Source organism: Choloepus didactylus, chromosome 3 (genome assembly GCF_015220235.1).
Source record: "Choloepus didactylus isolate mChoDid1 chromosome 3, mChoDid1.pri, whole genome shotgun sequence".
Lineage (NCBI taxonomy): Eukaryota > Metazoa > Chordata > Mammalia > Pilosa > Megalonychidae > Choloepus > Choloepus didactylus.
In genome coordinates this window covers 38,550,093-39,126,808 of record NC_051309.1, presented here as the reverse complement: position 1 = coordinate 39,126,808, position 576,716 = coordinate 38,550,093, and the positions used below count along the sequence as shown (strand labels likewise).

The 576,716-nt window shown below is 37.0% G+C and overlaps 3 protein-coding genes and 1 pseudogene across 11 annotated transcripts; 2 read left to right on the top strand and 2 right to left on the bottom strand.

The window, feature by feature from the left end:
• The first annotated feature begins 55,730 nt into the window (after nt 1-55,730).
• Nucleotides 55,731-56,372, top strand: LOC119530239 (annotated as a pseudogene).
• Nucleotides 56,373-110,210: 53,838 nt separating this feature from the next.
• Nucleotides 110,211-111,806, bottom strand: LOC119528586. Its single transcript, XM_037828917.1, has 2 exons — nt 111,341-111,806; nt 110,211-111,021 (listed from the first exon to the last, which is right to left on the bottom strand). The coding sequence occupies exons 1-2, from the start codon at nt 111,406-111,408 to the stop codon at nt 110,250-110,252; spliced, it is 840 nt and encodes a 279-aa protein (XP_037684845.1). The 5' UTR covers nt 111,409-111,806; the 3' UTR covers nt 110,211-110,249.
• Nucleotides 111,807-138,789: 26,983 nt separating this feature from the next.
• On the bottom strand, nt 138,790-221,315 carry DTHD1 (death domain containing 1). 5 transcript variants are annotated; one of them, XR_005215843.1, is made up of 11 exons: nt 220,922-221,315; nt 218,424-219,039; nt 214,392-214,722; nt 211,427-211,606; nt 209,497-209,741; nt 182,367-182,531; nt 180,748-181,037; nt 173,588-173,832; nt 173,313-173,395; nt 145,152-145,209; nt 140,801-140,858 (listed from the first exon to the last, which is right to left on the bottom strand). XR_005215843.1 is itself a non-coding variant. In XM_037829552.1 (10 exons), exons 1-10 carry the CDS (start codon nt 221,190-221,192, stop codon nt 140,539-140,541), a joined length of 2,721 nt encoding a protein of 906 aa, XP_037685480.1. In that variant the 5' UTR covers nt 221,193-221,315; the 3' UTR covers nt 138,790-140,538. The 5 variants fall into 5 exon arrangements, 4 of the variants coding, with proteins under 4 accessions (XP_037685480.1, XP_037685481.1, XP_037685484.1 ...); XM_037829552.1 differs by lacking the exon at nt 173,313-173,395 and having other exon boundaries at nt 138,790-140,858; XM_037829553.1 differs by lacking the exon at nt 173,313-173,395 and having other exon boundaries at nt 138,790-140,858; nt 211,427-211,543.
• Nucleotides 221,316-252,303: 30,988 nt separating this feature from the next.
• ARAP2 (ArfGAP with RhoGAP domain, ankyrin repeat and PH domain 2) lies at nt 252,304-522,275 on the top strand. Of its 5 annotated transcripts, none has more exons than XM_037829547.1 (33): nt 252,307-252,990; nt 269,465-270,522; nt 315,424-315,482; nt 316,579-316,655; nt 317,371-317,462; nt 318,943-319,296; nt 342,831-342,900; nt 354,953-355,073; nt 381,981-382,159; nt 402,519-402,634; nt 404,753-404,952; nt 408,426-408,511; nt 409,516-409,698; nt 411,697-411,871; nt 412,302-412,436; nt 425,608-425,752; nt 427,779-427,881; nt 428,547-428,745; nt 428,929-428,992; nt 447,457-447,620; nt 451,858-452,070; nt 457,869-457,974; nt 460,088-460,235; nt 461,660-461,728; nt 464,281-464,355; nt 467,158-467,275; nt 479,523-479,651; nt 499,075-499,214; nt 507,772-507,854; nt 508,870-508,905; nt 510,851-510,914; nt 516,275-516,409; nt 520,686-521,069. In XM_037829547.1, exons 2-33 carry the CDS (start codon nt 269,615-269,617, stop codon nt 521,067-521,069), a joined length of 5,130 nt encoding a protein of 1,709 aa, XP_037685475.1. In that variant the 5' UTR covers nt 252,307-252,990; nt 269,465-269,614. The 5 variants fall into 5 exon arrangements, with proteins under 5 accessions (XP_037685479.1, XP_037685475.1, XP_037685477.1 ...); XM_037829549.1 differs by having other exon boundaries at nt 252,308-252,990; nt 317,374-317,462; nt 520,686-522,275; XM_037829550.1 differs by lacking the exon at nt 461,660-461,728 and having other exon boundaries at nt 252,308-252,990; nt 520,686-522,275.
• The last annotated feature ends 54,441 nt before the right edge of the window (nt 522,276-576,716 follow it).

Genomic DNA, 576,716 nt, shown 5'->3' with positions numbered 1-576,716 from the left:
TATCCTTCACCTTAGAAGGGATATATCTCAACAGGCCCCACACCACTGGACACCTAGAAATTTTACTGAGGTGGAAGGCTCCCATATTTTTGTTGGATTTATCTCCCATCCTCTGACATGCAAATACCTTACCAACAAATCTAGAGTAGTTGCTACTTCTTGCTCACTAGGTCTAATCAACATGATATCATCAATATAATGGACCAGTGTGATGTCTTGTGGGAGGGAGAAATGATCAAGATCCCTGCGGACAATATTATGACATAGGGCTGGAGAGTTGACATAACCCTGAGGTAGCACAGTGAATGTAAACTGCTGGCCTTGCCAGCTGAATGCAAACTGGTTTTGGTGATCATTACTAACAGCTATTGAGAATAAAACATTTGCCAGATAAATAGCTGCATACCAGGTACCAGGGGAAGTGTTGGTTTGCTCAAGCAATGATACCACATGTGGAACAGAAGCTGCAATTGGAGTCACCACCTGGTTAAGGTTATGATAATCCACTGTCATCCTCCAAGACCCATCTGTTTTCTGCACAGGCCAAATAGGAGAGTTGAATGGGAATATAGTGGGAATCACCACCCCTGCATCCTACAAGTCCTTAAGAGTGGCATTAATCTCTGCAATCCCTCCAAGAATCCAGTATTGCTTCTGGTTTATTATTTTGTTAGGCAGGGATAGTTCTTGTGGCTTCCACTTGGCCTTTCCCACCAAAATAGCCCTCATTCCACAAGTCAGGGAACCAATGTGAGGATTCTGCTAATCACTGAGTATGTCTATTCCAAATATGCATTCTGGCACTGGGGAAATAATCACAGAATGGGTCTGGGAACCCACTGGACCCACTGTGATATGGAGCTGAGCTAAGACTCTGTCGATCACCTGATCTCCATAAGCCCTAACTCTGACTGGTGGGCCAAAGTGATGTTTTGGATCTCCTGGAATTAATGTCACTTCTGAACCAGTGTCTAATAATCCATGAAATATCTGATCATTTCCTTTTCCCCAATGCACAGTTACCCTAGTAAAAGGCTGTAGGTCCCCCTGGGGAAGACTGGGAGGAAGATTAACAGTATAAATTTTTGGCAGTGAAACACGGTCCTTCCCCAAGGGTACCTGGCCTTCCCTCATTCAAGGGGCTATGAATCTGTAAACTGTCTCAAGTCTGGGAATTGATTAAGGGGCCTTGATTCTCTGCTTTTGTAATTCAAGGGAGACTTCTGTTCATTTGACCTAGAATTCTTCTGCTTATATAGTTCAAACAAGAATTTAGTCAATTACCCATCTATTTTACTACTTGGTGCTCCATGATCTACTACTCAATGCCATAAGTCTCTGTGAGTCAGATTATTTTGATTGCTGCTTTGAACCTGTTTTCCATTATGGTAGCCATGCCCACCTTGTCTGTGGTGATTAACTGCAGCCACTTGGCTTCTGCTGACTCAGGATCCAATTATTCTCATTGTGTTTAAAGATTCCAGCTAAGTGACAGCAGTTCCTACAGTAATATCTGATCTACAGAGAAGGGTAACTACAGAGCCCTTCAGGGATGATGGAGCCAGTCTCACAAATTTATTCCTCACACTCCTGGTAAAAGGTGTGTCCTCTGGACATTCCAGGGGTGTGTGAGCAAGTCTTCCATGATAAATACACTCTAACATTCCAGTCTAAGCCTTTGAATCCCCTCCTCTACATTGTATCAGAGCAGTTCTAGCATTTCAACCTCTGGTAATGCCAGCCACCTTTTGATCCATGTTTCAGCCAACCACCCAAACAAAATGTTAATGCCCTTTCTAACCCCTCAAGGTACAACACTGAATGTGGAATCTCTGCTTAGTGGGCCCATATCAGTAAATTCAGCCTGATGCAACTTTATATTCCTTCCACCATTATCCCACACCCTTAATGTCCATTCCCACACATATTCCCCCAATTTTTGTCTGTATAAGTTGGAAAACTCATACTGTTCTTTTGGAATATAGCATACTTCCTCATGAGTCACACTTTGTACCTCACCCTTCAGGGCTTGTTGGGACTTTAGTCTAGTTATAGGTCTTGAAGCAAAGACTGGTGGTGGGGGTGGGACATGAAAAGAGTTAGAAGTATCCCTCAAACCATTTACCTCAGGACATTCTGTTGCATTTTTTGTCTCTTAAAACAGGATTAATCTCTCCAGACAGAGGAGTGAAGCTGCTTCCTCAGGGGAGGTGATTACAGGATTAGTAGGCACTGAAGGGTTAATCTCTTTATGTGGAGGTTGGATGGCAGGCTCCTTAGGGCAGGCTGTAGGTGGGGTGCTGTTTCCTTAAGACAGCCCTCTACATGTAAATCTAACAATGACTCAGCAGAATCCAGGGTTGCAATGCCCTCACTGACATTATTATCAATCCATATGTCCCCATTCCAAGTTTTGGGATGCCATTCTTTTCCAATCAGACACCCTGAGAGGTTGAGATTTTAGTTTACATTGTAAATCTGCTACTCACACAGTGAGAGTCTGCATCTGGTTTTCAGAAATCTTAAGTCTGCAGCCACAGGAAATAAGATTTTCTTTCAGGGCACAGATAGAAACCTTTACATCTGTCATATGGCATTTAAGTTTTAAATTTGAAGCCTTTAGCTCATCCCTTTCTCTTACAACTTTATCCAATGTATCTAAGAGCAGCCAGCCAACATCATTAGACCTCTTAATGCTGCAAAACTCTGTGAAGGTGTCAAAAACACTGTCACCCAGAGCCTTGCTTCATACAAGAATATGATTAAGAGAATCAAATGGTGCTATTTTGCATATCTCCTTTGCCAACTCATGCCATGGACTGTCAGTGCCCTCTTGATTATTGGAAATGGAGTCATTAGTGCCTTTGAATCTAATCAGAATAGAAAGCAAATTGTAAAAGCCCATTTTAAGATTCTGTTTCTCAAGAACCACTCCTAGTACCAAGTTGTATTAGTTAGGGTTCTCTAGGGAAACAGAATCAATGAGAGATATTTATGAATGTAAGATTTATAAAAGTGTATCACACAACTGTGGGTATGCATGAGTCCAAATTCCATAGGGCAGGAAGCAAACTGGCAACTCCAATGAAGATGTTCAATGAACTCCTCAGAAAACAAATGCGCAACTTTGACAAACTCCTCAGGAAATGAACTGGCAGGTTCAATGAATGTGTTCAATGAAATCCTCAGGAAATGAACTGACAACTTTGACAAATGTGTTCAATGAACTCCTCAGGAAATGAACTGGCAACTTTGATGAACTCCTCAGGAAATGCTTTGCTGGTCAGCCAAAGAAGTGAAGGTCCTCTGTCTATCTTGCTTAAAAGTCTTCAACTGATTGAATGTATTAAATCCAGCCAACTGCATTCTCTTATTGTGGAAGACATGCCCTTCATTGATATCATCAGTCACAGCTGCAGCCAATTGACTGGTGATTTAATAAACCAGCCTGTTGGTTTATTAACCAGCCACAAACATCCTCACAGCAATAGTTAAGCCAGTGCTTGCTTGACCAGACAGCTGGGTACCATCACCTGGTCAAGTGGACACCTGAACCTAACCATCACAGTCACTGTCAGCTTCCAATGGCCATCTTAAAATTATTCCTCTCAGCTGCAGCTTCTTTGAAGTCCTTCTGTTTCTGAGCTTTTATAGGGCTCCAGTATACCTCCATGGAAACAATCCCATCAACAGGTCACACCCTAATCAAAGGTGTTACTAGTCACATCTGCATGGAGAGAATCAAAAGGTTCCAACCTAATCAACTCTAATACATCTGCCCCCAGAAGATTTCTCCAAAGAACATGGTGTTTTGGGGGACATAATATATACAAACCAACTCAGGGAGTATGGGATGTTTTGGGTGCTATTTTTATTTTTAGTCTTATTTTTATTTTCTTTTTGAGCAATGAAAATGTTTAAAAATTGATTATAGTTATAAATGCACAACTGTATGATGATACTCTTTGGATGTTTATCTGCTGTGCTGATTTGGATGTCTTATGGCCCCCAAAATGCCATTATCTTTGATGCAGTCTTGTGGGGGCAGATTGATTAATCCTTTTGATTAGGGTGTGACCTTTTGATTGGATGTTTCCATGAAGATATGACCCACCCAACTGTGGGTGATGACTTTGATTGGATAATTTCCATGGAGGTGTTACCCCACCCATTCAGGGTGGGTCTGAATCAAATCACTGGAGCCATATAAATGAGCTGACAAACAGAAGGAACTTAGTGCAGCTGTGAGTGACATTTTGAAGAGGAGCTGCAGCTAAGGGAGGACAAAATGCCCTAAAAGCAGCATTTTGGAGAAAACCATTTTGAAACGCAATGTGGGAGCAAGCAGATGCCAGCCATGTGCCTTCTGAGCTCATAGACGTTTTCCAGATGCCAATGGCCATCCTTCAGTGAAGGTACCTTATTGTTGAAGCCTTACCTTGGACACTTTATGGCCTTAAGACTGTAACTTTGTAACCAAATAAACCCCCTTTATAAAAGCCAATCCATTTCTGGTGTTCTGCAAAATGGCAGCATTAGCAAACGGGAACATCTGTTATGCCAACATATCTCAATAAAATTCCATAAATAAAAAGAGTCACCCCCAGAGAACCTCTTTTGTTGGTCAGACGTGGTCTCTTTCTCTCAGTCAACTCTGCAAATAAACTCACTACCTTTCCCCTAAGTGGAACGACTTCCAAAGTTGAACCTGGCCCTGGCCTCATGGGATTGAAAAAGCCTTCATTTCCAAAAGAGGGAAATGAAATGAAACAAAATAAAATTTCAGTGGCTGAAAGATTTCAAATAGAGTTGAAAGGTGATTCTGGAGGTTATTCTTATGCATTACATAGATATTCCTTTTTAGTTTCTAGTGTATTAGAAGAGCTAGAAGAAAATATCCAAATCTGTTGAACTGTAATCCAGTAGACTTGATTCTTGATGGTAATTTTATTTTTATAGAGCTTTTATTGTGTGACCATGTGATTGTGAAACCTTGCAACTGATACTCCCTTGACCCAGTGGGCAAATGAGTAATAAAATATTGACAAAAAATACATAAATAATAGGGGGGATAATGGCATATGGAATGGCTTCTGTGTTATTTTTTATGTTTATTTTCATTTTTTTCTTTAATTTAGAGTAATGAAAATGTTTTAAAATTGATTGTGGTGATGCATACACTACTATATGATGACACTGTGAGCCACTGATTATACACTTTGAATGGATTATACGTTGTGTGAATATATCTCAATCAAATTGCATTAAAAATGAGTAACTTCTATTTTCTTTTGTAAGTGTATTAACTAATGTGTATTTTCCCACTCTATAACAATTATGTCCTTTTGCATTGTCTGTTTTTTTTTTTTTAAGCAACATGTGTTTGGATGAATTTTTTTCCAATTAATCTAAATTGAAAGTCATTGTTTTAATTTAGTGAATTTAACCATTTGCATTTGTGTCATGACTGATGTACCTCTGTAAATGTTTAAATATCAATCTTTATAAAAGAGCAAGGCAACAAGGAATGACATGCCTTTATTCTTTCAATATTTATATGTTAGTTACAGGTGAGACAGGAACTAAACATTTTTAAGTGACAAAACTTGTTTAGGCCAGTGATTTCTTTTTAAATAGATTCATATTACAGTTAGTGGATATGTATCCCAAATTTAGTCTTAGTTCTATGGGATAGTTTTTGTTTTCTTTTTTAATTACATAAATAGTATGTTTCTGCACAAGTATTATAATTGAAAGATGTGAAAATCCATGTTAGAAGAGGCTGCTCAGAGTCTATTTTTAATCAGTCTATGTTTAAAAACTATGACATCCATACAGAACTCTTAAAAAAAAAAAAAGCAAAAAAGCCTTATGTGTTTGTATGTACTCACCTAATTATATTGGAAATATAAATATTTCTTGAGTATAAATGTATAATATGGTTTGTTTAAAAATATAATTTTTAACAGCACTTTGACTTTTTAATTATTTGCTCTAATTTATCAGAATGAATTGCTCCAAATCACTTTATCCCATCTGTTTCCTTTTATCACTTTATATAAAAAAATAAGGCCAGTGAATATTTTACTTAAAGCAGTTCATTATAATTATATAAAAATGCATTCTAATTTTTTAAAAATTCAAGTCTACAATATGAAATTATAAGTTTTAAAGTAAACCATTTGGTTTCTTGCATCTTGCATTTTTTCAAACCATCTGGTAGAACTTCAAGGAGTGCCAATAATATCAAAAAATAAATTTCAAGGAAACCTCCTCTATCTAGAAAATGATCAAAGTTCTAAGTGAGGAGTTGGTATATATATATAGACATAGAAAATAAGTGGAAAATGCTCCAAGAAGGAAACTGAAGAGTTTTATAACGTACTGAAATCTTGAAAATAAATGAATAACAGATAACAAATATTCCAATTTTTGGAGCATTTTGAAATGCTTTAATTAGTGCAATCAAGGTCTTAACATCAATGAATTTACTTTCCAATATTAGGGCATCAGCTTTTCTAATTTATTATTGAAGTTTGCTTTTACCTATGATAAAATATATATTAATGTCTTCCAAGTTGAAGTTTCTGTCACTTCCCAGAACTCCTAAATGCCCTCTTTAATTTTAGTAATCTAGTATTACTAAATTATAATAGGTTAATACAAAGGATTGTTTTTGCCTTGCCCATGTTGTGAATACTGAAGGAAAAACTCAAGACATGCAGGGATTAAAGGCAGTTCTGATGTTTTTACTCATCAGATTAACTAGAAATTCAAAGCTACTATTGAGACATATTAGTTTTGAAGTTATGGTACCTTTTGTTCCATTTTCTTTTATCTTTCTTTCTGACTTTTTTTCTTTCTTTATTATTATTTTTTTTAACATCTTACCCATATTACTTGAGCCAAATTATGAAGTATTGCAGAGAATGCTCAAATATGCTTTGAATTTTATGTTTTTGGTTGTCTTTCTTTACCCACTCATTGAAGAGACTAAAGGCATAAATCCAAGTAGATAAATTTAAAAGTATTATATTTTATGAAAATGATAATGCCAAACAAAACATTAAAGCAACATTTTCTTCTTTCCCAACTTCTATTTATTTAGGAATTGATTGAAACCTGATCTAATGAATAATGCAAATTGGTCCTTTCAGATGTTTACCCATGTCTCTGAATCATTTGCCAATAACACTGGAGAAAATTACGTTACTAATCCATTTTCGAATTACATTCCCTCTCATTCACAAAGGCACGTACACACAGACTCACAGAGACAATTTTTAAACTAATATCTTTGATACCTGTTTCTCCCATCTTATGCTGAAACTTTGATGTCTACAACTTGTTTCTCTAAATATTCTAGTTCACTCTTCCCTATTCTGATTGACTGCTACTGGCTATCTATCAGACCTCTTTGACATAAACATAGCCCTAGTTCTAGCTCTGCAATTACAATTAGGATACTGACTCATGTGGCTTTTCCTAGCAATTTCCAATTACTTGAATGGGGAAAAGAAGACAGATGGGCAACTCCTGATACTGTTTTTCCACAACATAATCCAAGGAAAAATACACTGAATGTGATATTACATATTGTTCCTAATGGAATAACATTGCTTCTTGTCCACCAATTACTGCATGAAAATTGGATGGGGAGATTGAGAGGTAACTGATCTTAAGAGACATTTTAACATGGCAGACTTAGACATAAGTGCCACAGAAACTGAACATTGATTCAAACTTTTTTTGGCATTATCTGAAGGCTAAAATCAAATCTGCAAAACCTATTGAATCTTGTTCTCTGAACAGAAAAAAAAAAATTATTTTTGGCATAAGAAAAAGTGAAACTCCACAAACTATAGTAAAATGGGACAATTTTTACATGCCTCCAAATTATTGCTCTTGTTTTCATCTCCATGTAAAGGGATAATTTGTGAATGATAATTTTTTTAAAAGTATTGCATACTGCAGTGAGTTCAAATTCAAGAATTTTAGAGTTGACTAAGGAAAAGATTTGACCACAAGATGGCAGTAGCACAAAAGTTATTTACTAGGGGTAGGGGAGGGTAGGGGTGGTAATACTTTGACGGGTTTGCATGAAAGAGGAAATCCCTCACTGAAGGAAATTCAGAGGCCACATATGCCTGGGAGCCACCAGAGGGGAAGGAGGGAAAAGGAAAACTCCCAAACTCCTGGGAGACAAGAGAAAAGAAGTGAGGATGCTCACTTAACTAGGCACAGAATCAACTCAGCAAGAAGTGCTACAAGGTACCAAACGGACTTGGAGCTTTGTAAGTATAGGGGTATTATGCAAGCAAGCTGACTTTAAATGGCTAAATATTGCTGATTTGAACATTTCAGAAAACAATTGGCTGTGCAAGAATTTGAGTTTGGCAGAGGTGAGTTTTATAACAAGCCCAGGCTGCTGTGAAGAAGTTTAAGAACACAAAGGACCACACTACACAGAGGCCATCTTTAGTTTATTTATATACAAACACCCAACTGTGCCAGACATGGTGTAAAGCACTTGAAATATAGATGTGTATACAAGAGACTTCTTGTCTTTGAAGTCCCAAGATCTAGTGAAGAAAAATAGACATTAAGCTGTTACATTTAACACACTTCAATTTTATAAAACAAAGGTGAACACAATGCTGAGAGGACACAAGCAAATAAGAGTCTAATTCTGCCATGGGCATTGGGAAGGTATTTTCAGAAGATGTAACATTTGATCTTGAAAGATTTTGAAAGATAGTAGGCAGTCTCCAGACTAAGAAGAAAAGACAGGCATTCCTAGCAAAAAAAAAAAAAAAAAAAAAAAAAAGCATAAATACAAAGACATCAAGGCCTGACCAAGCAGAGGTGTTAAGGGGTTTGCAGAAGATTCAGTGAGGCTAAGAGCAGAGTTCATGGATTGAAGTTTCAGGAGATGAGGATATAAATGTCAGTTGGAGACACTTGGTGAATGAGGCCTTTGTATCCTTCCTAAGCATTTGAATTTTACCTTTTAGCCACTGAAGAGCAACAGATATGTTTAATAACCACTTTGTGTTTTAAATTACTGCATACTCATTGCCAAAAATAATCAGGATATTCAGAAGATATGCTAAAAAAATAGAAATTACCAGTTGTTTAAACCACTCAAAAAGCTGCTGCTAATACTGGGGGAGGGGGTAACTTTCCAGATTTTCCATATAAACACATACTCACACTCAAAATAATACATGTACTGTTTTGTCCCTTACTTTTTGTACTTACAAATACATTGAATATATCTCTTCAAGTTAATGGAGAGTCCTGCATTACTGTTTTATAGAAGAAAGATACATGACATCCTGTGTATGATGGATGTTAACATTATTTTCAGCAAAGGAGACTTAAGAGCAATTGTAACCAAGAAATTAAGAATTAACAAATGATTATGATTGCTGAATCATTACATAGATTTTTTTTTTCTCTATATATTGTTGAACAGGCAGAAGTGAATACCTGAAATTACTGAAACTCAACTAGTCTCAGCCTTGTGAATACTTTCTAGTTTAATGGTGATTATAGCCTAGTCTCAACCCTGTTTACAGTTACTATTGTAATGGTCATTCTAGCCTATTCTCAGCCCTGTATATACTTACTATATAAAAACCCTGAACTACTTAGAGGGCAGACAGATTTTGGGGCCAATAGGCCATCTAATCTCCAGCTTTGTGCATAGCACTGAACTCTTTCTCTCTTTGAAACCCTGGTGTAATAGATTGGTTGTTGTGTGCATTGCGCATCAGGCAGAGAACCTGCATTTGTTTGGCATCACGATAACTTCAAATTTGTTTTTTAAATTGATGACTGTCATTAACATTTGGGACAGCTCTGTTTTGTTCAAAAGAAATCAATAGACAGGCAATAGGCAGAAATACACCAGGAACCAGCCTTCCTAAAGAGCATGTCAACAATTCTACCACCAGCTGTTAAGACTGTGTTAATTCCATAGAAAGGAAAGTTTACTCCTCAGAATGTCATGTTCTCCCTCACCAGGGAGAGGGTAGGCTGCTGGCTATTGTCCTATCCAAACAAATGCTGTTCTGCTTTGAAAAGAAAAATTCCAGCTGGGGTTCAAACACAGGTGCTCCCTAGAGAGGGCTGAACCATAACCCTTCTCTGCTCCAAGGCACTGCAACGTTATCCATTTACTCATTCAGTGAATTATATATATTGAAGGCTCTACAGCAAAGCCTCAGATGATCACAGTGGGTAAAGGAAATGGAAAGAAGCATCCAGACATTTGGAAACACATACTAATAACTAGGATACAAACAACTGCTTGAAATATTGTTCTTTCTAGTCATGTAGCCTTAATCTATTGATTGCTAATAATTTTACCTAAAAGTTGGCAAAAGAAAAATCTGTGAAAAAGAAACACCCAAATTTATCATTTTCTTTTCTTCAAATTCATCCTCATTATTTTTGTCCTCCTGCAAATGTCAGAACACAATTGTTCTATTTTCACACATTTGCTCCATGAGGAATTCACTTTCCACTTCTGGCTCTTCTTTAGCGCTTTGACCCATTAGCTTTATCGTGTTGCTACTTTTTGATTACTTCATCTTGCTCCCAGAGACTCTTTTTTCTCCTTGAATAGCTAGCTCTCTTTCCTACTACATCAGAACCACTGAGCTAGTTATAGCTGGAAGAAATGTTTTTAAAGACTCATTTATTAAATCTATTCTGCCACTTCTAGATGATAAGTGTGACTGGATTAAAGAATTTAAAGTAGGCCAGCCAGCAATATTTTTTGCCAATCCAAACCAACCAATTTTTCAAACATTTCTGACAATAGAAGTGAGCATTTTTAAAAACCCTCCTAATGCCCACTCTTAGCAGAGTGTGAAAGTTAAGGAGAGATATGAGAAAGAATTTTTCATAATTCTCCTACTCAAAATTGTTAGTATGTTAGAATTAACTCCTAGTGCCAATGATATTTTTTTCTAGATTTTGCTGTAACACATTAACTAAGGAAGAATCTTGATAAAGCATAAAAAGATATAACAAAACAAGTTGATTTTTAAAATGGTGTCCACCTCTCTTTTCCATCATACACCAACATATTTATTCTAGTGTCATCAAAATATTGGGGTAAGACTTTCTAAATTCATGGGTATTTAGAATTCACTCTCAGACAATACACAGAATACTTATTGAGTACCTGCTATAGACTAGGCACTTTGATAAATGCATCTATCAGCACAGAGGTATCAAAGAAAAAGACATGGGAGGTTTTTAACAACTTTTTAAACATTAAGCTTATGCAATGTACTGTGCTTACATGGGAAGCAGAATATATTTATATGTTTCTCAACAAAATATCAGCACACAGCTCCCTGAAGAGTTTTCATAGTTTTTCTCTCAAATCAGTATACAAAAGACATTGGATATATACCTTGAGAAGTGCGGCAATCTATTTTCTTATTTTTGAGGAGCACTCAGTTCATAATAAACATTATGATAATTAACATTCTTCTCTCCTAGTGTATAAACTTTTTCAGAAGACACCTTGATTCGTAATTATAATTACCAATCAAAAAATCAATTAGTGGTATGTTTCAAAATTATTTTGCATGGGTTCCTCTAAAAATGCCAGCAATATGAAATAATCATATAGGGTCATTTTGTAGAAAGCCACAATATTTAAAATGTGATTTCGAAGTTAAGACCAATTGCAGGAAAGTTGAGGGGAATGATAAAGCTACATCCTAGTTGCAATAGCCTCCTAATTTTGCAGCAGCTCACAAGATTCCAAGTCGTATGTGGGCATTGTGACACAGATTCTTTCACAATTGCACACTGTGCAGACAAATGTGCTAGCTCCTTGAGCATCTAATATTACTTGTTTTAAATTTTCTTCAATTAGAAAGCATGAGATAGAGCATCAGTTCAGCTATTAAATGTTTCCACAGAAAAGTCACTTAACCTTTTTGCTATATGGTTTTCCATCTATAAAAGGATGAAATCATATTTGACAACTTAGAAAGACTTGGACAACCTCTAATAAGCTAGAAGGTATATAAATGTGTTCACAGTCTTTAGTTATATGATGAGATATCAGAACATTTTTTGGTTCACTTGCCCATGTAGACATCCTTGTCCCTGTATAACTCAGTTAAATCCCTGGGCATGTTTACTGTATAACTGAGAAAAGGGAAGAAAGTTTTAGTAATAGCTGTATTAGTTAGGGTTCTCTAGGGAAACAGAATCAATGAGAGATATCTATGAATATAAGATTTATAAAAGTGACTCACACAACTGCAGGTATGCATGAGTCCAAATTCTGTAGGGCAGTTAGCAAACTGTCAACTCCAATGAAGATGTTTGATTAACTCAGGAAATGAACTGGCAACTTTGACCAACTCCTCAGGAAATGCTTCGCTGGTCAGCCAAAGAAGTGAAGGTCCTCTATCTGTCTTGCTTAAAAGTCTTCAACTGATTGGATTAAATCCAGCCAACTGCATTCTCTCATTGTGGAAGACACGCCCTTTGCTGAGTCATCAGTCACAGCTACAGCCAATTGACTGATAATGTAATAAACCAGGCTGTTGGTTTATTAACCAGCCACAAACATCCTCATAGCAATGGTTAGGCCAGTGCTTGCTTGACCAGACAGCTGGGTATCATCACCTGGCCAAGTTGACACATGGACCTAACCATCACAATAGCTAATGGGACAAAGATGAGAAAGCAGAAGGAAAGGAGCTGGGATTATATCTATTCCCTCAGTTCAGGACTGAATTTTAGTGATTGTGTGAAACCCTGGGCTCAGTTACTTATGAGAACTTTAGGGTGGCACAAAGATGAAGAGGCCTTTCTCCTTCCCTCTCTCACAACCTAACACTGCTGTAGTACACAGGTGTCCTTTGTTTGGGAATATCTGGGAATAGCTAGGAAAAAATATTCATTTCAACTGGGATAGGCTTGTGGAACTTCCTAAGTCAGAAAGGGATCAAGTCAGCTACACTTTGGGCTTCTTGGTCCTGTTTCTTCAATATTGGCCCCATGCTTAGGCAGACTCTTCCTGCCTGGCTGGCAGCAGCTCTTGAGGACACATTCTTTCTGCACAAGCAGTATTAAGAGAATCTTTTCCAGTGTCTTCCATGGAAAGAGGCTTTTCTTTCCCAGAAGCCACTGTAAACACCCTGTGCCTCACTGACTCTGAGTGGTTATGGGCCCATTTATGGACCCATTACTGTGGGCAGGAACTCAGGAACACAGACCTAAGCCAAAAGCCATTTGGGAAGTCCATACTTGAAGTTTGGGGTAGGATGGGAAGGGTTGCAGGTGCAAATCCTTCCTAAAACCTCCTGACTGAGAATGGGAGAAAAGTGGATTTCCTGAAGTGAAATTAGGTTAGTGTGTATGAGGGAAGGGAGAACAGAGGCTGATAACAAATTCAAAAAGTTTCCACTTTAGCTACTTTTATGCAGTTATTGGCACCTTCCTGATGGGCTGTAAGGTGGGAGCACATGGATAAATGGGAAACGGAGAAGGAGAGGAGAATCTCTATAGCCTTTCATGATGACTCTATCTGACCAACTATTTTAGGGGACATCGGAGACAGCGTTTTTTAACCCCCAAAGTAAGGAGAGAATGGTTTTAGTTTCTAGGCATGGTGAATACTGCGTGGTGGGAAATTTAATTTTTCCAAGGAGAAGCTTGTGGTTATACAGGAAAAATATCTATAACATTTTCCCCTCCCCTCCATTATCTCCCAATATCTCGTGTCACTGGTGGGGGTATACTTTCCCACCAGTGTTGTCCCATAGAATTATAACACTAGCACAGATATGAGCCATGCATGAAATTAAAATTTTCTAGGAGCCACATTGAAAAGTAAAAAGAACCAGACACAATTAATTTTACTAATATGCTTTAACCCAATATATTCAAAATATCATCATTGAACATCTCATCAATTTAAAAACCTTATAAATAAGATATTTCACTTCTTTTGTTTCCTACTAACTCTTTGAAATACAGTGTGTCTTTTACACATGCAGCACCTGTCATTTCAGCCCACTCACATTTCAAGAGCTGTGTGGCCACCTCTGGCCACCAGTTACTATACGAGACTGTGCAGTTCCATAGGCCAGTCAAATTAGACTACTTCCTCTTCCCCATGTATTCATGTTTCTCTAACTTTGTCACTCCTCATGTGTTATTTTCTGGCTAGGATCACCCTTCCCTCCTACTTCCTGTTCCCAGACCTCACCTTATTTATCATGGCAAATGTCTTTTTGTCCTATAGGGCTCATCTGGGAACTTAGTATACCTTTCCAAGCCCAGGGCAGGTTGAATGAATTTCCTGTGGTCCACAGCACCCTGTGCTTATCCAGGCCTCCACATGTTAACAGCCATGGCAGAATTAATGCCCTGAAGAATCCAAAGATTAAAAGAGTTAAAAGAGGCCATAATGAGGCGGGGCAAGATGGTGGACTGGTGAGCTGCATGTTTTAGTTACTCCTCCAGGTAAGTAGGTAGAAAGCCAGGAACTGCATGGACTGGACACCACAGAGCAATCTGACTTTGGGCATACTTCATACAACACTCATGAAAACGTGGAACTGCTGAGATCAGTGAAATCTGTAAGTTTTTGTGGCCAGGGGACCCGCACCCCTCCCTGCCAGGCTCAGTCCCATGGGAGGAGGGGCTGTCAGCTCTGGGAAGGAGAAGGGAGAACTGCAGTCGCAGCCCTTATCGGAAACTCATTCTACTGATCCAAACTCCAACCATAGATAGACTGAGACCAGACACCAGAGAATCTGAGAGCAGCCAGCCCAGCAGAGAGGAGATAGGCATAGAAAAAAACAGCACAAAAAACTCCAAAATAAAAGCGGAGGATTTTTGGAGTTCTGGTGAACACAGAAAGGGGAAGGGCAGAGCTCAGGCCCTGAGGCTCATATGCAAATCCCGAAGAAAAGCTGATCTCTCTGCCCTGTGGACCTTTCCTTAATGGCCCTAATTGCTTTGTCTCTTAGCATTTCAATAACCCTTTAGATCTCTGAGGAGGGCCCTTTTTTTTTGTTTCTTTTTGTTTTTAATCCTTTTTTCTTTTTCCAAAACAATGGCTCTAAGAAGCACTATATAGAAAGCTTCAAAGACTTGCAATTTGGGCAGGTCAAGACAAGAGCACAACTAAGAGGGCTCTGAGACAAAAGGCAATAATCCAGTGGCTGAGAAAATTCACTAAACACCACAACTTCCCAAGAAAAGGGGGGTGTCTGCTCACAGCCATCATCCTGGTGGACAGGAAACACTCCTGCCCGTCGCCAGCCCCATAGCCCAGAGCTGCCCCAGACAATCCAGTGTGACGGAAGTGCTTCAAATAACAGGCAAACACCACAAAACTGGGTGTGGACATTAGCCTTCCCTGCAACCTCAGCTGATTGTCCCAGAGTTGGGAAGGTGGAACAGTGTGAATTAACAAAAGCCCCATTCAGCCATAATTTCAGCAGACTGGGAGCCTCCCTACACAGCCCAGCAGCCCAGAACCACCCTGGGGGGATGGCACTCACCTGTGACATAGCACAGTCATCCCTCAACAGAGGACCAGGTGTGCACGGCCTGGAAGAGGGACCCACTTGCAAGTCTCAGGAGCCATACGCCAATACCAAGGACTTGTGGGTCAGTGGCAGAGACAAACTGTGGCAGGACTGAACTGAAGGATTAGACTATTGCAGCAGCTTTGAAACTCCAGGATCACCAGGGAGATTTGATTGTTAGAGCCACCTCCCCCCCTCCCTGAATGCCCAGAAACACGCCCCATATACAGGGTGGGTAACACCAACTACACATGCAAGTTTGGTACACCAATTGGACCCCACAAGACTCACTCCCCCACTCACCACAAAGGCAAAGCAGGGGAGAACTGGCTTGTGGAGAACAGGTGGCTCATGGACGCCACCTGCTGGTTAGTTAGAGAAAGTGTACTCCACGAAGCTGTAGAGCTGATAAATTAGAGATAAGGACTTCAATTGGTCTACAAATCCTAAAAGAAGCCTGTCAAGTTAAGCAAATGCCAAGAGGCCAAAAACAACAGAAAATTATAAAGCATATGAAAAAAACAGATGATATGGATAACCCAAGCCCAAGAACCCAAATCAAAAGATCAGAAGAGATACAGCACTTAGAGCAGCTACTCAAAGAACTAAAGATGAACAATGAGACCATAGTACAGGATACAAAGGATATCAAGAAGACTCTAGAAGAGCATAAAGAAGACATTGCAAGACTAAATAAAAAAAATAGATGATCTTATGGAAATTAAAGAAACTGTTGACAAAATTAAAAAGATTCTGGACACTCATACTACAAGACTAGAGGAAGCTGAACAACAAATCAGTGACCTGGAAGATGACAGAATGGAAAATGAAAGCATAAAAGAAAGAATGGGGAAAAAAATTGAAAAAATTGAAACAGACCTCAGGGATATGATAGATAATATAAAATGTCCGAATATAAGACTCATTGGTGTCCCAGAAGGGGAAGAAAAGGGTAAAGGTCTAGGAAGAGTATTCAAAGAAATTGTTGGGGAAAACTTCCCAAATCTTCTAAACAACATAAATACACAAATCATAAATGCTCAGCGAACTCCAAATAGAATAAATCCAAATAAACCCACTCTGAGACATATACTGATCACACTGTCAAACACAGAAGAGAAGGAGCAAGTTCTGAAAGCAGCAAGAGAAAAGCAATTCACCACATACAAAGGAAACAGCATAAGACTAAGTAGTGACTACTCAGCAGCCACCATGGAGGCGAGAAGGCAGGTGGCACGATATATTTAAAATTCTGAGTGAGAAAAATTTCCAACCAAGAATACTTTATCAGCAAAGCTCTCCTTCAAATTTGAGGGAGAGCTTAAATTTTTCACAGACAAACAAATGCTGAGAGAATTTGCTAACAAGAGACCTGCCCTACTGGAGATACTAAAGGGAGCCCTACAGACAGAGAAACAAAGAAAGGACAGAGAGACTTGGAGAAAGGTTTCAGTACTAAGAGATTCAGTATGGGTACAATAAAGGATATTAATAGAGAGAGGGGGAAAAATATATATGACAAACATAAACCAAAGGATAAGACGGCTGATTCAAGAAATGCCTTCACGGTTTTAACGTTGAATGTAAATGGATTAAACTCCCCAATTAAAAGATATAGATTCATAGAATGGATCAAAAAAAATGAACCATCAATATGTTGCATACAAGAGACTCAGACACAGGGACACAAAAAAATTGAAAATGAAAGGATAGAAAAAATATTTCATGCAAGCTACAGCCAAAAGAAAGCAGGTGTAGCAATATTACTCTCAGATAAAATAGACTTTAAATGCAGGGATGTTTTGAGAGACAAAGAAGGCCACTACATACTAATAAAAGAGGCAATTCAACAAGAAGAAATAACAATCATAAATGTCTATGCACCCAATCAAGGTGCCACAAAATACATGAGAGAAACACTGGCAAAAGTGAAGGAAGCAATTGATGTTTCCACAATAATTGTGGGAGACTTCAACACATCACTCTGTCCTATAGATAGATCAACCAGACAGAAGACTAGTAAGGAAATTGAAAACCTAAACAATCTGATAAATGAATTAGATTTAACAGACATATACACAACATTACATCCCAAATCACCATGATATATATACTTTTCTAGTGCTCACGGAACTTTCTCCAGAATAGATCATATGTTGGGACATAAAACAAGCCTCAATAAATTTAAAAAGATTGAAATTATTCAAAGCACATTCTCTGACCACAATGGAATACAGTTAGAAGTCAATAACCATCAGAGACTTAGAAAATTCACAAATACCTGGAGGTTAAACAACACACTCCTAAACAATCAGTGGGTTGAAGAAGAAATAGCAAGAGAAATTGCTAAATACATAGAGATGAATGAAAATGAGAACACAGCATACCAAAACCTATGGGATGCAGCAAAAGCAGTGCTGAGGGGGAAATTTATAGCACTAAACACATATATTAAAAAGAAGAAGAAAGAGCCAAAATCAAAGAACTAATGGATTCAACTGAAGAAGCTAGAAAACAAACAGCAAACCAATCCTAACTGAGTAGAAGAAAAGAAAATAACAAGGATTAAAGCAGAAATAAATGACATAGAGAACAAAAAACCAATAGAGAGGATAAATATCACCAAAAGTTGGTTCTTTGAGAAGATCAAACAGATTGACAAGCCCTAGCTAGACTGACAAAATCAAAAAGAGAGAAGACCCATATAAACAAAATAATGAATGAAAAAGGTGACATAACTGCAGATCCTGACGAAATTAAAAAAATTATAAGAGGGCTACTATGAACAACTGTCTGGCAACAAACTGGATATGTAGAGGAAATGGACAATTTCCTGGAAAACATATGAACAACCTAGACTGACCAGAGAAGAATAGAAGACCTCAATCAACCCATCACAAGCAAAGAGATCCAATCAGTCATCAAAATCTTCCCACCAAATAAATGCCAGAGCCAGATGGCTTCACAGGGTAATTTACCAAACATTCCAGAAAGAACTGGCACCAATTTTACTCAAACTCTTTCAAAACATTGAAGAAATGGAAACACTACCTAACTCATTTTATGAAGCTAACATCAATCTAATACCAAAACCAGGCAAAGATACAAAAAAGGAAAACTACCAGCCAATCTCCCTAATGAATATAGATGCAAAAATCCTCAACAAAATTCTTGCAAATTGAATCCAAAGACACATTAAAAAAAGATACACCATGACCAAGTGGGGTTCATTCCAGGCATGCAAGGATGGTTCAACATAAGAAAATCAATCAATGTATTACAACACATTAAAAATTCAAAAGGGAAAAATCAAATGATCATCTCAATAGATGCTGAAAAAGCATTCGACAAAATCCAACATCTGTTTTTGATAAAAACACTTCAAAAGGTAGGAATTGAAGGAAACTTCCACAATATGATAAACAGCATATATGAAAAACCCACAGCCATCATAGTACACAATGGTGAGAGACTGAAAGCCTTCCCTCTAAGATCAGGAACAAGACAAGGATGCCCGCTGTCACCACTGTAATTCAACATTGTGCTGGAAGTGCTAGCCAGGGCAATCTGGCAAGACAAAGAAATAAAAGGCATCCAAATTGGAAAAGAAGAAGTAAAACTGTCATTGTTTGCAGATGATATGATCTTATATCTAGAAAACCCTGAGAAATCAACAATACAGCTACTAGAGCTAATAACAAATTAGCACAGTAGCGGGATACAAGATTAATGCACATAAGTTAGTAATGTTTCTATATGCTACAAATGAACAAACTGAAGAGACACTCAAGAAAAAGATACCATTTTCAATAGCAACTAAAAAAATCAAGTACCTAGGATAAAGTTAACCAAAGATGTAAAAGACCTATACAAAGGAAACTACATAACTCTACTAAAAGAAATAGAAGGGGACCTTAAAAGATGGAAAAATATTCCATTTTCATGGATAGGAAGGCTAAATGTCATTAAGATGTCAATTCTACCCAAACTCATCTACAGATTCAATGCAATCCCAATCAAAATTCCAACAACCTACTTTGCAGACTTGGAAAAGCTAGTTATCAATTTATTTGGAAAGGGAAGATGCCTTGAATTGCTAAAGACACTCTGAAAAAGAAAAACCAAGTGGGAGGACTTACACTCCCTGACTTTGAAGCTTATTATAAAGCCACAGTTGTCAAAACAGCATGGTACTGGCACAAAGATAGATATATAGATCAATAGAATCAAATTGAGACTTCAGAGATAGACCCTCAGATCTATGGCTGACTGATCTTTGATAAGGCCCCCAAAGTCACTGAACTGAGTTATAATGGTCTTTTCAACAAATGGGGCTGGGAGAGTTGGATATCCATATCCAAAAGAATGAAAGAGGACCCCTACCTCACCCCCTACACAAAAATTAACTCAAAATGGACCAAAGATCTCAATATAAAAGAAAGTACCATAAAACTCCTAGAAGATAATGTAGGAAACCATCTTCAAGTCCTTGTATTAGGCGGCCACTTCCTAAACTTTACACCAAAGCACAAGCAACAAAAGAAAAAATAGATAAATGGGAACTCCTCAAGCTTAGAAGTTTCTGCACCTCAAAGGAATTTCTCAAAAAGGTAAAGAGGCAGCCAACTCAATGGGAAAAAATTTTTGGAAACCATGTATCTGACAAAAGACTGATATCTTGCATATGTAAAGAAATCCTACAACTCAATGACAATAGTACAGTCGGCCCAATTATAAAATGGGCAAAAGATATGAAAAGACAGTTCTCTGAAGAGGAAATACAAACGGCCAAGAAACACTTGAAAAAATGTTCAGCTTCACTAGCTATTAGAAAGATGCAAATTAAGACCACAATGAGATACCATCTAACACCGATTAGAGTGGCTGCCATTAATCAAACAGGAAACTACAAATGCTGGAGGGGATGTGGAGAAATTGGAACTCTTATTCATTGTTGGTGGGACTGTAAAATTGTTCAGCCACTCTGGAAGTCAGTCTGGCAGTTCCTTAGAAAACTAGATATAGAGTTACCATTCGATCCAGCGATTGCACTTCTCGGTATATACCCGGAAGATCGGAAAGCAGTGACACGAACAGATATCTGCACGCCAATGTTCATAGCAGCATTATTCACAATTGCCAAGAGATGGAAACAATCCAAATGTCCTTTAACAGATGAGTGGATAAATAAAATGTGGTATATACACACAATGGAATAGTACACGGCATTAAGAAGGAATGATCTCTTGAAACATATGACAACATGGATGAACCTTGAAGATATAACACTGAGAGAAATAAGCCAGGCACAAAAAGAGAAATATTATATGCTACCACTAATGTGAACTTTGAAAAATGTAAAACAAATGGTTTATAATGTAGAATGTAGGGGAACTAGCAATAGAGAGCAATTAAGGAAGGGGGAACAATAATCCAATAAGAACAGATAAGCTATTTAATGTTCTGGGGATGCCCAGGAATGACTATGGTCTGTTAATTTCTGATGGATGTAGTAGGAACAAGGTCACAGAAATGTTGCTATATTAGGTAACTTTCTTGGGGTAAAGTAGGAACAGGTTGGAAGTAAAGCAGTTATCTTAGGTTAGTTGTCTTTTTCTTACTCCCTTGCTATGGTCTCTTTGAAATGTTCTTTTACTGTATGTTTTTTTTTTTTTAATTTTCTTTTTTTTCATACAGTTGATTTAAAAAAGAAAGAAAAGTTAAAAAAAAAAAAACATGGAAAAAATATGTAGTGCCCCCTTGAGGAGCCTGTGGAGAATGCAGGGGTATTGGCCTACCCCACCTCCATGGTTGCTAACATGACCACAGACATAGGGGACTGGTGGTTTGATGGGTTGAGCCCTCTACCATAGGTTTTACCCTTGGGAAGACGGTTGCTGTAAAAGAGAGGCTAGACCTCCCTATAATTGTGCCTAAGAGCCTCCTCCCGAATGCCTCTTTGTTACTCAGATGTGGCCCTCTCTCTCTGGCTAAGCCAACTTGAAAGGTGAGATCACTGCCCTCCCCCCTACGTGGGATCAGACACCCAGGGGAGTGAATCTTCCTGGCAACGTGGAATATGACTCCCGGGGAGGAACGTAGACCTGGCATCTTGGGACAGAGAACATCTTCTTGACCAAAAGGGGGATGTGAAAGGAAATGAAATAAGCTTCAGTGGCAGAGAGATTCCAAAAGGAGCCAAGAGGTCACTCTGGTGAGCGCTCTTACACACAATTTAGTCAACCCTTTTTAGGTTCTAAAGAATTGGGGTTGCTGGTGGTGGATACCTGAAACTATCAAACTACAACCCAGAACCCATGAATCTCGAAGACAATTGTAAAAAAATGTAGCTTATAAGGGGTGACAATGGGATTGGGAAAGCCATAAGGACCACACTCCCCTTTGTCTAGTTTATGGATGGATGAGTAGAAAAATAGGGGAAGGAAACAAACAAACAAAAAAACAAACAAAGGTACCCAGTGTTCCTTTTTACTTCAATTGCCCTTTTTCACTTTAATTATTATTCTTGTTATTTGTGTGTGTGTGCTAATGAAGGTGTCAGGGATTGATTTAGGTGATGAATGTACAACTATGTAATGGTACTGTGAACAATCGAAAGTACGATTTGTTTTGTATGACTGCGTGGTATGTGAATATATATCAATAAAATGAAGATAAAAAAAAAAAAAGAGGCCATAAACCTGTAGCTATAGGTCAAAGATTGCATATTTAAAAAAATAAGTGTTGTGAAAACATATCAATATAAAATTTCCCTTTTCAACCACTTCAAAGTACACAATTCAGTCGTGTTAATTATATTCAGTGTTATGCTACCAACACCATCCACTACCAAAACAAGTTTGTGTTCTGTTCATTATTATATGCACATAAGTAAGTCTAATTTACTGGAACAGAGTAAATATGCAAAACATTTTACTGGAATGAAGAGAAGAGGAAAGGATCACAACTTTAAACTGACTTGAACTTTCACCCAGAGTTTCTGAAGCTTCAGTAGCATCAAATTTTACTGTCAGGAAATTGTATTCTCCCCTCAGTAGTGAGCAAATTGAAGACGACCAATACCTATTCTTTCCCATTCTTGAGTGACTCACAATGCATGTAAACCCAAGTTAAGAAAACTTTGTCATTTTCTGTCAAGTTCATTTATATTTATATCTATCTCTGTCAGTAATAACTTAATTACAGAGATTTATGATTTCATTTATCACATGCCACACATGCTAAGTGTTATGCATGCATTATATCAAGTGATATGAGCATATCCTAAATGAAACCCAGTGGACTGATTTTTTAATCTTCTGTTGTAAAGAAATATATAGTTTAGTTGTAAGAAGAGATTGAGAAACAAATGACCAGGGTTTATATCCCAGCTTCAGTCTTACTAGCTGTTTAAGCTTGGCCAAGCTTCTTAATGTGATATATTGTTGTTCATAAATATTAACTGCCTTCCACCCCCACTGAAAATTATATTTCAGTGTATATATTTTCAAGAGAATATTTCACCACCACTTGATTCTGGACCTGACATGTATCTTGCTTTGGCCAATGAGATGTTCGCAGATGTGGCAGAAGCAGAGGCCTGAAAAGCACTTGTGGATTGTTCTTGATCTTGCGTCTCTGCCATTTCCAAGAGAAAATGTTCCCAAGCTAACCCAGTGGACCCTGGAAAAGGAAGAGAATCCTGTGAAGCAGAACCCACTGCCAGAGCTAAGCCCACTCCACCTGATCTCTGACCAACCAACAACAGAGGCTCCCAGCTGATCCTAGCCAAGATCAGCTGACTCTCAGCTGACCCACATATTCAAGAAAATATATGATTGTTGATTTAAGCCACTGATTTGTTTTTTGAGTAAGCAGGTAGAAATTTTATAAAGAATGCATGTGAAAGGACGTGCAGACACTTTCACAAGAGAGATGAGAGGAAGAGGTCCCAACACTGTGGAGCAATCTGCTTTTATAGATTTTTGCTCCTTTTGTAATTTTTATTAACTATTTTACCACCCTCCCCTTTTCCTTCCTTTGTGAATGCTTGAGCATAGGTGATTCACTCTGGTAGGGTCCATTGGCTCCACTCTTCTCCTTCCTTTGTGATGTCTGAACATAAATGACACTCTTAGGTAGAGAGTGTGTTTATTGCTGTTCTCAGAGGTATCTTTCTGCTTGTGGCCTGATCACTTCTTTGACCTTGCCCTTTTCCCATCAGCCAGCCACCACCCTAATTCTAATGGTGCCTTAATTTCCCCCTCAGAGAATTCTGGCTCCCTTAATCCGAAGGGAATTTGGGATGATGGTACATCTTCTATAGCTGCTTCAAGTTGTCAGTGGGTTGCAGGTCTTACTTGTGAGAGCATAGAAGTCTCTGGCTATGCTTTTAGGGTGGCTGGTTGAGTGTAGGGCCTCTGGTGAGGAAAAGTTTGTTGTCAAAGGCTTCTAATCTGGAAGAAACAAACTAGGTGAGAAATTGTATACATGGTCTGAGCAGCAACAGGTGCAAGATGGAGCTCAGGATGTTCTTTAGAATTTTTAGGAACATGATTGGGGCTTGGAATACTGAGGCAGTTTACAATATTTGGCTGAAATTTGCATAGCAACAACTAGAATGACTTCTCAACTCTGTATGAGCCACAGAAATTTTATTTCCTTTTTTATGGTCAGCTAATCCTGTGATGCAAGGGCCAGGCTCATTTTTGGGAGTTTCACGTTACTAAGCCACTGAATTTTGGGGTGCTTTTTTGTGATTTCTGATGCCATTCCTCCCTCGGGGCACCAATTGTGGTTTCTGTCCAGCAGTAACCACGGTGATGCAATGAATTACTTGAGACAAAAGTCAAGAGAGGCAAGAGTGAGATCAACTCAAGGGAAAGTGTCCTCCCAAGCACTTCTCATTTTAGTTTTCATTGAGATTTTCAGGGTAGGGAGATGTGCTGACACTCAAGGCTGTTTAGGGAGGCAGGAGGGGAGGCAGGACATTTTGACCTTAATAACACAAAGATCAACAGGCAAGTAGACAACAGATAAGCTTGGCCTTGGGAGTGGAATGGACTATGTGCAAGAACATAGCATAGCAAAGCAAGACATTTTAGTTTACAGTATTTTATCTACAGAATTCCCACATATCTCCCTTTTTTATTTAAAAATTTTATATTGCAATTAGAAGGGTTTGTAGCAGATGCTGTGGCAAAAAGGTGATGAGTCTTTCTTCAGTTTCTCATATTTGGGACACGGTGTTGATTATTGACAGTTCTGTTTTTAAGGATCTTTCATGGCAGAATTCAGATCATTTTCTGACTACAATTGCTGATAAAGTATGGCAGAGTTATTTTACTTCTTTTTAAAAGTCTTTCTCTGTTTTTGAAGATGAAGCTCTGACTGCAGCTAATTGCAAGCACTTTTAGAAAAGTATTAGAGTAAAACAATGTAACTTACAAGGAAATTTGGCTGCTTTTGTGACAGGTAACACTTTAAAATAATTAAAATTATAACTAGCAGTATTATATTGTTGTTTGATATTATGCACATCAGTAACTAAAGAAGGTTAGAAGTTTTCAATTTTTATAACATTGTCTAAACATTTTTTTTTGCAACATAACATATTACATGAATTTAATCATTTTTAGCACTTCATTTTTTTTTTTCAAGGTGAATGAACAAATTCTTTGTAATTGTTGGGAATAAAAAGATATCTTTTAGTTCTTGACCTTGAGAAAGCAAAATGTTAAAAGCTGTTAGGTTTGAAACAGTATTTTTTTGCTGTTATTTAACTAAAGTTAGGGAAAAGACTTAGCTCTTTCAAAAGTGGGAAGACAATATTTTTAAACTACCAAGGACATGATAAAGTTAATATGAAATGCAAGAAGTTATTTTGACAAAACAGAATTTTTGCCTTTTACATTGATTATTCAGGAAAACATTTTTATGACCTTTTACTAAGAAATAATACCTTAATAATCTAAGGAAACTTTTAATAAAAGCACATTTTAAAAAAATATTTCATATTAAAAGTTACCAAAGTGATTTTGGAAATTGTTTTTAAGCAAACATTTTACAACATACAATTATTATGATGAGAAGTAGGATAGGAGAAGCAGGAAGAGAGTGGCTGGGTTGATAGTAAAACAGCAGGAGTATATTTTGTGAATTATTAGGCACATACATACAACATTGAATATTAATTACTGCTTTAGGTGGTGGTTAGAATATTTAATGCTATTTTGGTTTACAAAACCACTTTTTTGTTCTTTAAGTTGTGAGGTTCTATTGTTAAGCAGTTATTACTAATTTTTACCATTTTCTAACTTTGACCACAGAAATAATTTTTTCCACAAACCTTTTACAGCTTTCTGCATCTATTTTTTAACTTTGACTACAGAAATAAATTTCCCACTTTACAAACTTTCTGCAACTTTTTGTATTCATGTTTCCACAAACTTTTTACAGCTTTCTGTATTTTTTAACTTTGACTGCAGAAATAAATTTCCCCCTTCACAAACCTTCTGCAACTTCCTGTATTCATTCAGGCTTCATCCTATATTCTTAAACAATCAGTTATTTAGAACAAAGCTATTTTCTTTTTCCTTTTAATTAGAAAAACATTCTTTATACCTTCTATACAACAAGCTCTTACCATTAAAATTAAACTTGTTAGAATAATGCTAAATATTTGAAACACTTTAGTTAATGCATTCTGAAACAGTAATAAACAATCTTTTAGCAGGGATTAATGGACCATATAGATGTCACATTGTTTCATTACAGGATGCGAGAATTGTTACGAATAGGAATTTGTTTTTTGTGTTGCTCATCCTGCAAAGGTGGAGGAGGTGGAGGCAGACAATCTTCCTTCTCTCTGATTACATCCTTGTTTTTCAGACTCCTCAAGGAGAGCCTTGGGCTGAATGGACAATTGACATGAATGGACATAGGGCAGTCCATAGGGCAGTACAAACTAGCCCCCAGGTCATTAAGGTTGAGACCAATATTTTGCTTCCTAATTCATGTTTCTTCTTAAGGACATAGGTGACCAGTTCCCACAATTCTAAATCTAAAGTGCCTCGGTTGGGAAACCAAGTACAACAAGCTTGAATAGTTTGAAGTAGATTAAGTAATTGAGTTTCTACTACAGGGCAGTTAGCCACCTTTAAAAGCTGTTGTAAGGTTTTAACATATAGAGATTGTTCCTTTGTAAGTCTGAGCCCATGACAAGAAAAACTCTCACTGAAACTAAGCATGTTGGCAGCTATCCCAAGTGGGCGTCACTCACTGTTCCTTACTTTAAGGATAAAAAGTTGTAGTCCGGACAAAATTCTCTCCTCCTAAGTGTGATGACTGCTTCACCTGGAAATTCTGACTTCGAGCCCCATGTTGGGTGCCAAATTGTGGTTTCTGATGCCATTCCTCACATGGGACACCAATTATGGTTTCTGTCCAGCAGTAACCACGGTGATGCAATGAATTACTCGAGACAAAAGTCAAGAGAGGTAAAAGTGAAAACAACTCAAGGGAGAGTGTCCTCCCAAGCAGTTCTCATTTCAGTTTTTATTGAGATTTTTGGGGTAGGGAGACATGCTGATGTTCAAGGCTGTTTAGGGATGCAGGAGTGGAGGCAGGACATTTTGACCTTCGTAACACAAAGATTAACAGGCAAGTAGACAACAGATAAGCCTGGCCTTGGGAGTGGAATGGACTATGTGCAAGAACATAGCATAGCAAAGCAAGACATTTTAGTTTACAATATTTTATATACAGAATTCCCACAATTTTTAATGCAACATTTTTTGTGTGTGGTAATAGGTAACTTTCTGCATTTATGAAACAGGGATAACAACCACATTTATCTCACAGTGGAATTTTGGAAATTAGTTGAGTTGATTTAAAGGCTTAGAATAAGTCCTGTCATGTAGAAAGCACTGTATATGTTTCTCTTTATTATTTTTAAAATGAAAGAAAAATGTAGCCAAAGAGTGTTTCCATAACTTAATTAAGTAAATGATGATGTAGAAATTAATATCTAGTTCTGAATCCACTGGACTACTTCAGGTGTCTAAAATTTTGGCATTTCAGCATTTACCAGAAAATTGAAAAACATCACTAATGGAACCTGTTCTTGGGAAATGGAACAGGGCATGGTGTAAGCAGTATGAGCTTTTGAGTGAGACAGAACTTAAACACATTCATTGAATAAACATTTGAGTGTTCTCTGGGAGCCAAAATCTTTGCTGAGCATTAGGAATGTGAAGGTAAATTCAAGGGTGTTTCTGTCTTAAGTACAGAAGAGAAGTGATTAAGCCCTTCCTCTGCCACTTAACACCAATGTGATCTTGGGTAATTTACTTAATGTTTCTAAACCTCAGTTTCCTTAACTGTAAAATTAGGACAATAATACCTTCTGCTGAGAGGGTTTTGTGAGGATTAAATGAAATGACTTATGTAACAGTGGCTGCTACACCTTAGGAAGTCAGAAAATACTGGTTTTTCTTCCCTCTCCTTTTTTTTCTTTCTCAGTGAAAGTACTGTCACATCTCTTTATGTTCTCATGAAGATTGAGTAAAATTAAATGTTCCTACAACACCTCACAAGAGAAGAGATTTAATTAAAAAGATGTTGTGAGAGAATTACTTAAGTACTCTCAATTGTAATTATGGAAATCAATTCCCAAGTAAATAAAAACAATTTAATCAAAATTAAGTTGTGTGATGGGTTCAGAAGTGGCTCCATCAAGCTCTAAGGACAGTTGTTTTCATTTAGACTTCAAAGTATCTGGTTCATCAGCTATCTCTATTCTTGTGTTATTCCTTGTCCTCTCATCTTAAGGACTTGAGGAAGAACAAAAGTTTAATTATCATTTTACCAACTCATTTTAATATTTTCAAGTGCTTTTCTCTAATTCTATTGGCTGACTAACTCAATATGCATATTCAACCTCTTTTTTCATGCCTTCCTCCACTCTACAGAATAAAGAAATTACATAGGCATTTCCCACTCTACCTTGCAGCTAAAGGAGGACATGAGATGGAGTCCTGCCCAGTGAGATATAAGGGGAAGTATATTGAGGGGTTTATAAGAAATGTGTTGTTCTGTTAATAATGGACCATCCTTCTCCCTTTCCCTGCCTTTAAAATAATTATGATACCTGGAATTTCCACAGCCATCTTAAGCCAACATGAAATGGATAGAATAGGAGAGAGAAAGACTCAATTCCTTGCTGGTATCAAGAGGTGACATTCTAAATGTTTAGCAACCAGTGCATGAGCAGCAACCATTCAGAACACACACCAGACTGAATGACACGGAGGGTGGCCAACTCACCACAACCTGCAAACAACCAAGCATTAGCTCTGATATTGAAATGTGCAGGGCAAAATCAGTTGGTGGGGGGATGTCCTCTGTTCCTGTAACCTTTTTATCTGAGATTGCTTAACTGCAGAGCATATAACCTGAACATGCATAGAAAATATGAATCTTGTTGCTCAAATGACCTTGGAGACACCAGAAACATAAGTCACCACCCTCAGAACCAAGATAATGAGGACAGGGAGATACCTGAAGCAAATCAAATGTGAGATGTCCTTCAATAAGGAAGATCAAGCCTAAAATCCACTCTATACCATATAGACAATTCTGTAATTAACCAATTGGGAGTATCCAAGTCAAATGGCCCCACTTTTTTCCCCACCCCACACCTCCCATTCCAATAAAATCTCCCTTAACTCACATTGGAGAGACAGATTTGAGCCTAGCCTCCAGTCTTCCATGCCAGTTGATCTTGCATTAAAGCTCTTTCTTTTCTCAAAATCCCAATGTTATGGTATTGACTTCTGTGCAGTGAGCCCTTGCTTGGTAATAATGTGACAACCATGAAAGTATATTCTGGTCTCAAGATGCCTACCCAATATATGTAGCCCCAGTGGGGCACGGACCCCCTCACTGACCCTAGGTGGCCATGTAGCCATGTTTGTCTTCAGGCTTGATGACCAGAGTCTCCTCTCTTCTGGCAGCGCTCCAGACCCTTCAGTGCTTCTTGCTATTTTGAGGAAATAAAGAGTTCTGGGAACAGATGTCTTCTGGGTGAATACCTACTCTCTTGTCAAAGCTTGTTTGCTAGGATTATTATGAGCTCTAATCCCATTTTAGAATCTGTTATTGGGAACAAGCCCCAAGACTTATGAGAATTTAGTCATGGAAAGTACTCACAGCTTCTGGTTCTGGGTAAGTTTACAAGGGTTAGAGGTCAGCTCTGAGTCCTGCTAGGCAGTTCTGAAGCCAGGAAATCTTCTGTTGGTGCCTGATAATTGACTCCATGGGAAATGTTCATAGTACATCTGACTGCAGTCCTTTGAAATGTATTTTGGATAATTGGTCTGTGGTTAGTTATGAATCAGTGAAAAAGAAAAAAATGATTCTCTTTTGTAACACATCGTGGCCCCAATATAAACTATATAAACTATAATCTTGGGAACAATGGCTAGAAGAATGACTCGCTTGACTATAACATATATATATATACTATTTGTCCTCTAAGAAAGCAAAGTGCCTTTCAATGTAACTTCTGGGGCTGCCCTGGTCACATCTTTAAGCAAAATAGATCTGATAATTGGAAACAATTAAAATGAGGGCATAAAGGCTGTAATTATACTAGGACCACCTTAGCTTAAATCCCACCTCCCTTATTTGGAATTTATATATATATATATATGATTTATATTGTAAAAGAGAAGAGAAATAGAATTAAATCCCATATGTTCAATTTTTTATGTCTTTGTTTCAAAAAGGGTACAAAATTATAGTTTAAACTAACAAATTTTATGTTTTTTTTTGTTTCTGTTTTTATGTCTGACTCATGGCTAAAAACTTTTGATGCAAGCTATTGGCTTTCTAGTTGCATCTGTCTGTTTGCTTGATGTATATTTTCCTACCTCTGGAGGGTAATACCAAATTAACAAATAAAAATTCTTAGTGAAGTGCTATTCAAATTGCTCAAAGATAAATATATAAATAAATTGGTACTCCTGGAGTCCCTGAAATTAAGGAAGCTGACCTTCTAAAACTTTTTGTGTGCCCCCTATCTTCCTCCTCTATGTCCTAGCTTAGCCTGTCTCCCCTTCTATAGTGATATGATTTCACAAATCCTACTAAAGACCTGGTGGATTTTGCAAAAGAATTTATTCTTATTCAGACTTAGGAGCCTAGATACTTTGGCCTTTACCAATAATTTACAGGACTGCTGGTGAAGGTCATGAAGAAATCTGGTTAGACAAAATTACTTTGGGGAAAAAAAAAAAGCTGAGAAAAATGAAACCTTCCTGTATTAGTTAGGGTTCTCTAGGGAAATAGAATCAACAAGAGATATCTATGAATATAAGATTGTATAAAAGTGTCTCATGCAAATGTGGGTATGCACAAGTCCAAATTCTGTAGGGCAGGCAGCAAACTGGCAAGTCCAATGAAGGTGTCTGATGAACTCTTCAGGAAGCAAACTGACAACTCCGATGCAGGTGCTCAATAAACTCCTCAGGAAATGCTTCTCTGGCTAGCTGAAGAAGACATGAAGGTCCTCTATCTGTCTCACTTAAAAGTCTTCAACTGACTAGATTAAATCCAGCTGATTGAATTCTTTCATTGTGGAAGACATGCCCTTCATTGATGTAATCAGTCACTGCTGCAGCCAATTGACTGGTGATTTAATAAACCAGCCTTCTGGTTTATTAACCAGACACAAATGTCCTTGCAGTAACAGTTAGGCCAGTGCTTGCTTGACAGACAACTGGACACCATCAACTGGCCAATCAGACACATGAACTTAACCTTCACACCTCCTGAGCTAAATAAGCCCCAATAACCTCCCTAGGCACCAGGATTCAGGATGCTAGGACTTGTAATTGCTGTGAATAACCTGGACATTGGAAAGAAACTGCCTGGAACTTCCCAAAGGCAGCACCCCTTTCCCCCAAATACTCTTTGTCTTCTAAGAAAGCAAAGTGCCTTTCAATGTGTAAGGTATTCTGGTGTGAAAGATGGTGATGAAGCCAAATGGCAGGCAACAACAGAAGCTTATTGAGAGAAGCCTCAGGGTGGCCCCAGCAGCAGAAAGAGACTGCTCAGAAGGGAAAACCACATGGATGGGTGGCGGGATTTCTTTTTTTAAAGGGCTTTCTGCCAATCAGGGAGTTACCTGGGGGCTTGGAAATGTAAGGCACATGACCTTTGGTGGATAGGGGATTACACATAATTTATCCTGTAATTTGGCAATGCCTGGTTTGTAGGTTTCAACACGAGAGGTTGGGCGGGGGAGGTGGGGCGATGTGGCGCAAACAGAAGTGGCGCGAAGTGGGGGAAGGAGGGATCAGTGACTGGCGCATGGCCTGATCCGCAACCTGGCTTTACAAAAGAGGAAAATGGGGGAGGGGCCCAGGGCCTAGACCTAACACAGTATAACTTCTGGGGCTGCCCTGGGAAATGGTAGAGACTTTTCCAATTTCCCAGGTCACATCTTTAAGTAAAATAGATCTGATAACTGGAAGCAGTTAAAATGAGGGCATAAAGGCTGTATTCAATACTAGGGCCACCTTAGCTTAAATCCCACATCCCTCATTTGGAATTCTTAAAACCAGATTCAACAAGCCAGGCCACAATCTTCTGTGTCAACTGTTCCTGCCTTCAGAACCTCTTAAACCTGGGTGGAATAATATTTGAGGAACAAACCAGTTGGGGCAGCTATGTGGAAAGGACTGGGTGCAGAAAGATGGGGGAGGTGTGGCTTTGGTTTAAAATTCCTTCTATTGGGCCTGGAGATTAGGAGTGATATAGGTACAGGGGAGATGTGGAATAGGCCATGTTTTGCATGTTTTGTCCTGTAAAGTGAATTCCCCAGTTGCTGTGGAGTTCTGAGGGAAATCCCCAACTTGGATTTTTTTTTTCCCAATAATACCTTTGCAATGGTAGCTGTAGAAGACGAATCATTATTAAAACATATTTATAGCCTTGGGATGGCAGTAATTGAATAAAATTCAACTGTCAAGTTCCAAAAGATCCAATAGCTATAGAAAAACTTTCCTGGATTATACTTGGGACAAATTAAACAATTATATTATATTTTCCATAGCCTGATAGTATGCTCTTTAAGTTGTTCATAATTTGGGGATATTATAGAAACAAAGAGGGTTTTAACCTCCAAGGGAGGGAAAATAGAAAGTATTTCTTGCATTAAGAACTTGCTGGATGACCAAAGGTTTCAGCTATAATTAAAATTCCTGTTCATTCTTTAGCAAATTCAGCTGGAAAAAAAATGCAGTAAATGCTAGCTCTTTTATAAGCCTGCAATTAAATCATGGCTTTAAACCAGTCTTCCTTATTTTCCTCCAGAAATTTGTTTCATAAATTATTTGTAATATGTCTCACTGGAATACTGATAAAATGATAAACTGAGGAAAGGAATACTTCTAGAAACTATCCCCTAAAATAGCTATCCCTTCTGAGCTGTCAATGTTAAGAGCAATACAAGCATACAGGTTTCTTCTACCTGGGTATATTTTCCCTAAATTTATACCGTTTACTGATAAAATAAGATAGCATTTTATCTATTAGCACTTCTAAGATGACGTAAAATGTCAATTTGTGTTTAACAAAATTAAGTGACTTTGACAAATTTTATTTTAAGAATAATTGGGTTTTGAAGGATGTTCAAAGACAGTTTCAAAGATCTTTTTTGTAACTTAAGGTATGTAGGTATGTAAAGTATGCAGGATATTCCTTGTTGAGGAAAAGGGGAATACTGTTGTCCTAAAGGAAAATGACTGGTTTCACAGAATGAGAAGCAAGAATGTGTAGGGGAAAACCTGAATGAATATAGAAGGCTAGAGAAGCTTTGTGGAAATGAATTTTATCTGTCATGTTCAGTGGTTACTAAGATTTGATAAGCTTATTTATAACATATTTTTAAAAGCTTTCATATCAAACTGTATATTCATTTGAAACTGGAGTTTGGTTTTCTCTCTGTTAAAATGATGAAGTTTTCTCAGATTATTGGTCTGCTCTTAATGAGACATTATAAAAAGTTTTTTTTTTTTTTAACCATCTGAGTATTCTGCCTAGAATTCAAAGATTCTATGTCATATCAAAATAATATCCTTGTTGCTGCTTATGTTAAACTTATCACCCTTTATTGTTTTGGAAGATAAGTCTTCTCACTTTTAAAGGAACTAAGTCTTTTTCTTACTATCATATTAACTTCTATTTTACTCTTTTATTGTCACTTTGGTTAAATAGGGAAACAAATATTGTTTCACAGTGACCTATTTTCCTGCTCAACATATTCAAAACTGACAACTTCTGACATTTTCCCCCAAAATCAAACTCTAAAGATTATTTTTTATTTTAAACTGTTACAAAGGATTTGTTCTTTCACCTTGTGAAAAATGAGGTGCTAGAAATAGTTACAGTCATTTAATATGTTATGAGTTGCATGGGAAGTATTATAAAAATATAAAAATTTCTAACCTTCTGTTGGTTGAATTTGTATGGGTGAAATGTTGCTCCCATAAATATAAAATTCCCAGAGATTTGAAAATATTCTTATTGACCTTGTTATGTCCTGATACTAATCTGCATTATATTAGACAACAGTATAGTGTTCTTGGTCCTGATTTTAGTTATTCTTAGAAAAATGTTACATGTCACATAAATAACCACATTTCCTTGTCAGTTACATTGTTTTACTCTGATGCTTCTTTCAAAGCTCATGCAGTAAGCTACAGGTCAGAGCTTCATCTTCAACGAAAAGGGAATTTAGAAGAAAGTCATGGGCACCCATGCTGTAACATTTTGAGAAGCCCTTACCACTCATGTATTGCTTGCATCTCATTGCCCTCCATGTCTCCACATCATTGTTTGCACTGGGTCTTGAAAAGCATATCTATAAATATAAATGTAAGTGAAAGAGGAAAATGAAAGACAGTAATGATGAGAGGGGAAGAGAATAATATGAGCAGGAATTCCATCCTACTTCCAAACTTTAGAGGAATAGTTAAGAGGATTTAGAAAAGGTTTTAGAGCTATTACAATTTTATTTTATTTTTTTTGGCTTTTTACAAGGAAACTTCCCCCAAAGGTGATTATAAGGTTATATGTGATTATGCCCAAATATATATATTTTTTTAATCCAGAAAGTCTTTTCATATTTACCTCTAGTCAGCTCCTTAACCAAGAAAATAATTCAGTTCTCTTTTAGAACCTAGGACATATTCTTAATTCAGTGACTAAAAAAATCCCTTCAAATTCTAGACATAGTATACATTTTTGATATAGCATATGTTCTGGTTTGCTAATGCTGCCATTGTGCAAAATACCAGAAATGGGTTGACTTTTATAAAGGGGGTTTATTTGGTTACAAATTTACAATTCTATGGCTATAAAAGTGTCCAAACTGAAGAATGGCTGATGGTGTCCGGAATACCTCTGTCAGCTGGGAAGGAACGTGGATGGCGTCTGCTGGTCCTTTGCTCCTGGGTTGTGTTTCAAAATGGCTTTCTCCAAAATGTCTCTGGGCATGTGTCTTAGCTTCTCTCAGATCTCTACTTGGTTCTTGTGGGGTAAACTCTGGGCTTCATCTCTTAGCTTAGCACCTCCAAACATCTTTCTGTCTGCATCTCCAAGTGTCTCCAAGTATCAACAAGCATTTGGGTCTATGTTGGCTCTAAGCTTCTCTCTTATATACTCCACTGAACTAATCAAGAACCACCCAAATGGGCATGGCCACACCTCCATGGAAAAAATATAATCAAAAGTATCACCTACAGATGGGTGAGTCACATCTCCATGGAAACATTGAATCAAAAGATTCCACCCTAATCAAAAGACTAATAAATCTGCCCCCACAAGATTGCACTAAAGAACATAGCTTTTGGGAGGATATATATATCCAAACCAGCACAGTATATAATGACTTCTTTACATTTTGAAATTGTTTCACCATATCTAAATTTCTCAGTAACAACACAGGGTCTTTCCCTCTGAGTCTTAAAAACTTCTTTTTTCTACTAACTCTGCCTCTGAGCTCCTGAGTGTAATTTCCAGAAAAAGTTAAAATTGCTCATTATGGAATGAAAAATTTCTTAACTGATGAATTCAGACAAAAACTTCATTTGGCAGATGGACAAGAAGTTCCAAATACTTCTAGCAGCTAAAATGAATTGCTGTTTGCTTTCTTGTTATTTGAATAAAGGCAGCATTCTTTACTTTTTGAGCTGAAATCATAGGAGAATCATATTCCACAACAAGGAATTAAAGTAATCAAAGTGCAATGTTGCTTTCACATTCTGCTTGTAGTGAATTTGACTTGCTGTGATTCACCGTAACTGGGGGCCAAGGCCTTGTTGAAGGTTTAATCAGGAAATGTGATGCAGAGATTGGCTGCTGTGCATTATACTGCTGCCTTATGGGGTTATACATGAAATGCATTGTGCTCAATATTAGTGATGAGGCTGAAGGATTTATCCAACTTATTCTTGTGTCAGTTATAAGTTGCCGATGCAAAGGCCTCTCATGGCAGCCTAGCTTGCATTTACATTAGACAATCAGTACACAGTCCAGTGTGTTTCTCAATGGCCAGTGACAACAAAATGTTAAATAAGTATTTGTGAAATTTGCTATTTTTAATGAAGTGATTGTTTTAAATACGAGAATCAAGGCAAGTATATAAGTTATGCTCTGTTAATTAACAATCTTAACAAAGTATATAAAAAAAGGTGAGACTGGAAAAAATGTTTGCACTGGTCTGTTGTTGATGACCTCAATATAAGTTAATTGTTTTTGTTTCTAGAAACAAATGTCTCATTTATGTTTCTGCACATAAGGGAATTAGAGCCTAGATTGGAAGCTCTTGCAGCAGTCACCTTTATTCTTGGACTTTGGATGTTATTCCTAAAATTCACTGGCTTTGCTCTTTGTATGTGACCTGGTTGTTCCCTGGAACTTTGGGTATCTGTTTGACACCTGAGACTCAAAGTGGTGCTCTCCAGCTCTGTAGGTACCGAAGGAGCTGCATTAATCATAGAAGATAACTCGATGCAACGACTATTGAAAAAGCTGAAGAAGGGATCAGACTTAAATTAGGCATGTGAATGGGGCTGATTGGTTAGGACTAAGGTGAATCAGAATACAGTGTGGAGGATGAAATTGTCTGTATTTTGGACTTTAATTTCTGTGTGAGACCAAAATGTTGCTGGATTCAGGTTTTTAGGTTTTTGGCCATGCTACAAGAAAGAATTCAAGGGCACAGCCCAAACTAAGTAAATAGGTAGAAATTGTGTTAAGAATATATGTGAGGGGAAATGTGGGCACTCTTACAAGAAAAGAGAGGTGAGAAATGAGAAGCCCCAACACTGTGGGACAATCTGCTTTATAGATTTTTGTTCCTTTTATAGTTTTTATTAACTATTTTGCTACCCTCCTTTTTTCCCTCATCTGTGGATACTTGATTGTAGATGACTCACTCAGGTGGGGTCCATTGGCTCCACCCTTCTTTGTGATGCTTGAGTGTAGATAAGTCACTCAGATGGGGGTCATTTGACCCTCAGGTGCTGTTTATTGCTGTTCTTCTCAAAGATCTTTCTCCTTGCAGCCTGACCACTCCTTGGAATTTGCCCTTTGCTCATCAGCCAGCTCCCACCCTAATTCTAACCCTGCCTCAATTCTCCCCTCAGAGATTTCTAGCTCCCCTAATCTTAAAGGAATTTGGGCTGATGGTCTGTCTTCTGTAGCTGCTTAAGCTGTCAGTGTGTCATAGGCCCTACTTGTGGGAGCATAGAAGTCTCTGGCTATGCTGTTGAGGGTGGATGGTTGAGTGTGTGGAACAGGAGAACAGCTTCTGGTGAGGAGAAGTTTGTTGTGAAAGCTTCTAATCTGGAAGAAAAAAACTGGGGTGAGAAATTGCATACATGGTCTGAGCAGAAACAGGAGCAAGATGGAGCTCAGGGTTTATTTTTTTTTTCAATTTTCAGGAACGCTGTTGGTTGGGGCTTGGCATATGATAGTTTACAATATCTGGCTGAAATCTGAAATATTTTAGATACTGAAATTTTATTTCCCTTTTTACTTAGGTAATTTTGTGATTCAAAGTCCAGTCTTATCTTTGGGAGTCACGTCTCATGTAGCCAGGGAGACCTACACCCTTGGAAGTCATGTTCCACATAGGGGAAGGTAGTGTTTATTTGCAGAGTTTGGCTTAGAGAGAGAGAGACTGCATCTGAGCAACAAAAGAGGTTCTCTGGGCATGGCTCTTAGGCATTAATTTTAAGTAGGCTTATTTTGCCATTACAGAGATAAGTTTGGTAAGGGCAAGCCTCAAGATTGAGGGCTTGGTTTATTAAATTGGCAGCCTCTATTGCTTAAGAGAATAGCAAGAATTCCCCAGCAGGGAAGTTTAATAGCTATATGTTTTTCTCTAGACTCTTAGGGGATTTTGCAAATATTTTCACTTCCTAAATTAAATTTTATTCTTTATTCTGGGTTCCCTGTCAAATAAAGCTGAATTACATTGTTTAAATAAACTGACTAGATTGGTTAAATTAGATAGTGTGATACAGAAAATCCAATTTTTAGACAAAATAAACATTCTTTTAATTATTGTAGTACTTCCTAAATACTTTCTATATAGTATGTTAAATTATTCTAGCACATCTATTTTACTAGGTGAAAGAACAAATCCTCTGTTACAGCTTTCCTTTAAGAGTAAGAAGATGTCTTTTGAAATAAAGGATGAGAAGGTCAACATAAACATTAACAAGGGTGTTATTCTGATATGATACAAAATCTTTACTTTCTAGACAGAGTTCTCAGATGGTTAAGAAAAACTTTATAACCTTTCATTAAGAGCAGACTAACAATCTACATTATTTTAACAGAGAAAATAAATTAATTCAAATCTTGTCTAGCTGTTTTATTTTAGGACAAAATTATACTTCTTTAGATAAGCTTATTAAATTTTAGTCAACATTGATTACAATAAACACAATTCACTCTCACAAACCTTTTATAACTTTCTATATCCATTTAGGGCTGGCAGTTAGCAATACCTACAACAAAATTTACTTTCATACTAGGAATGTTAGTTCACAAAATTAACATATTGCAAGCCTGTACTCTGAGGAAGTTAGAGGTCAGTAAGGTCTGTGGTTAAGGCATTCTCAAAGATACGGGGAATATCTCAAAACCCTTGGGACAGCACTGTCTCAGTGAGCTGGGCAGAAACACTATCCTTAAGTCTATGCCATTCAAAAGCAAATAGGTATTGATAGGGTGAAGAAGGATACAAAAAAAAAAAAAAATGTGTTTTTAAGATCTATGACTGAGAACCTGAATGCAGACAGAAGCTACTTTATGGGCTCACCCTGGGATGCTTTCATCCCATACAGATGTGTCTGTTTGCTCAAGGATCCCTTGAGAGGCCTCCATCTAGTCGAAGTCTTGGGGCAATCAAGAGGGTGAACACTAGCTGAGTTTCCTAGTCTTAAGGTGGCCCCCAGGCAGTGAAGAAGATCCCTCCCTAGAAGGAGGATGGGGCACTCAGGGACAATGAGAAACTGATGAGATACTAGAATGTCTTCAAGCTTTCAAAGGAGAAGGGTAGTGAAGATTCTAGTTTTGGCTTTACCATTAACTCCCATAACTAGGCAAGTCTGAGTGGAGTTTGGTTCAGAGTGGCAGTTTAAGACAGAATAAGTGGCTCTAGTATTAATTAAGAAATTAATAATCTTACCTGCCACATCAAGTGTCACTTGAGGCTCCTCTAGATTGATGGTCAGATGTGAAGTCAGCAGAGCCATACCTGGCCTCAGGTACCATCAGTGTTCTTCACTTGCCACAAGCAGGGCTCAAGGGGCTGTCTTGGCCCCCTTCAGAGATGGTGCAGTCCCTGGCCCAATGCCCATGTTGGTGGCACTTGGGGCAGGCCCTGATGGGTCCCAAGGTCAAGGGTTATCTCACAGTTTCAGGCACTCTCTCTGCCAGTGGACATCTGACCCACAATTGAAGCAAAGCCCTTGAGACTTGGAGCCATGATTTAGGTGACCTTGAGGGGACAGGGCTCCTTGAACAGTGAACTGCAATTAGTTGAGCCTGTTCTCTGATCTTTTTGCTTACCTTTCTTTGCCTTTTCCTCCTCCTCAGCCTTGTCTCAATTGTTAAAGCAGAAAAGGCAGCTCCTAATGTATCATTAATAGGAGTTTGCAGGCCCATGGAGAGCTTTTGCAGCTTTCTCTGAATGTCAGGGGCAGACTGGATGATGAAATGGGTGCCCAGCAAAGTCTGACCTTCTGGGAACCTGGGCTTTCATTAGTATACCTTTTTGGGCTTCCACTAACCTCCCTGGAACAGGGCTGGGTTTTTCTCTTCCTCCTGAGTGATCTCCTTTAGCTTATCACAATTAACCAGCTTGGTGGTACATTTTCTCATGACTTTTAGCAAACAAGTTTTAAAAGAGAATCATTAAGATCTCCTCTAATGAAAATTGAGACATGGGCATAACACAAGTGACAAGTTCTTCTCAGGTCCTTGTCTTGATAGAGAGCTATAAACATCTGGGCATAGGGAACTTCTGACTACTTTCCCTGTCTTTTACAAACTGGAGAATGGTATTATGATTGAGAGTCCCATTGGAGGGCTATGCTCCCCATATTTTAGCTTATATTGACTTTTGGCATTTCCAGTTTTCTCTGGAAAAGGAAATAGAGGATGTTACAGGCAGGATAGGGACTTTAACCCCACCCTTTCCCAGAAGAATTCCAGGGCAATGCTTTCCAGGAGTCAGGGACTCAGACCCCAAGTAGCCTCTTCCTTGAGAGGGGCCTGGACCCACACTTCCAGGGGGGTTCCAAATACAGATCTGGGATTTTAACCCCATCCTTGCCCAGGAGAATTCCAAGACAATGCTCTCAAGGAGATGGGGAATCAAACCCTGGACAGCCTCGTTCCTGAGAGATGTCTGGACCTATGTTTCCAGGGGGTTCCCAAACACAAGTCAGGAATTCAAACCCTGTACAGCCTCTCTGCTGGCCCAATGCCTTGGGAACATGGAGAATAAAGTCACCAAGTATTCCCAGGACACCTTTGTCCTCTAGTTTCCTGTTTCTTTAGGGCTAAAAAGTGAGCCTGCTCTAGAATAAGGAAGCTTCATATTCCACCACAGTGGGTCTCAATAGAGACCAAGCAATCAAGGCCTGGAGGAGGGGTGGGGGAGGACACTCCCCTTGGAAAGTACCCAGTTCCCATGGGCATCAACTAGAGGTGACTCCCTGGAGTGTCAAAGATAACACTTTGTTTGGTACAAGAATCCTTAGCCCAGAATCCTGTGTTATGAAAGATGGAATGTCTCAGAAAGCACTGAAAGCCAGACAGAGGTGAAAGAGTTAGACTCTCAAGGAGGCAACGGATAGGACCTCTGCTGAAGAGATGGAAAGAGGATCCAGCAGGAGCAGGGTCTTCATCCCCAGAGGAGAGGAAAGGAGAGACTTGTGGGGAAGTCTCAGAGAGCCAAGGAAAAAGAGAGAGAGAGAGAGAGAGAGAGGGATGGGGGACTTGCTTTGGCTTCCATTGGGCTTCCATTGGGCTCCTCCTCAACGCAGGGAGAAGCCCTCAGTCAGGTCTCAAGGGCAGTATCACTCACCACTCTGCATGAGGAACAGGAGGAGAGGATAACAACGAGTCAAGAAAGAAGAAAATGAATGCACATGACCAAGCCTCTTGGTACCCGCCAGTCCAGATGGTCGGAGAGAAGGCTCTCCTGACTGGCTTGCCAAAATATGTTGTTGGATGCAGGTTTCTAGGTTCTTGGCCATGCCACAAGAATGAATTCAAGGGCACAGCCCAAACCAAGTAGGCAAGTAGAAAGCTTAGTAAGAACAAATGTGAAGGGATATGCAGGCACTCCTGAAAGAAAAGAGAGGTGAGAGGCAAGAGGCCCTGACACTGTGGGACAATCTGGTTTTATAGAGTTTTGTTCCTTTTGTAGTTTTTATTAACAATTTTACTGCCTTCCCTATATACCCCTCCTCTATTAAAATGTTTTACTTTTGTCATTTTACTACCCTCATGTTCCAGTTTGCTAATGCTGCTATTAGGCAAAATATCAAAAGTGGATTGGCTTTTATAAAGGGAATTTATTTGGGTACAAATTTACAGTTCTAAGGACATAAAAGTGTCCAAACTAAGGCAGCAACAAGAGGATACCTTCACTGAAGAATGGCCGATGGCGTCCGGAAAATCTCTGTTAGCTGGGAAGGCACGTGGGGGGTATCCACTGATCCTTTGCCCTGGGGTTCTGGTTTCAAAATGGCTTTCTCCAAAATGTCTCTGGGCTAGCATCTCCAAATGTCTCCAAGTATCTCTAAGTGTCAGCTCCCAAGCATCTCTCCAGAAGTCTCTCTCAGCTGCTCTTGGGGCGTTTTGTCCTCTCTTAGCTTCTCCAGAGCAAACTCTGGGCCAGCATCTCAAAGCATCAGCAAGTGTCTGGGTCTGCTCCTTTTAAAGGATTCCAGTAAACTAATCAAGACCCATGATGAATGGGAGGGGCCACACCTCCATGGAAATAATCTAATCAAAAGTATCACCTACAGTTGGGTGAGTCACATCTCCATGGAAACATTCAATCAAGACATCACACCCTAATCAGGAAGTTTAATAAGTCTGCCCCCACAAGGTTGCATTAAAGAATATGGCTTTTGGGGGGATATAATATATACAAACTAGCACACCTCCCTATATAAAATGTTTATATATCAGCAACAGCTGCTTTGACTAACAGTCATTAATATAATTGAAATGCCTCACATGAACACCACTCCATGAAAAAGGTAAATTGAAGTAATATTTCAAACAGTATTACTTTCTAAAACATTTTGAACTTTTAGAGATACCTGTATTTTGGAAGGGAGCAAGCACTGTTGAATGCATACTCACCTACTTTTATGTGATTTACTATAAAATCAGTTAACTCATCCATTCATTCAGTGACTGACACGTAGAGTCTCAGTATCATTTCACTTCCAATTTGAATTTGCAAGTGACTGTATTTGAATGTCTGCTGGATTGAATCTACTCTTGTACTTCAAAGTCCAAATGAGAAGAACTCCCCTTTTTGATATAGCAAATTCTTAGTGATCTCTCCCCTTACTGATTCTTAGAGCACTTATTAAATCTCCCCTTTATACAACATAATAAGCATTTAGCCCATGGTGTCTTGTGTATTGCCATCTTGGGTATTGTTTTTAAGTAGTGTCTTCTGTTAGCATTTAAGATCCTTGTAAATAATGATTATTCATTTTCTTGGTATCTTGTTGTTTCACACTGTGCTTTGCACATTGAATTTAAACTGCTTGAAAAAATGTGTTTGGGTATAGAGAAAGACCTCATAATCCTAAATATGTCAAAGTCATTCACCCCTATGTTTCAAATAGGAAAGATTTTCAAATTGAAACAACATATTAAAGGCCAAGTACATCCCTAAATCTTAGAAGAAGACTACAGTCTGTTTGAAAATTAGGTAGCCTATTTTTTTCTCCTGAAACAATAAATCTGTGTCTCTACCAAATGTTATCTTCAGTGTTTCTATAATAAGATTTCAACATGAACTCCCTGTTGAAGAATTGTCACCTAGGAAACAAACTCTAAATTATTTGCAAATGTGAAATCTCCCTGCAAGTTTCCACATATTTTAAATTTCATAAAATTTCAAGTAAATAATATCAAAAGATGAAAACATTATTTTTTCACTGATCTAGAGAAAATCTGATAAAGTCATACTTAAGTTTTTCATTTTTCCATGCAATGCTCCCAGAAAGCACTAATCAGAGTTTTGTTTTTATTAACTCATTTCCTTTAAAATTTTCCTGTTGCTTATGTAATTTAAAGATGGAATTTCTGTAGCCCAGTGCAACAATTAGCAACATTTTAAGAATGTGGCTAGATTACTGTGTCTCTTGATGTGCAATGATTACTGTTCATTTAGAAAAGAAATTAGTAAAAGTCAAACAAGATGCAAGTGCACAATTTATTCCAAAATCAAGTGCCATAATCCTGAGGGAGCAAGGAAAAACTGATACAAATAAAAATTATCTCGATATCATGCCACTTAGAAATATGTATTATACATTAACATTAATTACAAATTCATATATATTAATGCATATACATACAATATATACTATTCTTATATTTATATAGAATCACTTAGGTGCTACTATTGTTAATTTTTGCAGGGTGATATAATTTTCCCTGATGATTTTGGCAATAAGTGTCTTCCTTTACTCTATAAGCTGACTAGTTTATATCATTCATTACCTAGCATTTCTTTTAAAAGCATTAAATGACAAAAATATTTATCTTAATAGCATTTAACAATATCATCATTATTTTTTTTAACTACGTTTTTATATGGGTGTCTCACCCTGTGCTGGTTTGAATTTATTATATACCCCAGAAAGCCATGTTCTTTTAATCCAATCTTGTGGGAGCAGACCTATTGTAGGTGGGATTTTTTTGATTAGGTTGTTTCCATGGAGATGTGACCACCCATTAAAGGTGGTATTAATTAGCTTACTGGAGTCCTTTAAGAACACTCACAGAGCAAGAGAATTCAGAGATGCTTAGAGAGAAAATGCCCAGATCCATTTTGCAGATAGCTGTTGAAACCAGAACCAGGAAACCATAGTTTGCCCTGGAGAAGCTAAGGGAGAACACACAGGCACTTAAAGCAAAAACCACTGGAAAAAGAAGCTGAAAGCAACACAACCTGGGAGCAAATAATTAGCAGATGCTCAGAGATATTTTGGAGAAAGCAATGGAAACTAGATGCTAACTCTGGGAGAGGCCTAGCAGACTCTGGCATGTACCTTCCCATGTGACAGAGGAACCCAAGATGCCATCATCCTTTCTTCAGAGAAGGCATCAGCTTATTGATGCCTTAATTGGGACATTTTCATGGCCTTATAACTGTAAAATTGTGAATTACTAAACCCCCATTGTAAAAGTCAATCCATTTCTGGTATATTGAATTTCTAGCAGCTTTAGCAAACCAGAACCACCCCAAACTGTGGAAAGCCATATTTGGGAATTCATTGTGGAATTAGTTCTGCTCATCAGTTCTGTCCACCTTGGGCACAAATAAACTAATAGTCCAACCCAGATATTATTCTTTAGGTAAAACAATTAGATGAATATTACTGAACTCACACTGTAGAATGAACCATATTCAGTTGAGGAAACCATTAACTTTATTATTCAATACATTTTAAACAGACTACAAAATTACATGCAAATTGAATTAGAGACCTCTTGCAATCTTTCTTCTCTAAGGTATTGGAAAAGCTCAGAGCCATGAGCAGTTAAGCAATTGTTTCTCTTCAGAATCTATGCACTTCCTTTTTACCAGTATTCGTTTCTGTGTTGTTTCCTGCTCTTCTTTGGGTCTGGTGATGTCCCTGTATCAGGATAGTACATCTTGGTCTCTGATAATTTCCTCTGTTTGTAAAGCTCAGTCATTAAAATAAAGATTTTCATCAATTATGTGTATTTACATCCAGCTATTTCTAGTCCTAGTTCCAGTATTTTTAATCTATGCAAAAGCTGAAGGTGCAGCTTTCCTCTGGTTCCCTCTCTAGGAATGTCTGGGGTGATGGATAAAACTATTTGTGATTTGGAAGGGAACAAACGCTGTTGAATGCATACCCACCTTCTTTTCTGTGACCTACTATAAAATTCACTAACTCATTCACTCATTCAACAAGTATTTATTGAGCACTTACTAGATGTCAGACACCATATCAGATACTGAAGATGAAGAATTACATCAGACAGAAATCCAACTTCATGAAGCTTAACTTCTAGCGTTGAAAAAGAAAATAGCAATTAAGTAAAATATGTGTATAGCAGAGAGCTGTGAGTGCTGTGGAGAAAAAGTAGAGAGAAGGCTGATAGGCCGGGCCAGGATTGAAAGTGTTGCAAAAGTTAATGGAACAATAAGGGAAATGCCCCAAATTTGGCTGAGGCAGAAAAAGTTTTTTTATATTGCTAATCACTGCACCAGGTTTTTGTCTCTCTCTGCTCCATGCCACATTACCTGCTATTACCTATCCTGTTAAGAAACTCCTGGGAGAAAGGCTCTTGGCTCCTTTTATATCTTAGGAGCATGGGATTTCAATAATATTCTATATTTAGAGTATGTTTACTACAGTGAAAAGTCACTCAAGCTGAGTCTGATAACTACCTGCATCAAAATCATTTGATATATTAGCTTAAAATTTAGATTTGTTAGCTGCATTCCAAATCTAAGAAATCAGGACCTCTGGGAGGTGAGTTCATGATGCAGACATAATTAAGTACCTCATCAGGTTACTTTTATGTATGTAATTTAAGGTAAATGACTTAAACAGGGCCCTTAGGCCCAAGCAAGGAGAGCCTTGCCCTATCCCTGAACTTTAAGGGGACTTGCCCTGCTGGGTAAGGCAGGCTAGATTGTCTGGAAAATGATCTCTGAGACAGAATTTAGTGTACAGGAGGTTTATTAGGGAGAGCTTTTGGATCTATACCTGTGAGAAGGAGCAAAGAGAGGCAAGACTGGGCAGAAGGAAAGTTAAATTGTAATTCTGGTTCTATGACAGCCTCAGATAAACCCAGGGGGAGCTCTGGAGTTTAAATCAGTTGTCCTCCATTGGGACATTATAGTCCCACCTGTAATCAGTCATTACATCCTGCCCTGGGGAAGATATAACCTTGGGCTAGGTGGCTCTTCATAGTTGGGGCAGTTCCTGGAAGGGCTGACAGTGAAGGTTGCAAGCCTTTTGCTGATGGGAGATCTGGAAGGTGTATCCTCAGGTCCACCTCTACTGTGCTGTACCCTATGGCAAGAAATCTTGTAGGGCCAATGAGAAATGGCTGCCTAGAGCTTTCACCCAGCTCCACCATTTCTAGTCTCAGAACCCTGGAATTCCCTGTTCTAAACTCTCCAATTCACATACAAGGCCTGTATCAGCCTCTTCCCCAGAGCTGACAGCACACCAATGTGTGCATCCCTACCTCGGAGGAGTGGCCAAGGTGCAGCAGTTCACAGGTGTGGATGGAGCTTGCACATGTGCCCTATTATTGCTACATGCTTGTGTTCAAGGCCATTCCAGTGCTGAACCAGAGTGGGAAAAGAATGGGGCAGGATGCCAGCCCAGAAGTCCAAAACTTCTAAATCCAAACATGGACTTTCATCATAATGTCAAAGAAGGAGGCCAGAACATAGTTTATTTAACAGTTGATTAGATTGATTTATCACTTGTAAATGATTTAGACATATGTTGTATGGGTGTCCATTTGTACTTTTGTCCCCAGGCCCTGCAAATAATATTGGCAGGTATGGACAGAAGAGTGTCCTTTTTAATGAGAAGAAGATAAAATATTCAAAATTCTTTTTTTTTTCATTCATCCTCCTTAAATTATCACTGTTCAAGAAGGTAATGCATGCTATGAAGGAGTAGTCAATTAAATGGAACCAGTGCAGGCCTCCAGTTCTGATAAATTAACTGTTTCCAACTAACCTAAAGCAAAGAAATGTTTGCTAAATATTAATTTTGATGATTTCATTTACCTAAAAAGCCATTCTTTCTGGAAAGTTGGCATCTTGGGAAGATCCTATTAATACAATTACTAGCTATTTCTTAAGAAATTGTCCTCAGAAGCTTCTCCCAAATTTGGACTTAGTTTAATGCTACAGGGGTCACTTTTATGCTGAAATGAGAAGGATAGAAGTAGTGAGAGTACATTTCCTCATCAGAGCCTACACTTTGGGTTGAGAAGGTGCCCTGCCTCCAGAGCAGTCATCTTTCATGAAGTGTGCTGACCTCTTTATTTTTTGAAAGATGAGGATTTGAGATTTGTTTATTTGATTGTTTTCTTTGTTAATTTATGTAAACCTTGTTTTTTAGTACTTACTTTAGGAGACTTAAACACAGAAAATCAACCAAATACAGAAAAATCCTAAAAAGAAAAGTTCCTTAAAATTTCATCACCCAGGCTATCCACAATTAACATTTTAGGGACTGCTCTTAAAGACAAATATATTTATATTGAAATATATGCATTATTTTACAAAAATAAGATTGTACTAAACACTATTTTCCAACCTTTTCTTTACTCAAAAATATAGCTTGAGCATCTTTTCATGTAAATAAAAGTAAGCCTACATTTTTCTTTTTAATTGCTGCATAGTATTCCATTATATAGATGTAACTTTCTCTGATTATTTTCCAAAGGTTTTAGAAAATATATTTTTATGGTCCCAAGTAGTATTTTGTATCAATTCCAGTTAACTACTTAGAGGGAAATCAAACAGCCGAGTGTTTAATTTTCAAAATGTTATAATTGGTAAGATGCTGTATATTATTATTCTTGGCATTATTTTGTTACTTGTATGTGCTTTAGTATGAGAATTCAGTAGGAATTAACTTTTATTTATGGGTTGGAGATTTTTATATTTATTTTTATGGTTATTAACTTGAAAATGCTAATTAATCTTATTTTCAAAAAGAGTATCATACATACTTCTGAGCATAAATCTTAGGCTGAAAAGAATTTTTGATGACTGTACAACAATGAATTCTCAAATGAAGGAACTAATTAGATGTAAACTAATTGAGCAATGTCTGGTACACAGGCATTGGTGCTTTCCCTTTATAATGAGAAAGAAAATAATTTCCTATTTTCAGAACTCTTACAAGTCATTGCCCCATCATTAGCTTAATGTCAAGAAAATAACTCATTATCTAAATCGCTTTTTGGAAAAAAAACAAAGTAGAGTATGTTTTAATATCTTTCAAAAACAACTCTTTATTTTAGATTTCAGTGAAAATCAAGCTAGAGCAACTTGGTTGAGTTTTGGGTTACTTGCAACTCTTTTTCTTTTTTGTTTTTTTGAAAACCATTTTTTTCTTCATTATAAAAATAGTAACTTCACAGAAAAAAAGTTACATCTTTTACATGAAGTTGAATTCATCAAAAGTGTTAAGAAATACCCATATGAGTATACAGCTTTAGATGGCATTTGTGTTATAGCCAATTCATTTATTTCAAATAGAAGAGTGTATGAAGGCACCTGCCTCCCCATATAACACGTAAACCCAGATTCTCTACTACTGGTTGGCATATCTGCATTGTCTTCTATGAGAGAATCAATTCTATGAGCTCTCTAGCTACAGAACCAAGACACAAAGAATAAAGAATATGTCTTTTTTAGGACATCACCATATGATTCTAGCCTGAATTGTTCATGGACTATACTTTGAGAAACATTCTGCAGCATTTAGAAATGGTCTTGTAGATAACTTCTTTACAGTGCCAGAGATGTTTTCTGGATACCATAGAGTCTTGAAGGTGCCACATTTCTTGTCCTTTCCCCTTGCCTTCCAATCCATGCTTGCTACAAATAAGGCCTTGTTCTAACCTGAATCTGTATGGATGAAGCCCTGACATTCAGCCTAACAGTTAATGACTTCTCTAAATCCCACAACTGCCTTCCATTCATTGGTAGCAGTCCTACTGTAAAATAGAAAAAGCACTTGGATCCACACTGGTGACAGTTGCCTGGCTTGGTCACCATCTGCCATCTGTGATTTCCCACTTGTCATGGGCTTTGTTGGATGGAAAAGATGCCTACAGTTCTGCTGCTCACTGTCACACACCAATCTCACCACTTCAAATGCTAACCTGAACTCTGCTTGAGTTTGCCTCACCCTTTGCACATAATTTGACTACTCACTCAGCTGACGGGAGACTGGCAACTGCCCTTTCCACAGTTTTTGCTTCTGCTAAGTCCTTTTTGGCAAATGTTACTGAAGTTCAGCATCATTATTCCTGAATCCCTTTATTATGAGCAATATATAATCAATAATAAACATAATGGATACATGGATACATTTATTAAATACATAAATTACATAACTGAGAATAGGATCCTGAAATAAAAGATATTTGTTTGTGTCATTTGTTTGGGAGGAGGAACAGTTCCATGGGGATTTGCCCATATTGGGAAAATACAGAAACCTAAGAAAAGTGAGTGCTCAGGCAATATGGTGATGGCATGAAACAGGCGGTAGATTGTACAATACTGAGTATCTATCCTTCGGCTCTTGCACAGCATTTCCTGGGACTCCAATCAAAGCTCTGAATACACCCATTCAAAATTCAACTGGATTCCAGGTAGATCTTTCTACATATCAGTGACTGCTGATCCACCTCTGGAAGACTGGAATTTTATTCCATAGAGTAAACAAGTAAAGATTTCTTAAAGGGACACCAGTCAAATGTACGATCAACACTCCCATGCTAAAAGAAATGAAATGGAAATGAGCTATTGCTTGCTGCGTGCTGACACTCCCAGCTGTCTTGCCTACTGTCTCCCAGAGGAATGTTGGCTTTCCTCTCCCCAGACTTGAAAGGACTTCTCCAAAAACTCTGACCAATCAAAGGGAAAAAAACTACATGTTTGTATAAATTATTGATTCATGATTACCTCTGGATCATATGATGCTTTTCTCCTTTATATTTTCCTGTATTTTTCCCATTGTGTAAAACAAGCATATATTTAATCATAAAACTTAACATTCATTGAGTCAATAAGTGTGCTGAGCACTATATTAAGCAACTAATTTAAATTCCTTTTCTCATTTAATTCTCACACCAATTTTATGAGCTGGGTCTTACTTAATCCTCACTTGATAATTGAGGAAATGGTGTCTTAGCAGTTAAGTAAATTTCTCAACACACAAGCAATGAGTGACAGAGTTGGAACTTGAACCTAGTTTGCTGCTGTCACTAAGCCTGTGTTGTTACTCAGTATTCTAAAATATCTCAAAGAATATTAAAATATTAATTTTTAAAAGAAAGAGTTTCCAAACTTCTCAAATTGTTATATTCTTCATTCTCATACTTTAATCCTAGACTGCCTCAAGTTTTATTCCAGAACCATTTCATTTTCAGTTTCTGATCTCATAATTTGTTTTTGTTTTATTGTTTGTGTAGACTTCATTACATGCCTTGAATTGATGTTTCACACCTGACTCTTCTTTGATTGATATAAATGGGTAGAAGGACTCAGTAACACTGACAACAGTGCTTTGGTGACATCTAGAGAAAGCAAATTTAGTAAGAGAAGTGAGTGCTCAGAAGGTTGATACAGCTGCTTTTGCCATCCTCTGCACCTGTCCCCACCTGTAAAAGTACAGACATCTATTTCAAACTGTGAAATACTGTAGGGCCATTAATGACCATATTTCCAAATAACATTTGAATAATGTTGCAAAATTCTCATAATGTAATGTTTCTATGCATGTAAGATCTAAAATCATATGACACCAATTTTTAAACAATAGCATATGTGTGGTAAATGTGTATGTGAATGCATGTGTAAAACTGTTGGTATTGATATTGTTTCCAGCAAAACAGACCACTTTCAAGTGAGGAAGACAGTGACAAGCTCCCTACAAGCTCCCTACATGCTCGGAACTTTCAGTCAGATTTTAGTGCCCTTCCTCTAAGGATAAACGGACAGGCAAAGGACATAAACAAGGGCAACATCTAATAAGAAATGTAAGGAACAGAACAAACCAACATAAAAAAAGCAATTTAAAGGAAATAAATACTAAGCTGGGAGAAGAAACCAATAAATAGATTTAAAAAAAGGTAAATTCAGAAAACAAAAAAGAACTCTTGAGTATTAAAAACAGAATGGTAGAAAATAAAGATTCAGTAGAAGATTTAAAGGATAAAGTTGGGGGAAACTGCCAGGAGGTGGAACAAAAGATGAAAAGATGGGAAAAGGAAGAAAAGAACAGATAGAATTAGAGGGCAAATCCAGAAAGTCATGGGAGTTCCAGAAATAAAGAACAGAAAAACAGACAATAGGAAATCATCAAAAGATATTTCAGGAATGTTTCCAATAACTGAAGAATATGAATTTTTAGTTTGAAAGAGCCCAAAAATGTTCATAAAAATGGAAGAAAAACAGACACCTAAAGTCACTTGTAAAAAAGCAATAAAAAATATGTGTCAAGAGAAGATTCAATAAACTTATGAAGAGAGAGACAAAAAAAAGGCAGTCACATGCTGTTTTTGTTTGCTAAGGCTGCCATTACGCAAAATACCAAAAATGGATTTGCTTTTGTAAAGGGGGTTTATTTGGTTACAAAGTAACAGTTCTAAGGCCATAAAAGTGTCCAAACAAAGGCATCAATAAGATGATTCCTTCTCTGAAGAACAGCTGATGGTGTCCAGAACACCTCTGTCAGCTGGGAAGGCACATGGCTGGTGTCTTCTGGTCCTTTGCTCCTGGGTTGTATTTCAAAATGGCTTTCTCCAAAATGTCTCTGGGCTTCTGTCTTCGCTCCTCTGTCTCAGCTCCTATGCATCCTTGCTTCTTTCTCCCAGGGCATTTCTCTCTAAGTGTCTGGGGGTCCTCTCTTTGCTTCTCCAGGGCAAATTCTGGGCTGCATCTCTTAGCTCATCATCTACAAATGTCCTTCTGTCTGCATCTCCAAGTGTTTCCAAGCATCAGTGTCTTGGTTGGCTCTTAGCTTCTCCCAGGGGCAAACTCTGGATTATGTATCTTCGCTTCTCTCCAAAATTTTGTCCTCTCTGCTCTCTGTGTGAGCTGTCTTTAAAGGACTCCAGTGATCTAATTAAGACCCACCCTGAATGGTTGGGGCCACACCTCCATGGAAATAATATAATCAGAGTACTCACCCACAGTTGAGTGGATCACATCTCCATAGAAACATTCAATCAAAAGGCTCCACCCCACAAGGTTGGATTTAAAGATCATGGCTCTTCTGGGGTTCATAATAATGTCAAACCAGCACACATGAAAAGGAAGATGAACAGATGTTAGACAAAAACCTTAAATGTCCTAAGGGTAAAATAAAGACCTTTTCAGGCATGCAAGTTCCGGAGACATAGCATTTTGGGGGATGCCCTACTGAAACAAAGTCAGAAAAAGTGGAAGACATGAGTTATTGAAAAGAGAGCATACCTCAGAGAAACAAAGGGAATTTTCAGGATGGTGGTAGTGTCTGGAACATCCCATGTTGACAATTATACTTCATGCATGGCGGGCTACTAGGACGTATTAATGCAAATCTAAAGGCTACCTGATACATCTAAATATATTAAAAATGTTTTGAGGAGCTTCAGGAAATTTTTAATAAACTAAGATATTGACTTCAAAATGTTTACTATCTACCAAAGAATCAGAAAAGCTAGATTAAAAAAACTTAAAATGACATTAATATATTACAACAGATGAAAAACATTATAAATGAAATTATAAAAACAAATAACAAAATAGAAATAGTAGAAGGATAGGAATAATGGGACAAGGAATATGATATGGGAGAACAGATACAACCTCATTATCATATTTGACTATGAAGCTGTATGATGCATTCCAAAAATTAAAATCATTGTCATAGACTTTCTGTGCCTGAAGATTTCCTAAAGAATGTGCTCTAGTATTTGAAGAAATTCCAAAAGAGTACCAAGCATGCTTTGGAAAGTTTTAGCATTTTTTTGGAATAAATGTATAGGAAATTGTTCAGCTGAGGAAAAAGCATCTGCATAGACTTGGATGGGTGTTTTTGCTTAAAAAATTGTCTCACTAATTTGTAGTAAATCATATGAAGACAGTGAAATCACAGAATTTAAATCCATGATTTATTAAATTAAATTCCTCATATTGTTGAAAGCGAGCATGATAAATTACTTTCCATAGCTTCCACAATCACTTAAAATTCTGAAGAAGGGACATCTGAGAACCTCAATTAAGACAAAATTTCTCTTGATTCTTCTTTTCTCCTACTTCCAAATTTGGGAGAAGGGAGGAATGGGGATGTAATGAAATATCAGAAAAATTAAAAATATATATTTTACATTTAAAAATTAGTTACAGGGTAGAACAGATTATTAAACTATAGAAACCACATAAGGTTTTTCTGCAAGTAGCTATCAATTACACAGTAAAAAAGAATTTCACAGCACTGACAATTACCAAACCAGAGACTAGAAAATAATAATTAAGACACATTCTCTCTTTTTAAAACTGATGATATAATTATGAAGGTTTTTTGAATCAGCAAGATATGTATGTTTTTTCTTTTTATTCCACCTTATGGCTAGAAATGAGTAAATAAACACATTTAAAGAAAGCAACTACTTAATGACACATTTTTAAATAGGAACAGCCTAAACTTTTGCCAGAGTCTAAAGATAGCATTCCTTTTATCCAGGTTAGAATTTGAGTTTAGAGAATTCCTTGTGTTTTCCCCAGAAAGCTCTAAAATTTTGCACATTATCCTCAGAAGGGTTCTACAAACTACAAACTTTTTAGATCATATGAAAATTCGAGTTCTTATATGAAGTTTCAGTTATCCTTCCAGATTTTCTAAATAATTAAAGAACTAATGGAAAAGGGAAAAACTGAACACTTGCCAAATTTCTTCCTAGGGCAATACTTCTGGAGTCATATGCAGTAAAATAGGGGAGGAATACAGTGTGTATTTTCATAAGGTAACATTTCTGCCAAAGAATTTGAGGGAAAGGTGCTTATTATTTATATCAAAAAGAAAACATTAAAAAAAAATATGAGGGATTAATGCAGACATCCACAATCATTCCTATCTCAAATACCAACACTGAGGTTTGGGGCAAGTGCTGTGAACCAGGAGTCTCTGAGTTTCAAGGTGCCCCCATGTGGAAATGAGCAAACATTACTATTCTTGCTATTCTCATTCCATTTGCTTATTTCATAACTGGTATCGAGGTCTATGAAGATAAAAAGCATTATTTATGATGAAAGCTACACAATTAATCATGCCAACAAAATAATTATGTTTTATTAGTCACTCAGTTTGGTACCATTGGTAAATACTACCTGATGAATACAGACACCACCAATTTGTGTATCAGTGAATCCAAAATGCTTAGTATAGTGTCTGGCACAAAGCAGAAGAGAAGTAAATATCTTTCAACTCAGAAAATAATGAGTGTGCATTCACATGAGCTAGAAATCTAAAGGCAATAGTCATTCCTCCCTCTTCCTTACACTCAAAATCCAGTAACCCAGTTCCATTGATTCTACTTCTAAAACTTCACTTGCATCCAGGCATACACCATTTTGCTCCCCAAGCTTAAGCCTAGATTCTCTTCTCTGGCCATTGGCAATGCCTACTGGCCTGTCTACTTCTAGGTCTTCTGCAGTCTGACCCAGCATTCACTGCTAGCAGTGGTAACCTTCTAAACTCGATTAACTGGCCTTTAAAAAATATATGTAGAATTGTGCCTAAGAGTCTCCCCTTGAATGCCTCTTTGTTGCTCAGATGTGGCCCTCTCTCTCTCTCTAACTAAGCCACCCTGGCAGGTGACCTCACTGCCCTCCCCCATGTGGGACATGACTCCCAGGGGTGTAAATTTCCCTGGCAATGCAGGATATGACTCCCAGGGTTGAATCTGTACCCGGCATCATGAGATTGAGAACATTTTCTTGACCAAAAGGGGGATGCAAAATGAAATGAAACAAACTTTCAGTGGCTGAGAGATTTCAGATGGAGCCAAGAGGTCACTCTGGTGAACATTCTTACACACTATATAGATAACACTTTTTAGGTTTTAATGTATTGGAATAGCTAGAAGTAAATACCTGAAACTACCGAACTCCAGCCCAGTAGCCTTGACTCTTGAAGACTGTGTAACAGTATAGCCTACAAGGGGTGACAATGTGATTGTGAAAACCTTGTGGATCACACTCCCTTTATCCAGTGTATGGATGGATGAGTAGATAAATGGGGACAAAAACTAAATGAAAAATAGGGTGGGATGGGGGGGATGATTTGGGTGTTCTTTTTTATTCTTATTTTTTATTCTTATTCTGATTCTTTCTGGTGTAAGGAAAATGTTCAAAAATAGATTGGGGTGATGGATGCACAACTATAAGATGGTACTGTGAACAGTTGATTGTACACCAGGGTTGATTGTATGGTATATGAATATATTCAAATAAAACTTAATTTAAGAAAAAATACATACATATGTAGTGATAAGACTTAGATATAGGGGATGGGCATATCCCAGGACAACTGGCACAAGCGCTACAAGACGGGGTGAGAGGAAGCCCTACCACAAGAAGCAGAAGTATGAACTAGGACCACAGCTGCCAACACTAAGCTTGGCCCCGGTTGTATACACACAGTTCAGGTGTGAGGAGGCAACAAGAAGCACAGTGCCTTGAGGCTGGGTGTGGGGAACTTCTCCTGAGTTCTGACTGCTCTTGAAAAACAAGGCTCATCAATGTTGTCTACAACGCATTCAGTAGTGAGCTGGCCCACACCTAGACCCTGGTGAAGGCTGCGTTGAGCTCACTGACAGCAAGCCGGACGGGCAGTGGTACCCGTCCCACTAGGCTTTGCCCCTGGGCCGCAAAAAGGGGACCAAGCTAACACTTGAGGAGGAAGAGATTTTAAACAAAAAAGATCAAAGAAAATTCAGAAGTATGATGAAAGGAAAAAGAATGCCGAGAGCAGCCATCTCCTGGCAGAACATTCCCAGCAGGGCAAGTTTCTTGCATCCATTGCTTCGACGCCAGGCCAATGTGACTGAGCAGATGGCTATGTGCTAGGGGGGAAAGGATCTGGAGTTTGTCTGAGGAAAATCAAGTTGGGAAAGGAAAATAATTCCTCCCTCTCATCCCAGCTCTTGTAATAAAGGTGTTTACTGTTCCATGTCCAAAAACAAAAACAAAAAACAAAACCCTCCTTTCACCAGGGGCAACCTGAACATGTGAATGTTTTTTGCAATCTAAAGAATCTAGCTAGAATACTTGTGGTAAAGCATAATAATTAAAGTCACAGGGAGCTATTTTCACCTATGATAATACCTGAACAACAGCTCATCGATGCAGGTGAGGATATGGTCAGTCTTATGGTGACACTTGTTACTGACCTTTAGGAGAGGACTTTGGCAATTTGCCCATAAAAACACTATTGGGTTGGTATGATGGAAAAATAACAACATCAAACAGTTGACATTATTAAGCACTTATTAAATGCCAGGCACTGTTTTTTAGTGCTTTCTGCATATTAATGAGGATGAGAAAATGAAGCTGCAGAGAGGGTAAGTATTTTGCCCAAGGTCACAGAGGTAGTAAATGCGCAGTGGAATGGGGCCTGCTCACTTTCTCTTCATTTTACTTCTCTTAATATTCTACTTGGTGCTTCTTACATTCAAAACATTTCTTCGTTTAATATTCCCTGGGGGCATGTTTAATTATTGCTTCCTTCATGGGGCTGGTTTCTCCTGAAACCTCCTCAGTCCTCCAAAATTCCACCCCCATAGTCTTGACAGGTGACCTAGACTCTCATTTTACTGAGAACAATTAGAAAAATTAGAACTGCCTCAGTTACCACCTCTTCACATTGCCACCCAGATACTCTACTCTGACTACTTTCATGTAATAAGAGAGAAGCTCTTTCTACTCCTGTCTAAAGTCGCCTTCTCCATGTGGGCTCCAGAGCCTATGCTTTCTGATCTGTTCAAGGTCTTAGCTCTCATATTAATTCGCTTTCTCTTCTGCACCATCACGTTCTCTCTCCCCACCAGATAATACCTTCCACACAAAAATATGCAGTATATCCATCTTAAAATAAAAAAGAAAATACCTTTCCTAGACCACTTTTCCACAAGGTACTTCTTTAGACCAAATTCCTCTGAAGAGTTTCTCTGTTTCCTCACCTCTCTTTGGTCGACTTAATTAAATCACATTTTTTGCACCCCTCCTCTCTTCCTCTCTTCTGAAATTACTCTTTGTAATGTTATCAAGGCTCTCCATTTCAATTTGCTTGAAATATATATTTATGCGATGATTTGTTTCAATCTACACCATCGGGAGCATAGGTAAATAGTTTATGAACTTTAATAATGAATACACATAAAGTGACTTTAAATTCCATCTATATGTTGACCATGCCCAATTTTATACCTACAGTCTTGATCTCTGCCCACCCTTGAAATTAAGCCTCATCTATCCGACTGTCATCTCTACTTGGATGAAAAATCGGCGTTTTAAATTTACATGTCCAAAACCAAAGTCCAAAATTGACTCTTCCTTCAGTGGTTTCATGTTTGTAAATGATAACACCATTCACACAATTAGAGCCGAACCTTGGAGTCTTCTTGACTCCCCTTTTCTTCACATCATGTTTATTCCATTATCAAATCCATTTTCTCTGCCTTCAAATTGAATCCCGAATAAAACCACTTGCTTCTTCTATTGCCATTGCACAGCCACACCTAGAACAATGTCTGTCACATAGTTCCCATTTAATACATATTTGTTGAATACACACACCAAATCTTTAAAGAATGAATGAATGAAATGTTGTTCAGTACAAGAACCCTACCTGTATCAATGGCATTTTGGTATCTTCTATAGCACCTTAGTTTGGGGAGCTCTGATACTATCAGTTTGTACCATGTTTCAGTAGCTCTTTTGCTGTGGACAAATTGACTTGTCCTAAGTAAGTGCCTCTTGACTTTACCATCATCTATTTCTCTACCTTTAGCAAATCCAGACCCTGACAAGCTTTCGCTGAATTTTATATCAGCGTAAACTTACAAATCTTTGGAGAATTTGGATGAATTCCTTAATGTATTTTTGCCTCTGTGCCATAGTAAATTCTTCTTGATGTGCCAAATGTGTCCTATCTCTTCAGCAGATTCCAAGATAAATCATTCAATTACTGATGAAGCTATGCTTGATTGCTGTGCCAAGTCCCTGGATAAATTCAAGTGAATTCAATATTCATTCAACAAAAGATGCATTGAATGCCTACTATGAACCAGGTTCTTATGCTTATCAAAGGACTCAATAATACATAAATAATGAACTTATATATATTTTTTAAAAATGTATGTTGAGTGTTTAAATAGCAAAATATTTTCACATTTTAATCATTTACAGCTATTTTCTGAAGGTGGAAAGTCTAAGAAGAGACATAATTGACAATTCTGGTTATTGGAAGTCTTCAAAAGAATGAGGCATTTGATAGATTCTATATATTTTTCAGCAAATACATTTACAAATTACAAAGAGATTTTGCCTCAGTAAAATGGAAAACATTCAAATATTCAGGATTACTGCTTAGAGATGGAATACCTTTTAATATCTTCTAAATTAAGAAGCATTTCTATCAAAACTACATCAAGCAGGTTTTTTAACGAATCATTCTGGTTATTTTTGACTGTCATGATGTAAGAATTGGTAAATAATGCCTGTACAAGTCATCATAGGAGAGGAAAGTGGATGGGAAAAAATGGAAGACACAATGTCAAATTTATAGATATTCACCTGCTGTAGTGCATTGTTCTGTTTCTCAAAGAGAATAATGAACCTTTGGATGGTGACAAACGAAGATGTCATATGTTTCACTAAATAATAATGCATTACTCTGACCACTTTTGTCAAGCCTCTTCTGTCTGCCCAGCATGCCCTCCCCAATCTCTGGTCTAGATGTAGATGTCTCCTCATCCCCTAAACTTAGAAGACCCTCTCTATGAAATTTTTCTTCACCTTCCTTCACAACCCACCTATCATGTAGACATAACTTTGCTTTCTTTTTTCTCTCCTATTGTGCCCTCTAGATGTCCATATTAGTACATTTCCCTGTATTGCATTTATCTTTTGGGTGGTGGGGAGGTTCTACATATTACTCATCTTTATACTCCAAGTCTTTGGAAAACTGTAAAGTGATTCTTCTTGATGTGCCAAATGTGTCCTATCTCTTCAGCAGATTCCAAGATAAATCATTCCATTACTGATGAAGTAATGGAAGTAATAAAGTAATAGAAGATATTATTCTACATTGCTGAGATTGCATTAGGATTCCTTAAATGTATCTCTTTGAAACACTTCCTAATCGCATTGACCTACAAAGTGAGGAACTCAAAAGCTGGTTGTTTTGGGCTTTATAAGAAAAAAGGCTACAATGATGATGTTTGGTCACCAGAGGGCACCACTGGCTCAGGAGCTGGTTCTCTATGCCAGGACATTTTATATTACTTGATGCATAATAAGGTTCCTTCATTTAGTTGAAAAGTATTTATTGACAACCGCTATGCGTCAGGCAATGTGCTAGGTCCTGGAGGATAGCGCACTAAGCAAGACAAACCAGGTCTCTCATTGAACTTACAGTCTAGTGATTTTATTTTGATTTCATTCAAAAATGATAGCTTGAAAGAGCCTAAATCTGGTTAGCACTAAGAGTCTTCAATGTCTAGTTTATTTCTACTATGGGAAACTGCGTTCTGAGGTCTCCTTCAAGCACTCAGTGAACAAGAATTTATTATAAACCTACTATGTGCCATATGTGGACTGGATATTCCATAGTGGGGAAAAAAAAAGAAAGGATAGTCTTAGCTTTCATGAAATTTACTATATCATAGAGAACACAAAAATTAATTTTTAAAATGTCTCATGATCAGAGTTTTTAAAAAATGTAAAACTTACGAGGTGAAAATACATTATGAAATAGAGTGATCCAATTATTTTTTTAGAGTTCAGTAATAGTGTTTCTGAGGAAGGGGAACTTAAGCAAATAATAAGAGAATGAGTAGAAATAACTTGGGAAAGAAAAGCCAGAAGAACATTATGGCGAGAAATAATTGTAAATAACCTTATTAAGCATCGCATGACACAGGAATGAAAGAACAGTTTGGTCACAGAGAAAGTTTGTCAGAGAAGAGTCTCTGGATAGGAGGCTGTACTGACTTGCCTTTCCTCACAGCAATCTGGGATATATCTGATAATCTGGTGCCTGACCCACAGTGATCTCAATAAAGTCTCATAAGGCTTTGGGACAAGATCTGGAGTGCTGATGACCAAAACCCATAGTCAATCTCATTGAGTTCAAGGAGAATTAGACTGGCTTTGGGCCCACAACAAGTTTAACAACTATACATGTGACATATAAACAGCCAATAAAATGAAAATTATGGAAAATGTCCAGAACAATATATGTACCATAACACTAGACAATTCAAATCAGTTCCATTTTAAGTAAGAATGGCAATTAATATTCTCAGAGATACTGGGGATTAGAAGTAAGGCCAGTAAGAAACCAAGGTGTTCTCATGTATATGAGGGATCAAAGATTAAAAGTATATCTAGTTAACTTCATGAATGAAACAGTTAAATTATGCTATGTTTCTGCTTTAAAACAACAACAAAAATAGACCCAACAGATCACCCTCCTTTCCTGCACCCAAACAGAGAAGACTCTATTGCAAATAAAATATATCGTTAAGCTTCAATACTTGTTCTGATTTGGTTTTCCAGGAAAGTGAGTTGAGAACTGGATGAAGTGCAAAGAAGAATTATAAGGAAATGGAATAAGAAAGACCTTAAGGCAACTGGATAAAGAGTTAAAAGAATATCAAAACAAATGTGGGTAGAATAGAATACTAGTGTGTTTAAATAATTAGTATAATTAGTGATCATCTATTGAAGAGTTATTAAGTGCCAAATACTGAATGAGACCCTTGAAAATAAAATAATAACAATTTGAAAATTAATAAAGTTATTGCCTTCTCTTCAGAATACTCTGGGTTTGATGAGGCTAAGAAATAAATAGTTACAATGAAACATGATAATTCCATAATCCAGGAGAGCACCATCTAAAGTTAGATGTGAGGAGAGACTGAAAAGGAGAAAGTAGGTAGGGTGTAGTAATTACCATTGTTTTCATCCGTTTAGCATTTCTTCCCTCTGTGGCGATGAAGCCTGTTTTTCTTAGACAGAAACTATTTCATGTGGGTTTGTGTTGGATTCTGAGGTCATGAATCTAACCTTTAGATAAAAATATATGCAAGAAAGGATATGGATTCGTGAGCACATATGCGAGTCTAATTTAAAACTTGTAAAATTAAATCTATTAACAATTTATGATGCTACACTTTCCATTGTAAGTGTATGTTAACAGACTACAAAGAGAAAGAGAATTTATGAAGCATCTAGCCCTAGCATAGACCTGATGGAGTTGACAAGTTCATTTTTAATATTTGATTTGAAAATCTTGGGCACAGCAGTAGCAAGTTAAGATGCATATTAAAATGTTCAGGAAACAGTTGAGAAGAACATTTTAATTTAATTTCTCATGAATAAAAGGTTATAAAGTCCCCACTGGAGCAGAAGCAGCACTGTTTCACAGCCTGAATTTCATTTTGGATAGTTTGGGAGGAAGTCTTAATGTTCCCTTCATTTTCTTGATTTTGTTCTCTGGTTTGTGTTAAGAATCTCCCCTGCTGTCTCAGGGTCTTGTCAGAAGGTCTCTCAGGGCATAAACTTTATTTGAAAAGCAGTCAGTTGGCTACAAATGAGACCAACTGTTATCAACAGAAGTGAGTGGCTTGATAAAAGCAGCTCCCTCAAGGATGACCTCCCCAGGTAACACTGGGCTTCCGTTTGTATTTTCAATGTAATCTGCAAATTTTTCCCTTTAACAGATTAGTGAGTCTAAACAAAAATCTAAATCCCTTGTCCCTTGACCAACTGAAGATAATCAGCTCTTATCCCTTATGTACATGTAGCTCTTCACAGCTTCATGTTCAACTCTTAAAGCAAATTAAGAAGGTTAAAAAAAAAAAAAATGCATTACCAAATCTATTGATGATGTAGTGCATTACCACATTCTATCCTTTGAAAAATGCAGAACCTCACATATGCCCATTTGTTGTCTGATGCTTTTTCATAACACATAGAGTTGCATAAGGGTTTGCTAAGAAAGGAGAAGTAGAGAGGAAAACGACATTTAATATTAAATTTTCATGTTCCTCTAGTGATGACAGTGAAGAGACTGGCCAACTATCCCATAAACAAGTATTTTTCTGGGGTCAGCTCAGGCTCTGTGGAATAATAGAGATGGATCTAACAGGTTGTCTGTTTCTTTTGGAACTAAATCCAAATAGATTATTACCGAGATTTGTAAATGAAGCAAAGCAGGAACAAATCAGTCATCATTACGATTTGAAAGTGAAATGATTTGTTTTTTAATGTTATGTATTTGAAGATGGCAATATTGGTACATTAGAAAAACTTTGTAAATTTGTCAATGGATTCCTATTTTTTTTTAAAAGACAGATTGAAGAGCTCAAAGGAGATAATCAGCTTGGGATTCCCTCTCTCCCATTGGAAGCCATATCCTAGAGGGTGATGACATGCCACCTGTTTTTCTCCTCCTCTTTGATACTACTTGCTGTGTTTGGGGTCACCTCTGCAGTGCCCAAGCCTTCAGCTGTTTTCAACCACAGAGCTCCTGGTGCCAGGCCACAGAACAGAAGACCTTGGGAGTCCTGTAGAACGGGGGGACTTTTCCCCTTAGCTGAAAAGCCTGAGGCATGCTGGGGAAAGACCTCACCTGCAACCATTTTCAAGTCAGGAAGACCAGGGCCTTGGTGGTTTTCAAACCCTCCTGGAAGAAAGTGTTCACTTTTTCTCCTGTAGCTGCTGGTTTGGGGAGGCTATAGAATCATCACAGTTAGGTACACCTACAAACATTAAACATTTTGCTATTCATAAAATAGGCAGTTTGAGGACACACACAAAAAGAAATAATTAAATCATTTGTAATGATGCATATCATGTAGTCATGATTACTCTAGTAGAAACTAACAATGCTGAACTCTACCCGAGCCCTGTGCAGTTGGAAGGATGAAGATTAAGAAATCCTCTGCCCTTTTGTGTAGCTGGAAATGGCTAAACACAACCCTGCTCTCCCCTCGAATATTCCAAGACATTCTGAGATCCATTTATCTACATCCTTCCTTATGACACACATAAGACTTACAGATGACTCCCTTGCATTCCTGTCTCTGTGAAACCTCAGTCCCCTTCCTTCCCTTTGAGACTTTCGTCATTAATGAATGGTCTCCCTATTGCAATAGTCTGAATAAAATAATCTCCTTAACTGTCTGGTGCATTTTGTCTTTCACAAAAAGTATTTGCAATTTGAAGAACTGACTTAACTAGTTTTGAGTGTTGGTGCTGGTGCATACTCACCATATTATTTGGAGAGCTCAATCCCTCTTTGCCTCATTTGCTACATTCGTGGAGTAGAAATAGTAACAGTATTCCACCCACATGGGTATCAGTTCATAGCAAATCAAAACTCTTCATCATGGGCCCTGCCCACCTCTTCAACCTCTTGTCTTACCATGCACCTTCTTGCTCACTAACATTCAGCCAGATGTATTGCTCATCTCAAATACACCATGCTTACCTCAGCCTCTGGGCTTTTGCACCTGCTGTTCCCTCTGCTTGGAAGCGTTCCCTGGATAATTACATGACTGGCTTCATCCCACAATTTGGGTAACTAATTAAATGTCAGCTCCTAATAGAGGTCCTCCTTGACTACCTATCTAAGATAACATATACACATACCCACACACATACACATCCTTTCTATACAATTACCCTGTTCTAGTTGCTTTATAGAACTTTCACCAATTATTTCAGTAACGGTTCTCCCAGAAGCTATCTCTGGAATAAAGATCTGAGTGTTAGTTTTTTGTATAATCAGTGCAGGGAACATCAGATAAGGAGGGGGGAACTGTTACAGGAAAGGGAAGACAGTCAAGAAACAGTGTGTTGATAAGCCAGATACCAAAATAGGCTGCTAAAGTTTAACCCTATGATGAATTTGGGAAATGGTGGAAAATGCATACCTCAGATTTCTCCCACCTGAAAGGTATGGGAAATTGGGTATCTATGAACCTTGTGTAATTCTATGCCAAGAGTCTGTCATTCGGGGTTGCTACCAGAGGTTTTAATTCTGCAGCTCTTCTGGGTTGCCTCTTACATTCTATAGGTTCAGTAAAGCCCTCAGTCAGAGAGATACAGGGACCTGTTGCTGGAAGTCTCTAGAATGCACTGAAATAGTAGAGCATAAAGGACGTGAGCTGGCTACTGACATCATCTGCTATACAATCTTATAAGATATATTAAATATTCTTTTCTTAATTCCTCCACCAAAATGCAACTCTGTGAGAGCAGGAACCTTGTGTTTCTTATTTATTACTTGTAACAGAGTAAGCAGAGCCTGGACTAGAAGCAGGGATATGGTAACCACTTACTAAATACTTCTTAAGTGGGCAGGAATTAAAGAGTTTTATTGTGATTATTAATAACAATGTATTTTAAAGACATAAATTGAAGGATATATATTTTACTTGTTACTGAAAGTGTTAATGAATAATGATTCAAAAATGGAATATCACCAAGAAAATACAACACAGAGATTAGGATGCCTTTAAGTCAATTTTATCCTAAAATTTTAAAAACACAATTTCCTGTAGAAAATCGAATCCATATTAGGAAGACTTGGGGGGCATGATTAGTTACTTACCTCACTATTGTTAAAATTGTTCCCCTGAATAAGCTCAAATACATAAAAATAGCTGGGTTACATTTTTATATTGATATTCAGTATTAATTTTATGTTTTCTCCAAAAATAATGCACATTATTATTATCTACAATATGTCTATTAAGTAATGGTTAAAATACAGGTGGAAACATTTCCAAACAAACGTCAAGTTACAGACTTACAGTTTCCCTTATTCTGAAAGAATGGATAGTGGTGACTGATAAGAGTGAGGTAATGGGTGACCTACCAAGTGCATAATTTAAAATTCTGTCCCCAAACAAAAATGTTCCAATGATATAATCATGTCAGTTCTTGACTAGAATATGCAGAAATAAAGTCACCAAGGCCACATCCAATATAAACTTTCCTATGGATAAAATTCACATCTTATTATTTCCTCAGGTTAGAAAATATTATGAGGCAGCATATTATTGTTCAAAGTTCATTATAATGTATAATATTGAAAATAGAGGCTAGAAAATAATTGATCCAGAAAAAAGTTATAAAACAAAAACCATTTTTAAGCATCTAACTTATAAGATTTTGTGCCTTAACTAAAAATAGGAGATTGTTCAAATATTATAACTGGCCTTTGGTAGAATTAAATATTATAATGTTAAAAAAATAAAGAGGCAGGTATAAAAATCATATGAATCATTTCATCTCAAAGATGATCTGCAGACCAATGCCAGTTCACAAGTTAAAAATCTGCAACAAATTTGGTTTGGATATAGAAGCTAAGCATTTGGAATTTGGGGATATTGTTAACACTGTTACAATATTTTTAATTTGCTGTCAGTGACACAAGATACAAATGCATTACCAGTGGGAATATGAATTAGATGCAAATTATTGGTATGCAAAGAATAATGCTGTTCACCCTAGATAGTTTGAGAATTACTATGCTATATCATAAAGCCCAAGTGGCAGAGAGGCTTTCACTGAACCAGCTGCACTGCTTTATTTTGCTCTGGCTCTACACAAAGCTAGCAATCTTGCAAGTAACTGGTAAATTATTTGGAGAAGAATGCAAAAATGTAGTATGTGTTGATTCCAAAGTCTAAAGAGACAAAACAAATAACATGCCTTTTTCGCAAGGGTGGGCAGTGCAAGGCAATTTCTTACCTTTCCCTTTGGAGGGGATATACTGATAAACACCAGAATACAGAACTCATGAAAGTGTCATCAAGTTGGTGGATCCATGAATCCACAAATTTTCCTGAAGTCCAATGTCTACCTCACAGTAAATATGTGTCTTTCTAAGGCATTACAATATTTACACTTTCCTGCTCATTTGGACCAATCAAAATGAAGTTATCAATATGGTATACCAGTGTCATGTTCTGTGGACTAGATTATGACAAGGAGCAGGAGTGTTAACATAGCATTTAGGTAAGGTCATGAATATATACTGCTGTCCCTAATAGATGGAAATAAACTGCTCTTGATTTGTTTAAAAAAATCATATGAAGAGGAAGAGCCTATTTTGCTTCTAAATTATATGTCACAATAGATTTCATATTTATTAACATATACATATGTTATGTTGTGGAAGATTTTTATTCTCATGTTCATGTTTCTATATTTTTTAAAAATTTTCTACAATAAACCTATATTGCTTAAATAATCAGGAAAAACTCAATAAATGTCATATACATACACAGACATATATACATTTATTTAGTTTTTGAAATAGTAGAGTTTTAGCAGAAATAGATAAAACATCCATAATAAAAAGTCACTCTAAGCTACTGACAACTTTTGAATAATAGTGCTATTGCATTTTATTTCCATAAAATTGAGATCATATTAATATAAACCCTAGTTCTATTTATTTGGTGATAAAATAAACTAATTGTTGAATCCCCCTGTGTGCTAACCTTCCCACTGGGCTAGATGTTGGGAGGAGCAAAAATGAATAAGATAAAGCTCTCACCCTTTGACATTTGCCAAGAAGTAGTAGGGAGAAGAAATTATTTTTTTTTATTTAACCATATATTCAACAAATTTACCACCAGTCACTTTTCTTGGCATGGGAAATACAGCAATAAACAAACCAGACAAATATCCCTTCCCTTAGGGAACTCATATTCTCATGGGAGGAGATAGGTATAAACAAATAAATAAAATATATAGTAGGTCAGATGATAATAGAGACAATGGCAAAAAAAAAAAAAATAAGGGAAGAAGAATGAGGAATGCAATATTCCACTTTAAATTGGCTAGTGAGTGTAGACAATATTAAGAAGAAACAATTGACAAAGACTAGCAAAAGGTGTGAAGGAAAGTCATGCAGATATCGGCATATAGAGCATTCTATCAGAGGCAACAGAAAGCATCACTGTTTCTGTGGCCAGAATATGCCAGAATTGTTGGAGAGATAACAAGGAAGAAAGTATGGCTAGAGCATGGTAAGCAAGTTTTCTATTGCAACTGTAAGAAGTTACTACAAACTTAGCAGCTTAAAAGCATTCAAATTTATTCTCTCACAGTTCCTTAGGTCAGAACTCTGGGTGGGCTCCACGGTTGCCTCTGCTCTGAGCCTCCTAAGACCAAAATCATGCTGTTAGCCAGTTGAGTTCTTATCAGTAGGCACTGGGAAGAATTTGCTTCCAAGCTCAGTAATGCTGTTGGCATAATTCATTCAGTTCTCTGCGGTTTTAAGACAGAGTTCCTTTTTTTTTTTTCCTGGCTGCCCCTCAGGGCTACCCTTAGCTCCTAGAGGCCCAACTCTGGCCCTTACACATGGGCTTTTATGTCCCAGAGCCAAGAGTGGTGCATCCAATGCTTCTCACACTTGGGCTCTCTTCATTTTCCCTTCTGGTGCATCTTTCTGATTGGTTCTTCTGCCTTCTTTTCTGCTTTGAAGGACTTATGTGAATATATTGGTCTCATGTGGATAATCCAGGATCATCACATTATTTTAAGATCAGCTAATTGATAATGTTAATTACATCTGCAAAGTCTCTTCACAGGAGTACCTATATTAGTCTTTGAATGAATAACCAGGGGGTGGGAATCTTGGCATAAGAGGTAGCGTGTTTAGAATTCTGCCTACATGTAAGAAGAGAAGGAGATGATATCAGTGAGATAACTTGGGTCCAGATCATTAAAAGGCTCGTAGACCATTATAAGTGCTTTGATTTTTACTCTCAATGAAATGAGGAAAAATTGAGAGCAATTGTGACATGTTCTTCCGTATATTTCAAAAGACTTATTCTGGCTGCTGCATTGTGAATAAACTGTAGCTCAGCCTGGGAAAAGGAAGTAGTGGGAGACCACATAAGAGACCATGAAATAATCCAGGTTAGAAACAGGTGGATCAGGTTAGTAGAAAGGGAAGTCGTGATAAGCAGTAAGACTCTAAATATATTTAAGGACAGAGGTAAGATAATTTTTTGGCAGATTAAATATGGATTGTGAGAGAAAGAGAATATAAAATATGATTTTAGAGTTCGGAGCTAAGCAATCAAATGAATGACATTACATTTACTAAAAAGGGGAAGATAGTAAGAGGGAACAGATTTTGAGAGGGAAAGCCAGGAATTAATTTGAACATATTAAGTTTGAGAAATCAAGAAGATATCGAAGTGGAGATTTCAAGTTGGTACTTGGATATATGTGTCTAGAGTTGAGGAGAGACAGACAGGCTTGAGTTTTAAATTTAGGAATTGTAAGCTTGAATGGTATTTAAAGCCTGGACTCTGTATGAGATCATCAAAGACAAAAAAAAACAAAAAAAACAAAAAAAAACTGAGCCTTGGGACCCTCCAACATAAAGAGATCTTGGAGATAAGAGGAAAGCAGCAAAGGACTGAGAAAGGTAGACTCTGAGGTTAGAAGAAACCAGGTGGGGATAATGCCATGGAAGCCAAGTGATAAAAGTAGACCTGCCTTCACATGGGCTTACATTCTAATTAGCACTACCTACCAGTCAGCAAATCATCCAACAAAGCAAATAAATCAAAGTGGTCTGGGTGGAGAGCAAGTCCTGGTTTCAGGAAAAATAAAAGAAAGTTCCCTTTGGGGAAAAGATTCTTCAACAGAAGAACCCAGCTTTCCACAGATTATGATCAACGAAGTATGAGGTCACAGTTAGAGTTCACCAACACACAAGGATTATCGCAACATGAGTTAGTCAGCAGAAAGAAAAATCAAATTATTTCAAATGTCAGAATTCTCAGATGCAGCTCTTCCTGGAGGTTCTTGAGATCTGTAGCAGCTTTGGAGAAAATCTTGAGAATCACCAGCTTTCAGGCTACAGTATGAGCTGAAGGATCTCCCAACCCTTCCCCAAAGTTTGTATAAGACTCTAATTTCTTATATTAAATCCATTCCTATTGGCTTGTTTCCCTGACCAAACACTGACAGATACACGTATGTATATGTGTATATATATATATATATATATATATATATATATATATATATATATTTTATATATATATATATATATATATATATATATATTTTATATATATATATATATATATATATAAAATTTATGCAATGTTTAAAAGTTTTCATAGATTGATATATGTGGTAAACAAAAGAAGAAATAATAAAATTCAGAAAATAATATTCCTTAAGAGCAGGAAAAGGAATGCAATAAAGAAGGAGCATTCAGGAAGCTTCAAAATTATTGGGAGTTATTCATTTTGTATGTTGGAGAGTAGGTAATAAGCATTTATTATATTATTTTTATACTTCATGTATTTAAGTGAGTTAATTAAAAATTAATCACATTTGCAATGTCTCTTTTGCCATGTAAGATAAGATATTCACAAGTTCTGGAGATCAGGACACGGACAACTTTGGGGGCCCATTATGCTGTCTGTCACAGGAGAAAGGTACACAATTTGTGGTTGGCAAAAACTCATCACTTACAGTCAGTGGCAGAAGAAGATTGATGAGCCTCAAAAGCACTGATGCTACCATGTGTTGCTAGATAATTTTCAGAAGGTAACAAGCCTAACCATACTCTGTCCTTTACTCCAACCTGCCCCAGATATTTTATTACAGTCATCAGAGCTATAAAGAGGCAAATCTAAGTTCATTTATTAAAATGGAACACCATCAAAGATACATAAATAGTTAATTGAAATGCGAAAATTTGGAGAATTTTCAAAAGCATGCATTAGGAGAAGTAAAGGCCTTTAAATCAAGGCCATGTACATTGAATGGGATCAAATAGATTTCATCTGTTTGAATGACACTACGCTTGTTTAATTTAAAGCCATCCCAATACACACAAAGGTTGGATTTCAAAACAAGGACTCTGGACCCTAGATGATTCCATGATACATGGACAATCCTTACAGATCATCACCTAGATCCACCGACAACATAAAATCCCCTAGTTTTTTAGTATTTTAGGTGAATATAACATGGTACTCTATGACATGAAAATTAACAAAAGCCCTGATGAGCAGTGATTCTTGACTTTCTCCATCTACGGACACTTGGGTAAGAACAAAACATCCTTTATGTCATGGAGTGAGCCACCTGCTGTGACTTGTCATTGTAAACAATTCAACAAAATCACTGACAAGAATAGTGTATTCTGATGATATGGAAATGAATGATATTGAAAGTAACTATGCATTCATGTCAAGAATAACATAGTCATTATCATAACATAAATTTGAAAATTGCAAGAAATGTGCTCAGAGCTCACATGCTGGGGGGGGGTCAACATTAGATAAACCTTAATTTGGATGAAATACAATATCGGCTTGCTGTTTAAAGCATAACCCATTGATTTAACACAGTTGCTCTTTATCAACTTGTACCATGACACTTTGACACACACTATATTTGAACATATAACAGTCTTATGAAAATTATTTTCTTTACTGGAAAGATGTGACACATTTCACAGCATCATGAATATGAGGATCTATGAGAAATTTACCTTAAAAACTCAATTATGGTTGAGCTTTCCCTGAGCAATTGTTTAGATTTCATTTTATGTACACTGACTCTTACATAAGTAATCAACCCTCTTCTCATGGTATATAAGCCTAGGTGCTCAAAAAACAGATTGATTAGAGGGCTTACATGCTATTAATTTATAGTTAGCCAGTTACGGAAAGTAGGACTGAGGGAAAAGGGAGGCGAGACAGGTTAGGAGAGAGAAAGTAAATGAACAAGGATAGACTGATAAATTGTGGAGTTGGCTACGACTGATTGCCTGAGTTGCTTACAACTGATTGCATGGAATTGTCCCTGAGAAGTCATAAAAACTGCATTTCAGGACTGTCCGTGGAAGGAAGAAAGATTTCCCCATAGGGCATTAATTCCTCCACACTTCCTGAGATGCACTGTGTGGTTACTGAGAATAGGTCCCAAAGCAAGATCAGCAGAGCAGTCCCAGCACCGGAGGTGTGAGCATGTGGCTCAGGGCCAGGGCCTGGGGCTGTCATGTTGCACCTGCAGGAAATCAGTGCATGCCTGTGCTGAGCTGGTCACCACAGTGGGAGCCAGAACAAGACACAGGTGGGGCTAAGAGGGTCTGACGGTGTCTGATACACAGTGACTGAAAGAAAATTCAGATCCAAATTTGTAGACAGTCACAATCCAGTGCAGAGAATTTATACCATGCATTTTGTGTATTGACTTCATTTGTTTTCATTGTATGTTTTTAGAACCTTCTTCAAAACTAACTCAATTTTTAACATTTACTATCTTTGCATGAGGCAAACAAGATTAAGCAATTATGTTCAATTCAGTACCAAAAAAGATAAACACTATTGATAAATATGACAGTATATAAAAGGCAAACAAAAACATGATGAGCAAAGAGAAAATGTTGCATTTTGACATGTTTGGGATAGTTGGAATTCTATTAACTCAAACCTTTTTGTGTCAGGGACTTCCTTCCCCTCTCATACTCAAAGACATTTTAATATTTTGAAGCTAGCTTTACAGCTTTTACCTTTATATCTCATTTCTATTTTATATTTTATATAATCTTAACTCAATAATTTTTTAATAATTTGTGAAATGTTCATAATGTTCCTAATGAAGTTTTATTATATGTATATTTGTATATATAGAAAGAGAGAGACAGAAAAAGAGAAAGTGTGTGAGTATATATTTATCATATATATATATACACCCAGAGAAAGAGAGATAGATTAATTAAACTTTCTAATTTGCTACTCTGATGAAACATGAAGTTGATGTTTGTATCATTTATTACAATTGGTCTAATGCATATCTTAACATATTCAGAGAAGAAATTTTATTTCATCAGATTAGTCGGTAGTTATTCCTAGGCAACCATTACTGTGTGGAAATTTTGCACATTTAAATATTAATGATTGGCTTATAAATATTTATACTTTAATAATTCTGTAGATTAAAAGTAAATGAAAATCCATTATAAGTGTATCCTGCAATTGAACAATTAAATAAATGGATGGTGGGCTGTGGGAGCCTGGTTTCCCACTGTTGGAGTTGGAGCTTATAGGTAAGCAAGGAGAAGAGGCTAGAATAATTTATGTGGTTATGTTTTAGAGTTGGAGACATCAGCATGGACTCATGTTTAAGTTAATTTAGATTCAGATGGTTTTATACAGAGATATGTGAATATACACAGGTTAGTATGCACACATACTAACATCTGCTCTGTCAGCAGAGAGGGTCTAAGCAACAATATCACAGAAGCGAGTAACCTGTGAGCAGCTCTTTGTTTCTACTGCCTTTCTCCAACAAAAGAAGCCAGACTCCTGCAGGAAATGGCTGATTCTAATACTGGAACAGAAAAAATACCAAATAAGCCTAGAGCATCTTATAGTGTCAGAAAGGAAGGAAGTGTTTTTTAAAAAATATGCAAATATATATGTTGATAAGTATGTCAAAATGTCAAAAGGACAGAGGAGCCAACTGAAAGCGCTCCAAATGGCCAATGATGGAACAATTTGAGCAACAAAATTTCAAAAAGTAGTATTGGATTATGATGTTATATATAAAATAAGTACCCATGAGTCCATATTGATATAAATAAATGATTGCCTAAATATATAAATGAGAGAGAACAGATACATCTCTTATGAAGAAGAATTCCAAACAACATATGTGGCTATTCAACCCTTAAGAGTGGGTTCCAGCATCTTAAGTGTGCTTTGTTCATGGTGACCTCCTTTCAAATACAGTATGGCCCTGGAGGGGAGGGCAGTGGGGGTGAAGAGTAAACTTGCAGTACAGAAACCTGACAAACGCCACCTCAGCCAGGCTGATCAAGAGTAACATCACAGTGCTAAGTCATACTGATAGTATGTACCTTTGGTATGACATGATGAATAAATGTAATATGGTATTTTGGATGGGATCCTGGGACAGGAAAAAGGATATTAGGTTAAAAGTAAGGAAATAGGAATCCTAATATTAGTTCATTAATTGTAACCAATGTAGAATACTAATAAAAGATGCAAATCATAGGGGAAACTAGGTATAGGTTATATAGGAATTCTCTGGACTATTTTCCCCATTTTCTGTAAACCTAAAACTCTTCCGAAATAAAAAGCTTATTTAAAAACAATAGGTGAAAACAATTTGCATCAACTGCACATGTAGGGATGTATTTAAAATATGCAAGGCAAAGCACTATAAAATACAAGTATATTTTATATGAAATACAGTTTGCAGTAATCCCAACATGCTCATAAAAGTTAATGTGCACATTAAAAAAGAAATAATAAGATTGTAAATTATTGATGTAAGTTATGAAGTTCAGTGAGGTAGAATGTATATTTCAAACATGATCTCCAATAGCTTTTTTATCCTTTCAAATAATAACTAATGAATTGTTTTTCCTCTTTCAGTTTAATAGGAATCATAATATCTTTGACATATTATTCATACATAGTTACATAAATAACTCATAGTTCATTTAATTTCAGTTGAACAAATTTCCTTAAAAGGAAAGGAACATAGCCTGATATTTACCAGCAAACTTTTTATCCTTTGTATTAAATGCAAAGTCAAACATGTCTGGAAATTTGAAGCAGAGTTGTTCTCAGCTTGCCAATTTCAGACCATTGCTTTTAAAAATCAACAGAAGACAAGGTAGACCTTTGAAAAAGCATCTGAGGCACTAAAATACCAATCATGTGTGACATATAAACTTCCCCCACAGTGCAACACTTCTTAAGAAGAAGCTAGAAATATTTTCACTGAGAATTCTGTACCCAGGAATAAGTAACTCTCTTCTTGCTTTCCACATCACCAGTGGTTAGCATTCATCCTTTGGTAGTGAATCAATCCAGGTTCAATCAGCAAAGCATCAATTTGAGTGTTTGGAATAAGGAATTTATTATAGGAAGTAGACCTTACACAATTGTGGTAAAATAAAGATCCAGAAGAAGAGTTGGATCAAAGATAGAGTCACCAGTCAGCCAATCAGAGAGTCCATGTATTTCTAGTCACAGATGTAGAACCAAAAAAGGAGAGTTTGTGGAAACGTTTATGAGAGACTGTTTCTGAGTAGTTATCACCTTTATGGAGCCACAACTAAGTGTCTAGAGTAGACCTGAGGCTGCTGTTGGCCAGCCATTTAGGAATCTGGAGGAATAACTGGTCACAGAGCAATCACCTCTGGGAATGTTTGTCACCACATATGGTTGGGAAAGGCCATCAGAACATCATGGATGCTGCTTTATTTCTGCCTTCCAAATTCACCCAAGTCCTTTTAGTTCTTTTAAACAACTTGAGTTTGGAACCCTACAGGAACATATACCTCCTAGCCTAATCAAGGCCATCACTGTGTCATAAGTATTCTCTGCCCTTGTAAAAATCAGACTAAGCCATGAAATATGCCTGTTCATGATATCTTAGTCTAGATATGTGGAGGGCTTTATTAGAACACTCCTTCAGCTATCTGAATTGCAGATTACACTCCTTATTACTCACCTAAGAGGACCTAAATGATGATATTTTAGTTAGAAACCTACAAAGTGGGGTTTCTTAAAATGTTGCTTCATAAATGCTCTCAGAAGAAATATACAAAAGAAAATAAGAGGTTTTTATGTTGCTGCTATGTTTATGTATATGTCTAGGTGAAAAAAAAAAAAAATATTGTGGGCTAGAATCACCAAAATGTTTATACCCGAAGACCAAAACCTGTTATGGAGTGGAAATACCTAAGGATAGAACAGAGTAGACAAAGCCAGTTGGCAACCTGAATTTAGTCGTGGAGGGCCTAGGAATTTACAGAACACAAATGAGTGGATTAGGAGACAATGCAGATAGTGGCTAAGAGTATTAGATGGCCAGACTTCTGAGTCAGACAGGCCAGGATCTGAGTCTCCACTCCCTTGCCTACTGGTTATTGGATCCTGATGAATGATTTAGTTCCTCTAAGCTTCACTCTTCTCATTGTATAATTGTAAAATACTGGCCAAAAGAGAAACTGCCTTGTATTAGTTAGGGATCTCCAGGAAACAGAACCAACGGGACATGTGTGTGTGTGTGTATGAAAAATTATGTATATGTAAATATTATGATATTTATTATAGGAATCATCTTATGCCGCAATAGGGATTGACAAATCTGACTTTCATATGGCAGACCACAAGTAGGAAAATCAATGAACGTGAAGTTGAATTCCCCAGGAGAATCTGGCTGGCTGATGTAGATACAGAAATTCTTTCTGAGAGCTGAAATCCTCAGTTTTCCCTTTAAGGCCTCCAACTGGTTTGATGAGGGGACTTCCCTTGTTGCCGAAGGCTACCTCCTTTGCTGATTGTACAGGTAATTGGCAATAGATGTAATCAACTGAGTAATGATTTGAATCTATCTATGAAATACTCTCATGGTAAAAATCAGACTAGTGCTTGCATGACCAAACAACTAGATGCATAACCTAGTCAAGCTGACGCATGAAATTAACCATCACATACCTCAAAAGTTATGAGGAATAGAAATAATTTATCTGGCACTCAGTGAGTGCTACATGAACATTAGTTCCATGAAGACAGGGATTTTTATCTGTTGTTCATTACTATATAAGCCCCTAGCTTAGTAACCGTTAGAAAATGAATGAATGAATGAATGAATGAATGAATAGCAGCTGCTTTTATTTCTGTTCTTGTCATTGCTGCGAGTATAAGATCCTGAGGTGGATGATCTTTGTAAGGACAGATATTGTGATGTATTAATTATTTTATCCCTAACCCACCTAGCCACTTGGGTTAGGGATAAAATCCTTCAAAATTTTAGGGACAATGTTTGTTTTGGGATTTCCAACATACTGGGGTCTCTGCATTCTGAGTTTATCCATAAAAGTTAGTCTTTTCTAGCAATCTTATTGCTCAACAACATTTTTTTCCCACAAAACTTCACATAAATGCCCTTTTACAGGCTTGTTGTGATTGCTTTTGATTTTTCCTCCTGGTCTTGGGAACTGTAGTGTATCTTTGCCGAACAAAATGAGGTTATTTCCCAGCACTCAGAGACTACTTTCTAACACTCTCAATTATGTGTCATGCTTTCTCTTTTTCTCCTGTTAGCTCCTAGGAAGTAGCAAAAGCCATTGTTGTTTCATGTAGCCCTTGTAGTGTTTTGCATATAAAGTAGGGATGAAAGTGCATCATTTTAAAGACTGTAGCCATTTCTAATTGTAGGGTGAATGCTGACATCTTCCCTTTGTTCTTAAAAGGACTTCTTTGATGCCCCTTTTATTCATGCAGGTACAAGTCTATGAAGAAATGAAAATGCTCATTCTTTATATCAAATGGTTGAGAATTCTATTTAATCATTTAATTGTGTAAAAAGCTCTATTTATGTTGGGTTAATTTTTGCACAGATTATTATGTTGATATTTTTGCTTCCTCTAGCTGAGGGAAGATAATGAGGGTGAAGGCAGAGCTTTTTGTTCACTTTGCTCCAATCTCAGAAGTCTTCTTGCTATTCCTTGAACGTTACAGGCATGTTTCTGAACATGTTTATATAGGGGAAGAAAGGTCCAGACATTGGGAAGAGCAAGGACAAGGCACCTAAAGCAGTAAAATGCTTGAACTATAGGGCCTGCTCAGCCAGATCCTCAGTGGGTCATCAGTATAGTGGATGACAAGTACTTCTGGGGGTAACTGGACTTGTTGCAAGTCTAGCCCCAACCACTGGTGACAAATTGTAGGAGAGTTAAGATATCCCTGCTGGAGCACAGTGAAGGTATACTGGAGGCCGTTCTACATGAATGCAAATTGGTCTTGATCCCTAACCCTCAGAAAGAAGGAGAAAAACGTGTCAGTAATGGAATGCCACTCTCCTGTGTGGGCTGCCACCACCCCAGTGACAGCAGTGACATCAGGTACAGAAGGGGCAAGGGCAGTCCCTCAGCATTTAACCTGCAGCAACCTATAGGCATACCTCAGAGACACTGCAGGTTTGATTCCAGACCGCCACAGTAAAGAAAATCAGGCAATTTTTTGTGTGTGCTTCAATGCATATAAAAGTTATATGCTTTTACTATACTATAGTCTAGTAAGTATGCAATTGTATTTGTCTCAAAACCAAAAGAAAACAAAACAAAACAAATCTACATGCCTTGTGCTGGTTTGAATGTATTGTGTCCCCCAGAAAAAGCCATATTCTTTGATGCAATCTTGTGAGGCAGACATTTTAGTGGGGATTAAGTTGGAACGTTTGGATTAGGTTGTTTGAATGGAAATGCGCCCCACCCAAATGTAGGTGATAACTGATGAGATATTTCCATGGAGGCGTGGCCCCACCCATTCAGGGTGGGCCTTGATCAGTGGAGCCATGTAAATGGGCTAACAAGCAGAAGGAATTCAGTGCAACTGTGAGTGACATTTTGAAGAGGAGCTACAGCCAAGAGGGACACTTTGAAGAAAGCACAGGAGCTGCAGATGAGAGACAGTTTGAAGACAGCCATTGAAAGCAGAACTCTTGCTCCGGAGAAGCTGAGAGAGGACAAATATCCCAAGTGCAACTAAGAGTGACATTTTTGAGGAACTGCAACCTAGAGAGGAACGTCCTGGGAGAAAGCCATTTTGAAACCAGAACTTTGGAGCAGATGCCAGCCACGTGCCTTCCCAGCTAACAGAGGTTTTCCGGACAGCATTGGCCATCCTCCAGTGAAGGTACCCAATTGCTGATGTGTTACCCTGGACACTTTATGGCCTTAACACTGTAACTGTGTAACCAAATAAACTCCCTTTTATAAAAGCCAATCCATCTCTGGTGTTTTGCATTCCAGCAGCATTAGCAAACTAGAACATGCCTTAATTTAAAAAATACATTTTTTGCTAATAAAAAATGCTAATCATCATCTGAGTTTTCAGTGAGTCATGATCTTTTTTGCTGGTGGAGGGTCTTGCCTCCATGTTGATGGCTGCTGACTGAGCAGGGTGGTGAGTGCTGAAAGTTTTGTCTGTAGTAATTTCTTAAGACATTTTAACTTGCAGCACTGATTGACTCTTCTTTTCACTTCAACACTAAGAGGCCATTGTAGCATTATTAATTGGCCTAATTTCAATGTTACTGTACCTCAGGAAATAGGGAGGCCCTAGGAGAGGGAGAGAGATGGAGGAGCAGCTGGTCAGTGGAACAGTTAGAACAAACACATTTATCAATTAAGTTCACTGTTTATATGACTGTGGTTTATGGTACTCCAAAACAATTACAACAGTAACATCAGAGATCCCTGATCACAGATCACCAGGATAGACATAATAATAATGAAAACCTTTGAAATATTACAAGAATTATCAAAATGTGATCTGGAAACACGAAATGAGCACATGCTGTTGGAAAAATGGCACTGATACAGTTGCTCAATACAGGGTTGCCACAAAATTTCAATTAGTAAAAAAACAACACTATCTGCAAAGCACAATAAAGCAAAGTGCAATCAAATGAGGTATACCTGTACTATCAGCCTGGGAGATGGTACTGCTTTTGTTGTGCACCCCCCTAGCAGTGCAGCTGCATCTCTAACAGTGGGAAGAAATGGACAAACCCCATGGTTATGGCTCAAATTTCTCATCAAGGAGGGGTATAGCCCCTCAGGTGATGGTGATGGTCATGTGGCAGGCAACCAAAATGTCAATACCTATAGTGTACTAAGTGATGGGAACCATGATCACTGGGGCCCAAAATGGCCCAAAGTGCCCCACCTACAAGGGCATGTGCACTTGATGAATATGGGTCATGGTGTCTGCCCCCATAGCCCTCCAAGCCACCAGTTTGCCCTTCCCCCTGCAGGGTCCTGAGATTACTGTTGCTTGGGCACCTGCATCTGAGTCCCATGAAGATCTGCTGGATCCCCCCTTTTCTCCTTCTATCCAAATAGGAGCAAGGGCTGCCAATCCCTGGAGTGGACCCAGAGACCTTGGCCTCACCGCTAATCATTTTTCAAAAGGGAGTAAATCACCTGTAGGTGAACAGGGATCATCCCCCCCATATGACATATCACACTTACAGTCTAAATTATCTTCCTCCCAGTCCTGATTGGGGAGCAGGGGAGTCCTATCAGCTGGTGCTTCCTTTCTCCCCTGACTGCATTCAGGGACTTGGAAGGCACCCATGCAGGATTCTAAATCTTTTCAGTCCTGTGCACCCCATTCCTCTGTTCCTTTATGGCTCATACCATGGTCTTAAGATCCCCCTCCTGCCCAACAGTGGCCAAGTTCTTCTGTAGGCCTTCTATGAATTTCTGCTCTATTTCTCTCTTGCTTTAGTATCCAAAGCCACATTGATTGATGGGTGGGCCCCGCCCCTCCTTCATTTTCCCCTGGTCTCTTTTTGTGTTCACAGCAACCCAGACTAAAAGAAGCATGGATTTTTCTGTATCTCTATCCTGTAGATTATCCTGTTTATTGCACGCAAAAATGCATTGAAGCAAAGGGTCAGTAGTTGACTTTCCTGGACTGCGCCTCTCAGCACTTGGCATCTGAGTTTGCAAGGCCCCTTCAATGAACAGACACACCAAACATACCGCCTGACCCTCTCCAGGCTTCTGCCCATATATTTTGCTCTCAGAAAAAGACCTAACTTCAACAGTTTGGTTTTCATCAATGCCATCAGTAGTTCTACATTGAGTAAAAACAAGTCTAACCTGGAGCCCATGAACAGCCTGGACCAGCTAGAGCTCCCTGCATGTTTACTCTGGAGTAGTTTTTGACCTTTGAGACACCATAGGGGTCGGTGAGTGCCAGGGCAGCACTCAGGCAGCCAGGAGCCAGGGTATGGTTTTCCTGCTCTTCCTGGGAGACCCTCCTTCACCTCCACCTTTATCCACTTCACAAAATCATTCCTGCTAACAGAGAGCCTGATTACAGCCCACTAGTCCCCATATGGCCAGAGGGAGACCAGCACCTCCCTCTCCCAGGGAGGTCAACCCCCAAGGAGCTGGCACCACCCTGTGAGGGCTGAACTGACCAACCCTTCTGCCTCCACCATGTCCTGTCATGCTTTTTATTTGGCAATCCTGCTAATTATGCAAAACTGTCATTCAGAAGGAGAGACACCTCAAGAGATGCCAGCCTACTTTGATTCAGGTGTCAGGGTCACTAACAGAAGCACCACTCACAAAGCACTGGCTGGAACTATGTTTTATTCACAGAGAAAGACAGAGTAAAATCAGCTTCACTAGGGGGAGTTGGTTCCCTGTGGCCCGAGGGTCTCAATTCGTGATGGAAGCAGGGGGATGTTTTATGCATAGCTCCCCTCTCTTGTGCTTGTGTGCCATAGTGGAGGTACCCACTCCCTCCTAGCCAGAGACAGATACACCATTGGGGTATGAGCTGCATGTCACAAAACATGCCCACCAGAATCAGACTGCCTCCAACAAATATTTACAAAAGCTTGAGACAATAGAGGAAGGAATGTACCAGCAGTTCCCTTATCTACTAGGGGATTGTGTTTTATCCTGCCAGGCTAACACAACTGGTCCTAAACACCTGATGTATTTGTTAGTCCCAGGTAAAGGCTTCAGGCTGTGCTAGGACTGCCCCCTACCACACTTTGGTCTCTTTCCTCCCAGAAAAAAGGATTAAATTTAAATCAATTTTATTAAATTTCATATTTCTTTTCAATCAAAACAGTGGAGATAGTCCTTGGTGTTATAAGGTTGTGAGAATTTTTCTTTGGATTTCATATACTGTTATACCTGACAACAAGCAGAGAAACACATGCACAGGACTTTGTATGACATCTGCTGGTTGAATATGGACACCACGTAAAAGCTTGGATTTTTGTTCTGTTTTACTTTGTTTGTTTTATCCAAATATCTCAGTGGATAACTTCTCAATGGCAAACCATGCAAGTATAATGTCCGCAGAGTTGGAAGGCTTCTGTTTCCCCCCACAACGTGCTCCATGGATAGATTCTTGACTCCATAGAATTTCATTTTACACAAATAAACACTAATAAATTACAGGATAGGATTAAAAAACAGTCTGATTAGGATAACCCAACTCCCTCATCTATATTTGATTATTTTCTTGAGTGCTATGGTTTTTCTTTTGAAATACATTAACTTGGTAAACCGGGAAACTGAGCAGGCTTGGAAGTTAGTGAATGACTGAAAGCAACAGTGAGTTCTAGTAACACAGGGAGGTCTATGGTAGTGTGGTACCAAGTAACAGATTGGGAGTTATTTGAGGGTCAAGAGGAAGCCCTCAGAAGCCAAAAATATTTCTTCCATTACCTTAAATTTTGCTCTTAGAAGCTTATCTCTTTAGTCTAAGATATATTATCTTATTAACATGCAAATAATGTTGGCCACCAATTTGCAACTTAATTTGAATTATTTTGGGGGCTGGTTACTCCACATTTGCCTCTCACCTGGATCCATTTGCCGACCTTCTCTCATCTCAGGTGTTGACCCCAGTGGACCGCATCACCCAGGCTCTCTTCCTGGCTGGCTTCCGGTTGGGATGGCCAATGGGAGGCACTGGCAGGAGATCAGGTGGCAGGAGGAGTGAGATATACAGAATTCCTCACTCTCTCCCTTCTCTGGTGCTGAGCTTCTGGCAGGAGCTTTGTCTCTTGCTGAGTATAACTCCTAGCTAGGATCTCTTCCTTTCAGGGTTAAGGAACTTCCTATTGTTAGTTTCTGAGTCCCTCCCACCTCACCCCCCACTCCCAACCCCATCCTTTGTTTGTTCCCATAGCTTTAACCGTGCCTCTTTAGGTAGTCCTTTCAATAAAGGTTCTTTACTTAAATCATCTCGTTATTTAACAGAACATTGAATGATTCCTTTCTAAAGGAAACCCAGGTTATATGAAAGGGAAAAAAGAAAAGAAGGATGGGGATAATATGAGAAACTGGAAGGACAATGAAAGGCTGGACAATGAAGTGCTATAAAGCTGGACTCCATACAGATAACACCTAGGAATGTGGAAATTAATATCCTGTGACTGGGGTTCATTTTTCTGTATAGTTCAACTGTATTATAAGCTCAATGAGAGCATAATGGTTTTTTTTTCTTTTCCCATTTTGTCCACTGATAGGCAAATATCTAGACCTGAGTATACAGTAGAACCTGAGTATTTGTCAAATTGAAAGAGCCCCTGGATCATTGCTTGAATGCAAAAGTTAATGGATAACTGGATGAGGACAAATAACCATTGACCAATCCTCTTATTTTTTTAAATGGCCTACATACCTTGAATACTGACCATATCCTTCTCAGTGTTCTCAGAGACACAGTGATAGGCACGAGTTAAGGTGTCTTCAGGAAAAATAAAGAAGCTGAAGAGATGTGATATAGAAATATGTGTGTGATTGTGGGAAGATTTAGCCTAAATGCATTGTACAGGAGTAAAGAAAGAAATTAAGCTTCCTGGTTATTGCGAAAATGAAAAACATGCTTATATATTGGTTACAGCAACCATTTTTACAAAGACAATTGAATTTCAATTCTGTCTTTTGGGTAAATTATTTAATCTCTCCATGTTTCCATTTCCTCATCTATTCAATACGATGGCTAACTGCAATGATTGTGCTGGTAACAGCTATCTAGTGAAAAACATAAAAGCCAATTTATACATTTGCTGATTTCTGTGGTTTATAAATTCCCACTGTATTAATTTTCTATTAAGCCACAAAAATTACCCAAATTTAGTGACTTAAACAATACAAATTTATTATTTTAGACTTTTTTAGGTCAAACGTCTGACACTGAATTCACCAAGCAAAATCAAGGTGTTGGCTGGAATGCATTGTTTTCTTGAGGCTCTAGGTCATGATCTAGTTCTCGGCCCATTTGTGTTGTTGGCAGAATTTACTTCCGTGTAGTTGTAGGACTAAGGTCTCCATTTCCATGCTGTCTACTAGCTGGGGGCTGCCATTAGCTCCCAGAGGGCCCTGCCCCACCCTTGCACATGGCCCTCATATGTCAGAAGCAGTAATGGAGCATAGCATCCTTCTTATGCTACCATCTTCTGACCCTGCTTCTGTGTCAGCTCTTTCTCTGACCTCAGGTGGGAAAGGTTCTCCGCCTTTAAGGGTTCATGTGATTAGACTGAACCCACCTGGACATCTCAACGTCTTTACTCATAATCCTATCTATAGTCTCTTTTGCCATGTAAGGTAACATAATCATGGCTTTCAGGGACTAGGATGCGGACATCTTGGGGAGCCCTTATTCTGCCTACCATACCCACCAACACAGATTTCGAGCTATCAATATGCTATCAGCTGCTCATAAAACTCTAGAAAATTTTATAATCAGCTTTTGTGAGCTGAAGGAAACTGTTCCTGAAACCTGAACTCAGAGCATGAATTCCTGTGTCAGAATACTGGATTTGAAGCTTGACTCTGTTATATACTATGCGACCTCGAGGAAGTTACTCAACTTCTCTATATCTCAATTTTTTTCTATATAATAACAACAAAAATAGTACTATCTGATAGGGTTTTTTTGTGAGGGCATATGGATATAATGCTTGTAAAATAATTAGAAAGTGCAAGTACTTAATAAATATTAACTATTATTTTTATGTTTATATCATTTATTCAATTGATATTAGAATAACTGTTCTTTATCCTTGTAAACTAGCATAGTAAGTAACCATTTGTGCCAATTTAAATGTATTATGTCCCCAAAATGCCATGTTCTTTAATGCAATCTTGTGGGGGCAGACATATTAGTGTTGATTAGGTTGGAATCCTTTGATTTAAGCGTTTCCATGAAGATGTCACTCAATCAACTGTGGGTGAAATGTTTGAATTATTTCCATGGAGATATGGACTCTGCCCATTCAGAGTAGTTCTTGATTTAATCACTCGAGTCCTATAAAAGCTCACAAACAGAAGGACCTCAGAACAGCTGAGAGTGACATTTTGGTGAGCAGCTGAGAGAGACATTTTGAAGATGGCCACTGAAAACAGACTTTTGCTGAAACTTTGGAGATGTTAGGCCAGAGTTTACTCCAGAGAAGTTAAGAGAGGACAAAACGCCCCAAGAGCAATATTTTGAAGAATGCACAGCAGCTGAGAGAGGAGCTGGAACACAACCCGGGATCAGCAGATGCCAACCACGTGTCTTCCCAGCTAACAGGTTTTACAGATGCCATTGGCCTTCCTTTGGTAAAGGTATACTCATGTTGATGCCTTAATTTGGGCATTTTCATGGCCTTCAGTCTGTAAATATTTAACCAAATAAATCTGCTTTATAAAAGCCAATCCATTTCTGGTATTTTTGCATAATGGCAGCATTAGCAAACTGGAACACCATTGTTTCTGTTTGCTAAAGCTGCCAGAATGCAATATACCAGAAATGGGTTGGCTTTTACAATGGGATTTATTAGTTTGCAAATTTACAGTTCTAACACATGAAAATGTCCAAATTAAGGAATCAGCAGGACAACACCTTCTCTGAAGAAAGGCCACTGGCATCCGGGATTCCTTTGTCAGATAGCAAGACCCATGACCGATGTCTGCTGGTCCATCTCTCCTGGATTTTGTTGCTTTCAGCTCCTGGCTTCATTGGCTCTCTCAGCTCCTCCAGGGGCTTTCCTCTAAGCTTCTCTGGGTGTTTCTCTCTCTGAGCTCTCTGGCTTTTTTTGTGTCCTTCATCTTCTCATAAAGGACTCCAGTAAAGGATTAAGACCCACTTTGAATTGGGTGGGTCACATCTCAGTTGAAGCAACGTAATCAAAAGGTCTCACTCACAATAGGTCTGCCTGCACAGGAATGAATTAAAAGAATATGGCCTTTTCTGGGGTACATAACACTTTCAAACTAACACACCCATGTATACAGTGATTGAGAAATTATAAAGCTCAAAGTACTATTTCCTTCCCAAGACACATGTAATTTATGCTCATAAAGGTTATTCTAAAATGTACCAAAAGGCTCAAAGACCTTCTGAAACCTCAAAGAATGATAAAATCAATTTGGCAGTGTTAGTGTTATATCTACTTTGTACTAGCCGAGTTCTGAGGAATTTTGTAGTAATTGCAATGTCAAGGCTAAAGAAGAGGAAAGTGTACAGTAAAGTTGGAGTAAAATGTTCTTACAATGTAGCCTTGGAAAAGAGAAAAAATAATTTCTTCAGTAAAGAAGAGGGTGAGACATAAGGGAGAGGGTGAAGTCGTCAGGTAAGAATGCTCTCTTAGATTCTACTGAATTACAACAAGCAAAGTTTAAGTTACAGCATCTTGTGTATTAGATAAGAGGTTGGAGAAATTGCCCTTTGTCCCTTTTAAGCCTTTTGACCAGAAAAGGTTTTCCCAAAGATTTTTCTCACCTCAACTGTCCAAATAATTCTGTATTTTTGAAGCACAACAAGACTGCCAGATGGGACTTATGCATTTAGTTAATTGTTCAACAAATATTTATTGTAAAGATCTAGAAATTAGTCATAGAAGAAGCCAAAATAGAACAAAGGATGTTTGAAGCCCAGATGGAATACTCTAAGAGTTTTCTTGCTGTTCCAGCCTGCTCTGAAATTCACTTTATCCAAATCTTGAGAGTAGTTCCTGAGCTAGCTAAGGACATGAGATGCTTTGCCTAGTCTTTGTAAAGGATATAGAAATATGTGGAAGAGGGGTTCTTTATTCCCAAAAGTTTATGACTTCTATGGGGAAAAATGTGAAACATACACATAGAAAAGGTATGTAATAACAAATGAATAATCTAGTAATAATCTAAATATTTAATAATGTAAAATAAATCTAACAATCTAAATAAATAATCTAAAAAATCACAAAGCAGCGAATGGATAAGTAGCCAAAGAGGTGATAGAGACAAAAAGTACCAAGAGTTCAGAAGAGAGAACTGGGGATTGACAATGAAGGAAAGATAAACACCAACTCATATTTTCTTTTGTTGTCTTCTCAAACAGAAAAGATATCCAAAATTTTTAATCTCTTCACTGACTATTCTTCCTAATCTATCCAAGAGAATACATTCCCAGTTTGCCTGGTGGGCCACAGGCTCCAAACTAATGAATGGAGAAGTGCTTTCCCTTTGTTTGCCAACTGTACATGACAGGGTGGATCTACATCTGTTACATGTGCTCATGAGGCACATGGCACTGCAGGTATGCTCCTGACTTTTCAGCTGTCAAGGAAAGTATCTTTGCAGAGTCTTGGAAGAGATGGGTATGTTTTCAAGCATCTCTCTGGTGTTCAGTTGTCAGATTAGTGAACAAAGCAGATTTATCATTTCAATGAAAAAAAAAAAAAAAAAGAAAGATCCAAAGCAGACACGACAATCCTTGAGTCTTATGCCTCTGCCAGAGCTCAGGAAGTAGCTCACTCCTGTTCTTACTTACTTGACTTTGGTACTGGTAAGGGTGCTTCCCAACAGATAGAAATCATCATTCAAGTATAATGACCTTTATAAAGTCAGCCGTGCATTCCCTGTATTTTAGCTTTCAATTTACAAGAAAAGCCAACTCCAAAGTGACATTTTTTACAAAAGCATTGACATTTTGTTGTTTTCTTTTCTTATTCCAATTTTTTTTTTCTCTGAACCTTGGGCAGACACTAATTGCATTTCTGATCTATCTACAGAAAACCGAAGTCAAGGGAGAGCAATGTTCTTGCTAGATACTGTGCTGGTTTGGATGTATTATGTCCCCCAAAACACCATTTCTTTAATACAGTTTTGTGGGGACAGATGTATTAGTGTTGACTAGGTTGGAATCTTTGGATTAGGTTGTTTCCACGGAAATGTGACCCACCCAACTGTGGGTAATGCCTTTGATTACATTATTTCCATGGAGGTATGGCCCCGCCCATTCAGCATAGGTCTTAATTTAACCATTGGAGTCCTATATAAGAGCTCAGATGTAAGGAGCTCCATGCTGCAGCTTAGAGAGATGTTTTTGGAAGACAGCTATTGAACACTGACCCTGGCATTTTGGAGAATGCCATTTTGAAACATGACTTGGGAGCAAGCAGACACCAGCCACATGCCTTCTGAGCTAACAGAGGTTTTCCAGATGCCAATGGCCTTTCTCCAGTGAAGGTATACTATGTTTATGCCTTGGTTTGGACACTTTTATGGCTGTAGGACTGTAAATTTGTAACCAGATAAATCCCCTTTATAAAAGCCAATCCATTTCTGGTGTTTTGCGTAGTGGCAGCATCAGCAAACTGGAACAGATACCTTTAGGAAATTTGATCCTAATATAAGCCATACTGTTCCATGCCTCCACGCCTTTGCACAGAATGATCATCATAGCAAGGAAGTCCTTCCACTTTGTCTACCCAACAAATTCATGTTACTTTTGTGTGCATAATCTCCTTGTTGGGAAAAGCAGCATTCCTCTAATTTCTATCTACCAGGCACCTTGCAAACGTGTCCATTCTGGCACCTAATTTTTGGAGCATTACATTATAATTCTCCTACTCTAGAGTTTGATCTTGAGGACAGAAACTTAGATTTATTTATCACTCTATGCCTGATAATATTAGATGCTCAATAAAGTGTTGATTACTGTGATAGTTGAATGGGAGGACAGAACGATGGCTGAGAGGGACCTGTGTTTACCAAAGCCAAGTAAAACTCAACATGGCAACAGTGTAACAAGGAGCAATCTCATTTATTTTCCCTCTGCCTGGGAGATGGAAAACAGTTCTCCAGTTCTCAAGGAGATCGCAATCGAGCTGGAGACCCTTCCTATAAATGGAAATGCTAAAAATCTTTTGGTTGCACTTCCCAGCAGCTTCTTCCCAGCCAGGGATAAGCAGCTAGCAGGTGAGATGAGATCTGGAGGTAATCGATGGCCGCTTCTTTGGCTGGATTTCAGTTGGGACAGAACCATGTTAAATTGGCATATATTGTAAGCCAAAGGTGATTAAGGCTTTCTCAGAAATTAGGCCTGGGATCATTGCCAGGCTAACTGGGAAGCACTTTTTAAATCTGAGGGATTGCCATTTGGCCTCTCCCTCCCAATAAAAAATTATCTTTATCCTAGACTACAAAATGGAAATTTTTACCCCTTTATTCATCTAAATTTTTTTCTACTCATAATGTTCATCTAAAATGCTCAGAGTGTTAGTTTCACAGATGTTACATAAAAGCTTCTAGTGATATTAAGGACTACCAAAAAGAGCAGGCTCACAAGTAGGAAATTTTAAGACCTTTTTTGTGGCAAGAATTGAGAGAGGCCAGGAAGTTCTCCCACCTACCCCACACCTGCCAACTACCAAAATTTCTAAATTTCTAAAATCTATGCATTTTAATATTTAAGTTTTTCAGACTTTCTGAGGAAATCATGAAAGTGATAACAGTTACTACTATCAAATAGTCTTAAAATTGCATTTGTCAGATATGTGACACACAAGCCATCACACCATCATCTCCTCCTCCACCTGTAAGTTGGTCACAAGACCCATTGTCTCAGAATCCTCCCTACAAACTTCCTCCCTACAAATTGCCAAGGGGTTGAAATTGGCCTGTAAAATGAAACATATTTGCTTTCCCAGGCAGATTTACTCACAGCTAGCAGAGCTCAAGCCATCCATCTATATGGAGGCAATGCAAGTCATCACAGAAAAAATTCCTGTGACAATTTTGTGATTATCAGTGATCATCAGTGATGTTCATGATCATGATTATCAGTGATTATCAGTGATGTTAATGATTCATGAGGGGGAAAGATAGGAATAATCTGGACTTCTCAATTCTTGAGAGAAATCAGTGACAGAAATGGAAGAAAAGAAGAAAAGAAGCACTCATCTTCATAGTAGATTTTGTGAATATTTATTCCATATATATTCTGAATTTTATTCTGTATGGGACTCCAAGAGAATTGAAGAAAAGCCTATGCTTTGCCTTCAAGAAGTTTCCAATAAGAGGTAGAGTTATGGAGATATGTTGAGGTATGGAACCATAGACCCCCAATATAGAATTGAGTAAAAATACAGACATAAGACAGAGATATTAGGAATATTCTCCAATAAATTGGCAAAGAACATGGCATAGTATGGCCATTTAACTCTTCTAATGCAGTGTTCCCCGAAACACATTTTGCCCATACCACCCACACAATTATGTGTAGCATTTCTGCATATTACCTGTACAATTATTTAAATAAAATTTAAGATTACTTTGTTTGTCTTTAAATAAACATTTTACTTTAGAATAGATTTAGATTTATAGAAAAATTGTGACAATAGTATGGAGAATTCCTATATACCCCACACTCAGTTTCCACTATTACTAACATCTTATTTTAGTATGGTGCATTTGTTAGAATTAATGAAATAATAATTAATACATTATTATTAACTAAAAGCTGTGCTTTATTTAGAATTCCTTTTGTTTTTACTTAATATGCTTTATCTGTTTCAGGATTCCATCCAGGATACCACATTACATTTAATCATAATGTCTCCTTAGCTCCTCTTGATTGTGACAGTTTATCAGGATTTCCTTGCTTTTGATGACCATGACAGATATTTTGGAAATGTCTGACAATTGGGATTTGTCTGATGTTTTCCTCATGATTAGACTGGGGTTATGGGTTTTTGTGAGAAAGACCACAGAGGTTAAATGCTATTATCATCCCATCATATCAAGAGTACATACTACCCGCTTAACAATTCTGCTAATGTTAACTTGTTTATTTTTCACTTTGACTTTATCTAAGCAGAATTCAGAACACAGATTTGATGGGCTGTTTTAATTTTTCTAATACATCTTTCACTCTTATTTTTGTGTTTCAGTTTGGCTGATTTCTGTTGACCCGTATTCAAGTTCTTTGATTCTTTCCTCAGCTGCTTCAAGTCCACAGATGAATGCAAGAAAGGCATTCTTCGTCTATGTTACTGCAACTGTATTTCTAGCATTTCCACTTGACTTCTCCCTACAGTTTCAATGTCTCTGCTAAAATTCTCCATCTCCTCACTCATATTGTTCAACTTTTCCACTAGACCCTAAACATATTAATCACAGTTACTTACCATTCCCCATCTGATAGTTCTAACATCTAGGTCATATCTAGTATGGTTTTATTTGTTGTTTTGTCTGTTAACTTTATTTTCTTGCGTCTTTGTTTGTCTCTAAATGTTTCATTGAATGTCTAACATAGTGTGTAGGATAGTAGAGACTGAAGTAAATAGTATTTATGCCTAGAATTGGGTACATCTCTTCTTCTGCTAGCCTTTTTGTGTAGGGAGGGGGGGGGAAGTTGAGTCAATATAGTCAAGAATTGAGCTGAGTTTGCTTTTTTCTTACAATTGCACCTTCAGTGTGTCACCAACTTAAATTACCTCTAGTGTTACCTCTTACTCAGGGTGGAAGCTTGTTTGCTGGATGGCTTTTCACTGTGTCCCTATCCTACCCTTTCCTGTGCATGTGCCCTTCAGAAAGCCTCTCTCTCCCAGCAGGAGACTGCTGCTGGTCATTACTAAGTGCTTGTGAGCCTGTGGGTAGTGCCTTGATTCAGCTTCAGTCTTTGGCAGACCCTGGATCACTATATCCCAAGTTTCTCAGTAATCCTGCCCCTCCCTCAGTGGCAAGAGATCCCTTGTGGTCTGGACCCAAGAGATTTCCTGTCCCTCACAAGATGTAAAGTGTGTTTTCCTTTTCCATTTTCCCAGGCAGAGTGGGAAAGGCTTTCTGCCTTTCCTGCAGTGGTGGCTACTCTCCTCCTCCTGTCCTGGATTATGAGGGAAGTTTCCCTGTTTCCCACCTACCCCCAATATTATTGTGAACACCCATTGGAGACCTAGGGAGAAGAGCCTGTGATGTGATGCACATTCTCCTTGTGTCTTCAGCTTCTAGGGGTTCTTTACTCTCACACTTGGCTGCACTCCACTTTTAACAAGTTTTCATTAAAAATTTTAGCTGAATTCTTCTTACTGGCTTGCATGGAAGCCCCCTCTTCTGTCTGTGCTCTGTCAGGAGGGTTACTGCTTGTGGCTTATGTCTCCTTAAAGGTACTTGCCTTTCCTTAGATTTCAGGTTAGTTGGTTGTCCTGTGACCCCATCTTTCTGGTGGGTTCAAGAAAATTTATGATTTTTATCTTTTCCTGATTTTTCAGGCTGATGGGGTATAAGCAACAATTTCCCCAGCTTTCTACATCCTAAGCAGAAGCTATGAGTCCCTGATGCATTTTTAAATGAATACATAATATTTTTTTAACATTAATCTCTATTCATCTGTAACATCTAGTTTACCACCAGCATTGTAAGTATCAGACTTTCATAAGTGTTTCTATTCTAGAGGAAACTAGTATAGTTTCTGGACTGGATATCAAAAGACCTGGGTTCTACCCCTGCTTCTTTCACTAATTAGGTGCATAGACTATGTAAAATTTAAATACTGTGGACTTTAGTTTTCTCAGCTGCAAAATGAAGACATCACATTGATCCCCCAAATCCTTTCCAGCTCTGACTTCTGTTATATTTCATATTTTTGGGAGGGAAAGGTATATTTTCACTTGTTTTTAATTGTGTGCACATCCTTTAGTGAAAAAGGTTGAAATTTAGAACTTAGAGAAAAAAATTTTCCCCATAACTAAACTATTTCCTGGCAGCAAGTTAAGTACTTGAAAAAATTGTAGTAAATTGTGCTATTTTAGGAAGTAAAAATATTAGATAGCCCACAAAGAGTGCTTGTGCTTTACAGGCTAAGTTCATTAATGTCAACAATTATTCAAGTTATCGGCAAAATGTAGATTCAGATACAACAATGACTCTACAAATTGAGCTTTTCCCTAAATAATCTCCATATAATTTTGCCCAAGATTTCCAAGAGGAAGTTGAATTGGCAATTCACATGAAAGAACAAATTATGCAGTACCTTCATGTTTTCATATATGTATTTATATGTTCACTTTATTATTTTTTTTTACTCTAAAGAGAGTATCCAAATAAATACCACACTTATTTAAGGGTAACACAAAGCCATGTTAATGTCAATATTCTCAAGATTTCAGTTTGTTTTGATTTAAAATATAAATTCCTTGTTGAATTTTTACTCCAGTAGAAAAACATGTGATTTGATATAATTCATAATAATGAAAATTATGTGCTAATATATTTATTCCTTGATTGTCATCCCACTGGTTGTCTGCAGAAGCAAGATTTATTTTTTAATCAATGTTTAATCTCTTCTTGTTCTCAAATTTTGATAAATTTTTACATAGATTTTGTGCAAATGTCAAAATGTTGCATGTTAAAAATATTTGTATTTATGTATGTAAAATACACACTTTAAATTGACCATAACCTTGACCTATCATACTAAGCATAACTGTGAAAGAGTCCTGACCTATCAGGGTGTTTTTTAGGTGAAGTGGGAAGCACATGTCCCTCAGCTTCCAGAAACAATCTTGGATTCCAGTTGACCTTCAGATGACCCCAAACCTCTACTTCTTTTCCTTTGAAGTATTGTGTTAAACCCAAGTAACTTCTTATGTAATTAATCTTTTTGTCCTTTGAGTTAATGCATTGCATGCAAATTTGTTGAGTGCACTCTATGCACAAAACAGCAAGTATGATTCTGTGAGGCATATACAAATAAGTAAGCATTTTTTGCTCTTGTATGTTTACAGTCTTAGGAAAACAAATTAAGCAAACACTCAACAACACAAGGATGAATGTCAAAACTGATGATCAAACAAGAAGCTTTATAGTTTCAAATATTGTACCATATATTTTTGCAGTGCTTTAGAGCAATGATTCTGAAGCCTGGTAAACTGATTTTTATATGAGGAACCTACTGAATTGGAATCTCCGTCTTTGGGCCCAGGAATCTGAATATTTCAAAAGCTCCCCAATAATTCTGATGATTAGTCACATTAGGTAACCACTGCTTTAGAGTGTAACAAAGTGAAGAACATTTTTTTTGCCTGTTTTTTTCTCTCCTGGTAAAATAACTATAATTATACAGAGAGAAATGCTTTAATTAATGCTTAGGTGTGTGTGCTGGTTTGTATACATTATATCCCCCAGAGAAAAAGCCATATTCTTTGATGCAGTCTTGTAGGGGCAGACATATTAGTGTCAATTAGGTTGGAACATATTGGTTCAGTGTTTCCATAGAGATGTGACTCAATCAACTGTGGGCAAGAACTTTCATTGGATTATTACTATGGAGGTGTTGCCTCACCCATTCAGAGTGGGTCTTTATTGGATCCCTGGAGTACTTTAAAAAGAGTCACACTGGCCCAGACACACAGCATCTGAGAGTTACAATTTAAAGAGCAGCTTCAGCTAAGAGAGGACAAAACACCCCAAGAGCAACATTTTGGAGAATGCCATTTTGAAATGTCACCTGGGAGCAAGCAGACGCCAGCCACATGCCTTCCAAGCTAACAGAGGTTTTCCGGTCACCAATGGCCATCCATCAGCGAAGGTACCCGATTGTTGATGCATTACCTTGGACACTTTACGGCCTTGAGACTATACCTTTGTAACCAAATAAACCCCCTTTATAAAAGCCAGTCCATTTCTGGTATTTGCATTCCAGCAGCATTAGGAAACTGGAGCAATGTGAAAGGAAGGTGAGCCTCTTATGCTAGACAGGACATTGATGGTACCAGAGCACTAAGGGAGAAGAGAGAAGGCTCAGCATTAGCATGGATGGGTGTGTTGATTGCTTTGTTCCTTGCCACAATAAGTGTCCCAAGTAACCCAGGCCTAAGCCAATCAGCACCTGGAACTCTCCTGGTTATGGGAATGTGTTCAGGGTGATCCAATTAGTGTCAGGTAAATGTTTTAATCATTGATTTGGGGTGAGATTCTTTCTCTTCAGATACACGGGAAAGAGCTGTTATACTCTGAAAATGGAAGAAACCAGTCTGTGGACAGAGACAACCCATAGATAACTGTGGGTGTGAGAGAATCACTGAAAACTAGTATAAGAACTCTAAATTCCTTGCTTTACAGGACAGGAGAGGTTGCACTAAATCGCTTCCTACCTGTATACTTATCCATTATATGAGCTAATAAATTCAATCTTTTGTCTAAACTAGTTTGAGCTAAATATTGTCTTACTTGAAACTTAACCACCTAATTAACTTATTCATTAAATATTTGTTGTGCACCAATTATGTTCTAGGCACTTCTCTCAGCACTTGGTATATATAAATGAGCAAGACAGAGAACAAAAATCTGTGGCCTCCTGTAATTTAAAGTTTAGAGGTAAGAAACAGGCAATTAAAACAAACATAACTACAAGTTATGTAGGAAATTTCATGTTAGAGGGTGCTTTGTGCTATATAGAAAAAGGAAGTACAACAGGGTAAGAGGGATCAAGTACTAGTGAAAGGTGGCTGTATCATTATAGAGGATTTGGGGTTTTAGAAGATGATATTTGAGCAAGGTCTTGGAGCAGAAATCTGAGGAAGGCACATTCTAGTAAAAAGAAATGGCTAGAACTAAAACCCAAGTCCTGTTCAAAGAACAGCAAAGAAATACCTCTGGAGTTGAGGGTATGGAAATCAGGATCAGTAATGAGAAGAAGGGGGACAGATTATCTCTAGACTGGTGGGACATTGTGAGGATCTGACTTTACAACGACTGTTAGCAAAGTCATAGCAGGGCTTTGAGCAGACGACTAACAAGAATTGACATATGTTTTTAAGGAATCTCTTTGGCTGCTCTTTGAGAATGAACTGCAGGGGTACAAAGGCAGACGCAGAGCAACCAGTAGGGAATTATTGCTGTAACTCAGGCAAAAGATGATTAGGCTCAGGCTGGTGTTGCAACAGAACTGATAAGAAATTTCTGAATTCTGGATATATTTTGAAGGTTGTGACAACAGAATCCCCTGATGGGTTGAAAATAGGGAGAAACAAAGGAAACTGAGAGTTTCCAAATATTTTTCCCTGAGAAACTCGAAGGGTGAAATTGCTGTCAGGTGAGCTAAGGAAAACAAAGCCGAGGAGAAAGAAAATTAGCAGTTACATTTTGGACATTGTTCTGGTTTGCTAATGCTGGCATTATGCAAAATGCCAGAAATGGGTTGGCTTTTATAAAAGGGATTTATTTGGTTACAACTTTACAATCCTAAGGCCATAAAAGTGTCCAAACTAAGGCATCAACAAGAAGATGCCTTCACTGAAGAATGGCCAATGGCAATAGGAATACCTCTGACAGCTGGGAAGGGCTGTGGCTGGTGTCTACTGTTCCTTTGCTCCAGGTTGTATTTCAAAATGGCTTTCTCCAAAATGTGTCTGGCTTGTCTCTCTTAGCTTCTCTGGAGCAAACTCTGGGCTAGCAACTTCAAATGTCTCCAAGCATCTCTAAGCATCGGCTCCCAAGTGTCTCTCCAAAAGGCTCTCTCAGCTGCTTTTGGGGCATTTTGTCGTTTCTTAGCTTCTCCAGAGCAAACTCTGGGCCAGCATCTCAAAGGGTCAGCAAGCAACTCTGTCAGTTTCCAAGTGTCTAACATACGTTTGCCTTGGCTTAGCATATCATGGGACATTTTTCTCTCTCTGCTCTCTATGAGAGCTCCCTTTAAAGGCCTCCAGAAAACCTACTCTGAATGGGCTGGAGCAAATGTCCATGGAAACATTCAATCAAGAGGTCACACCTTAATGAAAAAGATTAATCTTCTCCCACAAAATTGCATTAAAGAATATGGCTTTTGGGGAGACGTAATATATCCAAACCAGCACAGAGATAGCTATACAACCAAAAGGAGGGGTCAACCAGTAGTTAGATTTATGAGTCTAGAGTTTGAGAGAGAGAGATCCAGGCTGGAGATATAAAAATGGGAATTGTTGGCATTTTGAAGGCATTTAAAAGTTGAGTGAAATCACCAAAGGAGTGAGTGTATGTGGAGAAGAAAAGAGGATCTAGTATTGAATTCCGGGATACATCAACATTAAGAGGTAGAAGAAAAGGGGAACCAGCAACGGAGATGGAAAATGAGCAACTAGTGATGTAGAAGAAAAACCGAGAAAGTTTAGTATCCTGGAAGCCAAGTGAAGACAGTGAATGGAGGAGGAGAGAGATATAAACTGTCCCATATGCTCTTCCTAGGTCAAATAAGATGAGGACTGAGATGTGACCACTGAATGTAGCAATGCAGTTGTCATTGGTTGACATCACTTTCAAGGAAGTAGGACCAGGGTGCCCAGTGGTGCCAGTAAACCACTCACCCCACCCTAATCCCAGCTCTGGATGGAAAGCTGATTAGAGTCAATTTAGGAAAGAATGGGCAGAGGATTTGGAGACAGAGAAGATAAGACAACTCTACTACGTTTGAAAAGAGTGGCGATTACAGTTTGAAGTTTGTTGAATTCTTGTAATTCTTATATTACAAACCAATCTTGCATCTCTTATGAAACCTTCCTAAAGTCTGCATTTTGAAATAGTGGCAGGGATTAAACAGGTTCTGGAATTCATGTTTGGCCAATGCAGGACAGGTAGAAATGAAGGTCCCCAGGAGGCAGAAAAGGTCACGGCTAAGTAAGCCTTTGAGAATTTTTTTTTTTAAATGTACAGGGAGCTTTGAAGTTCCACAGGTCATAGAATTGGCAGGAGTCTGAGCTCATTCTAGAGATCTGGCTAAAAGAATATAAAATATGCTTTCAAGAGTATAAGATTGAAATATAATTATTCTTTGTCCCAATACCTCTGCATTTTTTTGACCAATTACCTACAGCTTTGCCACAGGTCACTAATAACTTGAAATGATTGCCTGTTTGGAGATGGAGCTGCTACAGCGTTTGTACATGCCAGCAAGTCTAGTCCCTTGATTAATGTGATCATTTATTAAATGATCATTTATTGGGGACTTGGGAGGTAATCACATTAATTAATCCTCATTAATACATTTTTAGATAATGTTCTTCTTTTCCCAGGTAAGATACTACTGTAACATGGTTCAAATGCTTCTGCTTCTAGGAGGAATTTAGAATGAGGGTGGAAAGTTTTACATATTTCAACTTCCAACAGATGTCTGCCTGCTGTCTGTGTGAAAGGACAGATCTTATATTTATCCTTAATCATTATTTAGATAACCAATGAAGTGGAAGAAGAATATATAATACTTTGTTCTTTTCCCACTGGCTGACATTTCCTTCTGGCTCCCATTAGCTCATCCTTCTACTTGACTGTCTATCAAAACCACCTCTACAGGCTAGCCCTAGCACTCTCCCACCACTTCCCCCTGGCCTTAGCTCTGTGAATCTCTAATAGTGACTTTTGATTAGTACATACTTGAGATTTAAAATCGCTAGTAACAGACTCGGGATTTCTGAGATGATGGTGGAGTAAATGAGGTGGAACTGGCTTCTCCTTCATCAGAGTAGCTAGAAACGGGCCAGAGGACACCAGGGACCATAGTTCCAGGGTGTGACCAGCCATAGAGGGTCCCCCACAGTATGTGGAGGGGACACCCAACATAAACCAAGGAGAGATGGTGGCTGGAGGGTTGCAGTGAGTTCCCTGTCCAGACCGCACCCCACCCACCTGCCCAGGTTGGGAGCAGTAAAACTGCCACCAGGCAAGGGAGTGAGTAGCAGATCTCCATTCCCATCTACCTACCTTGGGGGTGATCCTCTGGACAGACATCGGGGAGCCCCCATGAGGGAGCCCAGAAGGCAGGCATTGCTCTCCCCCCACAAAAGTCCAGAGGGGTGCAACAGCAAGAAGTGGGGATGGAAACAGGTGCCATACCGGCAATTGGGAGCACTGTCCACATCCAGTAAACTCCTGGGAGCAAGGCAGGTGGAGAACCGGCAGGCAGGGCCCACATCCCACCTGCAGGGTGCTCTTGATCAGGTTCCCTGCCTACCTGCCTAGGGCCCACATTGCAGCCCAAGGACTGGGATTCCTCAGAGCACATGGAGATCTGGTACACTGATTGGTTCCCCACCCCATTTGGACTCCACCCACCACACAGAAGTTAGGAGAAGACCTACTTGAGAGCTCCACCTGCTGGTAGGTTAGGGAAACTGCACTCCAGCAAGCTGTACCCCAGGGGTGTCACCTGCTGCTAGAATTGGGAAACTGCACCTCAGAAAACCAAATTTATATAAATGCTCAATTAATTATGCACTTCCCAAAATAACCCTAACAAGACAAGCAGATGCCCCAAAGCCAGTAGAAAATTATAAAGCACTTAAAGGATGTGGAAGACATGGACAAGCCAAATGAACAAATTAAAAACCCATAAGAGACTCAAAATTTGGAGCAATTATCAAAGAGGTACACACAAACATCAATATTTTGGCTAGGATATAAAGGACATGAAGAAGACCCTAGAAGAGTATAAAGAAGAATTTGCAAGAGTAAATAAAAAAAATAGTGGATCTTATGGAAATAAAAAATACTGTTGCTCAAATTAAAAATATTCTTGAGACACAAAATACCAGATTGGAAGAAGTAGAGGAATGAATTAGCATCCTTGAGGATAAAGTGATGGAAAGTGAAAGCACAAAAGAATGAATGGTGAAAAAAATCAAAAACCTTGAAATGGATCTCAGGGAAATAATGGACAACATAAAGCGCACAAATATAAGAATCATTGGTGTTCCAGAAGGGGAAAAGTAAAGGGCCAGGAAAAGTATTCAAAGAAATTGTTGGGGAAAACTTTCCAATCCTTCTAAATGACATAAATATGCGAATTAAAGAAGTCCAAAGAACTCCAAATAGAAAACTGCCTCCACCAAAGGGATTATAGGGTGATCCTGGATGGAGGGCCTCTTTTGCTTTTGATGTATCAAATCTAGTTCACAGTCTCACATTGTCTAACATCCTGGGGGCTTCACACATTCGTATTGTCCACCTGGCCCTCAGTTGTTGGGTTTTTCCCCTGCCCCAGGCAATGATATAACAGTTATCCCTCACTTAGTGAGAATTTTACCCAATATATTTCCAGTCAGGAATATGTGTACTTTGGCTTATTTCTTCTCATGGGGGAAAAAAATTGGCAGGAAGGTGAAGACAGCTTTAACCAGGAAGGAAACCACCTCTTCTACCTGTATGTTTCAACACTGCTTCCATTTAACCCTGTCATCCACTTAAGCTGCTGGACTTTTTTTTTTTTTCTAACTTCTTTAAATCACTCATATCCTCATTTGATCTAGTCTCTGCTTACCATTGATGTAAGTAACTGCCAATGTTGTTGTTTTAGTAAATTCCTGAGGGAAGGCCATGCTTCATGTGCTTGGTTCAAGACCAGGCCCAAGGAGTAATAGCGGGCATTTTGATAGCTTAATAATTATGTTCTTTGAGCTTTTAATTTCCTAAGGAAAACATTTTTTATTCAGAACTCTTTAACAGTCTTAAAAATTGAGTATCTCAAAGTGCTTTTGTTTATATGGGTTAAATCTCTATTTACCATATTAGAAATTCAAACAGAAATTTTTGAAATATTCATTGATGAATTCATTTTTAAATGACAATTTTAAACCCATCATATGTTAACATAAATAACATGTTTTCAAAAAAATAAATATATTTTCCAAAACACTTTTGCAAATCTCTTTAATATCTGACTCAATAAAAAACAGTTGGAATCTCATACATGTTTTTGCATTAAATCATCATACATCATTTAGCCTCTTTAAAACTCCACTGAATACTAATGAGGGAATAAGCTTGATAAAGGCAGATAGCATGTTAGCATTATTATAAAGAGTTTTTCCTGGTCTTCATGTATCCACCATGGTTTGGGAACTACTTCCCTAAGTGTTCGTTAAACTAAACCACTGTCAGTGTCATATAAATATAATGCTTTCTAGAATAGCAAAACTGACATTGAGAGTTTCCTAATGTGAAAGGTAAAAATTAAATGTTACTTTCATTTGTTCAATTGTGTAGCTTGATGCTTACCTCCTCAGGTGCAAAGCATACTACAGGTAAACTTCACCTAGCACCTTCAGTTATAGAGCTGTCCAATCCCTTAACAGTGTTTGCATAGCCAAAAAGGTCCTGGTGAGCCAAATATGATTTGGTCTTAAAGACTTTACTACCCTATCCCCATTAAAGAACAATTAGGAAGGGAGCTCATGTCTCCTGCAATGGGCTGTCTTGAGAAAATCTATAGATATTTTCAGAACAATGCTTTCAATGTTTAAAATAAAATACATAAAATTACAAAGGAAAAATTATATTGAAATATAGTTCTCAAAATATTTTTAGTTGAGATATAATAATATGTGGTGTTTTTATTAACCCATTAAATTAAAAATCTAATTATTTTGAAACAGTGATGTGCTTAAATCATATTTCAAGATAGCAGAAACAATTGTAGGTTGATATGAAAACAACTGTGATTTCCATTGTGACGAAGTCAGATGCTACTTATACTTTTATGGTTTGATGCCTACATTCACGATAGGTTACTAAAAATAAAGATGTAATTTTTTACCCATCTATTTGTGTGTGTGTGGCCTCTCTGAATTCTAACCATAGATGCCTTAGCCTATGAACGCTAGGTTAAGGAATGTTCTACAGAACAATTGTGTTCAGAATTCTGTCTTCAGACTAGCAGATTCACAATCACCTGAAAACTTGTAAGAAATACAAATTTGTGGGTCCCATTCCCAAAGGGCTGAATCAGCACTGGGGGTGAGGGTGGGGACAGCAATCTTTGTTTCTACACATCCTGAAGCACACTAATGTTTAAGAAACTCTATCTTAGCAGTTCATCTACTCAGGAGCAAAGTCCCACACACATTAAGAAAAAGGAAGACAAGCAAAGCACATAGTCAAAAACTGTAGCAAAATGGAGTCCTTTGCAAGGTCCTTTAAGATTACTCACACCAAAAGATGCAAATAGAAACCATAGACTGCTAGGGAGAAAAGGGGGTACTTGAGGCCATCTATCCCAGAGATGATAAATCGTTTTCATATTAAATGACAATTCAGATGCATTGATAAATACATTGAAAACTGCCCTGAGTTTAAGAATGAGGGTATTAGTTGAATTTGAATAAGTGAATGAATGAATAGTGTCATTACCAACTCTCGCTTGTTTTGGGTATGTGCAGATGAGAAAAGAGTATCACTCCTCAAGCAGTATAGTTTCTATCCAAAATATATCAAACCCTTTCAACTTTAAGTGAAAAAGTGAGGCAGAGAAATTAAGGAACTTGATAAATCAATGGAAAATTAGTGACTGAGCTTGAAGTAGAGACCCAGAATATCTGACTCATAACCTAATACTGTTGCTCTCACTTACGTTACAGGGCAGTAACTTCACAACGTGCACTGTCAATTTTTATGTGCCCTCATCCAGACTCTTCTCCAAAAGAGGAAGGGGGCAGGGTTGTTCCTGCTTAAGAGTTTACAAACAAGGTAAAGAACTGCTTTGGAGATGATTAAAGCATCCTATTCAATGACTAGGGTAGCAATTTACATTATTTACATGCTGTTCAAAACATTTTAAGCACAAAACACACAAGACATGAAGAAGTATCTTCTAGAAAGACAATACGAAAACTTAATTGAGACAATGTTTCTGAATCCAAGAGTAATTACATCCAAATTCTTAAAATAAACAAAGGAGAGAGTATTGGTTTTTTGATTAGGGACATATAATCCAATGTAATGAATTAAAATGAAGGAAAAGGAAACTGAACCTGAAGGGAAAGCATCTTGACAGTAAATGCAATAAATTACAGATAACAAAGCAGACTTCAAGGGAAACACTAGAAGAAGATCCATTATTTAAGAAGCTTAGAATACTTTCTCAATGTAAGATTTCATTTCATTGAGTTGTAGGTTGGATGACCAGTTAGCTGCTTTTGTGTCTTAATTTTATATTGTAGACTTAATAAACTTCAAAACCATGTTGTTTAAACCCTCTTATAGAGTATACAAACCCCTCCGATCAAACCAAGAAATATTTAGCATACATCTTGGAATTCTCTTAAAGTACAAGTAATTCTCTTAACATAAAGGAAGGCAGGCATTCACTTAAAGGTAATTTATTTTCCATGTATTTTATTATAGATACATTTATGAGAGTGAAATTGTTCATGAAGCTTTTGTTACAGAATTCTAAGGTTGAATATAAAAGGATCCTGCACCAAAATTATGGAGATATGTCAAAACGAAGCTCAAAAGGTCAATGAACGTTTAAACTATGCTACATAAATAAGAGCAGAGAAGAACGTAAGTGCGGAGAAGTCAAAGTTATACAAATTGTAGAAAATATGTGCATTGCCATAAAAGATTGTAGTAATGAAGGTGCCCTTTTATTTGTTCACACTGTTCTCAGGAGAAAAGCTTTTGAATAGATGCACAAGTCTCATAAAGGAAAGAACTAAGCCTAGCTCAGCTCCTGCAGAGAATTGTATAGCCATGACAAGTTTTCCAAACTGGAAATGTCTAAATTAGATGACTCTTGGCCCTGGAAAATACTTCATGTTCAAAGTCATAGATTATTGGATGGAACACAACTGCCACAAAACTTCACCCAAGTCAACAAATAACTCAATAGTGTATTTTGCAAAGTTAATAAAACTTATGGAATACCTTTGTAAAAGAAGAGACTTGAGAGATCATAGAAACCTAGAAAATACAATTATAAGCTCTAGGGTTTAGAAGTAAGCTAAGAGATCCTAGTGTATAATGCTCTCTCACCACTTTTTCTTATTTTCCTCTTTTTTTAATGCTTCCCTTTTTATTGAATGAACAAATTTCCAAACTGTATTGTCATACTTTCTCTACCTTCTTAACCAAATGATTCTGATAATTCTGAACATAAATTAGACTATTAGTGATTTGAAGCTATCAGGCTAGAGCAAGTGCATTAGTTTTCTGTTGCTGTGTAACAAATTCCTGCATACATTGTGGCTTAAAACAACATCATTTACAAGCTTGTAGTTCTATGCATCAGAAGTCTGGCACATTTTAGCTAGGTTCTTTGCTCAGGGTCTCATAAGGCTGAAATCAAGGTGTTGGTGAGCTGCAACCTCATCTGGAGGCAATACTGGGGAAAGATTCAGTTCAAAGTCCATCAGGTTGTTGGCAGAATTTTTTCTTTGCAGTTGTCTTGCTAGCTGTCATTGGGGTCCTCTTTCATCTCCTAAAGGCTGCTCTCAGATCCTTGCCACATGGCCTCTATCTTCTCAAGAACAGAGAAATTCCCTTACCTGCATTCTCTTTCATGCTCCAAGTCTCTTGACTTCTTCAGAGAACAACCAAAGAAAGGCCTCAGGTGATTACAACATGCCCACCTGAATAATCTCCTTAATTTAATGTCAATTTTGCTATATAACATAACCTAATTCCAGGAGTCAAACCTATCACATCCATAGGCTTTAGGATTATACAGGGCATGTACATCAGGGATGGGTGGGTGTTAGGGGGAGGAATGTTAGGAGCCTCATATCTATGAAGTAGAGAGAACATGGGCTTTGAAATCTGCAAGGAAGGAATTTAAAATCCTAGCTTCACCAGCTCATATACAATAGTTACTTAATAAGTATTGTTGAATGAACTATGAATGAGTGAATAAGTGAATAAAAGAACAAAGAAATGGGTAAATGAATAAAATTTCAAAATCTATTTCAACATGTATGAAAGAAAAATGACACTATACATGTCATATGAAGGTTGTTTATGAAAATGAAAGAAAATAATGCATAAAAAATTTTTGGCACATAATTGGCGCTCAATAAATTGGTATCTATTATTAATCTTTTTCTACAGTGGTAAAATATCCAGACTTACAGTACCTATGATCCTTTCTAATTTCCCCCAGATGCTACAGTATTCTTTGCTGCTAACACCAGCGATTCCAATCCTTGTATTTGGATTGCCCTTCTCATCAGTTTTCCTTCTATTTGCCTTGCTTCTAGAGTTCATGAATCTACTTTTTTTCACATTGTTGAAGCGTGAAAGCATTGAAAGCCAATTATTTTGTTTCTTTACTTATGTTTGGTAAATTAATTGTATCAATCAGGATAATAGTGGATTAAAACAATAAAATTATATTTTGCATCCCTACTTTGTCATGATATGCCATGTGTGGTGGTTTGGAGTTGTACATACCCCTGAAACACATATTCCTAAATCTAAACCATCCCTGTGGATGTAAACCCATAGTAAGTGGCCTCAACCCTTCTAAGCACTTGGGCAGTGGCCGTCCTTTCCTCGAACACTGGGGTGAAGGCCTCACACTCAGAGCATCAGGATGGTAGCCAGGCTCTGTGTGAATGTCAGGCTACAGGCCCCACCATCTACAATCACTAGCATGGCAGCACTCTCCCTGAACAATGGGGTGCAAAACTCACCCCCTCCAAGTACTGGGGCAGATGTCATGTCTCTCCAAGAGCAGGGGCAGACCTGCATTTTCCATACATGTAGGTGGGCCTGCTCTCTTGGCCCAAGGAGATCTTTTCAGTCCAGACCTCTGCTTCCATGGTTCTGACCTCGAAGTCCTTCTTCCTTCAATTTGTCCCTTCTCTGTTCCTTTCAGTCTGGGCTGGCAATGGTTCTGCTCATACAAATTTTGCAAAAAACCTTGTCAGTTCTGCATGCATCTCAAGCAGGTCCAAACCATTAGACAATAGAACTTTCCACAGATCCTTCCTGGATAGATTCATTTCCAATTCTGACTTCCACTGAAATGGCTGAGTGGATCCATGTTCAGTCACATCTTCTTTAGCAAAGGTTTGTTCAGATAGATCCTCACATGGAGCCCTGTCCTATAGGGTTTCACTTCTGGAAAGCTCAGGGAGGTCCCTGTGAAACACTTCTGGCATAGCTCAGAATTTTCCAAACCACAGTTGCTGGTTTCTTTCTGCTTAAGAGTTAAGTTCTCAGATTATTTCTTTGCTCTTGCATTTTAATATAAACTGCAAAGAGAACCTAGGCTGCACCTTCCACACTTAGCTTGAAACCTCATCAGCTAAATATCCAAGTTCATCATTTTGAGTTCCAATCTCAATCTGACATCAGAACACAATTTTGCCAAGTTCTCTGCCACTCTGTAACAAGGATCACCTTTCTTCCAATTTCCAATAACACATTCATCATTTCCTTCTAAGGATTCATTGGAAGTACCTTTAACATCCATATGTCTACCAAGAGTCTCTTCAAAGCAATCTAGGCTTTTCCTATCAAGCATCTCACAATTCTTCCAGCCTCTACCTATTACCCAGTTCCAAAGCCATTTCCACATTTTTAGGTATTTGTAGTAGCTGCACCTCACTTTCTGATACCAAAAAAAAAAAAAAAAAGGAAGTTATAGTTTCCTGGCTGCTAAAACAAATACCATACAAAGGGAAGGGCTGGCTTAACAACAAGAATTCCTTGGCTCACAGTATCAGAAGCTGGAAAGCTTGCTTCCTCCTAGGGTCAGTATCTTCTGGATAGCTGGCAATCTCTGGGGTTCCTTGGCTTTTCTGTCACACAGCAATGTACATGGTTGTGTCTTATTCTTTCTCTTCTGGTTTCCACTGACTTCCAACATCTAGCTGGTCCCCATTACTTCTCTGCTTATAAAGGATTCCAGTAACTGGGATAAAGCTTAGCTGGATTCAGTTGTGACAAACCTTAACTGAATTAAGATCTTGAAGAGATCTTATTTACATTGGGTCCACGCCCACCAGAATATTAACCAAGACCAGGAACTTCTCCAAACTGGAGTACACAATTCAATCTACCATATGTCCACATGTATACATTCTATGTTTTTTGACAAATGTGTAATGTATGTATCTACCACTATGGTATCACACAGAGTAGTTTCATTGCCCTGAAAATCCCCTGTGTGCCACCTATCCATCCCTCTCTCCCTCTTCCTGCACTTCTGCAACCACTGATCTATTTACTGTCTCTTTTGTTTTGCCTTTTCCACAATGTTCTCTATAACTGAAGTCATACAATATATAGCCTCTTCAGATTGGTTTCTTTCACTTAGGAATACATATATTTAAGATTCTTCCATTCTTTTAGTGACTTGATATCTCATTTTTAATTGCTGAATAATATTCCATTGTATGGATGTGCCACAGTTTGTTTATTGGAATCTTGGTGGATTCCAATTTTTGCAATCATGAATAAAGCTGCTATAGACATACATGTGTAGGTTTTTGTGTTGGCATAGTTTACAACTCCTTTGGGTAAATACCTAGGAATGCAAGTTGCTGGTTCATATGGTAAGCCTACGTTTAGCTTTGTTACAAATTGCTGAACTGTCTCCCAAAGCAGCTGTCCTGTTTTGCATTCCCAGCAGCAATGAATGAGAATACATATTCCTCCACATCCTCTCCAGCAGTTGGTATTATTGGTGTTTTGGATTCTAGCCATTTTAATAGGTGTGTAGTGGTTTCTCAATGTTGTTTTAATTTGTAATTCCCTAATAATATATGATTTAAGCACTTTTCACATGCTTTTTTTGCCATCTGCATATCTTCTTTGGTGAGGTGTCTGCTTAACTCTTTGGTCCATTTTTTCTTTGGGTGGTTTATTTTCTTAACATTGAGTTCTAAGGGTTCTATATATATATATATACAGGATACAAGCCCTTTGTCAGGTATGTATTTTATTTTCTCCCAGCCTGTGACTTGTCTTTTCATTTTCTTAACAGTGTCCTTCACAGAGCAGAAGGTTTAAATTTTAATGAGCTTCACATTAGCAATTTTTTTTTTCATGGTTTGTACTTTTGAGGTTGTAAATAAGAAGACATCACCAAACCCAAAGTGAACTAAAGTTTCTCCTATGTTTTCTATTAGAAATTGTATACTTTCACATTTTATGTTTAGGTCTATGATCCATTTTGAGTTGATTTTTGTGAAAGATGTAGGATCCGTGTCTATTTTCACTTCTCTCTCTTTTTTTTTTTTTGCGTGAAGATTCCATTCCAGTACAATTTGTTGCAAAGACTACAATCGATCACATTTTAGTGGTCATCTTTGTATACTCAACTATTTTCCGTTGTGCTCATTTTTGCTGTTTGTTCAGTAGCTGTTAAGTTGCCAATACAACGTATGTGGTTTGTGTGTTTTGAGATACTTTGCAGAAGTGGTAATATTCAGCTTCACTTTAGGAAATATATATATTTTTAAATCATACTAGAAATATTCTGAAAATATCATCTGATTATTTTAAAATAAAAATCCCAATTGAAAATTATTTTTGTTGTATATGAGCCATTTTTATTCACTGATAAACCATAGCAACACCCCTGTTCGGAGCATTCAAAAATTAAAAGGTAATTCTTAATAAATTGTCAGTCAATACCTTTTGTTAGAAAATGAAATGAGTCAAAAGTACATTTATCCAACAGCACCATTCATAGTTTAAGCTTTCAGCTTTATTTCTAAACATTTTCAGAAAATCACACTTATCAGTTCCAGTGATCAAAAATGGATTGCATTATCATTTTAATTGCCTTGAAAAAGGTAAATCTTAGAAGATACAATGTAACAGAGAGACCTCTATAAATGCAGCAGTTTCTATATATATATACTATATTTGTTTCTTCATTTCAAAATGGAATAAACTCAGATTAGAGCAGAAGTTAACATAAAATCATACACTATTAAATTAATCTACATTACCATATGTCAGATTATTCCCTCTACCCTAAAAGACATCATGATTTTTTTTTTTCAAGTGTCATGCTAAACATTCTTTAACCTCATAAAGGAATTTCTTTGTTAGATCCTGCGTTTGCTTCCTTAATTTTATCTCAGACACAGAGGCCCTCTTGTGGTGGCATCTTGGCATTGCAGTGACTATTTCTGAAGAGTTACAGCTTGTGTGGCACAGAGCCTTTCAGGTGGAGCAAGGTCTAGGCCACTTCCATTTTTTTGAGGCCTTTGGCATATGTAAAAATGACCAAAAATATTTATAAAAAGAGTAGAATACATAACAGTGCATTTAAATGTTTTTATTTAACAAATTAATGTTTAGCACACAAAAATTCAGTGCAATATAATTTTGCTTTTGAAAATGATAGAAAAGATCAAAACTATTAATCCACAGTATACTACAGAGTGTGTAGTCTATTCATGGGAACAGGTTTAAAAATGTATAATAAACTAATAAGCAGCTTTGGGGTTGGTCAGTTCATCTTTGTGATTGTGATATGGCCCCTCTCATTCACAAAGAATACTAAACCTCTGAGTTTGAGTTCCTCTGTAATGTGGGGGCTGGGTCAAATCTCTCTCCTCGCCAACTGTTCTAATTCTCCACTCTTCTCCTTGTCCTGCTTAGTTTTAAAAACAGATAAATTTGTCTCAAAAGATGACTATGGACTAAGAGAAAAAGCCTTTATTTATCACAGCACAGCGCTTGCTCTGTTCCCTTCTCTTTTTCTCCTATGTTACTCTTTGTCTGGTGCTAACCAAGAAAAATTAAAATTAAAATTGATAGAGTGCTTTGAAGAGGAGGTAGAATACATTAGGCAATATCTACTGAGGTGTGCATAAATGTCACTTGAGTTTTCACTAATCATACAGGTTCCTTAGGTCTATGGCCAAAGATGCTGATTTAGAGGACTGAGTTATAGTCCCATGAAACTGCATTTTAACAGCCATTCTAGGATTTTTCATGTTAGGGACAGGTCCATTTGACTAGAAGAGTGAGCCTTAATTCTGGCTGCAAATTAGAATCAACTGGGGAGCTTTAAAAATGTTGCTCCCCAGGCCCCAACCGAGACTCATTCAATCAGAAGTTCTGGAGATGGGTCTAGGCGTCCGTATCTTAAGTTCCCTGCTGATTTAATGCTCAGCCAATTTGCGTACCACTGGGCTAGAGCATAGGAGGGTCACACAAGTGTCCAAGCTTAATTAGTCTAAGACCACCAGGGTCACACCTAAAGTTGACAAAGTCACGTTTATTGATTCATTCCAATGAGGGAGACTGCACACTAGAGAGATCATAGGTGTCTCACCAAACAAAGGCAAAGGCACAGTTATTTTAGGAATTCAGAGAGAGGTGAGGTTTAGTGTTTTGATAGGTTTGAACCTGTCCGTCGCCTTCTCGCTCGGTCCCACGCGTCCTGTCCTCGGCCGGCAAGGAGAACAGAGGGAAAGAGGGAGAGACACAGACAAACTGACACTTGAGGCACACAATGGCAGTGAATGCAAGCCCTTTACTGGAGCCAGGAAGAAAACTTTCTCTGTTACATATTCCACACGAGGCCCTACACCCCGTGGGAGAACAACCTCTATGCGGCCGTCAGGCACGGCTCCCTGTGGGCTGTCTCCCCGAGGCTAGCCCGGGCAATTTCTTATATACAATAGTTACAACCAATGTGCTGGCACTACGTAAGCGTGTACAATAGGCTAGCAGCAACCGCTGCCTCATGCGTCATATGCGGAAGCAGGATACGGGCGCCATCTTGGCTCAAACGATGGGCGGGGGCTACTCTAGAGCAGGTCGCGGCGTGTCCACCAGGCCCTAACCCGGAAAGCAGCTCCCCACATCTCCCCCCTATTTATATATTTCAACCCAGTGTCTCCATTGATGAGTGTACTCCCGTGGGCTTGAGTGACCCACTACATGTTTTGGTGCTTTGGGGAGTCTGGACTAGGCCCCTGCCATTTTACGGCGGAACCTCTGGCACCGACCAGAATGCTTACCTCATATAGAGACCGGAGAGCCCGTGAGCTGGAAACAACGTGACTCTCCCTACAGTACTTCGCCTCGTAACTGGGGAAAGACGGTTGGGGCAGGAGAGTGGCAACCAGTGTCAAAGGCGTCACTAGGCGTCTCTGTGCAATGGCCAGAGCCCAGTCTGGCCACAACTGGGACTCCGCCTAAGAGACTCGCCTGAGACAAAAATTAAGACAGCTGGAGCTATATGTTATATCCGGGATACGGCCATGGACTTTGCCGCGAACCTGGCCCCAGAGCGCCCCACCCCGAGTGGCCGGGACGGGGATCGATCAGTATAGAAGCTGCTGTCAAAAGTACTACAGGTTGAAGACATAGCCATCATAGTGGTAACACGCAGTTGCTGCTGTGCTTGAAACAAGCGTTCTAACAGGCATTTGACGATTACTAAACCCACCAACAACCCTACAGCGAGGAAAACCCAAGTGGTCAGATTGGGCCATGAAAACCAGGAGGTAACTCGGTTCCACAGGTCAGTTACCAAACTGGCAAGGTTGAACTTAACGGGGGTCAACTTAACATTTCCAATCTTGTCCAGGCTGACGTCCACCTGCTGGGTAAGATTGGCAAAAGTTGGCAGATAAGTATTTTTAAGCCAGTCAGAGACTTTGTGGGTGTTAGCAGTTACATTGGCCCTGACCGGAGTGACGCAAAGTCTGAAAAGGATCCATCGGGTGTCACACAGTTGCACAACTGTTTTCCAGAGCCCATCTATCTCTTGTCCAAGTTCCTGTATTTCACTTTGCATTTTCTGGATCGCTTGCGAATTCAACTCTAACATTAGATTGTGGGCGTGCAACGCGTCCCGGGTGGCATTGGCTAAAGCGTTGACTGTTTCCATCGTCAGGGCGATCTGCTCCGTTGTCCAGGCTTGAAGCACCGCATTCCCCACTGCTGGAACGAACACTGAAGCGACAATGCCGCCGAGGTTCCACAGCCAGCTTTTGACACTTCTTGGTTTCCTGTTAAGAGAGGGATTGAAAGGCCCAGAAAACGGAAAGTTTTCCGTTGACACAACCTGGGTAATAGGGCCTACCCAATCAGTGGTATTGACCGGGACCCAAACATAGCTGGGACGGTAGGTTAGGATGGCGTAGGGAGGGAATCCGTTCCAGCATTCAGACAGGGTACAGGGGACGCTGGAACAGTTGAAGGTAGGCTCTGTAGAGAGTAGAAAGGCGAAGGGAGGGAGCACGCAAACCTGTCTGTGCAAAGGGAAGGAACAATTTTTATCCGCATATGTTCCCTCTGCACCCGAAAAAGAACAATTGGGAGAGTTACCTGTCGCGTCGGTTGACGTGTTGGTAAGGGTACCATTCAATAGCATGAAATAGCGCAGGTCCAGACATGCCCCCAGGGGGTTGCAGGCCAAATGCTGAGCGAAGGTTTGGATACGGGAGGCTATGGGGTCAATTAGCGGTTCTCGACATTGGTTTACGGTACCCCACGCCGATGCCTCAGTATAGTTTCGGATCTTGCTTATTGCTGTGAAATTACGTATGTGAGGGCGCACGGACCAGAGCCACCAGTCCTCACTTAAGAGGAACGGGTGTCTCACGGGCACACAGCTGTGCCAAGAGAAGTCCTCCAGAGTGGCTTTCCTGTGCAGGTCATGCGCGCAAGGAGGGAGAGAAGGCTGCGGGACATCAGGATCTCGAGAGCAGTTAAGGACTGTTGGTCTAAACCCAAAAAACTTGAGGCATCTTTTCGTCTCATTTTTGTTAAGCAACCCCTCACAGTCCTGTTGATAGCCAGCCGAGGTATTAAGAAATTCTAGCAAGACTCCAAAAGTCACCTGAGTGCAATGGGTATCACAGGCAGTACCTGTGCTGTTTGCGCAGGAACAATTAGCTATAGAACGATTAGCAAATGAAAGGATCAGCGTATCATCGGTTAGAGGAAAAGTCTCGTTGAAGGTTATGGAGGAAGCATTGGCAGGCAAAGGTAGATGATGGAGGCTAAGAGTTAAATTAGGAGTGAAGAACTGAGGAGAGGCGGGAGACCCCGCAGAAAAGGGAGCTAACGTCGGGGGATGGTGCCAGAGGCCCCAGAGGAACTGATCTTCTCCCTGAACCACTGCAACACTGCTGAGAAAGAGAAAACAAATCGGGAGGGTATTTATAGGGGAATAGGGGTTGGGATCACCGGTCCTCCCCCTGGACGACGGGGAGGCGGTCAAGATCATTCTCATCATCTTGCTGGTCATCTTGCTGATCATCCCCAGCGTTGAAGGTTGGGTTTCTTGTGTCATATTGGGATTTTCCCAATTGGTCAGGCTGCAGCTTCTCAGCGCTCTCGGGCGTTGATACGGTTCTCACCAATCTCTCCGGAACCCACACCGGTTGACGTCCTGGTTCCTGTGGGAAGACACAAACAGAGCCTCTGGCCCAGCTGAGCACGGGGTCAGGGCCTTGCCACTGTCCTGACAGGACATCCTTCCATCGGACTAGACCTCTATGTGGAGGACTCGGGGTGGTGTGTTGAAGGGCAGGTGTCATGCCCTGCGAATTTTCATTTAAGAAATTATACGTGAACAAGGCTACAGAGAGTTGAGCCCTTGGGGATAGGCCGTGACCTATCCCCTCTTTCTGTTTGTTGAGCAAGTCTTTCAGAGACCTGTGTGCTCTTTCAATGATACCTTGTCCTTGAGGGTTGTAAGGGATTCCGTGCTTCAATTGTACTCCCATATTATCACAAAATTTTTGGAAAGTTTTACTGGTATAAGCAGGTCCATTATCTGTCTTTAACATTTTTGGCTTGCCCCACGCTGCCCAAGCGGCAAGGCAGTGTGCAATGACTTGGTGGACTTTCTCTCCTGTCTCAGCAGAGGCAAATAATATTTGAGAACATGTGTCTACTGACACATGCAGGTATTTGACTTTTCCGTACTCTGAATGATGAGTGACATCCATTTGCCAAATGTCTCCTGGGACGAGACCTCTAGGGTTAACTCCCACAGATGGGATATGCTGTTGAGTAACACAATTTCCACAAGCTCGGACTATGTCTCTAGCGGCCGCTCGCGGTATACCAAACCGCTTAGCCAGGGTACCTGCATTGATATGAAATTTGGCGTGGAACTCTCGGGCTTGCTGATATGGTGTCAGCACGGGGAAGACGTGTGGCTGTCGAGTGGCCACATCTACTATGTGATTTCCTTGGGCCACGGGACCAGGTAGGCCTGTATGGGCCCTAATGTGAGTTGTGTAAAAGGGATGTTGCCTAGTACGAATTGTCTTTTGCAGCTCGAGAAAGAATGTGCTTACAGTGGAGGAGCATTTTATAATGCCCACAGTTTCTAGGATTTGTAGAGAATTTACGACATAAAGGGAATCAGAGACAATATTCAGGGGGCCAGGAAACTCTCTCAGGACTGTAATAGTAACCTGCAATTCAACCCACTGCGGTTTTTGTGGTTGAAAAAACACTGTTTTGGGAGTGTCCCCTTCCACACAATACGCCCCTGTACCGGAGCTGGAGCCATCCGTGTACACGGTGAGGGCGTTCGCTAGTGGCCTAGACGAAGTCACTTTGGGAAAGATTACCGGATGTTGGGTGACAAACTGTAAGAGGGGGTCTTTGGGATATTGGTTATTAATACATCCCGAAAAGGTGCATCGGAGAACAGCCCACTGATCTATGCATCCGGTAAGCACCTCAATTTGTGGGAGAGAGTAGGGTACTCTAAGGTTTTTTGGAGGTTGGCCAAAATGTTGGATGGCCTTCTTGATGGCCTCCAGGGCCAGATCTGCAACTGCGGTAGGGTAATGCTCTAAGATCTTTTTTGGAGAAACTCCGGGGTGGATCCAGAGTAATGGCCCCTGTTGCCACAGCACCGCCGTGGGCTGTGACACCGTCGGCAGCAGGCAAGCTTCGAAAGGCTTATCAGGGTTTATTCTTTTTAACGTGGCACTACTGAGTGCCTGTTCTACGTGGCATAGTGCTTGTCTCGCTTCAGGGGTGAAGGACCGGGGCGAAGCTAAGTCCGGATCCCCTTTAAGCAAGTCAAACAAGGGTCTTAATTCGGCATTGGGTAACTTCAGGTATGGGCGAACCCAATTTATGTCTCCCATGAGCTTTTGTAGGTCATTGAGGGTGTTCAGGTTATCTAACCTGAGAGACACCTTTTGGGGGGAGACTTGAGTAGACGTAAGTTTCGCTCCCAGGAAGGTGACAATCTCGGTCATCTGGATCTTCTCCGGGGCTATTTCGAGATTGACCTCTCTAAGTGTAAGAACCAAATGTGATAGTGCAGCGTTAAGGAGATCTGGGCTTTCATGAGTCAGCAAGATATCATCCATGTAGTGAAGGATCCTTACTTTGGGGAATTGCTGCCGGGTATCGGCCAACTGTGCAGCGACATACAACTGACACATGGTAGGGCTGTTGGTCATGCCCTGGGGCAGGACTGTCCACTCAAAGCGGTGACAGGGCCCCTCTTGGTTCAGAGAGGGCACAGTAAAAGCAAATTTTTGGGTATCCTCTGTGTGAAGTGGGATAGAGAAGAAACAGTCTTTGATATCTAAGATGATAACAGGCCAACGCTCTGGCAGGGCCGAAAGGAGGGGCAACCCCATCTGAACGGGCCCTAAAGGCTCCATGCAATTATTGATGGCTCTTAAATCGTGCAGCAACCTCCACTTGTCTGATTTTTTCTTTATAACAAAAATAGGGGTGTTCCAAGGTGATGTGGAGGGAATGAGGTGGCCCTCTCTTAGCTGATCTGACACCAGAGTGTGTAATGCAGAGAGCTTTTCCCGTGATAAGGGCCACTGAGGCACCCAAACCGGAGATTTGGTCTTCCATTTTAGCTTTATGGGTGTGGGTGGGAACATTCCCTCAGTGGCCCCCAGGAAAAACCCAGGCCTTGCTTGGTAATGTTGGAGGTAGCTTGTATGGGCTCTACACGTCCCTGTAACGAGGCTCCTAAGCCTTTGCCAGGGACATATCCCATTCCTTTTAACAATCGCTTAGAGGTTGGGGAACAACCACTGGTCAAGGTAACGTCCATCTGGGTAAGAATGTCTCTTCCCCAAAGGGAAACAGGCAGGGCCAATACATATGGCTGAAAACTACCTTGGTGTCCTTCTTCGTCTGCCCAATGAAGGGCAGCGGCACTCAGCATGGGTGCCGAAACCTGGCCTATTCCTCTGATGGTATCTTCCGCCTTGCACGTCGGCCAGGTGGAGGGCCAGTCCTGTTGTCTTATAATTGACCGATCGGCCCCGGTATCTAGCAAGCCTAGGAAAGATCTGCCTTGTACCTTGATAGTCAGCATGGGTCGAGACTCCAGAGACATATGGAGGCCCTCAAAAACTTCCCCTGAAGACCCAAATCCCTTATCTACTCTCTGTCTGGGTCTACTCTGAAAGAGTGTATGCAAGCTGGGTAAGAGCAAGAGCTGTGCCAGCTTGTCACCTTTTGCAATGACCAGCGCACCTTGCTGAGATTGTACCATAATCTGGACGTAACCTGTGAAATATGAATCCACAACACCTGGTATGACACTTAGTCCTTTCAGGGCTGTGGATGTTCTCCCAATTATGAGCCCAACAGTCTTTGCTGGCAAGGGCCCTTTAAAGGAGGTCCCTACCAACTGGACACCCATGGAGGGGGTCAGTACGAGTCTGGAGGTGGCACAGAGGTCCAGTCCCGCTGACCCAGGGGATGCGCGAATTTGGGCGGACTTCGTGTCGCCGGATGGCATGCAGGGGGGCCCACCGAAAGGGTGGACCCCCCCTGCCCGTTTTTTGGGTCCTGTTCAGGACGGCCAGAAAGGCGCACACCTTGCGCATCGAAGGCTGACCTACAGTCTTCTGCGCGATGAGGTCCCTTGTGGCAACGGCCACATAGCCTGGTTGCTGCATATGGTCTCCCAAACTGTGGAGTGGCAGGTGGTTGACCTTTATTGGGACAGTTCCTCTTAATATGTCCCAGCTGGCCACAATGAAAACATCCTCTGGGCTTCATTTCTAGTTCTTTAGATTTCTTTGCAGACACTTGTAAGGAGTTGGCTAGCATGGCAGCTAGACCTGCATTAGTTAACGGGCTGCCAGCATCTCTGCAAAGCCGAACCCAGTCCGTCAGCTGTTTTCCTCTGTTTTGTGCTAAAATAACTTTACATTCTTTATTACACTGTTCAAATATCATTTGTTTAACTACAGTCTCTGCCACCCCTGGATCTGAGAAAATTCTCTCGGCTGCAGTCTGCATTTTGGCTACAAAGTCCACAAAAGGTTCTGTGGGGCCCTGATGAATATTACTGAGCGAGGCTTGAGCCTCTCCCTCACCTGTCAGCTTTTTCCAAGCTCCCACGAAACAACGGAAGATTTGGGCATAGACCTCTTGAGGGAACCGCGTTTGATTTTGGGCATGGGCTCCCCTTCCTAACAGCATGTCTGTATTCCACGCGCCATGTCTTCCCGCTGCGTTCTTAGCCGCTTGTTCCTCAGCTAACTCCTCAAACCACGCTTTCCAATCTATAAATCGGCCTGGTGGCAAACAAGCACGGGCTAACTGAACGATATCTGTGGGCGTATGATTTAGGGCGGAGAGGTTTTCAACCATGTTCAGGGTATAAGGGGCATTGGGGCCGTACTGATGGACGGCCTGCCTTAGCTCTTTCAAAAGTTTGTAATCATATGCTTCATATTGATTGTTGCCTTGGTGGTTAATAATAACCGGGTACATTTCTGGGGATGGTTCTGGCTTAAGTGGTTGGTACCCACCTAGTATACCGAAAGGCCTAAAGGTGAAAGAGGGGACCCATTTCCAGAAGTGCCTCCCTCCACATTCTGATGATATGGGGTCTAGGGGGCCTGAGTATTCAGGTGGGGGATACGGCTGTGAATGCCCCTCCCCCGGCCCGCCTGCAAGGGGTTCCGGGTCCCGCAAAGGCGGACCATCGTGATTATCGGATTCGGGCACTAGTGGGAGCTCTCGGTAAGGGCCTTTGACGGAACCGCTCAACCAGCCCACCGGAAACCGCGGCGTTTTTCGTGACGCGGCAACAGGCGCCGGCGGGGCGGAAGGCCGCGTGGGTGGGGCGGGAGGCTCCTCCCAATCAATTAATGGAGGCGCTTCCGCTCCCTCACCGTCACCGCTATCCGATTCTGAGGCAGAGGTGTCCGAGCTACCACCACTCAACTCTGGCTGCTTGCCTTTATGGGAGCCGACCGCAGATGACACCGACTGGGTTTCTTGGAGAGCGTGCCGTACCTCTTGCAAGGCGGAGGACGGACTTAGGCCTGTAGTCGACTCCAGTTCAAGGACCGCGCGGACGGTCTCCCATATAGGGACTAGAATTGGATCCAGACAAACGCCCGTCTGACGCGCCCGGTCTATATCGTGACCAAGCTTCAGCCAAGAGGGCAGACTGAGGCTGCCGGTGGAGGGAAACCAAGGGGCAAAAGTTTCAACATCATCGAGAAACCTCTGTAGGGAGCTTTTCTTAACTGAAATACCCCTCTGCTTCAGGAGGGTTTTTAAAGGAGCCAACAAAGGTGAACTTCCAGACTGCCCCATGCTTGCAGTCGGCACTGTACTTTAACCACTCGGAGAGCTCTTCCGAGTCCCCGGGACCGCCTGAGAACCCACGGGCCCTGACTCTCACGTAAAAGGAACACTCACCTTCTCGCGCTGATCAGGCGCGGGAAGTCCGCTGCAATGAAAAAGGAGCGAGGCGAAAGGTATGTGTTTCCCCGTACGGGCCACCACTTGTCCGTCGCCTTCTCGCTCGGTCCCACGCGTCCTGTCCTCGGCCGGCAAGGAGAACAGAGGGAAAGAGGGAGAGACACAGACAAACTGACACTTGAGGCACACAATGGCAGTGAATGCAAGCCCTTTACTGGAGCCAGGAAGAAAACTTTCTCTGTTACATATTCCACACGAGGCCCTACACCCCGTGGGAGAACAACCTCTATGCGGCCGTCAGGCACGGCTCCCTGTGGGCTGTCTCCCCGAGGCTAGCCCGGGCAATTTCTTATATACAATAGTTACAACCAATGTGCTGGCACTACGTAAGCGTGTACAATAGGCTAGCAGCAACCGCTGCCTCATGCGTCATATGCGGAAGCAGGATACGGGCGCCATCTTGGCTCAAACGATGGGCGGGGGCTACTCTAGAGCAGGTCGCGGCGTGTCCACCAGGCCCTAACCCGGAAAGCGGCTCCCCACATGAACCAAAGCAGGCTGTGTGTAAAGGGGTCAACATTCGGTCTGCACTACAAAATGAACACAATGTCTTGCTGCCTTGGGAACATTAATGTTAAGAAAGACGTGCAAAATTGCATCTAGAAACCTTTGATCTGAAGCTTTGTACCTGGGTTGTAAACCAAGACAGTTTTTCTGTGTCAAAGTGACTTAGCTCCTCCAGGAAAGAAAGCATTACCTCATTCTTACTGACATGATTCAAAATGCAAAGTTTCTGATTTTGGAGAACGAAATTTCTCAGAGTGTAAGAAAGCAGCAGTCACTCAAAGAAGGGGCTACTTTCTAGCTGTCCTTGGGAGAAATATTGGTTCCTATTAACTTACAGCTGGTTTATCTGTGTCTATTATGCCAGCCTGGTGAATGGTAGGGCAGATTTTTATGGCACAAAGTAATTTCTACCTTCTCAGACATGACAGGTGGACCCACTTGGTTGCTTCTGGAAAAAAGACAGAATAGGAAAAGAGGGCACTGGTAGCATGTCAGTGTATAAATATTATTTGTGCACTAATTCAACAAGTACTTATTGAGGGCCTACTTACTATGTACCGGGCCCTGTGAAGGGTTCTGGAAAGTCAGTGGTGAATAAACTTAGTCCCTGCCATCAAGGAACTTGCAAACTGGAGAAAAACACAGATAAATAGGCCATTAAAACAGATTATGTAAGTGCCACAACTGGATTTAAGAACAGGGTTCCATAGACAACTAACCCAGTCTTGGGTATTCAGGAACCTGGAGATGCATTACCCAAGAGTTATGGAAGAGGGTGGAAGGCAACAAAGGTGGAAGTGAAGAACAAGGGCTTTCGAAACAGAACCATCCAGTTCTAATCTAGGCTGTGCCAGTGACTGCATGTCACTGTAACTCTGAGTAGCAATTTTCCTATCAGTTAAGTAAGGACAACAAAACAGACTAAGCTTTATTGAGTTCCAGACAGTCTTCCAAGTAATAAGAATGAACCAGTAGCAAAGGAGACAAATACCCTTGCCCTTTTGGAGCATGTACTAAAGTGGCAGTTTATAGAAAATAAATAATAACCAGAAAATAACCATAATAAATGCTATTTACTGTGTCAGGCAGAGTGAGAAAATTGGGAATGCTACTGTAGAAGGCCAGAGAGAAGAGATAGTTGAGGATTAAAAGATGTGTCTATCAAAATGCCTGGAGGGAGCACACAGGCACTCCAATGTGGTTAGATTACAGAAGCAATTCTTGGCTAAATTATGGTGCAGCCCCTAACTTCTGCATTTGACCTCAGTATTTTCCTTTCCTTCTGACCTACTGCTCATTTGACTTCAGGGAGCCTGACTTTGTAGCTTAGATAAACTTCTCATTCTACTACACAGCTCTGGATTATAACTCATTGGGGATCCCTCATTGAGAATATTTCTGTGCAAATCATCAGACAGCGGTTGGCATTTCTCACAAACACTGTAGCAGCTGAGAGGTTAAAGTTGGGCCCTCCTTTGCTTATAGCATCCTAAATTTCCCCTCGTTCATTCTTCTGTCTTTCTTTTATTCCCTGGTTTAGGCCAACAATTGAATAAAACATGGTCCTCAACACCCTCACTCTTACCTCCCACCCTTTTGACAAGAACTACATGGAAGGGATTTTGCTTGTCACGTTCATTAGGGCCAGGATGCATTTTGTGCATTTGGGAGGCAGAGGTCAGGATGACAAATGGCCTGCAATGCATGAGTCAGTTCAGGCAAATTAAAAAAAAAAAAAAAAAAAAAAAAGAATCCATTCAAAATGCCAATAGCACCACATTGAGAAACACTGGGTTGGTAAACAGACCTTTGCCCACAAAATTTAGTACTTTGGAAATGGAATTATGATATCCTCAGAGTCTATGTAACTTTTTTGTTATTCTTATTTTACTCTAAAATAGTTCAAAATATACAGTGTGATATTCCATTTGTGTGGACTTAATCTACATTCTAGGTATAGGCAGTTTCTCTAGTCACGAATCCTCACTCCAGGGATAGTGTGTATTTAATCAAGATGACTGTGGTTTGATACCATAGGTTTTGATAATTCAAATGATAAATGTTAGAATTTTTTCATTTGTGAAATTGGGAGGTTAATAATTAGCAAAATGGTGTCAGGAATGGGTTTTCATTGGTGAAATTGGTGTTAATTGAGATGCATAGATTGGCTCTTAAATGGTATGCGCATTCCTGCTCCTTTATGGTATAAAATGGTTATGTCAGAAATGATTCCCAAGACTTACTTAATTCAACTTGTTCCTCCACTGCAGCCACAATTTTGAAAGGCTCTTGATTTGCCTGAGGAGCTAAGTTGTGGCAAAATAACTTGTGGTTTGAATTGCGTGCCCCCCAAAAAGATAGGTTGAAGTCCTAATACCTAAAACCTCACAATGTGGCCTTATTTGGAAATAGGGTCATTGCAGATGTAATTAGATAACTTAATACGAAGATATCCTGGAGTAGGGTGGGCTCTTAATCCAGTGACTGGTGTCCTTAAAGGAAGAGAAGAGACACAAAGACAGACACAGAGGGAAGAAGGGCATGTGCAGGCAGAGGCAGAGATTGTAGTTTTGCTGCCACGAGTCAAGGAAGAGCAAGGATTGATGATTACCACCATAAGCTAGGAAGAAGCAAGGAACAAGCTTAGGGTCTTCAAGAAAGCACAACCCTGCTGACACCTCAGTTTCAGACTTCCAGTCTCCTGTACTGTGAAGGGAAAAGTTCTGTCGTCTTCAGCCCCCCAGTTTGTGGTAATTTGCTACAGCACCCCTGGGAAACCAATACATAGCTCTAATTTTGGTTACTCCTCATATTTGCCCCAGAGAACCTCATATTATGCACCAAAAGTATGCTGGAAGACAATCTGTATTAGTACCCTAACCTAGCAGTCTTTTAACTCAAGCATTTATTTAATTAAGCTGGGACTTGAATATAGCAGATGGCAATATTACACGACCCTCCCCCCTCCTGACTCCCCCCACCTCCATATCTCCATCCCCCAAACTTAAATCTTTTTGCACAGTTTATGTGAACTGGAAATGTTTTGCAAGATAAGAAAGCCTAGGATGCTGGAGAAAACAGGCATTTCTATCCCCCTTCCTTCTTCTTAGCTTGGTAGCAGCATGATATGGAGGGAATCAGCAGCCTGCATTTGAATCATGGCTATGACCCTTATTTGCTTGTGGCCTTGGGTAAATGACTCAGTCTTCCTAATCCCAACTTGCTGCTCCTGTAAAGTCCTCACAGGACTGTTGGGAAGATTAAAAAAAGCAAATACTTCTAACGGGCTAGGAGTAGAGCATGGCTCATAGCAGGCAATAAACAATATGGTGATCTCATTTATTTGCTCTTCCTTTAAACAGAAAACATAACCTCAGGGGACAATCTTCTACTCATGTTTGCGCTTCCAGCATTGAACACATTGCCTGACTCAGAATTTGTGTTCAGTATATAATGAACAAATTTAACATTCCTTCCATGGAATTTAATTATATTTTGATAACATAAACTCTCTGACATCCTGGGATCTTTCCACATGCCTACTATGTTATTTCTCCTTCTGATACTTTTTTGTTTGTTTGTTTTAAAGCAGTTTTATTGAGATATATTCACATACCAAACAACCCATCCGAAGTGCACAATCAATGGCTTTTAGTATAATCATATGGTTGTGCATTCATCACCACATTTTCGTTACTCCAAACAGAAAATCCCCGTACTCCTCAGCAGTCACCACTTAATCTCTCTGTCCTTTCCCAACCCTACATAACCACTAATCTAATTCTGCTCTATAGATTTATTTATATTTATATTTTATATAAATGGAATAATTCAATATGTAGCACCTTGTATCTGGTATCTTTCACTTAGCATGGTGTATAAAAAAATAGTAATTTTTTAAATAGAGAAGCTGTAGGTTCACAGAAAAGTCATAAAAAATAGAGCATTCTCACATAGCCCCTGTTTCAGTTTGCTAATGCTGCTGTCATGCAAAATACAGTTTCCAAACTGCATATTCCAACTTCTAGATCCCAGAAAGACATATTCTTTCCAAATGGAAACATACCTGAATTCCATCACAATATCACAAAAAACTTCAATCATTTTAGTAACAATAGGTAAGTAGGAAGTCTTATCAAAACTAGTTACAGGCGTGGTTTGTCCTAAGGCAAAGTTCCCCTCTGGCTGTGTAACTCAGAGCAAGTAAGCAGCTTCCAATATGCAAAGGAGGGACAGCCATAGGATAAACATTCCCATTGCCATAGGGAGAAATTGGAAGGGAAATGGGGCTCACCGGACTAAAACAATTCCAGAAACCTGCAGGGCAACTCCATTAGATTTAAAAGTCTGAGAGTCATTTATAGAACGATGGTTTATCCTTGGGGCTTGAGAGAGCAGGAATCCAACCCTTTCCAAGAACCTTTGCCATAGGCTTTTTCCTCCAAATGCTGGGGTGAGTGCTCCAACCTATCCACGCATCAGGGAGACCACCTTCTTCTTAGCCACACCCTCCTCAAGCATCGGGGAGCCAACCGGACTCAGCATCTCTGGGGCAAATGCTCTCCCCTCTCTGCACAGTGGGGTGGTGACTAGGTTGTTCCCAATCCCTGGGGAATGTGCTCTACCCTCTTTGAGGCCTGGGGTGACAGCAATCTTCCTGAGCATCAAGGTGGAAGCCACCCTCTGCCTCTGTGGCAAACAACCTTTTCACGTGCATGGGTTGCTCTGCTCTCCTTGCCCAAGATTTCTTGTCTTCAGGGCTGGGGCTTGCATGGTTCTGCCTTCTCTAAAGAAATTTTTCCTTCAATCTGTCTCTTTTCAATCCCTTTTAGTCCAGACTGGCTATGGTTCCTTCTATACAGATCTTGCAAAAATTTTGTTGGCTTGGCATGCAGCATACAAGGGTCAAAACCATCAGACAATAGAACTTTCCACAAATCTCTTCTGGATAACTCTATCTCCAGTCCTGGCTTGTACTGAAATGGCTGGTTGATTCCAGGTTTCATTAAATCATCACATGGGGCTGTAGCCTCTGGGGTTTCACTTTCTGGAAGCCCAGAGTTTTCCAGACCATCAATTTCTGGTTTCTTTGAACCAAGAATTCAGTTTTCATATTATCTCTTTTCTCTCACATTTTACTATAAGTTGTGAGGAAAAGCCAGGCTTCATTTTCTACAATTAATTTTGAAATCTCTTCAGTTCAGTATCCCAGCTCATCGCTTTCAAATTCTTCCTTCCATCAGACACCAGGACTCAATTTTGCCAAATTCTCTGTCACTTTAAAACAAGGATCACCTTTCTTCCAGTTTGCAACAACATATTCAACATTTCTATTCAAGGCCTCATCAGAAGTATCTTTAGAGTCCATATTTATACCTACAGTCTCTTCAAAGCAGTCTAGGCCATTTCTATCAAGCTCCTCACAATTCTTCCAGAAATCTTCCCCTTTATCCATTTAAAAAGCCACTCCAACATGTTTGGTATTTGCAAATTCAGCAGCACCCCACTCTCAATACTAAAATCTGTTCCTGTTTGCTAATGCTGCCATTATACAAAATACCAGAATTGGATTGACTTTTATAAAGGGGGCTTATTTGGTTACAAATTTACAGTCCGAAGGCCATAAAAGTGTCCAAACTAAGGCATCAACAAGAGGATGCCTTCACTGAAGAATGGCCAATGGCATCTGGAACACCTCTGTCAGCTGGGAAAGACACATGCTGGCATCTGCTGGTCCCTTGCTCCTGGGTTGTGTTTCAAAATGGCTTTCTCCAAAATGTCTCTGGGCTATCTTTGCTCCTTCTCTCAGCTCCTGTGCATCCTTGCTTCTTTCTCCTAGGGCATTTCTCTCTAAGCATCTGGGGGTCCTCTCCTAGCTTCTCAAGGGCAAACTCTGGGCTTCATCTCTTAGCTTAGCATCTCAAAATGTCCTTCTGTCTGCATCTCCAAGGGTCTCCAAGCATCAGCATCTGTGTCAGCTCTTGAGCTCTCTTAAGTAGTCCAGTGAACTAATCAAGACTCACTGGAATGGGCAGGGTCCACACATCCATGGAAGTAATCTAATCAAAGATCTCACCTGCAGCTCAGTGGGTCACATCTCCATGGAAACAATCAAAAGGTTTCACCTAACAAGACTGATTAAAAGATCATGGCCCTTCTGGGGTCCATAACAGTTTCAAACCAGCAAGCCCCTATTGTTGACACTTTGCATTAGTGTGGTACCAGTGTTATGATGAAAAAGTATTAAAATATTGCTCTTAACTATAGTCCATAGTTTACATTAAGTGTAGTTTTTCTGTATATCACCTTATTATTAACACCTTGTATTAATGTCATACATCTGTTATAATTCATGAAATAATAGTCTTATATTTGTACTATTAGCCACAGTCCATCATCTACAATAGGGTTTACTGTATTACACAGTCCCATGTTTAATCTTCTAACTTTCCTTCTAGTAACTTCCCCATTCAATGACATTCACAAACGTAACACTCACAATTAATATGCTACCATCCCTACTATCCATTTCCAAATATTTACAATCAGCCTAAGTAGAAATTCTGCACAAATTAAGTGTAAGCATCCCATTCTCTACTGCATTTCTATCCCCTGGTAACCTGTATTCTAGATTCTAACTTTATGAATTTGCTTATTCTAATTAGTTCCTATCATTGATATCATACAATATTTGTCCCTTTGTGTATGGCTTATTACACTCAACATAATATCCTCAAGATTCATCCATGGTGTGACATTTATCAGGACTTCATTTCTTTAAAATAATATTACACTGTATATTTATACCACATTTTGTTTAACCATTCAGTTGGCTGATGGACACTTGGGTTGCTTTTGTCTTTTGGCAATTGTGAATAATGCTGCTATAGACATTGGTGTGCAAATGTGTTCAAGTCCCCTCTGTCAGTTATTCTGGGTATATACCTAGTAGTGGGATTGCTACCTACTATGGCAATTCTAAACTTAGATTCCTGAGGAACTGCCAAACTGTGTTCCACAGCAACTGCACCATTTTACATTCCCGCCAGCAGTGCACAAGTGCTCCTATTTCTTCAAATCCTCTCCAACACTTGTTGTCTTCTGCTTTTTTAATAGTGGCCATTTTAGTAGGTGTGAAATGACGTCTCATTGTGATTTTGATGTGCATTTCCCAATGTTGAGCATCTTTTCATGTGATTTTTTGCCCATTTGTATTTCCTCTTTGGAAAATTGTCTCTTGAAGTCTTTTCCACAATTTTAAATTGGGTTGTTTGTCTTTCTATTGTTGAGTTGTAGGATTTCTTTTATATTCTGTATATTAAACTCTTATTGGATATGTGATTTCCAAATGTTTTCTCCCATTGAGTAGGTTGTTTTTCCACTTCCTTGACATAGTTCTTTGAATCACAAAAAGTTTTAATTTAGAGGAGGTCCTATTATCTATTTTTTCTTTCATTGTTTGCACTTTGGATGTAAAGTCTAAGAAACCATTGCCTACCACAAGATCATGAAGATGCTTCCCTACATTTTCTTTTAGGAGTTTTACATACCTGTTTCTTATGTTTAAGTCTTTGATCCATGTAGAGTTAATTTTTGTATATGGTGTGAAATAGGGGTCCTCTTTCATTCTTTTGGATATGGATATCCAGTTTTCCCAGCACCATTTATTGAAAAGACTGTTCTGTACCAGATGAGTGGACTTGGGAACCTTGTCAAAATCAATTGACCATAGATCTGCTGCTTTATTTCTGAACTCTCAATTCAATTCTTTTGATCAATATGTCTATCTTTATGCTGGTACCATGCTATTTTCAAAACTGTAGCTTTGCAATATGCTTTAAAGTCAGGAAATGTGATTCCTCCAACTTTATTCTTTTTTCAAGATGTTTTTGGCTATTTAAGGCTTCTTACCCTTCTTACCCTTACCCCAAATTAATCTGATAATTGGCTTTTCTATTTCTGTAAGGTAGGTTCTTGGAATTTTGACTGGTATTGCATTGAATCTATAGGTTCATTTGGGTAAAATTGACATCTTAATGGCATTTAGCCTTCCAATCCATGAACATGGAATGTCCTTCCATTTAATTATGTCTTTGATTACTTTAGCAATATTTTATAGTTTTTGGAATATAGGTCCTTTATACTCTTGGTTAAGTTTATTCCTAGATATTTGATCCTTTACTTGCTTTTGTAAATGGAATGTTTTTCTTGATTTCTTCCTCAGCTTACTTGTTACAAGTGGACAGAAACACTACTGATTTTTGCGTGTTGAGCTTGTATCCTGCCACTTTGCAGAACATTCATATGAGTTCTAGTAGCTTTGTGGCAGAATTTTCAGGACTTTCTATATATAGGAGCATGTTATATGCAAATAGTGAAAGTTCTATTTCTTCCCTTCCTATCTGGGTGCCTTTCATTAATCTTTCTTGCCCAACTGTTCTAGATAGAACCTCTAGCACACTGTTGAATAACAGTGGTGACAGTGGGCATCCTTGTCTTGTTCCCAATATTAGAGGGAAAGCTCTCAGACTTTCACCATTGAGTACAATGTTAGCTGTCAATTTTTCATATGTGCCTTATATCATGTCAAGGAAGTTTCCTTCTATTTCTATATTTCAAAGTATTTTTATCAAGAAAGGATGCTAGATTTTGTCTAATGTCTTTTCCCCATCAATTGAGATGATCATGTTGTTTTGCCCCTTCAATTTGTGAATATGGTGTATTACATTAATTGATTTTCTTGGGTTCAATCACTCTTGCATACCTGGGATAAAACCTACTTTATCATGATGTATAATTCTTCTAATATGCTCTTGGATTTGATCTGCTTGTATTTTATTGAGGATTTCTGCATCTATATTCATTAGAGAAATTGGTGTCTAATTTTTTTCTTGAAATATTTTTTTCTGGCTTTGGTATTGGGGTGATGGCATCATAAAATGAAAGCTGATGTTCTCTCCTCTTCAATTTTTTGAAAGAGTTTGAACAGGATTGGTATTAATTCTTCTTGGAAAGCTTGATAGAAATCACTTATGAAGCCATCTGTCCTGGACTTTTCTTTGTTTGGAGGCTTTTGATGACTGATTCAATCTCTGTTGTGTGTATTTTTATCCTTTCCAATTCTTTTTATGCTCACCCAGTGTCTTCTTAATATACTTTATTTCTTCAGCCCTATTTTCCTTCATCTACTTGAATTGATATAGGAGATTTATGTCAATATCTTTGATTATTCATTGCAAATTCTGTGTTTCCTTTGAAGTTTAATTTGTTTTTGACTGGGACACATTTTCCCTTTTTTTTTTTTTTTTTTTTTTTTTTTGCTGTTTTGTTGTTGCTAGTTCTGTTTCCCCCAGCTTCTTTAGCCATGATGGCAAATTCTGGGAGGAATGTCACCCCCAGAGAGGACTTTCCCAAGCCAGTATTCCCCAGCCGAAACCAGCCTAGGGACCCATGAAGGGGGCACAAACTAGCTTCAGAAAGCCTTGGGGAGAGGGTCCAAAAGGGTATCAGAAGCTGCACCTTTCTGGCCTGCCCAGGAGATGGCACACTTCGGCAAACTGTTCCCTGAAGCCCTAAGGAGGTACTGTGTCTTTAAACTTCCCCCTGTTGGGGGCAGGATTGAAACAATGGACTCTGTGGTCCATGTCAGTGGCAGGGGGTGTGGAGAGGGCCTGAATCAGCCTCTCAGAGCTGGGACACAATGATCCAAATTTGCTGTTCAAAAGCTGTGTTCAATGCTCAGCCATGTCCCAACCCATTCTTGGGGAATAGGACTTCCACCTCCTTCTCTGTCCACAGCAGCCAGCCAGGGACCAGACTCTGAGGCAGCCCACCTCAAGAGTGGGGGAATGGGTGCTAGCAGCAGCTACAGAGTGAGGTACTCATAGTACTTTACTGCAGTTTCTCAACCTCTTCCTCGTGCTCATCCTTGGTTGCTGCCAGTGCTTCCCTGGACTCTGGAGCCCCAGAAGAGTTGTTTCAGATAGTTGCCCCCTATCTACTAGCTGTTTTTGAAGGAAGAGTGAGTCCTGGAACTTCCTACTCTGTCATCTTCCCCAGAAGTTCTCCTCTCTCCTTATGATGCTTTAGAGATTACAATATCAATGGAATATACTCTATTCATTAATAGAGTAATACTGTAAAAAAAATTAAGCCAATATAGTGTTTCTCAACAGAATAATTGAAGATTCCCCAGGCTCACCTAGGATGTAGAATTTCATGTTATATGCCTCAAGTAAATTCATTTTTATATATACTTAAAAATAGTGTTTTCCTGAAAAACTTAATAGCCCGATGATTAGAAAATAAAATGGCAATTTGGCAATGTGTATCATGGACCTTAAAAAGGTTTATAGCAAGTAGTCCCATTTCTAGAAATTTATTCTAATTAAATAATAATAATTCAACAAATATTTAAGTAGTTGTGATGGTTAGGTTCATGTGCCAACTTGGCCAGGCACTGGTGTCCAGGTTTCTGGTCAAGCAAGCACTGGCCTGTTACTCTTAGGACATCTGTGGCTGATTTATTGAATCATCAGTCAATTGACTGCAGCTGTGACTGATTATATCAATAAAGGGCATGTCTTTCACAATGAGAGAATTAAATCAGCTGGATTTAATCCAATCAGTTTGAAGACTTTTAAGGAAGAGACAGAGAGGACCTTCATTTCTTTGACTAGCCAGTGAAGTGTTTCCTAAGGAAACACTGCCTGAGGAGTTCATCAAACACCTTCATAGGAGTTACCAGTTTGCTGCCTGCTCTATGGAATTTGGACTCATGCATCCCCACAGTTGTGTGAGACACTTATAAATCTTAAATTCATAAATATCTCTTGTTGATTCTGTTTCCCTAGAGAACCCTAACTAATACAAGTTGGTACCAGAAGTGGTTTTTGAGAAATAGAATCTTCAAATGGGCTTTTAAAATTGGTTTTCTACTCTGATTAGATTCAAAGGCACTAATGACTCCATTTCCAATAATAATGACAGCACTAACAGTCCATGGTATGAGTTGGCAATGGAGATATGTAAAGTGTCACCATTATTTCCTGTGGCTGCAGACTTGAGATTTCTGAAAACCAGACCCAGAGTCTCATTGAGCAAGTAGCAGATTTACAATGTAAACTAAAATCTCAACCTCGCAGGGTGTCTGCTGTTAAAGTAAAGGCATTGATTGGAAAAGAAAGGGATCCTGAAACTTGGGATGGGGACACAGGCATTGATAATAATGGCAGTAAGGACATTGGAACCCTGGATTCTGTTGAGTCTTTGTTAGATATGCCTGTAGTGGTCTGCCCTGAGGAAATAGTCCCCCATCTCCAGTCTGTTTTGAGGAGACAGCTACCCAACCTCCAGCCTGCTTTGAGGAAACATTTCCCAATCTCCAGTCTGCCCTGAGGAGCCTACCATCCAACCTCCACCTAAAGAGAATAATCCTTCAGTGTCTGCTAAACCTGGAATCACATCCCCTGAGAAAGCAGCCCTCACTCCTCTGTCTGGAGAGATTAATCCTGTTTCATGAGATGAAGCTGCAACAGAATGCCCTGAGGTAAATGGCTCGAGGGAAACTTCTAACTCTTTTCATGACCCACCCCCACCACCAGTCTTTGCTTCAAGACCTAAAAATAGACTGAAGTCCCAACAGACCCAGAAGGGTGAGGTACAAAGTGTGACCCATGAGGAAGTACACTATGCTCCAAAAGAACTGTATGAGGTTTCCAACTTATACAGACAGAAACCAGGGGAATATGTGTGGGAATGGACATTAAGGGTGTGGGATAATGGTGGAAGGAATATAAAGTTGTATCAGGCTGAATTTACTGATATGGGCCCACTAAAGCAGAGATTCTGCATTCATTGTTGTAGCTTCAGGGGTTAGAAAGGGTGTTAATAGTTTGATTGGGTGGTTGGCTGAAACATGGATCAAAAGGTGACCAGCATTACCTGAGGTTGAAATGCCAGAACTGCCCTGATGTAAAGTAGAGGAGGGGATTCAAAGGCTTAGAGAGATTGGAATGTTAGAGTGGATTTATCATGGAAGACCTACTCACACACCCCTGGAATGTCTAAAGGACATACCTTTTACCTGGACAGTGATGAATAAATTTGTGAGACTGGCTCCATCATCTCTGAAGAGCTCTGTAGTCACCCTTCTCTGTAGGTCAGATATTACTGTAGGAACTGCTGTCACTGAGCTAGAATCCTTAAACACAGTGGGGATAATCAGATCCTGAGTCAGCAGAAACCAAGTGGCTGCAGTTAATCACCACAGGCAAGGTGGGCATGGCTACCACAGGAAAACAGGTTCAAAGCAGCTTGGACCGTATGATCCAGCTGACCCAGTGGTGCTGGAAGTGTCAGTGGCAAATAGAGATGCTGTTTGGAGACTCTGGCAGGCTCCTATAGGAGAATCACAATGCAAGCCCTTAGGATTTTGGAGTAAAACCTTACCATCCTCTGCAGATAACTACTCTCCATTTGAGAAATAGCTTTTGGCCTGCTAATGGGCCTTTGTAGAGACAGAATGCTTAACCATGGGTCACCAAGTTACCATGAGACCTGAGTTACCTATCATGAGCTGGGTGTTGTCCAACCCACCATGCCATAAAGCTGTGTGTGCACAGCAGCACTCCATCATAAAATGGAAATCGTGTATATGAGATAGAGCTCTAGCAGGTCCTGAAGACACAAGTAAATTACATGAGCAAGTGGCCCAAATGTCCATAGCCCCCATTTCTTCCACCTTACAGTCTCTTTCCTAGCCCACAGCTATGGCATCTTGGGGACTTCCTTACAATCAGTTGACTGAGGAAGAGAAAACTCAGGCCTCGTTTACACTGGTTCTGCACCATATGCAGGCACTACAAGAAAGTGGAGAGCTGCAGCACTGTAGCCCCTTTCTGGGATGTCCTTGAAGGACAGTGGTGAGGGGAAATCCTCCCAGTGGGCAAAACTTCAAGCAATACACCTGGTTGTTCACTTTGCTTGGAAGGAGGACTGGCCAGACGTGCATTTGTATACTGATTCCTGGGCTGTTGCTAATGGTTTGGCTGGATGGTCAGGGACTTGGAAGGGACACGATTGGAAAATTGGTGACAAAGAATTCTGCATAAGAGGTATGTTGATAGAACTTTCTGAGTGGTCAAAAAACATGAAGATATTTGTGTCCCATGTGAACGCTCACCAGAGGGTGACTTCAGCAGAAGATTTTAATAATGAAGTGGATACAATGACCCATTTGGTGGATACCCATCAGCCTCTTTCCCCAGCCACTCCTCTCATTGTCCAATGGGCTCATGAACAAAGTGGTCATGGTGGTAGGGATGGTGGTTATGCATGGGCTCAGCAACATGGACTTCCACTCACTGAGACTGACCTGGCCACAGCCACTGCTGAGTGCCCAATCTGCCAGCAGCAGAGACCCACATTCAGTCCCCAATATGGCCCCATTCCATGAGGTGATCAGCCTGCTACCTGCTGGCAGGTTGATTACAATGGGCCACTTCCATCATGGAAGGGGAAGCAATTTGTTCTCACTGGAATAGACACATACTCCGGATATGGGTTTGCCATCCCTGCATGCAATGCTTCTGTCAAAACTACCATCCATAGACATACAGAATGCCTTATCCACCATCATAGTACTCCACACAGCATTGCTTCTGGCCAAGGAACCCACTTCACAGCAAATGAAGTGAGGGAATGGGCACATGCTCATGGAATTCTCTGGTCTTACCATGTTCCTCATCATCCAGAGGCAGCTAGGTTGATCTAACAGTGGAATGGCCTGTTAAAGACTCAATTACAGCACTAACTAGGTGGCAATACCCTGCAGGGCTGGGGCAGTGCTCTCCAGGAGGCTGTGTATGCTCTGAATCAGTATCTACTCTATGGTGCTATTTCTCCCATAGCCAGGATTCACAGATCCAGGAATCAAGAGGTGGAAACAAGAGTGGAACCACTCGCTATCACTCCTAGTGATCCACTAGCAAAATTTTTACTTCCTGTCCCTGAAACCTTAAGCTCTGCTGGTCTACAAATCTTAGTTTCAAAAGGAGGAGTGTTTCCACCAGGAAACACAACAGTAATTCCACTTTGGGCTTCTTATGCCTCTGAATCAACAGGCAAGGAAGGGGATTACTGTACTGGCTGGGGTGATTGATCCTGACTATCGAGGGAAAATAGCCCTGCAACTACACAGTGGAGATAAAGAAGAGTTTTCCTGGAATACAGGAGATCCCCTAGGGCGTCTCTTGGTACTAACATGCCATGTGATTAAAGTCAGTGGAAAACTGCAACAGACCAATCCAGGCAGGACTACCAATGGCCAAGAAACTTCAGGAATGAAGGTTTTGGTCATCCCACCAGGCAAAGAACCACGGCCAGCTGAAGTACTTGTGAGGGTAAAGGGAACATGGAATGGCCAGTGGAAGAAGGTAGCGATAAATATGAACTATGGCCACGTGACCAGTTACAGAAATGCAGACTTTGATGGCATGAATATTTCCTCCTTGTTTTATGAGTATGTTTGTATTGGTCTGTAAAGGAAATATCTTTGTTTTCTTCTCTATTTTTTCCCCTTATCATATGATGTAAGCTGTATTGTTCATTTTGCAGTATTTAAGTTAAAGGAAATCATATTTAAGAGTTAATGTCACCCAAGGACTTGCACCCTATTCTGGAGAGATTTAGTGCATTTCCTGTTGTACGCAGGACAGCTGAGTATTGTTAGGTGAAATATATGTCTGTTATTGTTCTCTACTTAGAGACAAAGTAAGGTGATGTGTATAACTGCCAAGTTGACAAGGGGTGTACTGTGATGGTTAGGTTCACGTGTCAACTTGACCAAGTGATAGTGCCCAGCTGTCTGGTCAAGCAAGCACTGGCCTATTACTGCAAGGATATTTGTGGCTGGTTTATAAACCAGAAGGCTGATTTATTAAATCATCAGTCAATTGACCGCAGCTGTGACTGATTATGTCAACAAAGGGTGTGTCTTCCGCAATGAGAGAATTCAATCAGCTGGATTTAATCAAATCAGTTGAAGATTTTATTATTATTTTATTTTGAAATAAATTCAAACTTACAGGAACAGTTGCAAAAACAATACAAAACCCATACACAGAACTCCAGCATACCCCGACCCCCCTCCCCCAATATCCCGATCCACCCACTTTAACATCCTGTCACACCACCATTTCTTTTTTTCCCTCCCTCCCTACCTATCATCCATCATCTATTGCTCTGTCTTCTGAACATAGGAGAGCAAGCTGCACACATCCTTGAATAGACAATATAATTCACATACACAATTCCCATGAACAAGAACATTCTTTTATGCAATCCCATTAAGCACAGCTAAGAAGTTCAAGGAATTCAACATTGATATAAAGTTTACATTCTATATTTCCTTTTTTTGTTTTTTTTCCTATGTCCCAACTATGTCCCTTTGAGCCTCCTCTCCTCCATCCTCAGATTCCATCCAGGATCATCCTTGGCATTCAATTGTCATTGCCTATTTAGACTGTCTTTTTCTTTCTCTTTTTTTTTTTTTCAATTGTGGAAACATATACACAGATTAAATCTTCCCATTCCAACCCCTCCCTAGCATTCCATTAGTGGGATTAATCACATTTAGAATGTTGTAATGCTATTACATTCCCACCAACCATTATTAGACGTTTCCCTTCACACAGCAACCCTACACTCATTTCTTAACTCCCCATTGCCCCTTCCCCACTTCTCATAACCCATACTCTATTTTTCATCTCTATGGTCATATTCTCTGATAATTTCTTTGTGCTTTCTGTGGGGCTTAAATTTAACCTCTTAAATCTATAACAATCTTTTTTTCTTTGATACCAACTTAACTTCAATAGGACATGTAAACTATGTTCCTATACTCCTCCATTCCCCCACCTTTATGTAGTTCTTGTCAAAAATTACGCATTTTACATTGAGTCCAAACCACTGATTTGTCATTAGAGTTTATGTATTTTATATCCTGTACAAAGTAAATAGTGGAGTTACAAATCAAAACATTGACTTCTATTTGTATTCCATTGTGGTCAGAGATTGTGCTTTGAATATATTCAATTGTTTTTGCTTTTTTTTTTTTTTTTTTTTTTTTTTATTGAGGCTTGTTTTATGTCCCAGCATATGGTCTATTCTGGAGAAAGATCCATGATCACTAGAGAAGAATGTGTGTCCTGGTGATTTGGGATGTAATGTTCTATATATGTCTGTTAAATTTTTCTATATCTCTCTCTCCTTTCCCTGCCCCTCTGCTGGCAGGGCTCCCCCCAGCATCTGAAGCAGGGCAGGTCTCTTATTAGCAAAATCTCTCAGCATTTGTCTGTCTGCAAAAAATTTAAGCTCTCCATCAAATTTGAAGGATAGCCTTGCTGGATAAAGCATTTTTGGCTGGAAATCCTTCTCTCTCAGAATTTTAAACATGTCATGCCACTGCCCTCTTGCCTCCATGGTGGCCACTGAGCAGTCACCACTCAGTCCTACACCATTTCCTTTGTATGTGGTGAACTGCCCCCCTCTTGCTGCTTTCAGAACCTGCTCCCTCCCCCCAGCACTTGACAGTCTGATCAGAACATGTCCTGGAGTGGGTCTACCTGGATTCATTCCACTTGGAGTTCACTGGGCATCCATGCTCCGTGTATTTATATTGTGTAGAAGGCTCAGGAAGTCCCCCTTTACCCCTCTCCTCCCCCCTGAGACACCAATGAGTCCTAAATTTGGACATTCTATTTTATCTATTGTATCCCCGAGATCCACTTCTATTTCTTCGATTTTTTTCCCCATTCTTTCTTCTGTTCCTTCATTTTCCATTCTGTGGTCATTGAGGATGCTGAGTTGTTGCTCAACGTCCTCCAGTCCTGCATTATGAGTACCCAGAGTCTCTTTAATTTGGCCAACAGTTTCTTCCATTTCCACAAGATCCTCCATTCCTTTATTTACTCCTGCAATTTCCTCTGCATGCTCTTCCAGGGTCCTCTCCACATCCTTCACATCCTGTGCCATGCTCTTCCTCATGTCCCCTATGTCTTGTGCCATGCTCTCATTGTTTGATTTCAGGTCTTTGATTAATTGCGCCAAGTACTGTGTCTCCTCCGATCTTTTGATTTGGGTGTTTGGGTCTGGGTCCTTCATGTTGTCTGGTTTAACCATATGCCTTAAGATTTTCTGTTGTTTTTGGCCTCCTGGTATTTGTTTTACTTGATAGGGTTCTTTCTGGGTATAAAAAATACCAATCTCTAATTTGTCAGATCTACAGCTTGGTGACGTATACTTTCTCTAACCAGCCAGCAGATGGCATCCACGAATCACCTATTCCCCTCAAGTCAGTTCTCCCCAACTTTGTCTTTGTGGTGTGTGGGGATCTGATTCTTGTGGGGTTCAATTGGGGCACTAAGTTTGGGTGTGTTGTTGGTGCTGTCTGCCTTGAATATGGGGCATGTGTCTGGGCAGTTAAGGAGGCAAGGCAGCTTTAATAATCAAACCTCCCATGTGTTCCCAGAGATTTAAGGCTGTTACAAGAGTCTAAGCCTTCATTTCAGTCTTGCCACAGATTGTCTCTGCCGCTGACCCACAAGTCCTTGGTATTGGCGTAGGGTCCCTGGGATTTCTGAGTGGATCCCTCTTCCAAGCCACGCCCTTCTAAGACCTCTGCTGAGGGAAGGTTGTGCCACGTCACAAGTGCGCGCCAGCCTCCAGGGAAGCCCTGGGTCACTGGGATGAGCAGGGGCATTCCAAGCCTGCTTTAAAGATAGTTGAATGGGGTGTGTTAATTTCCCCCTTTTTGCACAGCTCCGCCTTCCCAACTCCAGGACAATTAGCTATGGGTGCACTAAAGGCCACTGTCCACAGCCAATATTGTGATGTGTGCACAATGCTGTGGGAAACACTCTTGGCGTGGCTCTGGGCTATGGCTCCATCCCCGGGCAGGAGTGTCTCCAGCCTGCCAGGGAGATGGCTACAAGGGGCGCGGTTTCTTTCTCCTTTTGGCTCCCCTCTGTCCCCCTGGCCCAGAGATAATCAGCAGCAGGTGTGAGAAGGGCTCCAACCCACGGTTTCCCCACACCGCATAGAGGCCACCAAACTTTCAGCTGGCTTACTCACTCATTTCAGAATGCAGACTCCTAGTTTCTCCAAATGCATGGTCCCTGTGGATTTAGTAGACCTTGTCCGGCTGGTGCATCACTGGAACTGGTGTTCTGGGTCACTTTCTGGCTTTTATCTAGTGTTCTTCACAGAGGTGTTTTTTTTGCCCTGTCTCACCTGGCTGCCATCTTAGGTTTTCCCCCAGTTGAATATTTTTAAGGGAGAGACAGAGAGGACCTTCACTTCTGTGGCTAGCCAGCAAAGTGTTTCCTGAGGAGTTCATTGAACATCTTCATCGGAGTTGCCAGTTCTCTGTCTGAGGAGTTCATCAGGTGCCTTCATTGGAGTTGCCAGTTTGCTGCCTGCCCTATGGAACTTGGACTCCTGCATACCCACAGTTGTGTGAGACACTTTTATAAAATCTTATATTCAAAGATATCTCTTATTGATTCTGTTTCCCTAGAGAACCCTAACTAAAAGAGTAGTCAAATGGTCATCTTGATATTATTTTTATGAAAAGAAGTAAGCTACCTGAATATACATGGGGGAAAGGTTAAATGAATTATGGTACCCAATTGTGCCAGTTTGGATATATTATGTCCCCCAAAAAGCCATATTCTTTAATGCAATCTTGTGTGGGCAGATTGATTAAGCTGTTGATTAGGGTGGAAATGTTTGATTAAATTATTTCCATGGAGATGTGGCCATTCAGGGTGGGTCTTAATTAAATCACTGGAGTCCTATATGAGAGCTCACAGACAAAAGGAGCTTAGAGGAGATGAGAGGGACATTTTGGAGAGGAGCTAAGAACTGACACTGACACTGACACTTGGAGATGCTTGAAGACATTGGAGATTGTAGCCCAGAGTTTGCTCCAGAGAAGCTAAGAGAGACAAGCCCAGAGACATTTTGAATAAAGTCATTTTGAAGCATAACTCAGGTGCAAAGGACCAGCAGATGCCAGCCACTTGCCTTCCCAGCTGACAGAGGTGTTCTGGTTGCCATCTTTAGTGAAGGTATCCTCTTGTTGATGCCTTACGTGGACATTTTTATGGCTGTAGAACTGTAAATGTGTAACTGAATAAATCCCCTTTACAAAAGCCAATCCATTTCTGGTATTTTGCATAACAGCATCATTGGCAAACTGGAATACCAGTCATTCCATTTTTAGGAATATACCCAGCAGAAATGAATATATATGTTCTCCAAAGGGCATATACAAAGTGTCCATAAAACACTGTTCACTACTGTCTCAAATTGGAATCTACTCAAATGCCCATCTATAGTGGAATAGATATGTAATTTGTAGTATATACATATAATGGAGTATTATGCATTAAAGAGAATGAACAAACTATTGCCTCAGACAACAACATAGGTGAATTTCAATAACATAAAGTTGAGCAAAAAGAGAAGTCAAATGCAAAAAAGTCATAACTAAAATTAATCATGGAACAGTCATGACATGGGATCTTGTGCAGCAACTAAAATACTTAAAGACATTAAAAAATGCTCATAATTTAAGTAAAAGAAGGTAAGATTCAAACCTGTACATATAATATATGACCCTTATTCTCAAAAAATATATGTATACACTGCTATGAACATAAGGAAAGTGTACAGGGATATGTATGTGTCAGGATCTAAATAAGAACAATATGATAGACTAAAACTAGGATAATTAGAGTAGGTTTTATCCTAAAAAGGGTGGGAAGGGTGTGGGGGAACCACTAGGGATAGAGCAACTATTCCGTATTAGTAGCAATGCAGCTGTTACTACCTCTAGACCTAAAGAGACAAGAGGAAAAGCAGTTATCACAACCCAGGAGAGATTGCCTAGAGGAAGCCTCCCTGAGAGGAGCAGTGACCTTTGATGTGAAGCACAGTCTGGCCATTGCGGTCTCTGTTGTCTCTTCTGGGGGGGGGGGTGGCGGCCGGTTGCTAAATCCTATGCTCTCGGGATTGCTCGGAGGGTACCGGCAGCGGGGGCTCTTTCCCGGAGGCGAGGGCGAGGCGGGGGACTGGGCCCGGTCCCCGGCGGTGGCGTGCAAGGTGTGGAGGGCGGCGAGAAGGAACAGGCGGGACACGTTTCTTTTAGGGTGAGGAAGCCAAGAGAGTTTATTAGGGGAGAGTACAAGCTTATATCGGGCGGTTTAGAGGGCGGGGTAGCTGTAGGGGTTGAAGGCTTGGATTGGTTCTGAGAGGGCGCGGAGGTTGTTTGAAAAGGGGCGGGAGTTGCTCCGGTAACGAAGAGGGTGGAGGGTGCGGGTAAAGCACGGGGGGGGGGGGGGGGGGGGGGGGGGGGGGGGGGGGGTTTCTCCGGCAAGCCCTCCCCAACGGTTGTACTTTGGGGTGAGGAAATGGGGCCTGCATTCGGCTCCACTTTCTCAGGCCCGGGGGGCCGTGGAGGGCGCTACCACCCGTGCCCCACTACCTTTCCTAGGGGCTGATCAGTTCCCCTGGCCCAGGCCCGCCAAGTCGGAACTCGATAACAGTGTCCCGCAGGCCATGGTGAATTCACAAGGAGGAAGACAGAGGAATAGTCTAACTCACTCTTCTCCCTCCCTGCCAGTTGCCTGCTAAATACTCCTCATTAGCCAAACCCAACTAGAAGTCGGAGGCATCACCAGTGTGGTCCATATAAGTCACAACAAAAACTAAGTGTGCATCAAGGCAAGATTTCAACACAAGAGACAAATTCACACATCAGGCTGATTCCTTTGATTTCCTAAGGGAAATGGTACCGAGAGGTGATTGATTTTTTTCTCCATTTATCTTTATATTGTTTTACTGTTACAATATATATACTTTTTTATTTATGAGGAAAAATGTGAGTCAGTGTGTATATGTGTGTGAAGTAGTTTGTGTGTGTCTAAGGGTATGTATGTGAATAAATATGTATGTATGTGAATGAGTGTGTATGAGAGAGAGATGGGAGTGAGTGTGTGAGATTGTATAGGTGGATGTGAGACTGTGTGTATAAGAATTATGTATGCTTGTTTGAGGGTATGTCTGTGAGTGGTGTGTGGAAAGGGATTTGTGTTTTTAAATGCATTTTGTAAGACTGAGAGTGTGTTTATGCGGGAACTGAAGAAATGGAGTGTGTGTGTGTGTGTTAATTTGTAGACAGAAATCTTGCCTTTAAATTGGAGTGACATCTAAATGTTTAATTTTTCATGGAGTTTCATTAATTTCTAAGCATTCAATAACTGAAAATAATTGCTACTGATGTTTGCAAACCAAGGCCCTGATGGTTTTGCATTAATAAATTGGTTAAGCTAATGCAATGTCCCATTTGTATCAAACTGCTTCAGGGAGTTAAAGTGCTTTAGGTTTTCCAAAGACTCAAAGTTTATACATTAAGACATTTAAAGAGATTATCAAAGGATAGAGAAGTTAAGGTAAGTGTTATTTTTTTCTTTTAGTTTTTGTGGTACTTTTAAATTTTAAAAAAATAATGAGCATATTGGGCTTGTATAGTAAGATTTCTGTCCAGTTGATTTCCAAGCAGGTAATCTGAATTCTTTTACTGACACTTCATTTTCTCTGCACTGCCTCATTTCACTAATAATAAAATGTGATATTTTCTCTATCCTAAACTAAATTTGTATAAAATAAACATTTGTGGCAGTAAATGGATGAAATGTTACTCTACATTAAATTTATCCCAATTTTTTTGTTTTCTTAAAGAGACTTGCTATTGTAAACATCAGTTATCTAATTTTGTTACCTGTGGGCTCTGCAGTATCTACATAACGTGAATTAGTTGTTGGACTCATGGGTAACTTGTTTAATTTTGTTCAGATACTGACAAAAACAGTGAATCTGTGCATCATATATCTCCTTTCCACTTGAAATCTCAACTATTAAAATGGAAACAGGACAAACTCTATTACAAATGCAATTTAGTTTGGCTGTACTCAAGACAATCGTGCTTACAGAACACTCACCACTGAACCAGAAAAGAGCACTCAAACCCAGGAATGCCTTTTATTGTCTGACCAGTGCTTCTCTACTTGTCTCCATTGATTTCTTAATAGCACATCTATCATATAGATTCACTTAGAACAGCGTTACGTGGAAACTGCCAGTAAAATGTTGACAGAAACTATTTTAAAAACCAACCATGACATTTTTCTAGGGCAAAAGAAAGGACAACCCGGCTTCTACTCTTCTGTATCAAACCATTGCTGTGATTCAGTGAACACTTTATGTTCCCACTTGAATTTGAGCTCTTCTGAAAGATCACCCCTACCAATCTTGCGGAGATGACGAGCCAGAAGGCGAAGTTTATCTGTGGAAGTTGGGAGTGATTTCTTCCAGAAGCAAAGGAGCTCATGGATCTGCTCTGTGAGACTGTCGGGGTTCTTCAGTTTGATGAGCTGAATGGTGCCGCGGCGCAGGGGGAGGGATGAGCACAGAGATGCAGTGTTTTCCTCCGAGAGCTCCTCTGCCAGCCAGTAGAGCAAGTTATCCCAAAGGGCTTCTGTCAGACACACGTTGGACATTTAGTGTTGGGATCCTTTCTTGGGAGAAGTGCTTATATAGTTCACACCACGTATTTACAGGAAATCTAAGTGCTCTATGGCTTAGACACTGAGCAGTAGAAAGATTTCGGACAACCCAGGTGGACAACTGAGAACCTCTGAAAGCACTTGAGGGTCCCATAATATTGCAGAGGTTTAGAAGTACTTCTCAAATTTTAGCATGTCTGAGAACCCCTGGAGGGTTCCAAAGACTCTGACTGAATAGGACTAGGGTGGGATCAAACATTGGCATTTCTAACAAATTTCCACATGATGTTGATTCCGGGATTCTGGGGACCCCAACCACCCTTTGTATAGTACTGTGTTAAAGGATACTTTTAGGTTCAAAAAGATATTTCACTTAATTAGTACTAATCTGATGCATTAATTGTATCAGCAGCTAAATCCTCACTCACTCCCCAACTATACATCCCTCTTCATATACACATACATACACGTATTCAGACTCACCAAGATCTGCTACCCAAAGAGCAGATCTGTGAAAGATACTTTACACCAACACCAACATTTCCCTGAGCTTCTGGATTATTTAGGCACAAAAACGTCTCCTCTAAATGGATCTGTATGCTCAGCATTCCCTTCCCTTATCCTGTGTCTCTTGACTGCCTCCTAAATCCATAATTCTGTCTTCCTTTTGTTGTGTTTGTTGTTACGGTTATTACTGTTTTTGTTGTGTGATTCACATACATCACTCTCAGTACAACTTCTGTCAGCCCTCTGGCCTCTCTGTAAGGACTGTCACCATCACAGTCACTCCCCCTGCTTTCATCCTCACCTCTGCACCAGGTACCACGGCCTAGTGTAAGCAAAAAAGTCTACAGCCATCACCATTTACTCAACTATTCCGTTCATCTACTTACTCCCATAAATTGAACTCTGGTTTTATACCATAAAGTTACCTTTCTAGGAAAGCTACTCATCAAAATGGCCTAATGCATCCACCGTCACTTTCAAACTAACATTCTGCTACTATAATATAATAGGCCTTCTTACACCCACCCACATCATCGATCTCCTGCTATCAGCAAGTAACACCTTTGGCATCCTTGTTGATAATTATTCACACTCCTGACCACATGGTTCCTTAATCTTGTCTAAGCCAATGACCTTTCTCTTGACTCCATATTAGAAACACTTTCATGGCCAACCCTCACATTTCATCAACCGGAACTATTTTGCCTCCAGTTATCTAGTTTTGTTACCTGTGGGCTCTGCAGTATCTACATAATATGAATTAGTTGTTGGACTCATGGGTAACTTGTGTAATTTTGTTCAGATAACAACAAAAACATGCCAAAGATGTTACTTGCTGACAGCAGGAGATCGATGATGGGGGTGGGTGGAGGAAGGCCTATTATGTTGTAGCAGCAGAATGTTAGTTTGAAAGTGACAGGGGAGAGTAGGATGCATCAGGCCATTTTGTTGAGTAGTTTTCCTAGAAAGGTAACTTTGCGGCATAAAACCAGAGTTCAATTTATGGGAGTAAGTAGATGAGAAGTACTTAGCCTTCCACTGCTTCTCTTCTTTTGCTTCTGCTTAGTATGCTCTCTGCCCCCACCATTAATACAGCTATCCTTTGATGTCCCCCAGTCATTCAATCATCCCTACAGGGTCTTACAAACCTCTGTACGTTCACTGATGTTAATGATCAGATCAGCTATGTGAAGGACGGTTTTGCTTCTTCTTAAACTATGTTGTTACCTTTATTTTTCATTATTCTCAATTTGTCAATCCCTAATCCTGCTTTTCTCATACTGCATTCAATTTCTGTACTGCCCAGAATTATGAAATTACACTGAATGTGATCAACAAACATTTATGCTATTTTACATCATTTAAGCCCTTAGCATCTTACAAATCCATTAAAAAATATTTTTTCTGAACTCTATTTACATTTTTTTCCATAGCAATGACCCCCAAATTTTCTACCACCATTAAACTCCAATCCCACTCTCATCCTGTTTCCCTCAGCCGATGTCTGTTCCTTCTACTGTCTCATATCCTCATTTCTATTTCAAAATCACTTTCTTAAGTGTTTGCTGGATTCTGTCTCCTCCCACATCCTCCACAGTGTTTTTCATCAAATATTTTCCTTTCATGCCTGCTCCTTAATCTCTTCAATTTAAGTTCTTTCCATGATTCTTACCTCTCAGGTCTCCCCTTTCCTTGCTGCTGCTACTTTTTCAAGCTATTGTTCTCTCATTTTCCTTTCACCATAAAACCTCATAATGTACAGAAGTAACAATTGATATCTCAATTTGTTTACTATCAACTCACTGCTAAAATGCTTACATCGGGGATTCTATGCCCTTCCTAAAACTCTATTGAAGTCTGTCTTTCAAATATTCCTGGAGATCTCCTTATTACTGCTTATAGCAACAAACTGCATCTTCTCTGACATCCAGGAAGCATTTTTCTCCTTTTACTGGGTTCCATGATGCTACCTCACCTGGCTCCCCTCTTCTGTCTCTTGCTGCATGCCTCTTTCTCCTTCACTAATCTCCTGATGCCTCTGAATTACATGCATGTTCCTAGGCTTCTTCTATTTCTGTCCCTTCTCTTCAAGAGTTAAAAAAACTCTTACCACCTTATATAACTATAACACTATATGAAATAGTCCTAATTCTACTACATCTTCATCTTTGGCTGTTTTCCCAAAACCTAGCACAGCATTTGCAATATTCATCCTCTAATTATCTTTACCAGTGTATGCCACAGCCAATTTAGACTCCATATTTCTAAAGTTGAAATCATCAATTCTGGCTTTTCTTTCTCTCTACCCGATCCCTCACTATATTCACTTTCTTACTCAATGTGACCACCCAGTTGAGTAAGCTAAAACACATAATATTATTCAAGATTCCTCAAGGCCTATTTCTTGTATCCCATTCTCAAATTCTATTGGCCCTAACTCTAAATATCTCTCAGATGTTTCCACCACATTCCAGCCTTACTGAATCAATCTTAATCATATCCTGCTTATCTCTTTTCTGGAGTTTTGAAGGAACCAGGGTTCAAACAAGTATCCCTGCTACTAAGTTTGCCCCCATTTTAGTCCACATTCCACCTGACAAATAGAAGTTTTGAGGACCTAATCTGATCTTGTCAGTCCCTCTTAATAAATTTGTCAAAACTCTTTAACTTGGTATTTAAAACTTTTCATAGGTTTATCCTGCTCAGAATGTCTAATTTCATCTACCTAAGTAGGTCTGATGGCATTGGTCATGCACTAGGACTCCCATATGGGCCACTATCTCCCAACCCGAGTTTCTGGACCCTTCAAATACCATGTAGCTGTACCAACCTAGGGCTTTCTGGCACACCTGGAAGGACTATTATACCATTGCACTCTCTGATGGCTGTTGTCAAAATTAATAATAATGCTCTAATTTGAACATCAAATTCTTCAAAAGTTAACACCATTACTAAACATGCTGGACTTTTCTTTTTTGCTGTTTCTCTCTTTTTATTCCCCCATATCAACTGCTCTTTTTTGAAAATGGTTTTATTGTCCCCATGAAGGTGTATAATTCTAGGTTTTGTTCCTATCCTACTCATTTCTAATGTATTTCAGTAAAGCCTATGCTTATTCTGTGCAAATCTGCAAAGGCCACAACTGAATGTAATTCTGCACCATCAGTGGGGTCCTGACACGTAGGAACAGAAGGCACAATTCACTGATGCCTTTTGAGGATCAGTTAGTATGTATATGTAAACCATCTCCTTCATAACTATTATCACCAAAATGAATTGTTTCAAGCACTAAAATAGCTGACAAATTCTACCGTAAAATCTGCATCACTGCTATAATTGAATTATTCATAACAACCAAATATTAAATGTTTCCTTTGTGATTCATACTAATATACCTTTATTTAAAAATCTATTAACCTCAAATGTTGGTTTGAAGTGACCATAATATAAGATTTACAACATAACATTCAGCATTCCAGAACAAACTGTAGTTGTCTATAAAACTAAATTACTAGTTATGCGAGTAAAATGATGCTTAGTACGTCTTATATTTCTTGTAGATTTAACACAGCTTTAATTACATCCTCACTCAAGGATGTTATTTTGGTTTATATGTATGTGGTTTCCTAAGGAAAATTTATTTATTAGGTGTAATTGATTCTTTAATTGCAAAACCACTTTCTCTATTTTTTAAGGATATATATATAACATAAGAGGTAAAAAAGCATAACTGTAATGAGGACAGAGCTATTCCTTACCTAGAGGATCTGTAGAAATTCTTTTGGTACTCTGTGGACGGTTGATTAATTTTTCATGCTGTTGGGAAAAAGGGATGCAGAATAAGCAGAAGAAATCATTAATCTGTGAACAACCTACCAATATAAATCCATCTGAACCTCACCTCTATTTTGATAAAGTATTGAATTGCATAGCTTGCAAAATCAGATTGTGTATTTGTGCATGCATGCTCAGCAATTGCTTTCCTAAGATAAGGTAAAGTATATTAATTCAAATCTTTCAACAAATTTAAATTTAAGAATATACATTAAAATATTATTAAATAATTCATAGCACTCACATTAAATATGAACAAATATTTTCCAACTGAAATTTAACATTGTTAAAACTAACATAGAGTAAGTTAATTCTAAGCTACAAGCATAGAATTTTGTAAAACCCATTTTGAGGCAACCTCCTGGCCTCAACACTCAGCACAGTCCTATGAATTGTTAAACAAACTACGGGTACTCAAAACAAAAGTTTTTGTGAATGAATGAATAAATGAATGTGCATACATGAAATTAAAAACAAGTCATTAGACAGATATTATTTTAAAACCAGTATTTCATTAAGAAGTAATCACATATAAAATCATTATTTTCTAAATTTTCTGTAGAATAAGTTTGTTTTTAATTTATATGGGGTAATGAAACAGCACAGGAGTTAAAGTAAAAAAATTCTGGATTTTGATACCACTTCAGCTGTTGAGTAGCACTGTTAGTTTAGGCAGTTTACTTACCTCCTCAGTCTAATCTGTGAAATGTGCTGATTAAAACCCACTTCACACACAAAAAATGTACACATATAGTCATAGCAGCTTTGTTTATAATAGCCCCAAACTGGAAACAAGCAAAATGTCCTTCAGTGTGTGAATAAACAGCCTATGGAACATCAATAAAATGGAATACTACTCAGCAATAAAAAGAATGAAACATCGATACATGCAACAACCTGGATGGATCTCAAGGCATTATGCTGAATGAGAAAATCCAGTCTCAAAAGGTCACATACTATATGATTCCATTTATGAAACATTCTCATAAGTACAAAAGCATAAAGATGGAGAACAGACTAGTGGTTACCAGGGCTTAGGGGTGGTGGTGGTGATACAGTGTAACTATAAAGGGGTAATGTGAGGCAGATCTTTGTGGTGATGGAATCGTTCTGCGTTTTGATTGTGGTAGTTACACAAATATACACATGTAATAAAATGGCATAGAATTATATACATACATTGTACCAATGTGAGCTTCCTGGTTTTGATACTCTAGTTAAGTTGGATGTAAGTAAGTTAACCATTGAAGAAACTGAACAGGGGTACATGGGACTTCTTTGAGCAATCTTTGTAACTTTCTGTGAATCTATAGTTATTTTAAAATAAAAAGTTTAAACAAAACTTGTTAGAGCTATGATAGGAGGATGATGCAAAAAATCTGTATCTTACAGCTTAACTCAGTGATTGAAAATAACAACTAAATACAAGTTGATTGAATCTGAGTATCATACTGTGTATGCATTCTTGCCATAGACATTACTTAAACATGGAGGTGTATAAAACTTGCTACATGTGAGTCAATTAAGAAACAACATAAATTCAAGTATTTATACTGTAGCACTACAAAATAAGTGCATAGAATTTTTTGAAACATCAGATATGTGCTTGAACTCCTCAAACAGATTGAGAAAAAATATCAATTTAAATGGTGGAGTAGATTCCATCTATCATTCTTTCAAACAGGCATATGGTCTGAACTGCGACAAGACATGCATTGATTTTTTTTCTTTTATTCATATAAATCATTTTTACCTCTCAGTCATCTCTTTCTCATGGGTATCTCATAGAATCTTGATGTAATGAGTGTGATTCTAGTGTTTAAACATATGTATTTTTCCACACATATGAAAATTCAAGCCAAGTACTTTGGTGCACTACTATAGAAGCCGTAGATTATGGCAGCACAGGAGATCCCTGGCTCTGCTAGGTTTCTAGACACTGTGTTGGTTTCCCACATTGCCGCTTCCTCAGGGATTTTCAATTCTCATTTTGTCTGTGCAATATTTTTGCTTGCACACTACCTTTTAGCATCATGTGTTATCTTAGTTTGCCATGATTGCTATACCAAAGTACCACAGACAGTTTGGCTTAACAACGGGAAGTTATTATCTCACAGTTCAGGAGACTGGAAGTCCAAAATCAATGTATTGGTTGAGCCATGCTTCCTCTGAAGTCTATAGGGTTCCGGTGATTTCTTGCAGGCAATGCATAATATAGCAATCCTGGCTCTGTCACATGACTCTCCCTGTGTCTCTCTGTCATGCTCCTTATAAGGGCAACAGTCATATTGGATTAGGGCTCACCCTAATCCGATTTGGCCTCATCTTAACAGATAACATCTTCAAAGATCCTATATATAAATGAGTTCTCATCCACAGCACTGGGAGTTAGGACTTGAACATGTACTTTTGCAGGACACAGTTCAATCCATAACAGCGGTGCCCAAGGTCAGCCCTAAACTATAAAGAAAAGCCTCCACTGCCCTTATATAATTTTCCCTCTTTCCAATTCTAAGTACCCATCTGTGGGCCCCAGGTTCCTTCCTTAATAGGGCTGGCTCTAATTTTTCCATACTTTTCTCTCTTCTCCCAATCAGAACTTGCCTTTCTGTTAGATCTTGTGATTCTGCTATTTGCTATAATTAGGATTGTTACCCCTCTCAGGTAATCTGTATTTATGTTAATATTCTATTAGCATAATTTTATGAATAAAATTTCTTAAATGTTACTGCTCAGGGAGTTCTTGGGCAAATCTAACCTGGCCCTCAAGTTCTTTATAATCTGTTTCCCCGGCACACATCTATTTTGTACAAGACAATAGTGGGGACTTTTATGCCTATCATCACTGTAAACCTCTCAAGGGCACCTGTATAAAAATAAACAACTCAGGTATGTTCATACGTGTCTTATTCATGCCCAGGTCTCATCTACTTGGAAGTAGTTGAAAAATTCAAATCAATGGCAGTCACTTACACCTGAAAGGGACATGGGTGTTTTGAGTTTTACAGGCCACTCTTGTTAGTACTCCTATAATTACTAACTATTCTCACCTTTTACCTAAATACAACCCCTGGATTCTTAAAACTAAGCAAAACATTGTTTTAGTTGAGCTCATACATGTGGCAGATTGATCTTGTGTGTGCAGCGCAAAAGACTGAATTTGAGCACATTCATTAGATTACACAATGTGATTCCTCAATGGGTCTATTCACCACTCCAAGAACCAACCATAATCAGTCTTGCCTCTACTTGTTAGCCTGTAATCCCTTTGAGGGCCAAGAAGGTATCTTGTTCCTGTGTATATTCTTGTTCATGAAGCTTGACATGGTATTGTACACATAGAACTATCAAAAAAAAAAAAAGTTTAATTTATGTGAAGATATTTTCTCTTGACTTGAATGATCTTCCCTTCAAATGCTACCATATTTTCCAGCACGGGCAAATTTCTCCTCTTTTATCAACTACACTAGTTCAGTTTCTTATTTGCAAATGTATGCACTAAAATACAATTTATCTCCTAACATAATATTGTTTTATATTGTTATTAATTCCATTCATGTGTGGCCATTTTTCCTCCCCAGTTAGGCTTTCATAATTGCCTTGTATACTTTTCTGTATCATCCTTCATATCGGTACTTATATTTACCACATAACCACATGGGACACTCAATAAATACTTGATATCCATCGGGAGCCTCAGCAGACAATTATGAGGCTTGCTATTCACCATAAATTTAAAGTCTACAGTTTCAGCTGCTCCACCTGGGATGTTCAGCAATGTTTTTATGACTCCCTGAGGATTTCATCCACCTAACCCTTCAGAAGGTGTTTCAGATTTTTACCACTGTTCACAAGACCCCTACTGAACCCTTGCTCACTTCTTTCTCATCAAGCAGTTCTATTTTCTACTCACTGAGAAAATAAAGTGGTGGTTCCCAAGCATTACTGTTCCTGAAATAAACCTTGAGAAAAAGGCACAAAAATAAGTTCACCCCTTGATTCAAATGGTTTCAGATAAGGCCACATTTGTAACAAACACACTGAGTGATTCTGCTGCTGTGGCGTGGAGAAGAGAAACACCATCAAGTAGGACCTACTGGAATTAACAACTTGTACTCCTACAAATGTATCCCAGTGAAGGCAAGAAAGAATAAATAAAATATCTTTATCCAAAAAGTGATGAATATTTCCAGTGTCATGTCAGGACAATAATTGAAATTCTGATTGCTTCTTACCCAGCTAATACTGTAAGGATATAGTAATAATAATAATTATCATAAATCACCTCACAGGTGTCACACAGGTGACCTAGCTCTGGTGCCCACCTCCTTATGCAGAAACTCCAACTTCTGGCCAAGTTCCCTCCTGGATATAGTCTCTTCAGATTCACACTGTTGCACCAGATGCCTCACACCACTGAGCTGGGCAATGCTGCTCTCGACACTTCTATGGGCACAAGAGTTGCCCTCCCTGTGGCTACCACCAAGTGGTAAAACATTATGGTTTCTACCAAGGTTGCCCTTTTGCACTGAGCTATCACATAAACAGAGTTTTTTGACATCAATGATTACCACTGATTTATTCTTCTCTTCCCTGTCCACCACTCTGCTGGGACCTACCAGAGGTGGTACCACCCTAACCTGCACCGTCTGGGCCACTGTCTCTCCTACCCCCTCCCTACAAAGCAATTCTCCTTTGGTGGCCACTGATGGCCACCCTAAGCCCTTCTGGTGTGTGAGCTGTGTGGTAAAATGTGATAGAATGAAGGAAGTGGCTCTCTACCTCTCAATTTACATGTTATTAGACTATTATTAACTGTAGCCCGATCTGTAACAGAGCTCAATGAAATGGGTATTCCAGTTTTTAAATATACCCTTTCCGCTAGGACATAGTCACATACCCAAGGGGCTAATCTGGGAGACAGATTTCACTGATAGCTTCAGAATTCTACCCCAAATACCTACTGCTTCTGGTAACTAGAACTTTAAACATATATATGTTATGTATTTAACACATATGTTTAAAATATAAATATTTTATTATTTAGTGTGGAATTGTACATAATTATATTTATTAAATATATAATGTATGATTTTATATTGTGTGTGTATATATATACATTTATACATATATATACACACACACATATATATATACATATTAGGAAAACCACCCTGTCTGATCCCCCTGAAAACAAAAATAGGTCAAGTCATATTTCATATATTCAATTATGTCTGAGACCCATCAGTAGACACAGGTTAATTTCTTACTCCTGGAAGTACCTCAACTTCCACGCAAATAGCCTTCTAGGCTGGTGCACCCTCTGCATCCATTTATTATAGGCATGTCTGAAGCTCCTGGAATTGAGCTGCTTCAGAGATACTTACAAAGTGCTTTCTTCTTGGTTATCTCACCTGAGTTTCACAAAAACACTGTGAGGACAAGGGAACAGTTCTTAGTGTTTCTATTTATGATGGGTGTTAATATCAAGGCTCAAGAGTGGTTAGGTCTCCTGGCTAAGACAAAAGAGTAGGAGAGGGAGCAGGAGATTGAGCCCAGCTGTGATTAAATCCAAATCTGATACTTTCCTAATACCATACTGATTGAGCATGTGGGCTTTCAGGTAAGACTGCCTGGGTTTAAACCCCACTCTGTCAATTGCTTACTCTTGAATCAATTTATGCCTTAGTTTCCTCATTTTTAAAATGACTACCATTATACCATATATTTCCTAAGATTGTTATAATCTTTATATGAAAGATTTTATATAAAATCTTTCATATAAAGTTTGTGCACATAGTAGGAGTACAATAAAAGTCACCTAATTGTTTTCATCACACAAGTCTTGATAGAATTGCAGTTCTCATTTTGCATGCAGACAGGCCTTCTACATCTCTCAAATTCTAACATATAGATGATTGTCCAAAGATCCATCTATAATGAAAGCTAATCCTGTAAGTATAGCCTTTATATAGAAAGATATTATCCAAGTGTTGCTGTGATATAACAGCAGTGAAGACGGCACCTCTCCCTGTGCTTTCACAGAAGAGCTGTGGCCATCTAGTCTCTCACAGTGTTTTGGCCTAGAGAGAAACTCGAAGTTTCAAACTGGGTCAGGATTCGCCCTGTTTATAATCTGCTTCCAGGGAGCTTAGGCTAGTGCTGCAGTTAACTAAGTGAAGCTCTCTGTAGAAATACATGCGGGAAAAATAGAGTGAAAAACAATGCAGTGGAAACAGTTGCCATTGTGGGTTGATGTTAGGATTGATTCGTTTGGTGATATTATGTCATCGTTGTGTCCTTCCAGCCTAAAATAATGAACATGGGTCAAATTAGGGAGTACAGCAAAGATTTTGACATGAAATTCCTCCAGAGCTGACAACTGTATCTCCTAAAACCTAATATGAAAGATAGACGAGAAGAATGCCAGAAAAAGCATAAATCCTTCCCACTGTTTCACAGACATTTTGAGTACTATTTGAAAACAATAAAATAAAATGATGATATCTTTGAATCCTAGAGCAATATCCTTTTTTATATTGTACTTGTTCACAAATCTCAAGAGAATTCACAATATTATCATTTCCATTTGGCAGATGTAGAAATAGTGAGTGGTAGAGTTTGTCCTCTTTAATTTTTATTTCTTTCCAGTTCTTGGGGTCTCTTCTACAGAAACAGTTTTGTAAAAGTAACATGCAAAGGACTTTCTGATACTTGACAGGTGTTCTAGTTTGCTAACGCTGCCGGGATGCAAAACACCAGAAATGGATTGGCTTTTATAAAGGGGGTTTATTTGGTTACACAGTTACAATCCTAAGGCCATAAAGTGTCCAAGGTAATACATCAACAATCAGGTACCTTCACTGGAGGATGGCCAATGGAATCCGGAAAAACCTCTGTTAGCTGGGAAGGCACATGGCTCACATCTGCTCCAAGTTCTGGTTTCAAAATGGCTTTCTCCCAGGACATTCCTCTCTAGGCCACAGCTCCTCCTCAAAATGTCACTCTCAGTTGTTCTTGGGGTATTTGTCCTCTCTTAGCTTCTCCAGAGCAAGAGTCTGCTTTCAATGGCCATCTTCAAAATGTCTCTGTAAGCTGAAGTTCCTCTCTCAGTTCCAGTGTGTTCTTCAAAGTGTCCCTCTTGGCTGTAGCAAGCTTGCTCCTTCCGTCTGAGCTTATATAGTGCTCCAGTGAACTAATCAAGGCCCATGCTGAATGGGCGGGGCCGCACCTCCATGGAAATTATCCAATGAGAGTCATCACCCGCAGTTGGGTGGGGAGCATCTCCATGGAAACACTCAAAGAATTGCAATCTAATCAACACTGATACCTCTGCCCACACAAGATTACATCAAAGATAATGGCATTTTGGGGGACATAATACATTCAAACCAGCATAACAGGCAATCTAATGTGGATGCCACATGGCATTTATAGCAATACAACCAACAAAAGAAAATGCCATGCTGGTGTTATTTTTTATCATTTACCCTAAGACAATTATCCATGAAGAAATTTTCACAGGTAATTTTTACAATATCTTGTAGCAACAATTCCTCCACCAAGACTGAACCACTGCATCCCTTCTGTTCCCACACACTTATTGTAGATTTTTCCAGTAAATAGGTAATTTATTTTGTAATCAGAAAATTTAGAAACCAGTGTGATATTAATAACAATAGAACAAGGAGGTATTTTTATCTGTATCTTTAGCATGGATTTTAACAGAAGCATTTAAGTTATCATAACTAAGTACCATTTTTCACTGCTTACGCTATGTTAATTTTGCATAGAGAACTCTTCACATAAGTAATTATTGTTATTTGTTTAACTTGAGTTGATTTATTGCATCATAATTCTTCTCAAACTTTATAATGTATGGCTCATATAGAATTTTAATGACTTTAAATCGTAAACAAATTAAATAGCATATTGATCTAAGAAGTAATCTGGTATAAAAGATTAATGTTAATATAACAAGTGTGCTGCAGTTATGAGCCCAACATAACCATAACTCAGGTAAGAGTTTTATCAGTGTCTAAGTGAGGACTTACACATGTGAGGATCTGTACTTAAACATGTACCATATTATTTTATTCCAAATCCATAATATGGCTTGAAACAATTATTGTCATCCCTCTTTTACTTGGGTAACATAGCTAGTATGTGACAAAACTCATCTGGAAACCCAGATCTGTCTAAAGCTCTGACTAAAACAATGCTGTGGTTTGGAGCTATGTACCCCAGAAAAACATGTTCTTAAATTTAATTCATTCCTTTGGGTGTGACCTCCTTGTAAGTAGGACTTTTTGATGAGATTACCTCAGTTAAGATGTGGCTCACCTCAGTCAGGACGGGCTTAATCCTACAACTGGAGACCTTTATAAATGGGATGAATACATAAAGAGAGAGAAAGCCACAGAGGGAGGAGCCAGAAGCTAAACATCAATAGAACCTGAAAGAGAAGAGAGGGAGAGACCAGGGAACACCGCCATGTGCTTTGCCAAGTGACAGAGGAGGCTAAGACCAAGAATCACCATTAGCCAGCCCCGGAAAACCAGCCATCAGGAAGCAAGCAGTGCCTTGATGAAGCCTTGATTTGGACTTCTCCTATCTCAAAAGTTTGAGCCAATAAATTCTCATTGTTTAAGCCATCCCATTGCAAGGTATTTGCTTTCGCAATGAGGAAACTAAAGCAAACAATGAATAATATTGCCTCTAAATAATATTGGCTTCCATTTTTTATTAATTACAATGTGCCAGTAATTACAGTAAGAACTTAAAGTATGTTACTTTATTACATCACCTATAACTTTGTGAGGTAGTTTTTCTTATGCCTGTTTTACAGATGAGGAAACTGAGGCTTAGAGAAGTAGAATAATTTGGTCAAAAACTTACATACTAATTAATGGATCTAATATTTAATATATGCAAGATTCCAGATCCTTTATTAATAGTTTGTAAATTACAACTTATGTGTAAAGTGAAAGTTCTAATGCTGGACTTTCCACCCAGCTCGTTCCAGTACCTCCTTCACTGTTCCACCATTTATACATATCAAGTTTACTGTTCTGGAATTGGAGGTAGTATTAGATGCAGGTAAAGAGCTCACCCACTAACCTTACTGTTAACCTTGTGAATCTAAGAAAATTATTCCCACTGTGCCTTCATTTACTCATTTATAAAATGGGGATAATAATAGTAATACCTGCTTTGCAGTGCTATTGAAAGGAGATTTTGAGTTATATCATATAAAAACTATTGAGTTATATCATATAAAAACTATTGAGTTATATTATATAAAAATTTAGAACAGGGCATCACATATAATAAGTGCTCAAGATGTTATATTTTATGTAATATTTTAATCTTTAAAATGACTCCTTATGTTTTACCTACATAAATACATTTTTAAAGAAACTTCTGTATTTCAACTGTAAGTGGAAAAACAATTTCACTTGTATATACTGAAGGAAACTTTCAAAATAAACACAAATAAAAATAATGTTATTAAATTCCATTACTTGCCAACGTAAGAGCTGTTCTCTTGCTTGTTCAAAAGGGAGTTTGACAATTGTTAGAGAGATATAAAAACATAAGAACATCCTGAGATCTATTCACAAGCATCACAGAAAGGATTAAAAAGAGAATAACTCTCTCACCATGTGAATGCATTTTGTTTGAGGCTTCTATGTGTATTTGTCCTATAAAAGAATCACCTGCAATTCCAAAATTTGGAAAAAACAGTATAACCAAGCATTGCCTTTTATTTACTGAGAATTGTATCATTTAAACATGTATGGAAAGTATTTTTGTCTTTTCAAACAGTAGAGAAAACATTTGAGGACAGCTAGATGGTAGGTCATCAAGGAAAAAGAGGACTGTGGATGGAACTTATCACCTAAGCCAGAGAAAACTTGAGACCTCATTGTGTTGAAGTGATGGCATCATCTTCCCTTCTCTGAAAATGAGCTAAGAGCTGATGTCACTACACGAATAGGAAAGAGGAACTTATTGGGCTGTTCAGAAGTGACTAAAGCATTTGAAAACAAGATGATGGAGGAAGTCTTCTTCTGCCTCTGGAAATGAAAAATTCCCAATAAAGAGTGAACCCACCATCCAAGCCTATGTCAGCTCGATTGCAAAGCTTAGTTTCAGTAAAAAGTATAACCACTCTTCACAACTGGCTCTTTGAAAGATGTAGATTTGCCAAATACACAGAAGAGAAGAATGATATTTGCTTAGTAGCAAAATGTGGTAGACATAAAATAAGTGTCTTAATTTCCTAGGGTGGTCATAATAAAGTACCACAAAGGAAATTGTCTAACAGTTGCAGTTTTGGAAGATTGAAGCCTGAAATCAAGGTATTAGCAGGGCCAGGCTCCCTCTGACACTGCTAGAGGCGAATCCTTCCTTCACTCTTCCTTGCTTCCGGTAGTTTTCCAGCAATCCTTGGTGTTCCTTAGCTTGCAGCTGCAGAACTTCGATCTCTGCCTCCATTATCATATGGTGTTCTTTCATGTTTGCCTGTGTCTGTGTCCAAATTTCCCTCTTCTTGTAAGGATACCAGTCTTATTGGACTAGAGCCACACTAACCCAGTTTGGCTTCATCTTAACTGATCATATCTACAAAGACCCTAGTTCCAAATTAATTCACATTTCATGGGACTGGGGATTAGGACTTGAACATGCCTTTTTTGGAGGACACTTTTCAATCCATATCAGTAAGCAAAGGCTTGACTTGCTCAAGGAATAGAAGGGAGTGGCAAAGCAAAAGGGTTACAAGGAAAGACTTTGAAGTCTGAATCCTGGCATTTCCCTGCCCTTGTTACTTCATGCAATCTGGGGAAAGTTATCTAAACTCTCTTACTAAACTCCAATCAGTAAAACAGAGATGATGGCTCCTACCTCTGAAGTATGCTATGAGGGTAGATTAAAATAACATTTGTAAAAGACCTAGGCTAAACTGAGAGTTCAACAAATGGTGGCAGAGATACACAAACCAAATGAAATGCACAAACCTTGTTTGGACCCTGTTTTTTTTTGTTTGTTTGTTTTTTAAATGAATAAACTATAAAAAAGAAAAATTTCAGTCAGTTGGTGGATACAGAACATGGACTGAGCAGGAGATGATGTTAAAAAAGTGTTGCTAATTTTGTTGGATATAACAATGGCATTGTGGCTTTGTATTGTTTTTGTTTTTTAAAGTGTTTTCCTATTGAGGAAACATACTGATTTACAAATTATGGTATCTATGGTTTTCTTTAAAATACTGTTCAACAAAAATAGAAGGAGTATTAGATGAAACTAGAATGGCAAAAAATAGTAGGTGATGGGTTCATGTAGGTTCATTGTATATTTTCTCCATTTTTGTGTTCATTTGAAAATTTCCTTTTTTTCCACAAGAGTGTCTCTGCTCACCAGAGTGAAAGAGATACTCTTAGGGTGAATATTACTTCTTAAAATAAATAAGTTAAAAGATACCAGCATCAGCCAATATACTGTCATTGTTATCATGGATATTGTTACCATTGCAAGGTCCGTGTAGAACTTCCTGAAGTCTGGGCAGAAATGCTTGGCACACCCAATAAAAGGAAGTGTCTCCATGTAAAAGGTTTGGAGAACAAACCCACAGAGAAGGAAGATTACTGTGGAACAAAAGAGGAACAGAGTCTAGAGCAAGAACAACTGACCCAGAGTGGTCTTATTTGGAGATAAATCTAGAAATTAGGTTTGGAAATGAAATCAGGCTGCTACCAATTTTGGAAGAGAGCAGTGCAGATCCACAGGGTTAGAGGTTTGAGCAGGTTTAAAGCAAATCTTTCTCGGATTTAAATTCATGTCTACTTGTACGCAGCCCGCTTTACATACTGATGCTACGTTATTTTTTTCAATTGTGTCTTAGAAAATTACTCTTTTTAAGTCTTCAATATGACTATGGCTTTATTGAGATGGAGGGATTAAACATCTCTCACCCCTTGAGATACTCAGTCACAAAAGAAGACAGCTTTAGAACCCTGGTGACTAAAGGGATCCAATTCAAGAAATCCCAATTAATCTAATGATCCGAGACAGACAGAAGGAAAAGGGAATCAGGGGTAGCTGCAGATATAATGTGAGCAAGGATCTGCATAATTCAGGAAATATATATGGAATATATATATAGGCCATAGAGAGAAGTTGGCAAAAACAGTCTGAAAGAAATAGATATGATTTCTCAATTAAGCCTTGAGTTTCACTTTTTTTTTTAATCTATTAAATGAGGAAAGCACTAGGTATACTACATGGGATTGCAGCGAGTATTAGGTGACATAATGTATATAAAGTATTTCAATCAGGCCTGGCACTTGGCAAGCACTCAATAAATGTTAATTATTAATATGCTTAAAACTTTGTTCAATCGTCCAAGCAATTCTAGCAAAAGCAAATGCCTTTGGCCCATGAATGCAGCCATGTAGGCGATACTATTGATTTTAAAAGCAGTCTCACAAATCAAAAAAAGATACACAACACTGTTAGAACTTGCATAAACTTTAACCTCCTCTCTATTGTTCTGCTTTTAGATTATAACTGCAACATATTCATCAGGCCTGGCAATGTCTTTCCATCCATAGCATTTTCAAATACAATATTTCTGTAACAAAACAAAAGGTAACTCCAACTTTCTTCCTACCCAAGCTCAAAGATTTTTGTACTTTAGGAAGCTTTCAATTCAATTCTGAGAATAATTCTTTCTAAAAAGTATTCTAACATAATTTTTAAAATTTCCTGAAGGGATTTTCTTCAGTTTATAGAAAGGAGCATGCTTTCCCACAAAAAGACTGATATTAAGGTTGCCAGGGAAGTCCTGGATAGCCATAAACATCTTCCTCCCAGGCCTGGCCACAGTGTGTGAAATCCCCACATGAGTCATTCCTTTCCAGGCATGAAAAGCTTCTGCTAAAGTAAGTGTTATCTGGGAAAAAAGTAAAGCTTTTGTCAGCTATTAAAACTCCACCTCCAATTGCTTTATTAATTTCCCCAGCATGCATTCATTTATTCATTTAATAGTTCAAATAACATTATTAAATACATACTAAATAGTTAACAGAACATTACTGAATGCACACTAGGAGATGGGACCATGAAAATTAATGAACTGTGCTCCCTGCTCTGAAAAACTCAGCCACAGTAGAGTACAAAGGTTGCAATGACCACCAATGGTATCAGACAAACTCAAGGGAGGGCTCTGATCTCTAGCTATTTCTCATCGGGAAATTTATAAAACTTCTCTGAGTCTCAGTTTCTTCAGTCACCCAGCATATTATATGAGTTAATATTTATACAGGCTTTATCATTTATTAGCAAGGAATAACTTAATATTAAAAATATTAAACATAGTTATTATCATTACTATTATTATTATATAAACAAAATTGTAATAGACCATACATTGATATATATTTAAAGAGCTTTGGTTATAGATATAGTGTAGTGTCTACTTCTGCCTGGGAAATTTAAAGGTCTCTTCTAAAGAAGTGATGAGAGCTAAGTGTGAAGTTGAAGCTGTCAGAAGGGCAGCTGTGGAATACGTGGGCAAAGTCTCTGAGGCAAGTAAGACTACAATGTGTTGGAGAAGTGAGAACTTAAGTGGAACTGAAGCCAAAAATGGATGTTGGGGAAATGTAGTATGATATGAAGGCTGTGGGGGATAAGTTTTGGGGTTAGTAAATGGACTTACGTGCCAAGACTTGCACTTTGATTGATAGATATCCAGTGACAATTGAGAAGCTTTAGTAGGAGACAAATGATATTTCTTTTTGGGAAAAACCACCCTGTCAGTTGTGTGAAAGTTAGCCTAGAGAAGAAAAGAGGACCAGTGACAGGACTTCAAGGAGAAAGTAGCAATTATCCATAGTATATGGTAACATTAGGAGGAATAGGTATGAAATAGAAGCTTAAATGACAACTCCAAAGTAAAGTCAACAAAACACTATGTTGTATTATAGGGTAGTAGTTCAAACCAGAGTCTTGGGAGCCAACCTAGGAAGCCTCTTTCTACAAATTGCTTTATTCTTCTATGCTCTCCTACCTCCCAGCCCCAAATACATTCACTTTATCACCAAGCCCTGTTTATCCCAAGTCCTATTCTCTCTCCAACCCTCTTCTCTTCTCTTATGATCTTATCAGGCCATCACCATCTCTTCTGTGGATTGTTTCATCAACCTCTTATTTTACTGTTGCTAAGCTCACCTTTACTAATGCAACCTTATATACTGTCACAGTGATATTATTAATGTAAAATTTGTTCATATCATCCTCTTGGTTAAAATTTTCCAATGGCTTGCCATTCCTTATAGGATAAAATAAATCTAATTATAAATGAACTGTATACCTACTTAAATATTCTCAAATCCAGTCATACTCATTCCAAGAATCCCAGTGGCTAAGGAATTTTAGTTTATTCATTTGCTAATGGTGTCTGGTTCATATCCCACCTCGCACGTGTGCCATATGTACATTTTCTTCATCAAGAGATCAATCACATTCTTTTCACAAATTTCAGCAGCCAGTCCTGCATATAGCAATGTCACAGAAACATTCGGTTGTTCTAAGCAAGGCATTCAAAAGCTTTCCATAAACTTTCCCAACTTATTTCCAATATGATTTTTGCAAATCTTCCACTCAAGCCACAGTGGTCTATTTATCGTCATTTTGTAAAACACATCCCATGATGTGCTACTCACTTCAAATTTCCGCTCATGTCATCCCTCCTATGTGGTACCCATTGTCCCTTTCTCTCTTCCCCTCCAGGTCCTTAATATTCTCTTCATCCTTCTGGCTCTGTGAAGTGTCCCCAAGTCAATTCAGCCCGCAGGGATCATTCCCTTCTCTGAACTGTCCTTGGGCTTACCCTCTTTGCCATTCATTTGTCAATCATCGGTTCCTGCCTGTGATCCTGCTGTATTGCCATATTTGATATTATTTATCTCTTACACTGTTTTATAATTTTTCAAGTGTTTATGCTTATTTCCTGAACTGGATTGTAAAAATCTCCTTAAAAACAAGAACCTTGCCCTTTATTATTATTAATTATTATTATTATTACTACTACTATTATCAGGTCCTACACAGTGCCTCATATGTAATAGGCACTTAATTAGTATTTGTTCACTGACATGTTGACCACAGCAAAAAACTAAAAAACAGTTTGAGTTCATGAGCTAGAAACAGTTTGACTTATTGAATTGAATTTGCTTATTAAACATTACAATTTTAAGAAAATAAATACATAAAGTAACTTCTGTATTTTAATTATTAAATTTTCTAAGACAGAAATATGTGTGTTTCCTTTGTAAAAGAATTATTGAAAATTATATGGCAATGTAGTGCTCAATTCTTGGTTTAGTTATACTGCCCTCAGAGCAGAGAAATCTTCCCTTTTATCAATGAGGGTTAAGGAAGAAGAAAGGGGAAGGATGAGGAAAGAGAGAGGAGGAAGGGGAGCAGGGAAGTAATGAGGAAGAAGGGAGTGGAAAAGTGGGGAAAAGGTAAGGAGAAGGAAGAGAGGAAGAATGCAGATAGGGGAAAATTGATAGGCAAAGTGCTTTCCACAAAAGATTACAGGATTCTGTCTCTGACTCAATCTACTTTCTTCATTTCCCTCCTTTAGCATTTTATGTACAATATAATTAAAAGTAAATTTTTCAGTGTCATATTCAGAACCATGTCTTTGAAGGCCATTTTGATGGCTTAGAGGAAGCTGAGATTGCTGGCATGGAAATCATGTTAAAGAAAACATAAGGAGAGTTAGAATTAAGGCACTATAAAGAGTGACAAGGTTTTTAAAATCTTGCCAGATTTTTAAAAAATTGACATGATTTCTCAACTTATAAATATCTAGTGATTTTCTTCTATAATTGGTGGGGATTGGGGCTATTGGAATTAACTCAAGTGTAAAAAGCATTAAGCTACTGTGAACCACTATTCCTACAAAAAACTGTTTTCCAAATATATGCTTTTCTAATCTGCATTCCTAATGGCTTGTAATAAAGTAGTAAGTTCAATTTCATTTTTGATCACTAATATAATATTACAGTTGAAAAAGTTAGCATTGAAGTTCCTGTGAATGTGAAATACTTAAATAGCTCTGAATCTTCTCATTTGTTTTCAATACTCAAGATTGTTCTTTAGTGTTTCATATTGTTGGAAAAAATTTTCATATAGAAAAGGTCATCGCAAGTGGGACAGGGAGATGGTAATGAAAGTCCAAAGTGGTGAGAAAGCGGTAATTCTGATAAACTGAATCTAGCACGAGCATTTGCGTACTTCCTCCCTTTGACACAGCAAGTTATTTAATGTGGTGAGAAAGTAAGTGTTGAAGCAGTATCATTGTTTATTAGAAATCACATGTCATGAGTTCAGTTAAAAAAAGAAAAAAGGAAGTTCAGGCTAAGCAAAACTTAACTTACGTAAATATTGAGGCTAGGTATTACTGAGAAGCTGCAGCTGAAACAGCCATGAGACCTAGAGCCCTTCTTTCCTTCAAAGCAGAGCCTCTAAACAGGCCAGAAGAGTAAAAGGCAGTCACACCCCAAGGTAGCACAAATGCCCAGTGGCGCAGTAGCCTATGTGTTATGATTTCAGAAGCACAGAAAGGACATTTCACCCCACTTCCTTCCACCCTAAATCTTTGAGAGATTCTTGAAACTTGCCTCATTGCTGTCAAAGTACAAACAGATACACAGTTGAAATGAGTTTGTTTGGACATTTTGAGAAGAGGAAGGAGTTTGACAACTTAGAAAAGATTTAGAGGCAAAGCACTGTTCTTTCAGCCAAACATTTCCATATATTGTGAAATATACAACACCATATTCAAAGCATGTGAAATGTGAAATATCTCCAGGATCCTACCTATCTTTCAGTATCATCATCTTTCTCCACTCCTCATGCACACATTCAGCCATGATGGCCTTCCTTTGAGTCTTTGACTAGAAATTCATTGCCATTTCAGGTTCTCAGGACTTATCACTCACTGTGATGCTCTCTTGACTACACAGGCAATTGGGCTTCTTGCCATTAGTTGGTCCTCAGCCCAGAAGGTATCCCAGGGGGCCTTACCTGGCCATCCCATCCACAAGGGCACACATCCAATTCTGTTTATCATCTGATACTAACTTATTTTACCTCTTGGAATGTCTCACTTTCCTCCTCTCACTCTTTGTATTTAAAATATAAACTCTATTTGTGAATTCCTTCATTCATTCCAAAACATTTATTAAGTTCTTGAACATGTGCCAGGCACTATTCTAAATATTTCAGCAGTGAACAAACCAGACAAAGGTTCCTATCCTCATGGAGCTTATTTTCTGGTCATGGGGTGTGGGCATTCCTACAAAAAGCTTAATAAATGAGGATATATATGTTGGAAGGTAACAATTTATTAGAGGAAAGGAAAAGTTCAGTCAGGGTTAGGAGGATCAGGAATGTCAGCTTGTGGCAGTAGGAACAGATTGCAAGATTAGATAGAATCAATTACCTTCAGGAAGAAGGTGACATTTGAGAAAAGAAGGGAAGGAGATGAAGGTATTATCCCAGCAGGTATCTGATGGAAGAGCATTCCAGGCAGAAGAAATCATTAATACAAAGGCCTAAAGCAGAAGCTTGTGTGACATGTTCATGGAACAGCAAGAAGGTCATCATGGCTGGAGCTGAATAAGTGAGGACAAGAGTAGTGTGGATCCCAAAGAGATGAGGAAGTTCACTGCTTTGGTTTCCTAAAGCTGCCAGAATGCAATATACCAGAAATGGGTTGGCTTTTTCAATGGGGATTTATTAGGTTGCAGATTTACAGTTCTAAGGCCATGAAAATGTCCAAATTAAGGCATCAGGAGGTAGATACCTTTTTTGAGAAAAAGTTGATGGCATCCAGGGTTCCTCTGTCACATGGGAAGGCTCATGGTGGCATCTGCTGTCCCTTCTTCTCCAAGGTTCTGGTCTCAAAATGGCTCTCTCAGTTTCTGTGGGTCCTCCTTGCTTCTCCTGGTACATTTTCTTTCTTAGCTTCTCTATCCTTTCTCCATAATGTCTCTGCCTTTTATCCTCTCATAGAGGACTCCAGCAAGGGAATTAAGACCCACGTTGAATGGGTGGGATCACAACTCCTTGGAAACAACTTAATCAAGTCCCACCCACAATAGACCTGCCCCAAAAGATTGGATTAAAAGAACCTAGGCTTTTCTGGGGTACAAAACAGATCGAAACCAATACATTCCCCCAGAGCCTTTTACTCTGAGTGAAAATAGGAGCTATGGCAGGATTTGGAGTTGTTGCATGAGATGATCCACTAACAGTTTAAAAGACCACTTTGTCCTCTGAGTTGAGAACAGACTCTAGGGAAATAAAGGAGAAATGAGACCACACAGCAGGAATTCTGTCCAGCTTGTTCAGCAAGGGATATCATCAGTACATTGCCTGGCATGTGGGATGCATGTTTGTTGAATAAATGAATTAATGTATGAATGAATGAAATATGGAGGCTGAAGAGTAAGATACACAGAGATCCTCACAAGTATGAAGTAATGGGTGATTCTCATGCCATTAGGAGTCAGGCCTAGCATGTTAAGGTCACACCTTATAATTATGTGTTTGTGAATGTATGTGTGCCAACATCTATTATACTTACATATAAGTAATATTTCCTCCTGCCTTCTAAAGGAAAAGCATTTTGTGTGTGTGTGTGTGTCCTCACACTCTATGCCCAAGACAGAAAGGAAGAGGACAGGCCTACTCCCTAATTGTTTCTTTTTTTTTATTTATTCATTTTATTGAGATATATTCACATACCACGCAGTCATACAAAACAAATCGTACATTCGATTGTTCACAGTACCATTACATAGTTGTGCACTCATCACCAAAATCAATCCCTGACACCTTCATTACCACACACATAAAAATAACAATAATAATAATTAAAGTGAAAAAGAGCAATTAAAGTAAAAAAGAACACTGGGTGCCTTTGTTTGTTTGTTTGTTTCCTTCCCCCATTTTTCTACTCATCCATCCATAAACTAGATAGAGGGGAGTGTGGTCCATAGGGTTTTCCCAATCACATTGTCACCCCTCATAAGCCACATTTTTATATAATTTTCTTCAAGATTCATGGGTTCTGAGTTGTAGTTTGATAGTTTCAGGTATCTACTGCCAGCTACTCCAATTAGTTAGAACCTAAAAAGGGTTGTCTATATTGTGCGTAAGAGTGCCCACCAGAGTGACCTCTCGGCTCCTTTTGGAATCTCTCTGCCACTGAAGCTTATTTCATTTCCTTTCACTTCCCCCTTTAGGTCAGGAAAAGCACTTTTAATTTTAATGAATGCCTTGGCCTAATGTTTAGGACATGCATAAATGTATGTGCAATATAGTGCTCATCAATGCCAAACTTCATATAACAGGGCTACTTCCATACCCTGAAAAATAGCACATTCTAACACTGCTTAGCTGAGGTGGATTTTTTAAATTCTGAGTTTCATTGAAGAAGTCCATTCTCACAAAAATAAAGGTCATGGTTTCAATTCCCACTTAAGTTATGTTCGTTTTTAAAGAGGAAAAAAAGTTTCACAGCCAAAGACTGTTTCTCCACCCCAACCAATGCACTTGTACCAAGAGAGTGAATCTGGAAAGTCCTCTGCTGACTCATCAGGGACATGGTATGCTGGCTGCAGAGTCGTATACAAAAGGCAGCAGATGTTTAAAATGTACTCTTTTTAAACATGCCAATATAATTTAAAGCTTATCAGTTTCAAGGGTGGACAGTTTCAAGGTCTGAGAAATATCGTGTTCATCCATTCATTCATAAATATTTATCAAGCACCAGGCACAGGAAATACATAGGCAGGCAGGACAATGAATGTGCCTGCACAGTCTATTGTATTCATTTTTCTCTACCAGGGTATCACCCCTAAGAAGAGAAAATTTGTTCTTGGGGTGGGGGGAGCAAAAGAAAAGCTTATTCTTTTAATGTATAAATCACAGATACACATAAAGTACACAAAGAGATATACAGTATAACTGTGATATTAAAATTTCATGGTGAGAGGCGATTAAGAATAAAAGGATCCTTAGGAGGACAATAAAAGCAACAAAAAAGGTTGAGAAACATTGGTCTATTGGGAAGAAAATATGGAATTGAGTACAATAAAACATGATAACCACCATAATAGGGAAAGTACCAGATGCTGTGGCAATACATACCAGGAATCTGATTTAGAAGGTGGGGGAGGTCAAGAGAGGATTCCCAGGCAAAGTCAACTTACACAGAGATGTAAGAGATGCCTGGTAGGAATTACTCAGGCAAGTAGCTGGGTACTAGAATTAAGGCAGAGTAAAGAACATATGTCCACGCCCTGGACAGTCACTAACACAGACTTTTATTGAAGCTGTTGGAATTCTCTAAATTATCTCAATTGGTTCATTTGGCTGAATAATTCATGAACTTGGGCCGCTGAATTTGTGTCACATTTTTAGACCATCTGTTTAAAAGTCAATTCTGTCCTCTAAGATAAAGGTCTTTCTTTCCATTGTTTGCCATCATCACAGTAAGGTCCTCACCACCTCCTGCCAGAGAATTCCAATAGCTGCCTTGCTTGTCTCCTTCTCACCACGCCATGGCAGCAGAGCAGCCTAGAGCTCTCAGGAAGTGATGTGTGATATTGAGCTGCCTCAAGAGCAGCCCTGACTGGATCATTCCCCTGCTCAGGGATCTTCAAATTGATCCAAATCAATGCCTTAGCCTGCCAGTTAAGTTTGTACAATCAGGCTCTAAACTACTAATCTGAGGGAATTCTAGTATTTAAGCCAATAGCTCCTAAACTTTTCTCATCTAATGAAATCTATAGGCCTCCTCTCATTCGTCCAGTGCCAGGCACTGTTATAACCACTGAAGACATATTTATAGCCTTAAGCTGGATACACAAGTTCCCTTCACTCTTTGGAGCTTGCTTTCTCAAGGGGCAAAGGCAAACAGCAAATACATGAACAAACAGATAAATCAAACAACTTCAATTAATGATGTAAATTTAAAAAGGGTAATAGATTAGAGAGTGACTTTAGATAAGGAGAGAGGGGGATACCTCTTGGAAAAGGTAATACTTAATCTGAGACCTGAATGATAAAAAAACAGCTTGGAAACTATCCAAGGGAAGAGTGCCCCAAACATAAAGAACAGCTGGTTCAAAGGCCCTAAGATGGACATGAACATACACAGACACAAGAAGGAAAATGGGCATATATTTATATGGCTATATCAAAAGTACGACATTTTCAGTCATTGGTTAAATACACTCTGCCACCCTATACAAACTTCCCAGGAACCCCAGGATCTCCCTGAACCCAGCCCCAGCAAGTAGAAAGCTCATGTTTCTAGGACCATGCTTCTCTGTTCTAAGGACTGGTTTCAATTTGGTCAGTGCCCACGTGCGGGTGACTGAGCTTGTACCTCGACTTACCAGGCCTGGGCCAGGGGACCTGATATCACCCCCTGGGGAGGGTAGTAGGTACGGGCGTGAGTGCCCTCTGCAGCCCCCCCGAGCCTGGGGAGCGAGGTCAGGGCAGCTCCCTCTTCCTCACCCAAAATGTCACGGGCAGGGGAGGCTTGCCGGAGGAAACCGCCTTTCTCCCAACTGCCCTTTCCCCACTTCCTTATCTTACCCACTCACTCCCTGGTGCCAAGGCCACTCCTGCCACCGCCAGCGCGCATGCACCGTGGCCAGAACAACCCCCGCCCCGCTGCAATGGCTCCTGCGTCCTCTCAGAACCAATCCTAGCCCCTCTCCCTTCAGTATTGCCATTTAAGGCTGCTTCACCTCCTTTCCAGCCCTGCCCTTCTTACCAGCCTATATAACCTGTAATCACCCCTGAATAAATCTCTTTGGCGCATACTCCTACTGGATGAAGAGTGTCTTGTCCTTATCGCCGCCCTCCATACCTTGCACGCCTCCCGCCGAGGACCCGGCCAAGTCCTCCGCCTCGCCCTCGCCTCCGGGAAAGAGCCCCCGCCGCCGGTACCCTTTAAGCAGCCCCGAGAGCTGAGGGCTCAGCTACCGGCCGCCACTCCCCCCAGAAGCAGTAACCGCGACCGCAACTGGTGCCCCGTGTGAGGAACGTCTCCACACAACAGTTTGGCAGGTCGCCCGCTCGCCCGGACGCCTCTCCAGCTTCCCGTTTCCTCGCCTGCAAGGTAAGGGCCGCCTCTCCTTCGCCGCTTCCGGAGCCGTGGGAGGTTCACTGCTCCGAAGCCGCTCCTCCCTTCCCCCACGCTCTCTTCGTCCTTTTGTATGCGCACTTCTATGACCCCCGTTCCTCCTAACGCTCTCCCTCTTCCCCTCCATTACTTTGCTGTAGTTCTTTGTATTTTTATTTCCTCATTTGGTGCCGTGTGCCTCTTTGCAACCGCCCCCCCCGACTACTCCCGTTGCCAAAGGGCACTGCTTTCCGCTCTCGCCGTCTCCTTCGGCCTTGCGGCCACAGTTTATCTCATTCTCTCTGCTCGGTAAACAACTCCTCCTCCTCCTCCCCGCCAGCCGGGCCGACCCGGCTCGGGAGCAACCCCCCCTCCTCCCCCCTCAGCTATGGGTAATCGTATATCTACGTGTCAGGCACCTCAAGTTCGTGCTCTAGCGGGTCTCCTAGACACGCATCGCTGTAAAGTGTCTGTCCGGCAGCTGCAGGTGTACTGGGACCTCCTGCTCCCCTTTAACCCATGGCTCACCACTTGCCATCTTTGGGACCCTGTTACTTATGATCGTCTTATTGATCGGGTCACCAACGCCATGGAACATGAGAACAAGCGCTTCCCTCCCGGCTTGCTCCCCACCTTAATAACCATCCGCTCCTGCCTTCAAGGCTCCCTCCCCCCTGATCGAGGCCCCGTTAAATCCAAGGAGGCCCTATCAACCCAGCCAACAGATTCAGATAGCGATACTAATTCAAATCATGACTCGGACACGGAGTCCTTAGTCGAGCAGATTAACAACGCGCTCGAGGTGACTCCCAAAAAGCAAAATAACACTGCGCCACGCCAAGATGGCGAACTTCCTCCTTCTTTTTCCATCGAGGGGAGGAAATGCTCCGGCGATGACATCAGCCCTAAGCTGGGCCGGAAACCGCGTACGCTTTACCCCGCCCTTTCACAGGGCGGAGTTAGTCCACCATCTTATGCCTTGAACCCCGCCCTTTCACAGGGCGGGGCTGATCCACCATCTTGTATCTTAGCCACGCCCACCGCGCCGCCATCTTGCGACGCTTGGGGCCTCCCACTCCCACCTCCCCCTTCGGCGGGCTCCCCCTCGGAGCCGCTACCGGCAGCTCCTCCCACCCTGCCAACTAACAACCCCTGGCTGCCTTCTACACCTCAAGGCAACCCTTGGGGCAACGCTCCCCCTACCCCCACTCCCGCGCCAAACCCTCTGCAAGCGCGTCCTCCTTTCTCTCGTGCCTTTCGCTGCTTTCCTCTTAACCTTGCCCCCACCCCACAGAAACCGTATGACTGGTATCCCATTGACTCAGATACTATCAAGCAGCTTCGCAGGGCCGTCAAGGAGGACGGGTTAGGTAGCCCATACGCTTCCCAAATACTGCAGGATCTCGGCATGGACTATTGCATCCCCCAAGACTGGGCCTCGCTTGCCCGTTCCATTCTTAACCCCGGTCAATTTGTTGACTGGCGTGCTCACTTCCAGGCAGAAGCAGCTCAGCAAGGTGAGCAAGACGCAGCCCTTGGAGTCTATCATCCCCCTGAAGCCTATTTGGGCACTGGAGCATTTCTAAATGCGTCTGCTTATATTAATGTCCCTGCTACCTTCTGGACTGTCCTCAGAGGCATCGCCTTGCGCGCGTTTGCCAACTGCTCTGCCTGTCGGCCTAATAAATTCACCAAGCTCTTCCAGGAGCCGAGTAAGCCTTTCGCCACCTTTGTCTCCAGAGTCGAAGAAACCTGCGCTCAAAAGGTAAGTGATCCCCAGGCCCAATATTACATGTGCCCATCCTCAAATCCTGGAAAATCGTACTGTAATTCCCCCAACAAGTACTACTGTGCATACTGGGGGTGTGAAACATTAGCCACTAATTGGAAGCCTCCTGTTCCTGATCATTACCTTACCCTAAAGTGGGCCCCTACAGGGTGCAAACTCCCTACTGTTAACTGGCTCGGCCAAGAAAGTGAGAAATCCTGCATACATCTTAATCTTACAGTGCAGCTCCCCACTGATCCCTCCTGGTTACTCGGTCAAACTTGGGGCTTCAGAATCTATGAGAAAGGAGCCGACCGAGAATCACTTATTCTAATAAAAAAGGAGGCTGTAAACCAACCAGGCCAAAATACTGCATTAAAAACACCCTCTAGCATAGGTTCCAACCAAGTCATTAACCCCCTTTTTCCACAGCCCTCCAGCCGCACTTCAAGTACAAGCAGCGCATCCGGAGGCCGCACCTCAGCTGCAAACAGCGCATCACCAACCCCACCACCCCAACCTTTTCTGCCCCCTTCTCGTTATTCCTCTCCCCTCCTCAGCCTCATCCAAGCCGCCTTTGCCTCAGTAAACTCCTCCAACCCCAATTTTACCTCATCCTGCTGGCTCTGCCTCTCCACCTCTTCCTCTCTATACGAGCCCGTTGCCTCCAACCTCTCCTTTTCAGAAAGCACAGAAAACAGCCCCTTGGAATGCAATTGGAATACCTCTGCCGTCCCCCTGACCTTTCATTCAGTCTCCTATACGGGAAAGTGCGTCCGCCCTCGCTCCAGTAACTCTCCCGACCTCACTGCCTGTGCCAGCTATTCATCTCCCAGCAGCTCTGCCAAATTTCTCATTCCTCATAACTCCTCCCAATGGCTCTGCTCCTCTACAGGACTTACCCCCTGTCTCAGCACAAATGTCATCAATGAATATAAAGAAACTTGCCTCCTAATTGTCCTTATCCCTAGGGTCTTATACCACAGCGAAGAAGACTTCTTCCTCCGTCTGGAAAAAACTGCGGCTCCTGCCCCACTGCAAAAGCGAGAGCCCATCACCGTCCTTACAATTGCCTCCCTCCTAGGTCTTGCCGGCACTGGCACCGGAATCGCTGCACTAGCCAGTCAAGACTCCGCCCTATCTCACCTCAGGGCGGCTGTTGACGAAGACATTCATCACTTACAAAACGCTATTCACCATCTAAAAAATTCTGTCAATTCCCTCTCTGAGGTAGTACTCCAAAACCGCCGAGGTCTTGACCTTCTCCTCCTCAAAGAAGGAGGCCTCTGCGCCGCCCTAGGAGAAGAGTGCTGTGTTTATGCCAATTCCACAGGTCTCGTCGAGGATAGCCTGAAAAGGGTCCGAGAGGGACTGGAAAAGCGTAAAAGAGATCGTGAAGCCACCAGTTATTGGTCCAGTTTTTTCACTCCCATTCTCCCATACATCCTTCCTTTTCTTGGCCCCTTATTAATAATTATTCTAGCTCTCATCTTAGGACCCTGCCTCATCCGCAAAATTGTCCAGCTTGTAAGGAAACAAACAGATGCCATTTTTTCCTCGTTCGTGCAAATCCAGTATCAGCGACTCACCACCTCTGACGCCCCCCACTCCAAGATAACAGCCAACCCTCCGCGACCTCAACGCCACCGGTCGACTCGCCAACCGCGAGACCCTTCTCAATCACCTGAACATCGCTCTCACCTCGAGTTCCAGCTTCTCTGAACCCCTGAACTTTAAACCCCTCACCTTCACCCAGCCCGCTGCAGCGAAGCCATTGTCAAGCGCCCGGACACCACACCAACACTGAGCTCCAGCCTCGCTGAGCCACCGTCAACCCCTTTTTTCCCTTCCCTGACCTCCCCCTTCCCTCACCCTTAGCGGGCCTCTCCGGTAAAGCCTCTTCCTCTAATTAGAAAAGAAAGGGGAATTGCGGGTGACTGAGCTTGTACCTCGACTTACCAGGCCTGGGCCAGGGGACCTGATATCACCCCCTGGGGAGGGTAGTAGGTACGGGCGTGAGTGCCCTCTGCAGCCCCCCCGAGCCTGGGGAGCGAGGTCAGGGCAGCTCCCTCTTCCTCACCCAAAATGTCACGGGCAGGGGAGGCTTGCCGGAGGAAACCGCCTTTCTCCCAACTGCCCTTTCCCCACTTCCTTATCTTACCCACTCACTCCCTGGTGCCAAGGCCACTCCTGCCACCGCCAGCGCGCATGCACCGTGGCCAGAACAACCCCCGCCCCGCTGCAACGGCTCCTGCGTCCTCTCAGAACCAATCCTAGCCCCTCTCCCTTCAGTATTGCCATTTAAGGCTGCTTCACCTCCTTTCCAGCCCTGCCCTTCTTACCAGCCTATATAACCTGTAATCACCCCTGAATAAATCTCTTTGGCGCATACTCCTACTGGATGAAGAGTGTCTTGTCCTTATCGCCGCCCTCCATACCTTGCACGCCTCCCGCCGAGGACCCGGCCACGTCCTCCGCCTCGCCCTCGCCTCCGGGAAAGAGCCCCCGCCGCCGGTACCCCTTAAGCAGCCCCGAGAGCTGAGGGCTCAGCTACCGGCCGCCCCTCCCCCTAGAAGCAGTAACCGCGACCGCACCCACGTGATATCAATTGTTAAATATTTCTAATATCACCTTTACACTAAAGCATAGTATACATGAAATTGTTTTACTATTGCAAAGGCAAATCTGGAGGCCCTAAAATCTGTCCTTGTATCCTTGACTAATAATCCTTACTTTATTGCTAAAAAAGCAGCAGCACATGGTTATTAAACACGTGGGTTCTGGAAGCATATTTCTTTGTCTTGAACCCTAGGTTTGCCACTTAATTTGCTATGAATAGTTATTGACACATTAGAAATTATTGTAGTTATTATAGGAGTTGTGGATTCCTGCTAAACTGGACACATCTTAAATGTTCTATATCTACTATTTCCATTCAAACTCATTCCATCTCCTCATCCCAACCTGCAATAGTCAGATTCCTATAAACTTATAAAGCTTAGATAACATGTCACAACCACAACGAAATTTCTACTGATTTCAACTTCCAGAAAACTCATTTCCTTCCAGAACAGCCATTAGTCATTGTTTATACTATTGTTTAGTCAGCTACTCTCTTAAGAGGTAGTTTTATGTACCTGTTTTGCACACTCTGCTAAATTATAAATTGCTTTAGAGCAGAGCTGTCCCATAGAAATACAATCTGAGATATGTATGTAATTTAAAATTTTCTAGTAGTCACACACAAAAAAGTAAAAAAAAAAAAAAAAAGGAAAGAAAAACAGGTGAGATTATTCTTAACGTATTTTATTGAACCCAATATAACCAAAATACTATCATTTCACCATGTATTCAATATAAAACCATCACTAATGAGATTTTTTATCCTCTGAATCTTTGAATTCTGGCATGTATTTTACACTTGCAGCACCTCTCTTTTTGGACTGCCCGTATGTCAGCTGATTAATAGCCACATGTAGATGGTGGCTACTCTTAGGGACAACACAGCTTTAGAGTATGTATTATCTTCTATAGCTTTGTATTTATCATAATGCTTAACATAATATATTAACTATGCCAGAAATTAAATAAGTATTTGTTAAATTAATTACTTACTTCACCAATTTATTCATAATCTGTATAAAATCTAACCCCTTGGGAAATACATTTCTGCTCTTCATAACACAAAACATTTTTCAAAAATGGACAAATTATTCTAGCTGTCTTTAAAAATACGAGGCTTGTTCTTTCTCTGGAGTGATCAAATGAATTTTTAGATTATATTCCTCATTAAGAATATGGTTTTGAAGTACTAAGTCCTAACTCACTGAAAGAAATTGTACATGCAGGCATAAAGTTTATTAATTAATTTGACATCTTTGGAAAAACAATTGCACCCTTACTTTCTGAAAAGAGTAAGAATTTAAGAAGAGAGAAATTAACTCACAAAACAAACATGCAGAGTTTGGTATACTCACTAAATAATTCTCACAGAAAATGTTTTAAATTTCCCTCTTCAGAGCACAGTATAGCCTTAAAGTGATGTGCTCTGAAACAATGCTTTTATAAATGATTTCCTAGTTACTCAGATGCACTTACAAAAAATGAATGACTTGATGTCTTCAGTCATTTACAACATACTCTCAGCAACAGATCAATTTGAATTGTTCTTGTTAGAATACCTGATATGAGACAAAATGGAAACCTTAGCATGTATTCTACCACTCTAAAATTTAACATACTCTTTCTTTATCAATTTTATCCCCATCTTTTCAAAAAAAAACCTTATGCATTAATTTGCTTGCATTATGATTGTGGTAGACAATTATGAAGGATTAACAAAATATGGTAATCAGGGAAGTAAAATATCTCACCTTTGGCAAGCTCAATGGTAATCTGCAAATTGGCAACTGACAATGGTTTTCATTAATTACAAGAGATTGATCCAAGTTAAGGACAATCTTTTCTTTAGGTACTTTGTAACCTATAATGGTGCCCTTATAATGAGGGCAGCTATAGTTTCCAAATTCATCCACCTCTTTGAGTTGGAGTTCCAGCCTGGGTTTTCTTTGTAAGTGAAAAATAAGCTTGTAGTCTCTTGCATAATCCTTTCCATTGCCTAAATAAAAATAAAACACATTTGTTACTATTAAGATGCACCACTTTCCCCTAATTATTTGTCTAAATCTAAATAATCATTTAGTTTTTAAAATATAATTAAAACTTTGTTGTGTCATTGTTTCTCCTCAAAACATGACCTGACAAGGCATCAACTGACTGAGACCATGCAGAGTACTAAAAAATTTCTCATCTATAATTGAACTAGGGATTTTCTGGCTGCTCCCAAATGTAACAATCTTTGATTTTCTTTTTCTCTACCATTTTGCTATAACAAATACTCAGCTCTTTCCACATTTGGAAAATTATTTTCACATTTCAAAAACTATCTTTTTCCTTTCCTGGAGCTATTCATATCATATTGCACACTATCATGACCTCATAATAGACATTCTAGATCTGCACTCTATTACATGGTACCTGCTGGAAACATATGGCATTTTAATTTAAATTTTAATTAATTAAAATCAAGTGAAATTAAAATTTCAATTCTTCAGTCACTAGCCACATTTCCAATGCTTAATAGCCACATATGGCTAGTGGCTACCTTATCGGACAGTGCAGCTGTAGAACATTTCCACCATCCCAGACATCGACAGAGCTGTTTAGAACATCCCAGTGGAATAGTTACTAGTTCAGGTTACTGAAATTTCTATGTAAACCTGGTGGATCTCCTCAAAACGATATGTAAAAGTCTTCTCAACTCCCTACTGAAAATATTGAGACTTTTGTGAATATAACCTTTCATTTATGGGGATTTTTACCATGATAATCAGGATATTTTATCTTGTAATTGAAACAGTAAAATAGGCGCTGCTATGTTTCCTAAGGCAATACATGTCTGTATTACACTTTGCAAAATTAAAGGGAAGCTATGTTGTAGCAGTTGAGATAATGTTTTAGTTGTAAAGATCTGTATTCAAATCCAGCCTCTACAGTTTATCGACACTGCAATATTTGTCCAATATTTTCACATCTCTGAACTTCTCCAACACTCAACTTCCTTATCTCTAAAATAGAACAAATAAAACATACATCTTAGATAGCTCAGAGAATGAAATGAGATAATGTGGATAAAATGTTTGGCACAGGGTATCACATAGTCAATGCCCAATACGTGATAGCAAGGAGGAATAAGAAAGTAGCAGAATTCTTCCATAATTTGAATTTCTATGCCCCAAAACAAACCAGTTAAATTTTTTACAAAAATGTCAATATGAAGCTCTTGTATTTCAGTCAAAACTTCTTCTGCTCCTGGAAGCCTTAAAGTTGACTGCCCAGAGCTATTTTTGAACTTGACCCAGTAAAGTAAGAGTTGAAGAGAAATGTAGAAGATGCCATTACCCTTCTCCCTGTTGTGTCTGCTAGAGGAGGGGTTGGTGAATTTGTAATGCACAAGAAGGTATAGGAGTATTTCCCTTGCATAATTCCAAATTCAAGAGACAACTAGACTAATTGAACAAAACAGATTCCTAGGAGACGGATGACTCTGGCAAAGATCAAATAGAAAGAAAGATAAATTCTTTGGCATCATTAAAATTTGATCTAGTAATTAGTACTTCCGGATGACTGGAGTATCATCTGGCAAACTTCTACTTCCATACCACTAGAGTACTCTGAAGAAAAATGTAACTACTTTGGACCCAATGCCACCTAGTAAATTTGTCCTTCCATCCTTTTGAAGACTTTAGACTCCCTACCACTGCAAATTATTCAAGAGGAATAATGATTAGAAGTGAGGCATGGTCAAACGGGTTCCATTTATATCTAAAAGTTATCTACTACTTATTTAAGAGTTAATTTTTTAAAACAAAGATCGATAACACAAACTTCTGAGTCACAGTTATATATGAAATAAGGACAATATTATTGAGGGTTTACTAGCAATGAACAGCATGATCTTAGTGCTATAAATAGAAAGCAACATATATGTTTAAGTTGCAATTTTATTGTTTCAATGACTTAGCACCATGTTTTCAACACCCTTGTCCCAGAAAAAGAGTAGAACCTAAAAAAGACAAGTTGGATAAAGAAATTTTACTTGTCTATATATTTTTTCTGACATTTTTCTCACAAATTTGGCATATTTAAAGGGGAAGTCAATAGTATATAGTCCTTAGCAGTGCCTTACCATAATAGCTGCTTGGTAAATACTTGTCACATTAGGACAGAGTGTATTTCCATTTGGAGAGTTACTAAACGTTGCTTATAGCAAAATATATTCTTCTCAATAATGGGTCATAGTAGGTTGAATTATGCACCCCACAAGTCCATGATGTTCATTTTTATCTATTCCCATGGGTACGTACCCTTTATGAATAGGATCTTCTGTAGGTGTTATTTTTAGTTAAGGTATGGCCAACTGGATCAAGATATGACTTAATCCTATTACTGGAGACATTATAGAAAAAGCCCCAAGGATGAAGCCACCAAGGAAGCTAAAAACTGGAAGTCAGTGGAACCCAGAAGAGAAAGAGAGGACATTGCCATGTGACAGGAAAGTCAAAGAACCCTAAGGATCACTGGCAGCCATTCCAGAACACCACACTCTTCAGGGAAAAAGCATCACCTTGCTGATACCTCAATTTTGTACTTTTCCTAGCTTTAAAACCATGAACCAATGAATTCCCATTGTTTAAACCAACACATTTTATGGTATTTGTTTTAGCAGCTGGGAAACTAAGACATGGACATTGGAATATTTTTCATCAATTACATAAAAATACAAAGTACTTAAGTAGGGATATATGATTTTGCTTAGAAAAACTTTTTTTAATGATGAGCCAGAAAAATCCTATTAGAACTACTAGCTCATGGTATTTCTATATTCTAACCCATTCTCCACCAACTCTACTCTAAGCCACCATCATGTCTTGCTTGTTTGACTGCAATAGCACATTAACTGGACTCGCTGCTTCTACCCTTGCCCTTGCACAGTATCTGACCAGCACAGTTAAATTCTAACTAGATCATGTCACTCCTCTGTTGAAAACCCTTCATGGCTCCCCATTTCACATGGAATAAATGGCAAACTCATTGTGATGACCTATAAGGCATGATCGGACCTCATCTCATCTCCTGCAATGCTTCTCTCCTTCTCTCTGACCCAGCCACCAGCCTCCTTGCTGCTCCTCAAATACACCATGCACATTCCTGCCTCAGTCCATTTGTACTTGTTATTCCTTTTTCCTGGCACAAAGACTTCCTCTCTTGTCTTTTTTGAGTCTTAGTTTAAATGTTCCCTTCTCAAAAAGGTCTTCCTTGATAACTCTATTTAAAATTGCAGCTTCACCACCTGCTCTGAAACTTCTGTACTTCCTGCTTTATTCTTTTGTATTGTAATTTTCACCCTCTGTGAAACTAAATGTTTATTTATTTGTTTATTCTTCTGTCTCCCCCCACCATTAGAATATAAACACATAAGGGGAATTTTTGTTGCATGAGTAAAAGGACAGTCATTCCAGTTTCCTATACATGTACCTGGGAAAATCACTCTCCTGGGCCAAAGGACATTCAGGGCAACTTTGAGGCACACAGACCTCAATGCGGTGTTACTAATTGTTGTGGGTGAAGCTAAAGAATCATTGTATAAAAATTTTGTAAAAGCACTTAACAGCACTTTTTGGATTTTGTGTTCAGTGGGGGGTTTGGATGTCATGCAACAGGAAGACTAAGTGCTTACCTGAGCTCTAAACTGAAAAGAATATTCTATCTTGTGTCCAGAAAAAGGCCAGAAGCCAATTGTTCTAGTTTGCTAATGCTGTGGAATGCAAAACACCAGATATGGATTGGCTTTTATAAAAAGGGGGTTTATTTGGCTACACAGTTACAGTCTTAAGGCCATAAAGTGTCCAAGGTAGCACATCGTAATCGGGTACCTTCACTGGAGGATGGCCAATGGCATCCAGAAAACCTCTGTTATCTGGAAAGGCATGTGGCTGGCATCTGCCCCAAAGTTCTGGTTTCAGAATGGCTTTCTCCCAGGACGTTCCTCTCTAGCAAGCTTGCTCCTCTTCAAAACGTCACTCACAACTGCACTGAGTTCCTTCTTTTTGAATCAGCTCATTTATATGGCTCCACTGATCAAGGCCCACCCTGAATGGGTGAGGCCATGTCTCCATGGGAATATCTCATCAGAGTCATCACCCACAGCTGGGTGGGGCACATTCCAAGCAAATCTAATCAGCACCAAAGCGTCTTCCCCACAAGGCTACATCAAAGAATATGGCTTTTTCTGGGGGACATAATACATTCAAACCAGCACATCAATCAAAAACAAGAGAAGAACCCACCATTCCATTTGATTTCTTAAGAATGCAAGAATGCATGTCCTGTGAATCCCACTTAAAAAGAGTTATATCATGTCTATTCAAATGAATATAGAGATTGGCATTTCTCGAAGGACAGGAGTCTACTTTCATTAACTAAAGTTTTAGATACTTTTAGCCACCATCAACACTATACTGTTAAGTACTTTCCCAGGCTTTTGTCTTTATTCTTTCAACTAACAGTCTCTGAGCTTCTTCTATCTGCAAGGTACCTTCCAGGTGCTGGGAAATGAATGGTGCCCACCAACAAAGACAGTCCCTCCCTTCATGGGATGGTAGCTAGAGAAACTGGTATTGATCAAACAATTAAACAGATGGAAAACTTAAGCTGTGGTAAGGGCCACAAAAGATAAGTACAAGTGGCTGTGAAAAGATATAAAAAGGACAGACATTAGCAGGGAGGTAGAGAAGGCTTCCCTGAGCGTGATATTTGAGGTGAGATCTGGAGATACAATAGGAAGAAACTGAGGATGGGGGTGGGAATAATCTTTCAGGCAAGGTTCTGGCTGCATCTAATTGAGATTCAGAGATTCCCCACAGGCCCTGGTGGAAGGCCTCAATTCTTTATTGAGAGTCATTCTGCTTTTGATGAAGAAAAATTCAGTGAATCTCCAGATGTGAGCATGGGTCTCTAAGGAAAGCAAAGCAGAAAAGATCTTGGCATCCTGCCTGATTCATGTTCCTTGAATGACAATGAGCTCTTCTTCATCCTTACATGGAGGGATTGCACACACTGGCTGTCTTCAGGAACTCTTAAGTTAGCACAGGCTCTCTAGTCCCTATTATAGACAATAACATGATCAGTACCAAGGCCTAGGAGAAGAACAATAACTACCTCCTATTTAGGGCCATAGATAAACACAGCTGGCAGTACCAAGTAGTACAGGAAAATCATTTGCATCATTAGTTTGCATGGGGCACTTCTGGTTTTTTACTGTCTCTCCTTAGAGACATTGTCCCAGGGTGGAAACGGTGGTTTCTGCTCCGGAAGCCAAGAGGGAAGGGATCTCTTCCACCCTTCCTTCCTCTCTTTTCTCCCCCTTCCCTACTCCTTCTGTTGACATCCTTGTCACTCACTAAGTCCTGTCACACTGGCTCAGATGACTGAGATCCTGCATGTGGGAGTGGAAGAGGCACTTCAAATTGGAGTACTTTGGCCCCACTTATTCTAAATACCAGAAAAAGGGCAGCCTCAGCTTAAAACTTTATTGCTTTTGAAGTAATAAAGAACCAATAAATAACCATTTTCTAAATCATACTGAAAATAAGCGCCACTCAATTCAATGGGATCCACATTAACTTATAAGTGAATAGAGAATATTACCTCAAGTCAAGTCTATGGAGGAGTCCCTGGCCCAGAAATCCCCATAAAACACATTTCTGAACTCTCCCCAATACCCCACCTTTACACACACACCTACTTAAATTCTACTCTGTCCCAGAGAAAGGAGTTAGAGAGGATGGTACTGAATTAATGAAAATGAAATTGCTGACATGGCAACTCCCTCAAAGACCTTTTCGTCTCTTCTTCCACACAACTGTTTTCTCTCCAAATTCTTTCTCTTCCTTTTCTCTTTCTCTCCTCTTTCCTTTTGTCTCTTTGTCCTTTCACTTCTCCCACCTTTCATGCAGGCTCTCATAATTCTTTATCCTGCTTTCTTCCTTCACAATTGTCATTTATGCATCCACTCACTATGATTTATTGAGAGCCTTTGATGAACCAGGTGCAGTGCTAAGCTCAGTGGATATAACAAGACTAACGCAGTCAATGCCATGCCTTCATAAAATTTATTTTCCAAGGAAGATCATAAAAAATTAAATAAATAAATAAGCAAAATAATTTCAAATTTAGATAGTCTCTATAATGGAAATAAAAATAGCACTAAATAAATATGGGGATGAGAGGTAAGCAAGGGTATGTCATCTAGATCAGTGGTACTTAAACTTTTTTGTGCCATGAATCCCTTTGGAGCTTTGTGATACTTTTGGATACCTTCTCAGATTAATTTTTAAAATATGTAAAATAAAATACATAGAATTACAAAGAAAGTAATTATATCAAAATAGAATTCTATCTCCACATCTCTTGGGGTCTGCTGACCCCAGGTTAGATTCCTTGTAGGCCATGGTAAAGAGTTTCGGTATTACTTTCCTTAAAATAAGAAGTAATTATAAACCTTTGGTTGGAGAGTAATACAATATGATTTATGTTTTAAAAATATCAGTCTTGTTCCTGTGTGAAAATAGATTTCATGCAGGTAAGTGGAAAAAGAGGAGCACTTAGAAGGTGACTGCATTGGTACAGGAAAGAAACAATCTTAGCTTGGACTAAGCTAGTAATCATGGAGAAGGACAGGAATGTGGCTATTTTTGAGGGACTGTCACGTAGAATCTTCCCATAAAGGAACAGGCATCCTCTAAGTAGAGAAGGAAGAAACTGTAAAGGAAGAAGTAACAAATCTTCTCTCCCATTTCTTAAAGTCTCAATCCCCTGGTTTTCTTAGAGGCACACGTTTGTTTAGTCAGCTCCTTCCAAAGATTGTGACTTGTAGCCCATTGAATATACAGGAAGATTTTCTTATACTTACTTGAAGCAAATATGTTTCCAGTAAACCTTAAGAGAAGTTGTTCTCCTTCTTTTAATTGGAAATGATGAGAAGGCTCTGGAGGACCTCTAAATCCTTCCAATCGCAAGTTGTTAAGCTCCTGGTTTAAATCCTTAGAGGGCACCACTGAAATAACTGCTCTATGTGGATTGTTTTTTTGGTGATACAGTACTATGCAGGCAGTGGTGCTGAGTGTGGCTTCCTCTAAAGATTTCACAAAAGAAATCAAATGGCTATTGTCCACCATGGAGGAGAGATGAAGCACAATAAACCTGCATGGAAGAAAAGAGGAGTGGCCGGGGGGAAATATAGCCTTAACAACACTGCCAATATGTAATAACACCAAGAAAAGGGCCATTATCATCCAAAATATCCTTTAAAATCAGCATTCTGATGATGAAATGGCAAAGTTCGTAAATGTTTTATAGTAAACATGTCAACAGTTAGGAGACCAACTCAACTCAAACTAAGTTCTAAAATACATGTTCTTAAACACAGAAATCATCTATTCTCAGCTCAACTCTCAAATATGGTAGCATATTTTAAATTAGGGAATATTGCTTCCAACAATAGAAGGAAAAGGTGGTCAAAATAATCTATTTCCTCCCAATTTAGGATGCAGAATATATATCATAAATTGGAGACTGAAATAGTCATCTCCTTTCCCTGTTTGGTAAGGATTGTTATGTTGCACCCCTTTCCTTGGGCTGGACCACTCATCCCAAATTCTTCTTCAGAGAATTCCCCTTGGCCAATGAAAGCCCTCTCGTCCAGGAGTCCCACGTCCACAGCCAACAAATAACTGACTCAAGGGTACAAAAACAGCCTTCTTGGTAGTGCTACTCACACTCCTGAGCAACTCCAAGGTATCAGGCTAAGACATCACCCGAAACTGTATTTTGGCCTAACTTCTTCCTTTCACCTGTCTGCTTCCTTCATTCCCTTACAGTATTCCCTTGAGAACATTTCCTCAATAAATCATTTGCACAAGCATTCTCATCTCAGACTGTGATTCCAGGACACCTGGCCTAAGACAACTGTTTACATAAGATCTATTATGAAATCAAGCCTATCTTTAGATATATGATTGCCCTCTCTTTATGAGTGTCTCCTCCTTATGAACCCTAAAACTCTCTAAAACTCTTCTTATAATGGGCTGTCTAGAAAACATGGAAATTAGAAAGCAAAATGAGGGTACTGAAATAACAAATTCAGTTTTTATATATCTATATGTGTGTGTGTGTGTATACATATATACACATACATAGTATGAGAGAAACACAAACATGAACAATTAGTTACTATCTCCTTGGAATTTCAGAAATGAAGGTGCACTTTTAAAACTATTTTGGAGTGAGAATGAGTCTGTAAGAATAAATGAATAAGTTAAGAGTGATTTCCAAAAGCACTTGTTAAACTCTCACGACTGAAATTAAAATTAGCATATTCATGTCAATCCTGATTTGCATTTTAAATACATCCTAAAGGACTATTCATATTCCTATTTGAGGAAACTAACTTATGATTTCATTTCTGTAAACATCAGTTATGGGCCATCAAGACATAAAACCATCAACTTTTATTATTTAGTATTATATTACCTTTCTAAATGTTCACACAGTTCAAAGGATACCAAGCCACTCTGCATCGTTCTCACCACAGTATCATCAAGCCCAAACCAACCGCCATCTCGACTTCTGAATCCCAGTAATTTCAGAGTTTCACAGGCAATGTTTCCAGATTTTCTTATGGAAGCACTTTTTGTCCTAGATAATGATAGCAGAGAAGAAATTGGTGAAATTTATATAGCATAAATCACATTTAATTCATTCTCTTATTAAGTTGATAATTTAGTCAAAATTCATTAGAGCAAATACTATTTGGTATTCATTATGCTAGGCAACAGTAATACAAAGATCAGAAATATATAGCCCTTCTCCTACAGAGACTGACAGTATTACAGTATTACCTAATTACAACATAAGGAGATCTGTACAATAATGAGGAATGGGCAAGGTGGTTTAGAAGTAGAAATGAGGTATTCAGGTACACTTGCAAAGTGCAAATGCTGACATTTGAGATAGAATTTAGAGAATGAGAAGCACTGTACTACTGACAAAGAGGTCTAAGGGAACACAAAACAATATGAATAAATTTGCTGATGTAGATCCAGATGCTTTAGGATAACCAAGTATGATAATATGGCATAATAGGTGAGACCATGGACTAGAGCAAGATTCCTGGTTTCAGACCCTGGGTGGCTCTGCCTCTCATGAGCTGTGAGACCATGAGAAAGTTATTAGATCTCTCTGTATCTCAGTATTCTTATCTATCATATGAGACCAATAATAGTACCTACATCATAGGATTAGTGAGTTGATATTTGTAAAGAACTTGTAATTGTTGTTTGTATAAATGATATTAATCATGTCAGTCATTTAGCTTTCTTGTCCAACTCGCCTTCTTGCTTAAACTGCCCCCCTCAAAAGCCCTGAAAGAGCCAGTTATATATATCATGTGATAACTTCCCCTAACCACAGCTGATTTGACTAACAGTGGACCAATTTTCAAAATCCAGCCAATTTGATGCTTTTTCTTTGGAATTTGAATAAAGAGGCCCAAAGACTGTAATTTATTGTCACTTGTGGTGAGCTGGGCTCTGAAAATGATTAAGCAGAGAGTTTATTAGGAAAGGAAAAGTGGAGCAGATGCTAAGAAAGAAAAGGAGAAAAATCAAGATGAAAGTATCCATGCAGTTCTACAGATGGAGAAAGCAGAGATTATCTAGTTTAGCTTACAATAAATTCTTCTTTTCTTGAATTATCTTAAATGAGCATATGTTCCTCACAACTAAACGTAGGTAAGTCCTTGACAACAAACACTTTGAGGGAAAAATAACCTATTCTAATGATGCTACAAGCCACAAGGAAACAAATTCATTCTAGCCAAATACTAAGAATGCACACTCATATCTTTATTTGTGAATAGAGCTATAGTTGTGGGTTTAATACCACCTAGGTTCACAGGGAACTTCGCAGGTTTAGCAGTTTTATGATCAATGGATTAGGAACTGAACTAGATTTAAAAAGTCTACTCCAAAATCTTCTTGGATGGTACTAGTTCCTGTAGGGGATCAACCAGGTTAAAATCGGGGGAATAGAAAAAAAATTAACATTTAGTTTGAGACTTTTGGTTTGTAACCATAGATATGGTAAATTATGGTAACGTTTGGGAATTAACACTTTATTTTTCACAGGAAGATATAACAAATCCAGAACTTTGGTCATTTACTGGAAATTTACTTAATTAAGTACAGTATTGATTTCTTTTTTCTTGATAGCAACCATTCACTTTTTCTGCCAATAGCCTAAATTTTCTTTGGGGGTCTACAGGTTCCCAATGGTAGTGAGGCTGATCCAACTCCCAGCTCCAGGTGGGTGCATAACCTGAGCCAAATAGTGAATTTGTCTTTCATTAGTGCTATTTACCAGAAAATTTCATTTTCCTCCCTTCTGGACAACTAACTGATAGGGTTGCATTTCCCCCTATGATTGAGTGGAGCCTTGTGACTAGTTCTGGTTAATGAATTATGAATAAAAGAACTATATGTCACTTTGAATCCAAGCATTTAATTGATAACATGGGTCCATCCAGAGCTCTTTTTCCTTTCACCACCATAAGAGCAATGTTCCAGACAGTTGTTACTCTGTTAGCCAAAGTCACAGAATGAGGATGAGAGAAAGGCAGCCTACCTTTGATGGCCCCACAATGTGCAAGAGTATAAACACATTAAGGATAAGCCTTTGGGATTTGGGGGTTTTGTTTTCATTGTCATAACCAACCTAACCAGACTTGTATAATACATCTTCTTTCTGATCCCTGGGTTCTGTTAAGTGATGAGTTTGTGATAGATTTGGAGTATCAGGCCCAAGGCCTTTATGCATCCTTTTGGGGAAAAAAGCTTTCTCTTTTCCACTGTACTTGGAGTTATATAGATGTAGCCTGCATGAGAGACAAGCATGTCAGAGACTGTAACTGGCTCAGAGGAAAGCAGAAAGAGAAGAGAATGGATCTTTCCCGGTTCAAGAAAAATCTAAAGATAGATACATCCACAGATTTTTAATTTGCATGAGCCAGGAATTACTTTTTGCTTAAATGCTTTAGGTTTGCTTTTCTGTCTCTTACACTCAAAAGAATCCTTGATGAAATAAAAATCAAACTTAGACTTTAATTAATATAGTAATGGATACAGCCCACATTCAATAAATAATTAAATAATTTGGTGGAATGCTTTGTCCCAACTGTTGTTAACAACTCTGCAACTAAACTGCAAACTTCGATAACTAATATTGTCTGGCAGTGAAGAGCAGACAAAGAAAGGAGAAGTGGAGCAGATGCTAAGAAATTTTTTAACATTTTGACGTACTAGCAGTTTCATGAAATATAATCAAATTTTTGTTAAATCAATTTGTTTATATAAGAATGGTCAAGATGTGTTTTGCCTGGAGGTTACCTTTATAGAAAAAAACACTCTAAGGGTACTAATTAAAGTGTACATGCTACTTTATTTTCAAAATAAATAAAATATGATGCAGATTTTGACAGGCAGTCATACCGACAAAGTTCTCATATTATATTTCACTTACAGAATATTTATTTTGTGATATGCATAATGCATAGTTATTTAAATGTGAATGTCATTAATGTTTTAGGATTAATGTTTCCTCAGAAAACTAAAATTTAATCATTAAAGAACTGATTTTCAATGGTATACTGCACTCTAAAAAATATTTTTTCCATTATAAATTATGCATTCTGTTTTTTAAAATAGAAAAGTAAATGGCAGAGGATCCAAGATGGCAGCATAGAGAGGAGTGGAAGCTAAGTAGTCCCCCTGGAACAACTGAAAAAAGCCAGAAACAATTTGTAAATAATCTGGAATAACTGCAGGGGGACAGACGTGACCGTCCACTCATCATACACTAAACTGAATTGGGAGGATTGCCTGAGATCACAGCATAAAATCTGTAAGCAAGAACTGCAGATCCAAATCGGGAGACCCCTCCCCCACAGTCCGAGCTACAAAGCCTCGTGGTGCCAGAGAGAAGCTTTCTCCCAGCAAGTGAATATAGCTCAGCTGAGCTCCAACTGGGGTTTTAATTAGCGAGTGTGAACTGCTCACTATGAGGTACGAATCCCCAACAAGTAGACAGAGGCTTTGGGTGACGAGCGACCTTGGAGAGCCGGAGGGTTGTCTCGGATTAGCTCTGCTCCTTTTTCAACCAAGTGGAGAAAAGCCTCAGCCATTTTCAGTTCCCAGTTCTGTGACCCAGACAGGGGTACGGCACAGGCAGAGAGAGACCACTGAAATGCTAATGACCTCCCCCTATGGCATCTATCCTCTCTAAGAGGAAAGGGGTGGGGCCCAGCTCTACTACCTGCCTTTCATTCAGAACTTACACCAGTCAAGAATTATAGGCTAATGTTTTCATCAGGCAGAGAGCACCCCTGCATGGCCTGGCGGCCTGGGCTTCCCTTGAGGGGCGACACGCACTAGTGACATAGCATAGCCTTCCCTCAGCAAAGGTCCTGGAATATCACAGCTGAGAAGGGGGGGGGAGGCCGCTTGGAAAACCCAGGGATGCTACATCAATGCCAGTGGTTTGTGGGTCAGTGACAGAGAAAATCTGGGGCAAAACTGAAATGGAGGCTTAGACTCTTGCAACAGCCTTGAATCTCTGGGAACACCTGGGAGGATTGAATATTAAAGCTGCCCTGCCTGCCTAACCACTGAGACACATGCCCCACATTCAGGGCAGACAGCTCCAACAACAAACCCAAACCGAGTTCACCAACTGAACCCCACAAAAATCATTTCCTCACACATCACAGAGACAGAGTTGGGGAGAACTGACTTGAGGGATACAGGTGACTTGCAGATGCCATCTGCTGGTTAGCTGGAGAAAGTGTACGCCACCAACTTGTATTTCTGAAAAATTAGATTGGTATTTTTTTTTTTACAACTTGAAAGAACCCTATCAAGCAAAGCAAATGCCAAGAGGCCAAAAACAACAGAAAATCTTAATGCATATGATAAAAACAGATGATATGGAGAACCTAATCCCAAACACCCAAATCAAAATATCAGAAGAGACACAGTACTTGGCACAATTAATCAAACAATTACAATCAAGAAACAAAAACATGGCACAGGATATAAAAGACATGAAGAAGACCATGGAGCAGGATAAAAGGGTCTAAAAGAGCATAAAGAACAAATTGCAAGATTAAATAAAAAAATAGAAAATCTTCTGGAAATAAAAGAAATTGTTGGCCAAATTAAAAAGACTCTGCATACTCATAATACAAGATTAGAGGAAGGTGAACAACGACTCAGTATCCTAGAGGCCCACAGAACAGAAAATGAAAGAACAAAAGAAAGAATGGAGAAAAAAATTGAAAAGGATCTCAGGGATACGATAAATAAAATAAAACGTCCAAATTTAAGACTCATTGGTGTCCCAGAAGGGGAAGAGAAGGGTAAAGGTCTAGAAAGAGTATTCAAAGAAATTGTTGGGGGAAACTTCCCAAACTTTCTACACAATATAAATACACAAAGCATAAATGCCCAGCAAACTCCAAATAGAATAAATCCAAATAAACCCACTCCAAGACATATTCTGATCAGACTCTCAAATACTGAAGAGAAGGAGGAAGTACTGAAAGCAGCAAGAGAAAAGCAATTCACCACATACAAAGGAAACAACATAAGACTAAGTTGTGACTACTCAGCGGCCACCATGGAAGCGAGAAGGCAGTGGCATGACATATTTAAAACTCTGAGAGAGAAAAAATTCCAAGCAAGAATACTTCATCCAGCAAAACTCTCCTTCAAATTTGAGGGAGAGCTTAAATTTTTCATAGACAAACAAATCCTGAGAGAGTTTGCCAATAAAAGACCTGCCCTACTTCAGACACTAAAGGGAGCCCTACCGACAGAGAAAAAAAGAAAGGAGAAAGAGATATAGAAAATTTTAACAGCCATATATAGAATCTTACATCCCAAATCACCAGGACACTCATTTTTCTCTAGTGATCACGGATCTTTCTCCAGAATGGACCATATGCTGGGATGTAAAACAAACCTCAATAAATTAAAAAAAAAAAACAAAAAAATAATTGAACATATTCAAAGCACAATCTCTGACCATGATGGAATACAAATAGAAGTCAATAATTTTTGAACTGTTACTCCACTATTTACTTCCTACATGAGATAAAATACACAAACTCTAATGACAAATCAGTGGTTTTGAACTCAACGTAAAATATGTAATTTTTGACAAGAACTATATAAAGGTGGAGGAATGGAGGAGTATAGGTACATAGTTTATGTGTCCTATTGAAATTAAGTTGCTATCAAAGAAAAACAAGATTGTTATAGATTTAAGAGTTTAATTTTAAGCCCCACAGTAAACACAAAGAAATTATCAGAGAATATGACCATAGAGATGAAAAGTAGAGTATGGGTTAAGAGAAATGGGGGAAGGGGCAATGGGGAGTTAAGAAATGAGGGTAGGGTTGCTGTTTGAGGTGAAGGGAAATTTCTAGTAATAGATGGTGGGAAGGTGATAGCATTACAACATTCTAAATGTGATTAATCTCACTAATGGAATGCTAGGGAGGGGTTGGAATGGGAAGATTTAGGCTGTATATATGTTTCCACAATAGAGAGAAAAAAAAAAAGACAGTCTAAATAGATGACAATTGAATGCCAAGGATGAACTTGGATGGAATCTGAGGATGGAGGACAGGAGGCTCAAAGGGACACAGCTGAGACATAAGGAAAAGGAAATATAGAATGTAAGCTTTGTATCATTGTTGAATCTCTTGAACTTCTTAGCTGCCCTTAATGGGATTGCATAAAAGAATGTTCTTGTTCATGGGAATTGTATACGTGAATTATAGTGTTTGTTCAAGGATGTGTGCAGTTAGCTCTCATACGTTCAGAAGACAGAGCAATAGATAATGGATGATAGATAGGGAGAGAGGGAGGGAAGGAAGGAGGGAGGGAAAGAAATAGCGGTGTGACAACATGTTAAAGTTAGTGGATCAGGGTATTGGGGGGAGGTCAGGAAATGCTGGAGTTCTGTGTATGGGGTTTGTATTGTTTTTGCAACTGTTCCTATAACTTTGAATTTCTTTCAAAATTAAATGTAAAAAAAAAAAAAAAGTAAATGGAAGAAGAAGATATGCACTCACATCACCTAGAGCCAAACACTATGGTATGTTGATGAATTTCTGACCATCTTTTTTTTTCTGCAGAGAGTTTTTTTGTTCTGTTTCTAAAGCAATGAATATATTATATGTAGAAATGTGTATCCTAATTTTAACATTTGTAACCAAAGCAATCACCTGTAAATATTAATTTAAATAACTTGAGTCCTCATCTTACCACAGAGAGAAAAATTCTCTTTTGAGTCAACTATCCTTTTCAGTTATAGGGACACAAACCCTTTGCAGCATTAATCAGTTCAAGCTGTCATTGGTCCCAGTTAAAATCATCTCACAGAGTAAAAGGTGCAACAACTAAGCAACCCATGCATGCTCGTCATTCTCCTTTGCTTGGCTGCTGCTGCTGCACTACCCTGAACACAGGGATCCCTTATGATCTGCCCCCAAGCTGCTCTGTTGGTGTAGTTACCAGCATATGCCACCATTCAGCCATATTTTTCCAAGGTGTAAGGAGGAAAAATAAGAAAATTCTTTACCTGTTTTTATGCTTACACATAATTCAGTTATTTCATGGTGAACTTGAGCTCCCAATGATAGGCACCTGTTCCATACCCAACATGCCCACAATCGCCATTTTTGCAAAGAAATATCCAAAGTGCCAGAACTGCCTCATATTTTCCCCAGAACCTGCTTTCTTGATAAGCCTGGATCACCCATTCCAATTCCTTTCTCCTTTCTTTCCAGCTAACTCAGGATGTCTGCATCAACCCAACAGAAATGTTTCAATAATGTTACATCTCAGAAACTAAAAGGAATGATCATTTCAATTGCTTTCCTCTCAGGAGACTGTTTCCTCTCTGCAGGTAGATTTATTCATCCCCAGAGACAATCAGTTCCGTATACCAAAGAGAATATGGGCAAGATGGATGTATTTGTTAGAATTCTTTGAGTTACAAATAGCAGAAACCAAAGTCCATCTTACTTGATTGTAAAATGACTCAATTATAATGATACTGGTGTGTTAATGGAATAAATAAACATTTGTTCAGAAAAATATTTTCTTAGGGTATCAGAAAAAGTCCTGCATCATGGATTTAGATGCCATCTTTATCTCCTCTCTATATCTTTTCATTTTTCTCTTTTACTGTTGGCCATTTTTCTGCAAGTGGCAGTAAACATGACCACTGACTACTCCTTGGTTTTATATACAAAGAAACTGAGCTTACTACTTCTGGATCTCGAGACTCTTCCCATGTCCAAAATTTCAGGCATTAAGGGAATTATAATTCGCCCATTTGGGGGTTGAGTGTTTAATTATAAGCAGGGGTAGGGACATTGAATAACATGGAAGCTCTCCATCCACATGGAGAAAAAGGGCAATTTCCAGAAATTGTGGTGCAATTCCCTAAAACTAACATGACTGGGTAGACAAAGTGATATTTTTCCACTACAGGTTGCCTTTATAACATCTAGTGGTACCCCTTTACGTCTCTCCCAGATAAATGCCTAATGCCACACCATGGAACTCAAAAGATTTTTCCCAAGATAGAAAAGATCCATTCCAAGTTGCCTCAATATTTTGTCTCTTCAACTGGAAATAGATATTACTAGTAATTTGTCAGTGGTAGTTTCATTTTGAAAAATTAAATTCTTTCTCACTTGGCATTCCAATTCAAAGGTAATATTATACACTTTTAAGTACAATGGTATCTAATAAATTAAAAAGCATTTGCAGTATACTATCTCCTAGTTTAATAAATGAGAAAAATCATATTTGCTCAATAAGCATTTGCTGCAAAGTCTTGTTGAAACCATCTCATGCTATTAAATGAAGTTTACCCATGTTAACATTATAGTACAAGTTTATGAGCACAAAGGAAAATATGATGTGTGTGAATTTACTGTCTTTGAAATTATCATTTCTTCCTTAAACTAAACTTCTGAAATATCATAAATTTAATATTAAAAGCACAGCAGTATAAATAACAAATTTAGAATAAATAATCTGAGGAAGCTCCCTCCCTAATGCAAAACAACTAGATCCTGATAAACTTGTTTTTTTGATACATATTTTTTGTCTTTCATAAATAGTGAAAATCTTAAAGGAATTTCCCAAACTCTTCTCTGAAAAATTGTTTGAAGCCAGGTTTGAAGCCGAAGGGGCAACCAGACAGGAAAGATGCAGTTATTAAGATGACAAATTCCTTTTCAGGAACTGAAAGTCAGGAGCATGAAGCTGTGATAACCAAATGACCAGAGCATACAGCAGTGATCCTTGTAAACACAGCCACATGAGGAATGTGAACTTGAGACATTCACCAAAATTTTTTGAGTGGTTAAAGTAGCCACAAGTAAGAAGCACCTCATTCTCTACAGAATCAGAAACAAATGCCATCTGGAGGAAAACACCTTGTTACATGCTCATATGGAAACCCAGAAGAACAGAATACATAAAATGGAGGAGATTCAATATTTGATTAGAAAGCATACCATTTTTTTTTTTTCAGAAATGTGGAGGCATAACTCCATTATTCAGGAAGCACAAATATCATTTAGAAAATGCTCTTGAAAATTCACATCTGGAGGACTATGGAAAGATGACAGAGTATGAAGCTCCAGGAAACAGTTCCTCCACCAAACCAGCTACTGAACTTGCAAAGAACTGGTCTGAATCAACTATTTGAAACTCTGGAGTTGAGTGGAACACTGTGCAGCATTTAAGGAAGAACTGGAGGAAGAGGCTAGTAAATTGTTGTAACTACTGCTGAATTTCACCCTCCCTGCAGCAACTATCATCCCCCAGCCTCATGACCAGCAGCAGTGCAAACTGGAGCACAGGATGTAAAGACCTCTAGTCCTCCAAACTCCAGGGGTGTGACGTCTGATCTATGATCACCGAGTTTGATCAGCTACTTCAGATCACTAGGAGCCAACTTGGAGGGCTGCCACTGTTTCAAACCCCCTCAGGCAAAAGTGGCAGAGGAATCTCTAGGACAATATTGTTCCTCAAATCTACAGAAAACAGTTCAAGGGCTGCAATAACTGGGCGAGTGCCAAATCAAAAAAATGCAGCTTCAAAAACCATAGGGGAACTCCTGGTGCCTTTGCTGGCCCCTTCTCTACTCCCTCCCCAGCATGGTGTGAAGCCAGCCTGCTTTCTGATTTGGGTCTCTGGTCCTGATATAGAGGGAGCAGAGTAACCCCTATGAGCATAGTGGGGCACCTGTAGGTCAGCACCCACCTGTCTGGTGAAAACCTAAAGACTGAACCAGGAAACTTATCTCAGGCTCATCTTCCCAGATTCTGTCCTGAAGGCAGAGAAGTATCTTACTGACACTAAAGCAGTGTAGGCAGCAATTGAGTTGAAATGGCCTAGGGCCTGCGGCAAGTCACACAATAAAGTACCCAGGAAGGAGTGAAAAGGTATTTCAAAGGGAGTATATTGGACATTTAATCTCTTGTAAATTATAAACAGGGTCAATTCCTCAGGTCACCAGCAAGCACAAGCCCAGGAAAAGAAGCAGGCACCAGTGTTTCACACAGGCTCAGATAAGACAGCAAGGACCAATGAATATATAAACAAAATGCAGTATATACACACAATGGAATATTATTCAACTTTAAAAAAGAATGAAGTTCTGATACAGGCAACAACATGGATGAAACTTGAAGACCTCATATTGAGTGAAATGAGACAAAAATAGACAAATTTTGCATGTCACTGTTATGAAATATTTGGAATAACCAAACTCATAGAGTCAGAAACTAGAATATAGATAACCAGGGCCTGAGGTGGGGTAGGGAAGGGGGAATTAATGCTTAAATTATATGGAGTTTCTATTTGAGGCAACGGAAAAGTTTTGGTAATGGATGCTGATGATGGTAACACAAAATTGTGAATTTAATTAACAGCACTAATTATATATTTGAATGTGGCAAAATGAGAAAATTTTAGGTTGCATATATGTTACTAGAATATATTTTTTAAATAACCATAAGAATGTACAACACAGTGAATCTTAATGTAAACCAAGGACCATAGTTAATAGTACAATTATAATACTATTCTTACATCAATTGTAGTAATACACTTGTTGCAAGGTGTCAGTAATGGGGGGATGTACATGGGAACTCTGTATTTTCTGCAAACCTAAAACTTGCTAATTAAAAAAATAATAATAAAATGAATGGAGAAATGAGGAACAATTAAATACCTGTTCTTTTCTATTCTTTCCCATAAAAGTTCATAATTAGATACATCATAGAAAATTGCAGAGCATTGTAGACAAAGGAAAGACCTTTAAAGCACCCAACAAGATAAAGTAAGTCATACATAAAATTATAAAAAATTGGATTCACTAAGGTAATATTAATATGTACTATGAAACCCATAAAGAGTGCCATAAAATCCCCAACATGATGAGAAAAAAATCTTTGTCAACCTAGTCAAAGATGACCGCTAGTGAACCATGCCTCCGATATTCATGCCCTTGTGTAGTACTCTTACACAGTGAAACAGAGCCAGCTCTGTGACTCACTTTAACCATCACTACAAAAGTGATGATCTGACAATTCCAGGCTTTAGAATTAAGAAAGCCTGACAGCTTCTGCTTTTGCACTTTTGGAAGTCCTGATCATCCATGTAGGTAATCTAGTTATTCTTCTAGAATGATCACATGACAGGACGAGGCCATATGGAGAGGTCAGGTGGAGAGAAAGAGGGTTTGGAACTATACAGAGAGAGAGAACAAGATCCACCTATCTCTCACACCAGCTGACCCAGTCCTCAGGCTCTAGATATGTGAATAAAGCCATCTTGGATACTACAGCCTCAGGTCCCATCTTACTGCAATGAATAAGACATCCTAAGCAAGGTCAATGAAAGACTCTTCCAGCTGAGGCCCCAATCAACCCAGAGAATCATAAGAAATAATAAAATGGTTGCTGTTTGGGGTAGTTTGATATGGAATAATAAGAAAAGCCCAGCAAAACTGTATTTCAGAGAAAATAATAAAATAAAGATATTTTTATGCAAATTAAACATAAGTTTATAACTAACAAGCTTTATTAAGGACTTTCTAAAGAATATTATTCTGCAAAAGGAAATACCACAGTAAAAGTCTGAGAAACAAGAAGGAATGGAGAACATTAAAATGCCAAAATTGTATATAAATTTAAAAGAACATTATCTGGTGCCTAAGAGTCTCCCCCTGAGTACCTCTTTGTTGCTCAGATGTGGCCCTCTCTCTCTCTAACTGAGCCATCTCAACAGGTGAACTCACTGCCCTCCCTCCTACATGGGACCCGACTCCCAGGGGTGTAAATCTCCCTGGCAATGCAGAGTATGACTCCTGGGGATGAAGGTGGACCCGGCATCGTGGGACTGAGAGTATCTTCTTGACCAAAAGGGGGATGCAAAATGAGATGAAATAGTTTCAGTGGCTGAGAGATTCCAAATGGAGTCGAGAGGTCACTCTGGTGGACATTCTTATGCACTATGTAGATACCACCTCTTAGGCTTTAATGTATTGGAATAGCTAGAAGTAAATACCTGAAACTACCAAACTCCAACCCAGCAGTCTGGACTCCTGAAGACAATTATATAATAATGTAGTTTACAAGGGGTGACAGTGTGATTGGGAAGACCTTGTGGATCACACCTCCTTTATCTAGTGTATGGATGAGTGGAGGAATGGGGATAAAAACTAAAGGACAAGTGGGGTGGGATGGGGGGATGATTTGGGTGTTTTTTTTTCACTTTTATTTTTTATTCTTGTTCTGGTTCTTTCTGATGTAAGGAAAATGTTCAGAGATAGATTGTGGTGATGAACGCATAACTATGTTATCATACTGTGGGCAGTGGATTGTATATCATGGATGATTGTATGGTGTGTGGATGTATTTCAATAAAACTGAATTTAATAAACAAAAAAAAAAAGAACATTATCCTATAAAATAATAAAAAATATCTAATTTGTGGGATTGTTTTTAAATTGGCCAAAATAAAATGGTGGAAAACATAGACTGCAAATCTGGAGGGGTGGGGAAGGTAGAGTTAAAATGCACCGGGATTCATGCATGTGTGTGTGTGTGTAGGGGTGTGTGTGTGTGTTTCTAGAGGAGTTTAAGACACTTTTAAGCTCTAGAACATCTTAAATTAAACATGCATCCTAAAATTTTGAGGCAACTACAAAAACAATAGAAGCAAAGTATATTAAGTCTAAATAAATGGAATGAAGATTGGAGTTTAAAACAGCCATATGAATACATTCATTCCAAAAAGAGTTTTTTTAAAAAGGAAAGACAAAAGATGATGAAGGAAAAAATATATAGAATGTAGAAACAGGTCCAATTATGTCAATAATCACAACAAATATAAATAGATTAAACTTGTTATGTAAAAGACAGTGCTCAGCAGTTTGAGTGAACAGGGGTCAGCTACATGTTGTTTAGAAGAGATACATCTAAAACAAAAGAAAATAAAAACTAGAAAGTAAAACTTAGGGAAAAAAATATGCCATGCAAATGTTAAACGAATTAAAAAAATAAGCTAGGCTACCTCTATGATACCTATATTAATTTCAGATAAAATGGACTTTAAGACAGAGAGAATAGTTAAGAGAGTATCACTACATAATGATAAAAATTTTAATATATCAGTAAGATACATCAATTCAAAATCTGTGTTCATAACAAAATAGTCTCAAAAGACAGGAACAAAATTTAATAGCTATACAGGTAGAAATTAAGAAACCCATCAACATAGACACTGACAAAATAACTATATGTGGGAATTTAAAAACATATTCTTAAATAGTTCAAAGATCAGTGAAATACTCATGTTGGCATATAAATGTAACTTAGAAATGAACACAAATAAAATCATTCACATTGATATTTGTTAAATGCTTTGAAAACACTTTGTTTCTTAAGTGACTTTATTAGGAAACAGCAAATAAATAAAAATTAGATAGCAACCACCCGAAGTTATTATTTACAAAAAAAGACAAAGAATAGAATAAGACCAAAAGACTCAAGGAAGGAAATAATCATGTTGAGAGCAGAAGTCAATTAAACAAAAAGCAAAACTTGATAGAAAAATAACAAAACCGAAAGCAGGCTTTTTGGAAATAAAAATAGCTAAGCTTTAATTAACACTGATAAAACTAAAAGAGAAAAGACATAAAATACTAAGACTCAAAAAGAGATATAACTACATATCCAGAGATGATTAAAAACAATGGCTATGCAAAGAGAATACTTTCCTAGAAAAATACTACTTATCAAATCTGATTCAAGAAGAAACAGTCTAAAGAGACTAAAGTTGTCAGGGAAATTAATGAAGTAGTTGAAAATCTCCCCATAAAGAAAACTACAGTCAGAAAATTTTGTAGGTCTGTTTTGCCAAACTTTCAAGGAATAAATCTTTCCAACTTTGGGCAAACATCCAGAGAATAAGAAAAGTGGTCATTTTCACCAATTCATTTCATGAGGTCAGAACTACACAAGGTCACCACATTAAAGGGAAACTACAGGCTGATCTCTCTCATGAATTTAGAACCAAAATTCCTAATCAACTACATATTGGCACACCAATTACAGCAGTGTACTGAAAATAACATATCATGAATGAATTAGGTTTCTCCAGGGACTTCAAGGGTGTTTTAGCTTTAGAAAAAATCTATAAAAGTAATTCACCATATCAACAAAGTAAAATCATGTAACATGTCAAAAGTTACAGAAAATGTATTTTAAAATCCAACAACCATGTTAAAAACATTTTAGTTAACTAGGAATGGAAGGAAACTTCCTTAAATTGATAAATGTGTCTAACCAAAAACAACAGCAAATACCTTTCTTAAAGGTGAACTTCAGAAGCATTTCTTTAAAGCAAACCAAGACAAGGGTGACCATTATCACCAATTCCATTAATAACATATTAAAGATCATAATCAATGCAGAAAGATAAGAAAAAGAAATTGAGAACATAATGACTAATAGGGGATATAAAACTCTTATTGTTTGAAGATTATATGATAAATTACATAGAAAACTTGAAAGAATTTTCAGGAAAAAAAATAGAAATAATGACAAAACTTAGAAAGGTGGGTGGCTTCAAGACTATAATTAAAACCCACTGCATCTATACATATATCAACAAACAGAAAAAAAATATTTTAAAATAGCATTTATAATAGCAAGAAAACAATAAAGTATTTAGGAATAAGTATAGCAAAACATGTACAGTACATGTATGGAGATGTTTATAACACTTCACTGGAAGTCATTGAGGAACTAAATAAATAGATGCATATATTATAGTGATAGATAAAAGGGCTCAATAGGCTCAATAGGGTAAAGATGTCACTTTTCCTCAAACTGATCTGTATGTTAGAGTCAATTACAATCAAAATCCCAAGAGATTTTATTCTTGTGGAGCTTGACAGAGTGATTCTAAATTTTATATTGCAGGGAAAGATTCAAGGGTGAAAAAAAAATGGAAGAGGATTGGGGGAAAATAGCAGATAGGAGGCTCCGGGAATCAGTCCCTTCACCAGAGCAATTATTAATCTGGCAGGAATTGTTTGACTCAACTATTTTGAAACTCTGGCGCCCAGGGGAACACTGTACAGCATCCAAGGAAGAGCAGAAAGAAGACTGCTAAATTAGAGTAAATAACAGTAAATTGCTCTCTCCATGCAGCAGTTACTGCTGCCCAGCCCCCACTTTTGCAGCAGGCAGCAGTAGGGTTTGGCCCACGGTACAGATTGCTGGTACCAGAAAGGAACATAAAACTCCACTTTCCCAAGATCTAGGGTAGGCGTGGGCTGATCTCTGATCACAACTTTTGATAAGCTATTTTGGATGGTTGAGAGCCCAGCTCTGACAGTGACCATTGTTCCAGTCAACCCCAAACAAAGGCAGTAGAGGGAACTTAAAGTCGCTACACTTCCTCAGAGCTGCAGATGCTACATTTTCTGGGAGGATCAAGGAAGCACAGCTTTGGAAGACATGAAAGAAACTTGTGGTGTTCTTCCTGGACCCTCTTTATCACCTCTCCAGGGCAGACAGGAGCTGTGTGGTTCTCCCTTTGTGGAAACTTTGCCTTGTTCCAGCTGGGAAAGACTGTCTTGGGAAACTCCTCTCCAGTGTGCACCCGTCTCCTAGCATTTGCCGTCTAGGCAACAGCAGCTTGAGACAAGGAGAACAGTGTAACAAACAATTGAGGCAGATGACCTGGGCAAAGGTTTACCTGCTTGATGACCAGCAATGAAACGTCTGGGAGAGAGAGAAGGCCTGTCTCCTGGGGAAGTAGAGGGGGCATTCATACTCCTGTAAACAGGGGAACTCCTTAGGCTACTAGCAAGCACAAGTCCAGGGTAAGACATAGGCCCAGAAAAGACAGGGAGGACCCTGTACTTGCATTCTTCCTGATAGGAGGGTTGACACTCAAGAAAATATGTCATGTTACCAGCTGGTTACAAACTCAAGAAACAGACGTCTCATGGACTAAATCCCAGGGTTAAAATTTTTAAATATTAAAATGTATAATGTGCAACAAAAGACTATAAAACAAAAGAAGAAACAGGAAATGGTGGCCGATCCAAAGGAAGATGGTAAAAATCCAGAAAACATTATCCAAGAAGCCCAGACAGTGGACATACCAAACAAAGACTTTAAAAAATGACCTTCAATATGCTCAAGGAGATGAAGAAAAAATACACAGAAAGAACTAAAGAACATCAGGAAAACAATAAATGAACAATATGAGAATCTCAACAAAAAAGAAATTTTAAAAAGGAAACAAACACAACTACTAGAGTTGAAGACCACAGTAAGTGAAATGAAAAATTCCCAGGAGGGTTTCAATAGCAGATTGAAGCTGGCAGAAGAAACAATGAGCAAACTTAAAGACAGGACAATTTAAATGAGTCTGGCTGAGAAGCAGAAAGAGAAAGAGAATTACAAAAGTCAAAATAGCCTAAGAGACTTCTTGGATATCATCAAGCATACCAATATTTGCTTGTGGGGACCCCAGAAGGAGAAGAAAGAAAGAAGGGGGTAGAAGGAATATTCAAAGAAATAATGACAGAAATCTTCCCAAACTTAGCAAAAATGTGAATGTGCACATCCAAGAAACCCAGAGAACACCAAACAAGATAAACCTGAAAAAAACCCAACCCCATCACATCTGATCAAACTGTCAAATGCAAAGTACAAGCAGAGAGTTCTGAAAGCTGCAAGAGAAAAGCAACATGCTATGTACAAAGGAGTCCCAATTAGATTGAGTGCTGATTTCTCATCAGAAACCATGGAAGCAAGAAGGCAGTGGGTTGAAATATTTACAGTGCTGAAAGAAAACAACTGCCAACCCAGAATTTTATAGCCATCTAGACTTTCTTTCAAAAATGAGGGAGAGATTAATACATTCCCAGAAAAACCAAAGCTAAGGGAGATCATCACCACTAGACCTACCCTACAAGCAATGCTAAAGGGAGTTCTTCAGACTGAAAGGAAAGGACACTAGACAGTGGTTCAAGTGCCATAAAAAATTAAGAACTCCGGTAAAGGTAACAATTTTCACAACTCTAAGTGCCAGTACTACTGAATTGTATATTTTTTGGTATATAACTCCACTTGTTTTTTCCTACAGGTGCTGAAATGCAAATGAATAAAAAGTAATGATAAATCTACTATTTGGACATACAATGTACAAAGATACAATTTTTAACAAGTATTTAAAAAGGTGGGGGAAGTAGAGGATAGGAAGAGTGTGTGTATGTATTGAAGTCAAATTGGTCTGAAATCTAATATGTTCGTTATATATTTAGGATGTTAAATTATTACCCCAAGGTAAGTGCAAGGAAAATATATGAAAAATATATCCAGATAGAAAAGAGAAGGCATTCAATATGTTACAACACAAATAATCAAATAAATATGAAAGCAGGCCTTAACAGAAGAATTGAGGAACAGAAAAGGTATAAGACTTACAAAGACTAAATAGCAAATGGCAGAAGAAGTCCTGCATTATCAGTAGTGACTTTAAATGTACATGAATTAAACTCATCAGTCAAAGGACAGAGTTTGGCTGAATGGATAAAAATGCATGGCCCAACTATATGCTGTCTACAAAAGAGTCATCTTAACTTCAGATACACAGTAGGTTGAAAGTGAAAGGCTGGAACAAAAGGTACCACACAAGTAGTCACCAAAAGAGAGCTAGGATAGCTATGTATCAGATAAAATAGACTTTAAATCAAAATCTTTATGCAGACAAAGAGGGTCATTATATAATGAAAAAGAGGCCAATTAAATAAGAAGACATAACAATTATAAATATGTATGCATCTAACAGAAGGTATGTAATATATATGAAGCAAATACTGACAGATTTGAAGGGAGAAATGGATGGTTCCATATTAATAGTAGGAGACTTCAAGACACCGCTTTCAATAATGGATAGAACATCTAGACATAAGATCAATAAGGACATACAAGACTTGAATGATACTCTAAACCGACTAGACATAACCGAAGTGTATAGAACACTTCATCCAACAGCAACAGAATACACATTCTTCTCAAATATGCATGGATCATTCCCCAGGTTAAAACATATCTTAGGTCACAAAAAAAGACTCAATAAATTCCAAAATATTGAAATTATACAATGTATCTTCTCTGACCACATGTAATGAAACTAGAAATAAATAATAGAGGAAAAAATAGAAAATTCACAAATATGTGGAAATTAAACAATGTGCTCTTAAACCACTGATGGATTAAAGAGGAAATCACAAGGGAAATTAGGAAATATCTTGAGGTGAATGAATATAAAATACAACATACCAATACTTATTGGCTGTATAAGGCAAGCTGAGAGGGAAATTTATAGCTCTAAATGCTTACATTTTAAAAAAAGAAAATTTCAAACCAGAGACCTAATCTCAAAACTGGAAGAACTAGGAAAAAAAGCAATCTAAACACAAAGGGAGCAGGATATAAACAACAATTAGAGCAGAGAAAAAGGAAATAGGGAATTAAAAAAAATGATACAGAGAAACAACAAAACCAAAATTTGGTTCTTTGAAAAGAACAATAGAATTGATAGACATTTAACTACAGACAAAGGAAAAAAAAGAGAGAAGACATGTGACTAAAATCAGAAATGAAAAAGAGGGTACCACTACCAAACCCACTAAAGTAAAAATGACTCTAAGAGGCTCTATGAACAACTATATGTCAACAAATTAGATAACCTAATTGAAATGGACAAATTCAAGAAACATACCAACTGCCTATACTGTCTCAACAAACGAATAATTAGTAAAGAGATTAAAGCGGTAATCAAAAGCCTCCTAACAAAGAAAAGCCCAAGACCAGATGGCTTCATGGAGGAATTTTACCAAACATTCCAAGAAGAATTAACACAAATTCTGTTTAAACACTTCCAAAAAATTGAAGAGAAGGAAACATTTCTAAAAGATGGAAGCAACTCAAGCGTCCATCAACTCATGAATGGATTTAAAAAAATCTGCAATATACACACAATGGCATATTATCCTGCCATAAAAAGAATGAAGTTCTGATACATGTGACAACATGGATGAATGCTGAAGACATCATGTTGAGTGAAATAAGCCAGACACAAAAGGACAACTATTGTATTATCTCACTAATAAGAAGTAATTAATATAAGCAAATTCATAAACTCAGAATCTAGAATATGGGTGAAGGCTTGAAAGATACAGAGCTTCTATTTGGGATGACGGAACAGTTTTGGTAAAGGATGTTGGTGATTGTAGCACAACATTGTGAATGCAGTTATCAGCACCGAATTACATGTTTGAATGTAGTTCAAAGGAGAAATTTTTGGTTGTATATATATCTCTAGAATAAAAATTTTTTAAAAATCCATGGAGCTGCACAACACAAACAGTAAATCTGAAGGTAAACCATGGATGATAGTTACTAGCACAATTGTAACAAATATACCACACCAATACAAGGTGTTAATATTAAGTGGTATATGGGAATCCTATATTTAATGCATGATTATACTGTAAACCCTCAGTTTCTCTAATTAAAAAAAAAGAGAGAGAACAAAACAAGTTCTCCTGAAGAAGAAAAACATGGGTGATTTATCTACCAAAACTTAATATTTATTATAAAGCTATAATGATTAAGACAGTGTGTTCTGGTTTGCTAATGCTGTCATTTTGCAAAATACCAGAAATGGATTGGCTTTTATAAAGGTGGTTTATTTGGTTACAAAGTTATAGTCCTAAGGCCATAAAAGTGTCCAAACAAAGGCATTAATAATAGGGTACCTTCACTGGAGAAAGACCATTAACATCTGGAAAATCTTTGTTAGCTGGAAAGGCACATGGCTGGCATCTGCTTGCTCCCAGGTTGTGTTTCAAAATGGCGTCCTCCAAAATGTCAGCATCAGCTTTCAAAAGCTGACTTCAAAATGTCTCTCTAAGTTGCAGCTTCACCAGATCTCCTTCTGTCTGAGCTTTTATTGGTCTCAGGTAAAACTAATCAAGACCCACACTGAATAGGTGGGGCCACATCTCCATGGAAATAATCTAATCAAAGGTATTGCCCACAGTTGGGTGGGTCACATCTCCATGGCAATATCCTAATCCAAAGACTCCAGCCTAATCAACACTAATACGTCTGCCCCCACAAGACTGCATTAAAGAACATGGTGTTTTGGGGGACATAATATATCCAAACCATCACAGTGTTATATTGGCTCAAAACTGAGAGAAAGTGACCATGGAAAAAAATAGAGAGCCCAGAATTTGGGTATTTGGTGGGAGACATCACAGATTGTTGAGGAAAAAAAGAACATTCAATACATGATGCTGGGACAGTATATTATCTACCTGGAAAAAGACTGAATTCCTACCTCACACTGCATGGAAAAATCAATTTTGGATAGATTGAAGATTTATATGAAAATCAAATTAGAAGATAATAAAGATAATAAATTCAGGATATAAAAATATTTTAGGACCAGGACACAAAAAGCATTAATTATAAAAGGAAAATATGACAAATATGCAAATATATATGAAAATGCAGGCCACAAACTGACAAAGGATTAGCACAGAGAATTTGAAACAAATCCTAAAAATCAACATTAAAAAAGTACAAAAATGAGCAAAAAATTTTATACATTTGACACATAAGAAAGCAAAGCTTATAAAAAGCTATCAGCATCACTGAAATCAGAACATTGCAGGTTAAAACCACAATGAAATCCACTTTACACCTATTTGATTTTCAAAATTATAGTATCTGACAATATTCAAAATTTGAGATGTTGAGGAACACTGGTGGTAAGACTGAGGAACACTATTCCTTTGCAAAAGTTGTAAAATTGCACACGTGTATACTTTATATACCCTATATATCTATGTTCTAGTTTGTTAATGCTGCCAGAATGCAAAACACCAGAGATGGATTGGCTTTTATAGAAGGGGGTTTATTTGGTTACACAGTTACAGTCTTAAGGCCATAAAGTGTCCAAAGTAACACATCAGCAATCGGGTACCTTCACTGGAGGATGGCCAATGGTGTCCGGAAAACCTCTGTTAGCTGGGAAGGCACGTGGCTGGTGTCTGCTCCAAAGTTCTGGTTTCAAAATGGCTTTCTCTCAGGACGTTCCTCTCTAGGCTGCAGTTCCTCAAAAATGTCACTCTTAGTTGCACTTGGGGTATTTGTCCTCTCTTAGCTTCTCCGGAACAAGAGTCTGCTTTCAACAGCCATCTTCAAACTGTCTCTCATCTGCAGTTCCTGTGCTTTCTTCAAAGTGTCCCTCTTGACTGTAGCTCCTCTTCAAAGTGTCACTCTCAGCTGCACTGAGTTCCTTCTGTTTGTCAGCTCATTTATATGGCTCCACCAATCAAGGCCCACCCTGAAAAGGTGGGGTCATGCCTCCATGGAAATTATCTCATCAGAGTTATCACCTACAGTTGGGTGGGGTGCATTTCCATGTAAACAACCTAATCCAAACGTTCCAACTTAATCCCCACTAATATGTCTGCCCCACAAGACTGCATCAAAGAATATGGCTTTTCCTGGGGGTCATAATACATTCAAACCAGCACAATCTATGCCTAAGTATATACCTTGAAGAAGTACTTGCACAAATATACCATGAGCCAAGAATAGTCAGAATACCATTATTTGTAATAGCAAATAATTAGAAACAATCCAAATGTCCATTTATAAAAGAATGGATAAATGGAATTTACAGTCACAAAATGGAAAATTATATTGAAGTGAAAATAAGTGTAATGTCACAAGGATGAATCTTAGAAACACAATTATAAGTGAAAAGAGCAAGTTCCATAAGATTACACACAGTAGTATATCATTTTTATAAACCTCAAACAGGGAAAAACCGAACAGGACATTGTATAGGGATGAATATAAGTACATGTGATAAAACTAAGAAAAAAATAAAAGCAGAGTAATGATTCAAAATTTCAAAATAATGGTTATCTTTGGTGAGAATGAAGAGAGGGCTGGGGATGGGATGAGGGAGGGGAAAGTTATTTGTTGATAATGTTCAATTTCTTAAATTATGTGGTAACTTTACCAGTTGTCAATTTTTGTCCTAGTTTGCTAATGCTGCAGAATGCAAAACACCAGAGATGGATAGGCTTTTATAAAATGGGGGTTTATTTTGCTACACAGTTACAGTCTTAAGGCCACAAAGCATCCAAGGTAACACACCAGCAGTCGGGTACCTTCACCGGAGGACGGCCAATGGTGTCCGGAAAACCTCTGCTAGCTAGGAAGGCAGCCAGCTTCTGCTCCAAAGCTCTGGCCTCAAAACGGCTTTCTCCCAGGACGTTCCTCTCTAGCAAGCTTGCTCCTCTTCAAAACATCACTCCCAGCTGCACTCACTGAGTTTTCTCTCTCTCTCAGTCAGTTCATTTATATGGCTCCACTGATCAAGGCCCACCCTGAATGGACGGGGCCACACCTCCATGGGAACATCTCATCAAAATTATTACCCACAGCTGAGTGGGGCACATTCCAAGCAAATCTAACCAGCACCAAAAACGTCTGTCCAACAAGACCACAAAGATAATGGCATTTGGGGGACAGGATACATTCAAACCAGCACAATTTTATTATGTGATATAACTCATGTATTTTACAAATATTGTTGAGTATGACTCACATATTACAATTAAACAAGATAATCTTAAAACCAATTGGAATTATATAGAAAATATTTTTCATGGACAAAAAATATTTTCACTCAAGCTCTGTAAAATATTCTTGCATAACATGGAATAAGTTTTTATATAACAAACTCAATTTCCCCTTTCATTACTGTTGAGATATCTTTTCTGGCTCATAATTCAATAACTCTCATCTTTTCCTCAGAAATAATTCAGAAATGAATGAATATAATGCAATACAGACTTTTTATTCTTAAAATCCAGACTGTGGTTTGTCCTCAACCCTCATCTTTTCTACTTGATGAAGCATGGACTGCTTCATTGTGTTTCTGTTTCTTTAAATAATTTTCAACTGGACTTCACCTTTTTATAAAAGAATGTTAAATAAAAAGTTGAGATGGGTTCTAATTTGATTGTTTTATTCTGCACAGGATGGAGAAAATACATCAACCATGTCTGGCACTAATAACAACAGAAAATATTGTATCAATTTAGCATTGTCAAGAGTATAGATGAATTATTAATGCAATCTGCATTTCCAAAAATTTACTTATTAATTTATTTAATTAACCTAACATTTTTTGAGCTCCTGCTATGTTGAAATTATACTGAGTGATTATAAATGGAAAAGTGCACATAATAGTGCAGTATGATATAGGACATGTGCAAAGTATAAGGCTGGCACCAAGGGAGGAGCAATAAATCCCTCCTGGAAATTGTAGGACACCTTGACAGGAAAAATAAAAAAAAAAAAAAGAGTTGAACAGCAATGTATAGAATGAGTAAGAGTTCTTCAGCAAAAATGATAGAAGTATTTCCTAGCAGAGACATAATGTGCAAGGCAAAGAGGTTTCCAGCAACTTGTCCAATTGAAGTAATGACAAATGGTGACCTTCCCAGTACACAGGAATGCTGGATAAATGTGACACACACACACGCACACACACACACACACACAAGTTGGATGAACCAAAAAAACTGGAAAGAAAACCTGAAGAAATAAAAAAGGGAACTAAAGAAAGTTTTACTCCTTCCCCACCCTACCCAGTTCTATTCTCCAACCCCCAACCACACACTCACACAGACATACACACTAGGTGCTGGGTGCTAGATTTTATCCTCTACTAGTGGGCATGAGATACTACTAGCAGGGATCTGGGACTCAGTCCTTAATCTGGGATCCTATAAGGGCAGCACTGGCCAAGAAAGAGGGAAACAACAATCACAACCCCAAACCCTTTACCCATTGGATCAAGAAAACAACAAGGAAGCACATTAAAACTGCTTTGGGTTGGGGGGAGGAGGAAGAAAAGTTAATGCTTAATTCGGATAACAAATTTATAATCAATAGTTGGAAATGAACTTCTAAGTATGAGAATAGTACAATAGAATTAGTATGATAGACAATATACTGGATTATATTGTGCTAATAGATAGGTGATATAATTCCAAATGTCTGTTAATAGATAGTTGATAGACTAATCTGAATAAGATTAAAAAATGACTATATAGAATGATAAAAGGGATAAAATTAGAAATTGAAAAAAAAATTGAAAAGACAGGGTAGCTTGGAAAAAGAAAGATTTAAAAAATATAGCAATAACCTTTTCACAAATGAGAATATAATGAATGAAATGCACAGTTTAAACAACTGATAGAAAAATTACTATTATGGATTGAATTGTGTCCCCCATAATGATACATTTAATTCCTAACCCATGGTCCCGCAAATGTGATCCTACTTGGAAATGGAATCTTTGAAGATATTATTCATTAACACCATATTTAATACATGATTCCATTTACATGAAATTTCTAGAATAGGAAAATCCATAGAAATAGAAAGTACATTTCTGGCAGGGGGAAGGGATGGGGGAGTGGGACTGGGGAATGACTGCTGCAGGGCACATGTTTCCTTTTGAAGTGATGAAAATGTCCTTAAATTAGACTGTGGTGATGATTGCATAACTCCATGAATATACTAAAAAAAACTGAATCTTACACTATAAATAGTAGAATTTTATGGCATGTGATTTATATTTCAATAAAGGTGTTAAAAATTTATTTAGGACTTAAAAGGCAAAAAAAAAAAAAAGAAAAGAAAGGCACTAGTGTTTTGGTTATAATCTCTAAATTTGGAGTTTTTAATTTTAATTTTTTCTTTATACTTTTCTGTATTTTCCAAGAATATGCAATTGGAATTTTGGGTTTACAGTTGGAGAAATCAAAGAAAAATAAATATTACAAACATGTAGAACTTCTTCCCCCAGACACACATACACAAAACTAAAACAAAAACAAAACCAGGAACATGGATTGAGGGAGAAACAAGTTGGCATCTGAGTTCAAGATTGTCTGTCCAGGATAACTTTGCTTTAAACTGTAGCTAAAGAAGCAAAGGGCATTTGGTGGGAGAATGGTCTTAAGACATGTGCTTCAGATTTTCACAAAATTAATATTAAACAACAAAAATGATTTTTGCCTCTTTGGCCAGAAACTATTGAAAAAGGCTAATTAGAAAGCTGCTAATATGACTTTGAGGTGGTTAATACCTTGCTCAGGATTTTTTGTGAGCAACAGAGTAATAGGGTGACTCAAAATGTTTCAAAGGTAAAATCAGCAAGTAGTAGTGATGGCTTGGACAAAAGAAAAGATGATATAAAGACAATACACAGACTCTCTCTTGATGGCAGAGAAGTTAGCTAGGGGACAATTTTGATTGAAAAGTTGTCAGTGTGATGATATACAAGCTCTAGCATCATTTTCTAGAATCAGGATTCCTAGGGTTGAATTCTAACTCCCCAGTTTACTATCTGACCTTTGTCAAAATATTTAAACTCTTTGAGCTTTAGTTTCCTTATTTTTAAAGTGGCAATATCAATACCTAATTCAGAAAGTTGTTTTAAGGATTAAAAGAGAAATTATATTAAAACCCTTAGCATAATGCCTGGCACATAAGTCTCAAAACTGTTTAAAAATACACCATTGGGGGAAATTTGGTGAAGCATACACAGGACCTCTCCAGATATATATATATATATATATATATATATATATATATATATATATATATATATACACACACACATTTTTTGGGGGCTTTTCTGTAAATCTGTAATTATTTTGAGATTAACATTTAAAAATGTATTAGTTATCTGGTGCATGAATTGTATTTTGTCAGTGTGTTCATGTTTTACTTACCAAATGAAGAAATCAAGGACAAGGGGCACAAGCAATTTTGTTACAAAGAGCACATATATTTTTAAATACACAGAAATTTTAGTGAGTGTTCAGTAGAAGATAAATCTTAATCTATTAAACTGATACATTTTAAATTGAATGTCCCAAAATGTTGTTTTTTAATCTCACTTTTTCATGATGTACAGGAACATGGATTAGCTAAATTGCCATGGGATACGTACATAATTTTGGTAGCAAAAGCATATATAACTGGATCATTCTACATTTCCTTATTCTCTATCACTTACCTAACACTAGAAAAAGCTTGATTTCTTCTCCCAGTCATTACCCAATAAAGTTTCAGTTTTCTAAATTTCCTCTAAAGTTAAAAAATTAGAATTTTTTTCTAAATTTCTTCTAAATTTCTAGGCTTGTAGTCCCAAACCAAAGGAATGATGGTCACCTACAGACATGATCAGAAATAGAAAGCTAGGAGTTCAGAACAGCACTACTTCCTAGCTATAGGTGCTTGTACAAGTATGAATGAGATAATGGGCACAAAGCACCTGGCACATATTAGCCTCTCAATTAATAGTAATTGTTATTTCAGTTAAGTCTCTGAAGTTGTATCTCCCTCTTCTGATTTTTCAGAGAAATATCTGTCTCCTTCATTATGGGGATTTTTTTTTTCTTGATTAGAAAGATTGGTGGAAGTAGGAATCCACTTATTTAGAATTTATAGATTCAAATTGATTGATTTACAGAAAAGATCAGGTTAATCTTTTCACTATTAACAGAACACTCCTAAATATAAAAATGAAAATCGCTATACTACATCTTTGTAATTAACCATATCACAAGTTCTTTGAAATAAAGGTTTAATTTTTACCTCCTTTCTTTCTATTATCACTAGCATACTTTGGATCTTTTGTGATTAAAATTATTATCTTTTGTGGATCCACAATACTTTTTTATTTCTAGATAAAATAGTACATAATATTTCAATACTCACATTTAAATACAAGACATTTGATTACATTTTTAATCATTTAAAGTTCTTTTCTAACCATTAAGTAGTTAGATATATTAGGATCTTACTCACCAGTTAAAGTATAAAGGTATTACCCTGTTTCTCATGACACTGGCTGTTCTTTTATGATTTATCTCAGACCCCAGATTCTTTTTATCAGGGAGTGGAGAGCAGGGTAGAAACACAGTGACTGACTTCTGAAAAGGATGTGTTGATGGGTGCTGAACATGAATCAGAGGGCTTGTGGATATCACTGAATAGGCAGTATCTTGCTTTGCTTTTAAATGTACCACCAAAGATGGGTCAATGGGTTGAACCTAATAAAGAAAAAAATAGAAAGAGAAATAGATATTCTCATATTTTAATAATAATAAATGCAAAGTATCACATATTTCTAAGACAATATTCTTATAATTTTACAGATCATAGTTTTATGTCCAAACTCTTCCTTCCTTATAATTTTGTCTCTAGCCATCCGCACCAAAGCATCCCTTTAAACATAAGATTATAAGGCTTCAGGTCCATTGAATTCACTTGACACCATCATTTACTTTCATAGCTATGTGTGTGTGTAAATGTGTGTGTAAATGTATAGATGTATGTATTTATATATTTTATGCATATGTGCATGTATATACACTCTCACATATAAAGGTCATTATTGGGACATGCAGGAAAATTTGAATATAGACCATACATTGATAATAGTGTTGTGTTCTTGGTAAATTTTTTGAATATGATCATTCTATTGTGGCTGTTGGGAGATAAAGTCTCTTTTTCTTAACAAAATAGGCTGAAATGTTTGGGGTTTAAAGATCTTGATGTCTGACTATAAGTATCTGATTACGTAGACAGAAAAAAAGAGATAAAGCAAATATGTCTAAAAGGGGCAAACATTGGTTATCACATTCTTTATCATTTCTGAAATTCAAAAGTTTACAAAATAAAAGAGAAAAATATTTTGGTATTATGCAAATTCAAGATCTTTCTTCTATTATACTTATTAATAAGTATTGATTATATTTACATTGAGACTCAGTAAAATTATATAAGGAAATTGGCTGGAAACAGCACTGTATTAATTTATAAAAGAACACAACATTTGAGCCCTTTTGAAATGCCTTTCTGAAATCTGGGTTCCTTGTCCTATGTTATAAATAGCTGAGAAATACTCTTAATTGTAGGCAACAAATGACCTAGAAAATAAAATAGATGTTTTATATAATTTCTAATTAAAACTATTATTAGATCAAGTGATCTTTAGAAACTAGGAAAAACAAGACTATATTTACTAAAGTGCTTCCTCTCACATAAGAAAGGCTAATAATAAAAATAGCTAACATTTCCCAAATTTAGAAATTTATGGGAAATAGTTATGAAGGAAATATTCATGAAATGTTTTCTTCCTAAACTTTTTTCTTTGCTTTCCATTTATGTAACATAGTGGGGAAAATAGAAAGAACATGGGGGTTTGAGGCTAGAAGGACAGGGAATATTATCTGAGGAAATAAATACAAAATTTACATTGGTGTATCATGACATACTTGCAGATAGTGTTTGTATATAATAAATATTTATTCAAAAGAAAAGCTAATGTTTCACAATTAAATATAGCCAAGTATTCATCATAATAAAATTTTTATTTTATTAGTTTTTTTAATACTCAGGTGAAAATCTTAGATTATGTGAACTTCCCAAAGTCTGGCATCAGTTCTGTTCTGAACCATCAACATTTGTTTTTGTAAATAAATATCATAAATGAAACTGCAAAAAACAGCTGGTCTAGTCTTTCAAATAAATCAGAGATTTATTTGGAATATGAATCAATATGCTCAAAATCATCCCTTTATCATGGATATCATCATATGCTTGGCCATTGCGAGTATAAGAGAAGAATTCATTTATTTTTATATTAAACATTTGTATCCTCTTCATCCTTTAGGACCATGCTTCATGACACACAAAATCTGTCAGAAGGAATTCATCAATTTTTAATATTTACCTTTAATTGTACAAGCACTGGTGAGTTGAAAGCTCCTGGAGGGTAGTTTAAGGATATTCTGGAATCCATGCTTGGCTTAAGAGTTAGACCTTTCTTTGTAACTATGAAGGACTCTTTCTTTAAACAAGACACAACAGAAAAGATACCCAATTTGTAAACTTTCACTTCAGCACAGGTGCCCTGTATGGATTAAAGGACAATAAAACAAGCTACAGGACTGTTTGGGGCAGTATGTGCTGCACATGAAAAATATACGCGCTATGAAAAATGTATACATTACTGTTATGGGTTAAATTATGCCCCCCCAAAGATATATTAAGGTCTTAACCCCCAGTCCAGTGCCTGTGACCTTATTTGGAAACAGTCTTTAGACTAGTTAAAATCCAGACCAAAGTGGATTATGGTGGGCACTAACCCAATACGACTGGTACCCTTATAAGAGGGAAATTGGGACACAAGACAGACCAGACACAGAGAGAAGGCCATGTGAAGACAATACAGAGATTGGAATGATGCTTCTAAAAGACAAGAAACACCAAGGATTTCTGGCTAACACCAGAAGCTAGAAAAGACAAGGAACTATTCTCCCATACAGGAAGAAGGGAGAAAAATAAATGTCATTCTAAACTTAAATTGAAATCCTGTGTGTGTGTGTGTGTGTGTGTGTGTGTGTGTAAAATGGACAATAACATTCAGTGTTTTCATAAATATTAACTGCTTCTGGAATCCTAGCCCATGGTAGCCAGAATGGACTTTAAATGTCAACCTTTCTCCATGACTTGTAATACTGTTCAAGGGAATTCTAAGGACTGACATTTCATCTTTTGGGTAGTTTACTCAAATGCTATAGCACCTGTACTGTCAGCAAATTCTTCCCTCTGGCGACTCAAAATCTCTGAGTACCAAAGTAAAATCATTTTCTCTATTTCTCTCCTCAGTGAAATAGGAAAAGATGGCTGCAAAGAGACTTAATTTGTGTTTCTTTTTAAATAGCAGCATTTAAATTTGTAATGCATACATGCAGACACCTATTCAAGTTTCTTTTTTTTTTTTTCACAAAAAGGAACTGAGTACAGAAATGAAAACAAAATGATCTACTCACATAATAATCAAAGCTTAAAATAAGGATGAAGATTTAGAACTAATTCAACGATTCATGCTTCTCCAAACAACAACCAGCTCCACCCCAGCATGACTGGATAATCATGCATACACACACATACAAACATTTCAGGGTAATCACAATGGGTATAATCTATCACCTGAAAGCTGACTAAGGAAGAGATTTCACAACATCACTGCATGAGTCCATCATTGGGAAAATTCAGGGCATGATTAATGTTCTGTTTTGGCCAGAGGGAAAATGGCGAAAGGTAAGAAAGGAAGGTCTTCTGGGAATTATTTGTCATTGCTCTAAAGCACTGAGTACATTTGGCAGGTACTCGAGAAAAACCTCCCATGAGGGTTTTTAAGTAGGGGAGTGTCAGCAAAAGAACTCTGATGATGGTTTTTCTGACTCCAGAATTAGAATTTTTGAATGTGATACAATCTACATACTAATTTTTGGAAGGAATCCAGAGTTTAAATTTTCTTGAGCTAAAAATAAGGATAACTACCATTACAAAGTAAAGAAAGTAAAGGCCTTTTAAAATTGTAGACAGTGGCTCTCTTATTTTTACTTTTGCTTTCCTTTTCCATATATTCATTTACTAAACATCTTGAGCATCCATTTTATGAAAGGCACATGTACTATGGGCAGTTTTTTTTTTTTCTTTATTATGACATTCATATGGCCTGGCCAAGATTAAAATGCCCTACTCCAGGGCAGTGGTGACCAAACTATTATACTTATAGGCTCCATAGACTGAAGGAAAATATATTAGTTGCATTAATTGGGCTAAGTAATTAGAACAGGCTTAGCTTTCATAGTCAACTTCTTTATAACTCAGAAAAGACCAAGATCAGAAAAGAAAGGGATGTATTATAAAGAGTTTCCTGCATGCATGGAATTTTTTTCCTTTAGTCCCTGTCCTTCTCTTCAAATAATAACAACTTACATCAAGAAAAAAAGAAAAAAAAGACAAATGTTTTAACTGTTTAAAAATAAGTTCAGAGGCCCACAAAGTACCTTAATTATTAAATCCCGTCAGCTCTACATTAATGAAGTTCAAAATTTGTGTATATTCTCTCTTCCTAACCTACAAATTTAGGACCATAGAGGGACTAAGAGTTATTACAAGGCCTACCATGACGTATGTAATAATTTATTAGCAGCTAATGTATATTTATAGGCTTCTTTTGATCTTTTAAGTGTATTATCTCCTTTAATCCTTCCAACACTATCAAGGAGATATTACTATTGTCTTCATTTGTCAAATGAGCCAAAGAAGGTTAAATAACTTAATTCATATAAGAAAGTGTAGGATCCAGATTTCAAAACCAATCTGCCTCCACAGCCCATATCCTAACTACTACATACATAGTCTTCAATTAACAGATTAAACACCATTTACAGATTTAAGAAATATCTCACAGACACACACACATATGTACACAACCACACATTTTCATTTTTTACATATTATCCCAACACGTGAATGATAAAAATAAAGCTACCATCATCCATGGATTTAAAAATTTTTTAGTTTAGCAGAGGTCATTACATCTGAAATGTTAGTCTAGAGCTAGCCTAAAGCATGGAGTTAATTAGGCCATACTGTTAGTGATCCCCAGATTAAAAACTAACATTTACTGGGTCCTGGACACCCATTTTCCATTCCTAACTTTGGCTAATAATTCCTGCCCTTTAATTTTTATGGATGACAAAAAAAGCATGAATGAATAGCATAAATCTATTGACTCTTCCATTTGTTACCAATGGAGCAATTATATCCACTAAAATCTGGTTGCCTGGGTGATATTTGGAAGAGAAGCCAAACAGCAAATGTAGATACAGCCAACCAACCTTATAACTCCCTCTTACTCCTTCCAGTGAATTTGGAATTAGGTAACTTGGTTGAAGATTTATGTCATACACTTTCACCATGATGTCTCTGTAATTTCCCTTGTAATGTGCAGTAAATGGGATTGCAATACATATTGGAAAAGGGATTCTCATTTCTTGATCTGAGAACTCAATAGTGATGACATTGCTGACCAACTCTTCATTATCACTCACTACTAAAGAACTCATGCTATTAATTATCCGGCATTCTAGGTGTTGTAGAACATACGATGGTGCTCTAATATAACAAGATACTTCAGGGCCAATATTAGCACTTAGCACATCAAAATACCTGCAGGAAGAAAAAAAGGATGTCACTTTTCCAATTACTTCAATTATGTACTGGGTATCTAAATGTATAAGAGCCCAGACTCTAGAGCCATTTCCTTGATGTGAATCCTGGTACTCCCACTTATTAACTCTGTGATTTTGCAAGATATTCAATTTCTTGGGGCCTCAGTTTCCACAACTACAAAATGGTGATAATACAATCCCTATATCATAGGATAGCTGTAGGAATTAAATGAACTATTACTTGTTAATTATTTAGCAAGTAGTGCCTGGCACATAGTTGGTGTTATATATATTATCTATGATTAATGTTACCACTTTAATATTACTATTATTAATATTATTTAAGTGGCTGATTCATTCCTCAGTTTTGATCACTTCACAATATAAATTCGAAGATTTCTGAAGCTTCTTGATAAACCAAGTGCTAATACCTGAATAGCTTCCTAAATTAGGGAAGGGGAGGTAACAGTAATCATATACACACTATTAGGTCAGATTATGAGGTTTATTAAGTTTTTTTAAAATCCTGAGAAACATACAGAAGGACTGTCAATATAGAATTAACCATAGTAATTAGAAACAGAATATGCACAATCCTCAAAGAATCACAAATCCTATTTTGGCCATTCATTTTATTCTTCTCTTTTACCATTACCTTCATCATAAATTTTAGTCTTACACATTTGGATTCAAATTTGAGATCAGTCACTATTTGTCTGAACTTAGACATTAATAATTATTATTAAAATAGTTAATATTTTGGTGCTTTCTATGGACCAGGTATTAGGTTATACATTTTTTCATTTAGTCCACAGAACTATGGTGTCAGGCAGGTTCTACTACCATCACCATTTTACAGATGAGGAAACTGAGGCTTACAAAATTTAAGGATCACAACAATGGAAAACAATAGAGCCAATCATTGAATCCATCGTCTTCAACACCAAAGCCCAAATTCTCAAATATAATATCACTTCCTCAGATCTTTCCAGAACACTGGTTTCTTTATCCATTATAAATTGAAACTAACACCCAATTCATAGTAGCACAAAGATTGTATACGATAAAACATTTAAACTTCTTTTAATAATAATTATCACAAAAATGGGTGCACAATAGATGTTGGGTCTCTACATTAAAATTATCAACTTGAGTTTCTCCTCTTCTTGCTACTTCTCATTTAATACCAGTGAAATGAATGAAATATAGGCAATGTCAAAGAAATGAGATGATTTATATAAAACCCAGAATTTATAGCTAGTTCTAAAATAATCAGATTTTAGCTGTTTTTAAATTAGTTGTAAATTGAAACTTATAGTTCACTTTAACATAGAAATCTAAAAAAAGAAAAATGTTGCAAATGCAGCATGAAATTTATCTATATTTACAATTCTGAACCCATAAAGTTAGAAGGAGTAGAAAATTATCCAGCACATCACTCCGCTTGAGTATTCTCTGACGTTGGTGATAACGGCAATTCAAAAAATTAGTAATATTGTTTAAGTACAAAGTATACAGTGACCCAGTCTTGTATATCTTCATGAATGACTCTTTGCGGTTAAGAAAGACCTGTGCCCTGGAAACAATCTCAGCCTTCTTCCAGAAAGCATATTTCCCCACTGACAGATGAAGTAGAATGAGAAGGCCTGTACACAGTTCCATGTCTCATGAACCTAATCAAATAGACCTAGTCCAACCCCTAAAATAATCACATTATTTTCCCTTTGAGTCTGTAAACTCTAGCACAGCTATCCTAGGAGCAATAGGCTTCTTTCAGAAAGCTATCCAGGGAGGAATCTCAACAGATTCTGGGCAAGGTACTGTTTTTGATGCACAACTTTTATGTGGCATGATGGCTTCCTAGCCTGAGGGATTGGAATGAGTAGTCATCTTCTCAAATATGCAAGCCAAGCACAGTTGGTTGGGATGCCACAGAGAGGAAATCACTAACCGAGCAACACCTAACCTAAAGGAGGTGTTAGAGGGAGTGGTTCAGGCAGTGACTCATTAGCTGATGCTTTGAGTCATTTCTGAATGTGAGGGTATGGAGTGTTACTGTTTTTCTCAAGTGAAATGGGCAACCACATATTAACGACCATAGTGGTTGTTTTGCAGGGACAGTAATTCTCTCAAAACATGAATGTATTTTTATGCCATTAAAAGAATTCATTTGATTCTAGAACTTTAGGGTCTTTGCAGCTAAGGTAACCCAACTCTTTCTTTTTTTTTTTGTTTTTTTTTTGTTTGTTTGTTTTGTTTTGTTTTTTTAACAACAGATGAGGAAAGTTTTAATTTCTTTCACATTAAACATTGTTTATCACAATCAACTAACAGAAATACTGTAACATTGGTCAAGGTGATTTAATTAAAACTAAGAATAAATGTCTGTTATGAGAAAACCTCATTTAATATGAAGGATGACATTAGATAACTATATTTTTTAATGGTAAGATAAGATACAAATTATCTTGGAGGGAAAGCAAATAATTCCAATCAGGGAGACATGTTGAGGTTCTGATAAAGAAGAAAAGCATTGCCTTGCAGAGAACACTTAATAACAACTCAGACAATTTAGGGAACAGAGAACAGACACCGAGGGCAGGGCAGCCAACCCCTTCATTTTATAGATGGGATAACGAAGGTCAAGGTGGGTAAAATGACTTTCCTGAGATCATAGACTCAGTGATGTGGTCCTGGAAATGGTATTGTACATTCTAAAGAACATCAAACATCAAAGCAGAGAATGGGTAAATGAGGGATGGGAGTGAATAGGAGGTGGGGAGTGTGAGGTTGTTGGGGTGAAATAACACATTAACATTTAGCTGAGCATGAGCATTGCAGAATGTTGGGGTGATAGATTCTTTAATAATTTTCTCATTTGGCTTTATCAAATTGTCTCAGAAGATACATTTTATTTCTACAAATGAGAGAATGAGGCTAAGAAATGCAGCAAGTTTCCCAGGGTCACAGAACTAATACATAATAAAACAGGATGATATTTTTCTCCCTATTCTCCATGGCCTTCTAAGGGTACTATGATGGGTTGTGAACGTTTTATTTTTTCTGGATAAATAAGGAATTATTTCCAACTTCCATAGGGGAGATAATGCATAAAATAAATCAGCCTTTCTCACCTTTTTGAAGTCATGGGTTCTTTGAGAATATGATGAAAGCTCTGGACCATCTCCAAGGGGCATAAAATAAGCATGAACATATACATTCAATTTTAAGAACTTCCCAAAGCTTATCCACGAGCCCCTTAGAGTTCTATGGACACAGGTTAAAAATTCATGATGATTTGCTTGAGAATATAAATAAAATAAATCTGAGACTAGAAAAGTCTCTTTTACTTTCTGAACACTCTGCCATCCTAGTTTTTCTTAATGTAATTGAAAAAGTAGTGATTTAGAAAAGTGTGCTTGTTCCGGACAATTGTTTGTTTTAACTATTTTCTCATCTACTCAGTCCCTCCCCCCTTTAAAAAATACATTTACTATGTTTGTTTCCTAAAGCTATGAGACAAACAATATTAGTAATAGCAGCCACGTACATTTTTATGGGCAGAGTTAAAATTAATTTTTGATTTACTAATTAGTTATTTTCAACAACTTTTGGAGATATAAAAAGGAAATTTTATTTATGTAGAAATACTGTTTTCTAAATACAGAAACACATTTAATTAGAAATGTATTTACTTACTCTTTTTCCATTATGTTATTCTTTTGACTTAGAATATCTGCATTATTAGGAAGAAGACTATTCACATATTTATTGACGTTATCGCATGTTAGTGAGGATGTGGTAATCTCTTCTCTTTGGCTTTCCAAGATCTCTTGAATTTCTCTTTCTGTGGTCTGGATTATGTCATGAATCTCTTTCTTGTTGCCATCAATGTCCTCAATAGACATGTGTTCTATTTGTTTATCATCTTCATTTTCTGCATTATCTGGGAACATTTTGTTCTGTGACTCCTCTTGCCTTATTACATCTCCATTCAGTGATGTGTTATTTTCTTTTTCCATTAATTCTGAACTCATATGGGTTTTATTTTTTTTTAGCTGGACCTGTTTTTTGCAATGACACTCCTCTCCATTTGTGGGAGACACATTAGCTGTTTCTATGACATCTAATTCCCCTCTGGCAGCAATGTCTGTTGCCTTGATATCTTGAATAGTGGACATTGTCTGCAGTGGAGTACATTCAGCACGCTTGCCGCATAAATTACACATCTCCTTTTCTTTTTTCTTTAGAAGTGTAGCTGTGGTCCCCAAATATTCATTTATTTTCATGAGGCAGTCTATGAATGTAATGATTTCTACACACGCACATACACACACAAAAAGAAGAAACACAAAACTAAGTAAATTGTGTTTCTGTACTGGCCTGTAATGAGGTAAGAAAAGATAAATCTAAAAGGATCCTTACGGGCGTCTAAGCCTACTTCCTTCCTGGTGGAGAAAGTCATTTTGTACAATTGCTACTCTTCTAACACTTTTAGGAATTGAGGACAAACTATGTTTTCAGAGTAGTAGCAAAGAGTAAATCTAATCCCTTTTGCTCATGAAAGTGCTTTGCAAATTTGAAGACAAGTATTAAGCCCCCCATTAGACTCCTTCCAACTGAAGTCAGTATCTCCCTAATTTGGTGTGATCTTGAAAACTGTTTCTTCTCCTCTCAATGTTGTACAGTTTATCAGTGATCCACTTAGAATACTGGGTCCTAATGTTAGTTGAATACTCTTAATGAGGCCCGACTAGCAGGAATACCAGAGCCATATTATTTCCACTGATCTATTTTTATTGGATAGTTTGTTTGTTGCTATGAGAATTGGATTCTATGCTTCCTGCTAAGCTTGAAGTCACTGACAATTTTCGAATTAGTATTCCAAAGAAAATCTCTGATCATGCCAATTCTCTGATCAGAAAACTGCAGAAGCTACTCAAAGACTACTAAATCAAGTCAAGTCTCTTCACTCTGATGGAAACCTTCACCATGATAATGATATAACCCCTAGTTCCATCCCCATTTCTTACAATCATCCTCCTTTCCCAACAGCTGGAATCATCTGATGACCTACCTTCTTGAAGTCATAGCACCTCTGCAATCTTTAAAATTCAATCCTTATCTAATCACATAGCTAATATGTGATTTAAGGTTGCATAGCTTGGTTATTTTTAGACTCAACATCAAATCATCCTTTCACTAGTCAGGACTTGTCTTCAGGCTCCAGTTCTGACAACTTGTCTTTTTGAACTCCTATTCTTCTAACGAATCCTTATCATTTTCCTTGCTTAGGTACGTGTCTTGATACATTGCCTAAGACCACTTTCAATTCTCTCCCAACACTGGAGTCCTGGTTCTGAGCTCCAGCTGTGGACCCTGGGTCCTGCTACCTTTGGGCAGATTTCCCTGATGCCTATCTGCCCTCAAGACTGAATTTCTTAACATTATCTGCCTTGGATTCCTGATTGGTGGAATGTGCACACTTGCCTTGACACTGTGTTACTTAGGATTCAATTTCATGATACCACCCATTTTCTTATCTGGAGTACTGTTGTCTGGGATCATATTCATCAGATACCATGTTCTTTCAGACTTATACTTCTTCTTAGGGTTCATAATTAAGTCTATTCCTAAGAACTCACCCCACCTTAGTGTGTGAGGGATTCCAATTTCAAGTCTGAGCCCACTCTAGTCTTCTCAGTATTTTTGCAATTGGTGGGTCCATACTTAAGTCTAGAGATAGAATATTATACTCCATTCTAGAAAAAGGCTTGTTCTGCCATAAACTGGCTTTGTTGTTTCCCTACTTCTAAGTCTGGGATCCTGCTAATAATACCTTTATCTGGAATGCTCTTTCAAGACTCCTAATTTCCAGGTACATAGAAAGAATTCATTCTTTAAGCTTCAGTTTAAAATACCAAATTTGTTCTAGAGAAATTTATAATCTCCCACTCTAACAATGAGATTTTGCCTACTTCTGAGGCCCTCAAGCACTTCATTCCTACGTCTTCATTCCACACTAGCCTCATAGTGTCTTGCATTATTGTACATTTGTCTTATCTCCCCTACTAGATCATAAGTCCCTTGTGGGCAGAGACTCTGACTTGGCCTTGTTGGTATGCTCCTTAGCACCTCTCAGAGTGGCTACTCAAGTACTATTTTTTAGAGAAATAAGAAATAAAAGAAATTCTTACCTTGTCTCCACGTGCATTGATTCTCCTTGTCAAGCAGTACCTGCAGCTGCTGGCAGGTGGAACGTAGGGTCCCTGCAGTGTGCTCCAACAGTTGCTGGAGAGCCCCACTGAACCCTTGACCCAGAAAGATCACTGTAGCTATCCAAGTGGGCCCGCCAGCCTCCTCACAAAGGGCCTCGCCTACGAGTGCCTGCTTTAGCATCAGGTCTTGTCTCCAAACCTGCTTCAGTATTTGGCCAAGCTTACCAGAGCCTATGTCTTCCATATCCATTTTATGCTTTAAAAGTGGTATGCTTCTTTCTTGCCAGCAAAACCTAAAGGTTTAGCAAATTCAAACTTGGTGATTGTTATTTCTCCTAAAATCTAGGAGCTGTTCCAAGTCTGCTAGCCAACACTTTCCCACAACATAATAGTTTATTCAGCTTGTTGTTGACTAGTGAAAAGTTACCAAGTGACCAAAGGAGGGGCGTTCCTGTACCCTGGGTGCCACTGTGTACAGAATAGATTAATCACGAGAATGGAGCTAGCTCACGCAATCCAACTTTCCATGTAGGTTTCACAAATTCAATATATGGAAGTCCCATCTATTTTTTTTTTACTTTTCAGGCAACAAAAAATGAATTTTAAGGTAAGATGAGAAATTTATTAATCCAAGTTAAACTCCTTTAACAAGATTTCTAATAAGATTCTAACAGGATTTAGAATGAAATGAATGAAATGATTCATTCACTTACGAATGAAATGATAAAATGCCTGGGATTTGCTTCAAAGTATCTGGGAGTGAGAGAAGATGGGAGTATAGATAAAATACCCTTGGCTATAAATTAATAATTGCTGAAGCAATTCCCTCTACTATGGTATATATTTATGTGTTTCTTATAATAAAGAGTTAAAAAAAAGATTCCTTGGCTGGAGCAGAGCCCATAACCGTTGGTTAAGTAAGTATAATCAGCACCTTCTGATGTGGCAAGCCTGCAGTGAAATTGAAACAAGTACTTGGCTCCTTTACTCTCTGATAATTTTTTTAATTGAATAAAATGCCCTTTCACTGAAAGAAAGCAAACCTGAAGTGTGGCTGTCTCTGAACTAGCAAGGAGTCTTGACCATGCATACTTGAAATTTAGATACAGGCAGTTCTCACCACTGCTGCCCTCTCAGTCAACACATTATTTATGGAGCAATTGCAATGCAGGGGTTCTGGGGACGTGAAGAGGAAAACAGAACAAACTGCTCCTTCCTCTCCAATCTCCCTCCTCCAATAAGGGACAAGGAAGTACCAGAGAAAAAGGGCAGTGCATTCCAGACTGGCTCATATTCTGTCTGAGGTTCTGGAATGAAATGAAAGCTCCCCACGGAAAGCCAAAATGCTGCCCTCCCACAGGCATCACATTACCTCATCTTAAGCACTGGAGTTCTTAGAACTACACTCATGACACCTGGAAGATAAGATGAGGGAAAATCAAACCCAGGCATGATTACTGCCCAAGCTGCTTCTGGTTTAAAGAGTCTGAAGGAAAAGGAAAGGAGCAATATGGGGATGAGGAAGGAGGGAGTTCCTTCTCTAATAGCAATCTTATTGTTAAGCGAATAGAGGGAAAGCGTATCTTTTTTGAAATACGAGTTCATATCACATCATGAATCACATTGTTTCAGTATTTTGCATCATTTTCTGTATATGAAAGATTTTCTTGTTCAATTTTACTTTATTTTTTTTCTCCTGAAGCAAATGTGTATTTCTCAATAATTTTTAATAAAAAATGTACATATGGCTTTAGTTCATTGTCAATTCTGAACGCTTTCTATAACTTCTACTGTTGGCCAGGAGCTATCTAAGTGCTGGGGTTAGTGCCCTTTGGGACTTCATAGGGAGAGAGACACATGAACAAAATGCGCTTAGACTTTGTCGAGGGCTATAGTAGAAGTATAAACAAAAAGTTTCATGAAAGTTTTGAGGAGTATAAAGTTAATTCTGATTAGAAGCCCAGAAGATATTTGAATCAAGAGCTAAAGGATGAGCAGGATTTGAGCAGGCTAGAGAAGAGAGGGAAGGAAGTCTCCATCATAGGAAATAATTTGATCATGGAGACATGAAATTACATAGTGTGATCAAAAAAGTGGAAAGTATGGCTTTAGAGTGGGGTTCAATTAATGATTCAAGGGAAGAAGAAGGAGGCTAATCTGGTAATTGTGGACAGTCAAATTGATAAGTTAGAATTTTACTTTGCAGAAAATAGGGAGGAATTAAATATTTTCAGGGAAGTTATACTATGACCAAATTTGTGCTTCTGGGCTGGAGAGGGCTTAGATGGGATAGATACAAGAGTTAGGAAGTCTGAGAATATATATTAGAGAAATAACAGTGAAGAGAAAAGGGGCTTCCTTGAGAAAGGTTTTGAAGTGGAGTGGATAGAGTTTATCATCAGAGAGAAGTAGAGGAATAGAAAGCATCAAAAACCCATTCATTCACTTCTTTAAGAAACATTTGTTGGCCACTGTTAGAAAAACTGTCCTTGGCAACGGAAAGTGTCAAAAATTTTTAGGTTAGTTGACTGAAAAGATAGTGAAACCATTAATTAAGTTAGGGAATTTAGAAAAAAAATAGGCTTGATGGGTAATTTGGTTGATTTTGGACATACTAAGTTTGGTGCTGAGGATGATTCTTTGAAACATACGAGAAGTTAGGAAGAAAAGTCAAAAAAAGTTTGGGATATTTGAATGTCATCAGTAAATAGGTGGTGAATGAATTCCTGGAAGTAGAAGAGATCAGAGGAGAGTTTATGCCTTACACATTCCAAGGCATAAAGCTGATAATGAATAAAATTGATAGTGAAATGCTGAGTCAACATACATTTACTTCCTTCTAGATATGTGAGAAAACCCTTTCTCAGAGGAAAACAAAACAAAGCAATTTTCCTTACGTTATGAACATTTGCTATTCTCAAGTCTAAACTTGCCCTGTCTGGCTTCTCAAGAACATGTAATATTTGTAAAGTGAGACCTACCACAGGCTATGCTGTATTTTCTTGTTCAAACAAGCATCTGTATGTTCCTGCACCTTGTTTTCAATTAATTGATGTCACGAACCACAGAAAGAACTGACATTTGCAGCCAAGACTTGTGACACCCACAGAAGTTAACTGCAAAAATTCATCTTGAAGGTTTTAACATTTGATTAGCATCTTCATTGTTGCTACTAGTTATTAGAACACCTTTTACTTTCTTACTGAGAATTTTGTGCTTCCACTGACATTAAAGGAATTAGAATGCAGTCTTGAATTCACACAAAACATGATGTGAGTGAAAAGACAACAGTTCTTAACATTGAAAGATCAAGTGGCTAAAGATAAGTTTCAAGTCAATAGGATCTTCACTTGTTTACCATCTGAAAAAATAAAACTCTGCAATAGACTGTGTAACTTGCTGGTGCTAGACAAGAAGTTAGGAAAATAAAATTTTGAAGTATAGTGAAGTCTCCTATTTTCCATGGAATTTATGGTGGGTAGTGGTGGATAAGTCAAGTGTAAGCAAAAGAGTTTTGTATGCTTCAGGTACTGTGGGTCACTGCTATTAGCTCTATTATCTGAATATGTTACTTTTTTTAAGTTCCTGTAGCTGTCCACATACAAGATTTTGGTGCAGTAGCCCAGAATAATTTTTCCCCAATTATGAACTCTTATTAGGTGTCTGTTCATCCTCTATCTACTTAATACCTCATACAACTGGATAGTTGGTGAAAGGAGAAGGAAAAGTAGTGCTTTGTTTTGTTTTGTTTTGTTTTGTTTTCTTCCTCCAATAACCTTATAGCACTGGAAAAATACAAACTAAACATCAGAATTGCTTGTAAATTTTAAAGTATTTTTGGCTCAACAAAAATGGTGTTTTCATTCAATTAAATATGTTTTTGGTTCAAAATCATATATATTGTGGATTAAATACACATTTATCTGCTTCCTCCCAATACCCCACTAAAAAGTATAAAACTCTATTTAAACTCCAAAGGACAAAGAGAATGTGTGATAAGATGACAGACAAAAGATGTCAACAAACTTTTGGAAGATTAAGAGCCCATGTACAAGTGGTAAATGACTTAATCAAGCAAAGAAGGTTGAAACCTAAGTAATTTTATGGTGGATAATAGGCCAGTTCTTGCCATAGGATCTCAGAAGTTCCCAGGAATTGACATATCTAGTAACTCTGAAAGTGGAAGTGAAGGTTTGGTTTGTAACCAGGAGTTTTTGTTGAATATCTGTTTTAAACAAATGTAAATTCCTAGATAACCTCTTTGCCCCAAACAGTCAGGCAACTGTCTATCTTCTGTTCTGGTGAAGCTAGAGATTATTTCTATGAAATAAGCCTGGAGACTGTGGCATTCTCCTGTTAACATAAACAATTTTACAAAATGTCAACCTGAGACAAGGCCACTCTGTGACACTGATGGATCAATGCAAAATGAAGACCTCTCCATAATCAAGTTTACACACAGAAAAATTGTGAACATTGTCCAAGCCACAATTTAAAACACCCCCCTCTCCCAATTAATATGAGTTTCTTTTACCAATTACAGCTTTAGCACTGCTCTGGTCAATCCTCCCTACCGATAGGGTTTATGAGATACCTAATCATGGAATTGTCCCCACTTTTATCCATCATCCAATCCAGAGCAAGCACTAACCCAATGTCTCCAGACCAAAGCCCAAATCCTATAATAAGTCCACTTTTATAGCCTTTTACTGAGATTCCCCATGGTTCCCTATGATGTGAGTTCTCCCTTACTGCAACAAGTAGTAAGTCCTACTTTTCAACTACATTTGTGTTCCTGGTGGTCTTTAGCTGGAGGGCACTGACAGATGCTTGGGTCCTTGGGAAGGGAAAAGGAAAAGGGTTAATGACTTTTCTTCAAAGTTTTGTCATACTATTTGAATTTTTTTAAACTTTGTATATGCATTACTTTGAGTTAAGTCAAACTGACATACTAAAAAAGAACTAAAGCTAAATAAAACATTCACCACAGTCACTTTGGTTATGATATTGAAGTTGACATAATGTATTACATCAAGAGGATTACTTCAGAACAGCTAACATACACTCTATTGACTTTATAAAGAGTAATTTATCATTTGAACATTCTTGGAATTCAGTGGCAAGTGCCCAAGAATGAACTTAAATTTAAAGCAACCAAATTGGCAGGACATGATCCTCAAAGAGAGGTAATTACCACCTAGAATGCCCTTCTACTCCTTCTAAGTACCCTTATCAATGATTAAAAAAAAAAAAAAAAAGTGAAAGATGCACGCTTCTTCTGGACCATAGAGCACTAGATACAGCAGGAAGCCAACAAATCTTTGATGATTAATACAAGGATGAAATGTAATAAACAAACCACAAGTTCTTTTTTTAGAAAAACATAAGCATAATACCATTTTCATTCCTAAAGAATAAACAACAAAATTCCTTAATAGCATCAAATGATCAGCATTCAAATTTCCAACTGTCTCATAAAAGTCCCAAATTGTTTGCTCTATAATTTTTAAAATTGGGCTCCAAATAAGATCCACACAGGCAACTGTAAATGATTTTTGCATGAATGAAAACAACTGAAAAAATCATTTAAAAAACATTTTTATGGCAAGAAAAATGGCAATAGAGGAGTTTAATAATAGTTTTTTAATGCATCTTTCATTTTTTTTGTCACATTATGCATTGATGGGGTTAATTAGAATGAGGAGAAGTAGAGGAGTTGATTCCAACTAAGTCACCAGAGTTTAAAGATTAGAGAGGACATATTTGCAGAGATAGTTTCATTACTTTGTGTTCAAGTAAGTTTCTGAATCTTCACCACTGAATTATTGCAGTCACTGATTTTGAGATGGGTTGCCATAATGGAAGTTCAGTATTTAAAGTTCTTGTTGGAATGCTCTGAATTTGCTATGTAAAGAATTTGTTTGTTAAAGGTGTCAGGAACTATCCTAAAATTGAAAAGTCATTATGGGTATTCAATTATTTCATTAGCCAAAGCTCCTTTTAATATTAATAATGACCTTTGAAATTAATATCCATGCTTTGGATTACAGCTTTGCAACATTACACTGCCGAGTGATTGTTATGTTTGCAAAGATTATGACTCTTTATATAGTCATGGACCTATGACATGAAACCAATGAAATAAATTTTCATGTGAAATGAAAGCCAGGAAGTTTTCTTCTCTGCCAAAAATTTATGAGACAGATTTTCAAATTAAATGTGTGCCAGACACATTGCTATAGTGTGCTTTAGGGTATCTTACTATTTAGAATGTTACTTTGCTTTCCTTACTGTATGACTTCTACCAGGGAGTGATTTGAGATTTGAGGCTTAGTTCTACCAAAGAAAAAGAAGGAATAAGCTGAAGCAGAAAAGAGTTTTTTAAAGAAAGTAAAAGAAAAGGTCCAATATATAATATTTTTCTAAGTTTACCTCTAAGATCTCATTCTTTACCTCTGGACATTCATAAAGAAATCCACCTATAGAATTTGACTGTGTTATTCTAGCTTTCATCTCCATAAAATTTCCCTTCCTCCTACACTCTATGATGTCTCTTAAGAGACTGTATTCCTAGATGTATCACATAAGTTCTATCTTCAGAGACATTTTTTTGCAAAAAGCAAATTTGTAACAAGTGAATTTTCCAACAAGAACTACACTGTCAACATCATGGAAAACTAGTTCTTGAACTATTTCTGGAAAGGGCTAAATGCCTTGGAACTATAACCCCTCCTTCCGCCTTAGACACTTGTTATCTTGACACAACTAATCTGATATCACCAATCGCTGTTTTGAATTATATCCACTACAAACACTAACCATGTCCAATACGGGGAAGAAAAGATTGTCAGTATTTTTTTTTATTTCTTTTCTCCTCCTCATTTCTCTCATCACCAGGTTCAGGACCATGTTTTAGGTATGGGTGGGAGGAACGGCTGAGGATGGCCCTAGGTAAGCATCTTAATTATGAAATTATTACTGGCACAGCCTTTTTGGCCCTGTTTCCTTCCCATCTCACCCTTTCAGCTTCTCCCATGCTGTTCTTTCCCTCTTGCTGCCTTTAATCATCTGCCAAAAAATCATTTGGATAAACCCATTTGCACTAGAGTCTTGGCAGGTCTGTGTATTTCCTCACCATCATTACTTGAAATTTTTTTAAGGATGAATTTGTAATGGTAAGAAGGAATGACACTTCTGTGGGATACTTTTCCAGGTAATTCTTCACCTACATGTTGGGTCTGCACAATGAAGTGATATCATCGCGGAACGCTTTTTTTGTTCCTGTTATTTTGATCATTGTCAGACACACATGCTACTTACTGACTCATTACTTATTTCAGAATTATCTATAAAATAACCAAGGGACCTACATTTTCTTTAAAAATTTCTTTTTAATTCCTTGTAGTAAAAACGAGACCAAGAATGAATGGATCTCTTTTTTCACAAGGACTCAATCTTTGTTAGGATGCAGACAATCCAAGATTGTGCCACTTTTCAAAGATGCTTTGCAGCTACTGGTAGACCCAAATAAAAGCTCCAATGTAATCCCAGGTTCCCATATTGAATTAAATCTGATTTGGGTTATTTAGGTCAAATACTGCAGAAATGCCCTCTCAGTGTCATTTCTCTGTAAAGTAGGTGTGCTTCAGTTTTCTCTGCAATGTACATTTATTTGTGTAGCTCATTAAACAGGTTAGGCAATTTAAATAGCTCTAGCAAGCAGACAGAAGCTAAAGCTAAGGTTAGAAATATTCTCTATGGTATTACTTAACGACACAAGATGTCAACCCTTGACTGCCTGCAACAAAGAAATTGAGAGAGCCATTTGAAACTCAGGTCTTAAATCAAGTATACACTTTAGACTGAAAAACTCTTCATCAATTTTTATACCATTATTAAGAACATTAATTTTGTTTTAAAAGCAAAAGTAACAATAGATGGTGAATTTCTATAAGAGGCATTTTGTCCAGATGGAGGGGGAAGTAAAATTCTAATTTAAATAGCCGAGTCCAGTTTGTCTCCTCCACCTTTTCTCACACAATCTTTTGCTGAAAACAAATAGTTTTAGTCCCTTCCTAAACTTAAATTGGTTTGTGTTCTAAAGTCTAAGATCACTCCTAGAAAATAAATTATATGCTTATAGATTAATTTAATCTCACCTCACCAAAGTGATATATGAATTAATTTGATTATGTAGCATAGTACATTAAGCCATGGCCTCTGTATAAGAAATGGCTTCCTATGTCTTGAAGTGTCTCATTTATGCCCTAAGAGGGTCTGATGATACAAGGAATATATTCCTGAATGCTCAGTACTAGAGGAGTTTTCTTATTACAAACGTAAAATAATAATAATAAAATAATGTATTCATCCAAGGGAAGAACTGACTCCTCTCTTTGAGTACTTATAAAATCCACTATTTAATTCCTTAAAGCTTCAGAATATTAATGATTGCAAAGAAAAGAAAAGAAGAGCAATTTCTAAAGAATTGACAATAATTCAAGAACTGGAAGTGCAACAATTCCTCAGATTTTACCTTGCAAGCTATGCTATGAGATTTAAAAATATGTACTTTTAACATATTCAAAACATTCTCATTAAGAAAGTCTTTTTTTCTTTAAGTTCCAGACTTCTAAATGTTTTATTGTAGTCCACTTGCATTCATCACCAACAAGCTGTAAGCTTAAAACCTGGAAGAGCTAAACATTCTTAAGGGCTCAGAAAGTGGAACTATTCAAGGATAGATAGCAGAAGATGTATCAGGAATAAAAAAATAAAAAAATACTTTCAGTATCTTTTTTGAGAAGAAGAGGTGTTCCATGGATGGACAATTTATAAGTAAACAGGTGTATTCTGGAATTTTTATAGGTGTCAGAAATCTTATACTTGTCCAGTATGTTTGCATGACCTTGAAAACTGAACTTCTGAGCCATTACTTGATCCAGCAGTTGTAGCAATGCTCTCTTGTATGATACATCAAGATGCAGAATATAAAAAGGCAAGTGAATTCTTGAGGAGGCTGCAGATATAGTGGATATAGTTTGAGCTCCTACAGAGTGTTAACTGTTTCTGTGTAATAGTGGTAATATTCTAGCCTACAGTTTAGTGCAAGATTGGGGCCATTAATAGATATCACAACCTGTTTGGGGACAAGTTGATCAACATCACCTGTGAGCCATGAATTCAGAACAAACAGTAAGACAAGATCATCAACAATAGACCATCGGAGAGAAGCCAGATGTTTATCATCCAAGTTCTGCTGGCTAAAAATGAGGACAGCTGGCCTGTACACCTACATATTACAGGAAACAGGCATACAGAAGTAGGACATGTATCTACCAATTAATATACACTGTGGGTTTTTGTGTGCTAAACATTGTCCTAATCCTATAAGTAGTCTAAACCAAACAGTTCTTGTCCCTGGGGATCTTAAAAATCTAATTTGAGTAACTAAACATTGCATTTGATAAAGGGCAAAGGAAGTCGGTAATTTATATTTAAAAAGAACAAATTAGCCATGTCAAAGTAGGATTTTAAGGAATGCATTATATAGATTAGGCAAGGAAAGCATAGAGAAGAAATGGCAAATAGCACAGGCAGGCGAGCAGAGTGGTGGGATGTCAACATAAATAACCCAAGATATCCTCAAAGCCAACTTCGAATTGATTGCAAAACCCCTGACTTGTGGAAAGAACCATGGAACCACAGATGAAGCAAAAATACAGTAGTCAGAAGTTCACAGTGAAACCGTCTCAAAAAACACAGCCGCAGCAGCAACGTGGGGCTGTTAACTCACTCGTATTCAAATCATACCAAGCACATGCTGTTTCTGTGGGGATGAGAACTGTGAAGTAGCCAACATCTTAAACTTAAAAAAAGAGGTCCTCTAGGTTGATACCAACTTACTATTAACAGTGACAATTTCCTGCTCAATCACTGAAGTGTCAGATTGGTGTACGTAATTCAGTTTGGTTGGCTCAGGGAAAACTTGGTGTATGTGAGTTTGAATGAAAATTTAAGCATTTTTATTTTTTTCCTGATCTATATTATGTAAGGAGGTAAAAGAAAAAGTTTTACTCATATATGTTCCCTTTCTAGGGGATCCTGGGATTCCTATTATTACTCCATGCTATTTGTCAATATGACTCTTTTTCCCCTCAAAAGATTTTCTGAGATGCAAAAATGGAAACTCAATGGAAGTATGTATTATTAGATAATTCTTTGCTGTCCCATTCTGCTGATACTTGAGATCTGATGCATTTGTACCTCTGGTTAGTCTTCAGAAAAGTGTTGTTTCTATGTTGTGGCTGATTACATCAGCTAAATAAATATAGTTTCCTTTGAGGTTTTGAAACACATATCCTTTGGAGAGCCTCAATACCAAGACAAAATACAGCTTGTAGCACTTTGTAAGCTCAGGATCAAGGGATTTACCACAACTAGAAAGCTCATTTTGAATATTTTAGAAGAAAACAACAGCAACCAGCTCAAACAGTTGTATATTTCACTGGAAATATAATTAATATCAGTGATATCTAAATATATATATGTATTTTCAGACAGATTCTAAAATGTATTCCCAAGCATTATGGAGAAATGAAAACCATCCATTTTGGTGAGTGATAACTTCAATTTTGAACCCTAAACTGCGCTAACAAACAAAAAACACCTAAAAGTTCATTCATTTAACAAACATTTGCTAAGCATCTACTGTGTGTCAGTTTCTCTTTTAGGCACTGGGGATACAAGTCCCATTCCTCATATAGCTGATAGTAAAGTGGAAAACTTACACCCTGTTTGCGTACTATAGCCTACCAGGAGAGGCTAGCTAGCATTAACACAGGCGTAAGTAAACAATGTTTAATGCTATGCAATCTGTCCATATTATATATTTTTATTTGGCATTGATCTTAGCCACATAGGTGGAAGAGTAGTTCTCAACCTGTTCCAGCTTGTAAAGATTTTCTGATATTTCACAACGCAGTTAATACCAAATTCTTTCAAATCTGATTGCTTTATCATGACTGTCAGAATAAAGTAATTGTTAACGGTTATACTTGAAACTAAAGCAAAGCATTATATTTCCAAACAGTTACTGAAAGTATTTTCCATTGCTGTCAAGCACATAATCTGTTTTATACAATACCAGAAATGTGTATTATTATACTTATCATACATAGGTTCAACAAATTATTATAATAACCAAAAAAATTATAGATATGTTTAATATCATTTCCCCATAATGAATTATCTCTTCTGACTGGTGAAGATCCACTTTCATGAAATCTGTTCACTGAATGGAATTTCAGTGATAGGCTTATTATATAATGTAACATTCAAATCTAATATGAAAGGAAATGCTTCACTAGAGTCCATTTCTTGAGTGTGTCTCATGATCCCATTTTGTCATTCCTGAATGTGTTCTCCTAAGATGACTAACTTTTAAAATGTCTGTCAGAAATCAAATAAGCTTAAGGTTATGAAGAATAACACCATTACAGAGCTGGACATGATTTCTTAGGTCTTCTTAGCTCAACTCCCTTATTTAATGAGAATGCTGAGGGACAAACTAGCTACCTTGTATGTTGTGGGATCTGCAGTTGATGAGTTTTGCACTCCAATTCCAGGAACCTGGTCCAAGACATAGGTAATGATTCATTCTTTCAAACAAAAAGCTAAGAAATGCAAACTTTACACATTGCATTTGGAAACATTAAATATTCATAGCTTCTTTGGGTATTATTTCTTTCTAAAACATTGGTGATTTGTAAACATAGTTTGAGCAGAGTATAACATTGATATATATCATATATAATATATTTATATTACCTAAAATGTGATATCCTACTTAATCCCTTCTCCAGAAAATCAGAAATTTAAAGGTATATAAAATAAGCTAATAAACAATATGATCATTACAAAAAAAACCAGAATGATCAGAAATCATGTAGAGAAAAAGAGAAAACAAATTACTAGAAAAGAGGCAAAATTGTTCTTAAGCATTATACTTAACAATGATTTTCATAGACACCAAGGTAATGATAGGATTAAGTCCTTTTGTCCCATTTTTAGATGTAAAGAGGTATAACCATTACATAACATGTTTCTAGTACTGATTTCTAGAAGATTTTAGCATTTAGATATTTATGTAAATGGTGCCTAACAAAACTAATAAGTCCTCTGTGCCGGTTTGAATGTATTATGTCCCCCAAAACGCCATTATCTTTGATGTAATTTTGTGTGGGCAGACGTATCAGTGTTGATTAGATTGTAATTCTTTGAGTGTTTCCATGGAGATGCGCCCCTCTCAACTGTGGGTGATGACTCTGATTGGATAATTTCCATGGAGATGTTGCCTCACCCATTCAGGGTGGGTCTAAATTAAGTCACCGGAGTCATATAAATGAGCTGACAAACAGAAGAAACTCAGTGCAACTGAGAGTGACATTTTGAAGAGGAGCTACAGCTAAGAGGGACACTTTGAAGAATGCACAGGAGCTGAGAGAGGAGCTGCAACTTACAGAGACATTTTGGAGACGGCCTTTGAAAGCAGACTTTTGCTCCAGAGAAGCTAAGAGAGGACAAATGCCCCAAAATCAACTAAGAGTGACATTTTTGAGGAACTGCAGCCTAGAGAGGAACATCTTGGGAGAAAGCCATTTTGAAACCAAAACTTGGAGCAGACTCCAGCCACATGCCTTCCCAGCTAACAAAGATTTTCCAGATGCCACTGGTCATCCTCTAGTGAAGGTACCCAATTGTTGATGACTTACCTTGGACACTTTATGCCCTTAAGACTATAACTGTGTAACCAAATAAATCTCCTTTTATAAAAGCCAATACATTTCTGGTGTTTTGCATTCTGGCAGCCTCCAAAAGAAAAAGTTTCAAAATTTCTTCAGAAATAACAGTTCTTATATTGATTCCAGTGAAAACATTTGAATATTAAATTGTATTTCTGAAAAGAATTTTCTTTAGCCCAATCTAATATTAGTTAGATATTCATATTATGACAATATCAATTGACTAAGAATACCTGTTAAAGCAATTAAAGATACAGGGTTTAGCTTTTCCCTTCCAGTCTTTTTAAAATATTACATCTACTACTATGTTTTGGGTCAAAATCAATGCCAAGCCATGCAATATTGTACTGCAGTCAGGGACATAAACTAGGCCTCCATTTACTTGGATTTCCTGGCACATGGAAAAGGTTTACCTTCACCTCAAAGGCTAGTGGATGTGCAGGAAAGGTAAGGAGAGATGGAATAGAAGTGGTTTCCATGAGTCTTCATAGATGTGGTTTCAAGACTACAGAAAAATCCCTCTCTAACCACAAAGCTCCCCAATCACAGTTTGGCTTCTGTAAGGGAGGGTGGAATGTGTGACCCTTGGGTGTAAACTATGTAAAGAAACCCTTACCTTAAAACTCCATGTAGAGAAAGAAGCCTAGTACCAATGCCAGTGCAGTTTTCGTTGGTGATGTAATCAAATTATGAAAGTCAGGTATTCTAAATCAATCATCTGTTTATTAATTTCTCCCTTTTTTTTTCACTTTTTGGTGATAGACGTCATTTTCTTAGTACACTGATATTTTTCTTTTTCAGTTGTATTAGTCCATGTCCTCCAAGAAGCAAACTCCAAGACTGTATTAAATGTGTTAGAAATGTATTAAGGAAACTTCCTGTGGGAGAAACTGAGGAGAGAGCCAGAGGAGGCTTGGTCTGAACCTGGGTAAGGGAGAGAGAGAAAGAAAGAAAGAAAGACTGGAAAAAATGGAAAGAGGGAGAAGGGTAGAAGCATTGTATATGGGTCTTGCGGTTCTAAGGAAAGTTCAGCATGGCCATTGGGGAGTTCTCAAGTCATCGGCCATCAGGGGATTCTAGGGTCTCCTGGGACAGTCATGCCTTAGTATCCCTGCCTTGCTCAGTCAATGGCTGGGAGCAGCCCATGGGAAGGTATGACCTCAGTGCAATTGAGATAATGGATTTGAGAGCCTGGTAGCTGAGCCTATGGTCAGTAACATTCCCCACAGTCAGAAATCCAAGGAATACATTCTCATGGCCACCACAGCAATGTACATATTATGGCCTTAATAATTCATCTTGAGTAGAGTTAATTAAGCTACTTTCCACTTTAAAAAATCTATTTAATATATATTTTTGCTTATATATTTAATATGTAATAATAAAAATAGCCTGTTTAGTGTTCACCATGTAGAAGACACCACTAAAACTTTTCATGAATTATGTCATTTCATTCTCACAAACACCCTGTTATTATTCCCATTTTATAGAAGATTATTTTGTACAATTCCTTACAAACAGGATTTGATGGACTGTTACGTTATTTGGTTAAAATGAAAACTGTTTCCCAGAATCCTCTTACCTATATGGTCCCCTTATCTATATTCAAAGGAGAACTTGCACAATATTTGAAAATTGGAAGTAATGCAGTAGACATTACTCTCTAAACATTGTTTTCTAGTCAGGTGAAGTGATGGACAGATGAAGAAGTATTCAGTGGATTTCAGCTTGTATTTGTTCTCCTCTGCTCTTCTTTCGATCTCCTGGTTTTAATGATCATCAGTGGTTCCAGGCCCATCACCAGATGCTTGATTGTTGACACACAGAGGTAGTAGCTAGAGAGAAAACAACTTCCCTTGGAGTCCTCCATGGGTTCCCTTTTATGCTTCCAATTTAGCAACCAGATGAACGTGGCTTCTCACATTGACTGGTGCTTACTTCTTCTCCAGTCCTCTAAATTCTGCTTCCAGACCTTCACTTCTCCAGCTCCTCCCACAATTGTATAAATTCTAATTTGTAAAATAAATCCCTTATCCCAGAACATAGTGACTCTGCTCCCTTGATCTGTACCCTGACTGATATGGGTAATTTAGGCTTATCCTAGGGATTGAAATCTAGGCGATCTCTGTTTTTGATTAAAGCAAGTACAATACATCTATGTTAAGTGCTAAACATGCAAGAATAAAATTCTACCAGAAGTTATTAAAATTAAAGTACCTGACTTATAGATTCCTCCTGCAAGGGTCATCTACTGATACACAGTGGAGATAAATAGGGTCAAAATTTTGTCAAAAAAGATTAAATTAATATGAACACAAACAAATGTACCTAGTTGGGACCCAAGAATTTTGTGTCCTAGAAAGCAGGAGACTAAGGAAATTTCCTTTAGACTAAGGAGATTTTAAAAGTAGGCATTATCACTTAAGGCTTTAATATTAAATAATTTCTAATTCATCTAAAATTGCCCACAAATATATCTTCAAGATGATACATGGAGTTATTTTACATTATTGTGTCAAAATATAAAATTAAGTGTTGAAAAATATCTTTCCAAAATAATGATTTTGCCATAATTTATATCAATTGTTCTTTCTGAGAGTAATTTTGTAAGACGTTTCTCTATTTTATGCTCATTCAACTTTAAATTTTGAGCAATACAAAATCAAAAAAAGAAAAAGGTCACCTATTGTGGTGTCATACCCACCTGGGTGAAAAAATATAGATCAATAATAATCAATAAGTCTTCTCTGTGCTTGCTCTAGTTATCTATTTTATTTCCATCCCAAATCTATCCTCCTATACACCTCTATGTGGAAAACCTTTGCCAACTGACATCCTATTAGGTTCTGCCAACAAGGGGCACTAGGGAGAATTTAGAAGAGGAAATGAGGGCAAAAAGGACCTCTGTCCTCTTTCTTGTATCTCTCTCAGCATTACCTCTGCCCCAGGAGTGACCACTTGTTCCCGCTCCTTTTGACACTCTCAGAAAATAGTCTCATGACACTGCCTTAGACAGATGGGCTCCCCCATATCAGAGGTCTGCACCCCAGTTCCATGTGACTCACCCACCCCCAAGCTCCTAGTCTGGCAACCTCTTTGTCTCCTATAGCCCTTGGGGTAGTAGTGCTTCCTGTAGTTATAACCTCTGGGTTTACCCTGCTGTACCCTTTTGTTCTCAGAGCTTCCAACATCTGTGCAACTGATTCCTTACATTAAATCTTCTCTGTTGAAATACCCAATATGAATTCTGTTTTCCTGACTGGACCCTGTCTGATACACTCACTATTGTATGACCTCTATCATATAATAGTGGGTTAAAGCCCCTTCCCCTGCCTACTTCTTCCCCTGCTAACTAAGCATGAGTGTTCCTAGGGTATGTCTCAAATGTTCTCAAGAAACATCCTATTACCTACAATGGGGCAAGTTTCCTCTTTTTCCCTCCAAGTTCCTTGTGCCCGCTACTGCTAAGGCCTCAAAAGCCATGAAACTGTTAGGGAGAGGAGTGGCACTTCCTCCTGCTGAGGATGCGGTTACTGGCAGCACTTCCTGCTGATATGCATAAAAGGTGATGTCTTCTATGAAGGTACAGATATGGCTCTGCTGCTCACTCTGCTCCTCAATCTGTGGTGCCCTTGCATTGCTCCAAAAGTATTGATCATGATATAACCTCTCGGGCTGCTTTCTTTGAGGCACTTTACAGATGACTTTTGAGTTGGACTCTCAGTATCTTTTAGACATGTAAGGAAAAGCTTTCACTTTTATAGTCTGTTTTATAACAAGTCCCACACTATAGCCCATGCCTGAGTCACAGGGCTGAGCTGCAGGGCAACCTGTGTCACCGATAAAATGTAGTCCTCAGAATCACCCAAGATCCTACAGAGGGGGAGAGTTGTCCAGGTCTGCAAAGCCCACACCCCCAGCCCTGCCCTACTTTGACCGAATAATCATCAGTTTGATTGGTTTTATTTTATTTTCATTTCCTCTGAAGATTCCATTTGAGTAAAGGAATCTTCTGCGATAAAATGATTTTAAAATCTACTGCAGAGACCCTCTACATGTGCCCAGGTTTATCTAAAACCAAAGACAAAAATACCTAAAGTTCAAACTGAGACCACTACTATAAATGTAAAAACTATCTAAATGGCCCATGATTTTTAGGTTTCAGTATAAAAATTCCTCCCAAGTTTTTATAATTTTTTAAAAAATAAACATCCTCTCTATTTGTTGGAGAGCTGTGTGTATATGCTCTCCTAGGAAACTCAAAGCCTTTAATCCTGGATATTGTATTTGTAGGTTCAAAGAACTTATTTGAAAAGATACAGTAGTCACATTTAATGCTTCTTGGAGACTCCAGAAACAAGGAGAACCCCCAAAGCAACAATTTAAAAGGCTGAAAATAAGAACCCCTGGATTTAACTAAACAAGAGAAAATTAAGACGTGTTGAGTTTTGAAGATCTTTAATAAAACATGTATTTTGCATTTTTTATTAGTTTCAAGGATTAAATGAAAAATCCATATGAGAGGCATTTGGAAGCTAAAAATGAGGTATAGATATTTTCAGTTCTCCTCTCCATGAAAAGCGGGTATCTGGGAAGGTATAGGAAAAAGAAAAAAAGAAAAGAAAGGGAAATAAAAATGAAAGCAAATCAGAACTTTATATAGGTAGAAGGCACATAAACACAGAATTCTTTTTAATTGGCTTATTTCCATCAAAGAAGTACATCAATGGTTAAAAAAAATGTGGGAAAATATTAATTTTAAATACTGTTCCGGTTTGCTAGAGCTGCCATTATACAAAATATCTGAAATGGATTGGCTTTTATAAAGGGGATTTATTAGGTTACAAATTTACAGTTCTAAGGTGGTAGAACTGTTGAAAGTAAGGCATCAACAAGAGAATACCTGCACTGAAGAAAGGTGGAGGATGTCTGGAATACCTCTGTCAGCTGGGACAGCCCGTGGCTGGCATTTGCTGGTCCTTTGCTCTTGGGTTGTGTAACAAAATGGATTTCTACATATCAGAGGACAGGAGGAGGGAAGCATGGGAGAAAGTGATTGCTTAAAGGAATAGTTTTTGTAAAAAAAAAAACAAAAAAAAAAACCAAAACAGGTTTTCTCCAAAATGTTTCTGGGCTTCTGTCTCACTTAGCTTCTCTCCCTCAGCTTCTGCATGTCCTTGCTTGTTCTCCCAGGGCATTTCGCTCTAAGCATCTGGGGAGATCCTTTCTTAGCTTCTCTGGCACAAACTCTGGGCTTCATCTATTAGCTTAGCATCTCCAAACATCTTTCTGTCTGCATTTCCAAGTGTCTCCAAGCATCTGGGTCTGTGTGGGCTCTCAGCAATCTTGAAGACTCCAGTGAACTAATTAAGACCCATGCTGAATGGGCGGGGTCCCACCGCCACGGAAATAATCTAATAAAAATGCCCCAATCACAATAAGTCCACATCCACAAGATTGGATTAAAAGAACATGGTCTTTCCTGAGGTACATAACAGTTTCAAACCAGCACAAACATTGAGACAGTTACTTGTAATATTATGATATTTACAAAAATTTCATATTGTCTATATATACCTTTTCCAAAGAAAATGGCTTCTACAGAAATTTTTTGATATGGGTCCATCCTTATGGATTTTGGAAGCAATCGCTCTTCTACAGATTTCTCTGTCATACATTGTCCAAAGTTAATCTTATAAATAGCTTGTTGATTTTCATGTATTTAGTTAGGATAAATATTCTTTGTTACTGATTATGTGACTGCTTTAAGTTATTTAGTGAATAGCATTTCACTCATATTCAGTTTTCTTGTTTTAAGATCCATTTAATCCATTAGAAACAAATGAGATTGTTAATATCTCTGATGACTTTCCCTTGACCTTTGTAGACTTGTATTATTCATGGGCTTAGCTGCCTGAGCTCAGTGTAAAATGCTGGATATCAATGTCTTCACAAAATCTACATCTTATTAGTACCGTGATGAGTAATTGTGATCTCTGGATGGATCAGGCAGTAATTTCCAATGACTTTATAATATTTTTAAAGAATTTGGATATATCTTCCCTCATGAGAGTGGAAAGATCAACATTTTCCCATCTTTATGAAGAAAAAACATTTGTTGACTGAGACTTCAAGATGTACCAGCAAACTGGTCCTGCTATTCAATTTCTAGCAAAAAGAATTGCCTAATATAAAGTATTCTAAAGCAAAATCAAATTTTTATAGTGATCTCTGTAATTGAATGGCCTATAGCTAATGGCCCTATGACAAAGACTCTAGTTGTCCCAAAATAGACATTCTTCCCTTATTCCTTCAGTAATGGATCCCTGGAATTTTAATTGAGCCCAAGGCTGCTTAGAATAAAGACTTCATTTTTCAGCCTCTCTTGAAGCTATGTGTAGCCATTTGACTATGTTCTAGCCCATAGAACACTGGCAGAATTAAAGGTCAACCTCTAGGTCTGGCCTCTAAAAGGGTTCACTGTGCTCTCTCTTCTTCCCTTCCCAATACATGGAATGTGGATGTGATGATGAAATCTAGAACAGCCACTTTTGGCCATGAGGTGTATGAAACACATGGATAAAGACAGAAATTGATCCAGTCCTGAACTACTTATACATGAACTAAGAGAGTAATAAACTCCTATCTCATTTAGGTTATGGTTATTTTGGCCTTTCTTGGCCCATTCAAACAAGTATCCTAATTCATACAACCCATATACATAAAATTCCTGTACTGGGCTAGCAGAATGAATTTGAGCAAATTATTTAAAGTCTCTTAGCCTTAGATTACCTTCCCTTCTATAAAATTTGGGTTGCTATGAAGATTAAAATGGTTAATCCATGTAAGTACTTATCTCTTCACCTGACATAGAACAACCCTTCCAAAGTATCAGCTAGTACTATTATTAGAGCAGCAAGTCAACCCTTTCAGTTATACAGATGTATTTTTGACAAATAGCTATCACAAGCATTTCCTTGAAAGTTATGCTTTGCCAGATTATATGTCCTAAGGAGACTTCAGTGAGCTCTTTTAGGTCTATATATTCCCATCCACTTACATATTTTCTATGGTAATATTTTCTATGATACAGAATTTATGATCTTGACTGTTCTTTGGTTGTGGATTGGATCTGATTAAGAATTTATTTTTATGTAAAAGTCTTAATTTACCCACAGGGACTTCCTTGGCTATAGGGGTACTGGCCTTCTATCCAGGCCCATATCCTTGAGGTGCTAAAATTTCATTCAAGCTCATCAACCCTATCTCCAGCTTGAAGGATATGGACATTAAATAGATGCCATAGGATATCTGAACACTAGTAACATTTTAAAGATTGTTTCCTTTAACACAAACCTGCCAAAAAATCCTCAGTAGCTTTGCCACAGGAAGTAACATTTGGTAATCTTCCTTAAGGATTAGCTATGGAGTAATTTCTTATGGGTTTCCCTAATTAAATTGGACCAACTTTTCCAAAAGTATGGTTCAGTAAAATAAAGGTGTTACACAAAAATATTTTCAAATCGAATACCTCTAGGAAATGCTAAATTAAAAGAGATTAAAAAAATTTCTTTTTTACATGACTCCCAGAAGTACTTTAATGATAATGAATGCCATAATTCCCCAAGAGAGGATATTGAGGAAAACATTTCCCAAACTTACTTGATCATGTAGCTCTTGTTTTCGTATAGCATTACATAGACCTAATATGGAAACCTTGTTTGGAAGTGCTGAATTTATGATTCGCTTAAGCAGAGTCACTGGAGAGCTGCATGGATTTTCTGGGGGCATAATCATGCCATCAGATTACACTTTTAGTCAAATGATTTCTTGGATCAAGTCCTTAGTCCTCACACCTCTTTAGACACTTCACATTAGAAAATTGACCATTCCCAGGTCCTCTCCTCAGCCCAAGTTCTGGCTTTCTCTCTGCTCCACTAAACCTTGCCCCTAAGGTCCCTGCAGGCCAAAAAACCAAGGACCTTATTTTTTCTAGGCTTTAGCATGATATCTTGCCTATAAAGCAAATCCATTTTGCTCTAATTTCACCATGATACTAATGTGGCTTATGGATGACCTGCCTGATAATGTTATTGACTGAGTTCATTTCTTCTTACCAGCTGTTATGAACTGTTATAAGATTGTTTGCAACACTCAAAGTTTCCATTCTAAATACATAGCTTGATTCCTGGAAATTATAACTAAATAAATTATAAATTTCATTAACGGTAGGTAGAAATTTGAATCAAAATATTGTTGACTGTCTTACTGAATCACTATGCAAGACATATGAAGGGTGTTTGGACTACTTTGAAGACTCAACTCTTGTTATTATTTTATAGGGAGATTAGAGTTGTGTCTTGGCCTATACCCAGGACACACCTCACTCAGCAAAAGATTTCTATCAATAACATAGAGATGACAGCCTACGTTAAAGTCTATTATCTGGGAAAACTTTTGGCTATGGATGCAAGAAGCCATTTTAATAGCCTAGCTTCAGTCATACTTAAATAACACTCCAGTCCCAAGGGAAGGTGGCTTGATGTAATTACAGTGAACTCGGCCTGTGTTTCTGACAATAGTACTAAACTTGAGCGCAGGTTCTACGTTTACAGAGTGTGTGATCTTGAGCAAGTTACTTAAACTCTCTTAAACCTCTAAGTACCCTCATCTGTAAAGTGATATTAGAATCTAATTTATAGTGTGCCTGCAAAGATTAAGAGAGATAGTTTATGTTCTAGACTTGCTTGAGGAGCGTATTTAATAAATATGACTCCCCAACACATGCACACTCATGCACACACTTCTGCAAAAATGAAAGACTCTAGTCTTGTTGAAATAAGAGCCTGTTCTTTTTCCAACTATTACTTGCAAAATGATATACTTGGCCATGTGAGATGTGGTGAGTAGAGCAGGTTTGAAGTTCAGCTTTGAATAAGGTAAGACAGCAGTTCATGCATCTTAACTAAATGTCCGCTGTGCATCTTGAACTTTGCTAGATGCTGTAGAGGGTATAAAGAAGTTTGAGGTAGGCCTCAGAGGAATTTCGTCTGTTGAGAGAAAGAAACTAATGTACCAAAGAAGGTTCCCAGGAGGGTGTCAGAGCTGCTGTCTGAGAAGAGGAATCCTAGGAGTATAGGCAGAATCCAGACTCCAGCAGTGGTGGAAGGAGTGGGGAAGAGAGAGAAAGAGCCAGATGGTGTTGCTAAATTACAACTGCACCTCCCATTTCAAAGCCTGCCTTTCCTCCCAATCTCCTTTTCCCATTAATCAGAGCCTTCAGAGGTGGGATGCAGTAGCTGGCAACTGAAAGTGGGAAGATATGAACCAGTAAGAGAGAAAAGTCTACCCTTTCCTATACACCCCACCCCCCAATGCAGGATTCCATATCTGAAGCAGGTCTGTGGGGAGGGTAGCAAGCTTTAAAATGAATCAACTAGACTGTAGTTCTATTGTGCAATATCAAACTGGACACTTTTATCACCTGAATTAGACTGTTCTTATCATTCACAAGGGTCAAAAATCTAAGGGACCCACCCTATATTCCATTCAAGGGAAGGATAGGTTCAAAGGTATAGTATGGAAGGGACAATGGAAGACAGACTAAAGTTCTTTAAATTTAATTGTTTCCTATAGAATTTAGCAGGTTCAATTAAACATTTACATATTTGAAGGTTGCACATGTTTTGCTTTATATTTGGAAGCGCATTCCACAATTTATGAGTATAATCCAATGAGTTAAATTGGTGTACTTTTTTTTTTTTATTGCTTGAATAAAAATTGTCCCCAGCTGGAGTATAAAGACAAGTGACTGATTCCAGTGCTATTTTATTTTCTTGTTTTTCTGGATAAAAAACAAACAAACAACAACAAAAAACCCCACAAAACCAAAAAAACAAAAAAAAACCCTCCTGTTTTTGAATGTCCTAGTAACTGTATTGAAAAAGCCAAGCATTCATGGTTGAATGAATGCTTGACCAGTAGTTCCTCTAAAAGTGAAAGAAAGAAAAGTTCAATCATGCATGACAGCCAAAGGCTTCTTAATATGCTTGCAAAATGTACTGGGCGGGCAGCATGCTTTCTGATTGCTAAACCAGACTGAAGTTGTAGTAATGTGGGTAGGAGAGTTTCCACAGGAAAAAATACAAAACCATCACACAGGATGCTACGGAAGCCATGTGGAGTGAAGGAAACACAAATGTGTTCGTCAGGTCTTTGAAGGTCTGTGCACCTGCTGATCAGCATAACTGAGGTGGTATGCCATATTTCACATGTTGAAAATGATCACATGGCAGATATCTTTTTTTAAAAATCTGTTTTAAAGAATCTGAGAACACTACCTGGTTGCAACAGAGAAACAGGATCTATGGATCTTTGTTTTTTTAAAGTAAGAACAACAGACACTGCTGGCCAAGAGGTTACTACTAAACAATACTACAAATTGTACAGGAAATCGATGAGTGAACTTTTAAATCAATGTGTCAATTTCAGGCACTTCTGGATACATGAAAGTAACTTGTTTAGCATCTTCACTTTCAAATCTGCCAGAATTTTTCTATGAAATGCTAACACATTCTTATCCTATCTTCCCCTCCCTCCAATCCATTTTTAGGTACTTGGTTTGGGGAAAATTATCAAATTCATTTATATAACAAAAAGAGGCAACTTGCATTTAAAAAATTAAGTCTTCCCTAACCAATTAGAAGTGTACTGTGGGAATGAAGTTAAATTGACTGGATTTTCCATTTTATTTCCCTAAACACAGAGGTAACAAATTACATAAACATTTACATAAACATCTAAAAAAGGTGAATTATTCACACATTTTACTTGCAAATCACAGTCTGAAAATGCATACATATTACAAAATTTCTAGAGATTGGACTGTGAACTTCTTTTGGAAAGGTGGAATAGTGGAGTGGCTAAAAGTATGTCCCTGAAATCATATACATGTGCCATGAAATGACACTTGCAATCTGACCTCACTACATCTCAGTTTATTCAACTGAAATCTTGGCATAATAATGGTACCTTCCAACAAGGGTTGTTTTGAAGATTATATAAAATAAGGAAATAAAATGAATTATGTTATTCTCCTGCTTAAATCCCTTCGGTGACTTCCCATTCATCTTCTGATGAAATTCCAAATCCTGGGTATAGTCTCTAAGACCCTACATGATGTAGCTGCTTGTCCTTCTAATTTCATCTTGTTCCACTTTCCCTGTATTCACTGTCTAGCTGAAAAGTCTTATTTCAGTTCCTCCCAAGTTCCTGCTTTTTTGCTGCCTCTGAGGTATGACAAATGCTGTTCTTTGCCGGGAACATATCTCTGCCCTCCCACACACTTTCACAGCACACATAGCCCACTCTCGCCCAGCTTTTACAACTTAGTTTAAACATCACTTGTTTAAAGAGGACTTCTCTGATTAACGAATCAAAAAAAAAAAAAAAAAAAAACTGTTTCCTCTTTTCTTGTTATAATCTGACATAGAATTTTATTCCTTTCTAATACCACACATGTTGGGGTACTTTGTTTTAAATGAATGGGGAGATAGAAATCAGTCAGATGAGGAACCAAAATATTACTTTTGTTACTTTTAGATGAACATGTACGTCTCTGGAGGCCATGAAGAGATCCAGACCTCCCAGAGGTCTTACAGCTTGAAAAAGCAAGACAAAATTCTGACTCTCTGAAGGCAGCCCATGCTAAGACAAAGAGGCCATGAGGAGCAGAGCTCACAGGGTCAGTTCTTCCTTCCAAACACCAAATAAGTTACTCCCCTGTCGCAGGGGAGTAACTTATTTGCCCATGTGGGGCATGGGCAAAGATATGAAGCAAAGATGAGGAGTAATAGAAAAGCATTTCTTCCATTCTCCACTAGATTTTATTAATTTGAACCATGTAAAATGACCACTTTTAAATATAGACAAATATTAACAAATTCATATGGTTTAAACATAGTCATAAATGTGTATGCTATAAGCATACATGTAAACATATAAAAACAAACGTAGCATGCATATATATACCATGTAGTATACATGTATATACATATAAATGTATATATAAGGCATATATATACACACACTTAACATACATACATGTAATACATATACATGTAATATTTATGTGTGTATATATATGTGTGTGTATGATTATTTGGGCATTACCTGCCTGTGCTATCATACTGTAAACTCCAAGGAGACAATGAAGTAGGCCTACTTTGTTTACTTTTATCCCTGAGGGCCATTATTTCTTATAGTGTCTATAAAAATTAGTTGAACAAATAATAGCTGTAAATGTATTAAGCTTATTTATTTGATTATTTCATTTAAAAACTCAATGCATGTTAGCTATTATGATGATTGTCATGCTGCTGCTGCTGATGATAAAACAGTCTAAATATGTTGGGTATTAACTGTTGATCTTGGTTATATATTTCTAAGTCTCTCACTTCAGAAATCCTTTAGCTTACCTTGAGGGTCATTCATGCAGCTTGTCTTTAACTGGTCATAATTTTAGAAAACATCCCATAATTGTGACGTCCACAGCTCCTGAGTCATAACTTCTGGGAGAAGCAGGGTGGGCAGAGACTAAGGAAAACCAGAAAGTTTATGTTCTGTTCAAAAAGGGTACCCAATTTTCCAATCCATTTAGACATGCTTTGTAGGGATGCAAGCTCAATGCTATCATACCTTCTGATTTTTCACGAGAAGTTGAAAATCCATATTATAATGAAAAATCTTCTGAATTTTGGAAATTAAAAATTGTTCAACTCTATGAGGTCCAACAAAAACAAACATATCTGTGGACTTCATGCTGCCCACAAGCAGTCCGTTTATGACTTCTGCTTTTATGACAGGTATTTTATAGTACAAAATTTTATCAATCCTTTTATTATGTTTCATTTACCCCTTCCATTGATATAATTCAGTGTTTTTCAAATTATTGTTCAACAGTTCAGTTTCATCGCTACATAAAGAATCTATTTCTAGTTATTGCTTTTGAATTTCTACCTCCCTTTTTTTTGCTTCTTTAACTCCCTCCTTGTTTTTTCTTCATGTCAGAAGAGCTTTCAAAGTTAATTATCTATTTTAAGTGTATCATTTTTAGCAAAAATGAAAAAAATGGAGCTCCTCATTATTTTTAAGCTACAGCACAGAGAAATAGAATTTTGTGATGTGTTTAGGAAATTTAACTACAGAAATATATGAGAAGAATTGACACGTCAAAATAGAAGCAATGATTTGACACTAAGTGAATGTATTTCATCTGCAAATCTGTTGGGCAATAGTTAGGTCTTTTGAAATTTCTGTTAACAATGATTTTCCCTTAGGGAACTTTTTCCCATAGAAAAATAAAATTATATTTTTACATTAGCAGTGGTAGAAACTTCTGGATTTCAACAATTCTAAGATCCAGTTTCTTTTAGGATACAGGAATATTTTCTATACCTCTGAGGAAAAGAAATCACTGTAACCTAAACTAGGATGTAACATTTATTAATCACAATTTTTAATTTTATATATACAGGAAATGCATTCTGAGACTTATCTAGACATAAATTTTTAACAAATATCACACTACTCTATTTCCTTGCCTTCCTGCAGAAATCTTTTTGAAGACATTTTAAATGGTGATTAAACTCAATGTGTCACACTCTCAATGCATATAACTCAAATGGAGTGATGATAATATAAACATCTATGACCAAGTTTATGAACATGTACGTAGTGACAGCTATGCTATGACTGCCACTTGGCCAATAACAACTCATTTTAAGATGAACTACCATTTCAGAAATGTTAAAATGTAAAAAGGTATATACTGGTATCAATAAGGTACTGTATTCTCCAGTGCCTAAATGAATTTCTAAAACATTACTTTTATGGGAAAATTTCTGTCCACTTTTCTTGATTGTTTTAAAATCATTTTTGAAAAATATATTTTAAAATAAATTATTTCTACAATGTCATCAACTTTTGGTCAATAATTGAATTGAACATTTTACATTGCTCCTATGTTTATCGTAACCACCAGTGCCATCCACTAAATGGTCTTGTAGTGAGAAAGAGTTAATAAAATATTCAAAGCAACTCTTATTACTTGTACTAAAGTGCTGAAAAAAGTCAATGCTAATGAATATAAATATTTCAATTTAATAAAATAAACATTTATCTAAGGCTTTATGATGGGTGCTTCATGAAACACAAATAGTAATAAGAAAAGATTTCAAGTATCCATAATGCAAGGCAGAATGACAAGAATACTCCAATAGAGGTAATGGTACTTCTGGGAATACAAATAGTAATAAGAAAAGCTTCTCAGTATCCATCATGCAGAGCAGACTGACAAGAGTATTCCAACAATGGAAAAAACAAAGGCCAATGGACAATCCAGGAGATAGTACCATATATGCCTGCATATAAGGCATGCCATTTTTCCTGCAAAAATTAGAGCTCTGCAATTTCCTCTATGGGCAAATCCTTTAAAAGCCTATACAAAGGTATTATAACATAATGCATAAAGCTTAATCTTGAATCCACATTATCGGGGTTTGAATCCTGGCTGCCTTACTGCTTGTGAGTTCTTAGATGAGAAAACCTTTCTGTGCCTCAGTTTCTTCATTAGCTAAAACAGGAGAAGATGATAGTACCTACCTCCTAACACTGTCATGACAATTAAAAGAGTTAATACTGTGTAATATGCTTGGATAAAAAATATGTATCACAGGATCACTATCTTCCTTCAATTAAAGTACTTTATTCTGAACAGCAAACCACTAAACTTGGAGGGTGGGGGGCTGAACATCTTCAATCAACCCTGATTCAGTATGATGCAGACAGAGGTCATCTCATTAAATTGGTTTGAATGACAGGAGGCTAAGAAATTTAAAATGACTTAAGTATTTATGGGGAGATGATCCCTCACAATTTTTGGTATAATACGTTAGTGTAAGCATGTGGAAGTTTCTAATGTACATATTTAGGATGAATGAAAAAAAACAATCTCTTAATATAAAGCAACTGAGAAATTGTGGTTTGAATAAAATTAACCAACATGTTCCAGGGATTAGGATGCAGATATCTTTGGGACTACTATTACTCTGTCTACCACAGGTATTATTATTTCCAGTTTATAGGTGAGGAACATGGGGCTCAGATAAGTTAATTAATTTGCCCAAGTGCTTTTCAGTCTCAGTTCTGTGTGCTTTTCCTAAGAGGCAAAACAGTGCTGAGGGTGGGTCCTGGAGCAGACAGGGTTGGAATCCACCCTCCCCACCCCGCTCCCACCCCCAATGATGGCCCTCCTTAGTTGACTTGTGTGTTACTCAACCTCTCCTTCTCTTAAGTTTTCTCATATTTAACATGGGATAATAACAGTAGCTCCTCAAGGAGCCATTGGGAGAATTAAATGAACTCTCAAGGTAAAGCCCTTGGAACAGTGACCAGCAAATAAGTGCTCAGGGAGTGTGACCCACAATGATGTGAAGAGGAACAGAAGGAGAAAAGAAGGAAAAAAGAGGAGAGGAGAGGAGTTTGAAAAGGAGGATTTCTACATTCTCAGGCTGCCACTTTCATAAACAGAGTACATTCTAGGTAGAAGGGACAAGAGGAGCAAATATACAAAGGCAGGCAAGAACCCAGCTATACCCTCCCATTTACTAAAACTCTAGGCAATAGAGATGGGAGTGGGTCATTTTGGAATAAATCTAGTCTGGATATAAATCACTCAGAATTAGCAAACAGGTTTTCATACCTAATTCTTATAAAATCAGTATTTTTGGTTTACTTTGTTCCCTGAATGACTCACTTTAATGACTGAAAAAATGAATAATTTATACTCTAGTCATGAGGCCTAGATAGGTTTGATTTATTAACTATTCACTCCTTAACCTCTTTAAGTCTCAATTAAATCCATATTTATAAAATGAAAAATAATTCCAACTCATAGAGTTGTATAAATTCAGCATGTACCATATATTAGGTGTTTGCCTAACCTGGTGCTTAATGAGCAATTAATATTAGTTTTTGCCATATTTCCTCAGGCATCTTTTACCTTCTTTCATATATTAAGGTTCCTAAAAGTAGAAAACATCTTAAACTAATGTATACATTCAATGGAGGAGTGCCGTTTTTCCTTCAGTCCCCAAATCTATTGTTAAATTATTAATGTACCTTATAGTTAAAAGCTCTTAACCTTATTTTACCCCCAGAGAAGACCAAACTTGAGATTATATTCAATTTGCTAACTACTGTCTTTAAACTATTACAAAGTAAGTACTTAAATTTTTTTAAACAAATCTAACAGATCATAATCAAGAAACTAAGTTACTATTACAAAGAGGCAAGAAGACCCAATTAGTGTAAATTACCAAATGAAATAATTTGAGGACAAAGCAATGCTAGACCTTCTGACACATACCATAAATGATGTAAGAATTTTTGTCTATTTAATACCTCACAATAATGATTATTCATGTGTCAACTTGGGTAGGTTATGTTGTCCAGTTGTTTGGTCAAGCAAGCACTGGCCTGATTGTTACTGTGAGGATATTTCATGGATTTAAATCATCAGTCAGTTGACTGTATCTATGGCTGATGACGTCTACAATCAACAAAGGAGATTGCCTTCAGAAATGAGAGACTCATCCAATCAGCTGAAGGCCTTAATGGGATATCTGGTGATTTCAGCTGTCAGAAGAATTTCTGTCTCTACTTCAGCCAGCCATCTTCTCCTGAGGAATTCACTGAGGCCTTCAGAGAGTTCCCACCTTGTGGCCTGCCTCATGGAATTGGGAATCAACAATCCCTACAGTTGCGAGAGCCAATTCTTATAATGAGTTTCATAATATTTACACACACACATACACACACACACATATTTCTCCTGCCCTGTTTCCCTGGAGAACACTGACTAATACACCCACCTTGTTCAGAAAAAGAATTAAGATAGTTTACAAAGATAAAAATAAATGAGAAGTATATGAGAACTCTGAGTCACAGAAAAAACAATATAGACTTAGAATGAAGCCAGGAGAGCGCCACATAAATAAAATTCATGCCATATGTGCTACAGGAATCCAAAGAAAAGATTATGTTTGAGTCAAGAAAACATTCCCAATGGAACTGGGACTTGATATCAAGTATTTTGTTCAGAAGAAACTGGGATCTGGTGCCTCTGTAGAGTGTCATAGTTGGTTCAGGAGGAGGGTGTGGGAGGGTGCTTTTGGTGTGTATGTAGTTTGGATGAAGGTGACACCTCTCACAGGCCTGGGCTCCTGGGAAGCCTCCCACACCCTGGACTTCAACAATTATCTCATTTTCATAATAAGTTCAGTGGTTTCCCTAATTGCTTCCCTTCAGTCAGCAGGTACAGGGGGGAGATAAAAGCATTTTATCTTCTAAGGTAGACTATTCCAGGTACAATCTATAGAGAAATGTTTTAAGATATTGGAGCCATTGAATTTGCCTGCAAAAAAGTGGAATTATGGAATCTTTGAAATTTGTGGGCCTACGAGGGTTTTTTTCGGTAGCTGTACTTATTTTCACTTGCTGACTCCTTATGATCACTTCTCAAGAGTATAAAGGTGTCTCTAGAGTGTTCGGGTCCAACTCAAGGAGGAAATATCCCTCTTGGATCTAACAATCTCTAATGTAAGATGACTGAGGTATGGTTAACTCTTCCCTCTAGCGGAAAAAAACAAGAAAAGGGATGAGTATAATATTGTGAATGTTATCTATCACCCCTGAATTGTGCAGTTGACAGAGGCTAATTTTAGTTGTATGTATGTCACCAGAATATGTCAACACAGAGAGTGAACCCTTATGTGAAGGACTGACTATAGTTAATAATATAATTAAAATAATGTGCTATCAATTGTAACAAAGGTACTACACTAATACAAAATGTTAACGACAGGGAAAAACTGTATGTGTGTGTGTGTGTGTGTTCCATGGAGACACACAGACATTCTGTAATTTCTGCATGATTTTTCTGTAAACTTATAACTGCTCTAATAAAAAAAAATTAAAAAATAAAATCAGTGGGGAGGCTGTATTCCTCAGGCGCAAGAGTTCATATTTAAATTGAAAATCACTTCCACCCCTTAAAGCTATGTCTGCTTGGGCAAATTGCTCTGCTTCTCAGACTTCTCAAACTAGAAAACGGTTATTCCCTACCTCACAGCCAGTACGTGAGGGGGAATCCTATCAAAGGGGCTCAGCCTAATCACTGCTGACTTGGAAATATGGGTGCAAATTTATACAGCAGCAACCTGGGAAAGTTAGCTCCCCAGATGAGTTTAAGTTTGGGAAATGCTGTGGTAACCTGGAAAGTACTTAGTAGAATAATACTGATAATCAGTCGTGATGAGGTTCCGTCCATCTGACAATCAACCCCCTTATTAGGGCGTACGGACAACCCAACTCGCCAGCCGGAGCCAGGAAAGGGTAATTGGCATCTCCCGCTCGAGAGGGTAATGCCGCCGCCGCCGCGGCTCTCAGCTTCCTGACGCGCCCTCGCAGCTTCCCCAGCCCTGCCCGGCCCGGCGCCTCCCGGTCGAGGTGCGCCAGGTGGTGAGGGTATCAGGCGCGGCCAAGTGGCGGCCAGTTGAGTCAGTCGTCCAACTATGCTGCGGAACCAGGGCGGCCGGCTGGGCCAACCCCGGAGCTGAGCCTGGGCTGCCCCAGCTCCCGGCGCAGGCTCCCCGCCCCCGCGGGCCCAGAGGAAGCGACCGAGGCGCGGCGCTGGAGCACCTGGGTGTGAGGTCGGCGGCGGGCGCGGCGCTTCCGGAGCCGCGCGCCCGTCGGCGGCCCGCGCTCCCCGCCTCCAGGTGCCGCGGCTGTGGCGCGCTGGCCCGAGTGACAGCGCCGCCCGCGCGGCCGGCGCCTGGGAGCAGAGGCGGCTGCGGGAAGTCGGCGTGGATCGGGAAGGAGGAGGCTCCGCTGCCAGGGGCAAAGGGGTGAGGACCGAGCGGCCGGCGCAGCAAGAGGCGCTGGCGCCCGGGCTCCCCCGCCTGGCCTCGCCATCAGGGCTCGGCGGCCCGCGTGCAAGGCGAGTACCCGGGAGCCGTAGGTGGGCTTGGCCGGCGGCGTCCGGGCCGAGGACGGGTTGGGGAAACGTTCTCAGGATGCTTCGGCACTTTCACGGGTAAATTTCCAGAACGCCGAGTGCTGGGTTCTGGTTTCTGCCCCTTGGATCTCGCTCCCGCATGTGGGCGTCTAAAAGGAAACCAGAAGCCGGTAAGTGATACAAAAACTCAGTTTATTTCTGGGATTTGGCCCGGTAGAGTGACAATCCGGACCGACAACTAGGCTCTCCCTCCCGCGATCTCCCGCCCTCCTAAAGAGGAGCTGCCTTTAGCGAGTTTCAGGCACCAAGTTATTTACTTGTTTGAGATAATGACTTTCCTCCGTTGTCTGTGCTCCCCCGCCGCCTACTTGTTATACTCTTTATGAAGACCGGCCTTTTAATTAACTTTAATTAACAGTCGTTTGGCCTCCACCTGCCTCAACCCAAGACCGCACACGCGGACCTGTGGGCAGCGAGTTTACCTCTCCTTTGCTTTTGGAGACAGGTCTCTTGGGAGAATAGGTGTTCTTATCGCTCAGTAAAGTAAGTTTTACTTTATTTCATTCTGGCTTATTTTCTTAAACACTTCCCTCATCTCCTTGTGGCGATCTGGAGGTATTTTTTTTATTTTTATTTTTATTTTTTGGAGGGGGGGGGAAGCCTTCTTGAAATTATATCGTGAGGCATCTTTGATACAGGAAAACTGCAAGAGAATGATAAACTAGCTTGTGTGAAATAATGACGTTTTAGGTTGTTGCAAATTTGTATGGTGATAGCAACATTTTTTCACAAGCTTGTCCTTGAAGTTAGCTGCTCAGTGGAATACGTCCTTTCGGCTTAAAAAAGTGTTTGTATTGTAAAATAAGCTATTTTTAAAAGTACGTTTAATCGGATGCCATTGTTACACCAATAATAGTATTGTACTCAGGGCTCAGTATTGATTTCCCCCGCACTTAAGCACTCTACACCCCGCAAGTTAATGGAATATTGCCTGTAAGTAACTGGAAGATGAAGTTACGGCTGTTTTCAAAAGGAAGATAACTTTTTAAAAAGGAAATACCTCTAAGCTCTTATTTATGACTTTCATGCACTTATAAAAGTGATATTGAGGCAAAATACTCATCACATTCCACTGTTGAAAAATGTTTAAAAAAGAAAAAAAAAGTAAAGTAGGTCATGGAACTAGGCTAGAGCCTAAAGTGGAAATATCTCGCTGGCTCCTTTCCAAACATATTTAAAACGCACAAGGTTTAACATGGGTCTTAACAGCCAGAGTGTTTTATACAGACTTGATTTGTCAGTACTCAGAGATTTATTTAAAATAAAATATACCTAGGGGATAAGTCCAATGACTTGTTAAAGCTTATTTATGTGGGTGTGCATGTATGTGTATTTGTGTTTTTTTTCCTTCCTCTGTAAGAGTGTTAGATTTTGTATGGGCTCAGCATGATAGGAGAAGCTGATGGTACATTTACAAACAAATTCTTGTTATTCTAATATCTCTACAAGTTCCTAGCAGAATGTGAGGTACATAAGTATTCAATAAGTACTTTTCAGCTTCAACTACTCTTAGTTACTTTGGTTAAGTATAGAGCTCAAATTATAATGAATTATAGAGTTTTCCTGGAAATTCTTAGATTAGCACTTTGGAAGTATGAACTTTTTCAAACCTGTTTGGATTCTGGTTTATAGTCTTCATGATATCCAAGAAAGTATTTTGCTTTGTTTCTTTCTACCCTACCTCCCTCCAATTTTGAGAAAGTTTGACCAAAGATGCTATAAAAATGTTAATCATACATGATGATTGTTGCTTTAATAGCCTTCTTATAAGTGGTTATTTTTTCACTTATTCATTGACTCATTTATTGCTCTATTCATTGCACATACTAAATTGTAGGGATTTTTGGAATTCCGTGTAAAATATTAATTAGGTAGAGAACTTCTTATGAGTGTTGGAAGTATTTCTTAGCTTTGACCAAATGCTTTTCATGTGAGATTTGAGGCTATGAGATATCTTAATCTTTTCTAAGAAGTCCTGAACCTTTGCAATTTATCCTTTTAGTTATATATATAAATTGGCCAGATTGTATGCTAATGGTGTATACCAGTAGTGTATACTGGTGGTTAAGCCGTTTTGCTTCATTATATTCTTTTTGAAATAATGCTCAATGGTATCTGCTTTACATGATCCTTTCTACTTAGAAATTTGATGCATGAAATTTCATTACAGTGTTTGCTCAGCATAAGCTTACTTCTTTACCCATGCTTTGGAGGGAACCAAGGATTCTCGGTTGGAATAGCCATTTTGTTGAGGAAAAACTCCTAATGAAGAGGTTGGAAGAAATGTTTTTTTCTCTTGTGCCATTCTGTATATGAAGGTGGGTGAATATGTAAAGACATACTCAGGTTGGGTCATACTCAGACAATTTACCTGCCTTCTTGGGCTCTTATAAAAATAGGATTTAAAACACTTGACTGGTTTTAATACATAACTTTAGGAAGAGAGAGAATGATTTAATCTTTCGGGGGTTCAGGAGATGATCATGGAAAAACAGAAGAGAATCATGGCCACCATGGCATGGAGGTTCAGGCTCATGTGAGTGCAGATGGTGAAAGGGGTTGCTGAGACTTTCACTGTATCTTGATGGAGTTCAGACTTCTTAGCTTTCTATTCAGGGCCCTATACAGCCACCCCAGCTTCCCTTTCAGGCTTTGCCTTCCATTGCAGGTTGAACCCTTGGTGGGTCCCAGCTATTTTTGTCTTCCTGCTGTTGCCTGAATACATCTTCCTTTCTGCCTGTTTATGGTGTGTCTTCTCCTTCAGATGCTGTATTCTCCACCTGTTAAATGCCTTCCTACAAGTCTTGAATTCAGCTCCATGGTACCTTCTTAATCACCCAGCCTCAAAGCCCTTAATTGGTGCTTTATTTTGCTGTACTATTCATGGAGTTGGCTTGAGTTTTTTAGAGTTCTACACATTAATGAAGGATGATGGTGCCCCTCCTCTATGTAATTAAAAATAAAAATAATACTATAATGTAAACCATGTGAAAGGAAAGGTTACAAAATTTGATTTTTCTCATTACTATTTCAGTGCTTTTTTGGGTGTGTCAGATTCTTATACATACATGTTGGTATTCCTTCTTTATTGACATTTACTGAATTATTAAAGAACTGATTGTTCATATGCATGTTGTTTTCCTTTGCTTATAGTCATATCTGATCTACTCCATTTAGATTTTATACTTTGGGAGAAGAAATTGTTTCTTCACTTTCTTTGTAGGCCTTAGCACTGTTTTCAAATGAGATAATAGATGCTATTGTGGTGAAGTGCAAATATGTTACCCTTTTATTAGGATAGAGTAGTGTTCCTTAAATATTTGTTGAATGAATAAGCATAAATACATGTGTCAATAAGTTAGGAGGCATTTGCTGAGAATACCCTCTTTTCATAAGAAAAGAGGCTTTGATAGTTACTGAGACCAATAGGAATAAGCCCTCAAATTCAGCTGGAAAAGAGGTCAGGGTGCTATTTATAAATGCAAAGAGAGGAAATGTTCACAGTAGGCTATTTTGAAACATCTGGTTGTTAGTCTAAAAATGTAACAAATTCAGGGAAATGGTGAAGTATATGTTTGTACTAAAATTTTAAAATAGAAATATAGTTTATATGTTACAAAAAGTTGCACATAGTGTACATTTTAAAGTCTTTCTTTGAGGTACAATACTCTACCACATTTTGACCTAGATGCATTAAACATTGAAGTAGTGTACAGTGTAACATGAAATGGAATATAATCCGGGAAAATATGTGCTGGTGCTCAGGTTAAGAGTTCTAAGGGATTTGATTCTCCTTTCAGCTGTCAGGTTACAGATGTGGCTAGACTGTGGAGAACGGTAGGAGTGGGCGGGCACAGCGCAGTAGCTGGGAACTATAGCAGGGGGTGGGAGAGGGCTGGCAGTCCTGCACTCAGATGAGTGAGTCCTCTACAGTGATGCAGACTTTGGCCTGCATTATCCTCCTATTTTAGTTTCCTGGCTGCTAAAACAAATACCATATAATGGGTTGGCTTAATGAGGAATTGTTTGGTTTATAGGTTTCAGAGGCTAGAAGGCTTGCTTCCTCCAGGGTCAGTATCTTCTGGCTAGCCATCAGTCTTTGAGGTTCCTTGGCTTTTCCGTCACATGGTAATGCACATGGTGGCATCTTCTTTTTCCTCCGGGTTCTGTTGACTTCTGGCTGCTCCCTGTGATTTCTCTTCCATGTCCAATTTCCTTTGCTTCTAAGGACTTCAGCCATATTGGACTAAGGCTCATCCTCATTCAGTCTGGGCACATCCTAACTGAGAACATCCCCAAAGGCCCCATTTACAAAAGGGTTCACGCCCACAGGAATGGATTAAAATTAAGAACATGGTTTTCTGGTGTTCACAGTTCAATCCCCAACATCCTCCTTCTGCTCTTGTAGGAACTTTGATTCTGGACATGCCAATCCCTCCAGTTGTATTACGTAAGAATTATGGCTTTACTTTAAAGATCTCTCATTTGGTATTTAAAACAAGTCTCAAACTTTAGCCAGTAAACTTAAAATCTAGATGGACAGTGTGAAAGAGAAAAAATTTACTGAAACTCAGGAGATTAGAAAGCATTTAACAGATAATGTTTATAACAATTATTAAACATAGGTTAATCTCTGTGCTACTAATGACTTCTCATAATAAGTAAAGAAATTATCACTGTTGGCTGTCAAAGGATGTGGAAATGGGTATCAAGTTATAGATTTTTGAAAGAGTTTTTTTTTTTTTTTCAGATTGTGCAGTAAACAAAATAATCAAAATATAATTTAAAACAACCCTTTCTCCTTGATCCAAGCCATGAAATGGTTTTGCCCAGAGCCTGGCTATTTTCAATTCAGACCTCAGTTCTTCATCTAGCAGACACTAAGAAAATGTTTTTGTTTTTGCTTGCTAGGCACTGTTCTAGGATCTTTATGTGTATTTACTCATTACATCTTCAAAACTGCCCTATAAGGTAGGTGCTGTTATCATCTCTGCTCAGAGATGGAGATATTGAGCAATAGAAAAATAAAGGAAGTTTCCCATGGCCAGTAGCCAGCAGATGCAGAGCTGGGGTCTGTACCTCTGTTGTCTGTCTCCAGTGTCCTTGATAGAAATCACTGTGTTCTGTGGTCGAGCTCTAAAGTGTTCAGGCAAAATCATCATTTTTGCTATTGTGACCCCATCTATCTTTTACTGAATTAACATCAGATGAGTAATCTGTGCTTCAGGGAAGTTAAACAACTTAATCAAGATACACAGTAAGTGGGGAAGCCTGGATTGGAATTCAGGCAGCATGACTATCTATGCTATTACCTGGGTAGAATTAATGAGGTTGGAGTAGACCAGGGAAACCTATGGATTTGTTGGCACTAGACTTTTTAGACTTGAATCGGTCTCCAAAAGAGTTAAAAAGTCCAGGTATGTAGAGTGTATTAATCAGAGTTCTTCAGAAAAACAAATAATAGGATATACATAAAGAGATTTATTATAGTAATTGGCTTACACAACTGAAGGGATTGGCATGTCCAAATTCTGTAGGGCAGGCCACAAGTTGGAAAAATCTCATGAAGTTGGAGTTGAATTCACCAGGTGAAGCTGGCTGGCTGAGGTAGAGGCAGAAATTCTTTTTCTTTTTCTTTTTTTTTTTTAACCTGTGGAATCCTTGTTTCTGGCTTTTAAGACCTCCAACTGATGAAATAAGGAGACTCCCTTCATTGCTTATAGCAGTCTCCTTTGTTAATTGAAGATGCAATCAGGTGTAGATGCAACAACTGACTGTGGGTACAAATCCATATATGAAATGCCTTCATAATAAAAATCAGGCCAGTGCTTGTGGGCCAAACAGCTGGACACCATAACTAAGTTGACATATGTAAGTAAAACTTGAGATGTTGGCCCAAATCTTGTGTAACTCCCTATTTCCTTTTGCATCACATTTAAAGTCAAACCTTTAAGCCCATGGTCAAATGTCTTTTTGTGTCCATACTTTCTCTTCCAGTTAAATAGCTTTCAAATCATCACCATTGACTCTTGTGGTGAACAGAGAGTGTTTATTTTGGTCATATTTGACTATTTGATTTTGAATTCATTTTGTTATATGTTTTACTGTATTCCTGCATTAGCTGTATTTCACAATGATAGATGCAAAGTGAATTTTAGTTGTTAAGTCATATATTACTATTGTTTTATACTGTATATTCAAAGATGTTTTCCCTTAAGTTGTGATTGGCTCTTAAGTCTCAAGTAGTCAAATATAAATGAATATAGGCTTCCATATTTAACCACTTTCATGAACATATGCACCCACAGTCAACCCCCAAAGTATATAAAACTTGACTTGCCTTCATGTTATGTTTAAGCAGCATTTCCCTAGTGAATGCTAATGCTTATGAATAGCTAGACACGCAAAGGAGAGGGGAAATATGAAGTCTTTACCTCTCTACTATTAACTAATGTATAACTATTAGGAGATGTCACAATTAATAGCACAGGCTATGGAATTCTACTCATGGAAGTCTGACTTCTCTGTCTGTTGTATGACTTTGGTCATGGGGCTTTTGTCCTAGGCAGCTGTAAGGATTAAATGAGGCCCAACACAGATAACTTGTAAATATTCAACAAATATTTTCAATTATTTTTAGTAACACAAAACTGATGGAGAGTGATTCAGTTAAGGTAAGTGAATGGATGGGAGAGCGGAATTTTACAGTTCTGCCAGTTTTACAGTTTCCTGGGGACAAAGCTTTCAGGCTAGCTCAGTAAGGTAGGAGTCCTGATCTTTGAGCTTTTGCAGTCTGCTCTGTACTGTGGGTGGAATAATACTACAACAAGCATATTTCCTCAAAACCACTTCCTTTTCTGTATAGTTATGGGGAATGGTCAAACTTAAATGGGTGATCTTTATGAATACTTGGAGTTAATATCTTAGTGTCAAACATAGTTTGCTTGATATACAAATAACATAATACCCTTTCTTTTGAATATATTCTGTGCTGAAGCAAAGGTGGACATTTCTAAGATTTGTAGCCTGAGCTAAAGTTCCATGTGTTATCCATGTAGAGCTCCTTAGTTTTTCCAAGTTACTAGCCATTTCTCCCCAATAAGTTTATTGGCAACTTGGAGGCAGGAACTGTTTTCTGTTTTATCATCCGTTGTGCCAGGTACCGTATGGGGAGCTGAACAGTTGTAGAGAGTTGAAGGAGTAAAAATTGTATCTGAACTTTCTAGTTTGGGCATCATTGTAGGAGGTCATATAGTCCTGGTTCTTGTCCACTGGTGCCACTCAAACATTGTGGCCAGCAAAACTATTTTCTCACATATCTCTGTATCTCTCTTTGGAAGCTAGTTCCAGTCCTTTGGGAACTACTGTGTGGAATATGATAAACTCTCATTTTTATTAGAATCTGTAAAGCTTATTTTGACAACCTTAAAAAATTTCATTATTCATATGGCATCCTACTCTTTTTTTTTTTTTTTTTTTTGGTAGATCTTTTCTAAGGTTCCTTTCAATCCTACAATCCTATGATTGTTAAGCCTATTATTTAAAAAAAAATGCAATTTCTAACTATGCTAAGTTATGCTTCTGATTTTAAAATGGTATGCTTTTTTTTAATGAAGCAGTAGGAGGGGGAAGACTGTGCCAATCCATGAGTTTTTAAAAGCCCCACAGATGGTTTGGAATGCTTTCAGCAGACCCTCTTTCCTCTTCCCTCTCAAGTCTTCTGATTTGGGGACTTCTTTTAGTGGTTAGATGGATTGGAGAACTCCTTACTAGCTTGGTGACTTAAATAGACAATTTTTTTAAACAATGTTTACTTAAACTTTCTGTTTCTCATTTTAATCACCCAAAAACTGGAACAAAGGTATTCAGCAAACACTTGTTGAGCACCTACTCTATGCCCAACAGTGTTCGAGGGGAATGAGTCACAAGGCATGCTTGTATGCATGGAGGGGATAGGGAAGGTCCGTCTGAAGAGACCACATTTGAGCAGACCTACTACAGTACTGGAGTGAGTCATGGGTGTATCTTGAGGAAGAAGGTTGGAAGAAGGTAAGAGCTATGGTCATGGGGTGGGAGCAGGACTGAGGTCATTGTGGTTGAGATGGAGTGATGGAGGGGGACAGTCAGGGATGATGAAGTCAGGAGGTCTCAGGGCGACCATGTAGGTCCCTGCAGGCTGTGACAAGACCTTTGGATTTTTTTCTAATTGTGTGTGGGAGGGTGACTGGAAAGTTTTGAGAAGAAGAGTGACATGGTCTGACTTTTGTTATAAAGTGAATCATTCTGGCCACTGTATCAAGAATATACTGTGTAAGGGGCAGGGGTGGTGGTGGCCAGAACAGAATCAGGGGTATCAGTTAGGAAGCTGTTACAGTGGTGAGGATGTGAGCAGGGCAGGGGTTGAGAAATAGTTGATTCAGGATATACTTTCCAGGTAGAGCTGAATGAGAAAGTAAGATAATGTTTAGTAACTGATATCACAAGCCTGGCATGTAGCAGGTGCTCATAAATGTTACTTCCCTTTCACCTTTCCTTCCTCATGGAAATGGGTCATGATAGGATGGGCAAATGCATATCCACATCTGTAAAGCCAACTAGTTATACATTCTCGAAACACATACTATATTTGTATACACACACACACACAAACACACAAACACACATATATAGTGTGCTATGTTTATAAACTAATAATTTGTCTGCCATTTATTGTGCAACTTGTATGGGCTTGTCATCATCTTGGCAAAGTTTATTATACAGAAATAATAAAATAATGATAACAGCAAATTTAGCATTTACTGTGTACCAGTCAGTATTCAATGCATTTTACGTATGTTAGCTCATTTAATTCTCATAACAGCCCTGTGAGGTAGAGAACTAATATTACCCCCATATTGCTGATGAGGAAACAGAGTGTAGAGCAGTTAAATAAGTTGTCCAAGCTCACAAAGCTAATAAGCAGAAGAACTGGGATGTGACTCAGGCTCTCTAGCTCCGAAAGTCTTGGCTCTTGCACTACACTGTCTTGCCTCTAAAGGTAGCTATGGAATGAGCAGAATGTGATTAAATGTTCTAAGAAGTAAATACTGAAGGAACACAGAAGAGTTTGTTTCTTGTTCAGTAGGGACCTCGTGAAGGAAATAACATTTGAATTGGAGCTCAAAGAATGGAAGAAATTTCAGCTCAGGGGAGATTGTAACTCTTGTGATGAAAATAATTGTAGTGATGGAAGTGCATATTTACTGAGCACTTACCATGTCTAGGTACTGTTTTAACACTTATAATGGATTATCTCATTTAATCTTCACCAACACTTAGGTATCTTAGGGTGTTTCCATTTTATATGTAAGGAGACAGAGACACAGACATGTGCCTATGTTTACACTCCTAGAAAGTGGAGAAGGTGGGATATGAACCTAGTCTGACTCCAGACATGTAGGGGGTGCATTCCACTGAAGGGCAGGGGAGTGATGAGAAGGGCTCAGGTGAGAAGGTATGAAGTATGTTTGGAGTAGTGAAAGGAATTTAGAGCTGTAATTACCGCATTTGGTTGCACATCCAAATCATCTGTGGTTTGTGTTATAAATACAGATTTCTGGACCCCATATCAGCAGTTGTTGCTGCTACAGCAGATACACAGACCAGTACCTGGAAAGCCACTGACCTTTGGCATAGCAGACAGACCAGTAAGCCCAAGTGGAGGTCAAAATTTGAGGGCTTCATCTTCATATTATGGTATCTTTACACGGTAGAATTTTATAGAGTTAAGCATGCCTATTTCTTTTCATCTACTGATTCCATGGGGGCTAGAAGCCCTTTTTGTAAGGAAAGAACTGGATCTATGAACATCCTTGGGTGGTCAGACATTTAAAAAATCAGCTGATTACATGACAGAGCTGATATTAAAGTGCAGAGAGGATGTAGAGCTTGTGGGAAACTTCTGTGCCACAAAAAGGAATCCAGTTCAATTAGCTGTGTTCAGCTTCTCAAGTGATAAAAGTGATGGATGATTTTGGTAGAACATTTGGTGTATCCTCTTTGATTCAGCCACCAGGAAATAAGTGTGTGTAGTCCAAAGGAAGGAAAAGCCTTTGTGTATTAAAAATATAAACATATGCATGCACACTCATCAAAAAAAAAAATTACAAAAGTGGCCCTTCAATCACTTCTATTGTTTCTACTAGCTTCTCTTCCTTCTCTTAATCTTTCAAGAACTGTGCAAAGTTCTTGATTACTAGTTATCGATATATATGGAGGAAGGAGTGATTCATTCTATTTCAGGGGTTCATGGGAAGCCTTCACAGAGGAGGTAATGACTACCTATTAAGAATTTTAAATGTTGCATAGGATTTTGCAAAATGTGTAGATTTGGCAAACAGATACGACATATACAAAAAAGTATGGGGGCTGTTAAGCAGCTAGCTGCCTTGGGGAAATGATAATGATGTAAAGTGACTGAAGGATGTTGTTAAGAGTATTGGTATGGGTTGAACATGAGGCTGGAGTTAGGACATAGGAACTTCAACCTTGCAGGAAAGATACTTGAGCTTTGGTGTCTGGCACATAATTACTATTTCCATCAATATTAGCTGCTATTATTATTATTGTTAGGCAGAGACTAAATTGTGATAGGCCCGGATAAGGAGCTTAGACTTTCAGATAGTAGATAGGTCACTGATAGATGGAGACTGGGCTAGAAGATTTGTTCAGAGACTTGTAATCGGGCAGGCAAGAGATGAAATGAGGGTCTGAACAATGGCAAAGGCAGTGAGCAGGGAGAGGTAAAATCAGTAGTTTGCATGCTTCCTTGGATCTGGAGGGTAAGCCAAGGGAGGACTCAGGGATGCCCTCCAGGCTTTAGGCTTGGGTGCCTGGGTGGGTGATGGTGCCACATCTGCAGTAGGGACTATAGGACAGGAGACTTCTTAGTATGTGTGTATTTTGTTGAAATTATTTTTGTCTGTTAATCCTTTGTCAGGTGTTTGTGGAGGCTGGTAAGCAAGACTATGGCTTTTTGTAATTTGTTCTATCTAAAAGGGGGATACCCCTATTCTTCTTCAATGATTGAACAATTCAGCAGTTTATAAATTTTAAAGTGGGTGAATTACGTACCCATTTTTTGTTCCATTGGAAATAATTATTTCCATTTTGTGATATGCAAACGCATTAAACTGTCAATTTATTTTAAAAATAATTGTGTAGAGCAAGAGTGGTTTATCTGAGGATTTAGGTTTGTGTATAATGTTGTGGTCCAGGCCTGTTTATATGACACAAGAATACCTAATTGACGTTAATGACGAAGGCATTTCCTGTCTGTCATTACTCGTTTGTATTTTTCGTGCTCTCGCAGTGGTGTGTTAAGAAGATATGTGCTTTTACTTTTATCATGTATACCTGTTTGTCAGTGTATGCTGATATTTTTAAATAGTGAGGTGATAGCTTGTGACAACTGGCATATAGCCATGCAGAAATCTCCTTTTGGAGAACTATCTGAAGAATGATTTCCAGAAACATTGTATCAAAGCTTGTTTAGAGAAATTTACTTTGCTTGGGTGTATCTAATTTTTTTACTTCAGTATATTGGTATTATGCATATTCTGTACTTTCTTCTTTTTATTGAAGTATTATGTACAGGAAATTGCATGTATGTGTTTTCACAAACTGAACACACCTGTATAACCAGTACCCAGATACAATTGACTTTTTAAAAAGTTTAATTATGCTGTTTGGGAGAAAAATGAACCTAAATGAATCTGCTATGTACATTGAGGAAAATGTAACCTTTAAGCTTTTTCCTTTTACTTTCATAATAGCTTATTTCCTGTTATCTAGTGTATAAAAATTAGCTAATTATTCAGCTGGTTTTATCTTGTACATCAGTATTAATTGTTTACTTATAAAGTTGCTGCTTTTTTGAAATGAAAATATTGATCTGAGAAATATATACTAACTGATTTTTAAAAGCCCCTTTGAAAGAAAGGGTAAAGTTGATTATATTTAGCTATGGTTATGAAAAAAAATATCGAACATTTGGAAGTCAAAGGAATGTGCAGAGCATATTCTTCGTTGAAGGCTTGGAGGTACTATTTAACAAGCCCAACCTAGGGATATTTAATTCTAATTCTAATTGCTATGCTTGACTTTGCTATTTACTGTTTGATTAGAGTCCAGACATTGTGAAGTACTTATTAGCTTGTAGATTTTTGTCCAGTCAAATAGGTAACCCTAAAGATTATGGTTTTGTTTTTCGGTAGGACATTAACCACTTTCTTATCTGGTCTAGCAGTCTTATTCTAACACTTTTCTATTTCTTCTCTGGTCAGTCTAGGTTGTTCATATGTTTCCAGGAAATTGTCCATTTCCTCTACATTATCCGGTTTGTTGCCATATAGTTGTTCATAGTATCCTCTTATAATTTTTTTGATTTCTTCAGGATCTGCAGTTATGTCACCTTTTTCATTCATTATTTTGTTTATATGGGTCTTCTCTCTTTTTGATTTTGTCAGTCTAGCTAGGGGCTTGTCAATCTTGTTGATCTTCTCAAAGAACCAACTTTTGGTGATATTTATCCTCTCTATTGTTTTTTTGTTCTCTATGTCATTTATTTCTGCTTTAATCCTTGTTATTTCTTTTCTTCTACTTGGTTTAGGATTGGTTTGCTGTTCATTTTCTAGCTTCTTCAGTTGATCCGTTACTTCTTTGATTTTGGCTCTTTCTTCCTTTTTAATATATGCGTTTAGTGCTATAAATTTCCCCCTCAGCACTGCTTTTGCTGCATCCCATAGGTTTTGGTATGTTGTGTTCTCATTTTCATTCGTCTCTATGTATTTAGCAATTTTTCTTTCTATTTCTTCTATAACCCACTGATTGTTTAGGAGTGTGTTGTTTAACCTCCAGGTATTTGTGAATTTTCTAAGTCTCTGATGGTTATTGACTTCTAATTTTATTCCATTGTGGTCAGAGAATGTGCTTTGAATAATTTCAATCTTTTTAAATTTATTGAGGCTTGTTTTATGTCCCAGCATATGATCTATTCTGGAGAAAGTTCCGTGAGCACTAGAAAAGTATGTGTATCCTGGTGATTTGGGATGTAATGTCCTGTATATGTCTGTTAAATCTAATTCATTTATCAGATTGTTTAGGTTTTCAATTTCCTTATTGGTCTTCTGTCTGGTTGATCTATCTATAGGAGAGAGTGATGTGTTGAAGTCTCCCACAATTATTGTGGAAACATCAGTTGCTTCCTTTAGTTTTGCCTGTGTTTCTCTCATGTATTTTGTGGCACCTTGATTGGGTGCATAGACATTTATGATTGTTATTTCTTCTTGTTGAATTGCCCCTTTTGTTAATATGTAGTGGCCTTCTTTGTCTCTCAAAACATCCCTGCATTTAAAGTCTATTTTATCTGAGATTAATATTGCTACACCTGCTTTCTTTTGGCTGTAGCTTGCATGAAATATTTTTTTCGTCCTTTCACTTTAAATTTCTTTGTTTCCCTGTGTCTAAGATGAGTCTCTTGTATGCAACATATTGATGGTTCATTTTTTTTGATCCATTCTGTGAATCTGTATCTTTTAATTGGGGAGTTTAATCCATTTACATTCAATGTTATAACCGTGAAGGCATTTCTTGACTCAGCCATCTTATCCTTTGGTTTATGTTTGTCATATATATTTTTCCCCTCTCTCTATTAATATCCTTTATTGTACCCATACCAAATCTCTTTAGTACTGAACCTTTCTCCAAGTCTCTCTGTCCTTTCTTTGTTTCTTTGTCTGTAGGGCTCCCTTTAGTATCTCCAGTAGGGCTGGTCTGTTGTTAACAAATTCTCTGAGCATTTGTTTGTCTGTGAAAAATTTAAGGTCTCCCTCGAATTTGAAGGAGAGCTTTGCTGGATAAAGTATTCTTGGTTGGAAATTTTTCTCACTCAGAATTTTAAATGTATCGTGCCACTGCCTCGCCTCCATGGTGACAGTGTGATCAGAATATGTCTTGGAGTGGGTTTATTTGCATTTATTCTATTTGGAGTTTGCTGAGCATTTATGATTTGTGTATTTATGTAGTTTAGAAGATTTGGGAAGTTTTCCCCAACAATTTCTTTGAATACTCTTCCTAGACCTTTACCCTTTTCTTCCCCTTCGAGAACACCAATGAGTCTTATATTTGGACGTTTTATATTATCTATCACATCCCTGAGGTCCGTTTCAATTTTTTCAATTTTTTTCCCCATTCTTTCTTTTATGCTTTCATTTTCCATTCTGTCATCTTCCAGGTCACTGATTCATTGTTCAACTTCCTCTAGTCTTGTACTGTGTGTGTCCAGAATCTTTTTAATTTGGTCAGCAGTTTCTTTAATTTCCATAAGATCATCTATTTTTTTATTTAGTCTTGCAATGTCTTCTTTATGCTCTTCTAGGGTCTTCTTTATCTCCTTTGTATCCCGTACTATGGTCTCATTGTTCATCTTTAGTTCTTTGAGTAGCTGCTCTAGGTGCTGTGTCTCTTCTGATCTTTTGATTTGGGTGCTTGGGCTTGGGTTATCCATATCGTCTAGTTTTTTCATATGCTTTATAATTTTCTGTTGTTTTTGTCCTCTTGGCATTTGCTTAACTTGATAGGGTTCTTTTAGGATTTGTAGACCAATTGAAGTCCTTATCTCTATTTTATCAGATCTACAGCTTCATGGAGTACACTTTCTCTAACTAACCAGCAGGTGGCATCCATGAGTCACCTGTTCTCCACAAGCCAGTTCTCCCCTGCTTTGCCTTTGTGGTGAGTGGGGGAGTGAGTCTTGTGGGGTCCAATTGGTGTACCAAGCTTGCGTGTGTAGTTCGTGTTGCCCGCCCTGTATATGGGGCTTGTTTCTGGGCAGTCAGGGAGGGGGGGTGGCTCTAACAATCAAATCTCCCTGGTGATCCTGGAGTTTTAAAGCTGCTGCAATAGTCTAATCCTTCAGTTCAGTCCTGCCACAGTTTGTCTCTGCCACTGACCCACAAGTCCTTGGTATTGGCGTATGGCTCCTGAGACTTGCAAGTGGGTCCCTCTTTCAGGCCGTGAACCCCCTGGTCCTCTGTTGAGGGATGACTGTGCTATGTCACAGGTGAGTGCTGTCCCCCCAGGGCAGTTCTGGGCTGCTGGGCTGTGTAGGGAGGCTCCCAGTCTGCTGAAATGATGGCTGAATGGGGCTTTGTTAATTCACACTGCTCCACCTTCCCAACTCTGGGACAATCAGCTGAGATTGCAGGGAAGGCTAATGTCCACGCCCAGTTTTGTGGTGTGTGCCTGTTATTTGAAGCACTTCCATCACACTGGGTTGTCTGGGGCAGCTCTGGGCTATGGGGCTGGCGATGGGCTGGAGTTTCCTGTCCACCAGGATGATGGCTGTGAGCGGACACCCCCCTTTTCTTGGGAAGTTGTGGTGTTTAGTGAATTTTCTCAGCCACTGGATTATTGCGTTTTGTCTCAGAGGTCTCTTAGTTCTGCTCTTGTCCTGACCTGCCCAAATTGCAAGTCTTTGAAGCTTTCTGTATTGGGCTTCTTAGAGTAATTGTTTTAGAAAAAGAAAAAAGGATTAAAAAAAAAAAAAAAAAAGAGCCCTCATCACAGATCTAATGGGTTATTGAAATGCTAAGAGACTAAGCAATTAGGGCCATTAAGGAAAGGTCCACAGGGCAGAGAGATCAGCTTTTCTTCGGGATTTGCATATGAGCCTCAGGGCCTGAGCTCTGCCCTTCCCCTTTCTATGTTCACCAGAACTCCAAAGATCCTCCACTTTTATTTTGGAGTTTTTCGTGCTGTTTTTTTCTATGTCTGTCTCCTCTCTGCTGGGCTGGCTGCTCTTAGATTCTCTGGTGTCTGGTCTCAGTCTATATATGGTTGGAGTTTGGATCAGTAGAATGAGTTACCGATAAGGGCTGCCACTGCAGTTCTCCCTTGTCTTTCCAGGAGCTGACAGCCCCTCCTCCCACGGGACTGAGCCTGGCAGGGAGGGGCGCGGGTCCCTGGCTGCAAAAACTTACAGATCTCGCTGATCTCAGCAGTTCCACATTTTCATGAGTGTTGTATGAAGTATGCGCAAAGTCAGATTGCTCTGTGGTGTCCAGTCCACGCAGTTCCTGGCTTTCTACCTATTTCCTGGAGGAGTAACTAAAACATACAGCTCACCAGTCCGCCATCTTGCCCCGCCTCCTTCTAACACTTTTAAACAATGCCTTCCCTGATGGACTTTATAATCTGTTCCACAAATGCTTTTGGAATCAGCCTTACCACCTTACTGGTTCCCTCAGTAATCAATGTGTTGAATAAAATTTTTGACACATTTATCCATATTTGTATGTGATATATATTTTTTTTTTACCTTATTGAAAGTCATAATTTGACACCACCATAGCATTTCAGTCCTGTGCCTCTGCATCACAACTAGCATTGGTATTATAAGGCATGCAAACCAATGCACAAAGATTCCAAACTCTCAGTGAGTCTGGATTATCTTAATTTCTATTGAGTTTCTTTATATAAAGGTCATAATGTAAAACTAGGTTTTAGTAATGAACATGTCCTAATAAATTCTATTTTTTTTTTCAGGCATAAGAATATAAAATGATCACCGTGAAGGCAGTAACATTTTGAGAATTTTTTCTGTCACAAGAAGAACCAATAGAAAAGTACATCCTCTTGTGTGTGTGCCTCATTGGACTGTTTGTTATAACTCAGCTTAGTGATGAAGCCATCATTATGTCCTCAGTCAGTGAAGTAAATGTTGAGATCAGAGATTTCCTAATGAGTATTAATTTGGAGCAGTATCTCTTACATTTCCGAGAGTTTGGTTTTAATACTGTGAAGGACTGTGCAGCAGTAAATGACAAGGTGCTACACAATATTGGAATATTACCTACAGGTCACCGTAGGAGGATACTTAAACAGTTACAGATAATCTTATCAAAAATGCAAGATATCCCAATATATGCAAATGTCCACAAAACAAAGAAGAGTGATGACACTTCAAAGGATGGCTATACTTTATCTTCTGATCAGAATACTGGCATAGAACTTCCAGAATCTGTTAGTGTTCAGACACCTAGCCCAATACAGTTGGAGACTGTTAAAGAAAATCTTGATCGAATTGATGTTAGTGTAGAAAACAGCCAATCTCCTAAACTGGATGATAAATTGTCTCTTCCTAAATGCCACTTGCTCATTCCAGGAGCAGAACCACACCTTAATTTGGGTTCTTTTCAAGATTCTTTTCTTGGTAATAAAAATATTGAAACAGATTCTCTGATTTCAAAGAAGGCTGTGGATTGCACACTTGAAGACAAACAAACAGACAAAGATGATTTGATCTCAGAAAATCTTAGCAAGCTTCCTACTGCAGATCCTGAATGCCTTTCTTCCCTTGGCTGTTCAATATCAGAAGGAAATTCTGGAACTGGAACTAACAGTTTACTAGAAAAGTCATTACCATCCCCTTTCTTTCAATTTCAAGGAGAAATGGTTGTAAATGATTTGTATGTTCCTTCATCACCAAACCTAGAACCTATGAGAAGTCGTAGCAAGTTGGTTTCAAGACCATCCCGATCTTTCCTGCTAAGGCATCGTCCTGTACCAGAGATTCCAGGGTCAACAAGAGGAATTTCAGGGAGGTAAGCACCTTTATGATAATCTGGAAGTATTTGAATGGGAAGAATTTAGCTATTTTTAACCACTATATTTTTAGTGTTCCTTTCTAAATTGGACTTAATGTTTATTTACCTCTTCAGTCAGCCTTTTCTTTGTTCTCTTTTAAAACTCTTTCCTCCTGCCATTTATCTCGTACACTATTTCCCAGACTCTGTTTCCAACTTATAACTGACTGGAACTCTTCTGCTTTCTCCCATTTGGTTAGGGGACATCCCTTCCCCTAATTCTACCTGGGCATTCCTTCCATCCTTTCCCTCCACCCCTAGGAGTATGCTCTTCCTTTGGAGCAGCTCTCTTATTTTAATTACTAGTGCTTCTCCACTAGATTTTTTGTTCTTTGGCAGGGAGTATGTTTTTAATGTTTGTATCTCTAGTGCCTGGCACAATGCTTGGCACCAATTAATAATTCAACACACATCTATGCAATGTCTGCTTGGTACTAGTCACAGCACTAGGTGTGAGGGAAGTGAAGGGGATTCACGGGCTAAACGAATGGAGGAGACAGGAAGAAACAGATGGTAACAGGAGAGGATGAAACCAGGTCTACTTGATACCAGAACTCAAAAGGGGGGGCCCCACCGGGGCGTGTTGGATCATTGGTACCCTGAAGTAACAGCAGAGAGAGCTTTCATCTCTTTCTCAAAGTTACACCTAAAGATAGTTGTGGTTTGCTCTGGGGTTGAGGTAGGATATTACTTTTTCACCAAAAGCTAACACTTGTTTCTCAGCTGGGAGGCATGAGGCTGTCTAAATTTGACTGTTAAAATTCTGTGGCAATAAGTGTTAATAGATTTCCTGCACAGACTCTTGGGGGACTCCTCTGTGAGATCTCCCACTTCTTATTCTCTTGTCCTTAGGCAGCCTTGGTAATTGCATGGCCCTGCTGTATTTGCGAGAGAAAACATGGTAGTTTATAAGACTCTGTTAACAGAAGGACCTCCCATTAGAACACAAGCTCTTTGAGGACAAAGGTCATTGGTTTGTTTGCCTTTATCTTTGCAGCCCTAGTAACAACAAATTATCTGGTATTTACTAGGAATTCAAGAGTAAATCCTTAAGTGCTAGTTTGGTTTATAATTTCCCATGAATAATCGAATTGTCACATGGACCTGTAAAGTAGGTAATATTCACCTCTTTTTACATATGAGATAACTGAGCCTTAGGTTAAATGATTTTCCTAAGATCCTCAGGGCTGGTGAACTGAGATTTCATCCCAGGACTTCAGACTCTATAGTCTACTTTCTTAAGGACTGCATTTAATACTTATTTAAAAATATTGACTACTTATGTAAGAATTAGATTCTGTCTCGAGAATTTTAAAAGATCACTAATTCTTTTATGATACTTATTTCTATTAATTGTTTTAGCATGAGCAAAATATTTTAAAGCTAAAGTAAATGAAAAATTACAAGTCTTCAGATGTCAAAAACTTTTGACATATTAAGTTTACTGTAAGTACACTCCTTAAGATAGCATCTGTGCCAGGCCTTATAGTTTTGGGAGCTGTAGGGATAACCTCAGATAAGAAAACTTTTATGTTTCAAGCAGAATGTGCCTTCATAAACAAACATTACTGCAAATCTTTTGATGTTTGTTTTTAGGTGTGCCTGTAAGCTTCCTATCACATGAAAGACTTGTTATTCACTTTGTGATTATAAAACTTTGAAATGAGAATTGAAATAACATTAAAAGTAATAAGTAATTTTCATAATAGCTACATTGTAATGCTATTTCTGATGTGATTCTCTAGGCCAGATTACCTATTGTAGCCTTTCCTTTCTTCCTTGATTATGATAGTAAATGAAAATTATGCATTTATGATTCTCAGATCATAAAATGAGAAAGTAAATTAAAATATTGCCAGACTCCACTATTTTTTCTAGTGTTCCTCCCCTGTGTTATTGCAAGTAGGAATTATAAGATTTTAAATTATGACTATTTAAATAAAACTGTATATTCTGTAATCAGGGATTCTCTTTGATCAAATATCAACATCTACAAATGATATTTAGTGCATTGCTTAACATAACAAATAAAATATTTCTTTGTGGCCAATGCATTTAATGTGATTTCCTTACTAATTAAATATTTCATATCAACTATTAAATAAGGAAAGTGATACTGTATGTATTTTCCTGAAGGGGAGCTGCTGTTTCCCGCCCTGAACAAGTACTGGCTTAGGCCCTCTCGCCTTCCTCCTGACACACCTGACACAATTAGTGCTCCAGTAAAATGGATGATCTTTTTCTTGCCTTGGGCTTTTTCCCTGAATTCCTCCCTTCTCTTCAGAGAAGAGTGGGTGGGGCTATATTGGGTGGGGCTTAACCAGTCATTGAAACTCAGGATCACTTATCTCTTGAGGGTCAGATCAGAAGGCTTGAAGGACCAGCTCCTTCCTAAGCGCCTTCACCTTGAGGTCATTCTAGCTCCTGGTCTCCAAACCAAAACCAAGTCCACCCGGCACCTTGCCATTTCCATAGGAGTTGCAGGAGTATCCTGTGATCTTTCTCTGGAGGCCCCTCCGTGCTCTGTGACAAGAAGGAATAGCAGCCACCAAAGAGGAATTTTCTCCTCACCAGTAAAATAATTTTTTAATACATCTTTCAAGCAATTGTTTTATCCATGGAACAAGTCACAAAGTCCTCTAATCTTTGTGTAGTGCCTCTGAATGTTTTGGTGGAAGGGAAAATCAGAAAGCAGAGATAATGGGAGGGAGGATGGCATGTAAGAGTGCACTGTGATTGGAGCACATTGGTAAAAAATATCTTAAGAATGTTATGCTATTTTCACTGTTTGAGGGCATATCAAAATTTTGAATCCTAAACCTGAAATCTCCAACCGTCTTCTGAGCTTTTTATTGAAAAGAAAAAAATCTCGGATTTTCTTCTCTAGACATACATAGATATGATATGGATATTAGGCATGGATAATATTATTTTAGACACTAATGTCTAAAATATATGTGAGTAAAAAGTTTACAGAAGCATTATAAGCTGGTGTTTGCTACATTGATATAGCTAAGAAAAGTACAGGAATTCATCAGATTTTTTTTTGTGTTAAACAAAAATTTCAAGTTAAATGTTATAGCAGAAAAATGCTTAGCAACCCTGAAATTCAGGTTTTTCCTTTTGTCCCTTTTATAAAGGGAGTGAAAAAAAATAGACTAATTGTTTCACTGTTTGCAAAATTTTGATTAGAACACCTAAATAATTAAAATTTAAACTGTTAATAGCTTCATTTATTTAGAGGTAAAGGTGTCAAGTTCCTCAATCTTTACAAGTGAAATATAGTCATTAAGATTATACTTTTTTATTTTTCTTAATGAAAAAAGCTCCACCTTATTTGAAAAAAAAAATTTAAACTGCAACTTTTGCTCATTAGTTAAAAAAAGTTTCATGGTAATGATGTAGACATTTATGTTGTAATCCTTCTGTGATTATCATTTATTCTTATCCTAAAGAAAAATTTTTTTTTGGAACTTCATAGATTGAAAGTTATCCGTGGATTGTCAATTTTACATTATCGATCTATGCTGTATTTGACCCATTCTCATGCTTTCTGAATTCAGATTTGTGTGTTTTAGATGTCATGCAAACCTCAAGGGTAGTTTTAAAAGTGCTGTCTTGTGATTGTGGTTGTTTTCTTTTTAAATTTCACCCTGCAGTGACCTGTAGTTAGCCTGTTCTTAATTGTGAGAACTGCATTTTTTTTTAAAACAAATATTTTGTGAAACGGTGATGCATTTATGGCATATAATTGATTATTTTCTGGTGTGACTGACTTGCTCAGGTAATAAGTGAGCATAGTTGATGAAGGGAGATCTTTGGCATTAATCTTCATGCCACTGCTTTTCTTGACAATTTTTATGATAAAGAATATGTGAAAAAATAACATCCATAGGTATTTTGGACATTCATTTATATAATTAGAATTATTCATTAATTTCCCTTCTTTTTTATTCAAGTTTTCAAAACCATTTTAATTCGGATACCAAAGATAAGTTCTTCTTTACCGAATAGAAATTAATTCTGTATTTAAGGAATAGGATTTAGGTATTTTAAAAGACCTTACAAACACATTATATTCCAAGGGCAAAGGCCATTTCCAAAAGGTCAGCTCATTTAAATATCAGCAGTTCCCTCTATTTTCAGAAACAAACAAAAAAAACTACTGCTCTAGAGTTTTAAAACCAATGAAGCTAAAATGGGGAAATATTAAAGTATTTACCAAGTAAGTGTTACTCTAAATTATTGATGTAAAATACTGTTATTTGGGTTTTAAAATCTTATTTGTATTTGGACACATTTAAACTTATTGAGAATAAGTTTTTTGTATTTTTAAATTTCCTTTTTTTAAAGCTGCCGTCAAGTTCTGCCTGTACATTTGCATATTGGACAACTTCTCAGCCTATCAGCAGTGCCATTTATACTCTCATATGTTTGTGATGCTTGGACATTCATTCAACAAGTATTAGTTTATTGTACCACACATTGGTCTAAAGTTTTGGGGGATGGGGGTGATGATACAAAGGTCAAAATGAGGTCACAACTCTCAGGTCATTACTTCCCTCTCATTTTTTGGAGTTAATAGTAACTCTAGTCTCCTGGTCAGGGACTGTAGTAAAAATCATCTTTAAGAAATAGTTTGAATAATGCAGTAAAAATATTAAGACAACATTATTTTTAATTTGCAAAATTTCAGATATACCAAAAAAAAGTTTGTAAAATAATGATGGTTACCATAAGGCACTGCTAGAATAACAAATATTAATCTTGCCATATGGATTCAGAATTTCATTTTGTTAAAAAATAAAAAATAAATAAAAAATAAAATAAATTCATAAAAAATAAAATAAATTCAGCTAATTTCCCCACCATTCCCTTCCTGCCCAGAAGTAACCAATATCATGAACATATTGTTTATCCTAGTCATGTATGTTTTTGTAGTATTATTATAGATGCAGTAGTACTGTTTTGGATGTTTTTGATTAATGAAAATGGTACTTTTGAAAATACTATGCTTTGGCAATTTGTGTTTCATGTAATATTACTTTTGAAATTTGTCTACATCGATGCAAGTATTTTATGCATAACTACGGTATGTATTAAAAGAATAAAACACAATTTATTCCCTACTAGGTTGTTCCACTTTTTCAATGTTAAAAATGAAGAATATTCATACTTCTAAGTGCTTTAAGAAACAAGTAGTCTGATTAGTTTTACCAGGAGGACCAATTACTCTTTTCTCTAATAAAAATAAAATTTGCTCTTTCTTGCTGAATCCTTACATTGTAAAGGGCTTGCCCTGTGTACTTTATAAGCGTCCTCTCATTAATCCTCATAGTGTTCCTAAACAGCAGGTCCAGTTTTTATTCCCCTTTAATAAATGTGGAAACAGTGATTCGAATTGTTAGGTTACTTGACCAAGGTCACAAAGTCCTAATAACAAGAGAGGGTGATGACTCTTGCTTTTCTTTATGGGTTTTAAATTTTGGCAATTCAGCCAGGCTTTATATTTCAAATTTAGAAGTGGTCCACAGTTTTTCAAGACAGCAGGTGGGAAAAATTTAAGGGCAGAAGGAGGCAGAAACAAGAAAGAATATGTGCTTTGCACTCAAGACAAAATTGACCTTGAAGGCTGACTTTGCATTTCATTAGCTGTGGGATTTGCCAGGGAAAGCCTTTGTTTCTTTATTGGTAGGAGTAAAAAACCAAGTCCTACCTCATCAGGCTGTTATGAGAATAAAATATGAGATATAGATATATAATTTTTTTTAAGTGTTTGTTATGTCTAAACTCTGGTCTTTATTGATGGTTTCTGGATTTTTATCTTATTCCTTTGGATGGGCCATCATTTCCTGTTTCTTTGTTTTGTTTGTAGTCTTTCATTGCACAGTGTACAGTGTTTAAAGTGTTAACTCTGGGATTTAGTTCCTTATCTATCTGTTCCCTAAGTTTGTAGCCAAGTAGCGATATGATAGAGATTTTCTTAAGTGCTTAGAGCTAACAAAAACAAACAGCCCAAGGCAAAAATACATTTAATAGTCTACAAATTGGTCTGTGTTGGCTGGTGCACTCCTTCAGAATTTAGCTCTCCTATCAAAATCGGGCCCAGGTGAATGTGAACGTCAGGGCCCCTTGTGTCTTTTCTGAGCCTGTTTCTTGCCCTCAACTTGTGCTTGCTTGTGGCCTTAAGAATTCTCCTGTTTATAGGAATTTGAATATCCTGTCTATTCCCTGTGAAATAGACTTTCTGCCCCTTCTGGGTGCTCTATTTATGGCTCAAAGTAGGTAATCCTTTGCCACTTTCCTCTTTGACTTGTTTCTTACATTGTGTTAGTTGTCTGCAAGCCGCTTCTGTGTGCAGGGCAAGTTCTGGGAGGGCTAGCCTGAGATGTGTTTCCTGGCTCAGTCTTTCATGCTGCCACTGAATGGATTAGCTGATTTACAGGCACCCCAGAATATGCATGGACTTACTTTGCTCCCTCTGGAACAGAACCAGAGACCCATAATGGGAATGCAGGCTGGCTCCACAGTGTGCCATGGCGGGTGGGGTTAGGGGGCAGCAAGGGCACCAGGAGCGTCTCCTACCATTTTTAAAGCTTATGTTTTCTTGTTTGAGCACTCACCCAGTTACTGCAAACCTTGAACTGTTATCTGGAGTTTTGAGGAAGACCGTCCTGCCAGTTTTTCGTAGTTATTCAAAGATTATGTGGGGAATGGCATGCTGAAGTGCCTTATGCTGTCATCTTGGTCAATTGGAAGATATCTGTGAACTTTTAATAAATACATGCAGTTATATGTTGAATAATCTTTTATAACTGGCTTCTTTTGCTTAACTTTGTGAGAATCATCTGTGTTGGTGTCTGTATTGTAATTTGTTCATTTTTCCTGTTGTTATAGTATTTCTTTATATGACCATACCATGATATCCGTTCTATTGATAGATATTTCATATCCTCAATGCCACCTGGTATTTTATATATTTATATTTATACATGCACATATATATATAAATAATATATTCATGATATACATATATCACCTTTATTTAGATTTAATTTACATGTAATGTAATGCACCTTTTTTAAGAATATAGTTTGAGGTTTTGACAAATATATAAATATCCATGTGTACTCCAGCACAATCAAAATTTAGAACTTTTCCATCATCCCCCAAAACTCTTATGCCTCTTTGCAGTAAATTCCCCCACTTTCCATCTCAGACATCTGTTGATCTCACTATAAATCAGTTTTGCCTAGTCTCGAATCTCCTAGAAATCTTATTAAGCCCATAATGTTTTGTGACTAGTGTCTTTTATTTGGCACGATGTTTTTGAGATTCATCCATGTTGTTGTGTGTCAGTTTGTACCTTTTATTTTTGAGTAGTATTCCTTTGTGTGGATCTCTCACAACTTGTTTTTCCATTTGCTTGGATGGATGTGTGGGTTATTTGTCTTGGAGCATGCCTATGTGCATGTCTGTTGAGCACACACTTAGAATTTCTGGTTATGGGACATGCATATTTTCTACTTTGGTAGATGATGCAAAATGGTCCTTCTAAAGTGGTTAGACTTAAACTTATTTATATTACCACTAGCAGTGTATGCATTTCTCCTGTTCACGTTCTCAACAACATTTGGTAATTAAAAAAATTCTAGCCATATATTTGGGGAATGTAGTTGTAGTTTTATTTCCTTGTGGTTTTAATTTGCATTTGTTGATGATTAAGGATGTTTAAAAACTTTTAATATGTTTATTAGCCATGTTTTTATCTTTTGCAGGTGCCTATTCAAGTCCTTTACCCCCCTTTTTTGGTTGTTTTTTGAATTGCATTTTCTGTCTTTCATCATATTTTTAAAGAGTTATTCTTTTACTGTATCTTATACCTCTCTGTATATTGCTTTTTTTATTCCTTAATGGTGACTTTTAATGAATAAAAATTCTGAATTTTAATTTACCAGAACTTTCCTTTAGAGTTGGAATTTTTCTCATCCTGTTTAAGACACATGAAGATATTCTATTTCTAGAAGCTTTGTTGTTTGGCCTATCACGCTAGGAAATATAATCTACCTTGAATTGATTTCTGTGTATGGTCAGATGTAGGGGTAAAGTTTTATTTTATTTCATATGGATACCAACTTATCTACTCATTTAAAAAGACCTTGCTTTCCCCTTTGCTTTATAGTTTCATCTTTGTCTTAGATGACAATTGAATCTCTCTATGTGATCTTTATTCTGCTTGACTAGTTTGTCTGTCCTTTGAGCAGTAATGCACTGTCTTAATTACTGGCTTTATAAGAAATCCTGATTCTTGGTAGAGCAAGTCTTTTCACCTTGTTCTGTAACAGTATCTTAGTTATTCTTGGTGCTTTGTTTTTTCATATAAATTTTAGAATAACATTGTCAAATTCCAAACACAGGCAATAAACCTGGAGCTCCTTTGATTGGGATTGCATTAACTGTACAGGTTGATATGGGAGGATGGATGTTTTGCAATAGTATTGCTGTCCTAGTAATAGTTGGTAATAGTTTCATTTATACTTCCATTTAATTATGTTTTCTATGATTTTCTCAGTGATGTTTTAGTTTTTTTTTTAGTTTTGATCTTGCAAATCTTTTGTTAGATTTAATTCTATGTGTTGATATTTGCTGATGCTCTTGTACATGACATTTCTAATATTTTATTTTTTGTTTGCTGATGTATAGAAATAGAGTTGATATTTTATGCATCAATCATGTAAAAAGTAAGAAATTTATTTTTAAACAACTATTTTTGAGGTATACTATATGTACCATAAACTTTTTTTTTTTTTTTTTTTTTTTTTAATTTTTATTGAGATTGTTCAAATACCATACAATTATCCAAAGATCCAAAGTGTACAATCACTTGCCCCTGGGTACCCTCATACAGCTGTGCATCCATCACACTTAATTTTTGTTCAATTTTTAGAAACTTTTCATTACTCCAGACAAGAAATAAAGTGAAAGATGAAAAAAGAAAAAAAGAAAAGGAAACTCTAATCCTCCCCTATCCCTAACCAACCCCCCTCAATTGTTGACTCCTAGTATTGATATAGTATGTTTGTTACTGTTTATGAAAAAAAGTTGAAATACTACTAACTGTAGTATATAGTTTGTAATAGGTATATAGTTCTTCCCTATATGCCCCTCTATTATTAACTTCTAATTGTATTGTCATACATTTGTTCTGGTTCATGAAGTGATTTCTAGTATTTGTACAGTTGATCATGGACATTGCCCACCATAGGATTCAGTTTTATACATTTCCATCTTTTGACCTCCAACTTTCCTTCTGGTGACATATATGACTCTGAGCTTCCCCTTTCCATCTCATTCACACACCATTCGACGCTGTTAGTTATTCTCACGTCTTGCTACCAACACCCCTGTTCATTTCCAAACATTTAAGTTCATCCTAACTGAACATTCTGCTCATACTAAGCAACCACTCCCCATTCTTAAGCCTTGCCCTATATCTTGGTACCTTATATTTCATGTCTATGAGTTTACATATTGTAATTAGTTCCTATCAGTGAGACCCTGTAATAATTGTCCTAATGTGTCTGGCTTAGAAATAAGCCAGTATATTGCCCTCGAGGTTTTGTCATCAACCCTTTTTTTTTAATATGGTTTTGTTCACTCACCATACATTCCATCCCAAGTAAATAATCGATGGTTTTCTGCATGGTCATACATTTCTGTGTTCACCACCTTCACCACTATCTATATAAGAGCATCTACATTTCTTCCACAAGGCAGGAGGGAGAGTCAAAGAAGGTAGAGAGGCAAAAGAAAGAGGAAAAAAAAATGACAGCTAGGAAGCAGCAAAAGGAAAAATAACCTTAAATCAAAGTAGAATAAAGAATCAGACAATACCACCAATGTCAAGTGTCTAACATGCCTCCCCTATCCCCCCCTCTTATCTGCATTCACCTTGGTATATCACCTTTGTTACATTAAAGGAAGCATAATACAATGATTCTATTAGTTACAGTCTCTAGTTTATGCTGATTGCATCCCTCCCCCAATGCCTCCCCATTTTTAACACCTTGCAAGATTGACATTTGCTTGTTCTCCCTTGTAAAAGAACATATTTGTACATTTTATCACAATTGTTGAATACTCTACATTTCACCAAGTTACAAAGTCCCAGTTGTTATCTTTCCTCCTTTCTTGTGGTGTCTCACATGCTCCCCACCTTCCTCTCTCAACCGTATTCATAGTTACCTTTGTTCAGTGTACTTACACTGTTGCGCTACCGTCTCCCCAAATTGTGTTCCAAACCACACACTCCTGTCTTCTATCACCCTGTAGTGCTCCCTTTAGTATTTCCTGTAGGGCAGGTGTCTTGTTCACAAAGTCTCTCATTGTCTGTTTGTCAGAAAATATTTTGAGCTCTCCCTCATATTTGCAGGACAGCTTTGCTGGATACAGGATTCTTGGTTGGTGGTTTTTCTCTTTCGGTATCTTAAATATATCACACCACTTCCTTCTTGCCTCCATGGTTTCTGCTGAGAGATCCGCACATAGTCTTATTAAGCTTCCTTTGTATGTAATGGATCGCTTTTCTCTTGCTGCTTTCAGGATTCTCTCTTTGTCTTTGACATTTGATAATCTGATTATTAAGTGTCTTGGCATAGGTCTATTCATATCTCTTCTGTTTGGAGTACGCTGCGCTTCTTGGATCTGTAATTTTATGTCTTTCATAAGAGATGGGAAATTTTCATTAATTATTTCCTTTATTATTGCTTCTGCCCCCTTTCCCTTCTCTTACTTTGTTTCATCCTTGAGTTCCCGGAGACGTTGCTCATATTTTTTCATTCTTTTCTCCATCTGCTCCTTTGCGTGTAGGCTTTCAGGTGTTTTGTTCTCCAGTTCCTGGGTGTTTTCTTCTGCCTCTTGAGATCTGCTGTTGTATGTTTCCATTGTGTCTTTCATCTCTTGTGTTGTGCCTTTCATTTCCATAGATTCTACTAGTAGGTTTTTTGAACTTTTGATTTCTGCCGTATACATGTCCAGTGCTTCCTTTACAGCCTCTATCTCTTTTGCAATATCTTCTCTAAACTTTTTGAATTGATTTAGCATTAGTTGTTTAAATTCCTGTATCTCAGTTGAAGGATACGTTTGTTCCTTTGACTGGGCCATAACTTTGTTTTTCTTAGTGTAGGTTGTGATTTTCTGTTGTCTAGGCATGGTTTCCTTGGTTATCCAAATCAGGTTTTCCCAGACCAGAACAGGCTCAGGTCCCAGAGGGAAGAAATATTCAGTATCTGGTTTCCCTGCGGGTGTGTCTTAGAAAATTGCTCCACCCTTTGATGCCTCGGGTCACTGTGCTTTTCTGCCCAGCAGGTGACGCCTGTTAGCCTATAATTCTTGACTGGTGTGAGGAGGTATGGCCGTGTTCCCCCAGGCTCTGGGGTCTTGTTCTGAATGGAAAGGGCCCCACCCCTTTCCTCCTAGAGAAGACAGACCCCTCAGGTGGAGGTCATTAGCATTTCAATGGTCTTGCTCTCTGCTTGTGGTGTCTCCACCCTTCCCAGAGTCACAGCCCTGGAAACTGAATATGACTGGGGCTTTCTCCACTGAGCCAAAAAAGAAACAGATAGTCCCCTTCAGACCCAGTCCAAGGTGGCCCTCCGGCTCTCCCAGGTCAGTCGTCACCCAAAGCCTCTGTCTGTTTTTTGGGGCTGCGTACCTGTAGTGAGCAGTTCACACTCGCTATTCAAAACCCCAGTTGGAGCTCAGCTGAGCTGTATTCGCTTGCTGGGAGAGAGCTTCTCTCTGGCACCACGCGGCTCCGCAGCTCGGGCTATGGGGGAGGGGGTCTCCCGACCTCGTTCCGCAGGTTTTACTTACAGATGTTATGCTGTATTCTCGGGCATTCCTCCCAATTCAGGTTGGTGTATAATGAATGAATGGTCTCGTTTGTCCTCCTGCAGTTATTCTGGATTATTTACTAGTTGTTTCTGTTTTTTTGTAGTTGTTCCAGGGGGACTACTTAGCTTCCACTCCTCTCTATGCCGCCATCTTGCCTGAGTCTACCATAAACTTTTAGACATTAAAAACTTATGTGATGACTTTTAAAAGATGTGTAAGTCCATAAAATTATCACCATAGTCAAGAAACAGAACAATTCCATTACCCCTAAGAATTTCCTAGTGCCTTTTAACAGTCCATCCCTCTGTCACCCTCCCATAGAATCATATAATACGTACTCTTTTTGTGTCTTGTTTATTTCACTCAGCTTGATGGTTTTGAGATTCATATTGTATTTATTGTTAATTTCTTCCCTTTTAGTAGTTTTTTTTAGATGAGTATTATTCCCTTGTATCCATATACCCCCACTTGTTTATCCATTCACCAGTTGATGTAAATTCAGGTTGTTTCAAGTTTTTGCCCATTGAGAATAAAGCTGCAATGAAGATATGTGTACAGAATTTTCTGTGGACGTATGTTTTCAAATTTTGGGGGTAAATTTCTAGGATTGGAATAGCTGGGTCTTAAATTTGGTGAATGTTTAACTTTATGAGAAATTGCCAAGCAGTTTTCCAGAGTGGATGTAACCTGTTACATTCCTACCAGAAGTATTTAAAAATTCTAGTTATTCCTCAAATTCTTGAAGACTTGATAAATTGTCAATCTTTTTAATTTTAGCCATTTTAATGGGTATATGGTGATACCACATATTCATATATCTCTTTTTTTTTTTTAAGTGTCTATTCAAATTTTTGCCCATATAAAAGTTAGGTCATTTTCCTTATTACTAGATTGTAAGAGTTCTTTTTCCATTTTGGATACAAGTCCATTTATCAGAAATGTATGACATTGTAAGTTTAAAATTTTGATAAGGTTCAACTTTTCAGATTTTCCTTTTATACCTCTGGTTTTTGTATCCTATATAAGAAGTCTTTGCCTGCTCAAAGGTTACAAATATTTTCTCCTATGTTTTCATCCAGAAATTTTAACATTTACGTCTCAACTCCATTTTGAATCACTTTTGTGCAAGCTATGAAATAAGAGGGGATATTCACCTTTTTTCCATAGTGGTATCAGCAACTTTTGTTGAGATTATCCTCTTTCCAGTGAATTTTCTTGGCACTTTTTTAAAAAATTAATGGAACAAAGATGTGTGGAATTAAAAGTGGACTCCCCATTCTCTTCTGTTGTTCATGTCTGTTCTCTAGCCATTGAAAGTATGTAGTGTAAGTCTTCTAATTTTGTTCTTTTCAAAAGTTATTTGGCCATTCTAGGCCTATTGTATTTGCATGTAATTTTTTAGAGTTAGCATGTTAATTTCTGTAAAATACCTGCTGGAATCTTGCGGAGATTGTGTTGAATCTGTATATCAGTATGGGGAGAATTGACAAATAGAGTCAGTATTGAGTTTTAACAGTATTCAATCTTCTGATCCATAAACATGGTGTATCTCTCCATTTATTCAGGCCTTCTTTAATTTTTCCCAGCAGTGTTTTTTTTTTTTTTTTTTTTTCAGTGTGCAGGTCTTACCTGCATTTTGAAATATTTATCCCCTTAATTTTTGTGTTTTTGAATGTTAATATAAAAGGAACTCTGTCTTCAAATTATTTCTCCAATTGTTCATGGCCAGTATTTAGGAATATTATTGATTTTTAGGTGTGTGTCATATAATATGTGTGTGTCATTTATATATATATGTGTGTGTGTATATATATATATATATATAAACACCTTTATGGGAGTTATACATAAAATAATTCATATATAAAATATCCTTTATATAAAAATTTACCCTTTATCCTGGAGTCTTACTGGATTTACTTATTAGTTTGAGAAGTTTTTTGGTAAAGCTTTGGAATGTTTACTTACCAGATGATGTTATCTGTGACTCAAGAAAGTTTTATCTTTTCTTTTCAATTTGAATGCCTTTTTTGTCTTTCGCTTACCTTACTGCACTGGCTATTACTTCCAAAATAATGATAAATAAAAGTGATAAGAGCAGACCTTGCCTTGCTTCTAATCTTATTGGGAAATCATTCAGTCTTTCAACATTAAGTATCATGAAGGTCCTTTATCAGATTGAGGAAGTTTCCTTCTATTCCTTGTTTGCTGAGAATCTTTGTCATGAAAGGATACTGAATTTTCGGAGTTGCTTTTTCTGGATCTATTGTTATGATCATATGATTTTTCTCCTTTCTTTTGTTAATGTGACGAATTACATCAATTGTTTTTCTAATATTAAATAAATTTTGCTTACCTGGGTTAACTCTCATTTGGAGATAATATATTATCCTTTTTATAAATTTTTAAATTCGATTTGCCAATTTTTAAAGCAATTTTTACACCGAGGATCATAAGGAATATTTATCTGTGGTTTTGTTTTCAGTGACTTGGTATCAGAGTAATGCTGGCTTTACAGAATGAGTTGGGATGCATCTTCTCTTCCCCTGAAAGAGTTTGTGTAGGAGTGGTATCATTTCTTCCTTAAATGCTTGGAAGAATTTACCAGTGAAATACCTGGGTCTGGAATTGTTTATGGGAAGGTTATTAATTATCAAATTGAATTTCTCTAATAAGTCTAGGGGATTTGAGATTTTCTATTTATTCTTGTGTCAGATTTGGTAATTTGTCTTTCAAATAATATGGCCATTTCATCTAAGTTGGTGTAAAGTTTTTCTTAATCCATAATTTTCCTTTTTAATGTTGTGGAATTTGTAATAATGTCCTGTCTTTCAATTCTGATATTCTGATATTGGTAATTTGTGTCATCTGTCTTGTTGTCTCTCTCTTTCTCTCTGTCTGTCTCTCTTTATTTTTCTTTGTTGGTCAGTTTTGCTAGAGTTTTACCAATTTTAACAGTCTTTCCAAAGAATCAATTTTGTTTTCAATGATTTTAATCTTTTGTCCATATTCCATTTCATTGACTTCTCTTTATTATTTCCTTACTGCTAGTTACTTGGGATTTATTTTTTTCCCCGTAATTTCTTAAGATGTAATCAAATCATTGATTTTAAACCTTTCTTCTTTTATAGTATAAGCATTTAGGATCCATATATGTCCCACTAAGTATTCTTTTGGCTGTATCCCAGCTATTTATATTTTTATGTTTTCAGTTCAAGTTTTTTATTTTTCCATTTATTTTTCTCCTTTGATTCTTCTTTGACTCATGAGTTATTTAAAATTGTGTTCTTTATTTTCTCTGCATTTTGGAGATTTTTCAGGTATCTTTCTATTTTTTGTTTCTATAATTATTTTGTTGATACCATAATCTGTATGATTAAAATCCTTTTAAATTCATTGAAACTCATTTTGTGAACTAGCATATAACTTGTCATGGTAAATGTTGCATGTGCAATTGAAAAGAATGTATATTCTGTTGTTTTCTTGGAGGATATTCTCCAAGAAATTAAGAGAATAATTTAAGTTAGTTAAGGTCAGATGGCATTGTCCACATCTATATCTCTACTGATTGTCTATTTGTATTTATCAGTTACTGACAAAGGAGTGTTGAAATCGTCAGCTTTAATTGTGAATTTGTCTTTTCTTCCCTTGAAATCTGTCAGGTTTGCTTCATATATTTACTTGTTTGTTTGTTTGTTTGTTGCAGATTTTCTTGAGATACATTTACTTATCATATATTCTATCCAAAGTATACAATCAATATTAGTATCATCACTTAGTTGTGCAATCATCACACTCAATTTTAGACCATTTTAATTGCTCCAAAAAGAAAATTATCAGATAGACACACAAAAAGAAAACTCCTTATCTCTTCCTATTATTGACCCCTAGTATTGGTGTGGTGCACCAGTTACTGTTGATGAAAGTATTTTAGAGTACTACTGTTAACTGTAGTCTAGCTTGCAATAGGTATTTTTCCCCTACATATCACTCTATTATTAACTCTTTGTACCAGTGTTGTACACTTGTACTAGTTCATGCAAGAGTTTATTTAAATTTGTAGTGCTAATCAATGGCTTACGTGACTCTTAACAACCCCTTTCATCCAAATTGACCTACAATACAGCACTATTCCTTTTATTTCCAATAACTAGCTGCCCTCACCCCATATCTATTTCCAGACATTTTAAGTTCAACCTCATTAAACATTCTGAACATTTTAGTTTCCCGCTCCCCCTTCTCTAGCTTCTTTCTATTTCTAGGTATCCTATATTCTACATTTTAAACTCTGAGTTACATATTCTAGTTAGTTCATATTAGTGAAATCATACAACATCTGTCCTTTTGTGACTGACTTATTTCACTCAGCATTATCTCCTCAGATTCATCCATGTTGTCATATGTTTCAGGACCTCATTTCTTCTTACTGCTGCATAATATTCCATCATATGTATATACCACATTTTGTTTACCCGTTCATCTGTTGATGAGCATTTGGATTGTTTCCATCTTTTGGCAATTGTGAGCAATGCTGCTATGAACATTGGTGTGCAAATATCTGTTCATTTCCCTGCTTTCAGATCTTCTGGGTGTATACTTGCATAATTGTTGGGTAATAGGGCAACTCAATATTTAGTTTTCTGAGGAACCGCCAAACTGTCTGCTACAGCAGCTGTACCATTTTACACTTCCAGCAGCAGTGACTAAATGTTCCAATTTCTCCACGTCCCCTTGAACACTTGTAGTTTTCTCTTTGTTTAATAGTGGCCATTCTTAAAGGTGTGAGATGATATCACATTGTGGTTTTGATTTGCATTTCCCTAATAGCTAATAAAGATGAACATCTTTTCATGTGCTTTTTAGCCATTTGTGTTTCTTCTTAGGAGAGATATCTATTCATATCTTTTGCCCATTTTATGATTAGGTCATTTGTCCTTTTATTGTTGAGCTGTAGGATTTATTTATATATACTGGATATCAAACTCTTATCATATATATATATATATATATATATATATATATATATATATATATAGTTAACAAATATTTTCTCCCATTGAGTTGGCTGTCTTTTCACCCCTTTGACAAAATCCTTTGAAGCACAGAAGTGTTCAAACTTGAGAACTTTTTATTTATCATTTTTTTCTTTCATTGCTTGTGCTTTGTGTATAAAGTCTAAGAAGCTGCCTCCTATCACTAAGTTTTGAAGATGTTTCCCTATATTTTTTCTTTTAGGAGTTTTATGGTAATGGCTCTTATATTTAGGTCTTTGATCCACTTTGAGTGAATTTTTGTATAGGGTGTGAGGTAGGGGTCCTCTTTCATTTCTTTGAGTATGGATATTCAGTTCTCCCAGCACCATTTATTGAAGAGACTATTCTGTCCCAGTTCAGTGGATTTGGGGGCCTTGTCAAAAATCAAATAACCATAGAACCAAGGCTCTATTTCTGAACTCTCAATTTGATTCCACTAATCGATATGTCTGTCTTTGTACCAGTACCATGCTGTTTTGACCACTGTGGCTTTCTAGTAGGCTTAAAATCAGGAAGTGGAAGTCCTCCCACTTTGTTTTTCTTTTCTAGGATGTTTTCGCAATTTGAGGCCCCTTTCTCTTCCAAATGAATTTCATGACTTTTCCAATTCTGCAAAGTGGGTTGTTGGAACTTTGATTTGTATTGTATTGAATCTGTAGATCAATTTTGGTAGAATTGACATCTTAACATTTAGTATTCCTATCCATGAACATGGAATATCTTTCCACCTATTAAGATCGTCTTTGATTTCTTTAAGCTGCATTTTGTAGTTTTCTGTATACAGGTCCTTTACAACCTTGGTTAAGTTTATTCCTAGGTACTTGATTCTTTTAATTGCTATTGTGAATGGAATTTTTTTTTAATTGCCTCCTTGGTTAGCTTATTCCTAATGTATAGAAACAGTACTGATTTTTACATGTTGATCTTGTATTCTGCCACTTTGCTGAATTTGTTATTAGCTCAAGTAGTTTGTTGTAGATTTCTTGGGATTTTCCAAATATAGGATCATGTCAAGTGCAAATAATGGAGCTTTACTTCTTCCTTTCCAATTTGGATGTCTTTTATTTCTTTTTCTTGCCTAACTGCTGTTGCTAGAACCTTTAGCAAAATGTTGAATAGCAGTGGTGACAGTGGGAATTCTTGTCTTATTCATGATCTTAGAGGGATGGCTTTCAATCTCTCACCATTGAGTAGGATATTGGCTGTGGGTTTTTCATACATGCCCTTTATCATATTGAAGAAGTTTCCTTCGATTCCTGCCTTTTGAAGTGTTTTTATTAAGAAAGCATGCTGCATTTTGTTGAATGCCTTTTCAGCATCAATTGAGATGATCACGTGATTTTTCCCTTTCGATTTGTTAATGTGTTGTATTACATTGATTTTCTTATGTTGAACCATGCTTGCATGCCTGGTATAAACCCCATTTAGTTATGGTGCATAATTCTTTTAATTACCATTGGATTCGATTTGCAGGTATTTTGTTGAGAATTTTTTTTTCCAGTTTCTTTTTTTAACACTTTTTTTATTGTGAACTTTATCATATATACATAACCATGATAACTTTCAAAGTATAATTTAACAACTAGTTAGCAAGCAAATTTCAAAGAATGTCATGGGTCACAGTTCCACAACTTCAGCTTTTTCCATTATTATAAAATATAACATACATACAGAAAGGTATTCACTTTCAATGTACAGCTAAACAAGCAGTTATACAGTTAATTTCAAAAAATGTTACAGGTTACAGTTCCACAGTTTCAGTTCTTTCCTTGTTATGTAATATAGGATATATACAGAAAGATGAAGACTTTCAAAGTGCAATCCAATGAGTCGCTATAGAGTAAATTTCAAAAGTTGTTATAGGTTACAGTTCCACCATGTCATTTACCACCTTCCAGCTATTCCAACACCTGAACATCTAAAAAATATATATATATATATTTATATAAAGTTTCCATATTCATAGACCTTTTTAAATCTTGTCTTTTGCTACCCCTTCCTCTCACTTAATCTCTTTTTCCATCTTCAGGGGTGTCTAGGCAGTGAGCATCCTAACTTGTTCAAATTGAAATGGGGTGTCCACATTATGGGGAAGGGGGCTGCATCTGATTGTTGTTCTTAAAGAGGCTGTTGCCTCTGGGTGTTAGAACTTGTCTGGCATAGGAGCACTCTGGTGGATTTAAGTTTCTGAGAGATAAAACATAGTAAGTGAATCTTTTATAGAATCTCAGATAGAGACCTAGGTATTTTGGGCCTACTTTTGGAAAGGGCATGGCATACTGTGGCCATTTGGAATGTCAAGCTGTAGCTTGCATAAGAGAAGCCTCCAGGATAGCCTCTTGACTCTATTTGGGATCTCTCAGTTGCTATGACCTGAGCTTGTTACCTTTCTTTTTTCCCCCTTTTGGTCAAATAGGCATTTTCAATCCGTCTATGCCAGGGGCAGGCTCATTCCTGGGAGTCATGCCCCATGTCAGCAGGGAGATTCATTTCCCTGGTAGTCATGTCCCTTGGAGGGGGGGGATTGGGGGGGTTAATGAATTTATTTGCCAAGTTGGGCTTAGAGAAAGTCCACATCTGAGCAACAAATGAGTTCCCTGGAGTTGCCTCTTAGACATGATTATAGGAGGGCTCAGCCTCCCATTTACAACCCTGAGCTTCACAACAGCAAGCCTCAAGTTGAGGCTGTACCATTATACAATCCTACCAGCAATGAACAAGAGTTCCAATTTCTCTACATCCTCTCCAGCATTTGTAGTTTCCTGTATTTTTAATGGCAGCCATTCTTATTGGTGCGAGGTGATAGTTCATAGTGGTTTTGAGTTCACTAATTCATTCCTGTATCTGTTCAAACCTCCTGTGTTTCTCAAGAATATTTTTAATTTGATCAACAGTATCTTTTATTTCCATAAAATCTGCTATTTTTTTAAATTTACCATTGCATATTCTTTATGATCTTCTAGGATCTTCTTCATGTCCTTTATATCCTGAGCCATGACATTGACATTTGTGTGTACTTCTTTGATTAAGTGCTCCAAGTTCTGTGTCTCCTTTGGCTTTTTAATTTGGACATTTGGGTTTTCAGTATATTCTGGTTTCTTCATATGCTTTATAATTTTCTGTTCTTTTTGTTCTCTTTATCAGGGTTGGTATTAGAGTGATATTAGCTTCATAGAATGAGCTTCATAGAATGAGTTAGGTATTATTCCCTTTGCTTCAATTTCTGGAATTTTTTGGAAGAGTTTGAACTGAAATGGTGTTAATTCTACTTGGAATGTTTGGTAAAATTCCCCTGTGCAACCATATGGACCTGGGATTTTCTTTGTAGGGAAGTTTTTGATGACTGAATCTCTTTACTTGTGATTGGTTTGTTGAGATCTTCTATTTCTTCTCGATTCAGTGTAGGATGTTCATGTGTTTCTAAGAAATTGTCCATTTCGTCTAAGTTCTCTAGTTGTTTAGCATATAGTTGTTCATAGTATCCTCTTATCGTCTTTTTTATTTTTTCAGGGTCCATGGTAATGTCTCCTCAGCATATGATCTATCCTGGAGAATGTTCCTTGAGCACTTGAGAAGAATGCCACTCCTACTGTTTTAGGGTGCAACAATCTATATATGTCTGTTATGTCTAATTCATTTATCATATTGTTTAGGTTCTCTGTTCCTTATCAATCCTCTGTGTAGCAATTCTATCTATTGAAGAGTGTGGTGTGTTGAAGACACTCACTATTATTGTAGAAGCATCTTTTGTTCCCTTTAGTTTTGCCTCATATACTTTGGAGCACATTGATTGCATGCATAAATATTTTATTGTTATTTCTCCTTGGAGAATTACCCTTTTATTAATATTAATATATAGTGTTTTTCCTTGTCTGTTATAACATCTTTGCATTTAAAGTCCATTTTACCTGCTATAAGTATAGCTACTCCTGCTTTTTTTTTGGGGGGGGGGTTTGGTTATTGCTTGCATGTAATATGTTTTTCCATCCATTCACTTTCTTTTTTTTTAAATGCAATTTATTGAGATATATTCATACACTGTACAGTCAGCCAAAGTGTACAATCAGTTGTTCTCAGTGTACAGTCAGCCAAAGTGTACAATCAGTTGTTCTCAGTAACATCATATAGTTGTGCATTCATCACAATTTTTTGAACATTTTCTTTACTCCAAAAAATAAAACTAAAAGTAAGAATGAAAGTAAAAGAAAAAAAGAACACTCCAGACATTTCATACTCCTTTTCCCCTTCCATTATTCATTTACTTTTTGTCCCCCATTTTTCTACTTATCTGTCCATACACTGGATAAAGGGAGTGTGAGCCACAAGGTTTTCACAGTCACAGTTACATCATCCATATAAGCTACATCTTCAAGCGATCGTCTTCAGGCACCAAGGATACGGGATTGCAATTCAACAGTTTCAGGTATTTCCTTATAGCTATTGTAATACACTAAAATCTAAAAGGAGATATTGATATAATGCATAAGAATAACCTCCAGAATGACCTATGCATGGAGTATGTATTTCCATCCATTCACTTTCAGCTTATTTGTATCTTTGGGTCTAAAGTGAGTCTCTTATACTCAGCATATAGATGGATCACATTTTTGTATCCATTCTTCCAGTCTGTGTCTTTTTATTGTTGAGTTTAAGCTATTAACATTCAGTGTTATTACTTTAAAAACTATACTTACTTGAGCCATTTTATCCCTTGGCTTTTGTCAAATCTGGTATTTTTATCTCTTTTTATCCTTTTAGTTACCCTTACTGATAATCATCATTTCTATACTGTCCTCCAAATCTCTCTCTCCTGTCTTTTTTTTTTTTTTAAGTTGACAGAGCTCCCATTAGTATTTCTTGAAGAGGAAGTCTCTTGTTAATGAATTCTCTCAGATTTGTTTATCTGTGAAAATTTTAAATTTCCCCTTACTTTTGAAGGACAGCTTTGAAGGTTGATAAATTATTATTGGCTGGCAAATTTTCTCTTTCAGAATCTTAAATGTATCATAACACTGCCTTCTTGCCTCCATGGTGCCCGATGAGTAGTCAGCATTTAGTCGTATGTGGCTTCCCTTACATGTGGTGAATTGCTTTTCTCTTGCTGCTCTCAGGGCTCACTTCTCTTCAGCATTAAACAGTTTAGTATGTATCTTGGAGTGGGTCTGTTTTGATTTATTCTATTTGGAGTTAGTTGGGATTCTTTCATTTGCATATTTATCTCTTTTTTTAAGGGTTAGGAAGTTTTCTCCAATTATCTCCTCAAATAATCTCCTAGACATTTCTCCTTCTGGAATACCAGTGATTCTAATATCTGCTTGCTTCATGTTGTCCATCATGTCCCTGAGATCCAATTCAACCTTTTCTACCTTTTTCACCGTTTCTTCTTTTGTGTGTTGAAATTCAGTTGCTCTGTTTTCTAATTGGCTTATTCATTCCTCTGCCTCCTCAGATCTGCTGTTTTGTAGCTCTAGTATATTTTTAATTTGATCTATAGTATCTTTCATTTCCATAAGATCTGTTATTTTTCTATTTATTCTTTCAAATTCTTCTTTATTCTCTTCTGTCTTCTTTTTTAAAAAATTCAGTTTAATTGAGATGTAGTCACATACCCTATAATCATCCACCATCAGATCAAAGTACCATAATATAGTTGTGCATTCATTACAATCAATTATTGAACATTTTCATTACTCCAATAAAAGATAAAAATAAGAATAAAAATACAAGTAAAAAAGAACATCCCAAACATCCCATTCTCTCCATCCCCCCATTATTCATTTAATTTTTGTCCCCATTTTTCTACTCATCTGTCCATACACTAGATAAATCCCATAAGGTTTTCTCAGTCACACAGTCAAACTTGTTAGCTATATAATTATTCAGTCGTCTTCAAGAATCAGGGCTACTGGGTTGCTGTTCAACAATTTCAGGTATGCCCTTCTAGCTATTCCAACACACTAAAAACTAAAAAGGAGTATCTATATAACACATAAGAATAACCTACAGAATGACCTCTTAACTTCATTTGAAATCACTCAGCCACGGTAACTATTTTGTTTCATTTCTTTTTCCTCTTTTGGTCAAGAAGGCTTTTTCAGTCCCACAATGCCAGGTCCGGGCTCATCCCTGGAAGTCATGTCACATGTTGCCAGGGAGCTTTAAACCCCTGGGAGTCATGTCCCATATTGGGGGAGGGCAGTGAGTTTACCTGCCAAGTTGACTTAGAGAGGCCACATCTGAGCAACAAAAGAGGTTCTCTGGGGCTGACTCTTAGTCACAATTTTAAGTTGGTTTAGCCTCTCCTTTGCAGTAACAAGCTTCATAGGGTAAGCACCAAGATTGAGGGCTCAGCCTTCTAAATTGGAGGTCCCCAGTGTTGGTGAGAATATCAGAAATTCCCCAGGTGAGGAAGTTTAATATTTCCACATTTTTCCCCACCCCCTCAAAGGGGCTTTGCAAGTACATTTTAATTCTCTGCCCAAATTACTTTGGGATGTATCAGGGCTTCACACTATCATGTACAAACCAACCAGATCTCAATCCCTATTCGTTTCATGTAATTATGGTGTTTGAATAAACTGACCATTGAAGTTAAATTATATAGTGTGCTAAAGAAAATATAGATTTTGCACCAAATAAACATCTCTTCCTTTGGTCTCACACAGAAGTTGGAGTTTTAAAAACACTGTCATTATCGTCCTTTACCCTTTAGTCTTATTTGCCTTAGTCCTAACCAGATCTGCTTCATTCATATCTCTAATTGAAGTGTGAACTCTTTTTCAGCTTTCTGAACAGTTGCTGTATGGGGTAGTACTGACATTCATAGCTGCCAAATTCTAGCTCTGAGTCTCAGGTGTCACACAAATACAGAGACTGACCAGGTTATACACAAAGAGCTCAGCATCTCAGAATTTAGAGATAACCATTATAACTCATGGATAGATGTGACTGCTGTATGAGCATACAATCTAGGGATCTTTACATTAAGCTTTACCCTGATAACCTATGTTCTAAGATTCAATTCTCAGAGTTTGCACATTATATTTAGTCCATATTAGTGAGGTGTTGTAATGTGTGTCTTTTCATTTCTGGCTTATTTCACTCAAAATGTTATCTGCAAGGTCCATTCACCTAGTTGCTTGTCTCACAACTTCATTCCTTTTTGTAGTCACTCAGTATTGTATTGTATGCATGCACCACAGTTCACCATTCTGTTCATCAGTCACTGTACCCTTAGGCCAACTCCATCCATTGCAAATCGTGAATACTGCCACCATAAACACCAATGTGCAAATGCCCGTTGTTATCCTTGCTCTCAGTTCTTCCAAGTATATACCCATAAAAGGAGTTGTAGGACCTTATGGCAACCTTATACATCACTTCATGTGGAACCATCACACTGCCCTCCATATGGGCTGCACCATTCTGCTTCCCCACAAACAGTGCATCAGTACATCTATTTCTCCATATTTTCTCTGGCACTTATATCCCTCTGTTTATTTTTTTCCCTGAAATTTTATAGAAATAAATTCACATACTCTGCAGTCATCCACAGTGTACAATCAGTTGTTCACAGTATCATCATATAGTTCTGCATTCATCACCACAGTCAGCCATTGAACACATTCATTACTCCAAAAAAATTAAAGTAAGAATAATAAACATTAAAAGAAAATATAAAAACAAATTAAAATAAAATAAAAAGGTCAGACAACACTACTACCACTAAAAATCCCTTAACCCTCCCTTATATCCCCCTTGTAGACATTTAGCTTTGGTATATTACCTTTGTTATCGATGGAAGCATATTACAATGTTACTGTTTACTATAGACCCTGGTTTGCATTGATTACATATTTTCCCTAATGCCATTCCAGTTTGAACAACATGGTAAGTTGACATTCATTTGTTGTCCCTCATGTAAAAGCATGTTTATATTTGTGCATTTAATCACCATCGTTGTCCATTCTAGGTTTCACTAAATTATACACTTGTATCTTTATCTTCTATCTTTCCTTATGCTGTCACACATGCCTCTTGCCTTCTTTCAACTGTATTCACAGTCATCTTTGTTCAGTGTACTTACAGTATTGTGCTACCATCACAAAGTATTGTGCTATCCATTTCTTAATCTATACAATCAATCCTGTTGAACATTCTATACTCCTTCAGCACCAAATGCCTGATCTCTACCCTCTATCTATCTCCTGATAGCCTGTGTTCTCAGCTTGAACATTAAAAGCTTACTCATTAATGTTAGTTCATATTAGTGAGACCATACAGTATTTGTCCTTTTGTTTATGGCTAATTTTGCTCAACATAACATCCTCAAGGTTCATTTACCTTATTATTTGCTCTGTGACTTTTTTCTATCTTAGAGCTGTATAGTATTCCATTGTATATATGTATACCATAGTTTGTTTATATACTCGTCCTTTGATGGATATTTGGGCTGTTTCCGTCTCTTGTCAATCGTGAATAATGCTGCAGTAAACATTGGTTTACAAATGTCCATTTGTGTCTTAGCTTTCAGTTTCTCTGTGTATATATCTAGTAATGGAATTGCTGGGTCATATGGCAATTCTATACTTAGCTTCCTGAGGAACTGCCTTTCAGAGTCACTGCCCCATTCTACATTCCCAAAAGCAGTGTATAAGTGTGCCTCTTTCTACCCATCCTCTTCAGTGCTTGTAATTTTCCGTCTTTTTTTTTTTTAGTGGTCATTCGAGCAGGTGTGAGATGATATCTCATTGTGGTTTTGATTTGCATTTCCCTAATAGCCAGTGTTGTCGAACATCTTTTCACATGTTTTTGAGCCATTTGCTTTTCCTCTTCAGAAAAGTGTCTATCCATGTATTTTGCTCATTTTTCATTTAGGTTGTTTGTTTTTTTTGTTGTTGAGTTATAGGATCTCTTTATGTATTCTGGATATTAAATCTGTGTCTGATATGTGGTTTCCAAATATTGTCTCCCATTGTGTAGTCTTGCTTTTTAATTTTCAAAGTCCTTTGATGAACAAAAGAGTTCAATTTTGAGGAGATCCCATTTATCTCTTCTTTCATTGCTTGTGCTTTGGGTTTAAGGTCTAGGAAACCACCTCCTATCACAAGATCTTTAAAATATTTCTCTACATTTTCTTCTAAAAGTTTCATGGTCTTTGATCCATTTTGAATTAATTTTTGTGTAAGGTGTGAGATAGGAGTCCTCTTTCATTCTTTTGGATTTTGTTGTCCAGTTCTCGAAACACCATTTATTGAAGAGGCTGGTATGTTCCAGTTGTGTTGGCTTGACTGCCATATCAAAGATCAATTGTCCATAGATGAGGTCTATTTCTGAACACTCAGTTTGAGTCCATTGGTCAGTATATCTGTCACTATGCCTCTATGGTGTTATTTTGACCACTGTAGTTTTGTAGTATGCTTTGAAGTCAGGTAGTGTGAGACTTCCCACTTCATTCCTCTTTCTCAAGATATTTTTGGCTATTCAAGGCTCTCTTCCCATTCAAATGAATTTGGTTATTGGTTTTTCTATTTCTACAAAGTAAGCTGTTGGGATTTTAATTGGTATTGCATTGAATCTATAAATCAGTTTAGGTAGAATTGATATCTTAGCTATATTTAGTCTTCCAATACATGAACACAGTATGTTGCTCCATTTATTTAGGTCCTCCGTGATTTCTTTTAGCAATTTCTTGTAGTTTTCTGTGTAAAAGTCTTTTGTGTCCTTGGTTGGGTTTATTCCTAAATATTTGGTTCTTTTGCTTGCTATTGTAAATGGAATTTTTTCTTGATTTCCTCCTCCTGTTGCTCATCACTAGTGTATAGGAACACTACAGATTTTTGCATGTTGATCTTGTAGCCTGCCACTTTGCTGTATTCATTTATTAGCTCTAGTAGCTGTGCTGTAGATTTTTCTGGATTTTCTACATGTAGGACCATGTCATCTACAAACAATGAAAGTTTTACTTCTTTCTCTTTAATTTGGATGTTTTTCATTTCGTTTTCTTGCCTGATTGTTCTTGCTAGAACTTCCAGCACAATGTTGAATAGCCATGGCCAGTGGACTTCCTTGTCTTGTTCCTAATCTTGGAGGGAAAGCTTTTGGTCTTTCTCCATTGAGTATGATGTACCTCTGAGTTTTTCATATATTGCCTTTATCGTATTGAGGAAGGTCCTCCCTATTACTATTGTTTGAGTGTTTTCATCAAGAAAGGATATTGAATTTTGTCAAGTGCTTTTTCTGCTTCGATTGAGATGATCATGTGGTTTTTCTGCTTTGATTTATTGATGTGGTGTATTACATTAATCGATTTTCTTGTGTTGAACCAGCCTTGAATACCTGGAATAAATCCCATATGGTCATGGTGTATAATTCTTTTAATGTGCTGCTGGATTCAATTTGGAAGTACTTTGTTGAGGATTTTTGCAGCTATGTCCATCAAAAGATTGTTCTATCATTTTCTTTTTATGTACTATATTTGTCTGGCTTTGGTATTAAGGTAATATTGGCCTCATAGAATGATTTAGTGTACCTTTCCCTCCTCTTTGATTTTTTTTTTTTTTTAAGATTTTGAGCAGGATTTGTAGTAATCCTTTCTTTAATGCTTGGTAAAATTCACATGTAAAAACATCTGGTCCTGGACTTTTCTTTCTTGGGAACTTTTTGATGACTAATTCAGTCTGTTTTCTTTTGATTGGTTTGTTGAGGTCACCTATTTCTTCTTGAGTTCAGTGTTGGTTGTTCATGCTTTTCTAGGAAGTTTTCCATTTCTTCTAAGTTGTCTAGTTTATTAGCATATAGTTGCTCGTAATATCCTCTTATTATTTCCTTTATTTTTGCTGGGTCAGTAGTTATGTCCTCTTTCCCATTTCTGATTTTATTTATTTGTATCCTGTCTCTTTTTATTTTTTTATTTTTTTGTTATCCTAGCTAGAGGTCCATTGATTTTATTGATTTTCTCAAAGAATCAGCTTCTGTTTTTGTTGATTCTCTCTGTTGTTTTCTTGTTCTCAATTTCATTTATTTCTGCTCTAGTCTTTATTATTTCTTTCCTTCTGTTTGCTTTGGGAGTAGTTTTCTGTTCTTTCTCTAATACCTCCAGGTGAACAGTTAATTCCTCAGTTTTATTCTTTTTTCTTTTTTTAATATAGGTGTTTATGGCAATAAATTTCCCTCTCAGCACTGCCTTTGCTCCCTACCGTAAGGTTTTATATGTTGTGTTCTAATTTTCATTTGTCTTGAGATATTTAATGATTTCTCTTGTAATTTCTTCATTTACTCACTGGTTGTTTAAGAGTGTGTTGTTTATTCTTCATATATTTGTGAATTTCCTTTGCTTTCTGCCTGTTATTGACTTCCAACTTCATTCCATTATTATCTGAGAAGGTGTTTTGTATAATATCAGTATTTTTAAATTTATTGAGACTTGCTTTGTGGCCCAACATGTGGTCTGTCCTAGAGAATGATCCATTAGCACCAAGAAAAATATGTATCCTGTTGTTGTCGGGTGTAATGTTCTATAAATGTCTGTCGATTCTAGTTCATTTATTGTACTATTCAACATCTCTGTTTCCTTATTGATCCTCTGTCTAGATAGTCTATCCATTGAGGACAGCAGTGTATTGAAGCCTCCACTTGTTACTGTAGAGGTGTCTACTTCTCCCTCCTGTGTTATCAGTCTTTGCCTTATTGTGTTTTGGAGTACTCTGGCTCAGTGCATAAATATTTATGATTGTTATGTCTTATTGATGAATTGTCCATTTTATTACTGTATCAGGTCCTTCTGTGTCTCCTTTAATTGTTTTACATTTTAAGTCTAACTTTTCTGATTTTAATCTAGCTACCCCCACTCTTCTGTTTGTTGTTTGTGTGAAATATCTTTTTCCCACCTTTCCCTTTCAACCCATTTTTGTCTTTGTTTTTGAAGTGAGTCTCTTGCAGACAGCATATAGATGGATCCTGTTTTTCTTTTTTTTAATCCATTCTGACAGCCTATGTCTGTTAGGTAGTTTAAGCCATTAACATTTAGTGTTATTACTGTGCTTTCTTCTACCATTTTGTCTTTCAGATTTTATATGTCATATCTTTGTTTCTCTCTCCTTTTCCCCTCCTGATAGTCTTCATTTCTACACTGTTCTCCAAACCTCTCTCTCCTATCATTTCCTATTAGCCTGTAGTACTCCCTTTAGTATTTCTTGTAGATCAGGTCTCTTGTTCACAAACTCTCTCATGATTTGTCTGAAAATATTTTTAACTCTCCCTAGTTTTGAAGCACAGTTTTCCAGATATAGAATTCTTGTTTGGCAGTTTTTCTGACTCATTATCTTAAATATATCATATCACTGCCTTCTTGCCTGCATGGTTTCTGTGGTCTTATGGAGCGTCTCTTGTATGTGATGTATTGCTTTTCTCTTGCTGCTTTAAGAATTCTCTCTTTTGCTTTTCATTGGACAATCTGATCTTTAAGTGTCTTGGAGTAGGACTATTTGGATCTGTTCTGTTTGGGGCATGCCGTACTTTTTGAATCTCTAATTTTATGTCTTTCATAAGAGTTGGGAAATTTTCAACTTTCAACTCTTTCATAAGAGTTGGGATTATTTCCTCCATTATTCTTTCTGCCCCTTTTCCCTTCTCTTCTTCTGGGACACCGATTACATGTATATTTGTGTGCTTCATGTTGTCATTAGTTCCTCAAGACCATGCTTTATTTTTCTGTTCTTTTCCCTATCTGTTCTTTTCTATGTATGATTTCTGATGTCCTATCTTCTAGTTCACTGATCCTTTCTTCTAGCTCTTCAAATCTGCTGTTGTAAGTCTTCCTTTTGTTTTTCATCTCTTCTATTGTGCCTTTCATTCCCATAAGTTCTGCTATTTATTTGTTCAACCTTACAGATGCTTCTTTATAGTAATCTAGTGTCTTCTTTATATTCTATTTCTCTTTTGCCACATTTCCCTTCAGCTCATTGATTTGATTTAAAAGATTTGTTTGAACATCTTGAATTAGTTTTTTCAACTCCTGTATCTCAGTTGATGTGTTTGTTTTTTCCTTTGGCTGTATATCCTAGCATGACTCGTGATTTTTTGATGTCTAGGCATCTCATTTTCTTGATTAGTTTATTCTGGAACTCATTTTCACTCTTTTCCCTAGGTTTTTCTTGTTGGCTGTATTTGTTCTCTGTATGTTCTTTGGCATTCAGTTCAACTTATTCTAGACATCTAACATACCTTCTGTTTAGTTGATCAGAATTTTTAAGTTCTTGTTTTACTTTTTCTTGCCCTGCCTCTATGTAACCTTTTCATGAGGGATTCTCCCCAGATATGTTTGACTCCAATCAGATTTTCGCAATCCAGACAGGCCCAGGTTTCTGTGGAGGCTGTATCTGTGTGAAGTTTCCCTGAGAATGAGTCCCAGTAGGTTGTGAGAACCTCCTGTGAAGCCTCTGTATTCTTTGCTTTTCCTATCCTGTCCAACACATGGTGCTTGTCAGCCTGCAGCTCCCCACTGGTTTAAAGAGATGCAGTGCCTCTAATTCTCAGCAGCCCTTGTCCCTGTCAGGAGTGTGGCTGACACAAACTATTTCTGTTTACCAGCCCTTGGGGTCTGAGTTCTCTGAAAGAAGACTGCCCTTTGAGCTTGTCCCCAACCCCCTCTTCTTTGGGGAGTTATTCCCTTTAGGGAATTATCTTCCCCCCACTTGACTCATTATTTTGTTTCTCAGACCTATCTTAGCTCTGCCCTTGCCTAGGTCTAGCTGCCAATCGAAAATATCCGAGGCTTTCTCTAGTGAGCTACTTAGAATATTTTTTTTAGAAGTAGAAAAGCCCAAAATAGAAAAAAAATATAAAAGGGAAAAAATAAGGGGGGAAGAAAAAGAAATAGCTTTTCAGAGCCTTTCCCCAGCCCACAAATTTTGCCAGTCAACAGCCAGAATTGTTACCTACCTCTGTGCACCCTTTCTTGGGGCACAGCCACTTTCCAGCAATCTGAACCCAGCCCATACCAAAAGCCTACTTCTTTACTCTTTTTTATTTTATTTTATTTTTTTCCTGTCAGCCCCACCTCCTCTCTGCCATTATTAAAACCACAGTTGTAGCTTTGCTGAGCTACTTTTGCTTGCTCCTAGTAGAGAGTACTTAAAGATATGCCCTTTAGGGAAGTATCTCCTTCACCTCTCTAGCTACTCTCAGACAACTAGAATTCCACCGTTGCCTCAGGTAGTGCTGAAACCTGAGAGTTCTAGTAGCTCTAATGGACTATTGAAAAATAAGAAAAAAAAAAAATAGGAAGTAATGGAGAGAAAATAAAGAAAAGAAATAAAATCCCTTTTCAAAGCTGGACCCCAGCTCCCTGGGTTTGCTAATCAAGAGTTGGTGTTGGTACCTGTATGTGTCCCTTTTTCTTAGGGCGCAATGCTTTTTCCCCTTATTCTGAGATCCTCCAACTCTAAAAGTCTCTGGTTTTTTTTTTTTTTTTTTTTTTTTTTTTTTTTTGTTGTTGTTGTTGTTGTTGTTGTTGTTGCTGTTGTTAGCCCTGCCTCCTCTCTGCTTGGGTGAAACTTCCCAGTTCCTTTCAGGCTTCCACTTTATCTGTTGGTGCTCAGAGCTTTCATTCAATACTCCAAATTTGTTAACAAATTCTGCAGTTGAAGCCTGGTTGATCCCCTCCTTGCTCCCAGCAGAGACTGCTTCTTTTTCCTTGGAGGATCAGCTCCAAGACAGTCTGCCTTGTCTGGGGGAAGGTCACTAGCCCCTGGCCAGGCAAACTTACAGTTCTTTGCTGCTATCTCAGGTGTTCCACCCATTCCAGACTTGTGTACAATTTGTGTCCAGTCACAGAAATCTCTCAAACAGTTGTTCCAGCCAGTTCCTGGCTATTTACCATCTGCACTGGAGGAGTAACTAAATTCCACACCTCAAACTGACATCTTGCCCCAGCCCCTCTAGTGTCTTCTTGATATCCTTAATCTCTTTGACCACTCATTTAAGTTATTTAGGTGATTTGTTTAAACATCTTTAATTAGTTGTTGCAAATTCTGTGTCTCTCCTTGCTTTTTAATTTGATCATTCTACTTGGCCATATCTTTTTGATTCTTCATATGGCTTGTGATTTTTGCTTGTTTCTTGGCATTTGAATACCATGATAAGGATATTTTGAAAGTCAGTTTCCCTTGCTGTCTAATATTTTGTTTTTACTTGTGAGTTCATTGAAGGTCTCCTTTGGCACTTGGTTTGTCAGTAATTCCCAGCCAAACCAAGGCCATGGCCTAATTCCAGGGATGCAGTCCCTTTCAGAAGTCTGTTGAAGGCTGTGCAGATAAGCAGCTTGTCAGAGTACACTTCTTTAATTGTCCCAACTGATGTCAGTTTTGGGCCACCTCTTCCCCACAACCTTCCCTCTTTCTAGCTGTGGCACCCACTGGGCAGGGTCTAGACTAGGTGAAGATCTAGTCCAGGTCTCAGACCCCTGGGTGTGCTGGAAGTCGATGGCTCTGTGGGTGAGGGATGGGCACTGTGCACTGTGTTGAAGACTCTGGCTTGTAGGTGCTTTGAATCTGATGATTCCCACACTCCTTTATGGAAAGATTCTGGACTGCAGGACTGAGAGGTTCAACTTCACCAGCCAGCAGCCAGCGTAGGAGTGCTCTGCTTCTGCCTCAGAGTGGGGAAGGGCACCTGGCATTACAATGCAGCTGTCTCACCCCCACCTCTCTGCTTGTGTAGCAGTGAGTGCCATGAACCCCTGTGTAAATAGGATTGAGGCAGTGGGACACAGAGTGTCTCACTCACCAGCCAGTCATGGTTGGGTTCTGCTTTGTGTCCCCTTCTCTTCCTGAGGGGAGAGCTTCCCAGTCTCCCTCCAAGTCCAGGCATCCACAGAGGCCTGCCCAAACATGGGGGCTGGGGATGGCACTGAGAACTGCAGCAGGGGTCTGTATGTGGATAAAATGAGTCTACTGGTTCCTGGGTTCCTGCACAGAAATGCTAGGCTGCGGGTCTGAGATGAATGCCTTCCCCACCTCTCCAAAGCAGGGGTGTGCTGCTTTTCAGCTGCTGATACAGCCATTTCACTGACGCGACACTTAGAGGTGGTCATATTTAAGTACACGCCCGAATTTCTCAGTTGTTGTTTCTCCGCTTCTCCATCCAGGTCTTCTTTATATAATGCTAAGGTCCTTCACTGGTCACTTGGATGCTGGAACTGCTGCTTTGGTCATTTTCTGCCTGGTCTCTAGTTGTTTTATGGTGGAGGAGTGAGTTCTGCCTTTCCCATTTCTCCATCTTCCTGGAAGTCCTTCAACAGTGCATTCCGTGTGAACGCAGCCCAGAGCCATGGGTGCCTCCTCCATAGATCCAAGGGAATCTGCTTCATATGTTTCTAAGCTTTGTTGTTATACTTTTTCAGTATTATGTCTTAATAATTCTGTACATTTGTTATTATTAAATATTTCTTATTATCCCTGGTAATGTTCCTTATTCTGAATTCTACTTTATCTGATATTAACTACTTTTCTTATGTTTAAATAATTCATTGTTTTTCACCCTTTTACTTTTAACCTGTCATTATATTTAAAGTGCATTTCTTTATTTTGATTAGAAATCTTTTTGCATTCTATTTTGCTTCCACTATTGGTTTATAAGATATTTCTCTAAACACTGAATGTTCAAGTAATAATAATATTTATTACATAATTTTTCAACACTATGGTTCCTTTCCACTCTCTGTTTTTTGTGCTGTTATCTTCAGGTTTTACTTCTACATATGCTCTAAATCACACAATGCATTATTATTTTTGCTATCAAGAGGCAGTTATCTTATCATGAAATTAATAATGAAAAAGTTCTTTTATATTTACTTGCATGTGACTTTTCAGTGTTTCTCATTCCTGTAACGTGCTTTGTAGTGCAAATGTACTGTTGATCATTTATTTCTTTTTTGTTTGTTTGAAATAATCTTTGTTGTTTTCGCTGTTAAAATTATTTTTGCTAGATACAGAATTCTAGATTATTTTTTTCCTTTTCAACTCTTTAAAGCTCTTGCATGACTGACTTTCTTCTGGCTTGCATATTTTGTGATAAGAGGGCTGTATTAAATCTTATCTTTGTTTCTCTACATATGTCCTTCTTTCACTGACTCCCTTTAAGATTTTCTCTTTATCACTCTTTTTCAGAAATGTGATAATAAAGTGCTTTGATGTAATTTTCTTTTTTGTCTCCCTTGCTCTGGTACTCTGATGACACATTTGTTAGACTACTTATTATGTCCCTCAGGTTTTTGAGGCTCTGTTCAATTTTGTGTTGTTTTTTTTTTTTTCCCACTCTTTGCTTTTGTTTTCATAGTTTCTATTGCTGTCTTTGACACTGCTGAACTTTTTTCCTGCAGTTTCTAATCTTCTATTGATTCTATTTAGGAATTTTTATTTCATGTATTTTGTTTTTAATTTCTAAAAGTTCCATTTGGATCTTTTTATATTTTCTGTTTCTCCTTTCATATTGTTCATGTTTTCCTTTAAATTTATAAGCATCTTGGCCATACTTATAATAGATATTTTAAATTCCTTGTCTGTTAATTCTATTTATCAGTAATTTCTAGGCCTCTTTCTTTAGACTGATTTTTTCCTTCTGCTCATTGTTCATATTTTTCTTCTTTGCATGTCTTAAGTATTGATTGGTTGCTTCACATCATGACTGTTACATTTTTGAATGCTAGATTTTGTTTTGTTTCCTTAAAAGTGTGTCAGTCTATTGTGGCCGACAGCTAAGCTATTTCTAGATAAGACTGATTCTTTCAAAGCTTGTTTTAAGTTATTTTTAATGGCAGGCCTAGATTAGCCTCTACTCTAGTGCTAACTGAATGCCCATAACCAATGTGTAATCTTTCTAGGGCTACTACTAAATACTCCTATGTATTCAAGGAGGTATCTTCACTTTGGCCACTGGAAATTTAAACGTTTCCCAGGTTGTGTGTGTACTCTAGAGAAATGTTTGCCCAGTAATTGTTCTTCCCTGGCGATTTTCTTTGCCTGATCTTGCAGAGTTTCACCCTATGCCTTCATGGATTAATAATTAGCCAAAGGCTCAAGGGGACTCTGTATACTTCAGAAGCTCTTTCTCTGAATAGAACTCTCCTCTTTGGTACTCTGCATTTCAAATTCCAGCCTCTTTGGCCTCCCCAGTTGCTGACCCTTGTTTCAGTCTCTGACCTTTGGTGGTTTGTTCGGGTTTCCTATCTCCGTATTGCTCTCTGGAAAATTACTCCAGGCAGAAATCCAGGAAAGTTGTAGGGCCCCTTCATTTGTTTTCTTTCTCTCAGTGAGCACCATCCTGTACTGCTTGTTGTGCAGTGTCTGAAAACAGTTGTTTTTAAATATTTTGTAGTTTTTTAGTTATTTATGGTGTCTGAAGGAGCTTTTGATTACCAGACCTGGAACAGTGTAAGTTACAAAATAAATAATGATAGTATGGTATCATATCTGAAAGAATAAAGCTAAGGTACATGAGTTTGGACTAATATAAGTAAATAACTGAGTAAGTGAAGGGGAAAGGAGGGACAGCTCTTCCTTACAGAAGAATTCTAGTTAATAAACATAGAATGGATGAGGAAAATAGAAAATCACAATTATCAAACTACAATAATATTAGTTTCAGGCAAGATTCCAAAATCAGTGGGCATAAGTTTGAAGTGAAACAGTATATGTTCATGTGTTCCTCAAAACATTTATTAATCATGAAGGGAAAAATAGTAACTTTACAGTGGAAAAAACTGGTAGGCACTGTTAGGTTCAGAGCCGTTCAAGAATTCATACAATGCAGGGAGTCAAAGTTTAAGTATAAAGTTTAAGATTTATTAGAGGAAGAAAGTAGGTGGGAGCCAGCAGAAAAGAAGAAAAAGATAATGGCTCCCGCTCTCTATCTGAGAGCAGCATTCTTTAACGAAAAAAAGGAACCCATGTTGGGTAGGGTGTCTGCTGTGATGTTCTGTGCCTCGATTGGGTGAGTGCCTATCTAGTTTCGGGCTGATTGGTTGGTAGAATTCTGAGACAATATTCTTTTTAGGAAAGCAGCTGCGTTATCTAGCTAGGGAGAGAAGGCCTTTTTGGTTGTTTATTTTATGGGCATATCTGAGCTTGCCTTACCCACCTTTGAGGGGCCACTGGGACGGCCTTGAACAGCTTTGAACAGCCTTCATTCTTTAGTTTATGAGCACCTGTTTTATTGTGAGATAAGCTGTGGGGCTCCTGAGTTAGAAACTCCTTCTACATGTTAGTTTCTTCTTCTGGGATCTAACAGACACTACCTTAATCAAGTTTAATCATCAGTAATAAGACATATCAGTATGTGTGCACAGTGGGATGGTATAAGAAAGGATTATGTTGCTTCTTGCCAAAATAGATAACCTCAGTCTATCTTGAGAAATTATCAGACAAAACCAAACTGAGGGACATTCTACAAAATACCTGATATTAGGCGACACTGGGTGAATGATACATGGAAATTCTTTGTACTACTTTTGTATCTTTTCTTTAAGTCTATAATTATTTAAAAAAAAAACGCAACTTTTTCTTTCATTTTTTTTTAAATCTTTTTTAAAGCACCCAGTCATTCCCAATGTAGAGATCATCTTCCATATGGGAAACCAAAGGGAAGTGCAAGAAGAGAGCTGAAATTTCTTTTCCCTACCTCTCCCAAGACTCTGGGGTATATATTGGCAAATTCTAATCAGTGGGTTAAAATGATTAATTTTTGTTTTATTTTAAACTTTTTTTTTTTTTTAAAACTTTGACCAAACAACACATTTATTTCATGTGCAATGCTGCATAAATGTTTTCTTTTCTTTTTTTTATTCATTTTATTGAGATATATTCACATACCATGCAGTCATACAAAACAAAGCGTACATTCAGTTACTCACAGTACCACCACATAGTTGTGCATTCATCACCAAAATCAATCGCTGACACCTTCATTACCATACACACAAAAATAACAAGAATAAAAATTAAAATGAAAAAGAGCAATTAAAGTAAAAAAAAGAACATTGGGTGCCTTTTTCTGTTTGTTTGTTTTTTTCCTTCCCCCATTTTTCTACTCATCCATCCATAAACTAGACAAGGGGAGTGTGGTCCATATGGCTTTCCCAATCATATTGTCACCCTCCATAAGGTACATTTTTATACAATCGTCTGCAAGATTCTTGGGTTTTGGGTTGTAGTTTGATAGTTTTAGGTATTTATTGCAAGCTACTCCAATTCAGTAGAACCTAAAAAGGGTTGTCTATATTGTGCGTAAGAGTACCCACCAGATGACCTCTTGGCTCCTTTTGGAATCTCTCTGCCACTGAAGCTTATTTCATTTCCTTTCACATCCCCCTTTTGGTCAAGAAGATGTTCTCCATTCCACGATGGCGGGTCTAGATTCCTCCCCAGGAGTCATATTCCACGTTGCCAGGGAGATTTACTCCTCTGGGTGTTTGATCCCATGTAGGGGGGAGGGCAATGATTTCACCTGCCAAGTTGGCTTAGCTAGAGAGAGAGGGCCACATCTGAGCAAAAAAGAGGCATTCGGGAAGAGGCTCTTAGGCACAATTATAGGGAGGCCTAGCCTCTCCTTTGCAGCAGCAGTCTTCCCAAGGGCAAGTCCTATGGTAGGGGGCTCAACCCATCAAACCACCAGTACCCTATGTGAGCACATCAGCAACCATCAAGATGGGGAAGCCCAATACCCCTGCATTCCCATTAGCTCCTCAAGAGAGCTCTGCATATTTTTTCATTGTTTTTTTTTTTTAACTCTTTTTTTTTATATCAACTATATAAAAAAATTAAAAAAAAAAACATACAATAAACAAATGTTTCAAACAAACCATAACAAGGGAGTAAGAAAAAGACAACTAATCTAAGATAACTACTTTACTTCCTACATGTTTCTACTCTGCCCCAAGAAAATAGCCTAGTATAGCAACATTTCTGTGAACTTGTTCCTACCATACTCATCAGAAATTAACAGACCGTTGTCATTCATGGGCATTCCCAAAATGTTAAATTTACCCACGATAGCTTATCTGTTCTTATTGGGTTATCATTCCCTCTTCCTTAATTGCTCTCTAGCACTAGTTCCCCTACATTCTACATTATAAACCATTTGTTTTACATTTTTCAATGTTCACATTAGTGGTAGCATATAATATTTCTCTTTTTGTGCCTGGCTTATTTCGCTCAGCATTATGTCTTCAAGGTTCATCCATGTTGTCATGTTTCATGACATCGTTCCTTCTTACAGCTGCATAGTATTCCATCGTGTATATATATCGCATTTTCTTTATCCACTCATCTGTTGAAGGACATTTGGGTTGTTTCCATCTCTTGGCATTTGTGAATAACGCTGCTATGAACACTGGCATGCAGATATCTGTTCATGTCACTGCTTTTAGATCTTCTGGGTATATACCGAGAAGTGCAATTGCTCAATCCAAAGCGTAACTCTATATCTAGTTTTCTAAGGAACTGCCAGACTGACTTCCAGAGTGGCTGAACCATTATACAGTCCCACCCCAACAATGAATAAGAGTTCCAATTTCTCCATATCCCCGCCAGCATTTGTAGTTTCCGGGTTTGTTTAATGGCAGCCATTTCTAATTGGTATGAGGTGGTATCTCATTGTGGTCTTAATTTGCATCTCTCTAATAGCTAGTGAAGCTGAACTTTTTTTCATGTGTTTCTTGGCCATATTGTATTTTCCTCTCACAGAGAACTGTCTTTTCATATCTTTTGCCCATTTTACGATTGTGCTGTCTGTACTCTTGTCATTGAGTTGTAGGATTTCTTTATGTATGCAAGATACTCAGTCTTTTGTCAGATACATGGTTTCCAAAAATTTTTTCCCATTGAGTTGGCTGCCTCTTCACTTTTTGTGACAAATTCCTTTGAGGTGCAGAAACTTCTAAGCTTGAGGAGTTCCCATTTATCTGTTTTTTCTTTTGTTGCTTGTGCTTTGGGTGTAAAGTCTAGGAAGTGGCCGTCTAATACAAGGTCTTGAAGATGTTTCCCTACATTATCTTTTAGGAGTTTTATGGTACTGTTTTTTATATTGAGGTCTTTGATCCACTTTGAGTTAATTTTTGTGTAGGGTGTAAGGTAGGGGTCCTCTTTCATTCTTTTGGATGTGGATATCCAACTCTCCTAGCCCCATTTGTTGAAAACACTGTTATATCCCAGTTCAGTGGCTTTGGGAGTCTTATCAAAGATCAGTAGGCCATAGATCTGGGGGTCTATCTCTGAATTCTCAATTCTATTCCATTGATCAGTATGTCTGTCTTTGTGCCAGTACCGTGCTGTTTTGACAACTGTGGCTTTATAATAAGTTTCAAAGTCAGGGAGTGTAAGTCCTCCCACTTTGTTTTTCTTTTTTAGAGTGTCTTGAGCAATTTGAGGCATCTTCCCTTTCCAAATAAATTTGATTACTAGCTTTTCCAAGTCTGCAAGGTAGGTTGTTGGAATTATGATTGGAATTGCATTGAGCCTGTAGATAAGTTTGGGTAGAATTGACATCTTAATGACATTTAGCCTTCCTATCCATGAACATGAATTATTTTTCCATCTTTTAAGGTCCCCTTCTATTTCTTTTAGTAGAGTTATGTAGTTTTCTTTGTATAGGTCTTTTACATCTTTGGTTAAACTTATTCCTAGGTACTTGATTTTTTTAGTTGCTATTGAAAGTGGTATCTTTTTCTTGAGAGTGTCTTCAATTTGTTTATTTCTAGCATATAGAAACATTACTGACTTGTGTGCATTAATCTTGTATCCCGTTACTTTGCTAAATTTGTTTATTAGCTCTGGTAGCTGTATTGTCGATTTCTCAGGGTTTTCCGGATATGAGATTATATCATCTGCAAACAATGACAGTTTTACTTCTTCCTTTCCAAGTTGGATGCCTTTTATTTCTTTGTCTTGCAGGATTGCGCTGGCCTGCACTTCCAGCACAATGTTGAATAACAGTGGTGACAGTGGGCATCCTTGTCTTGTTCCTGATCTTAGAGGGAAGGCTTTCAGTCTCTCACCATTGAGTACTATGCTGGCTGTGGGTTTTTCATATATGCTCTTTATCATGTTGAGGAAGTTTCCTTCAATTCCTACTTTTTGAAGTGTTTTTATCAAAAAGGGATGTTGGATTTTGTCAAATGCTTTCTCAGCATCTCTTGAGATGGTCATTTGATTTTTCCCTTTTGATTTGTTAATGTGTTGTATTACATTGATTGATTTTCTTATGTTGAACCATCCTTGCATGCCTGGAATGAACCCCACCTCGTCATGGTGTATGATTTTTTTAAAGTGTCTTTGGATTCGATTTGCAAGTATTTTGTTGAGAATTTTTGCATCTATATTCATTAGGGAGATAGACCTGTAGTTTTCCTTTTTTTAGCATCTTTGCCTCGTTTTGGTATTAGATTGATGTTAGCTTCATAAAATGAGTAAGGAATTGTTCCATTTTCTTCAATGTTTTGAAAGAGTTTAAGTAAGGTTGGTGTCAGTTCTTTTTGGAAAGTTTGGTGGAATTACCTTGTGAAGCCGTCTGGCCCTGGGAATTTATTTGTGGTAAGCTTTTTGATGACTGATTGGATCTCTTTGCTTGTGATTGGTTGGTTGAGGTCTTCTATTTCTTCTCTGGTAAGTCTAGGTTGTTCATATGTTTCCAGAAAATTGTCCATTTCTTCTGCATTTTCCAGTTGGTTGGCATACAGTTGTTCATAGTATTATCTTATAATTTTTTTAATTTCTTCGGGATCTGCAGTAATGTCACCTTTCTCATTCATTATTTTGTTTATATGGATCTTCTCTCTTTTTGATTTTGTCAGTCTAGCTAGGGGCTTGTCAATCTTGTTGATCTTCTCAAAGAACCAACTTTTGGTGATATTTATCCTCTCTATTGTTTTTTTGTTCTCTATGTCATTTATTTCTGCTTTAATCCTTGTTATTTTTTTTCTTCTACTTGGTTTAGGACTGGTTTGCTGTTCATTTTCTAGCTTCTTTAGTTGATCCATTAGTTCTTTGATATTGGCTCTTTCTTCCTTTTTGATATATGTATTTAGTGCTTTAAGTTTCCCCGTCAGTACCGCTTTTGCTGCATCCCATAGGTTTTGGTATGTTGTGTTTTCATTTTCATTTGTCTCTGTATAGTTAGCGATTTCTCTTGCTATTTCTTCTTTAACCCACTGATTCTTTGGTAGCATGTTGTTTAACCTCCAGGTCTTTGTGAATTTTGTAAGTCTCTGATGGTTACTGAATTCTAATTGTATTCTACTGTGGTCAGAGAATGTGCTTTGAATAATTTCAATTTTTTTAAATTTATTGAGGCTTGTTTTATGTCCCAGCATATTATCTATTCTGGAGAAAGTTCCGTGAGCACTAGAGAAGAATGTGTATCCTGGTGATTTGGGATGTAATATTCTATATGTGTCTGTTAAATCCAATTAATTTATCAGATTGTTTAGGTTTTCAGTTTCCTTATTGTTCTTCTGTCTGGTTGATGTATCTATAGGAGAGAGTGATGTGTTGAAGTCTCCCACAATTATTGTGGAAACAGTAATTGCTTCCTTTGGTTTTGCCAGTGTTTCTCTCATGTATTTTGTAGCACCTTGATTGGGTGCATAAACACTTATGATTGTTATTTCTTCTTGTTGAATTGCCCCTTTTATTAGTATGTAGTGGTCTTCGTTGTCTCTCTTAACATCCTTTCATTTAAACTCTATTTTATCTGAGATTAATATTGCTACTCTGTTTCTTTTGGCTGTAGCTTGCATGAAATATTTTTTTCCATCCTTTCACTTTCAATTTCTTTGTGTCCCTGTGTCTAAGATGAGTCTCTTGTATGCAACATATTGATGGTTAATAGTTTTTGATCCATTCTGCCAATCTGTATCTTTTAATTGGGGAGTTTAATCCATTTACATTCAATGTTATTACTGGGAAGGTATTTCTTGAATCAGCCATCTTATCCTTTGGTTTATGTTTGTCAGATATATTTTTTCCCTGTCTCTCTTATTGTCCTTTAATGTACCCATACTGAATCTCTTCAGTACTGAACCTTTTTCCATATCTCTCTCTCCTTTCTTTGTTTCTCTGTCAGTAGGGCTCTCTTTAGTGTCTAAAGTAGGGCAGGTCTTTTGTTAGCAAATTCTCTCAGCATTTGTTTTTCTGTGAAAAATTTAAGGTCTCCCTCAAATTTGAAGGAGAGCTTTGCTGGGGAAAGAATTCTTTGTTGGAAATTTTTCTCTCTCAGAATTTTAAATATGTCATGCCACTGCCTTCTCGCCTCCATAGTGGCTGCTGAGTAGTCACTACTTAGTCTTATGCTGTTTCCTTTGTATGTGAATTGCTTTTATCTTTCTGTTATCAGAACTTGCTCCTTCTCTTCCGTATTTGACAGTGTGATCAGAATGTGTCTCAGAGTGCGTTTATTTGGATTTATTCTATTTGGAGTTCACTGGGAATTTATGATTTGTGTATTTATGGTGTTTAGAAGATTTGGGAAGTTTTCCCCAACAATTTCTTTGAATACCCTTCCTAGACCTTTACCATTTTCTTCTCCCTCTGGAACACCAATGAGTCTTATATTTGGACGTTTTATTTTATCTGTCATATCCCTGAGGTCCATTTCTATTTTTTTGATTTTTTTCCCCATGCTTTCTTTTGTTCTTTCATTTTCCATTCTTTCATCCTCCAGGTCAGTGATTCACTGTTCACCTTCCTCTAGTCTTGTACTGTGAGTATCCAGAATCTTTTTAATTTGGTCAGCAGTTCCTTTTATTTCCATAAGGTCATCTATTTTTTTATTTACTCTTGCAGTTTCTTCTTTATGCTCTTCTGTGGTCTTCTTCATGTCCTTTTTATCCTGTGCCATGGTCTTCTTCATGTCCTTTATATCCTGTACCATGGTCTCATTGTTCATCTTTAGATCTTTGATTAATTGCTCCAAGTACTGTGTCTTCTCTGATCTTTTGATTTTGGTGCTTGAGCTTGGGTTATCCATGTCATCTGTTTTTTTCCTATGCTTTAAAATTGTTGTTTTTTCCTCTTGGCATTTGGTTAACTTGATAGGATTCTTTTAGAATGTGTAGACTGATTAAAACCCTTATCTCTACTTTGTCAGATCTACACCTTAACTAACCAGCAGGTGGCTTCTGCGAGCTACCTATTACCCTCAAGCCAGTTCTCCCCCACTTTGTCTTTGTGGTGAGTGGGGGTGTGAGTCTTGTGGGATCCAATTGGTGCACCAAGCTTGCATGTATAGTTGGTGTTGCCCACCCTGTATATGGAGCATGTGTATGAGTGGTTAGGGAAGGGGGGCAGCCTTAATAATCAAATCTCTCTGGTATTCCTAGAGATTTAAAGCTGTTGCAATAGTCTAATCCTTCGGTTCAGTCTTGCCACAGTTTGTCTCTGCTGCTGACCCCCAAGTCCTTGGTATTGGTATATGGTCTCTGGGACTTACAAGTGGGTCCCTCTTCCAAGCTGTGCACTCCTGGGTCCTCTGTTGAGGGATGACTGTGCTATGTCACAGGTGAGCGCCATCCCCCCAGGGTGGTTCTGGGCTGCAGGCTGTGTAAGGGTATTCCCAGTCTGCTGAATTGATGGCTGAATGGGGCGTGTTAATTTCCCCCTTTTCCTACAGCTCCGCCTTCCCAACTCGGGGACAATTAGCCGAGAGTGTGGGAAAGGTTAGTGTCCATGCCTGATTTTGTGGTGTGTGCGTGTGTTGTTAGAAACACTTCCCGTCACACTGGGTTGTTTGGGGCAGCTCTGGGCTGTGGTGCTGGTGCCGGACAGGAGCATTCCCTGCCCCCTGGGAAGATGGATGTAAGGGGATGTCCCCACTTTCTTGGGAAGTTGTGGTGTTTAGTGAATTTTCTCAGCCACTGGACTTATTGCCTTGTATCTCTGAGCTGTCTTAGCTCTTGTATGGGACCAAATTTCAAGTCTTTGAGGCTTTCTGTAATGGGCTTCTTCTAGAGTGATTGTTTTAGAAAAAGAGAAAAAGATAAAAAAAAAAAAGAGGGCCCTCCTTGCAGATCTAATGGGCTATTGGAATGATAAGAGACAAGGAGATTAGGGCAATTAAGGAAGGATCAAGGGAGCAGTGAAACCAGCTCTTCAGACAAAGAAACACACTTTCTGGATTTGCATATGAGCCTGACTCTGCCTGAACCCTGCCCTTCCCCATTCTGGGTTCACCAGAACCCCAGAAAGTCTCCGCTTTTATTTTTTGGGTTTTCCTTGCTGATTTTGCTATCCCTATCTCCTCTCAGCCAGGCTGACTGCTCCCAGATTCTCTGGTTTCTGGTCTCAGTTTATCTGTGTTAGGAGTTTGGATCAGTAGAATGAGCTGTAACTGCAATTCTCCCTCCTCATTCCCAGCACTGATGGCCCCTCCTCCCACAGGACTGAGCCTGGCAGGGAGGGGCCCAGGTCCCCTGGCAGCGAAAACTTACAGATTTCACTGATCTCAGCTGTTCCATGCATTCGTGAGTGTTGTATGAACTATGCCTATGGTCAAATTGCTCTGCAGTGTCTGGTCCACGCAGTTCCTGGCTTTCTACCTGCTTCCCTGGAGGAGTAACTAAAACCTACACCTCACCCCTCCGCCGTCTTGCCCTCCTTAAACCTTGTTTTAATGTCTTTATTTCTACTGCTTATGACTGCATCTTTGCATACATAATTCATTTATTTTTGTGAATTATAGAGGTAGCAAACAAAACTTGTAAATTCGGTGAACTCTCTCCCTTTAAGGGTAGATAGAAAAACACATTTGTGGAATTTGTCCATTTTGTTTATTTAAAATCAAACTTATTCTTTAAAATTGATTTTCTTCTCAAAAGATGTATTTCCCTACAGTTAATCCTTTACTCAAGATAGTAACATAACTCTTTACCCTTTGATTTCAGCTATTTCCGTGAAAGAAGAAAGGTTGTTGCCCCAAGTGGAAATTCTGTGGCACAGCAAAGTGAGTCCATGCATTTAAAGTTTCTGTAAATTAGTTAGCACTCATTTAATAGTGTTAAATTTGTAAAAATCGTGGTTGACAAGTTAGCCTGTGTCTGGACTAGGGAATAATGGGAACAACTGTCTGCCTGCATTCATATTACTTCAGGCACTTTTAAAGGTGAGTGAATAAAGGACAGTAGTATGTACTCATCCTTCTTGGAAAATTATACATGTTTATTTAGAAGATTTTTTGTAGAAGCTTCATATATCATTAGCCATAGTCAAAGTCATTTAACTAAGTTAAAATGGGCTCTGGCACCTGGGATACAGACAAAGATATATGGAAGGTAATTTTGCTGTGATAATAAGAAAGGGCTGGCATTGTTGCTCTGGTAAATTGATCATTAATGGAGTCCTTTTTTCCTTGGAAATTGTGTGTATAATTTAATAACATTCTTCTCAATGGAAGGATGGCAAACACTTGGCTATTGAACCTTTAAACATTTTTTTCAGTAGCAGAAGATGCAATTGTTGAGAATTCTTTCTTGTAGATCAATCCAATTCAAGGATGGTGGAAATTCTCGTGAAATGGCTTATTTACAGGTGTATTATTAGTTATGGTATTAAAGGAATTGTATTAAGTGGATTCTGGAATTTTGAACAATATAACATCTAGCTGTTATCTTAGTAAACTTTTTATAATTGCTTATTGAAAATTGCCATAGATGTAAGATTTTCTGCCATTTATACTATTCTCTTATTCAGGAGTTAACATTATAAATGACACCACTACGGTTTCCAATGTATGTGGAAAATACACTTGGTTATTTTAATGTGGATCTTAGAGGTGAGCAAGGACATTTTAATATGTCAAAATTTAAGAAACTATGAGTAATATATCATGGTTGCAAGTGAGTGATACATGGAGTGCTATATCAAAAAGGTGGTGGGGGGAGTTGATATGGAGGTAAGTGATATGAGTTCTATTTTGGACTCTCACAGAATAAAGATTAAGTTGTGGTATTACAATAAAATAAGTTAACATATGCCTTTTAAAAAATAATATTTCATGTTACTCACATCTTTCCATTCTCATCCTATAATTCCTCTAAAAGATTCAAATGAGGAGAATTCATCTTCGATTATTCCTTATGGAGAGACCTTTCTCTTTCAGAGACTAGAAAAATCCAAGGTTAGTCCCATACATTTTATTATTTTTTTTCCATATTCAGTTCTTTGTTCTTCTGCCTATGTGTGCTTCTCAATTTTCCATTATGCTGTTCAAAGAATGCATTATATTGAAGGATGAAATTTCTAATCAACTAAATATCTGTTTAGTAAAAAATCATGGTAAATTCTACAAATTTAAATACATGCCATAAAACACAGTTATGTTTGACTTCAACATATATATGGATATATGGAAGGTAATTTTGCTGTGATAATAAGAAAGGGCTGGCATTGTTGCTCTGGTAAATAAACAGTCATACCTAAATATAGATGTTCAAGTGTACAGACTTTCAATTATTTATATATCTTAATTATTCAATTTATGACTCAGTCTTTCCTCTCCAGTACTTGTACTCTTTTACTATTTTGTTTCTTGCCCTTGATAAAAGAGAAATTGGAAGACAGAAAAAGATAGAGGAGCAATAACCAAATGACTTCTGCTTTTGGTTAGCATCTTATTTTTTTCATATGTGAAATGATGGGTTATTAATAACATTAAATAAAATACTGAAAAAGGCATTAAAAATACTGCTTATTATAGTTTCCCTGATTAAATTGTTTTTACTGAAAATTGATACTGGTAATTAGTTATTTTTTAAATAAAAGTAAATCCAGATATTCTGGTTCTTTGGAGAAGATTGCTGAATTGGAAAAAATTATATGTATTTTTTTAATAGAAGAAGTCTATAAAGAATGAATTTTGGTCCCATGAAGAAATCCTTAAAGGTGAAGCAACTGCTGTGAGGACTCCTGTTTTAGTCAAATCAAGGTATGAGTTCATTGATTGATGATGATGAATTCTTTTGAATAAAATATTATAATGTTGTCTTCTTGTTCATAGTATCACATCATAATTGCAAGAAAATAGTTAGATTTACATTGGTAAGATTGAGCCTTTTGTTTCTAAGTGTTTTGACAGCATCCATTTAATAACTGAATGTAAAGAATCTGTAAATTGAGCTTGCTGTGATTTCTGTAGCAGATTATTTTTGTCTTTTCCCAGTTGAAACCACTACCCTCCCCCCAAAAAGTGGCAACTATGTAGTAAACAAGATTGTACCTTAAAGATGAGAAGCTATGTTAAGATAAAGGAGAAAGGAGCAGTGAAATATTGCTTTGTGAAGTGCAGAATTTTTATAAATGTATTCTTTTTTATTAGAGTTTCAGCAAGGTTAGAGTCTTGACATTATCCATTTCTTTGGGTCACATATGAAATTTAATATTTATGGGAACAATTTAAATTTTACTTTTGTCTTGATTTTTTTTTCTCAACTTTATTGGAACTTGGTATACCAGATCATTACCTAATGTTCATTATATTTTCTATTTATCCTTTATCTTCCAAGGCTAAAAATTTGCTGAAGTTTTCCTCAGTTGAAACTAAATAATTGAGTATCTTCAATAAGCAGTTAATATGAACCTATAATAATGCAGAGTACAGAAGGGGCAGGATAAATCTGTCTTTAAGAAAGAAATGCTTTTTTAGAACACTATATCCAGAGGGATGCAATTTGACTCCTAGGTATGTCTGATTCATTGATTAGCAAAAAGTTCTTTGTAATGAGTTTTATTATACATAAATGACTCAGTGAATCTTTTGCCATTCCTTAAGTCTATAGGAATATGCCTAACTATAATGGGTACATTCCTGTAAATATTTTACAATACCTAGCGTTTACCTTCTGAACCTTGTACACCAATACTTTCTCATTTTCAGCCAGCTATGTGGTGCAGTTTTTTCATCATTAACATTTTAAAATAATACTTAAGTTCTCAGCATCAGGCATACTCTGTTTTATTGTGTTATGGTGGACCATGGGGTTCTTGGGCTTGATTAGAAGAGAGCCTGAGAGGAGGCAACAAATTGGAAATAATATCTCCAGACAGAGGGGTTAGTGGCTCATGACTTTTGAGAGAGTAAAGTCAGACTGGCAATTTAATGGTGGTGCTGAAGATGTTTAAATTGTGAATCAAAGAATATAGTCAGTCTTCTTCCTTACCACCTGTACCTGTACTCTCAGAATGAAAGTGATCAGATTTAAATTACATGTAAGTGAAACCTTCCTAGTAGTATGTAAATATGTCACGAGATAATGAGAAATCTCCATTTAATTTTCTGGAAGAGTTTTAAAAATTATCAATTGACTTAGTTGATTTTAAATCTCCATGATTGATTGTTTATAAATAATAATGACCATTTCAATCACGTATTATACTTTGAAATGTTAACACTGCTCCTTTCCATTTAGCATATATGATAACAGAAAGGAGAAAATAAATGAAGAAAAAGTGGAAGATATTTGGATACCTCGAGAGGACAAAATTAATTGTCCAATAGACTCTGATACTGAATCAGAATACTCAACAGTAGAAGAATGCTTTCAGAGCTTAAGAAGAAAAACTTCAAAGGCCTCTAAATCTAAGTCTCAAAAAGCAGTGAATTTGGACCCCATTAATAGACACAGTTATCCATTAACTTCCACAAGTGGAAATACTGATGCATCAGCCATTCCTTCAAATGTAATATCTCCCTATGCCTGTTTTTATGGATCATCTGTGAGAAAGATTAAATCTGGGTGGCTGGACAAACTGTCTCCTCAAGGGTATGTATGTATTCATTTTTAAAATTGGATAAGTAGCATATTTTTAAAAATTCAAATTTATTCATTTCTAAGCCTACTAGGTTGCTGTCCCCCTGGCTTTTTACCCCTCTCCAGCGACATGAACACGTAGATATGGTTTTTGAGGACTTTTGATACACTTTTACAAATGCTATTCTTTAGACATAAGGGAGGTCTTGCGCAGTGTGTTATATAGAATTCTGGATTATTAAGGTTCTGAATAGCAAATTAGAATTGAAAGTTATGATCCAACATCTAGATCCTTAATGTTACTTTTGAATTTTTTACCAAAATGCATGATTCATTGTTCCAGTTTGTGGCAAAGAAAAACAACACAGCCTGAGTTAGTATTACTCTGCCTATGCTGTTTGACTTTTGCTTGTATCATAACAGTGTTCTGTTTGGGAATACAAGGCTTATTGTAGTTAGTGGAAAGTACGTCAGTCAGTGTTAGATTTTGGTCTTCACTGTTATTGATACATTGTTTTGATTTTGGAATGTTGCACAGGAGGTCAGAGTCCCTTGACTATTATAGTTTAAAAATAGATGTATTGTTTATTTCAGATGTTTACAAAGAAACTTCTGTCCCTTAAGTATTTTTACAGTACTGAGAACTCTTTGAAGAAGGATTATGTTTAATTAGAATTATTTTCTGGCATTCTGATTTTTGGAGATCTTTTTGAAATACTTACTTGAAATGTGTCCCATGAATTATTTAATTATTTTGTGATCAAACTACTCATGTTTAAGTAGTTAGCCTGGCGATTCCCTACAATATGCTGATTTTCTCTATTATGCCTCTGAAAATGTATATCATTTTAGAGAGGCTTGGTTTGTTATAAAATAAATTTGATTAGCAAAAATGTTGTCAGAAGAAGCATTTGATGACTAGTGGGAGCAGAAATTACGTTTCTTAAGCAATCAAAATCAAACAAACAAAAATCCAAAATCAAAACTTTTATGGTTTATAATTATATGGCTAATAATTTATGCAATTGCATCCTTTTAGAAAAATTACATTTTTAATTAACCAAAGTGGAGTTTTTCTTAGCATTAGTTATTTTTTCTAGCTCCTTTCTGGTTATATTTTGATGACAAAATTATCTGTTGTGTATAGTATCTGTTTTTATCATTCATCAATATTTTCAGAAATTACGTAGTCACTATCAAAGGTATGACTCAGCACTCAAAGATACACACCATTGGAATGAAGCAGTGAGTTTGAATGTTCCCAAATCTTTCATTTTTGTAGGGTTTAATTGTTTAGAAATATCCAAGTAATCTCTCAAAGTATCTGGACTATTTAGCAAACTCTGGTTGCAGAGCCCCAGCAGCTGTGTGTTCCTGTGTGGGCTCCGGTGGTAACTTGCTCTTTACTGGGTTGCCGTGTTTATAGTTTAGGCACACTGAGAAAGTGTCACCGTTATTGACCAACTCTGGGACAGTAAAAACATTTCCTTCTCTCTTTATCAGAATTCTAACTTTCCGTCTTTTCTATCCTGAACTTGCCTAAGGTTAGATGCTGTAAGATTTCTGCATATATAATTTACCACTGGCAAACAATTGAGTTTTTAGTTTAAAAGGGTTTCTCCTGGATACCAGGGTGAATGGAGAAAGGAAAGTAAACATGAGCTTGTTATATCACCAAGAAATTTGAAAACTCTTTTATGTGATTATACTGCTATGACTTGAGAGAAAAATTTATAACTGGCCAAGAAGCATGTATTTATTAGTTCAGAAGTAGAATTTAATTTTTCCTTTTCCTAATTAGATTCTGTAGGCTATTGTGAGGGTGTTTAAGATGCTCATTAATTAGACAAGATGGTGCATTCCCTTTCCTTATGCAGAAGTTGCTGGGCTTTAACTCATGGTAACACTTCTTTTGGTAGCACTGGTTCGGATGCTGTTCTTAGTGCCACAGAGCAGGGGTCAGCAGACTTTTTCTGTATAAGGTCAGATAAGTATATTAGGCTTTATAAGCCATATGATGTCTGTTGCAACTACTCAACTCAAGAGTTGTGCATGAAGGTAGCCATAAATACTATACAAACCAATGAGTGAGACTGTGTTCCAATAAAACTATATTTACAGATGTAGACTGTGGGCTAGATTTGGTCCACAGGCCATAGAAAAACAAACCTAATTTGTTTGCTAATGCTGCCAGAATGCATTTGGTTGGCCAAAATCTCATTTCATACCAGACTACTCCATCTCTTCTAGGTCCCAGTAGAAAATAACATGACATATCAGAAAATAGGAAAACCATTTACTATTATTTTATTAAATATAAAAGTAATACAAAGGAGAAACCCTCCACAGGGCCTTTATACCTGCTGTTCTTTCTGCCTGAGTGCTCTTCCTGCAGAGAGCAGCTTGGCTTGGACCTTACCTTCCTCAAGTTCTTGCTCTAATGTCACCTTTGCATTGAGGCCTGACCACCAAATTTAAAATTGAAACTGTCCCTTCCCCTATCAGTCCCTTAATTACTTTATTTTTCTCTGCAGTGCCCATATTCTAGATGATTTATTTATTTAATGCATGCTCCATGGAAGCAGTTGTCTGCATTGTTACTGTTTACTGTGGTATCGTCAAGAGCTTCAACCTTTCCTGGCACATGGTAGCTGTTCTTAGTATTTGTTGTTGGATAAATCAGTGTAAAACCTAGCAATAGAAATTTTTTTTTTAAGTTTTCTAAAATGGTTAGTATTTTCACTTATATGGACTTTGTAAGACAAACTGCTGAACTCTAAACATTATATTAGTAGGTGAAAACCTGAAGGTGCCATTGATAGTACTGATGTGCCTTAACAGAGCAGTGAAACAGCAGTATTTTTTTAATAGTTATGTTTCTCCCTTAAAGACATTCACATGGTGTTCTAGTTTGCTAATGCTGCCAGAATGCAAAACACCAGAGATGGATTGGCTTTTATAAAAGGGGGTTTATTTGGTTACACAGTTACAGTCTTAAGGCCATAAAGTGTCCAAGGTAACACATCAGCAATCGGGTACCTTCACTGGAGGATGGCCAGTGGCGTCCAGAAAAGTGGAAGGACAAACCTTCCACTATGGGATCATTTGCAAAAATAGGTTGCATTGGCTCTGACACTTAATCTAGGATCAATAAACTTCAGTTTTCCTTCCCATCAAAAAAACTTCATTTTATTGCAGGTGATCTTTGATAATATTACTAAAAGTGAGTCCTAGTTGATTCTTAACTTGCTTGACAAATACAGGGTAAAGAAATCATGTATTCACACTAAACTTTTAAAATTAAATTTTTGGGTGGTTATAAAAACATATAATTTAAAGGTTAGAAAGTTCTACAGAAAGTGTCAGAAAATTCTACTAAGGCTCACTAAAAACTAACAGCTTTTCTTTCTCTTATACTTCTCTAGAAGAGGCAACCACTTTCAACAATTTTAGTAGTTTCATATAAATATTTTTAACCAATTCTTTCTGACTTTTCAGTGTTAGGAATTAACTATGGCTATACGTCCATGGAAGATAATATTTATTCATTTTCATTGGTGCCGACACCCCCAAGAAAAATCCTTTCCACCATATAGCTCCTGTCTATCATCTTTTCATTGTAGTCATATATAATATTTAGATTATGTCTATATTTAGCTTTACACTCTGGGTATATAAATTCTATTCATAGTTGATTAGTGTAGCATATTATAATTAACATTTTCTTTATGTATAGCTTTAAATTTTCCTTGGAGTTGATTGTCAGGTTTTTGTTTGCTTAATTTTTTTATTCCTTTAATATGCTTTTTCATTCATCCCCCAGTTTTTCTTCAGAAAAAAATCTCTGAGCTAAGCAAAATACACATATCTACCAATTTCATCATAATAGAGCCTCCTTAGAAAACTCATTTAGTTTGGGCTGGTTACTCCCCAGGTCTGCCGCACATCCAGGTATCCTCCTTACTGTCATCCTGGGGTTTCTCTATGCCTCGGTCTATTTTTTTTTTTTTGCCTTTCCTGAATCTCATATCATCTTCTCTTTCTACCTACCATTCCCTCTTTGGCAAAACATAGAGCTCCTTAGAGCGTCCTGAGTAAAGGTGGATGGGAGGTAAATTTTTTGAGATTTTGCATATTTGAAATTTTTTTTTCCTTTCTAAGCATGCTTAAGCAATAATTTGTCATAGTTCAGAAGTCTCAATTGAAAATAATACTCTCTCTGAGTCAGCAATCCATAGTCTTCTAGATCCTTAGCATCTAGAGCTGGTATTGAAAAAGCTGATTCTTGATCCTTCGTATATAACTTATTTTTCAGTTCTGAGAGGTTTTCTTGTTTTATTTCTTTGGTAACTTGTCTCCTCTAATTTATCTTTCTAGAATTCCTGGTAGTTCAATTTTAGACCTCCTGGACTGAAGCTCTGATAAAAATTTAGCTTTTCCATTTTCTATCCCTCTGTCAAGTTTCTTCAATTGTGTTTCCTAACCCATTTTTGTTTTTTGTTTTTAATTATGTGTCTGATTTCTGTGTTTAGATATTTTTAATATTCAAAGCACTTTCTTATCTTTGCTCTTTTCATGGCATACTATTATTGTTTAATGAATGTAACATCTTCTCTTATCTCTCTGAAGATATTAATAATTTTTTGAAGCTTTCTTATCCCAGTGTAGTCTATTTCCTTCAGTTTTTTTGGAGGGGTCCCTCCCTGTCTTTCACCTCAGAGATGTTTTCTTCCTATGTTTTGTTAATTTGGGGCCGTTCATTTTGGAATGAGTATGTCAAAGATGATTGGAAGCACTGCAGGCTTGGGTGGGTCTTATTATGTTTCTTATAAAATGATTTACTAAGGCCTTCTCCTTGGGGAATCTCATGCCAGTATCTTTTAAAGAATCTCATTACTGATGATTATAAGCATGGTAAACAGTTTTTTGGGAGTCCAATAGGAAAAGTGAGCTATGGATATTAATATATATGATGTAGACTTTTGTTTTATTCTGTTTTTAAGGTGGCACTATACATTCAGTCAAAGCCCACTGTTCTGAGACCGTTGTTTTATTTTCACCAGGGAATAAAACCTTACCACTCTGTTGAGGGGCAGTTTTCCAGCAGTGTGAAGTGAGAGAAGGATTCTTGGATGGAGCATTTAACTCTTAAACCGGTTTTCATCAAATCTTTCTCTTCTCAGCATCCCCCTTACCTTTATTGTTACTTCCAGAGTAGCTTGGTGCCTCTGTTTCCAGAGACTTTCTGGATTTTTGTGGGATAAATTGGTTTTCCTCTTAGCTTCATCTATTGCTGGTTTAGTATCCAGCTTTTTAAGTCTGCTAAGTTCCTATTCCTCCTTTTGCTTTCCAGCTTTCTAAATGTTACCATTGTCTACTTTTCTGGTTTATTGGTCAGTGTTGGTTTATAGATACTTACTGATTTTAATTGTTTTTAATCCTTTGATGTTTTAAGTTATTATTTTAATTAGAGAAGTTGTAGGTTTACAGAAAAGTCATGTAAAAAATACAGTGTTCCCATATACCCTACCCCCTATTATTAAAACTTGGTATTGTATGTGCTACCTTTGTTACAATTGATGAAAGAATATTATAAATGTACTATTAACTATAGTCCATAGTTTACATAGCAATGAATTTTTTTCCGGTATACCACCCTATTATTAACACCTTGCATTAGTGTGGAATATTTGTGATAATTCATGAAAGAACATTTTCATAAATATACTATTAACTATAGTCCATCATTTACAATAGGGTTCATTGTGTCGTACAGTCTTATGTTTTATCTTTTAATTTTTATTCTGGTAACATATGATCTAGAATTTCCCCTTTTAACAACATTCACATGTATAATTCAGTGCTGTTAATTACACTAACATTGTTGTGCTACCATCACCACCATCTATTTCCAAAACTTTACAATCAACCCCAGTAGAAATTCTGTACAAATTAAGCATTAACTCCCCATTCCCTACCTACTACCCCACCCCTGGTAGCCTTTATTCTAGATTTTGACTCTATGAGTTTGTGTGCCAGTTTGAATGTATTATATTCCCCCAAATGCCATTATCTTTGATGCAGTCTTGTGGGGCAGACGTTTCAGTGCTGATTAGGTTTCCTGGGAAATGCGTGCCACCCAACTGTAGGTGATCACTCTGATGAGACATTTCCATGGAAGCGTGGCCCCACCCATTTAGGGTGGGTCTTGATTAGTGGAGCCATATAGATGAGCTGGCAAACAGAAGGAACTCAGTGTAGCTGAGAGTGACCTTTTGAAGAGGAGCTACAGCCAAGAGGGACACTTTGAAGAAAGCACAGGAGGTGCAGATGAGAGACAGTTTGAAGACGGCTGTTGAAAGCAGACTCTTGCTCCAGAGTAGGTGAGAGAGGACAAACACCCCAAGAGCAACTAAGAGTGACGTTTTTGAGGAACTGCAGCCTAGAGATGAACATCCTGGGAGAAAGCCATTTTGAAACCAGAACTTTGGAGCAGATGCCAACCACGTGCCTTCCCAGCTAACAGAGGTTTTCTGGATGCCATTGGCCATCCTCCAGTGAAGGTACCCGATTGCTGATGTGTTACCTTGGACACTTGATAGCCTTAAGACTGTAACTGTGTAACCAAATAAACCCCCTTTTATAAAAGCCAATCCATCTCTGGTGTTTTGCATTCTGGCAGCATTAGCAAGCTAGAACAGTTTGCTTATTCTAATTATTTCATATCATTGAGATCATACAATGTTTTTCCTTTTGTGCCTGCCTTATTTCTCTCAGCATGATGTCTTCAATGGTCATCCATGTTTTTGCATGAACCAGAACTTCATTCCATTTTAATGATGAACAATATTCCACTCTATATGTGCCACATTTTGTTTATCCATTCATTGGTTGATGGACAATTGGGTTGCTTCCATCTTTTGGCAATTTGGAATAACACTGCTATCAACATTGGTGTGCAAGTATCTGTGCCTTCAATTCTTTTGGTTATATACCTGGTAGGGATTGCTGGGCCATATGGCAATTCTATATTTAGCTTTCTGAGGATCTGCCAAATTGTCTTCCACAGTGGCTGCACAATTTTACATACCCACCAACAATGAATGAGTGTCCTTATTTCTCCCCATTATTTCCAACATCTGTAATTTTTGATTTTTTAAATAATAGCCATTCTAGCAGGTGTGAAATGGTATGTCATTGTGGTTTTGATTTGTATTTCCTTAATAGCTGATAATGTTGAGCATCTTTTCATGTACTTCTTAGCCATTTGTGTATCCTCTTTGGAGAAATGTCTATCAAATTGTCCATTTTTAGTTGGGTTGTCTTTTTATTTTTGAATTTTAAGATTTCTTTATATATTTTGCATATTAAATCCTTGTATGTCATTTCCCAATGTTTTCTCTCATTCAGTAGGTTGTCTTTTCACTTTTGTGATAAAGTCTTATGATGCAAAAAGTTTTAAATTTTGCTGTGAACACATTTATCTATTTTTTTTCTTTAGTTGCTTGTGCTTTTGGTGTAAAGTCTAAGAAACTGTTACTTAAAACAAGATCCTGAAGATATTTCCCTATATTTTCTTCTAGGAGTTTTATAGTCCTACTTCTAATATTAGGTCTTGGATCCATTTTGAATTAACTTTTATATATGGTGTGAGATAGGAATCCTTTATCATTCTTTTGCATGTGGATTTCAAGTTCCCCAGTACCATTTGAGGAAGAAACTATTCTTTCCCAGTTGAGTTGACTTGACAGCCTTGTCAAAAATCACTTGGACATAGATGTGTCTATTTCTGAACTCTCAATTAGGTTCCATTGGTCTATATGTCTGTTGTTGTGCAAGTACCATGCTATTTTGATCACTGTAGCTTTGTAATAAGCTTTAAAGCGGGAATTGTGATTCATCCAACTTTGTTCTTCTTTTGCAGGATGGTTGGGCTATTTGGGTCCCCTTACCCTAAATAAACTGGATGATTGGCTTTTCCATTTCTGCATCTAAGCTGTTAGAACTCTGATTGAGATTGTGTTGAATCTGTAAATTCTATTAAGATTTGACATTGTAACCATATTTATTCTTCCAGTCCGTGAGCATGGATGTCCTTCCATTTATTTCAGTCTTTGATTTCTTTTCATAAAGTTTTATCATTTTCCACATATAAGTCCTTTACGTTCTTGGTTAAATTTATTCCTAGATATTTGATTCTTTTAGTTGCTATTGTAAATGGTATTTTTTCCTTGATTTCTGCATCAAATTGCTCATTACTAATGTATATAATCACATGATATTTTGCATATTGATCTTGCATCCCACCACTTTGCTGAATTCATTTATTAACTTTGGTACTTTGTTGTAGATTTTTGGGGGCTTTCTATATATAGGATCATGTCATCTGCAAACAGAATGTTTTACTTCTTCCTTTCCAATTTGAATACCTCTTATTTCTTTTTCTTGTCTAAGTGCTTTAGGTAGAACTTCCAGCAAAATGTTGAATAACAGTGGTGACTGTGGGCTTCCTTGTCTTGTTCCAGATCTTAGAGGGAAAGCATTCAGTCTCTCACCCTTGAGTATGATGTTAGCTGTGGGTTTTCTATATATGCCCTTTATCATGTTGAGGAAGTATCCTTCTATTGCTATCTTTTGATGTGTTTTTATCAAAAAAGGATGCTGGATTTTTTCAAATGCCTCTTACTAGTCAGTTGAGATGATCATGTGGTTTTTCCCGTTTGTTTTGTTATTGTGGAGTTTTACATTAATTGTTTTTTTTTCTGTGTTGAACCACCATTGCACCATTGGATACCTGGGATAAAACCCACTTGATCGTGGTGTATAACTCTCTTTATGTGTTGCTGTATTTGATTTTCAAGATTTTGTTGAGGATTGTTATGGTATATTCCTTAATGAAATTGTTCTGCAATTTTCTTTTCTCATAGTATCTGGCTTTGTTATTAGGGTGGTGTTGGCCTCATAGAATGAGTTAGGTAGTGTTTCCTCTTCTTCAATTTATTGGAAGAGTTTGGGCAGGACTGGTATTTTCTGCTTTATTTGGGATTAGTTTGCTGTTCCTTTCCCCATTCTTTCAGGTGTGAAGCTAAGTCTTTGACTGTAGTTCTTACTTTTATTTGTTAATGTAGGCCTTTAGAGTGGTAAATTTCCCTGTCAGCACTGTCTTCACTGCATTCCATAATTTTTGATATTTGGTGTTCTTGTTTTCATTTGTCTCAAGATATTTACTGATTTATCTTGCAGTTTCTTCTTTGACCCACTGATTATTTGAGTGTTTTGTTTAACTTCCATATATTTGTAAATTTTCCAGTTCTCTGCATGTTATTGATTTTCAACTTTATTCCGTTATGGTCAGATTATGATTTCATTCTCTTTAAATTTATTGAGACTTGTTCTGTGGCCCAACCTGTTATCTTTCCTGGAAAATGATTCATGAGCACTTGGGAAGAATGTATGTCCAGCTTTTGGGAGGTACAATGTTCGGTATATATCTGTTAGTTCTAGTTCATTTATCATATTTTTCACGTTCTCTATTGCCTTATTGATTGTCTGTCTAGATATTCTATATATTCATGATAGTGGTAGTACTGAAGTCTTCAAACTTTATTGTAGAGATGTCTGTATCTCCCTTAAGTTTTGCCAGTATTCACCTTGTGTATATTGGGACACAATAGTTAGGTTCATAAATATTGAGATTGTTTACATACCATACAACTATCCAAAGATCCAAAGTGTACAATCATTTGCCCATGGTACCATCATACATCTGTGCATCCATAAACACAATTAATTTTTTTTTTCAATTTTTAGAACATTTTCATTACTCCGGAAAAGAAATAAAGACAAAAAAAGGAAACTCAAATCCTCCCATACCCTTAACCATGCCCCCCCCATTATTGATTCATAGTATTGGTATAGTACATTTGTTACTGTTGATGAAATAATGTTAAAATACTAACTGTAGTATATAGTTTGCAGTAGGTATATATTTTTTTCCTATATGCCTCTCTATTATTAACTCCTAGTTATAGTCTCATACATTTGTTCTAGTTTGTGAGAGAGATTTCTCATATTTGTGTAGTTAATCACAGACATTGTCCACCACAAGATTCACTGTTTCATACATTCCCGTCTTCTAACCTCCAACTTTCCTTCTGGTGACATACGTGACTCTGAGCTTATCCTTTCCACCACCTTCACACACCTTTCAGCACTGTTAGTTATTCTCACAACATGCTACCATCACCCCTGTCCATTTCCAAACATTTAATTTCACCCTAGTTGACCATTCTGCTCATAATAAGCAACTGCTCCCTATTCTTTAGCCTCATTCTGTATCCTGGTAACTTATATTTCATGTCTATGAGTTTACATATTATAATTAGTTCATATTAGTGAGACCCTGCAATATTTGCCTTTATGTGTCTATCTTATTTCACTCACTATAGTGCCCTCAAGATTTCTTCATCAACCCATTTCTTTTAAGAAATTGTTGGTTCCCTATATAGTCATGTATTTATGTATTCAGCACCCTCTCCACTATCTATATAAGGACATTTCAATTTCTTCCACAAAGAAGGAAGAAGAGTCAAAGAAGGCAGAGAGACAAAAGAAAAAGAAGAGAGAGAAAACAAAACAAAATAAACAAGCAAAAAACCTTGACAGCTAGAAAGCAACAGAAGGAAAGATAGCAGCAACCTAAAATAGAATAAAGAGTTAGATAGCATCTCCAATGCCATGAGTCCCATACCCTTCCCCTATTCCCCATCCCCCATATGCATTTAGCTTTGGTATATTGCCTTTGTTATATTAAAGGAAGCATAATAAAATGTTTCTGTAAATTATAGTCTCTAGTTTGCATTGGTTGTATTTTCTCTGCAATCCCACCCTATTTTTAACACCTTGCAATATTGACATTCATTTGTTCTACCTCATGTAAAAATATATTTGTACCTTTTATTACAATCCTTGAACACCCATAGGTTCCCCTTAATTACACAGTCCCAGTCTTTATCCTCTGTCTTTTGTTCTGGTGTCCCACATGGACCCAACCTTCCTCTTTCAGCCATACTCACAGTCATCTTTGTTCAGTGTACTTATATTGCTGTGCTACTATCTCCCAAAATTGTTTTCCAAACCTCTCACTCCTGTCTTTTCCTTTCTGTCTGCAGTGCTTCCTTTAGTGTTTCCTGTAGAGCAGGTATCGTGTTCACAAACTCTGTCATTGTCTATTTGTCAGAGAATATTTTAAGCTCTCCCTCATATTTGAAGGATAGTTTTGCCAGATATAGGATTCTTGGTGGTTTTTCTCTTTCAGTATCTTAAATATATCACCCCACTTCCTTCTTGCCTCCATGGTTTCTATTGAGAAATCTGTACATAGTTTTATCAAGCTTCCTTTGTATATGATAGATCTCTTTTCTCTTGCTGCTTTTCAGGATTCTCTCTTTCTCTTTGACATTTGATAATCTGATTATTAAGTGTCTTGGCATAGCCTATTCATATCTATTCTATTTGGGGTACACTGAGCTTCTTGGATCTGTAATTTTATGTCTTTTGTAAGAGATGGGAAATTTTCATTGATTATTTCTTCTATTATTGTTTCTGCCCCATTTCCCTTCTCTTCTCCTCTGGGACACCAGTGATACATACATTCTTGTGTTCCCTTTTGTCCTTAAGTTCTCTGAGATGTTGCTATATTTTTCCATTCTTTCACCTATCTGTCCTTTTGTGTGTAGACTTTCAGGTGCCTTGTTCTCCAGTTCCTGGGTGTTTTCTTCTTCCTCTTGAGATCTGCTGTTGTATATTTCCATCATGTCTTTTGTCTGTTGTATTGTGCCTTTCATTTCCATAGATTCTGCCTGTTGTTTTTTTGAACTTTTGATGTCTGCTTTATGTATGCCCAGTGTTTTCTTTATAGCTTTATCTCTTTTGCCATATCTTCTCTAAACTTTTTGAATTGATTTAGCATTAGTTGTTTAAATTCCTGTATCTCAGTTGAAGTGTGAGTTTTTTCCTTTGACTGGGCCATAATTTCTTTTTTCTTAGTGTAGGTTGTAGTTTTCTGTTGTCTAGGCATCTGACCTCCTTGGCCACCGCAGTCAGGTTTTCCCTGATGAGAACAGACAAAGGTCCCAGAAGGAGGAAATATTAAGTATCCAGTTTTCCTGATCATATGTCTTAGAGGATTGACACACCTTGTGCTTTTCTGCCCAACAGGTGGCACCTGTCAGCCTGTAGCTCCAGATTGGTGTAAGAAGGTGTGGCCTGTGGCTGTTTTCCCCCAGGCTCTGGGGTCTGGTTCTGAATGGAAGGTGGATAGTAGAGCTGGGCCCCACCTCTTTCCTCTTGGGAAGATATGCCCCCTAGTGAGATGTCATTTGCATATAAATAAGGTCTTTGTTTCTCTGACTCTGCTATCTCCACCCTTGCCTGGGTCAGAGTGCTGCAAGTTTAAAATGGCTGAGGCTTTGTCTCTTCCAGAGAAGTGCAAGCCAAAAACGGTTGAGGCTTTCTCCACTGAGTTGCCCAGGTTGAGAAGGAGAGGAAGGGACAGAAAGCTCCATTTCAGGGTCAGTCTACCGCCCCCAGATTCACCAGTCTGCCAGAGACAGCACCCAATCCTTTGGGCTCCCCATCCTGAGATAGATACATTCCCTGGCTCTCGAAAGTCAGTCATCACCAAAAGCCTCTGTCTGCTTGTTAGGGATTCACAGTCTGTATTGAGCAGTTAACATTAAAATCCCAGTTGGAGATGGGCTGAGATATATTTACTTGTTCAGAAAGTGCTGCTCTCTAGCACCACGAGGTTTTGCAGTTCAGGCTGCCGTGAGGGAGGGGCTCTCAGTGCAGGTCCGCAGTTTTTACTTACAGATTTTATGCTGCGATCTCGGGCATTCCTCCCAATTCATGTTGGTGTACGATGTGTGGACGGTCACATTTGTCTCCCTGTACTTATTCCAGGTTATTTACTAGTTGTTCCTGTTGTTTATTAGTTTTTCCAGGAGGACTAACTAGCTTCCACTCCTCTCTATGTTGCCATCTTAGCTCTGTAATGTTTCTTTTTAAACTTCCAAGTTCTTTTTTATGCTCACAGATTGTCTTCTTAACATCCTTTAGCTTCATATCCATATTTTCCTTCATTTCCCTGAAGTCATGTGGGAGATTTGTTTGAATTTCTTAGGTTTGTTGTTTCAGAATCTGTGTCTCCTCTGAAGTTTTAATTTGTTCCCTTGACTGAACTATATCCTCCTGTTCCTTAGAATTGCTTGTAGTTTTTTGCTGATGTCTGGGAATCTGATTATTTTAATGTTTTAATTCTATAAAAAAGATAAGTGTCTCCTTCTTGACTAAGGGTTTATTGTTGGTTGACTTTGTGTTCAGGCTCTTCTCTGTTGAGTGGTCTAACTTATTCTGGATCTTTAGAGTAGCGCATGTTTCACTCTTCATATTTTCTCTGTTCTTCTTCATCTTGTTTTTTACGCCTGGATATGCAGGGAAATTTTTAAGATCATATTTTCTGTGAAATTGTAAAGCTTCCTCTCCTCTGTTCTTTCTCCAGAAATCTTGATCTTTTCTGTTAGTTTTTATGCAGAATTTTCTGCTAGCTCCTATGATTTTTTTAAAATTCTCTCCCTTACTATGTGCCCCCATTTCTTTATGCTTTTCAGTTCTGAGACCTGTCTTCTCTTACAGCAGTTCAGTTGCCATCCCCACCCCCCTACTTTGTTTATCCTGTGAGATTTTTCTGCCTCTAGTTTCTTTCCCATTAGGGTATCACATTCCAGTGACCCAGCTGGTGTCAACCCAGAAAGCTCCTTTTGCATTTAGGTGGTCCAGCTAACAGAGAGTGGATTGAGTGTGCACACCTCTTGCCAACATTTCTGCCTTGGCATCTCTTTGTGCCTACCCCCCCAATCCCCCACTGGTAGCCTTTTGTATGAGGCCCTCTGCAGAGGCTTGTGTTCTGCCCTGGATCTCTGCCGACCTGAGTCCTTGTACCTGGATATGTGTGGGGTTCTAACTTGCTGCTGTGAGTGGCCCTGCAGTCTGTATCCATGGCAGGAGGGGCCCACAACATGCTGCCTCTGCAAGACTCCCAAGCTACGTGGTGCTGAGCGAAGGGGAGGACCCGGGACTGGCGAATCTGGGAGGGAATCTTCTACCTGTTCTTGGAGATTATTTTTCTTTAACTCAGTGTTTGTGGAGTCCTTCTCCAGTCTTTGTTGGCCTCCAGATTTCTAATCACATGGGATTTGTTTTTGTATTAGTTGATTCTGCGAGGGTGGGTGTGGGAGGTTCTTTTCCAGGGGATGTCTTACATCATTTTTCTGTTTTTTTGGTGAGGTTATGGGAAGAATAGGGTAAATGCAAGCTTTTAATTTATCTTAATTGAAAATGGGCTTGATGTTGCATTTTTTACTGAGCATGAATCCATAAAAATAGAGAAGTGAATCTTTTAACATAGCTTTTCATATACCACATCATGTAAGCACCAAGCTCTTTGTAAATATTTTAAAAATTAGTGGTCCTGTTAAAATTCATTTACTGAATTTGTTTTGTCATTTACTTCCAAAAGTCCTTTTAGTTCTGGGAATTTTATGTTAAAGAACATGTTTTTTTTTCCTTATTAAGAGGGTTCGGTTCAGCAGAATGGAAGCTTCGATTTAGGAGGAACACATTTATGTCTGTCTTTTTTTTTTTTTTTTTTTTTTGGCCCCAACTCATTTTGGTTCATATAATCTTCGAAGTTATAATTTTGGTTTGCTTAAAAGTGAGGAAAGCTATTTACATTTTGGAATATGAAGGTGTTGGCATGATTCCCTGTGTAATATATAATACTTTATTACACTTAAAAGCCATGTACTTAAATGAGTAGTTAAGTAAAATGAATAAAATGAATAATTACATATAGAAATGAGTAATTAGGCTAAAAAGCAAAAATCTATAGTTTTTGAGATTATAGCAGTTTCAAGAATATTGAGTCTAGTTAGGGTTAGAGGAGAAAATAAGATAAAATAACCATATAATTCCTTAGGATCATGTAAACAAGGAGGATTATAAATCTGAAATAGCATATTGATATGTTTTTTTAAAGAGATTGTTTAGAATAATTGACAGGTATGTTTGTGATGATTTTAATACCATTATTAATAAAATCTGTGAAATTGACTTAGTGCCATTGAAGTGCATTTCAGTTTTATGTTTTTTAAAGATGACAGTTTGTTAGCCTGTGTCATCTTAAATGAATCTCACTGGTTGGCATGCTTAATAGATCTGGAGATTCAATTTTTTTTTTTTAACTTTCCTATTTTAACCATTTTTAAGTCTATACTTCAGTGGCATTGATTACATTTACAGTGTTGTGCTACCATTACCACTGTTCATTATCAACATTTTTCATTACCTGAAACAGAAACTCTGTACTTATTAAAGCAATAACTACCCATTTTCCCTCCTCCTAGCCCCTAGTAATCTCTAACTTACTTTCTGTCTCTGTGCATTTTCTTGGAAATATTTTAAGCTAAAAGATATTATCTTTTCAAAGACTCTGTTGGCCCTTAAGGATAAAATTAAACAGGCATGCCTCTGTGTGAGTACTTTATAGAGATTTGAATTGTGTATCTACAGAGTTTATTAAAAAGAATTTTTAAGATACACATTTCTTGAAACAACAAAAACTGACACCAGGTGGTGCAGCTGTATTTATGAAAGCAGTTGAAACTTTAAACCACCTGCCCTACAAGAGCTCAAGGGAAGAGTTTGTAGAAATCCATCCTATAATGTTGTATAAGCCTTATAAATTATTCTAAAAAAGCTTCTTGAAGAAATGTTTCCCTTCAGAACCCTAAAAATAAGATAAAATCCTGGCTAATATGTTTAATGTCTGCTTTACTATTTTTTTTTTTTTCCCTGAAGAGATTCTGAAGTACTTTGCAAAATTGAACTCACATATAAAATATGTAGAGGTCAAATATTATTGCAACCTAAAGCAGTGTCCAGAATGGATTGCTATAAAATAATCTAGAGTCTATTTTGCATTCTGGTTATGAGTACAGACTTTGGGACCAAGCTGACTGGATTTGAACCCTAGATGTGCTCTTTATGAGCTGTATGACTTTTGCAATTTATATAACCTCACACTGCCTCTATGTCTTTATTTACACAATAGGAATAGTAATCTTACCTGTCTCATAGGTTGATTTTAGGACTAATAAGTTAATATTTATATATTGCTTAGAACAGTGCCAGGAACAAAACACTATATAACATTCGCTATTTTTATTACCAAGTATTGTGCCAAATAAGTGCTTTCTTGACTGAAGCTTTTAAAATCTCTTCTCTGTGTGATTGCGTTTTTTTCGTATCTAATTTGTATCTTGTGATAGTAATAACACAAGCTAGAATGACATTGTCTTTTATACTTTCTACCCCATGCCTTTTTTTTTTTACTTTTATTAAGCAAATTAGTCTGTCAAGTGAAATTCAAGGAAAAGGCATAACTTACTTCAGAGAAGACTTCTAAATTATTTTAGCAATCTCCAATTGTGTGTAGTAGATTAATTACACATAACTCCAGTGAAATTAGTAGACTGTAACTTAGCCTTTAAATATATGCAGTGGTGAAATATTTATTTAACCCTTGTACAGAAAAGATAATTTTAAAAATCTAATCTTCATCTAAAAATCTAATCTTCATCAATATTTATTAATTTAAAAATTTATATTGGCATTTAGAACCAGTACTCCTCAAGTTCTCCCTTTTATTATTTAATTGAAATTTTGATAAACTTGTAGGGTTTACCAATATTAAATCCAAGTTTCCTTTTGCTGGAAGGGGGAATAATATTGTGAGAAAGGATTTGAGTTAACCAATTATTAGAATTCATTAACCAATTACTGGAATTCTTTATTGAAATTTTTATGCAGAAAATAGCTAATTGAATATTGACACATTTAATTAGCACACTTAATTATTCAATATTTATATAAATTAATTTTGTTTTAGAAACATCTTAAACTAAGTTGCAGTTTTAAATAAGAAAGTATAAAATACATGTATTTTAAAGAACTATATTTAAGAATTTTTAAATTCTAAAAGATATTTTAGATGACACGGAAATTAGTGGTGAATTTTTCTAGTTCTTTATTGGATTCTGATTTATTCTTTAAAAATTACAAATTAGTTTTATGAAGCTTTTATTTTGTCATGCAAATTTTGGTTTTTAGTGCTTAAAAATGAAACTAAGGGTGAAGTGATTTAGTAGTTAACGTTCAGCTTCCAAATTTATAAATTGCAAATTTGAGTAAGCATTTTTCAGTGGGAAATTCATTCATTTGTTCATTCAATCAATATTTATTAAGCAGATTTTATATACTAGGCCCTGTAGTAATCACTGGTTTTGCATTGATAAGTAAAGCAGAAATGGTCTCTGTCCTCTAGTATAGAAGAAGGATGAAGCAAAACAAATAAACAATTACAAATTCTGCCAACTGTCATTCAGTGAAGATATAGATACCTGATAGCAAGAACACAGGGTCCCAGAGAACTTATATGATGTCAGAGATGGCCATTCAGAGGGTGCATTTTAAGCTAAGATCTTAGAAGGAGCCAGACATATCAAGAGCAGGCATGAAGCATCCTAAGCAGAGAAAATGGCATATGGAGATGCCATGAGGCAAGAAAGCTGCTAGAGTATTGGAGGAACTGAAAAGGGACAGTGTGGCCAAAGGATAGAGTTCACGGAGTAGGTGTCCCACAGATTTTGATGGCTGGCAGGATAAAGGATTGCCACAGAAGTAAGTTTTAGTAGTGGGATTGCAAAAATAGTTCTCTCCAAGTGTAGAACTGTTGTTCTTCTGGCTTCTACATATTCCATTTTTTTGTGGCTGGTATTTTTCATATTCACCACCTCCTCTACAGATATATTAGAGAGATTTGTTAATTACTTTAACAACATTGAGTTCAAATGGCTGAACATATCCTCTAGTTTAACTGGGTAGTTGACAAAAGGAAGATGATTCGGAGAATATGTGAGGAGCAGGGTTTTGGTTGACTTTCTTCAGAGAGCCAAGAGTGGAGCATTGTAGCATCAATATCCAAGAAAGGGAGATATTAGCTCATTAAATGGTGGCGTCTTTGACTCCTAAGTCTGACAGGTACTATCTGCCCTCCCTGTTCCCCTTCTTATTTTTTGTGGTTAGGAATGTTAAGCTCCTGGATACTTCAGACCTCCAGACCTCAAACTGTCTATTCAGATGGTGATGAAATTCTAAGAAAGCTTTATGAGTCTTAAGTGGTTACAATTACACAGTCTTAAGTAATAAATGTTAAAAGCAGGTTTTAAATTAAACCCTACCCACTTTATGCTTGGCAGGTTTTGAAATTTTGAATTTAACTCTGAGTTTTCAGAAGTTTTCCTCCTTGTCCTCAACATTTCTTTTAAAAAACGTTAATTACTTGAGTGCTGGTCATTTGGGGTTTTAATTGTGTGTCATCTTTCCCATGTTGCTAAAGGAATGTGCTTAATCATGTCATTCATTCATTCAGCTAATTCTTTTTTAGTGCCATATTTGTCTCTGTGCTAGTTGCTGATCATATAGTGGAGAATGAAACATTCTTCTGTATGTATTATCAGACCAAGGCAGTGGATTCTTTGCCTGATGTATTCAAATGACCAATTCCAGAGACATAAGGATTTCCAAGAGAGAAGGAGTTTTATTGCTAGGCACAAAGCAGGAGAACAGATGGCCTATTGACCCAAAATCTGTCTCCTTGAACTGCAATGGTTTTGATAGTTTTATAGTATCTAAAGATGGGCAGGTTTTAGGATAATGAGCACAGTGGCCCCAGATGATGTGATTAGAGATGATTTAATGATTAGCATATGCAGATTGATTACATGCTTAGTCACAGAATGTAAGAAAATGACGTCCTTAATATGATGATGGGCATGATTTTTAGTATTATAGTGAGGTAAAGGTGCCTTGTAGGTTCAAGTCTAAGGTACTGTGCATGTCAGATGAGCCCAGTTTGGTTAGATCCAGCTTCAGTTATCAAGATAACTTTGGACTTGGGGTGGGTTAGTTCTGGACTGACCCAAGACCCTTCGTTAATAAACATTAGGTGCTGTCTTTAGTGACCATGAGACTTTAAAGTTGAAAAACTGGATAAACGGGTGTAGGTGAAGGTTAGTCACAAGGTTTTTACTATCACAAGGGCACATCAAGGCAGCTGGATTACAGTTGAGATTTCAGGTATTTCCCTCTGTCTAATATACCAGAAAGTAAAAATGACTGTCTATATAATGATTCAGTAATCATAATCAGCTCTTAAATCCTAACTTCTTGGTTACATATCCTTGCAAGGCATACGGTCTGATGTAGGAGACAGACATGAGCTGGTAAACAAATGTATGTAATTAAAGATTTGTGTTAAATGCTATGAGGAAAAGTAGAAGGTGCTTTAAGAAAGAATAACTTTGTGATCTGCTTTGGATTGGGTCATTATGGTAGGGATCTCTGTGTAGATGGTTTAGGTGGAGCTCTGAAAGATAAAGAGTTAGAAAAGGGAATTGACGGTGGACTGGAAACCCTAAGACTTTTTCCTACCCACAGGTGTTAATTATTTTTATTTTAAAGTTGAAGATTATGTATACTACTGAGCTCCATTCACAGTGGGGTGTCTAAAACAAAATTTTGATTTAAGGAATTGCTGTTGGGACTGTGTGGGAAGATGTGTATGGGTATACCTTGTTTTATTGTGCTTTACTTTATTGTACTTTGCAGATACTACATTTTTTGTAAATTGAAGTTTTTTGGCAACACTGTGTTGTGCAAGTCTCTTAGCGCCATTTTTCCAACAGCATGTGCTCACTTCGTGTCTCTGTATTACATTTTGGTAATTCTTGTAATATTTCAAACTTTTCCATTGTCATTATATCTCTTATGGTGATCTGTCATCACTGATCTTTGATGTTACTATTGTAATTGTTTTGGGGCACCACAAACTGTGCCCTTAGAAGACAGCAAACTTAACCGATAAATGTGTGTGTTCTGAGTGTTCCACTGACCGGCAATTCCCCTGAGTCTGTCCCTTTCCATGGGCTTCTCTATCCCTGAGACATAACAATATTGAAATTAAACCAATTAGTAATCCTACAGTGACCTCTAAGTTCTCAAGTGGAAGGAAGAGTCACATCTCTCTCACTTTAAGTCAAAAGCTAGAAATGATTTAGCTAAGTGAGGAAGGCATGCCGAAAGCCAGCATAGGCTAAAAGCTAGGCCTCTTGTGCCACACCGTTAGCCAAGTTGTGAATGCAAAGGAAAAGTTCTTGAAGGAAATTAAAAGTGGTACTTCAGTGAACACATGATGATAAGAAAGTGAAACATCCTTATTGCTGATGTGGAGAATGTTTTAGTGCTCTGGATAGAAGATTAAACCAACCACAACATTTTTTAAGCCAAAAACTAATCCAGAGCAAGGCCCTAGCTCTCTTCAATTCTGTGAAGGCTGAGAGAGGTGAGGAAGTGAGAGAAGAAAAGGTTGAAGCTAGCAGATGTTGGTTCATGCAGTTTAAGGAAAGAAGCCATCTCCATAACAGCCATCTCAGCTGATATAGAAGCAGAAATAAGTAATCCAGATCTAGCGAAGATAATTGATGAAGGTGGCTACACTAAATAACACATTTTTCAGTGTAGATGAAACAGCTTTCTACTGGAAGAAGATGCCAACTAGAACTTTCATAGCTGGAGAGGAGAAATCAATATTCAACTTCAAAGCTTCAAAGGACAGACTTACTCTCCTGTTAGGGGCAAATGCAGCTGGTGACGTTTAAGTTAAAGCTGATGCTCACTTGCCATTCTGAAAATTCTAGGGCCCTTAAGAATTATGCTAAACCTACTCTGCCTATGCTCTACAAATGGAACAACAAAGCCTGGGTGAGAGCACATCTGTTTACAACATGGTTTACTGAATGTTTTTAAGCCTGTGGTTGAGACCTACTGCTCAGAAGAAAAGATTCCTTTCAAAATATTACTGCTTATTGAAAATGCACCTGGTCACCCAAGAGTTCTGATGAAGATGAAAAAATGAGTGTAATGTTGTTTTCATTCCCACTAACACAGCATCCATTCTGCAGTCCATGGATCAAAGAGTAATTTCAGCTTGGAAGACTTAATAATAAGGAAAGACATTTTGTAAGACTATAGCTACTATAGATAGTGATTCCCTTTATGGGTTTAGGCAGGGTACATTGGAAACCTTATGGAAAGGATTCACATTCTAGATAACATTAAGAACATTTGTGATACATGGGAGAAGGTCAAAATATAAATATTAATAAGAGTTTGGAAGAAGTTGATTCCAGCCCTCATAGATGACTTTGAGGGGAGGGAGTCTCAGCATATGTGGAGAAACTAGCAAGAGAACTAGAAGTGGAGCCTGAAGATGTGACTGCATTGTTGCAATCTCATGATAAACCTTTAACAAATGAGCAGTCACTTGTTATGGATGAGTAAAGAAAGTGGTTTCTTGAGACGGAATCTACTACTTGTGAAGATGCTGTGAACATTGTTGAAGTGACAACAAAGGATTCGGATTATTACACAAACTTAGTTGATAAAGCAGTGGCGTGGATTGAAAGGACTGACTCCAATATTGATAGAAATTCTGTGGGTTTTGCAAGCTTCAGATAAATCTTTCATGAAAGGAAGAGTCAACCGATGTGGCAACTTCATTTTTGGCTTATTTTAAGAAATTACCACCTGCCATGCCAGCCTTCAGCAATCACCATCTTGTTGAGTCATCAGCCATCAACATCAAGGCAAGACCTTCCACCCTCAATAAGATTTGGACTCACTGAAGGCTCAGATGATAGTTAGCATGTTTTTAGCAATAAAGTATTTTTTTACTTAAGGTATATACATTGTTGTCTTAGACATAATACTAATGAATAATTAATAGACTACAGTATAGTGTAAACATATTTTTTATAGGCACAGAGAAACCAAGAAATTCATGTGATTTGCATTATTGCAGTATATGCTTATTGAGGTGGTCTGGTACTGCACCTTTAATATCTCTGAGGTATGTCTGTATTAACTTGCCTCCAAGAAAGAGATAAACCTGGATGAGCACAGAAGTAGTTCAAGTAATCAATGTATAATTATTGTGTTGAAGAACCTTTTGGTCAGCGGCATAAGTAAAAGCAGCCGTCTGTGATACTATTGGATGTTGCAGTGTTAAGAAAACACATGGCAGACAGGCCAAGAGAAAAATAGAAGCAGAAGGGGGAGGGAATAAGATAGAAAGTGGGCAAGGTAGTGGTTATAGGATTTTGATACTCTTGTATGTTCTTAGTAGTTGGTAATTAATTCAGTGCCTACATGTGAAAATGTCGGCACTGATGAACTAAAAAATTGTTCTCTGTTTGATCAGATTTGCTATAATTTTATCCTAAGCAAAATAAATTTGCTAATGATTAATGTGGGAGGCTTGCTTGAATTGTCTCAAATAACAGCTGTGTTGTGCTTAGGAAGCATTCTGGAAGACAAGCTCTCCACATTTCCTGAAGTGCTTTTCTATCTTTAAGTCATCTGAAAGCCATAAAAAATCCCTATTTTAAACACGTTAGAAAACTGCAAAGGAAAAGCTAGATACCTTTGATCTTTACCTATTTGTTTAGAAATGACTTTTTTTCATAAGTTAGTTTCCATATGTTATCTGTGGTAAATGCCAGAAGTGTCTAGATCATATCAGTCTAATGCAAGAGCCATGTAGAGGACAGGATATTCAAAGCCAATAGTTTGTCTGACTTCAGGGAAGGGGAATAAAACAAAGGAAAACAAAGTGGAAGTTGTTTTACACCCTTTCCTTTTAAGGTCAGCAGAGTAGTGTTTTTCCTTTTTTTAAAGCCTAAATGGGAAATATAAGAGTACATTATTTTACTTTGTTTCTCCTGTCAGTAACATTTTAAACTTTGCATTTACCTTACTAATGATCCTCTTTCAAAAAATGTTAATGTTGCAGTTATGATTGTAAATGATTCTTTTTGTTTGGGCAGGTTTTTTTTTCAGCTTATATAATCAAAATTAAATAATTTATCTTTATAAATTTCATTGGCAAACCTTTGTTATTTTAGCAAAATATAATTCATGCTCCAATGGGGAAAAATGTTATAATCTTAAAGGGAGATGAAAGCTCATGTTATCTTCATTGAAGAATTACCTCTGTAAAGGGAAGTAGATTCAGTGCTACTGTTTCTACATACTTTATTGTGCATTTAACTTTATATATGTGAACAATAACACTGTTAATAGTCCATTTTTTAAATACCTAGGCCAACTGGTTAGAAAGTGTCATTTTGTTTTTTTTTTTTGTTTTTTTTTGCCTATGTATCATTGCCAAAACTATACATTGTCATGGTCTGTTATTTTTTACACTAGCAGCAAATGGGAGTGTACTCATGATGGTTAAATTACAAATGCTTTTGAAGTCCGAGTCAATGGCACTTGATTATAAAATAACATTTTCAAATGTTTTACAGAAAACGCATGTTTCAGAAGAGATGGGTGAAATTTGATGGCCTTAGCATTTCTTATTACAATAATGATAAGGTAAGTACATTTACATTTTTTCAAAAGTTGCTTTAGGTATGCTAAGTGTTCTTCAGAAAGCTTTTCACACATTTTGGTTTTCAAGAAAAGAAGGTTGATTATAAAAATAAAAGAAACCATAATTTAACTTTTGCTCGACTCATAAAATACTTGGAATTTTTAAACTTATATTTGCCAGTTATTTATGGTGTATCTTCTGTAAACTATATGAATTGCATGAGTGATATAAAGGTGAATAACAAATTGCCTTTATCTTGGAACACTGAGGAATATTGACAAAACAACACTTCAGGTAGAAAATGGCAAAGCAAGGAGAGGTAACTTCTTACTCTGAAAGGGGTTGTCAAAGAACCAGGGAAGGCTTCTTGCATGGGATTTCTTTTTTTTTGGTCTGAAGAAAGGGGATTTTTGTATGTATAGAAAGTGGAGAGAACAGGACTTACTAGGTAGAAGGTCAAACATGAGCCAAGTACCCAGCTGGGAAATTATGGCCATTTATGAGAGCATTGAGTAGTTCTGTCTGACTGGAGAATAGAGTTGTTGAAGGAGACTTGTGGGAGATGAAGTTGAAAAGGTGTTTTGGGTTAGAGATCATGGGGAATCTTGAATATTAAGTGAAAGTAGTGTATAGTCAGAGTTCTCCAGAGAAACTGAACCAGCAGATTATGTGTGTTTGTTGTGTATTAAGAGATTTAGTTTAATGAATTGGCTCACTCAATTGAAGGGCCTGGTAAATACAAGATCTGTAGGGCAGACCAGTAGACTGGAAATTCTGAGGGAGGTTAATATGATAATCTTGAGGCAGAATTTCTTTTCTCTTGAAGCCTCATTTTTTTTGTTCTTAAAGCCTTTGCTTTAGTTTCTTCAGCTGCTTATGCAAATACCATGAAAAAGGTCAGGTTAAACAATGGAATTTATTTGCTTACGGTTTGAGGCTGTGACAAAGTGTGAATCAAGGCATCATCAAGATGATGCTTTCTTCCTGAAGACTATGGTGTTCTGGGGCTGGCTGCTAACAATCCTTGTTCTTTATCTCCTCTGTCATATGGCAATGCACTTGACAGTGTCGTCTCGACTCTGTTCTCTTCTGAGTTCCATTAGATTTTAGCTTCTGGCTGGTCCCTTTACCTTTTTCTCTCTGTCTCTCTGAATTTCATTCTGCTTATAAAGGACTCCAATTATAGGATTAAGACCCCTCTTGATTGGGCTGGGCCACACCTCAACTGAAGTTACAGTGGGTTCACACTCACAGGAATGGGTTAGATTTAAAAAGATATTTTTCTGGGGTACATACAGCTTCAAATCACCAACTGATTGGATGAGACACACCCACATTGTGGAGGGTAATATCCTTTACTTAAAGTCAACTGATTATGAATGCCAATCCCATCTACAAAATACCTCCCCAGGAACATCTAGGCCATTGTTTGAGCAAACAGCTGGATACCATAGCCTCACCAAGCTGACACGAAAAATTAACCTTCACAGTGGTTGAACTACATTCTTTAGACAAGTGAGTCTTAATGCAAATGACATGATTAGAGTTGTACCAAATCTCAGGTTTCATTATTGAAAAATACGTTGCTTTTACTTCTTGTTTTCTCTCATTTCTTTGTGTGAATACAGGATTGAGAATTTTGTAAATAGAAAACACAATTAAGAAAGAATAAATAATTTTTTTAAAAGTTTGGGGCCTAGATTTCTTCCCTGTAAAATATTGGTATATTTTATATGAAATTTAAAATTTAAATTATAAAGAAAAAATGCAGACTTCCTGCCCTATCTCTGCCTCTGTCTTGCAGCAGATGACCTTTCTAGTTCCTGTTCAAAGTCCTAATCAAAGAATAGAAGCCAAGAGATAGAACTCCCTGAACTTACTCTTTACCTGAATGGTAACCACACTTAGGCATACCTCATTTACTTGGGTTTCCATAGAAGCCATGTTCCTCTTTCTGTTAAATGCTAACAATTTTTGCATGGGAAAAAATCATCCCCGCTTAAAGGTCTAACTTTTATTTTACATGTGTTTGGCCAGATATACTGTAAAAACAACCACATGCAATGCATAAAACTTGGTTGGATCCTAGTTTGAAAAAAATGGCATAAAAGACATTTTGGATCAGTTGTAAAATTTTAGTATGTAACAGGTATTATAAATTATTATGAAATTGTTAGTTTTCAGTTTTTTTAGATGTAATAATGGATTATGGTTAGGTAGGAGGAATGTCTTTATTCTTAGGAGGTATAGGCTGAAATATTTAGGGTGAAGCATTATTTTGCCTGCAAGTTTTTTCAAAATGTTTTCTAAATATACATATTTATATATGTATAGATGTATGTTTGCAAATACATATTCCTATATTTACACACTTGAATAGTTAGATAGAACAGATTCAGAAGATGGTAACAATTGCTGGTACTGGTGTATAATGTATGAGTGCTTGTGTTAGTGAGGGTTCTCCAGAAACAGAACTGAGAGGAGGCATATGTATATATAAGGAGATTTATTATGGGACTTAACTTAAGTGACTGTGGGTATTAGCAAGTGTGAACTCTGTAGGGTAGACTGCAAGTTGGAACTTGATGGCAATGTTAAATTCCCCAGGAAAAGCTTGGCTGGGTGAAGTAGAGATGAAAATTCTTCTTTTTGACTACTAAAATTCTCAGTTTTCCCTATCAGGCATCCAGCTGACTGGATGAGCAGACTCCTCTCATTGCTGAAGACAGTCTTCTTTATTGATTGTAGATATAATCAGCCATAGATTCCATCAACTGACTAGATTTAAGTCTGTCTACGAAGTACCCTCACTGCAACAATCGGAGCAGTGTTTGCTTGACCAAACAATTGGGCCCCATAACCTAGCCAAGGTGACACATGAAATAAACCATAACAGTGCTCAGTTCACTACTCTTTCAACTTTTCTGTGTTTGAAAATTTCCTTAATGAAAAGTTGGAACTAATACAAGTTGATATACCATATTTACCATACTTTTAGTTGATTAAAATCTTTTTATAGTCTATATAAAACATGTAGGTCATTTTATGGCCAACTGAATACACGCTGAACATACTAATTTTACTTTTGTCTATTATCTCCCGTATTTATAGCCTTTAATCTAACATTATTGTCTCATGATTTAGAGGTCTCACTGCCTAATATTGGTGATATTTGTGGCCTGAATAGAGAGTTAGACTCCCTTTCACATATTGATCCTTTAGTACTGCAGGGTGTGGATTATAGCTTATAGACAGAAAGTAACATATACTGTAATGCCAGCATGTTATCATGCTGAGTATAACAGAAGTTTTAGAGAAGTTTTAATTGTTTGGTTTCCATTCAGTGATGCAGATCAAGTATTCGCTAGGTTTATACACACCTCTTTTGGTGGGATTATTATTTCTTAGAAGCTGGTTTTCTACTTTAGCTACTGTTTCTAGCTTGCTTGGTCATTTGAATGTTAGGACAATTAATTTCTATGCAAAGAATAGGTATAAGGTAGCCTCTGCATCTGATGGAATCTGACCACAGGTTTTCTTCAGAACCTGGTGCCCTTCTCTGGTTTGATTGAAATGAGTTAGAAAACTGTTCAGGAGAGACATGTCATGAGGCTGTGTTGGTGGTAGTCTCAGTTTCCCCATTTGGGAGAGAGAATTTCTAGTGATATCTAACTGGACTGTTTTTCTCTCACTTTCAGTTTGTCCTTTAGTTCGCCTCAACTGCACTGAGGAGCTAAGTACCTATCACTTTTGAAGATATTGATGCAATAAAAATGGTTGAGGCATGATTCAAAATTGAGATAAAAGTCCATATTAAAATCAGATGTTACAAATCATTTAGCTTAACATCAAACTATTTTCTTTTTAAATTCAAACTGTTGTTTTCTGTGGCATTTCATCCCTTTACTATCCAGATAGTTGGTTTTATCTTGGCAAAACCCAAAACACTGGGATGGATGTTTATGAAAAGGAGCCACAGTTTCTCTTAAGGCTCTCTGGCTAAAGGGACGGATTGGTGGACTTGGAAGAGTGTATTTCAAAACCAGTGAAACAGAAGGCATAGGTGTGACCATAGCTACTATCCTTGCAGGGTAGCAGTTTTAGAGGTTATGTGTACAGTGCAGTTGGATCTTTGTACACTCGAGGAGCATGTGGTTGGTCATTCTGGGAGGTAGTGGTACGCAGTTGCCTGTTCCCCCTAATTTTATTCCACTTTCTTCATGCTGCACAATCATTGTCTTTGCAGGGACCTTTTGATTATATCACAGAAAATGGCATCATCTCAACAGCCTGGATGTCTTATCTTCTGCTAAGAAATCTATCTCACCCTCATTCTCTCTCAGCTGTGGGCAGAATTGCCCTGAGTTCATTTCATTGTCTGCAAGTGGTAGATAAATGACAGACTTGACCTAGATATCTGTGTGTTATAGGCTCAAGGGATGGTTTAAGATTTCTTTCCTTAAGGAAAGTTTTATACTCTGAAAAATTTTGTTATTTTTGAGTCTATTGTCACTTGAGTATTTTTTTTTCCTGTGTTGTCTTTATCCTGTGTTCTTCCAAGAGAAATGTAAAATCAACTGTTTAGTATTACAGATTATGAAATTTATCTTGGGATCTCATGAGAGATTATAAATGAATAATTAGAGAAACTACAACTTCCTGAGGTTAAAGTGACATCGTATTTAGCTTGTTAGGTAATTTTGACCACATCTAGGGAATTTATTCATTTGTCAGTTACTCTTCCATAAGTACTTACCTGTTAAGTATAATGTCATTATTATAAGTGTATAGGTGAATTAGTATTTTTTAAGGAAGTATTTTTTAATCTCTTTGAAGAGATCTAGAGGGAGGAGAACCACCTTTTATTCCTGTTTCTTTCCCTACAATGATTGCCTGGTTTTTCTCTATGTAAAATGGGTTAATAGCAAGACTGTATTTAACAAATAGTTAATTATCTCACTAAGGATACAGTTTTATAAGCTCCCCTAATTCTTATGCAAACTAAAATTTGAACGTGTAAATGGTTTTGGACACTCTAAATTTTCTACTACCTGGTTTCAGCCAGAGAGGTGCTTACACAGTCCCCAGAGGTGCTGTGCCCTCCCCACTTCAAGTTGCTTAACAAAGACACTCTTTTCCTCTGCTGAGTTTCTAGAAGCACTTAGTCATGTTGCGTAGTATTGCCATTTTAACCTGCCTGCATTTGTCGGATTTCCTTTGTTAACCTAAATATGTCGTTTCTTTATAATGACTCTCTCAGCAATGTCTGGACACACACTGGGAAACTCGAACGTGTTTCATGAGTATTTGCTCTTCTATCTGGAACCTCCTTGGTCATTACCATCCATTAAAAACCCTGTGCAACTTCTAGGCCCATCTTGTTATCCTCTTCCATGAATCTTTTCTTTATCTTCTCAACTATATGACATGTTCAATCTTATAAGGAAAAGAAGCTAAAAAATAGGGAGACAAATCAGGAAAGTATTGTAGCGAACCAGGCTTTAATTTATCTGGGTGTTGAATAATATATAAGCTCAGTGGAAATGATTAAAAATGAACTGAGAAAAATATGAATGGAAGAGGTGTCAGAATGTGGTATAATTGTGATTGATTGGACATGGAGTTCATTCATTCAGAAAATATTTATACAATACCCACTGTGTGAAAGGTGTTGAGGAAAATAGACATATGTCCAGCAGTATAGTTGAGGAGACTGTATTAATCAAATGATTATAGAAATACAAAACCACTATTGTAATTATAATTAGTAATTGCTGTAAAGGAAAAGGACATAGTGTTCTGCCTGGGTGAGGGATGAGGATCCTGGGAGAAGAGGCTGCTCAGGAAGTCTTTTTTTCAGGAGCATGTATTTGTATTGAGATATGAAGGATGGGGAAGCAGTGACTAGGTGAAGGTGGGAATGAAGAACATTCCTTGCAGAGTGACCAGTGTGTGCAAAAGCATTGGATTGGGTAGAAACATGATATTTTCAGAGAAACTCAAGAAGTCCAAAGTAGCTAGAATTCAGAGTTGAGGAGTGGGGGAGGGAGTAGACACTGTAGATTTAGGAAGAGTCCAAGTTAATGCGGGTGCAAAATACCAGCACAAGTCACACACTGTTCCATCCTATTTAAGACTGGATGACTAGAAGAGTGATATTTTAATTAACAGATAAGATAAGTTTTCAGGAAATGATGAAATAAGTTTTAAAATTTGTGGTGCTTATGGACAGTTAATGTCCCAGTGGTGACTCAGAATATGAGAGTGGAGTTGAGTGAAATGGATAAGGAAGGAAGCGAGATTTTAGAATGCTCTGTATAAAAGTGGTAGTTGAAATTATGAGAAAATATTTTTTGTCTTAGGGAAAGAGGATAAAGACAAAAAGTGGAGAGTAAAAGAAGAGATAAGTTATTTTCATAGTACTTATTTATTGACTTCTCTCTCCCTTTTCTATATGAGGTTGTCCACTCATCTTCCTAAATCACAGTTCAAATGCCATATTCAGTTTTGGGGCTGCATGGGAAGAGCTAGGAAACCTTCCTTGCCGTGGTATTTTAACATGACTTTCAATAATGGCAGAATTTTCATGGATACTTGAAGTACAGTTAGAGATGGGAGATGAGAGCAGAGCCAGTTAAGAAGATGCTGTCAAAGAACTGGGAGAAAATCTAGGATGGTGCTAGTTAGGGTTCTCCAGCGAAACAGAACTGACAGGACATATGTATATAATTATATATATAACGAATTTATATATAATATATATTTATTTATATGTATGTCCATATTAATAGACTTATAATAGGAATTTTCTCACATGACTGGAGATTAGCAAGCCCAAATTCTATAGGACAGACCACAAAATGAAAACTCTGGGGAGACTCGGGCAAGATGGCAGCATAGAGAGGAGTGGAAGCTAAGTAGTTCCCCTGGAACAACTACAAAAAAACAGAAACAACTAGTAAATAATCCAGAATAACTGCCGGGGGACAAACGAGACCATCCGCTCATCAAACACCAACCTGAATTGGGAGGAATGCCCAAGAACACAGCATAAAATCTGTAAGTAAAACTTGCGGAACCAAGTCATGAGACCCCTCCCCCATAGCCCAAGCTGCAAAGCCTCATGGTGCCAGAGAGAAGCTCTCTCCCAGCAAGCAAATACGGCTCAGCTGAGCTCCAACTGGGGTTTTAAGTAGTGAGTGTGAACTGCTCACTACAGGTACGCATCCCCAAAAAACAGACAGAGGCTTTGGGTGACGACTGACCTGGGAGAGCCGGAGGGTCGCCTTGGACTGGGTCTGAAGGGGACTGTCTATTTCTTTTTCGGCTCAGTGGAGAAAGCCCCAGTCATTTTCAGTTTCCAGGGCTGAGACTCTGGGAAGGGTGGAGACAGCACAAGCAGAGAGTGAGACCATTGAAATGCTAATGACCTCCACCTGGGGGGTCTGTCTTCTCTAGGAGGAAAGGGGTGGGGCCCTTTCCATTCAGAACCAGACCCCAGAGCCTGGGGGAACACAGCCATACTGCCTCACACCAGTCAAGAATTATAGGCTGACAGGTGCCACCTGCTGGGTAGAAAAGCACAGTGACCCGAGGCATCAAAGGGTGGAGCAATTTTCTAAGACACACCCGCAGGGAAACCAGATACTGAATATTTCTTCCCTCTGGGACCTGAGCCTGTTCTGGTCTGGGAAAACCTGATTTGGATAACCAAGGAAACCATGCCTAGACAACAGAAAATTACAACCTACACTAAGGAAAACAAAGTTATGGCCCAGTCAAAGGAACAAACGTACACTTCAACTGAGATACAGGAATTTAAACAACTAATGCTAAATCAATTCAAAAAGTTTAGAGAAGATATTGCAAAAGAGATAGAGGCTGTAAAGGAAGCACTGGGCATGTATATGGCAGAAATCAAAAGTTCAAAAAAAACAACTAGTAGAATCTGTGGAAATGAAAGGCACAACACAAGAGATGAAAGACACAATGGAAACACAACAGCAGATCTCAAGAGGCAGAAGAAAACACTCAGGAACTGGAGAACAAAACACCTGAAAGGCTACACGCAAAGGAGCAGATGGAGAAAAGAATGAAAAAATATGAGCAACGTCTCCAGGAACTCAAAGTTGAAACAAAGTACAATAATATACATATCATTGGTGTCCCAGAAGGAGAAGAGAAGGGAAAGGGGGCAGAAGAAATAATAGAGGAAAAAATTAATGAAAATTTCCCATCTCTTATGAAAGACATAAAATTACAGATCGAAGAAGCGCAGCATACTCCAAACAGAAGAGATATGAATAGGCCTATGCCAAGACACTTAATAATCAGATTATCAAATGTCAAAGACAAAGAGAGAATCCTGAAAGCAGCAAGAGAAAAGCAATCCATTACATACAAAGGAAGCTTAATAAGACTATGTGCAGATCTCTCAGCAGAAACCATGGAGGCAAGAAGGAAGTGGTGTGATATATTTAAGATACTGAAAGAGAAAAACCACCAACCAAGAATCCTGTATCCAGCAAAGCTGTCCTTCAAATATGAGGGAGAGCTCAAAATATTTTCTGACAAACAGACAATGAGAGACTTTGTGAACAAGACACCTGTCCTACAGGAAATACTAAAGGGAGCACTACAGGGTGATAGAAGACAGGAGTGCGTGGTTTGGAACACAATTTTGGGAGATGGTAGCACAACAATGTGAGTACACTGAACAAAGTTAACTATGAATACGGTTGAGAGAGGAAGGTGGGGAGCATGTGAGACACCACAAGAAAGGAGGAAAGATAACGACTGGGACTGTGTAACTTGGTGAAATCTAGAGTATTCAACAATTGTGATAAAATGTGCAAATATGTTCTTTTACGAGGGAGAACAAGCAAATGTCAACCTTGCAAGGTGTTAAAAATGGGGAGGCATTGGGGGAGGGATGCAATCAGCATAAACTAGAGACTGTAACTATAATAGAATCATTGTATTATGCTTCCTTTAATGTAACAAAGGTGATATACCAAGGTGAATGCAGATAAGAGGGGGGATAGGGGAGGCATGTTAGACACTTGACATTGGTGGTATTTTCTGATTCTTTATTCTACTTTGATTTAAGGTTATTTTTCCTTTTGCTGCTTCTTATGTGTCATTTTTTTTTTCCTCTTTCTTTTGCCTCTCTACCTTCTTTGACTCTCCCCCCTGCCTTGTGGAAGAAATGTAGATGCTTTTATATAGATAGTGGTGAAGGTGGTGAACACATAAATGTATGACCTTGCAGAAAACCATCCATTATTTACTTGGGATGGAATGTATGGTGAGTGAACAAAAACATATTAAAAAAAAAATAGGTTGATGACAAAACCTCGAGGACAATATACTGAGTGAAATAAGCTTGACACATTAGGACAATTATTGCAGGGTCTCACTGATAGGAATTAATTACAATATGTAAACTCATAGACATGAAATATAAGGTACCAAGATACAGGACGAGGCTTAAGAATGGGGAGTGGTTGCTTAGTATGAGCAGAATGTTCAATTAGGATGAACTTAAATGTTTGGAAATGAACAGGGGTGTTGATAGCAAGACGTGAGAATAACTAACAGTGCTGAATGGTATGTGAATGAGGTGGAAAGGGGAAGCTCAGAGTCATATATGTCACCAGAAGGAAAGTTGGAGGTCAAAAGATGGGAATGTATAAAACTGAATCCTATGGTGGGCAATGTCCATGATCAACTGCACAAATACTAGAAATCACTTCCATGAACCAGAACAAATGTTTGACAATACAATTAGAAGTTAATAATAGAGGGGCATATAGGGAAGAACTATATACCTATTACAAACTATATACTACAGTTAGTAGTATTTCAACATTTTTTCATAAACAGTAACAAATGTACTATATCAATACTAGGAGTCAACAATTGAGGGGGGTTGGTTAGGGATAGGGGAGGATTAGAGTTTCCTTTTCTTTTTTTCTTTTTTCATCTTTCACTTTATTTCTTGTCTGGAGTAATGAAAAGTTTCTAAAAATTGAACAAAAATTAAGTGTGATGGATGCACAGCTGTATGAGGGTACCCAGGGGCAAGTGATTGTACACTTTGGATCTTTGGATAATTGTATGGTATCTGAACAATCTCAATAAAAATGAAAAAAAAAAAAAACTGAAAAAAAAAAAAAAGAATCAGAAAGTGCTTGATGTGGCAGTTTGGTGAACATGCTAAAAAAACGGTGACCATTAATTAACCTGGCTTTGGGGATTTTGTCTATTTTCATTATTAATATTGCATTTATTTTCTTTCCCTCCTGTAACTAAAAGTTGGCTATGTAAACAAAAAAAATAAAATAAAATAAAATAAACTTGGATATTTTAATAGAAAAAAAAAATGAAAACTCTGGTAAAGGTGAGGTTGAAATACCTAGGAGACGCTGGCTGGCTGAAATTGAGGCAGGGATTCTTTTTTCTGACTTCTGAAATCCTCAGATCTGGCTTTGAAACCTCCAACTGATTGTGTGAGCAGACTCTCCTGATTGCTGAGGGTAATCTCCTTTGTTGATTGTAAATGCAGTCAGCTATAGATGCAATCAACTGACTATAGTTGCTAATTCATCTAAGAAATACCTGCACGGTAATAATTGGGGAAGTGCTTACTTGACCAAACAACTGGTTACCATAACTTACCCAAATTGGCACATGTAATTAACTGTCATAAATATTATAGTCTACGTCTCCTCATTCAGCAGAGGAGGGTAAACCTCCCAGAACTTCATCTCACTGACGGTGACTGTCTCTTGCCTCTCAACTTTGGTAGGTGTTTCCAGCCAGGAGGAGTATGAACTTGGCACTTGTTCTTCATTTAATTGTTTGTACATTCTCCTAATGAGAGAGTTCAGATACTTGTGACCCATTGAAAATTGGGGGTTCCATATGTAATGCTGTGGAAGGGAAGAGAAGAAATACCATAGAGATATGGTCAAATACCTCTTTTCAAGACTTTCCATAATGTAGGCTTTATGTTTTCAGTCTCATCTCTTTTGACTTTCCATTGTGTCTCCCCTTATTTCTCTACTTTATACCTCCGTTATTCACTCTTTCTCACCAGGATGGTCGCCACTCAGTTATCTATTTGGTTAAACTTAAGGTTTTTCTAAGTCAGACTCAGATGTCACCATGTCTGTGAAAATATCCCTGATCTCTTTTTAGCAGAATTGAGAATTGCCACCTTCATATTCTTTATGTCCCTTGGTTTGTACTCAGTTTTTAATTTTCCCTCATTACATTTGCTAGTTTTTCATTTCAAGGCTTCTTGAGTGTATACATATGGTTAGAATGTTCTTCAAGCATGGGGTCTAATTAGTATTACACCCTTTTTAAATGTTGAAATTGTGGGATGGTCAACATGCCAAATAATTTAGGAGGGTCTAGGAAAATGAATGCTGAGATAAAATTGAATCTAAGAGGGATCTTTTTCAGCAAAATTGTAATAAGTGTATACTAATTGCAAACTGCCTAACCCCCCTCCCCCATCCTTCTTTCTTTCGGCAGTCTTTGGGTGGGTAAAAAGTAAAGTGATGCATTTGTGAGGTTAAGAGCCTCATTATTAGAACATTGAGTAATATGTTTGATGCAACCCAACAGTTTGCTTTCTTAGATATATTCTTGTTCACAATGTGTAGTTGTGGAATGGTTCAGTTACAGTACCTGTTTTGGCCAGCAGATGCCTGCAAACACCATAGAATAATTTCGTCCAGATTGTTTTAAAGAACATGTTGCTATTTTTTAGAACTATATATTGCTATTCTTTGTCTTTTAATTCCAGATGAAGAGAAGATTGAAAAGATATCTCACTATAAAGAAAGGGGGCATTTTTTATTTTTCTTTGTGAGGTATTTTTTAAGTGTTTGAGCATACATACTATTTTTATGTTATTTTTAGAATTTAAGCTGAAATTATAAAAGAGGAATAACTGTAAATATTTTGCCATTCTATTTTTTAGTAAAGTCAAGAGAAATTTCATTTTCATGTGTCTTCTGTATCTGTCTTTTCCAATACTAGGAGATGTATTCGAAAGGAATAATTCCCATTTCTGCTATATCTACAGTTCGAGTTCAGGGAGACAACAAATTTGAAGTTGTTACAACACAAAGAACTTTTGTTTTTAGAGTAGAAAAAGAAGGTAAGATGATTTCTTTATCTTATAAACTACACATAATGACTCAATTTCTGACCAATCAGAAGATTTATAATCCAGTTAAACTAGAAATGTCAAGAAACCCTTAAATAAATTATTTTTAAAGAATTTACATTTTTATTAGTTTTTGGAATGCTCTAATGTTAAAACAAGTTGATAAGTTGTTTATTGTTTGTTCACTTATTCTTTCATTCAACAAAAATTTAGAGAGCATCTACTAAGTACTGAGAACCCTTGTAAGAACTGGGGATGTAATAGTGGGAGAAAAAAAACAGAAAAACTTGACAAAAATATCTGCCCTTCAGGAGTTCACATTTTAGCTGTTTTGATAATGCAAAGTAGTTATTTAATATGAAAAATATTTCTTCTAGCTATTAAAACTGGTTTTATGGAAGTTTATGTATGGCCAGTTTTAAATGAACAGTCAGGCAAAGTAATCATTCTATTATAGATTTTGGATCATATTTTATATTTCCTTCATCATCTGTTATGGATCACTTGATGGTGAAAATTGATCTAAAGATGGCATGTGGTCTCTGGATGGAGTCTAAAAGTGTATAGAAAAAAATAAATAAATAAAAAATAAAAATAAAAGTGTATAGAGATATCTTTAATGGCTTTTTTTTGAGGGGAGGGAGTGAGGAGGAGAAAACCAGGGGAGTTAAAAATTCTCTGATATATAATTTGATTATCATAAATGTCATTATTATAAATACCATTAATTTTAAATAATATAGGTAAGCCTCTCTTCATTAACTAAAGAATCAGAATTTAAATTATTTTAAAGCCTACCTTTATTTAGGTGTAGACCATAACTCAACTTGATTTTCAGAAGAACTTCTTAGTACTTAATTGTTTAAATAATAATGATATGAAATACTTAACTGAATTCTTCATAAATGCTGGCTACTCTGCTAAATGCTTCTTTTTCTTAATAGTCTTGTGAGGTAGGTAAGGCAATTATTTTTCTACTTTACAGAAGAGAATATTCACTACTGTGAGAATCTACTAGATTATTAGATATTATTGGGCAACATTTTTCTCTGTTTTAAACTGCTGGAGTTCTAAAATTTTTATCAGTGCCATGTAAGTAATTCAATAAGCATATTATTTGAAAGATTCTCTGGGGCTTGGGAAAATAAGTAAATGAGTGCTGTTATTTACACTACAGGTTTTTTGCAAACTGTGGATCACTACCCATTCATGGGAGCAACTTAGTGGTTTATGACAGTACCCAAAAGAAAATAAATAAATAAAATAGAAGAAGAAATATCAAAGTGCACTGATTATAGTAAGGTTAAGTATTATATGTTGAAACACACATATGTATGTAATGCATTTGTATAATATAAAAGATGTTTCTTGCTTGACTTGCTATTAAGAAACAATATTGACAGCTATAGTTCTAGAGCAGGAGTTAGCAAATTGTGGCCTGTAGCCTAAATCTGAGTTGCTATCTGTTTTGGTAAATAGTTACTGAATAACAGTCACTCTCACTCATTTGCATATTGGCTATGCCTCCTTTCATGCCTCAGTGGCAGAGATGAATAATTGTGACAGAAGACTGTATGATCAGTAAATATTTAGTATCTGGCTCTTTACAAGAAAAGTTTACCAATCCCCTATCCTGGAGCACTACATATAGAGCCTATGTGAGAAGCCATTTTTTGGAGAATCATTGCCTGAAATTCATAAAGTTGTCCACGTTTGTGATACTTGATATGGGACTTACATTTGAAATTGCAGTTTTTTTTCCTAACACCCGGCATTTCTTCTCTAAGTGGCAACCCTGGTAGTCTTTCTTTATGCTTCAGTTTCCACTGCCTTGAAAGATGACTGTCTGTTTCTTTGAGGTGCTTATCACATTTCCCTTGGGCCTTTAAAAGTGAATTTCACATGTGCCAGATATTCTGTGTTTCAAGATAGACAACTTGTATGAAAATATGTTTAGCCATATTTACTTGCTGCAGTGAAAAATTAAGCAGAGAGGATTTCTGTGGAAGAGGACAGTGTAGGGAGTTCCAGGACTCACTCCTTCTCCAAAAATACCTATTGGACAGTCAGGAGCTGTCTGAAACAACTGTTCCAGGGCTCTGGAGGCCAGCGGTACATAGTATAGCATACAGAGAAGAGTGAGACAAAGAGAAGCTGCAGTAAAGAACTGTGAGTAGCTCACTCTGTGGTGACTGCCGGTGACCATCCCCTATTCTTGAGGGCTGCCTCGGGCTCCAGCCCCTGGTGGGCTTCTGTGGACAGAGAGGGTCATAGAAGTCCCCTTCCCCAAGAATGGGGGTAGGCATGGCCAAGCACTGATCATGGGTTTTGACTGGTGAATTTGGAGTGCTGGGTCCCAGCTATGAGCAGCTCTTTTAGCCTACCCTGGATAGGGACAGCAGCAGCCACTGTCTCAACCTTGCCCCTGACAGAGGCAGAGGTGGTGCAGGTTTAAGGATGCAGGGCCTACTTAGGGCTGCAGGGAACAGTTTGCTGAAGGGTGCCATCTGCTGGGCAGGGCCAGAAAACAGCTTCAGGCAGTCATCAAAAAGGCTTTATGGCATCTTTCCTGACCCCCTCCCAAGGGCTCTTTGGAGCTGGCCTGTGCCCCTTCATGGGTCCCTGGTCCTGTTTTGGCTGGGAATAATGATTTGGGAAAGTCTTCTTTGGGTGACCCTCCTCTTTGAATTTGACCTCCAGGAAAAAGCAGCTAGAGTCAACAAAAGGAGTGTTAAAAAACAAACAAACAAAAACCTAACAACAACAACAACAACAACAAAAACCAGAACAGATCAAGATTCCCTGAGAAGAAACAGGAAAGGAAACTTTCTCCTGAGGGTAGAGGAAGTACCTAACTAGTGCAATCTTAAAAATTGTACCATATATCCAGATCAGATGAAGAGCTGAAAAAATCTGATCAATATAGGCGGTTCTAAAGATCTAGAATAAGATGAACCAAGTTTCAAAGAAAAGCCTGAACACAAAGTCAATCAACAATAAAACCACAGGAAAGAAAGAGAAACTGCCCTAGAGAGCAAACTCATCAAGAGAATCATATGTTTAGACATCAGAAAAAAACACAAGCCATACTAAGAAACAGGAAGATATGGCCCAATCAAAGGAACAATTTAAAACTTTGGAGGAAACATAGCATCTAGAACTACTAATCAAGGCTGTTCAAACCTATCTAATATCAATTCAAGGAGATGAAGGAAAATATGGCTAAAGAAAGAATATTTAGAAGACATTGGGAGAGCATAAAGAAGAATTTGAAAGTGCTGAAAGAAACATAAAAAATTATGGAAATGAAAGGCACAGTAGAAGGGATAAAGTCCATTAGAGGCATACAACATCAGATATGAACAAGCAGAAGAAAGAATCAGCCCACTAGAAGATAGCATAATTGAAAACTTAACAGACTGAAGAACAGATAGAGAAAAGAATGGAAAAAATTGAGCAGGCTCTCAGGGGTTTGAATGACAGCATGAAGCACACAAACACAAATGTCATGGGTGTCCCGGAGAGAGAATAGAAGGGAAAAGGGGCAGAAAGAATATTGGAGGAAATAATAGATGAAAACATCTCTACTCTTATGAAACACATTAAGTATATATGTTAGGAAGTGCAGCATACTTCAAACAGAATAAATCCTAATAGACCTACTCTGAGACACATACTAATCAGAAGGTCAAATGCCGAAGATAAAGAGGGAATTCTGAATGCAGCAAGGGAAACATGATTTATCACATACAAGGGAACTACAATAACTAAGTGATGATTTCTCATCAGAAACCATGGAGACAAGAAGGCAGTGGTATAGTATATTTAAGGTACTGAGAGAAAAACTGTCAGCCAAGAATCCTTTATCCAGGAAAACCATCATTCAAAACTGAGGGAGAGTTAAAAATGTTCACAGATAAACAAACTGAGAGAGTTTGTCAATAAGAGACTTTCCCTACAAGAAATACTAAAGGGAGTTCTGCAGGCTGAAAGGAAAAGTTAGGAGAGAGAGATTTGGAGTAGAGTGTAGAAATGAAGATTATCAGTATGGGTAATTAAAAGGGTTTGATAAAGATAGACAAAAATAAGATACAATGTATAAAAACCAAAGAATAATATGGTTGAAGTACTGCATTTACAGTAGTAACGTTGAATATTTTTTAAATTTTATTTTGAAATAAATTCAAACTTACAGGAACAGTTGCAAAAACAATACAAACCCCATACACAGAATTCCAGCGTACCCCGACCCCCCTCCCCCAATACCCCAATCCACCAACTTTAACATCCTGTCACACCACCATTTATTTCTTTTCCTCCCTTCCTCCCGCCCTCCCTCCCTGTCATCTGTCATCTATTGCTCTGTCTTCTGAACATATGAGAGCAAGCTGCACACATCCTTGAACAAACAGTGTAAGTCACATATACATTTCCCAGTAACATTGAATATTAATGAATTAAATTCCCCAATCAAAAGATACAGATTGGCAGAATGGATAAAAAAGTATCAGCCATCTATAGCCTTGCTATAAGAGATTCACCTTAGACCCAAAGAAACAAATAGGTTGAAAGTGAAAGGTTGGAAAAAGATATTCCATGAAAACAGGAACCAAAAAAAGAAGCTGGAGTAGCTATACTCATCAGAAAATACAGACTTTTAATGCAAAATTATTATAAGACACAAAGAAGGACACTGTATATTAATAAAAGGGACAATCCACTGAGAAGAAATGACAATCAAATGTTTATGCACCTAACCATAGTTCTCCAAAATACATGAACCATACACTGGCAAAACTGAAGAGAGAAATAAATGTTGTACAGTAAGAGCTAGACTTCAATATACCACTCCCATCAATAGAATATTTAGACAGAGTATCAATAAGGAAACAGCTTGAAAAATGTGATAAATGAACTGGAGCTAACAGACATATACAGAACATTGCATTCCAAAATAGCAGGATATACATTCTTCTCAAGTCCTCATTGATCATTATCCAGGATAGACCACATGATGGGTCACAAAACAAGTCTCAGTAAATTTAAAAACATTGAAATTATACAAATTGTTTTCTCTGACCATAATGGAATGAATCTGTCAATCAGTAATAGGCAGAGAACTGGAAAATGCACAAATGTATACAAGTTGAACAACACACTCAAACAATCAGTGGGTCAAAGAAGAAATTGCAAGAGAAATCAGTAAATATCTTGAGACAAATGAAAATGAGAACACAACATATCAAAACTGATGGGATGCAGAGAAGGCAGTGCTGAGAGGGAAATTTATATCTCTAAATGCCTACCATAAAAAAGAAGAGTTAAAATCTAAGTCCTAACTGCATACCTGGCGGAACTGGAAAAAGAACAGCAAACTAATCCAAACACAAGCAGAACAAAGGAAATAACAAAGATAAGAGCTGAAATAAATGAAGTTTATAATAATAATAAGAAAAAACAGTAGAGAGAATTAACAAGACTGATACATCGTTCTTTCAGAAGATCAATAAAATTGACACACCCTTAGCTAGAATGCTAAAGAAAAAGGAAGTAGTGAATAAATAAAATCAGAAATAAGAAGGGACACATTACTACTGACCCCACAGCAGTAAGAAGTATCATAAGAGGATACAGTAAGCAACTGTGTTCCAATACATTAGACAACTTAGATGTAATTGACAGATTCCTAGAAGCACACAAACAATCTACACTGACTCCAGAAGATATTAAAGACCTCAACAGACCAATTACAAGTAATGAGATAGAATCAGTTATCCAAAATCTCTCAACAGAGGAAAGCCCAGAACCAGATGGCTTCACAGGTGAATTGCAAGAAGAATTAACACCAATCCTGCTCACATTCTTCCAGTAAGTTGAAGAAGAGTGAACACTACCTAATTCGTTCTATGAAGCCAACATGACCCTAATAACAAAGCCAGATAAATAAAGTATAAGAAAAGAAAATTTCCAGACAAATTTCTCTGAAGAATATAATTGCAAAAGTCATCAACAAAATACTTTCAAATCAAATTCAGCAGCACATTAAAAGAATTACACAGCATGCATGATTAAGTGGGTTTTGTCTGAGGTATACAAGGGTAGTTCAACGCAAGAAAATCGATTAATGCAATTCACCACATTAACAATTCTAAGGGCAAAAATCACATGATCGTCTTGATTGACACAGAAAAAGATTATAACAAAATGGAACATACTTTCTTGATAAAAACACTTAGAAAGAAAGGAATAGAAGGAAACTGTCTCAACATAATAAAGGGCATATATGAAAAACCCACAGCTAGCATTGAATTCAGTGATGAAAGATTGAAAGCTTTACCTCTAAGATCTGGTAGAAGACAAGGATGCCAGTGTCACCCTTGTTATTCAACCTTGTGCTACAAGTTGTAGCCAGAGCAGTTAGGCAAGAAAAAAGAATAAAACGCATTCAATGTAAAGAGCACAAAAACAACAGATAATTTTAAAGCATATGAAAACACCAGACAATATGGAGAACCCAAACTCAAACACCCAAATCAGAAGATCAGAGGAGACACAGTACTTGGAGCAATTAATCAAAGAACTAAAGACAAACAATGAGACCATGGCACAAGATATAAAGGATGTGAAGAAGACCCTAGAAGAGCATAAAGAAGAAATTGCAAGAGTAAATAAAAAAATAGATGATCTTATGGAAATAAAAGAAACTGTTGACCAAACTAAAAAGATTCTGGATACTCATAGTACAAGACTAGAGGAAGGTAAACAATGACTCAGAGACCTCAAGAACCACAGAATGGAAAATGAAAGAACAAAAGAAATAATGGAGAAAAAAATTGAAAAAATCAAAATGGATCTCAGGGATATGATAGATAAAATGAAACGTCCAAATATAAGACTCATTGGTGTACAGAAGGGGAAGAGAAGGGTAAAGGTCTAGAAAGAGTATTCAAAGAAATTGTTAGGGGAAAACTTCCCAAACCTTCTATACAATATAAATACACAAAGCATAAATGCCCAGCAAACTCCAAATAGAATAAATCCAAATAATCCCACTCCAAGACATATTCTGATCAGACTGTCAAATACTGAAGAGAAGGAGCAAGTTCTGAAAGCAGCAAGAGAAAAGCAATTCATCACATACAAAGGAAACAGCATAAGACTAATTAGTGACTACTCAGTGGCCACCGTGGAGGCGAGAAGACGGTGGCATGACATATTTAAAATTCTGAGAGAGAAAAATTTCCAACCAAAAATACTTTATCCAGCAAAACTCTACCTCAAATTTGAGGGAGAGCTTAAATTTTTCACAGACAGACAAATGCTGAGAGATTTTGCTAATAAAAGACCTGCCCTACTTCAGGTACTAAAGGGAGCCCTACTGACAAAGAAACAAAAAAAGGAGAGAGAGATACAGAGAAATTTAACAGACATACATAGAACATTACATCCCATTTCACCAGGATACACATTCTTCTCTAGTGATCACGGAACTTTCTCCAGAATAGACCATATGCTGGGTCATAAAACAAGCCTCAATAAACATAAAAACATTGGATTTATTCAAAGCACATTCTCTGACCACAATGGAATACAAATAGTAGTCAATTACCATCAGAGACTTAGAAAATTCACAAACACATGGAGGGTAAAAATGAGGGGGAGATGAAAACATTCCTGGGTAATCAAAAGCTGAGGGACTCCATCACCAGTAGATCAGTCCTATAAGAAATGCCAAAGGGAATCATGCAGGCTGGAAGGAAGGGACACTAAACAATTGACTGAAACCACATGAAGAAATAAAGATTTCCAGTAAAGATCACATGGTAAATATAAATACCAATACTACTGTATTTTTGATTTGTAACTCCACTATTTACTTCCTACAGGATCTAAAATACCTAAAGTGTAATGATAAATCAGTGGTTTTGGACTCAATGTAAAATATGTAATTTTTGACAAGAACTACATAAAGTTGCGTGAATGGAGGAGTATAGGAAAATAGTTTATGTGTCCTGTTGAAGTTAAGTTGGTATCAAAGAAAACAAGATTGTTATAGACTTAAGATGTTAAATTTAAGCCCCACAGTAAACACAAAGAACGTATCAGAGAATATGATCATAGAGAAGAAAAGTAGAGTATGGGTTACGAGAAGTGGGGGAGGCGCAATGGGGAATTAATAAGAAATGAGTGTAGGGTTTCTTTTTGGGGTAAAGGGAAATTTCTAGTAATGAATGGTGGGAAGCTGATGGCATTGCAACATTTTGAATGTGATTAATCCCACTAAATGGAATGCTTGGGAGGGGTTGGAATGGGAAGATTTATGCTGTATATATGCTTCCACAATTGAAAAAAAAGACAGTCTAAATAGACAATGACAATTAAATGCCGTAGATGATCATGGATGAGATCTAAGAAAAGAGGAGAAAAGGCTCAAAAGGATACAATTGGGACATAAGGAAAAAAATGAAATATATAATGTAAGCTTTATATCAGTGTTAAATTTCTTGAACTTCTTAACTACACTTAATGTGATTACATAAATTAATATTCTTGTTCATAGGAAATGTATATGTGAATTATATTATTTGTTCAAGGATGTGTGCAACTTGCTCTCATATGTTCAGAATACAGAGCAATAGATGATGGATGATAGGGAGGGAGGGAAGGAGGAAGGGAAAGAAAGAAATGGTAAAGTGACAAAATATTAAAGTTGGTAGATAGGGGTATTGGTAGAGGGGGGTTTGGGGTATGCTGGAGTTCTGTGTATGGGGTTTGTATTATTTTTGCAACTGTTCTTGTAAGTTTGAATTTATTTCAAAATAAAAATTAAAAAAAAAAAAAGGGCATTCAAATTGGAAAGGAAGTTTTCACTGTGGATGACATGATCCTACGTATAGACAGTCCTGGAAAATCTACAAAAAAGTACTTGAGTTAATAAACAAGTTCAGGAAAATGGCAGGATTCAAGATCAACATGCAAAATTCAGTAGCCTTTCAGAAATAGATGCTCATATGTATGGTCAGTTAACATTTGACAACGCTGCCAAGTCCCCTCAAGTGGGGCGGAATAGTCTCTTCAACAATGGTGCTGGGAGAACTGAATATCCATATGCAAAAGAATGAAAGATGACCCCTATGTCATATCTTATACAAAAATTAACTTAAAATGAATCAAAGACCCAAATATAAGAACCAGAACTGTATACCTCCCAGAAGAAGATGCAGGTGAGCTTCTTCAAGTTCTTGTGGTAGACAGTGGTTTCTTACACTTTATAACCAAAGCACAAGTAATAAAAATAAGAATAGATAAATGTGACCTCCTCAAAATAAAAAGCTTTTGTGCTTCAGAGGACTTTGTTAAGAAAGCGAAAAGGCAGCCTACTCAATCGGAGAATATATTTGGAAACCATGTATTTGATAAGGGTTTATATCCAGACTATATATGAAGAAATCCTACTATTCAATAATAAAACTCAACCCAATTAAAAAATGGGCAAAAGACTTGAGTAGACATTTTTCCAAAGAGAAAATACACATGGCTAAAGAATACATGAAAAGATGCTCAACTACAGGAGCTATTAGGAAATGCATGTCACAACTACAGTGAGGTAACATTTCACACCCACTAGAATGGTCAGTTAAAAAAAAAAAAAATACTACTACAAATGTTGAAGAGGATGTGGAAGTTTTGATTTGTGTTTGTTACCAGAAGGAGAATCAGAAGACAAAACATGGGACAAATTATATAGTGAACCCTGTTATAAATGATAGTCTGTGGTCAATAGTATAAACATAAGAATGTTCTTTCATGAAGTATAACAAATACATGACACTATTACAAGCTGTTAATAATAGGGTTATATATGGGAAAAAAGCATCTAATGTGAACTATGAACTGTAATTAACAGTAATATTTTAATAATCTATCAATTGTAACAAAGGTACTATGCTAATGCAAAATCTCAACAATGAGGGGGATGTATGGGAACGTTATATTTTTTAAATGACTTTTTTATAAACCTGTAACTTCTCTAATTTAAAAAAAAGTAACAATAGTTAGAACATTTTTCTAAGTGAAAGAAACCACGCACCACGTACTATACATTTATTATATATATACTATATATAGTATAATTCCATTTATATAAGATGCAGATAGAAATAAACCTATAGAGAAAGAATTAGGTTAGTAATTATATAGGGCTGAGGAAGTATAGAGGAATTGAGAAGTGATTGCTAAAGGGAACGGAGATTTTCTTTTTGTAGTAGTGAAAATGTTCTAAAAATGATGGTGATGAATGTGTAACTGTAGTTATACTAAATGCCATTGATTGTACAGTTTGGATGGATTGTATGGTATGTGAATATATCTCAATAAAATCACTTTATAAAAAAATATTAAACAGATTCAATTTTATTTAAGCAGAATATATCAACCCACATGTATTGAAAAGTTATAAGCTTACAGAGGGAGCTAAGATGGCGGCATAGAGAGGAGTGGAAGACTGTTAGTCCCCCCCGGAACAATTCATAAATGACCAAAATCTAGTAAATAACCCAGAATAATGGCGGGGAGACAAACGTGATTGTCCACTCATCATCCACCACCCCGAATTAGGGGGAATGCCCAAGATCGCAGCATAAAATCTGTAAGTAAAACTGCGGACTCGCACTGAGAGCCGAGAGTGGAGAGCCCCTCCCTCACAGAAGCCTCGTGGTGCTAGAGAGCAGCACTCTCTCAGCCCAGCTCAAACTGGGGTTTTAATGTTAGCTGCTCAATACAGACAGCAAATCCTCAACAAGCAGATAGAGGCTTTTGGTGACAGCTGACCTTGGGGGAGTCGAGGGACATATCTGTCTCAGGACAGGGAGCCCAGAGGATCAGGTGCTATCTCTGGCTGATGGGTGAACCTGGGAGCTTTTCTGTCCCTTTCTCTCTCTGTGGAGAAAACCTCAGCCATTTTCAGCCCACAGCGCTTTGCAGTAAAGACAGCCTCAGCCATTTTAAAATCAAAACACTTTGACCAGCAGAGTCAGAGAAACAAAGAACTTATTGATATGCAATGACCTCTCTGGAGGGGGCATAACTTCCCAAGAGGAAAGGGAGGGGCCCAGCTCTACTGCCCACCTTTCCGGAACCAGATCCTAAAGCCTGGGGGAGGAGAGCAACAGTGCACACCCTCTTACACAGGCAGTGACAGGCTGACAGGTGCATCTGCTGGGCAGAAAAGCACAGGTGTATCAACCCTCAAGAAAAACCATCAGGGAAACCAGGTACTGAATATTTCCTCCTTCTGTGACCTGAGCCTGTTCTCATCTGGGAAAACCTGATTGGGGTGGCCTAGGAGGTCATATGCCTAGACAACAGAAAACTACAACCTACACTAAGAAAAACGAAGCTATGGCTCAGTCAAAGGAACAAATGTACACTTCAACTGAGATACAGAAATTTAAACAACCAATGCTAAATCAGTTCAAAAAGTTTAGAGAATATTTCGCAGAAGAGATAGAGGCTGTAAAAAAAACACTGGACATACATAAGGCGGAAATCGAAAGTTCAAAAAAACAACTAGTAGAATCTATGGAAATGAAAGGCACAACACAAGAGAAGAAAGACACAGTGGAAACATACAACAGCAGATCTCAAGAGGCAGAAGAAAACACTCAAGAATTGGAGAACAAAACACCTGAAAGCCTACATGCAAAAGAGCAGATGGAGAAAAGAATGAAAAAATATGAGCAACGTCTCCGGGAACTTATAGATGAAACAAAGTACAAGAATGTACATATCATTGGTGTCCCAGAAGGAGAAGAGAAGAGAAAAGGGGCAGAGGCAATAATAGAGGAAATAACAAATGAAAATTTCCCATCTCTTATGAAAGACATAAAGTTACAGATCCAAGAAGTTCAGCATACTCCAAACGGATCTGAATAGGCCTTCGCCAAGACAGTTAATAATCAGATTATTAAATGTCAAAGACAAAAGAGAGAATCCTGAAAGCAGCAAGAGAAAAGCAATCCATCACATACAAAGGAAGCTTAATAAGACTATGTATGGATCTCTCAGCAGAAACCATGCAGGCAAGAAGGAAGTGGTGAGATATATTTAAGATACCGAAAGAGAAAAACCGCCAACCAAGAATCCTATATCCAGCAAAGCTGTCCTTCAAATATGAGGGAGAACTGAAAATATTTTCTGACAAACAGACAATGAGAGTCTTTGTGAACAAGACACCCACCCTACAGGAAACTAAAGGGAGCACTACAGAGTGATAGGAGAAGAAAGGAGTGCGTGGTTTGGAACACAATTTTGGGAGATGGTAGCACAGCAAATGTAAGTACACAACAAAGATAACTATGAATATGGTTGAGAGAGGAAGGTTGGGAGCATGTGAGACACCAGAAGAAAGCAGGAAAGATAAAGCATGTGTAACTTGGTGAAATCTAGAGTGTTCAACAATTGTGATAAAATATACAAATATGTTCATTTACGAGGGAGAACAAGCAAATGTCAACCTTACAAGGTGTTAAAAATGGGGAGGGATGCAATCAATGTAAACTAGAGACTGTAACTAACAGAATCATTGTATTATGCTTCCTTTAATGTAACAAAGGCGATGTACCAAGGTAAATGCAGATAAGAGGGGGGAATAGGGGAGGCATGTTAGACACTTGACATTGGTGATGTTGTCTGACTCTTTACTTTGATTTAAGGTTACTTTTCCTTTTGCTACTCCCTAGCTGTCATTTTGTTTCCTCTTTCTTTTGCCTCTCTACCTTCTTTGACTCTCCCTCCTGCCTTGTGGAAGAAATGTAGATGCCCTTATATAGATAGTGGTGAGGGTGGTGAACACATAAATATGTGACTGTAGAGAGAACCATCGATTGTTTACTTAGGATGGAATGTATTGTGCATGAACAAAACCATCTTAAAAAAAAAAAAAACAAAGGGTTGATGACAAAACCTCAAGGGCAATATACTGAATGAGATGAGTCAGACCCATAAGGACAAATATTGCAGGGTCTCACTGATAAGAACTAATTATAATATGTAAACTCATAGACATGATATAAGGTACCAAGATATAGGACGAGGCTTAAGAATGGGGAGTGGTTGCTTAGTATGAGCAGAATGTTCAACTAGGATGAACTTAAATGTTTGGAAATGAACAGAGGTGTCGGTAGCAAGATGTGAGAATAACTAACAGTGCCGAATGGCATGTGAATGAGGTGGAAAGGGGAAGCTCAGAATCATGTATGTCACCAGAAGGAAAGTTGGAGGTCAAAATATGGGAATGTATAAAACTGAATCCTATGGTGGTTAGTGTCCATGATTAACTGTACAAATATTAGAAAACTCTTCCATGAACCAGAACAAATGTATGACAATACAACTAGAAGTTAATAATAGAGGGGCATACAGGGAAGAAATATATACCTATTGCAAACTATATACTACAGTTAGTAGTATTTCAACATTCTTTCATAAACAGTAACAAATGTACTATACCAACACTACGAGTCAACAATTGAGGGGGGTTGGTTAGGGATATGGGAGGATTCGAGTTTCCTTTTCTTTCTTTTTTTTTTTTTTCATTCTTTTTACATCTTTCACTTTATTTCTTGTCTGGAGTAATGAAAAGCTTCTAAAAATTGAACAAAAATTAAGTGCGGTGATGGATGCACAGCTGTATGAGGGTACCAGGGGCAACAGATTGTACACTTTGGATCTTTGGATAATTGTATAGTACTGAACAATCCCAACAAAAATTAAAAAAAAAATAAAAAAGTTACAAGCTTACCATTGACCAATAAATCCCTCTGTGTTATATGACTCATCTCTGTGATATAAACTTACAGGAATTTCATTAATTTATACTGATTCAGTAAAAACTGAGACTATATCCATGTTGAATTACTGAATAAATTATTTTCATTGAAGTCATTTTTACATAGTAACAACTCACATTTTTAAATTGTTTGTTTAGGTTTGTGTGTATGTTGTATCTGTATATTTACTATGGGATAAATATGTTCTCTGAAGTGATCTTTTGCCTTTTTCTGTGTGTGCAGTGGGGTTTGGGAGGATGGATGAATGAATCAATGGATGGATAGATAGATTGATAGTGTTTTATTTTGTGGTAACTGAGAAGTCAACCATAAAGGCTTATAAGAAATTGACTTAATGAACTTTAAGCTAAATAAGAATGCTTTTATTTAACCAAGAAGGAAGATCAAAGTTTAGAATACAAAAGGGAAATTGACATTTTAACCGAGATAAATTTTTCATTTTTGGTGACAGGGTTTTGAGTGACCTGAATTCAACAACAGTCATTTTCCAAAATGTATCTGTGCAGTAGAGTATATATGATGATATATAATGATCAAAATATCATGCCTTAGTCCAATGTTGAAGACATGAAACAAAGAAGGGGTTATGCTAGTCTTTTCTAATAATGAAGTAATAATTACATTTTAGAGTTTACCTGGTTCCATAAGCAGGGCTGAGCCTGTTTTGTTTGTTTATTTCTTTGTTTTTCCATGTGCATTGTTATTTAATTCTTCAAAACTCTGTGCTATAGGACATGTCTCCCTTTAGAGATCAGGAAACTAAGGTTTAGAGAGATTGAATAATTTGCCCATAAGTGTTGGATTCGGTATTCATACTCTGATTCCAGAACCCATGCTCGTAACAGCTACTGCTCTTTTTCTCCCATGAAACTGATGTCACTATTTCTAAACTGGTATATTGTCCACAGGCATTACAAGGTAGGATTACATTTTGGCATTTTTTTTCCCGACAGATTTTCTAAGGCTTCAGTTCTCCTGGGTCTTCTATGGAAATACTGTTATTCTCTTAGTTAAGAGTGAATTATATTGAAATAATGACATTTTTTATATTCTTCCTCAAGTAGAAAATTTAGCCTGATTCCTCTTGTCCTCAAGTAGAACAATTGGAATCAGTCAGAAGGTCATAACAGCTAATGATCTTTCAAGTCAGTCTTTATTCTCATGGGAATCTGTAGTCCCACATGCAGATTTGTTTCTTGCAGGTGATTTTTCAGGTGGACAGCTTTCGTAGTTAGAAGAGGGCTTAAGAATTCTGAGTGGTCACTCCCCTTCTAAGGCCATTTTTCAGTACTGGTTCTCATTTTCAGGCTTTGTTGGTGGTCCCCTGTGTTTCTGGCTACCTTAGTAGATTCTAGACCATTTGGACAGGCAAGTCTCTCACGCTCTCAACTGCATGTTTCTAGACAACATCCTCCAATGGCAGCTATGATACCACAGAGCTTATTATTATTATTATTCTATTTTTCTTTAAGGAACACCTTCTATAAGAAAGATATAAATTCCCCTTAGTTGTTTTGGGCAAGCAGGCTTACCACTTTTGAAATCTTTAATGTTTTTAGAAGCAAGTTATGGAACATTTTCTGTCCTTTTATTTTCTTGTAATATTTATTCTCATTAATGATGATTTCTTAAGTGTCTGCTTCCTTGCCTTCATCATGTTATTTTGGAAGTTTCTGACATAAGATATTTCAGAAATTTTCTAAAGCCTTACATTCCTTTTAAAATATTTTCTTATGGGTCCCAAGTCTGGTTTTTAAGCATATCTCATGGTTTTAAAGTTTTCTACATGATGACTGCTCTCAAATGTGTGTCTCCATCTCTGATCTCTCCCTTGAACTCCAGAGTGATATATTCAACTGCCTACTTGACATCTCAATTCCATATGTCCAAATTCCTGTTTCCATACTGTCTGCCAAACCTTCTTCCCCTCTAATCTTCCCTCTCTCAGTAAATGGAAATCCATCCTTCAAGGTGCTTAGGCCTCAAACTCTGGAGTCATTCTTGAATCTTTTTCTTCTCTCATACCTCACATTGAACCCATCAGCAAATCTTGTTCAAAGTTTGACTTGGGAAATATTTCTGTGGCTTCTGACCAATTCTCATTACCTCCACTACTACCACTCTGTATAAGCCACTTCTATCTGTATTCTTGCAATAACCTCCCTTGATGTACTAATCATATTTAACACAGTTGTAAGCATGGTTCCTCAACAAGAAAATCAAATCATGTCAGTCCACTTTAAATGCTCCATTTTCTTTGTTTCACTGGTATGGGAAGTAAAGTCCTAACAATGTCCCAAAGCCCCTACGCATTCTTCTCTGTCCTTGTCTCCTATCATGTGCTGCCTCACTCATTCCATTTCCTGTACAGGGGCCTCTCGTTCCTTGAACATGCCAAGCCTGCTATTGCCTTGGGACCTTGATACTTGCTGTTCGTTTCATCCTGGAATGTTCTCCCTCCAGCCAACATCCTGGCTTGCTCCATTACTTCCTTCAGGCTTTTCCTTAGGTGCCCTCTTCTTTCTGAGGCTTTTTCTGTTACCCTGTAGAGAACAGCATTACCTGTGCCCCTCATCCTGTGTATTACTTTGTCTCATTGTACTTGTCACTGGGTAATGTATTATAAATCTACATTTTATTGCCTTTGTTATACTCCATTCACTAGATTGTAAGCTCCAGGAGAGTAAGTCTTGCTTACCGCTCTGTTTTTTGGTATTCAAAATAGTTTCTGGAACATAGCAGGCACTCAGTAAATATTTATATGAATGAATGCTTATTATTTCAAGAACAAACCTATACAATACTTCCTTTGCTAATATCTGTCATGGGTGACATTGAGGAATCTTTTGCTAGATTATATTATCATATCAAAAGTAAGAGTCCAGCTAAGCCATTAGATTATGTTACTGATGTTTTACAAACCCCTTATGTAGTAATCCCTCATATAATCAACTCTTACTTACTAATAAATATGCCATTTCTGCTAAGTTCATTAGTACAGAACATATTGAGTCCTGTTGAGTTTTTTAGTTTTTTAAACCTCTTTTTTTTTTTAATTCTTACACTGTAAATTGGCATTCCTGAAAACCTCAATAACCAATTTTCTGTTGTCTTTTTTTTTTTAAGATATACAAAGATCATTTTAATATACCTCTCATTATACAGTGAGGATATTGAGATCCAAAGGGTTTGTCACAGAATGATAGTTTTTCTAAAGTAGGTTCTAGAACCCCTAAATTCTGAATTCCAGTCTGCTATTATTTTCAAGCTACCAAAGTAATAATTATCAACTCTTGAGCACGTATTATGTGCCACACCCTCTGTTGGGTGTCTTACATTTATTTTTTTTTAATCTTCATTTTATTGAGATATATTCACATACCACGCAGTCATACAAAACAAATCGTACATTCGATTGTTCACAGTACCATTACATAGTTGTACATTCATCACCTAAATCAATCCCTGACACCTTCATTAGCACACACACAAAAATAACAAGAATAATAATTAAAGTGAAAAAGAGCAATTAAAGTAAAAAAGAACACTGGGTACCTTTGTCTGTTTGTTTGTTTGTTTCCTTCCCCTATTTTTCAACTCATCCATCCATAAACTAGACAAAGGGGAGTGTGGTCCTTATGGCATTCCCAGTCCCGTTGTCACCCCTCATAAGCTACATTTTCATGCAATTGTCTTCAAGATTCATGGGTTCTGGGTTATAGTTTGATAGTTTCAGGTATATACCACCAGCTACCCCAATTCTTTAGAACCTAAAAAGGGTTGTCTAAATTGTGCATAAGAGTGCCCACCAGAGTGATCTCTCGGATCCTTTTGGAATCTCTCTGCCACTGAAGCTTATTTCATTTCCTTTCACATCCCCCTTTTGGTCAAGAAGATGTTCTCCATCCCACGATGCTGGGTCTGCATTCCTTCCTGGGAGTCATATTCCACGTTGCCAGGGAGATTCACTCCCTTGGGTGTCAGGTCCCACATAGGGGGGAGGGCAGTGATTTCACCTTTCAAGTTGGCTTAGCTAGAGAGAGAGGGCCACATCTGAGCAACAAAGAGGCATTCGGGAGGAGGCTCTTAGGCACAATTATAGGGAGGCCTAGCCTCTCCTTTGCAGCAACAGTCTTCCCAAGGGTAAATCCTGTGGTAGAGGGTCAACCCATCAAACCACCAGTCCCCTATGTCTGTGGTTATCTTAGCAACCATCCAGGTAGGGTAGGCCAATACCCCTGCATTCTCCACAGGCTCCTCAAGGGGGCTCTACATTAATTTTTTTCCTCATTTTTTTAACTTTTATTTTTTTTTTAAATCAACTGTATGAAAAATAAAAAAATAAACAGAAATAATTTTTAAAAAATACAATAAAAGAACATTTCAAAGAGACCATAACAAGGGAGTAAGAAAAAGACAACTAACCTAAGATAACTACTTTACTTCCAACATGTTCCTACTCTACCCCAAGAAAGTTACCTAATATAGCAACATTTCTGTGAACTTGTTCCTACTATACCCATCAGAAATTAACAGACCATAGTTATTCCTGGGCATTCCCAGAAGGTTAAATTTACCCATGATAGCTTATCTGTTCTTGGATTATTGTTCCCCCTTCCCTAATTGCTCTCTATTGCTAGTTCCCCTACATTCTACATTATAAACCATTTGTTTTACACTTTTCAAAGTTCACATTAGTGGTAGCATATAATATTTCTCTTTTTGTGCCTGGCTTATTTCGCTCAGCATTATGTCTTCAAGGTTCATCCATGTTGTCATATGTTTCACGAGATCGTTCCTTCTTACTGCCGTGTAGTAGTCCATCGTGTGTATGTACCACATTTTATTTATCCACTCATCTGTTGAAGGATATTTGGGTTGTTTCCATCTCCTGGCAATTGTGAGTAATGCTGCTATGAACGTTGGCGTGCAGATATCTGTTCGTGTCACTGCTTTCCGATCTTCTGGGTATATACTGAGAAGTGCAATTACTGGATCGAACGGTAACTCTATATCTGGTTTTCTAAGGAACTGCCAGACTGACTTCCACAGTGGCTGAACCATTATACAGTCCCACCAACAATGAATAAGAGTTCCAATTTCTCCACATCCCTTCCAACATTTGTAGTTTCCTGTTTGTTTAATGGCAGCCATTCTAATTGGTGTGAGATGGTATCTCATTGTGGTCTTAATTTGCATCTCTCTAATAGCTAGTGAAGCTGAACATTTTTTCATGTGTTTCTTGGCCATTTGTATTTCCTCTTCAGAGAACTGTCTTTTCATATCTTTTGCCCATTTTGTAATTGGGCTGTCTGTACTATTGTCATTGAGTTGTAGGATTTCTTTATATATGCAAGATATCAGTCTTTTGTCAGATACATGGTTTCCAAAAATTTTTTCCCATTGAGTTGGCTGCCTCTTTACCTTTTTGAGAAATTCCTTTGAGGTGCAGAAACTTCTAAGCTTGAGGAGTTCCCATTTATCTATTTTCTCTTTTGTTGCTTGTGCTTTGGGTGTAAAGTCTAGGAAGTGGCCGCCTAATACAAGGTCTTGAAGATGTTTTCCTACATTATCTTCTAGGAGTTTTATGGTACTTTCTTTTATATTGAGATCTTTGGTCCATTTTGAGTTAGTTTTTCTGTAGGGTGTGAGGTAGGGGTCCTCTTTCATTCTTTTGGATATGGATATCCAACTCTCCCAGACCCATTTGTTGAAAAGACCATTATGACCCAGTTCAGTGACTTTGGGGGCCTTATCAAAGATCAGTCGGCCATAGATCTGGGGGTCTGTCTCCGAATTCTCAATTCGATTCCATTGATCTATATGTCTATCTTTGTGCCAGTACCATGCTGTTTTGAGAACTGTGGCTTTATAATAAGCTTCGAAGTCAGGGAGTGTAAGTCCTCCCACTTCGTTTTTCTCTCTTAGAGTGTCTTTAGCAATTCGAGGCATCTTCCCTTTCCAAATAAATTTGATAACTAGCGTTTCCAAGTCTGCAAAGTAGGTTGTTGAAATTTTGATTAGGATTGCATTGAATCTGTACATGAGTTTGGGTAGAATTGACATCTTAATGACATTTAGCCTTCCTATCCATGAACATGGAATATTTTTCCATCTTTTAAGGTCCCCTTCTATTTCTTTTAGTAGAGTTATGTAGTTTTCTTTGTATAGGTCTTTTACATCTTTGGTTAAGTTTATTCCTAGGTACTTGATTTTATTAGTTGCTATTGAAAATGGTATCTTTTTCTTGAGTGTCTCTTCAGTTTGTTGATTTCTAGCATATGGAAACATTACTGACTTATGTGCATTAATCTTGTATCCCGCTACTCAGCTAAATTTGTTTATTAGCTCTAGTAGCTGTATCGTCGATTTCTCAGGGTTTTCCAGATATGAGATCATATCATCTGCAAACAATGACAGTTTTACTACTTCTTTTCCAAGATGGATGCCTTTTATTTCTTTGTCTTGCCGGATTGCCCTGGCCTGCACTTCCAGCACAATGTTGAATAACAGTGGTGACAGCGGGCATCCTTGTCTTGTTCCTGATCTTAGAGGGAAGGCTTTCAGTCTCTCACCATTGAGTACTATGCTGGCTGTGGGTTTTTCATATATGCTCTTTATCATATTGAGAAAGTTTCCTTCAATTCCTACCTTTTGAAGTGTTTTTATCAAAAACGGATGTTGGATTTTGTCAAATGCTTTTTCAGCATCTAATGAGATGATCATTTGATTTTTCCCTTTCGAATTGTTAATGTGTTGTAATACATTGATTGATTTTCTTATGTTGAATCATCCTTGCATGCCTGGAATGAACCCCACTTGGTCATGGTGTATGATTTTTTTTAATGTGTCTTTGGATTTGAGTTGCAAGTATTTTGTTGAGGATTTTTGCATCTATATTCATTAGGGAGATTGGCTGATAGTTTTCCTTTTTTGTAGCATCTTTGCCTGGTTTTGATATTAGATTGATGTTAGCTCCATAAAATGAGTTAGGTAGTGTTCCATTTTCTTCAATGTTTTGAAACAGTTTGAATCAGATTGGTGTCATTTCTTTCTGGAAAGTTTGGTAGAATTCCCCTGTGAAGCCATCTGGCCCTGGGCATTTATTTGTGGGAAGATTTTTGATGACTGATTGGATCTCTTTGCTTGTGATGGGTTGGTTGAGGTCTTCTGTTTCTTCTCTGGTCAGTCTAGGTTGTTCATATGTTTCCAGGAAATTGCCCATTTCCTGTACATTATCCAGTTTGTTGCCATATGTTGTTCATAGTATCCTCTTATAATTTTTTAAATTTCTTTGGGATCTTCAGTTATGTCACCTTTTTCATTCATTATTTTCTTTATATGGGTCTTCTCTATTTTTGATTTTGTCAGTCTAGCTAGGGGCTTGTCTATCTTGTTGATCTTCTCAGAGAACCAACTTTTGGTGATATTTATCCTCTCTATTGTTTTTTTGTTCTCTATGTCATTTCTCCTTTAATCCTTGTTATTTCCTTTCTTCTACTTGGTTTAGGATTGGTTTACTGTTCATTTCCTAGCTTCTTCAGTTGATCCATTACTTCTTTGATTTTGGCTCTTTCTTCCTTTTTAATATATGTGTTTAGTGCTATTAATTTCCCCCTCAGTACCACTTTTGCTGCATCCCATAGGTTTTGGTGTGTTTTGTTCTCATTTTCATTCGTCTCTATATATTTAGCAATGTCTCTTGGTATTTCTTCTTTAACCCACTGATTGTTTGGTAGCATGTTGTTTAACCTCCAGGTATTTGTGAATTTTCGAAGTCTCTGATGGTTATTGACTTCTAATTGTATTCCATTGTGATCAGAGAATGTGCTTTGAATAATTTCAATCTTTTTAAATTTATTGAGCCTTGTTTTATGTCCCAACATATGATCTATTCTGGAGAAAGTTCCATGAGCACTAGAGAAGTATGTGTATCCTGGTGATTTGGGATGTAATGTTCTATATATGTCTGTTAAATCTAATTCATTTATCAGATTGTTTAGGTTTTCAGTTTCCTTATTGGTCTTCTGTCTGGTTGATCTGTCTATAGGAGAGAGTGATGTGTTGAAGTCTCCCACAATTATTGTGGAAACATCAATTGCTTCCTTTAGTTTTGCCAGTGTTTCTCTCATGTATTTTGTGGCACCTTGATTGGGTGCATAGACATTTACGATTGTTATTTCTTCTTGTTGAATTGCCCCTTTTATTAGTATGTAGTGGCCTTCTTTGTCTCTCAAAACATCCCTGCATTAAAGTCTATTTTATCTGAGATTAATATTGCTACACCTGCTTTCTTTTGGCTGTAGCTAGCATGACATATTTTTTTCCATCCTTTCACTTTCAATTTCTTTGTGTCCCTGTGTCTAAGATGAGTCTCTTGTATGCAACATATTGATAGTTCATTTTTTTAATCCATTCTGCAAATCTATATCTTTTAATTGGGGAATTTAATCCATTTACATTTAACATTATAACCGTGAAGGCATTTCTTGAATCAGCCATCTTATCCTTTGGTTTATGTTTGTCATATATATATTTTTCCCCTCTCTCTATTAATATCCTTTAATGTACCCATACTGAATCTCTTTAGTACTGAACCTTTGTCCAAGTCTCTCTCTCCTTTCTTTGTTTCTCTGTCTGTAGGGCTCCCTTTAGTATCTCCAGTAGGGCTGGTCTGTTGGTAACAAATTCTCTCAGCATTTGTTTGTGAAAAATTTAAGGTCTCTATCAAATTTTAAGGAGAGCTTTGCTGGATAAAGTATTCTTGGTTGGAAATTTTTCTCACTCAGAATTTTAAATATATGGTGCCACTGCCTTCTCGCCTCCATGGTGGCTGCTGAGTAGTCACTCCTTAGTCTTATGCTGTTTCCTTTGTATGTGGTGAATTGTTTTTCTCTTGCTGCTTTCAGAACTTGCTCCTTCTCTTCCGCGTTTGACAGTGTGATCAGAATATGTCTCAAGTGGGTTTATTTGGATTTATTCTTTTTGGTGTTTGCTGGGCATTTATGATTTATGTATTTATGGTGTTTAGAAGATCTGGGAAGTTTTCCCCAACAATTTCTTTGAATACTCTTCCTAGACCTTTACCCTTTTCTTCCCCTTCTGGAACACGAATGAGTTTTATATTCGGACGTTTTATATTATCTATCATATCCCTGAAGTCCATTTTGATTTTTTCCTATTTTTTTCCCCATTCTTTCTTTTGTGCTTTCATTTTCCATTCTGTCTTCTTCCAGGTCACTGATTCATTGTTCAGCTTCCTCTAGTCTTGTACTATGAGTATCCAGAATCTTTTTAATTTGGTCAACAGTTTCTTTAATTTCCATAAGATCATCTATTTTTTTTTATTTAGTCTTGCAATGTCTTCTTTATGCTGTTCTAGGGTCTTCTTGATATCCTTTGTATCCTGTACTATGGTCTCATTGTTCATCTTTAGTTCTTTGATTAGTTGCTCTAGGGACTGTGTCTCTTCTTATCTTTTGATTTGGGTGCTTGGGCTTGGGTTATCCATATCGTTGTTTTTTTCATATGCTTTATAATTTTCTGTTGTTTTTGGCCTCTTGGCATTTGCTGAACTTGATAGGGTTCTTTTAGGATTTGTAGACCAATTGAAGTCCTTATCTCTAACTTATCAGATCTACAGCTTCGTGGAGTACACTTTCTCTAACTAACCAGCAGTTGGCGTCCACGATCCACCTGTTCTCCACAAGCCAGTTCTTCCCTGCTTTGCCTTTGTGGTGAGTGGGGGAGTGAGTCTTGTGGGGTCCAATTGCTGTACCAAGCTTGCGTGTGTAGTTGGTGTTGCCCGCCCTGTATATGGGGCGTGTGTCTGGGTGGTCAGGGAGGGGGGGTGGCTCTAACAATCAAATCTCCCTGGTGTTCCTGGAGTTTTAAAGCTGCTGCGATAGTCTAATCGTTCAGTTCAGTCCTGCCACAGTTTGTCTCTGCCACTGACCCACAAGTCCTTGGTATTGGTGTATGGCTCCTGAGACTTGCGAGTGGGTCCCTCTTCCAGGCCGTGCACCCCCTGGTCCTCTGTTGAGGGATGACTGTGCTATGTCACAGGTGAGTGCCGTCCCCCCAGGGCAGTTCTGGGCTGCTGGGCTGTGTAGGGAGACCCCCTGTCTGCTCTGTTGTGTTTTATTTTCACTCTAGCACAATTGCAAGAAAGTGACTAAACACTTACATTTTGTTTTCCCTATTCCGTTTTTATGTTCTCCCAACTTGGAATGCTATGCTTAGAGCAAAGCATATCTTTATCAGAGCACATTATCAGAATGAATGGTGCTTAGTGCTAAGATCAAGATGCACACTCAATAAATATCTGTTTTTGAGAAGAATAAAATCATCTTGGTGTGAAGAGCAGGCAAAACCTAGTGCATATCTAATTTTGCCCAAGACACTTTTCCAAAGGAAAATCATTTAGTTTAGAATATTGTGACTTATCAGTGTATATTCCCCATTTCTAATGATGCAAACATTACATAGCCAAATGCAAATGACACTTATAAGTATTTTATTGTATTTGAATTATCCATATCACTGGTTCTCTTCTGAATGCCAGTATTAATCCCTGTTCTTCATGACTGTTTACTTCCCTGTTAGTAAATGAGACTCTCAGGAGGTAAGTAATTCTAGGCTGTAAGGGAACCATTTGTTCAGATGCAGACATGATATGCTTAAGTCCAACAGATGTAATTGTCAGTTTGAGATTAATTCCTGGAAACTGAAATATATGCTAACAATAATCTAAAAGCCACAAACACTTTGGCTTAGCTCATTGAATTATAACCTACGTTTCAAACTCAGTGATTTTATGCAGTGATATAAACAAACAAAATATACCATTTATGTGGCAGGAATATCTTATGTGAAACTGATGATCACAACTAATTACCAAGTTAAAAGGAAGTTCTGTTGCTGTCCCTGAAAATATAATGAATTATTATCGGGCAATTTTGAACTGTTTATGCAGGTATAAAATGTTAAATAGCTGCTGCATATTGACATTGATTGACTCAGCTACCTGAATGTTTTCATATTTTCTAGTTTATGATATATAATGATGTTACAGAAGTTTCATAAATATTTCATCTTGTTATAGAGAAACAATTGGTGATTATGTAACACTTGCCACAAAATGTTGAATGAGTTTTTAACAAAATACTCTGGCTTTGGTCATTAAAAGCACAACCAACTCTTTTTCGTAGTTTTGGAATTGAGCAAAAATAAAGATAATTTAAAAATTAAGATTCATAGCTATGAAATATCTTTGGATACATGTTTAAATGTGAGCAACACTGATATGAAGATTTATTTCAATTCATAATGAATTTACTCTAGGAAGACCTGTAGAAGGATCTAAGAATCTGTCCAATTTCCCAAGCTTAGGTCTGCTTATTACTCCACTTCTTCATTCTTGGAAATTTTTCCTACCTGAGATTCAGTCTGTTTTAATTTTAATTTTTCCTTTTGGTTTAATAATATTCACTTCTCTATTTTTTTTAGCCAACCTCTTTTTCAGCCTCAACAGTTGTACCTCAAGGACTGTCCATTTCTTCTCTTTTTACATTCAACATTTATCCAGTTCCTTGGGTCTTCTCTTATACAGGTTACTTCCATCCACATATCACTAGCAGTCTGCCTAGATGCTCATGTCAGGGCACTGCTGACCTGAGGTGGTTCTATTAATAAAATGTCTCACCTCTTTGCCTGCCCAACTCTTGTCCCAAACTACCTTTTATTCTGAGTAATTATTTTTTTACTGTGACTACCTCTCAAGCGTTTTCAAAACCTCAGCCATTATTTTTTACTCTTCTTAATGTCTTAACTCTTTTATATGTTCTTTCATTTTCATTGTATTTTTACATCCATAGTACCTTATTTCTGATCTCCAAGCTTCCAGTTTAGTCTGCCTGTTGCTGTAGCAGCATCATGCTAATCATGTCCCTTCCTTGCTAAGAATTCTGAAATGGTTTACCTTTGCCTCCTCATAAAAGACAAACTTCCTTAAACAGGTAGTGTGCTTTGTCTAGCCATATTCCCCATTATTTCCTTGTAAATCTGGAATTATATATAGACTCATTACAAATTAGTCCCTGAGCAGATGCTGTTTCTTCCTGCCTTTGTTCTTGTGTTTTCCTCTGCTTAGAATCCTGTTCCTGCTCTTCCCACTCCCAGATTCCAGCTTTATCTTCTGAATTGCTCCTCATCCTCAACACCTAGCATAAAACCCCTTTTTGTTATAGTGCTGAGAATTGTTCTCAGACTAAAACATTTGATTCTTAATTCTAATACTAACCTGCCTGGTGACCTTCAACAAATTACTTACCTTGATTGAATTGACTCATATATTTTTGGTACCATTTGTATGACATTTATATTGTGCTATGTTCCATTACATATTCAAATCTAACTTGACTTATAGCTTTGATTGCTCTTTGGAGACTGTATGGAATTCATATTCCTGTAACACAGTGTGTTCTACACGGTGGAAGGTCCCTTAACCTTTGTGGAATGGGTGAGAGAACCACATTTTAATTCCTAGATGAGATAATATCATTAGAGTTTATGATGAGAGTGGAATGCATGAGTAAATACTAAGGCATACTCTTGAGTGGTGCCAAGTGACTGTAAATGTGAAATTAAGATTTCCTGGGATTTGGGTGACTGAGTTGTTAAGTAAAATCTCTTAACTGTGGAGGACAGTACTACCTCTATTTAAAGAGAATCCAATCATGAATGATCTGAAAGAGTGATTCTCAAACATTATCATGTATACACATCACCTGAGATCTTCTTAATATGTAGATTCTTATTAATCTGTTATACAGTGGGGCCTGAGATTTTGCTCCAGGTAAAGCTGATGTGTACTAGCTATTCTTTTCGCTTACAAAATTCTGCCCTGTGGACTTGCCTACAGTAGCATTCAGATTTCTGGTTGTTGAAAAGAATCTGTTGCAGATAGAGTAGATTTCTTGTCTATGTTTCTGTCTATATGACTTATATAAGTATGGATATATGTATTTTCTCTTCTCTTTATTTTCAGAGGAGAGAAATGACTGGATCAGCATTCTATTAAATGCCCTGAAATCGCAATCCCTTACCTCAAAATCTCAAGCAGTTGTTGCGCCTGAGAAATGTGGATATCTTGAATTGAGAGGATATAAAGCCAAAATTTTTACTGTGTTAAGTGGTAACAGCGTGTGGCTTTGCAAAAATGAGCAGGTGAGCTATATTATAGTAATTGCAAGTAGCTGTTCCTTGATTACATTAAGAACTGTGCTTTGTTTGTTAGAATTATTGTTGTTTTTTCTTACAGAGTTTTGCTTTTGCCTTGAGTATTCCACTGAATTTAACAAATAATTGAATTCTCTCAGTTCATTTAACAGCAGGAAAGATTTCTGCATGAGATTTGTGGCTGGACATCATCTTTTTTAAGGGATTGAGGAAAGAGAATCATTGAAAATAATTTTTGAAAAGTATCCCTTAGCTGAAGTAACATTATGAAACTACATGAGAGAAAAATTAAAAACTGATTAACCATTATAGCTGTTGATGAAATAGGCCCAGTTCTGCACCTGCTGTGCTTTTCTTGTTTTGTGATAGAAAATTATAGAGCAGGCAGAGGTAACATGTTTCCTTGAGTCTATAGGTATTTTGTTTGTTTTTTGTTCTTTTTGAGCAGATGTGTTGCCTTGCAGAGATCTAATTTACTAAAGAGAAGTGATAAATACACCCATACACATACATAGATACATATACCCATAAACATATCTATATATCTATATAGATATCTATATATGTGTATAGAGATCTATTTAGGTTTGAATTGTTGGGTTATTGAATTTGTCTATATCTAAGGACTAAATAGAGAATATAAATGTTTTAAGGAAACTAATGACAAAGCTTTAACAAATTCTGTTAACTTCATTTGCTTCTGAAGACTTTCTTTTCCCTAATATTTCTGTTTTTTATTATGTGTAAGAAAATCCTTCCCTTATTCCTTGTTAGGAATAACTTCTTATTTCTTAATCTTTCAGCCTAGAGTATATTAAAAACTTAGTAATTATTCATGGAATTGAACTGTGTACTTTGGACATCTGATCTAAGATGAATTCATTTTATGACACATTATAATGGGTTATAGTTAGGTGAAATATAAATGCTAACTATTTTCAAAACAAAAATTAAAGATATCAGCTCAAAGCAAACGGTAGTTTCAAACAAATTAACTATAAATCTTTATCCAAGGGATCCTCTGAACTTCAGTGTGAACATACTCATCGCATTTTTTTTGGATAAGATTTCTTAGCCAATTAACTGTGGAAGGCATCATTGAACACTGCTGGAATATTAATAACTTAGTTAGCATATTCCTCAAGAAGAATAGTGATGTACAGCTTAATAACGTGTAGAAACTGAATATGAGCATTTTCAGTCTGGAAAGTAGATGATTAAAACTTTTTTAGTGGAGTGAAGGTTAAAAATGCATAATTTGCATATAGCAGTATAGAAGTTACTCTGCCAAATTAATTGAAGTATTCATTTTTTACTTGCACAGATCTGATGGACTTCAAATTATTAATTTCATTGCTCACATTAACTAGATTGTCTGAGTTTGTATTATTCTCTAGAAGTAAGGTAGATATTTTAAAAGATTTATTAACATTTTTTGATTAGCAAAAGAATTATGTGAGATTATTGCCTTAGTATTAGTACTTGAGTGTAAAAATCAATAATAGTGACTGCCATTTGTTGCTTGTCAGGTACTGTGCTAATTAATTTATAAGCATCCCTTTTAAAACTTCCCCACAAATCTACATGGAAGATATTCTCATCCATGTTTTATAGATGAGGAAAACAAGAATTAAATAACTTTATAGTACCTATGCAGAGTTTAATTTAAAACCAGAATTTTGTAACTTTTAAGTGTAGCTTCTTAGCCACTATGTCACACTGTTTTTTAAAATTCTGTGGTAAAAAGAAATGCTTTAACCTGTGAATTTTTAGAAATTGCCTTAGGTTTCTTTCCATGAATAACTTAGTTGCCTAGGAATTTCATAGCATGAATTCAATAAACATTGTGTACCATATGTCAGGCACTCTGATAATGATGTGTGTATTGAGAAGACCCAAGTCATGTCTCCCAAGAGGAGTCAGACAAAACCAGAATTTAAGATGGCTATTCAACTCACAGCTCGGTGAGATTCTTCAGAGGTTATAGAGAAATTCAGGAAAGGGTTCTCTAACCAAGCCTGGGAATTAGAAACACTTCCATGTGTACAAGCAGTAAGTGAATATTTTTTGCGTCTTAAAAATTAAAGCATTAGCAATAGGATTCTGGACTCCTCCCCATTTCTTGAAAGGTGATCTTATTTTTTGAAACTTTTTTTTTTTGTTGTAGTGTGTGTGTGTATTTTCCATTTTAACTATTTTCAAGTGTGCAATTCAGTGATACATATTACATACAAACTGTTGTGCTACCATCACCAACATCCATTCCTCCAACTTTTTCATCTCCTCAAACAGAAATTCCCACCCATTAAGCAATACCTCCCCTGGAAATCATATTTTTGATATGTGTATATTCAAGTCCTTTCTCTATGGATTGGCATGCTTATTTATGTACCATTGTTTTTGTGTGTGTTTAAATATTATATCATATTATTTGGGGATGGGTCTTAAGGGACTTGGTTGTGAGCCAGGACTTAAAGGACTAGTTAGCACAAGAATGGAAAGATAAGTTAAAGAAACCCTTCATATTTAGGCCATGATGTATCATTCCGTCTTCATCTATTTTTACACCTTTCTCTCCAGTCTGAAAGTTATTCATTGGTTATCAGACATGGTTGAGCAGGTTGTGTGAAGAACCCTGTTTTACATGCTAAGGAATCTTTCTCCTGAACACAGTGGGAGTTGGGGGCATCAGACCTGTGGTTTAGAAAAATCATCAAACAATATAAAATAGTTTAAAAAACTTCTAAAAGCTTTACACACATGTACACACACACACAAAGGTGAGGGAAAATATCTATTCATATTAAAAATGTAAGAGGTGTTAGATTTGAATGTCTGTATCTTAGTCTGCCCTGATCTAATTTACTGCCATGCATCGAAACTTAATTATTTTAATTTTAAAACTGAATTTATTGTCCACATAAATAGTAAGAATAGAATAAAAAATAAACAAAATTGATCTGTAATGTAACCATTCTAACATATTAACTATTTTCATTTTTCTTGCCTGTGTGTATCCATAGTTTTAATAATTTACTTTGGAGGTAACTCCAGAGAGAGTAAATAGACAGTGGATAGAGGTACAAGGACAGCTATTATAGCAACTGTTGAAGAGTTATTAAAGAGGAAGCTGGCGTAGAGCAAAGAAAATTGGTCCGGGAAGTAGGAATTTGTGGTGGAGTCACTCTTGCTTTGCTACTAATTGGCTTAGGTTATTAACTTGATCTCTTTAGGTTTAAATGGCATCATGTGAAGAAGAGGGCTTGATGGATTACTGTTTCCAAGGCCATCACTTAAGTCGTATGTTCAACTTCCAGATTTCTGGGTCCATTTTAGACCCATTCATTAAGAATTTCTGGGGATGGGGATGTTGGGATCTATATTCATAAAGTACTTCAGGTGATTAAGTGACAGGTGATCCCCAAATCACATATCATATAACACTGCTGTAAGGTTTTTGTGCTTCAAAAATGATAATCCTTCAGGTGAGCATCCAGGGAAAGAGAGCAAGATATTTCTGGAGTTGGAAATGGGTAAAGCTGTATAAAAATAGCCTTCCACATTGATAACTTCTTCTTTAAGTCATCCTACAACTTGGCATTACTATACCTTTTTTGTGATTAACTAATTGAATATTTTGAAACATTTGAAAACTAATGTTTAAATGAAAAGTTAAGAAAATTGTTATTAGTGGTAATAGATTTTTAAATTTTGAAGACCAACACTAATGAATAGTATGTAGTTCTGAACTAAGCTACTGTTTTTTTGCTAAAATTTCAATAATTTTATCTGAATTAAAAATTTAGATAGTGTAATAAGCGTATGTGTCCGACCTTAACTATTTAATTTTTTTTCTTAACACAGACTTTTATTGCTAGAGGATGTTCAACTGGTGGAATTAAAAAAAAAAAAAAAGACTCCATTTCTAAAATCAACATAAAGGGAAGTGTTTAAACACCTTGAAAGATACTTTTCAACTGTTACTTCTTATAGGTTCCTTTAATTTTCCATGTATTTGAAAATTTACTTCAATTTTTCTTTTCTGGTGCTTTCTTTCTACTTCTAATGGGTTTCTTTAAGATTCCATGTCAAGCATGCCTACAAAAATATTTTCAGCATTTTTCTTCCTTCCTTTGAATCTGCCTTTCCTACTGATTCAGGAACTTACATTTTATAAGTTGAAATAGTGATTGGAATAGACTATTGTAATTATTACCTTTACTTATTTTTGAAACTCCTTCTCATTTTCTAGAGAAGTGGCATTATGATAGTAAGAGGATGCCAGTCTGCACATTCTCAGTGACAGTTCACTGACTATTCTAAACTCTCTGAATAATAGACTAAAGATTGAATTAACATGAACTTTTGTGTTTTCCAGTTGCTCAGTTCAAGGATTCACTTTTTGTGTCTTTTTCTTTCCCTTTCATTCATTAGCAGATTGTCAAAATTGAAACCTTGAGTAGCTCTTAGCTATATAGGAGAAATGTCTTTGAAAATGTTAGTCTGTCCTTCCCCTAATAGGCTATAAGAGGAAGTGGAAAAGAACTATTAAGAGAGTGGTTAAAACATTTGTGAGAGAGGAAGACGGCATAGTAGAAACTGACACTAAAATTTGTTACCTAACTATTCTGTTACAAAACACTATGGTGATATTATTACATAAATTAAATGTCATTTCTTAAATATTTAACACTATTTCACAATACTACCCTGATTTTTTCACATTTCCTTCTATTTTTTGCCTGTATTCTTATGTTTTAGGTGCCTGTAACGTATTGTAATTATGATCATTTTTTCCACATTGTTGCTTCAACTTTGTATAAAATGAGGTGTGTAATTAGTTTGTGTAAGTAATGTTCTAGTTTGCTAATGCTGCTGGAATGCAAAACACCAGAAATGGATTGGCTTTTATAAAAGGGGGGTTATTTGGTTACACAGTTGCAGTCTTAAGGCCATAAAGTGTCCAAGGTAATGCATTGACAATCGGGTACCTTCACTGGAGGATGACCAATGGCATCTGTAATACCTCTGTTAGCTGGGAAGGCACGTGGCTGGCGTCTGCTCCAAAATTCTGGTTTCAAAATGGCTTTCTCCCAGGATGTTCCTCTCTAGGCAGAATCACCTCTTCAAAATGTCACTCCCAGTAGCTCTTAGGGTATTTGTCCTCTCCTAGCTTCTCAGGAGCAAAAGACTGCTTTCAAAGGTCATCTCCAAAATATCTCTGTAGGCTGCAGCTCCTCTCTCAGCTCCTGTGCGTTCTTCAAAGTGTCCCTCTTGGCAGTAACAAGCTCACTCCTTCTGTCTGAGCTTATGTAGTGCTCTAGTAAACCAATCAAGGCCCACGCTGAATGGGCGGGGCCACTCCTCCATGGAAACTATCCACTCCAAGTCATTACCCACAGTGGGGGGGGGGCACATCTCCATGGAAACAACCCAATCCAAATGTTCCAACCTAATCAACACCAATACTTCTGCCCCCACAAGACTACATGAAAGAAGATGGCTTTTTCTGGGGGACATAATATATACAAACCAGCAGGAGTAATAGCACAGTTACTATATTTCTGCATACATTCACATTCATCTGCTTAACAAATGTCTATTGGACACCTTCTAATTTTTGGTTCCTGCTCTAGGCACTCGGGGTACAAGTGGTAATTCACAAGAACCTTGTTATCTGGGATCTTATATTTTGATAGGGGGTAACAAGTTATGCGATTTCTGGTAGGCTTCTATATATAGCTGTTTCTTCATTTTTAATTATTCCTTTGACAAGAATCCCTATGACCCTTTCCTAAAGAGTAGTTTACATTTAAAATGCTGTTAGTCCTATGAAGAGGTATCTGTTTCATTTTAACTTGAGACATTTTGGAGTTATAATTTTTATACTCCAAAATTAATAGCATACATGTTTACTTTATTCACTGTTGAGTCCTCAGGAGTACAAGACAGGTGACTGGCACTCAGTAGACTTTTGTAGAATTAGCTTATAGAAGTAATGGTCATTTATGGCTATTTTGATGACTGGAAAGTTTAATCTTTTTAATTTGTTTCTCATTTAACTTCTTTTAAAATTATTTTCTTCTCTATAAATCATCTCATCTTCTTTATCCATTTATTAATTAGAATTTTATTGTTTTCTTGCCAATTTCTTCAAGCTTGTATAATAAATATATTAATCTTCATATCATATTTTCTACAACTATTTTTCTGAACTATTGGTTGTTTCATTTTCCAGTTAGTTTTTGTTGTACCGAAGTTTTTTTTTACATAATTAAATTGTCCTTTATTATGTCGTTTCAAAGCTTACACATATTCTTTATTTTGGAAACAATTATTTTCTATATTTAATTTATCTTAAAGTGGCATGATATAATATATATCAGTTTTTTGAAATTTTTAAATGATAATCAAATATGAATATACATTAAAATTTATTTAATGTCATATATATGATATTGCTAGTTGAATGAAGTTTCTGCTAATGGATGTGAAATGAATTTAGGGAATTGGCTTTGGTTTCCATTTGTTGGGTTGTCCTGACAGCCAGTCTCTAATCTTTTCCTGATGAGTGTTTGAACATCATGTTAATATTAGTGAATTGATTACAACCAGATGTCTTGCTTGGTGAATTTGGGTATCCATTTCATGATAATTGTGGTGGCATTGAAGTTTTAACTGCATAAATTCACTTGATTAAATATTCTCAAATCAGGTTATAAAAAGAGACTCATTGCCCTTCATTCCCCCAACATAATGTTCCCTGGTGCTCTGGAAGGGGAATGAAACTCTAATAGAATTTAAATAGACCTCATAGGGCTATGGGTTGTGTGGCACAAAAAGAAGCAGCAGGATGTAGGTGGCGCCCCGAAATTATCTAGCCAAATTCTGCATCTGGTGTTTCCCGGGAATTCTGATGCCAATGTCATGCAATGCCACATCTGTTTTCAACAAATGTTTAAGCACTGAGTTCTTAAATTCCTGGCATGGAAACTTGGCATCCAGTATTTCCAAAAATAGGCTTAAGATTTCAGCAAATTAGGGGTTAACAAACTCTTTAAAAATTTCTCTGTTTAGGAATCAAATTTTTATTTCGCCCTTTCACTATGTAGTTTTAAAATGTAGTTTTAACTAGGTTCTGTTGCTACAAATTCATATAAATAATCTATTTCAGTATCTTTGTCAGTATTTACCATTAATTCTATCTGAATGGTTAATATGGAATCATTGGCATGAGTGCATTCAGTCATTATAGATAAATGGAAATTTTTTTTCAAGACAATTTCCATATTTAGAACTCTCATATGAAAGGATTGCCTATGTATCAGATCCTTAATGTATATTGCTTAATTTAGTTTTTATAGTAATGCTATATGAGGTAGGTAGTGCTCTCATTTCATAAATGAGGAAATTGAGGTCTAGAAAAGTTAAATAACTTGCCGATTGCCATCCAGTCTGTTAGTGGCTTAGCCAGGCTTCTCCTGCATTTGGTCATTAGCCCTGTTACAGTGTCCAGAGCTGCCTTGTCACTCATGGCCATTGTTACTAGTATTAGTCCTGAGATTTATGATTTTTGAGACTCTAAATTCTGTAACAGCAAATTAAATGTAAACTATTGTTTACTCCAGAATCTGTTTTTAGTTTTATACTTTCTGTAATAACATAATACTACCCACTGAATTTCTGTGCTATGGTCTTTCCAATCCAATTTGCAGCTTATTAAAAAGTTGAACATTTGGCTTTTCCCTGTTTTTTAAAAATAAAAACAGAAAATAGAGCTCATGATCAAATTATAATTAATGGGTAATTAATAGGTAATTTATTCTCAGTTTTCATTCCTTTTTTTGTTTTTAAAATTTATTTGTGCCTGCTAGTTATTTTTTAAACATTTATTTTCTTTTAATTAAAATTCTAATAGGTTTCAAATTCAAAAGTTATGAAATGAAAAAAAATAATAATAACAATAACTAACTGGTATTGTGTAGTATTTACTGCATCCCAGGCCTTCTTCTAATGATTTTCAATGTATTAATTTATTTAATCCTCATCAAACTGATGCAGTAGGTCCTACTATTATTATCCCCATTTTGCAAATGAGTGAACTGAAGCAGGAGAGGGAGGTGTTCTTGAACCACATGCCTCTTACACCTCTTGTGCCAGCCATCCAGTTTTGCTACCATGGGGTAGCTAATAATAGTTTCTTGTGTATCCTTCCAAAGATAGTGTGTGCATGTTAAAGCAAATATGAAGGTATGGATTTGTATGTGTTTGTGTTCAAATATATTCTTTTCCTCTTTAAACAAATGTCAACCTGTCAACATACAATTTCCACACCTTGCTTTTTCCAGTTAATGATATATCTTGAGGATCATTTAATACCGGTACATAGAGAATCTTCATTTATTTTACAGTGACACATCTGTCAGTGAGCTTAACCATAGTTTACCTATGTGATAAACTTTTTAATGTTCAACTGTATTTATCTTTTAACTAGTTTAATTACTAGATCTAAATACATAGAGCTCAAAATATTCAATTTTAACATGGAATTTTTCTATATAGTGTCAATTATGTATTGATAAAACTATTTCACATGTTCACTCCTATAGTCCTCATAAAAATAAAAAAAATAAAAAATAAATAAAAAAAAAAGATCTCTTCCTGACTTTGTTAAATGACATCTGTCTGCCTCTCCTCTGGTAACTTCATAAGGCTAAGCCAGTAATACTTGAGGAAAGATGTACGTGTATGTGTGTGTGTGTTTCATGTATAATTGTTTTAGGGTAGTACAAGTAAAGTACGAATTGAAGGATTGTAATGGAAGTATTTTTATTTATGAGATTTTGCTTTGTTTTGGTAGTTCATAATAAAGAAGGATAATTTATATTTGAACAAGACCCTTTCTCTAAACAAAATACTCTTTTTCTTTCTTTTTCAATTTCTTTTAGATTAGGCTTTGTAGAACTTAATGAAAAGCAAATCACAGTGAAGTAGCCCGGAGTCTTTCAGTTTTAAGATTTTTCCATAATCAAATTTAATTAATTAATTTTGACACATTTTTTCTTGGACTAATACAGCTCTAATCAGCAGAAAATAACTAGTGGAGTTATATAAGTTGTATGTTCAAGAATAAGATTAATTTTAAGTTGATTTTTGAAAAAGTGACTAGAAAAGTCAGTTAAATTACACGTACTTCACTTGATACTATTTTCTGCCATAGTTCCCTATTTTTTATCTTTCTTCATTTTGTTGTCAATTTAAGAAAACACTTAGAAATTGAAATATATGTCAGGGTAAAAATGTGATTAGTATTTGACTTTGCATAGACTATGTCTTAATTTCTGCCTGTATATCATGTTAAATATAAACAACTTCATATTCAGATAGCATCACCACAAATTATTTTTAGATAAATGCAAGAATAAAGGGATTTAAATGTTCTACTGCCTATAAAAAACCTTATTTATATAAGACTTGGAACATAGTTAGCATGAAACATAGTTGGAAACTGAAAGAATTTTGGTAACAGTTAACTACATGGGCCAATATTCAAATTTTGTGCCATTAAATTTAAAAGCGCTTCAAATTTTTCAGTATTTATTTGTATATAATTTATTTTCTCTTAGTCTTATATTTCAGCTTCCTTTTCTATTTTGCTGTCTTTTTTAATAACAAAAAATACTACTCTGAAGATACTTCTTTTATGTTTGCAACATAGAAGTTCCTGGAGGCCACGGACGGGTGTTTCAATTTGATTGTTAAGGTGCAATTCAGCTCATAACAGTTGAGGTCCGCAAGTTAAAATGTGTTTAAAATTGTATTGTATGGAATGGGTACATGTTAGATACATTTCATTAAACAGGGCCAGTGAGAAAATGTTTCGCATCTCATTATGGAGCTACAGGTATGAGTTACCAACAATGTGTTTAACATCTGAAGCATTCACTGAACTCCATTAAATATTAGCAGTTCAGAGTCAATTGAGGATTTCTGCTCTGCTGTGAAATACATTTCTAAGTGACTGTTTCTAAGTAGAAAACAATTTATCTCACTGTAATTTCTTAACTTTAAAATTAAAAGCACCTTATCTAATATATGAGTAATAGTGGAGGTAATTACAAATACCTGATGAATGTGCAAGTTTCAGAAGGATTTTACTAGTAATGGTATATTAAATTCACATAGTGTGGCTTTCTCAGTGGGCCATAAGAGAATACATGTACAATCAACTATTCCTTTAATAGAACTAAATTACATGTTCACTGTCCCATTTTCTTTATGAAAAAACCAAGGTGTTATATCACTTGAGATCTTAAACACTATGTATAAATAAATGTCAGTAAACATATTGGTTTGTAACACTCTCTTCAGTATTTACTTTTCAGATTGGGCTTTCTTGTATATTTAGTGACCTTGTATGTTTGGGTTTTTCTTGTGTGTTTGTATCTCTGCCTAATCTGTCTGTCTAGTTAATCTTGTGGTTTGTGGCTGGGTTTGCTTGGATTGCCATCTGAATCCTGTTTCTTCTACATAGCAAACAAAATGTACTTACAGCATGTGTGTTTACAATGAGATGCTTATAGAGATAACCTAGTACGTTTCACTGTCAAAACCAGATTGTGGATAGGTGTGTGGCCTCATTACTTTGAAAAATTGAATAAATTTGGGGGTTATTGACATTAAGCTGGTCTGTGTTTATCCTTTTACATAATTAGGTGTCACTTTCTCCAAAAAGCCTCTTATGAACACAACTGTCTTGTTTCTGGGCTGGATACAGTGTTTATTCTATAGACATGCATTTTTCTTTCATTACACTTATTGCTGTGATTCTCTTTCATTCCATCGTTAGGCTATAAGCTTCCCCAGGGCTGTACTATTCTTTTGTGTGGTCCCAGAACTTAGCACAATTTCTGGCACATAGTAGGTACTTAATAAACATTACTTTGCTAGGGCTAATTTCCCTATTTTAAAAATGGCAATACCTGCTATGTCTCACAGAATCATTCAGAAAATCAAATGAGAATTCATAGCAGTTTGTAAATGTTAGAGCTCTATGCAAACTGATATTGAAGCAAATACAGAGAGCACTGCATATGCTTAATGAAGAGTGTACATTAGCACAGGAGTGGTACCAGGGACAAATAAGATCCTGACAATCCAGGGTTTCACTATGTTCTGGCCTGTCTATTTTTAACTGATAGTTTTAATAGTTTATGTTATTTGTATAATCCAATTACTTGTTTTCGTGTTCTACAGACAGCAGAGAGAAGTTTTATTCTTAAAATTCTTGAGAATCACATGGTCATAGTTTTGTTTTGTTTTTTAAACTAAAGATTCTTAGTTCCTGCCCTCCAATTCAAGGAATTAGAATCTCAGGATGGGAGGGAGAAATCACCATGGGTAATTTTGATGAGCATCTAGGAATAAGAAATGTTCTAAATATGTTCTAAATATTGACTAAAAAAAATGGGTTGATGTCACTAAAAACATTCTGAATAGAAAATAGTTCTTTAGAGCACTGACATTTATTGTGTTACTTTGGTGTACTTTTTGCAATCATCTGTGCTGGTGAGTTCACTGTATACTCTTAATTGCTCAAATCATATGGCCGTGTGAGCAGCAGATAAATGGGTAACAGTTTTCCATGCTAAAAAAATCATCTTTGTTTTGTTTTCGGGGAAGTTTGGGACCTTGAGCCAATCCTGGCTTTTTTTTTTTTTTGACAGACATGCTGCTTTATATGTAGACATTTCAAGACTCACTTGTAGAGATGAGGAGGCCATCTATTCAAGCAGAACCATGATTAGGGTCATCTGTTTCCATAAGAGGTTGTCATTCTTACCGTCTGCTGGTCTGATGATCAGAGTGTGTACCTCTGCCCTTAAAAACATACAGTACCTCCAGGCCAGGTCTCCATCAGAGAATATAATCTGGAGTGGTCTGATATCCAGCTCTTGTCAAAAGCTTCATTACAGAGAATTGTTTGAAGGACATGAAGTCCAACTATTCTCTTCTACAGTTTATCCTTGTATCAAGCTAGGTTATCAGAAAACTGTTTTAAAACTATCTGATCTTGCTGCTCTTATTTCCACATTCATGAATATTGAGTTCTTGGTACTTTATCCAACAGCCACATTATCCAGAAGCAGCACTGATATGGATAATTGAGATTAAAAAAAATAAGGACAGTACTGTGTCAATGTACTGAAATTTTAAAGTGCGGCATATTGGAAAAGTTTGATTCTCCCTCACTCCATATAGAAGAGATCACATTAAGTTGTGTTTTGTCCACTACATGTACTATACAAACAAAGTATATCTTTCCCATTGTACTAATTATTTTACAACATTTAGCATTTCTCTGCTCCTTTAATTTTTTTTTATTTAAAAAAATTTATTAAAGAAGTTACGGGTTTACAAAATAATCACGCCTAAAACAAAGGATTCTCATATACCACCTGTGCTATGTCCCCCAGAAAAAGCCATATTTTTTAATGCAATCTTGTGTTGGGGCAGATGTATTAGTGTTGATTAGGTTGGAATCTTGATAGTTTCCATGGAGATGTGACACAGTCAACTATGGGTGAAAGATTTGATTCACTTATTTCCATGGAGATATGGACCCCACCCATTCAGGGTAAGCAAAAGAGCTTACAAACAGAAGGAGCTCAGAGTAGCTGAGAGGGACATTTTGGAGAGAAGAATCTAAGAGTCGTCACTTGGAGATACTTGGAGACATTTGGAGATTCTAGCCCAGAGTTTGCTCTGGAGAAGCTAAGAGAGGACCTTGATGCTTAGAAGCACAGGAGCTGAAGAAGCTAAGAGAGACCCAGGGATATTTTGGAGAAAGCCATTTTGAAATGCAACCTGGGAGCAAAGGAACAGCAGATGCCAGCCACGTGCCTTCCCGTTTGACAGAGGTGTTCTATATGCCATCGGCCATTCTTCAGTGAAGGTATCATCTTGTTGATGCCTTAGTCTGGACACTTTTATGCCTTCAAACTGTAAACTTGTAACCAAATAAGCCCCTTTTATAAAAGCCAATCCATTTCTGGTATTTTCCCTAATGGCAGCATCAGCAAATTGGAACACCACCCCATGACTAAGACCTTGCATTGGTGTGGAACATTTGTTACAATTGATGAGAGTACTTTTTTATAATCACTGTATATATGTATATACACACACATATATATGTATGTATATTTTTTTGAGAAAGCAGGTAGGAAGTTTATTAAGAATGCATGTGAGAGGACATGCAGGCACTCTCGTAAGAAAAGAGGTGAGAGGCAAGAGGCTGTGACATTGTCGGGCAATCTGCTTTTGTAGATTTTTGTTCCTCCCCTTTCCCTTCTTTTGTGGCATAGATGACTCACTCAGGCAGGGTCATTTGACCCCTAGGTGCTGTTTATTGCTGTTCTTCTCAGAAGTATCTTTCTCCTTGTGACCTGACTGCTTCTTGGAATTTGCCCTTTGCTCACCAGCCAGCCACCACTCTAATTCTAGCCCTGCCTCAATTTCCCCCTCCAGAGATTTCTAACTCCTTAAATCTTAAGGGAATTTGGGCCGATGATCTGTCTTCTACAGCTGCTTCAAACTGTTATAGGGTCACAGGTCCTACTTGTGTGAGCATGGAAGTCTGTGGCTATGCTATTTATGGTGGCTGGTTGAGCATGGGGAATAGGAGTGTAACCTCTAGTGAGGAGGAGAAGTTTGTTGTGAAAGGCTTCTGATCAGTCCAAATGGCTGGAGAGGAGAAGTGTCTCCTGGCTGGTTTGCCAAAGTATGTTGCTGGTTTTGGGTTCCTAGGTTCTTGGCCATGTCACGAGAAAGAATTCAAGGACACAATATAGGTTGAGAAAGCAGGTGTAAAGTTTATTAGGAATGCATGTGAGAGAACATGTGGGCAAGAAAAGAGAGGTAAGAGGTGAGAGACCTTATTGTACTATATTTATAACAGTAGTTACCTTTGTTACAATTGATGAATGATTATTAAAATTATGCTTTTATCTATTATCCATAACTTGCATTAGGTGTATTTTTCTTACCATTTACTACCCTATCATTAACATCTTCTATTAGTATTGTACATTTGTTGTAATTCATGAAAGAACATTCTTATACTTGTGCTATTAATTACAGACCATTGTCTACCATAGGGTTCACTGTGTTGTTTTATCTTTTAATTTTTATCCTAGTAATATATACATCCTAAAATTTCCCATTTTAATCACGTTCACCTTTATAGTTCAATGCTGTTGATTACACTCACAATAATATACTACCATCACCACCATGCATTTCAAAACCCTTACCATCAATCCAAATAGAAATTCTGTACGAATTGATCATCAACTCACTTCTCCCACTTTGTCTCCTGGCAACCCAAATTCTAGATTCTAACTCTATGAGTTTGCTTATTATGGTTAGTTCATATCAGTGAGCTTATACAGTAGTTGTCCTTTTGTGTCTGACTTATTTCACTCAATATCCTAATGGTTCATCCGTGTTGTTGCATGCATTAGTAGTTCATTCCTTTTTACAGCTTAATAATATTCCATTGTATGTATATATCACATTTTGTTTATCCATTCACCATTTGATGGATACTTGGGTTGCTTCCATCTTTTGACACAGTGAATGCTGTTGTGCAAATATCTGTTTGACTCCCTGTTTTTGGTTCTTCTCAGTATATACCTAGTAGCGGTATTGCTGGAACATATGGTAATTCTTTATTTAGCTTCCTGAGGAACTGTCAAATAGTTTTTCACAGCAGCTGCACCATTTTACATTCCCTCCAGCAATGAATGAGTGCCCCTTTTTCTCCACAACCTCTCTGACACTTGTAGTTTTCTGTTTTGTTTTGTTTTTCTTTTTAGTAATGGCCATTTTAGTATGTGTGAAATGATATCCCATTGTGGTTTTTATTTTCATTTCCCTAATAGCTAGTGATGTTGAGCATCTTTTCATATGCTTTTCAGCCATTTATATTTCCTCTTTGGATAAATGGCTATTCAAGTCTTTTGCCCATATATTTTTTAATACAGTTTTATTGAGATATGGTCACACACCCTACAGTCATCCACGGTATATAATTATTCACAGCAAATCATACAGTTGTGTATTCATCACCAGAATCAATTTTTGAACCTTTTCCTAACTCCAAAATAAAAATAAAAGCAAAAAAGAACACCCAAAACTTCCCATCCCCTCCATCCTACCCGATTCTTCATCTAATTTTTTGTCCCCATTTTTCCGCTCATCTGTCCATACACTGGATAAAGGGAGTGCAAGCCACAAGGTTTTCACAATCACACAGTCACACTGTGCAAGCTACATAGTTATACAATCATCTTCAAGAATCAGGGTCACTGGGTTGCAGTTTGACAGCTTTAGGTATTTCCCTCTAGCCATTCCAACACACCAAAAACTAAAAAGTGGTATCTATATAGTGCATAAGAATACCCTCCAGAGTGATCTCTTGACTCCATTTGAAATCTCTCAGCCACTGGAACCTTATTTTGTTTCATCCGTCTTCCCCCTTTTGGTCAAGAAGATTTTCTCAATCCCGCAGTTCTGGGTCCAGGCTTATCCCCAGGAGTCATTTTCCACTTGCCAGGGGGATGCACATCCCTGAGGATAGTGAGTTCACCTGCTGAGTGTTGCCCATAGTTTGATTGGGTTGTTTGTCTTCTTATTAAGTTGCATATATTTGAAGTTTCCACTTCTCCACCTGTTACTGATTTTCAGCTTCGTTCCATTATGGTCAGAGAAGATGCTTTGTAAATTTCAATGTTTTAAAATTTTGTTAAAACTTGTTTTGTCAACCACCATGTGTTTTATCTTGGAGAACAATCCATGCACACTTGAGAAGAATATATGTCCTGCTGTTTTTGGTGTGCAATACTCTGTATATGTCGTTAGGTCTATTCATTTATCATATTATGTTCTCTGTTTCCTTATTGATCCTCTGCAGGTGTTCTATTTGTTGGTGAGTGTAGTGTATTGAAGTCTCCAACTATTGTTGTAGGGATGTCTATTTTTCCCTTCATTTGTGCCTGTTTTGACTCATGGATTTTGGGGTGTGATGGTTAGGTGCATAAACATTTAAGATTGTTATTTATTCTTGATGTATTCCTCCTTTCATTAATATGTAGTGTCCTTCTATAGCAGCTTTGCATTTAAAGTCTGTTTTGTCTAATATTAGTATCGTCTAATATTAGCTACCCCAGGTCTTTTTCGGTTACTATTTGAATGGAATGTCTTTTGCCAACCTTTCACTTTCAACTTATTTGTTTCTTTGGGTCTTAGTTGAGTCTCTTGTAAATAACATATAGTTGGATCATGCTTTTTATCTTTTCTGACAATGTTTTTCTTTTGATTGGCAAGTTTAATCCTTTAAACTTGGATTAAATGAATCCAACATTCAGTGATATTACTATAAAGGCACTACTTACTTTAACCATTTTATCCTTTGATTTTACATGTCATCTCTTATTTTTGTCTCTGCTTTTACCCTTTCAATTATCCTTATTGATAATATTCAGTTTTACTTGCTGCTCCAAGCTCTTTCTCCTGTAATTTCCTTTTAGGCTGCAGAACTCCTGTTAGTATTTATTGTAAGGTAGACCTCTTGTTGATGAACCTCTCGGTTTCTCTTTATCTGTGACTGTTTTAAACTCTCTCACATTTTTGAAGGACAGTTTTGTGGGATAAAGAATTCTTGACTGGCAGTTTTTCTTATTCTCAATCTTAAATATAACATACCACTGCTTTTCCATGGTTTCTGATGAAAAATCGGAACTGAGTCTTATTGAGGATCTCTTGTACATGACAAATTACTTTTCTCTAGCTGCTTTCAGTACTCTCTGTTTTTGTTTGGCATTTGACCTTCTGATTGGTGTGTATATCTCAGAGTACATTGATTAGGATTTATTCTGTTTGGAGTACATTGAGCTTCTTGGACATATATATATTTTTCATAAGAGTTGGGAAATTTTTGTCCATTATATCTTCAAATGTTCTTTCTGCCCCTTTTCCCCTCTGTTCTCCTTCTGGGATGCCTATGACACATATGTTTCTTTGTTTTATGACAGCACTCAAATCCCTGAGACCTTGCTCAATTTCTCCTTTCTTTTCTCTATCTTTTCTTCTGTTGTAAGGATTTGATTGTCCTATCTTCTAGCTCACTGATTCTTTCTTCTGCCTGTTCAAATCTGCTACTGTGTGCTTCTAGTGTATTTTTAATCTCTTCCATTGTGCCTTCCATCCCCATAATTTGTTATTTTTCTGTTTATACTTTCAAATTCTTCTTTATGCTCACCCAGTATCATCTTAATAAGCTTTAACTCTTATGCCATATTTTCCTTCATCTTCTTGGATTGATTAAGTAGATTTGTTTGAACTTCTTTGATAAGTTATTCAAAATTCTGTGTCTCTTCTCAAGTTGTAATGTGTTCCCTTGACTGGGCCATATCATCCTGTTTCTTTATTTGGCTTGTAATTTTTTGCTGATATCTGGGCATCTGATTATCTTGATGAGTTTACTTTGAAGGTCAGCTTCTCTGTCCTGCCTAGGATTTTATTGTCAAGTATCATCTCTGATGCTTATTCCATCTTATTCTAGACCTTTATAACAGCCCATATTTAACTGTTCAGAATTTTGCATATTTTCTTCATCTGATTCTTACCCTGGATATGTGGTACAATTTTTGAGATTGCACATTTTTTGCTATTTTTTCACCTCCAGGAGAAAATTTGCTTTCCTCCATTCCTTCTCTGGGAATCTTGCACTATTCTATTTTTTTTTTTTTTTTTTGTATAGAATTTTCTTCCCAGATCCTGTGATCTGGTTTAATTCTCTCCCTTACCCAATGCCCTGTTTTCCTTGCACTTTTCTGTTCTGGGAACTGCCTATCTTACAGCTGTTCAGTTTAACATCCCCCTTTCCCTCCCCCTCTTTTGTTTTCTTCTTCCTGAGGCTTGGTTTCTTCCTGGTTAGTGTATGGTGCCCTGGGGAGCCAGGTGGGGTCAATCCAGAAAGGTTGGTCACTCTAGAAAAGTCTGTTTGGTATTTAGGTGGTCCAGGCAACAGACACTGAATTGAGTTGAGTGTATTACTTTCCGGCAGTGGCTTCTTTCCCTTGTGTGTTCCACGCCCCTCCGCGCGCGCACACACACACACACACACACACACACACACACACATACACACACATGCACACACAGTGAGATGCATGTGGCACTCTCAGGTGGCTTGTGTTCAGCCCTGGGGCTCTAAGAACTTGGGACCTGTGCCTGGATATATGTGGAGTTCTAGCACGCTCCGGTGAGTGGCCCTAAAGTCTGTGACCCTGGTGGGAGGGAAGAATTCAGGCTTCTCTGTCTCTGAGGGTCTCCCAAGCTGTGCTGAAACTGGGTGAGGGGAGACAGTGGGACCGGTGTTCCAGGACAGCAGTTTCCTACCTGGTATTTTTCTTTTTCTTTGGTTAAGTGTTTGTGGAGTCCTTCTTCAGTCTCTACCATCCTCCAGAGTTTAAAGCAAGGAGATTTGTCTTTTTATTAACAAAGTCTCTGGAGAGGTCTTATATTGCCATGTTGATGATGTCACTCCTTCTCTGCTTCTTTTATTTTATATCACCTAGTCTCCATTTCTGGCTTTTTTTCTCCTGACAAAATGAGTCATTTCTTCTTTCACCAGAAAAAAACAAAAAACAAACAAAAAAAAAACACGTTTAATCGATAATTTGTTTTATAAATGGGTCACTTCCTCATTCAAACTAAAAACCTGTACATTAAACTGGAAAGTATGGATACCCTTACAAGTGGATAAAACTCTGTGAAATTATTCTATTTCCATTATTTCATCAGTCAGGAATGCATTAAGTAACAAACAACAGAAACCTAAAGGATCACTTAAACAGATAGGGATTTACTTTTTTTCATAACTCTCCTGGTATAGATAGATATTTCAATGATGCTACCAGGGAACAGGCTGTTTGTATTTTTTTCCTCTCTCTAATCCTTACAATGTACGAATGTGTCCTTGTACTTCTCATTTCAAGTGTTCTAAAATAGCTTCTGTTCTTCTAGATATTATTTCCCTAGATGGCAAGGAGTGAAAGTCTTTCTTCTTCCCTACCCCTTCTCCTGCTTGGATAATTTATACTTTTTATTCATCCAAACTTTGACATATGGCAACTTCTAGCTGCAAGGGAGATGGGAAAAATAGTGTTTTTCCTTTTATCCTATATAGCAGGCAATACAAAGAGAAGAGGATCTGTAAATTGCTTATGTCACTGTCCCTGCCATAAATGTCCTTATTGAAAATGGACATATGTATATATATAGTCATTTGCCTTTAATACAGTGACATATTCCTAGTCATAATTTAAATTAGGAATTCAGAACATGTTGAGTCTATTTACATAGAGAATTCATTTTTTGAGGTGCAGATTAAAATTTTAAAATATTGAAATTACTTGATAAATAAAATTCCACAATCTGTATGACTAGATAATGTATTATAAGCTTCAATGCTTCTAGAATTTGTAATTTCTGTAGCCTTTTGAATATTTTCTAATTTTGGTGAGACAATCTGAACACAGTGGTTGTAGATGGTGAACAAATGCCAGTTTTCATATTAAATTAGCATTAGAGGAGCTTTTTAAGAATCTGATGAAAGGAAGAGGAAAGTAATAAAATATTGAAAATGAGATAAGACTTCTACTTCATAAAACAAGTAATGCTTTTTCTTGAGAGTAAATGAGAAAAATTATGACAAAGCAAATGTAACATAATATTGTAAAACAAAGAACGATCAAACAGCATGGTTTCAGTCCCCTTTTTTCCATGTACAACTTGCAATATATCTTTATCTTCCTGAGCTTTGATTTCCACTTCTTTTTATATGAACAGTAATTATGCCAACCTCACAGTGTCATTTGGCTCTCCCACTTAGGAAAGTGCTTAGTCCATAGAAAGGGTTAGTTAACTCTCACTTTCCTTTACTGAATGGATAAAAGTGAATATGGGATCGATCTTTAAAAATGAGGGATATGTATATAGTTGAAAATCGGTTGGCTAGTCAGCTTATCTTTCATGTGAAGGAGACTGTCATGTTTTCTCAGCAGCTTGACTGTCAAGTTTAGAATGGCCCAGTGTTTTCATGTATAGAAATTGATCACCTGAAATGAGAAAACTATTTGCAACTCATTTTTTAATGAATTATTTAATTCTCTTTATGTAGAAAAATTTAGAAGGACTTATTAGAAAATATGATTGGACTTTCAAAATCCATTTGTTTCTTTATAGTTCTTTTTTTCTTTTATGTTTTTCTCCAAACTAGGATTTTAAGAGTGGACTTGGTATTACCATAATCCCTATGAATGTAGCAAATGTAAAGCAGGTGGATCGAACTGTGAAACAATCTTTTGAAATAATCACTCCCTATAGGAGTTTTAGGTAAGCAATTTTAAAACATTTTGCATTTGTACTATTATGGGAAAGCTTGGATCATCTAGCTTTACAATGTTAGTTAGAGATTTTCTCTCTTATAGGACACTTAATAAAATTGTCTTACTATTTTTTCCGTTTGGTCTAATTTATTAGCCAGCATATTAAAAATATATTCTGGAAAATAGACTTGGATAATCATGTAACCTGTCAAAATATTTATTTTATGAAATTTGGGACATTTCTTAACACTTCTTTTTCTTAGAATTGGTGAATATATTAATTTTTATCAACAGATATGTGGCAAATGGTCTCACATTTCAAAGGAATAGAATAAAAAGAACATATTATGTTATCTTTAAGCTGTATTATTTGCTGTCTTCTTGCCTAATCAAATACAATCCCTGAATACAATCTAATAAGAACAGACAAGATATTGAGGGTGATCTTAATGATATGGGAATGCTCAGATATAACTATGATGTGTTGATTTTCTTTTGGTATGGTAGGAGTATATTGAAAGGGATGAAGTTATTTCAGGATATTTGTTTTTCCCATTGCTTTGCTTTTTATTGTTCGGAATTTTTTTTTTTATTTGATAAAGTAATTTTAAAATTAAAAAGCAAAACAAAATAAATACAGTCCTTTCTTTAGGATCAGTCCCTAATTACAATTGCTCCATAATGATTTCCTGAAAGGAACTTCAGCCCAAAATGATGCTAAATTTAATGAATCTCACAGTACTTACTGACCCTAATATTTTAGCATTTAATTATATATTTTATGTTATTGTATTCTAGTAATAGCTTCATTATGACAATGAAATGGAAAACATAAAGTCCTCAATAAGTTTTAATGATCTATGATGGCTCCATAGCTTTAGTACACAGAAGAGGCATAAGTCAGTATCTATTGTGTTAAGCCACATTAATTCACTTGTCACAAATAGTCAACACACCATAAAGTAGTGTGCAGGTCAGAAGTAACTGCTATAGACCTTGGAAGGACTAACAATTACTTAACAATTTCAAAAATACTACCAAATCTGTTGCTCATTTTACCTGTCAAAATGCATCCACTAGATCAAATCTTGTGAAAGAAATGATTGCATAAAGAATAAGTAAGCTTGATTTTCACATATGCATACCATACTTTAGCTAGCCTCAATTCAACCTACTGATATTGGCTATGACCACTCTATGTAGCACCAAAACCCATGAAGAAGTTTATCGATATTGCAGGGATGGTAGAATCATACTTGCTTAAGAAAAAATGTTATTCATGTATCCCACTCATTATTTTTATGGATTATTTAGAATATATTAATTATCTGTTATTTTCATTGTATTCCAATAGATTTTCATCTTAAGAACAGAAAACTTTAACATGTAGATTGATTTTGCATGATATTGACCTAGCACATAGCACTGTAGCACATTCCCTGGCACATTGCAGATACTCAGTAAATACTTCTTGAATGAGGTAACTAATGTTTAATGTTTTATCCCTTCACTCAGGCACCTAATAAACACTAAGAATTAGAATAAATCAGAACATGACTAAAAATGAGTTAGAAATTTGTTAGAATGGAAAACACTTAAAACTTTTTTGAGTACTTGGCTTCCTAAAGCCATGTGGATATTCTTATAATAATAATTAAAAAAAAGATCTATATTTAAGCCTGAAAAAAATTCACAATTTCTGGTGGATGTTTCTGATAATTTCATTTCAGTTTTTCTTGGAATACTTGCTTGGCACAATATATCAGTAGTCCTAACTCTGCCCATCTTTTACTTATTATATAACCACTGCTTATGAAACATGATCTCATATTTGAACTTTTGACCTAACAAGGTACTTCTAATATCCTGGTCGGAAAAATGCATGTTAATTTTAGTTCAAGATATGTAAAATAAGTCATAAGTAATGAGGAAAAGTAAAAGGAAAAAAAAAATCGGTTTGTTAAATTAGATGATTTTTAACAGAAAAGACAATCCAGAATTCCCTGGAAGGCATATTTTTCATCTGCTATTTAATTTGTGAGTGAAATGAATATGGAAACTGAACACACTGCTTAATTGGCCTTTACAAGGAAGATCAATAATGCAGAAACATTAATTGTTTTAGCTTTACAGCCGAGTCTGAAAAAGAGAAACAGGAGTGGATTGAAGCTGTGCAGCAATCGATAGCAGAAACTCTCTCTGATTATGAAGTAGCTGAGAAGATTTGGTTCAATGAGTCCAACAGGAGTTGTGCAGATTGTAGAGCCCCAGATCCTGACTGGGCATCCATCAATCTCTGTGTTGTCATCTGTAAGAAGTGTGCAGGTAATTAGTGACAAGTTATGCTTATCGCTGCTTAGTGGCAGATTTGCACTGAATGCTCTTTATTGTCATATATATATAATATGTCACAGCTAATGGTTGTGAAAAATAAAACCTGAGGAAGTATATTACATTTAAATCAAATTCAGATATATCTTACAATTCTAAAATGCTAAGTGTGACTTAGATGTAAAAATGGATTTTTAATGAAATAAGCTTCAGTAGCAGAGAGATTCCAAAAGGAGCCGAGAGGTCACTCTGGTGGGCACTCTTACGCACACTTTAGACAACCCTTTTTAGGTTCTAAAGAATTGGGGTAGCTGGTGGTGAATACCTGAAACTATCAAACTACAACCCAGAACCCATGAATCTCGAAGACAATTGTATAAAAATGTAGCTTATGAGGGGTGACAGTGGGATTGGGAAAGCCATAAGGACCACACTCCACTTTGTCTAGTTTATGGATGGATGAGTAGAAAAATAGGGGAAGGAAACAAACAGATAAAGGTACCCAGTGTTCTTTTTTACTTCAATTGCTCTTTTTCACTCTAATTATTATTCTTGTTATTTTTGTGTGTGTGCTAATGAAGGTGTCAGGGATTGATTTAGGTGATGAATGTACAACTATGTAATGGTACTATGAACAATCGAAAGTACGATTTGTTTTGTATGACTGCGTGGTATGTGAATATATCTCAATAAAATGAAGATAAAAAAATGGATTTTTAAGCATTTAATCATATTTTGTGCCTAGTAATGCATGTATGGATTTTAAAAAGACAAGGCTGAAATTTTTAAATTTTTGGTGAGTGTGTTTTAGAATGCACCATGAACAAATTTGCATCTTTGCATGATTTGTCCATTTTCCTCCATTTTTGTAAGGTGTGTTTTTCACATGAAGTTGTTTTCAGCTTTAAACTTTATGTATCAGATCCAGTATCTCTTACAATGACTGTTTTTATTTAGAAGCATTTTATGAGAATATTGACGTTTATGAAAATAGTCAGTACTATGACTGATTTTCTTATTTTGACCTTACACCTAACCACCTGACATCTCAGTTTATTTGGGAGCTGAGAAATTTGTCCAGGTGAGTGAAAGGAAATGGACCCCAGCTTAGACATTTGATCATGGAAGTCTTGGAGAAAGTCAGCCATAACCTAAGCTTTACTTCAGTTTTCCAGCACATTCCCCTCCCTCCCTGCAAAATTCACCAATTTCAGTGCTGGTCTTGGCGATTAAAAAGATGAAAAACACATGGTCTTTTCTCCAGAAATATATAACTGGTAATCACAGTTGAAGAGAAATGCAAGACTAGAGGTGAGTATAAGATCAGTGAGAGAATGCACGAGAGAGGTACCCAAGTCAGGTAGAGCAAAGGCAATAAGTAGTGGGGTCAGATGTTCCAAATCCTTAATATTTTTCTTGAGCAATATTTGACTGTGTTTCTTGTCATCCTAAGGTAGATTTCCTCACCAGCTAATTACCAACATCAGTAGCAGCTAATTACCAACATCAGTAGCAACTAAAAAAAGCCAGAAACTAATCACCTTCTACTTCATATTTACAAAATTATCTGCATTCATTTTTTTTTTTCCAATCCTTTTCTTTTCCCAATCCCACTGGGAGAGGTAACCTTTGTGTGTCTACAGCAATTCTTTTAACTTAGGCTTCCTTTCTTTCCTCCTTCTTCAGGATCCTTACTCCATCACTTATTCATTCTTTTATGTAAGTGTTCAACCATGATTTCTTTTGTTTCAGCATATAAACTTGCGTAGGTCTGTTCTGTTAACCTAGTACCAGCAGGCTTTTTGAAAACTTCTGATTTCCTTCTGTGTGTCAATCTCTGTCCCTTTTGACTTTCATAGACAGGATACTTGCAAGAAGAGTGGTTTGCATGTGTTTTCTTTATTTCTTTAACTTCCTACTTTTTCTTTAGCATCCTGTAATACCTTTCTTTGTTTACTTTGCCAGTAAAAATCTTTTCACCACATTTGCCAATGTCTTTTACCCATCAATTTCTAAGTAATCAATTCCTATGTTTATTAACTTCTCTACAGCATTTAACACTTGACCAATCTGTCTCTCTGTGACATCCCATTCACTTTCCACTTGAAGGATACCATTTTCTCTTAGTACTCTTAGTGTTCTTACCACTCTGGTCATATTTTTCAGGTTACTTTTCCTCTGCCTGCACCTGAAGTGTATGTGTCCCCTTGGGTTACATCTTCAGCTCCCTTTCACTTTATCCTCCATGAATGATATTATTTAATTACATGAATTCAATACTTATTTTTAAGCAGATGGCTCTAATGCTGCTAAACCTCAAACTTACATAATTAACTACCTTCTAGGATCTCTACTTGAATTTGCCAAAGATACCTCAAAAACATGTCAAAAATGGAGCTCCCATTGCTGCCCAGAGCATTATAAAAACTCTGTAGCCTCATGTATTTCCAGTCTAGATCAGAAGCAATACTATTTACTTTACTCTCATGTCTAAGACCTGGGAGACCTTCTTGATGCTTCCTCTTTCCTTAAAGCCCACATCTCATCAGTTATACCTTCTCACTATCTCCAAATCTTTCCTTTCCGTTCCATTTCTCCTCCTGCTTTCTCAATGCAGATTCACATAATTTCTTGTCTAGGCTATTCTAGCAGTCCCTTTCAGTTCTTCCTACTGCTTCTAAATTTGCTCTCCTTCGGTATTGCTTGTAGGTAGTCTTTAAAAATGCAAACCTATGCAAATTCCTGCCTTGGGAATTCAAGGGCTTTGGGCTCTTAGTAGTTTCCATCTATAAAAGGAGAGGAAAAGAACTTCTTACTATAGAGAGAGGAAAGAATTCTCATTGCTCCTAAGGTAAAGGTCCTTTAAGGTCAAGAACAATATCTTATAAACCCTTGTTTTCTTCACAGCTTAGAAAGCATCTGACATTTGACTGAGTGCCCAGTAATCAGTGAATGATGGTTTGTTCAACAGAATCGAATCTAGTAGAATAGAATACCAGGGTCTTACCATTCTCTTCCAGATAAAATAGAATCCACATCAGATATTTATGACACATTTTGTTAGAGTTGTACCTAATTTTTTTTAATAGTAGTGCAATAATATCTGTATCTACATACATATAATTTAACCAGATGCATTAAAAAAGGATTTCAGTGGCCTACAATTTCTAGCTAATTGTCAAATGAGGGAAAAAAACAACCTATTGTGAAAGGGGTTGTTTTATGCAAATGCAGGGTCATGATGAAGATGATTGCTGCTATCTTCATTGTGATCATGATTTCCATATAATTATCACCACTACCCTTAGTGTTATTGGCATTTAGGAAAGTAGATACTGATCTGTTTTATGCTGAAAAGATAAACGTATGCACACATATGTATACACATATATACACATATGTTCTTTAAAAAATAAAATAAATTTGCATACAAATTAAAAGAAAAATGTAATTTTTTTTAACTTCAGGGCAACATAGATCTTTAGGACCAAAAGATTCCAAGGTTAGAAGTCTAAAAATGGATGCCAGTATTTGGAGCAATGAACTCATTGAGGTAAGTCTGATTTAATTCTGGTGGTGATTAGCATAGCTTAGTGGAGGAAGCATGCAAAGGGGCCACATGCAGCTCTTTTTCTTTTTTTTTTTTTTTTTTATTATGAACTTTAACATACACATAACAGTGATAACTTTCAAAGTATGATGTCACAAGTTGTTAGCAAATTTCAAAGAATGTCATGGGTCTCAGTTCCACAACTTCAGCCATTTCTGACATTATGAAATATAACATACATACACAAAGGTGTCAGTTCTCGATGTGCAGCTCAACAAGCAGTTATATATGTAATTTAAAAGATAGTTATGAGTTATTTAGCAGTTCTTTGATAAAGTCTCACCACATTGCAAAAATGGAGTATAACCTGCTTAATAGTAGTAACTCTTTCGGAATGTTTCCTAAGTAAGACATTATTTTAAAAATAGAAAGTACAAGATTCTTTAATAGTAATAGCTTCTTTTAAAGGATTGACAGTTTTTTGTTTTGGTTTGTTTTTTGTTTTTGTTTTTAAGCTAGAATTTGCTTTCCTTTTTTTTTTTTTTTTCCTTTTACCCAATATGGATAAAATATTTTTTAAAATGAAGTTATGACAAGACATTTGGCAAAATTCACAATTCTTGTTTTCAGCCATGCTGTGTTATTTACTGTGATCTTATACAACTTGCTGTCTCCATTTTCTGCTCATGTGCCACTACTACTCTAGACAATATTATTCCACATAGTCAGTCATTTGAAATGAATCTATCACAATGTGAGCTTCAAAAAATAATGTTATTTTGCTGCAGTTTGTGTTGCTTGTGCTTTCTTTCCAAGCTATTTTTCACATTCTTACAAGCAAGTTAAGTCATATCTGTTTTCATACTCCTAATTCCTGAAAGAGTTGAGTTTTTTATGAGTTTTTCTGTATTTTATACTAAGATAAGCTTTAAATTGTAATGTTAGCTTTTTGCAAATCCAAATATATTTTATAAACTGCTTTGCTTTATGACTTTTGGACAATTCAGCTTTTTATTGTCATTGGAAACAAAAGAGCAAATGACTTCTGGGCTGGTAATCTTCAAAAAGATGAAGAATTACACATGGACTCACCAGTAGAAAAGAGAAAAAACTTTATCACTCACAAGTACAAGGAAGGAAGATTCAGAAAAACCCTTCTGGCGTCTCTCACGAAGGAAGAATTAAATAAGGTATTCAGTAAAACACAACATGGGTTTTAATATCCTTTTAAATATGCACCAACGTTCTTAGTCAGAAGTGAAAAAAACCTGATACTACTAGATAAAATTAACGTTTAGTGAAATTTTATTTATGAGAGCTTTTACCAGTGGTTTTTCCCCATCGTTAACCCTTAAGGATCTAGTAGCAGCAGCAAAGGATAAAATCTTCCTCCAAAACGGAAGTTTCCAGCTAACCCAGCCTCATTATTTTTAAAGCTTTGACAACTTTCCCTATTTTAAGGTCAATATACTGAACATAATTTCAGCTCTTATGTTGCTGATTTGGTGTCGTCAAAATTGATGTAGTTTACTCAGTTGATTGTTACACACTATGATTTCCTTAGAGCTGTTAATTTGAAGTTTCATTGGCTTTTGCATGAATGATTCCAGGCCTTGTACCTATTCCATGCAGTCCATTCTGCCTTCACTATTTTGGCAGTGTTTTGTTAAGTACTTCCCCTTTCTCTTTCTACCTTGCTGCTTCAATTTCTCATGTTTTAGGAGGCTCTTCTATATTTAGATATTTAAAGCACGTACTTTATATACCTATTTTTTTTATGCTGAGAGGGCATATTTTTTCATGGTTCTCAGTTCTTTGATTTTTTTTTAATGGTAATGCTTATTGGTTAAGGCTCTCCTGGCAAGTAACATTATGTGGAACGTTTTGGAATATAAATAAAAGTAATTTTCTATACTTCTCTTGAAATTGTGAGATATATAAAATTGATTTATATTTCTAGTCTACTTGAAAATGAATTTTTTCTTCTTTGTACATGTTGATCTTAATAACATGAGATCATATTGATTTTAATGTAATAGCACAAATGATTACTGGATTCAGGATGGTTATCTAAGATTGGGAGAGCCAGGGGGATGAGATAGGGTGTTGAGAATCATATAGTTAGATGTACATTATTGTTAAAACACTAAATTTTATTTTGGGGGATGTTTTCATTGGTGCTGATTACATTATTAAAATAATTGACCAATTACACTAAGCATGCATATATTCAATGATGAGAATATTGTAAATCAAGGAGGATTATGGTTAATCTAATTCTGTGTACCAGACATCTATAAATAAGTATATAAATTGTAAGCTGTGGTTTTGGGGAGGTAATTGGTGAGGTTGGAGAATGAGAATATGTTCCCCCAGTTGCTTGTCTCTCTTTGATGGTGATGGAAATCTTGCCAGTGAGTAAATTTTGATGTCACAGTTCTGTGAGCTAAGCCATTAGGTAAGTTTTATATTTAGTGCTAGCAATTGTATTCCTTCTAAGAATATTTTAGGAATGTCTATTAAATTGTGACTTACCTATACATCTGGCTTCTTAAAAATGGCACTCAATGTCACTGAATAATTTTTACAAATAATATATATTTTTTGAATAGATATTTATTTTTCACCAATCAGATGGACTCCAGTAATAGGATTAAGACCTGATTGAGGTGGGACACACCTTAACTGAAGTAACCTCATTAAAACAGCTTACAATGAGTTCATACCCACAGAAGTAGATTAAGTTTAAAAACATGTGCTTCTGGGGTTTATAGAACTCTAAAACACCACAATTACAGACATTCATACAACAAAACATTTTGTCGATATTTCAATATTGCATTTGAAATGTTTTTTAATTTCCTGATTATCAGCCACCACCATAGTTAGTATGTAAGCATAAAAATGCCTTCCAAAGCAATTATGATGGATTGGAAGGTTTGGAACATCACATCAATGAAACAATGAATCGAGACTTGGGGATCATGGGTTGTTATTTAAATCCGTACAAAACAGGCCTTTTGTGTCCATGACCATTGCCTAGTCTGGGATATAATTATTATTAGGTTTCTTAGGGAAAGAGGAATACAAAAATTCATCTGATAAATGAATTAGCAGACGTTCACTCATTTTGATAGTTAGAATTGTATTTTCTTCCCTTAAAAGGCATATTTTCTTTTGACGACCAGGCTCTGTGTGCTGCTGTAGTGAAACCAGATGTTCTGGAGACAATGGCATTGCTGTTCAGTGGAGCAGATGTCATGTGTGCAACCGGAGACCCCATGCACAGCACCCCTTATCTGCTGGCCAAGAAGGCTGGGCAAACTCTGCAAATGGAATTTCTCTATCATAACAAATTCTCAGGTTAGTCACTGTCTCTGTATTCTCTTTGTCTCTTCTAGTATATTCCTGAAAGGGGAGAAGTACAAATCTGTTTATTTCTCAAACAGGAAATAAACATTAGAATAAAGGAAAATGTAATTACCAAAAAGATGTTTAGAAAACGTTTAGGAAATAAGTCTTTTGTGTTTCTGTAATCTTACAAATGGGCAATTAAAATAGTTAATACCACATAATTTCCACCAAAATGATATTTGATTTTCACAGACTAATAATAAACACGAATTAAGTGCTTATTTGGAATTTTTTGCAAAGTGTATTAAACCATTTCTATTTATATGTGGTAAATTTGAAATAGTTTGTCTTCTAGTTCAAAACTGACTTACATATTTATAAGTTAAGGGAAAAGTGATTTACATTTTATATTTCAAATGTCTCTCTTTAATTTTTCTAGATTTCCCACAACATGACATTCATTCTGAGGGTGGATTAAGTCAGGAATCCTCCCAGTCTACGTTCCTCTGTGACTTTTTGTATCAAGCGCCTTCTGCTGCTTCTAAACTCTGTTCAGAGAAAAAACTGCTTGAAGGTATCTTTTCTGCTCCTTTTAGATTTTATTACCTGATAATACTTTATTCCATTAGCAAAACAATTAGGTTTAAATTTTTATTTTTTATTTTTACCTTTAAGATGTTAGATTTGATCCTGCAATAAAGAAATATTTTTTGAGGCTTTATAAATGCTTTCAGGTAGGTATTATTTCATTCACTGCAGCTGGGATTTACCACTGGGTTGGACTGTTGCGCAAATCCTCAACAGAATTCACTGTTGCCTACCTTAGAACCAACCAGTTCTATTTCAGGTTTTAAGGGTTATTCCAAAGAAATGCAAAAGCTAGCCCCTTCTCTTAGGGATGTTTTCCCCAACAGAGGAGATAATACAGATAAATGTGAGCACATAGGAAGAAGTGGCAAGTTTTCAGTACACATTCTATAGACTGCTAAGTGAAATCAAATAGTTCAAGTTGTTTTGATGTGTATGTTTCTAAATAAAAAGCTTAGACATGGTTTCAAAAAGAATGATGGGAATTAATTTAATTTAAAAACATATTCTAGGTTTGGGGAAGTGTTTGAGCAGAGTCATGGTGAGCATTTGTCCATCTGTCCATTCATTCAACTCCATGTGACAGATGTGCTAATTAAGTATTAAGCTGATAAAGTAAGTGAGACAGACACTGCATGCTCATTCCATGTACATTCAGACCCATTTGAAAAACATAGACAGGAAAATATAATGAGACCTACTTACTAAAACAGAGTATAAGAGAGCTTAAATAGTAATTGATGGTGGATGTTGAGAGTTAGACTCAGAAATATAGTGTTAATTCCCTAAGCACTGTATATAATACAGCTGTATTACAAGATCAAAGGAACATTGGGATGAAAAACTCACTTCAGGGTATTGATCCTGGCAGTTGTGCATTTGAGGTGATTATTTCAGTATAGATCCTTTTATATCCCCACAAAAAATATTTAAAAACGGAATTATATTGGGATAAACAATACTTTATTAGATTTTTCTGTAAACAATGGTTATCCTTTAGTGAACATTTACTATGTGTAAGGCATTGTTTTAGGTGTCTTACATAAATTAATTGTAATACTCCTAAAAATTCTGCAGGTAGTTGTTATTATGCCAGTTTTCACATGGAAAACAGAGTGGTTCAGCATGAGGCAGAGTATTTCACCTGCTTGTGTTATTAGTATAACACTTTGGCCTTGATAAAGTTGTGATGGCCAGATGATACTAGGATAGCAGAGCCTTTTATGCCTATGAATTTAAATGTTTCTGGTACTTTTAACAATTGGTTTTTAATGCCCTCCTAATTAATAATAAATGGCAGATTTTTTGGAGATGTTATCTTCTTTTTGCTCCTATCAATATTTAATCCTTAAACAGTAGATAGCTAACTGATCAAGAGATGGGAAAAAGTACCTAGTAGTCTGTGAATTGATTTAACAGTGGTTAAAATAATTGAATAGCAAGGCAATTAATGTGCTTATAAGTCAGTTTACAAGCTCTATGGAATATTTATTTTAAATGGTAGGAGATCTTAGCCCCACCCTTCAAACTACTTGACTGGTACAAAGATTAACTACAGTACTTGAAATGCAACATTTTTCTTTCTAAAGCTTTTCAAAAATTCATTAGCTTTCTGCAGACTGAAAATAAGCTGTCATTGTTTTTTGACAATTGTGGCTTCTATATACTTAACAGTTTGCTTTCATATTTTTTTGAAATAAATTATTTTCCTTAATCACTTGAGGTTTAAGTTGATGTTTTAAACTGTTGTAACTAAGTAATTCTTTCTTTTTGTCTTTTGGAAATCAACTATGATATTTTTGGTTAAAATTTTTTGCAAAAAAAAAACAGAAGCTGGTGCGTTCTCTGTGTATGTAATGAGGGTATGTTTCATTTTGGAACATTCTATTTTAAGTACTATGACACTGAGTTTTTGTATTTTGGCTATGCAGTACAACAGAAATGACTTCACTTGAAGATAATCTCCTTGCAAACTATTCTTTGATTGTCTTCAATTCTTCCGTCCAACTTATCAGCAAGTTCTATCATTTCAAACTCAAAATTGATCTTGAATTAGTTGACTACTCTCCAGCTCTACTGATCCCATCCTACCTGCAGTCAGCATCTTCTCCTGCCTGTGTTACAGTACCCTCCAAATTTGTCTCCTTGCATCTGCCCTCGCTTCATTCCAAATATTCTCCACAAAGCAGCCTTAAAGTAATCTTTTTAAAATGTGTATCAGATCATGTCATTCTGCTGCTTAAAGACATTCAGTGGCTTCCCAGTCCAGAATATAACCTCATTATGACCAAATGACTTCACTCCTCCCCCTTCATCTCCTATCACTCCTCTCCATGCACATGCACTGGTAGACTATATTGGTTTCCTCTCTGTTCATGTAATGTGCCACATTCTTTATTGTATTTGTGCTTGCTGTTCATTCAGAAAGGAGGGTATTTCCCTAGTCTGGCTCCTTCTCAATTTTTATTGATTCATTAAATTGACACATAGTCAGAGAGGTCTTTCTGACATCCTGCTAAAGTGTGCTCCCCCTTTCCATGTGGCACTGTTTATTTCCATCATCTCACTTATTGCACAGGAAGAGGATCTCTCCATTTGTTTATTTTCCCATTCCTACTAAAGGCATTAATAGTTTCTGGCATTTTTTAGGATTATCACATCTTTGGTGCTTGAAATAGTATTGATAGTAGCCACATGATAATTTTTTATTAAATAAATAACCATTTCTCTAATCAAATTACCACTAGTATAAAAATCTGTCAAATGTTAATTTTTGTTTTTGATCTGGACATAAAAAGATATAATCACTGGCGCAGAGCATATTTTGTTTATAAAGAGCCTGCTTCAAAGTGAAGAAAAGGTTGAATCATGCAAAAAGTTCTGGGTTTGTTTCTATTTCCTTTATCTCTCAGGATTCTGCAATGGTAGTACTGTTATTGAACATCAGCCTTATGGAAAAAAATGAATTGTTGGAAAGATTTACAGATTAAAGTATGGTTGTCACCTTTGCCTCTGAAAGGCCAGCATGTGAACTGTACCACTCCATCAGTGCTTGTCAGAATGGCCATAGAGCAAAATGATTAAAAACAGAGAAAAAATTCTGAGAATAAAATTCATGCAGTGTTTCAGAGAGTTACAGAGGCTTCAGACTGTCATTTCAGGTTTTCAGAATTTGAAGTTCTTCTAGCCTCTGGTTATAAAGACTGTTCTGTATTTTTCCTTTTCTTTTTTGTTTTTCCTTCTCAATTTAGTGTTCATGAAAAGAAAGATTGATAGCTCTTGTTAAACCTAAGTACAGAATTGAATAATAGCATCCTGGTTTTGTTCTCTCTTTCTTCCCCTCAACCATATTTTCCCCCCTTTAGTGTCTTTATCTTGTTTTCTTTTCACAGTGTTTTGCTTTTAATAGACAGTGGTTGATATGGTTTATTAGAAACTCCATTTTTTTTTTTCTGTTTATATTTAATTTCATAGATTAGCACTGAGAGTTTTGAAGATCTTTTGTTCTATAAATGCCTGGCTTGTGTGGTTTAAAGATCTTTCTTTAAGGCTAGAAAACATTTATTTTAAATGAAAAGGATGCCTAATGTGTATTCTTATTTCCAGTGGACTCTGAGTACTCAGTCCATCATATACTTTTTGGGGTTTAAGAAATTCTTCATCAAGAAACAATGGTGTTTCAAAATAATAGTTTTACCTTATCTATCTCAGATTTATTGTGTACATGTTTATTAGAAGGTATGACATCCTTTCTCTAATACATTTTTTAAATGGACATATATTCTTCAAACACATAACAGTCATTAAAAGGCAATATGTGCCTATGAGGGTAGCTTTTAGAACCTGACTGTTTGGGTTCCAACACCAGCTCTGACATTAACTAACTAGGAAAGTCAGTTAATGCTCCGTGCTTGTAGAAAGGGTAGCAAGGAAAGGGTATAATAATAGAACTGACCCAATAGGATTGTTCTGATGATTCAGTGAAATAATGTATATAAAGTGCTCAGAACAGTGCTTGGCACATAAATATGATGATGATGCAAAGGAGACAGTAGAAGGAATATATGTATATACGGCTGCTCCCGGTGTCCAGTTAGCCTTTGAGTTTAGGTCTGTTACAAAGGCTGTAGTTGACAACTAAGGTACCAAATTACAGACTGGAAAATCACTCCATAGTAGTATTTAAATAGGTCATCTCTTGGAGCTCCTTACCTGTGCTTGGGTAAATCCCACAATAATATTTTTCTTCCCTGATCTAACATGAGGATAAAAGTAGAAAGAATGAAAAAACAGCCCAACCACTTGGCACCATACACAAGCTCCAGTCTATGAACAGTTGAGTCACAAAAGTCACTCACTCTGTGGCCCAAATTTGTTTCCAGTGGATGTCTCCCTATAATTGATAAACAGCAAGACTTCTTTTATAGCAGAGAGGATGTCACAGAAGGTAATGATATATCTCAAAGTCAGAAGAGTGAACCTGAACTGGACTAAGTAGACCAGTATAATCCAATGCTTTTTATTTCTTGCCAAATGAATAGGAATGTCAAGATTTCCTGACACAACTTTGTTATAAGCCTTCAAAGACAATATCTGTGCCTGCTTGTCCAACTTGTCCATTTTCATTTATAAAAGTAAAGCTAATCAATGATTATAGTAATGATAATGCAACAGAACTAAATCTTTCAAGCTCATATTTCTAATTTAAAGAGATCTGTCATTTGTTTCCCACTAGAATTTACATATATAAAGTTTGTGTTCACATTTATTTTCTGCATCATTCATTTGACATTTCTTGTTTAAGATCTTCCAATGACTCCCTTTTGGTTTATCAAGAAAGGTACAAATTCTTGAAAACCTGTTATGGAAGACTCCTGTGACTTAGCCTCTGCAGTCTTGTATTCCATCTTCTAACCTCATATAATCTGACTCTCTAACCAAATACGTTCTCTGCACTTTCCCTTTTATATGATTTTCCTCACACTGTTCTTTCCCAGATTTATGGAATGATTGCACCTCTGAATGTTTTTTTTCCTACTTTAGAAACATGTGTTTTATTCATAAAGGACTAATTCAAAAGCTGTTTTTTCTGTGAAGTATTTTCTTATCACTTCAGCCTGAGGGTGGTGGTCCAGTTTGCTAAAGCTGCCAAAATACATAATACCAGAAATGGATTGGCTTTTACAATGGGGGTTTATTAATTCACAAATTTACAGTTCTAAGTCCATGAGAATGTCTGATTTAAGGCATTAAGAGATAGATACCCTCTCTGAGGAAAAGGCCGATGATGTCCAGAACACCTCTGTCAGCAGGGAAGGCACATGTCTGGTGTCTGCTGATCCTTTACTCCCGGGTTGCATTGCTTTCAGCTTCTGATTCCAGTGGCTTTTTCCTCAAGCATCTGTGGGTTCTCACTTAGCTTCTCAGGGCAAACTCTGGGCTTTGTCTCTTAGCTTAGTATCTCTAAATGGCTTTCTGTTAGCATCTCCAAGCATCTGGGTCTTTGTCAGCTCTGAGCTCTCTTGAGGACTCCAGTAAGCTATTTAAGAACCACCTTGAGTGGGTGGGGTGCATCTTCATGGAAATAATCTAATCAAAAGGTCCCACCCACTGTAAATCTGCGTCCACAATATTGGATTAAAATAACATGGCTTTTCTTGGGTACTAACAGATTCAAACCAGCACAGGTGGCTTCCTGTCATGAATGCTTCTAACCCTCTAAGGGACCAAAGGTAGACCACCTGATGGTTATATCCAAACACATATCCCCTTGCATTCTTTCATTAGATCACAAGCTGCCTGAGGACAGGGAGTAGAGTTCCTAATAAGTGCCTTGCTAGCAGAATATAGCCTACTACTGTATTTATCATTCAAGGCCCATGATTATGTACTGCACAAGTATGCATTTTTGTTTTATTCTTATATGAAGATTGTTCTAGCCATGTGAGAGCATAGTTTTGAAATTATAATACTTTGTCTTTTCTTTTTGTTAAATTTTAGAATTCTGCAGTGACTATTCATTTAAAAAGTATGACCTTTTGTGATTGTCATGAAACTGTTCAGGGCTTATACACTGACTCAGGACTTGAGAGCCCTGGTATAATGTTTAACTTTCCAGTAGAAATGGATTGGATCTCTGTTAGATTTCTTTTCCAGTGCCAATGAAGAAATTCTTTATGCTGTTTGCTTATGCCAGTTTTGATTCAGTTTTTCATTTGGCATTTGGCTTCTCAGGATATAGTGATAATACAGCTTTCATGGTTTCTATCTTTTGAACATTGATGCTCTTGATTGCTTTCAAAGCAAGCACATCATCATGTTTTCTTCTTCTAGTTCTTACCACCACCTCCAGTTACTATTCTAATAATATGATAAAGAGAAATTCAAAAAGCTATTTCATATTTTTTTCTTTTAACTTTTATCTTTAGTCATGATATAATTTCAGACTTACAGAAGAGTTACAGGAATAGTAAGTTCAAAGAATTCCCATGGGTCTTTCATCAGACTTCCCAAATATTAACATTTTATGTTTGCCTTTTCTTCTCTCTATTCTGTGTACATGTGATTATGTGTGTGTCTGTGTTTACACACACATATATATACATATATATCTACACACGTGCACATTTTTTTCAGAATCATTTAAGCATAAGTTACAATTCTGATGCCCATTTTCTGCTAAATGTGTCAGTGTGCATTTCTTAAAAAAAAGCGGGAAGGGGATGCATTTCCTAAATAACCACAATACAATAAGCAGAATTAGGAAATTATTTAATTTACACACTAAATTCATTAGATCTAATCTATAGACTTTACTTAGATGCCTATAAATCTAATATATTTTAAATGCAAAATGGATGATTATATAGTTTAATTCTTGGCAGGAACTTACAATTTGAGAATTTGTACAATTTCTAGAGTCCAGCAACATGATAGTGAGGTAATAATTAAAAAATAATTCCCTACAAGGACAGGCATATAGACCAATGGAATAAAATTGAGAGTTTAAAAATTAACCCTCACACCAGTGGTTAACTGATTTTTGACAAGGGTACCAAGTCCATTCGTTGGGGAAAGAATAGTCTCTTCAACAAATGGTGCTGGGAATACTGAATAGCCAGATGGACCCTTACCTCGTAACATATTACAAAAATTAACTCAAAATTAATCAAAGACCTAAATATAAGAACAAGTACTATAAAAATTCTAGAAGAAAACATAGGGAAAAATCTTTAGGACCTTGTGTTAGACAATGATTTCTTACACTTTACTCCAAAAGCATGAGAAACAAAAATAAATAAATGAGAGTTAATAAAAATTTAAAATTTTGTTTATCAAAGAACTTTATCAAGACTGTAAAAAGACAACCTACAGAATGGAAGAAAATATTCGGAAACTACATATCTGATGAGGATTTAATATCCAGAATTTTTAAAGAACTGCTACAACTCAACAGCAAAAAGACCAAACAATCCAATTTTTAAAAGGGCAAAAGACTTGAATAGAAATTTTTCCAAAGAATATATACAAATATTCAGTAAACACTTGAAAACATGCTCAATGTCCTTAGCCTTAAGGAAAATGCAAATCGAAACCACAGTGAGATACCATTTCACACCCGCTAGAATGGCAACTGTTAAAAAAAAAAAAAAAAAAAAAAAATTACAGGTGTTGCAGAGGATATGAAGAAATAGGAATACTTGTACATTATTGGTAGGAATGCAAAATGGTGCCACCATTGGGGAAAACAGTTAAGCAATTCCTGAGAAAATTACCATCTGGCCCAGCGATCCCACTTCTAGGTATATACCCAAACTGATTTTCACAGTGATGTTCCTAGCAGCATTATCACAGTTGCCTAAAGATGGAAGCAACCCAAGTGCCCATCAGAAGATGAATGAGTAAAGGAAATGAGGTATAGTCTTACAGTGGAATATTATTCAGCTATAAAATGAAATGAAGTACTGATGCATTCTACAACAACATGGATAAACCTTGAAGATACCATGTTGAGTGAAATAAGCCAGATATAAAAAGAGAAATATTATATGATCTCACTTGTAGTAAAATAAGTAGAGTATGTGAATTCATTAAATCTGAAACTAGAATACAGGTTACCGGGGCCTAGATGAGGAGAGAATGGGGAGTGTATGTTCATTTGTATAGAGTATCTTTTTGGGGTGATGGAAAAGTTTTGGCAATGGATGATGGGGATGGAGGTACAACGTTCTGAAAATAATTAGCACTACTGAATTGTGTACTTTAAAGTGGGTAAAATAGGAAATGTTAGTCTGTATATGTTACCAGGAAAAAAAAAAAAAAAAAACAACAGATCTGTACACTCAAAGAGTGAACCTTAATGTAAACTGTGGGCTATAGTTAAGGCTATAATTGTAAGAATTGTTTCATCAGTTGTTACAAAGGTATAACGCTAATACAAAATGTGAAAAATAGAGAAAACTGTGTGAGAGAGGAGGGTGGATGGGTATTCTGTACTTTATGCATGATTTTTCTGTAAACCTACAATGGCTCTAATTAATTAAATAAATAAATCCCTGTTATCTAGGGAATCTATAAATTCAAACAATTATTTTCTTCGTAGTATTGATTATTTGAAAAATTTGAGCTCCATATTTTATTACTTATTCAAAGAGTTATTAAGTAAACTATGTTTAGGCTTTGAAGTATATCATTAAAACCTATAGAAAATAATCTAAATCCTTCCAAACTTAATTTTCACGTTAGTGTTAGTCAATAGGAAATATATAATATACATGATATGTTTTTGATGCTCAATGAAGCTCCTTATTTTATTTTTTTAATGTGGGGAATCCAAAAGGAATGATAAAGATAAATAACAAATGTTGCAACACAAAAGCAGACAATGTAAATTTGTTCTGTCTGATTGCCATTCATCCCTTTTGTTTGAAATCTTTCGCATTTATATTTCCTGTGCATAAACTTCAGTCAGGAAATAAGCTAAATGCAAAGAGTAACTTGGGTACTTTTGGCCTGTATAGAAATGTAAAAAACATGAGAAGATTTAGCTTACAAAGTAAATAGACACGTTTTATCTGTACATAATTTTCAGAATTCAGTAGGAGTAAAACAAGCCTGAAGAGACGCATGTCTAAAACAGACTTCCTGCTGTCTCCCATTATACTCTCCTGTAGCAAATAAGCATTGCATCTTTTTAGAAAGTACCCATAATTTTATTTTCAAATTAAAGGAGTTAACGCATAACAAGTATGCATTAGTAAAGGCAGGTATAGCCTTTAGGATCGCTCTGACTTCCACTGTAAGCACTGTTAAAAAGTACCAATTGTTAATTTTTCCTCCTTTTATTATCTCCATAGTCAGTACCAATTATCTTTAGCCTATTCCCCATTTGACTGGTTAATTTTTTTTCATATATATGGGTCTTTTTTAATGGTTGCATTGAATAAAATGTACTAGTAACCATTATAATTTCCCATATTTTCCAACATATATCTTTATATTACAGTTGATGCATTAGCAGAATTGCTTCAGTATATACATTGAAAATAATGTTAATTACATTTTTGTAGTTTAACTTTATTTTTATATGCCCTTCCTGTTGTCCTTTTTCATTAGCTGTTGACTATTTCCAGTTGTGGTTCATCAGCCCTTTCTCCCTTTTATTTGTATCCCTAAGCATTTTTGCTACCCCCAGGAATTTTCTTACCTCTTGAAATTCCATTCTACCTACACCTTTCAGTGAACAATTTGGCCAGTCTCCTCTATCCGTTTTCACTGCTTCTGCTTCCAAACCTCTGAGATTGCTAAGCATTTCCAGTGTTAGGGAACTATGCCTTTTGGATTTTTCACAGATTCATAGATTTTTACCTCATTTGTGTACAATGCACTAATTGGTAATCCTGATGACTTATTTTATGTCTAATTTTTATTTTTATCAAAGCAATATGTCTACATAGTTTTAATGGAAAATAAAAATTTGTTTCCTGTATTTTCATTCCCATGCGTTATCCATTTGTCTTTGATAAATTTTTTTCATCTATGCTTTCTTCTCTTTTCTTAGAAGCAATGTTAGTTGGATGTTGGACCTTGTAAATTGATTAGCTGAGTTTATCATTTTTTCTGTTTTTAAGTTTTACTTTCTGCGAGAATTCCTTTTCTAAGCTTTCTCGATTTTTTAAAAAATTATGATATATTTTTAATTACCAAGAATTATTTTTTATGTTCTTATTATTTTTGTTAGAGCATGCTGTTCTTGTATTATGGATGCAATATTTTCCCTTATCTGTCAGGTATTAATGATAGTTTTTAAAATATATGTTATTTTGTTTTTGGTCTCTTTCATGTTGGAGGCTTTCCTTTAAACTGTTGGAATCAATTAGTCAGAAGACTCCACCATAGTCTTGTAGAGGGTATTGGGCTGGGGTAAGGAGTCATGGTCATGCTTGGCTCCAGCATTTGTATCTAAATGTAGGAAGGTAAATAAGAATCTCATTGTTTAATATGTACAATATCATGTAATAACTTTGATTCCAGTATGGCACCTCACCCCTGGTCCCAGGCAATGCCTGAGTCTCGCAGTCCAGAAACATGCTGGTTTAATTTTCCATAGAAAGTTCCTGCCTTCCACATGGATGAAGAAGTGTTGTTGCCTAGCTGCTTAGCACTAGGAATTATACACAAACTTGATTATGTATCTGTATATCTATATATCTATATCTCTCTCTATATATAAACTTGATGTTAGCCCTACTTCTCATATTAAACCTCCTGAGTTACTAGCATCATCCAAGCCTTTCTGTAACTTTGTAGAACATTGCCTGAAGGATCTAGCTTTTGGCTGTCAGAAAAATCAGTCATTTCTTATGTACTGAATTCTCCTCTTTATTATTTATTTCCTTTTGCAGTTATGCTTTTATCCCTTCAGTGTCATTCTTTTGATGTTTGGGGAGGGAATGGAAATATATTCTTGAGTTCATCTTCCTGTGCTTGAAAGTAAGCTCCATTAAAAAAAAAAAAAATTGAGTTGCTTGTCTTTTTGTTGTTAAGTTGAAGAATGTCTTTATATATTCTGGATATTAAATCTTTTTCAGGTAAATCTGGTTTCCAAATATTTACTCCCATTATGTAGGAAATGTTTTGGTAATGAATGGTGGTGATGGTAGGACAACATTGTGAACATAATTAACAGCACTGAAATATAACTCCTAATGTGTTTAAAAGGGAAAATGTTAGGTTGTTCTTTTACAAGGGTTCCCAGTCAGTGATGGAGGCATTGTTAGAATCCAGGGTCTTTTAGGGTCTATATAGTGGTAAGGATGCCCCAAGGAGATATTTAGCTTAGGCTGGGGAGAGGGATGGAGGGTTGGAGAAAGTCCCTGGGGGGTGTTGTGCTTAAGCCTAGTCTTGAAGGACAATATGGACTAGTTGGTTCACAAATAAGTGGGAGTGGGGAACCATTATAGCTAATCTCATCACCTCATCATCTAACTATATATTTCAAGTTCTTTTCTTTATCCCCTTCTGTTTCTGAGAAAGGAATGTTCGTTCTTGGTTTCTGTCAGTAAATATTTTTTATCTGTCCTCCATTTGCCTTACAATAGCTAATGCCTTCGTTTAAACATATGATATCCTTTCTTTTATCACGTAGGTTATTGATCTATCCTGACTGGTTCCACTTCTTCTCATTTTCTCTTCAATATACTGCAACCTGGCTTCTTTCAGAGCCCTCTCAGCATAATAGCCAGTGGACTCCTTCTTATGAAGACTAATGGATATTTTTTCAGTCCTTACTTTATTAGATCTCTTTGCTATATTAAATACTGGTAATCATTCCAGTTTGAAATGTTTTTTTCCTTTTCTGTTTTATACACTGGCCTCTTCTCATTTATTTTATAACTTTCATGAACCGTTCTACATCTATTACTGTTACTTCTTAGAATTTTAAGTTCCTTGAGGTTTTTCCTTGACTACTTTATATTTTCAAGCACCACCTGCATTTAAAGACTTTCTGATTATTAAACCCTTTCCTTGCCCCCAAGATACAAATTCATTGGTTGATTTGCCTAATAGGTATTTCTATTTGGATTTCTGACAGACCTACCTCTCATTCTGTGTGTCTTAAAGAAAACTCATATTATGCACTCCAGAACTGTTTCTGTTTTCTTTCCTCTTAAATAAAAATGGGTTTCACTGCCCACCTTGTAATCACAGCTAAAAATGATAGAATCATTAATGTTATCCTTTATTCCCTATATGCAATCAATATGTGTTTTATCTCCTTAAAACACATGCATGTGCAAGTATGAGTTCTCCCAGCCTCTCTCTCCCACCATCCCTGCCTGCCTACTTCCCTTCCACCACCCCTTATCCCCACTTCTGCTGTTCTGCATTCAACCCTCTTCATCTCACATTTAACTTCTGACAAGTGTTCTAAACTGGTCTCTAGCCTCACCCTCTCCCTCTCCAATCCATTTTTCACAGTCAGCAGTGTGTAACATTCAAGTCTGACTATATTCTTCTGCTGAAATCATTTCACTGGCTCACTGTCACCTACAAAATCAAGGCTCAGCATACTTTTTCTCTAAGAGTCCTGGTAGTAAATATTTTAGGCTTTGTGGGCTCCATGGTCTCTTCTTGTAATTACTCATCTCTGCCCTTGTAATGGGGAAGCAGCCGTAGACCATCTGTAAACAAATGGATGCGAATGTGTTTCAAAAAAACTGTATTTATAAACATAGGCTTCTGGCTGGAGTTGACTCCTGGGCCATAGTAAGCTGATCCCTGAACAAGATGAATTCAGAGTTCACTAACAAGGCCTTAAGGGCACTGCAGGTTCTGAACCCTTCTTCCTTTGCATATTACCTAGCATCAACCACAATTTGACTTTATAGGCTTCCTTTTTTTTCGTCCTATTATTATGTGTAGGCTTGCAGCAATCTCTGTGGATCTGCCTGCTCCTCTGGTCATCTACATCTTGTTTATTTTTGTTTTGTGTGAGAGAAAGCAGACAGTGTAACAGCTTTATATCTTATGCAAAAATCTCATGGTCTTTACACAAATTAGCAAATTAATGAATTTATCTAAATCAAGTCATTTAAACCCATGTTTTCAAAAGTTACGTTTGTATTATAGCTCACTTTGTTTTGTTTTAAATTCAGAGACAAATAAAAAGTGGTGTGTTTTGGAAGGAGGCTTCTTGAGTTACTATGAAACTGATAAGTCTACTGCACCTAATGGCACCATTAATATCAATGAAGTTATCTGCTTGGCTATACACAAGGAGGACTTCTATTTAAATACTGGGTAGGTCTAACATTAAACAGTTAAGAGATAAAAAGGATTTTCAGGTATTTATTATACCAGTCGACAGGGGGTTTGTTATTACTTCATTGTTCAGTTGCTTTAATGGTTTCTTGAAGCCTGCTCATTTTGCAACTTCTGAGTGATTCTTAAAGAATTCACTGAAAAGTAGGAAAATTAAAATGTTATACTTAGGTAATATCAAAGACTAACATGTTATTTGCAGCTGATCTTAAGTAAATTTATAGCATTCTATTCTTGAATATTGTAATCCTATAACTTTTATAGGATTTTTTACTCACTCAAGTGGTGGATGTAATCACAAATTGTATACGTTCTTCTAATGAAGACCATGGTTAAAACATGTAGACCACAAAGGAGATTATTTTGTAATGATTTGTTTAAAATAATAAACATTAAGAATAATGTTAAGGATATTTAATGGCTTTTTGAAACGCTAAATTCCTTAATGATCTACTTTGGCATTTAGATGGATTGAGAAAAGTTATGATTAAAAGTTAAAAGTGTAAGCATTATTTACTATTTTTGACTCAAAAATAATTTAATAGAATTTCTGTGAAGACTTCTAGTTATGGGCCATCTGGGATTTTTGGTATGAAAGGGTTTTGTTTTGTTTTGTTTTCAAATTGAGAAATAATATGAAAAAGTACAAATATTAAAATATTAAAAATTCAGTTTTATAAAAACATCATGTTCTAATAATCACTTTGTATGATAAAAGAAAGAAATTTGCAAAGCTGTTATTTACATAAAATTACATGAAACATATTGCCATTAGTGCATAATGACAAATAAAAACTAGTTGAGGTGAATATTGTTTTCTAATAAATCTAATTGGATTTTTTATATGAACAAAGTTGATTATCAGTATGGTTTGTTTTGTTTTAATCTTAACATTGCTTTTATTCTAGATCAATAATCAGTTGAATGTGGCTTGCTGCACTCTAAGTTGCTTAAATAGTAACAAATATAAATTAAAATAATTATATAATAATTTGTGTCAACATATAAACGTATTCAAAAATAAAACATCCTTGATGAAATGTAACTAATGATACAAATAGATGTGCAGGGGAGTGAAAAGTGAGATGAGATTAAAAAAAATATAGCTAGATTTTGAATTGCCTTAAATAGCATATATAGAATTTGAACTCAGTATCTAAGCAATGAGGAGTTATGCAGGCTTGTGTTTTAGAAAGAAATCTGGTAGAAGTGATAAGAAAGAGACTGGAAGAAGACCGTAATTGATGAGAGTTTAGAGAGAAAGAAAAAATGAAAAAGAAAAGAAACAGTGAGTTGAGAGAATCTTAGGGTTGAACTGATAAATATTAAATGACTGACTAGAAGATAAGCTGACATTAAGGGAAAGAAGAAATAATACTTCAAGTTTTTGAGCTAATTGATGAAGTAGATGGTGATGCCTCTAAATTGGGACATGAAGGAGATATGACAGGTTTGGGTAGGAAAGGAAGATGACTTTAGTATGGGGTATTTTGAATTTTGAGTTAACAACAACATACGTACATAGCGTCTTCCAGGATTTGGAGTTGTGGATGAGGAACTGAGGAAGAAAATCAGGACATGAGATATTGCTCCAATCTGTAGTATGGAAATGGGATTTTGGGATAAGAAGAGATGACTCAAGGAAAATTTATGAAGAAGAGAAGAGGGCTAATTAGAGAGCTGGTTGGACAAGGTTTGCATTGAGAACTAGGTCAGAGTAAATCTAGAAGGAGTAGTGTGAGGAGGAGGAGGAGACAGCGAGCTCTTTGCCACATCAATTAGCTCTTGAGTGTCCAGGGTATCAACAAAGCCATGTGGTAGAGTGATTAAGTAATCAGAATGTCAATCCTTTTGTCTGATTCCAGTGTATTAGCTCATTTGAATAAAATGCAGCTCATCAATAGAATAATAATACAGATTGATTAATTGATTTCACTGTGGTTTTTTTTTGTTTTCATAAGAGCCAAACATAACAGGTGGTATCATTTATTCATGTGTGCTATAGGCCCATCTTTACCTTTGAGATATACTTACCCTCAGAACGTGTATTTTTATTTGGAGCTGAATCATCTCAAGCTCAAAGAAAATGGACAGAGGCAATAGCCAAGGTATTTAAATATTGTATTACTACCCTAAATCCAAAGAAGATACTTAACTTGAAGAATATGGATGAGCTTCAGGGGTCCATGAAAATTTTATACGGGATTCTGGGAAGAAGGTCAATACTTCATTAGATCTTAAAAGCTTATAATCAAAAGAGGTTAAGAGCTACCTTTCTAGAGCCTTAAGCAGCGAATAAATTATTATAGGACCTTGGAGAAATATTCTTAAAATTAAGGAAATATTTTGATGGTTAAAATCTTTTCAATATTATAAAGTCATTTCTGCATATGTCTTTTTATAGGTTGATATATTTATTCATGGTGAACACAAAAAGGAAAGAAACAGATTAAGTAAGAGTTATGAATGGGGAAAAACATTGAAAGTTGACATTTTGAAAAATGCCACGAATCAACCAAGAGAATGCCTTCTGTTTCAATTCTCTACCCATGCAATTAAAATGGTTTAAAATGCTGCCATTTGGAAATGCATGGTTGCTGTTCAGTTTTAAGATTGATAGCAAGTTTCAATAATTGTATTAAAATTTGGGTTAATATATAAGTTTAAAATAGAAAAAAATAGTTAATGTTTTAGTGTTTCATCATAACTGTAGATAGAGAAGGGATTTCCCATTTTCACTGACTTTATTACTTTTCTGTATTTGTTTTAACAGCATTTTGTTCCCTATGTTGCTGAAAACTTAACAGAAGCTGACTATGATTTGATTGGTCAACTCTTCTACAAGGACTGCCATGCCCTGGATCAGTGGAGAAGAGGCTGGTTTGCTATGGACAAATCTAGTCTGCGCTTCTGCCTTCAAATGCAAGAAGCTCAGGAAGACAGAATGCATTTAAGGAGACTGCAGGAGCTAAGTAAGATGTCTCCCCCACCCTCTTTGGACACAATTTTTCATGGCATATGAAAATCGTAATTTTTTACATAAAACTATGATGGCTCACTTCTGAACGTGTGATTAAGCAGTATTAATTATTACATCTTTCTGGATATTTAGTGTAATATTTTTAAAGAATATGTTCATGTTTTTCTCTCTTCAGCAGTCAGCACAGTGGTTCAAAATGGGGAAAAAATGGATGTCCTGCTCTTGGTAGAAAAAGGGAGGTAAGTGATGTATTTTTGCTTTTTATTCTTTATTATAGTAACTTTGGGGGGTACTATATTCTGATTATCCTCTTGGGTGAAAACCCACTGTTTTAAAACCCGATGGAAATTTTCTGAATTTCATGTTGTATGTGTGTGTGTGTGTGTACTTTCTCAATAAACAAAGTATGCCAACAAAGTTTACATATTTTTTGACAAACTCCTAAGTGTAGTCAATTATTGTACTTTTTCGAAAGACCTGGATCCTTTTGACATCAACATACAAGTATTTAGAAGCACTTTCATAATTGTAAATACATTTTCAATGTAGGTAAAGATGGATATAAATAATATCCTGAATTATCTAGGCATGTGGTTTATGTATAGCTAAAACTTGATTCCTTGAATTTATTCACTTATTCAGTAAATATTTATTAAACTTGGACTGTTCATCAAATTTTGTTATAGCTATTGGGAGTACCATGATGAATAAAACAGACAAGTTCTCTTCTTTCATGAAGTATATACACTAGTGGGGTAGACACTATAAATAGAAGCAAATAATTAGTTACATAGTATTGTGTCTATCAATTTTTAATGCTATGAATGAAACTACGGTAAAGAGAGAGATCCTGATGGAACAGTATTCTGTTTTAGATGGGGTAGTAAAAGGAGGTATCTTTGATCTGGGATCAGCATGAAGTGAAGAAGCAAAACATATAGTAGTCTAGATAGAATATTCCTAGCAGAGGATCAAATATCTTTAAATATCTTTAGAGAGTATTGTGCTTGCCATGTTCAAGGTCTACAAGGATGCTGCTGTTGGCTGGGAAGATTCAAATAAATGAAAGAGTAGGAAGATGTTGTATCAGAAAGCCTTGAGCTTAATCATATAGGGCCTTACAGATCATGGTATGTAAAGATTTGAATTTTATTCTAAGTTTGGTGGGAAGCCACTCAATTTGAAAAGTGGAACGTGGAATGATCTGACTTACATTTTTAAAGGACTTTTCTGACTTCCAGAGAAAAGGATGAAAGTGAGGCATTTTATTAGGATGCTGCTACAGAGATTAGGCAAGAGATGACTTACCTAAAGTCATAGCTTTGAGGAGTGGTTGGATATATTGTGAAGGTAGAGCTGACGGTACTGTTGATGGATTTAATGTGGGATGTGTGAGAGTTAAGAATCAAGGATGACCCCAAAGTTTTTTACCTGAGCCATTTCATGAATGATGCTGCTGTTCTTTGAGGTGACAGATACATAGAGAATAAGGGTAGGGAATTAGTTAGTGGAAAGAGTATAGACAGAAAAGAAAACTGAAGCTGTATCCCCGGGGCTTCCATTATTTAGAAGCCAGGAAGAGAAGGAGGATCTAACAAAGAAGGCTGGAAAGACACATGTAGGGACATATCAGAACAATTAAGAAGGTATAGGGACTTGAACATGTTTTTTCCTTGATTTCTTGTCATTTGCTTTAAAAACAATCCCTTAGTTACAATGATTCAGAATGGTTAGTTTTATGAGACTACAAGCTATAAAAATATAGAGAAATCAACCTTCCCTCTTAGTTACTTCCCTGGCTGATGACAAGGGCAATGACTTTCAACAGTTATCTGAACCTCTCTTTTCTTCAGCTTCATCTTGGGAAGATGTCAGTCAACAGCTTTGGACAGCAGGCAATTTGCCAAATAGATGTTTGTGTCAGATTGTGTTTTTCAACTTACAGGAATGTTTTCATTTCCTGGCTCTTAAAACAAATACCATACAATGAGTTAGCTTAATAACAGGAATTTATTGTTTCCTGGTTTCAGAGGCTAGAAGGCTTGCATCTTCCTGGGATCAGTATCTTCTAGCTGGCTGGCAATCCCTGTGGCTCCTTGGCTTTTCTGTCACATAGCATTGCACAGGGACCTTGTTCTCTTTTTTTCTTCCTGGTTCCATTGACTTCCAGTTTCTGGCTGTTCTTTGTGGCTTTTCTCTCTTTGGACTTCATGGTGATTTATTTGGGCCACACATTTACTGAAGCAACCTCATCAAAAGATCCTATTTACAATGTGTCTGTACCCACAGGCATTGAATAAAAATATATTTTTTTTCTGTGATACTTAACTCCAAGCTGCCACAAGCATAATTAGGATTTTGAATTTTCACTGGCTTATTTCTGAGTTTATGATGGTACTTTAGATTCTGACTGTTGGTACCAGATAATGAAGATTTTACTATACTATTACAGTACTGTTAATTACATGTTCAGAAATAATAGTGAATAGTAGTGAGGTAGAATTATGTGTCAAGAGTGTTATGACTTTTAAGTACTAACACAGATGCAATTTTTAAAGCCATCTATTAATATATGGAATGCCTGTAGCCACCTACCTCCATTGCAGGCAAAAATGACTAACAATACAGACTTGGTATCTCTGCTCACAGAGCTTACATTCTTAAATAAGCAACAACTTGTCCAAATTTGTTGTATTTATCATTCTTATTTACTTTTATTTCATTTGCCATAGCCAAGGTGTTTTTCTGCCATTTTAAGCCTGTGAAGGATTTGACCAGTGTTTATAGTGGTGCATACATTTTAATTAAAAAGTATTAAACATGGATTACAATTGTCTGGTGAATTCTTATTTAGTTCTTATTGCATGTGGTACGTTCCTCCTTGAATACAAGATGAAGAAGACAAAAGAATTTTTTTTTTTTTTTTTTTTTTTACTCTATACATCTTGACCTTTTTCTGCACTGTAGGAATCAGAGAATGAAATCCATTTATAGAATGGATACACTCTGAGTTCAAGGGTTAGTTGCAAACTAATGGAATTCCAAAATACTGATCACAGTTGCTTAATCATGTTTTTGATAATAATTTAAAAATGTTTCATCTACATGTGCTACTAACAACCTGTGTTTTAGCATTTGTAGGAAAGTACGTGATGGAAGTAGAAGTATAGGAACAAATAAATAGCCAAGTCGTTTCCCTTCCATCTCTGAATAGCTGTCATACAATATGCATCATTTGAAAATAACTATCATATGCTTAGATCTCTGTTTTATTGCTTTTCCCAGTTTTTCCAAATCAATAATGACAATAATACAATGATGAGAATGTATAGAAATTACCATATGCCAGACACTATTTTCCGCATTTAACCAACCATCTAGGACCTATAAAGTATTGAGGAAAGCAATCCATTTTGAAATCAAGGCAATGCTATTTCCTAACATAATAACCTAAAAAAAAAAAAAAAAAAAAAAAAAAAATTTAAAACAAGTATTAAGTGTTAATTTACCAATAATTTTGTACAGATCATTTTCAGAAAATTAGTTAACAAGGTATGAGGAGCCTGAATATATGTTTACCAAATTAAAAAATTCAAGCATTTAGAAATAGAAGTTTTATTAGAAACTTAAAAAATATTTGATTAGAAAACAAATTATCCATACAGCTCTCCATACAGTTGCTACCTAATTAAAGATAGAGCAGAGGGAGAAGGAAGGTAGCAGCATGAATGATAGTAGAGAATCAGCCAGGTAGATATTGAGTGCACTAGGTTATAAACCTTGAAAGAACAAAGAGCATACAGTGTACCAGCACGTAGTACCTAGTCTTGTGCAAAATAGGGCACCCTTATTTATGTGTCTACTTATTTATATACACACACATACTCGTGTGTGTATATATGTATATATGTGTATGAATATACTGTGTGGATAAATAGACTTCATATAGGTTGTGGATAAACAGCTTTCATACCAGGAATAGTAGATAAGGAGTGGAGCTGGAAGAGAGCCTGGAAGATAGCAAGTTTGATTTTAGGCATGTTGATCATAAAATTCTTCTAAGACATCTGAGAAGAATTTGTTGAGGGGGAGTTATTTTTATGGATCTGGTGTTCATGAGAAGGGTATGGGATGGAGATAGAGATTTTGGAGTAATCAGTATACAGAAAGGAGAAGGTGAAATCACTTAGGGAGAGTGTAGAAGTAAGAAGGAAAGAATGTATGGGTTAGAGCCCTGATGAATGCATGTCATGTGTGCACGCACACGTGTGTGTGTGTGGTGGGGATAGTTGTCAAGGGAGGAGTAGCCTCCCTGGGAGACTCAGCTCATTTATCCAGAAAGTAAGTTGAGAAACAGAGAGTTGTCACAGAGCCCAGCAAGAGAGTGTTCCAAGAAGAAAGAAATAGTCAGAAGTGTCAAGTACTGCCAAGGGGACATGCCTGATACGGACAGAAGCTCCTTTGGATAAGGGGATAAGCAGTTCAGAGGCTGTTTGGTGACTTTGGGGAGAGCAGAAGTGGTAAAGCAGAAACCGAATTAAATTAAGGTTGGGAGCTGAGTAAATTGAGACAGCTGGTGAGGACAGCTTGTCAAAGATGTCTGGAGAATAATGGGATTAGCAAGGTAGAAAAGATTTGACCTAAGAAGTGATATGTATGCAGTTTGTTTTAAGATGGCTTGAACTTGAGCGAGTTTAAATTCTGACAGATAAGAGCAGTAAAAATAAAGAAATTGAAAGTATAATGGAAAGGACAACCAGAAGAGGTTGTCTTTTCTTCCTCAATTATAATAGCAATAAAAGAGGACTTGAAGGATGGGTTTGGATATTGGTAGTTTTCTAGATCTGGTGGTGGAATTTTGAGAGCGCTACCAGTCTGATGATTTTCAGTTGCTTCATGAACTAGGTGATAAGGTTGACTCCTCAGCTTTTGGTGTAGGTGACTTTTATGAATGGTAGCATCATTTACTGTAATAGAGAATATGGGCTTTTCTCCCCAGTAGGCAAACACAGCCAGTCAATTGTGGATGTGATTGTTTAAGAGCTGTTTCAATACCATTTCAAAATAAGAGAATTTCACTGCACTGCCCTCTTTTTCATCTCTTTTTTGATCTATTAGCCCCTTGGGAAATAATATAATGACTGTAAGCTAATAAAGTAGATTGTGTTAGATTCATCCATGACAGATAAAATTGTGGTTTTAAGAATAAAACAACTTCCAATTACTCATGTTAATGGCACATAGAGATAGTAACAGAGAGAAATCAGCACTCATTTTAGCTGTATGTTTTAACCTTTATTTATTGCTAGTGACGGTTACCCAGATTTGCAAATCATAAAAAAACTTAATAATTTCACATCTTTTTTTCTGGTTCCTGTCTACCTTTGATTAAAGTGCTAAAATATATTAATGTTTCTTAAAGGCAAGGAAGAGAAAAAATCTCTGAACAGGAAAGTCCATAAATTGATAATCATCCACTGAATTTAGTCACTATGTAGATATATATATTTTAATCTTTATGGTAATTTTATTTTTATGCATAGCATGAGTATCCTTAGACAGAAAAATATTGCAATAATATTTTCCACACACACAGGAATTTTGCTCTAAAAAGCTCTTAAGCAGAAGGTGTTCCAGATGGTGTTGCTTTAATGTGTATTCTTTGTATGCTTTAAAAAATATTATTTTTGAAAATAAAGCCTTCTTGATTACATTTAAGGTTTCTGGCATGCTATTTGATGCTGTTATTGAGATTTAGATTCTGTGCTGTGCTTTTAGCCCTTAGTCAGGATTTCTTTGTGTGGGAAAAAAAAAAATCATGTCTAAGAATATCTATGTTAGTGAATGTTCTGGACCATCATGTCAGAAGGCATTTTCGTGGACAGTAGGTTATATCCCTCCACTTTGAATGGAATGTTCAATAGATTAAAGCATCATTTGCTGAAAATTTGGCAAGTATCTCTGCACTTTAACCCACATTCTTTGTATATTTCTCTCTGATAAGTGAGCTGTGTTCACCATCTTTGCATTCCATAGCTGCTATTTGGATGCTTGTTTGTCAAAAAACAAACAAACAAACAAAACTATCCTTAAGCTTTTACTGAAAGGCTTTTGGTTACAATAAACACAATATGAATAACTGAGTTCATGTTATCAGAAACAAACTGGTGGGTTTTTTTGTTTATTTGGTTGGTTTTTGGTTGTTTTTTTGTGTGTGTTTTCCTTAATTTTTTTTTTTTTTTATTTCTTGGTTGACCTATAGTAAAGAGTAATTCATGTGAATGGTGTCCAAGCTTGACTGAGTTTCAGTTTTAATTGCAAATTCCAGATCTAAAGAAGCTCACACTAAGTATTAATAAAACAAATATTAATATGTCCCTGTTCCACAATTATGGAATAGACTGCTCTTCTCAGTTTGGGAAATTAGCGCCCTAAAATTAAGATTCCTTATTCCATATCAGCTTTTTACATATGATCTTTTTTTCCCCCTTGAATTGTGTTTTACAGTAGCTGATATGCTTGCAATACTCTGGAGGCTGAATTATCTTAAAGCAGTTTCTAAATCGGGCATGTAATTGCAAATTAAACAGTAGCCGATTGCCTACAATATCAGCTTGACCACTTTTGTGACTTTCCGAAGACTCAATTCTTAAAGATAGTTTAATCTGAATGCTGCTGAGGAAAACAAGAGATTCGCTTTTTTTCCACCATCCCCACAGGTTTTGCAGAAAAAAAAGAGACTATAAAAATTTACATTAAAAGTGATTTTATTGTAAAGAGAATTATGATAGAGGAAATATGTAGATATTTAACAAAATGTGGATTTTAAAGTTTTTATTATTTGCTTCAAAAATGTATTTCATTCAGTTCAAAGTGTCTTCTATTTACCTGAATGTGAGCTTATGAATAAATAAAAACAATATCATGGAAAAAGTATGCAAAAAGGAGAAGATCCCTTCTAGATATGTGGGATCAGCATAATCGTTTTAGAGAAGAGGTATGTTTACCTGGGTTTGGGAACCTATGTAGGATTTCAGTAGGAAGAATTGAGGAATTTGAGGGATTAACATGTTCTAAGAAGTAGAGATTATAAGTTTAAAGTAATAGAGTGGACTAGAAAAAAACTTTGGTCCAATTTGGACTTTCCCTTGAATTATTGAGAGGGAAAGCATGAGCCATGGGCCTATAAAGACAGACTGACACCGCATTAACATTTAAAATTAAACTTATAACTTTCCTTGTTCTGGAAAGGATTGCAGCCCTTTACAAGGATTCACAAGATATATATATATATATATATATATATATATATATATATATATATATATATATATTTATTTATTTATTTATTAAGAAAACAATTCTATTTATAACAGAATAAAAAAAAATACTTAGGAATAAATTTAACATAAGTAGTGCAATACATGTACATGAGAACTAGAAAACATTATTGGAAGAATTAAAGAAGACCTAAATAAATGGAAAGACATGCTGTGATCATGGGTTGGTTGACTTAACATTGTTAAGATGGCAGCCTGCAAATTGTTCTGTAGATTTAACACAGTATCCTTAAAAATTCTAAGCAGCTTTTGGAAACAATGGCAAGATGATTCCAAAATTTATATGGAAATACAAAGGACGCAGAATCACCAAAACAATCGTTAAAAAGAAGAACTACATTGGAGGACTCACATTTCCCAATGTCAAAACTTACTACAAGGCTACCGTAGTAAGTTATTTTCTTGTGAGGCATATAATCTATAATCACAAGATATATTTTTAAAGTATTTTAAAACTACTTGAAAAATTATTGTTAAACATGAGTATTCAGATCCATTCTGTAGTCAGTGGAACACTATTACAGGTTTTGAGCAGGGTCATAACAAGATTGCCTCTCGCCTTCCTGTAGGTGGCTGCATGATAGTCTATACAGATGAGACACTGGAGCCCTTGCCTTTCTCTGTGAATCAGGTACCTTGACACTTTTTACTGAACTGTTGGCTTCAGAAGAAACAGGCTATTTAAAATAATATTTCCTACCACATTATTGAGATACAGTCTTTGCTTCTGTGTGTTTTCTTAATCATCGGCAGTTGTCAGTCCTGACTATAATTTCATCTCTGTGATGCAGTTTCTTATCTGGAGATGGGGTGGGAAAGATACTGTATTTCTGTAAACTAAAATGAAGGTGATGTATGGGTACAGTGATTTGGAAAAAAAAAAAAAAAAAGTTCCAGCTCCCATTTCTGGCCTTGGAGGAATAACTGGCATAGAGCATGCCTTCCTACTGTAATTGACTAGAAAACTGGACAAAATGTGTGAAACAACTGGTTTCTGATATAGGGAGAATAGACAATCTGATATGGTGATCACTGAGAGACAGGGAACAAATGAGGTTAGCTTTAAGATCACCTTTGCGTCCTGTCTGCAGGTGCTTTTTAGCTCATGGCTCAAAATGGATGGTGGTGACCAAAGCAGAATGGGCAATTTTTCTAAGTTAAGGAAGTAGAGATAGTTTAGATAGCCTGATAGCTGAAATTTGTGGGACAGAGTACCAGAGAAGAAGGAGATATGTAGAGATTACAGAAATCTTCATGGGAGTTCTCTTGCATCTTTGTCTGAATACCAGTCTGCACCTTTGTAGGATGAAATTCCAAGAGCCAGGCAAAAACAACTCCCAGGATGATATTAGTTGAACAATACCCAGAACTTAAACAGGGTTGGGATATGTTCAAATTCCATTCAGCATAGTTAGATAGACCACATTAAACACAAAGGGCATTTATTATAGATCCTAGAAAGGTAGCACCTTAGTATTAAGACAAAAACAGTCCTGGAGTAAAGATTGCTCTATTCTTACCTTGTAAAGCCTAAAAGCGGACTACAAAGGATCGACGGTTCCACAAGTAATTTAGTTACCTACAAAAACAAACATCAACTCTCTCTAAAGAAAGACAACACAATCCAAATACTTAACAAGTTAACAATCACAATGTCTGGCATGCAATCACAATTACTAGTGATGCTGAAAAGCAACAAATTAGCTCCTCCCCAATTTAGGTAGCAAATTGAGACACTTCAGGACTCCATTCCCCCACAGAGGCTTTGAACAACCAGCAAGAAATGGATGAAGCATCTTTCTCAATGCTTCAGAAAATAGGTAAAGGAATGCAATAGCATGGCAAGCGTGAGTCAAGAAATAGGCTATTTAAAAGTGGTAGGATCTCATGGTGCCATAGCTGGCCCCTCCCAACCCCTTATTGGCTCAGCACCAAGCTTGTCCACACTCTCAGGGCAGATCCCTGGTCCTGCTCCCAGGAGTCACAGAGTAACCTTTGTTCATGTACTAGAAGCATGTATGTCTGGCCCAGTCTATCTGGAAGTGGCATAGGAATAGGCCATCCTAGATCTTGCTCTGTGAGTACGTGACAACTCACTGAACTCTCCTACAGAGAACTGTGGGTGAGCAGTTAAGTGGTTGCCTGAAGCAAGGGATTGCTGGCTCTAGACGTACACTGAAGTGCTGGGACCGTGAGGAAACTTTCCTAGGGAAGACGGGAGGATATTGGCATCTGTGTAAATGTGAGATTTTCCAGGGCCACATGCACATGCCCCAAAAAGATGCATGCACAGAAAGAATCAGGGCTGCCCCTACACTTTGTCCTGGAGCTATTCTCTAAACTCATTGTATGGATAAGCACTGAAGGAGAGAACTATCATAGGTCAATCTGCAAAGACTAGGAAAGGTTAATTCTATTTTTCTTCCCCTCCTCCTCCTTTTTTTTTTTTTTTTTTTTTTTTTGGTCTGTTACCTTTTGGCATTTAAGGAAAGCTCTGTCATAACACTAGTTGGATACATGTTTAAGGAATAGATGCTTCACAGTTTAAATTCAAGCTGTAATACATTTAAATAGCAATATGTCCAAATTTCAACGAGGGTTACAAAACATACAAAAAAAGAAGAAGTGATAGCCTGGGTAAAGGAGAAAATTAAAGCATAAGAAACCATCAATGAGGAGAACCAGACCTGGGTCATAATAAACTTAGACTTTTTAAAAATGGTCCTAAATGTGCTCAGCAAGCTAAAGGAAATATGAATAAAAAACTAATGGAAATCAGGAAAATGATAGATGTACACAAAGACATTATCAATAGAAGGATGGAAATTATGAAAAGGAACCAAAAAACAAAGCTTTTTACTTCCCATAGGATATAAAAGTCAAATACATATATATAAAATAGTGTACCCATAACTGCATGATAAACCTTATGTTTTCAAGTGCACTGGAACATTCACAAAGATGGACAATATGCTATGCTATTAAACAAATTTATGTAAATTTAAAAGAATTAAATCAAACAGAGTAGGTTTTCTGACCAAAAAGGGATTAAATTTAAATCAGTAATAGAAAGCTATCTCAATAATCCCTTAAATATTTATGAAATTAACCACACTTCCAAATAATCCATTCTTCAAAGTAGAAGTCACAAGGAAAATTAGAATATGTTGATGAAATGATGAAAAATGTATCAAAATTGGTGAGATGTATTTATAAAGCCAAACCTAAATAGATACTTATAACTTTTAGAATTTATATTAAATAAAAAAGTCTTAAGTCAGTCATCTTAGCTTCTATCTTGAATTCTAGAAAACAACCAATTAAACACAAAGTAGTACAAATAAGTAAATCATACAGATAGGAACAGACATTAATAAAATTAAAAAGTGGAATGATAAATGTAAAAAAAATCAGTGAAACTGAAAGCTGGTTCTTTGAAATGGTCAATTAAACTAATAAACTTTTAGCTTTTCTCTGAAAAAGCTAATAAATTAATAAAACTCTAGCTAGAAGAAAAGATAGAAGATACAAATTGTCAATGTCAGGAATGGAAGAGGGAATTTTACTGTACATCCACTATATATTTAAAAGAGAAGGGAATATTATGACCAGCCTTTTTTTTTTTTAATTCAGTTTTATTGAGATGTATTCACATATTATACAGTCATCCATGGTGTACAGTCAATTCGTTGTGCATTTGTCACCCCAGTCTATTTTTTGAACATTTTCTTATATCAGAAAAAGTAAAAATAAGAATAAAAAATAAAAGTAAAAAAGAATACCCAAATTATCCCCTCCCTCCCATCCTATTTTTCATTTAGTTTTTGTCCCCATTTTTCTACTCATCAATCCAAACACTGGGTAAAAGGAGTGTGATCCATAAGGCTTTCATAATCACACTGTCACCCCTTGTAAGCTAGATTGCTATACAGTCATCTTGAAGAGTCAAGGCTATTGCATTAGAGTTTGATAGTTTCAGGTATTTCCTTCTAGCTAGTCCAGTGCATTAAAACCTAAAATAGGTTATCTTTATAGCACGTAAGAATGCCCACCAGAGTGACCTCTCGACTCCATTTGGAATCACTCAGGGACTGAAACTTTGTTTCATTTTGCATCCTCCTTTTGGTCAAGAAGATGTTCTCAATCCTACGATGTCAGGTCCAGATTCATCCTCGGGAGTCTCATCCTGTATTGCCAAGGAGATTTACCCCCCTGGGAGTCAGAGCCCACATTGTGGGGAGGGCAGTGAGTTCACCTGCCAAGTTGGGTTAGCTAAAGAGAGAGGGCCACAGCTGAACAACAAAGAGGTACTTAGGGGGAGACTCTTGGGCACAATTATAAGCAGGTTTGGCCTCTCCTTTGCAGTAAGGAGCTTCATAAGGTCAAGTCCCGAAGATAGAGGGCTCGGCATACCGAACTGCCAGTCCTCAATGTTTGTGAGAATATCAGTAACAATCCAGGTGAGGAAGCCCAACACCTCCACATTTTCCCCCAGCTCTTCAGGGGGACCCTGCATATATATTTTTATTCTCTGCTCAATTACTTTGGGATGTGTCACTATTTCACACTAACCTATACAAACCTACCAGGTCTCACTTCCTATTCAAAGTTCCATGTAACTATGGTATTTGAACAAACTGTACAAGTTAAATTGTTTAGGTAATATAGATCCTGCACCAACTAAACATCTCTTCCCATGGTCTCACATGGAAGTTGAAGTTTTAAAACACAGTCAGTATCATCCTTTACCCTTTGGCCTGATTTGCTCTTGTCCTAACTGGATCTGCTTCATTCATATCTCTAATTCAAGTCTGGACTCCTTTTCAACTTTTTCAACAGTTGCTGTATGTGCTAATACTGACATTCATATCTGCCGAGTTCTAGCTCTGAGTTTCAGGTGTCACACAGATACCCAAAGTTCCAGGGATCGATCAGGTAGTACACAAAGGGATCAGCATCTCAGAATCTAGAGATAGCCATTACAATTCCGGAAGAGATGTGACTGCGTAAGAGCTCACAGTCTAGGGACCATTGCAATAAGCATCCCCCTGATAAGCTGTGCTCTAAGATTCAATTCTGAGTTTACACATTGTAGTTAGTCCATATTGGTGAGGCATTATAGTGTTTGCCTTTGTTTCTGGTGTAGCTCACTCAAAATGCTTTCTTCAGGATCCATTCACCTTGTGTGTCTGAAAGCTTCACTCCTTCTTGCAGTCGCTCAGTATTCCATTATATGCACACACGACAGTTCACCATTCTGTTCCTCTGTATGACCAACCTTTGATCTAATTGAAAAATTCCTTACAAATATTTGAATAAGGTAAGGTGTTCAGTCTCACCATGCCTATTCACTATTTTACTGCAGGGCCTAGCCAATATAATAAAGTGAGGGAAATAAAATGCACATATATCAGAACCATAAATTTAAAAACTGCTCAATTGAATAAATGAAAATTTTAAAACTTTGTTCTTTAACAACAAAAATTAGATGAAATAGAGAAAAATAAGAAAAATCATGTATATACCAGGAGTAAGTATTTATAATGCATGCTTCCAGTAAGGACTTGTATCCAAAACATATGAAGAACTGATGTAATCAATAATAGAAGACAAAAAGCCAATAAAACATTTGGCAAAAATAATTGAGTAGACCCTTCCTAAAAGAAGGTATATACGTATCCAAGAAGTACACATAAAGATGTTGAACATTAGGGATATGCAAATTGAAACCTCAGGGAGATAGTAGTCTAAACACTAGAAAGACTAAGATTAAAAGTGGCAATGCAAAGTGCTGGCAAGGATGGTGGGAATATAAAATGGCACAATTACTTTGGAAAACAGTTTAGCATTTTTTTTTTTAAAAGTTAAATGTACATTTATGAATGTCTCAGCAAATGTACTCCTAGATATTTACCCAAGATAAATGATAACATATGTCCATTAAATGATAGCATATGTCCTACATGAATATTCATATCATCTTTATTCATGATAAAAACTGAAAAGATTTTAGTGTTCTTCGATAAGTGCTTGGATCAACAGAGCATATTATATTGTATATTTATACAAGGAATACTAAGCAGCATCATAAAGATACCAATCTTAACAACAACATGCATGAATCTAAAGACTCTGTGCTGAGCAAAAGAATCCAGGTACAAAAGAATAATACTGTATGATTCCATTTGTATGAAATTCTGGGATTAATAAACTGATACATAGTCACAGAAAGCAGGCCGATTTTTGCATGGGATCATGGGTTTGTGAAAAGGATTCACTGTAAAAGTATAGAAGGCATGTTTCGTGAGTGATGGAAATGTCCTATATGTTGATTATGCTGGTGATTACATGAACATAACCATTTGTTAAAACTTTTCAAACTGTACGCTTAAAATAAATGCATTTTACTCTATTAAAAATTCCTATGACCAGGTGTCATTCACAGTGGTAAAACAGTTCATCTTTTTCCAGGAAAAACACACACACACACACACACACACACAAACTGCCTACTATGGATGATTAGTGTGTTCTGCTTTGAGAGTTTGCCTAGGAGAGTTTAAAGAAAAATGCACAGTCAATATTTCCAAACTTATCTTCTTACCTTTAACGTGTCTGAAATGCCTAGGATGCTTTTCAAGGCAGTGCGTAAGCTATCCATTCTGTGAGAAGAGAAATATCACTTCTGTTTTGTGTGGCTTCAGGAAATAATTTTCCAGGTCCATTCCAATAATATTACCTTGAATTGATCAATTGTTTAAGACATCCTGTTTGGTGAATTTGTGTGATAAGAAGACGTAAAAAAAAGGAAACCAAAAGAGAAACACCAGAATTTCACCCCCTGAATGAGTATTTTTGGAACTGAGAACCAAGGCTCTAAATGATGGAGATCTAAATCCTCAGGAAAAAGGAAAGATCATGAATTAGGATGAGGTAGGGCCAGCAAAACTACTTTCTTAGCCCAAATTTGCTGTTCCTAGCCCTACGGTCTCAGGCAAAGTATTTTAGCATTTTGGGCCTTTGTTTCTCCATGCATAAATATGAAAGGATTAACCAAGAGATTTCCAGTTTTCTCGGCTGGCTCAAAAGCTCAGTGACAGTCTAAGAAGGCATGATTGAGAAGTCTTTAAATATCTTTTCCTTCAAAGACCAACCAAACTTTGTCTTATGTGATTTGTTTTCAATCACAATTTTTAAAACATAGACATAAATGTCCATGAGTTCTCTACCCAGACATAAGTTAACATTTTGGCTAATATGGTTGAATTTTTACATACATGCAATTATGTATACTCTGCTTATTATATTAAACATATTATATACATCTTATGGATGTATCCTAAATCACAAACATTCTTTAGTTGTCAGGATTTGAGCTTATTTCCATTTTTTCACTGTTTTTTAAATGCTCTGTTAAATGGGTTTGTGTGTATGTGTGCATGTGTGTATGTGCCTGAGACAGACTGAGAGAGAAAGATTGTGTCTTCCATTTCAAATTATATCCTTATGGCAAAGTCCTGTATTTGGAATTACTTGTTAAAAGTTTTGCAGTATGTATTTTAAGATTCTTGGTACATATTGTCAGGTCATTTTCAAAACATCTAATCAATCTATCAAATACTGTACTGTGCTCTTCAGTGATGAATATTATATATTTAAATCTGATAAATTGCTTTTTGACAAATTGCTGTTGTAATATACTTCTTTTTGATTATTATATTGGTTTGTACTTATTGGCCATTGACATTTCTTTTATGAAATATCTCTAAATGGCTGATAAACTTATGTATATTGAGGATTTAGTGTTTTTCTTTTTTTGTATAATTGCCTAGGTTATGTTTTTAGGTCATATTTTTGGAGTTTGATATTTGCCTTTTAGTTTAAAGTGTTCTTGATTTACATAAATGTTTTTAATTTTTGATCCAATCATTTGTGAATTCACTTCTAGTTCTTGTTCTAAAAGTGATGGTCTGCATTTTGTGGTTATATGTTATAATTTTGAGATACTTGTTTTTATTTGTCCTGGATATCTAAGTTTAATGAGATATCTTTATTCATTTTAGGATTTAGGAATGTTTCCTTTATATAGCTTTGAAGCGCCTTTCAAAATGTATGCTTGCAGAATGGAAAATTAGTTCATTCCACTGTAGAATTCTAAAACTAGAATTCATCAAAAAACTGAATCAGATTTTCAATAAGTAAATGAATGTTTTAGTGGAATTCTTATCCCAAAATGTGAAAAGGTTGTTTGATATCACTTGAAATCAACACAATCAGCATTTGTGTTGAAAATATCTTTTGATACTTTATTCAGTGTGCAGAGTTTTGATAAGCATCAGAGAGGAAAGTTGTTGAACCGATGCTATTAAATGTCAAATATCTACTGCTCTAGATGATATATTTTAGGATTCACTCTTTGACAAGTTGACTGAGGAGTTCTAATCCTCACTAGTTCACAGGAGACAGTTAAACTTGTCATCACAAATTTCTTCTTACTAGAAAGAAAATATGATGTTTGAAATGTTCACAATTAATGGCACATTTATACTGGTGTTGTAGGACACCCATTGCATTTTGGGTTTCTTCACTGCTTGCCAAAATTCTCACCCATTCTAGTTTTTATAATCAAATAGTGTCAAAGGTTTTGTGTCATATTTAAAACTTAGTTACCAGGTTAAAAATTTATATAAACAAGAACCAGAAGAAATTAATTTTTTCTCTTTACCTAAACTCCTGAATTTAGCAAGACCTAATTTTGATTAAATCTACATAGTGTAGGGGTTCGATATTTCTCAGGGAAATTACCTGAGTTATATACCATTCCATTTAGACAGATACATCCAGCAACAGAATGCTTTTGAGCTAAAGATGATGTGTAAGACAAATAAAAACGCTACAGCATGTCAGAAATCTTCAGAAAGAAAATTACAAAACATGGACTTTAGGGCTACTGTGGTGGTGTGGAAAATGAAAACAATAGATAAAGATGACAAAAATCAAAAGACAAGGATTACAGGCACAGTAAAAAGGAGTAGTTACAGCAAGTTCAGAAGATGCTAGAAATGAGTGTAGTGAGGTGCCTGTAGTTTTGTATTCTTACAGGAACATTTCAAGAAGAAAAACCAAAGGAAATAAAGGAAGATTTTTTTATTATTAAATAAGGACTGGTAAGTTATTAGGAATGTAAAAGATAATATAAAAAAATGAATAAAATATTAAGAAGCCCAGGACCCATGCAGCTCCTTGTCTTCTCTCTGGGTTGCATCCAAAATCACGGTCTCATAGTCTGAAAGCAAGATTAAATGATTTTCCTTTGTTGTAGATGTACTTGAAATACATTAGCAATTATTTCAATTTATGTTTCAAGTCAAATTTTTTATCTAGTGATAGGACTTTTAGAACTATTTTACATGCCCACTAAATGCCATGAGCTATGATAGTGACTAGAGATCCTGAAATATTTTACCTACTTGGCCTGCACAGTAAAACGTTCACCCAGTTAGTTACAATAGATGGTATAATGGAGGAAGAGGCTGTGCCACTGGAGGACTAAGAAGAGACGCTTTTACACACTAACTGTAAGAGGAGGATCAGGGGTGGAGTATCAGAGAGGGTCACCTGGAGTACACCTTTAGGGGAGGAGTTGGAGTAGCCAAGGGACAAGAAACATTTATTACCAAGTCTTGGAGATGATCTGGCCTGTATTTTTCCCTCCAACTTCATCTGCCATTTCCCTGTACTCAGGACATTCTGGGGGAAAAAAAATTCTCAGGACATTCTGGAGAAAAAATTTCACATGTCCTTGTTTTCAGAGTGTCTTGGTGTAGGGGAAAAGCAGATAAAGTTGGAGAAAAAAAATACCAACCAAATCATGAAGGACTTTTAATCATGAAAGCTTCAGAGCTGTAAAAGGGCATTGATCAGGAAGCAATGTCATTAGCTTTGCATTTTAGAAAGATCATCTGGCAGCAGTGAAGCATAGAGATTAGAGAGGTGGAGGCTATGAAAAATGGATTCTATTAGGAGTGACTTTAGTGACCCAGACAAGCAATGTGAAGACCTGAAATGAGACAGTGTCAGGACGAAGAGGAGACAGAGTGAAGATGTCAGAGAGCTAGACTCAACAGAACTTTATGACTAAATGCATGTGGTAGTGATTGAGGGAGAGAAACAAATCTGCAATTAATTAATCCTACATTTCTGATGGGATAAGTGGAAAATAGTGGTGCTAGTAGCAGTTTGGTATTGGCAGGGAGAATGATTTGAGATGCCTGGTGTTCATTAGGGTAAAAGTGCCCAAAAATAAATATTTTTAAAATTATTTAGCTATCAGTATTACATTTATTGAGTGGTAAAGTAGGTACTATTATTATTCTCATTTGACATATGATAAAAGTGAGGCACAAATGAGGTTAATAATTTGACCAAAAAAAACAAAGGGAAATTTGGGTCTGGAAAATCTGGCTCTCTTAACTGCTCTACACTCTTGCCTGTCAGTCACATGGAGATCTGATATACAAGAGAAAGTTATAGCCTGGATATAGGGGTTTGGAAGCTACCAACTTACAGGGGAGTTGAAACTACTGGCCTGAATGAATACCCCTGAAAGTACTTGGAGTACATGAGTGCACTGAGGTTACAACCCTGTAGGTCAGAAAGAGAAAGTGAGCTTGGGAAAGAGACTGTCCAGAAAGATAGGAGGAAAAGCAAGAAGGAATTGTACTATAAAAGCCATGTTTGATGGTAATTTTTGTTTGTTTTTGCTCCCCCCTCCCTTTTTTTTATTTCTTTATTAGGGAAGTTGTAGGTTTACAGAACAATCATGCATAAAATACAGAATTCCTATATACCACTTCACCACCAACATCCTGCATTGGTGTGCAAAATTTGTTACCATTGATGATAGTCCATTTTTATAATTGTACTATTAATTAAAGTCCATGGTTTAATTTAGGATTCACTGTTTGTATAGTGTAGTTCCATGGATTTTCGATGGAATTTTTTTTTTCTCCTTTTAAGAAATAGACTCCTCAACAGTTCTAAAATCTGGAAAATACAAACAGAAATATCCATTAGAAGTCACCAGTGAAGCTTGTCAGGACAGTTTCAGTTCAGTTATTCAGAAACAAAATAAAAGACATTGGGGAATGAAAGGAGGTGAGTCGGCAATTCAGAAACCTTCCTGTACTCTGTGGAGAAATGTGACTTCACAGGCAAAAAAGCCATTGAGGAGACTGGAAGGTAAAGGAAAGGGGGATGAGTGAGACTGGGTCACATTTAGGTGGGTTTAAGGAAAATCTGTCTTGCAGAATTTTTCTTAAAAAAGCAAAATTATAATTTGAACTGCTTTTTAAACTTTACAGAACATTGTATATCCATGGGCATACCAAGTTGGATTTCACAGTCTGGCATAGTGCAATTGAAAAAGCAGCAGGTACAGATGGTAATGCATTACAAGATCAGCAGCTCAGCAAAAACGACGTTCCCATTATCGTGAACAGCTGTATAGCATTTGTTACACAGTATGGTAAGTATCGCAAAGTTTTTATTCAACCCCCAGAACTCATAGTATCATTCTTACAGTTTTGAAGTGGTACCTTCATTGAACTAAATTAAAGCCCTTTGTATTTGTAAGTACAGGAGTGAAAAATAAAAATACAGTCACTGTTTAGCTGACTGCTATTCCTTCCCCGATAAAATTCATTCAAACTATTTAGGGTACTTTATCATTTCCTTCTTCTTTTCCGTGCATAAAATTAAGTAACATATTGAAAGGATCTATATTATAAAACATATGTTAAAAATAGTAGATTACAGACTATATTTTTCAAAGCCTGGAATAAATACTAGGGTAACACAGCATGCCTTAGCATGGTTTTAAAAGTATAGACTATGTAACAATTGCTTATTTTGTGAGCATGCATGCAAGATGTGTGTGTGTGTGCACGTGTGTGTCTCATTCAACATGCTATTGGTCACATATTTATATTAAGAAATGTGATGTGGTCCTATAATAATTTTTGCTTACTTGCAACAGGTACTTTTGTGATAGTTTGCAGGTATAAAACAACTTGTACTATACCTACATGGTCCAGCTTCATTTGTATTTAATATGCTATGGTAGTGTTTAGGTATGCCAAAATGTAAACTTTATTCCTCATGTTTATTTTCATATTATTACGATTCCTTCAGATTCCTTTTCTATGTTGTACATTTCCTTAATAGTCTAAGAGGTAGAAATTTCTTAACTATATTTTTGATTTTAAAATGTTTTTGACCTTTTTATCTGTATGTAAATGCCATCTATTTAGTTACAATTGTGGAAAACAGTAACATGAGCTGCTATTTTGGAAGGTGTCTTCACTTGTTTCACTCCCCAAATATCAGAGGCATCTTATGTGTTTTTAATTTGAAATGAAGTTGTAATCAGTGAATGCTGCAGTAAAACATTGTGGTATGAGTTAATTAGTTATTTATTGAGTATCCCTTGTGTGCCAGCCTCAGTTCTAGGAACTAGAAAAACAGCAGTGTGGGGTAGAAAGTTAAAGGCAGAACCATGGATCTTGTGTTCTAGTATAGGAAACTGACAGTAACTGATGAATAACAAGCAGGCAGAAAATAACAAATGCTATGAAGAAAATAACCTTAGGAAATTAAATTTACAATATGTGTATTCTAATCTTTTTTTTTTTTCTTCTAGGTGGAGTGCCATTTTAAGTATAAATACTTAATCATTTACTTATTTTATATGTAATCTGAGTACAATGATCATTTTTTTCCAGATTCATCATGTTTATGTTTATATCTACTGTAAATATGTATGTAATCACATATGTGAACCTTACTAAATGAAGTTCCTTCCTATGATTGTATATTTATATTTTTCTTATCACCTGTTAATCATCTGTTTATTTGAAAATGGGGGGAGAGAAGGCTATTGTCTTCATTTATTATGGCCATTCAGTCTTAGTACTTGCATTTCACAGATATAAGTGATTTGCACACATATCATGTTTTTTAACAAGAGCAGAACCTTGTTGAAAATTTTTGCATTATGTTAATTTCATAGTGGCATTGGGTTTTTCTTAAGCTAAGAAATGATTCAAATAACTTGATTAGCTCTACTGTAACCAATTTAATGTTCCTCTAGAGAAGTCAGAACTTTTCTTGTGGTGTTTATTTGAATTTAAAATCATTAAGCATTAGATTATTTTCAACAAAATTTCATACATTATAACTTCTTTATTACTCCAGCACAATGTGCATTAACTTACATGTTAAAGTAATAAAGCCAATGAAAGACTGTTTATGTTTTGTATTTATGAGCAGAACATGGGGGAAGGCCCAGTGTTAACCAACATGTATAGAAGGGAAGATTTGATAGGAACTTAGAAAATGCCCAGTGATTGTAGGATGTAGCTACTTGACTCAGGGCATTTATGGGAGCAGTTATTTTGAATTTCCTGACCTTTGATTTAAAAATGGAAAAGCTAATTTTCTGTGCTTATGCTGTTAAGGTATGGAAATATTCAAAGTACTGAGTTCACAATATAACTTTTAGATTTTTAATTTTTTTATGAATTTCAGTCGTTCGTTCTGGGGGAAATTAATTTACGTAAAATACAAATTACATTCAAGGTTACATTCAGTTAAGTAAACTTATTTGAGTACTAGCTATTAGTCTTTTACTCAGCTTAGAGCATAACCCCTTAAAAACTTAGTCACAATTGCTTTTTTAGATTTTTTTTCTTCAGCGGTCATGTATTGAATACTTCCTGAATTCTTGTAGACGCTGTATAGGTGACAGATTTATACAAAGAATAAGACATAATGCTTGCATTCTAGTTTACAGATTTGTGGATGAAAGACATACAAGTGAGCACACAGTTAAATTTCAGTGTACAAAATTCTATGGTATAGACTTTCAGGGGTTGCTACAGTGTAGGGATGAATTTTACCCAGACTAGAGGTTATCACGGATGGCTGCATGGGTGAGTTATGGTACCTACCCTGTACCTTAAGAAAATGCATGTGCTAGTTAGGAGAAGGAGGGGAAAGGATTCCAGGGGAAGAAAACAGGATCTGTTGAGATACAGAGTCACAAGAGAAGATTGTCTGTTCAGGGAACTTTGTGTAGTCATGTGTAGCCAGAGGTCAGTTTGTGAAGAGGAGGTGAATAGAGGGGGCAGGAGGGTTAGGCCGGTTCATGTAGGGTCTTATATATCATAATAAAATCCTGAAACTTTGCCCTATAGGCAGAAGTGGTGGGTGCTATTTAGATTTGTAAGCATGGAAGTAACACCAGCAGACCTGTATCTTAGATCTCACTGTCATCATCGTGGAGACAGATGGGAGGGCTGCATGAGAATGGAAGCAGGGAATGAAGTGAGGAAATGAGTGTACAAATAATACCATATGTGATGGAAAGAAGGGAGAAGTTGTGATGAAGCATCTACATGACACAGTAATTTTTTTTTTAATGCAGTGAGTGAGAAAAAAAGGCTCTTATAAAGTGCTGGGTAGAAGGCAATGCCATATGTAGAGACACAGGAACAAGATGAAGAGCATGTTGGGTCTGGGGAGTGAGGTATTGGAGGAGACAGGAAAATTATTTCTTCTTTGCTTATTTTATCTTCTATATGTATATGTACTTATATGCATGATATATATATATATATATACATATATATATATATATATGTGTATATATATAGTGTGTGTATGTGTGTATGTGAGTGGTTTGTATGAAATCTTAGAAATTCAAACCTGATGATAAATATCCATGTAGGTAGTCCAAGCAATAAGGTTGGATAGGGTCACCTAGAGAATTTTGTGAGGGACTAAAGAAAAGAGGATTTGGGATGGGTTCCTGGACTGGGAGAGTAGCCACAGATGAAGAAAGAAAAAGAGATGTGAGATCGTCATGTAATGAAAGTCATGGGATTAACAAAAGATTAACAGGAATTCATTCGGAGTGTCAAATCCATGCATGGAGTTCTCATGATATAAAAACTGAAAAGCATCTAGAAAACAGGGTGGCATTGATGTTCTTGATAAAGGGCCCCAAAGGAGTATGGATTGGGTCCCAAAGGAGTGTTTAAAGGAAATGACAGAGATGTGAGACCATAGAGATAATAATACTCAGCTCATTTTTTAAAGTAAGGAGGCAAGAGAACTTGGAAGACAGGGCAAGAGAGGAATTTTGTATTTGTGTCATCATCATTGTCATTATCACCATCATCATCATCATCACTCCTACTATCCCTGTAACTGACTACTACAACTCTTATTTTATATGGGCAGTTGATGAATCAATAACTTTGAAATAATTAAGAATAATAACTTTATTTGGAAGAAAGCAAATGACGACAGAAATTAATACACAGATATGAGAGCAGGAGTTTGAGGAAATTTATACCAGAGAGTCTTACTTTTTGTCAGTGAACCTGGATATAAGGAAGGTATTTGAGGTAAAAGGACATTTGAAGAAGATACTATGGAAAACTGAAGAAAGGCTGATCAGGGGCTTGCTAAAAGTTGAGGATGGAATAGTTTGTTCATCAGGCTTACATTTTAATTAACAAAACCAAAACATAAGATAAAAGTCTTTTCCCCTTCATACATGTTTATAATAATTCTTCAAATAATGATTTCTTTATCTTATTCATCATTCCAACACAAAGATGTGTTCTATTTTTAAAATATCAAAGTGGATTTTGATTTTAGACTAATTTTTTTCATATAACCTTTATTTGAAAACAAAGGTTTAGGATGCAAGTATATCTACCAGAAGAATGGTGATCCTGCGCACATAAGGGAACTTCTGGAGAGTTTCAAGAAGGATGCAAGAAGCTTTAAACTGAGGGCTGGAAAGCATCAGCTTGAGGATGTGACAGGCGTGTTGAAAAGTTTTCTCTCTGACACTGATGATGCACTTCTTACTAAGGAGCTCTATCCATATTGGATCTCTGCTTTAGGTAATAAATATTATATAAAACCTAATAAATGATTGCCTTATATTTTAATATTTAGATATTTTAAGTTTTCTTTGATAATCTGAAACTTTATTTGAAAGGAACAAAGTATAAAATGGCTTAGAAGACAACTTGTGCAAATGTCAGCTGTTGTTTATATCTACCTCAAAAGAAATTTGTAAGAATTACTAAAGTGTTTTATATACTTAGTTTTTAATAAATTTATTAGTGCTTACTTTGCTTTAAATTTGGAAGTGTCATATTGAAATCCATGTATGCTATTAATTCCTCATTAAGAATAAAATGAAGGGTTTAATACATGATTAGTTTTGCAAGACGCAATTTATTTCAGTTTTTTGACCCAGTTTTTCACCATCATTTATTCTATGTTACGTTAGTGTAAATAACATTTTTAAATTCTTTCTTACTTTATTTTCCCTAGATTTCATCTAATGAAATACAGAAGCTTTTCTATACTATAATATAATAAATGACCTAGAAAAATAGTTTATTAAATCACTTATTGGGTCAGATTAATTTCAGTAAAACCCATTTTTACATCCATTAATTCAAACATTGAATTGGATGTTTTCATTTTATTGAAACATTACAACAATAAAGATTTTTTAATGTGAACATTGCCTTTAACCTCATCTTTATTTTAAAGCTATTTTCATTTTTACATGTTATTTTATACTCCTCATCCCCTTATATATGCAATTTATTTTTACTTAATAAATTACAGACATTCCCATATTTCTACAAAGTTTTCAAAATGACCCTTTGCAATCTTCATTTTTTCAGGTTTTAAAATTTATCATTGAACTATACCAAAATTTAATAATCTAATCTATTTTTCTCTTGTATATAACTTGTTTGAAGATTTTTTGGAGAATGTCCTTTGAATTTGATTATAGGATATTCATCTGTTAAAAATTAGGTTTTTTTCATTAAAAGTATTTGTTTAAGGGATTACTTTTGAAATAGTGTCACAAAACATCCACGGTTTGAAAAATTATCTCAAAAATGCCTCTTATTATTGCCAGCAAATAGATAGTAGCATTGTAATTAAAATAAAGCTTTTCATGATTTATCTACCTAATTAGAAGTTTTATGTTGGCTTCCTAATATCTTTCAAGTCAATAGAATTCACTCTGATCAGCCCACACAAAAGTTGTCACTAGAAGAGTTGATTGTATTCTTTTCTGGGATTTACATGGAAAGAGATATATATGTCTCTATTTGCCCAGTTACCTTGCACCCTCACTTTTGTTTTAAGATTTAATTATAATTTGTAACTGAGGTTATTTATAGTATCTCCATTTAGAAATATTTACTATTTGTCTTTATTGTGAAACCAGTTATCAAAATATATGACAAAAATTCTCAAATTCAGTGGCAAAGAAGTTTCCACTGTTGTCAGTCTACCAGGAAGAGGTAGTTGGCAAGTGGCAGGAGTGCTGTCAGAGAGGAATGTGTTCATGTTTCACCTGGATGTGATTCTCTGAGAATTCACTTGGAGAATGCTTTGAATACTGAGTCAGATAACTTTCAAGTCCTTTGCTTTAGAGACAGTATAGCTTTCCCAACCCCATTCGGATCTGGGGCACATCAAAGAATAGACTGAAAATCTCCAGGTAACTTCATAGGAGAGCTGCGGACCTGAGGCCTAGACTGCCTTGCAACTATTTCAGCGATATATGACCTGTTCTTCTAAGAACACTCATAAATTGTCTGAATTTGGTGGCTATTTGAATTACTCATTCTATTTTCTACACAACCTGAAATCTTTCCTGAGCTTTACTTTCAATTTGTTTGAAAATATCCTGTACTAGCTGAATTCATAGGAACTTTTGGTTGTAAGTGTGGTTTTACTTAAGTGTTATTGAGTAAATACAATTTCCCCTACAGTTAGGAACTGGATAACATGAAGATAAATGCTTGGATTATATTAGGGCTTGTTCTAGTTTGCTAATGCTAATGCTGCAGAATGCAAAACACCAGAGATGGATAGGCTTTTATAAAACGGGGGCTTATTTCGCTACTCAGTTACAGTCTTAAGGCCACAAAGCATCCAAGGTAGCACACCAGCAATCGGGTACCTTCACCGGAGGATGGCCATTGGCGTCTGGAAAACCTCTGCTAGCTAGGAAGGCAGCTGGCATCCGCTCCAAAGCTCTGGCCTCAAAACAGCTTTCTCCCAGGACGTTCCTCTCCAGCAAGCTTGCTCCTCCTCAAAACATCACTCACAGCTGCACTCCGTTCCCTCTCTGAGTCAGCTCATTTATATGGCTCCACTGATCAAGTCCCACCCTGAATGGGCGGGGCCATGCCTCCATGGGAACATCTCATCAAAATCATCACCCACAGCTGGGTGGGGCACATTGCAAGCAAATCTAACCAGCACCCAAACGCCTGCCACACAAGACCAAAAAGATAATGGCATTTGGGGGACACAATACACTCAAACCGGCACATTCCACCCCCTGGACCCCAAAATGACATTATCTTTCCAAATACAAAATACATTCATTCCATCACAACATCACAAAAACTTAAATCATTTCAGTAACAAAAGTTAAGTACAAAATCCCATCAAAATCAGTTATAGGCATGGCCAGTCCTAAGGCATAATTTTTCTTTAGCTGTGGCTCTGTGGACTTAGAACAAGTTATGTGCTCCCAATATACAAAGGAGAGACATTCACAGGATAAACATTTCCATTGCCATAAGGAGAAACAGTAAGGAAAACAGGGTTAACAGGACCAAAACAGTTCCTAAAACCCGCAGGACAAACTCCATTAGATTTCAAAGTCTGAGAGTCATTAACAGAACAACGTTGCATCCTTGGGGCTTGAGAGAGCGGGAGTCTAACCCTTCCTAAGCGCCTTTCTGGCATCTGTTTCCTCTCCAAATGCTTGGGTGAGTGCTCCAACATATCCACACATTGGGGAGACCACCTTCTTGGCCCCACCCTCCTCAAACATTGGGGCAGCTCCCGGATTCCTTTCCATCTCTGGGGCACACGCTCAACCCCTTCAGAACAGTGTGGTGGTAGCCAGGCTCTCCCCAATTCCCTGGAAATGTGCTCCACCCCCTTTGGGACCTGAGGTGGCAAAACCCTTCCAGAGCATCGAGGTGGAAAGCCCGCCCTCGACCTCCAGGGCAAACTCACCCTTTCCCTGCGTGTGGGCTGCTCCGCTCTCCCAGCCCGAGACCTCTTGACTCCAGACCTCAACCTCCATGGCTCTGTCTTTCAAGAAATTTTTCCTTCAATTTTTTCCTTGTCTGTCTCCTCCAGTCCCAACCGTCAATGGCTCTGTCTATAAAGATCTCGCAGAAATTCTGTTGACTTTGCATGAAGCACACAGGGGTCAAAGCCATTAGACAATAGGACTTTCCACAAATCCTTTCTGGATAATTCGATCTCCATTCTTGGCTTGTACTGAAATGGTGGCTGGGTTCCATGTTTGGTTACATCCTCACGTTGGGCTGTAGCTTCTGGGATTCCACCCCCTGGAAGCTCGTAATTTTCCAAGTGATCAGCTTCTGGTCTCTTTGAACCCAAGAGTTCAGTTCTAAGTTTATCTCTTTCTGCTCACATTTTACTATAAGCTGCAAGGAGAAGCCAGAATACATCCTCCACACGTAGTCTGGAGATCTCCTCAGCTAAGTTTTCCAGGTTGTTGCTTCCAGATTCTTCCTTCCATCTGACAGCAAGACTCAATTTTGCCAAATGCTCTGCCACTTTAAAACAAGGATCACCTTTCTTCCAGTTTACAACAACATATTCATCATTTCTGTTCAAGGCCTCATCGGAAGTATCTTTAGAGTCCATATTTCCACAAACAGTCTCTTTAAAGCAGTTTTGGCCTTTTCTATCAAGCTCCTCACAATTCTTCCAGAAACTCCCCATTATCCATTTAAAAAGCCTTTCCAACATCTTTGGTATTTGCAAACTCAGCAGCAAATCACCCCACTTCTCTGGTACCAAAATCTGTTCTAGTTTGCTAATGCTAATGCTGCAGAATGCAAAACACCAGAGATGGATAGGCTTTTATAAAATGGGGGTTTATTTCGCTACACAGTTACAGTCTTAAGGCCACAAAGCGTCCAAGGTAGCACACCAGCAGTCAGGTACCTTCACCGGAGGACGGCCATTGGCGTCTGGAAAACCTCTGCTAGCTAGGAAGGCAGCCGGTGTCCGCTCCATAGCTCTGGCCTCAAAACGGCTTTCTCCCAGGACGTTCCTCTCCAGCAAGCTTGCTCCTCCTCAAAATATCACTCACAGCTGGACTCCATTCCCTCTCTCTGAGTCAGCTCATTTATATGGCTCCACTGATCAAGGCCCACCCTGAATGAGCGGGGCCACGCCTCCATGGGAACATCTCATCAAAATCATCACCCACAGCTGGGTGGGGCACATTGTAAGCAAATCTAACCAGCACCCAAACGCCTGCCACACAAGACCAAAAAGATAATGGCATTTGGGGGACACAATACACTCAAACCGGCACAGGGCTGCTAAACTATTCTTAATTCATTTCCAGTATAGTCTGTAAATGTGATTTGGGTGTTTTTCCTTCCTTGCTTTTACAGTGTCGTCTACTATTGCAGTGAAGTCAATATGACCATGTTTACTTTTATAATCTCATATTCAGGATAAGTCAGTACAAAACAGAGATCAGTTGCAGTTTAGAATAGGAATGTACTTGAAAATTGTGTCAGAGAGTTTCTTACATCCTCACGGATCCTAATACCCTTTACAAGAGATCATGTATTTTTAAAGAATCATTAGTGTGCTGCTGGCTATCTATGAATAAAATAGCTAGAGCTAAGCAAGTAATGAAGTCTTGTTTCCAAAGGTAGTTGGGAGTTGAGAGAGAATATGCAAGTACAAGTTCCTTCATGTACAAAGTCAGCACAAGTTATGTACTTAACAAATGGTCTTTTGTTTCCCCTCATAGGTAGTGTGCTATACTAAACCACCACCAAACATATTCTAGAGTATGGAACTTTTGCAGGAGGTAAGAGAGCAGGTCCTATCTGTAGTGTCCACAAGTATTGGACCTCTTAGGGTTAGAAGAGTGAAGGGTAACTCCTTCTCACTCTCCTCTCCTTGAGCCAATTAAGTTCTATCCACTACAAAGGCAGAAGGCCAATCTTCTTTTAAGTCTGAGTCTTAGTTAGTCAGGTCTGTATATGGCTTCTTCCATTATTCTCTCATCTCTTCCAAAGAGTTGAAGATAGCCAGGCTGGTAAATGGCCTTATGAGGACATCTGAGAGGCCATGCTAACAGTTCATAGCTCTGGGATGGTTCATAGCTTTGTGAAGAGTTTTATGATTTTCTAAGGAGAGGAGTATCAGAAATGTTGTTTTCAAATACAAGTAATAAAACATTTCCATAGCCAGAGTTAAAATACTTTTAGCTTATCACTTCAATTTGCACTCAAATTTGAGTAATTAATTTAATGTTTTCATGTTAAGTGGAGTTTAACAGTCCAAAAAGTAGAAGATAAAAATGCAAAACATTCCTTCCCTCTATTTAGAAAATGCTTTATTTTAAATTGCAAAGTATAAGGACTAGCATACAGCCAAAATATTTATGTAAATAAATGCTTTTTCAAAATTGTAGACAATTACTTTAGAAGTTTGAATGTTTTTCTACTGAAACCTGATTGTTTCCCTTATTGAAATCCAATTTTAAATATTGTTTTAAAATACTAATAAAAGGGAAATTTATAATATTGATTATTAGTTACTGTGTTAAGGTAAGCCTAAAAGATTTTTTTTTTTCCAGATACTCAAGATGATAAGGAAAGAGCTAAAAAGTATGGGGCATTTATACGTACTCTTCCAGGAGTCAACCGAGCAACACTGGCGGCTATAATTGAACATCTTTATAGGTGGGTGGATTCATGAACTTTTCTAGATGTTTCTAACATGACACTCAATAAGTTATTATTTTTTAAACTTCAAGCTCTGTGGTTAACCCTCTGCATGTGTCTCTGAGTCTTTCACCATATTTTAAGAACTGTTTCAAAATGAAATTCCTGTTGAACTATCACTTAACCTTTTTATTCTGTGTAAGTCACACTTACCAGATAAATAGCACTGGAGAATTTCTTAAATTAATCATAAATAATTACATAGGGCATCCTTAAATTCATCCAGTGCATAGGCAAGAATTTTAAAACTCATGTGGGAGGGAAATTAGGGGAGGGGAATTACAGGAACTGGAATCCTAGAGCAGGAATCTGTCTGTGAGCACAGCGATTTTCCATGGTAGACTTTTCATAGCTCTGATCTCCTTGTTTTCATTTTCTATCTTACCTAACCCTTATATTTTGGTGTCAGACCATAGATTGGATGAGGAAATTTTAAAAGGTGTAAGCATTTTCTATGCCAGGGCATGAAAGCACCCTGAATTTGGAAGGATAGGTGGCATATAATGGTGGCTTGAGAAATGAGGTCTGAAGGTGAGGATATTTGACAATAACCTTTTAAGTTAAAACTAAAGGTTTATGAATTTGTTTTGCTGTCAGCAAAAATTATAAAAACTTTCATAAGACTTTAATGAAGTATAAATTTTGTTTAAGGAATATTTTGTTGTAGCTTACCACCTGGATGAAATACTCCCTTGAATAAATTTCTATAAAGCAGAAATCTAACAGTTCCATTTTTGAATCAGGAATTAAGACATCTTCCACAGTTTGTGTTCTTTTCTCTTTATCTCTCTTTTCCAACCTCCTCTTCTCAGGCATGTAAACTTTGTTATTATAAGACTGATTTTCTTATTATATCATATACATATAGCCTAGTCTGTGTATTTTAAAGTCCTATTGCTATGCCTATGAGATTTTGGAACAACTCTTAATATGGAGAAATTTAGCATGTGACATAGAATTATGGAAGTGGGATTTATTAATTACATGCTGAGGTCCAGGGAGTGCTTCCATGCTTCAAGTTGAAAGGGACAGATAAACTGAGCATGAAAGAAAGATAAGTAAGAGAAATGGCCAGAGGATCTTATTTTGGAAAATAGAACTGCTATGGGATGCGAATGTTATAGGTCAGCTGGCAGGAGATTATGAAAGGGTTTGTAGGTCATGTAAGACATTTGGATTATGTGATGGGGAATAGTTGATCAAATTTCTTTTGGGAGAGTAATTCCTGTGATGGGATTGGTTGGGAAGAAGAAAACTAGAGACAGTGACTAAATAGGTTTCAGTTTCCTTGGGCCTCTGATGAGAGGGTCTGAGAAGAGACAGAACAGACTGAATATGGAACTTTTATGAATAGCAACATCTGGGGGTAGAGAAATTATTATACCCACTTTACGCCAGAAAATAAGGAACTACAGGGACTAACGATAAGGGGCAGGTGAGCAGAGTACCAAAGGAGCATGGTGTTGCAAAAGGAAATCTCAGGAAGAACACAGATAGTTAATAATGTCAGAAGTTTGAGGTCAGGTTGGATGCAGACAGATTGATTCAGCATTTATTTCAGTCCCTGGCCTACTAATCCTTAAGAGCTAGAGGAAAGATCACTCTCATGACTTCCTCCATGACCAATATTCACTTAATTCCATTCACCAAATATTGATTACTCACCTACCCTGTGATTAAAGAAACAGTCTCTGTCTTTGAGCTGTTTAGACTCTAACAACCCCAGCAGACATGCAGATAAATATTCTATATATCTATAACCTAGTGTGATAAAAGTGGTTTGAGAGAGGTGTTCATCGTCTAAGTCCTTCTTCTCTAAGTCAGTGATCAAATTCTGCTTTGTAACTTGTGCTATTCTCTTTTTTTACAGTAGTTTTTCTTATGTTCTTAACTAGTCTATAAGCTGCTTGGAAGAAAGAATTATGGTTTTTCTATGAATCACCACTGCAGTTTTTATATCAGAGGTCTTCAATATGTGTCTGTGTTTAAAAATTATAAGTATTATGGCTTACAGTTTTATGAAATTTTTAAGTAGAATTGTGTCGTAATGAGCTGTGCTTTTCTCTAACAGGGTTCAGAAATGCTCAGAAATCAATCACATGAACGCCCATAGTTTGGCCATGGTCTTTTCATCCTGTCTGTTTCAAACTAAGGGGCAAACTAGTGAAGAAGTGAATGTAATCGAGGACCTAATTAATAATTATGTTGAAATATTTGAGGTAAATATTTTAGATCCTGACTTTGTTAAAATAGTTTGATGGTACTGTTTGCAAACAATCATATATACTTAAGGATGTTTTTATTCAGGCCTTCATGAATATTTATAAAGGATAGCTATACTTTCTTTAATTTTCTAGATGTAGCTAGCTTTTTGAGCTATAGCCATTCATTTAAATTCAAGCTACTTTTAAAACTTTCTTACCATCTGGTGTCTATTGGACTGAATGGTTCTATTTATAGGTTTTTTATATTTTTATTTTTCTCCTCAGTATGTGAATGTATTAAGTATGTCTACTTAGACTTGTGAAATTATGAATTTCAGAAATTGGGTAGATAATACCATGGTTAAATTTTGCAGTTAAAAGCAGTTTAAGGTTCTATTTAAATTGTGCCCCCTTTTGGAATAAAAGAAGAAAGTTCTGAAATATTATTTTCTGGTTTTTATTAAGACATCTCTGTTTTAATTTTTTGATGTTTCAATTTGCTGTTTTATGAAGTTAAAGTTTTCGTGTTTTATCAGAAAAATGCTATAATAGGAATGATTTCTTCATTCAGAGAAGTAAAAATAGAGGAACTTAGCACAGGATTTGAAATTGGGGGTATGGGTTAAAGATTCAGCTCCATAACTTAACTCAGATTTTTTTTTTCCCCCCATTTAAATTTCCTGAACATTCCATTAAATAGTAATATGTAAGACTAGTTGTCTTACAGGGCAATGGAGATACTGGATGAAACCAAATAGATTAATGTAATAGGTTACCATTTGTAGATTTCTCACATTCCGAGCTTAACTTATCACAAGCTTTCTCAGCAAAGGGAACGGTACTATTTTAATAAAGTAAAATAACACAATTTGTATATTTTAATTTGCATGTGAATGCTTTCTGCTCTTTGATCTCCTTTTTATTTCTTTCTATATTTGTCCACTGTTTTCTATTCATAGCAACTAATTTGCAAAAATTGTGATTCCTTGCAATGAAAGAATTAGAAAAATTAACTTGTGGCTTTACATGCTCTTTCTTTATTTCCTGTCTTATTATATTGCTCCATTAGTAGAAAACCAATGGTTGTTTTAATTAATGAATATTTCAGTTTAAGAAATGTGTCTCATCTCTCAACTACAAAACTTTAAGATACTAGTCATCATCTCCTTTGCTGATTAAATTTCCTTGGCAGTAGGGCTTCCATTGATAGAATGTGCAGCCTGAAATAGTATCATCATCAGATGTTATGAACTTTGTTAGACTGTATTGTGTTGCTTTATATCTGGCCCTAGATATATGGCACCATGCTGATTAAGATGGCTATTCTCATTTATATTTAACTTGTTGGTATGTGAATTCCTGAAGAGTCACCTGAGGATGAGTACCGTAACTCCTTGTGTTCTACTTTATTGGAATGTCCCAAATTATATTTTAAACAGGTTAAAGAAGACCAAGTCAAACAAATGGACATAGAGAATAGCTTTATTACCAAGTGGAGAGACACTCAAGTGAGTAGTAATAGTTAGCTCTCTAAAGAATTAAATTCTTTAGCTAATTAATTAATTAATAAAAATCCCTTCCATTGTAAGTGAAGCTATTTCCTGCATTTATTTTCATTATCCATTGGAAGCAAAGTGAAAGTAATAGGGGGAAAAAAAAAAAACCCTGATAAAGTAGTTGTATAATTCTTCAACGTGATGCATACATGTGAAATTCTGAAGCATATTACTGTAAATTTTTCTTAATTATAGAAGGAAAAATCTATTTTAATCTTATAAAGTATTCCTCTACAAAATCAATTTCATTTATAAAAACACAATTGAAAATTCCAGTAGATTACAAAGGAAGCATTTAAAGCCAAAGAAATACTAGAATAAATTGGCAATTCAGATTCCTGAGTATTAATAATTCTTTCCATTATGATTTAGAAAATTTTAATTGTTTCCTATGTGCTTTTGCTCTGCATGCTCTCAAGTGATTGTGTTAATTGAAATGTTTCTAATGTGATCTTTGTACCAAATGCTAATTTTTGTCTTGAGTCGAATCTTCTAGATTCTGTCTTGCTTTCCTCAGTCTCATTATACTGGATTTGTATGTTCAGGTTGCACTGTACTTTTCCAGGATACTTTTCATTGTTTGATGAGTATTCACTGGAACATCTTAAGGTTGACCATAAATCATCATCTTATAACTAGGAATTGCGGTGGCTTCAGGGTACCAATGTAAATAATAGAAATGGGTCAAATGTACTCTTTACAGATACATTCAAAGCATGAGGCAAATGCTTCCCAATTTGTCAGGCCCTAAATTCTCCTCAGCCTTACAATATCCCTTACTAATGGGAGGAGTCATTAGAGCTATCAGGTTAGGGAGGCCTCCATTTTGAGTTCCTGGATCCCATAGTGCTAATACTAAGATACTAAGTGCCTATAGAACTATTTCTTCTATTTTGACCCAAAGTAATTAATGCAGCTTCCAAAGGGGTTAGTTTTAACACTCAAAAATCTGACTCCTTATCTCACTTTTGGAGGAGGTTTTCAGGCATGAAATAAAGGATTCTGTGAGCCTGGGGGTTAATCTTTGGCAGTATACTTATATTGCTATTAGATATATAAGTATGAGTATTCTTTTGTATTTTTTATCTTTTATATATGTGCTAAAGAAATTAGTCTTGAATGCTTTCTAATTTGGTAAATTTAAGTAAAAATAAAAGAATTGTCTATAAAATGGAGTAATTGAGAGAGAAAAGTAGAAGAATTTGGAAAATCTGTTCTTTTACTTGAGTTTTTCTCTAATCCACTTAAAACTCTTCTCTGGAGTATTTTTCTGACAGTCTCTGTCTTACCCTTGTTTGAAACTTTGAGCTACTGTTTTTTTTTTTGGCTTCGCTCTATGAGTCCTTTGTGTTTGCTTTTTAAGTTTTTAAAATGTGTCCTTCCTGGAGAATTGTTTATGCAAACATAGTGAAAAGCAAAAATGTCAACTTTATCCTTTCTTCCCTAGAACTTTTGTGTAGCCTCTCAACTGAGGAAGAAGAATTGGAAATAAGCTTTTTAAAGATTATAGTATGGCAATAACGAAGGTTTCTTCAAAGTATACTTTTTGAATGTTTCCAGCACAAATTTACTCATTAGATTTTTATTCTGAGACAAATTTAACTTCTAAATCATTGTTTCTCCATTATGATCATATAAAAATAAAAAACGAAGATGGATATTATTTCTAAGTGATTACACACTCTAAGGAAATTTCTAGAAAAAGCTACTCAAAATATTTCTTATAGATTGAATTGCTTCTTTGTTAAATTTCTCCACATTATACTCCCTACCTATGTAGTAATATCTCATGCTTTTTGTTTTCTGGCTTGTATCTTCATATATTATGTCTTCTGAGGCAGAGTAATGACACAAATAAATTAGCACTTAATATTTAGCAAAGTAATTAAAATAAAAAAAATTGTCCTTATTGCCTGCCTTATTCTATCTCTTCACTGTTAGTTTATCTTGATAAATTTATATTCCATCTCTATGTGTAGTCTAAATACAGCTCTGACCAAATTTATTATCAGATTTCAGTTTTTTAGGCATATCTGTTTGAAAATTTAGCAAAGCCTAGTTCCCTTTTAATTATTGTTATGCCCGTACTATAACAAAGCAGAATTACATGTGGCTCATGTTCACTCTTCATTTTGTTTCTCCTGTTAAAATGCATGGTGATCACTCTTAAAACTGTTGTTGAAGTGGGCATATTTCCATTGTAGCCAGATTCATTGTTTTAGTATTTATGTGTGGGTCTCATAGGACACTAAGCTCTGAGTAAGAGTTTAAAAATTGTATTGTGGTTGTTGTTGCTGATTGTAACATTTGTGTAGATTCCTTGTCCTCAGTCAAACACATCTGGAAGATGGGGATCATCTTCTAAATAGGAACTGAGTTCCTTTCATTATTTAAAACTAGTTAGAAATACAACTAGGAGTTTTTAGCTATTAGCTATCTTAAATATATGTTTATTCTTGCAACATACTTATACTTCCTGTCTTTCACATCTTCCCTTTACTTAGGTTTCACAGGCTGGAGATTTATTAATTGAAGTGTATGTAGAAAAGAAGGAACCTGACTGTAGTATTATAATTCGGGTGAGTCCTGAAGGTGGATGCAAAGAGTACTGTTGGAAATCACAAGTTAGCATTAATTTATACATTTAGAATTCTCCAGTGTTTCTTGTACATTATTTATGTTACATCTCCAATACCAACAATGACTAATGACAAGATTGACTTTTCATACCAATATCCTCTGGGAATTCCATGTTTTGGTCATTTGGAAAGAGAAAATTTCACACGCTATAGGTCATGGTTCGGATTTTCTGTAGGTTCTGGAAAATAACCTGAGCTCAATACTAGCTCCTCCTCTTCCTAGCTGCTTAACTTTAAGCAAGTTATTTCCCCTTCCTGAGCCTCATGTTTTTCACCTGTAATATGAAGGAAAATTACAGGATTTACATTGTATCATTGATGTGAGGATACAATAAGATAATGCATGTAAAATATTTACAAATTGTTTAGCACATAGTAAGTGTTCAATAAATATTACTGCTACCAGTATTCTCATTACTGTTGTTAGTGTTGCACCCTTGTGTCTTAGACCTTAGCCTCCAGTCTCCCAATTTACTTGAATAATAACTCTTTTATTGCTTGAGAATATTGGTCATTTTTTCTGAATTTAAAATACATCCTTCTGCTATTACCATATTCAGTAAACAATATGCCATAGGGATAGTAACAGAGACATTTCAGGTTCTTATTGGGAAGACTATTTTGTATGTGTGAGGAATAGTTATTATACCATCTAACAGTAGAAATTCAGCTTTAGCTCAGTCTTTTGAAAAGTTGAAAGTTAAACAATGTCTGTGTTAGATACTGCTGGACTTTAGTTATGTTAAATATGTTGTAACTGTTAATTTATGTATTTTGAAATATACTGTAACTTAATAATTTATATATGTAACAAGGGTAAATGGCACTAGTTACCTTACCTAGAACATGAAGCTGAAATACTAGTCACAGGTTTTGTCTTTATGAGGCAGAGGTAGATGCCTTACCACCCCTCGGCCACATAGTATTTCTTGTACTGAACATGTGATGTCAATCATAAAAGAATTGAGGAACTAGTACAGATCAATTAGCACACATCTACAACTAATTCTAGAAGAGGTATTCAAAGCACATTACTTAACTCTACCTTCACATAGACTCTTCAGTAGCACATTTAAATTTTATCTTTCTTTATACAGCCGTAGCAGAAGTTATTATAACTGAGCAAAATTCTCACTTTATTCTAAGCATATCCAGATAAGGGTCTTAATTCACCTATACATGTTACAAAGTATAACAAATACTATAGAAAAATAATTACTAATATCTGTTTAATGCTTAAGACTTTTAAAGCCTCTTGTTATATTTATCTCAGCTGATCATCACTTCATTCCAGGGAGGCATGTGAACCAGATGATGTCACAAGTTTGTAGAAATGCCAACCGAGAATTAAAAACATTAAGGCCAGAACTCAAACTTGGGTTGTCAGACACCAAACCTGATACTTATTGTACTGATTTGTATATTCCTTAGTGTAATGATTTCCAAACTGTGCTTTATGGAGTTCTAAGGAAGGGAGCTCCTGTCTTCCATTCCTAATTTTCCCATAGGCACTCCCCCCTACCTATTATTTTTTAACTTTGTTTTCTCAGTAATTTATCATTTTAAGAAAGGGCTACATTTAAAATTTTTGAAATTCATGAAGGTGAACAGCATCACTGAAATTACTCATCTACTAATGGTTTTTTACTGCTTAAAGTTCTTTTTTTCCAGGTGCTGGTTGTTTTGTTTGTTTGTTTTTTTTTTTCCTTTTAAGTTTGTATTTCATTGGACTTCTCTGAATAGTAAGAAGTGGAATTCATTGTATAATTAATATATTCCCAAAGAAAGCACTAAATTCCACAAAGTGCTAAAGATAAACAGTATGAGTTACGTGTAATAAAAAATGTTTTATGTGATTTATATGACTAAAAATTTGTAGGAGAATTGGAAATGAGCACATGCTTTTTTTGAAGAAATTTGTTTTAATATAGGCATACTTTTATTGAAAATGTGCAAATTAAGTTGCAATGTTTTATCTCTTAAAACATCTTCTATTTGTTTAACATTTAAACTAATTCTAATGAAGAAAGCCAGCTTACATTTGACCAGCATGCACTTATGTTTGGCAAAAATAGAAACAAGAAGAAGCAAATCAAACTTCCTGAAGATGGTGGTGTGCTTATTCAATGGCCTGAGACTCTGAGACTCTTGTAGAGCTGGCCCCCAGGCCCCCAGGCTGGCACTGAAGATGCTGGCCTATGCCCTGAATTCCTGGCTCCTGCATGCCTTGGTATCCCACCATCTGTCGCTTGGCATAGCAGGGCACCCCACAGACCACTGAAACCCTGGGGCTTTTTGGCATTGTGGACCAGCAATGAAGTGGGTATAATTTAGGGCCCAGGCTGAATAAACTGAACCATTCTGAACTCTTGATTATAGAGCTGATGATGAACATTTTGCTCCTAGAAGAGCACTGGACTTCCTGTCTGGTGAAGGTATTTCTGTGTATAACTAGGTACATTTTTCCATCCTGTGATCTAATTGCCAACTCAGTGAGAGAAAAATATCCTTCCTGATTTATAATATTGTCATATCTTTTTGCACTTACACTAAAATGTATTACATTTTATGGAAAAGTTCTGAAGATGCTGTTTTCTCTATATGCTTAGAGAAGCTTGTTAAACATGTTAGGAAGGAACTGGGTCTTATAAGATGGTAGATGGGGAAGTATTATTGCCATAACCTAACCTATTTCTGAATCTGACGTACATACCTTCTGAGGAAATTTTGATTCTCTTACAGATATCACCTGTGATGGAAGCAGAAGAATTAACTAATGATATACTTGCAATAAAAAATATCATTCCTACAAAAGGTGATGTCTGGGCCACATTTGAAGTCATTGAAAATGAAGAGCTAGGTGAGTGATTTTCATTCTAAGGATTCTTAAATTCCCAGTATGAAAGTATACTGTTTTTGTAAAATGCCATTACTAATATTTTATGTTTTTCTAAAGATTATCATCTCCTTGTACATCCCCTTCTACCTCAGTGCATGTATTGATATATGTTATTGCCATTTGAAGTTCCCTTCCTATAATTTTATTCATCAAAATAATTAGATTATAATATGAGCTATAAAAATACAGTGCAAAGCATTAGGGTTTTTTGTTGCTGCCTCAGGAAATAAGGCCTTTGCTTTTAAGGACAGGCTATTTGATTTGTAACAATTTTCTAAATGTCTCCACTACCTTATTCCTGCATGCCACTGATTTAACAGGAACAAAGAACAAATTGGTTTAAAAGATTATTATTTTATAGAAATGATTTTGTTGTAAGCCTAATGGAAGCTTCTTTTATAACTTTTTCCTTTCCATCTATATTTAGCGCATCAAATATTTTACCTTCTTTCATCCCAAAGACACTGAAGGATGAAGAGAGCTTTTGAAACTCCTTGACTACCCCCATAGTCAAGTGCTGAATAAGCTTAACATTTATAATGACACCATTTGGTTTTAAAGACCTCTAGGAAAAAAAAAAAAAAATGAAATGCAGAATGTCTTTGTACCTTGACCATCTGTCTAACTGATACCTACTAAGGTCTTGGGACCCCTTCAAGTGTAGCTGTCAGACTGCCAAAAGTATATTCTTGCCATCCACGAGCTAAAGATAAAAATTAAAATTCAACATTGAAATACCCTATGGTGTGCTTCTAGGAGTGTCGCAATGTTAAAATGAAGTGGACTTATCAAACACTTTGTCTTTCTTTGTTCCATCTTGATGTTTTTACTACATTATTTCTTGTTTTCATTCACAATTATTTAAAAATTAGTTCAGATTAAAAATTTTTTTTTCAATTTGCACTGCCAGGATTGAATGATTCTGACATTGGTGTCTGTTTACAGTCCTGTGTCCCCCTCCCCCACCCCCCTGTAGTTAGACTCAGTCCTCTCCATTTATTGAAAATGCTTTGACAGATGCCTCCTATGACTCCCTAACTGCTAAGTCCAGTGGCTCTATTTTACTTGCCCTATCAGTGGCATTTATTGTTAATGACCATGCACATCTCTTTGAAGGTCTTCACTCTTTGTGCTGTTGGATGCTCCTCCTGGGTTTCTAATTATTTTTCTTTATCTCATTTGTAGGTCCTTCTTCTTCTATTCCCAAAACATTGAGTTCCTCCTGCTCCAATCTTCATTTCCATCTTTTCTCATTTTACATGTTCTTTATACATATTCCCTTCCATTCTTTGGGCTTGCCTAACATGGATAAGCTGGTAGTTCTCAAATGTACTTTTACCCTTCTCCCATCTGATCCATCTGATTGTCTCCTTTAAAACCCTGACTAAAAGTATCAATGCACTTTGTCTTATATTGTTTATAGTGGATTATCACATGGATTTATAGTTTTCTCTCTGGATGGGAGTTCCTTATAAGGACTCAGTCTTTTTTTCTATTCTAGTGCCAAGCACTGTGCATAGTCATAGTAGCATACAGTTAATATGTATTGAGTTAATGAGGCTTAGTTCTGTATGATTCTGTGTGCAGGGGTCATAGAGTCTTTTGATTTTTGTTTTTTCCTGTTTAGTTATAAGGAAATGGGCTGCCTAGTTCACCAACTTCACCGTATTGGGGAGTAAAAGATAATTATCAGCCTTTACTGTCAGAATCATGTTTCAAAATCACAAAACTTATAGTGTTCCACCATTTAAAGCATTTTGTCATCTCCTCATTGCTTATCTAATCTTCAGGATCCAACTAAAATGTCTTTTCTTCCAGATTAACATAATTTGCCCTAATCTCTTTCTGATAATTTGTTTATGGCTCTATAATACTTTATACCATCTACCTTGTAAGTAGTAATGTGTATTACTCTGACTCCACCATAAACCATATGTTTCTTTAGGGTGTATACTGTATGTTTTAGACCTTTATATCCCTCGCCACCTCTATCACAATGCATTGATGTGGGATGCATCCAACAAATGTCTTTTTAGTCAAGGTGCACTCTGGCTCTGAGTGACCTGGATTATTGCTCCTTGGAAAAATGTATCCAAAGTGGAAGGCATGTAGAATTTTTTACCTAATTGTACATTAGGACCTACTAGGAGATCTCAAAGCCCTGGGTGGTGCTTGAACAGCTGATTATCTCCTGCATGCTTCTGTTTCTGTTGTTTTTTAAGGACATCAACAGCAGAATAATGAGTCATGCATGTTTGGGTTGGCATCCTCACCCTACCAACCTTATTTTCTCAAGACCTGAGTCAAATTAAAGCATATCCCTTTGTCAAAGCACTGGAGGTCTGAGTGTTTGGGCACTGGTCTTCCCAACAGAGGAGAAAGCAGAAGGGATGAGGATAGGGAGTAATCATATCTAGCCAGAAGAGGCATTTATATTATATTTGGAAACATTTTTAAATTTTATCTTGGAAAATCAAGAGGCTTCCTCTGAAAATGACTGGTTATCCCCTTGCATTTAATAATTAGTGCATCACAAATTGTATCAATGGTGAGGAGATTCTTTTGTTTTTGTTTTTTTTATTTCACTTTTTTTTTTGTTTCCTTATCCCTTATGAAATTAAAAAAAAATGTTATCTTAGTGAAGATATGAAAATCTAGGATACCTGAAATAGTTTTGTTTGTGAATGTCTGAATGTAATCAAAGAGACACCTATGTACATCAAGGAAGAGTTCGTTTGATGGAATTAGGAATTCAAAGGTGGCTTGATTTTAATGTTTGCTCAGCTGCAGAAGTAGAAATTGCTAGAAGAGAAAACTAAGATTATTTTCACTGCTTCTGGTTGAATAATGCTAAGGAAGCAACAAAGGGGCCTGTGAGTATGTTACACTGAAACAGATGGAAGGAGTGTGCACCATCTAACCTTCTAAAATGTTAAAAGCTTTATTTCTACTAACATTTAAGGAAGCTTAAGTGACATATAAAAAGAAAATAAAAATAAAGACATGAATAGTCACAAGATTATAGTTGATAGGAAGAACGTCAACAGGGAATGGGTCCTTTCTTCTAACGCAAAAATAAATCCTGCAGGTAATGAAGTAATCAGATATAAGTAAATAATAAATAAATGGATAAGTAAGTAAATAAACCAAAATGATGGATTTAATTTTTTTTAGGTATCTGTAATTTTTTTTAAAGCAGTGGTTTTCTACCCTATCGTGTACCCAGAGCCATTTTTGCGTAAATATTTCGTAACATTCCCTTTGTTATCTTGAGATCATCTCTTATACTCATTTTTTAAAATTAACATAATACCCTAATATAATAGAAAAATAAATAAGAGGAAAATATGTATTACAATGTGTAAATGCTCAGATACTCCTATAAGGTAGAAGATAGTGAAAATAGATCTTAAACCTATAAATGGAATCATCAAAATATGTGTGACAGTTACAAATGCAGACTGACATAAGCTTGCCATTTGTGAGTCAGTAACCATTAGCAGCATTGCCATCATTGGTGAAATGCTGTTCTGAAATGGTGAATGACTCTTAGAAAATTTCTGCCTGTAGCAAAACATGGTCTTTTTTTTTTTTTTTTTTTTTAGCTTGTATTCATGGAAAAGATTGCATATTTAAACCATATAGAGTATTTTGCTGAGCTAGATTTTAAGCTCAATAAATTTCTAAGGAGGTTTTCCTTCAAAATGAATGTCTGGAGGTGGGGCAAGATGGCAGCATAGGGAGGTGTGGAATTTACTTAGTCCCCTGGAGCAACTAGTAAATAGCATGCAATAACAAGAAAATAGTCTGGATGAAACTGAAGGGGGGATATTTGTGACCGAATACACATGGTACGCCAGTCTGAAATGAGTGGAACAGCTGAGATCGCAGCATAGAACTGTAAGTAAAGCTCCCCAAACTGTGGACCTGGTGCCCCTCCCACACTGGCACAGCAGGCTGAGTTGGAAAACTTCACTGTGAGAAAAAGAAGCAGTCTCTGCTGGGAACAAGGGAATGTAGCTCAACCAAGCTCGAATTGTGGTTTTAATTAACAAAATTGACTACAGCTGTGAGTGCAGATGGGCCTGGAGTAAGGAGGAAAGGAACCTGGAGCTTTCTCCTGGCAGAGAGAAGGCAGGGCTGATGGGGAAAAAATACATAAACAAGTAAAAACAGAGATTTTTGGAGGCCACTGAGCTCAGAATACTGGAAAAGGGCTGTGTCCTAAGAAAAGAGGCACACAGAACCATGTACCAACTCTGGTTTTTGTCTGGTGAACTGGAGGACTGGGGACTGGCTGGAAACGGGGACTTCAAATGAGATACAGGAGTTGAAACAACTAATTAAAGATCTTCAAACAATATGCTAAATTAATTCAAAAATCAAATCTGAGTTGAGGGAAGTTATGGCAAAAGAGATGAAGGATATAAAGAACACATTGGATAAACAAAAGGAAGAAATCAAAAGTTTGAAAAAAACAAATAGCAGAACCTATGGGAATGAAAGTCACAATAGAAGAGATGAAAAATACATTGGAGACATACAACAGCAGTTTTGAAGAGATAGAAGAAAGGAGTCAGAAACTAGAGGACAGGACATCTGGAACCCTACACACAAAAGAACAGGAAAGAGAATGGGAAAATATGAGAATGGTCTCAGGGAACTGATGACAACTTGAAGTGCATGACTGTATGTGTCATGGGTGTCCTAGAAGGAGAAGAGAAGGTAAAAGGGACAGAACGAATAATGGAGAAAATAATCACTGAAAATTTCCCATCTTATATGAAAGACATAAAGTTACAGATGCAAACAGAATAGATCCAAGTAAACTGACTCCAGGACAATAATCAGATTATCAAATGTCAAACACAAGGAGAGAATTCTGAAAACAGCAAGAGAAAAGCGATCTATCACAAAGAAAGCTCAATAGGACTATGTGCAAGTTTCTTAGTAGAAACCATGGAGGCAAGAAGGCAGTGGTATGAAATATTTAAGATACTGAAAGAAAAAAACTACCAACCAAGAATTTTAAATCTGGCAAAACTGTCCTTCAAAAATGAGGGAGAGTTTAAAATATTTTCAGACAGATACTGAGAGAGTTTGTGAACAAGATACCTGCTCTGCAAAAAATACTAAAGAGAGCACTACAGGCAGATAAGAAAAGACAGGAGAGAGAAGTTTGGAGAAGAGTGTAAAAATGAAGACCATCAATAAGGGTACTGTACGGTCTTACTAATATGGGCTAACACTTATAAGCAAAATTTGAGAGTTGAGAACACAGGTTATCAGGAGATAGAAAGATGTTAGAGGTCAGGCATTTGATGCTGAAGGAGTAGAGAAGGTTCAACAGGTTTAGTTGTATAGATCCAAAAATGGAATGGATAGAATAACAGTGTGTGATGGTAATGCAACATTGTAAGTACACTGAACAAAGATGAGTGTGAGTATGGTTAAAAGAGGAAGGCTAAGAGCACGTATGACACCAGAAGGAATGATAGAAGGTAAAGACGGAGATTGTATAATGTAGCAAAACCTAGAGTGGTCAATGATGGTGATTAAATAAACAAATATAAGAATGTTTTTAAATGAATCAACATTGTAAGCTGTTGAAAATTGAATGGTATAGGGGAAAAAATACAATCAGAGCAAACTAGAGTCTGTAGTTAATGGTAACGTAAGATGCTTCCACTAATTGTAACAAAGGCAAAATACCAAAGCTAAATGTTTATAAGAGGGGTATCTAAGGGAGTGATATGGGATTCTTTGTGGTGGTGATGTTGTCTGAACTTTTCATTGTATTTTATTTTTATTTTTCTTCTATCTTTTGTATTTTTATTCAGTTTTTTCTCCTTTTCCTATTTCTTTGGGGAAGAAATATAAATGTCCTCATATAGATTGTTGTGGTAAATGCGTAATTATGCGATTATACTAGGAATCATTGTTTACTTAGGGTGGATTGTATGGTGTGTGAATAAAACTATTAAAAAAATTAACAGAGGGATACAAGTGCTAGAGAAAATGTGGAGAGAGGGATGTACCTATTCCCTATTGGTAGAGAAGTAGAATGGCTCAGCCCGCTGGAGGGCAGTGTGGTGGTTCCACAGGAAGCTAACTATAGTGTTGCCATATGATCCTGCAACCCCATTATTGGGTATATACTTGGAATAACTAAGAACAGGGACAGGAGTAGACATTGAACACTGCTGTTTATGGCAGCAGAATTCACAATTCACAATGAATGGAGGGGGCCTAAGGGTACATTGACTCATAAACAGAATGGTGAACTGTGATGTATACATACAGTGGAATACTGAACAGCAGCAAGAAGAAATGAAGTTATGAGGTATACAACTAGGTGATTGGACCTTGAGGATAATATGTTGAGTGAAATAAGACGGAATCAAAATGACAAACATTGTAATACCTCACTAATATGGACTAACTATAATGTGTAAACTCGGAGAATTGAACCGGAGAGCACAGGTTATCGGGGTGGCTTACAGTGAAGGTTCCTAGATTGTAAGCTCTTACTGCAGTCACATCTATTCATGAGTTGTAATGGTTATTTCTAAATTCTGAGATGCTAAGCTGTTTGTGTATCACCTGGTTGGGCCCTGGATCTTCAGGATCTTTGTGACACCCGAGACTCAGAGCCAGAGTTCAGCAGCTGTAAATGTCAGCATTACCCCATACAGCAAACGTTAAAGAGGCTGAAAAAGAGATCAGACTTCAAATAGAGATATGAATGAAACAGACTTGATTAGAACTGAAGTAAACCAGACTGTAGGGAAAAGGATGATATTGGCAGTGTTTTAAAACCTCAACTTCTGTGTGAGACCAAAGGAAGAGATGTTTATTTGGTGAAAAATCTATATTTTCTGTAGCACACTATATAAGTTAACTTGAATGGACAGTTTATTCAAACACCGTAATTACATGGACTCATGAATAGAAGGTGAGAGCTGGTTGTTTTTTACAGGTTAGCCTGAAATCCTGATACATCCCAAAGTAATTTGGGCAGAGAAAAAAAGTATTTGTAAAGCCCACTTGAGGGCCTGGTGAAAAATGTGGGAACATTAATCATCACCACCTGGGGAATTCCTGATATTCTCATAAGCATTGGGGACTACCGTAAGCCAAGTCCTTAATCTTGGGACTTGCCCTCATGAAGCTTGTTACTGCAAAGGAGAGGCTAAACCTAGTTATAACTGTGCCTAATAATCACCAACAGAGAACCTCTTTGGTTGCTCAGATGTGGCCTGTCTCTCTCTAAGTCCACTCAGCAGGTAAACTCACTGTCCTCCCCACTACATGGGACATGACTCCCAGGGGTGTAAATCTCCCAATCAATGTGGAACATGACTCCCAGGGATGAGACTGGACCTGGTATCTTGGGAATGAGAAAGTCTTCCTGACCAAAAGGTAGAAGAGAAATTAAACAAAATAAAGTTTCGGTGGCTGAGAGATCTCAAGCAGTTTTAGAGGTCATTCTGGAGGTTATTCTTATGCATTATATAGATATCCCGTTTTAGCTTTTAGTATATTACAATAGCTAGAAGGAAATACCTGAAACTGTTGAACTGCAATCCAGTATCCTTGATTTTTGAAGATGCTTGTCTAACTATATAGCTTATATGGTGTGACTCTGTGATTGTGAAAACCTTGTGGCTCACACTCCTTTATCCAGTGTATGGACAAATGAGTAGAAAAAAGGGGGACAAAATGTAAATGAATAATAGGGATGGAAAAAGAGTATGAGATGTTTGGGGTACTCTTTTTCACTTTTATTTTTAGTCATATTTTTAGTTTTTGCTTTTGGAGTAATGAAAATGTTCAAAAAATGACTGTGGTGATGAATGCACAACTATATGATGATACTGTGAACAATTGATTGCACACTTTGGATGATTGTATGGTGTGCCAGTTTGTATACAGTATGTCCCCCAGAAAAAGCCATATTCTTTAATGCAGTCTTGTAGGGGCAGAGGTATTAGTGTTGATTAGGTTGGAACCTTCTGATTGAGTGTTTCCATGAAGTTAAGACCCACCCAGCTGTGAGTGATACCTTTGATTAGGGTGTGACCTGTTGATTGAATGTTTCCACGAAAATGTGGCCCTGCCCATTCAGGATGGGTCTTAATTAGTTCACTGGAGTTCTATAAAAGGAGCTCACAAACAGAGGGATCTCAGAGCAACTGAGAGTAACATTCTGGAAGAGCTGCAGCAGAGATACACATTTTGGAAAATGCCATTTTGAAACACAACCTGGGAGCAAGCAAGACTCCAGCCACATGCCTTCCCAGCTAACAGAGGTTTTCCAAATGCTATTGGTGTTCTCCAGTGAAGGTACCCTATTGTTGATGCCTTACCTTGGACCCTTTATAGCCTTAAGACTGTAACTTTGTACCCAAATAAGCCCCCTTCATAAAAGCCAATCCATTTCTGGTATTTTGCAAAATGGCAACATTAGCAAACCAGAACATATGGTGTGTGACTATATCGCAATAAAATTGCATTTAAAATATCCCTAAAAACAAAACAAAACGAAACAAAATGAATGTCTGGTGGAACATTTGAAAATTTTGCTGGATAAGGAACAATTCTTCCTTGTCCCAGTCTCTGAAGGATATCAAGCATTTTTGACCAACTGCTGCCAATTATTATGACACCCTGAAACACATCCTAGGGGCTGGTATCACTTAAAGCTGAAGTATACTAATAATTTAAGGCTCCACCTTAAGTCCTTTACATTCTGGAAAAAAAAATTCACTGTCTAAGGAGCACAATTTAAGTGACCCTCACTGAGAGGCTCGAGTTTGTGAATTGGTTACTTTCTATACAGCAATATCATAGCAAACCTTTTCTGGCTTCTTCATCATAGAAATATCTGTTTTTCATCAGGATTCTTTGCAGCCCTGAGTATGATTGACACGTAAAGTGTTGCTACCCACTGATTATGTCAAGGGAACAGAAACACGTTTGCTTAGAACTCTAAGTTTGGAACTAAGATTTTAATTATTGGGGAAGTCATGATCGTCTCTGGAAATCCTATGTCATTACTGCCAGAAAGTTAAGGATGACAGCTGTTATTACAGGTGGAAAATAGATAGCTCTATTTAATGAGGGAGGCCAAGTTTATTCTATGAAGAAAATTTTAAACAATTGACAACTCTATGTTTTACCCAAAGAACCACCTTTGTAACCTGTTCTCAAATAACTACTCTGAATTTTTAGCAATTGTTATACCATAGGTAATATGCAAATAAGTTATATTCATTTCTAGTAATGCCCTTATGCCAGGTGACTTGTATGAATTGTGTATCATATAATCTATCATGACAGATGGTTGTAAACATACTTATAAATAAAAACTTGTTTATTTGTAGGAATTTATGTTCCAACAATGTGATGACTCAGTCAGTTTTTCCTGCATCTTATCTCTTTTGTAAGCTGGATTTTAATGCCATTTTATAAGTCTAGCCTTTCTTGTCTTAACATCCATATTTTTCAGCACCATCCTTTATCTAGGAACTTGGATCTCCAGGGTTTTCATTCTTCTGAAGTGTTTCATACTATGATACTGATGCTGAATAGCATATTTGACTAATTTTTATCCCAAAAAGCAAAATAATTATGTCTGTTGTTATGCCTGTATACCTACTATGATTTTTTTTATAACTAAGATCACTTTAGCACAATCCTATATTATCTACTTGTAATAGTGACCCTATTTAACATAAATGTTCTGACATTTAAAATCCCATTACCATTTTAAACTTACAGTAGGGGAGAGTAAGCTTTTATTCCATTCCAGTTACTGTATTCCAGTTAAGAATATCAATCTTATCTCCAAGGCAAATGCAGTATCATCAGCTTCTTACATGCAGAATGTTGATACTATCTTGCTATTATTTCCTTACCATTTCCCATTAAAGATAAAGTGAAGAGGAAAAGTGGAACTGACATTTTTTTCACTTTTGCTTATGTTATCTTGCTCAATCCTCAAAAAAATCTTGGAGAATTAGTACTTTTGATCCCCAAATTGCATGTGAGAAAACCAGTTTGGGGAGATTTACATACTTGCCTGAAATAAAGCTAAGTTTTATATTTAGGAGTGTAGGCTTTGAAGTCAGACAGGTTTGGGATTAAAATCTCTGTTCCTCACCTTAACCAGATATGTGACTTTAGCCAAGTAACTATATCTCTGTGATCATTTGGTCCTTTTACATGTAAAGAGATAACTGATGTAAATCATCCAATATATAATGCCAATATATAATGTCTAATAAATAGCTGCTGTTAATGTGATCAACAGAGATTCAGAGCTTGCAAGTAGTAGAGCTGAGAATTATGTAATATCAAATGAAAAAGGAGTGTTTATTCTATCATTATCTTTACTTTTAAATACATTTAATTTCAGTCTCAGTCTCCATTAATATAAAGACAACTAATTTATGGTTATCAACGATTGAATTATAACTTTGGCAAATTATGGGCAATTATGATCTTTGCCCAAACTTTTTAGAAAATTATTTGAAGAAAAGCAAAATCAATATATCACAAAATATTGTGTCTGATTTTCAAAGAAATATATTTTGTCCAGTGATCCATCTGTCACCAAGGTAATTTATGGCAACCAAAGTAATCTATAAGATATTTCATTCCACAGATATTTATTGAACATCTGTTATATGCTCAGCAATGTGCTGTGCTCAGGGAATATAGTAGTAAACAGGACATAGATTTGTCCTCAAGAATGTATGACCTTTTGGCTCTTTTTTTAATTTTCATTATCATAATGGGTAGGCTTGCTCAAACAAGCACCAAATGCAGAACTGGTATTCATTTTGCTGACTAGGAAGCAAAGATCTAGTTATTTACACTGGAAGCAGAAAACAAGTTCTCCTTCTGTGGACCTGGGGATTAATAGTGGCTTCTAGAGTGACGTGGTCATAGCAGGGAAGTCCATTATTAGAGAGGATGTAATATATTTTGTCCTTTTTTCTCATAATTTTATTACCACTTAAAATCCTGTGGGTCATATATGAGTATGATGCTGTTGATATGCTCCTTCTTGTGTGTCATTCACATGACTATAACCAAAAATGAAAAGCCCAAGTGCTATGTCCCTTTTCATTTAAGAAATATGAGTGAGTTGAATGGTTACAATGGGAGGAAAGCTGCCCGGACTCCTTCATGTTAGAGCTTCTGTTCCTCCTCTTTCAGTTATGCTATTTTCAGTGTACTGGAAAAGGTTTGAAATTCTCTTTCCCCAGCATATGCTTCTGTTGTTACTTTTTATTAATTGATTGGCATATTACGATCAGCAAAGAAGTCCTGTGAAGTTTTGATTGTAATTGTAAAAGCTGTTTTTTTTTATTATTATTATTATTCTATGCTAAGAACTTGAGATGCCCAAAACAAACTGTATATGGATGAGTGTTCATCCAGGATAAAATAACAGACAAATCTTTAGGCTGTCATTAAAAGTCTTGCTTTTTGACCTATTATCTCAAAAGTGAATCTGTCATATTGCCATATAATATTTGTGGTTGATGCTTCTACCAATGATACTTAAACGTAGATTACTCAGCACTGTTTTGTAATTATATTAATATATTCTGTGTATAAGTTATATTTTATAGTTGATACTAATTGACTATGAGAATATCAGCTACAGGTATTTCACAATTATTGATCAAAATTAAAAGTAATGCTAATATTGTTGGGATACACAAAGGTAATTTATGCTTTTTTACTAGAACTGAACAAGATTAATTTTGCTAGTCCTTTTAGAACTATTGAAGTGCATATGCAAATAGCTCTAAGCAAAACAGAATGTTTGCAGAATGTTATTTAAATTGAAAAGAGACAGTAAGATATTCATTTGTTATATAGACAGTAATATTACTTCCGATATTTTATCCAAAAAAAAAAAAAAAACCTCTGATTTTTTCTTAAATAGTTGAGTAATAGACAAGTGTTCCTCTGGAGATTAATTTATAGAGAATTTTATTAAATGCTTAATTGTGTTCTAAATTTAGGATCTCTTGTATTTAGCCCTAGTGCTATTATTATGTGGCATAAGATATGGATAAGGTTTGTATACAGATCTTTTCAAAAGCATTTTTTAAAATTTATAATATAAAATTAAAATTTTATCTTAATGTTTTTCTTTTCAATTTGATTTGGGTTTTGTTTTTGGCAGAACGCCCTCTTCACTACACAGAAAATGTATTGGAGCAGGTGCTTCGGTGGAGTTCATTAGCTGAACCTGGATCTGCTTATCTGGTGGTGAAGAGATTCTTAACCATTGACATGATTAAACACTACAGTGGTAGGTGCTATTATTTCATGTTGCAACTACAGTTGAAAATTCAGTGACTAAAGGGTAGTTATGGCACAAGTGATATTTGAAAAATATATTAAAAAAATGAGTAGCTAAAGACAGTCTGCTAACATAGTAGAAGTCAAAAAATGCTCAGGTTGTAGAGAAAAAAGAATATATAGATAGGAATATCAAGTGTCAGAATCAGAATTTTCCTAGCCTGTGGCACTGTGATGATACTTGGCTAATTTGATGGTACCCAAATAAAGGTTTCAGAAGAAATCGTTTGTGTTTTTAAGGGTTATCTGCAGTGCTTATGTGTTTTCTTAAATTTCATATTGGTGATTAGTCTTCCATAAATTATGTTAATATTTTAAGTTTTCATAGGATTCAAGAATTACAAGCAATGCAAGCTCCAAGTTTGAGTGCTTGCTCTAAGTCTTTTTCTCACAGTGATTTTGGAGAGAAAAATAATACAAAATAAAACACTTCCAGTAATGATACTTGCCATCCAACTGGAAGAAGGTTTGTACACATGTATGATTAAATACATGTACATGTAAGACTTATGCCATATAAGACAGAGATAAGAACAACTTTTATTTTGAAACTCTTTGGTTCTTCTGTTGTCTGGTCATTAACTCGCTGATCAGACAAAGATTTCCTGGTAGCGTTATATATAAATCAATCCCCAAAACAAAGGATTGAAGTTTTGTAAGATGAAACTTACAAATTTTGTGATTAATATATAATCATCATCACATATCATTAACCAAAGCTCATTTAAATTTTTTAATTCCCCTGTAAGTTTTATCATTTGAATTTTACAATTGAGGAAGAAAAGCTAAGTTAGATCACACCATTGTTAAATGTAGATTTCAGAACAGATTGACCATATTTTTAATAAAAATAAAAAAAAAAAAGAGTGGGGTGAGTGTGGTACAGCTCTCTAATCATGTAAACCTAATCATTATGATTGCAGGGTCTCTAGCTAGTAGCCATAGGTCAGTAAGCTCTTAACTGTAGCAATGTTAATCTGATAAATCTCTGATTTTATGACACTGTCCTTTGTATTTTATACTTCCATGAAAGTATTTTCACAAAATGCAAGCGGTATAATAACTTTTGTGTCATTTTATTCTTTTTAACATCTAAATAAACCTAACCGATCTTATTCTTTTTGCTGTAGATATTTAGCCTTCCAGAGACCGTTATCTTATTCTGAATTCCTTTCCTTCTTCTACATATGATGTGCCACACCCCCCCCCATTCCTTCTAAGGAGTTGCCATAGAAATTCTCTCTAGTTATATACATGCAGTAGGAATCCATGGCTTAGAGCGATGGTTCTAAACCATGGAAATTTTGCCCCTTGGGAAATTGGCAATGTCTGAAGACATTTCTGCTTGTCACAACTTGGGTGAGTAGTAGGAGGAAGAGTACTGCTTCTGGTATCAAGTAGGATATTACTAAACATCCTACAATACATAGGACGGCTCTTCATAACAAAGAATTATCTGAGAATCCCTGATTTAGATATTCTATGAACTCTATTCTAGCTCTCAAGTTCTATTATTCTTTCAATCTAATATTGGGGTAAAGAAAAGTATTTCACCTATGAATCAAGTCCTGTCAACATTATAAAATAAATATGATAGGTTCTCATATTTTTTTAGAACATAATAAGTTGTCTTTTCAGATAAATTATTATCTTTCTGGTGAGACTCTTCGTATTTATTTTTTCTAATATTCCTCTGAAAATTCTCTAATTCCCTACAATGCAGAATGTTAGAAACCTGTACCTTACAAGTTGTTTGAATGCTAGTGTACTTACTATGTGAATAAAAATAGATAAGAATATGATCTGAAAAGGCTATGATGTAAAGGAAAGTTGATGTGAGAGGGCAGGAAAGAAGGGGAGATAACCCAAAGCAAGGATACAAGGATATAAGTGCAGTTGATCTTTGAGAAACACACACACACACATACACACACACACACAATTCAGTAGTCTACAGATTGAGCTGGCTTAGAGCAATCACACCTGAGTAGAAGTCATTATGTGGTTTAAGAGCAAGAAGATACGGTAGTGTGACAAACTATACATTGGTTCTATTTACAAACCACGTAGGAAGACTGGGTTTTATAAAGATGCCTCACGTATTCCTTAGATCCTCTTTATGGAAAAAAGTGAGAGTCCTTCTATTATGAAAACATCTAGTTTCTTTAAGGTCTAGATAAGGCATTTTACATCAGAACTGGAGAACCCAGGGAGTGGAAAGACTGCTGCAATTTTAAATGATATTTTTGGGGATTGCAAGAAACATTTTCTGGAGTAAAATGGCAGCACGTTTTCATGCTACTCTGTCACCTCCTTCATACTTATAACAGGATGGAAATTAGAAGTTAGGAAACATAATACCCAAGAACCATCCCTCGCTCATTTTGCCTAACCAATATAGAACTTATTTCTGTAATATCTATAATTCTTTCTACCAGGAAATTAGGCCTCTTTGCATGAAAAAAAAAATCAGGCTTTAGAGTAACACCATCAGCAAACATATTCATCGAATCACTTCATGTTAGTTGCAATGTATTTTTCTTCCAAAATAGGAGTACCTATGAAGAAAATGTTTAAAAATACTTTTTTGTTTTCTAACCCATAAAATTTTTATAAATGTTTTTAATTATAGCTTGATTTATACTCAGATTGTCAAAGTAAAATAATCTCTTTCATTATGGCTGGTTCTACATCTGTTTGAATTTAGGATTGCCATTTTAAGGAAGCTTTTAGCGTGGTGTGTTTATTTTTTGTTTGTTAATTTTAATCATTTCTTAGGTCATAATTTTTTCCTATAGTTGTATCTTGTAGCAACCTGGAATTTGTAACTACCTCTTATGAGGAATACATTGCATTAGATTTTGGGTTGGTTAGATATTCAGTCTTCTTTGTCTCTGTCTTGATAAATGTCTCCTAAATCAATCACAGTGACCACCTACTCCATAATTATTGCTCCTTTCATTATATCCACTACACCTTAGAATTGGGATCTAAAAGGAAAATAATGAAAGCAAGTGAAATGTGATTTCTCTGTGAATGTGTTAGTAGAAAAACAAGAATCATCTCAGAAGCACTTATTGCTCTTCCTAGCAGAAAGGAAACAGAGTTAAAGATTTCTTTTCTTTCCCTAAGATTTTCTTATTCTAACCTGAGGGCCAAGGTGGAAATCAGCAGAGCTTGAAAACAAGGGTAGGTGGTTGCAACCACATTGTCTCTCAGTAACAAATAGCTAATGTGTTAATATTTTGTTAAAACCTAAAGTACCACTGCCACATCCTTTGCACCCTGTCCCCTTCCCATACTTGGTAACTAGCTGTCACAGATTTTACTGTCTGTTATCTATCATCTATGTCTATCTATTTATCCACAAAGAGACACATATGGTCTGTGTCTGTGTGTACAAACACACACACACACACACACATATATACATGTATATATATGACTTGTACTTCATTGATAGTTTGTCTGGTTTATGGAACAAATTGTAAGCTATATCAAATTGTCTTGCTATATCAAAAAATTTATCAAATAATAAGTATATTGCTTTAGTGTAGGGGTTTTAATTTCCTCAGTTTTCTCACTTTATCTGTATAGTTTTAAAGCATAGACATCACAAGTAGGAATAGATTTTAGAATCATCCACACTTAATTTCTTCTCATTTAAATGAATTTTCTGTTGCCTCTACTTAAAAAATCAATCTGTGTTTTTCAAAAGAAGCATTTTATTTCTTAGAATCATTTTGTACCATTGTCATTATTGTAATGGGGAGTTAACTAACTTGAAAAGAAAGATAACAGTCCTCAAAGTTCTTTTCTACTCCATGGATTATGATGACCGAGACATTGAAATAGTGAGAACAGCACTTTATTTAAACTGCCATTTAGACTTTGTCATAGCTAATCTTATTAGATCATCTTTTATTATCATTATGCCTTATATGGAGTTAAATTTCAACATCTCTATCCCAAATAAACCATAAATTTATAGCTTCTGTAAGAGTCCAGAATAAATAATTTTATATTGTGGAGTGGTATTTTAAGCACTAAAGTTCTTTAAAATTATCCTCAGAGACTGTGATACACAGAGATCAAGTCTTAATGATTTCAATAGGGAAAGAATATTTTTACGATATAAGAAATAACTCAAAGACAGATAGATCCCTGTGGGTTCTAACTTTAAATTGCTACATATGACAGATGCTTTGGAATTAAATTTGCATTAGAATAGAGTAGTTCAAAATACAACTGCTTCTGGCACGTTCAGACCTGGAAAGCAGAGCCATCTACTATCAACTAACTTATGGAAAGAAGAGAAAATGCCATCAAAAATAATATGAGTCCAGAAATCAGGGTCTAACAGGAAAAATTTATATACAACTCTGATCAAACTTTCTTTAATTCAAAAACATGTAAAACCTAGCCCATTTCAAGTGGATATATTTTCTTGGAAATTGATAATGGTTCTTGATATTCACTATGGAACATGTACACCCTGATTCTGACAGTATAATTCTGCAGTGAGAAAAACAATTAATGAGGTTTTTATTTTTTTTTAAACACCCAATAATTTCATGCAAGAATCTACTGTGGAAGAATCTGTTTCATACAAGAAGCTGCTGTAGAAAATTTGAAGAACTATTAAGCATAATCTTTACCAATATGGAACAGAAAACCTAAATATATAAAGCCTATTTACATATAAGACTACAAAGACAGCATGCAATAAGTGACTACTTTAGGGCAGGAGAGCTTTCAAGCACAGAAAAGCAGTTCAACTAGATGATGATTGACCTATCTTCTAACATTGAATATCTCTCATTCAAGGAAATTTAGTGGATTTTTCTGGTAGATGTTGTGCTGCTGTGACAAGACTATATCTATCTTACTCATTCTTTTATTTACTGAAAGTGCATGTTGGGTAAACTTTTAAAAATATAAACAAAATTACTTTCTAACTGAGCAATTACTGAAAAAGTTCAGAGGACTGCAAACTCACTTTTATCTAGGTTAGATCATTACCTTTAAAGCTGCATGTAGTTCTTGCTTTGAGTATTTCCATGAGACATTGAGATAAGGAGAAGAGAAGAGATTGCCGCTTGGAAGCGACTACTTGTCACTAAGGCCACTAGTCAACCGTTAAGGAAGATAGGGGCATATTTCATTTATCCTGAGAAAGTACTTTCAAGCAGCTGCTATGCCCAATTTAATTTCTAGTCAGTTGCCAAGTTAGATTTTACTAAAAAGCATTTTGAGTGAATGTCATAAAGATGAGTGAATATTTTAGTAATTCTGCTTCCTCCAAATTATAGAGAATACATGCATTCTATACAGTTGGTGCTAAACCAAGGAAAATACACACAATTTGGAATTTGGAAGCTCTTTTTAGATATTAGACTGTAAATATTGCCATATCTCAGTTCCTCCTGGAATATTTTCAGGGACTCTCACTCACGGAAGCTATCCATTTGTGTCCTTTCGCACTTATGGTACATGGAAAGGAGTGGAACTTGGAACAAGGAATTCTTTCAGATAATATGCTGGCCTAAGAAGCAAGAGAAGTGAGATACATAGATAACATATAAAATGGATCCATTTGTCATATATTCTCCTGTCACTGTTCGTATCATACCTGTAAGGAGATAATAATTCATAGTAATTGTGTGTTTACTGTGTGCCAGATGCTGGGCTGAATGACTTGTATATAACATCTCATTTAATCTTCCTAGTAGACTCAGTAGGCATTTACTATACTTACTAGGCATAGGGCTATTACATAACTCCCCTGGGGCAACTTGCTCTTAAGTGGAGGAGCAGATATTAAAGCCTAGATCTTTTCACATCGAGGCTGTATATTCTGTCCTTCACCGATATTATACTAAAAGCAAGGATAAATCAGATGTTAGTTTTTTAGGATTTTATAAAATCAGACTATTATTCTTCAGACTTTTAGAAGGATAGTTCTTATGTTGTATTTACTACAGACTCTGCAACACAGAGAAAAATGGTATCTGTCTTCCATTAATTAAACAAACACTTATATTCTGCTTCCTATGTGCTTTCTGCTACCATCAGTCTAATCCATGAGGTGATACGATCATGTATTCCATTTTGTAGATGGGAAAAATTAAAGATTTCTGCTGAAGATCTAGTAGAGGATGTGGTTGTCATTCAGACACAGGTACTCTAGCTCCAGCATGAGCTTAGTCACAGTTCCATGTCAACTCTCATGCAGGTTAGAAAGGAAAGACCAAAGCACACATCATTTTAAAAAGCAAGTATGAAATTATGATGCATTTGAGAGGTAAATTGTAAAGCAGATATGACTTTTTATATACTCATGGGCTACATAATATCTTGGAGTTTGGGGGCATGAGTAACAAGTTTGGACTAAAGTAGTTGGAAAAATCTTCATGGATGAGTTGGATCCAGAAGCAAGGTTAGACTTCGTATAGAGGCAGGGGTATTATTTCTCTCAGGTTCGTTCAAGTCAGGCCAACGAGACAAGGATTGATTTTCCAAACAGTGTATTATGATTGATGGAATTATAAATAATATAGTTAATTCATGGAGATGGGTAGAAGTCCAGTTTATTTAGCATTTTAAGAATCAAGAAAAATGATTAAATTTAACATTGGTTAAGTAAGACTTTAGATAGTAGAAAAGTAGGGCTACTTTTAGGCTACAGGGCATTAACGTGATGAAAACAGCATTTTAGTAAAGCAAATCTGGAATCCTCTCCTGGAGTCATTAGAAAGACAGGGCATGGAGTTTTGGAATCCTGGAATCTAGGTATATGGTAGCTGTTCTAGTTTGCTAATGCTGCTGGACTGCAAAACACCAGGAATGGATTGGCTTTTATAAAAGGGGGTTTATTTGGCTACACAGTTACAGTCTTAAGGCCATAAAGTGTCCAAGGTAATGCATCAGCAATCAGGTACCTCACTGAAGGATGGCCAATGGTATCCGGAAAACCTCTGTTAGCTGGGAAAGCACGTGGCTGGTATCTGCTCCAAGTTCTGGTTTCAAAATGGCTTTCTCCCAGGATGTTCCTCTGTAGGTCACAGCTCCTCTTCAGAATGTCACTCTCAGTTGCTCTTGGGGTGTTTGTCCTCTCTTAGCTTCTCTGGAGCAAGAGTCTGCTTTCAACGGCTGTCTTCAAACTGTCTCGCATCTGCAGCTCCTGTGCTTTCTTCAAAGTGTCCCTCTTGGCTGTAGCTCCTCTTCAGAATGTCACTCACGGCTGCACTGAGTTCCTTCTGTTATGTCAGCTCATTTATATGGCTCCACTGATCAACTTAGACCCACCCCGAATGGGTGGAGCAACACCTCCATGGAAATTATCCAATCAGAGTCATCACCCACAGCTGGGTGGGGCACATTCCAAAGAAACACTCAAAGAATTACAACACTAGTAATGTCTGCCCACACAAGATTACATCAAAGATAATGGCGTTTGGGGGACACAATATATTCAAACTGGCACAGTAGCAGAGGCAGGAGTTAGGGTTATGACATGGAGAATGAAGTGGAATTGAATCTCAGAGAAATGCAGAAAGAACAATGACCAAATTGCTAACTGACTTGATATAGAAGTAAAGGTGGAGTTGGTGTGTTTCTCTTTCTCCCTCCCTGCGTCTTACTCTCTTTGCCTCCCTCTCTCTCTCCTTTTTCCCCTGCCTTCAGTCTCCTTTCGTCCTTCTACCTTCCTTCTCTCCCATTCCCCATATCTGCCTCTTTCCTCCTCCCCTTCATGCTCTCTCCCTTTCTTTCCCACTCTTCCTTTTGCTCTCTCTCCTTCCCTCCCTTCCTCTTTCTTTCTTTTCTCTCCTCCCTATCACCTCCTACCAGCCATCACAAATCAGTTATTTTATTACTAGTTAGCAGTTGCTGTTTTGTACAAGAACTTGAGTTTTTAAGTGGTTTGGAAAAACACTTTTTTTTATAGCATTAGTTTTGTTTTTCCGGCAAATTAAAATGCCAGCTATTCATTATATTTCTGTTCCATTTAAATAAATTTGATCATTTGGTTTTGTTTCATGTGTACTGATGTTTAAGAACATTTCTGATTGATAAGGAAATGAGAGCTCAGTATACCTAAGAATACCAATTTGTTTTCCATGGTTTTAACTCTAAAGACCCTGAACTAAACTTCCACCTACCTTCCTCCTCCTAGCAACTACCAAGAAGTGGGAAGGGTTTTATGATTCAGGAGAGGTAATGGTATGATTGGAGTGAAAGACAAAGAGATAGTAATTGAAATAGTAGCTAATTGGGTGCATCTGAAGATCTTTCTCTGGGGGAATTAAGTGAGTTAGGGAGTATATTAAATCTTCAGACCTGTTATGCTAGCAAAAAAGTTGTTGGTTTTCCCAAGTTTCTTACTTAATGGCTTCCTTCAGTACATTAATTATGTGCAATAGCTGTTTTTTTTTTTTCCAATTACAAGCAAATATACATGCTGTGCTCTTTTTTTAAAAATATTTCTAGTCTAAAACTTTCTCCTGAAATCCAGACTTAAATATTCAACAGCCTACATGAGAATTGTAGCATAGTGGAGAAAAAATAAAAAAGGAATTTGAAGGCAAATTGTTGTGGATAAATTTTTTATGCAGCGTAACATGTAATGCCACACCTAAGATTTATATCGTGGACCATGCCATGCAGCGTATGTATTCAGTCTTTTTGCTTAGATCGAAGGAATCTGTGGATATTGAATGGCTGCATAACAAGGAGTTGTCGACAGAAAGACTGCTCTAATGTAGCATTAGAAAATTTGTGCTCTAAAGTCTTACAAGCTAGAAAAATTCAGCAACTTAAAAGAGAGGTATGCTGTGGTGGAGTACATCAATAGCAGGATTCTGGAGAAGAAGGAGTCCCAGAGCATAGCATGGAATTCTGGCTAGAATCTCAAGAATTATAAAGCAGAGACCCCAGTGAAAAGATCTGAAAAGCAGGAATTTAAACTCCATTTCAAAAAGGAATTCAGAACATGAAAGTTATGTACTGATAAACTAAGCGGAACTCATACTTAACTCATACAGTCTGTACAGCAAATATCATGAACACAGCTGGTATGGACTTTGAACTAAACTAGATACTTCTAGAGCAAGGTATCCTAATAAGCTTTCTGCCTAGAATGGAAATAGAGGGAGTGAAAAATATAAAAGTGAAGTACCCCAAAGTTGACACCAGGCAGTACCTGAACAATTTGCAAGAGTGAATTACCACAAACTTTTAATCCTAGGGATTAATTCTGTGCTCATATTTCAGTTATAAAGAGTTTTTTTAAAAAAACTCCTATGTTGTTATAATTCTTATAATTGTGAACTGTGTCCTGGCTATTTGTCTTCAAATTCCTTTTTTATTTTTTCTCCACTATGCTACAATTCTCATGTAGGCTGTTGAATATATAAGTCTGGATTTCAGGAGAAAGTTTTAGACTGGAAATATAAATTGATAAATTTGTATATGATGTCTTAGATTCCCAGCTGCTAAAACAAATACCATACAGTGGGTTAGCTTAAGCAATGAAAATTTATTAGCTCACAGTTCTGAAGCTAGGAGAAGTCCAAAATAGAGATATCAGAAAGGCGTTGCTTTCTCCCTGGAGTATGTAAAGTTCTGGGGCTGGCTGTCTGCAATCTAAGATCTTTGTCTTTTCTATCACATGGCAATGCTCATAGCTATGTCTTCTCGTTTCTTCTCTGGGTTCCATTGACTTCTGGCTTCTTCTCTCTGTATTTCATTCTGTTTACAAAGAACATCAGTAATGAGGATTAAAGCCCAACCTGATACAGTTAGGCCACACCTTAACTGAAGTAAGGTCTTCAAGATACTATGTTTACAGTGGATCCATGCCCTCCAGAATGCAGAGCAAGACTATTTCCAAACTGGGGTACACAATTCAATTCACCATATGTGATAAAATAGAAATGCAAATTTGGTGTTCTAACCAAAGTTTTTTTAAAATAATTTGTTGTAATGATTTCTAAGTGTGGGACACTGACAGTATTGCTGTCAAATACTCTATTTTAGAAGCTTTGCCTTTCTTACCCTTACCTGTTTCAAATTTACAGGAATTTTTCTCTGAAAAATTCCTAGATGCCTGGGTCAGAATTCCCGGAGATTATTGCTTCTTTATGTCTGTGTAGTTTCATTGTCTATGCCAGTACTGTTCAAAAAAAATATAATGTAAGCTACATATGTAATTTCACATTTTCTAATAGCTACATTTAAAAAGGTAAAAAGAAACAGATGAAATTAATTAATCGTTTTGTTTAACCCCATATATACAAAATACTATTATTTTAACATGTAATTGATATTGTTTTTAAATTGTGGTACTTTACATTTTTTATGCTAAGTCTTCAAAATCTGGTATTTTTTTTTTTTTTTAATCATCATTTTATTGAAATATATTCATATACCACGCAGTCATACAAAACAGATCGTACTTTCGATTGTTCACAGTACCATTACATAGTTGTACATTCATCACCCAAATCAATCCCTGACACCTTCATTAGCACACACACAAGAATAACAAGAATAATAATTAGTGAAAAAGAGCAATTGAAGTAAAAAACAACACTGGGTACCTTTGTCTGTTTGTTTCCTTCCCCTATTTTTCTACTCATCCATCCATAAACTAGACAAAGTGGAGTGTGGTCCTTATGGCTTTCCCGATCCCCTTGTCACCCCTCATAAGCTACATTTTTATACAACTGTCTTCGAGATTCATGGGTTCTGGGTTGTAGTTCGATAGTTTCAGGTATCCACCACCAGCTACCCCAATTCTTTAGAACCTGAAAAGGGTTGTCTAAAGTGTGCATAAGAGTGCCCACCAGAGTGACCTCTCGGCTCCTTTTGGATTCTCTCTGCCACTGAAGCTTATTTCATTTCCTTTCACATCCCCCTTTTGGTCAAGAAGATGTTCTCCGTCCCACGATGCCAGGTCTACATTCCTCCCCGGGAGTCATATTCCACGTTGCCAGGGAGATTCACTCCCCTGGGTGTCTGATCCCACGTAGGGGGGAGGGCAGTGATTTCACCTTTCAAGTTGGCTTAGTTAGAGAGACAGGGCCACATCTGAGCAACAAAGAGGCATTCGGGAGGAGGCTCTTAGGCACAACCATAGGGAGGCCTAGCCTCTCCTTTGCAGCAACCGTCTTCCCAAGGGTAAAACCTGTGGTAGAGGGCTCAACCCATCAAACCACCAGTCCCCTATGTCTGTGGTCATGTTAGCAACCATGGAGGTGGGGTAGGCGAATACCCCTGCATTCTCCACAGGCTCCTCAAGGGGGCACTGCATCTTTTTTTTTTCCTTGTTTTTTTTTTTTTTTTTTTTTTTTAACTTTCCCTTCTTTTTTAAATCAACTGTATGAAAAAAAAGTAAAAAAGAAAACAAACATACAATAAAAGAACATTTTAAAGAGACCATAGCAAGGGAGTAAGAAAAAGACAACTAACCTAAGATAACTGCTTAAGTTCCAACATGTTCCTACTTTACCCCAAGAAAGTTACCTAATATAGCAACATTTCTGTGAACTTGCTCCTACTATATCCATCAGAAATTAACAGACCATAGTCATTCCTGGGCATCCCCAGAACGTTAAATAGCTTATCTGTTCTTCTTGGATTATTGTTTCCCCTTCCTTAATTGCTCTCTATTGCTAGTTCTCCTACATTCTACATTATAAGCCATTTGTTTTATATTTTTCAAAGTTCACATTAGTGGTAGCATATAATATTTCTCTTTTTGTGCCTTGCTTATTTCGCTTAGCATTATGTCTTCAAGGTTCATCCATGTTGTCATATGTTTCACGAGATCGTTCCTTCTTACTGCCACGTAGTATTCCATCGTGTGTATATACCACATTTTATTTATCCACTCATCTGTTGAAGGACATTTGGGTTGTTTCCATCTTTTGGCAATTGTGAATAATGCTGCTATGAACATTGGCGTGCAGATATCTGTTTGTGTCACTGCTTTCCGATCTTCCGGGTATATACCGAGAAGTGCAATCGCTGGGTCGAATGGTAACTCTATATCTAGTTTTCTAAGGAACTGCCAGACTGACTTCCAGAGTGGCTGAACCATTATACAGTCCCACCAACAGTGAATAAGAGTTCCAATTTCTCCACATCCCCTCCAGCATTTGTAGTTTCCTGTTTGTATAATGGCAGCCATTCTAACCGGTGTTAGATGGTATCTCATTGTGGTCTTAATTTGCATCTCTCTAATAGCTAGTGAAGCTGAACATTTTTTCATGTGTTTCTTGGCCATTTGTATTTCCTCTTCAGAGAACTGTCTTTTCATATCTTTTGCCCATTTTATAATTGGGCCGACTGTACTATTGTCATTGAGTTGTAGGATTTCTTTATATATGCAAGATATCAGTCTTTTGTCAGATACATGGTTTCCAAAAATTTTTTCCCATTGAGTTGGCTGCCTCTTTACCTTTTTGAGAAATTCCTTTGAGGTGCAGAAACTTCTAAGCTTGAGGAGTTCCCATTTATCTATTTTTTCTTTTGTTGCTTGTGCTTTGGGTGTAAAGTCTAGGAAGTGGCTGCCTAATACAAGGTCTTGAAGATGTTTTCCTACATTATCTTCTAGGAGTTTTATGGTACTTTCTTTTATATTGAGATCTTTGGTCCATTTTGAGTTAATTTTTGTGTAGGGGGTGAGGTAGGGGTCCTCTTTCATTCTTTTGGATATGGATATCCAACTCTCCCAGCCCCATTTGTTGAAAAGACCATTATGACTCAGTTCAGTGACTTTGGGGGCCTTATCAAAGATCAGTCGGCCATAAATCTGAGGGTCTATCTCCAAATTCTCAATTCGATTCCATTGATCTATATGTCTGTCTTTGTGCCAGTACCATGCTGTTTTGGTAACTGTGGCTTTATAATAAGCTTCAAAGTCACGGAGTGTAAGTCCTCCCACTTCGTTTTTCTTTTTTAGAGTGTCTTTAGCAATTCGAGGCATCTTCCCCTTCCAAATAAATTTGATAACTAGCTTTTCCAAGTCTGCAAAGTAGGTTGTTGGAATTTTGATTGGGATTGCATTGAATCTGTAGATGAGTTTGGGTAGAATTGACATCTTAATGACATTTAGCCTTCCTATCCATGAACATGGAATATTTTTCCATCTTTTAAGGTCCCCTTCTATTTCTTTTAGTAGAGTTACATAGTTTTCTTTGTATAGGTCTTTTACATCTTTGGTTAAGTTTATTCCTAGGTACTTGATTTTTTTAGTTGCTATTGAAAATGGTATCTTTTTCTTGAGTGTCTCTTCAGTTTGTTCATTTCTAGCATATAGAAACATTACTGACTTATGTGCATTAACCTTGTATCCCGCTACTTTGCTAAATTTGTTTATTAGCTCTAGTAGCTGTATCGTCGATTTCTCAGGGTTTTCTAGATATGAGATCATATCATCTGCAAACAATGACAGTTTTACTTCTTCTTTTCCAGTTTGGATGCCTTTTATTTCTTTGTCTTGCCGGATTGCCCTGGCTAGCACTTCCAGCACAATGTTGAATAACAGTGGTGATAGCGGGCATCCTTGTCTTGTTCCTGATCTTAGAGGGAAGGCTTTCAGTCTCTCACCATTGAGTACTATGCTGGCTGTGGGTTTTTCATATATGCTCTTTATCATGTTGAGGAAGTTTCCTTCAATTCCTACCTTTTGAAGTGTTTTTATCAAAAAGGGATGTTGGATTTTGTCAAATGCTTTTTCAGCATCTATTGAGATGATCAATTGATTTTTCCCTTTTGACTTGTTAATGTGTTGTAATACATTGATTGATTTTCTTATGTTGAACCATCCTTGCATGCCTGGAATGAACCCCACTTGGTCATGGTGTATGATGTTTTTAATGTGTCTTTGGATTCGATTTGCAAGTATTTTGTTGAGGATTTTTGCATCTATATTCATTAGGGAGATTGGCCGGTAGTTTTCCTTTTTTGTAGCATCTTTGCCTGGTTTTGGTATTAGATTGATGTTAGCTTCATAGAATGAGTTAGGTAGTGTTCCATTTTCTTCAATGTTTTGAAAGAGTTTGAGTAAGATTGGTGTCAGTTCTTTCTGGAAAGTTTGGTAGAATTCCCCTGTGAAGCCATCTGGCCCTGGGTATTTATTTGTGGGAAGATTTTTGATGACTGATTGGATCTCTTTGCTTGTGATGGGTTGGTTGAGGTCTTCTATTTCTTCTCTGGTCAGTCTAGGTTGTTCATATGTTTCCAGGAAATTGTCCATTTCCTCTACATTATCCAGTTTGTTGCCATACAGTTGTTCATAGTATCCTCTTATAATTTTTTTAATTTCTTCAGGATCTGCAGTTATGTCACCTTTTTCATTCATTATTTTCTTTATATGGGTCTTCTCTCTTTTTGATTTTGTCAGTGTAGCTAGGGGCTTGTCAATCTTGTTGATCTTCTCAAAGAACCAACTTTTGGTGATATTTATCCTCTCTATTGTTTTTTTGTTCTCTATGTCATTTATTTCTGCTTTAATCCTTGTTATTTCTTTTCTTGTACTTGGTTTAGGATTGGTTTGCTGTTCATTTTCTAGCTTCTTCAGTTGATCCATTAGTTCTTTAATTTTGGCTCTTTCTTCCTTTTTAACATATGCGTTAAGTGCTATAAATTTCCCCCTTAGCACTGCTTTTGCTGCATCCCATAGGTTTTGGTATGTTGTGTTCTCATTTTCATTCGTCTCTATATATTTAGGAATTTCTCTTGCTATTTCTTCTTTAACCCACTGATTGTTTATGAGTGTGTTGTTTAACCTCCAGGTATTTGTGAATTTTCTAAGTCTCTGATGGTTATTGACTTCTAATTGTATTCCATTGTGGTCAGAGAATGTGCTTTGAATAATTTCAATCTTTTTAAATTTATTGAGGCTTGTTTTATGTCCCAGCATATAATCTATTCTGGAGAAAGTTCCATGAGCACTAGAAAAGTATGTGTATCCTGGTGATTTGGGATGTAATGTCCTGTATATGTCTGTTAAATCTAATTCATTTCTCAGATTGTTTAGGTTTTCAATTTCCTTATTGGTCTTCTGTCTGGTTGATCTATCTATAGGAGAGAGTGATGTGTTGAAGTCTCCCACAATTATTGTGGAAACATCGATTGCTTCCTTTAGTTTTGCCAGTGTTTCTCTCATGTATTTTGTGGCACCTTGGTTGGGTGCATAGACATTTACGATTGTTATTTCTTCTTGCTGAATTGCCCCTTTTATTAGTACGTAGTGGCCTTCTTTGTCTCTCAAAACATCCCTGCATTTGAAGTCTATTTTATCTGAGATTAATATTGCTACACTTGCTTTCTTTTGGCTGTAGCTTGCATGAAATATTTTTTTCCATCCTTTCACTTTCAGTTTCTTTGTGTCCCTGTGTCTAAGATGAGTCTCTTGTATGCAACATATTGATGGTTCATTTTTTTTGATCCATTCTGCGAATCTATATCTTTTAATTGGGGAGTTTAATCCATTTACATTCAACGTTATAACCGTGAAGGCGTTTCTTGAATCAGCCATCTTATCCTTTGGTTTATGTTTGTCATATTTTTCCCCTCTGTCTATTAATATCCTTTTTTGTACCCATACCGAATCTCTTTAGTACTGAACCTTTCTCCAAGTCTCTCTGTCCTGTCTTTTTTTCTCTGTCTGTAGGGCTCCCTTGAGTATCTCCAGTAGGGCAGGTCTCTTGTTAGCAAACTCTCTCAGCATTTGTTTGTCTGTGAAAAATTTAAGCTCTCCCTCAAATTTGAAGGAGAGCTTTGCTTGATAAAGTATTCTTGGCTGGAAATTTTTCTCACTCAGAATTTTAAATATATCGTGCCACTGCCTTCTTGCCTCCATGGTGGCTGCTGAGTAGTCACTACTTAGTCTTATGCTGTTTCCTTTGTATATGGTGAATTGCTTTTCTCTTGCTGCTTTCAGAACTTGCTCCTTCTCTTCTGTGTTTGACAGTGTGATCAGTATATGTCTCGGAGTGGGTTTATTTGGATTTATTCTATTTGGAGTTCGCTGAGCATTTATGATTTGTGTATTTATGTTGTTTAGAAGATTTGGGAAGTTTTCCCCAACAATTTCTTTGAATACTCTTCCTAGACCTTTACCCTTTTCTTCCCCTTCTGGGACACCAATGAGTCTTATATTTGGACATTTCATATTATCTATCATATCCCTGAGGTCCATTTCAATTTTTTCAATTTTTTTCCCCATTCTTTCTTTTATGCTTTCATTTTCCATTCTGTCATCTTCCAGGTCACTGATTCATTGTTCAACTTCCTCTAGTCTTGTACTATGAGTGTCCAGAATCTTTTTAATTTGGTCAACAGTTTCTTTAATTTCCATAAGATCATCCATTTTTTTATTTAGTCTTGCAATGTCTTCTTTATGCTCTTCTAGGGTCTTCTTGATTTCCTTTATCTCCCGTACTATGGTCTCATTGTTCATCTTTAGTTCTTTGAGTAGCTGCTCTAGGTGCTGTGTCTCTTCTGGTCTTTTGATTTGGGTGCTTGGGCTTGGGTTATCCATATCGTCTGGTTTTTTCATATGCTTTATAATTTTCTGTTGTTTTTGGCCTCGTGGCATTTGCTGAACTTGATAAGGTTCTTTTAGGATTTGTAGACCAATTGAAGTCCTTATGTCTAATTTATCAGATCTACAGCTTCGTGGAGTACACTTTCTCTAACTAACCAGCAGGTGGCATCCACGAGCCACCTGTTCTCCACAAGCCAGTTCTCCCCTGCTTAGCCTTTTTGGTGAGTGGGGGAGTGAGTCTTGTGGGGTCCAATTGGTGTACCAAGCTTGCGTGTGTAGTTGGTGTTGCCTGCCCTGTATATGGGGCGTGTTTCTGGGCAGTCGGGGGGGGGGTGGCTCTAACAATCAAATCTCCCTGGTGATCCTAGAGTTTTAAAGCTGCTGCAATAGTCTAATCCTTCAGTTCAGTCCTGCCACAGTTTGTCTCTGCCACTGACCCACAAGTCCTTGGTATTGGCGTATGGCTCCTGAGACTTGCAAGTGGGCCCCTCTTCCAGACCGTGCACCCCGGGTCCTCTGTTGAGGGATGACTGTGCTATGTCACAGGTGAGTGCCGTCCCCCCAGGGCAGTTCTGGGCTGCTGGGCTGTGTAGGGAGGCTCCCAGTCTGCTGAAATGATGGCTGAATGGGGCTTTGTTAATTCACACTGCTCTACCTTCCCAACTCTGGGACAATCAGCTGAGGTTGCACGGAAGGCTAATGTCCACGCCCAGTTTTGTGGTGTGTGCCTGTTATTTGAAGCACTTCCGTCACACTGGGTTGTCTGGGGCAGCTCTGGGCTGTGGGGCTGGCGATGGGCAGGAGTGTTTCCTGTCCACCAGGATGGTGGCTGTGAGCGGACACCCCCCTTTTCTTGGGAAGTTGTGGTGTTTAGTGAATTTTCTCAGCCACTGGATTATTGCGTTTTGTCTCAGAGCTCTCCTAGTTCTGCTCTTGACTTGACCTGCCCAAATAGCAAGTCTTTGAAGCTTTCTGTATTGGGCTTCTTAGAGTAATTGTTTTAGAAAAAGAAAAAAGGATTAAAAACAAAACAAACAAAAAAAAAAAAACGGGCCCTCCTCAGAGATCTAATGGGTTATTGAAATGCTAAGAGACAAAGCAACCAGGGCCATTAAGAAAAGGTCCACAGGGCGGAGAGATCAGCTTTTCTTCGGGATTTGCATATGCGCCTCAGAGCCCTTCCCCTTTCTATGTTCACCAGAACTCCAAAAATCCTCCACTTTTATTTTGGAGTTTTTCGTGTTGTTTTTTTTCTATGACTGTCTCCTCTCTGCTGGGCTGGCTGCTCTCAGATTCTCTGGTGTCTGGTCTCAGTCTATCTATGGTTGGAGTTTGAATCAGTAGAATGAGTTTCCGGTAAGGGCAGCCACTGCAGTTCTCCCTTCTCCTTCCCGGAGCTGACAGCCCCTCCTCCCCCGGGACTGAGCCTGGCAGGGAGGGGCGCGGGTCCCCTGGCCGCAAAAACTTACAGATTTCGCTGATCTCAGCAGTTCCACGTTTTCATGAGTGTTGTATGAAGTATGCCCAAAGTCAGATTGCTCTGTGGTGTCCAGTCCCCGCAGTTCCTGGCTTTCTACCTATTTTCCTGGAGGAGTAACTGGAAGAGAAGGTAGAGACCAACAATTGCCACCACGTGCCTTGCCATCTGACAGAAGAGTCCAGGATCATCAGTAGCCAGGCTTGCTGGTTAGATGTGGCATTATCCTGATTCAACTGTTGACTGGTGAGATTGATCTTCTGGGTCACTCCCAGGTCTCATTACTTTCAGCTTCTGGTTCCGTTGGCCTCCTCATTGAGCTTCTATGGGTCCTCTCTTAGTATCTTGGTAAGTTTTTTATACTTAGAGTACATCTCAATTAAAACTAACCACATTTCAAGTGCTCATTAGCCACTTATGGCCAATGGCTGCTGTATTGGAAAACAAGGAAATATATATATAGTTTAAATAGCATTATTCCACTGGCACATGGTGTTCCCAGAAAGTAATTTTGGGCTCCTTCATGGTAGAAATTAAGTTTATTATTTTATTTTATCAAAACTTAAAGTATACAAATGTTTTATATTATATTCAAATAAGTGAAAGTGTACATAATTTATAAAAGTGCATCCTTTAATCTAATAAGAACAGATAAACTACGGAGGGTAATCTCAATGTTATGGGAATGCTCAGGAATGATTATGGTTTGTAAACTTTCTTGGATATAGTAAGATCATGTTGGAAGCAATAGAGTTATTTTAGGTTTTTTTTTCTCTTATTCCTTTGTTTTCTTAGGGGTTGTTAATTTTCTTGGGGTATGGTAGGAACATGTTGGAAGCAATGTAGTTATTTTAGATTATTTGTTTTTCTTACTCCTCTGTTTGGACATGGTTTATTAATTTTCTTGGGGTATGGTAGGAACATATTGGAAGCAAAGTAGTTATTTTAGGTTATTTGTTTTCCTTAATCCATTGCTTTGTTTGAAATGTTGTGGGGTTTTTTTGGTTGTTGTTTGCCTGTTTGTTTTTAATTTTTTGATAAACAAAGTTAAAAAATTGAAAAAAAATCAGTAGAAAAATGGGAGTAAAAACTAAATGACAAATAGGGTGGGATGGGGGGATGGTTTGGGTATTCTCTTTTCACTTTTATTTTTTATTCTTATTCTGATTCTTTCTGATGTAAGGAAAATGTTCAGAAATAGATTGTGGTGATGAACGCATAACTATATGATCATACTGTGAACAGTTGATTGTATACCATGGATGACTGTATGGTTTGTGAATATATTTCAATAAAACTGAATTAAAAAAAAAAAAAGTGCATCCTTAAATTTTACAGAGAGAAGTGCAATGGAATGTATCAAAGAGGGAGTCTTGAAAATCAAGGAAGAACCATCTAAAATCCTATCTGGAAATAAGTTTCAAGACCGGTATTTTGTTTTACGAGACAGTCATCTCTTTCTTTACAAAGATCTAAAGGTAATCATATATATAATCTTTGAATTTATATACATTTTTATGTATGTGGGTATTGACATTCTAGTTTAAACTACTCTTAATCCTTTCACTTGGAAGTCACAGCCTGGTAAGTGAATAAAATACATAAAAATCTGATGATCTCTTTCAGCCTCTGGGATATGACATTAATGTACTCAGTAATACAGTGATGATCTTCATATGGCCTAAGTGCTTCACATTTTTTTAGGCTAGAGAATGACTTGAGCCCTGAAAAAAGTTTAACATGTCTTACATAAACTGGCATAAAAGTCAATATCATACTAAATAAAATTGAGTAATGTGCCATACCCTAAGGCAAAAGTGTCTTCAGCTTAGTTAATGGAAATTAGTAAATACTGGAATAACAAGGAAACTCCCAAAGTTAAAAAGTCTTAATATGTTTTCTATGTACTTATATTAATTTATTCACATCATTTTTATTAATTAAATCTTATTAATGTATCTTGTGAATCTTGTAAATTTGAAGTCATTAATAAAAGGCTTTGATTAAACAATTGTGGAATGGAGAGGGAAAATAGAGAAGAGAAAGGGAGAGGATACGAATGATGTAGCTGCAAGAATATTGAACTTAGTATCAGAAATCAGAAAATCTCAGCTCCGTTAAGAGTTGATATGTGAATAGGTAAGTACCTTAACCTTTCCAACTCAGTTTCTGAATCAGTTTTATGATGATATGAGTCCTACATGTCATGTTGTTTTAATGCTTACATAAGATTATACTAAAAGTTCTTTATAAACTATGAAACATTTTATAAATAGGAAGATAATCTTGGCATGCCCATCAAAAAGCACCATTAAGGAAGTGAATTGGCAAGTCACAGACTGAGAAGAACATATTTTCAGTATGTATATTTGAAAAATGACTCATCCAGAATATGTAAAGAACTCCCACAAATCAACAATAAAAAGATAACCCCCCAAAAATTGGGCAAAGGATTGAACAGACACTTCACAAAGGAAGATACAGGGATGGCCCATAAACCATTGAACAAAAAGTGTTCAGCATCATTAGTTGTCAGGGAAATGCAAATTAAAACCACTGTAAGGTACTCATTTATATCCATTGGTATGACCTATCAGAAACACTGCCAACATCCAAGTTGACAAGGATGTGGATCATTTAGAACACTCATAAATTGTTGGAAGCATAAAATCAATCAGTCACTCTGGAGAAATCTTTGGCAGGTTTGTTTTTCTTTTCTAAATAAAGTTATCCATGCATCTAACTTGCAGGTGAACATTTTTACAAGAATTTTAATAGCAACTTTATTCATAAAAGCAGAAAACTAGAAACATTACAAATGTTCTTAATAGGATAATGATATCGTCATACAATAGACTACTATACAGCAGTTAAAATGAACAAATCCTAATGCATGCAACAACATGGATGAATCTTCAAAACTTTGTTGAGCGAAAGAAACTGGATTCAAACTAGCAACGTAGGTTTTGTTTATAAGAAGTCTAAGTACAGGAAAAATAAATCTATGGTTATGGAAGTCAGAGAGTTGTTGCCTGGAGTGGGGAAAGACGTTATGGGTTGAAAGGGAAAAGGTTCAGTAGGTGACATACTGGGGTGATAGAAATGTTCCTATTTTGGGTGCTGTTTATATGAGTGTACATGTAGTTGTTAAAACTCATTAAACTAAGCACATAAGTTTTTTGCATTTTATTGGATGTAAATCAAACCACAATAAAGAGTACATAAACAATAAAAATATCAGCTCTCATTGAAGTGCCTAAAGTGAATCAGGTGCTTTGTCAAGAACTCCACATGCATTATACTTTTCAATCCTGTACAACCTTATGGAAGGTAAAGGCAGTACTCTTTGATAAAAGAGATGTTTGTGGCAGTGACTACAATTTAGGACTGACAAAATAAAATGGAAAAGGAAAAGAGAGGTGTGTCTTAGTTTGCTGGCTGCTATAACAAATACCTCACAGTAGGTTGGCTTAAATGATGGAAATTTATGGTCTCATGGTTTCAGATGCTAGGAGGCTTCTTTCCTCCCAGGATCAGTAGCATTCTGGCATGCTGAAAATTCACAGGGTTCCTTGTCTTCCCTGCTGTATGGCATTCTCCTCTTCTTTTTCTTCTGGATTCTAGCTGACTTCCAGCTTCTGGCTTCCTATCTTTTCCATGATTCTCTTTCTATAATGGCTCCAGTAATGGGATTAAGACCTATCCTGGTTCAGTTGGCCACACTGTAACTAAAAATAACATCTTCAAGAGAACCTATTTACAATGGCTTTAAGATTAAAAACATATTTTTTTCTGGGGTACATAACTCAATCTGTTGCAAGTGGCAAAATATCAGGGATTTATTTTTAAAACATTTAAGGAGAGTTTTCTCTTCTCTCTTGTCACTTTTGTGGGTAGTTTCAGAATTTATCTATCTATTGCTGACAGGGCGACGCAGGAATGAGACACGGACACAAAGCTAAGAATTAAGGGAGCAGGGGGCCCACTTGCATCTCGTGCTAAGTGGACAACAATGCAGCCTTGCTCCAGCTATTTATTTCAGAAGATTAGGTGCATATGCTAAAGGTGCTCAGGTGGGGGAGAGCCCATCAGGTGTATCCAATCTAGGTTTAAGATAATGGTAGTCACAAGACACACCTCTTTACAGGGCGGGCCTGCATGGCATTCTATGCAGGCCTGCGGCTCAGCATTCCAAGTCACCACCCTAGATATGCCTCAGGCAACATGGAAGAATCAGTTTCCCACATCTATCGGGTACTGTTTGAAGTGAAAAGACAATACAAAAGCTTGAAGAATAATTGCTACTTGGTGTTAACATTGAAGAATTCACCTATAGTTTAACTTGTAGCATCTTTACTTCCTTGAGATTCAAGCAATTTCCAATCAGTTAATTTAAATATAGAGTGACAGTAAGCAGGAACTGGAGAACATTTTTTATATTGAATTAATAAATTCACTTAAGTATACATTGCTTCTATACTTTACATATATGGTACTCTGCTATGTTCTCTTGTGGAGATGTACAAAAAAGAAAGACTGCACTAGTGAGATCTGATATATTATAAAGAAAGAATTGTTAGACAGCTTTCCAAAACTCTGTAGTCCCGTTTTGTTGTGACTTCTGTTGACCTCTCCACACACTTATCTACTTTCCCTATGTATTCCCCAAATAGAAGCCTCAATTGCTTGTATATTAATCTTAGTAGCTTTCTAATGACATCTATCCCATTGTTCAAGGACAATGGAATGTTCAGGCAGGAGGCTAACAAAGCTGCACTGAATTCTCCATCCCTTACCCCCCTATTCAGAGCTCTGTCTGTCCTTGAACTCCCAACTTGTTATTCCAACTGGAAATAGACCCAGCAGGACGTCTTTCTGGATATCAAGTGGTTGTTATCATTTATCATTCCTCTGCTACGTTATTACTAGAAGAAAAGTGGAGTTTATAGAAATAGGGAACATAAGAATGAGGGGTTATATGAACTGAACACCTCAGATTTTACGGTTAATGAGTTTTAGATTTGTGTTCATGATAGTAAATGCTAGATATCTCAACTAGTTCTAGTCAACTGTAACTAAATCTGAGTGAATTTAGTTTAGTTTCATATGAAAGGGAATCTACTTTGATCTTTATTAGACCAATTTCCTTAATCTTTGTCTTTCCCTATACAGTACATGATCTATAGGTTAAGGGTCACTTTTGTATTTGGGTATCTGCCTGGGATATTTAAAAGTCAGGCTGAACTGATCAGTCCCATTAAGGGACTGATATACTCCTTGAAGGACTTCCCTTAAATCCTTAACCAGTGTCATGACCAGGGATCTAACATAGCCTGGTATTCTTTAAGGTCCAACAAATGCGAAGATGAATTCTATCAATAAACCCAAATTAACTGGTTCCAATTCCAGATGAAACAATATGTTTTAATATGTATATTTAAAACATTGATATGTATATATATATATATATATATATAACAATTTTTAAACACCAAAGGGAAAAGTAACTGAATAAACAAAAATAATCCTTTAATTGGAAAAAAAAAATAAGCCTAATGTAAAACTGCCTGTTTCTCATTTTCTCATTTTGTTTTAAGCCAATAAAAAATTTAAGACAGTCACCCCACTGCAGACTGGCATTTGAGAACCACGGGTGTAAGCCAGCAGTTCTCAATCACAGTTTGTGACAAGTACTTTGTTACTACTACAAATGAAAGCTATGAAAACCTTAAGTCTCTCTATGTATAAGGGCTATCCTTATCTATGAGAGCTATGTCTCACTGGTTGGGATTGTAACATGCTTTCTTAAATGAGGGTGAGGGAAAGCTAGTTGCAGACTTATAGCCACAGGCAAGGATCTGCACAAAAGAAGGGGATCCTTCTTTTATGTCCTCATGTTGCAGCCTGCACGAGCTTCATTACAAGTTTGTGAAATGCCTTATTGATAATACCCATTCTTGGGGATTTAATCTGGTCCCCCACAAAGGGCATGTTCAGGTCCCAACCCCTGGTTCTGTGGGTGTGAACCTACTTGTAAATAGGATCTTTGAAGATCTTATTAGTTAAGGTGTGTCTAAACTGAAGAAGGGTGGACCTTAATGCTGTATGGCTGAAGTCCTTCTAAGCAAAGGAAGTTGGACACAGAAGGAGAAGCCGCAGAGAACAGCCAGAAGCTGGAATTCAGCTGGAACTTAGCAGAGTAAGGAGAAGAAACCACCATGTGCATTGCCATGTGACCGGAAAGCCAAAAAACCCCAATGATTGTCAGTCAGCCAGAAGATATCGACCCTAGGAGGAAACAAGCCTTCAAGACTCTGAAACTCAGCCAACAAATTCCTATTTTTAAGCCAACACATTATATGTTATTTGTTGTAGCAGCTAGGAAACTAAGACACTCTTCCTCTCTCCAGATGAAGATCTGCCACACTATTTACCAGAAATATAAATTGGCTTCTTTTTGAAAATTAGTCAAGGTTCTTTGGACCTGTTAAATACAAAAATGTTATTCATCTTTGGTGTCATTTCCAAAAAGAGGTCTTAATCAGTGCTGTTTTTTGTACCTTTCTGTGTTCCATTAGTTATTTCCTTCTAGCCTGTGATTTTTAGCTAACATTCAGAATCAGAAATTGAATTACTATTCATAGTAATAACTATAAGTCAGTAGTAATAGTAATAACAGCAGCTAACATTCACATGGTTGCTCTATGCCAGGCAGAAGTCTATACATTTCACTTGGATTATTTTCTTTTATCTTTACAATAACACTGTGAAATCGGTGCTATTATTATTCCCACCTTATAGATGAAGAAATTCAGCCACAGAGGGATTACATAACTTGCTTATGATCACACAATAAATGACTGTGCCAGAATTCATACCCAGATGGCTGAATCCAAAAGCTCTAAGGAACAACTTACTAAGGAAAGCTAATAATTCTGCGTTATCTTAGCTTGGTTGTGGTTTTAGTTTCCTTGGCTGGTCTATCAAATACCTTGCCAAGGGTTAGTGTAAACAATGGAAATTTATTAGCTCACAATTGTGAGGCTAAAGGAAAGTATAAATCAAGGCAGTGCATTCTTCTTGAAGACTGGCATTTGGGGACTGGCTACCAGCAATCCTTGGTCCTTGGCTCCTCTGTCACATGGCGATGCACATGGCAGCCTCTCCTGGTCTCTCAGTTCTCTTCTATTGAATTTCAGCTTCTTCTGCAGCTTTTTCTCTGTCTCTGTCTGAATTTCACTCTGCTTATAAAGGACTCCAGTAGTAGAATTTAGACCATCCTGACTGAGGTGGGCCACACCTTAGCTGAAATAACCTTATCAAAATGTCCTACTTAAAATAGATTCAGACCCACAGGAATGTATTAAGTTTAAGAACATATTTTTCTGGGATACACACAGCTCCAAACAACCACAGTGGTTTTGCTGACAGAATTCTATTTAAAGAGGATAAGTGTTTTTCATTTAAATAGTACTGAATATTTTCAAATATGGCAATGCATAAAATTCACTTTTTTAATGGTGTTTTCCCTCAAGCTGATGTAAACTTTAAAATCAGCCACAAGCAAACCTAATCATGGGGAAGTGACTCATACAGTTGGTTTGTCTTTGTACATGAGTAGAGGAATCTTATACCCATTAAATGGAACATGTTTTGAATATGTTTCAAGAATTTGTATCTTCTTGAAAGGATCATCCCACTCAGTCTAAGATAATTCATATAAATTGGTTGGCCATGATAATAAAGAGAGCTTGTCTGAATGACAGTGTTATTTAAGGACACTGAACTTTTTTTTTTTTTAAAGAACAATGACCTCAGGTTGTGAAATTATGTTTACTTATGAAATATTAAAAAGCTATATCTGCACATTTGTAAGAATAAATTAATGGTACTGATACTCTTCGTTTTCACATTAAGGCAAACGAATGAAAGACCTCTGGATTTCATTGATACTCAAACTACTATTATTATCAGCACATGATTTTATTTTGCTGCTAATTTTTTATGTTGCAGATCTCTCCCTTTTAATATCTTCAAGTCACTGGCAATGTTAACTTTTCAAGTGATATTACAGTAAATAATCAAGAGTAAAATTCTCCAACTTATTTGAATGAGAATATGGCTCTGGTTTTGGCAGTTGCTATTAATATATGTGTTCTTATATAAAGTTAGAAAATAATTTGCTGAGAAGGGAGTAGAAATTATAAATTAAGAACTATGTTTAAAGAGACTATGTATTAATTAAAGATAATTTATGAATGCTCACTAACAGCAAATTAGAGTAATACACAGAGGAAGGTATATTTTGTTTGTGAGTTTGCACAGAAAATGTTAATTAAAATGTTTTCAGACTTGATTTACATAAAAGGTGAGAGGTTTCTGAGAATAGTACAATTACACTGTTAATGGTATAAAAAAAGCAAATGGCTAATGGGGGTCATTAAAAGTTGCATGCACTAAGAAGCAAACTCCTTTTAGTCACAAGGATAAATTTTAAGTACACTAATTTAATTGGCTTCCTTAAAAACTTTTATTTTGAAGCATAGTGGCTGGGACAAAATATTAGGGACTTCATAATACTCTTGTATATTGAACTTTTTGGAGAAAGTTTCCAGGAAATATAAATACTGAAAGGGAGTTGTAATAAGTGAAGAGTAAAGTTATCCTACCAAATAAGCCGATTTCTTTTTGTAGCACTTTCTGTTAGAAACTTCGTCATTCCCAATTATGCATATTCAGTTTAATGATTGAAATTGAGAAAGATTTCTTTCTGCTGTTACTGATCTCCTGTCAAATTATTTCATTTGTGTTTGCTTAGGACAGAATATGCTATAAAGATATGAGCTTGCATAGAAAGAGTGGTTTGGAAAATCACTTGCACTATTTGGGCCTTCAATGTATTACCAAAAGTACTTCAGAATGTAGGAAGTCCTGGACTTTTCAGTGTCCTGTATAAATGAAGACTGTCTAGTTCAGGGACAAGGCTTCCCTTTCTCAAGTCTGAAAGTCCTGTCTTGCTCATACTCCTGGTACGGCTGCCACTCCCCACCCTGCTGCCTCATTGGAGGCTGCATCCGAGGGAATGGCAGTCTCAGCTAGTGGAGACACATTAACTTCAGATGTAATCTGACTTAGCCTCTGATAAAGGTTCTGCATTCTTTCCCTCCTAATAGTCACCTCTCCTGTCCGTGAATATTGCAATAAGTGTGCACTTACCTCACAAAGCAACCTGTTCCATATGAGACAATTCAAATTGTTAAACTGTTCTTCCTTAAAATTCAGTAAACTGACAAGCTACAAAACCAATATCCAAAAATCAGTTCCCAGTTGGTGTTAAAAGAGAAAATGCATAAACTACCATAAAATGATCTTAATAACAAATGGAGGCTTTTATGAAGAAAAATAACAGAACTTCACTGGTAGAAATAAAAGAAAATTTGATGCTATGTCTACTGCAATTGATTTATAAGTTTAATATAATTCTTTTCAAAATTCCAAAGGGAATTATTTTTAGAACTTAGCAAAGATGATTTGATGATTCACCTCAAAGGGTAAATAGGTAGAATACTTGCACACATACTTGGGGGAATAAAAAGAAACACTATGCATTTCATTACAGAAATATGCATATATTTGAATAGAGGTTGCTATTCCAGACAACACTGGTGGTGTCATGGAGTTATGTAACATATGGCATAGACAACATGTTTTATTTTTAAATAAATTTAAAATATGAATTATGATACACAGCTGGCCTTGTGTTTTGAATAAAGAACCATGGATCTGTGCATGTATATTTATGTATGTATGTGTATGTATACACACAGATACATATAAACATATATATCCAAAATTGTATATTTAAATTTATACCTGTAAGTGAAATAATCTTGGTTAACTAAAACTTTAGTATTACATGTATGAAACATTGAAAACAGGAAACAAACAATTCTGAATAGCTTGTTAACACTTAAAGAAAATACAAGGAAATTTATGAAATTTGTCTAATTACATATTAATTTGTTTTACTTACAGAGTAGTAAACATGACAGAATGTTTTCTCTGAGATCAATGAAATTTTACCTTGGCGTGAAAAAGAAAACAAAACCCCCAACAAGGTAAAGTTTGAATGGGAAAGATTATGAAAGGAAACAAATTATGGGAAAATATTTCTGAGAATTGAGGGATCAGAGGCATTAGTATAACTTTCTTAAAAATTAGGTTTTAGACAAATTCCTTAAGTTGCTTTTACTTTGGCACTATCTTGGTGATTGCATTCTCCCCTATAAAAGGCCGAGAAATTCCAGGAGGCTTTGCCTGCTGGGAATCAGGCATATTCCTCTGCATCCCATTCCTTGATCACTCACAGCCTGCGGGCCAGGTAGAGTATTCTAGGCAGGTCTAAAATGGGAAAGCAGCAGCTGTCTGGACTTATGATGCTTAGCTTTTAGGACATTTTCATCCTGGCTTTCTTATTTGCCCATTTTTGTTGTAGACATGTTCAATTCAAGCAGCTGAATTTGGTACTGAACACACAGGAAATACATAGTAAAGAGAAAGTGGATCCCTCTTTGATGTTGTATGCCTCATTAAAACTTGAATCACCCTAGTATTCGATTTATACCACAGCTTCTTGTTGCAGATTACCTTGATTAGCTAATAAAGGTTTGCACTAATACTTCTGTTAATATCATGAAACATAATTTTCAAATACTGTGTACACTTATTTGTGATTCTGTTACTGAAAACTTACTTTTGCCTCCATGCTTAATTTCTAATTCAAGCACCTATACCTGTGTTAACTGTCTCATTCTTTAGAATCCCCTAGTATCAGTAGGTCAATATGTCCTTATTCAGCCAAAAATCTCTTCTCATAGATTTTCCACCCTACCCTATAACGTCTGGGATTCTTTGCCTCTCTCTCTCTCCCCTCAGTCTATTTAAATATGTTGCCAAATCCGTCAATGTTTAGCATTCACCTAATACCCACTGAATTATCACTTGTGGAAATCTATTCTATTATGCATTCCCACTATTAAATATTGCCTCCTTACTATAGAATCCTGTTCTCCATCTTGTAAAATTTGTCATTTTTAATGTGTATGTATGTGTTTTTTCTCCAATATGCTGCAGTTGGGGATTGACAGCATATTCCGAAAAACATCACTGGTAAGTTACAGCTGGCAACTTTTGATTTGATATATTAGTAACAACTTCGGTAGAAGAATAACTTTATTATTTGGCCAGTAGAACTACATACAGGAAACGTTTCATGTAAATGAAGTTAGAATCTTGTCCAAATACTCTGAGTCTAAGAATAAGAAAAGGGTTCCGATCGTTTCCAATCCCATTTGCCAATGCCTCGTTAAGAGAAACTATGTCTGATTTTGTCTATGGTTATTATATGGGTGTGGAACCCCAGCTTTAGTGGGATAAGAACAAACCAAAATGCAGTTAAAAATATGCATATCTGCATCTCAAGACTGTTCTTTCTATTTATGTCCTTTTTCCCATTTTTTTTCACCACAATCCAGCCAGTCTCCTTGGAGATTGCACTGTATTTCTCCTTCTCCCCCACCTACCTGCAGCTAATCAGTTAAAAGTGATACCAATTCTGCCTCCCAAATATCCTATGACCCACCCAAACCCCTCTATCCTTGGAGCCATGCCTTATTTTTCAGAATCATTTTCATCTGGCTGGATTATTCCAGGAGTCCCTAAGTGTTCTTCATGCCTCTGACTTTGCTTTTTGTTTCCAGTACTTTCTCCACCCATCCACCAGAGACTTTTCTAAAATGGACCATGTTTCTACCCTGCTTTAAAACTCTTCTGTGAATCCTCATCACCTACGGGATAAAATACAAAACTTTTAGCATGGCATGCAAGGCTCTTTAATATGTGGCTTCAACAGCTTTATCTCCTATGACTTTCCCTTTTTACGTAATGATAAAAATGCCTTTCATTCACCATATCTTCCTTGCTGCTTCATATCTACATGCTTTGTATGTGGTCCCTTTACTGAGCCCTTTTTCCTCTTCTATATGTATGCTGCTCCCACTCTTATATCACTTCATTCTCTCCTGTCTGATGTGGCAGACGCCACTACAGTTCTTCCTTCAGACATTAGCTCAGATGCCCCAAAAGTCTTGCCAGGGTCTCTCCCTTCTAATTATTATTTGTTTCTTTTTTGTACCTACAATATTTTGTACACCTGGGTACATTACTAAAATATTTATGGGAAGAACAGTTTTCTTGGACCAGTTTATGAGAAAGGATAATATCTCCATTAGAATCTACTGAAGGAAGAAAGAATTTTTTGAAAAATTTCATTTTAACTTTTTCAATTGGATTATTTTTAATTATACAGTAATATGGAAACTGTAATTATACTGAAATATTCATTGTCATTTTAATATCAGTTACAAAATTTTCCCCTTATAAGGAGCATGCTCTAACCTATCCAAAAGTCTGCAGTTTCTGTGTTTGTGCCCAACTTTACTTTCTATTTTTTTCACTGTATTATAATCTATTTGTTTACTTACCTGACTCCTCTAATAGACTACGAGAGCCTTGAGGACAAGATCTCTGTTTTATTTAGGTTTTTAATAAAAGGTTACTGAATCAGTGTTGTTGGAATGCAGTAGTTTTTCATTTCATTTATTTTCCTTGAGTCTTGTGGGTATTAGTGTCTAAATCATTATGATGGAGACTTTGAGCCTTTTTTAAAGATCTGCTCTTTAGAGAATGTGCACACATTTTTCTTCCTAGGCTCAGAGTTTCTGAGGAAAATGTTTTACCAGCATGTACCTGAAGAGGAAAGATGACATTGATCTTTCTGCCTTTGCAGAAATATTGCTGATAATTTTTGCAGCAGTTAACAATGCCTTTAGCTTATTTTTTAAAAACTAGCATCATAATATCATAATTATTTTGACATTGTACACTTAACAGAACATGAAACAACTTGTACCCAAATATTCCACTTTTGATTGCATTAAATCGTCTCATCAGGAGAAACCAAAGATATTTGTAACCACTAAATCATCAAACAAATGCATTGGAGAACAGTCCATTGTCTTTTTGAATTATGCATTGTATAAACCTTGTTTTGTAGGCACCTGTGTTGCGATAGTTCACAAACTCAGATGGAGTGGATGGCCAGTGTTTTTATTGCCCAGGTATGATATGTGTTTAAACTATGCAATAGAGTATAATAACTTTGTTTATTGGAGATGTTATATAATGGTGATTTGCAAATAATATTTAATTTGAATTTTATGTATATACAATTGGCATGAACTTTTTTCTATTCATTTTTTAAAAATATATGAGAATCCAAATTTATCTACCTTTTGAAAGAGAGTTTATCTATTGAGACTTTTGTCGCCCTACCAGCTCCTTGCTTAGGAAAGAGAGATTGTTTCAAAATGGTAATATCCAAGCAAGATGAACTTGTCTAAGCTGCTGTCCTACCAGGGTCCTTCAGTGTATTTTGGTTTAAAGAAGTCTTCTGTTTTCCTTCTTTTTCTCCCAGTGGTCTCCTACTCTGCCTTCCTCCTGCCTTTCCAGAAATAAGGAAGGAAACCTACATTTCTTTAATACTCATTGTGTATTAGATATTTCATAAGTATCAACACATATATTCCTTTTAACAACCCTGCACGTGAAGTTGGAGATGTTTCATATTACAGACGAGGAAATAGAGGTTAGCAAGTGTTCTGTCATTTGCTCAAGACCAAACATTTATTTGGTGATTTAAACCCAGGAGTGCCTGAGGTCAAATGTTGATACCCAATTTCTCCATTTAGTCTTCTCTGTAAAGGAGGACTCATTCTTTAAGGGAAGGGTTAAATAGTTCCATTAACATGATTGTTTTCTTTCCCCAACCTTGTCTGACTGAATTCCCAACAATACTTCCCACAAGAGCATTGAAATTCCTGGTAAGGATTATGTTGCCACTCTTTATTACCCAGTAAGTACCTTCCTATTTCTCTTACAAGTGAGAAGTTAACTCACCCCCATATTAGCCCCTTAGTTGTTTTGAAAACCATTTTCTCTGTCATTTAATTTATTAACCTTCCTAATGGTTAATCAACACTGCTCTTTCAGCCCAACTTCACTATTACTAGCTGGAAGTACATTTGCAGAAAAAGATCGACTGCTAACTCTCTGAGGACATTTCTTTTTGTCACTTCTTAAAATTCAAATACTCAAGCCCTGCTTAAGGGCACTAGATTTGAAGTATTTTAGTAAAATTGGAATAATAAAGTCAAAAGCTATTACGTCTGTTTATGGTATAACTAAATTGTTGTTTTTGTTTTTTATAATTGTACTCGGTAGACTGTATCATTGAAAGTCAAAGTATGAGTTGTCAGGGAGCAGAGAAATAGGCTGTTTCTCTCTGACTCACGTATTCTTAGGCAGGCCCTAGAGACTTAGCCCAATCACCCTTCCTCAGCCCATTCTACTTCTTTGGATTATTGATCTCCTCCCTTAAGATAAACAAAAAGACCCTCCTGGATTTAAGGATTTTAATGTCTATTCTCCAAAGGGAAATAGGCAGGAATTTAGCAAATGTTAAAATGTAAATATACACACACATATGTTCACATGCAAAATAATCAATAGTAAACCCCCTTACCCTCTATTTTCTAATGCCTTTGCTACCCCTCCTTACCCCCAGGCCTTACAGTGAGTTCTTCCTTGTGCCTAGAATTCTTTCCTAATATCCATCCGTATCCTCACCCCTGCCTCAAAAGTCCTCCAGATGTCAGTTTAAGTGTCACATTCACAGAGGAAATTTCCCAAAACTTCAGAACAATTACACCTAAGGCTTTAGAGGGGTGTCCTTAGCATCCCATGCTTCACCATTGTAGCACTAATTAAAAAGCAGTTTTATTATTAGTTATTTCATGTTTCTGCCTCTTACTAAAATGTAAAATCCATGAGAGGAAGGATGCTGTAGTCTCATTGACCTGTATGTATATCTGCACCACCCAACCCAATGCCTTATACAAAGTATGTGCTCAGTATTTCTTAAGTAGGAAAGAAAGGGTAATAAGCAAGTAAACATAAAATTTTAAATGGTGATCAGTGTGACAAAATAAAACAATAAATCAGTTCTTTAAATCTAGGGAAAGGAGAGAGTATAACTGAGGTAAAGAAGGGTACTAATAATTAAGAAAGTTTCTCAGGAAAGGCATTTACGAAATAAGGCCTTTAAGAAATGAGGTAATGAATCCTGCAGATACCAGGGAAGGGTGCATTCCAGAGAGCGGAGACAGAGAGTGCTAGGTGCTGAGATGTGCTGACCAACTTGGTTTACTCCATGGACATCATGAAGGCCTGTGTGGGAAAGATTGTAAAAGATTAGGAAGTCAGGGACAGATCATGTAGTTGACGTTCAGGAGTTTGGATTTTATCCCATGTGTAACAGGAAACAAAGAAGAATATAGTCTTATTTATATTTGTTGAAAGAAAAGACTAATGCTGGTTACTCTGTTGAGGCAGCAATGTAGGGGACCGAGGGTTGAAGCAAGAAGAATGGCTTTGTGAAGGAAGATGGCAGTTCACACTGGGTGGTCACAGTGGATGTGGTAAGACATGTTCAGATTCAAGAATATTTTGAAGGTATAGGCAGTAAGTCTTAACTGATTGATTAGCTAGAGCAGGTGCAAGGAGGAGAAATGAAAAAGGTCTAGTGATTTATCCTTGGACAAGTGTCAAATGCAAGTGTCATTATCTGAGTTGCAGGAAATTTAGAGTTATATTTTGTTCATATAAAATTTGAAGTGTGTGTCTATACAAATGTACACACACATAGAGAGAGAGAGAATGAGAGAGAGGAAGGAGGGGGGAAGGAAGCAAGGAAAGAAAAGAAAGAGAGAAGGAAACAGGAATAAAGGATTAATCCATGGGATATTCCTAATTGTCAAACAGAAGAGAAGAAACCAGCCAAAGAAATGAGAAGGGTGAGGAAGGAGAAAAACCAGTTGATAGATATGGAAAAGCATAGATAAGTGAGGTAGTGGGTAGATAGAAACAAGAGATCAGGAGAGGTTTGGGGATTTTAATTTGTTTGTCCTTAAGATGAGAGAGTTTATCCTTTGCATATATGCTGATGGAGGTGATTCAGTAATTGAAGGGAAAAATGTTAGAGGAGGAAAGAAATTACTGTAACAGCAGATCCCTGAATAGACATGAAGCAGTATTATTAAGTGACATTTGTTTTTTATTGATAAGAGCAAATTATTGATTGCCAGAGAAGCTCACTTATATGGCCACAGATGCAGGGAGAGAAGTACTTTTCATGGTGCAAAAAATGAGATTTTTGAGTAATTACTAATAATGTTTTTAATTAAATCATGTTAGATGGGGAGGGATATTAAGTGTAAGGACAGTGGAAAAAGTGAAAAATAATCTACACAAACTAAGGAAGCCAATTGCCCCACAGTAGAACTTCGAGGTAGTGCTGTTTTCTCACTTGAAATTGAAGGTCAAATTTAAAGTGAGGTGAGCCTGGTAAGTAATCTTTTTATTTATTCCTCCATCTATTTGGCAGGCATCATAGAGTAAATATAATCGAGTTTAGATTTGAGGCTTTGCCGGGCAAGTTTGGTGGGCACAGGATTGAAGATATTTGCAAGGGAGTGAGTAGACCGATTGACTATGAAATCTAAGCCAACTGTGAGAGAAGTGGCAAAAAATGTGGAAAATAGAATAATGGTGATGAATGGATTAGACGTCTCAATGAAACTAAAGAATATTTAAAGTAAATAAAATTAAACTAAGCGAGCTAAAAAGACAAGTGGTCAGGATTAGAAAGAGGGAGGCAGAAATGGAGATTCGGGGTGCGTTCATTGGTTATAACAATGAAAGTATGACCTTCAGCTTATGACTTTTGGAGTCCTTTACAAATAACATTATAAATGCTAAATAAGGACATATCACTTGGACCTAATGATTTCTGTCGTTGGGAAAATTACCTTTTGGATCAATTCTGTGAGAACTTAAATAGCCAGTATTTACAATGCTAAATATTTTGTTACTACAAGAAGTATGTGTTTGGGAACTGTATTTACTCTTAGGTTTCCCAAAATGTCATTAAGCTCACTGTACACTGGTGATCTGAAAGTATAAGCATAATTCATAGGGTTACCCAATTCCTCCCCACCAGTTCCCTCCCAGCTTTACACATTGGGGATATCCCAATTATATAATATCACAGTTATTTTTTTTACTACGTTTGGGACCGTAATGTAAAATAATATGAAGGTTGAAACTCTCTCTTTGGTTGAAATGTTTGCATGATCTACCATTGTAGATTTGCTGAACCGAGGTAAACACTTCACTAAAATTTGAGAGTAGATGGTGATGCCTATGCCCTAAATCTAATAAGAGTTGTACCTATACTTAATATTATTGAGGATTTAATGGGATAAATATTACATGTACATTGATAAACACAAAACCTGGTAGTATGTTCTCAATAAAAATTAGCTATTATTATGTAATGGCTGTGTAGTAAATATTTGTTGAAATGAATTCTTTGCTGTGAAGTGCCACTTTAAAATTCTAATTGCAACATATAAGAAAAATGTGTTGATGTATCTTAAGAATTGAGGAAAATAAAGAGTAGGCATTTAGCCATATACTTTACAAAATGGTTTTCATTTCATCAGAGCACCTTTAAAATTCTCCTTCTGTAGTTGGTATTCTGCATTTCTTTCATAAATTGATGTCTGAAAATCAATTTACTTTTCCCAACTTTTGAAAAGTTAATATACCCTGAGGAGTAAAAAATTCTTTAAAGATTTTTATTTTATATGCATATCTTAAGGACATTGTTCAAGAGCTTATATTTTTACCTGAGGACACTTATCCCCTTTGCAAAATTAACTTTTCTCCAGTCATATCTATAATTGCTTAGTGGGCCAGAGTATGTACTCAATGATTTAAAAACAAATGTGCCACACACTCATGTACAATGATTTTCAGTATAAATGGCTGTGTAAAAAGTAACATTTCTTTGGAATTCAATTAAATGAAAAAGTGACATTTTCCAAAGGTCATAAAATAGGGCTAGTTTTTCTAATAGCCATGCCTTAGGTTGATTTTGGGTATACAATGTCAAATTATTTTTACATTAAAATCATCTCTGCTATAGAGAGAAAATGAATTTATTGTTAGTTGGAATACAGGGCCTAGAAATGTATTCGAGTGTATTTTTTTCTCCCACAAAGACATTTGCTGGTTTCTTCAAATATTTTGTCCTTTTTGGTTTGATAAGTAGTACAGAAGGCATGTACTGTATTTGAAACATAGAATTTGAACTGAGACATCAAAGCTCAGTTCACTTAATAGTTTCATTTCCTCCAGCAATGCTGCTGTCAGAGTAAACATCATAATTACAAATGGCATTCTCATGGAAGGCAGATCATTTGATATGGGTATATGGAAAAGTTGCTGAGTGAATATATAACGTATTATACCTCATAATAAAATCACACACTAACGGCAAAAAATTGTGTTTCCACAGCATGAAAATGATATATGCCCGCCGGCTGGAAAGGAACGAAAACGTTCTATAACCAAAAGTCCCAAAATTGGAGGTTTGCCTTTAATTCCCATCCAGCAGGACAGAAATGTAACCCAAGCCCGGAGAAATATCGAGGTAGGATAAGAATGTATTTATTTTATATTAAATTATAGCATTTGTTTTCCTCTGTATTAATGTGGTTTAGTGCATTAATTACTTCATTGGCTTTGACAAGCATATATCATAAAAAAACATATATCATGCAAACATTATGAATAATCCCATCCACTCTTTGAGTTTTTTTAACTTTTCTCAAATGATTCATTTTATTTTAATATCACTGACCATCCAATTAAAAATGTTCAATACCACTTACTTTCTTATCTCTAAAGGAACCAAGCAATTTTTAACGTGTAGACAGAAATGCTGGTGGTAAAATCAGAGTCTCAAATTATTCTTACAAGTTTAATTATAATATCCTTAGAATGAGCTTGTGGCAAAACATGTTTTGGAGCTATGGTAACTAGAGTTAATAACCCAATCACATTCCAGTCTTTTGGGCACCAGTGGGATGTCTCAGTCCATTTGAGCTTCTATAAGATGACCCTGAGCAGAATTCGACATCTTTCATGAAGGCTGCTATTTGTTTTCCTACTCACTTGAGGGGATGGGAAAACATAAGTAGCATCAGTCTTGACGTGAAGTTCAGTCTCTTGGGAAAGGACATAGGCTTTTAACTCACAAAACTCATTAGACACATTGGAACTAATACACATTTCAATGCCTTAATTGATACCCTCACAGCAAAAATAAAAGTATTAAATGATGTTTTTATACCTTTATTGAGCCAGGGTTTGGGATTAGGCTATTTGAATCTTTGATATCCAAACTGAAATACATTTTGAAAGAATAAATCCATTTTAATCTAGAGATCAGATTTTTTGGATGTTTTCCCATGTATGTCTTTTCTTGAGCATTTACCTTACTGTAATATTCAACTGCTCTAAAAGGTAAAAGTTTTGAGAACAATGATTTATTTCATTTGTTGCCCTACCTAGTTCTTCTGCACTGTTGAATCAAAGGAAAGAATAGGGCTCCGAGAAATCCTCACCTTGTCCCTCTTGCCATTGTGCACCTGCAGTAGTAGGTTTACACAAGTCTCATAAAAATTACAGTGTTCCTATATACCCCCCTATTATTGACACTTTGCAGTGGTGTGGTACCTTTGTTACAATTGATGAAAACATATTAAAATAGTACTGTTAACTGAAGTCCATAGTTTACATTGGGTGTATTTTTTCCTATATACCATCCTATTATTAACATCTTGTAATAGTAATGTACATTTCAAGAAGAATGTCTTTAAAACAAGTTTTTGGCAGATTGGTAAATTTGATGGCTGGGCCAATTGGCAACTTCCACAGTCCATGATCTGTCTTGTTGTTGTGAGCTTCTATGGGAAGTCATATGAGAATACCTCAGCCAAACAGAAAAAACTTCCTTGAGGAAGTAACTTCTAAAATGAATTGGGTAAATTAATAGTGAGCTAGTTGAATAAACTGTGGAAAGTACGTTATTGGTAAAGGATATTACATACGAAGGGGTAAACGTAGTATGTAAGTATTCTAGCTTACTAATATATAAGCTAGAATAATACTACCACCTATGTAATATGATCAGAAACTACTCTCTCTTTGTAGCCAGGATATAGACTCCATTTCATATTGTAATTTCCATTAAAGCAGCCATTTTTCTCTAATACCCTGTGATATAAACTGGCATCACCTGGACCAAGTCACCTCTTAACACTCCTACTTTCATTTTCTATTTCTCTCTCTCTTTTTGAATTAATACCTTATCTTCTAAGGACAGCACAGCACTTAAACTATGCTGCCCTTTCCCCTTCCCTGGAATCCGTGCCCTTAGCATCCTTTCCCCATAACAGATAACGTACTCCATTGCACCATAATATCGTGCGAAGCGCCCGTGTTTTCCTGGTCTTCATAACTCTCCCATCCTCTGTCTCTTAACAACTCCCCTTCCATTACTTTTCCCACCTTTACATTGAGTTAGATCTACTAGGCTATTATGAGACTATATTTTTCTTTCAATTTTGGCATTACATGTATTAATACTTAAATTCTGCATTAAAAGAGCCCAAGTCTTTCTTCTGATAATTCAAAGATAATGAGAACTGTTTACTATCATATATAAAACCACTTTGAATTTATCTTTAATTTTCCTCAGGTAATAGATGCCAAGTAAAACTTTTAAACAAAATTAATACGTGTTTATAAACTCCCAGTTGCCCTCTTACACTATTTAGCCATCATTATCACTAATTCTCATTACTCTTCATCTCATATTAATTTAGCGTACCCTTCTAATGAAACTTTGGAATTAAGCTACCTACCAAATATTTCCTCCTACCAGAATAGAGGAAGTGTATTTAGCTTAAGATGTATAATCATAATCCAAATTTTTAAATGTAAAGTGATAAGTAATATTTATGAAAATATTTGTATTCATTTTGGTTTTTTTCTGCTATAATTTCATGTTTGGATCTGCTGGAATTTTGGAAAACAACAGAATGTTATACATTATAAAAATTTTTAAACCTTTCTTCATTCACTCATTCAAAAAATATATATTGATTATTTCCTATGTGCAGGCACTGTACTAATGAACAAGTCAAACAAAAACAAAAGCCATGTCTGCACTGAATTGACCTTCTATTAGGGGCATTCACACAATCACAAGAGATATGAATACCTTACCTGGTACATTAGGAATTGACAAGTAGTATGCAGAAAAATAAAGGAGGGAAAGATGAAGTGTTACCACCTTTCAACTTGAGCATTTGTAATTACTCCACTATTAATGCTGTTCTGCTTCGTGCTTAATATATTTTTCATTTCGTCTTCTCTCTCAATAATGCATGACTTAATAAAATATTTTTCTTGAGACTTCTGCTTTCTATACCTTGGAATTTTTCTAAAGAAATTTTGAAGAAAACTCTTCTGCTCATGATAAGAAAAATAACTGTTCTCCTCCCACCCCTACCTGCACCCTAACCCAATTTGTTGGGTAGTATTTTCTGTGACTCCATACTCCTATATGTTTGAATCTCTGTTGTTTTTCTTATGTATTATAGTTCACTGAGTCGTAGTCACCTTAGGGCTTCTGATGGAAGCTCTGTACACTCTTGCTAAAAATTGTACAGTCACAAGATGTCCAGAACCTCAATACCCCTTCTGTACCACTGCAGGTGTCACAATGTACTTCTGCTACTGCTACGTCCTTACATTCACTGAATGAGTTTATGCTGTAATCCACAGATATAAAGTAGGTTTTAATACATATGCATAGACATATCAGTGTTTTCAAAATATATCTGGAATTCTAGTAGGCATTATGTAGGGGAAAAGGTTTCATCAACAGTATGTTTGGAGAAGTCTTAGTTTCCAAGCTGCTAAGACAAAAACCACAAAGTGGGCTGGCTTAACAATGGGAAGTTTTTGGCTCATGGCTTCAGAAGCTGGAAGGCTTGCTTCTCCCAGGGTTGGTAGCTTTCTGGCTGGCCAGCGTTCCTTGGGGTTCCTTGGCTTATATCTCTGTTTTCCCATCATTGCCACATGGCGATGTTCACTCTTTTCTTTCCAGTTCCGCACTGACTTCTGGCTTCCAGCTTCTACAAGGGCTTTCCCTCTGTAAGGCCTCCAGAATAGGAGTAAGACCTATCCTGATTCAGTTGGCCACACCTTAACTAAAAATAACTTTTTCAAAGTTCCTATTTAGAGTGGGTTCACACCCACAGGAATGGGATTAAGATTAAGAACAGATTTGTTTGTTTATTTCTGGAGTACATAATTCAATTTACCACAGGGAACAGGATTGGAAAAAAGAGAAAGAAAACAGGAGAAAGAAGTTAAACAGATTTCTCTGCCATAATGCTTCTCAGAATCTTTAAGATGTTAATGTGCACCATGAATCTCAAAGAAGCAGCTGTATGTAGTATAGAGTGTTTCCCCATCTAACATGACCGTGGAAACCACCTTTTTCCTCAGTTCTGCTAGTACACAACCATAAAGTACAGATCCATGAACGCGGGTTAAGCAGAAGGGAGTTGGGAGAGGCAAATTTGAAATGATTGTCAATTTGAATAATTAACATGAAAAACAGGTTAAATGAATGTTAAAGTGAATTTCCACGGTCTGTATCTTAACTTGATTTGCTAGATCTAAAATCAGTATATAAATTCTGACATGCTACTTGCATCAAAGTAGTTAGAATCCAAATTATAAAAATAAGTTCTTATGCAGGAAACATCAACTTTTGTACAGAATGTATTTTTTAAACTTAAATCATGTGAGGTCTTGCTTTCCTGTGAGACATTTCATTTTATTTTTAGAGTGCAAGAGCAGAACTTGAAAGGCTGTGTCTCAGTGAAAGGCGCGATACAGAGTCTGTGGATACCAGCTTAAAGGAGAGAGCCACCATTGTGTCTCACTGCCTGGAACACAAAGAAGAAAAACGTCGAAACCGAACCAGAAAACATAGAAGTTTCAACTGCTTGGATGACTCAGCGGCTGAGGTCCCTCATGGGGAACCAAAAGACCATAAAAGCTTAAAGACTTTGAGCAGGGCTGAGGACAGGAATGGCAAAACTACTTGGGACTCGGCTAATAAGTTACCATCAAAGGTAATTGAAGAACTTAGTGTGGTTCTACAACGGACCAGAAACCTTCCAAAAGAGTTAGAGGGTGAGCAGATTTTGCAGAAAGAAACAAAATGAATTGTCCCACAATTTTTGTGAAAAATATTGCATACAATTTTCGCATGCAACCCAGAAACTAAACTATAAGATGATTGATGGTTTTTGAGAATTCTCTGTATACACCTAAACATATAAAGACATTTAAAGATATATATGTATATATGTGATGTGTAAGATTAACTTTATTTTGGTCTCAACAAAGCTTGTAAAGTTCAACTGTATTAACTTTGTGTTAGACCTTTGATTACTTTGAGTTGCCAACTCTTTGAAAGTAGATCTCTGTTAAGTGCTATAATTTATGAACAGAAATCTCAAACTGTACTGTATTGTATAAAATGTTGCATTTAAATGAGACATATGAAACTATTTGTAACACATTGTGCACTTTGAGAAAACTTGTATATTAAGTTACCATAGTTTTTTTTTTTTGTTTGTTTGTTTTTTTTTTTTTTCAGTTTACCTAGGGTCTACATTAGGGAAAAGAAAGGAAAGTGATTGAAAATGGGAGGGATTTATTTTAGTGCCTGCCTAACAGAAAACATTGGTGTTTTTTAAGAAAGGCAAGAAGTGAAAAAAATATACTAAAAACTGAGGAGGTAGGTAAGATCCATTCTAGTTCACTATTGACCATAACTTGTTAATGGGAAACTGCTTGTTAAAAAAAAAAGTCAGTGTCTAAGTATTTCCTAAAAATAATATTCAGCCAACAGACAAGAATAATGGCTCTGGCTCCTCTTATTTATGGCTTTGATGAACAGCCACAGTATACCTTCATTACACTTCAGTTCTTTATAGGTAGCTGCTAAGAAGAAACTCACACTGCACTGGGAAGGTTGTGTGCAGAGGACTGGGCACTGAGGCCAGTTGCCATCTGTATACAAGCAAATTTTTTACAATTCCTGACTATACTTCTGGTACGAGCTTAATTCATCATCACCGGGTTTTGTTGTTCTTGATGTTTTTGTTGTTTTTGTTGTATTTGTGTCATTTTTTGTTATTGTGTTGCTTTATATGTTTATTTTTTATGTTTGCTTGTTATTTTACGAAATAAAATTCATAAATTTTATTCTTTGGAATGTCATGAGTTAACTGGAAGAGCACAATATATGGCCATTTCTTTTGGGGACGGAATTTTACTCTTCATTTGAGAGCTACTAGCTCACACTGAATTGAGTGTTTTTTGTGTTTTGTTTTAAATAAAGTCTCCTCCCTGTTCCTAATGAATAATGACTAAGCCATCTATTTTTGCCTCCATATAAAATAGATCAGCTACTGAAATGGAGATTTTCCTAAGATAGGCAATGCTATTCTAGTTCTAAGAGGCAGTACCTTTCATCACTTTCTTTTAAATTGTATTAGGTTTGGTGAATTAGGATATTAAAAAATATTTTATGTAGCTAAGCTTTTTGCCTAGTATTTCTTTTTCCCCTCTGTTTTTCGTTTGTCTTTCTTATTAGAATCTATGTATAAAGACTCATCTATACTTTGGTTAGTCCATTAATAGTATGGTAATATGCCTTTAAGTGCTTTGGATTTCTGCATTGCAAAATACTGATCTCTTATATTTGGCAGTGGTAAAAGAGAGTTTGCCATGAATATGTGGTATTTTTTAATCCAAACAAATTGAAATTTCAAAAAAGAAGGGAAAATTGCAGGTCAATTTATGAAATAGGTGGCATTCTTGCCGCTGTTGGGGAACCTTCCTATAAGGCAAGAAATCACGGTATTTAGGAAAAATACTAATCTTAAATAAACCATTACCCTAATAAATATATATATTTATGAAGTAAAGGGGCATGTGAGAATTGAGATGTTTGCAGTATCTACCTGTTTGTGGGGAAATTACCTGGAGTTTTTGCCTGTTTCATCTGAATTTTTCTTGAAACTTGACCTTAAAATCTAGTAGCTTCTGTTTCCTTTTCTTTCTCTTACAATTGTCTCCATTTTTGCAAGTGTAAAATAAAGGGATAATGATGACATCTCATATTTTGAGTAAAAATTAAAATTATTTCACAGCACCATTTGAATGTGTAGTTGTCTTTATTATTTTGAAAAGCTGAAGGTTGTTTTGAAATAAGTCAAATAAATTGTTAATCATTTTTCCTTTTTTAAATTTGAAATTAATATATACTTCAAACTGGCTCTATCTTTTTTTTCAAACATATCAATATGAATATTGTTCTACTTAAAATGATAAATATATGCAGACACAACACAGATTGATAGCAATCTGACTTTTATTTTGATAAGCCTTAAGTTAATTACTAGACATACCTTTTAAATATTTGATTTCTAAACAAATCATTGCCTGGTAATTCATTCAGGTGGCTCTGAGAATTCGAAATCAAGCAAAAAGTAATTGAAGTAAAAATATAACTTGTATATATAACTATATTAGTTGCTTATTTGCATTGTTCATATGACAGTTTTTAATTCTAAAATATGCATAAACTATATTATAAAGTAAATATTTTTGAAACTGCATCAGATTTATTTGGACAGGTGTTAGCATTCAAATGTTAGCATGTTTGTTTTCTCAAACTGACTGCGGAAAAGGTGTTAAAGCTTTCACCATCTCATCAAAATTTGCACTAAAACTTTCTTATTATCATTCATATAAAACTCTCTCAGCTGAAGGCAGAATTAGATTTATGATGTCTACATTTTTCTGTTGTGCTATAATCATCACATTAATCTCTAATTATCTGAAAATGCAGAACAAAGAAAGAAATTGTGCTGGTTTGGATCTATTGTGTCCCCCAGAAAAGCCATGTTCTTTTAATACAATCTTGTGGGGACAGACCTATTGAGGGTGGGACCTTTTGATTAGGTTGTTTCCATGGAGATGTGACCCCACCAATTCAAGGTGGGTCTTAAAACTTACTGGTGTCCTCTATGAGAGGATAAAAAGCAGAGACATTTTGAAGAGCGTCAGCACAAACCGAGATGCTTGGAGATGCAGACAGGAAGATATTTGGGGATGCTGAGCTAAGAGATGAAGCCCAGAGTTTGCCCCAGAGAAGCTAAATGAGAACCTACAGATGTTTAAGGCAAAAAGCCACTGGGATCACAAGATGAAAGCAAGGCAACTGGGAGCAAAGGACCAGAAGACGCCAGCCACGTGCATTCCCAGCTGACAGAGGTGCTCCGGGCGCCATCGGCCTTACCTCAGTGAAGGTATCTTTTTGTTGAAGCCTTAGTGTGGACACTTTCATGGTCTCAGAACTGTAAATTTGTAACCTAAAAAATCCCCTTTATAAAAGCCAATCAATTTCTGGTATTTTGCATTCTGGTGGCTTTAGCAAACTGGAATAGGAATCTTATGGCTAACTAATATTCTTCTTTATAAGTTTCATAGTTTTATTATTTATGGAAAATATTCTAAACTAGATTGTCTGTTCCTATTTTCTCTGTTATGGCTACTATATTTTAAAATTATCTATAATTCTGATATCTCTGTAGATTTGGGACTTGGCATGAATCATTTGATTAAAGGGCAGAGCTTAAATGTCCTCTTCTGAGAAGTGGGAATAATACCTACCTTGGAGGCTTTTCATGGTGACTAATGTTTATACACACACACACACACACACACACACACACACACACACGGCACGTATGTGACCCATAGTAGAGATTTAATAAATGTTAGATTTTTGCTTTTTTTAAATTAATTTTGTTGTTAGAGAAGTTGTAAGGTTTACAGAAAACTCATGAAGTAGAGTTCCCATATACCACTTTATGATTAACACCTTACATTAGTGTAGTGCATTTGTTACAATTTGTGAAAGAACATTTTTATAATTGTACTATTAACTATAGTCCATCATTTACAATAGGGTTCACTGTATTGTACAGTCCTATGTTTTGTTTTTATTTTTATTATAGTAACATATAGAACTCAAAATTTATCCTAACCACATCCAAATGTATAATTCAGTGCCATTAATTACATTTACAAAATTGTGGTACCATCACCATCACCACCATTCATTACCAAAACTTTACAGTCAACCCAAGTAGAAACTCTGTACAATTTAAGCATTAACTCCTCATTCTCTACTCCCATTCCATCCTTTGGTAAGTTAGTTTCTAGATTCTAACTCTATACATTTTCTTATTCTAATTATTTCACATCACTGAGGTCATACAATGTTTGTCCTTTTGTGTCTGGCTTGTTTCACTCAACATGATGTCTTCAAGGTTCATCAGTGTTGTCACATATTTCAGAACTACATTCCTTTTTATAGCTGAATAATATTCCATTGTATGTATGCACTACATTTTATTTATCCATTCATCAGCTTATGGACACTTGGGTTGCTTCCATCTTTTGGATTTTGAATAATACCACTATGAACATCATTGTGAAAATATATGTTTGAGTCCATTCTTTTAAATCTTTTGGGTATGTACTTAGAAGGGGGATTACCAGATCATATGGCAGTTCTATACTTAGCTTCCTGAGGAACCGCCAGACTCTTCCACATCTGCTGCACCATTTTACTTTCTCACCAAATGAATGTTCCTATATCCCAGCATCCTCTCCAACACTTATTATTTTCTCATTTATTTATAGTAGCTATTCTAGTGGGTGTGAAATGGTATCTCATTGTGGTTTTCATTTTCATTTCCCTAATATCTAGTGATTTGGAGCATTTTTTCATGTGCTCGTTTTAGCCATTTCTGTATCTTCCTTAGAGAAATGTCTATTCATGTCTTTTGACCACTTTTTAAATTAGTTGTTTGTCTTTTTATTGTTGAGTTGTAGGGTTTCTTTATATATTCTGGATATTTAACCCTATCAGACATGTGGTTTCCAAATATTTTCTGTTGAGTAGGTTGTCTTTTTATTTAAGTGATAAAGCCCTTTAATGTACAAACGTTTTTAATTTTGATGAGGTCCCATTTATCTGTTTTTCCTTTTGTTGTTTATGCTTTGGGTGTAACTGAGAAACCATTGTCTAACACAGGGTCCTGAAGATGCTTCCCTATGTTTTCTTCTAGGAGCGTTATACTTCTGGTTTTTATATTTAGGCCTATGATCCATACACCAATTTCATGTGTGTTACGTGATTGAAGACATTGCAGTAAGTCTGTGCAAGTTTTCTACCAGCCCACAACTTTCCTTCTGCTATGTTAGATGATGCCCATTCTCACAAATCCTGTCTACTGGGACAACTCATGAACAAGGATAAGAGGTTACAATTATAGAGAAGAGTAGTTACACTGTTAACCCCTCCCACCCACAGAAACACCCTTTCCTAGCAGTTATGCAAGATCTAACCAGAGACACACCTGAACAGAGTAAAGACAGAATAATTAAGCTAGTTAATTCTCATGTTTTGAAGAAAAAACCTACCACCTAACATCTATTGAAGTAACCCATGCCTGGCAATAAGCATTCACTTTGGCAGTGGCTGCTCTCTTCATATTGGACACTGTGCTGTTGTCACTGCTTTTAGAGGCTAAGCTGAAGTTATTTTCCACTCCAACGAGATGGAAATTCCCATTCCAAAAATTTGGAGTGATCAGCCACCACAAAACCGTGGGTCTTCTGATCGTTTATGTTGTGTTCCATTATTTATCCAATCCCAGCTATATTAGACAGCACTTTCCTTCAACTATCCATGTGGACCTCTTTATAAATGTTGGATCCAGTCTCAGTTTCCTGATAGTTCCCACAGGGGAATATCCATGGTTCTTGTTTCTGGAAATGCTGACTACAGGAAAAATCAAACACTGCAAATATGCCCTGCCTCAACACAACTGTCTATACCTCTTCACACTTTTTGCCAATTGTTACCCTGATGAAAGGGCTTTTATATTTATTACCTTTTATTCATAATTGTTCATAATTGTTCAGGACCTGTGGAAGAAACCTATATGCTTAATGAAGATTTGTATTATTATTTCCTTTCCTGATTTAATTGCATTACTCTTTCTTAATGATTTTCCAAATAGTTAATGAATTACCTAATTAAAATAATGAGTATCCTTTAATGAGGATTTTTTTCATTGGTAGATGAACTTACCCTTTGTTCCCAAGGAATTTGTCAGGCTTGTGTTTTCTTTTTGCATCATGCTTACTGTATACCACTTCTTGTTTCTCCCTGAAGTAAAATTGTGAAATTACCTTATATAAATAACTAAAATGGAGTGGTTTAATCAGTAATGTTCCCACCATATTAGCATTATCCAGTTGATTAAAGAACTTATATATTTAACTAATATTTTAGAGCAATTTAGAAATTACTCATTTGACATACTAGACCAAATTAGTAGAGATGTAGTTTTAGATGCAATCCTACTTCTAGATTTTTAGAAGTAGGATTTTACAAAACATAGTGAATTTCTGTTTTACTGTATCTCATGAAAAATAGTGTGTTCATAGGCCAAGAGCACTGTGTATCCATCCTAGCTAAATCATATCCAATAGTTGATAATATTTAAAAAATAATTAGGATTGAAGCTTCTGTATAGGGTTTTGTGGGATAACAAACTAATTTAGGTGACAGATGTTGTACCCAGCTCTATAAAGGGATTCAATAACTTAAAAATTTTAAGTTTGAACTTTTATGCAACCAACACAATTCAAATACTTGAAACATATAAATCAATACTAACAGTGGAAAATTCAAACCTCAAAATCAACACTGGGAATCACTGCATTATTTTTAAAGTTATAATCTCCCAATCAAAGTCATTAAATTCCTGGCAAAATACATTCTAAATTATTACTGCAAAACAGACTACTGACCTCATCTGTATCAATAATTATAAATGTTAACAGTCCTTTGGGAATTTCTTATTATGTTCCTGGATAAAGTGCTTATTATATATTTCTTGGATGGCTGCATGGTTATGAGCATGTGGCCATCAGCCTTATAGTTAGAGAAAATTCTTTCCTTTATCTGGCAGCTTGTGGTAATGGTGTAAGTATTTTGTATTTATTGTCATTTTGTTTACTCATTTGTTTACCCTGCCTTTTCTGTTTGCTTTTTTCCTAGGTGGAAAATTAGGTAAGTTTCTTTCAGGTCTATTAAGATGGAATTTTATACTGAAAATTCAGGTCTGTTATCCCTAAATTCAGATTAGCATTCATTTTCCATCTTGATTTTTGAAGTAATATGTATATCCTACTAAATCTCTAACTCTTCTTCCTGATTAGATTAAAATTGGATGTTCTTTAATAAATAGTACTAGAAACATATATTCTGCTAATCAGAAATTCTGTAACTTTTTTTACTGGCCAATAATAGAAGTAATTCTGACCTTGAAATAAAGTTGCTAAATTTAAGGTTTTTAGAACACTAGAGCCATATCTGATTACACATGCCCTTGACTTATATTTATGTAAACCGTCCTAAGCTACACCTTTACCATCTAGACAAAGAGAGGACAAAGGTTAGCATTAGGCCTATTGCAAATGAGTAATTCAGTTGCTGCTCTGCTCAGATGTTCTTGAAGATGCAAACCTTTAGAGTCTGTACACTTCAGCAGGTATAGTAATATATTGCACATTTACCATGTAAGGCGTTAACAATTTGCAGGAATCCTAACTTTGATTGTTTTAGGGATTAACAAGATAATTGGTTTGAGACAGGTAGCTCTCTGCTAATCACAACCTAGTCAGTGAACATTAGTTCCCTCATTCATTGTTGTTCTTTCATTCCTTTATTCTATTCAACAAATATTTATTGTGTACCTACTGTATGGCTGGTATTGAGTGAATTAGCAATTTCATAATTGGTTCTAAGTTTGAAAGATAATCAACCAGCAGAAGAACAAGAAATGTGGCCTTGATTCTTCCACAATGCAGGTGATTTACTAGGTCTCTGAGATTTAGCAGAAGTTGCCTAATGCTCCATTTCACTCTACCGGGAAACATAACCTGACTTTCATTAAATTATTTTTACTTTAAAAACTATTTTTTACTAAGGAATTTGAAAAGTGCATAAATATGTTACAAGGATAATTTGAAATATTTTTTCTTTTAATGAGAGTGATCAATTTAACTGTCTTTGGAAGTGAGACTCACAGCAGTTGAATATACAAGCAATTCCTTTTACTTAATAGATCATCACTTTAGAATTAGGTAGCTGTGGTGGTTTGGAGCTATGTACTTCAGAAAAACTTGTTCTTAACTGAATCTTTTCCTGTGAATGTGAACCTTTTGTAAGTAGAACCTCTTGGTGAGGTTACTTCAGTTAAGATGTGGCCTGCCTCAATCAGGATGGTTCTTAGTCTTATTACTGGAGTCTTTTATGAGCAGAATGCAATTCAGACAAAGAGAAAGAATGCCAGAGAGAGAGCAACCAGAAGCTGAAATCAATAGAATCTGGAAAAAAGGGAACAGGCCAGGAGAGGCCGCCATGTTTATTGCCATGTGACAGAGAAATTGAGGACAAAGGATCCCTGGCAGCTAGCACCAGAAGCCACAGTCCTTGGGGCAAAAGAATAGCCTTGATGATGCCTTCATTTGGACTTTTCCAGCCTCAAAACTGTGAGTCAATAAACTCCCATTGTTTAAGCTCACCCATTGCATGATATTTGCTTGCACAGCCAAGGAAACTAAACCAGCAGCATCATAATGAAAAATCCTAAAAGTTGTTATCTTGGGAAAGGGTGGAGATTGGGAAGATGATGGGAGAACTTTCTGGAGTGGAGGGTAATGTTCTGTATCATGATTGAGACTTGGCTTACACAGGAGTATGCATTTGCCAAAACTCACGGAATGTACACTTGAGATGTGCATTTCATTTTATGTTAACTTTATATTTTAAAAACTGCCCATGGAAGTATTTAGGGGACAGTGTTCAGATGTCTGCAAAATTCACTTTAAATGAGAAGAAAATAAGATGAAATCATGGGTGGATAGAGGGAGAGATAGATGATTGAGCAAGTGTAGAAAAATATTAATGGTAAAATCTGGGTGGTGGATATTTAGTGTTCACTGAAAGTTATTTCAACTTTGCTGCATGATCAAATTTTTGTGTAAAAAACGTGTTGGGGAAGGAAGAGTGCAGCATTATGGACACATACTAATTATTCACAATGTCTAGCATTTTTTATGTTAAGAAATTTATTTGAGACTAAATTATTTGTATTTTATTTTAGTGCTTCTTTTTCATATGTGCTCATTGTTCATAATTTTGAAAGCTGTTTCCTGTATGTATTCCCTTTAGAACCCAATTAACATTGATTTGTCCACTGCTGCAGACTATATTAACACTAATAACTTAGAATAAATTAGTGTTTGCTTTTTATGAATATGTTCAATAACTTGCTGCTTTTTCATTTCTACTTCCTTTCTAATGTGTTCTAATTAAATGCTATTAATGTTTGTGTTTCCTGGCAATTTTATTTTTATATTCATATTCAAATTACCACATTAGTGAAATGCATATTTTTCCTAATAAATGCCAGATTTTATTGTTTTTTATTTCTGTTTAAGAGTTTAATGACTCTACTTGGATGTTCAACATTTAACATTTTAAAAAAAATTTATAAATTTAACATGCCATAGTTTTCAGTTATTTACTGTTCTAATAGCAAGGACTAGGGCAGTGGTCCCCCAAATGGTAAGATATATTGAAGGTGTCAAAAGTGAATATAAACACTACTATTTGCATTTATTCTTTATTTTTAAAAAAGCATTACTAATTTGTAATGTATAGATTGACCAGGTCATGCTCACTTTGTCTTTATCAGAGAGTTATATATCACACACAGTACTTGAATTTCCTGAAGAAAGAATGAGATTTTAGGAATGTAAAATGGTTACCAGTTAAGCTCAGTGTATTATATTGTAGTGTATACTTGATCCTGTAAGTAGATTCATAATTCTTTACTAATTTTAATTATCTCTTAGAAAAGGTACCTTGGCTTAAAAGATTTCTAAAAAAGAAAGCAAAGAATAAAGAAAAGAAAAGATAAAAGATAAACGTGGAATGAAGGTAATATTTTAAAAGTGAAAAGTATAGAACCAGAAAATTACAAAACCTACCTATCTTCTTGACCACAAAATTGGACCCCTTTGTAACCTCATTATGTAATAAAAATAATGCTGTTCTAAAGTGATTGGTCTAAAAGACCACCTAAAACTTTAGTTATCAAGAAAACTATTTCACATTATATTCATCATCATTAATGATGAACTTAGCCCTAAGGGAATTTCATGTCTTGCAGTATTAACTAATGATGATATAAAGCTGAGACTTTCTAAACATGGAGAAAAAGAAAACAAATCTCTACAAGTTTTTGGAGGGTTGGGGATCTGTAAAGTCATTGGTATTCAGTCTAGTACTTTAAATAATTTTCCCAGCATAAATAATAAATTTTAGAAGACTTTTTGAGTGAAAGACAAGCCAAAAAGAATTGGATAACAGTGCTTCTTGCTGTGGAGAGCTGGAATATCACATGAAAAGTGTAGACATGAACATAAATGCATTCCTATGGAAGGAAAAATAAGTTGCAAGATTTTAACAAATGAGTACATTGTAGGAGGTATATTATTTGGTTGGATGAAAGTTCCTTTGCTTCAAATATGTCCTAGTTTACAATGTTTTCTAGATTCCTCTTCAGTAATGCAGTAGATGAAAAATTACTTTTTTTGTGTGATCCTCTAAAGTAATGTATAGGGGAAAAAATAGATTTTTGAAAATGCCTTTAATAAAATCAATGTTTTCTTGAAACAGCTGTTTAAATATATCAGCAGTTATATTTGCAGCTGTTTAAATATATCAGCAGCTTCTTTGACTGAAATGAAAAGGGAATTCCAGGACCAGAAAACACCACATGTAAAGCTCATTCCATCTTTATGCATATGCAAGTGTTTGAAGCAGAATATGTTCTGAGTTTATGTGGCTCAATTAAGCCCTCATTTTGTGAAAGAATTCCAAAGAACTACTGCAAGTATTACTTTTACACCAGTTTTATACTAATTGGCTAAACATAAAAGTACAATGTTCTGACCAACATCACCAGACATGAATTTCTGTTTGTATGTTTTGTCTTTCTGACTTAAACAGACCATCTACAATCCAGCTGCAGCTACCCTATGCCAGAACACATTGCTTGTGTTCAGAAAACAGAGAAGTTGAAAAATTACGTCATTGTGGTTAAAGTTATAAATTAAGGACATTTCAAGTATAGCAAAATCTTATCAATATATATAACCAAAGTTAACAGAGGTCTTTCTAGGCCTGGAAAACAGTTTTCAGGTCATCTCCAATGTAGCTTTCAGAACTTCTTTCTACAGAAGCTTTCTTTAAGTATATATAAGATAAATCTGTGTTAAATTAATAAATGAACAAGTAAACTAATGAACAAACGAATGACTTACTGTTTGAAGCACAATCCAAAGGGGTATCATTGCCCTTCCATTAAGTTTGTTTTAATACATAATTACTTCTAAGAAATTCTTAGCAATATGACTAAAATATTTCAAAGACAAACTACTAAGGCAAGATATTTATCCATGTATCTTTCTGCATTCAAATTTCAAGCATTATAGGCCATGTTCATTGGCTTCTTGTAAGCTTTTTCTAGGTTGAAAGTGTTTTCCTCTGCCTTTCAACTCTCTTTAACACACATTTATTGAGTTCCTAATGTATGCTAGGTTATGCATTAGATAGTTTCACACATACTATTTCATTTTAATTAGAATTGAATTCTAATCTGTGTGGCAAAACAGAAGCTTTGAAAATTTTGGATTTAATCTGCAGTCAATGTGTTTCCAAAAGCCTGAATACATGCATCCTGAAATGAGGACATACTTGAAACAATTGCAAGAACTCCATAGCAAACAGCTACTCTTTAAGAAGGCAGCACAGTCACAAGAGGCAAAGGTAGTCTCTCCTTACATGACATTTTCAATGAAGCCTGGAGCTCAGATGACAAGGTTTGTTTCTAGAACAAGGACAGCAGTTTTCCCAACTATTTCAGAATTCTGCAAAAGTGTTTTTCTTCAAAGGACCTACTTAAAAAAATAATGGAATACATTTAAAAAGAAAAAAAACGGTTTAATTCTTTAGGAGTAAATTTCTCATGAAGAGTCAGGAAAAATGCTTATGTCAAAAAGCAGAATTAATATGCAAACAATCAAGATAAAAATGCTGTTTTATAAATGTGATTTCTTGGACATAGTTCCCACTGGACATCATCCTCCTATGTCCAGTTTACTAGCATAGAGTAGTTCCCCAAAATGAAAGTTTAGTATCTTATATGTACAATGGTACCTCGGTACTTGTTAATTGGTTTCGGGAGGTGCAACAAGTACCAAAAATGGCAAGTACCAAAAAATCTTTCCCATAATAAATAATGTAAATAAATTTAATGCATTCCCAAACCAAAGACAATGCACCAAAGGCAATATGCAAAAAGATATGGTTGTATATCATTACTTTACATGAGAAATAAACCTAAAAATTATAAATACTTACATTAAATAAAATTAAAACTTCACTTTACCTGTACTGAGAAGAGTCCATGGCCTAATAGGATGGGGGAGGAGAGTGGTGAGGAGGAGGGGTTACATGGAGTGATGCTTCGAAGGAGAGTCCCCCTCCAATAGAACATCAGGCACTTGCACTTCAAGTGTTATTTCTCTTTTCTGCCTTTTTTTCAACTTGCACCACAGGATCTGACACACTCTTTGTCAACTTTACTAAAAACTTATCCAATGAGGACTGATTCTGTCTTCTTTTCAGAATTCCTCAAATTGTGAAATTTTTTGGTCATTCAATAAATTCACATTTCTGCTTTCAGAGCTTTGGATGGATGGTACTTCTCTGCAAAGTTTTGAACTTCCACCCATATTGCACACATTTCTTTTATCAAGGAACTGGGGACATCCTCCCTTATCTCCTCCTCACCTGAAGAAATCCCTTCAGCCACCTCTTGTTGCTGCTGCTTCTGTAGTTCCTGCAGCTGCTCAGTGCTGAGCTCTTCACGGTGTTCCTCCACTGACTCCTCAGCGTCAGCAGCATCAGCCTCCAGACCCATGGACTTGCCCAAAGATACAACATCCTGCACAACTGTACCTTCTGTTCCTGCAGGCTCAGGGTCATCCTCAAACCCTTCGAAGTCTCTCTGAGTCAGTTTCTGGCCACAGATTCTTCCATGCTGAATTCACTGTCCTATAAGAGACTTTGTTCCAGGCCTTATCAATAAGGTTAAGGCAGTGCAGGATATTGAAATGCTCCTTCCAGAGTTCTGTGAGGGTCAGCTAGATGTCAGAGGTGATCTCAAAGCCCCTCTGGGAAAGCGCCTTGGTGTACAACTTCTTGAAGTTTGAAATGACCTGCTGGTCCATGGGCTGGATGAGAGAAGTGTTGGGGGGATAGGAACCTTACAGTGATGAAGCTGATCTCCTCCAATAAGTCATCCTCCAAGCCTGGAGGGTGGGCAAGCACATTGTCCAAAAGTAGGAGAGCTTTCAGAGGCAGATCTTTCTCTAGCAAATATTTTTTCACTGAGGGACCAAACACTTCATTTATCTACTCAGTGAAAAATTGCCTCATAACCCAAGTTTTGCTGTTTGTCCTCCACATCACCTGGAGTATTTTGAAAACTCACAGGTTTTCACTCTGATAGACTAGTAGAGGCTTGAGTTTCAAGTCCCCAGTAGCATTCACACACAACAACAGAGTGAGTCTGTCCTTCATTGGTTTGTGGTCTGGTAATGCCTCCTCTTTTGTGATGTAAATTCTAGTCACCATTATTTTTTTTTTCAAAAAAAGTCCTATCTCATCACAGTTAAAAACTTGGTAGAGACTAAAACCCTCAGCCTCTACATAGTGTTGAAATTCACTGACAAATTCATCACCAGCCTTTTTATTAGCACTCGCAGCGAATCATCAGTTGGTCCCAGTTTGTTTTGCAAAAGATCGGCATGCAGCACTTTCACTTTTTCACATATCATGGCTTCTGATACACTGTGGCCAGCTAACTGCTTCTCATTTACCCAAATTAGTAACAGTTTTTCAACTTCTTCAAGTGTTTGGGAACACTGCCTTGTTACTGCTTTAACTCCTTTTGCAACATCAGCCTTTTTTATTGCTGATGGTGGTGACCATTCTTAATGATGGTAGAGACCATTGTTCTAGGCATACCATATTCCCTAGCAAAATCAGTAATGCAAATATCACTCACATATTTGCCTATTATTTCTCTTTTTTTTTTTTTTTGCTCAGTGGTGGGGTGAAGTAATTTTCTGTTGAGCAATATCACTGCTCATTTTCTTAGGACCCTTGATGAGAAAAAAGCACAAAAATACACAAAATGACCACAGAAGCTAAGATAAGACTGCAAGGGGATGTGCACAGGGCAAGAGCTACTGCATGACTAACACGTGACCCTTTGCTTAGGCTGGAAAGGGTAGCAAGTCATGAGGCAACCAACACCAACAAATTCTAGCTTGTGCATCGAGTACCAAATGACGAGTACTGGGACAAAATATTCATGTCAAAATGTGTTGAGTACCAAATTCAATGAGTTTCAAAGCAGTTGAGTACTGAGGTACCATTGTACTTTATTATGTTTAAAAAGGATGTGGCAATGAAACAACTGGTTACAGGTCACAAATACTGAATATTCAGAAAAGATGAGATAAAAACATGATTCTAATATTTTCTTTTCATGTGCTGAATTACTATATGGCACACCCCAAGGATTAATACATCAGAATTAACTTTCAGTTTTAGTTCCTAAAGTTTATCTGGCAGTACCAAATGTGGTATTACAGTTTGATCCAGAGTTTTTCAATGTTTGCAGGGCCAGGGAGGTAGCCCACAAGAACCTGGATACGATTGAGATAGAAATAACCTCTGAGAGTTAAACTGTGAAACTAAAGCATAATGGCTCAGAGAAGATTTAAAGGAAAAAATCTTACATAGACAATGCATCTTCCACTCATTCACAAAACCTGGGCAGAGCAGCTAACTGAAGAAGAGTCTATGTTATGGTTGATTTAGTGAAATGAAAAATCTACAGTCTTTACCCTCGAGAAACTGTTTGCATGAAGGGCAGTAATATTAAATAATCAAATCCAATTAATATATATAGATTTGCACATGTATAGAAAGCATATAACAAAGACTATCTAATTTGTATTCAGGGTTATTTCCATTTTATGAACATGACAATAAAAGACAACTGTTGAAAAATTGGGCAAATAATGCTCTAGGCAGAGAGTAACGTATTTGTAGTCCAAAGGAAGGAAACAGCTTGCAGCCTCAGGATAATGCCTTTTGAAATTTTTGATTTTATACTCCTATGAATAAAAACTTTGTGAGCATGCAGTGTCAATAGCTGGCTAGCTGGCTATTATATCTATTCATCTATCATTATACCTATCTATCTATCTATCCATTAAGCATCTATCTAATTAGTTTATCTCCTATATACATGTATTATTTACATTAGGAAACATGACAAACAAATAAAGGATGAGATAAAAATATGGTTCTAATATTTTCTTTTCACATGATGATTTACTGTATGGCACACCCCAAGGATTAATGCATCCTAGAAACAAATCATTGCATTAGAGAATCTGAAAGATCAAGGGGCCTGAAGCATAGTAAGCAATGGGGAGAGTGATAGCAGCTGAGAGAAGGGTAGGCTGGGGCTAGACCATACAGGATCCTGAAATACACATTTAAAGCTTTTGGATTTTTAGCTCAAGCTCAGTTATATGCCAATGAGGGATTTGGGGCATTCCATTTTGGAAGATCACTGAATCTACTAGGTGTAGAATTGATAGGATAAGGGCAAGACTAGAATAAAAGTTAGGAGAATATTATGTAGCCTTGGATTTAGTTGATAGCAGTAGAGGTAGAGAAAGTTAATATGATCAGTGGAGGTAGACTTGTTAGTACTTGTGATTTGAAGAAATATATTAAACATCTAAGAAAGAATATGTGAGTCAAAGTAGAGACTGGCTGCTCATGGAAGTAGAGCAAAATGGAGAGGGGAGACCTAGCCCAAGAATCTAATCCTTATTTTGGAAATGAGTGCTTTCTTTGTCTAATATTTTAAAGATTATATATATATATATATGTAATATTATCCCTAGTGCATACTCATTTAGTTACCTCTGATTAAAATTTGTTTTCATACATACTATGCATATCAAAGAGACACAGCATTATCCAGAAAATCCAATGCCTGCTTCCCTTTGCTTTCAAAATTCTCAGTGGAAATCAGCATATTGCCATCTTTATTGTAGTGTATTTTCCCACATAGTTTGTATAAAAGGGAAGAATATGTTGGCAAGGGAAAGATTCTGCTGAAAACCAGGATTGGACTGATGCTGTCGTAGCCTTTTGGTTCTATTGGTTTCTAATCCTTGTGGCTTTTGGAAATTTATTTAATCTCCATGCTTTCATTTACTCATCAAAAACAAATGCTAATAAAGCTAATGGGAGTACATGAGATCTTACATATATATATGCATAAGGCATTGCCAAATACAATTATTAAACATTAATTGTTAATAGTGTCTGGGTTTTAAGATACATGGTTATGAGATGAGGAGCAGTATCCACCTGAAGGGAATGGAAAGGAAGTGGTATCCTCAGGAATGAGATGGATTTCAGTTATGCCAAGCAAGAAGGGAAATTTCAATGAATATTGAGGAGTAAAGAAGTTATAATCATAGAATTAGGTTTCTTCTGGCACAGTGGAGAGTTCAATAAAGAAGTGAACAACAGGAGAAAGTATGAGCCTAAAATTGGGACATATCAGGATGCTTCTTGTATTGAAGATAGTAGATGACCAGAGTGGTCAATAATTTGGATTATGACCAAAGTTAGGAGGATGAGAAAACTAGTTTTAATTTAGCTGCTAGAATGAGTTTAGGCTTATCAAGTGTTAGATGTGTCCAGAATGGACTGTACCTTCTCAGAAGTCCTAGATTCTCTTGAATGAGAGGCATCTTGCCCCTTTGAAAAAGACTGAATTGGTTTTCTAGATATTGAGGAATTATTGTTGGCTTAGGGTACTGGCATACAGTTCGCAGAGGACCAACTAAAGATCTGGTCTCCATCTGCTGCTCTTGTGGGTAGAGGCCCTGGTGGAGGGAAACTTGCTCTCCAGGAGAACACAGTGCAAGTGGTAATCTATAGATCCACATTGCCTGTAAGGCTCAAGACTCCCAGCAGGATCCTCTGAAGCCACATTGAACTTTAAAGGTGAGGCCAGCTTGGATAGGATCTCAAGAGAGATGGGCTCCTCACAGATCTGCTTCTTGACTATTCAGTTGAGAGTGAAAAATCATTTATGTTTAAAAGATGTATTCATTTGTTAATATGGTCTGAAAATGCTTTGTTCACATACTTCTTTCTAATGAAGTAATCTTTCTGACTTAACAATGTGGTTAACTCGGGGCCTTGCTATTACTGTTGTTGGGCTTTTGCTGAACTTGATGAACTAACTGTTTTGGCCTAAGCAGGAAGAGTAAAAGAAACTTCAACTTCTTGGTTTCCCTGTTCTTCATTACTGTGGTTAGTGAGGGTTTTTTTTTACAGCCTGCAGGCCAAGCCTCTGTTAGTTCCTCTGCTGTTTTTGCTTACATCTTTTACACATCACCTGTGGGGATGATGACCTAAACTTTTCCAGAAAACTCCAAGAGAGATGTTTTTTGTAGTTTGCATGAGAAAATTTTCTAATATCCACATGGGAATTCTCTATTCTACAAGTTTTATAAAAGAAACTTATGGCAGGAAATAATAATGGTCAGGAACTCTTTTGCCTGTAGGCTGCTAGATTAAATATATTTTGGAGTATATGTCCAGCTTAGAGTGAACTAGTTAATTTGTCCCCTCCCCTACTCAGGGGGAGGCAGTATAGAGTAGAATTTAAGAGAATATCTGGAGTGAGTCATCCTGATATTGTATTCCAGTTTTCCCACTTACTAGCAGTGGAACCTAGAAAAAGTCCCTCAATCTTTTGTGCCTCAATTTCCTCATTTGTAAAGCCCTCTGATAATGGTACCCTGTTTCAGATTTTTTTGTCTCTACAATACTGTTTTCACCAATGTATAAACATGCTGTAATGGCTTCCCTTGTAACAACAGAAAAAGAAAAAGAGAAAAGAAATGCCCTCTCTTGACACTTCTGATATTCCCAAATCTCAGCAGCAAACCATCAAAAAAAAAATCTTTTTTATTGTATCCTCTTCAATCCCATTCCCTATGGAATTCTCTCCAATCAAGCTTTCCTTCCACCTACACAAGATCACCACTGTCCTCTACTTCGCCAAATTGTTTAATTCTCATAGTCCAGATAAACTCATTTAATCAGTGGTCTTGGATTAAGGTGATCACTTCCTTTCCAAATCCTTTCCAAATCTTCACAGGGTAAATGGGACACCACACTCTAAATGAAGTAAGCATAAACCTTGAAATGTTAATGTGCTTAGTCATCTATCATCTTCTCTTCTATATTGGTGCTCATTTCCCAAGCTATTTCATCCAGTAGTATGACTTTAAATATAATCTAGTCACTAATTACTCCAAATTGATGTCTTTGTTTTCTTGATTTTCAATCAGATATACCTTTGGGTGCTGGGAAATTTGCATTTATATCCTTATTATAAATTCCTAAAATGGTTTCTGTTACTTGCAACCCCAAAGTCCAAATACAGTTCCCTAATTAGCTTTATGGGAGTGTTATTCCTTATATCTGGATTAAAGTTCCTATCTATACATTGAGACACAGGCAGAGCAATTATGAGCAGAAAATCCTGATTGAAACAGGGTTTTAATGCAAGTCTCAGGGGGTCTGCCTTAGTTTCTTTTCTGTTTCTTTTTTTTTACCCCTCTTTAGCAGGAGTTAGTTAATCAAATTAGTGAATTCTTTAATTTGAATACAGAGACCAGAGATTTGATAGGGTGTCGAGGAATCTTTTCAGTATAGTGGGTCTACTTAACCATGGATATGGTTAGAATGTCAAATCAGGGAGGAAATTTTCCATAAAAGCGTTTTGGAGAGAGGATGCCTTGAGGGCAATCCATTTATTAATTGAGTGGCCAATGGACTTTTGACTACAGGGAGCCATTAATATGAGATCTGCAAAGGAGACATTAAGGTAGGTATCTGCTGACCCAAATCGAAACGGCATACTTGAAGGACTTTTTTCAATAAAATGGTGAGTTCTCTTTTAATTTAAAGTAGTCTTGCCAAATATTTAAGGAATAGAGTATGGGGAGTCAAAGAAAGACATTATAAAGTATTTGAGAGCCAAGAGTGATCTTAAAACAGTTACAAATACCTAATCTTTTGAGAAAATAAATATAAAAGAACAAGGTACATTAGAACAGTCCCATAATTGTGTTAAGTCCCTTAAGGTTAATGTCCAACACATTAAACTTGTCATAATTGAGCTGTTGAGAAACAAATTAAAATTTTAATGATCTCTCCTCTCTTTGGAAGTAAACTTAGTTACCTATTACCACTGCTTCTAGAACTCATAATATCATTGTCTAATCAGCACTTAATGACTCTCTCTTAGTGCCTCTAATTTCACATAAAACAATCTTGTAAATGTTTTATTTTCATATGCTACATTTTGGAAAAATATAAGCAACACACTATTTTATCCTTTGGAATCTCCCAAGTCTCAGTTGTTATTTCTGCATAGATATGGAAAACATTTGTGTTTTTTGTCTACATGGACAAATTTGTACATTGTAATTATCTTCCTCTGCTCAACCCTCTGAGCCCACCTGCCCGACTGAGTTGATCAACACTTTGGATGTCATTGAAGGAATAATAAAGTATATAGAATGAAAACCTATTTTGTGAGGACAATACCATTCAAATTGCAAATTATAAAAATTTCTCACAAATTTTAACTACAAATAATTATTATTTCTTTGTCCAGGTGTGATTATAGGCCTTGATTTCTTTCTCGTAAGAAATTCCTTCTAGCTGTGAGTCTACAATTTCTGCTAAAATGGGCTTCTTCCACAATGTCTTTGCCTAAACAGAGAAAGTCTATTACCTCTTTAATAATTCACTGTTCTCTTTTCTTCTTTTGACTTCATCTCTTGGAAACTTAGTTTGTCTGCTGCACACTTCATATGTTTTAGGGTATGAAGTTTGTTCTCAGAGCTGTTCCACCCTTATCTGCTACTTGGTCTGCATGCCCTTCATTAAGAAACCTTGTTTAGGGTCTGCCCTCCCTGAGCCCCTTCATCACAATGATTTATTAGGTTGAGAGCACTGGGAAGGTTCAGAATAATTTCAAGCCATAGGATCCAAGCATAGAACACAGATTACTCAAGGAACTTGCATTAAAGGAATGGTGGCAAAGGACTGTCACAGGGCCTGGGAATGAAGTGAGTTTAAGAGTGTAGGTATGAGGCCAGCCTGAAAATGTGAGCTGGATTTTCAGGCTCAGTATTCAGGCCAGTGATGGTTTTTACAGGTTCAAGGTCATAAAGCAAAGGGGATGAAGGTTGTACTGGCCAGCATTGCACAGTTCCAGGGAGGTTAATCTCCAGAGAGCCAAGTGGAAGAGGAAGTCCTAAGGAGGAACACAGTCCAACAGCCCAGTGTTCAAACTAGGCCTGCGGAAACTATAGGAAGTGGATTTTGAAACAGATGATGAGAAACAGCTGTTCAGAATCTGTAAGTGATGCAGATTTATACATGTTGGGCTTGTGACTCAGTACAGGAAATTGTTTATTCTTTGTCATTTTTTTTTTAGTTACTTTTCTGAGTGTGTGTTGGATGGCTAAGAAACTATGGGATGGCAGGTGTATGATGCTTCCAAGGAAGGCAGAGCTCTGCAGGTGGTGCTGTTTGCAGCAGAGAGTGAATTTTTCACAGCACTGTTGCTTCCTCCTCCTCATCCTGTCCTTAACAAATATCTTGAATCCCCCTTTTACTCTTTCACCTGATTTTTCTTTGCCTGTATCTCTGCTGAAAAAGACAGAGTGCTAATTATTCAAATAATGTGACAATCTGTCAAAGGCATTTAGCCATATTATTTTTCCCCTTTAATGAGGTAGAGGTGATATTGGGGAAATTTCAGATTTAGTTGGCATAAATGTTCTTAGAAAATTAAAATAAATGCAAAAGATGACATTTTACAAGATTGCTCTCCATTCTTAACTTAATGAACAATTCAATCACTGTTGAATAACCCAATCTATTTTATTTCTTTGAACAAATTCCATTGTAAAAGCCAACATCATCTCTGTGCTTCCAAAGCAAAAAGTAACTATCATCACTATTAGCTTTTACAGAGGTACACATTTTCATTATGACTTGCTTCTCATCTTCACCATCCTCTTCAATTTGTATTCTTACCTTCAAAGTGCCTTGAATAAAGAAAATTACACCTTCTGCATAAACATATATAGCTCAGTTGAGGAACTCTGTGGAGACTAAAATATAAATAACTGTTGCCTGAGTCACCAAAGGTACTGTCAGCCAATAATTAATGTTGACATATTTTCAGGGTCTTCCGAGCTTCTGAAGGAAACTCAGAAATATTGATGTTACTATACACCAAGGAGAAAATACTAGAAAGAATATCTCTTTAGATAGTTATGGAAAAGACGAGGCATTTAAACTGTCTCTCTGACCTCTACTATTCCCTGATCCTTCATAGACTTTTTTATATGTAGATTGTTCACAAACTATACACATCTCCAAAGATCCAAAGTGTACAATCAGTTGCCCATGGTATCATCATACAGCTGTGCGTCCATCACCACAATTATTTTTTTCAATTTTTAGAACATTTTTATTACTCCAGAAAAGAAATAAAGACAAATAAAGGAAACTCAAATCTTCCTATACCCCTGACCACCCCCTTTCCATTACTGATTCATAGTATTGGTATAGTACATTTGTTACTGTTGACGAAACAATGTTAAAACACTACTAACTGTAGCATATAGTTTGCAATAAATATATATATTTTTCCTATATGACCTTCTATTATTACCGGCTAGTTATAGTGTAATACATTTGTTCTAGTTTATGAGAGGGATTTCTAGTATTTGTACAGTTGATCATGGACATTGTCCATCACAAGATTCATTGTTTTATACATTCCCAACTTTTAACCTCCAGCTTTCCTTCTGGTGACATACATGACACTGAGCTTACCCTTTCCACCGCCTTCACACACCATTCAGTAACTGTTAGTCATTCTCACAACATAATGCCATCACCTCTGTTCACTTCCATACTTTTAAGATCACCCTAGATGAACATTCAGCTCATAATAAGCAACCACTCCCCATTCTTTAGCCCCATTCTATATCCTGGTAACTTATATTTCATGTCTATGAGTTTATGTATTATAAGTAGTTCATATCAGTGAGACCCTATAATATTTATCCTTATGTGTCTGTCTTATTTCACTCAATATAGTGCCCTCAAAGTTTCTTCATCAACCTATTTTTTTAAAGGCAGTGTTGTTCACACACCATAAATTCCATCCTAAACAAACAATCAATAGTTCCCTGTATAGTCAAGTATTTATGTATTCACCACCATCACCACTATCTATATAAGGACATCTCTATTTCTTCCAGAAAGAAGGAGGAAGAGTCAAAGAAGGTAGACAGACAAAAGAAAAAGAAGAGAAAAAAGGAAAACATGACAGCTAGGAAGTGACAACAGGTAAGACAGCATTAAACCAAAGTAGAATAAACAGACAACATCACCAATGCCAAGAGTCCCATACCACTCCCCTGTCCTCCCCCATATGCATTTAGCTTTGGTATATTGCCTTTGTTACATTAAAGGAAGGATAATACAGTTTTTCTGTTAATTATAGTCTCTAGTTTGCATTGATTGTATTTTTCCCCAATACCACCCTATTTTTAAAACCTTGCAATGTTGACATTCATTGTTCTCCCTTATGTAAAAACATATTTGTACCTTTTATTACAATCATTGAGCACCCTAGGTTTCACTGAGTTATACAGTCCCAGTCTTTATCTTTCCTCTTCCCTTCTGGTGTCCCACATGTTTCTAGCCTTCCTCTTTCAACCATCCTAACTGTCATCTTGGTTCAGTGTACTTACATTGCTGTGCTACTGTCTCCCAAAATTGTGTTCCAAAACTCTCACTCCTATCTTTTCCTTTCTGTCTGCAGTCCTCCCTTTAGTGTTTCCTGTAGAGCAGGTATCTTGTTCACAAACTCTGTCATTGTCTGTTTGCCAAGAATATTTTAAGCTCTCCCTCATATTTGAAAGATAGTTTTGCTGGATATAGGATTCTTGGTTGGTGGTTTTTCTCTTTCAGTATCTTAAATATATCACATCTCTGCCTTCTTTCCTCCATGGTTTCCACTAAGAAATTCGCACATAGTCTTATCAAGCTTCTTTTGTATGTGATGGATCACTTTTCTCTTGCTGCTTTCAGGATTCTCTCTTTTTCTTTGATGTTTGATAATCTGATTATTAAGTGTCTTGTCATAGGCCTTCAGATCTATTCTGTTTGGCATATGCTGTGCTTCTTGGATCCGTAATTTTATGCCTTTCATAAGAGATGGTTAATTTTTTTTGATTATTTCCTCTATTATTGCTTCTGCCCCTTTTCCCTTCTCTTCTCCTGGGACACTAATGACACATACATTCCTGTGTTTCATGTTGTCCTTCAATTCCCAGAGACATTGCTCGTATTTTTCCATTCTCTTTTCTATCTGTTCTTTTGTGTGTAGGCTTTCAGGTGTCTTGTTCTCCAGTTCCTGAGTGTTTTCTTATGCCTCTCGAGATCTGCTGTTGCATGTCTCCATTATGTCTTTCATCTTGTATTGTGCCTTTCATTTCCATAGATTCTGCCAAATGTTTTTTTGTACTTTCAATTTCTACCCTATGTATGCCCAGTGTTTTCATTATAACACTTCATCTCTTTTGCCATAGCTTCCCTAAACTTTTTGAACTGATTTAACATTAGTTGTTTCAATTCCTGTATCCCAGTTGAAGTGTAAGTTTGTTCCTTTGACTGGGGCATAACTTCATTTTTCTTAGGGTAGTTTGTAGTTTTCTGTTGTCTAGGCATCTGATTTCCTTGGTTACCCCAATCAGGTTTTCCCAGACCAGAATGGGCTTAGATCTCAGAAGGGGGAAATTTCAGTATCAGGTCTCCCTGAGGGTATCTCTTAGAAGACTGATACACACTTTGAGGCCTCAAGCCACTGTGCTTTTCTGCCTAGTGGGTGGCTCCTTTCAGCCTGTCACCCCAGACTAGTGTAAGGAGGTGTGGCCCGTGGCTGTTTTCCCCCAGGCTCTGGGGTCTGGTTCTCAATAGAAGGTGGTAGTAGAGCCTGGCATGACCTTTTTCCTCTTAGGGAAGTTACACCACCTGTGGAGATATCGTTTGCATTTGAGTAGTCTCTCTGCCTGTGCTATCTCCACCCTTGTCTGGGTCAGAGGACTATGAACCAAAAATGGCTGAGGCTTTCTCCACTGAGCCAATAAAGCAATAGAAAGCCCTGCTTCAGGGCCAGTCTGCAGCCACCCTTAGTTTCACCCATTGGCCAGAGACAGCACCTGGTCCTCTGGGCCCCCCCTCCCTCCCAGAGAGTCCTCCAGGTCTCCAAGATCAGTCATCACCAAAAGCCTCTGTCTGTTTGCTGGGGATTCATAGCTTGTATTGAGCTGTCCACATTTGTTAATTAAAACCCCAGTTGGAGCTGGGGTGAGATATATTCACTTTTTCAGAGGGTGCTGCTTTCTAGAACAGTAAGGCTTTGCAGTTTGGGCTGCCATGGGGGAGGGGCTCTCAGCTCAGGTCCACAGTTTTTACTTACAAATTTTATGCTGTGATCTTGGACATTTCTCCCAATCCAGTTTGGTGTATTATGTGTGGACAGTCATGTTTGTCCCCCAGCAGTTATTCCAGATTGTTTAGTAGTTGTTCCTGGTTATTTATTAGTTGTTCCAGGGGGACTAACTAGCTTCCACTCTCTCTATGCCACCATCTTCTTCCCCCTTCATAGGCTTTTGAGGGAGTCAGGTGCATTTAACTATAATTGGATATGACAGAAAAAAACAGGAAGCAAATGGGAGGTTGGGCAGATGAGACCTCTTGCTTGCAATGTAAAGCTTTGTAGGCATAAAGGGCTTAACCAGAGATATTTGTGGACCTCTAAGTTATGTCAAGAAGATTGACATCTGTGCTGGTTTGGAAGTATTATGTCCCCAAAACACCATGTTCTTTAATGCAGTCTTGTGAGGGTAGACATATTAGTGTTGATTAAGTTGGACTCTTTGGATTAGCTTGTTTCCATGGAGATGTGACCCACCCAAACTGTGGCTGATACCTTTGATTAGTTTATTTCCATGGAGGTGTGGCCCTGCCCATTCAATGTGGGTCTTGATTTAATCCCTGGAGTACTTTAAAAGAGCACTACACAGGCCCAGACACTTGCTGACACTGATGCTTAGACATGCTTAGAGTTGCAGACCCCTGATGTTGGCTACAGCTTAGAGAGACATCTTGAAGATGGCCATTGAAAGCTGATGCTGACATTTTGGAGAAGGCCATTTTGAAATGCAACCTGGAAGGCCTCTTATTCTCTGCCAGCTCCTCTGATGAAACCACAACCTCAGTACATTTGACAGAAGTAGAAAGCCTAGTTTGAGTAGGAAGATATCCCTGAGCTACTCTTCTGTTTCAGACCACACCTTAAATAATGGGCACCACACTTGAGGAAAGCATGGAAGCACAGGAGCACATTCAGAGTAGAGTGACTCAGTTAGTGAAAAACTGGAAACATTATTTTATGAAGACTAGGTGATGACACTTAGTCCAAAGAAAGGAAGGGGAGGAGAACAGAGCAGGAAAACAGTCTTTAAAATCTGAAGTGTTATCATATGGAAAATGAAATGCACTGGTTTTATATTGATCTTGGATTAGAATGAAAAACAAATGGGGAAAGTAATATGGAGAGATGTTTTTGGATAATTTTAAGGAGTAACTTATTAATAGGCAGAAATTCCTAATTAGGGAAGGGCCTTTCTTAAGAGAAAATGAATTCTGTTGTTTTGCAGCAGTTGCAACTTGGTAGGATATTGCAAAGAATCTACCTGGAGTAGAACGTTTTTCTAGTCATTTTAAAATCTCATTTTCTAAAATACCATGATTAGTAGTTTTCTGCATTCAAATAGATAAAAGCAGCTAAATTCTGAATCATTGAAATATTTATATAGTGTGATATATGGGAGAAGTCAATTTATTCATGAAGTAGCATTTCTAAACCTTATTTGCAGACAATTATATTAATCATTATCCTTCATTTATGACATCAGTCATAATTGACCATGAACATTTCCTTTTATTTTATTTGTTTGATTTTAATAATGTAATAAGTCCATTAAGCCACCACCACATAAAAACCCAGCAAATATCTAGAAATAAATCTATAGAAAATAGTGGAAGTCCTCAAAACTTAAAACTCTAAATACTATTGGAACAAATTAATACAAAATATAAATGAATGGAGGGATATACCATGTTCCTTGATAGGAAGATTAAAGCCAGTAAACATATCCATTTATAAGCTGTATTTATATAGGATCATTCTTATCTTAATCCAGATCACAGCACCCTTAGGTTGTGGGTTTGTGTGTTTATGTGTGTATGTATGTGTGTACACTGGCAAGTTGATTCTAAAATTCTCATGACAACACAAAAGACAACACTTTAACCAATGTAATTTTAAAGATGAACCACAAAGAGGAAATACTCTACAAGAAAGCAAGATCTATAATAAAGCTATAATACAACAGAATAGTGTGGTCATAAGGAAAGAGTAACAGTGGAATAAAGAGCCCAGAAATTAACTCACACAGACTTGTCATCTGATTTGCAACAAAGCTAGTATTAATAATAGTTGGGAAATGGTTATCACTCAGAAAATACTTTTGTATCAATTAGATAGACATATGGTAAAAAATCTTGACCTTATCCAAAAATAAATTCCAGTGAATTCATATCTAAATATGAAAGGTAAAGCAATAGGTGTAAACATAGAGGAGCATCTTTAACATCTTAGAGTAACAAATATTTCTTAAACAAGGCATTAAAAAGCACTATTAATGAAAATTGGTAAGCTGTTAAATTCCATAATGAGTAAAACGAAAACAAAGCAAATGTACTTAATCATATGGAACAACAAGAACTATCATGGACTCCAGTGTGAGTGTAAAAAAGGCACAACAATTTTGGAAAATTGACCCAATAATCTCACTCCTAGATATGTATCCAATAAAAATCCATTAACATGTTAGTGCAAAGATAAGCACTAAAATCTTCATAGCATCACTGTTTGAAGTACCTAAAAGTTATCAATATGCTAATACTAATCGCTGTGTATTTCCTAGGGCTGCTGTAACAAACTACTACAATCTGGGTTGCTTATAGTGACAGGACCTTATCTCTTACAAAATCAAGGTGTCACCAAAATCAAGGTGTCACCAAAGCCAGCCTCTCTCCAAAAACTCTAGGGAAGAAGTATTCCTTGCCTCTTCCAGATTCTGGTGGTTCTAGGTGTCCTTGGCTTGTGGCAACATATTTCCTATCTCTGCCTCCATCTTCACATGGCCATGTTCTCCCTGTGTGTTTCTGTCTCTGTGTCCAAATTTCCCTCTTTGTATAAGGACACAAGTCATAATGGCTTTAGGGCCTTACCTAAGCCAGTATGACCTCATCTTAACTTATAACATCAGAAAAGACCCTTTTTCAAATAAGGTCACATTCACAAGTACTGGAGTTTAGGACATGAATATATCTTTTGGGGGGACACAGATCAGCACTCAACATCATCAATGGTGGAACTGATAAATATATTCAAACAGAAGTATAATGCACATAAATGAGAAGGAACATTCCACAATTATAAGCCACAACATGGATAATTACACAAATAATGTTGAATGACAAAAGTCCAACATAAAACAATATGTACTCTATGGTATCATTCATATAAAGGTTTAAATCAAAACAGGCCAAGCTTATATACATACATACTGAATACAGACATTCCCATTTCCAACCCTTGATTCCTGAATCCTGGTGTTCTAGTTTGCTAAAGCTGCCAGAATGCAATATATCAGAAATGGGTGGGTTCTCAACAATGGAGATGTATTAAGTTACAAGTTACAATTCTAAGGCCATGAAAATGTCCAAATTAAGGCATCAACAAGAGGATACCTTCTCTGAAGAATGGCTGCTGGCAAGCGGGGTTCCTCTGTCATATGCTTATGGTTGGTGTCTGCTGGTCCTTTGCTTCTGGGTTTCTTGCCTTAGGCCTCTGATTCTGGTGGCTTTCTCTCTGATTGTCTATGGGTTGTCTCTTAGCATCTCCAGGGTGTTTCTCTCTCTATGCTCTCTCCAAATGTCTCTGCCTTTTATCCTGTCATAAAGGACTCTAGTAAAGGAATAAAACTCACCTTGAATTGACTGGGTCACATCTCAAGTGAAACAACCTTATCAAAAGGTCCCATCCACAATAGGTTTGCCCCCACAGGGATGGATTAAAAGAACATGCTGAAGTCATTGTATGAGCATTCACATGGGACACAAATATCCTCATGATTTTGTCCACTCAGAAAGGTCTATCCACATACCTCTCTCCAGACCTCTTTGTCACCAATTTTCCAATCATGTTCCTTCCAAGTCCCTAACCATCCAGCCAAACCATTAGAAACCACCAATGAATCAGTATAGAAATGCACCTCTGGTCATTTCTCCTTACAAGCAAATCAATAACTAGGTTCACTGCTTGAGGTTCTGCCCATTGAGAGGATTTCCCTTCACCACTGTCCTTAGGGATGTTCCAGAAAGGGGTTGTAGTGATGCACCTGTCTACTCTCAGATGGTACTCACATATTGTGCAAATTCATCTGTAAACCAGGCCCAAGTTTCCTCTTGCTCAGTCAACTGATTGTAAGAAACTCCCCAGAGGCCATAGCTGTGGGCTGGGAAAGAGAAGGTAAAGTGGCAGGATTGGGGGTCATGGATATTTAGGCCACTTCCTCATGCAACTTACTTGTTCCTTCAGAACCTGCTCAAGCCCTATCTCATATATACCACATCCATTTTGTGATAAAGTACTGCTGTGCACACCCAACTTTTTGGCTTGGTGGGACAGACAACACCCAGTTCATTATAAGAAACTCAAATCTCATGGTAATTTGGTGGTCCATGGTTAAGCACCACTCTACTAGGGCCCAGTAGCAGGCCAAAAGCTGTTTCTCAAAAGAATAGTTTCTATAGAGGATGAAAAGGCTTTATCCCCAAATCCTAAGGGTCTGCATTGTGATTCTCCAATACGGGCCTGCCAAAGGCTTTGTTTACCACTAACACTTCCAGGACCATTTGATCTGCTGGATCATATGGCCCAAGTGGCAGAGCAGCTTGCACAGCAGCCTGGACCTGTTACAGAACCTCCTCTTCTTCCCAGTGCCCACTCAAAGCTAGCAGCTTTTCTGGTCATTCAGTAAATGAGCCAGAGTATCACACACAAATGAGGAATATGTTGTCTCTAAACTTCAAAGAGGCCTCTTTTTCGGTTGTAGGAGGGGCCAGATGGAATAGCTTATCCTTCACCTTAGAAGGGGTATCTCCCACACCACTGAACATCTAGAAATTTCATTGAGGTGGAAGGCCCCTTTACTTTTTGTTGGATTTATCTCCCATACTCTGACACTTTAATGCCTTAGGAATAAGTCTAGAGTAGCTGCTGCTTCTTGTTCACTAGGTCCAATCAACATGATATCATCAATACAATGGATCAGTGTGATGTCTTGTGGGAGGGAGAAATAATCAAGGTCACTGCAGACAAGATTATGACATAGGGCTGGAGAATTGATATACCCCTGATGTAGGAAAGTGAAAGTGTATTGCTGGCCTTATTAGCTGAAAGCAAACTGGTTCTGGTGTTCTTTACTAGGAGCAACTGGGAAAAAAGCATTTGCCAGGTACTAGAGGATGTGTTGATTGGCTCAAAGCATATCAAATATGGAAAAGCAGCTCCAATTGGAGTCACCACCTGGTTGTTTGTGATAACCCACTGTCATCCTCCAAGATCCATATGTTTTCTGCACAGGCTAAATGGGATAATTGAGTGGGGATGGGTGGGAATCCATTCTTCCAGTCCTTAATAGTGGTACTAATCTCTGCAACCCCTCCAGGAATGCAGTATTGCTTTTGATACACCATTTTGCTAAGTAAAGTCACTTCTAGTGGCTTCTAGTTGGCCTTTCCTACCATAATATCCTTCAATCCACAAGTCAAGAGGCCAATGTGGAGATTATACTATTGCTGAGTAAGTCTGTTACAATTATGCATTAAGCAACTGGGAAAATAACCACAGAAGGGGTCCAGGAACACACAGGACCCACTGTGAGACAAAACTGAACTAAAACTTCACTGATCGCCTGATCTCCTTAAGGCCCTACTCTGATTGGTGAGCCAAATTGGGATTTTGGATCACCTGGAATTGTAACTTCTGAGTCAGTGTCTTATAATGCCTGAATTTTTTGTTCATTTCCTTTTCCCCAATGCACCATTACCTTGGTAAAAGTCTGTAGGTCTCTTTGGGGAAGTCTGGGAGGAATATTAACAGTATAAATTTTTGGCAGTGGAACAAGGTCTTTCTTCAAGGGCATCTGGCCTTCCCTTCATTCAAGGGGCTCTGGGTCTTTAAACTGTCTCAAGAGTGGGAATTGATTAAGGGGCCTTGATTCTGTTTTTGTAATTCAAGTTAGTTCTTTGCTTGCTTGACCTAGAACTCTTCTGCCTATCAGATCAACTAAGAATTTAGTAGACTGTCCAACTATTTTACTTCTAGGTACCCCATGATCCACTATCCAATGCCATAGATCACTGTGAGTCAGATCTTTTGATTGCTGCTTTGAGTCTGTTGTCCATTACGGTAGTCACACCCACCTTGTCTTTGGCAATTAAGTGCTGTCACTTGACTTCCACCAACCTGGATGTGCTGGTTTGGATATATTATGTCCCCCCAAAAGCCATGTTTTAATTGAAACTTGTGGGGTCAGAGTTATTAATCTTTTTGATTAGGGTGTGGCTTCTTGATTGAATGTTTCCATGGAGATTTGACCCCACCCATTCAGGGTAGGTCTTAATTAGTTTACTGGAGTCCTTTAAAGGGAGTTCACACACAGGGCAGCTGAGATACTTTTGGAGAGAGGCTTGATGATACTTTGAAATGCTAGCCCAGATTTTGCTCTGAAGAAGTTAAGAGAAGACAAAATGCCCCCAGAGAAGCTGAGAGAGACTTTTAGAGATACCAAGATGCTTGCTGATGCTTGGAGATGCAGACAGAAGGATGTTTGGAGATGCTAAGCTAAGAGAAACCTGGAGACATTTTGGAAAACACCATTTTTGAAACACAACCTGGGATCAAAGGGTCAGCAGATGCCAGCCATGTGCCTTCCCAGCTGACAGAGGTGTTCTGGATGCCACCAGTCATTCTTCAGTGAAGGGATCTTCTTGTTGATGCAGTAGTTTGGACACTTTTATGGCCATAGGACTGTAAATTTGTAACCAAATAAATCTGCTTTATGAAAGCAGATTTTATATGGCACTTTGCATAATGGCAGCATTAGCAAACCAGAACACTAGGATCCAAACATCTCCATTTTGTTTAAGTACTCAAGTTTGGTGACAGCAGTTCCCATGGTAATATCTGACCTACAGAGAAGAGCAACCACAAAGCTCTTTAGGGATGATGGAGTTAGTCTCACAAATTGATTCCTTACAGTCCTGCTGAAAGGTATGTCCTCTGAACATTCCTGGGGTGGGTGAGCATGTCTTCCTTCACCATAACATTCCAATCTCTTTAAGTCTTTGGATCCTCTCATCAGCATTATACCTAGAGAGTTCTGTCATTTTGACTATATCAGTTTGCTAAAACTGCTGAAATGAAGTATAGCCAAAATGGGTGGCTTTTACAATGGGGGTTTATTAGTTTACTCATTTACAGTTTTAAGGCCTTGAGAATGTCCCAATTAAGGCATCAATAGGATGATAACTTCTCTGAAGACAGGCAGCTGGTATCCAGGACACCTCTGTCACATGGGAAGGTACACAGTCAGTACTCCTTGCTAGTCCTTCACTCCCAGGTTTTGCTGCTTTCAGCTTCTGGCTCCAGTGGCTTCCTCTCTGAGCTTCTGTGGGTCCTCTCTTAGATTACCCAGGGTTTTTCTTAGAGTTCTCTTAATTTCATCTCTTTTAAATGACCCCTGTCAGAGGATTAATACCCACCTTGGGGCAATTCCCCAATTGAAACAACCTAATCAAAAGACCTAGGCCTTTCTGGGGGTACATAATAGCTTCAAACTACCACATCAACCTCAGGAAATGTAGGTTAACTTTTTGGTTCATGCTTCAGCCAACCACCCAAATAAACTCTTAGAGCCCTTTATAATCCCTTGTGCTTAGTGGGCCTATACCAATAAATTCAACCTGACCAACTTTATATTCCTTCCACCATTATCCCACATCCTTAATATCCATTCCCACACATATTCCCCTGATTTCTGTCTACATAAATTGGAAAAATCATGCAGTTCTTTTGGAGAATAGTGCAACTCCTCATGGGTCACAGTTTGTGTCTCACCTTTTAGGACCTGTTGGGACTTCAATCTAGTTACAAGTCTAAAAGAAAAGAGGGGTGGTGAGGGTGGTCACAAGAAGAATTAGAAGTGTCTCCTAAACTAATTGCCTCAGGGCATTCCATTGCAGTTTTATCTGGTGAAGAAAGATTAATCTCTTCAGACAGAAGAGTGAAGACTGTTTGTTCAGGGGAGGTGTTTACAGGTTTATCAGGCAGAGCAGGGTTAATCCCTTCAAGTTGAGGTTGGATGGGTGATTGATTTCTCAGGGCAGACTGGAGGTTGGAAGGTTGTTTTCTCAAGGAAGAACATTATAGGTTTATCTTGCAAAGACTAAATAGAATCTGGGGTTTTAATGTCCCCACAACTATCATTATCAACCCAGATGTCCCCATTCCAATTTTCAGGATCCCTTTCCTTTCTAATCAATGCCCCCACTTTAACACCAGACAACCTGCAAGGTTAGGAATTTAGTTTACCTTGTAATTTAACCACTCACACAATAAGACTCTTGGTTTGGTTTTCAGAAATCTCAAGTCTGTGGCTACACAAAGTAAGATTTTCTTTCAACACAAACATAGAAATTTTCATGTCCTTCATGGAGCCCATAAATTGCAAATTTGAAGCCTTGAGCTCATCCCTTTCTTTTATGACTGTATCAAGCATATTTGGGAACAACCAGCCAACATCATTATACCTTTTAACTCCACAAAACTCTGTTAAGGTGTCAAAAGCACTCTCACCCAGAGCTTTGCCTTAGATAAGTACCTGTGTAGCCCCTATCCAGTGGTGACATTTTGCATATCTCTATTGCCAATGCAAGCCTTGGACTATCAGTGCCCTCTTTATTATCAGAAATAGAGTCATTATTGTCTACAAATCTAATCAGATTAGAGAAACAATTCAAAAAATAGTACCAATTCAGAAATCTTATCCTTACGATTCTGTTTCTCGGGAACCATTCCCAGTACTAAAGCGGTATTAGTCAGGGTTCTCAAGGGAAACAGAAATGAAATGAGATTCTATAAATATTATAATATGAGTTGTCTTACATGACTATGGGTATGCACAAGTCCAAATTATGTAGGGCAGGCTGCCAGCTGGGAACTATGATGAAGATTTTTGATGAATTCACCTAGGAGAAACTGTGTGGCTAAAGAAGAAATGCAAATTCTCTCTTGTGAGTACTGAAATCATCACTTCTCTTTTAAAGTCTTCAACTGATTGGACAAGACTTGTTTCATTGTTGAAGGCAATCTCCTCAATTGACCCTTGATGTAATCAGCCATAGATGCAATCAGCTTACTGATGATTTAAGTTCAGGAAATATCCTCACAGTAACAATCAGGCCAGTCTTGCTTGACCAAAAAAACTGGACACCAAAACTTGGCCAAGTTGTCACTTAACTTCACACTGAGCTTTTTTTAAATGAATTTATTTTGAGTTTTATCATATGCTTTTCATTATCCATCAAAATGATCATATGATTTCCCTTTTAATTGGTGGATGTGATAAATTATGCTTATCGAATTTTCTAATAATAAATGATTCTTGCATATAGGGAGAAATCAGATTCATTCATGGGGTATTTTCTTTTATATACACTGTTGGATTTTATACTTTTAATTAGGGAAGAGTGTTTGCATCTATTTTCATTAGTAAATTGAACCTACAATTTTCTTTTTTATTTATATATGTGTTGCCTTTTGATATCAGGGTTATGCTGGCTTTTTTGAAAGAGTTTTGAGGTATTTCTTTTTTTATTCTCTGTAAGAGTATGTAAAAGACTGGATAATTTTGGGGGAGAGAGGGAACTTGTACTCGCTTGTACAATTATATGAGTAAGTTGTGAATTTACCCTATTGCTTCCTTCTATTTAGCAGTTGTAGGTTCATTTAGGTTTTAATTTTCTTGATTATTTAAAAATATAAATGGATTAATACTTAACACACTTAATAGAGAAAGACTGTCACATTGCAAAAATATTTAAGATCCAGATATATGCTTTTTTTTTTCCTTTTTAATTTTTATTGGGATTGTTCAGATACCATACAATTATCCAGAGATCCAAAGTGTAAAATCACTTGCCCCTGGGTACCCTCATATAGCTTTGCATGCATCACCACATCCAGATATATGCTTTAAAGAGAAAATCATATAAAGCAAATGCATATGCAGAGATTGAAAGCAAACCAGTGGAAGTTGAAGTAAACTAATAGGAAATGATATATTAAACAAATATCATAATAAAGGTGGTGTTGCTATATTAATATCAAACAAAATAGAATTTTAGACAAGAAGCATTAATGGAGGAAACATAAGTATATAAGAAGAACTCATTCTATTCATCAGGATATAGCAATTCAAAATGATAGAAGTATAGGAAGAAATTGATATATCTTACATTATAAGCAAGGACTCCAATAAACCTCTCTCAGTGATACCATGTATTAGGGTTCTCCAGAATAACTGAACTGACAGTATATATATATGTATATATAATATGTAAATATTAAGATATTCATTATAGGAATTGGCTCACTTGACTGTGGGGATGAACAAATCTAAATTCCTTAGGGAAGTCCACAAGTTGGGAACTTGATGGTGATACTGAATTCCCCAGAAGTGGGCTGGCTGAAGTACAAATAGAAATTCTTCTTTCTGATTACTGAAATCATCAGTTCTCCCTTTATGGCTTTCAACTGATTGTATGAGACTTCTCTCATTGATGAAGATGATCTCCTTTGTTTATTGTAGATGTAATGCCATAGAAGCAGTCAACTGGCTGATGATTTAAATCAATGAAATAACCTCACAGTAACAATCAGGCCAGTATTTGCTAGACCAAAATGGATACCATAACCTGGCCAAGTTGGCACATGTGAAATTAACCAACATTTAGCGTGGGCAGATTAAATAGTGAGCAGTAATAAATAAAATTTGAACTACATAATTAACAGGCTTTACCTACTTGACACTTCTCGAATTCCATACACCAAAATTAGTAAACACATATTGTTCTTATGCACATATGTATCATTTAAAATTGATTATGTTTTATGCCAAAAGGCAGCCATAACAAATTGGAAAGTGAAGTTATCAAACAGATTATGTTTTCTGACAGTGCAAGTTTGAAGTTGATTTTTGAACAATAGTTAAAAAAAAAATCTATGTATATTTAGAAATTTGAAAATACTTTGTTAAATAATTAATGGATTAAAGAATAAAAATCAAAGTGGAAATTTTAAAGCACCCAGAACTAAATGATAATGAAAAAAACCTATATACCAAAACATACAATATTCATCCAAAATGGTGCTTTATTTGGTAGTCATATCTTTAGATATTTTAGTTTGCTAAAGCTGCTGAAATGCAATACACCAGAAATGGGCTGACTTTTTACAATAGGCATACATTAGTTTACAAGCTTACAGTTCTGAGGCTGTGAAAATGTCCAAATCTAGGCATTATCAAGATGATACCTTCTTCCTGAAGAGAGGCCACTGGTGATCTGGGACTCCTCTGTCACATGGCAGAGCATGTGGCAGTGTCTATTGGTCTCTCTCTTCTCTTTCTGGTTTCATTACTTCCAGCTCCTGGCTTCAGTGGCTCCCTCTTTGTTTCTGGGGCTATCTCTCTCAGCTTCTGTGTCTTTTTCTCTCTGTCTTCTTATTTCATCTCTTATAAAGAGCTCCAGTAAGGGGGTTAAGATCCACCTGGGGCACACATCAACTGAAATAACCTAATCAAAAGGTACACCCACAATAGGTTTACACCCACATGAATGTGACAGCTTTAAGAACATGATCTTTTCTGGGGTATATAACAGCTTTAAACCATCATATTAGATATTTTTAGAAAATGATATTGTTAGAATAAAGTATTTTTAAAAGATATATTTAGAAAAAGAAGAAAGGCTGAAAACTAATTTCATATTCATAGTAAGCTGGAAAATAACAACAAAATAAACCCAAATGGATGAAAAATAAAGATACAATAAAAAATAAGAGTTGAAAGTAATGATATAGAACATAAACATATGGTATGGGAAAGTAACAAAGCCAAATACTTGTTTTGGAAAAAATAAAAATAAAAAAGGCAAACTCCTGGCAAGACACATTTAAAAAAAAAAAAAAAAACTCTAGACATATTATAAATTTAATAGTAGACATATTACATAAAACAGGAATTTAAAACACAGTAAGAAAACACTACTAACAACCATTAGGCAATAATTTTGAAAACTTCAATAAAATTTACAAATTCATGGAAAAAGATAGCATATCAAAATCATTTTTTCAGTTTTATAACATACTTTGCACCTGTATTCTCCCTCTCATTCGATAAACACACAACTATATATTTTAATATTTGAGGTAGTCTTATACATTTTGTTAATCATGTACACAAGCAATATTTTTGTATAACTCAATGAGTATTTTTCTACTCAACTTTGTTAAAAAATACAATTTAAAAGCTGAGGTTTGAGTTTATCAAGGCTTAATGGAAACTGTGGGCACCAGACTTTTTAACAAAATTGAGATATTGTAGAAAAAACAAAAATCTGTACCAAAGCAAGAGAATGCCAACACAAATGATTCTAGTTATAATTTCATGATAATTTTAAGAGGAATTAAACTTGTTAGTGATGTTTATTATTACACTATTAAAATCCTTTAGAGGAGTTCAATATTTCATCTTGATTATCATACATCTCTATTTTTGCTTATAATATAGATACATTAAGATCTCATTTACCTATAACATCTTGTTTCTGTACTCAATTTATGTTTGATCATCTACACAGAATATTGAAAAGGTGACATGGACCTAAAGAATGGAAATTAAGTATTTTGATGTTTTTTTTTTTTTTTTTTGAGAAAAAATTACTAATTAACAGTTAAAAAAAACCCTTGATTTTACATCTCTAATCATGAGGAAAGACTAGAGAAGCAATTTTCTTTAATGCAAGTCAAATTCCTTTCTGTTTGACCATATGAGAGCTGATTTAGCATATTGGCTAACAGGAAAGACCTGGCTAAAGGGCCTGGCTATATTAACTAGCTTTGTGACTGGATAAATCTTAAAACTGTCAATAGACATTTCCTGTAAAAAATAAAAGAAAAGAAATAGTATAGTTTCCTGGTAAAGTATTTAGAAGAGTAAGGTTTTGGGTTGATTACTAGGCTTATTAGTACAAGAAGGCCTTCTGTTGGCATAACAAAGTGCAACTTCATCATCTATGGAACTTATTTTTGGGGGGGAGGGATTTTATAACAGGAAAATAGGATATTTTCAAATGAACAAGAATGACAGACAATATCCATTCAAAATACAAGATTAACTTATAAAATGAGAATAAATTATTTTCTGTGAAAATTCCTCAAAATCAACTATCATGTGGTAAAAATACCTTGATTCAGAACTTTAAAAACTCAGAATGGAAAGAGAAAGAAAACTTGAAAATTTCAAGTAAGAGTAGACTGAATGTAGAAAAAAACAAAAGGAGAATACAAAATAATTCTTAGAAATTTAGATTAAATTTCAAGCTGATTAAAATAGAAGTGATTCAACCTAAAGTATAATAGAAAGATTTGAGATCAGCTATGAATATAACAAACAAACTAAATCATAAGAAATAGGTAAAAAGGGCCAGAGAATAGTGATTGCTAATGAAGACAGGAAAAAGGATCCAACATATGCATACTTGAATTCTATTAAGAAAATAATCCCAATATAACAGATTTAATCTTTAAGCTGTTCTCTAAACAGACTCCATGGAAATAAATGAAGATCTTCAACTGCATATTAAAGGATATATACTGTGTGTGAGTAAATTGACTGAGAATTGTCATCTCCGACACATGAAAATGTAAGTAGGAATAGTATTTGATTTCAAAGATAACGAATTCTCCTGGGCCACCAATAAACAAACAAAACTAAACTAAAAATAATTCACTTAGAAAGAAAAACACATGTTGGCCTCAGAATGTTTAATGGTACTATATAAATGAAGGCAACATTACAACAGCAATTTCAAAAAACTCAAGGAAAGAAAGTGCGAGCCAAGGACTTTATTTCCAGCCAAGCTGTCCTTCATATATCATAACTATAGAAAAAGTTACAAACACGCCAGAACTCAGAGATTACTGTATCCAAAATCCATTTCTGAGTAATTTACAAAAAAATTCAGTATTATACAACCAGGATTTGGCCAAGAAAAATTTGTCAAAGCTATTTTGGATGATCATAAATATATTTAATTGTATATCTAAGATGAAAACAAAAAGAGAATCAAGAATGGATGAAGATAATGTAATATTGTTTTCTGCTCTGATTTAAAAGTGTGATGATGTGACTAAAGAGAGAAAGGGAAGCTGTTCCAGTTTACTAATGCTGCTGTTAAGCAAAACATCAGAAATGGATCGGATTTTATAAAAGGGGTTTATTTGGTTGCAAAGTTACAGTCTTAAGGCCATAAAATGTCCAAGGTAAGTCATCAACAATCGGGTACCTTTATGGAGGATGGCTAATGACGTCCAGAAAAATCTCTGTTAGCTTAGAAGTCACGTGGCTGGCATCCGCTTGCTCCCAGGTTGTGTTTCAAAATGGCATTCTCCAAATGTTGCTCTTGGGGCATTTTGTCCTCTCTTAGTTGCAGCTCCTCTTCAAAATGTCACTCTCGGTTGCTCTCAGTGTCCTTGTGGCTGTAGCAAGCTCACTCCTTCTATTTCAAGTTATATAGTGCTCCTCTCTCAGCCCCTGGGCATCCTTCAGAGCATCCCTCTTGGCTGTAGCAAGCTCGCTCCTTCCATCTGAGCTTATATAGTGCCCTAGTAAACTAATCAAGGCCCATGCTGAATGGGCGGGGCCACACCTCCATGGAAATTATCCAATCAGAGTTATCACCTACAGTTGGTTGGGTCACATTTCCATGGAAACACTCTCAAAGAATTACAATCTAATCACACTAATACGTCTGCCCACACAAGATTGCATCAAAGATAATGGCATTTTGGGGGACGTAATACATTCAAACTGGCACAGAAGCTAAAGGAGGAGGTAGAATAAGTTCCGTGAGGTTCATGTGAATAATAAGTGTAGCTAGTGGATATCATTTGAACCTTATTACTCAAATAGTAGAAACTTAAGTAAGGAAAAAGTGGACCAAGGACTTTATCAAAGGTATTATCAAAAGATTATGAAACTAAATCAAAATAAATAGAAAAGAGGCAAAGAAAACAGAAGAAATAGGTAAGTAATACAAAAATTTAAATCCAGTTAATATAACATAAAATAACATGATATAGTTAAAACATATGTATTAATAAGTTTAACTTACCTATTAAATGAAAGAGTTTTAAATTACCTCACAGGGCAAAATTTAAATGTGCTTTTTAGATGAGACAACAAAAATAAAGTTATTAAATAATACCAAAAATAAAGGAATTAGCAAATGTTTTACTGGACAAATGAATATCACAAAATGAAACTAATTGGAAATTAGGAATTTAATTCTGACATAAAGAAGGTGGAATCCAGGCCAAAAAAAAAAAAAACTAAAAATGACAATGATGAACACTTTAAAATACTACAAACCAAAATTCACAATGATTATATAGTTACAAGTATCAATGGAGAAATTACACAGCAAATATCTACATAAAGCAGAAACTACAAAAGAAGCAAGGAGAAAGTAGACAGAAACATGAATAATAGGAGCTTTTAACCTTTAACACACTATGTTTAGTCCAAGACAGACTAAACAAAATTGTATAAATATATAGACATTCTAGATAACATAATATTAGTATTGATATGTGTGTTGCTGTATGTTTATATATAAAACTTTATACCCTTATAGAATATAACTTCTCAATTACTTATTTTGCTTTCTCATAAATTGGTGATATGTTAAGTTTCAAAGAATGCCTTAGTCAATTCCTTAAAGTAGAAATAATACAAACTATTTTTTATCACAAAACAATAAAACTAGAATTAACAACAAGAAGGAAAAAAGGAACCCTCCATTTGGAGGAGAATTTCTATTATACAACCATAAGGGTAAAGAGAAAATACAAATCATCATTGTAGAATTTCTAAATTAAAAAGGAAAAGATTACACATTATAATTAAGGACATAAAATAAAGCATTGATCAGAAAACATTTTATTTTTACTTCTCCCAATAAAAACTGAAGGGAAAAATTTTAAATAAATCCAGTCTAAAAAGCTAGTAAGAGTAAAATAAAATGAAAGCAAACATAAGAATTTTTAAATGAATGTATATAAGGGATTAGTGAAAGAAAACAGGAAAAAAAATAGAATTAATAAGTCAAAATACTGAATCTCTGAAAAAAAGGAAAAGCAAAATACACAAATCACTAGCTAACCTAATAAAAACAGAAAAGGAGAAAGTAATAATCTATAAAATGAAAAATAAGGTACAATAACCATTAAAACAGAAGAGATTTTAGTAAAATTATAAGAGATTACTCTGTATAAGTCCATGTAAATAAATTTGAAAACCTAGATAAAAGAAAAATACATATAATGACAGTAAAACTTACCAAATGTCTCTAGTGTGGACATAGAATGCTTAAACAGAGCTATTTCCTTAAACGAAATAAGCATTTTTAAAGAAACACTACAAAAAGCAACACAATGTCTAAATGTTTTTACAGAGGAACTATCACATTTCACAGACTCAATTATTATAATACTAATGCTATATAACTTGTTCCAGAGAAGAACAAAACAACAAGGAAATCTTTTGAATTCTTTTAGTGAAGTATAACTTTAATACCTACACTGATAATAATAGCAAGAAAACTACAGATGTCTTACTTAGGAATACTGATGTGAAAATTCTAAATAAAACATTATCAAGCTTAACCCAACAGCACATTAAAAATATAATAAATCATGAAAAAGTGAAATTTATTCTGTGGAACAGTTCAATATTGACTTCCATTTATGTACCTCGGTCGTAAAGCCAGCAACATGTTTGATGGGTAAATATTTAGTGGTATTCCCACTGGTGTATGTCTGGGCTGGCTTTATGGTTGAGTGTTTAGTCATGTTGCATGTGGTCCCATGCTTAAAAGGCCGCCATGCTTGCTTTAATACTCTGCTGTTCCTGGCTTGAAATTCTTAATAATTTTTAAACATGAGGCCCTGCAAACTCATTTTGCATTGAACCCACAAATTATATAGCAGGTCCTAGTCCCTTCCTCATAGGAATAACAGTTGGACTCAAATCTTTGTGATATAGTATGATATAGTATATTAAATATAGGAATGACGGAGTATGATAGTGATAATGAAGTTTGATAAGTACAGTTATATGTGGTGGGGGAGGTGGGGGACAGTGTGGGCATCAGCAGATCTGGGTTTGAATCCAGGCTCTGTCATTCATTATCTAACTGTCCTTGAGAAAGCAACTAACCTTCTCTGGTCATGCTATTGTGCAGTGCTATGGTGGAGACTGAAGTTGGTATATAACAATGCTAGATGCATAGTAAGTGTTATGGATTGTGTTGTATCCTTCAAAAAGAAATGCTCAAGTTCCAACCTCCAGTCCTGTGGATGTGAACTTCTTTATAAATAGGAACTTTGAAGATATGGTTGGTTAAGATGAAGCCAAACTGGATTAGGGTCCACCCTTATTAGGGTCCACCCTCCTTGTAGTGTCCTTACAAGGAGAGGAAATATAGCCAACTGGCACAGAGGCAGAGAGAGAAGACAGAGGCAGAGACTGAATTATGCCATGACTTGCTGGCAAGCCACCACCAGAAACCTACATGCTTCAGAGGAAGACTGGCCCTGCAGACACCTTGATTTCAAACTTCCAGCCTCCCAAATTTTGAGACAACAAATTCCTGCTATTTAAGCCAACTAGCCTATAGTACTTTAATTAAGTGTCATGATGTGTAAATACATTATAATTATTGCTGCTTCTTGTAATGGTGGTAGTGGTGTTTGCTATTCTCGTGGTTCTCTTTTCTAGATCTACCATTGACAAAAATGGAAGGAGTGGGCAACAGCAATTTGAAGAATCAACCATTTCTTCACAAGGAAATAAATTCTTTAGCTGAGTCTTGAAGGAAAGGTTAGCCAATCAGCAATGTAGAAGAACGGCATTCAAGATGGAGGGAATCCCAAATGCACAGGCACGGGGACTTCACCAGATGGTGATTCAGGGGAGGCAGCATGGTGGCCGGGAGCATGCATTAGGATCAATTTGGGATGGAATCTCAGTTCCACTAGATGTATAACCTGAGCAAATCTCTTTACTTCTCTGTGCTTTAGTTTCCCCATCCTTAAAAAAAGGGAAATGATAATAAATATTACCTTCTTTGTAGGGTTATTGTGAGAATTAAATAAGTTTATATATATGTAAAGTACATAGAAGAGAACCTAGCAGATTGTAAACACAAAATGGATGTTGTTGTCATTATCCAAGAAAATCTGAAGTAGGCATCACTTCATAAAAGGAGGGAAAAGGAATGAAGTGCTGATAAATGCTACAACATGGATAAACTTTGAAAACATTACACTAAATGAAATAAGCCATACACAAGGACACATATTGCATGATTCTACTTATGTGAAATATCTAGCAGGAGGGAAGTTCATAGAGATAGAAAGTAGATTGGAGGCTACCAGGTACTGGGGAGTAGAGGAGAAAGTAATAGGGAGTTACTGCTTAATGGGTATAGAGTTTCTGTTTGGGGTGATGAAAAAGTTTTGGCAATAATGGTGGGAATTGTAGCACATTATAATAAATGTAATTAAGGCTACTGAATTGTTCACTTAAAATGCTTAAAACGGCAAATTTTATGTTATCTATAGGTTACCACAATAAAGTTAAAAAGAAGGGGAAGAAAAGAAGTAGGCAAGGTCCAGTTTACAGAAGGATTAGTCTGCCATGCTAAGACCTTGACCATGATTTTGCAAGCACTGGAAGACCATTCAAGTGTTTAAACACAACTGTGACATGATCTGGCCTGCCTTCTAGAAAATTGCTATGACAGCATTATGGAAACATGAAGAGTTGTGCAACAAAACTTGACTTCCCATTGCTGTTGCTTTTCCTACTGACACACCTGACATGGACACATTCAATTGCTAGCATTAAGCAAAAGGCAGCACTGAGCAGATAAGTTCCCAGCTTAAAAAAGTGCCTTATGGCAATAGCATCTGTCCCAAGATGCACCCTGGTGAAGGCTCAGTCATAATTCATGTTCTAATTACTGCTTACTCACTACTCTCAAGAAAAGACTCAGAATAGGCTTTAGGTTACCACTCTTCTTGGTATCTTTTCCAAACCAAGGCCAGGCTCATGGGCCAGAGCCAATCCCCTGCTGAAGGCTGAAATAATTCCAGTCTCATGATACCCCAAGTGATGTCCTCACCATTTGCTAGGGCTGCCAGAGGATCCCTGGAGGCTGGCCTGCCACACGCATTGTCATTCACAGCAGATGTAATGGCAGCCAATCAGCAATGTTTAGTGAGCACCCACTGTGTTCCAGGCAGAGGAACATGGTTACAGAAAACTGTCACAGCAAAGAAAGCAGTGGGAGATGCAAGCACCCCTTGTGTAGTGGCTGACACCCACTGTCAATATCATTAGCCCTTCCAGGCCATTAAGAATTAGTCTGTACATCTAAAAAAAAAAAAAAAAGGACTGGTAATCTGAAGTGACTCTCAGCTAGGAATGTGCCAGCCATTGGACAATCCTAAGAGAAAAGTCTGAATTCTCATTTTTAATCAAGTAAAATGTCAATTTTCGGGCATCAATTATAACTGGATTTCAACTTGACATTCATATATTGGACACTATTTTGAACAGCAATGACTAGTTAAAATTGTGAAAAAAAAAAAACCACTATTTTTGAGTATTATGTATCATTTAAAAACTTTCTATAGCACTGATGCTAAATATTTATTTCCTCCAACAGTTTAGGGGATTTTTTTTTTTTTTTTGAAGATAAAGCATTTTGAATTCTCATAGAGGGAAAAAACAAGATGTATACAATAAATTGTATTTTGAAAATTTATTTCTCTATAGCATGCCTTGGCACCCCTGTTCCATTATTTAAGATACTCTTGGGGGAAAAGTCATTAACATTTAAAATTGAGCTTATTTGTCAGAAGTAGAGATATAATTATCTTTTGTTTTTGTAGTTTTTTCCTGAGTATACAAAGACTGTTTTACATAATACCGTCATCTCAGTGTCAGTCATTGAGTATTACTGAGTTGTTGTGGGTGGTTACCTTTGCATTTCAAGTTTTCTTTTTTCTGCAAAATGTAATTCCCCATAGCTTCTCCACAATTATATTTACAAAGATAGTTGAAAGACCTTGCTACAGATCTCAACCTCTTTCAAAAAAATGATATTGAATGTGTTGTCAGAATGTTCAACTCTTTTGAAAGAAAAACATTCTGGAGATCCAGTTTGTGTGACAGCAACACGCATTTAACAAAAAATAGTCAATTCCATGCCAGTGACAGGAGGTGATTCAGCTAGCTGGCTGGCAGGAAAGGTTGTTTAGCAGGTTTCAGATTCCTAATTGGGTGTCTTGCTTGCTAAGTAGCAGCTGGTCCTTAATTAGTTGAAAAATTATTACCACTAAGAGTTGCTTTAAAAAGAAAAAGAACAAAATAATTAAAATGTTAGAATCCATATGGCGAGTACTTATCCTCACTTGTCAATAGCTGCTTTCCTTCATCACTAATAGGTTTCAAAATATTCCTATGCCACTTACTTTTTAAAGTGTAGCTCACGTAAAATTCCCCCAGATTCCAGAATGGAATAGTAAAAATATAGCTGCTTGCCATTTAATAATTCTTCTTGAGCATGAAATTATCTCCAACTCTCCTTCCCCCATAACCACAATGGAACGAATATGTGATTGATAAGTGAATCTTACAACAGACCTCATACATGAAGGCATTAGTAAATTCTGAGGCTTGCTTTATTATAAATACAACACTGGTGAAAATATCAGAAGCTTACAGATGACAGGAAAATTGCCTTTGCACACAGATTCCATATAAGTTTTAGCAGGAAGTGGATGTTGCCTAGAATTACAGGAAACCCAAATTTGCCATAATTTTGTAAATATAATTCTGCTCTACCTAAAGTTTTGTAAAAATATAGCATGTTTTATTTACAGATAAGCTAAACTATATACTGCAAATGCCATGAAACTCTAAGTTAATTATACACATATGACAAGGCTCTTACCTCCCACTTTGACAAGGCAGTACTTCGTAGACCAAATATTTTTTTTAAAAAAGCATTATGCTTTGTTTGCTTGGTTTTTTTTTTGTTTGTTTGTTTTTGCATTTGCCAGAGGATAGTAGAAAACTTATGAGTTTTTATATTAGTAGAAGTAAGTTCAAGTTCCAGCTCTTCCTTTTACTAACCTATGTAACAACTCGTCTTTGGCTTGTTTATTTCTTCTATGATGTAAGAATAATAAAATCTAGCCTATCAGATTATTGTGCAGATTAAATAATAAATTCTAGAAAATACCCACCCAGCATTGTTTCTACTTAACAAATGTTTTTCTTATACTTATTTTGATAGACATGTCATGTATTTGAGGCAAGTATTTGTTGGGTATACTTCATGCTTTTATGACACAGTATCAATGAGGAATGCATTACATACGTATCTAATGTCATTTTGAATAAAGATGTTTATTCAGAAATTCTTGAGATTTTGCCAACTTTTGGAAGGTGAGGAAAATCTGATGTTATGCTATTTATTTCACTGGTTACTAGAGATAGTGAGATTGATCCTAATGGAAATTCTGATGTAATATTTTACCCTTCATCCTTCTGAAGATTCTAACTTGGTCAAAAGTACTACCTTCAAATGAAGAGGAAGTGTTCTCTTGACAGAATCAGAAACTCATTTGTTAAGCTTACAAATTTTCTTTAAACTGCTTTTTTCCCTTATTTTAATGTCAGTTATTCAAATTCATTATGGAATAAAAGAGGAATCATTTCCAGCTAAATTGTATATCAACATTTGTCCCCATTTTCCTGCTTGCTTTTCAGCACTGTCTAGTCTCTGAACATGAAATTTCTTCATTATTATGTTCTGCATATTACTGATTTCACTGTTGATGTTCAGTAAATATCAAATTATCATGATCAGGCAATGCCAACTGGGAAAAATACCAATATGTGGTACAGTAAGATGCAAATCAGGCAATATAGATTAATAGCAAACATTTGGTTGACATCTCTAATTTTGCTTGGTTTGAAACTAAAACTTTATTGCACTTCTCTGTGGTCTGCCATACTCCAGCTGCCTTCCCACAGATGTTCCCAACATATGAAGGGGAGTTTGAGCATTAACCCCCTGCTGCATACCAACAAGATGCAGATGATCATGCAATAATTTGCTCCCTTTACAAGACCTAACTGTTGATACGACATGATGGAAAGTCTCATTGTTATACACAGTTACAAATGTCTGTAATTACTGCTGCTATGGTAATTAGATGATTCAGTTCACCCATTCCATCACATTTGAAGGGTACCCAAGAGGCATTTTACTTTTCCCTGCCCTTGGTTTCCCCTAAGTCATGGTAGCTGGGAACTCTCTGGCCTAATCATGAACAGTCTAGCTAGGGATTTAAAGTTCTGCTATGTCTAGTCCACAGGGTGACAGTGATTGATTTTAAGGGGTTAAAGACAAGGTATAAAGAATCATGGAGGATGCTAACTCTGGCAGCTGTGTCCCAGATGGAATGGAGAGTGGGGAGACAGCAAGGACTCAGCACAGGGCTTTAGTATAAACACAAACCCAAGATAATTACAGAGAAAGGAGGTCTGCCTCTGAGATTTTTGTATAGTTTTGGCTTTTCTTCCATATGGATTCCTTGAAGTTGTTTAAAGACACAAAACCTACCGGAAAAATCCCAAGATTATTTCTTCTCTTATAAACTTGAGATAATATGATATGATATAACATGACAATATTTGTTATCTTTATTCACTGATCAAAATGGAAACATCTTTGGTTATCCATTATTCCTCTTGACCCTGTCTTCTAAAAATTAGCTTTATTCTTCCTGTTGTTACTCTTGAGCACTACCTTCCCACTGTACTCTCCGGTACTTCACAGTCCTCTGAGGTTACTGCTTCATGCAACCCTCTTGAGTAAAGACTAGTTTTCAGCAACCCATTTTGAGATATTGGGTTGGTGTCCATCTAACTTCCTGCTGTTCAAGTAGTTACTTCTTCATTTTCAGGTAAATATATTTGCTTTTGTTTGTCAGCTTTAACCCCCCTCCAAGCTGCCACCCATTGATATGGCCCCCTCACCAATCCCTACCATTGGGTGCATAAGCATCTGACTCACAGTTCTCCTTTTCCTCTCAAGTCCTGAATTTTCGTAGGAAAACTCATCCAACATTTTAGCCTCTCATTATTTAACTTCCTTAATCAGTGATCTTATCCTCTGCTTTACAACAGCCCTACATCTGTAGGTGTACATGGCTATAACCCTTAAACACAAATTTATCTAGAACTGCCCCACCTTAGAAATTAAAAAATACATTGTAAACCCAGTTTTAGACCACACTTTACTGTGTTTCCAACTCTGCCTCCCAACTATTTCCAGCATCAATTCATAAAAAAAATCTCATTGACGTGTTCAACCCTTGGGTCGCTCATTTCTTCCTATCTATTTTCACTCATCTGCCTTGGTTTCTTTTCCAATATATCATATATTTTGTGTTTTCTTATTTCACCCTTTGTTCTCCAGTACCCTGAACATTCTGCCCCATTCAACTTCTGTTTCACTTGACTGAAAGACAAAACAAAACAAAACATGGTTGGCTTTGCCTACCTAATCCTTATCTGCTGCACTTGTATGCTGAATACTGCTGAAGAAAATGCTAAAAACTTTGGTGCCACTATAAATTTATGTGACTTGAACCCCATTCTGAGTAGCTCCACAAGTGTGGTTCCCAAGCACACAATATGTCCAAGGGAACTCATCATCTGGTCTTGCCAACTACTTCTCTTGTTTTCCTAATCTAATCAAATGACACCAATATTCAGTCATTTGCTCAAACACCTGGAATTCTATCTTTTCTTCCCACCATTTATCTAATCAATAATTAAGTCCGTGGATTTTGTCTTATGAGTAGCTCTTGAATCATCAACTCTCTCAATCTTTAGTAGCACTACCAGGTCTTGGCCATCATTATCTCTTATGTGGACTGCACAGCCACTTATCGGTGTCCCCACCTTGAATATCATCTCTTTACTGTCATTTATCCACATTCAACCAAGACTGAACTTTAAAAATAATACAATTTACATCACACCACTGTCTAATATCCTATAATGATTTGTCACTGCACTTATGGAACAGTCAAAACCTCTCTCTGTACCTTATAATACCTTCTGGGCCCTCCTCCTTCCTTGGGTTATCTTCATTGCTCATACCTTCAAACTCTGTTTCAGTTTTTCAAATACCATCTCATTTCAGAACTTTTGCATTTGCTGTTTGAACTACCTTTGATTGTTTTCTTTCTTCTCTTCATCTGGCTAATACACATCATATTAGTCTTGGCTTAATTATCTCTTCATCCAAGAAGTGTTCCACTGGGACCACCCCCTATGTATGCACACACGTGCACACACAGATGCACACACAAGGCAGGGGCAGCTATCTCTGATTTGTCTTCCCTACCTTATGTCATGGAATGTATAACAGTTTTTAGAATTGATTTTTAATTGTCTTTCTTATTATACCTATTGCATTTCCTAGTAGCCATATTATAGAATACTTACTTTTAATCCTATATATGCCTATTATATCTCTTTCCTATTATTCCTATTACCTCACTGGGGTTTGGCCTGTGCCTACCAGGTTCACCATATAATCTTCAGCTCCTATTGCATTGTTTGGCAAAAATAACAATGATAGGTTGAAATGGATTTCAACTAAATAACAGTATGTAATCCAATTACTAACAGTAAATGATACACTAGTGAAATGTCTCTCACCAGAAGTAGCATAAATTGGTCCATTAGGTGCAGTCTTGATAACTCCACCACCTACTGGACTTTGTAAGAAAGCATAACTAAACTAGAAATCAAGTGAAGAATACTACAGAGATAACTTACTTTTATCACAGCTTTAAAAATGAAAATATTCTAACACTTCATCTATTCTTTAGAACATAGATTCACCAGCTGCTATGAGAGACCCCAAAATAATAATTGCCTAAAAGGAATTTATTTCCCTTATATCCAAAACTCCTGGTCCCTCCTTTCTTTTGCTTAGATATCCCTATGGTATCCCTCATCCCTATTGTTCACCGAGGCTCAATACCAGATCCACCTTCAAGCCAGCATCAAGATGGAACAGGAGAAAAGAAAGTCATACCCATTCCTTTCAAAAATATTTGCTAGAAATTGCTCATGTCATTTCTGCTCATATCTGATTAACCAGAATTTAGTCACCTAGTCACATCTAGCTTAAAGGGAGGCTGAAAAACATACTTCTTACTATTACATATGTCCAGCTCAAGTTCTATTTAAATGGAAGATGGAAGAAGTAGATATTTGGAGAAAACCATCAGTCTTACTCGTATTTGCATAAATATAAGTATGTATTATTTATTTGCTAAAAACCTCAGGTTACACAGATCACTATGGTGTGGTACCCCCATTAGAACACAAGTATGGAGGTATGGGTTAATTTTATAAATTTTATGCAATTCTAATAAATACATATTGTTTTTTCTTTTCATCAGAGCTTTTGAGAGATATTGCCTGAATTTTACCTTATTTTCTGTGAAATATCATGATTGCAATAATTCTGGGCTGCTGCTGTTTAAGTAGAAAGCCAAGTGCATCAACAAATAGCAGAGCTTCCAATAAAACATTGAGGATTCTGACAAATAGCTAAGTCAGAATAAGCCATTCCAACTCCTTGCACAGGACATGAACTATAGTATTCCTCAATATCTTTTGGGTCTTCTCTAAGATAGGGACAGATAATTAGTAGAGGCCCCTAAATGCTACTTCATGGCCATCAAAATTTTCAATGACAAACATTTAAAACTAGTTACACTTTAAATATCACGTTGAAAAACTAACTCATTTCATTATGAATTTGAAATTGCATAATTTTCATATGGCTTTATACAGGTACAGTAAATATATTCAATTCAATTTGTGGGCAATCATTATGGGTTGAGTTCTGACTCCCAAAAGATATGTTCAAATTCTAATTCCTAGTCCGGTGACTATGACCATATTTGGAAATAGGGTCTTAGAAGATGCAATTAGTTCAAATGAGGCCCAAGTGGATTAGGCTGGGCTCTAATCAAATTTGACTGGAGCGGTCCTTATAAAAAGAGGAAATGCAGAGCTAAGGCAGCCTTGTGGAGACAGAGGCAGATGTTGGAGTTATGCTTTCACAAGCCAAGAAACGCCAAGGATTGCCAGCCACTTCCAGAAACCAGGAGAGACATGGAGCAGATTCTTCCTCTGAGACTTCAGAAGGAGCAATGCCCTACCAACACCTTGATTTCAGACTTCAAACCTCCAGAACTCTGAGACAATAAATTTCCTTTGCTTTATGCCACCTAGTTTGTGGTACTTTGTTATGGCAGCCTGTGCCAGTTTGAGTGTATTGTGTCCCCCAAATGCCATTATCTTTGTGGTCTTGTGTGGGGCAGGCGTTTTGGTGTTGGTTGGATTTGCTTGGAGTGTGCCCCCCCCAGCTGTGGGCTATGATTCTGATGAGATGTTCCCATGGAGGCATGGCCCCGCCCATTCAGGGTGGGCCCTTATTGGTGGAGCTATATAAATGAGTTGACTCGGGGGGGAAGAATGAGAGTGCAGCTGGGAGTGATGTTTTGAAGAGAAGCAAGCTTGCTAGAAAGGAACGTCCTGGGAGAAAGCCGTTTTGAGGCCGGAGCTTTGGAGCAGATGCCAGCTGCCTTCCTAGCTAACAGAGGTTTTCCGGACACCACTGGCCGTCCTCCGGTGAAGGTACCCGATTGCTGAGGTGTTACCTTGGATGCTTTGTGGCCTTAAGACTGTAACTGTGTAGTGAAATAAACCCCCGTTTTATAAAAGCCTGTCCATCTCTGGTGTTTTGCATTCTCCAGCATTAGCAAACTAGGACACAGCCCTAGGAAACTAATAGAGTTATAAAATGATCCTTTATATAAAATGTCATCATACAAATTCAAAATAGCCAAACAATTTTTTTCCTGCAGTCCCAAAGATCTTGTTAGTCCAAATCACCATCATTGCTTTCCTCCTCATGGATCTTCCTGCTCTCTCTACAGTTTATTGACTCTCTACAATTTATTCCTCTGCTCTGAAACCCTTACTCAACACAATAGCCAAAGTACTTACAATAGCCTTTCGAAAATATCTCATAAAGTCCTAGTACAGACCCTTACTACTCTCTGACCCCCTTCCCTACCACTCTACCTTCACACACTAAACCACAGTTCTGCTATTTGCTGTTCCTTGGCCACCCCGAGCATATTTCTTCTCAAGACCATTTTGTGTGCTGTTCATTCTGCCTGGACCACTCCAAAAAAGCTCTCATCACTTTAAGTCTCAGCTCCCATGTCACCTTGTAATTTAGACTTTCTCTGACAACAAGTCTCTGTGAAAGAGAAACACCTCCTGTCCCCCGTTCCTCTTTTTCTTCTCATTCTGTCTTGTTTTTCTCCATATTGTTCAAATAGGGTTATACATATTTGAATATGGGCTTCATAAAGATTATCTCTATTTTTCTCTTCATTTTTTCAGTGGTAGCTGTATGTCCTGGATTTCAGGCATTTCAGGCTTGTGTGATTTCAAATAGCATATGGTAAAACAAATGAGCATAGGTTTGACACAACCTGACCTTTAAATGACAATGAGAGTGAAAGGGCAGAATGAATGTGGCCTGTCATGATCTTATGAAAACAGAAAATTTCCAACAGCCCCAGGGAAGGTCAAAAAAAGTGTAGCATAAATGGAATGGGGAACAAACTGAAAGTTTTTCATCAAATGTAGGTGACAGACAGAGGTCTCTCAAAGAATGTGTAATGAGGATCATCCAAGTCATTCAAACTGAAGAATGGCCAAGAGGTTGTGTGATTTATCTCACATTTTCAACAAGGCATGATCATTATGGAGAAATAATGTATTTTTAAAGGTAACACATGGCAATGTTATAAAAATTCAAACAGTACCAAAAGGTATAAAGGGCAAATTTTTCTTTACCCTACATACCTTTTAGCTGTCTGATTCCCTTCCTCAAAGATACTCACCAGTTCTAATTACTTTCATAAATTTCTAAAAGATATTCATTGCAAACACAATCTGAATTGTATTTCATTTAATCATAATTAAATTACCATCATAATTATATTTCTCTTAACTTTGAAAGACTTCAAGCAGGCAAGAACTCTAGAGAATAATAGGACACCAAAGAACACACCATCCACTAAATTCATAAAAAATTTTATGAATATTAATATTTGTCCAATTTGCTTTAGGTGTATATTAAAAAAAAAAATTTTACAGATATAGTCGAAGCCTCTACCGCATTCTTACCCTTCTCTCCCTAAAGGTAAGCACTATCCTGCTGCTGATGTATAACTTTTTTAATCATGTTTTTCATACTGTTACATATATACATATATATATATACACACACATACACACATATATATATACACACACATATACACATTCATAAAAATATATAGTACCTGTTCTGGTTTGCTAATGGTGTCTTTTCACAAAACACCAGAAATGGATCAGCTTTTATAAAAGGGTTTTATTTGGTTACAAAGTTACACTCGTAAGGCCATAAAATGTTCAAGATAAGGCATCAACAATCGGGTACCTTCACTGGAGGATGGCCAATGGTGTCCAGAAAACCTCTGTTAGCTGGGAAGGCACATGCTGGCCTCTGCTCCAGACTTCTGGTTTCAAAATGGCTTTCTCCCAGGACGTTCCTCTCTGGGCTGCAGCTCCTCAAAAATGTCACTCTTAGTTGCTCTTGGGGCATTTGTCCTCTGTCAGCTCCTCCAGAGCAAAAGTCTGCTTTCAAAGCCGCCTTCAAAATGTCTCTGTAAGCTGCATCTCCTCTCTCAGCTCCTGTGCATTATTCAAAGTGTCCCTCTTGGCTGTAGCAAGCTCACTCCTTCTGTCTGAGCTTATATAGTGCTCTAGTAAACTATTCAAGGCCAATGCTGAATGGGCAGGACCACACCTCCATAGAAATTATCTAATCAGAGTTATCACCTACAGTTGGGTGGGGTGCATCTCCATGGAAACAACCTAATCCAGAGGTACTGTGCCAGTTTGAATGTATTATGTCCCCCCAAATGCCATTATCTTTGATGTAATCTTGTGTGGGCAGACCTAACAGTGTTAATTAGATTGTAACTCTTTGAGTGTTTCCATGGAGATGCGCCCCACCCAACTGTGGGTGATGACTCTGATTGGATAATTTCCATGGAGGTGTTGGCCCGCCAATTCAGGGTGGGTCTGAATTAAATTATTGGAGAACTATATAAGATCAGACAGAAGGAGCAAGTTGCTACAGCCAAGAGGGACACTGAAGAAATCACAGGAGCTACGGATGAGAGACAGTTTGAAGATGGCTGTTGAAAGCAGATTGTTGCTCTGGAGAAGCTGAGAGAGGACAAATATCCCAAGTGCAACTAAGAGTGACATTTTTGAGGAACTGCAGCCTAGAGAGGAATGTCCTGGGAGAAAGCCATTTTGAAACCAGAACTTTGGAGCAGATGCCAGCCACGTTCCTTCCCAACTAATAGAGGTTTTCCGGACACCATTGGCCATCCTCCAGTGAAGGTACCCAATTGCTGATGTGTTACCTTGGACACTTTATGGCCTTAAGATTGTAACTGTGTAACCAAATAAAACTCCTTTTATAAAAGCCAATCCATCTCTGGTGTTTTGCATTCTGGCACCATTAGCAAACTAGAACAGGTACCAACCTAATGAACACTAAAACACCTGCCCACTCAAGATTGCACCAGCGATAATGGCATTTTGGGGGACATAATACATTCAAACTGGCACAGTAACTTATTGCTTTTAAATTTCACATTAGTCTATCATAATGTCTGTCCTAGTGTGCCAGGGTGGCTGTACAATACCACACACTGGTTGGCTTAATAAAAGAAATTTATTGATTCACAGTTTGGGTGGTTATAACTCCAAAATCAAGGTTTTGTCTGGCCATGATTTCTCCCCCAATTCTGCAGCCTTCTGGTGCAGGCCTGCCATAATTCTTGGAGTTCCTTGGCTTACATCTCTGCCTCTATCACATGGTTATCTCCCTATCTTCTCTGGCTTCTATTGGCTGGCTATGTGAGAATTTCCTCTACCTGATAAGGACCTCGTCTTATGGATTAATACTCACCCTGACTCTATTTGGCTACACTTTAATTAATAACAACATCAGCAAAGGTCCTATTTACAAATGGGTTCGCAACTGCAGGAACACAGATTAAGACTTGTACATGTCTTTTGTGGGTTGCACAATTCAATCCCCAACATTGTACTAATCCTTTTGTAACTTACTTTTTCATTTGAGATTGTGACTTTGAAATTAATCTATGTTGACACATACAGCTCATTCATTTGTTTTAGTCACTGCTATTCTGTCCACTAGATATGAATATACTCTAATTTATGTATGCAATTCTTGGACATTGTAATTGTTTCTAAGTTTTCTATTTACAGACAATGCTTTTATTAGCATCCTTTATCTTGCTTTCCTGCACACATATGCAATATTTTTACTAGAGAGTATCTATAAAAATGGAATTGCTGGTTTTGAAGATATGCTGCCTTTTCAGCTCTGACAGATATTGCCAACCTCTTCTTGAAATTTGTTGAACTTTTAATACCACCACCAGCAATCTCTAAGTATTTACACATATTCCTGCCATTTCTTGGATAGAGACTGAAAAAATATTGCCAAAATATTTGTAGCATCTCTCTTTAAGAGG

Excerpts from the sequence above, each read along its gene's own strand:
- ARAP2 (XM_037829548.1), top strand. The coding sequence starts at position 269,615 with ATGTCCTCAGTCAGTGAAGTAAATGTTGAGATCAGAGATTTCCTAATG. Across the intron at positions 425,753-427,778 it reads GACTTCTATTTAAATACTGG|GCCCATCTTTACCTTTGAGA; the intron begins GTAGGTCTAACA and ends TGTGTGCTATAG. Across the intron at positions 479,652-499,074 it reads CATGATTAAACACTACAGTG|AGAGAAGTGCAATGGAATGT; the intron begins GTAGGTGCTATT and ends TAAATTTTACAG.
- DTHD1 (XM_037829552.1), bottom strand. The coding sequence starts at position 221,192 with ATGGATATGGAAGACATAGGCTCTGGTAAGCTTGGCCAAATACTGAAG. Across the intron at positions 219,040-220,921 it reads TCAATGCACGTGGAGACAAG|AAATCATTACATTCATAGAC; the intron begins GTAAGAATTTCT and ends GTGCGTGTGTAG. Across the intron at positions 181,038-182,366 it reads CTGTGTGAACATTTAGAAAG|GTTTATTGTGCTTCATCTCT; the intron begins GTAATATAATAC and ends TCTTCCATGCAG.
- LOC119528586 (XM_037828917.1), bottom strand. The coding sequence starts at position 111,408 with ATGTCTGGACCTGCGCTATTTCATGCTATTGAATGGTACCCTTACCAA. Across the intron at positions 111,022-111,340 it reads CACGTCAACCGACGCGACAG|GAAACCAAGAAGTGTCAAAA; the intron begins GTAACTCTCCCA and ends CTCTCTTAACAG.